This window comes from Corapipo altera, unplaced genomic scaffold, assembly GCF_003945725.1.
Source record: "Corapipo altera isolate COAL_440 unplaced genomic scaffold, ASM394572v1 1, whole genome shotgun sequence".
Classification (NCBI taxonomy): domain Eukaryota; kingdom Metazoa; phylum Chordata; class Aves; order Passeriformes; family Pipridae; genus Corapipo; species Corapipo altera.
In genome coordinates this window covers 27,085,353-27,593,284 of record NW_020884873.1, presented here as the reverse complement: position 1 = coordinate 27,593,284, position 507,932 = coordinate 27,085,353, and the positions used below count along the sequence as shown (strand labels likewise).

General features: G+C 36.5%; 2 protein-coding genes across 18 annotated transcripts; one reads left to right on the top strand and one right to left on the bottom strand.

Annotated features, from left to right (window-relative positions):
* The first annotated feature begins 32,175 nt into the window (after positions 1-32,175).
* ACSS3 (acyl-CoA synthetase short chain family member 3) lies at positions 32,176-119,694 on the top strand. Its single transcript, XM_027653768.1, has 16 exons — positions 32,176-32,480; positions 37,980-38,124; positions 48,785-48,973; positions 54,744-54,878; positions 55,181-55,321; positions 57,606-57,686; positions 57,770-57,865; positions 72,656-72,807; positions 81,261-81,364; positions 97,465-97,560; positions 100,681-100,744; positions 112,911-112,992; positions 113,993-114,115; positions 118,305-118,404; positions 118,483-118,658; positions 118,934-119,694. The coding sequence occupies exons 1-16, from the start codon at positions 32,176-32,178 to the stop codon at positions 118,997-118,999; spliced, it is 2,055 nt and encodes a 684-aa protein (XP_027509569.1). The 3' UTR covers positions 119,000-119,694.
* A 1,385-nt stretch (positions 119,695-121,079) lies between these two features.
* PPFIA2 (PTPRF interacting protein alpha 2) lies at positions 121,080-439,927 on the bottom strand. 17 transcript variants are annotated; one of them, XM_027653930.1, is made up of 35 exons: positions 439,581-439,927; positions 426,645-426,895; positions 400,504-400,563; positions 271,303-271,365; positions 242,903-243,004; positions 233,498-233,662; positions 223,157-223,231; positions 200,769-200,885; positions 189,211-189,432; positions 185,969-186,115; positions 184,817-184,951; positions 176,471-176,557; positions 175,970-176,053; positions 175,486-175,617; positions 173,942-174,004; positions 171,699-171,790; positions 169,332-169,467; positions 168,745-168,965; positions 165,773-166,010; positions 163,146-163,175; positions 162,136-162,266; positions 161,481-161,635; positions 157,085-157,178; positions 147,356-147,364; positions 140,464-140,545; positions 136,719-136,919; positions 134,571-134,633; positions 133,151-133,180; positions 131,470-131,645; positions 130,541-130,638; positions 128,587-128,762; positions 128,424-128,492; positions 127,331-127,490; positions 125,620-125,709; positions 121,080-122,536 (listed from the first exon to the last, which is right to left on the bottom strand). In XM_027653930.1, the coding sequence occupies exons 2-34, from the start codon at positions 426,891-426,893 to the stop codon at positions 125,651-125,653; spliced, it is 3,921 nt and encodes a 1,306-aa protein (XP_027509731.1). In that variant the 5' UTR covers positions 426,894-426,895; positions 439,581-439,927; the 3' UTR covers positions 121,080-122,536; positions 125,620-125,650. The 17 variants fall into 17 exon arrangements, with proteins under 17 accessions (XP_027509731.1, XP_027509758.1, XP_027509737.1 ...); XM_027653957.1 differs by lacking the exon at positions 223,157-223,231; XM_027653936.1 differs by lacking the exon at positions 147,356-147,364 and having other exon boundaries at positions 439,581-439,926.
* Between the last annotated feature and the right edge of the window lie 68,005 nt (positions 439,928-507,932).

Here is a 507,932-nt window from a genome sequence, read left to right as displayed (position 1 = left end):
GGTAGGGGAATGAATCCTCACAATCCTTAAAATTATTCATACGAGGAAAAGCAGAAGTACTACTGATCTTTATCATCACCTTTCTTTCCTTAGAAAATTTCATACACTGAGAGCAAGCCTTTCATATACTGGTCTTGTCCAGCACCCTTCCTGCACTTGCATTTCACTCACCTTTAGCAGTGTAATACATTTAGTTTTACTGTCCAGGATCCTCTACACTAGATATACCCGCTGACATCTTCTGCTGTCTGCCAGTTAGTACTAGAGGTGCACTGTTGAAATCATGTCAGGTTGAGGTCCCATATGTAATGACATACAAGAATCCTGGACCAGACTAATACTATTATTAATAGTATTAGTATTAATACTAAGGCCTATTACTGCAATTCCTCCTATTGTCTTGATAGGAGCTCTTTTTATCAGTCAATGATATCTCATGTGCTAGGAGAGAGGAAAGGGCTTGGTAAGTCTGTGCGATCAGAATAAGTTTGGGTCCAGCAACTCTGCCTCCTGTCTCCAGATCCAGTTTGGCCGTGCCAGAAGGGGAACATTCCCCAGTCTTCCTCACTGTTCTGAGTTACTAACTAGAATGGAGCATGAGACCTGTATGATGTCTGTCATTACTAAGACTGAACTAAACTAGCTTTGCTGAACCCAAGAGGACTTCATAGGGTTGAACATCTCTGTATTGCATTCTCCAGTGCTGTGTGTGAAACCCATGTAGGCAGTCAGGGTTTGACTTGATTATGCATCACTAAGGCAATGTCATTGGATTTCAAATGGGGAGAACTGGGTATCAGAACACTGAACAGCCTAGAAACTAAGCAAGGACAATATCAAGAGAAGGGCAGTGATATCAGCAGACTGTGGGATGGGAATTTGCTTGACTTGTCATTTTTTCTTTTGCTCTCTGCCTGCAAAGGTCTCAGTTTTGCTGTTTACTAATTTTTTTCTCCTCCCAAAGTGAGACTGAACAGACTATTGTGAGCTTGAGTTCACTGGCAGCAAGAAGGGAAACCCTTTATGTCACAGATGATCCAGTAAGGGTTTTAAAGTCTGTTTTCTTTTTTCCCTCCAGAGATACCTGTGGATTCTTAGTATCCATGCAAAAGAGAAATTGGGTCTGTTTTCCTAGCTTGTGAAGGATTTCAAAATTGTCTTTATCCAAAACTACTCTACTTGGCTGTAATCTAGAGCAGTTCCGAGAGAATAGGACTATTACTGTGAACAGGTAACAATTTCAGAAGTACAGGGGATTTCAGTATCTTGATTCAGATTATTCATCTGGTGCAGGATTAGAACTATAAAGTGTTAAGCTGAAAAGATTTCTCCCTCTGTATCCAGACCTTATATCACCATCCCCCTTCAATAAGGTGAGCTTCACATTCTCATTCTGTGTAGCTGTTGAAGGAGAAGCTTTTCCCAAAAAATACTGCTCATGTCCCAGGCTGACAATCTAGAAGCAGAGCTGGCTTTGAGCATAATCAACTTGGGCAACAAAATAAAGAGAGGAGCGCATAGCGTATCCCTGCTTTATGGCTGCCTTCCTGAACTCCGTGGTCATGCTGAAGGTGAGCGCTCCCTGCTTGAGGGGAACACTGCCATGCAATGAGGGACAGCAGTCCTGGCGGGGCTCTGACAGCTTCTATCTGTGTTATATGACAAAATGCTGTCTGCTGGTAGAGTAGATCCTTCAATATGTGCTTTGCTGATAAGCTGACCAAAACTTTGCAGGGTACAGGGTTTGGATTTCCTATCCCTAGCTCACATTGATTGACCCTTCAAGTCAACATATTCTGTGATTCTGATTCTGTAATTCTGTGACGTGAAACCTCATTGAACTTGTCCAGCCTTCAGTAGAAAGATAGGTGCCATTCCCTCCATTTACATGTGAGCTACCAAGTCACATGAAGACCAAGTAATTTTTCAGGAGCAGACAGGCTGTCCTTTCCTCCTCATGCAGCAATTACATGTGTCCATGCTGATTTGACAGATGGAGCAAGTTAAAACAACGGAGAATGATAAAGATAGTCATGACCCCAGGCTCCAAATGGCTCATCCAGCAAAGTCTCATGTGAACACGTCTAGATTTAGGGTTGGACACAATGACCTTAAAGGTCTTTTCCAATCCAAATGATTCTATGACTTTCTATGACTGTCTCTCTGGAGACAGTCATCGAAAGTTTGATTCCCTCCCTCCATTTTTTTTGATAGTCATGCTATTATCCCTCGCTTCCTGCATTTCAGTTAAAATACCATATTTGATATATCTAGAGGTCCCAATGCTAATTTTCTTAATGCCTGTGTTGGTATTTCCGGTAAAAGCTAAAGGCTATTTACATCCATAAATCTACTACCGTGTATTCAGTAGAGCATTTAAGTGAATTTTATGCTGTGAGACTGGCCTGCTAAGGCACTTTGTTAATAGTAAGTGCAGAAAATGCATTTTAACTGTGTTCCTATGGCATTCAACTCCTGAGAAATTAAATCTAAAACCACTTTCAGTGATACATGCAGGAATTGAATCTTCGTGTACATGTATACTCAACAAATGAACTGCAGTAAGCCATGAAGGATATTTTAGGATCCATTGCTGCAAGATATTGAGCTGTGCTAATTCCCTGGAAAGCTAAGTAGGGAAATGCTTCTGTGGAGAACTCTTGGGCTTTTGAACTTGCATTATTCAAAGCTGATCCTCCTGCTCCCCCATGCAAATACAAATTACATGGAGTGCAGCTAAAAAAAATAGAATGGGCATTATTTTCCAGGCTTGCTAAACAAAACAGCATTGTGGACAAGTGAAGAAGCACAGTTAGCCTTTATGCTGAGCATAGCAAGAACTATTTGAGACATAATTTATCAATTGCATTCATTGTTTGTAGGGTTAATATTATTTTTCGTGAAATAGATTATTATCATCCACAAGGACAGAAGAACTAAGAAATCCAAGAGACTAGGCAAGGCAAAGATGAGTTTTTACCCATCAGTGGGTTGGTAAATACTTCAGTATACAGATAGTCAATACTCTAGGGCAAAGCAAAACTGCAAGTGTGGAGAATTTCCTGGATAAGGCTTCGATCACCAGCTGTTAGGCATTTTAAAGGCATTACTTCATTATCCACTAACCACAAAACAAATTGTGGCTGGCACTGGAAGGCATTATAGCTTTGCATCACTGAGAATTAAAAAAAGAGAAAAATGATTGTTTTCTTCAGACTAAAATGAATGTTATGGAGTGTGTTTAAGCCAAGCTTCAATTTTCTAAAAAAACCCCAGAATTTAAATATTTCTACCAGTGCAATATCAAGACACTGCAGGCATTAAATGATATTTGTTAGGGGCTTGGTTTCATTTATATAAAGCAGCATAAACAAAGATGGGCACATTCCAGATGTTACATGTAGTGATTTGAAAGGGAAAGAGTTCCCACTCCCATTTTTATTAAGAGAACTTTCCTAATATAAGGAAGAATTTTAGGGACTGGAATTGTGAATCAACTACAAAATTGGCCTTGTTGCTTAAATATGTTCAGAATATAATTATTGTAACGCTTTAGAGAACAGATGGCCAGAGATTTCAGAAATGATAATACCAGCTTTCTGCTTCAGACTGGTCAGTGTTAGGCCTAGAGGTCACATTCAAGATGCTCTGAGTTTTCCTGCAATGCTTAGATCTAGCGGGACTCTTCAGCCTCACAGGGCTTCCTATAAGGATCCATCCTTGGTCATTCAGCAATCCAATGGAGTGCCATGACTATCTATTTACAGGAAAGCATTACTGCAGAGGGCTCCAGCACGTCACTAGCAAAGGAATGAGACAGCTGTACCAAGGTGAATTGTGCTTACTTTGGGCCTCTGCTTCTATTTGGGTTGCAGGGATTAGGCTTATCTTACAGGGGTTGGTTATCTTGACTGTTGGCATCACTGTGTCAATGATAGATCATGCTTAATTGCAACCTTGTGATTAGTCATAAACTTTTATTCCCCCCTGAAAATATTTGGGGATCAAGAAATACTGTATTAATCAAAAATGATTTTTTTTTAAAATTTTGGGTGCAGACAGTCTTAAAATATGACAGGAAAGATCATCAATAGTGGAGGCTGTTTCAAAGGAAGCACATTCTTCAGAAGTATTTCCATTCCTTTTAATCCTCTCCAGACATATTGGAGCTTCAGCTTTAGCCAACTGCTGTAACGTTTGAGACTGTCAGATTTTGGGATGTATCGAGAAACATGCATTATACTGCTGTCTTCACATAGCTTATGGGAAACAAGGAATGTCTATGTGAACTGCTATTGTATGTCATCCTGTCAGAAGTCTGACAAGACTTAAAAAATATGGGACTGCTTGGGGAAAAGTTGAGCAAACACTTAAGAATCTGTATGATGAGAGCTTTGGAAGTGAAGGGATTGCTCAATGTTCATTCTGAAAGCATGTGAGTAATTCCTGATGTCTCTCAGAGAAAAAAAGATAAGTATCTTGTGATTTGTTACAGCAAAAATTGCAAGGAAATGCATGTTGGGCATCTTTAGAGTGTCTGTTAGCAACACACATATTCACACTCTCGGGCAATAGCACACTGACATTCACCTTTAAAGCATACTTCGTGTTTGTGGCCTTTTAGCACTGTATGATGTCATCTAACATGCGGCTTGTGACAGGAGTTACCTGAATTGGTGTGTTTGCTCTCATGCTATGATCTCTTTTCCACAGGCAAAAGAGATTAATCAAAATCAGGAATTTAAGTCACTGTTCCCACTAGCCACTCACAGGAATAGAAAAAACAGCAACAAAGACATCAATTATTAAACTGTAATTTGCCTTTTTGTGTCCAGAATAGCTAACTTCAAAGAAAATGCCATTTATTTTTCAGTGACACACAAAATAATTTATGCATTGCATTTGAAGTGTGTGAACTGCAGTGGTAAGTTAACATAAATATTCAGCATTTGAGAGTCAGAAATCCCAGCAAAGGAAGAAACTCTTTGTCCTTATCTTTCACTGCCTGTAATCATTTCTCCTTGCTAGGTGACTGTTGCTATTCTTGGTGATTGGCAGAGCAGTCTGTGAGGCTGACTGTCAGCAAAATGACACGAATTATCACCTCTCCCTTTCTTACAGACCATTTTCATCATTCATATCTTAGTTTTGAATGTTGTTATTAGGCTTGATGTTTTTCTGTTCTCCAGATCTTGAAGAAAAGGATACTTGTTACTTTGGCACACTAAATAACAATGTCTTCACCCCTTAATGTAGGAATTTATATAAGAAAAAAAAATTAAATATATTTACGTAAGTAATAAAAGTTATTTCTTGAAAATAGCAGCTCTACTTTTCTTCTATTTAATCTGTGATGGTGCATTTTTTCCAGCCACTCCCCCCTTTGCAATCTCAAACTGTCTGAATCTGCTCTCAATTCATTGTGTCTGAGTTACAGAATAGGTGCTTGAAGTCTCACCAACTTATTACACTCCAATTTTGTTACGGAAAAAAGGGAGGACCTGATAGGTGAAGTCAAGAAGAATTTATTGTTAATCTAATTGAAGTCTTAACAGCCTAATCATCAAAGTATCAGCATCCCAGGTCTTTTCATAGGATGACCATGATGCCAATGTTAATGGCTTTTTTTTTTCTTACTCTAGGGCTCATTTTTGTGTGTTTTCTACATCTTGCTTTTTCTTCATTAATCTGCAGTGTGGCATCACATCTGCGTTTTCAATACATATTGTGGTCTACATATGCTGGATATGCCTGGGTTTTGTTAAGCTTAATGCAGGTTTTGCACAGCTCCCAAGGTTACATTCATTTAATAATCAGTAACCAACTCCTGGAGAGTTTCTTATAGCCCTGGGGCCTCCAGCATCATTCTGTGTCCAAAGTTTTAAGTCCCCCCTGTCACCTCATGCTAGTACTCCTCGACATTACATTATTTTAGTATAAAAAGTACTTCACACCCTACAGTAACCATTTGTTTTTATCATCCATTAGAGAGGTATATGAGAAATATATGAGACTATTTTACCACACAATTGTACAATTGTTAGACCAGGGCAAGTTTAGATTGGAGATAGATATAGATAGATAGATATAGATATATATATATAGATATAGATAGATAGACAGATAGATATAAAAATACAAAAAAATTTCTTAAACGAAGTGTTGTCAAGCACTGAAATAGGTTGCCTAGGGAAGTGGTGGAGTCACCATTCCTGGAGGTGTAGATGTGGCACTTAGTTTAGACATGGTTTAGTGGTGGACTTGGCAGTGCTGGGTTAACAGTTGGATTCCATGATATTAATGGTCTTTTCCAACCTAAATTATTCTATGATTCTATAAAATCTTTGCAAAACCTAAAAGAATAGTAGTCCCTTCATTGCTCAGTAAGTGCTGTCATGTGGCTTCAGACAGTCCAGGAGAAGAACAAAACCTCACAAGACCTGAGGTCTGTTTCACTAACTTACCATGATGACTACAGACTACAAGCAGGCGGAATTCCCTGTTCCAAGGGTGTTCCAAGGCTGCGGATCTGGTCCCAGAAGTTGAGACTAGAGCCACAGGGAAGTCATATGCTACTCCAGGAAGGTAAAGTGGTATTTGGCATCATGAAACGATTAAAGTCCCAGCTCCATTGAACCTTCCAGGTGCCCAAGCCTGTGCTAGTTATCCTGAACATAGCTACATATGTGCTGATGTTGCCTAACTGCTCAGAACATATCTGAGACCTAAGAGGGATCTCAGATCAGGTGTGGGCCAGTTTCTTGCTTTCCCAGGTCCAGTTCTGAATATGTGAGCCAAAGATGGGACAGAAAATCTAGCTGAAGAAGGGGGGAGGACCGACTAGATAGATCCCTCTGTATGTTAAGAGATTGCAGATGTGCACCTGAGTTTTACATGGGTTTAAATCCCATTTAATCTGCCATTTGTAAACTTATTCCTTGGTTGTAGAATTCTATTATAACAAAGATCACAGTTATTCTAAAATGCCTGGATCATAAAATCTTGATCTGTTGGACAGTGTATTGGGGGTATTATTTTATGTTGTAAGGTGAATCTTGCATGAGCCTTAAACTAGAATTTCAATGATACATTGGTTGTGGCTGTGCAAGGTAATGTGTTCTTTCTCAAATGGTAAAACAAAGTACAAAAGATTTGAATTGGTTCTATTTTTTTTTTCAAATGTAATTTTAAAATTATATTTATTAAAATTATTAATGTATTTCATTTTTACTGCTTGCTCAATTTTCCTCAGCTTTCAATATGACTTACTTTTAGGATGAAAGTTACTGCTTTTACTTTTATGGTCAAATCTCAAAGGGGAAGTTTGATAAGCTTTACCTTTTCTGTATTCATTGAATAAAGGTCCTTCTAAGTCCTGATTGGCAATTCAGTCCTTGTTATGAGGGAGCAAAACATCATCTCCTTATTGGTCCAATTTCTATTACTTCCTCATAACAAGTAGCTCTATTAATTATTCTGGTGGTTTTAATCTTGGGTATCTCAGATGAATGCTTCGTTGAACTATTCCATTACCAAAGTATTTAATTTTTAAAAGTAAAGGAACTAGTAATATAAAACTTCTGTATACTGCCTCTGCTTAACATTCAGATCCTGTGTGATCATCTCCTGGCAGAATTCATTATAATATTAAAAGTAAGTGGTTTGTTTTAAAAATTATTTTATTAATATAATCAAAGCAAAGTAACAAACATCTGAATAAAACCCTTCTGACAACAGGGAATTTTCTGATAAGAGGATGCTTGCAAGGCTTGCAAGGCCCTAAAATCAGTGTGAATAAATTTCTAGTAAGCTTGTCTCTTGAATATATCCAAATTTTATGTTCCATCAAACATTTATCTCATATAGAACTGATGTAATAAAGAACATCAGTTCATCACAGAGGAGTTGATGCAGTACGTATTTAAACAGAAAATATTGACAGCTGCATTCTGAAATATATAAAAATCCATGCTATATTTACTGACACATTGCTGAGAAAGTTTTATCTTGGTGATCTAAATGGGATAATCAGTAAAGCATTTTTGAGGGTTCTGAAGGTACCTGTCAGCTTAAGTGTTTGCAGATGGCAGGAAGATATTGAAGCCCTGATTCATCATTTGAGGATGGTTACATTCAAGTACATACCATGACCATTTGCCTGGGTGCTTATTAAATGACACAGATGGCTGATAACAGTCCTCAAATCAAAAACACCCCAGTGTAGTTTGCTTTTCGGATCACTTGAGTATTGCATAAAACTCATGAGTTTCCTGGTTGTTGTGGAAAGGGTTAGCTTTCTTTTTACACAAGGCATATATTATTTTACTAATTTGTTTACATGTTAATCTTGCTACGCTTTTAAAATTGTGTCCAAGAATTACTAAGAGATTTCTGCTGGGCTATGCAAGTGTGAAAGAGAAGATATTCAAACTCAAGTTAGCACATGATTTTACAGATCAGCAGAAAAAAAAGTCTTGCAGGTCTCTCATAGACCATTCCTTGAATTCAAGATGCATGGTTAAATAGAAACAGCAGAAGAATGTATTTACCTGCAGATACTTTAAGTATTACTGGCATGAATCTTCTCTCAAATTAAGAAATCCAAGAGGTATATGTCAGGAAAAATGTCTTTAGAGAAGGAGAGACAAGGGAAATGATATGCATGGCTGGCATGAGCAGTGGGTAAGAAAATAAAATTACTTCCCCAGATAGGAAGAGAGTTACAAGGACCATAGCTGTCTGTCAGATGAGAACCTAATAGCAGCATAAATGAAAGTTCAAACAGTGAAAAGTACACTGTTGAATTATTTAACGAAAACCAAGAGCAAGCTAACACAGAAAGCTGAGACACTGCCTAAAATGATACTAAATGTAGCCAGTAGGAAGCATAGATGTGTACGTGTTTTACCAGTCCGTTTTGCCCCCGGGAACAAGGATGGATTGAAGGAACAAAGACACCAACTTTAAAGAATAAGTGTATAAATTTACTGTGGTGCAAACCAGCAAGGAATTACAAAAGAAGCAGTGGCTTATGAAAGGATACATTTAGCAATGCATCTAATCATTACTACAAAAAAAGTTTATAGTGATTATGAGAGAGAGACATCACCAGTTACGCTATGTAATACAGTACCATTATCCAGAGTGCACTTCAGCTGGGAAAGCCCCAGTCACAGCGAAGGACTGGAGAACCTCTCCCAGTAACTGGAAAATCCTATACAGTGCATCCACATATAGGTGAAGCCTCCATCTTTGCTGTGAGAGAGTCCAGCTTATATAGTGTTAAACAAACAAGCTGACATCACTCAATTTGTGCGGAAAAAAATCTGGCTTTCTTCTCTCCTTGGTCTTCCCCTGAAGCCTGGCCAGGGCCCAGAGGAAAATCAGGGAGTCAGTTTGGACCAACTACTGTCAAATGCCCCCATGGTCTTGACTAGTCTGCAAATACAGAGCTATGGATACATTTATATCTCAATTTTGTGAGGCCTACTGCTCTCATGGCCTTGACTGAAAAGAAAGACACATTCATACAAGCCTCACTAATTATTAATAATATGCTGTGCTAACAAGCATGAATGTTTACTCTTAAAGCATTACTAAGGATTATATAGCATCTTGGTTAATAAGCAGATATATGGCTAAATACAATATTAGGCTAAATATAATATCAGGTTGGAAAGTTCATCTATAGGTCAACTTTGGCTCAGGGCCTGTTTTTCAGGCCCCAGCATTACGTACAGACAGTTACATGGAATAGGTGAATATACCACACAATCTGTTTTATTAAGTTGATTGTTGTCAGTGTATCTAGTACAGTAATTGAAAATGAAATTTAGAAATGCTAGTCCTGAGATCTGGAAGTACCAAAACAACTTCAGAAAATGCTGGTATATGTTTGATGTGAGCTGTCCTGTATAATGGCACATTTCTCCTCCACTCAGCACTGGTGAGGACACACATTGGAGTGCTGTGTCCAGTTTTGGGCTTCCCAGTACAAAAGAGATATGGACATACAGGAGAGAGTCTAGTGAAGGGCCGCTATGGTTAAAGGACTGGAGCATCTCTCTTATAAAGGAAAGGCTGAGGCTGTTTAGGTGGTTCAGGGGAAACTTTTCACAACAGAAGGGTGTAAAGAAGGTGAAGCCAGGAGTTTTTTCATTGATTTCTGGTGACAAGACAGGAGATTCCCTGTGAACATCAGGAAACACTTTTACTGTGAGGATGACTGAGCACTGGTACAGACTGCCCAGAGAGGTTGTGTAGTCTCCATCTTTAGAGATATTCAAAAGCCATGTGGAGATGATCCTGGGCAACCAGCTCTAGGTGGCTATGCTTGAGCAGGATGTTGGACCATGTGCCCCACACAGAACCCTTCCAACTTCAACCAGCCTGTGATTCTACCAGTTAAGCATAGCTATAGATGCATATCTGTTTTGCATGTATTTCCCTGTAGGCTATCTTATTAGTACTGCTAATGCCAATTGAACTAGTTTTGCACAGTTGAAGACACAAAGGACATTCAAAGGAAGACTTCACAACTGGTAGTCATAAATTGTGAAGAGGATGAAGTGTAATTTAATACACACAGTATAAGTGTTTTGAAAGACATTTACATATGATTACATGAGCGAACAAGTAAGAGGGGATGTCTGATTTTTTTAACTTTCCAAACAAGGCAAACTAAGAAACTATAGTAGAGAATGATAATAAAACCATTGAATTAGAAGACATCTGTTTGGAAAAAAAATTCTACAACTGCCTCACTGATTTTTCATTTAACCTTTAAATGACTAGATAACAGTATATTCAGCAATAGGCTTCTGAAGTCCATAAGGTCCTCAGAAACCATGGTAATTTCCTGAATTGTGAAAGAGACACACCTACCTGTCTTTATTATTAATAGGAATTTGCATGTCTAATCTGTCTTGCATTGTGCTGAGATTTCACTCTACTGGAGTGGGAAAGTGTCAAAACCCACCATATTTTGGAAGGAAGAGTTTAAGGTTGATCTGGCAACTCAACTAAATTCTTTCACCTTCTGAGAAATAGGCTCAGCCTGACCCCATGGGCTGCATGTTTTGATTAGCAGAGCTTGAGAGCACCTCATGGCTGGCAAATTAAGCCACCATGGAGCAAACTTTGCATGCTGACTCATAAAGGCTCTTTGCAAATATCACTAGCAGGCTTTGGAATAAATCCTGCCTTCATTTTATTGTAACATTTTTTTTGCCCCAAAAAGGACTTAACATAACCAGACATTTTGTACATACTATCAGTTGTTTGATGGGGATCATTTCTTAGGGGACACAACTATTATGCTATATCTGGTCAGTACTAGAAAGGTTGGTTTTCAATGTCTTTCTTTTTTCTCATTTGTGGTATAGGACAACTGCAAATCTGCTAACTTGAGTAGTGCAGGGAGACCTGAATACTGCACAGGAGACCTGTGCCGTGGGCAACATACTAAGTTTAAAAACCTAACAGTATCAAACACAATTAAATAATATAATGAACACAATTAAAGGTAAATGCTGTAGGACTGGCAGATTGGTAGATGGAATTAAATACATGCAGATTCCTTCTTGCTTCATTATGTTCTATGCAACTGTTAAGTCATATGGAAAAATGCATTTCTGCTTAAAAACACTCCTCTTCATTGCAAATCCAAGGATAACTGCAAATTCTGGATAATTGAGAATGAATCAGTTGTATAGATAAACACCATAATAAATATTTATTTAATGGACAAAGAGTAAAGTAGTCAATGAAAAAAAAAGCTACTCTTGAAAACAAAGCACTGGTTTTGAACTGGGAGATACGAATTTAATTAATTTTCTGTCAGGATTTTATTTTTGTAGTAGTAATTTTTACTCATGAGTGGGTGGCTCTTAAGATGAACAGCTTAAACAATTTAACTGAGAACCTTGAGCTGTGGAAATTTCAATTATAAACTATGAAAGAAGCTGATAGCGAGCAAGAGTTTGCTAAAAGGGCTGTTTAGACATACAGCACCTTTGAATTCAGGGTAGTCAATTTTTTAATGTACAGTGAGTGACTTGTTTCTAAAAGAAAAACTAAAAAAAAAATCACATAGAGGTGGTAGTTAAGTACAGGTTATTGCTTTTGATGCTGTAATTATTTATGCAAATTGTCTTTGCTAACCTGTCTGGTTAGGAAGATGGGGTTATGTGCATCGTGAGTAGTGCTATGAGCCATCATTTTATGCACTCAGGTTGGGTGACTTCAGTATGTGGCAGTCCTGATCAGTAGCCAAAGGAGAACAAAAAATAAAGCACACAGGCAAGAAAGAATGGGTTGGCTGTGTTAGTTGGAGCATGGTGCTTATAATACCAAGGTTGTGGATGCAATCCCCATATGGGCCATTCACTTAGGAGTTGGACTCTGTGGGTCCCCTCTGTCTCAGAATATTCTGTGAATACTTTTACTCTGTGACATATACTCCCACTTACAGCACATTAATCTTCCTGTTAAAAGGCTGGAATGGCCTTTTAATAGCAGTCATGTTAGGCAGGCAGTTGCTGATAATAAGACCCTATACCACCCTGGTCATACTGGACATACTGGTCTGCTGCCAAACTAACTGAAAGGGAGCAGGAAAGCAGCCTTGTTTTCTAGTCCTCCAGGAGACACAGAGGAGTTTCCCACAACATGCTCAGAGGTTCTCCTGTCTTCATTTCCCATCTTGCTTTTATTCAATCTCTCTTTTTATGGGTTTCTACTTTCAAATCACAATATTTTTAAAATATACCCGACTCTTTAAAATCCTCTTAAAAATCCTCATCCTTGGAAAAAAATCCAGACAAAATAATTTTATTTATTTTCTTGAAATTCAGCATCAATATATTTCTTGTCTTTTCTTTTTTTTTTCAGAGTATCTGTTATGCTTTTGCTTTATACTATCTCAAGCCTATTTATTGTTCACTGCATTCAAGTCTAACTGCATTTGTGGTGGTGAGGAACAGATGAGAATGACAGAACTCAGTATATGATCTGCTCATGCTGTTTCCTTAAACCTTTCTCACTGTCATTGTCTCTTGTCCTTCACATCCTTGGTAAATGGGACAGCAGAGGCTTCTGTTTCTCTAGCAGAAATGTGCTCTGGTGATGCTCAGACATAGCAATACTCTTTGTGTCCACTTGATCTCCATGTTATTGTATAAGTTACACAAATTATAATGCTGTGGTCTCATTTGTATGTCATATTCTTTAGAATTTCAGCAGAAAGGCTGAGTAATCATTTCTTTTGTCAGTACTATGCTATTGTAATAAATTTCTAAGAGTTGCTTTCCCAGATATTATATTGACCTTTCTAGGTTCACTGAAACTAGTGAGAAAGACCCATGGAGGATAGGTAAATATGATGCTGAAAGCAGGCAAAGTTGGCCTTTTACAGTGGGCAACTTTCCTTTCCTATGGCATGCCTAGACTAAAGCTCAACCCCTTAAAATTGCAGAAGTGAAGGGAAGATTTCATCTTAGTGCAGATCTGGTTCTGAGATAAAGAAGTTGTCTACATCACTTGCTATTCTGCAGTAGCCATTTTGGCTTTGGCGCTTCTTGAATATAAATGTAACAAAACTGGCTTACAGGGCTTTCTCAATGAATAGATATTCCCCTTGTATATGTTCACTAATATAGCACTGGCTAAATCATCTGAAACTGATGTAGACATGTCACCTCCAAGATCTTAGGTTATGAGACTCAGAATAGAAAAGCAAGAAAATTAAAAGCGAAAAGAAATAGAGGTTACTGACCTCTATTCTATTGGGTCTATAGTGACCTCAAACCCACAAACAATGAGTTTGATTCCTGACAATGTAAACAAGGGAAATCTCTGGGAAAAAATTCTTATCAAAGTTCAAACTAAGAGTTAAAAACAGAGAGAAGAAATTCATTATTTGAAAAATCTCTGTTTTCACTAAAGGGATACAGCAATTCTGTTCTTACTGGACACTTCTGCAACTGAATTCATGAAATCATTTGGAAGACTGATAGGTTGACATGCAGATAAATTTGCACTGATACAGAATTTTTAAATGAGCATCATATTCACAGTCATAGAAATAAAGTGAAAGCCATTACATGTGGTTGTCAGAAGAAGTCAAAAGAAAGATGGAGAGTATTTTCTGATATCAGTTGGGGCACTTTTGAACTCACAGCACTACTGGTAGTAAATGAATTAAAAAATAAGTGGTAATTGCTGTCCTTGAAAATGATCCAAAACAGATATTTGAAGCACAAGAGAAAGATACATTGTCACTACCTGAGACAAACTGGCACATAACACACCTTTATGCCCTTTAATCTACATGAGTAAAGATATCTTTCATTAGAAATGAAGTTGTGAAAGTTATTGCAGTGGAAGAAGAAATTTCATGCAAAATTTAAAATTTCCTGCATTTATATATTTTTATATCCTCATATGGACTTTATGATCTGCTCCATCCTTGGGAATTGCCAGACCAAGAAGTAAGGAAATACCACCTCTGAACAAAGCAACTTTTAATATTTCAGGGATCTGTGGAAGATTATTATTCTTTTGGAGCTTTTCATTTTGAAACAATGTTCAAGAATCCTACATATTAAATAACTTGATGTGTTCAGGTCATTAAAAGAACTTCTGGTTGGGATAGAAGCACCTAAATGTTGATAGGGATCTGAAAAAATGTGCCTGTGTCATTGTAGATTTGTCTAGACAAATGGATGATGAAGCATTTGGTGAGAGGTACTGGGTTATCTAACAATTTTCAGCTGCAGTGCAGCTTCTCCCTTTAGTAGGTTAACAAGGAATATTACTTTTTGTTCCTTGTGCTTATACTTCCTATCTAGGCTGACCTCGTAACTATAGACTAGATTGAAAATATTCCGTGAACAGTTGGAGAAAGGTAAGTTGGCTGCCCTGAATAGGTACTGCTTAAAATGTTTCTCTTCCATGTGCAGGCTAGGAGCAGGTACAATTGAGCTTGCTGAGAGTCTTTCCATGAGTATACTCTGTAAGCTGAAAACAAGTGTGTAATGGAAATTTTAGGAACTAGTATGCACTTTGCCTAGTGGCCTTGAACTCTTCATCTCTGCATCACCTACACAGTCCCATTTTCCTTTCTTGTTTCAATGAGAGAAGAGAAGGGTCTTCATTGAATTATAAAATCTTGCAGCTCTACATCTATGTTGCAGGACTTGAGTGGCTTAAAAGATGACTTAATGTTATTTCTAGGTGCTTGAAGTGGAAATACCAATCTTTTCTTCTAATTTCAAAACAAATGAATGCCATTTAGTAATTTCCCTTTCAACAATCCTTATATCATTACTATATCATACTGCCTTCTGTGAAAAGACTGAGATTCTTTTTGATTTGTATTCTCATGTTTGAAATTCTTTCAGCAAATGACTGAAAATTCAGTACTTTCTTGTTTGTTTGTTTGTTTGTTTGTTTTGCAGAAACGTGCTTTCCTGATAATCTTCTAGTATGATGCCAGAGATCACCTAATGATTATGCAAAAATATTGCAAAAATACTGCAAAGATATTCCAGTATTTGAGTATTGGTAAAACAAACCACTGAATACAGAAACAGCAGAATGAAGTAACTCAACTTACTGGTTTTTTTTGAGTGAAAGATACTATCATGTGCTTGAATTTTATTATTAAAAGTACCCAGTGTGTTTGAGTTTGCCAGTTTTGCATAAATCCCACAGAAGAGTGATAACAGTGATAACAGCCATGTTAGCCACCAAAATCCTTTTTTTTGCTTGTGCTACTGCTCCTGTCTAAACATTCTCTTCATTCACTCTGTATATGATACCTACATGCTCAAACAAACTAAAGCTGTTCATGGAAAGCCTCCACAATAAAACATGAATAGATTTTGAGGGAGAAAATCTATGTTACAGTTCCATTTTCTCTTTTTCTGGCTGAGAACATCTATAAGCAATACTCTTGTTGCTGCTACTACAGATACCTAGGTTCAAAACAGTCTACCTTGCTTTTCTCCCTTATAATTTTGGTTTTACTAACTTGTATTCCTGCATGGGCAATAGTGATACTGAGGCTGCAAAATGTTTTCTGCTTTAAAACCTGCTTTCATGTAATGATTTTGTGACTCATTAGCTCCTAAGTTGGAATTTTCTATTTCTGGTTTCTAAGCAAACAAGATTCTTGTCAGCCTGCAATGAAGCAGCTCAATTATTTTTGAGTCAAAACCAAGTATAATAAAATACTGTCCGAAAATATAAAAATAGTCTTCAACAGGTGCTACCTGGGGAGACTAATGTCATATCACAGTGTGAGTATGATAACTGTATAAGACTGTTTAAAATACAGAAATAAGCTCTTTTTGGTTGGGATTTTTTTTTCCCCAGTTCTTTAACAAAACTGAACATATTCACCTGAAGATTGTTATGCTTGAGAGGTGAACTATGAAATATCTTGTACTCAGACCAGCTAAAATTTGATTATGCTGCTCTACAGAATTGTATGAAAGGGTTCCTTGTATTGTTACCATTGCTTGTAACTGAAAGAGCTTTCAGATCAGGTGCAGTGGGTAGCCCTTTTATTGCTAAATTTTTCATTAGTCATGGAGCTAATGGTGATGTATAGGTGTGTGAATGGGCAGAACTGAGATGAAGTATCAAAAAACTTGAAAGAGCATGTGAAAAACAGATATATTGTAGGACTTTTTCCATCCTGGAAAAAACTTGTTCTTGTGGAGGGGTGAGAATGAAATTGATCCTTAATAAGCGTTTTCTTTAATTTTCAACACCTATTATGTACCTTTATGCTTTGAAAGTGTACATGCAAGTATCCAAGTAACCTACTTACACTATCCATTCTCTTCTATACTTCTAACAATTTTTTTTCTTTCTCTTTGAATTATACAAGTCACTTCTTTTTAGTAGTTCTTCATATGGCACTCTATATTAATTTCTAGTATCTTTTGATGCTGTTGATATTGCAGGTGAAGATATATATTTTAATTCATATAATGCCATTTCATTCCTAGTATTTTCTTAATTATTTTCTATGTGTTTTTATACATGTGAGTACAATACATGATGGCTCTGTTTCCTGCTTCTACTCAGTACTAAATATATGTTGAGATCTAAGTTGCAGGACTCTTACCACTAGGCTCATGGAGCAAAACAAGATAAAATAAAATTTAAAAAAGTGCTATTCCATTCCTTATTTGACCTTGCAATTCATTAAAGAAAAACACATACTACTTTTCAATTTTCTATTTGTGTTTTCTAACATCTTTTTCAACAGCAGAGGTTCAATGGCTAATAAGCACATTTACACTCAATAAGAACAAATTTTGAACCTGTTTCTGTAATGTTTATTCTCTAAGAAGAACTACAAAATTTGCTGTACAAACCCACATTTCCTCTGTTGACATAAAGATTGTCCTTGTATTTTACAAAATTATAGAGAAGTAATTTCTTATTAATTTATTCATTGCAGTACCTGACAATCTCTAAGTGCTAAACTAAACAGTCTATTACCAGGACTACTGATTACTTCTACCTGTTATCTGTAGCCATTCTTTGACCTGTGAAAGAAGAGAATGTTAATGGAGCTCAAAATTTTAGGAGACTAAGTGAATTTTTTCTTAGTCCAACTGAATTCTTATTTTGATTTCTTTTTTGTCACTACAAAGCAAAAAGAAAAAATGCACCCATTTTTGAATCCTTTGCCCTATCACAGTAAAAGCACTGGGCAAAAGTGATAAATAAATAAGTGGGTTTTCTGATTTTTCTCTACAGAGAGGGAAGACCATTCTGTGTATGTGTCTGATGAGATAAAAGCACTCAATAATAAGAGATAAAAGTGATTTCAAGCTCTTTCCTAGGAGATGATTCCAGATGTCTATGGTGCTTATTCACCTAGGTGAACAAATGAGAGCATTAGGAATAGAAGGTCATGGCAGCTTTTGAAAAGCTGGCTTCGGTGCTCGCATGGAGTATTATTTTGATAAAACTAGGGAAACTGTCTGAAATCAACAGTACGAAACTCAGTGTCCATAATATTTGTAGTCTTGCAGAAAATCTTTTATTTGAGGTGTTAGTGATCTTAGTCAGGCCATGTCTGTGTTTTGGGTCCTGTGCTTAAAAGCATGAGCAGCTGATGTAAGGAAATCTGCTGGAGTGCTCCATATGTTCTGCATGCTGGTGATGTTACGACAGAGATAACAGTCCAACCTGTCAGGAGAAGATGTATGGTTTTGCATGTTACACAAAATTTAAGGCACTGCAGCATGGAAGCGAGGAGGAATGCATCCACGGATGGGATCTGCACAGTGTGCTGGGAGAAATCCCTGTGGTCTATCTGATGCTGTATGAAAGTGGGCTTCCCAGCATCTGATGGGATGCAAGATTTACTCAGTATCTATATTAATCTTTTTATTCTGTCTTATTAAAGCAGCTATGTTAGTATGACATTTTTTGTTGGCCCTCTTTTACTGAGATCCACCAAAAATCCCTTCACCCTCTCTCTCTGTCTACCCTCCCCACACCTGGTGCAGAACATTCACATTTCTGAAGTATGACTTCTCTAAAAAAATATTCTACTTTCAAACAGGGAATGGAAACTAAACTATACAAAGGAATCAGACTATAAATTACTGCATGATATTGATTCGGAGAAGGGAAAGAAGACATGGATGATAAGTAATTGGCTCTGCTTGATACAAGGAGATGTATGGCCTTTCCATTGTGAGGCCATCCAATGTTTGTCAAAAAACCACAACCAAGCCAAACCATAATAAGCTCTAACTCCCTTCTTCCCCCCCCAAACAACCATCACCACCACCACCTATATTTCAGTGCAATGGAATTATCAGGAAACTTGAAAATGAGACTAAGAAAAATCAAGAGGGTCAATTTTTGCTGATGAGTGTTTAGACTGACTGCAAGTGATTCAGAAAAATGAACCACTGCATCTCTATTACAGAGAGATTTTTAGAAAATATTGTTTGAACCTGACAAATATTTCTGCTATGCTGTACTCATAAAACAAGGCAAAGTGCATAAATAACTAGAAAATTAGAAACCCCAAATTTTTTTTCTGATGACCTTAAATAAAACTTTTCACTCATTTCTGCAAAAAAGAACATGGAGAGAGTGCAGCATAGGAGTTTTTAATTAGGACAAATAAGTCACCAGCAAAACATAATACACAAGAATTAGAAAAAAAAAATATGGATTTGTTCAATACCACTGAATAGAAATGAAGTCCGTTTGTGTCACCTTTCCTTTTTTCAATTGAGAAAATATTCTCAAATAATTTCAGGATTACTTTTCTTGTAAGTCTTTCTGGATAATGAGGTATATTTTAGAAATAAGCCAAGGCTATTTTTTAAATTTTGATTTTCTTTTTAATGCTGCATTATATTAAAAATATCTGCTGCATTACATTAAAATGGCAATAATTTTTTTTAAATGATCGTACTGTTAACTTTAGAGAAAAATAACTACATTTTTAAGGCTTGAGTTTTGATAATTCTGTGTATAAGTGGCTGCAATATCAAAGTAGCAAGCCATTCCATCCTTAGAAACACTTTAAGAATTTTAAATGAGAAAAGCTGTGTCTCAAAGTTTTTATTCTTTTTAGATGCAAATAAATGAAAATCTAACTGAAGATGTGTGGTTTGTTGACACTTCTTATTCTAAAGTTAGGGTTTATGGTATTTTTAAATGAAAATCTTAAATAACGTCTGGTCTTTGTGATAACTTCATTTTTCATGAGGAGAATGCTGATTATACTTGTACTGATTTTGTATATGTAATGCTAGTATTAAGTATGTGACAGATTTCTATTTAAAATAGAAAAGAACAGTGCATTTTTTTATATCATTAAAATGTTGCAAATTAATTTTCATAGAAGCTTGTGTATGACAATTTTTAAAAAAATACCTACAGCTGTATAACATTTACATTTAAAGGAGCTACTCCAAATCCCTTTTTGTATCCTGATTAGCCTGAATAGCAAGGATTTGAAGGGCTTCTGCCAGCAAGGATGTTATGGTATTTCTACTCCACTCTGTCCACCAAGCACGCATCCTATTCTTGTGCTGAACTAAATTAAATGTATTTATTTAGCTGATTTGAAAATAGACTTCATGGATCATTACTTGTGTAGGATGATCTTATAATTCTTTGTAGGTAAGACTCTCATGGATGCAAATGAGCAAGACCAAAATCATAGGTGACCCACCTGTGTGTCCTGCATACATCTGCAAGTAGATCAAGTCCAGCTCCCATAACTGGCTGTGGTACTGTGGTAACTGGGAAGCTGCTGAATACTTTGAACTCCCAGGTGAGCATCCAACAGCTGATATTGTTTGCTCTAAGACCCCCCTGCTCAATTCTGTCCCAGCCCTTGGTAGAGTGATGGGCTCTTTGGTCCCCACTCATGTGCAGCTCAGATCTCCTTAGATCTCCAACATATAAAATACACATTTTAAGATTAATTGGCCATGAATTTTTTGGTTTGTGGCTCAGAAAAGGTCACACATTCATTAGAAGGGCTCATATCAAAATTATGATGAGAATCAGTAATTTTTAACTGAGACAATGCAGTGTATTGCTCTGAGATTATGCAGGATGCTCAAAAGAAAAAATGACAAGAGATCTAATTTGCTGAGAAAGGCACAATAAATCTCATTTTCACTCTGGCAGAACTCTGTGGAGCAGCATCCTATCCAAGCAGTGCTTTGGCCATAAAAGTGGGACAGCTTAACATTTTTGACCAAATGCATTAACATTTTTGACCATTAGTAATGAGTGGTAGGAAGCAGAGCTGTCATGGTTAGCACACAGTGCACCCTTAAGTATTGCTGGGGAAGTGAGTTAGTGCCTTAAAAAGTACTCAGCTTCCAAGTTAGATCTGAGAGACTAAAGATTACGACCTCTGATTCCTCATGTCATGGAAAAAGATTTTTGCAGCTATAGGCTCCATGGAAGTTCTGTGTTTACTAACTACAAAGATTTACCTTATATTTGAATATCATGTCCAAAGTAGAAAAAGAGATTACTTTTTATAGATGGGCTTTGCATTTCTTATATTTGGATTAAATGAAATCCTGCAAAACTAGCCAAAAGAAAAACTGATTACATAAATGTTCCCCTGGCCACATCACTTCATCAGGGCTTTTTTTAGGAATAATAAGTCTTTCAAAGATAGCCTATGAAAATGTCATGTAGAAAAAAACAGCAGCAGATGATTTAATGTGAGTGAAATAATTGCCATGATTTGCTATAAAACTATCTCAATATAACATTCAATTTTGCAGTTAAGCATTTTCCTCACAAATAGAAGTCAAATTGCATCAGCTTAGATACAAAAATCATGGATTGCAACAAAAAAGTGTTTTCTACAAGGAGCTTTTTGAAATTTTCCTTTCTTTTTGCAAATGTACTTCAGGAAAAAAAAAGGACCTATTTCTGATCGTGCTAATTTTCATTGTGGTTGGACAGATTTTTATGATACAACCTGAACGGTGACTAAATTTCTTCTGTGTTCTTTGTGCATAGGAGGGAGAGTCAGATGCCTCTGCCTCTTGTTCATGTCTGCACAGGATTCGCTTAGTTTCTCTTCTACACCAGTCCAACTCAATATATTAAATTATCTATTTGATTAATTATTGACTTCTTGAACTTTAGCTGCCTGATATGTCAGAAAGTTTCTCACTTCTTGCCACTTTCTTTTGTTCTTCTGTCAGAACTAGAAGAGATCAACCTGTTTTCTACATCATTATCAATACTAGGGCAGCTATCCAATGCTCTGATACTGGTTGATATAAAACCAGCTTAGTATTAGTAAGCAAGAGGAATGTAGATAATAAAATAAAATTACAGGAAGAAACTGCCTTTTGTTATCAGTCTTCTTTTAAAAAACTGCACTGAAATAAGACTTTTATTTACCACTGTTGTGACTCATGTTAAAAAAAACAAAACCAAACCAAACCAAAAAACCAAACCAGAAAAATGCATGCTACAAAATTAACAGCTGGTTTTTATTTTGTTTGTCAACCAGACAAGTATTTCTTAAGTAGTCAGAAAACAATTCAGTACATTCAAATCCTTGAATTATTTTGGCAATGTGCCCTCTTATGTTGCACATTTGAGCAGTGACTGAGTTGGCTGGTAGTGCATTTAGCTGCGGTTCATGGCCTTGGGCAGTACTTGTCTTCTGCTAGACAGAGAAGGCAGGCTGGTACCACAAAACCTTTACAGATTTTATTTTATCACTTTATGCAAAGCCACTGCCTGAAGATCAAAACTTCTGTAACATGTTCACAAAGACATTGAGCATGGCCTGTTCTGTGACAATTTCTGGAATTTCACACGACAAACCAGTCCTTCAGCTGGTGGAATTTCCTTCAGATTATGATAAAGCAGAAAATATACTCCAAAATGCACTCAGTGTATTTAAGCTGCTAGCAAATTAATTCTTGGGATCAGATTAAAAGGAATCAAAAATAATTGTTTTTTTCATTAAAAAAAGAGATTATTTTAGCCATTAAGGGTCTCAGCACCAACTATTTCCCTCTGTAAATCCATTGCCATTGTGAGCCATGACTGCTAATTTAAATATAACCTCTATTGCCCATGACAGGTTGTCCTAGAAACTATTGCACTAATGCATTAGTGTTGGAGATACCTATATTTATAGCCCTGCACACATCTTATGGCTGCTTGCCCCTATAGTTAAAACACTTATGCTTGTAGGTTATGTTTATAATTTATCATGTGACTCATAAGTATCCATTTCTCATCTATTAGAACTTCTTGATTCCCAGATGAGAAATAGAAAAGAATTTGGGAGTGAAGTTTCATTTAGAAGTTTTTCTGGGCTGTGTATAGAGAAGCCTGTGTTTTTGTGACATTCACTGTATTCTGACTGTTTTTACCTTCCTCTTTCCTCTGGTTCTGAGGAAAGCAGTGGACCTGCCGTTTTACCTTGTGATTGAATCTTCTTGACTCAGATTTTCTGTTGAATGCATTAAATGTATGTAGAAGCCAAAGCCAGTTAATATGACAACTGAGAAGTCATTTGTCACTACAATTATCCCTGTCTGCCTGCATTGCTGTGAGTAGTGTGGAAGAAGGAGGAAAACGGTACATCAGAAAGCACTATTGATATAAAACCAGCACAAAGATGGAAAGCAAAGCAGCCAGATGTGTCTTTGCTTTTAGCACAATCTTATTTTATTAGTCTTGATGTCAATGGCCCACGGTGACTAACAAAAGTGGCAAAGAAACTCAGGATGTTGAAACCTGCAGACAGAGGTACATTGATCACCATGCTGCTGCTGCACAAAATCAATTGTTAGTAACTTAGATTTTACCAGTTGATCTGAAAACACTTCCAGGGGCGATAACTGTCAAGACTGCATTTTGTAGAGGAAGAGGCTAAAGCACAGAGTTTAAATGTCTTGCTAGAAGGTCAGCGGTAAATATTGATCTCTTGAGTCCTATCAATTGTCTGTTTATTATACCACTGATATTGTCATGTCTCTTCTAGAGTTCTCCAAAGGCTTACTACAGTGTAGGAAGCCATGACAAAGTTATTAACTATAAGCTTGGTAATAAAAAACCCTTTTCAGGAGTGCAAGTCACACAGTTCTTTTCATAACCACTTTCAACAATGCTAAGGGACCCTGGGGCTAAAAATCTTTTTGTGTTCCCCTCACGTAATGCAGGAACTCCTTCAAAAGTCATTCATCTGGGTTTGGATGGAAGGGAAGTATCAGAAATTCAAAAGTATGGTAGCTGCATGATATTCCCCTGTGGATGGTTATTGGCTTGCTAGCAACGTCATGAGACTAATTCAGCTTGTGAATTCTCCAGCTCTTGATTAATTTTGTGTGGCCATATAAACCAATCCTGCAGTGGGAAGCACGTCCCACTGTCAGCTTTCCTCCACGACTACAAAATTGGCACTCTGTTCTGACAGAGTTCAAGAAGTGTTTGGACAATACTCTCAGGCATATGGTGTGACTCATGGGGATGGTGCTGGACTCGATGACCCTTGTGGGTCCATTCCAGCTTGGCATATTCTGTGGTTCTGTGAAAGTGTCTTTTCAGGGAGGTAGTAACTTTTGTCAGGGTACCATGAATGGTACACTGTACAAGTGCTTAGGATTCAGGCTGTAAATTACACAAATCTCTGACAAGATCTCCAGCACATGAGGTGGTGCATAGGATGCTCCATATTGTGCTTTTCTGTGGCTAAGCTTTGGCCATCTCTGGGATACCCTTGCCCATAGAGCAACAGGAGAATTTCCAGATCTACTTAAAATGGAAGGTGAAGGATTATACAACACATAAGTAATTACTTAAACTGATTTCCTTTATGTTCATTAATGTAAGTTATTTTTGTTGGATCAGTATAATGATGATGTGGAGTAAATGTCTTTGCAGCCTCTAGATGTATAAATACATAAACCTTTAAAGGTGAAAAGTAGCATACTATATCGTGTATCAGGCTCAGGTAATAGCCAAAACTTCCATTTTTATTTCCAGCTTTTCATGGCATTGTTTTCTGAGATGCACAGTGCCAGAAAGGGAGGAAGAAGCATTTTTCCCAGGGCAAGGGATAGGGTAGTCTCAATCTCAGTGTGTTTTACCAAAGGATTAGAAAATAAGACAGAGATCCTTTGGAAATAAGAAGAGCAGGCAATGACATCAACAGATGGTGGATGAGAATATTGTATAGGTAATTTCATTCTGTTCATTTGCAAAATTGTGAGTCAAAAGGAAACAGGAGAAACTGAAGTGAATTTAAGAAGAGGTGAAGGTACATCATGGATGGTGAAGCTTTTTGTTTAGCAGTCAGTGGAGATAAACTTTACATTTCAAAGACAGAAGGATGAGAGGCCTGATTAATAGAGTAGGAAGCAAAAAAATATTTTTGGAGCCTTCAACAATATGGGATCAGAAGTATTTGCTGTAATAGCATATTTAATGTACTTTAGAAACCAATTGCAGGATACTTTGTGGCACTACCGAGATCAGAGAAGACTTTAGGAAATCCTACAGAGCAGAAATAGAAAAATCTTCAAGAAATTTTAAAATCCTTATAGGTGAGTGAGACAAGGAATTAAAAAGGAAATATAAACCACTAGTGTAAATATGTCGATTTTAGTTTTGTGGCAAATTTGACACTCTGATTTTGCATATTTTGAGCAAAAAAAAGTTATTGACTCTGTGAAAACACAATTAGATGAAATGTTGTGAAGATTAATTGTAAAGTTAGCACTGGGAGGAGCAATAAATGTATTTTACCAAAAAGAAACAAGTAACCAAGTGAAATCTGTGTTTTTCCAAATAGAAACAATTGAAGCAAATTATGGGATTATGCATCTAATTCAAACATGAATATGGCAAGACTGAATTTCATTGGTGCAGTTGTCCATTGTCACTATGACAAAACAGGTGAATTTTCTGAAAACTAAAACGTAAAATAGAAGAGCCTGCTAATACATGGAGATGTTACACGTAAAAGATTCAGGTTAGGGGCAACCATCTCAGTTTTAGAGTGCTTAGCTACAGTGTGGTTCATTTAGAAAGACATTAGGTGTACAATTAAGAATAGAAGTATCCTATTAAAAATGAGGTACATCATGAGAAGACTGTCATCACAGGTTTGGACAATAAGTTTTAGCTAGAGGCTTACATTACTATGCAGGCACTTGTTTTATATTTTTCCTGTTTTTACAGTGCTATCCTCTTGAAGCTTATTAAACCTTTTTCTGCAGTAAGGGCACTCAGGCATGAATAATCTATGGGCTAAACAGAACACTATTATAAATACACAAGTGTCCATTACAAGAAGTAGTAAATTTAAAGATGATTAAAAAGCAACAGCAAAACACAAACACCCTCTGAAGCACATACAGTTATAAGCAGTATGTGTTCTATTTTTGTGAAGGATTCATCACAACATGAGTCTTGGAATTGAGTGAAATAAATAACTAAGCTTGATTTATGAGCTACCATGAATCATCTCTAGATCACAAGTTCAAAAATAAAAAAGAGGATTTATTTGTTATTGCTTTGTGCCTTATTTAATCATGAGACCCATACAAAACAGGTGTAAATATGCTGTACTGTGTTTAAATAAGGACAAATTCTAACATGACTGTGTTGTATACCTTTTTACAAGGCTGTTGAGAGTTCCAGTTCAACAACATATCGAAACATACTGTTTAAAAGTCTTCAAGTTTAACTGACTGAAGTGCAACTACCTAAGGGCTATATCAGTATGAGAAATATTTTAAAACTTTGAGGTCTAAATCAATTTTTAGGCAGATGAGGCAATTAACTCTAAGCCTGCAGCCTGAACTTCCTCTATTTAAAGGCTGGAGGAACACTGCAGGTGGTGTAATTTGCAAAACTGAGGTGCAAATGTAAATGTCTGACAGCCTAGTTTAGCACCATAAAAGAATGAGAAAATGTGGACTTGAATGTACAACTGAATGTATTTGGACATACAGTTTTGCTGCTGGCTCACCAGTAAGGGTTTTTCTACTTCAATGATTCTTGGGCCCGAACTCATGCCTATTTATCTTATTTAGGTTCTTCCAGAATCCTATGACATGCTAATTTGCAAGATGAGCTATAGAAAAAGCTATTTTCAGAGATTATTGCTGATATTATTTGGGGCAAACTGAGTGACAGGTACTATTTCTTCCCTAAGCTGCTTTGAAATTTCATCCATTCTTCACCAGTTGGAGCCACTCAAAAGTCGGATCATTCAAGAAATTCACAGAATTATTTGTTGTATGGCTTTGGATGATTTTGCATGGTTAAAAATATAGCACACAGTAATAAAAGACAGTTGCAATGAAATATGCTATTAAAATTGCACTTAGTCAATTTAGGTGTTAATTTCTCATTCATTTGCAAAATAATTCCACAGATGGAATAAACCAGCACATTGCCACGGTGTTTGAACATTAACTTTTCTTGTCATACACTGAATATACTTATGTAGTAGACTAAAGATCATGAAATATGTCACAAGGACAAAATCCAGCAACTGTTGAGAATGGGATTGCAAGAATGAAACTTCGGGAGATAAACAGAAATGGAGCAGAGTAAGTCAACATCAGTTACACAAAAAGAGGCCCTTCAGTATATGCCAAGAGGATGAACCATAATTTGCTATGGGCCAGGCTCCTAGGCAAGTTTGCTGCTCTGGCAATACAAGTGACAGCTTCTTGCAATCAGATGTGACAAATAATGAGATAAATACTAAAGCTGTGCCAACTAACTCTGTGCTCCTAAGAGCCTTAGGAGCCTTTAGCCCAGCCAATAAGGCAAATTCTCCACTCTTTGTGCACCCAGAGGTCTCATGTGAAATGCAGAGCTTTGAATGTGAAAGCAGCTCAGTACTAGATTTTAGGTATTGTTTTGAAAATCTCAAGTATGTGTATTTTTCTTTTTCTTTCAATCGTGACCTAAATGCAAGTCACATGTCCCGTCGCCCTCCTCATCCCTCCAAGACAGATGACAGATCTAGCTGAGCCTGGATATTCTGCGAAAAATCAGCTTTCCTGGTTTATCTTAGTCACCAAAAGTTGAACATAGGACTTACAGTCATTGTAATTTTTAAGCATAGAGTTTCTTCAGTAGTGGAGGAAATAACTTCTTCATACTTCTTGAGCTGTATTGCCAATTTCAGAAAGTGTTGCTGATAAGAAATATTTATATAACAGGTAATTTAAAGATTATTTTTATAACAATACTGACATTAACAGTAACACTTAGACTGAGGGCTAATGGAAACTTTTGCAGTTCTGTGAAAAAGACAACTTTCTGAGGAAAAAAAAAGTTGCAAAATCCATGTTTATTTTTGTTATCAGGTTCAAAAGGACATCAATAAGAATATTAGTGCCTGAAGTCCTTTTGTCCCCTTCAAAGAATATGGATTGAATGTTGAAAGTTTTGTAATAACAGTCCTTTTGCCTGTGACAGTTTTGGTGCAGTCATCTGGAAAACACTGGTAGAGGCATGTGAAAGAAATGGGAGTAGTTTTGTATAAAACAGTACATTTTAGTCTTGTAGAAGCAAATAAGCAATAATCGTCTTTGGGAAGCTGGCCAGCTCAGAGACATGGATTACATAAAAATCAAAGTTCAATGACAGTCTTTATAAAATTATATCAAGTTTGTAAGTTAAATACACAACAGCAGAAATGCAAAACAGAAGCTAAAATTCTACTTATCCCCCATGGAATTTACTATGGATCCTTTCCCTCACACATGCCTAAATACTGAAGAACTTTTAATAAATTTTGCTTTTGCATGAAAATATTTTGCTTTCATGGACTTGATTTGTTAAGTGACATAATGTGGGGTTGGGTTTTTTTAGCTTGCTTGGTTGGTTATGGTTTTGTTTTTAAATTAAGAAATCCCCATTCTCTATCTGGTTTTGTTTCTCACATTTTCAAAGCCCAAGATGCTTTCAGAAACAGAATTTAGATCTGGAAAAATATGGATGAAATACAGGCTGTCCTGAACTGTAAGACCTTCTCAGGGAGGAACCAAATGATAAATCAGTAATAATTGAAACTAGAATCACATTTTCATCCCAGAGGATCTCTAACTCATTTTCACCTGGATTGAGTTGGACTTTGATTTCAGCATTTTCCAGAAGTCTTTTAAAAGTGGCTTCTGCCTGCAGAGACAGATATTTTAGCATTTTTACAAGTTCTCATCATTAGTCTCCCAGCACACTGCACACTCATTCCCAGAGGACAAAAATAAACAGAAGGTCATGAATTCCCAGCACCTTAGTAGGCAGAGGGGTAATCCACCATGGGCGTATTTTTTTCAAGCAATAATTTAATTATTTAGAATTCTGTACAAGAGTTTTAGTAGACTTCAAATAAAGCTGTGATATGTTTAATATTCTAAGACTGGATATTAACTGGAATAATAATTGTATTTACTTATGCACCTTAGTAAGTGGCAATTCCTTATAAGGCCACCACCTGTCAGGAAAACAGAAAAGTTTATTTTGAATTGAACTTAACTCTGCACACTACTGCATATTTTAGAAAACTGTGACTGCCTTATCTTGTGAACTAGGGCAATCAGAGCATTCAGTACACAGAAGATGATATTTATACTACTTTTCTGCTAATCTGTTTTCAACACACATGTATCTTCAAACATGCATGGCTTACACTAAAGGATACAGTTGTGGGGGGAAAACCTTTTTAAAATAAAATAAAGGCTTCAGATAAGGGGTTTTTTTTTTGCAATTGCATCATGTTTCACAGTTTGTTCTTTGCTAGATCTATGCCTAGAAATATACATGTTTTTCAAGAATGTCTACAGCTACAAGGGTAATTGCTACACACATCTCTTGACATTACTTCAGAATTTGTTGTTGAGTGTGAATTTCAGGAGCATCATGTTTTGCAGAAAAGAAAAAAAAAATCCTTGGAGGGAAAATTCATCAGTTCAGGAATCTGCTATACTGGCATTTGTAAGCAAAGCTTCAGTTAATAGCATGCAGTTGGGAGAGTTAGCAATCCCTTCTTTGCCCTCTTAGCTATCAGTATGAGCTGTGATGAGTTTAGTTAATGAAGTATGTTCCACAGATACTCATTAGAAACATTCGTTCAGGAAACAGTAGGATGTTAGCTAAAATAAGAATTTAAGGTACTTCTTGTTCTGATTAAGCTCATTTGTACCCCCTACACCTCTAATGTATGATTTCTAGTAGGACTATATTAAAAATGAATACCAGTGTTCACTGCTGCAGTGTGAATTCCTTTGCCAAATCCTTATCCCTTCACATTAAACATGCTATGGACAGAGTGGAAAAATGGTTAGCATTGCTCTTCAATATCACAAGAAATAGGCATCACCAGACAGAACCCATTAGGTGTTTAAATCTCATGATAGTTCAGTGTTAATGCCTATAACTAGTGTGTTACAGAATACACATAATTAAATATTTTAGCTTGCTTGGCCTCCACAGTTTTCTCCCCGTTAGGGAAAAGGACAATGTTGTTTCAGCTTGGAAACAGATTGCTATCACCACCCAGAGGCTGGCTCTATGCAATTGTTATGGGCCCCTTCTTAACTAGACAGGCAGCAAAGTATTGTTGATCCAAAGAAGGTAGCTTGTGAGGCAATTAGTAGGAAGGCTTACTCCTTGGGAATGGACATAATTTTATCTCTAACAATTTGATTTGGGGGAGTGGGCTTCACAAATTGGGCTGAGGCAACTGATACCTCTTATTAAGTCTGGCAGTTGCATGCCTCAGGTAGACAGTCATTGCATTGCATTCAGCCACATACTTGGATTGTGAACACCAGTCTAAGGCTGTATGTGATCATTTCTGAGCAGGCACACACTAAAAGAATTAATTGTGATTCCATAACAATTTTCAGTTAGATTTGCTCTTTTAAGTCAAAATTAGCCTAGCCGTCATAAAGGTAGAAAATAAAAATACAGTTCTAGGACTATTTTTTAAATGCTGAGATCACCTATGTGTGACCTGACTGGGAATTTGGGTTCTCAGGGATGTTTGTACAGTGCATTCAATACTACTGAGCATCTGGCAGTGACATCTGATTTCAGGGTCATCATGGTGTCAGTGTTCACAGTCTCTGCAAGCTTCTCTTTATTTTTCTTTATTTATTTTAAAACTTTGACTGGCGGACTCTTTTGACAGCAAAAGCAGTGTTATTAAAAGTAATCATAAAATTATTACATTTGAGAACAAGTTTGGTTTTTACTGTTTTTTCTCTTTCTTTTTTTTCTTTTTTTAAGAAAAGTATTTTTTGTTTTCTTGCTTTGTTGGCATGCTGTAGCCTTTAGCTTGCAGTGGGGAACTTTTCATATTATGTCCACTTAGTCCTTCAGATATTTTAGGTTTTGAGGGTGTTAACTTCTTTTTTAGAAGTAAGTATCTGATTCTTAACTTGAACATTTTTGGAAATTCCATTATGCTACTCAGGGCTGCATGTTATTGAGACACTGATGGGGAGGAGAGTGAGATGAACGGCAGTGCAGCAGGGGACAGGTAGTTCATACGGCACTGAGCAATGCAAGGGGAAACCCTTTGTGAGCTAATTATATAGTTCTTGGAAACAGAAGCAGTAACCAGCCTTTATACTGAGAGACTACTAAGGATTTTGAAGATGACCTAAAACTTGCGATAGGCCAAATCTGCCACACCTCAGGTATTCTGCGCCAGGGTACAAACTGATTACATGTAATAAACCTACTGTAGTGGGGAAACAGCCTAGTTCTTCTCATCCTTTTATTCCTTTACCTGTAATGTGATACATTGTTATGTTCCTATTGCACTAATTCAACAACAAACAGGAAACAGATGCCTAAGTTAATCATGAATATAAACCATATCAGAGTTCCTCTTGCTATATGACATTTTTATAATGTGATTGCAGGAAGAATTTCCTGAGAGACCCGTAATTGATAGACCTATTAAAGCACTAAAATAATTTCATAAGGGACAAAATAACATTTGAAGATGGTGTATGTCTTAGCTGACTTGTGCTTTGTAAGATTCTGAAACATTACCACCAAAACTCAGGAAGGGTTTTTGAACATACGCCAAAATGAGCAAAACAAAAGATCCACTACAGCTGATAGAGGTCTTCTAGAAAACAGAATAAACTCTTCTTCCCCCCCGCCCTCCCCCTTTGGCACAAACAGTATGCCTCATTTTATCACTAGGAAGTTTCTCAAAGCAAGAATGTCTTTCAAAATAAATACTTGAGGCGTACTCTGGCTACGTGTCACGCACACCTGTAAGTCACAGATACTCTCAGGTGTCGTCGATCTGTCTTTTTTCGGCTTCTCTCCCGCCCTCCGTCGCAGCTAAGCGCTGTCGGGTCCGGACGTCCCGACATGGCGCCCGTCCGTCCGCCCCAGCCCGTCCGCGGCTCCTGCCGGGCCGGGACTGCCGCCCCGCTCCACTCGCATCCCAGGGGCAGCGCCGGGGCGCGGGCGGGGCAGAGCGGTGCGGTGTGGCCCGGCCCGCCGCGGGGGCAGTCCCGCCCTGCCCCGCCAGCCCCGGAGGGCCGCCGTCACTCCGTCCTGTGCCGTCCGAGGGGATTTTGGAGCCTTAGCGAAGGCAGTACGGCTCCTCCTCCTTGAAGGGCGCGTGAAATGGGTTTCCTGGGCAGGCTGGCGGTGCTGCCAAAATTTGGGGCGGCGGCCCGGGCCGGTGGTGCCTGGCGGCGGCGGGACCGACCCTGCGCGGGGGTCCCGCTCCCGGGCCGCGCCGCCGCTGCCCTCCGCCCGTCACCCGGCGGCCGCGCCGCCTCCTCAAGGGCCTTGGGCGACTACGAGGAAGTTTTCCGGTCTTCCCTGGCGGAGCCCGAGAAAGTCTGGGGAGCAGCCGCTGAACAGATCCAGTGGTACAAACCCTGGGTCCGGACTCTGGAGAGAGGCAGCGCGGGGAGCGCCTCCTGGTGAGTAGCCGATTGTTCCTGGGGCGGTGCGGGGCCCGGGGCCGGGGCGGCGAAGCTCGGCTGTAACGGGGAGGGAGGGAAGGCTGCCTGCCGAGGGTCTGCGGGCGTGCTGGGCTGGGAGTTCTGTGGTAACGGCAGAACTACCCCAGCACCTTCTGGGATAGGCGGTGTGTCATCGCTGGTGGGGGAGACGGCTGCAGAGTTTGAAGGAGTTTAATGATTACACTTGGTCAAGCTTAATGATTAAAAGCCGCATGAATGGATATGTTGGGGTGAGGGGTGCGTGCACTGTGGCAGGCGTGACACGTGTGTGTGGGTCCATGTGTGGCTGAATGAATTGGAGGAGTGTACCTGATGCTCCCCCATCCAACCTCTGAGCATGAGAAACCCAGCATCAGGTGGCAGGGGAGGCAGGTGTATGAAAATACAGGCACTATGGCTTTTAGGGTTCTTTAATCTTAGATACTAAGTCATATGCCATAATTTAGATGTTGTGGTTAAGGTAACGTTTGTCAAAAGCATGGGTATTGCAATATATATCTCCATGCAGTGAATGGCAAACTGTCCTAAGCAGAATACAATATCCATCTTGTAAATTACTGGATATGATTTTCAATACTTTCTCAAAAGTAATTTACTGTTAAAATTTTGTGTTCACCACCATTGCTTCTTTTTCAGCACGCTTACATCATGGTTTTTGATCTTTTCTCAAAAAAAAGCTGATATTTGATATAAAAGGCAATGTAGGGTGAGAATCATCTTTAGTACACTGGTGTTCTTTGCCCTTTTTATATTTTTCTGGTTTGTTTTTAATTTAAAAATACTAATAATTCTAAAAATATAATTAAAAAATTCATTTTCAAATTTGTGCAAATTAAAAGGTACAGAATCAGTAGAATGGAGCTTGGTTTCTTATTGGTGTCTGTCTGACGTCATTGGTTGGCACCTCAAGTAGTGAAAATTGTTTATATGTCTTAAGCTGAATTTTAGGCAACACCGAGCCAGAATGGGCTGTGTAACAGTCAGAAGTCCTAAAATGAATAGATGGGGTTCACTGACTTTGGTTTCTAGGTCGTGGCACTATTCAGACAGTGCAGGTTAGATTGCCTGCATAATTAGGGTCTAGAGAAGGGTCTAGAGAACCTAGAGACCCTAGAGAACAAGTCGTGTGATGAGTGGCTGGAGTCGTTTAGTCTGGAGAAAAGGAGGCCTAGGGGAGACCTTAACTACTCCCTAAAACTGCCTTTAAAGGAGGTTGCAGCCAGGTGGGTTGGCATCTTCTCCCGAGTAATAAGTGATAGGACAAGAAGGAGTAGCCTCAAGTTGTGCCACGGGAGATTAAGATACTAGAATTAGAAATATTGGATATTAGGAATATTGGCTACTATGAAAAAATTCTTCACTGAAGAAGTTGTCCAGCATTGGAACAGGTTGCACAGGAAGTGAAGGAATTGCCAAATCTGGAGGTATTTAAAAGATATGTATACGTGGCACTTAGGGACATGGTGTGGTGGTAGACCTGGCAGTGATGGGTTAATGGTTGGACTTAATGATCTTAAAGGTCTTTTCCAGCCTAAATGATTCTGTGAATCACTGATTCTGGCATTCCTGAATAGAATAACAAAATCAATAGAATGGTTACTCTTGAAGAACTAAGGAATGAGAATATAATACATGCAAATGAGCATGATTTTGCTGTCAAATTCTGTCAAACAATTGTGGTTTCATTTGCTGTAAATAACATGCTTAGGTCTTTGTAAAACATTGTGACTTCTCAGATGGAAGTTACTTGGCCTTATGAGAGGGGAAAAATGGATGTTTCATGGTCTGAAGTCCAACTTATCTTCCAAGGTCTTTTCTATCCTCACTTTTTAACTTGTATCTTTCTCCCTCTGTGGATGCAAATTGCCATAGACTGAAATTATCTCGTTAATGTGGGCAAATACCTGAAGGGAGGGTGCATGGAAGATGGAGCCAGACTCTTTTCAGTGGTGCCCAGTGACCAGACCAGAGGCAATGGGCACAGACTGAAGCACACGTTGTTCCCTCTAAACACCAGGAAACACTTTTTTTAATGTGAGAGTGACTGAGCAGTGGCACAGAGTTGATTGTGGGATCTTCCTCCTTGGAGATATTAAAATACCATCTGGACATGGTCCTTCCTGGTCTACTGACTCCAGGTGGACCTTGTAGAAGCCTAGAAGATTAAGGGGCCAATGTGTATGTCTCAAACACCAGTAGCCAGATAGCTGTGGAGCCATACAAGGACAACCCTGTCATTTTTTCCACCATAGCTCCAGTGGATGGTAGACAAGCATTTCAGACTGCTTGTGAACTGAATGTAGTTTCTTTAATCTGTTAGAGTTGTTACTGTGTACTCTTTTTATTTGTTTTACTCTTCCTCTGCTCCACTTGTTTTATGTTATTAAATTGTCAGCCTTAGGAGCACAGTGTACAATAAGGTTCTCACACTTGGATTCAGTTGTTACACTGCATTGAGATAATTGTCTGGTTAGCAATAGATTAGCATTTTACAGTCGTTCTTATTATGTCAAGATTTAATGGCAGTTGTTACAAACATCCTGCAGATCCACTTCTGGTCTTTCTACAGTCTATTGGAATATTTCCTTTCTATTCTAGACCTCTGTTTTAAATAGGAGCATCTCATTGGCATCCTTATAACAATGGTCCTGGTTTTATGCTGCTGTTTCTTTTCAACTAAAGCTTATTCAAGCAAACCAAAGTTCCTCACAGGTGTTCATCTGTGTGAGGCTGACCAGAAGAGAAGTTTGCAGAAGCACAGGGCAGCTCTTTAAAGCCAAGTAGCTTTTGTCAGCCAGAAAGAGGTATGTGAGGATGTCCTTGGGTGACAGTAAGGAAGCCAAGTTCTTGCAATTGTGGTAGGTGCATCTCTGCTTTTCTGATCCCATCAGAACCTCTGTCCTTCGGAACAGGGTAGCAAAGTTCTCATCACACTTTCCAGACAGTCTTGTTCTTGATTCATCTTGCAGTCACATCTCTTTCACACACTTCTTTTAAGTGGTTGCTAAAAATTCATGTGGCGATGTTGATGTTGCTGCATATCTTTAGAAGAATCAAAGCTCTGGTGTCTGCTCATGGTTTGACCATTCTTAAATGATTATGCATAGTAGCCCAGGTATTGTGCTCCCTTGTTCCCTTGTTCATATCATCCTACCATGATTTGATATTGTCTCAATTTAAGGAGACTGAAGTGTTTTGCTAAGGACGATGAGTTATGAGGTAGACCAAACTCCTCTCTCTCAGCAATTCTAAATCCAAAATTAAGAGGCTCCAATCGAGGAACTACAGAAAAAGGAAGAAATAACAACCCCTTATTAAAGGATATATGTATATTGGCAAGGACAGCAGAAGAACACAAAAACAGCTACACAATAATCCTGTACCCAAAAGTCCCCTTCAAAAAGGAAACAGTTTGATACTTCTCTGTCTCTAGCGCGATTACAATCATGGTTGGCAGGAGCGCTGTTGGATCACTGGAGGAGCAGAGCCTGCAGTTGCTTGGTGTTGGTCGGCAGGGGGCGCTGTTGGGCTCTGGTGGTCGCCACGTGAGGCCCTGGTTCACGGGAGAAGCTGAAATGGAGATGTCCCCCCCATCACCACCGAGGAGGGGAAGGGGGAAAGGAGAAAGAAGGGCAGTTTCTTTCCCATGAAACTCACGCTGTCTGCGGCTGGCTGCGGTCGGGACTCCCCCCTTTCCTCGACGAGCACAGACTCTCCGATGAAAACCGAGCAGGTCTAGCTGGTGACAGAGCAGACTGCAGGCAAGCCGAGGCCGGAGAACAGACAGATGACCGGGTTGAGAGCAAAAACAGCCTCAGAGCTTTTTTCAACACACACCGTGCCCCCCTTAAGGCAAAAAGAGAAGTGCCTCTTCCCAAAGAGAGGAGAGGAGAAAAACTCTTCCCCCACACCCCCCAGCCTTAGAGAAAGCTATCAGCCTGGAATGCAGGTCTGCCAGCATTCTTTTGTATAGTCAATTACCCCTTCCCCCTCCTTGTTCAGCATCTTCTTTTACAGCAGGACAGGGGAAAGGAAAATTTCTGCTTGGATTTTTGGAACAAGTAAACCTATGAGAGATATATCATCAATAATCAATGGATGACCTGAATTGTACACAACTTTTATTACAGTAGTACAGAGTTTCTCTATATTACATGAAAAAACTCCAGATCATTTATTGCTCGTGTGGTTTTCCTTTTATGGGAAGAGGTTTAAAGTACAGAATGGTTTTGTGACTTCCATAGCCCCCACTTTCTCCTTACTAATAGCATTGTAAAGGAGTTGCAGTAAGATTGCTGCATCCTGAACATCCTAACTGGTTTTGGTTTCATAATTGCCATTCTTTGACAATAAAGACCTCTCATGGCATCTCTACATAAGGATATAAGAATAATATGTAAAATATCCTAATTTAGAGCAGTCCTTTACTAAACAGGAAAGATGAAGAAGGAAATATTTATTTTTAACTAGTAGTGGGTTACTTTAGGCCATCTGTTACTTCCAGTTGCATTATAACAATACATTATCACCGGACAGTGTTCCCATACAACCTTTTGGAAACTCTCAACAATGTATTTTCTGTATGTTGCTATTTATGCTGCAGAGAGATACCTACAGATAGAAAACCAAACACTATGGACATCATCTAGTGAACTTTTAATTTTTAGATTCTTTGTCACCTTTCAGTTAGTAGAGTCATCTTTGTATCCAGTGCAGTCTGTATTTTTGTATTTGAGGATTATGCTGCACTTGAATTTTCTTTTTCTATGTAAAATGACAATGAAAATGAAATCTGAATTTGTAGAATGTTTTTCTTTAATTGGAAGATGAGAATTTTCTGTACATGTCTGGCTATTGAAGAGGCTATGACTCACATTGCTTTACAGAGAATTTAGAGTCAATTATGTAAAACACAGTGTTGTCAAATGCATTATAATTATATGATCTTATAACTGTTGGGGTCGGTTTCATTTAGCTACAGGTGCTTGTATGCTTAACTGTTATTGCCAAGAGATGAATAAGACTATTTTGAGTCCTGAACCTGTTTTCCTTAAAAAGGACATGTGTGTGTGCCAATGCAAAGTAGCATAATAATGTTTTCATAATGTTGGATTATTTTATGTGAATTTATGCTTTTTCTGTGATCCCATAGATATAAAAATCAGAGTGATTGATGCAAAGTACATTAAACCAAGACCAAGTTTAGCAGATTCTTAGTTAAGTCAATTAAGGTACAGTACTTTAAGTTCTGTGTTTTCACTAGTAGTCTTATTTGGCTTTTTGAGTAAATCTTGAGGTTATAGAATAAAAAATTACTTCCTGAAGTGAGTGTAATGTTTTAAGAGCTATATTTTAATTGATGCTCTCATTCCTTAAAAGGAAAGCATAAAATTAAAAAAAAATTAGTTGTCTTAATTTGGAAGGCTGGCTGTTACATACTTCCAACTTCTTTTTTAGGTTTGTAGGTGGAGAGCTGAATATCTGTTACAATGCTGTAGATCGTCATGTTGAGAATGGACGAGGAGACCAAGTTGCCATTATTTATGACAGTCCTGTAACAAATACCAAAGAGAAAATAACATATAAGGAACTTTTTGAGCAGGTATGTGTCCTAATAACCTTGTTATGGAAAAGGGGCAGTAAATATTGCACAGCAGGTAGGTATCAGAGAGGTAAAAATGGTTTACCTCACTGGTTTATTCCTTCTGCTGTTCTCAGTATTGATTTATAAGCTTTACTACCTGTACCAAATTTTACTGCATCCAAGAGGTTTTGATCTTCCTCTATTTCCTCTTTTTCTTCTACAGTTTAATAGTTTTTTTTTCCCTGATTGGTTAAATTTTCAACTCTTTGATTTAATTTTTTTCCCCTAATAGTTCTTATTTGAAAGGTAAAGCAAAGGAGTAGTCAAGTTATTTGACAGTTGCTATGATGAACAAAAACACACTTTTGCAGAAATCAAATGTGTACCTTGGCTATTGCTGCACATAAGTGAGTGTAACCACAAATGAAATTTGATGGGGAGAAACTCTGAAAAAAGCTGTGTCACCTGCCCTGTTGTAGGCTGTCATGGCGGTGCTGATGGTTGCTGGTGGCCCTTCTGCCTGGAATGTCTGTGGATTTCAACTTCCCTGTTGGCTGAGGTAGCTCACCCCTGCTGAGGTCATGAATACCTCGTTCTACATCAGCCCATTCAGATTTACTGTGTGCCTGACCACAGGTTGTTGCCACCTTGGGTGTTGCAGTCTGACCCATTCAAGGTTCTCCGCTCTCACAGCTGTCAGCTGGTGGTTTGTCCTCCTGCTGCTCCTCTGTTTTAGCTGAGTTTTTTCTTCCAGTTACATGTAACAGTTGAACTGAGTACAAAGAAATGTTCTAGTCAGACTCATATTCATCCTTAATATGTTTCAATGTGCAAGAAGCATTTACGGTGAACGGAACGCACTCAGTTTACTTCAGATATACATATAGTGTCTGAGTAATATGAACTTATGGTTTAAAATGTGAAATGAGGTTCATAATACAGTAATTCATGTTGTGAGGGTTTTATTCCACTGTTGTAAGAAAAAGGAAGTCATACAGCTACAAAAAAAATGATAAACCTGTTATGCATTCTACCTTTTAAGGAAAATGTAGAAAACATTTACCCTTTACCAGTTTTCTTTTGATTTACCCAGTCCAAAAAAATAACTTGGAAGGCACCATGCAGTAAGCTGGAGCTTGAACAACTAGCTACAGTGTTGTAAGAAATCAGGAGACTATAAAGGGTCCCAGCTCCTTATCTAATTCTATTTATAGCTATATATAATAAGTATAATTTTATAGATACAATTTTTGTATAAGTTGCCTTTAATAACTACAATATATACATAGTATATATCCAAATATATATGTATATATGAAATCAATGTATACATACATATACATATAAAATACATACTTGTTTTTAATGAAGTAATACAACATTTTAATATAAATTATCTTAAATGAACTCTGTAGAAATTTCCTCTGAAAAGAACTTGAAAAGTGGCCTTTGTTCTGCTTTTTAAGCTTGATATTGTATTAAGTCTCCTAAGTTTCTGTCTCTATATTCTCTATAAGTGTATTAAAAGTTTTAGGATTTGGCAGATTTGCGCAGAATGAGAAAATTTTACGTGTTGACACACACATCCTTTCATCCACATTTCTGTTCACAGCAGCATTGCCAAACCAAATGTAAGGACTGGTTTAAGTTTTCTGGGGTTACGTAGCAGTACTCACTCAGAAGTTCATTATAATCTTACTGGTAGCTGAGTCCTTTCTAAATACTGTGTTTGAGTTCTCTACAGTTTGTTTTTCGTAATCAAAAGTGAATATGGGTGAAAGGCAATATTTGAGATTAGTAGCTTGTCTGTCGAAGCTTTCTGGTCCACTCTTGTGGAATAAATTTAATTATGTTTACCTGCTAACTGCTGGACACCTCATAACAAAGGTAACAAAGAGATCTGCTGAAAATGGGAGGGATGTAGGCTGGTATGTATTTTTTTTTTTGTTTTGTAACTGCTAGGGGAGACTTTGAGAAAAGGCCTACCAAAACCACTGTACAGCATGGGTATTGATGTTTGGCTCACAGCCCTCAGTCATTGCTTGTCACCATGTTCCCAGTCTGCTCAGTGTAACCTAAAAATACTGTATTTTATCATTCTGAAATAGACTTCATGCTGAAATAGATCAGTATGAGTGCAGATCAGATATATGACTAAAGCTGATGAACCTCCTGATGAGAAAGGAAACCTTTTACCTTTTTTCCTGAGTTCCTTCCCAATTTAAACCAGCCTGAAAGTGTGTATCTATATTCAGGCCGTTGTTTGGACTGTTCATATCCAATGAATGTTTAGTAGTCTGTCTGGCCAGTAAGCTGACAGTGTAATGAGAATGTCTTTTCAGAAAGGCTGCCTGCAAAATGTCTCTACAAGAGAGATCACTTGAGGTGTGGTGCAATTCTTTCTGGCTTTTGGTAATAAAAGTGGGGTTTATAGATGTTTTCAGCAGAAGTTATGTAGGATAACTGCGGGTCACAGAATGGGAAGATGCAGAGTTTTGTAGCAAGCTGGTTTATTTGGTTCAGGATCAAACTTGTGGTAAGGATGAAAAAAAATGACAGAGGTGTCTAGCTGGATTTAATAAAGCTCCTTAGAAATAGCTTGGGCTCTGTACTCAGCCTGTTATTTTCAGATTATCCATATCTTTTTACTTGTTGCACTGATTTTTAGATCTAAGAGCTACAGTGATGCTGCAATTTTCAAGTTAAGCACCACTAAACTTTAAATAATTGAGAGAAATGTTGAAAGTCTGTTTAATTCCCAACCTGTGGGAAACTTTTTTTTCCTGACAGACCTGGAATAGAGGGATTGCAGGAAAGTTTTATAAAATTCTTATTGATGTAAATAATGGCAAGATCAATTTGTGTTGATACTGCTTTCACACTTGTAAAGTTTTGAGAATTACAGTTAGTTAAAGTGAAGTTGTACATAGTGCATGCAGTTGCATCTTTGATGTGTTTATATGTTGTTACAGATGAAATCTTCCAAATGCAGAGGAGGAATTTGGCAAATTTAAGACACAATGGTCTTCCAGAATGCACTGATTGGTCTTTTTTCTTTACTGATGCCTGTTACAGGCCTTCAAATGTGGATTACAGTGTTGAAGCCAGTAAAATGGAGATATAGGTAAAAGTTTTGAATATGCCTTGGGATATTCTCTAATTTCAGTAGTGAGATGGCAGAAAAAGATAAGGGAGACACAAATTCCCAACTGTATGAACAAGGGCAAGTGCTAGATTCTGCACCTGGGACGAGGCAATCCTCGTTGTTGGACTGTATAGACTGGGAAATGAGACACTGGAAAGCAGTGCCGTGGAAAGGGACCTGGGGTCCTGGTCATTGGCAAGTTGAACATGAGTCAGCAGTGCCCTGGCAGCCAGGAGGGCCAACCAGGTCCTGGGGGGCATCAGGCAAAGCATCGCCAGCCGGTTGAGGGAGGGGATTGTCCCGCTTTGCTCTGCTCTGGTCTGCACTCACCTTGAACATCGTGTGCATTTTTGGGTACTGCAATATAGGAAAGATGTTAAGCTATTAGACAGTGTCTGAAGGAGGACTATGAAGATGATGAAGCACCTTGAGGGGAAGCTGTATGAGGAGCAGGTGAGGTCACTTGGTCTGTTCAACCTGGAGGAGTCTGAGGGGAGACCTCATTGCAGTCTACAACTTCCTTGGGAGGGGAAGAGAAGGGGCGGGGACCAATCTCTTCACTCTCGTTACCAGTAATAGTACCCAAGGAAATGAAGCTGAGTCAGGGGAGGTTAAGGTTGGATATCAGGAAAAAGTTTTTCACCCAGAAGGTGATTGGGCACTGGAAGAGGCTCCCCAGAGGAGTGGTCACAGCACCAAGCCTGACAGAGTTCGACAGGTGTTTGGACAACACTCTGAGGCACATGGTGTGATTCTTGGAGTGTCCTGCGCAGGGCTAGGAGTTGGACTTAATTATTTTGATGGGTCCCTTACAACTCAGAATATTCTGTAATTCTATGAAATTCTGTTAGAAATATTACCTAAGCTGTGTATTAAGGAAATATAAAGATACCAGAAGGAAGAAAGGGGCAATGGCTTCTGTTCATTTGAAAATAAATTTTCTGATTGCGTTGGAAGATACTACCATTTTCAAGTTAATGCAAAGGTTATAAGGTAGGTGAAAAAAGCCTTCTGTTTACATCATTAAATGTATTCTCTAAAATACCTCACTTGCTAAAACAAAAACTCAAGAATTTGAGTTGTATTATTTGCAGCCATTGATGCTTGACAAATCATGTACACAAACCCAGTATGATTTCTTCTTGTGATTCTTTTCAATAACAATGCACAGTTAACGTGTTGCATTCAGTGCCATAATAAATAATTTCTAAGTGCAGTAATGTGACAGGATTAGTAATACCAACCCTCCCCTGCCCAAGCCTCTGAGAGCATTGAATGTTACAGAAGCATGGATGAGAAAGAAGGGCTTCAGGTTATCAGCAATAGGCTAAGATGTAATTTCTTCTGCAGGAAGGTTTTTTTTCTAAAATTACCCACCCTAAAAGTATCTTCTTCCAAAATAACTATATTAGACTACGTCAGTTTGAATTTATGTGAATGTACATGTCTTTTGCTGCTCATATCTCATATCTGCTATATGACTGAGGATCATTTTGTTTTTTTGTAATCTTTCTTATTCTTTTTTTTTTTTTTTACTGCGTCTTCTTTCTTTCCCTTCTGCCTTGAAAAATGACTAATTCCTTCTTAGCTAGAAATAGAGATTTTCATTTCAGGGTAATTTTTCTCAGACTTGACTTAGAATCAAAACTAGAATACAGTAAAAAAATCCTACTGAGACTGACAACCCAAATTTTTATCTTCTTTTCTAGTAAAACAACAGTATCTTGATAAAACAGTGTATTAGACTCACTTAATGCTGGATATCCTTATCTTACTTAAATCTCAAATGGCATTCTTCAGTGAATGGCTTAGAATGATTTAACTGAGATGTCACTGGGGTAGCTATTCAAAAATATCAATATTAGTATTTTTTAAAGGATGAGACTAATCAGGAATGTACTAAGAGTGGCATCTTGGGTATTTTGCATTCCACACAAAAGACTTCCAAATGACTCTGAAAATCTGAAGAAACAGCTGAAGTTAATCTCCCCTGACTGAAGATAGTTATACTGCAGCATGTCAACGTCTGCAGTTCCTACGGTGATGTAGCTCAGTGTAGCTCAGGCAAACAAGTGAAGCAAAGCCACACTGAATTGACTGCTGAGGCTTCTGACACTTCCACTATATGTAGTTTGTGAGTTTTACTTTGGACTGGGTCTAGTTTCATGCTTTGAATTGAATGTCCCATAGCTCACTTCAAAGCTATCCCATGAATCATTGCTTTCTTGACTTGTGTGTTCCTTTAGGAATGCCATGCTCACCCTTCATCTGTCTCTCTGTTGCTTGATTTCTCTCTCCAGTCTGAGTGCATGTTGTCCAAATAATGCCTTTTAGGGAAACATGAATGCTGTAGGAGCTGTGCAGAACACTAGAGACTATCCTTCACATGGACTAGAAGTTCCTTTTAAGGTTAATGATTGTCTGCATCCCATATCTTCTGTGGAATGAATGCCACATCAAACATTAAATCCACACAAAGCTGATAAGTATTATAGAATCCATATCTCATCCCAGTCCCTTCTTAGGGGACTAAGAAATAGTCCTCTACAGCATACAGCTGTTCTCCTAAACCAGAAAGGAAAATGGTTCTTCCCAATATCCCCAACTTCCTCTTGATCCAAAGAACTTCTTGATATCTGAAAGATGAAAGGAGAAATTACCGCAACTAACTGCAATCTGAGTAGCTGTCTGGCTGTAATAGAAAGAAGTAGAAATCATCCTGATTTAGGTTTTTTCTTGTTCCTTGTGGAGGACTGTACCTGCATCGCTACCACCAAAGGTTCTTTATGTACTGCATTTGAGACTGTGGCTGGGCTTTTGTGCAGAAGCTATGTGATCAAGGCATGCCACATCCATGGATTATGTGGTTTCTGGGACTATACCTGGTACATATGCAGAGCTAGGATGGGGCAGGTGGTCTCTGACAGAGCTTGTTCCTTCACAGCCCCTGGGAAATTGTTTCTCAAGGCATAGCAGCTCTCAAAGGCAATCCAGAGACTCATGCTGCCTTTACAAAGCTCTGCAGCCAGTGCCCTAATTCCACCAGAAACCTCCTAAGCACAGTCCTTTGCTCGATACATGTACACTTACTCATGTGAGCATCTGGACCGTGGCCTATTGAGGACCAGACAGAGGGGATGTTCCTGCATGTTATTTTATGGAGGTCCTCTAGGGGTTGTAGGCATGTAGATGTGTTCAGCACCATTACCATGCTTTTCCCTAAGCTGTGTCCCAGGACTACTGATCCTGGGGACCAAGGATGTGGGTGTCCAAGGGATTAGTGGAGTGCTCTCTCCTCCCCTGAAGATCTGTTTAAGATATCCATGCTGGCAGCACACACACCACCTGAAACCATGGTTTCACCCACCTCTGAAACATGGTTTTGCCACCTCATGAAAAACATGGTATTCATCTAATTGAAATGAATGCAGAACCACTTGTCAGTCCTCTCCCACTCTACAGCAGGCTTGATATTAGCAACAGGGTGGTGCATCTTCTGGAGAAGCTTTTACAGCAGTAGGAAAAGGAGGAAACAATAATTAAGAAGAGTAATAGAACAGTGAAGAGGCTGATAAAGGAGTGGGGGGGAGTAGGAAGGAGCAGTTCCTTTAGTAGTCTTGGAAGAAGAATAAGGTGGATAAGGGTGACTCTCTGCCTCTGGTTTAGAGAATGCATATGTGACATGGCTCTTTTTAGCCTATGAGATGCAGTTCAGGATATTTCAGGAGCTCTCGTTTTTTGAATAATCCTTTTCTGTTTAACTTGCATTGAAGGATTCCATACTTGTGAGACCTAGTCAACGTTCAAGCCAGGAAGTTGGAAATTCCTCCTTTGAGCATTTTGAGTGGGATTTCTGGTTTAGTATCTTCTAGGAAGAATTCTTTTGGCATGGACCAAAACTGCTTGCGATAACTACTAGGGGTTTACTTCAGAACTGCATTACTTGCAAACCTGAGCTACTAATATAGCTGTAGTATTTGTTTGGTGGCTGTGTAAAAGTTAAAACCATGCTCACTGGGGACTTGCATTTAATAGAAGTGTAATTTATGCCCCAATCTTCAGAGCTGAAAGCTTACTTGAGTTTCTTATTATATCACTTGGTCTCAAGTGATTTTATTACTGAAGTGTCAAATATATTAAAGTGATAGAGCAATCTTAAAATGGAAGAAAAGTGGAGAAATAGCGTGTTAGTTTTTGAGTGATAAAGTACACTACACTGTCTTAATGTAAACCATAAATGGCAAAGCATCATAAGAAAGTGGAAGATTTCATGGCTTTTAACAATTTAATGAAATGTCAATACTCACGGTTCCCCAATTCCCTTCTTTTTAGAAAGTGATTGTTTGAATGTTTCAGGGCTACCACATCAATCTGTAGGGCAATGTAAACCTGCTTTCAAATGTTCTCTTGTCTTCCAAGTAGTTGCAGATAGAGACACTGTTTTATTATATTGTCCAAATGTTTCCTGGCTGTCAGAATGATGAGGGAAAGGGCACAAGGAAAATCATAGACACCCATATATCGTATTGGATTATTGTCTTCAGTGACATTAAACTCTCTAGGGTGGGGAGGTTAAGTGCAGGCAAGTGCTTACTGGATTTGCACAGCTGACATGTGGTTCCTGTCTACAGCATGCTGCACATGTTCGGCTTTAAATACAATTTACCTCTGTTAGGTTTCACTAAAAATGACTGCAGTACATGCAGATCTCTTCACTGTCTCCCTCCTACTACCAAAACCAAAGTCATATAGCTTGTATACAAGCACTGGGAGTCTTCTATTACAAAATTACTGATGGTGATGTTTAAATTATGCTTTTTCCTTTAGCAGGCAAACATTGCCTTTTTAATAATCATTAATAATTATTTATTAAATATAGTAAACAATAATACTATTTATCCATTGTGTTTAACTTTTTGTTGTCCACTACACACACTTAACACTGACTATAAAAATACTCATTTGATATTGTTTTCATTGCCTCTGGCCTTTTTGTCAATACTCTGAGTCTCACAAGCAGGAAGGATAATGATTAGTTTTCTCATTTCTTTGTGAGAAGGTGATGTTAGCTCTGTGTTACGATTTTAATCTTTTCACTGTAGGAGGTATAGAAAACTAATTTACCTTTGGAAGTAGAGTTGTTAGCTTTACTTACAATTACTTTCACCAATTCTGGCTAGATATGACTGTAAATGCTGGTGTTATGGCAATAAATTATAACTGTGTACATGTCCAGGCTTTGTTTTTTGTTGGGATTTAAAAGTGTATGTCAGTTTCATAGAGTATTGATAGGTATTAATAGGTTTAGCATTAAAGGCGTTATCTCTTGAACATCAGTAGTATTTAATGTAAGAGATTATATTAAATATCTGTATAAATCATATAGATACTTTAGCTTGTATCAGTTTTCAGCTTGGTATGGTGATGACAGCCTTATAAACATACTCTCTCTGTGGTTGAAAATAACAGCAGGGATTTTTGCAGTGTTTATAGAAAATGGAACTTACGCAGTTATCTTCTGATGCAAAAGTGCATGCTTGAGGCTTCTGTGCTTCCATTTTCTTAAATCCTCAGGCAGAAGTGTAGAAATATGCATAGTTTGATTGTGGATGTGCTGTGAATTAATGCAACAACAGAGCAGATGCATCTGGAGCTTCTGGATGTTACTGTCTCATGTTACTGAAAGTCTGAATATAGGTTTCCACAGAAGACAGAAGCAGAGAGCAATGCTATATTATCCTCTTCAGTGTACGTATCATACAGAGTTCTAGGACTATGTGTAATTACTGTTTAAATAGAGAAAACTCAAATTTTTAAATAATATAAATGACAGTACTTTCAAAGAAAATCTACCCTCCTGACTAGCTCATCCTTGAAAAAGAGGTTCCTTCCCTTCTGTGCTGCTTGCATGTGTATTATTTGCTTAGGCTGCCCCCATTGCTTACATTATTTGCTGGGTCACTAAAAACATTCTTACTGCTTCAGAACCTTGAATGGTTTTTATTCCACAGGCAACATCCCACTGCTGCTCTCAGGAGTTTGTCTCCTCTTTCGGTTTTTTTCCGATAGTACCTGAAGAAGAGAGTCTCTTACAAGACTAAATTTTACTTGAAACCTTATCTATGTGAATAAATGAGGACTAATGCCGTATGGGTAAGATTTGAGGAATTTATGCATGAGTAGATTTATGTTACATTGATCGTAAAAGAAATTAAAACCTTTAAACTTCTTATGTTTCTTGTAGTATTTTCTAGTAATTGGCAAGCTCTTAAAGAATAGTTTTACTATGATAGGTAAGAAGAGGTCCCCTGTAAGACAGAGCAACTCCTTTGTTCTGAACTTAGATTTGTCTTCGCTTAGCCCAAGAACTTCCTAGAGAATCATTAATGTATAACTAACACAAGCAAAACTCCTGTCCTTTTATTGACATGTAACAATGTTTATGGAGTATTCCAGCTCGCAACTTCCTGGGGATTTTCTCCTTCCATCCTGTTCTGAATAAGTTTATTAGTCTACTTGGTTTCTTCTTAGTCTACAGTTTTTCCTGTTAACCTCTCCTAGCCTGCGTGTTGTGCACAGTTACACCTCTACACATGGATGTCTAATTGAAGAATTGAAAGGCAGTGAGCAGGATTAGGTACTGAGTATTACACAGCTATCAGCCTCTGGAACTCAAGAAAAACTCTGATAGGTGAGTTCATTCAGTTGCTCTTAAGGAGTTAGTAATTTGCTTTTCCTTCAGAAGATGCCACATTTCCATGCCACAACAAGTAGGTGGGAACAAGTGCACAGTGCTTGTCACAGGCTCCCATGCTCACTCTAACAGCACTTACTATGTGGTAAGTAGTCGATCCTGGCATACTAATGAAATTTTCAATACTACTTTTGTGACAGAATATTGTGTACTGTCAATAAGTATTTTCTCATAGTGTTTCAGAGACATTGCTGCTGATCTGTCTATCACATTTCTTGAGTTCCAATTCTTTGCTGCTGTACATGGTCTGTCTTCAGGTTTCTGCATAGCAAAAATGAAAATCTGAAAATGAGAGCAAAAATGGCCTTTTAAATCTAAACACGTTTCTCTGAATTTGTATTTACTTTTGGTTCAGGTTGTAAGATTTCTTGTCTCAGATTATGAGAAGTTTCTGATACTATAATAGAGAAAATATTACTACATATTGATTTCTGTTTCAAACTTTGCTGGTTAGGACAGAATTTGCACTATGAAATGCCTCGCTTAAAAATTTACAAAACATTACTATTGATTTTGGTTTTGCTATAATAAGTACAATAATTAGCCTCATTCCATTTGTATTTTATGGAAAAAAATGTATTACAGAGAGGTTTTTTTGCAAAAAGGAAATTGTCTTAAATTTATTGAACCTCGATTACATCGTTCATCAGCTTTCCGTGTCATACAGTCTTGTCTCCTTAATGTCCTGCATCTCTTGACTGTGTAAAAGTTGTTTGCATATGGGGCACCAGCAGATCTGGAGAAACTTTTAATATGTTGTGAGTGTTTTGTCATTACAGGTCTCCAAGTTAGCTGATGTCATGATCAGACATGGTGTGAAGAAAGGAGATCGTGTGGTCATCTACATGCCCATGATTCCACAGACAGTGTACTGTATGCTGGCTTGTGCAAGAATAGGAGCCATCCATAGCCTGATTTTTGGTGGATTTGCATCTAAAGAGCTTTCTGTTCGCATTGATCATGCAAAGGTAATAACAGATTGTATTGGATCTGGCTGAGGTGGAGTTCAGTTCCCCATAGCAGCCTTCACAGTGCTGTGCTTTGCATTGGTAGCTAGAAGGGGGTTGATAACACACTGGTGTTTTTGCTACTGCTTAGCAGTGCTGGCACAGCACCAGCTCTATCTCTCAACATTCCTCCCCCTGCCCCCAGTCGAGGGCAAGATCCTGGGAGGGAGCACAACCAGGCCAGCGGACCCAAATTAACCAAAGGGATATTCCATACCATCAGCTCAGACATAAGAGCTAAGGGAAGGAGGAGGAAGGGAGAGCATTTGTTGTTTATGTTTGCCTTCTGAGAACCACTTACATGTGCTGAAGCCCTGATGCCCGGGAAATGGCTGGACGTCTCTTGCTAATGGGAAGTAAAGAGTAAACCTTGTTATTTTCCTCTTCGTGCATGCAAACTTTCACTTTTGCTTTAGTAAACTACCTTGTCTCAACCTGCAAGTTGTTTTCCATCTTACTCTCTCTTCATTGTCCAACTGGGAAGGGGAGTGATAGAGCAGCTTTTGTGGGCACCTGCCGTCTAGCCAAGGTCAGCCCACTACACCTATTTGGAGTGATAAACACCATTGCTTTAGTTACTAGTTAAGTCAATATAACAAGCTTGTTGCTTTTGGGTTTTTTTTCCAGAGAGGGTAACATTTCTCTTTGTGTGGCACGCAGTCTCAGTTTGTGTATAATGTGCAATGTTGCAATATGAACACAGTACAACATCTCTGCTGAGGCTAATACTTGTATAACAGACATTGAGATACAAATTTTCACCCCTTTTAAAAAAGCGTGAGTTTAACACACTACTGTCTGTATAGAGCGTACTTTCTTCTCCCATTGGTCAATCTTTTTCTACAAAGCATCGTGTTAACACCTGCTTTATGTCCAGCATTTTCATCAAGTGTATGAGAAAAATGCTGCCAACCCAAAATAATTTCATTGGTTTATTTGATGTTTAGACATGTTAGGTAGTACATTTTTTCAGCTATGTTGTGGTTTAGGAATGGTATTCCCCAAGTTAGTGTTCCCACTGAAATGTTTCAAATTGCACGCTGCTCGCTCACTCCCCTTTCCCCTCCGTCTCCTTCTGCGACAGGATGGAGAGGAGAATTGGAGGCAGGAAAGGTAAAGATCACAGGCTAAGAATGATTTGCTGGAAACAGCAATGAGATAAAAAACCAAACAGTAACAACAACACTATTAATAACAGAGTGTAGAAGGAAGGCAAATGATTCACATGCGAGTTCTCACCATGCACAACTGGTGCTGCCTGACCACTCCCTCTGCCACCTTCCCAGAAGGAACCCATCCCCCTCCCCACCCTGTGTATGGCATGAGATGGTATAGAATAACCTCAGAGTCCAGGCTGTGCCTCTCTTGGTTACTGCAAAAATTAACCCTGTCATGGCTGGAACCAGGACAAGCTATAATTCTACTTCATTTAATTTCTACATGAATCAGGGCAGCTATGGAACCAGTTACCTTAAATAAATGACTCTGCGGAGAACATAATTAGCAGAGCTCAATGCTTTAAGGGCTTCTGTGTTTGGCATAAATTGATCTTGTTTATGAGGGGTTATGTAAGTCTGTGTTAGTGAAAATGCAAATAGTACTTTACTAATTTACTTAGTAACTTATGTATGCATTAGTTTCAACTGGAATGGTCTGTTCTTGTGTTCTACTCGTGAATAAGACAAAGTCCTTGTCATCTTGATCAGTCACCTGGATCATTCAGACTATCTGTGAATCTATCACTGAATCATGTTACTTAGATAGAACATTGTGCAGGGTAAAGTCCACAGGATTTGTGGACTTACTTAGATTTCTGTGTACAGAAGTGCTTTTCAGATGACCGAGGTTTGAATTTTGTAAATATCTGTAAATAAAAAGTTGAATGCATTTCCCCTCCTCTCCTTAGTGTTTTAACAAAGTTAATAAAATGGCTAAAATGGTTGACTGGAATAGTAAAAAAAAAAAGGCTAACAACAACTCTAGTTTTCCCTGTCTTTCTTCCCACTTCCCCACTTTTTTAAGAAGCTATAAAAAGTAATGTTAACTCACAGAATTAGGGAAAAATAATGTAGAAGAAAAATGATAAACTTTAAAAATGGAGGTTGCTATAATACACAAATCATCTAGCATGTTTACTCTTAGAGTATTTTGCAATTATTACCTAATTAATCCCAATGGTTTCTCTCTGGGGAACAGAGGGAGACAGCACAATAATCATAATCCTTGCTTCATGTATTAAAATGAAAATGGAGAAAGTGTAAATGTTTTACCGGAGGTCACATAGCAACTCTTTTGAAGGGTTAGCTGTAGAATTACTAGCTGCAGGCCATGGATTAAATCCTAATTTACATTGCTTTTTGGTTTCTTTAAAAGGCAGACTTAAGTATTATGGATGATTTTTGGTCTATCTGATGCATAATGAAAATGTGAGTAAAGAGGAGAGGCACATCCTCATTCTAAATTTCAAAACATGTCCCAGTTTTGCAACATGGTAAAACTTTCATCATAAGTGAATTGCACGCTACTGACTTTATCTTTAGGATTTGTATATAAGTACCTGTGATAGATGGTATTCTTCTGAACTCAGAAGTTAATTAAAGCAGTCTCAAAATAACCTAACCTTTTTATTAGGCTTTTTTGTGAATTGGTTTAGATGCTGAATACAGGACCTGATGTTGGTGAGATTAAGTAGAAGGAGTTAAGAATGTACAGTGGAAATCTGGCTGTTAGATACTTTTGTGTAAAAAAAAGTCAAATTTCGTTAGAAGATCTGAGTGAAAGAAATAACAAGAACTTTCTAGTGACTATGAAAAGGTACATACACGTTACCATTTTACCTTAATTTATCTTGAATTTAAAATAGGGAATGCTGCAAAGTCCTGCAGCTGGTAATTTCTACTCATGTCAGGTATTGGCAGTTACAGGTATTCTTCACTGAATTTTGATGAAGTAATACAGATCATGAGAACAGAATTTTTTGTCATCTTTTACCTAAATCTAGGAATATATAATTTGCAATATCAAAGCAATAGGTAGGTTCATAGAATCATTGAACAGTTTGGGTTGGAAGGTCATCTAGTCCAACTCCTATGCAGTGGGCAGGGACATCTTCAACCAGATCAGGTTGCTCAGAGCTCTGTCAAACCTAACTTTGAATGTTCCTGGGGGTGGGGCATCTACCACATCTCTGGGCAACCTGTGCCAGTGTTTCACCACCATCATCGTAAAAAGTTTCTTCCTTAAATCTTGTATAAATCTAGCCTCTCAGTTTAAAACCATTACCCCTGGTCCCATTGCTACAGGCCCTGCTAGAAAGTTTGTCTCCATCTTTCTTATAAGCCCCCTTTAGGTACTGAAATGCCACAATGAGGTTACCCCAGAGCCGTCTCTTCTCCAGGCTGAACAACTCCAACTCTAAACTTTCCTCATAGCATAGAGGGGCTCTGCCCTTCTGATCATCCTCATGGCCATCCTCTGGACCTACTCATACAGATCCATGTCTTTCCTGCGCTGAGGACCTTGGAGCTGGATGTAGTACTCCTAATGAGGTCTCAGGAGAGCAGAGTGGAGGGCAGAATCACCTCACTTGACCTAATGGCCACGCTGCTTGTGATGCAGCCCAGCGTAAAATTGGCTTTCTGGGCTGTGAGCACCCATTGCCAGTTCATGTCCAGCTTTTCATCCACCATTGTCACCAAGTCCTTCTCAATAGGGCTGCTCTTGATCCCTTCATCCCCCAGGGTGCATCGATTTTTGCAGAGGTTGCCGTGGCAAAGGTGGAGGACCTTGCACTTGGCCTTGTTGAATGTCATTAGATTGTCATGGGCCCATTCTTTGAGCTTGTCCTTGTCCCTCTGGGTGGCATCCCATCCTTCAGGAGTGTCAACCTTTATTGCTTTTACTGAACTATGCGTTGTATGCTATTAGAGACTACAGAAGAATTTGTAGGAGGAGTCTTTACAACACAATAAAAGTACTGGTCTTGTACCTATAACTTGTACTATTGGGCCTTGCTTTATCTCATTTCTGTTTCATAATGGGTTTTTTCTATAGCTCTCTATCTCTGGCATTTCTTCTCTAGCAGACCCTTGAACTCTCCTGGTTTTCCTTCAAACTAATTATATTTCTGTCTAATCTTACCATGCAGAACTACATGGAGCCACAGAAGAGGTGGGAAATGGGTATATAAAAGCAATATGGGAGTAGAAGTGCAGGGGAAATAATGTCAGTATGCAGAGAGGTAAAACAGTAGAAAACAGCAGTTAGAACCAGTAGTGAGCCTTTAATTTAATTTGCACAGCGATCCATGATGCTTTTTCACTTGGGTAATACATCACCTTAGCCAATTTAGTATTGGTTATTTTTAGATGTCCTTACTGCATACAAAGGAGTTGATGAGCAGAGATGGCATCATTTACAAATGACTGTACAACTAGTGATGGCAGCAGTCTTTCATCTTAACAATTTAATAGAATCGTGTATCTTACATTTATTACAGTCTTAATTTCAGGGTAGCCTCCAGATGAATTTTCAGTTTAACTGCTTTGTATTGTATCATCTTTTATTAAATCACTGCAACCCAAAAGAGAAAGTTGACAAATGCTGAAATTTTAAAGCTCATCTGAAATCTTTATTTGAATACACACCAATTAGGGAACTTCTCTGAATGGCAGATTTGGACAGGAAGCATTTTATTATTGCACAAGAAAACAATTTAATCTGTGTTTTCTCTGCTGAATTTAATGCAGCTTTAACTGTGGCATTGTGGTTTGTGCCTACTTAATGAGATTTATGCTAATGCATACAATTAGTAAAGTAGCTTGATCAAACTGAGGGGCGTAAGATAAATACACTTCTGAAACTCCAGAAAGAAGGAGATTGAAGATTCATTCTTTTCCAATTAAAATGTATTCTAACACATACTTTCTTTGGTGGTACCTTTTCTTTCCCAAAAAACAGGAAATAAAAGGACCTAAGTCAAACTAGCTTGTATGTGTATTTCTTGACTTAGGAAATCTTACATAAAATCTGCAGGTAATTTAATGACAAAGTTGTGAAGTCCTCATCTGGAAATAGAAATTATTCTAAAAAATCCCCAGAATTACAGAAATCTGATTTTTACTGGTGTGGCATCCTCTGTCCTGCAATCATCACTTGAAAGACTTTAGCTTATTCTCTTCTTCAGTTTCTAGTTTCCTACCATCTCATTTGCCTTCTTTTCCCTCTTTCTCCTGTTTTTCCTCCTATACCACTTAATTGCAGGCTGGGAAAGAGCCAGCAAAGTGCTATAGCTAATTTTGAAATATGCAATTGGATGCAATAGAAAGCAGGCTAAACAGGACTGATAATTGTTGACATCGCTGTACTGCTCTTCCTTAATGGAGGAGCTAAGATAGACCTGGTTTTTTCTCTCTATGTTCATTAATATTTGTGCAACTTAGAAGAAGTTAATACTGTTGATTTCTTACTCAAATTTGTTTGAAGATAGTGAAGAGTGTCTGAAGTTATTAGTGTGCTTCCGAACAAAAAGCACGTGAATGGACAGCAAGATCACACAAACTTGATTTCCTTTAGAAAACTGATCTAAACCCGTTTCTAATTATGTGAAGATAAATTTTATACATTGAATATCATTAATCAAATAATTTAACAGAAAACATGTTATGTGGTTACTTATCTAAAATATATTGCAGATGTATATATCAACAATCTAACTTCTTTTTTTTTTTAGCCCAAATTTATTGTAACAGCTAGTTTTGGAGTAGAACCGAAAAGAAAAGTGGAATACATATCCCTCCTAGAAGGAGCACTGGCAAGGATACAGAGCAAACCTGATAAAGTTCTCATTTACAAGCGACCTAATTTGGTGGGTGTACACTTGTTCTGACTTTATGTTAACTTTCAGATGTTTATGTAGTGCATTTGCCTTTTCTTTTTTACAGGTAAAATTTTACTGTATCTATTGTGGTTTGTTTTTTAATTTTAAAGGCAAACATTTTATTTGTAAGATTTAAATAGTAAATAGAACTAATGCATCTGAGAGATTACTGTACAGAAAATTGAATAGTACTGTATAGAAAATTTGAATATTCCATTTGGAATGGAATTTGACCAAATTCCATTTATTCTGTTTTTCTTTTGACAATTTTCTTATTTTTCAATGGACAGGGCCATGTTCCTCTTACTCGAGGTCGTGATCTTGACTGGGAAGAAGAGCTTGCAACAGCACAGTGTTCTAAATGTGTCTCAGTTCCCTCAGACCATCCACTTTATATTCTGTATACATCTGGAACAACAGGCTTGCCCAAGGTAAAGAACTATCTGAAGTCTACTTGTCTGTGACCAATCTATTTGCAGTTTCACTTGAGAAAATATTTAATAAAAAAGATTTAAAATGTTTGCCAGAGCACAATGCTGTAAATGATAAGCATTGCTAGAAAAGGTTTAATCTTATTTATTCACATTTCACTAGTTTAAAGGCAATGTATAGGAATAAATCATGTTTGTTTATTTAAATAGTAGTAATGTAAAGCTAAGATGCATTTGCTTCAAGATGTTTGTACAATATAAACTTTTGAGGACAGCAGAATGTCTTTTATCCAGTACTATCTTCTGTGTTTTAACTGTTTTAGATAAGCGTAGTATAGTGACTTAATGGCAAGATTTGTTAATACATCACTTGTGTGATGGTATGTGATTGCTGACTACTCTTGTTCATTATTTACATATTAGCTAATTTTCCTGTAGATAAGACATGGTGAATGACGTTACAGATTAAATGGGTTTAAGCATATTCTGAAAACTTGTGTTACTGAACAATTCTGAGGACATAATTCCCCTGAAAAGTTTAGACTGAGTAAGTGAAAATTAGCATAGGGTATTTGAAAATGTTTACTTTTGAATGTAAATTAGTTTTAATGACCTATTTTTAAAGGATTGCATTTTAAAAGAGGGCTGTCTGAATGTTTGCTTGGTACTTATAACGCTCTTTTACAGTGTGCGGAAGACAAGCTGAATATAATTTTCTGTTGCTAGTCTTACAACCAAAGATTCAGACAGTATCATATATCCCTGGATATGACAGTGCTTAGACTACTACTAGAAAATTATTTAATCATGTTGCCTATAAAGTTCAGAATCTATGAGGATGTAAGGGAAAACAAGTATCAGTTTTGTTGAGAAAATTGTCTTCTGCTTTTACCTTCAAGATGGGCCCTTTAAAGCAATACATTTATCTTGAATTATTTTATTGTCAAAAAGCCCAAGATAAGATCCTTTGTTACTACAGGAATTTTTCTTGACTGTGAGTTTCAATATAGTGTCTCAGAGATAAAAGTTCTCAGAAGTTTACTTCAGTCTGTTGGCTCTTTGAGTGAATCACCCTTATAAGAGGGAGATTGTCAACTAGCACTGAGCTACAATAAGTAACTCAGTGAATAAAATAACTTTTTTATTTGTTTAAGGATCTTAATTTAAATGCTCGTGCAACTAAAATTAATCAGTTATGACCTTCATAGCAAAACTGTTGTTAATCTCAGAGCAGGAGCTAAATTAGAAGCTGAGTCTAACAAAGGCAATCTACTGTCTGAAAATGGCGAAAGGTTAGTTAACCATTCTCTCCCTTATCAATCTCCATTTTAATGAGTTAATGTGTCTCTACAGTCCCTCATTTCTTGGATGAGGTCTGAAAGTCCCTCTTTCATTCTATGAAGTACATCAAGAAAATGTAGCATGCCTAGCATGGACACATTGCTGCTGCATTGTAATGTCTGTGCAGAGGATATTTGAATTTTAGTTCAGGACACCAGGACATAGTTTACTTAATTCTTTCCTCTAGGAACAGAGTACTAGAAGGTGAAATATATGAAATCTATAGTAACCATATTATATTGCAAAATATTTCCAAAATTTTCCTACAATGAGTCTTCCAGAGCTGGTTATTGATTTACCAAGGTGCATGATGCTATTGATACTCTCTCATTCTAATTTTCCCTCTTTTAGGTGAAGACTGGGATGTTCTTCATTTTGCATTTTTATGTGCACTTCAGGCCAGATATAAACTTTCAAAAATATACATTTATTTAAGCCAAGTTTCTGACATCTTTAAAAAAGTCAGTGCAGAAAGACGGGTACATTTCAGGGAGTAATTCACTCCAGTTGTCTTAGGGATTGTCTACTTCACAGGTGCCTCTCTTATCCAGTGATGATACAGAGAGACTAGGCAATGAATTTAAAACATGCCTAACATTTAGATGGCACAGTGTGAGGTAAATACTCAATCTCTTATTTTTTGTCAGCATATGTTGACTAAATATTTGTATATCCATTTTTTATGAGAGAATTCTAGATTTGTTAGTAATCCTCTGAAAACTATTGTCATCTAGGCCTTGGGTTGTGTTTTTGTTTTTTTATTGTATGTTTGTTTGTTTTCCAAAATTACTTCTTTTGTGGAAGTGCTAGTACACACACGTTCTTTTTGGAATAGATCCTTTTCTTTAGGAGTATTGGAATTAGAAAACCTTTGGTCTATTGCTGCTAAAACCTCAACATGTAATTGAAGACTCAAATTAAATACTCAAATTTTCTCATTTAGGGTGTTGTCAGACCAACAGGTGGCTATGCAGTTATGCTAAACTGGACAATGTCAGCTGTATACGGACTCACACCTGGTGAGGTAATTCCACTTAAATGTCATGTAAATGTGTTTGAAGGCCTCTTAAAACTTCTTACTCTAATTATGTTTTTATTTCATTTTAGGTGTGGTGGGCAGCTTCTGATTTAGGCTGGGTTGTTGGTCATTCCTATATTTGCTATGGACCTCTCCTTCATGGGAATACTACAGTTTTGTATGAGGTATGAACCATTCTAAAAAATCAGCCTTGGAAAAGGCAGCATCTCCTCCAGCCGATGATCCAGGTGATCCCATTTATGCCTGTCTGTTCTTCATGCTATAGATGTTTGAATTGTGTGTATATCTTCAGTGTTCATACTCTCCCATCTATTACAGTAATTTTTAAGGAAAACTTATTTCACTGTCTTTCAAGCTTGTCTACTTCAGCTGTGTGAAGGATAATAGTCAGCGGGGCAAGGAACTCCAAAACAACAGACCTAGAAATGGCAAAAAGCGGAGTATACCTGTGTTGTTGATTAGACTACCATGTGTTTTGCATGTCTTGAGATGAAAAACTCTGGATCTCAGTTGGATGCATTGAGAGCTCCATGGTTGGAACTAGAACTTCGAAGGAGACTTGTCTCTTCTCCCTCTACCACTCAAAGCAACTGAAACCAAGACTGAGATGACATTCAAGTCATTGACCTTTTCCTTGTGGGATGAAACTCAGTGGGATGGAGAGGAGACTAGTCTGAGTGGCCTGTTGCATCCTAACTTTGGTGTTCAAAATAGCAATCATGCTGCCTTACATTGTTATTTTTTCAGGAGTTATTGTTGATTGTCTCTCTGATCATGAGGCAGGAAGATACAGTGTTGCTTGAACCATCTTCTTTATTCTTCAGGGAGTGTCCAGTATCCATCAGTGATAGTGAAAGACATTTTATGTAAAAGCACTGACATTGTTAGCTCTTAAGCGTGCTGTGAAACTTGGTTGTTTGCGTCCACTTGACATTAGGATTTCTGGGTATATCCCAGCTTCTCCAACAACACTGTGGAGCATGATGCCCACCTAGTAATTGCTTTGTCTTTTTCAGTGGTCCCAGAGGCAGAAGTTGTTTTAGATATGCCATCAGGGCATGCTGATCACCTTTGTTGGTTTGTAGTGATAGCTAGAAACACGCGAATAATTAAGGGAAATACAATGATAACTCAGATCATACAAGAACTGCAGAAGTATAGTGAATGTACTGGATACTGAGGGCATGAAATAAGCTTCGATGACAATGTAAATATAGCAATTGTTAGAGCACCATCTGTGACCAGTCCTTCTGGAACAGGGGAGTCAGCATGACACGGCAGAAACATACTGTTTTATCATATGTGCAGAAGTTCTGCTTAAGAAAATATTTATTACAAGCAAACGTTCTCCATTTTCCTGTTATTACACTGTAGAAGTGAAGATAACCATACTAGAACAAAAATGGTTTGTTAGTGTTTACAGAAACAAGCATTATCAAAACAATCCTTCAGTCTTTGCACAACCAGTTAAATCGGTATTGGTTGAGTTGTGCTTCACTGTAATGAACTTACGCACTTCTGTTGCTGGGCAGCTGGTGCTGGGGTTGTTTCTGAATCCTGGATACTGAAAAGGCATGGACAGTTGTAATACGGTGAGATTCCCTTCAAATTATTTGAATGCTACTGTGCATCAGAAACTACAGAACTTACTATGGCTTTCTGCATCCTGTTTTTGAAGTTAGAAGTACGCTTTACTACTCGAAATTCAATGTCTTTGCAAAAATTATAAGTGAGATTTTCACAAGCAGAAGACACCTCTTGAAGTGGGTCAAGAATCCTCAAGTCCAGAAAAGCAATGATCATTAGGGATGTGTCTACATGATATTTCAAATCACAGCAGCAGTACAGTTCTGACATAAGTTCTCCAATTGTCCTTTCTTGTTGATTTGATTAACAGAGGGGTTCTAGTCATATGAATGCCATCTTTACAGAGAAAGCTAAGACACAAGTTTTGCTGCTTGGGATCAAATGGTGGGATCCAATGAGTGGGTCTGCACTGCTGTGGAGTTAAGTTTTCTAGGACAAAAGAAAAGCACATGTGCCAACGGGAAGCTTTTAAACAGTTGAGCGCTCAAACCTTATTCCGAAGTGCTTCTCCTGCTGTGCAAAAGGGCCAAATGTGATGGGAGACTTCATATTTACTGACTGCCAGATGTCTGCTTGTTCTGACTTTGAGCTGCTCCTGTAGTTCTCACAAGCTTTTGCATCTGTCTTCTTCACCAGCCCTATTTCTTTTGCTGTTACTGCTCTTTCCTACTGCTGTATTTTGCAATAGTGGCAGGCATTACATTGGCATCCCAGAATACTGAGCAAGGGGCAATGACAGCATGTGCTCTGAAAGGCCCAAAAGCTTCTCCAGCACCCTGTTACACCACCCTGTTACTAATGTCAAGCCTGCTGCAGGATGTGACAGGGCTGACAAGTAGTGCTGCATTATGTTCCATTAGATGAAGATCATGTTCTTGATGAGATGGAAAAATCATTCTTCTGATGTGGCATGGTGTGTGTGCCCCTACCATAGACATCTTGAATAGATCTTCAGTGGAGGGGGGCAGTACTCCACCAAGCCCACTGGTTGTGAGAACATCAACACCCTTAGTTCCAGGGCCAACAGTGTGTGAGAAAAGTCCAGGGAAGAGTGTGCCTAAAGTGCTATACATGTCTATATGTGGATGCCCCATTCCTGGAAGTATCGAAGGCCAGTTTGGATGGACCTCTGCACAACCCCATGGCAGGGGGGTTGGAACTTTAAGGTCCCTTCTGACTCAGGCCATTCTTTGATTCTGTATTTCTATGATATGTACCTGCAACCCCCAGAGGAGCCCTGGGAGACAGCATACGGGAACATCCCCTCTGCCTCAGCAGGCAATAGGCCATGGTCCAGATGCCCATATAAGCAAGTATGCATCCTCCTTTGCTGTACATGTATGGACTGTGCTTGGGAGGTTTCTGGTGGAATTCACTGGTTGCAGAGCTGTGGGAAGGCAGCATGAGTCTGGATTGCCTGTGAAAGCTGCTATGCCTTGAGGAATGATTTCTGGGGGGCTGTTACATGTTAGAGAAGTTCTGTGGAGCAACAAGCTCATGAGAGACCACTTGCCCCATCCCAGCTCTGTCTGTGTAACAGGCATAGTCCTGGAAACCACATAATCCATGGACATGTCGTGCCTTGATTACACAGCCCTCCTCAGCTTCTGCACCAAAGCCCAGCCACAGTCTCAAATGCAGTGTGTTAAGGACCTACCTAGTGTTGGTAGTGGTGCTGGTACTTCTAACCACATGTTATATTTTGTTCAGGAAAGGTTGTAAAGGGAAGGACATGGTAGGCTGCAGTCAGGCATAACTGAATTAACCAGGTTTTTGGATTGAATAAAGCATGAGAGTGTGCGAAGCACAGAAGTGTGGAGGATGGAAAAACTGAGAACAGAGAGAAGTATTGGGGGTTAGTTCTTTTCTAATCATAGCATAACATTTACCAGATTGCAAGACATTGATGTCCAGTGGTATTCCTCCCATCCCAGTCCATGTTCTCCTGGATGCTCAGTGGCTTGATGACTGTTTTCAGTGAAGGGGCAGATAAAGTCCTGACACAAGTGCATTGCTGAATACCCCAGCTACGACAAAGAGAGCAGAGAACTGTACATACAGGTACTGCAGAAGCTGTGCTCAGTGATCTGAAGAAAGATCTTGAAGGTGTCCTCACTGTTGGTTCGGACTAAAAGTAATACCCTGAATTTGGAAGAATATTAGAAACATTTGAACAGTGTCTGTTCCCCACAGCCCAATGTCTTTGTTGATTGCAGTTCCATTATGCATTGAGTAAAAGCACAATTAAATTAGGCCTGTGCTGCACTGTTGTCAGAGTGCACATGTGCAGCCTCTCTCGTGCTGGTTATTGGCACAGAGGACTTCATGAGTGATCCTGTCCCTTCTTGGCAAGAAGGCACTGGCATATGTTTTGATTCTGTGAACAGAGAAATGGAAGATGGGGGATATAGAAACCCTATAGTGGAGTCTACTGACAATGTGTGAACTGACATGCTACTGTCATCTGCAGGAAGCCAGTGAAAGGGATGGAATGACACTTCCCAGAAGTTCCATTAGTCAAGGGAGCAAAGATCTGTAAGGTAGCTTTCTACCAGCAAACTTTGAGCTGCATTTTTGGTGAAGTGAACAAGGCAAAATCTAGCCTAAAATAAACCTCAAATAGCATCTAATTGAAGAGGTAAAGAGCATTGGCATTAAGTAGTTTGATCTACTAATCTGTTCTAATTCACCTCACTACTTGCTATGTAAACAAAATCTGTGACACCATATGTGCTCGCATTCATGTTTCATTTTATTATTTCACATTTTGGCCAGTGCATGTAGTAGGAAGAAGATTGATAATCTGTCATAGAACAGCAGATTGTGCCTGGGTGACACTTGTGTATATTGCTTTGTACAAAATCCTGTTGTTTATAATTTTCATTACAGAAAAATTTAAAATAAAGAACAAAATGTAATGTTTAAAGCAAAGCTCACATGCCTTAATGCTCCCAGCCAATGATTGGAGCAGCTGGAGAAAACTTAAACAAATGCTTATTCTTAATTTCAATCTCCATGTACTTTCTATCCAGATAAATTTTCCTGTCTTGCTTACATTGTGTTGATGTAAAAGCTTGCAATGAATGTGTTACTGAAATACATGATGCAGAGAATATCTACAGTGCAAATGTGGCAATAAAAATCAGGCATTTGTTTAAGTATTCCTTATGATTAGCTCTTTTTTGATGAGTTTCCGATGTATTGATCTGGTGGAACCCACTTGCTTCTGTGAATTTACAAACCAAATTACTGTGGAACTTCTGAAAAGCTTTTGAGTCGATGAGTGGCAGCTTGCTGATTGTGGGAGCGATGCTTTGTTCTTAGTGCACATGCAAGTTCTGAAAGACATTAGGAAGTAAGATTTTTTTCTAGGACATTCCAAATTAAAAGTAGTCAAGTAGCTTTTAAAAGAGAGGAGAAGGTGTTTTTAAAAGCAATAGGGCAAAATACTAAGAAAACAAAAAAAAAAAAAAGAAAGGAAGAATTCAAGAGGAAAAAGCAAGAGAGAGACTATGATAAACTCATGAGACAGATTCTTCAGCAGAAAGGATTCCTAGGTAATTAAATACACCTGTATATGGAAGATGGAATGCAGGAATTTTACCTCAGTTCTTGGGTTCAAATACATACATTTGTACAGATGGATAAAAATGTTCAGAAGAACAAGCATTATATATTTGTGTTCTTGAACTTGCAAATAGCCCCAGATGCAGAGGTGGATTTGTGACATTTTGTAGGGCATGTGTGCATATCACACAGCTGTTTGTCTCAGAGGTCAGATTCCTCCGGTGTGTTGTTTATTTATGTAGGGCAAGCATGGGTACATCTGTGAGAACTCCTAAAGGTCCACTAAATAATTTGGGGATTGATTTTAGTATCTTCAGTTGAGTCATGTAGGCTCTCAACTGCTTATGAAAAAAAGAGATAAGTGCAATTTTCTTTTTATTGGTTATAAAAATATTATTTTCTTAGGAAGAAGAGAAACAGTCTGCATGCTCTTTTATGCATTATTGTGGTGGCAGAAGAGACCACTGTGAACAAGAGAAACAGGCTTTGGCTCCGAAAATGACTTTGTACTGAGATATTCAGTGGTCTTTTTTCGCCTGCATTTTCCTGAGGTGCAAGGGTGAGGAACAACAATTTGTGGGCTGCCCTTCAATCCTAAGATACTCCATTTCTCTCTCTCCTAACTAGTGGTAACAATCTTTGCTGTTTCGTCTTTATAGTATAAAAATATATATGTTTCATACTTTATAGTATGAAAATCCCTGTGAAATCTTTGGAAGTTCAATATCCTTAAGTGAAAAATCCCTGTTATTTTTTTTGAACTTGTTTTGTTTTCTGTAAGGCTTAAAAGGATGTGTGGACATCACTGTAAGCTATATTTGAATACTAACATGCTGTCATTCAATCTTGCATCTACATTCCTAGCAACTTACATTGTTTGTAGAGGTAGCCAGAGTTAATAAGTATGTTCAAGATTTATAAAACAGAAATATATTCCAGAAGAACAATGTCTAATCTTTGGTGATCTTATAGTTGATGATTTTTTTTGGTGTTAGATAGTATGGATCAATATGTGAGATGAATTTTCTGGTATAAGTTCTCCACACAAGCCAGAACTGTCTGCTTTCTAACTTCACTTGGATTTACTCAAGCAGAATAGATGTTCTGGGCAAACAGAACACAGGGCTGCACCTTCTCATCTCAAGTGTTGGGTGGATCACTAACTGCAGTATATAATAGCTCTCTAGTTAGGGTCAGTGCTGGTTTTGCAGTACATGAAATAGTAAACTGTCAACTATTTTTACTAAAGACTTCATAAACCTAATTCTTATTTGGATGTGTAGGAGTGTGAGAAATCTCAGCATTGCTGCTAAGAGCTTGTCCTTGCAGTGTATGTCATACATGTGCATTACCATATGCAGATGGCCTCATAAAGGAGAGCCTACAGGCTATTTAAGTATACCTGTATAGATAGTAATCTCTGTTTCCCCCCTCATGTACGGCTGTTACTTATATTTCTAAGTGTATTTAGTAATTTGGAGTTTTCAGGTGTTCTATCCATTAGTTAAAAAGTGTTGCTTTGTTTTTTTTAATATTTTAGAATCTTAGTTTATTAATAAGGTATTTTTTATGTTCCATTGCTTTTTAATAAAGAAATTTTGGAGGCAGCAGACACATACCTATTGGTATTGAATGGACACTTAATGTGTGAAATTTGGAGAAGAAAGAAATTGAGCTCTTTTCTAGGCTGTTTTTATAAATCGCACAATTTACCTAATGTTAGATACTTTTTCAAACCCCACTCCATTTTTATTTCATCTCCATATGCTGAATAGCAATTTTGAGAGCTTCAATGGCTTCAGGATCTCTACAAATAAATAGACAAAGAGCTCCAGTTATAAATGACTGTCACTAGAAAAATAGAAACAAAATAATAAAAAATATAGAAAGAAATAATTTTTATTATTTTTTAAGTTTAATTCTGTTACAAAAGAATTCCATTTTCTAGTTTGTCCAGAAAAACCCCAGTGATGTTCCAGTAAATTCCTATAGTTTTAAGGTTGAAGACCACTGTGGTTGAATTCCTTCATCTTCTGAATAAGAAAGAGCAGAAACTTCACCTAGTAGCAGAAATGCCCATTTATGGGCTCAAATATTGTATTAGCTTGCATATTAAATTACTATAGTCTAATTAATGTTTAAGGACCTAATAGATGTTAATTAGATTCTTCATTCTAAGGAGATTAACTCAGCAGCACCACACATGTTAAGTAGAAGAGGAAAGCCGTGTGTGAAAAATGGCAGGTATTTGGAGATAATAAAAAGACTATGGTAGTTTATAGTGCGCTAGGCCAGATTAAAACTGTTGTGTGAATTGTCAGAAGAGAATCACTGCAATAAAGAGGTTTTCATTCTAACAGGTGTAGGGAGTAAAGTGATGAGTCCTTCAGTGTTTTCTGTTACGTAGTTGTCTTACAGTGAAGTTTTATCTCTGTGTGAATGAGGATCAACATGGTTATTGTCATTATAAAGGCAACTCTGAACTTACACTGTTGGTTTTGTAAACTAATAAGAGTAAAAATCCTATTTCTTTAATGGTGATGGTTAAAGAAAAATCAGAGTTAATATTTGGTTGACCTACATGTCTGCTTTGTGATTTTTTGCTCTTGGTGAGTACATTATTAAACAGAAGTATTACATTTCCCATTTTTCTTTCTCTGAGATGCCACCAGTTGAGGCTTCAGACATTGCTCATGACATCAGCGTTATCTTTTTGAGGATTAAAAATGGAAAGAAAAGAAACGTGTCTGTACACACAGGAATAAAAATAATGTTTACAAAGAGAATAGTATGTAATTTTTCTTCTGCTCAGAAGACTCTTAACAATGAATATTCATAAATTTGTAGTCAGATTTCCTAAATGATTGCCTAATGATTAGTTTCAGGTTAGGGATTATCAGTATGCTGTTTAGCTGTGGGGAAAGAACACCTCCTCCCCTTTGCTTGCGGACAACCACTGTTGAATGTAAACTGTGCTGACTTCACATTCTCACGATTTAATATGTTTTGTTTATTTTTAAATTACTAAGGTGACAACTTGTTGTTTTAACAATTGCTATGGAAACTACATGCTTTCAGTTTTTACTTGCTCTTACACCATTGTCAGGAATGTGAAAACAGTGACGAAATCTTTTGAATACAGCAAGTGTGTTTTTGGGTTTGGTTTGTTTGATTTTTTTTCTTAAATAATCTATCCTGGGTTTTCTTTCTCCAAGACATGACAAACTTCAGCTATATATAAGATACCTGAAGACTCACAGCCCACTCTGGATTACTCTTGTTAATAGGATTTCAGCAAGCAACAGGGCTGCGTGAAGAGAAAATCTAGCTACTCCTTGTGATGTCAGAAAAAAGGCAGCATTGTAGTTCCAGTGTTTGGGATTTTGAACTGGAGTTAGGGTAAGGAAGAGGATACCCACACTTGTCAAGGAACTGTGCATTAAGGACTTCATTTGACTGGTCTAGGAGAGAGAAGGAGCTATTGTCCCACACAAAACTGTTGCAAGACATTACTGTGCACCTGGAGTCTTCCTCTCAATGCTCACTGAGGTCCTGCTGTTGCAACAAATCTGCAGGGTACGTAACAACAGCAGCAGGTTTAAAATTACTCTCCTTTGGCACAATTCTTGGAGACATGCAGCCTTTCTTGCTGTTTTTCTAAGGCAGCACTGCTTACAAAGCCAGCACTGTCTCTGAAGTCTGACAGTTTTGTGACCTTTCTGCCATCACTCATACTCATTGTATTTTTGGAGATAATTCAGTAGGATATGTCATTTCAGGTCCTTAGGGGAGGTTTGGCAGCAGAGTCACCAGCAGAAAGAGGAATGCCTCTATGAATGTATTCTTTTGAACGCTGATATGTCAGGATTTTGTGTGGCTTTGGCATCAGCAGGTTTTACTGGCAATGAGTTCCATGTATAACATTTCCTATGCAGAGAAAATTTCCTTATGATTTTGAATTTAGCTTTAATTGAAGAACCCTGTGTTGTTAGGGGTCAGCTGTGCTATTTCCGATGCATTGTTGGATATTTTATTATAGCTCTTCTTGTATGTCTTTTTCCTCAAGTAATCCATTCCAATGGCTTCTCACTTTCTCCATTACGGGAACTTTTCTATCCTCTTGATCATTCTTGCTGCCTATGAATCTTCTTTCATAATCATGTATGAAATCATAATCATCTGCACATTCTGCCTCAGGATGTCTGCTCAGCTGTTTGACATCTCATAAATTACATACTAAATCTAGGTACTTCCAGAAAGATGTTCCTATCTGTTTGTCTATCTCAGAGTCTCTTGGTAGGTTATTAAAAGAAAGTCTTTTCTACATGAATCTTCCTAGCTGATACAAGAAGTGTGTGTTCCTACTTTTCTTTTCTAAATTAGGTGAGACAGATCACTCTCTGACTGACCTATTCCTGTTTCTCATGCTTTCAGTTCCTGCCAACAACAGATATTATTGCCAAACTTTTAAAATTGATTTTCATCTCCAGTGTTCATGCAGATACTGAATAGCAATAGGTCTTGAACTGATCCCTGCAGAAATCCAGTGAAAGCATCTAATTTGCACATAGTCCCCAAATTGACTCAGCAGTATGTCAGCATATTGTGAATTCAAGTACCCTGTTTATATTGCTAACTTCAAAAAAAATCAAAATTGCGTGCGGTAATAAGCATCTCGTGGCATCTTGCAGGACTTCTTAAAATTTTTGCATAATAAATGAGAACTCTCTCTGACAATTTTATTTGTAGTTTTTTGGGGCTCTGAAATTATTTGCACTGTCTCAGATTTAGTTTACTTATGTCAGTTTTTGTTTATGCATTTGCTAAACTGTGAACAGCTGCTGAGGCACCAGGGAACTTTTTCTGCGGAATTAGTAAGAATATTTTACAGCTGGACCAGATTTTTTTTCCCTAAATGAATATCTTAAGTGTTGAATTAGTCTTTAGGTATTATTTATTTCCTATCAATTGTTAGGTGAATTTTCTGTTCCTCCTACTGTTTGTGTTTTATTTGGTTTTCTTCTAGATACAAGACTGGTAACTCCAAACCTAAGCTACTGTAGCTTCATCATGGCTGGGCTTCGTGAACGAAGATTTGGGAAGGGCTTTACCCACGTTTGTTACAAGTGCGTTGGTGGCTAAAAAGGCCAATACGAGATAGACAAATCCAGTTGCAAAAGGCACAGCAGAAAGACTCCTTAGGTAGTATATTCTGTAAGGCACAATTCTTTCTGCGTTGTCTTGTCTTCTCGAGAGTGATCCTGTGTGCGTTCTCAAAAGCATCAGCAGTGTTGAAGATAGTGTGTCTCCAGACCTCCCGATTGGAGGCCAGAGTAGACCAGTTATGTTGATCAATATGGCCAAGGCTGAGATGTTGTTTCCGGGAGTCCTTGTATCTTCTCTTCGGGTCTCCTCTCATGTGGCAACTGGTGGCAAGTTCACCATAAAGTAAGATCTTAGGGAGGTGGTGGTCCTTCATCCTGGAGACGTGCCCTGCCCAGCGCAGCTGTGTTCTCAGCAACATGGCCTCAATACTTTTGATTGCTGCTTGTTCTAGAACAGATGTGCTAATTACCAGACATTCATTATCTGTTCTTATAACTCAGATATTAAAAAAAAAAAGGTGAAAAAACAATACTAAAAGAATGGATTTACTTTGAATTGTACTGTAGGACTCAGGATCCTTCAAGGTTTCAGTTCCTAAAGAAGACATTTTCAACTGCCTGTCAAATTCACATCAATGGGTCTATCCTCAGCACCCTCCTGCCTTGTCACATTTATCTGGAGAGGCAATGCAAGGATGGTGGCTGCTAGGGTGTTCGGGCTCCAAGAAGGAAAGGGAAAATATGCCTCATGCCATTCAAGGCTGATAACTCAGTAGGAGGCTGTAAAAGAGCTACTGTGTCTGAAGAGGCAGGAGCAGTGCTGAACACTGTCCAACCTACCATTGCAACTGAGCAACTAGAAGGAATGTGGGAGAGGCAGGACTGGGAGACAGTGAGAGGATTAGGAAATACAATACCAGGATTCATCTTCCATTTCCTCTCATAAGGTAATCGGTCATATCTAACTGGGACAGACCCCTTGTCTAGACTGGCGGCCAGACTGAACAATCAGACCAAATCCATAATTTCGTAAGGTCTGATGAAAACAACCTTCACAATGTTGCAATGAAGTAGGGCAATGGTAGAGTGAATAAGGCATCTTGCTAATGACCCAGAGGTAAACCAGAGCCTTACTTATACTCTTGTTGAGAGTTGTTCTGTTTCATTCAGCTAAGTATTTGATCATTCAGGCTAAGAAATCAGCATGATACAAGGCATCTAAAATTTCAGTTGCTTCAGCTGGAATATTTAAAGTAGCAAAGGAAAAATGTCTACAGAATTATTTAATTGTAAGCCAAATTATTCAGCACATACCAGGAGCATTAATGGCTTAATAGGGGAAGAACACCATGCAGATTTCACACAGCTTCAGTTTTCTGTAACATAGGCAGACCCTCTGGGTTGGTCAGATAACCCACAGATTGTGGGGAATGTAATGATGGGTCTCAGTCTGGACAAGCATTAATCCCTTTTTTTCTTCTGTAAGGATCTGCCCCTGATTCCATATATCAGTGATAGAACAAGAGGGCATAGCTTTCAATGAAAGAGGATAGGTTTAGATTAGATATTAGGAAGAAATAATTTACTGTGAGGGTGGTGAAGTGCCAGCACAGATTGCCAAAGAAGTTGTGGGTGCCCCATCCCTGGAAGTGTTCAAGGTCAGGCTGGATGGGTCTTTGAGCAACCTGGTGTAGTGGAAGGTGTCCCTGCCCACGGCAGGGGGGTTGGAACTAGGTGATCTTTAAGGGCCCTTTCAACCAAAATCATTCTATGAGTCTTGTTTCAGATTATTGCACTTAATAACTTTAGAGCTTATTTCTTATATTCTAGAATTTCAGCAAGACCAAAGGAAAAGAGAAAGCTATTTCTATAGCAGCATAGGAAACCTGTACCACAGGCAAGCAACCAGACAGGTCACATCTCAACACTGTCTGAGAACAGTGCCAGTGGTATTGCTGTAGCTTACCTATGACATAAATATCAACCTGTCATAGTCGTGCATGCCTATCCATGCACTGCTGAAGGTTTAGCTGCTTGTGTGGAAGATGCTCTTTGGCTCAGGCTTGCTAGAAGTGTGAGGCATAGGCATGTCTGTGACGTAGCTTGGAGAGGGATCAGGTGTGAAGTGAGACCTGGGAGGGAGTGGGTGTGCTTGGGGTCAGACGCAGCCCTTTTATGGGCTCTGCATATTTCCATTTGTTTAGACTAACCAATTTCAGATTGCTTCACAACTAGTTTTTTTGATGTCCAAGATGATTGATACTGCTGCAATTACATAATTAGTTAATGAGAAGTTTGTGGAAATTTGGAATTTTTCAGAGTCTGAGACCATTTGTTTTAGTTATTACTGTTTAGTTATTACTGATGAAGGCTTGAGCTCCTAAGCAGGTGGCTACAGATCTGCAGGTATAGTGAACCTTACAGGGAGAGGATGTCAACTGGAATGAATAGGTTCATTACAAATACTGATGAACAAACAAAAGTTGTGATGAAGAAGTTTGCTAGGGTGATGCCTCAAGATAGTCTTGGAAAAGATTTTTCTTTGGGAACTATGTGTTATCTGGCAGCATAAAGGTCATAACTCACTTTTTCAGCATGCAAATGGCATTATGTTGCATTTCTGTTTGGTAATTTAGGATAAGCTATTTGCAAAAAGAGAGGTTTTGGCATTGGTTATACTACTCTCTGCTACTTGGGCTGAGAACTGGGTTTTTTTGTTTCTTTTTTTTCTCCATTCTCTCCATTTGTTTATTTTCTCACGGCTTACTCCATCCTTTAAAAAACCACAAACCACCAACTTTTCAATTGTGCATTCTATTTTGTCTTGGTTTTTTAAATCTTTTGTGGTGAGCATCTTTCTGAGCACACCTCTCACCAAATTTGCATTTCCACAAGGCATGAATTTGTCATGTCACTAGTGAACTACTGAAAGGATGATGACATTTCAGTAGTGAAACTTTCTCTGTGTTTGTGGCTTCTTACATAAAGCATTGACAAAACTGTGTTTGCAGTATGAAAAGTGTATGTCTCTGTGCTGGTTTAAAGGTAAACTTTAAACTCTGTGCTGGTTTAAAGGTAAACCAGCAGGGGAGATGAATCCAAGTCAAAAGAGATTATAAGTCAGAATAACAGTTTAATAAAAATAATACAATAAATACAATTACACAGACAGACAATTGGTTTTAACCCACAAAACCCAGATGTATAACCCAACACCCTGGGGCATGAACAGAGTGGTGTTCATTGGGCCACCCTCCCCGTACTGAGCCCCACGTGGTCCTTCTGAGTCCAAAAGTAAAAGGAGAGGGAAAACCTGTTGGTGAGAGTGCTGGTTGCAGTCCGGTCGAGGGTGATGATCGCAGTCTAGTTGGGAGTGCTGTTGCGGTCCGGTCGAGAGTGGTGGTCTCAGTCTAGTTGAAAGGGGTGGTCGCAGTCCAGTCCAAGTTCCGGTCCTTCTCTGGATCCCAGGAGAAGTAGCAGAAGTCCCAAGATCCCAAGATTATATATCCTCAGGTTCAGGCAGGAATGCCCAGTACCTCCCTCAGGGCGGGGAGTTCCACAATGGGTAAGAGGACAGGAGCATCCTCCTATCTCACAGACCTCTTAACACTCAGCTTATAGCCTGAGGGGTCAGGCGTGCTCTGGGCAGCTGCTGTAAATGGTTTATTGTTAACAGTTTCTGGGAAATGGCACGGAAGGGTATAGAATACACAGTTTTGGATTACACCCACACAGTGATAAGCTGGTCCCAGCTGTTCTAACTAGAACAGTCTCTCTTGACTTGCATGTTCTGTCAAAGTCCATCTTCTAAGTGCAGCCTTTCTAGTGAAAAGGTTATGATGATACCTGTAGAGCTAAAACTCATTCTACATTAATGTCATCTTTTGATAATTTCAGAGTACGTATGGAGCAGTTCATGCACTGCACTAACTAAAGACAGTAAGATTGTGACTGTATAATTCATATTTTCAGCACACAGAAAAGTGTTCTTGATTATTTTTTTATTAGGATTACTTACCATGGAACAATTTTCATATATTATTAATTCATTTTACAGTTCTCTTGACTATGCCCTTTAGGTCAAGACAATATTTAGCTAAAAAAACCCCAAACAAACAACCCCAAACCAGACCACAGTTTAGTAGCACACTAAAACAGAAAAGAGACTCTTCAGCATTTCTCCAGGCTTCACGTGGGCTAGCGGCACAAAGGTTCCAAGAAGCCATTTGTAAGCAGCTAAATGGGAATTTTTCCAAATTTGAGAGAAATTTCTAGTTAAGAAAAAGCTACCTGTGCATGGGAATATAGCTGCAGTACCAATGTGTCCAGAGACTCCTTGTTCAAAGGGTGAGTGTTTTCCAAACTGCTTCTCAGTCAGGATATATGTAGATGGCTCCCTCTGCTGCCAGTGCAATAACAGTTCTTTGTGTCTGTCTTTTTATTTGCATATCTATTTGTCCTAATTTTCTAAGCAACTGGTATGTGCTGTGTTGTGTTCATGTAAGAGATTGTGCCCAAACCTTGTGAATTTAATTCTACAAGTGAATACACTCACAGTGTTATTATTTTTCAAAGTCTTACTTGATATTACTTCTGTTGCTGTGCTACCACTACTGTTACGTGTTCAAGCCTTGAACTGTCAAGGAATTATGATGTATTTTTATTCTGTGACATTTTAAATTATTCTCTCCATAGGGGAAGCCTGTGGGAACGCCAGATGCTGGTGCCTATTTCCGTGTGCTAGCAGAGCATGAAGTAGCTGCCTTCTTTACTTCACCAACTGCAATTAGAGCAATCCGTCAGCAGGACCCTGAGGCAACCTTGGGAAAGCAGTACTCTCTGAAAAGGTGAACTAAGGATACACTGGAAGCAGTTTCTTCCAGAAATAAGCTGGATGAACTAAGAATAATGGAGTATCTGCCCACCTCTGTAGAGCAGCATTTTAATATATTCTTGAAAATTTAGGTGTACGTTTATTTGCTTATAAATTTATATTGATAGTCAGAGGAGATGAAAGCTGTTAAAAAATCTATGACTCTAACATAAAGAGCTTTTACTGAGTTAGGATTTCTCATCCATCCTAAATTTTACTCCACTGTGTTTATACCCTGTAATACAGTATTGGATTACGTGAGCCGGTACTGTTTCCCACATAACTTCTCATTTTGTTGAGTGCACAGAATCTTTAGTATTTGTTTAATCAGAAGCTAGTCAATGTTTTGTTTGTCCTCCCCATAACTTTATTATTTTTTATGATTATGTGCTATTTGCTATCTTGTACTGGTTTTAAGGTGTTTATCAGCATGCTTCAAAATCATGATTGAATTCATTTTCACAAATCCCCTGTGAGATGAGAGAGTGGTATTATCTGTATTTTGCACATGGGAAGCTGAGGCACAGAGAGATTAAGATCAAAGTCTTCTGTTAGTTTTGAATATCCAGCCTGAACCACTGAACTACTCATGTTTCAAAGTTCTTAGCATCATATGGTTAAAATGTGTTATTACTATTATGTTAATAAAATGCTTGTCACAGTGACTTGGATCTGGGTGTGTTTAGTACTTCTACAGACCAAGTTTCTGTATCTTATGGTAAACATTCTAAAAATGGAAAATATGTGGATTTGGGCCATATCAAATCTTGAAGTTCAATAAATTGCTCAGCATCAAATAGACTGTGTCAGACTGTATAGACAGTGTTCAGTCACAAGAACATCTGTTATTGCCCCTATCCAAAGAGAAGGGGAAGATGCAAAACCATGTAGTTTCATTAGACCTCCACATTCTTAATTGCTCAGGAAAGTTTATGATTAGTGTTGCCTAAAAGACTGCGGAGAAAAAGACTCAGGCCAATTTAGTGTATAAGATAAAGAGAGCAGGTCCTTTAATGAGTCCGTAGGCCTAGAGGAATACATACCACGCGAGCGTGCTCGGACAGTGATTCTATGATTTTATAATAAGGTCCATCCAATTCCAGGTCTATCCACCCCCGGTTCTGCCCTGTTCTGACCCGTGACACGCCCCTTCAGGAGTTGGGTCTGGGGGCATTTGGGACCCCTTCTTCCTCATCGTCATCTTCTTCACAGCACGTACAGTCCTTGGAGTTCCTCCAAAGTTCTGTGTCTGTGTGATATCTTCTGGTCCAGGCCTTAAGGTGTTTTTCTACAATTCTGCCTTGAAAAGAAGACTAAACATGCTAACGGAATTTTAGAGGAATTGATATGAAATGGGGTAGTAGGGTTGGGTATGTGTAAACGTTATGCTGCAGGGTAAGGAATATAATACAGTTACATTAAAATCTACATTCACTACACATCTACTTCTAAAATCTATAAAAGATAAAAATCCAAAAAAAATCTCTGAGACATCATTAGTAAGCTGATTTTATTCCTGAAGTATTCATTACAAGTTCATCTTACTTTCTTACATCTGTTTTGAGTGCTATCATCAATCTTTACCCCTCCTTGAAATACAAAACAAGTTCATTTGAGACACTACTGCACTATTCTTCTAGGATGTTTATTAACAAGAAAGTGATTCAGATGCTAGAACATTTAATTGCTGTTCTTTGGCATTTTTTAGGCAATTACTTAAATAACTTAGTCTGTCTTTAGAGTATTCATTTAATGGGAAATCTGCTAGCCTGCTTTGTAAGTCATTGTGTTTTCTGACCAAATGAGAATTCCAGATAAGTCTCCTTGCCGAAATCAGTTGCCACAGATATAAAGAGGTATTTCATCATTCCTTTTCAATGCATATGGAATGAGCTTCTCCACTTGTCTGCAAATTTAGTTGTCTCATAATTCACTGATCTTTGGACTGCGTTGTTCAGTGGGACGTGGCATCTCTTTACGAAACCTTCTAACGCAACATTTAATATCTAGTAAGTGCAGTTGTTAAGAAAGTCCAGCAGATGATTAAAATTTCCATTCTAGGAAAATACTGGTGTTTGGCTGTTACTTGGATGGAGTTCTCTATTCAAAGACAAGGGAATTCTGTCTAAATCACTTTGAAATCAGTCTTACTTTTAGTTCATTTACTCGATCTATGATGCTTTCTTCTTTCTGGTGAAGAATCTTAGAAACAAGGTATCTTTCTGCTACCTGGGCTAAAGTGAATCCTTACTTTAGAGCCTCCACATCCAAGAATGCATTCCAGAAAGTGATTTCCACCATGGTACATTTCATTCCTGAGAAATTGTGTTAAAAAAAGTAATAAAGGTCAGTATCACTTAAAAAAAAAAGTGTTAAAAAAGAGAGTTTGTTACTGTTAAGGAAAAGAGTTGGTAGGCAATGCCAGCTTCCAGTATACAAGAGAGTACTTGATTTACAGGAGTAAATTGAGTTATAAAAAGACTTGTGTTCTTTTGAAATGACATAAGTTAAAAAAATTTCTGTTAAGAACTGATGTTTCTGGCATCACTGGTCTCTGCACAAAACTATAGGTAAGGTTTCTAAAGGTTCTAGTGTGTATGCTTTAAATTCCTTGTGGTTATTGCAATCAAATCTTGACATTTTTTTGCTTTTGACACAAAATGTGTCTTAAACACGGCTCATGCTTAGCAGTAAAAGAGATGTTTAATTTATAATAGTGTAGGACAAAGGCCCTGTTCAACCACATATTTGTAGGGGATCTAAAGACACAGCTTTTGATAACATCCAGTGCTGCTGAACAGGCTGCTTCCTGTTGTGTTTGAAAAACAAGTAACATCCAAATTCCATGAGCCTCATCTACCTGAGCATGTTCTGTTCAGCTCTTTGAATCCATTCTCGTCTTCTGAGGTAGCTTCATAACACCAAGCCATTAACTCTTCCCATATTTAGAATCACACCTTGTCCTGTAATTGACATAATTGTTATGAGCTGGTTCACTCTGATTTCCAAGTGATTGGCAACTGATGGTTTTGCATGAAATGGGGGCAACAAATCAGCAGATTAGATTAATGTAGAAGTTACAATTTGCCATTTGTGTCCCATAGTCTACTTTGCTTTCTTTACTTTTCATCTGTTGAGAAATGGTCTGCCATTTTGTATCATGAGAATTTAGAGATTCTAGCTTGTTCATCTGATACTAGATATTAATGCACTTGCTTTTGAAAGAAATATGAGACTGCATGAAAACTGTGCAGAAATAATGAATATAAAGTAGATTAGAAATTCCCATTATCTGTCTCATAACACACAAACAAGAGGATGTGAAATTAAAGAGGAAAATTCAAAACTGTAAGAAGGAAATATTTTGTCATAGAATTGATGTTTCACACATGCTGCTAGAGGATATGTGATTAAGGCACAGAATTTGGGACAATTGAAGTGCATTATGCAGTTCTGCCTGCTGCCCCCTACTCTGTGCTGCTGTAGATCATGTGTGGCTGTTCCTGTTGGAGTCCTGAGCTGTGCTCATGAAGAGCCTTTGTGGGGCTCTCCCTCGCCCACACAGTGAGAAGGAGCTGAGCTGCAGCTGTGTTCTGTGTCCCTCTTGACTCTGTCACCCAAACCTCCAGTGCTTGGATACTCGTGGCCAAGTTAAAATCTATTCAGGGAGGGAAATGAACAAACCCATCAATCGAGAAAAATCAGAAGGATCTGAAAATAATGGGTTTATATTTTACATGCTTAAATATATATATATGTCTGTAGACTCCAGGTGCATTAAAATTTACTAAGAGTTCTTTATTTCCAGTGTATGTTAAGAAGTGCAAATGAACCTTTGTTGTTGTCTTTTTAGGAAAAAAATCTTGTTTAATATGATGCAGATAGAGGGTTTTTTTGCCAGAAAACGTACCTTAACCTAGTATGTGCAATCCAGAATTAGAAAAACCCAAAACTTCCATGATCTTTTGATTTGGAAAAGTGAAGCTCAGATTATTACTCATGTGAATATTCCTGCTTTTGGGAAATGGTTTGGAGGTGTGGTTTCTTTTGTGCTTAGACTGACACCAAAATGTACATGCTGTATTGAACAATTTAGATTGCACCAGGATCGTTAGGGACATTGATCTGTCCTCTGCTGCACTCTTGGACAGGGCCTAAAAGCCTGAGTGTGCTGAATTTTATGTTAGAAATGTAGATTTTCAGAACAGCTGAGGACATATTTATTTAACAGAGAGGTTTAAAGACCTTTCTTCTCAATTAAGTGCATTGCAGTGGTAGATTGCAGTAGGAGGTGCACTGACATGCTTTGAAGGTTTAAGTGGACTATTAAAAATTGTTCAGTGGGACATTATATAACCATTGCCATTCCTTGTTTTGCTATACTGTTTGATAGAGAAAATAATTCCATAGTTCTTGTGCTTTGTTAGGCTTGTGGCACTTTGCTCTGATACTCTTTTTGATGTTTTTGTGCTGTAAATTTGCCGCAGAGCTAATTTTTCTTCTTTTCACAACACAAAGTTGATCTTGACCTGCAGATTGTTAAATGTGATTATTAGAGCTGGTAGTTTAGAAGAGAGGAATTCTGCTTTTGGCTCAGGGGATAAGAAGGTATCTTAACTTTTTCATCAAGTCTTTTATGTTTCTGCTGTTTTAATAGCCCTGTTTTAAAACAAGGACACTTAACAGAATTTTTCATTTTTTTATGAAGTTAATGCATTCATTAATCTAATTTTTAAATTGTAGCTGGAATGTTGTTTTTAACATGCCTAAGGATGGAATTTTCCATATAAAATAAATCGAGCAGAATTTACATACACTGCTTGACGGGAGTACCCTGCATATGAACATGAGTCTTAGAAAAGTCTCATAAAATACATATTTATGGTTATTACTTAAACAATGTTTTGTTTTTTTCTACCATAAACTTTTATTTGTGTTAGAATTCTAGTTAGCTATTGACTATAATTGTCAGCAATGGCTTGTGCTTTACAATTAAAAGCATTCAGGTGCAAGATATTGATTGGGGTCACACTCATTACAATCAGTATCTTCCAGTGTGCTCAGAAAGCCGTTTACCAAAATGATGTTGAGTATTTATGAGTACAGAAAAATTTGCTTATTTGATGTGATAGCTGCTTATGCATTTGACCTCCTGCCTTCGATTCCAAGTAAGAAGCCACTCCAAGCCCTGTTGGAGTGTCAGAAAGGAGGGTCCTGTTCTGAAATTAGGTTGAATTCTTTCATCTACATGTTCAAGTTCAATATGGTAATATTTTTCAAGATCTTTTGACCTTCCTAAGTTTGTAACTAGATGTGCAGTAAGTTGACTTATCTGTATTGAAGTTATTATTATGGTTATTATGGCTGAAGTTATTAATATGGCTATGAATGTTTCTGCGACAGGTAAGAGCATTCTCAGGTTCTAGATGGTGCAGGAGTCCCTATGTTGGTGATTAGTTCTAATCTTTTGCTTGTGGATGTTTTTTTCCTCTAATTATGGATCTGTAAATGGATCTGAAAGACAATAAAGTCGTTAAATTTTTCATGTCTAGGCCAAGCGTCACTATCACAGTTTTAGGGCACATGGCTTGTTACACTTACGATGTTTCATCACAGGTTTTATTTACGCTTTTTCCAGATGTTGCTTTAATTTGTACATTCTCCTGCCTTGCATCTACACAGTGAGTGGGTCACTAGTCCTTACCCTGTGAAGGGCTGCATTTTATGCTATCAGCATGTGTCTGTCCTCTGTTGGAGAATGGAGTGTGAATATTTAAAGTATGCTCCTTGGTTTGGGCAGCCTTGTTATGGGATGTCTGTGGTCTCTATAGGGAAATCTGTAATTTCTCTCTTAGAGGTACTCTCAGTTCTGTGGTCAGACAGGCTGAGCTGTGCATTTCTCTTTCTCATTTCTGACACCTTTGGGTTACGTGCTCTGATTTTTCTCATAATTTCCTAATCTGCTTCCTGGATTTCATTTCCATGGAAAGATGAATCTCATAGTTTTCTCTCTAAATTACATGACTCTGAAGGGAAATTTGTTTCATGCCCACAATATCTAAGAATTCCCTCCCTTTGTGGCCCCAAGTCTACAGGTTTTACAAAATCAGTGCAAATTGTGTCCACTTCTGAAGGACAAGAGCCAGGTCTTTTGTTCAGCAGTTGTCTTCATTCAAAATGGACAGAGGGAAGACTTGAAGTGAAACAAAATGTCAGTGACATTGATCTGGCAGTGGGAGAGGGTGCTGCAATCCTAACAAGGGAACGTTTTGGAGAAGTATTTTTAATGCCAGGGTCTGATGAAGCTCTGTTCATATAATTAAACATTCTGTCATCTTGGAAGCCTAAGGGGGATTGATGCAGTACTTGGCAGAGTGTGTCTGCAGTTTCTCCTGTGTTTGTGAAATGTTTAGTTGCTTGTAGAGTGTATACCTGTACACTTGAAGAAAGAGGTCCCTTGCTAGTAAACACAGTTCTTCTGATGTGGAGTCTGAATCTAAGTTTGCCTCTTGTCTTTTTTGGTAGTATGCCATATAGGGAGAATTTGGGAGAGGGAAGGCATGAGCCCCCACCCTGTGGCCTGTCACAGTTGGCTGTGTGCAAGGCAGTTCTGCAGTCAGGATTCACATTATACCTCATGGCAGGATTGCACTTGGTGGTTACAAACAGGTGTTAATGTGGTTGAAGTGTTTCAGATTGCCATGCCAGTCTTCCAGGGAAGGAGGTGCAGTCTGTTGTGATTTATCTGTAAAATGAAAAGAGAAGTTATGTCTTTGATTTCCCTCTGGTTTAGATATTACTTCTCGAATAGATGATTCTGTTTCAAAATCTTGCTTAAATAGGAACACATTGAAGCGTGCAGCAAAATAGCAATATCTGAAATTTTAAGACATTCCTAATATCCTTTTTCTGAGATGCAGGAAAATTCATCCGAAGTAATAATGCAATAATTTAATAGCTATATCTATTGCTATTGTTTTAAACAGTAGCTTAACCAAGTCTCTATCCTGTGTCTTAGTCATGTGTCAATGTTGCTCAAGGGCCTTGGATTTTGTTTCATTTTGGTTTTCATTGGTTTTTGTTAGATAATAAGTAAACCTTACCCTTTTGAGTCTCTTAAAGATAAATTACTCTCTAAAGTTGCCTCTTATTCTTTGTGGACTATAGAGAATGCCCAGAAAACTACTAGTTCAGCATTGACATATTTTTTGGATAGTAAAAGCCAATTAGACAAATAACATGCTCCCTGTGGAAATCTTGCTGTCAACAATACAGACAACAAAACTAGGAATGTACTAATGAGAAAGTATTGAATATAAATCGGCAGTTTATCTGATTATACTTGGCTGGACATTTCATCTCTGCATCATGAACATGAATTAAAAGTTCTGTGTTTTATGTGAAGAGGATTGCTTATTTATTTCTCAGCGTTGTAAGGACAAGATCATAAATGATTCTTATCTTTAGTATCTTCTTATTGGGTGGTGGTGTCCAGCCAGTGCCATGAGTATCCATGACTATAGAACAGAGTAGTTCAGTTTGAAGGGACCTGTAGCACTAATCTGCTCCAGCTGCCTGACCACTTAAAGGCTGACCAGAAGCTGAGACATTTTACTAAGGACGTTGTTGAAATGGCTCTTAAACACTGACAGGTGCAGGGCATCCACCATCTCTCTAGGAAGACGATTCTGGTGGTGCAAACATGCAGAACCCATCTGTCAGGACTGCCAGGCATTGCGTCTCTTCTTTGCCAGAGTCGGCTGTGGAAGGTTCAGTCAGATGAGTTGAAGTCTGGTGCTGAGTGCTTCTCTGATTGTCATTTACTAGTAGGATTAGTTTATTTTTTTTTATTTATGTATATATAGCCTGCTTCACCACAAGAAAATGGCTTTATCCTGTTGTTTCCCCCACAACTCATTTCCAAATGCCTATAAAAAGATGACTCAACAGTTCAAAAAATACTAAAATATGTTGAAATGGAACATTATTAACAATGTAAAACTAAGAGTTATGCTACAGGTATTTCCTTTTAGTTCTGTGTATTTCTTTACTGCTTTTTTTGATAAATCTTTCTGACTCTTTTTTGATACTTCATTCCTGTGTGTTGCCTAGTGGATATCTACCTAGTTCCTACGTACATTTGATTATTTTTTATTTTGACTGACAGTTGTTTGCCTCTGGTCTCCCAGTGTCTTTGCATTCAGAACATAAAGCTTCTTTTACATGATGAAGTATTAAGTAGCATAAATTAATACTGCAAATATTCTAATCGTTACTTAGAAGGAAGGAGCATACCAAGACTAAGAGCCCCCCTTCATCTTTTCCCTTTATCTGGAACGGTGACCAGAGGCATTTATTTTATCTGTTATCTTGTTTTTCTTTGCACATCAAGATCAAGATATATACGTTATTTATTTTTATTTAAAGGTTCAGAACGTTATTTGTAGCTGGCGAGCACTGTGATGTGGACACGCTAAAATGGTCAAAAGAAGTTTTCAAGGTACCTGTCTTGGACCACTGGTGGCAAACTGGTGAGTGTTTTAAAATACTGTTAATAAATACAGTGAGGAGAGATTTTCAGACTTGTTTTCTGACTCTGCAGGTAGAACTGTTATTTCTTTCCATGAATATTTAAGTAGGCAGGATGAAGCATGAAAATAAAAATTCAAGCAGGAGGAATATTTTTTGGAAGTGGTCTGAGAAGTGACTTCAGGATACATTTAGAACACAGCATTTTTAAAAGCTATATAGGAAAAAAGGTATTTTGTGAAATGTCTTTTAAAAAAGGGTTGCATCCATTTTTTTTCTGGGTGGATTTTATATTGTTTGCATCTGTGACTGTTTTGACAGAAAATTTGCTATTTAAGGCTTAGCTTAAGTTTTTTCCACATAAATTTTGTGTAATTAAAACCAAACAATCTGCAGCAGAGTAGACTCCTTGGTCTTTAATATTGTTCTGTATGGATGTCATTCAACTTCTAGTGATTGCTTTGGAGTGCCTTCTGTTTATTTCACTGGAGGAGGATTAGGTACTTAGACTGCAATGAAGGAATCAGTGTACCAATCTATGTGTAACTTTGCAAAAATCCCAGTTGAATTCTGGATTAAGGCTTGATCAAATGTATCTCTTTATAACTATGGATTCAAGTATTTTTAAATTTTACTATTACAAGAAAAGATTAGGATTTTGCTTCTTATACACAGTATTGCTATTTGAACTAAGGAAATGTATCACAGCAGCTCTGTCCTTTCTTCCCTCCTTTGCTCCCTTCCAAGAATACCTGTTGTATTTTCTGTGGATCATTTTGAGTCTGTGGTTTCTCTCTCTCTCTCTCTCTCTCTCAGTCTCTCTCTCTGAAGAAAAACCTTCTGAGGTTCTGCCATGATGGGTCAGATAAGATTAGAATAAAAGTGGGAAACTATTTAGTTTGTCTATCTATTATGTAATTAAATCAGTTGAGGAGGCTTAAAATGCCTAATGTCCCTAAATATCCCTAAATGTCCATAACACTGGGACATTCCCCACCCCAGTCTTAGATAAATACTGAAAAAGTACTGGAAGATAGTGCCATTTTTTATGTAATATTGATTTAATCTGCTAATTAACTGATTAATTTGAGAGATGAGACTTATATTTTGCTCAGTTTTCTATGATCCTAATGTCTTTAGGCAAAAGCAGGCCTGAGTGATGCAAAATGAACAATATTCTGAAAAAGATTAAAAGATCAAATAATATCTTTGACTACTGAACTCTCAATAAGCAATATTACTGTATGTGATTTTATCTGTCTACATTTATGCAGATATATAGATATATATAAAATTGTCTATAGCTTTGGCATTTAGTGCAAAATATTTAGTGCAAGAGTTCCATGTTATCTCATTCGTTCAGGCATAGAACCTTCACAGACCTTCACAGAATATTCTGAGTTGAAAGAGACCCACAAGGATCAGTGAGTCCAAATCTTAAGCGAATGGCCCATACTGCGATCAAACCCACAACCTTGTTGTTATTAGCACCATGCTCTGATGAACTGAGCTAATCTCAGGGTATCTCAAGTATCAAAAGTATCAATGAGAGTCCCTAAAAGAAGCATGTGGATGTAATTGAACTCATAGTAAAACTGTGTTTGAGAGATTTTTCAAAAAAGAACAAGAGCCCAGCTCAGAGCAGTGTTTCTTGATTTTAATATTCATGGCATGCTCTTAAATTAAATTGTAGCAGGACTTAATGAGCTAAGGCCATTTCAAATACATTGTCTGAGAGCATTTAATAATTTGATTAGAAGGAAGACCCAAGTGATTTCTGTAGGAATGTGAGTTGTTGAATATAAGCAAGGCCTTCAGCAGGAAAAAATTTACTAAGTCAGAGTTCTTATCAGAGAACTGAGTTTCAAGGGATAAGGAGAAAGAAGGAAGAAGGAATTGCAGTGTCAATGAGGTTGATGAGGATCTCCTGAGGTTGTTTAGTTAAACCCCCCTGCTCAAGCAGGGTCAGAGAGAGTATTGCCCAGGATCCTGTCCAGTTTTGGGTATCTCTATGGATAGGGATTCCCCAACCTCTCTGGCCAACCTGTGCCAGTGTTTCACTGCTCTCAGAGTAAAAAGATATTTTCTTGAGCTCAGAGGGAATATTCTGTTTTTAATTTGTGCCTATTTCCTCTTGTCCTGTAAGTGGTCCTTGGCCCACTGAGAAGTCTGACTGCTGCTTCTTCAATATGCGTAAATACTGGATGCCTCCCATCCAGTATTTAAGCACGTTAATAACATTTCCTCTGAGCCTTCTCCAGACTGAGCAGTCCTAGCTCTCTCACCCTCTTTGTGTATAAAAAATTTCCTTTTCCTTGGCTGTTCACTGGATTCTCTCCACTAGTTGCATCTCTTGTACTGGGAAACCCATAACTGGCCCCTTCAGATGTGGCCCTCCTAGTGCTGAGTGGAGAGAAATCACAGAATTACAGAATAGACAGGTCTGGAAGGGACCTTCAGAGATCATCTAGTCCAATTCACCTGCCAAGGCGGGGTCACCTAGAGCAGGTAACACAGGAACATGCCCAGGTGGGTTTTGAATGTCTCCAGAGAGGGAGACTCCACAACTTCTCTGGCCAGCCTGTTCCAGTGCTCTACTGCTTTCAATGTAAAGTTCTTCCTCATATTGAGGTAGAACTTCTTGTGGTTTAGTTTATAGCCATTGCTCCTTGTCCTGTCTCTGGGCACCACTGAAAAGAGTCTGGCACCATCCTCTTGAGATATTTATATGTGTTGGTGAGATCTCCTCTCAATCTTCTCTAGACTAAACAGGCCCAGCTCCAGCAGTTTCTCCTCATAAGAGAGATGCTCCAGACCCCTCATCATCTTTGTGGCCCTCTGCTGGACTATCTCTAGTAGCTCCTTATCTTTTTGAACTGTGGAGACCAGAATTGAACACAGTACTCCAGATGTGGCCTCACTAGGGCAGAGTAGAGGGGGAGGATCAGCTCCTGCTGGCCACACTCTTCCCGATGCACCCTAGGATACTATTGACCCTCCTGGCCACGAGGACACACTGCTGGCTCATGCTTAACTTGTCATCCGCCAAGACTCCCAGGTCATTTTCTGCAGACCTGCTCTCTAGTAGGTCAGCCCCCAACCTGTACTGGTACTTGGGGTTATTCTTGGCCAGCTGCAGGACCCTGCGCTTGACTTTATTGAACCTCATTAGGTTCCTTTCTGCCCAACTCTCCAGCCTACCAAGGTCCTGCTGAACAGCAGCACAGCCTTCAGATGTATCCAACACTCCCCCCCAGTATCATCAGCAAACTTGCTTAGGGTCTATTCTATCCCTTTGTCCAGGTTGTCGATAAATAAGTTGAATAAGACTGGAACGATCATCTCCCTCAATGTGATGACAACATTCTTCCTTTTGCAGCCCAGGATGCTGTTGGCCTTCTTTGCTGTGAGGAAGCATTGCTACCTCATGGTCATCTTGCTGTCCAATAGGATCCCAAGGTCGTTCTCTGCAGATTCTATGCTTTCCAGCTGGCTGGTCCCCAGTATGTAGTGGTGCTGGGGTTATATATTAGTGATGCCAGACTTTGCATTTCTCTCTGTCTAACTTTATGAGGTTCCTGTTGACCTATTTCTCCAGCCTGTTGAAATGCGTTGAATGGCAGCACATCCATCTGATAAATCAGCCCCTTCTCCTAGTTTTACGTCTTCTGCACACTTGCTGAGGGCACAGTACTTCTCTGGATAATATGTCCCGGTAATTAATGGACAAGTTAAGTAGTATTGGCCTCGTTATCAACCTCTGGGGTACACCATTAGTGATTTGCCTTCAATGGGTCTTTGTGCCATCAGTCAGTGGACAGTTTACTGTCCATTTATCTAACCCATACTTTGTCACCTTATCTGAGAACGTTACAGGAAGTTTTGTAAAAAAACTTATTAAGGTGGAGGTAAACAACATGCACTGCTCTCCCCTCATCCACAAAGCTAGTCACCTCATTGTAGAAGGCAATCAAGTTGATTACATGTTATTTCCCCTTCATAAATCCATGCTCGCTACTTCTGATCACCTTATTGTCCTTCGTGTGCTTGGAAGTGCTTTCCATGCTTGATCACCCTCCCAGGGCCTGAGGTGAGGATGACCAGCCTGTAGTTCCCTCAGTCTTGGCGTTCTGGGAATCCTGAAAGTCAATCTTAGCAGATTAGACTGAGATGAGGAAGGCGTTCAGTACCTCAGCCTTTTCTGTGCTCTGTGCCCTTTGCTGCCAGATCATATGCCCTGTTAAGCAGCAGGATCATGTTTTCTGTCTGTTTCCTTTCTTACTGTCTTTCATGTCCTTTGCCAGATTCCACTTCACATAAGTCTTGGCTTTCCTATCCCCATCATGCACAGTTGGACAGCATTTTTAAAGTCCTTATGGGTCATTCTGCTTCCACCTCTTGTTACTTCCTTTCTGTGTCTGAGCTCAACCAGAAACTCGTTGCTCATCAATTTAGGCCTCCTGCCTTTGATTTCCTATTTGTCAGGATGGACTTCTGTTGAGCTTTAGGAAATGACTCTTGCATATCAGTCAGCTCTCCTGCAACCCTCTTCGCTTTGCATCCCATGGAATTCTTCTAAGCATATTGGCTCCTTGATCACCTTTGTCAGGAAGTTGTCATCAATGCATAAGTCTGGATTTGTGTTCTCCTTCCAGAAGATACCAGAGTGATTAAAGTCCTCCATATCAGGACAAAAACCTGTGAATGTGAGACTTCTTCCATTTGTTTGGAGAAGGCTTCATCTACAGGCCTCATCCTGGTCCGGAGGTCTTCAGCAGATACCCACTGAAACAGCACAGATGTTAGTCTGACTGCTGCTGGTCGTCACCCATAAGTTGTCGCCTGGATCCTGATCTGACCTATGACAAGGCAGGGCCCCTCTCCCATAAAGTGCAGCACCCCTCCTTGCCTCCCAGGCATAGGAAAAAGTGCTTAATAGAATACAAGCTAATAAACTAGATCTGTATAATTTTTAAAATAGAAAACTGTCAGGTCTGGTAAGTGAGATGAAATAGAAATACTTCTGCCCACACTGTCATGTTTTCCTGGACTTCCTTGAGATTAACATGCTCAAATGCTGGGGGGGAAAAAAGGTTGTCCTCCTCCCTCTGAAATGCGTCTCTTGTCCTCGAGCACAGCAGCCAGGGCACCAGGTGAAAGCAGCCTTCCCTTCTGCTGTTCACTCACCCCTTTTTCAGCAGAATACAAAATGTATCCCATTAACTGTGAAAAAACAAGCAGTTCTGTCACATTTATCTGCGTCTGTCACTTGGCAAAACATTGAAAGTGGATTTCTGTGCTGGAAAAGCCTTTTCAATCGAACAGTACTGGATTTCAGTACATGAGGTTAAAGGTGTATATACTGAATGTGAAATATTTTACAGAGTAGATAAGTAAATGTTTCACTTCATTAGAAATATCCAAGGTTAGTGACTGCTGACAGAATAGAGGACCCACAAATTCAGAAATGACAGTTTTCTGAACTATCTCTAAAATAAAAAATGACAACTAAAATCAGAGAATAAGAAACCCTAATCACTTCTGGCAAGAAGTCAAGACTGCTAGCTATTGCGTGTAGAACTAATACATTTTTAAAATACATCTTCTTATAACAAAAGAAATTACCTTTTTTTGCAGTTAAATTGCAACTGAAGTTATAAATTGCTGGGGTTTGAGACTGAAAGCTTCTAACTTACTTCTACACATGAAAATGCTTTTGACCTTTGATATTCTGACACATTGGTACTTATTCCCCAAGGTTATGTTTATCTGCATTCTTCCAAAAAAGAGCATTGCAAAACTGTGAGAAATGTTGCCATCTTGATTTTGCCTGAATACTGTAGATCTTACTTATGCAGTTATGTCTTAGTTTTTGGCTCTTTCAACTGAGAAGATGGAGGAGGAGAGTAATCCAGTATATGGGTAATGAGTGTTTCTTGTATGACAGGGTAACTTCTATTCCCTTGTTAATGACTGAGAAAAGAAAGGAAAAGATAACCTTTGTAGAGATGAGAAGCGACTGAGTCATCATTTGGAGATGGACATGAGTATGAGTGCAGGGAAACAAAAGTCTGACCAACAAAAGTATTATAAAATGGAAAAGGAGTTTGAACCTCTTCCTTCTTCAGGTTTAGTAAGGTATCTTCAAAGCTTTTGGCCCCTTTACCATATATTGAAACTAGAAATAAGTTAGTATGCACAAAGAAATGTCCATAATGATTTCTTTCATTTTATCCTTGAAAGGTTTATAGAGTATGTGAAATCACTGTGAGTTGAAGCAGTACTTTAAAACAGAAGACAGCTTTCATTAAGGGACTTAAAGCAACTACACCTGGAAAGCCTGGTCGTGACAGGCTTTGTGTCATTTGTGTCAGTCCACCTTCACCAATAACCCAAATTTTAAATATTCATATTTGTGTTACAAGTATAGTAAGTACATCTTACAAGCTGGGAAATAAAGTCACAGGATCAATGAGTAGCAAATAGGATTTGAGACAGTAAGGACTACTAAGAACTTGTTTTCCTTGGAGGTGTGGTAATGGATGAAAGAATGGTATTTTCAGATCCTGTACTCAGCTGTACATGGAGAGAGGATAGTCTTGTTTTGGTTTTGTGCACGTGTTTAGTTTCTGCTTATTTATATGAATTGACACTTAGCTCCTAAATAGCAATTTTCATCTTCAAAGTAGTTGTGCAAACACAAGCAATTAATTCTTTTAACACCCCTATGAAATAAGTACAGTTATTCCAGTCTTGCAGACATTAAATTGAGAAGGACAAGTATCTTGCCCCAAGCTATCCAGGAGGTCTTAAATTCAGTTTCAGAAAACAGCTTTTTTCTTGGTTCAGAGATAAATTTTCTTGTCATATTTACACGTTTTTGATACCTTGTCTGAAAGGAAACAGGAATGCACTTTGGACCTTATTTTCTCTGTGCAGTTATGTTTTAAGGAAATGATAGAGTAGCTCTGTTTCAGTGTTGAGGTAATAAATTACAGGGCACCTTGCCAAATCTGTTTGAAGTAGCCTAAACAGTGTTTGGGTTGTACCTGCTATGTCTCATAGCTTATCCTGAGGGAAAAGCCTCAATACACAAAGAAGTGTGAGTTTGGGTTACCTTGGTTTTGGAGGTAGCTTTGAGTTCTAGAAGAAAAAAGGGGTAACAGCCAGGAGGTTGTGACAAGCTGTCAGAAGCATAAAAGCTCTGAAAGTTTGTGTTTAACATTCTCAGCTGCTTTCATGTTAGCTATTCAGCATTTTGTACTAAAAAGAAATAAAATTAAACTGCTACATCACTTTTGACATTTTGAAAAAAATGTTAAATTTCAATTTCTTCATAATAAGTATAGGATGTAAAGACTTTTTTTTTTATATTTTTAAATAAAAACATTTTCAGACTCTTTGGGGATGTGTAGGAAAATTCAGATGAAACAGAACTGAAGCTGAAAATTCAATGATAAAATTTGAGTTGCATAAAGTCTCTGCCAAGAGACATGTTTCAATAGAACTTTTTGTTGTGTACTATGGAAATCAAAGTTACAGAATGTGCAAGTGTAGTAGGTTCGAATTGGAGTTATCCACTGTTGCCCTGAGTATCAACAGGCAGAACTATGAAAAGATTGTGCACGTTTTCTATTTTTGTGGAAATAGGCTGCCTTATCCAGTAAGGAATGGGTGTCTGCAGCAGGCACTAGGACTAAGATCACATAATGCTTGATGCATTATGACTGCTGAAAAAACCCCTTATATTATGTGCTCATTGTACTGCAGTCTTGGATATTCTGAGACATAGTGTGATTAAATTTACTGGTAGGAATTCCCCAAGTTCTGTAGTACAATTAATAATGTACTCTATCACTTTTAACGTTTTCTTTTTCTTTCTCTGTCTTACCTCTAAAACATGCAAATCCTATCTTTTTAATATTTTTATTAGGACATACTTTTATTAAGTAATTAAACATAGGAGTAATAGTTATACAGATCTTTTATTAGGACTATACAAACAAAACAACTGTATCATTGAATTCAGTGTAAAAAATATGAATAATGGTTAAATGTACTCACTGTAATATATTTCAATGATCTACTTCCTACCGCAATCATGTATGAGGAAGAGTTTACTAATGTGGTCTCCAAGCAGCATTCTTCAGATTCCATTGTGTAGTCTTGGCAGCATTGTGCAGGATCTCCTTCATGTGAGTATGCAGAAAGATGGGTTTTGCAACTGAATTCTGTTAGCTTATCTTTCCAGGTTTATACTACAGAACTGTTCTTTAGGTGAATTACCTTGTCAGACTAGACCTCCATCTCCCCACAACTAACAATTGGATTCCAGATTTTGTTCTTCAGTCATCTCCTGCTTTACCCCATTCAAAACTGTGCAGATAAGTCCAGTGCATTTTTTAATATTGTGAAATTTTCAGACCCAAAGGCAACAGAAAGGTAAACTAAAGAAAGGATGGCTATTTAATTTGCAACAAAGAGTCAATTCTTGGAAAATTTTTTTGGAATGACAGAAATTCAGTTCTGGATTTATGGGGATCAGGAATGTGGAACTGAGATGAAACAAATTTCTTCCCAAGTCCAGGTTACTGGTTTAAGTTATCAGGTGCCTCAGTGTAGATGCAGTTCATGCTTTTTAAAGATGTGTGTATCCTGTCAAGATTGGAATCATATTTTTTAGTGGAAGCTGATGTTCTGCAAAACAGTTCTACAGAAGTTGGAATTACCCTTCAGAAGATTCTGCAGCCCTGCAGCCCTGAATTAGAGAGTCCTCTGAGCATTATCTTCTGGATAACTGAACTGATAAGAGTTCATGTCTCCACCTGGAGACTTGAATTCTGTCCTTTAACAGTATGAAAATAAAGATTGTTTCAGCCATTTTGGTTTGTTTAGTAATCAGATGTGAACTGCATATCACTAGTAACAGTAGCTCATCATTCCTTCAATGTCATCTTAGGACACCTAGTTCAAATAGGATTTTGGTTGCCCTTATTGAAGGAGAGAGAGGAAAAAGTTTTTTTTAGGGGCCTTGGACATTGCCAAGGCAGAGATTGACCTTTCAGTTCTGTGTGGCTGTCTCATTTTGTGCAGTTGTCTTTACCATTAACTTCAGAGAAAGGAAAAGGAACAGAACTTGTATGTATTTTTTTCTGTGTCTGTCTGGTCAACTGTTGTCAAAATCAAAGAACTCTTCTTAACTCATCCTGGTGATTTGCTTCTCTCCTGAGATTGTAGCATTCATAGTTTTTGCAATTTTTATAGTACGATGATTTAACGTAACCTAAAGGAGTGAAATGGATTTGAATTAGTATTTGACACTCTTGTTTTCTAATGAGCCAAGTAATTTATGCTAAATTGCTTTGAGGAAGCCAACCAGACTCTTAAACCTGTGAAGAGAACTTGTGCCTCTTTGTTACAGTATTCCAGTGATGTGAAGGAAGAGTGGGGAAACTTGCTCATTCTCAGTGTGGGACATCACAGTCCTCAATCTGTGCGTACATTCTAGAAGTGTCCTGTAAGTGCAGAGACAAAATTTCCTCAGCCTCACTCTCCTTCTACCTCACCTTGTTTTTGTTGTTGAAGGTGTTTCATTATGATGTAAACTACTTGGGCAGTCACATCGAACAATAGAATTATAGAAGTTTCGTATGTGAGCCTTCATTTGAAAACATGGTTATATTGCTTAGTTGAGAAAACCTTACCTTGGAGCATCCTGCTTTCAGGTGGGTTGAGAAGAGAGTTAGGTGTTGAAGGCTGATGGTGCTCAGACCTGGACGTTTTATTGATGTACTCCTTAATCCTTCTTCATCAAATGGTGAAATATTGAATCTCTGCTCATGCTAACACAGTTCAGCATCTCCATCATATATGATACGTGACATGCTTAGTAAAATGGGTCATGTTGCTTCCCTGATTGTGTTGCCCTCTGTAACATTTTAGTATTAGTCATCTGTGCTCACCTCACAGTCTTGATTTTTCATGAATTTTCTCTGAGGAATCCAAGTGAAGAGGATTCTCCTTCAGTAGTTTAGGCTGTATCCACTTAGCTGAGAAATTTTATGACAAAAATGTCTTGCTTACCACTATGTTCTGCTTCTGTGTGTGTTGGACATCAAAGAAGGTATGTCTGGATTATATACATATTCTCTAAGGTGTTTTTGGTTTGAATGAATCATTACAGCTTCATAGGTTCATTGTGGTATTGGGTGTTGTTCACAGTCTTGCCCATTTCACAGTGTGTTTTCTCCTCCCAGAGTGTTTCTCATTTTAGGGTAATTTCACATGTGCATTTCACATGGCTTTGAGTTGTCCCACATATTGTGGGAAATGTGCATTGCAAAGGTGTTGTGGCTTGAAAAAAAAAAAAAAGGATATCCTCTTTACTTACGGTATTTATTGCAATTTGAGCATGGTTAAGTCAATAAATGTACTAGGTCCTTCTGGTAAAAAAAGAAAAAAAAAAAGTAGCATGTACCTCTGTGCTTTAAGTTTCTGGGAAGGTTCTTTTTTCCTCTCTTATACTCTGATTTTTTTACCACTGGTCAGCTACTGCTCTTTGTTGATACAAACTCATAATGAGCTGTACCATTGCTACTCTGTCTTATTTGCGCTGACATTTTCTAACTTGGAACTGATGGAAAGTATATATTAAGCTTTTCTGTTCCCATTTAACTTGAGTTTTTAGTGCTTATTAATCTTAATCTTTTCTGATTGTCTTTCCACATGCAGCCAGGGATGTACATTAATATGGATGAAGTATTATAAATGTTTTCCTCCTTTTTAAAATTTCATTGATGTGGTTTAGATAATTGAAAATAAAGGAACTGTAAAGCAGTCTTAAGTTATGGAGTTGAACCATGAACAATATTTAGTGTACACTGAATAGGAGAATGAAGAAGGAGAGAGGACACATTTAGGAATGGGTATGTTAAAATAGAATAGTGGAGTCTCATCTGCCTGAAGGAGATGAGCTGTGACAGCACCTCTAGTTTGTATGAGTGTGAAGATGTTACAGGTTGCTGATCTCTTGTCACATGGCATCTGCTTTTTTATGTTGTTCAGAGAATAAAGTTCTCAATAGGTTAAAGTAGATGATTTGCCTGATGATTTAGGAATAGTAGGCTGCATGGATCTAGTGCATGGATGGAGTGATCCTTTGCAGGATTGAGGGCTGCTCAGTGAAGGTAGAATGTGCTTCTAAAATGTTAGACCCTGATAAAGACCTAATAAAGATATTTGAGTTGCACAGCAATTTTACCTGTATTTTCCATCTTGGCAGTATTACTATGCATACATATATTAAGGTTCCCCAAAATTATTAAACAGTAAACATTTAGTACTGAGATGTGTAATTACTTTTTATATTATCCATTTGTCTCTTAGTATTTCATCATGTGTGAGTTATGATGTCATAGTAGAAGGAAAATAATTTGAAATTAATTTTTAGTCTGAAAATATATTCTAATTCAATGCATTGCCTGACTTAACGCATCTTTAAACATACCATCTGACATCTTCCAAATATGACCAAAAAGCTTTCTATTCTCCTCTAATCTTGGCTGTCATTTTGCTGTAGACAACTTATAAAATGTGCATTGTAATATACCATTTGGAGGCAACGGAGCTTGGTGCACTTACAGAATGAATGCATAAACTTCTGGTGCTTCATTACTAGCTTGCCAGTTTCTGATAACCAAATTATTTCCTGCTTCAGTTTTAATATTTGTCACGGCCCACCAACCTCTAGCTAAGCTAGTTAGATTTGTATGTTAATTGTGGAGATATTACTTGGATGTGCTTTGAAATCCTTGGAGGCCTTGTGTATATGTATGATACCAAAAAACCAACACAGTTTGTGAATACATTCTGTGGCTGGATAAGATTGTGAAAGGGAACCTTGCGTGAATTTTTATGTTTTCAAATAAGTGAATTGAATACAGAAATAGAACTGTTATACAAGAAGTATTTGGCCTTCACCAGTGTAATATATTTTCATGGTAATAGAGGCATTATGACTAGAAGTGCTTTGAAGCATTTAGAAAATACGAAAAGAATTGCTGGTTTCTCTTCATGCTTATTCTTCTCTTCAATTCTAAGAATAAGCATAGAAATTCAGGTACTTTCAGAAAATATATTACTTTTTAAACAAATTGGATTTTTTTTTTTTTGAGAAATGGTCTTCAGATTTTCAAATACCTTTAGCTTATTTTTCATCTTCTTTTATCTCATGCATCTGTACATTTGCAAGAAATGAGGGAAATACTCTGCTTCCAGATAGCTGTACACAGCTGTTGATGTACCTATGGCTCCACAGTCAGGTTAATACTAACATCACAATTTCTAGATTGTGCAAGCAGGCTTGAAGCTGTCATTTTTAATGCTATAATATGGGAAGGCTTGCCCAATTATTTAAATAAGAATATACTTTAATTAGTGCAACACTTAATATACTGCAGTATTTCCTTTTAAACACTGGAAATAGTGTCCCAGCTGAGGTGGGAGGCATTCTTTAATACCACTGCAGGTTAGGATCTAATACAAAATTAAAATAGAGTAACTACATAGATCAGCTTTCAGAAAGCTATTTGTTGCTAAAGCTCTGTTTCAGATAAATGGCCTGTCTTATAAAAGCACTTAAGTGTGTACCTGTGTTATATTTAACATTTAAAATGCAAAGTGATACCATAAGCCATGAATTAGACTAAATGGACAAATTGATTGGGGGAAAGAAATATTTGTGATACTATTCCTGTTTTAAATGAAAGGTACTGAGATAAATAGCTTGGCAGCGGCTATCTGGGTGTGTGATTTGTGAATGGTCTAAGCTTCTGTAAGGGCAAATCACCAATGAAAGAGGGAGTGGAGCATTCCTCCTTTGTCTCTGACACTGCCTTTGTACTCCTGCTCTTAGGCCAGTCCTACCATGCATGTAGCTGCATGACAAGCAGAATCAGAGCATTGATTTAGGCAAAAATTAACCTGGCTGAAAGAAAGACTAATAATACTTTAAAAAAAAAAAAAAAAAAAAGAATGAGTTCAATCTAATTCTTTGTAAAAATGTGGGGAAAAGGAAGATGGGAATGTGCAAGTGTAGAAGGATAATGAGACCACCTTTTTTTACAGTTATCTTCACTGATACACAATTAAATTAGCTCAAGTCAACCATGCAGTGTTCAGTTGTGCATTTTAAATACAAAATCATCCTTCTTCATATAATGGATACTGAAAATTAATATGGCTGTCACATCATTGTCCTTTTTAGCTGTTTTCCACACAGTAACCTTTTTTGGTGGTGTCTGGGGTGTATGGCCCTGTTGATTGAGCACACTTGGTGCTCTTATACAATAAAGAATGTAGAGAATAAGGGGAACTTCAGGTGGAAATACTCAACAGCAACTAATCATAACAAAAAAAAAAGCTAAATTTTTGTGCAATGTACTGGTCCTATTGTACAAATATATCTGTTCTGAATGTCTGTTTAATTAATAGATCTTTCTAGTTTCCTTAGTCACCTTTTAAAAAATGGATTGCTTCATTTTCCATGTTTTCTGAGTGAAGTTTCTACATGACCATTTCTGAGTAGATAAAGTTAAGCAGTTAAGAAGAGCTTTTTTAAGTCTCTGTGTGCAATTTAACCAGTGAGAAAGGTCAAATTTAATTTTACTTGGATGTGAAGAATAGGTGAAAAAACACTGTTGATTTTTCATGATTCTTTCAGTTAACTTGTAGAGGTCTTACACTCTGTTTTATAGAGCGCTAGTGGGATGAACAAACATGTTTTACAGCCGTCCCACCTCAAGGTAACAAGTTGTTCTGATCTGCTGCCATGTGAATATAAACTGAATTGTAAGCAGCCTGATGGACAAGGTTATGCTTTAGAAGAGATAGTCGCTCTAAATAACATTTGAGCAAGAAAGTCTTAACTGAAATTCTTTCCAGTTGATTTATTGCATATTCTAGCTTTACCCTAGCTTCACTTAAGCTTTTAAGCAGTTGAGAAACTCCTTGTAAGGTAACTATGAAAATCTTGATTGCGAATCATTCAACTTGTGTAACTCACGTAAAAGTTGGTACTTCTTGAGGGCTTTTTAAGATAGACCCCTGCTACTCACTTACCATATTTTGTCACTCTTTATGCACCTTTATGCACCTGATAGCTTAATTCACAAGAAGAATAAGTTAAGAATACAGTCAGATGGAGGAAAAATAAATTATAATTATGAGCACTAAGATTTTTTCTGCTGCATCTGTCATACTCCTTGGGAGTAAGGAGTGAAATGAAATACCAAACAATGCATGAAAGAGTTCTTGAAGTTTCACTATTAGCCGGCAAAACCTTTTATAGTTTAAGATGGTGGACTGTCTTTAATCTAACCTAATTGTATATAATATTTAATTTAATTTAATTTTATACTTCTTTCTGACAGTTGATAAAACTGAATCAGAGAATCCTTAAGAATTTACAGTTCTTCAAATTCTTTAGTCACTGCTGTCTCCCTGTGGCTTCTCTCACTTCTTTGCTATAATTTGCTATAATGCCTTGCACCAGTAGTCTAGTCTCTTACAGCACATGAGTGGTCACTGCAGGTAGTCAAATGTTTGAGTCATTAATCACTAGCAGTTCGGTTTCTTTTAAATAAAGTCAAAACACCAAAAAGCCAAAAAGGCATATTTGGGTTAAAAAAGAAAAGAAAAGGTGGATATCAGAATTTTTGTGTGACTCTTGGCAAAAAGTAATTTCTGTAGATTTTTCCGTAAAGGGAAAGAGTGAAGAGCTACCGGTCTTTTTTCAGTCTTAGACTCTATTATATGACTTGATAGTTTTTATTCTTCTTCTGCAATAACAACTCTGGTAGTATAAAAATGTTATGTGAAATGAAGTATCTGAAGAAGGAGAGGAAGGTGAGGAGGGAGGAATTTCTAACTGCCTAACTGTGGGGATAATTAGGAAGACATAGGCATTGCTGGAAAGCATTGATGACAATTTCCAGCCCAAGTAGTGGAGGATCTCACAAGGAATGGTGTGCCCCTGGACCTTATACTAACAAACAGGGAAGGCCTTGTTGGAGATGTGGAGGTTGAGGGCAGCCTTGCATCTGGAGTGACTGTGAGATTGTGGAATTCAGTAGTGGGCAAGGAGGAAGCAGGACAGCGAGTAAGATTGTAACATGGACTTCAGGAGAGCTAACTTTAGCCTTTTCAGGGATCTTCTTGGAAGAATCCTATGGTTCTGCAGGGAAGAGAGGTCCAAGAGAGCTGATTGATACTCAAGAATCACTTCTTCCAGGCTCAAGAATGATGCATCCCAATGAGAAAGAAATCAGGCAAAGAGGGCAAGTGACCTGTGTGGATGAATAAAGTCATTTCTCAAGTGTAAGCAGGAAATATGTAAGAGATGGAAGCAGGGTCAGGCTACTTGGAATGAATATAGAGTGCTTGTCAGATTAAGTAGATATGAGACAAGGAAGTGTAACAAAGACAAGGGCTGGATTCTGCACCTGAGACAGGGCAACCCCGGATGTACAAACAGACTGAAGGATCTGGAAGGGGAGCCGTACAAGGAGCAGCTGAGGTCACTTGGTCTGTTCAGCCTGCAGAAGAGGAGACTGAAGGGAGACCTCAGTGCAGTCTACAACTTCCTCAGGAGAGGAAGAGAAGGGGTAGGCACTGATCTCTTCTCTCTCGTGAGCAGTGATAGGACCCAAGGGATTGTCATGAAGCTGTATCAAGGATGAATTAGGTTGGATATTAGGAGAAGGTTCTTCACCCAGAGGATGACTGGGCACTGGAACAGGCTCCCTGTGTAAGTGGTCACAGCACCAAGCCTGACAGAGTTCAGCAGGTGTTTGGACAATGCTCTTGGGCACATGGTGTGATTCTCGGGGCTCTCCTGTGCAGGGCAAAGAGTTGGACTTTTATGATCCCTTTTGGTCCCTTCCATCTCAGGATATTCTGTGATTCTCTGAATTCTAAATCTTCATTGCTTGTCTAGGAATTTTTTTTTATTTATTTTGATGTGCTAAGCATAAAAAAAATAGAACCAATAAATTCCTAATGAAGCTAAGAACAACCTTAACTGATATTTGTGTTCTCTTAACAGAATCTGGTTCTGCAATTACTGCTTCCTGTATTGGTTTGGGAAACTCTACAACACCTCCACCCGGACAGGCAGGAAAACCTGTGCCAGGATATAATGGTAATACTATGCTAAAAATGTTACTAGAAAAGGACATTGCTTGTATTCCTCAGCAAGTGCTCCTTAATTGTAGCGAAAGCAAATTACAGTATTTCTAACACATTTTCCTCCTTCCTGAAACAGGAAATTCTACTTTTTTGTGTCATGGAATGTGATTGTGAATAAGAAATTCAGAGTTATGTTCAAGGAAACTGATCAGCTACTCCTGCCTTTATGATATGAAAGGGCTAGCACATACTGTGACACAATACTCGTTTACACTTCTCCACAATGCTTCTGCACTTTAACACAATTTGAGAGAGTTGTTAAGCACATTATCTTTCAGTATTTGTGGAGCATTTTTATTTCCAGCTGGGAGAAATGGTAGGCTTTGGACCAACATGAAAAGGATGTGCACTCATTGTCTGGAAGGTATTTGCATGCAGAGGGTGCAGAAATATTTTAATACCTGGGAACCCTGATTTTAACACAGTTTCAAGAATTACTTGAAGTCTGAAAAATAATTACATTAAAGATCAGATGATCTTCAGGAAAAGCTCTCACATAATTGGGCAGAAAGCAGAAAACAGGAGCTAAGCTGTTTTTTTCTTCTAATACATATAATTGGTAGTGAGCATTAAAGAAAATAGAACATTTTCAGCAGCTCTTGGTTTTGGCATTTACAGTTATGGCATGAGGACAAGCAGTAGCTTAAAAACAACTTTAAAACAATGCCAATGAGTTAGTCCAGAGTTGTAACAAATCGGAAAGAGTGGAAGAATGTAGTTGCATCATGCATACTATCAGATGATAGTCAGGATGAGAAAGAAATATGAGTAGCAGGAATTTAAAAATTTCCAATGCATATTTTGGAGCATTGGGACTAGTGTAATTAAAGAATTTCTTGAAGTGGAATGAAGGCAATGTCTTTAGCATACCTTATAAGGGAAACAAAAAATGAGCACTAAAAGTGACTAAAGATTTATGGTATAACTTTACCTCTTTCAGTCTTTGACCAATTATGTCCTGTAATGCAGCCATTCGTAAAATACTGATTTTTGAAATTACTCTATACTGGCCACTGCATTTTCCTGCTGTTACTGTATTAATTAGAGAGGATATTTAAACCATTTAGGTGATAGATTCTGTATTCTTAGATTATACATGCAGCTCTTAATGGTTGGTAAGTTGTGTTGTATTTATGCTGCAATATAAATACAAAGTTACAAGATCTACTTTTTTTTAACACAGACAAATTCTTTCCTATTACATATTGCTAAAAGTAAACTGATTCTTTGCTGATTTTTAAGAACACAGAGAGTAAGAGTTATGATATCAAAGTGCAGTGACACAAATGACGTTTATAAGGCATTCAGGATACCATGTTAATTTCTAGGTCTGTTGCCTTAAATCAGAGATTTTGTTGTGATTTTCCTTCGATCTACTTGAATCCTCTCCAGACAATTTCATTGCATTTTCAGACTGAAACAAGTTCCACATTTTGAAGAAATAAGTCAGTTCTTCAGTAATTCAGGAGTGAACAGTATAGTATCTCTGTTCTCCAGATTTGTCTACATTGAAATAAGCAGCTTGCAAGGAGGAGACTGAAGACTGAGATTAGTTCCTTGATGAATCAGTTACAAAAAGACGATTATATTTTACTCTAATATCATAAAAATAGGAGAGAAAACATTGAAAACTACATATGGGTGGATCTTTTCATGGTGTGTTCTGAGCCTAAATTCTCCAAATCTAACATGAACAAATCTACCATGTTCTTAGACCATCTAACAATAAATAAATACAAAACGTGTTTGCAGATTATGAATGGGTTTTGCTTATGCTGTTCTTGATGATTTTCCTAAGTGTCTTCTATGTGTCCAGTCATCCTTATTCATCCTTTTGATTTCCTGTCCCAGTTACACCAAGATACTGATTTGTAAAACTGGCCTTGTGTACTTGCTTGTGTCTATGTGCTGAGCCATTGCTTTCAGCAGGCTCTCTTTAATTACTTAAAAATGACCGTCTTCTTTGAAGGAACAGGGTCAGCCAGAAGTAGTAAATGTTGGCATTGTTTGGACAGATAGAATATGATATTACTCATACGAGCCTTAGCAGAGTTTTAGTCAGAAGTCTGTAATTTTCTTTTCCCATTTCCTCTGTGACCTTTTAATATAGAGTGTAAGATTATTTGTAGTAATTTAGATTCAGATGAACATTGCTTTCTTTGCTTGGGGAAGCTTCAAAAGGCATGTTTTTAAATCCTAATAAGCCCAATCTGACAGAATCTTCCCTCCTGTTCTTCTATGGTTTAGTTGCTTCACTTTATTTAACTTCATTTATCAGAGGCCAAGTTGGTATTTGTCATTCCTTTCTTATGCCCACACCTTTAGATGGAATGGGTGGTTGCAGTAGCTTCATCCCCCAGATGACTGCACAGAAGAGTCTATTTCAGGTGTTTTTCCTCAGAAATTTCAGTATCAGGATATGTTGCTTTCACTGAAGGTGGTGGGCCAGTGTCATCCAGGGAAAAGGCTTAACTTGAAGGTCTGGATTCTGTGCTGTACTTGAGCATTTCCCTGCTCTGCAGATTTGGGTAGTTCACAAGGTACTTTATGGCTTTGTGCTAGACTGCAATAACCTTGTTAGCTGGGGAGCATCTTTCTGAGACTCCTGAGAGCCTTTGAAAAGCAGGTGTACTTATTTACTGCCAATAGTATTTCTCACATTAACTGGGTTAACCTGCAGTAATCTAAGTTGTTATTTCTTGCTCACGTTACCCACATAGTTTTTCTGTATATTTGTTGTGTATCTTAATGGTCTTTTGCTATTTGGAAGTTTAGATTTTCCAGTATGAAGGTTGCTTTTAAATTTCAGTTCTCTGTTTTTCCCTTTTGAGACTTTGTTTCCCTATTTCTGCTACCAAAGCGTGAGTATTTGTGCTTTTTGTGCTTAAGGCTGAATGTTAATAAGGCCATAAGATTATCCAGTTTGGCACTCCCAAATTACTTAATTCCTTTTGTTGTTTGGTGTATTACCACTCTGAAGTGTGACATAAATTGATATCCCTCTAGACACTTTCCTCCACCTAAAATGACACTACTAAACTTGAGTTTTCTTCCTATATTACTTTTTTTACAGTGATGATTCTGGATGAAAATAAAGAACCAGTGAAGGCCAAGACACTGGGAAATATTGTGGTAAAGTAAGAAAAATAAGTATCTTACAGTTAAGGGAAACTTCTTACCTGGCTTGATTGTCTTTTGACTAAAGTTTATATATATATAAAGCACAATGATTGAAGTAATGAGGATTGAAAAGCGTGTTTGTCTCTGATATGGATACAAGACTGTCCTGTGATATTGAAGAGTTGCAGATGAAACTGTGTGAGTGAATGAGGGTGGATTGCTGGCTTTTTTTCTTAGACTACAGCAGAGTTTACCATTTTCATAATTGCCAGCCTGTTGACATAGGATGAAGCCTTCCTGCTGTGATGTATGAGCAACATACTGAATCACTCCCTTCATTCTTTTATCTTCCACTTTAGTGCAATAGTACAGCAGTGCAGGCTGACATGCTTTGGCTTACAGTTGTGATGCTGCCTCTTCTTTCGCTATTTCCTAATCCCAATTGATGCACATTCTTAGAGGAAGAACATATATTTTCTGTTTGCTGTAAAAAAAAAGAAAGATGTCTTTCTGTGTGCTTTGCATGAAACAGTGTTAGTTTGTAGTGGTACTTGGACAAAATACATACAGGACAGGACTAAGCAAAAAAAAAAGAAATAAGAAAAACCCACTGTGCATCATGTAGGTGATTTTTAGTACCGTTTACCAGACTCATGTCAGATGACTTCCATAAGCTTTAATATTCTTTTTGAAAGTACACCTTTCTTGGCACTTCTCTTAGCACAGTGAACATCAGTTACATTTATTATGCCTTCTGCCTTTTCAACTGTTGCCAGAACCTTTCCTTATTCCTGTAACACTCGACAGGCTGCTGCTCCCCACAGCCCATGACAACTCTGTATTCTGGATGTTTCACAGCTTTTAGGCAAATGGCATCTTCCTCAGACAGGTACCTGCTTTGTGATGAGTGTGGTAGCTGTAACCACCTCTGTTTTCAGTCACAGAAAATACTTCAGCTCTGAACACTTCCTAACTGCCAGCAAATAGAAGTAGAAAAGGAAATGCATTCATCTGTTTTTTCTGTGGTAAATTTCTGGAGAGTTGCAATAGTTCAGAGTCTTCACTGCTTGCTTAGATTAATGAAAGGAAATATAAAGACTAGCATTAACCTTCAGTGAACTGAAAATTTGTCAAAAGCTGAAACATTGGGACAGATGTACTGATTGTGATGAATTGTTAGCGACGTTAGCTGAGGATTGAGGCAACAGGCACATGAGCTGGGGATGAGAGACATAAGAGCTGCAGGCACTGGACTGTGCTGCAGATGTGCAGCATTAACAGTGTGGGTGGGCTGGCATGGGAGGTGAAGTTGCTGAGGTATGGAGGTTTTTTGCTCAGCTGCACTACTAATCTAATGTAACTAGACCACTGTGGAGGCTGAAGTAGTATCACATGAAGTTACTGTACTGTGTATTTTCAGGATGAAGTCTATACCCTGCCTAAATCTCAGCATCTTTGGCTGAGTCAACAAATACACAGGCATGGCTTTAAGGGCACACATGATCGTCCCTGAATCAGCAGACTCATAGTTAGATGTAGTTTTCTTGTGACACATGTAAAATTGTGCATTCATTACATTGTCAAGTATGTGCATGCATTCCATTACAGAGCAAAAATAATTGAAATTGCTCCAACCTTTTATAGACTGTAGTTGGAAGTATTTGTAACTCAGGTCAGAGTGGAAAGTTATCTTTCAAAGTTCTCACCTCTGTAGTGCCTGAAGCTGTAATAAAACATAGGCTTGTAGTCAGTGGAGAGAGAGAAAGGTATTTTTGTAAGACAAGTGATCCTAGCTGTCTTAGGTATTCAGCTAGGATGGAATAAATTGTCTTCCAGGTGTGCTGATGCCTCTCCAGTGACTGCAGTTTGCTTAGGATAGGTGCTTAGTCTTGTCTACCAAAAGAGAAGTGGAACAAACTCCATCTTTAGCAACTCTGCCAAACAATTTTAATTATATATACTGATAGTCAATGTTGGAAGATGTGTGCATATGTTTCTGAGTCCTTGCTGTCTTTAACTGCCTGTTAGGAGTGATGTTGCTATATTAGAAGATCCTGTTTGGAGTTACTGTCAAACTCCTAAACTCAGACTTTACCTTCTCTATTATGGCCCCACATTTAGGCATTTATCTAAATGTGTCATGGTTACAAGCCAGGGGAGGGAGTCATAATGATAAATATTGATACCATTGCATCATCTGAAGGGGGCTATCCCATAGCACGGTGTGAGGAGTTTGGTGGGGGGTGTTTATCTATGAGTAAAAAATTGTTCCGGGGTCTCAACCGCTGCTGGAAGCTGTCCTTGCCTCACAGGGACAGCAGCCAAACCAGGAGCTGCTGACACCCCTGAGCCACCGCTGCTCTGGACTGCTGTCACTCACACACTGTCACAGCCCACCAGGACTGCAGCATCCACACTGCTGCCACAGAGCACCACTGCCGCTCGCTCACCGCTCGCCCGCCACCGGGCTGCCGCTCACCCGCTGCTGGAGTGCTGGCACCACCCGCTCACCTGCCACTTGTTCACTGTGTGGAACCACTGCCCATGCCAGAACCCGTGCCAGTGCCGGGACCACTGAATCGGAGGGAGCAAAAGTGAAACGAATCCCTACAGCCCACAGCCCAGCCAAGTCAAGCGCGACAACACGCGGCAAGGAATGTAGAGATTCTGAACTGATACTACCACTGCAGTCAAGACCTGAACCTAATTAAGTGGCATGGAGTGGCCAGTTTGGTAGTGTGGCTCCTTGTGAGCAGTGCAGTTTTCCTGGGTTTTTGCTTTTACCCCATTGTTTTCCTATTGTTTGATTGGGCAGACAGGGGTGGTTGGCGAGGAGGACCCTCTGCCATTCTTTTTCCCCTCTGTTCCTGGGGGACCACGTGACACAGTGATTTCTCTTTTTTGTGGGTAAGCTGTTTCCCTTGTATCTTTATGGTGCTGCTATTTTTCCTTGTTAGTAAACTGTTATTTTTCCACTTATAACTTCCTTTCATTTTTTTGTCTCTCTGTATTGGGGAAGTTGAATAAAAAGGGGAGGGAGCTCATTATATTTGAGTTCCCATCCCCTTAGTTGTCTTTAAACCAAGTCAAAATTGAGCTTTCCCAACATGGGGCTTGAGAAAGAGAAGTGAAAAAATAAGTTTTGAACAACTCATTTGTGTATTGGGTATAGAACCCCTGGCCATCATGAAGATCAATCTACTCGTGTCGGTGTGGCACCTAACCCTGTATGTATGTTCACATATGTGGAACTGTTTGCCCAACACAGTGCTCTTTTTCAAAGCAGGGAAAAGAACCAAGATACCTGTGTTGATATACTGTTGCATGACATTGGTTTATAATGTGGTAACTTCAAAGACCATGAGTTTTATTTGGAATGTGTATACAGGGTTGTGCCCTGGATTGCTTCTCTGAGGGTTTATTGATAATGGCACCCAACCCATGGGGGAGAGGGAGGGGATGATTTTTCCCAGCCTTTCACTCCTTTCTCATTGAGGTCTGCTACAACAGATTTTGAAAAAATTTGAATTCCCTCTGGATGCTAGGGATAGCATAATTTTGTTGCTATGTCTTTCAGGTTTCCTCAGTGTGGTCTACCTCATGTTTGAAGACAGGACCACGATATTTAGGGAAGTTTCCCAGAGGCCTGCCCCAGGGGTGGATAACCTTGAGTGGCATGGCATGTGGGAGGACATGGGCCAGTTTTTGGAGAACTTCTCCGATGGTTTGGAAGTTCATCCCTGAAGAACTTTAGGACCCTGTTAAAGTGATAAGATTTGTGAAGGAAAAATGCTGTGGCAGCTCCAGAGAAAGGCAGCTTACTGTGACATGCTGGGCCCTAGCCACTGCCTACCAAACACTGCTCCATATCCTACAGCACCTTCAGGAGGAAAGGAAAGGAAACAAAATAACAGGCGTGACAGCCACTCAGATCATAGTTAAGCCAGAAAGGCCTCCTCCAAAGAAACCTTTTCTTTCTTCAGCAGTCTTCTATATGTACAGACCCCTTAAATATAGTGGGAATGATTCTTGTTACTAGCAGTGTTTGTCACCCTAGGGACATGTCATCATCATTGCATCTGGATGATGCAGTGATATTTTTGATTTCTGAAGTCTTTCAGAATAAAGTAATCGAAAGCAGCATCACAACACTGATGATGGAAAGACAAGGGAAAATGAAGATGACTGCAGCTCATGAGGATGGGCTTGTATGAGTTGTTTTTAAATTTATATATGTACCTTTTTGAGGTAGAATTTTGGACATGAAAGATTCTGAGAATTTATTCTGAAGTGAAAATGATAGTAGGAATTACCTCCATTTCCATTAGCAAGACCAGTCTGGTTTGGTGACGCAGTTCTGCTTGCAGTTTTCTGGCCTGCCTGTAATTTGTACACACTTGAAAATGTGTATGTGTGTGCATGTAATTATGATAAGCCATGAGAATTTTCCAAGTTGTCTGTTCTTATAAGGAATGTTAACAAAGAGAAATCCCATTTAAATTCCAGTGCAGTGGGAAACTCAGTTTTGCTCTTGTAAAGATCACAAACCCGTTATTTTTTGAAGCAGTTGTCAGCAGCGTCTCATTAGCTAGCATTATTCTTTATATTCATCCACAGCAATAGGACTACATTTGCCTTGTGTTCATTCTGTCCATAGAGTAGGTACTGTCAGTAAATTTCCTGCTAGACCCTAGTTACACTTCCTCTCGTGTTCATATAGTTAATTTTGTGCCATAATAATGGAGGAATGCAGGATAAATATTTGCAAGTTTGCTTTACTGATCTCCACTGCACAGAATCATGTAAATATGTTCCATATTTAGCAGGAGGTGAGACAATGTAGTTACGTCGTGCAGTGATTCTGAAATGCTTTGGTTGCATTGATTAGATTGCATTTAAGAATAGTGACTGTGTGAGAGGCTCTGTATTAATGTTATGGATTTCTTTTTGTGAATTTGAGATTACTGGAGGAAGAGGAAGAAAAATAAAATGTTCTATCAAGAGTTAGAATTATTCAAATGATTACTCCATTACATAGAGTAAAATCATGCATAACTTTATGTACAGTACTGTAAAAATGTAAAGTATTTAAAAATAATATGATACATTTTAATAGTCAATATTTATAAAGAAATTATAATGATAAATTTGCAGCTTCTTATGATTATAGATTTTAAGTTAGCCAAACAGAAACATGATAGTACTTTTGAAGCAAATACCTTAAAGTGAATATCCTTTAGTGGAAGAGATGATGTTCAGAGGTAAGCAACCCACTTACAGTTTCCCTATTTGTGGTATGGTATTCAATCTTTATATGGTATTTAGCGAGCAAATAAATGTTCAATAAAAAGCTTACTCATTCAGTATTTCTTGCAATACATTAACAAAAAAAAAATCAGTATCGATGGGGAAGTCTGAAGCACCCTGAGGCCAGGAATGTAATTCTTAAAATGCGCAACAATGCTAAGCAAGAGAGCTTAAATGAAACAAAAGGGAAAGAAAAAGATGTGCTCTTGCAGCACACTGTAGTACCTTGGTATACCATTTAAAAAAATAAAGAAAAATCTTGTAAGAATTGATGGGTCAATATTTGGGCATTCTAACTTGGGATATGCCTATGAGAAAGGTCACAGCTCTTGTTTGTATTCTCCTGCTGCCCAGGAAGAAAGGGAGACCAGGAGGCAATGGCAATATGTTCTTGTAAGTAAAGGCTATACTGCTATGCCAAGTGAAAATTTGCTAGATTTATAAGATGAAGAACCCTAGAAAGCAGTATCTTTCAAAGGGCTTTTTTATGTTACAGTGGATGAACCTCTGAATACACAAGATCTTTGAATGAAAGGTAGCTGCTACTGTAACTAAGCAGGTAATATGATTCCTTGTTATTCAATAGGGAAGCTGAAAAGGAGCCGACATTACTGTCTGTGGATATGATGTTAATAAATCTGTTTATGCATTGTGTTCGATTCTTATGTCTGTATTGCAAAAGGCTATTGAGAAAGTGACTGGATTTTAGGGAAAATATGAATTATAGTACTGGAATGCTTGTGGTATGAAAAGCTGTGGTATGTGGTTCATCCAAGATCAGTAAAACAGTAACTTTGTCAAGGCCAAGAAATCCCAGAGGACAGAAACATCTCTGAGAGATGGCTATTTAATCTAGCATAAAGAGATCAGAAGCTCAAGCTAGATGTATTCAGATGAGAAATAAAACACCATTTTAACAGTGAAGGTATTAAACCATTGGAACAAATTCTTGGGAGTGTGGTGGTTTACTTTTACATTTTCTAGGTCAAGCCTAGATATCTGTTTTAAAAATTGTGGGGTTCAGGCAGGATTTAGTAGATGGCATCTTTTAGCCTGTGCTGTATGGGAGGTCAGTGTGAAGGAGCAAGATTCAGGATGGGGGAGGTTCCAGGCGTGGAGAAAGACATACAGCAATTGACAAGACTTTATTATATGGACTTTACTGTTATTATGTGGTTTCATTGTATTCACATTACACAGTGCACAGCCTGGACATGCCCGGGCTTGCCACGAGTTTTCCTGCTCCCTGCTTCCCCGCTCCCTTCGCTGATTGGCTGAAGAAGCTGCAGAGAGGAGACAGCTCCTATTCGCCCCTTCCACGTTCCTCCCCCTTTTGCCTCTACCCCTATCCCGATTTGTTCCCCTGTTTGTCTGTCTCATGCTCCACCCCATGTTCTGGCCCTTTCCCAGCCTGAACTGATAAAAAGTCCTGTGCACGCCTCAATAAAGCATTCCATCTGCACCCTACCTTGTTTCCTGAACTCATCTGTGCTGTGTCACGGCACCATCCCCCCTCGGGCCATGGCAGGTCAGTTCAGATAAAGAATCTGCAAAAGAAAAAGATTTCTCTTTCTGACAGCCTTCTACATGTTTATCAGCTCTGTCTTTTTCCTTTACAAGTAAAACAATAAGTAAGACTTCCAATGTGAGAGCAGTTTGTCCAAAGATGGGTTGTCTAGCAAATCTCTGGCTGAGTACATACCATTTGAACTTTCTTTATTTTGAGCTTTTTCCAGCCACTTCCACTAGTTTTTGATGGCTTTCTCTCTTGCCCACTAAACTGTATTTTTTCTATTTTTTTTCTGCAAAATCCACACTGAGACCAACTACTTTTGTGATCCCTTTCAGCTAACTAGTATTTCACGCAGACTGGAACATTTGAGATCCTCTACTCTTCTGCACCATTCTTCATGTGCTGTTATTGCTGGTGTCTGAAAAACCTTCCAGATGCCTTTCAAACTTGCAATCAAAAATTTCTATAAAAGTGATGTTTATGCACAGCACTACATAAAAGCTGAGTAATAATTATACCTGCCAGTTAGGATGATCTAGTTGCATTCACAAGCCCAGACTCATTTAGCAGTGACTTATACTTGCTTTGACTGGCTATAATGAACAGCCTGTGTCATTGTCTACCATAAAATAAAAGGTTGTCTTTTCTGAATATCAGCACGGTAACCTTTTGAGTAGTTTTTTGACTTTCATTTGTACTTCCAGAAATCTGATTTTCTGTGTAAATTATTTTTGGAGTGCTCTGTCTATAATTGTTTGGTTCCATTAACGTGGAATCTTACACCATTTTGATGAGTAGCATTTTGAAAGGGTGTGATACATGGGAGTCAGATTGTCTTGGGCTAAGCTGAAGGGTGGACTGTTCTGTGAAAGGTTAGCCACTGTTGTATGAAAACTAAATGAATTTTGAAACAATGCTTAAAAAACAAGTAATGATTATAATTTAAAATTCTCTAACAGAAAACAGTTTCTGTTAAAGTACTTCAGAGGATTTTTTGTGATACTGTTGAGCTTATCTGTGTCTTAGTTTCTCGAATTTATAATGAAATTATTTCCTTATCTTTGTAAAGTGTAACCAGAGTAAATTTTTGGTAAACGAACCCGTATATTTTACATCATTAATTTACAGAGTTAACCTGGTTTTCCTAATGCTGTTCTAAATGTATTCAACCTTGAAATGAGAAATGGGCCTGGATCTATGTTCTTATAGTTCTACAGTTTTAATCTTGATTTCACAGGAGTAAATGGAGAGTGACATAATTGTACTGCTGTAATTGTACTGGTGAAAAACTGGCACAAGTGAGATCAAAATTCAGACCTATACATCCTCTTTGAGGTTTGAAATCCAAAGGTAAACTTTTTCATTCACATGTTTTTATTTATCTCAGTGTAGAATTTGGGCTTGAAGCTCCACTTGGATTTGAAACTGTGCCTCTTCTTTGCTAGTTAAATGGGATGAGTTGACTCTAGTTAGCCTGATCCAATATAGCTGCTAAACATATTCATGTTTTAGAAAAAGTAGCAAGCTTGAATTTATATTTGTTGAAGCTTTTGACTGTCTTCTGCAGAAGGAAGAAGTAATTATAAGACAGAAGATGCTACCAGAGTTAGGACCATATGGAAAACCAAAGCAAGACTAGTGTAAGGGAGGGTTCATCTTCAAACTGATACCAGATGCAAAGGCTCAACACTGGCTGCTTTGTGGCTTGGCATGCAGGGTGAGAGAGAGTTAACAGATAGCTAGGGAAATACAGTGAATGTGTCCCAAAAGAAAACCTTGCAAAGCAACTTCTTTGTATATTGTGGAAGTCATAATGAAGGAATATATTCCCTTCTGTCTTAATCTTCTGTGATCCTCTCCCTTGTGAATGGAAAGCAGGACCATCTGTGGGGCAATCACGCTTACTTATACGTACCTGGAATTTTTTGGTAATATACACTCTTAGTAAAAATAATCCCAAAGGGTCTTGAGTATCAACTCAGTGTTTGGTCAAAGAGGCAACAGTTTTTAAATATTGAATTCTTGTAGACGTGTGTTATATTTCCTAGGAAGAACAGACACAAATTGTTGCTGGAGTGGGTCCAGAGAAGGGCATCGAGGCTGGTGAAGGGTCTGGAGCACAAGTCCTATGAGGAGCAGCTGAGGGAGCTGGGGTTGTTTAGCCTGGAGAAAACGAGGCTCAAGGGAGACCTTATTATGGAGACCTTATTGGTCTCTACAACTACCTGAAAGGAGGCTGTAACCGGGTGGCGGTTGGCCTCTTCTCCGGGGCAACCAGCAATAGGAAAAGAGGACACAGTCCTTAACTGCACCAGGGGAGGTTTAGGTTGGACATTAGAGAGAAGTTCTTCACTGAAAGAGTGAATAGGCGTTAGAATGGACTGCCCAGGGATGTGGTGGAGTCACTGTCCCTGGAAGTGTTTAATGAAACACTGGATGTGGCATTTAGTGTCATGATTGAGTTTGCATGGTGGTGCTAGGTCATAGGTTGGACTCAGTGATCTCAGAGGTCTTTTGCAACCTAATTGAGTCTGTGATTCTGTGAAACCAGACATCCCAAAATGTTCCTTTTTTTGTGTGGAGAGGTTGAGAAGGGAAGGGATGTTTGCTTTTGGTTGCTGTTATTTTCTGACTGCCTCATTTTATCTCTTCTGGCTCCCTGCATGTAATTGTGATCCAGTTCTGCTCCCTTTGGAATTTATGGCAGGCTTCTCCTTGACAGCAGTGGGTTGGAAGTATTTTTGGCTCTGGACGTTTTAGTTCTAATGTCCTGACAAAATTCCAATACATGTAATTATGTTTTGGCAAACTGAATTCTGCCTTTATTAATTTTAATAATTATTTGTGTTTTCACAGAAACTAGAAATTCTAGTCAGTCATGATGCTAAGAGCTTTACTCTCATTAAGGAATTGTACATGCCCATTGCTCTGGAATTATTTTGCCTGGAAGATGGACACATGGATGATGGCATTCACTTATTGCTTAGAGGGTGAATGGGGTCTTAATTGCAAGTAATCTTTCACAGAAAGCTGTGGAAGCACATTTTCAGGTGTTGCTGTATTGTGCTATGATATGTACTATAGAGATACCTGTGGTAGCCACTAGTTTAGCAATCTGTTTTCCACCGACTCAGGAAATATGTGGATGTACTTATCAATGCAATTTACCTAAAAAAACCCCCACAAACCAAAGAAAAAACCCACAATCAAACATGAGACACTCCCCGCCCTTCTCTACCCACTCCCCCATCCCTCCAGGAAAATAAAAATCTGAACAAACAGAACAAAATGAAAAGGTAGGAGCAAGCATTTAATTTTTGGTGATATGTTACACACTTCACTGTTTAGATTTCTGAACCATTACAAAAAGGAAAATGCTTTTCTGATTTCAGCAGTAAAATTGGGTTTTTTTCTATTGAATGACTAACTGCAAAGTACTGAGTAGAGCTATGGGGAAATTGAGGACTTTATCATTATGAGTTGTCCTTTCTCTTCCATCATAAGGATGTTTCAGACTGCTAAATGAATTTAAAGTGCAAAATTTGCCATGGCTGAGGCTGTTATGAATTGCTGTGCTATTAGCAACCAGGCAACAACCATAGTAACTGCCATTCTTTAGTGATTTTTCTTGAATCTAAGCAAGAGATTTTTTTCTTTTAAACTCATAAATACATAAAGACCACGATCAATATTTTGTTTTTCTAATCTTTTTTTTTTCAAAGCAAACACTCTGTAGGTAATGTTTGTATATCACAGAGATGCTTACTAAGATTGAAAAGCTTAAAATAAGGCAGTGAATTTCCTTCCAGATGAGCAGAAGCCAACCCGCCCTCCTGAACCCTGCATGACTACCTGGGAAGTGTCTTGGCATTTCTGGCCATACTTTCTTAACCATACTTTCAAGGAATGTGATTTATGGGACATGTTGAGCCAGAGCCCTCAGAGAAAGTAGTATTTATAGCAGTATATTCTTTTATGCTGACTGAGCTGAATTAAGCTGAAAAAACTAGGATTGTAAAAAATCAGGTATTTGAATCATTACTGGATGACATGACCTTTTCAATGTAGTTTGTACCTTTTATATTATATTTATATTTATATTTATGCCATACTTAGGATTAGTGTGTATATAGATAGGTAGATAACTATTCTTTTTGTAAATATAATGTTAGAAATGTCCATGTCACAGAGCTTGTGGCACCTGTTCTTGTGTCCTAAACATCACTGGAGACTTGTAATGATACCAGTGTTGCTATGCTACAGAAGTGTTTTTCTGCTAGAGATGTTGCCTTCAGGTGTCACAGGGACACTATCAATAGAAAAAAAATACCTCTAGATAAATAGTTGCTAGTTAGGAATGCAAGCATATGCTAGTAAAAACTGTATGGGGTGTTTATGATTTTATCTAAATAAATATGTTTGCTTGCATGATCATTCTCTCTCTGTCACTAGGGGTAAACTTGATAAAACTTGTGTTGATATGCCTGAATATATATATATATCTTAGGCAGCTGAAGAAATCTGTGTTTAATCCTATCAGAGATTTGAAGGAAGAAACAACTGCTTCTTTGTTAGCTGAGGCTTCTGCAGCTTCTCTTCTTCTGACAGATACGTATGTGAAATGTCCCATATTTTCTCATGCCCATATTGTTGACTGATGAAGGGGTGTATAGTGTACATTCAAAACTCAACAAATAAAGCAGACCAGAACTTTGCAGCTTTGCTTCTTAAAAAAATAAAAATAAGTCCAGTTATTTTAGAAAGTTCTACGAGTGACTTTTATCAATATCCTTTCAAAGAACTCCTCCAGTATTTCCAATAATATTGAGCACAGTTTCAATATAAAAGAAAAACATTTTTATTCATATTCTCATGGTTGAAGTCCTTTGAGCTACATCTTTTTATAGAAATGGAAGATTTGTGTATCTGATAATCCATCTGTCTATGCACATGTGAGTGGTGTATGGGCGTTAGAGAAAAAGATACCTATAATAATGAAATTGCCTGTATCATAGCATATATGCACACATTTCTGACAGATTCTTAATCCTTAGAAATGTTGAAAGCTGAATATTGTTAACATATTTATAGTGCAATATATGATGTTTACTAGATCAAAAATTATTTTACTGAGATGCTTATGTAAGACAAAAGGTAAGGTCTGGATACAGTGCAGAGCTGTATGCATATGTTCACAATAATATATGGTCTTTTTATGTTATCAGCATATTATTAAGCTGAACTGTTTTCTGATTGTATAAACAATGATTATTTATCTGAATATCAAGTATGAATAGAGAGCATGAATTGTACTTGTTATATCTGTATTTGTTAATACTTCCCTCTGCTCTTTTCAATTTAAGGTTGCCTTTGCCTCCTGGAGCATTCTCAGGTCTTTGGGAAAATAAAGAAACATTCCAGAAGTTATATTTCCAAAAATTTCCAGTAAGAATTATGAAATAAATTATATACATTTTTAGTAATTCTGCAGAAGTGAATGATACTAGATTTAACCTGGATAACAGTTTATCATAAATTTTCATATCTTAATTTAATTTAAGATCTTTGATATATATGCATACAATTAAAAGCATTTCAAGGTAAAACTTTTTTCATTTGTAATTTAAGCCCTTAGACATACTGTGGGTTTTTTAAGATCTGAAACAGAAGTAAACCTCAAGCTTCTGAGCCAAAAAGTCATTTTATGTCATTTGATCTAATAAAACATATAAACCTGTGACCTTAGTCTAGGATAGCTTCAAATATACTAATCCTGTTGACATGCAATCATGCTAGCTTGGTATGAGTCCAAACTACACACTTGTCCACTGTGCACCTAAATATATTGGAGGCTCCTTACTTTGTTAGTTATGTTTCCTTGTCAGATGAACTATCCAAGGATTGGCTTCCTCCTTTCCTTGTAGAAATAACTAGATTGGCCCTATACAAATGTTCAGAATGGAAGGTTTGGATCAATAAAAGTAAATGAGTGAATTGGTCAGGCAAATTATTTCCTGTGTGCAGTTGCTTCACGATGATGATGTATGTTTGAATACAGCAAACAGGAATATCTTTAGGACAACTGACAACTGGTTATTATATTGTAACAGTTCCACTCTCCTTGTGTGGATCCAGGCAACATCCTTCTCCAAGCTGTCAGGAATCAAAGTAAGCAGAGTTGGAAGGAAATCCAGGTTTATCTATTGTCTTCTGTTCTGTATTAACAAAGTCTACAAAACCCTTATGGAAAGGGAGCTGCATGACATATTATGACGGAAAAATAGTGAAAAATATTACAGAATTAAATCTTTCAAGCACCAAAAGCGTATTTAATGTGGAAAAGGGATGATTGTTTTTGTTGTCGTTGTTGTTGTTGATTTCATGGTAAATTCATGGGTATTCCTAGTACTCTTTTTGAATTTATTTTTTATTGTGTCATATTTAGGGATATTATGATACTATGGATGCTGGCTATATGGATGAAGATGGCTATTTATATGTCCTGTCTCGAGCTGATGATGTGATCAATGTTGCCGGACACAGAATTTCAGCAGGTGCGATTGAAGAGGTTAGCATTGCTTGACAGGAAAATAGAAGAGTGAAAGTTGAATAGAACAAGCTGAGACTGAAAATCTCACAAAATCTCTCATTTTATTTCTGCTCTTTTTGTTTGCATTTCCATTGGTACTTTTAACCAAAACATTTCCTATTTCATATTCTATTAAGGTGCTTTCCAGAACATAATAAATTTAGTCAGTAATAAGCAGTTTGTACCATGGGGTTGATGAGACAGATGTATGGGAAGCGTAGCTCTTAGCTCTGATAATGTATTTGTTTGGGAATATGTTAAGATAATGTAGAGTCAGCATGCCAAGCAGTTTCACCAACTACTGTACTAACTGAGGAGTAGAAACTTTCATTCCTAAAATATAGTGCTCAGTGTTGGCTGAATTCTTTTCACATAGACTCACATTTCTTGATGAAGACTTTCCTTCACATTTTCATGGCAGCTGTTTTGTCTCTTACTGTATGAGCAGTGCTAAATGAACAATGAAAATGACTGTAAAAAAACCTGCTGTTAAGTTGAAAGTCATTAATGTCATACCTATGCAACTCAAAAAAGTTGAAAATAGTGCAGTTCATAATAGTGTCTGAATTTCATATCATTGTTCACTCACCTCTCTGGAACTGCTGTGATTGATTGCCAGTTACAAATTTCCCTGATGACATATCAGTTGCTTATTCAGGGAGTATAGGAAAAGGTGTACTGGGCATGTACAAGATAAAAATACACTTATAAGAACTGTGAATTTAACTGTTCACTGAATCAAAAACTAGTAATTTTTCTGTTTGTAGTGTCTGTTAGGCTAGCGACTATGTTTTTTAAAGGCTAGGAAACTTAGAATAGAAGAAATTCTGATTACACAGAAGTGAACAAGTTCAGATAAATACAGTCAATCCATTGAGAACTGGTCAGCGAGGGAGCTGAACGAGCTGCTGCCCTGACTCACATAAAGGTGGCTTTTAGTCTGCTTAAGCCTCTTTCTCTTAAAAGTCATGGTTTTGTATTGCCCTGCTAGAGTGCAGCAGGGAATCTCAGTCCCTCAGGGTCTGAGCTGGACATTGTTTCTTTGCTTCAACCTTAATCTGAAACTACTATAACAAATGATAAATTGAATCACGTCCTCTGTTGTATTACCTTTGTATCCATCATACCAAGCTCAGTGTCTGTTTGTCTGCCTGCTAGTTAGGTCTTTCCCCTAGAAACATAAAAATGTTTCATCACTCTGACATTCTAGAAGCTTTTCTATTCACCTTTTGAACAAAGCTAAAAAGCAAGAGTGGTGTTAATGTATGCACAGCATAGTTAAATGGGAAAGCATTAAGAATACCACAATTAGTTTCTCAGTAAGATCAGTAAATACAGAGGTATTGAATCGCCATCTAATTAAGTGAGCAAGTATATTATCTGCATTTATATTATAGCTGCATTACAAGCATAACAAGTTTTTGCTAATGCTTTGACTAAGTATTTCAGCTTTATTATGTTCTAAATAATTAGTTTCTTTGTCTAAGGTATCTGTTAATACCATTGGAGCTCCATGTTTATGCAATGCAGTAGGTTTGTGTTTACTTTGCCAGTCAGTGAAGGGTAGCTATTATGGTAGCCTCAGCTTGTCTTGGTCCATCTAACTCTTGTCTGTAAATCTATGGTGTCCCTCCCTGCCCCTTTCTGAAAAACACCTAAATTGAATCTTGACTATCTGAGGCAACAGACTTGAAATTGAGGAATTTAGCATGAGAAATCCCTTTCCTTTGCATCCATCCTTGTGCACAGTGATCATTCCAGGAAAGCCATTTCACTTCAAGTTTTTTATTACTTTTAAACAATTTTTAAATGTCTAGTGCTAATTCTGTTATTTTCAGTTGTTTTACAAAGTTTGATAATTTTCAAATTAGTACTTTCTAATTTTTTTAGTATTTCCTAATTACTAATTTCAGTCATTTGAAGTTAGCATTTGAAAAGTTAATAGCGTTTTGGATAGACTGAGGAAAAATACTACAGTAACTGCAGTATTCCAGCTAACTGTCAGATTCTTATGAATAAGTGACAGTCTGGAATGGCCAAAACAAGCTACTACAAAACAAGCTGGCAATACTTAAATCTCTACCTTAGGGGTTCTGTTGGTGCCTGGCAGGCAGTTATGATATTTCATGGTAATGTGTGGTTACTGCAAACCTTTTTCCTGCGTTCTTATGGAAAACAATAGTTGTAGACCTTACTGTCTACTTTTCCATAATTCATTGGAATTTTCTTTCCTTTCCTTTTTTTTTCCCTTTCCTTTTGTTGTTGTTGTTGTTATATATGGCTCTCAAGTTTTTGTGGCCAGGGTCAAGAGGTCAGAACAGGAAAAAAATGCATTATTGAGGCTTGGCCTAGAAGTGACCAAAGTGCATTAAGTGTATGTGATGCATTGAAATACCATAGAGATTTGGAGTTGCGTAAGAATTCATTCCTGTATGATTTGTCAGTGTGGTTACAATGACTTCTGTAAAAAGCAGGCTATACCTGAATTCAAATGTATAGGTATATATTTAGCTTCAGCTTTTTATCTAGCAGACTCCTCTGCCCTTCTAATTCTGGGGTAAGCCCAGCCCTCTGTTCTATATGTTACTTGTGCACATCCTATCCTGTGAAAAAATATATAGTTTCAAAAGCTGTGCATAAATGTTCATGCTTTTGTACTTTGATAGACCATGCATCTACTATTGAGGTCAGTGTTTTCCATTTACCCTTTTTCTAGCATGGGATATTTCTAGGATCATAGTTCGTGAAGCGACTTACAAACAAAGTGTGCTAGAAACAGTTTGATCTTGGTGTATGTTGTAGTGTATCTTGGTGTAGTGACCATGGCACATAGAGCCAGTTTCTCCTTTCTGACTGTAATGCCCTGTTTCGAGGATGGGTTATAGGAAACCCTTTGAATTGTTCCTTCCCCATTGGTTTCACAAACAGGTCAACAACAGTTTTCCTTTTGTTAATTGGAACAACAGTGATTCAGCTCTCCATTTCTTCAGGTTTTTTTCTCTGTCTTCTTTGTACTTTTCCTGTCTTCCTCATTCACATGCCATTGTATGAGTAGCCAGTAGAAATGATTCCTACTTAATAAAAACAACCAAAAAAAGGCCTTTTCTCTTAAAATTTAGTTAGTCATCCCATTGCCTTCGATTTTGGCAACACAGTATGTGAAGTTCAGTTATTAGCAAGAACATAGCCCTTGTATGCACAGTCACATGATGTGGCCTCTGTGTAGGGTCATGTTTAGGTTCTCTTTGTAGTTCAGTCCAGAGGACTAAAAAGTGCTGAAAGCACTGTTGACAGCAAGATGCCCCAAGGCATACTGATAGCTACATGAAAATAGCCAGTTACTTTGGAAGAGGATTCACAGTTCCTGGCATCTTAAGCTCAGCTTTGTCCCAGACTTAGTGACACAATCTTGGTACGTACTGAGACATCTTGGTGACTGTTTTCCAGGAAGTGAGAACCTCAACTAGCTAATTGGAAGGAAGAGAGAATGTCTTACTTTTTTTAACTAAATGAAAATTTGGAGTATTTTTGTCAACGTGTTATTGTGTAACGTGTTAGGAAGGAGGTGGGCTCTGGTTTAATTGCCTCTTTTGTCTCAGGAGGTTGAGACCTAATGGTTCCAAGAGAGTGAGCTGAGCTAGGCTGGCTGCAAGCTGAGGCTAGGCCTGTATTTCGCCTTGGTTGAAACTATGCCTTTACAGCAGCAAAGAATAAAAAAGATAAGAGTTAGAATAAACCAATATGACTTTATAGCTCTGTAGTAAGAGTGCTTCTGTAGTTTTAGTCCTCAATTCACGCATTTAACTCCATGTTAATTGTAATGTTAGACTACTGTTATTTGTTCCAGCAGAGATCTCACTAAAAAAACAAAGATGCGATACTCTCCCAGAGAAATTACCTTTGGTTTGTTCTAGATTTTTGTCTTGTGCTTCCGTAGTTCTTACTTCTTGTGTTTGTTTGAGAAATACATGTAACTGTGTGTATGAAAGTATACTCATATACATCTGCAACACATATAATTGGAATCCTCAGGTGTACTGACTAAATACCTTTTGCTGTCAAAATGTAAGAAGTAACTATGTTAAATGTCCATGACTGTGGAATTTTTTCACTGAATGTCCATCTGTTATATTATTAGTTCAGTTTAGTTCTGTTTTCTATCCCTCAGTGTATTCTCTTCCATCCCGCTGTGGCAGACTGTGCTGTTGTGGGCCAGGAGGATCCTTTAAAAGGACATGTTCCGTTTGCACTGTGTGTACTGAGGCAAGGTGAGAACTCACTGATACTGATGTCACTAAGATTGCAAAAGTCTCAGAAAAGGTAAAGGATATGACTTTCTTCACCAGGTATAAAGACAGAAAAGAATAAGATTTTGAACGAGATTGTTGAGCGAGTTCGAACTAACATTGGCCCTGTAGCAGCTTTCCAGAAGGGGATGTTTGTGAAACAGCTACCAAAAACACGCTCTGGCAAGATACCACGTTCGGCTCTTTCTGCACTTGTCAGTGGAAAGCCATACAAGGCAAGTTGAAGATGTGTGCTTTAATGAATTAGGTGCACGTGCACAACTGAAGGCACAACGTTATGGTTTTTATTCTCTTGACTGTTCTGTAACTGGTCCATGACTTAAGGTAGTATGTTATATTTTATTTCTACTGTGACGTATCCAAAAGGTTTTTATGCTCCAGAACTTTCCAGATACTTTTTTGTTGATTGCTTTTGAAGGCTAGATTTAGAAGAATCTCTGAATGAAATTTTGTCTACTCTCACATGCTTCTATATATTCTTCCTTTTCAGATAACACCAACCATTGAAGATGCTAGTGTGTTTAAACACATTGAAGAACTGCTAAAGAAAAATTAAATGGGATAATACATCAATAACAAACATTTTAATTACAGAAGTACAAAGAGACTTTCTGTCTGTTAAGATTACCACATTTTAAAAACTAGTCATGATTTGGAACAAAATGTTTTTACTGCAGAAACATTACTGTGTTCTTTACCATCTTGTCACAGCCAGTGACACATAGTAAAGTCTCTGGATGTTGTGAATATATGCTGGTTATTAAGATGGCTAAGAATTGCACATAGAATTAATACATTTCTATAGTCTTAAAGGGGAGGAGTCTGTATGATGTCATGTAACCTTTCATTTCAGTCTGTTTTTGTATAATGTGACCAGTAACTTGAGTTTGAATACAACAGTTTACAAAAAGTAAGTCATGAACTGAGGACAGCAATAAATAGGAATTTAATTGTGAAAATTGTTGAAGACATAAATTGTTCTCACTTGTAAATTAGAAGCCTTTACATCTTTTAAATTTTTCTAAAATTAAAAATTTTAAAATTAATTTTCTTGATTCCACTGATTTCTTTTTCTTCCTAAGACTTTCTGCTATAAATTAGATTCCTATAATTTTTTTACTCAATAACTTTCTGAAATGTCTTTTTTGTAGAATGATAAATAATTTCTGGCTTTCAAATATGTGAAAATCCTCATTTGTCTGCTCAGTAATACACACGATTTTAAATAAAGGCAGGCATTTACTCTTTGCATTTTCTGATAATTTTTTTGTTAAAAAAATATCCTTATGATAAGGGTAACCAGAATGTGCTTTTGCTGAGGTATATATAACCAAGAAATTTAGCAAATACAGATACTAAGCAGCTTATCCTGGAATTTATAGGCCATTTCAGAATAGTTACAAAGTTCTTAACAAGCCAGGGGATGGAGGATACACTCTCTACATACTTCTTAAGCTGATGGTTTTTAATTGAACAATAAAGGTAAAAATGCTTTAAAAAATATACATATACAGAAAAGTTTAAAAGCAGAGAAGTTACTCAAACTCAGCAGTGCTTTCCAGAGGAAGAAACAATAAGCAATACATAAATTCAGATGATGTTGGTATATAAGAGAGGTCCTCAAAAGAGTCCAGAAATACTGTTGTGTGCTGGTGGATAGGATTAAGGATGGTATCCCTGTAAAGTGATGAAATAAACCAACAGATTGATGTAGGACATAAAAGGTGATAGATAGGTGCTGCTTACTGTGAGCCATACCCTGATGGTGCCTTGTGCCTGTGATCTTTTGTAGAATTGGTGAGCTCTACTAGTTGCATAAGAACTATGTAAAATGTTCCTGTGTTTTTTCACTTGGGACTGCATACAGCACAGCCAGTCATGTTGAAACAGGTCATACAGTCATATAATAAAACAGCCTCGTTTGAGTCTGTGCTGTACTTGTTTTTTGCCAAATCATTGTATAAGGTAGCCCACCCCAACCCTGCCGCCTCCGCTCAGTTATTCAATTTAGTTGAAAATCTCAATCTGAACAGAGGGTAAAACATGTTGTGAGAGACTGGACTGTAAGTGCTAATGGCTCTAAGAATCAGCAGGGTGCTTTGCTAACGGTGCTGTACTTCTGGGGCAGAATAACTTTAGCTTTGGTCACAAGATCTGGCTCATTCTTTTCCCCAACATATCTCATTTAACCCCATCCCCTGAATTTTAGTGTGGGCTGTGGCAATGTGGGCTGCAAAAGAAATTCTGTAAAATCTGAGCGGGTGTTACAAGGAAACGTGTATTCATATGATACTGCAACCACTGCCAGTGGTGTTTGCATTGTTTTACTTTGTGATATTCTGCGCTAAAATAATCCAGAAGGAGGCTGAGGGAGGAGGGGGAGAAAGAACATCAGCAACGAGGTCAGTCAAGCCCGAGGAACTGTATTTACAAGAGCCTTGGCTTTATATAGTTATAACCCTGCCATTATATCACACCCATCAGTAAGTTCACTGCTCCCTCTCGTGGCGGATTCTGACCGTAACTCCGTCGTGACTCATACCTGTTAGTGTCAAAATGTGTTTATGCGTGAGAAACATCTGGTTTCCAAATTTAATGCTCCTATGTACCAAGCTTAATAGACTTATAAACACAAATAGCACTGAATTCTTTTTTTATTGACATTGGGGGAGAAAAATTTTTCACCATCTGATTGACTGAAGTTTGCCAAATGAAAATAGACAAAACAAATGTTTATGTACGTGCAAACATTGCAGATCAAACTGCTTAAAGAAATAACTAAAAGACAGGTCTTGAGCTAAGATCAAGCAGCAGAAAAATAGCAAATAGGTAAATGACTATTAAGTAGGTCTTACTTTGAAACTTCCCATTTAAACAAAGAATAAACAACAATAACACCACCAAATAAAGCCACAGCAGGTAATAGTTGCTCTTCTAAACTTTTATACATTATATATTAATCACTCTGTCTTTCAGTTATTTCCTCTGATAAAACTGACTTCTGTGAAGTCTCAGCAAGGCCATCTTGGCTAAAAGCGTAACATTAAACAGGAGCCTAATGCCCTGTTAGAATGAAGAAATGGTGGGGTTTGGCTTCTCTTGTCTTTCTTTTTCTTTGTTGAATATATCTGGAAACGAGAATCTGATTCTATGCAAATATTAGATTTACTTTTCCAATGCTGGCTGGTGTTTCAAGATCCTGGAACGAAAAGGTGGCTCTTGGTAAAGCAAGATTCTTCTTGGTCCACAGGTAACATAGAAGAAAGTTTTTGGTTTTTTGTATAAATCATGTTTTATTAAATTGCCTTTTTTTTTTATAAACAGTTCTCCTGGGTTTATTTATTTGTTTTTAAGAGGTGAGCCATCATGATGCTTCTCTATAGATATCTGACATCTCCATTTTGTCTTTAGAGGTCCATTTTGGCTCCAGTTCCAGGTTATGTATTCTCTTATACATCATCAGAGGCAGGTGTTCAGCTTTTAATATTGACAGATTTTTCTCAGTAGGAACGTGTTGAAGCTTCTAACTCTGCTAAACATATTCATTTGACTGTTACAATCCAAAAACTGTAAAAATGGTGGAATGGAAAGATACAAACAGTATTATTGACACTGTGTTGTCAAATGTTTGCACTGAGACCCCATGTACCATAGATTTTATTTTTTAAAAAATCATATTTATATCCATTTACATAAGACTTACACATTTTAAAAGAAATACATACACAGTAAATACGTAAATGTCTAGTATTTTACAATAAAACAGATGGAACAATGTAAAGATGAGTGGCTTCATTTGATAAAAGCTTTGGATGTGCACTACTGCCAATTTTTTGATGACAGAGATGCTGAGAGAAAAAAAGGGAGGTTGTTTTGTTTTCCTTTTTTTTATTATTATTTTTTTTTTTAGTAATTTAGGTATTTTTTATTCTTATTTTAAGTTAACCAGTACATGAAAGGAACATCATATGTGTTTGTCTGATAAACTTTATGTATTTTCTTCCCTATTACCCTGTTCTTGCAGAAAGTTTTAATGCTCTTTTTGTAGGTAGTGATAGTGCACTTCAAGTAAAGTAGAAGAAAGAGATGACATCTAAGGGGAAAAAAAAATAAACATTAATTAGTGATGTTCTTTGTTTCTAATTTCGTCTAGGATGCAATAACAACAGAAAATATATCACTAACCGCTGTTGCATGTTTTAGTAAAACATGGTCTTTGATTATCTGTGGGAGGCATGCATTTGTTTAATTTTAGATCTGCAACATAGACCTATTAATAATGAATTTTAATATTTTACTAATGTATACTGATTTTTGTCCTAGATCAAAATAGACTGCTGCTTATGTTCATTTTATAGTTGTTTTCTTGCTGTTTTAATTCAGCACTGGAGTTAGTTTCCTGCATCTGGATATCTTTGCCTGTTTGGCACAAGGTTAAACACACATTTTCAGTGTACAGACCTTGCTGGTGTACTTTGTGGTTCTCCTTCCTAGTTCACTGCAGCTCAACAGCATTTACTTTTTTCACCCTGATGATTTCTTTGCTATGGACCAGCTGCTTCCAGATTATCATTCACATCTTTTTGGAATGCTGCTTCCCCCTTTGTCTTTACAAATCCTCTTTGGAACCCTTCATTGGTAAAGCACATTGTTAATTTTGCCAAATCCCCTTTAATATTTATTAGAATAGAAGTGAAACTAGTATGTTCTATTGCCTCAGCCAGTGGCAACAAAACTGTCCTGACTGAGCCTTCTGACTTGGGAAAGCTTGGACAGTGTGAGTGCCAAATACGCTGGCTGTGTGGTGTTGCAGATACTCAGCTGGGCAACATACAGCCAACCACAGCAGAAAACTTTCTGCTCTGTGGTAAACTTTGCAACATTAAATGGCCAGCATCAGCAGTCTTAATTGTTCTTAAATTTTTGATACTGAGGTTGCACTGGAACAGGGCTGCTCACAGTATGCTCATGTAACTGTTCTGAGATTTCTGGCAGCTTGTCATGGTTTCAACAAATGTTTAAAAAAACCCACCTGAAATGCAATTCAAAAGCATATGAGTGAGACACAGCTGCTGTGAAGAAACACTGTAAGACACTATAAGGTTGTATCTAATTGGTATTGTTGGTATAAATTATTTTGAAATACAAGGCTTTGACATTCTCTGTAAGGGAGTATCTCTGTAAGAGTAGCAGAATGCAAGAATCTGCAGCCTGCTGTGATCATAGGCCATGAGCATTTTTTCCACATGCAGTCTGTTTGCAGCTCTCTTTTCGACCTGCTCTTTGTAGGCATATTCCCCTTTATTATATTAAAATTTTTTTTATATCATTGTGTGACAGCTCATCCAGCTGTCCCTGCCCTCTGCTGCTTAGTTAGAATCAGTCCCTGGTTCTATGCATGCAGATATGTTAGTCACCAGAGTAACACAGCTGCTGATGGTGCAAGTCGTTACAAGTCTGGTCTCAGTCTAAGCTGGATCTGGAAAATTTCAAGAAGCATGTTGTAATGAATAACATTTCGTTTTGTCCAAGTATCAATCAGTTCCTTCCATGAAGAAACTGTTACCCAGGAACTATGATCACAAAATTCTGAAAACTCCTCTGTTGTCCTTTAAGCTCACATCCCCCACATGAGCAGTTCTTGTTTATGCATTCATCTTTGAGATGCAGGCAATTTCTTTAAATTTTGAAATTTGATATAATAGTGCCAGAAAAGTCTGTTACTTTACTTCTGGTTTTCATTTGCTACTTTTTTGATGATTTTTAATATAGTGGGAATAAACAGTTTGGATAATCTTAATTTTTGCTAGCATATCAAATTTCAGTTTCTGCCTTTGTTGAACTCTTCAAACCTCACCTCATGTGCCTGGCTCATTACTGTTGGCCTAATATAGCTTGGTATTTGAACTTAATTTCTTGGTCATACCTTATTGCTTTCAGCACACAATTCTGAAGCACATGGAAGAAAATGTATGCACCTCTGCTGTCACCACACTCTAACCTATACGTACGTACACAGAAAAAGATTTCTGTAATTTATGTGCTTCATCATCATCTTTGTAGGACCAGCTGCTTAACTTACCTTTAAAAAAAAAGACAAGAAACTAAAAACCCCACCCCTGGTGATTATTTTTTCAGTGGTGGCATGGAAAGTTCCCCTTTTTAAGATTAAGGCTTTATACTCTTGCAGTCTCCTGAACATCTGTGAACTAAGGCTCCTGTCATCAGTAGGATCCTGAGCAATCTACTGTTCCCACTATTAACATTTACTATTCCTAAGCACTTCTTGAACCTATGCAGAGTTGGTAAGGTCTTGATGGCCCCAATCCTGTCCCAGTCTTGGAATCTAAAAAAACAAACAAACAACCCCCCCCCTACTTTCTTGCAGACCCTGGCATGTCTTGCCTACAATATGCAACAGCTATTGAAGCATGTTTGATGCCTGATGAGGTTTTGGTGCTATCCAAATATTCTTTCCAGCTCCCTTACAAATCCTCAAGTAACTTAAAGGAAAACTGTTTTACTGAGAAAATACTAGCATGAAATGGTGCCATATTGATGGAAATGCTCATCATGTTAGGATTTTTGCAAAACTTGTGATGAAGTAGAAAACTATATTTCCACAGAACTTTGGAACAGTTAATCTGTGATATTCATAGCCATATTTAAAAGATAAATGGTAAAAAATGCAACATGAATTCCAGTACTAAATTTGATTCAGAGTTGGATCCAGCTCAGAATATCCTTTCTTTGTCAATTCTGAATGATTTGAGAACTGCAAGAATCTCTGCAATAGGTAACTTTGCAAAATTTTCTGTGTGGGGAAGTTTTTGTTCTAGCTTTATGCAGCTACCTGTTGTTCTAAATTGAACCATAGCTTTAATTTAAAAAAAAAGTAAATATCTTCTGCTTTACTAGTGTTGCCCCCCACCCCAGCTCATGGTAGAACTCTTTTGGAGTTCTCATAGAGTAAATTCATTCCCACTGCCATTTTCCCAAAATGTTATGGTTGGTAGCATCACTTAGACTGAGCTTAAGACTGTTGACATGAGGAAATGACCACCCTGGTGAGTCTGTAGTTATGTCCTCTGCTCCCTGCTGGCTCTTGCTTGGATAACGTGGGGTGTAATGTACAGTTACAAATAGCTTTTGTGATGACCCCTTATGAATACTCACAATTCAGTGCTGGCTTCTTTGCTAGGTCTTGTCAGCATGAGTATGTACGAACTGTTGAGCTGTCTAACCTCTGTAGTCGTGATGAAGCAACTGGAAATTGCAAAAAAAGAAAAAAAGAAAAAAAAAGAAACAAACCAGAACCTCTTTAAGATCATGAGGAAAATAAATCAATCTGTTTCCTTCTGGAAGGGTGGCTGTTAAATCGGTCTGTGGCTTTCTATGACATGATCTGGGCACAGTCTAGTTCGGAACTCAGTGTTTCTTCAAGTCTGATGTGCTACTGGAATCTCTATTAAGTGATACAGCTTAAAACTCAATTTTTGTCTTTGTTATAAGTCCCAATGCTCTTACCTATCATGCTGTTTAAATACTATTGCATTCTTAGTGCTTCGAGATAGGATACCAAATCTTGGATGAAGATATAGGTCTTCAAAATTAGTTACCTTTAAATCTACTGAGTTCAGTACCCAGCTCAAGAATAAACTGTCTGGAACACCTCAAGTAAATCACTAAATCTCCCTTATGCCTTAGTTCCCCTTCTGTAAAATGGGAATATCATCTTCTACATCATACCATGGCTAGAAGATGAAATCTATGAATGTCTGTAAGATTCTTAGCTGCTACAGTAATGTGGGCCATGGAAATGCCATGAGAGCTAGGAACAAATGGAATTCAGTGATGCAATCAGTAAATTATTTGTTCTGTAACTGCAACTATAAAGTATTTTTTTTAAAGGTGAGAAACTTTAATGGAATTTAGATGGCTTTAATGAAATTTAGGTGGCAATACTGTCATACCAAGTTCATTCAAGAGTTACAGAATGTAATCACTACAAGCGGTGCATTAAATTACTTTGAGACAAGTCTATCCATAGACCTAAATCCTCTCATGATGAAATAAATGGCAGTATTTTAAATGGGCCAATCTTTGTACTGATGCTTCTCAGAACTTCAAGCAGGCATATTTGGCTTTACCTTCCATATATCTGAAGGAATAGCTGTGATGGGATTTGTCCCTTCTCCTTGCTCTCTTACAATAATTTTTAATTTTTACTTATTTTTTAATTATGTTTCTTTGTTGCATTATGTATGCTTGTTACTTTCCCAATCATTGCTGATTTAGTGCATCTTTTGGAAATTGAAAGGTTTCCAGAGAAAATTAAGATAGCTATACAGGAACTCAGTTAATGCCAGAAATTCAGTATTTGCTAACTACCCGTCTGATGGTAATTATCTGCTAGCAACTTCAATTATTTGATGGTCAAGGCTAAGGTACCTAATTTGAAAGTCAGATAGGAAAATAGAGATGATAGCCCATTCTAAGTTCATTCTCTAAAATACACCCCACCTGCTGAGAGGCCAATAAGCTGAAAAATTTGCTTAAATATTATATGCAGTCTTAGTTGAAAGTTAGTAAATTAATTCTAGTCTTTCCGAATGTTTCCTTTGCAGACATAGGATGGTGAGATGGCCTTTTATTTTTTTTTTGTATTTTAAATAAACACTGACAGGCTGAAGCAAACCTGAAAAAAATCAACAGTATGCCAATTCGGTGCTTTTCTATTCCCTAATTCAACTCTCCCAGACTCTGTTCATCCCAGTTAAATGAACACAGATTTTTTGGTGCAAGACAGGCATGCATTAAAAGTCAATTTAGCGTGCTAGGATAAGTCTCTTGCTTTTCAACAGGAAGTGCAGAAGTGACTGCATACCATCAGTTGGCATCTTCCGTGACTGCCCTGATGTTGTGGTTAGTCTGAACCCAGCTGGCAGCGTTTCCGAAGCGCCCGGCATCATGCTGATCCCATGAACCTCACGCGGAGGAAACTGTCGTCGCCAGGAGGGGCCGCGTCTGAAGTTCTTGTCATCGCTCTGTCAACACAGAGTTGTATTTGATAAAGCAAAATGAAATGTTTTGATTAATTATCCTGCTGTGTGCTACCTCTCCCACTGTTAAATGTATTCGACAATAACAACCCTGCTCTGTTGCACTGCATCCAGTTACTGTAATGTGTTCGAGACACACTTGCAAAAGTAAATGTTTTAGAATATTAAATGTTGGGGTGGGAAGCTCTTCTTAAATCGCTGGCTTGATATAGTTGAGGGGTTTAGTATCAGCTAAAGTAGAACTTTCTTATACAGTGACGGTGCAGTGGTTTGTTACTGTATTAGCAGGCTTACATAAAGTGCTAATAAAGGATTAAACACTCGTGCATGCACAGAATTCATAGGCATCTCACATTTTCAGCAAGTCTTTAAAAGTTTTGTTTCTCATATGCAAAAGTCCAAGACTTGAACACTTTTGCACTGAACTCTTACATTAATATGAATAATTTCCATCATTGGATTTGAGATTCTTGATCCCAGATAACTGCCCCAAAACACACTTGATTAATATTAACTTTGAAAAACGAAAAATAAACAAACAGAAAATATATTTTCCTTCTTTCTTCTTTATTTTTAAATAAAGGATGTAAGTAGCCTAAAGAATAGATTGCACAGGCATCCAACCCACACACATTTTCTGCCACTTGCCCTGGCCAGTAGGACTTCCATTCTGCATGTTCTGCATGTTTCCTCTCTGGAAAATATTCATCTTAAGGTAAGAGTGCAGTGCCACATTTAGGATCAAAGGTGATATAAATATGTAGCCACACTGGCCCTTGATGGGCATTCCTAATTTTTTCTTAAAGCTTTAACTAACTCTTTTTTAACAATGTGAGAATTAACATGTCTTCATGCATTCAATTTAATTTTCATGTTTCACTGTGATATTTTATAAATACTTAAAATAAAATTAATTACTTCCTCAAGTCGTCTTTCAGTTCCTAGTGCTAAAAGGTTGTTGTATTCTCTCTCAAGGATCTGCCGTGCCTAGAGATACCAAAGTAAACAATTAAAATGGTTGAAGATGAATAAAAGGCAGTAGTGGGTACAGATTAACAATAAGTAGTATAAGCAAACTTGCCTGGGTGTTTTGTGTTGGAATCTGTAATAATAAAGCTAAACTGCTGTAGTCAAAATTTTCATCCAGTGCTATAAGTGAACCATGTACACCACTTTCTAGGATATTATTTGCATATTCTCGGAGGCCAATGGCTTGTATCCAGCGTATGACTCGATCGTTGCTCCATACCAGCACATCTGTAAGGACGTAACACTGGATCAGTGTCCTGATACCTGATAACTTCCAAATTGTACAGGTGCATGCATGTAGCTGTGCATGCACTGTGGATGTCATACTGCTTTATTTCTTAAAAGATGAATTCTAGCAAACCATTCATTCAGCTTTAATATCTCCTATTCAAAAACTCTGTGTGATTTTAGCTATCTTCAAGTTAAATGTTTATTCTGAATAATGTTTTGAAAAGAGAAATATCTTTCCAGAGGGCATCTCCAGAATGCAATTCCTTCCTCTTCCTATATATACCCTTTTCAATCCTTAGCCAAGTTTTTACAGTTCAACAGTGCAAGGGCACAGGAGAAATACCCATTCCTCAGGGCTTCGCTGGAGAGTTTTGTATTAAACATTTTGAGAGTTGTGTCAGCACCTACCATTTTATAACATGCCATAAAGCAAATGATGAATTCACAATTTTAGAGACTAAAACTATGTTTAGTTCAGAAAGCTGGTAGAGTTGTTAAAGTCCACGCCAATTATAAAGCTGAGGCAAAAAATGAGCTAGAAAACCATTTTTGAGGCTATTCTAAAAACCAGCCTGCCCTGCTTGTAAGATTAAAAAAAAAATTTACTTATCTTTATAGTTGTGACTGGGAAACATAATACTGAGTTTTCTGTTACTAAGTGATGAGGCTTTTTCCTGAACCCTTAGAGGTCCAGCTAATGTAGCTGTTCTGGAAGCCAGCATTCTCCATCGCTTGGCCAAGAGCATCCCAGACTTTGGGGTCAGGATCAACTGAAGCATGGGGGCAGGCAGAGACCAAATCTCTCCTGGGACCATGAATAACTGACCAACAGGGTGAAGGAGGCTATGGATTATTACCCTTGTCCTAACAGTGACTAGCACCGAAGCCACACCAGAATTTGAGACCAATACACAATTCTCCTATGTCAGTCTAAAGCTAGACACGCTCAGACTGACTGGCACTGATGCCTGCACATCCAAGGCAACGTCTTTGCATTAGTGCATGCCATCGTCTGTCTTGAGCACATGCACACTGTCACTGTAGCCATTCCCCCTTCTAATTCCATTTTTTTTTAGCTCTTCTAATCAGCACTGTGCTTGAGAAGTGCTGACTACTGTAGTCACTAGAGCTAGAAATGCTCAAAGGAATCAGAGGATTCATTTCTGATAGATGAAAAAAGCCAACCACCCTAATTGTTATATATTAAAGGAACCATGAATTGAGCCTGTAACTGCTCTAGAGAGCTTTACACAGAAAAAAATCTTTAGAATCAGATGTTAAATCTTCTAATAAGGCCAGTTTTGTTAGGAACTATTCTTATATACCAAATCAACTGCCTCAGTGGTCAACCCTCCAAGCAACATTTGCTATGATACGTTCTAATATAAGAAATCAAAGGCAAAAGTTTTCAAAAGCCAGAGCACAGTGAGAGGGTCCTGAGTACTCCCGTTTTCCAGCATTGTCCCCAGCACATCCCACTGAGCTGCAGGCTGTTTGGTCTTCCACTTCTGACCCTGAAAGAGGCTCAGATAAAATCTGTCCCCAAAACCAGTTTAGCAAAATGTATGTATCAAACAGCCATTAGGAACTGCAGCCCCATTTTAGCAAAGTATTTAACTGTGCCTAATTTAAGAAGCTAGGATGTGTTCTGAAGACAGATGGACTTAATGCTTAAAGCACGTTAAATGCTTTGCTAAAATGGCATGACAAGGGGTTACCAGTGTCAAGTTTTAACAGAAGAAACATTCCCAGTATTCATTCCCAGGAACTATCACCTTTTATTTCATGCTGACTCATTTCTCTTCGCTTTTCCAGTTCTTTTCTATCGTAATTTAACCTCTTTAAACACATGATTCCATATTGCAAGCTTGTTCTGTTATTTAAAGAGAAAAATTTACAGAGTTAATAAAGATAATTTTGAAGATAGGAACATATATAGGATGTGTTTCCTGCACTTCACATGAGGTGTTTCATGGTGCTCATGTAGCAAATCTTGAGAACAGAGGAGAGAGCAAAAGGATTAAAAAAATTTCACAGATTTCAGGAATGAAATGGACAAAATCAAAATGAGTATGTTTGAATAAATGTTCTAGTGTAAGAAATCCAAAGCATTAAAAGTTGTCCTCAGAAAAGGTCAGCCCTTGTTTTGTCAAACCAGGCCTCAAAAAAAATTACAAATCAGACAGTTTAGTAAAAAGAAATCCACTTCTTGTCACATAAACATCATTCACCTTAAAGTCTAAATACCTTTATTGCCATATTTCCAGTTTAGCGTCCTGGCACATCCCTAGGTAACCCGAGCAAACTGTCAATTTGCTTGTACTGTTAACAGCTTTTATGTGCTACACAAAATAGCTTTGCATTATTATGAGATCTCAGGGCTTTGAATCTCAGTCTAACGTTTTCTGATACTTTAAACCACTTAAATTGTTACTATTTCTGTATTGTTAAGGGTTTATTGATATATTAATGGTTCCCCGCCCATTATGAAATTTGTCTGTACCACTATCTTGGTTTTGAGAGGCATAATTGCAATGCTATGACTAAACAAATCTCTCTCAATTCAGACTTCGGACAGTCAGCCCTCACTTTTGTGCGTGGTTTTCTGCACCAGAAGAACAGAAAGTGTTTTTATTTTGTGCACCCTGAGCACTACAGCAGACACATAAGCATTTTTATAGGTGTAGTCGTTATGCCAACCTACCGATGAAAACTATCCACCATTTTTAGGTGCACACGCAGATCTTTCTTTGTCAGGTGATCTAACATCCTCGCATCTACCAGGCATTCCATAAAGTAACTTCGGTACTGAGGTAAACCCAGACTGGGGAGCCATTCGTTACCTATCCATTCGTGGTTCATATCACCATAAGCCAGGGTCTACAGAGAAAAGAAAATAGAGAGAAGGAATAAATTCTTGAGTTTGTTCAAGGTTGCACCACAGATTAAAGACAGAATATGTCTGCTCTGTTCATTTCCTGTGAGACTTCCTATCTTAGAGAAATTCTATCTAAAAAATATAAATTCTGTTTTAACATTTAACATTGGAAGAGGGAGCCACTGTGAGATATTTGTTACTGATAGCAGTTTTACCCATTGTGTTTTGTTTTCTAACTTTGTAAATTTTAAGGATTTTTTTTTTCAGGTTTGAGTTTTAAATGCAAACTTGTTACACAATCAAAACGTGTGTGTTTCATAATCTTACTTGCTTTCAATTGACCTTCTAGAATATTCATGCCAGGCAAATCCTACAGTGAATCTGGTAATACAAACATGGCTCCAGGGAATCAACTGAGGTTTGTGTCACTGTTTAGTGGGAAATAGGATTTTCTAAATACTATCTAATGAAACTTTATGGTTACACACTTGTAGTCCTTTTGAGAGTAAAAGTTAATTTCAGTTGTTTGGCACTCAAGCTTACATTTTAATGAGACTTTTTCAGCTGTGAACAGCTTAAACCTAAGTGCATCATATGTAGAGCTCAATAAATTAATTGAGATAGGAGCAAACCAGCTTCCTCCTAGAAGCTAGAATTCAGGCTTCATTGTTCAGCTGAAATTTCAATAGGGTGAGGAAGAGAGCTATGAAAAAACATGCATATTGATCTATTTTTACACAAGTTGCACTATTAAGATACAAAATAGATTTTTACATCTCACTGTTGTCAATTATTTTGTACTACAAATCTTAACAGAACAGAGAACTCATAAAGTGCAAGGTTAACACTTCCTCAACAGATCATGCTCAGCTTTGAGCATCACTTTCGAGCCTAACTTTTTAGTTTTGCTTTTAATGCCATTCTATAAAAATGAATAACACAGTACAAGCCAGATATATTTTCTGTGGGAGAAAATATATTCCACTCATCTCTCATTCTTGTAAGATTTTGAAGAGAAAAGGAATGCCATCAGTAAAGATAGCAAGCTTGTGTAAAAATCGGTACATATTAGAAAGAAAGAAGTTTTAAAAAATTATCTAATTGGTAGTGTAACTAAATTAGACAAGACTGCAGACTGATACTTGGGTGTGATTTATACAATTGTTCTAAAAATTCAGAGTAATTTTAGAAAAGTTAGCTCTCAAACTCTTGACATATTTTATTATCCTATTCTCAAATACTTCTACTAGTTTTAAGTGGGAGGTAGAATATGTCTCTGGAATGTAGTAATTTTTTAATGAAAATTATTCACAGCATATGTACCTCGTTCTGCTTTGTCTAACAAACCTGCCCAGAGAACATATTCTTTGTATTAGAAGAACTCTAAAATACGTGTCATAATTCACCCATTGAGGTCCTGTCACAGTACAGTACTATATGCATATCGATGTAATCAATTATATTATTATTAACTTTCAGTTTAAAAAAATCACGTGAAAGGTCATACCTGAGCCCAACTGCCTTCTTCAGACTCTTTCTGTATTATGAGCAGGAACCAATTAGTAAAGCAGGTAAAAAGACAAAAAAAAAAGAGTTATAAAAATATGTGGTTTTCATATGTATGTTAATAGAAATGAAAAAATATACATAAAATGACCTGATAAAATAACTCCAATCAGTGGCAACTCCTGGGCTAAACTACCTGAAAAAGTACAAGACCAAACCCATAAAATCTTACTAGGGCAAATCTAGCTGAATTTTTACGGTATAAAATCATCATATCTCAGTGAAATTTTAAAGCATTATTTAAACAATTCACAGTTTCATAATCAAAACACAACCACTTACTTATAAATTGGGCGTTAGAGATGTCACTTTTTGTTTCTAGTTAGATTTTAAAATATTCACAACAAAAAGCTGTCTTCTTGAGAATGTATTGTAAAGGAGCTTTTTACATAACATTTTTTATGGCAAAACTGTATTTTTCTGGCTGGCCAGTTAAACAGGATCAAGTCTACTTCTTCAGTACTCAGTTCAGTGTTGTTATATTTGCATTTATCTTTATGAACAATAATAAAACTGGAAATTAACTCAGTTGTAAAAAAAAAAATATTGATGAGAATTGGCTTAATTAATGTTGATGATAAAACTTTAAATACTATAACACGCATAAACTTCTAAGAGATAAGTCTTTACTGCACCAAAATTTAGCTTCAGTAGCTCTCCCACCATTTATGGATTGGTTTGACTATGAAGTTTTCCAAATTGAAGATCGGTTTTTCAGAGATCTCATTGTAGGATTGTATCATGTTTTATAAGCACCTTTATAGAATTATTATACTGTAATGCCAAAACCCAAAACCTAAAATAACATGTTCCAAGTAAAAAAACCCAAGAAGTCAGAACTATTTTAGTATTTAGAGAGAGGTTTGACAAAAATCAATCAGTAAATTACACTCTCTATGCACCCAAAATTAAAAAGCAAGACACACCACTAATGAAAACATGAAGTTGTGTAATGCACCATTCTCAAGCCTTTCTTATTTCTTTCTGTGTCAGCATATATAAAAGTATATTTAGAGGAGGCATTAGGGAGTAGAGTACAGTGGAAATGTTGCACTCAAAACCGTGACAATTTCATTTCATTAAATGGTGTTTCACACTGGCACTGAAAGTATTATGTACTCGAATACTCCAATACTGGTTTTAGGGTCACACAATTTTTGTGATGGCAATACAGTTTGTAAATTCTTTTGCTGACAGGTTATGTAACTGTTCTTTAAATTCAATTTCATTACTCCCTGTGACTTTCTAATAGCATGCTTGGGAAGCATCCTACAGAAGATACAGCATTTGTGTTAAAGCAGATACAGCCCAATTCTTTTTTGGGCACTAAACCCATTTTAAATGGAAATGGAAAGACTAACCGTTTTAGCTGGAGCAGCAAGATTTTCCATTTCTTCATGGGTCACCCAAACATTGCCTGAGGGCTATGGACAAGGCCCGCAGGAAGGCAGGTGGGATCCACATTAGGTAAGCAGTGGTAAAGAAGAAAGGCAGCACCACTGTAAGTTAACAGCGCATAGCATCACCATCAGCACAACCACGTTCTTGCCTCTACCAAGCTGCAACTAGAGACAACTTTAGACAACTTGTTTTGTATCTTCCATTAGTGGATTCTGAACAGATGTGATGGAGTATTTCAACTAGAACTGATGGATGAAATCCGGCAGAGCACCGCCACAAAGGAAAGAATAATAATTAAAGCTACATTTCATAAACAACTGGCAAACACAACTTTTAGCTCACAGCTCTGTCTGGAGGTAAGCTTCAGTTCCCAAAGATTTTCCAGCCCAAATATTCTGCACACATCACATGCTCATATTGTAATCTAAATAATTATTATTTTCTCCATGTTTATGTGAATAAAAATGTCAAGAGAATTCACTTGTAAAACTATTTTTCCTCATCGTATTTTTTTCCATCAGATTATTACTAGGACAATGAGATGAGGCAGGGAGGGGGTGCAGGTGTCTGCTATGTTTTCTGGAGAGCTGAGGTAAATTAACTCCTTTGCTGAGAAAGAGGGGAGGCAGAAAGACTTGGGACTCAGAAATGCACATTCCAGGGCAGGACAGCTTTATGCTCACAGTTGCTCAGGGAGAATGAAAAAGAACAAGGCAAAAGCATTCCTAATAGTTTTAGCTTGAATGTAATGTTCTCTCACTTCATAAGTGTAAATACTTTTATGCTTTGAAATATGCTCTTATGTTTTTAAAATTGAAATTAATTTTGTGTAGTAATTCAACATTATTGAGTCTATTCTGCCTTACTTAAGTAAAATCCATTATGATTCATAGTATTACCATGGTTATGACACATAAAACTGTTCTCAGGGGAGAAAATATCAGATGTGGAAGTACAATATTTAAAGAACACTAGCAATATGAAGATAAAAGGCCAATCAACAGCAACATTAGAGCCCTGTTGCACAGTTGCTTATGTGGATCTGGTACCTCTCTAAGGTATCTGAATTCTAATTTCCACCAAATGGTTCTCCAGGAATTTCATGAAGACATGATATTACAAAGTATAAATATTATTATTATTATCTTTGTAGTAGAAATCTGAGCTACACTACAGGAGTAGAAGTCTATGTCCCTCACTTCTATGCTGTGTTTTCCACCTGATCAAGCCTCTTTTTTTTTTCCAACTCCATTGCTTCTTTCATAGCCATCATCATCACCATACCCCAGCATGAAACTCCTCTTTTGTTATCTTGCTTCTTTTTTTTCTCCTCATCCATTTGGCCTGTTTTTCTTCATTTTCAACTAAAAGGTGCTTTTTAGTCTATAGCATATTGATTCTTACTCTCCCCTATCCTCTTTCCTTGCTCTTTTTGATATATTCCCCTTTTCTTTCTGCCTTGTATCTGTTTCCTCTTTATTTGCTTCCCTCCTGTCTGCTGCCACTCTCTCTCCCTTGCTCACTGAATGCACACACTCTGCTTCTACCTTCCAGATGGCTCCCTTCACACCTCCAATCACTGCTTCTCTTAAAAGCATGAAGAGCCTAAAGCCAGCTGACTCAGATTAGATAACATTGGAAAGGGAGCAAAAAAGGGGAATAGGAGCAAGATTGAAAAGAGCCGTGTTCCTACACAGCTTCTCCGAACTCCTGCCTACCCTCCACCCCCCAAAAAAAATATAAAAAGAAAAACAAACAAACAAAAAAAGAGAAACACGATCTGATTAGGCTGGTACAGATGACTTGAAGGAAGAGAAAGGCAAAAATACAGGCAAAATTACAAACAAGATGCTTAATACTGATAATTTAAATAACATCAGGGATAATCAAAAGCATGACTTAAAAAAAATAAGAATATCTGATAAAGGAAAAACGTCAGCAATCAACAATCAATCAAGTGATGAACAGGCCGTTCTGAGTCCCTATTAGATCATTCCCATTGATTGTGAAGCATGTGTTACCATAGAGCCACTCTGGTATTACAGAAGTTTTCTGCAGACTCCTGCAGTGCGAATCGGGGAAGAAAACCTTAGCTGAACAGGACTCACTGTTCTGGATGTTGGAGGTGCTGATGGACTTGTCAGTGACACCATCTCCTGGATTGCTAATCGGAGTTTTAAGCGATGAAGAGGATTGCTGATTCCAATTTCTCTTTGAATCTCAGTATCCGACAAAGCAGACATAATAGCTCCGCTCTTCACGTTGGCACGGCAGGCAGCAACATACCAGGCTGGCATACCTAGCCACAGCTGCCGAGAGAAAGGACACACTTCATCCAAAGCACTGCTTCATTTCTCAAATGCAATGACAGTCATAGAATATCCCAAGCTGGAAGTGACCGATAAGAACCATCAAGTCCAGCCCCAAGAATCACACCATGTACCTGGGAGTGTTGTCCAAACACTTCTTAAACTCTGTCAGGCTTGGTGCTGTGACCACTATTAATCAATTAATTAATGACCAATATTAAATAATTAAATGAATCATCAGGACATCTACCAATCTGAATAAGCATGGTAACACAAATAAGCATGATCATCCCAGTCTTTAATAAAATAAAATTGCTTCAGAACCTTTGAAATCGCCATGGCTTCATGTGAATTCATTTTGTTGCTTTTACTGTAACCAGAACCTTAAAGCAAGGCATGCTTTGAAGTAGCTTTAGAGCTGTGTGCCTGCATCCCCTGGGCTACTCCTTTCCCAGGCTTTTAATGAGCAAGTAGTGGCACAAGTCACTCTTACTGCCCATTTGACAATCTTATTATATACAGAAAATAATTTAAGAGGAATTAAGTAATTTTTTCACTGTTGCACAAAAAATGATTTTTTTTCCCATATAAGTCCCCATGGTGTACTCATGGGGCACAGTTGTACACTTCTCAGCTTTTATTTTCTTACTAGAAATAAACCAAGCAAAGTTCAGACAACCAACCTAGCAGGGACAGAGCTTACAGTAAATCTGCGTACAGTCTGGTATAGTGTCACATCCTAGCTAGAAATACTGGTTAGAAGTTGCAGCAAAGTGTGAACTTTGTTACATCACCTGTGGATTTAGCAGATATGTACTTGCATGCTTTTCTTCTCCTTGTATTAAACTTATTAGCTCAGATCAGCAACAGCCCCAAGCTTCACCACTTTAGTCTTTCCTTGTAAGAGGTACACTCTGCTCTTAGCAGTCTTTCCTGGGACCTACTGAGTATGAATTATTCTTGATTTTCTCAGCTTTCTCATTTTGCAATGGCCCATTAATATGGCTGCCAGTATCTACAGCTCTTTTTCCCCAAAGGAGATAATTCCATATCACAGATACGGAATGTATCTGTGAGAAGTTTTTATCACAGTATGAAGTACATTATACTTAGCAAAGCCTGTGAGAAAAACATAAGCAATGAATGCCGTAATCACTGACATTTTAGGGATAATACAACAGAAAACAAAGATCTAGCTAGGTGCATCTCAAACAGGCCATCAGAATTAGCTGATTTCATTATTTTATTTTTTTAAATCTTAATAATGTCTTACTAAAAGAGGACATGAGGGCGAGGAAATGAGTCAAAATATGCCACCAGTAAATTCACCAACAAATCTGTAAAGCAGTGACAAACTGAAAGGGTTTTCATTTCATTTGACACAGAACAGGGGATCATTGAGTGGTCATTAAGAAATCATACCTCCTATGGGAAATATTTCCTTAAAAAACAGCTGTTAGCTCCCTTTTATGTCACCTAGAAAACAGACTTGACTGTCATATTCCAAAAGAGCTCAGTCAAGCTTTTCTGTGCTGAGTCCTGATGCATCAAAGAGTTTGAGAAATGAGTGCATTGTGTTTCAAAAAGTCCTTCCCACTGATGGGATTAGCCACTACCCTCCATCCAATGATAGTCTGAACCTTAAAAACATGATCTAATTCCAAAAAACTATAACAAAATATAAAGTTTCATGAAAGCAAAAAAAAAAAAGAAAACAAAAATTATCTACATAACAACTATCTGCACTTAAACAAAGGGCCATGAGAAAACTATGCATAGCTTTAAAATGTATTTCAAAATCTAATTTATTACGACATTAATTTTTTTCATATATACACTTGAAAAGCAGAAAAGCATAAATACTGTGAGTTATTCACCCTGCAGAAACAGATTCAAATGTTTGCTGCTCATCAGGTAAATTAGTTCTTCAAAAAATAAGTAAATTCTTCAGCAAATAGCTGTCTCTATCAGAAAATAATGTTATGTTAACTGTAAAAAGAGGACACAGTAATTGTTCTAGACAGAGAACTCAGATATCAAGATTGATATACTTTTTCTGAATTAATTAAGAAAACCCCAAATTCTTAAAATATATCTAAACTATGTTTGTGCTACATATAAGCAACCAGAAGAAATACTAAGGCTGAAAAGTTAAGCCCTGAAAAGTTTGAAAATTTCACAACTGTGATCACATATACTTCTTAAATTTGAGCCTTTGTCTTCTTTAATATTTATTTCATTCTTTAGTCAAAGTGTCACATATAAAATTTTTCCTCAGAAGAGTATGAAATGCACAGCGTCCATCTGCTGACTGCATGCACTGATGCTCATTGAATAAACACAGTACTTCTGTCCTCCCATCTTTTTATCATCAGTATTCAATCTCCATTGAATACTGCAACATAAACTTCCTCATGTGTTCTCCTGTGCCACTGGCATCATATTTCCCAAGAAATTCCCCTCGATTTCTCTTTACAGCCCCTCTCTGAGACAGTGGGAAGCATATCTTATTTTTCAGCTACAAATCAAGGCAAAATTATGAGGATTTAACTTGTCAAAAACTAATTCAAATTGTGAACTGCCCCAAATGACACCAAGGGCAGATCTTTCTTGGTATGTAGACATGTATAGACTTTTCTATGTTCACTTTTGCAGCAAATCAGCTTTTACTGTAACACTGAATATATTCTGATATTCAGTATATCTGGTTACAGAGCTCCCAAAGTCCTATGAAAAAGTCAAGTAGCAGCCAAATTAAGTATTGTTCCACATTAACATAGATATTTTTGGGGAAGAAAGATATCATCCCATTTTCCAAATCTATGCAAATGCTTAAACTGGCTTTCTGCAGTTTTCATTTCATCTTTTTTGTTAGGTACCTTTCAGTGTGAAGCAGAAATTTTGAAGAATTAGCTGCTTTCATTTCTCATCTTTCATTTATTCACTAACATATTCCTGTTAAAGCTTTGGAGAGGGATTTTTTTTCAACTGAAGGGAAAAACTCTACAAAGTCTATCTGATGATCAGTGGAGGATACCTACAGCAGAGAGGAGAAAAGGCAGGAATATGTAGAAATGCTTGATATAGCAAGGAATAGACACTTGTTCCTTGAGCCAACGAAGAGCTTGTATCACCACTGAAGTGTTACAACCTTGCCACATAGAAGTGACTGTGTATTTGTATAAGAACTTTCTTACTTTCTGCCTTCTGCTCCCCTCAGCATCTGTGTAAGTATTTTTTGAATAGTTCCTTCATCTAAAACATTAATTGATTTTTGTCAAAATTGAGGACAGTTCTGCTGAATGTTTTTTCTGGATGGGTTCCAAAAACTATCCATTTAGTCCCCCCAAAATTTCAGGTTCGAGTACATTTCCTGTCCTCATACCACTGTGGAATCCTGTCCTACTTTTTTCAGCTGTAGTCTCTGATACACACCATGGGTAAGGAGGAGACTGTAACAGTCTCTTTTAAAATTTATGAGGACAAGCATACAGAAGTAGTCTACAAACATGACTCACATTTCCAAGTTATGGCCAACACTTACCTCCAGCCACGCAACCACTGTTGGCCCATCCCACTGTGCAAAAGGCAAACCTTTTCTCCGAGCTTCTTCCAGAAGTTCATGTCTAAAAATAGATCAAAAAATGTTAAATATGTGGAGGTATGTGTAGGGACATGCCTTTTTGTTAAGAGTAACAACAGTGAAGCATAATGACAGGCATAAAAAAGCATAGAACACACCAGTGAACAATACAGCTCCTTCCCCTGCTGAATGCACTCCTTAATCCATTCCCATATCTTCCTTTTTTTTCCCCAACATCCTTTTAAACAGTTAACATACAAAAGGTGAGGTTTCTGTTTCTTCTTAGCCAAAGCAATAAAGAATTGATATACTCTATATTAAATGATAACCCATATAAAAAAAGACATTAGGGAAGAGAAAACTGAGGGATTTCTCCTGAGTCTAACTTAGCTCTGGGAAGGCCCAGAATTGGCATCTTCTAGACCTGAAATAAGCATGAATGTAATGCAGATAAATCTGAGAGATGTCTGTGTTTGAAACACTGAACCAGCTAGACAAGCTATGCACAATGCTAGAGCCTCTGGAGTACAACTATTCTGCACCTGAAATACACCATCTGTGGCTATTTAAGAGTTGATTGTATCTTTAATAGTTCCATGTTTGGATTTTTTAATTATTGATTACATATAAAAGAAATCTACATGGTTTACTGATGTATATATTTTTATAGAATTGATATAGTTTTTCGATTTTATACATATACCTAGATATATTTCTATTGAGTTGATCAGCTACCAATCCAACTTCCACATCTGCAGTTTTTCTGGACTACAATCAGTGTGTACATAAAACATCATTCTCAAAGCTTAAAATATACTTTTAATACGGCAGTATTAAATATCTGGTATAGTTATGTACAGACTATTCAGCCAGACTATCAGGAAAATGCTCTATATTTAAAACATTCAACTATTTCACCATTTTTAATCCTGGAAAAGGAGTAGAGAATCCACTGTGGTGATGGCATAGAAAAAGTAGTCCTTCAAAACTCTTTTTTTTCTAGTATTTAACAACATGTTTTCAGCTGCCTCCTACTGAGTGAAACACAAAAGAATGCTCTCAGTAACAAGCTGTAGTGAAAAACAAATTAGACAGTGACTATGCTAATGTAGTATTAAAATCTGCTTACATTCCCACATTACAAGAAAATCTTGGAATTATAGCTTCAATTTTGCTCTGTTCTCCTTTATTACTACAGTCTTTGTGGTTCAGTTATCCCTTGGCAATTCTTCACTGCCTTAGCAGCCTTTCAAATATATGCACTACAAAATCACAGCAGATAAAAGCAATGGAGTGATGTTACTTACAAGAAGTAGTCTTTTGGGAATTTTTGCACCACTAAGGGGCCAGACTGAGAAAATTTGGCTTTAGCAGAAAATGAAACTCAAACAAGCAATTTTGTATACAGGTTTAAATCTCTGTCTGAATATTAATAGTAGGAAAGCTACTTTACTTTCTGTGTTTTTGCTTTAGTAATATGTAACATCACAAATACTTGGCAGTGTTACTGAAGTTGATCTAGCCTCTCCTCCCACACATCCTTTAAAGTATAACTTACCCTTTGTAATTTAGATATCCCAAGACACTCTAGAACTATCCTTGTTTTCTTTGAAAGCATAACCCTCAGTAAAATGAGCAGTTGCTCTCTGGGTACACAAACACCATGTTAACTTCAGCAGCTGATGGAGGTTCAGAAACCTCATATTCCCAAGGAGACAAGTAATGAAGGCCAATAGAAACATATTCACCTGCCTGCATAGGAGAGCAGGAGAGAATTAAGGCATGGCCAGACTTGACCACAACCCAGCTACCTGTGGATGAGGTATTTGAGTTGCAGCCTTCTCTCAGAGTTGGTTCTTCAGGGTGCTACAGCAGTGCTGTACCTCCCTAAGATACCACAACAAGGCTGCACAACTCCTGTTGCTACCCGCTCTGTGAGCTTGCATGGCCATCCTTAGCGAGAGGCAAACTTTCAGGAATGCCCCTTCCTCACCTGGTCACTCTCAGTATCCCATGGCAGAGCATACACTCCACAAAACCCTGTGCAATGCACTCCTTCCCCAGAGCCAGCCCAAGCCCAGGGAGCAGCCCATGCTAGTGTCCCAGGGAGATACCATCCTTGGAGGAACCTGATCCCAGATTTTTCTTTACATGGGCTATTCTCTTCATTTATCCCAGCTGAAAGAGCAGGGCTGGCTAATGGGCTAAGTAAAGAAGGAGATAATGGCTTTGAGGGTCACTGACCTTCCTTGCTTGTGTTGTCTCCTGCTTTAAGCAGGAGAGCAGCAGCACCTGGTCAACAAGGAGATAGGGAGGAAGTTTTGGCCTTTTTCTTTGATTTGCTGTTAAACCTCTGTGTGGCCTCAAGAACTGAGATGCCATCAGAGGCATTGGCACTTTAAGGTCTCACTTCCATGAAAAACTTGATTACTTTATACTGGAATTGCAAAGCACATATTTCTGGGGAGTCTTCTGTGATTTTGCAACATTTGAACCAGCCTGAGGCTTGTTGTCGAGGCTTAGAATTATTCCAGTGATACTCAAACCAATACACTCTTCCAAGGAAAGCACCTCTGCTGCTTTGGAGGTAGTCTGGCTCACAGAGCTAAAGGAAAATATAGTTGTGGTTATTGACTGGCTGAAGAAAGTAGGGCCAGAAGTAAGATACCCTATATATATGCTATAGTCAAAGCCTACTGTTTGATAAACATAATTCAAATGGTCTTGGCATGTGGAAGGAAATTGTTTTGGGTTGAAAATACTTTTTAGTGAAAAGTTAAAAATCCTGTACTTGGACATGCACAAGAAATACAGCCATCATAAGGCCAGTGCCTCACTTATTGGTATGGAGGAATCCTAAATGGATTTTTAAAATATTTTGTTCCCTTAAAAATAATTTTATGCTCCAAAACTTATACTTCCTTCCTCAGATGTTTCTTTTAAACTCCACTTTAATATTAAAGTTTATTTAAATTATACTTTACTTTGGCGACTTCTTAATACAGACTAGGAGATCTGTAAAACCTGAATCTTCAATTTATAAGCCAAAACTAAATCCAGACTTTCTATCTTTTAACTAGGAGACACATTCTTTAATTAGAAGTCAATGAAAACTCCAGTTGTGAGGTCTTGGGTTTTTTTAATATGAACTAGTACTATAGGAAAAAACTCAATTCTTCCAGTAAGTTAAAAGTATCATGTAGGAAAAAATATGTATTGTTTTGATCAATAGTGCAAATCACCAGAAAAATGAATCAAGTGATCTGCCTATTTTGGAACATAAACCAAGTACTTCAGAATTGACAGAATGTTGTCTACTGTTGTTGTTATGGGATAGTCACCGGCTTCCTGAAATCAGAAACATATAACTGATCACAGTGAAGAAGAGACAAATAGACTAAAGCTCAACACTCCCCTTCATTACAAAGATAGGGTTTGGGGATCATGAGAAGCATTATACAGCTTGTCTAATTTAGAAGATGCTTTGCAGGGGAACATGGGGATTTTCTCCTCCTCAGACTTTGTCAGAAGAGTACTACATGTTATATATAATGTGTCCACATTGCATTGATAGGGAGTTGGGAATTAAAATGCAATTATTTCCATGATCGTTTTTTTTTTTGGCAACATATGAAAACAAGCTGATAAGGAAAAATTAACATTAGTTAGGCATTACTAGAAATCCTACTATTTTGAAGATAAGGCTTCAAACCACTTACTACCACTGGAATGAATTCCAAAATAAAGCCGTATTTTTAAAGATAATGTTATTACTGCTCAATAATAAAATCCCCTTCTTGGAGACATTATAGGAGTAACTGGAATTTGCTATTTAAAATATATCATTACCCTGATCCTGGTCTTGCAAAGTCAGGAAATTTCATGAAAATCAACTGTTCAACATTAACCAAAATTTGAGAAATAATTGTATTTGTGTGTTTTAGAGACTGCCTCATAAAGTGGGCTGTTTTCACACTTTTATCAAAGACAGCAGAATAAAAATCACATAATGTCAAGTTGTGTTGTGGTGTGTTGAAGAAGCAGGGTTACCTTCCTAGCATTGACTTCTGATGTTTAATCCTCTCCAAAATTACTTCTTGAAGACACTGCTACACTCGGCCATTTTCTTTAGCACCTTTCATCTAAGAGCCAGGCACAATTTCCCAGATCAACCTACAAATCTGAGAGCAAAACTGTCTCATAAAATGGGGACTTCAATATCCCTTTGGACAGGAGAGGCACAGGGGGAGCAATAGGAAGAGGGAAATTATTAGAATTAAACTGTGCTATTATCCTGCAAATCTTCCATTTCATATATATCCTTCCCTTGCAGAAAAATTCTAGGTCTGTATCAGCAGCTGTCATCAATTAATTGCATAAAACTCAATGACCTTTATTAAAGATATTGATATTCTTTAAATAGAATTTGTGTAAGAAGTTAGTGATATCTTGACTTAGAGCACGTCATTCAGTGACACTCAATTTTCTTCATGAAGATGAGGCTCCCCTATCAAGTAAACAAGAAATTTCTAATACACATAATGCAAACACTCTGTGCAATACACAAAGTCCACACACTGTCTTGATGATACTTGAACAATGTTTGAACACAGATCCTCATATTCCTGCAAAAAATACGATTTACTCTGATAGTTCTAGTAGGGCTCACGTGAGAAGTCCTCAAGGATATTATACAGCACACATTATATAATGTCTCTTAGTTAAAATGTAACAATACATGTGAGCTAAATTTAAAAGGAGGCATGGTGAAGTAAAGAGCCAAATCACGTTTGTAAAAAACAAGCAGAATTTATTTAAAATTTTGGCTAATGGGCAATTTAGATTGCAAAATGGTCTTTGCTCATGGACGTTTGCTCAAAAAGAAAATAGACTGAAGTTTTTACCTCACAGGTCCTCTGATGATTCTTATTATTATTAACTGACATTATTATGTTTATTATTATCACTGACACTAAATGTTTAGTTTATAACAAAATATTATACATCATTGGTTTCTAAAAGAGAAATAGACAGAGACAATAGACCACACAGGTTGTATTTGTCTGAGTAATCCTATGATTTCAAGTTAAGGTTAAACACATCTGCCACTTGAAATCTAACATACATTCAAAGATTGCAAAAATCAGAAGAGAGGATTTCTAATTAATTAAGCTGGATTTGGATTTTATCCTTTCTATTATTGTTCACTAAATACTTAAGACAGACTAGAATCCTGTAGCTTAGGACATTTTATTAAAAAATAAGGTAGTTGAATTTGTATAAATTAATAATGATTTTAAATATCTAACAGAAAAATATCAAGTTACACTTTATCTATGTATTTTATGCAATATTATAAATGAATTTAAAGTAGGAAGTAGGAGTGGGGGAGTAGGGAGAGTCTCAAGACTTCATATTGCCCCACAATGCTGATTTCATTTAATCTGAAGTGATCCAACTGACTTAAAGACTGCACTAATTAAAACCTGGGTCAGGTCTTGTTTCAACTTTGACACTTAAGTGATCTGGTTTTTAAATAATTTGAAATCCTCATTTTTTCTCCTTTTTGATACCTGATATAATATTCAGACTGAAAACAATGGCCAAAATTCAACTTCCATTTTTTATGACATATTTTGTATTCAATTTTAAGGAAGTCTTGGAAAAAATGACTGAAATACAGAAATCAAGATGCAATTAATAAACAGAAGTTTTTAAATCTATAAAATAAGGAAGTATAAATTTCACAGTATTCCAGATAACACGGATTAACAATGGTGTAATTATAGGTGTACATTTGAACAGTAAGCAAGCTAAAGGGTAACATTCTTTTTTTTTTCCTGAAGATATGTATCTTAAACTAGGTGAAGTACATTCAAGAATGCTTAAGACAGACCCTAAAAAATTAGAGCTGCAGAAAGATACTATTAAAAAAACCCCAAGCAACCCCTCCCCATAAAATAAATAGACTTGCATAATACATAGTCTTGGAATCTTGTATGTATTGTACAACATGAGAGACCCTTGGTGTTCCCAGTTTGATCAAATGTTATCAAATCTACTTTTATAAAGCCATTTCATAATCACGTATTCTAAATAAACAGGGTGAGCCCTGTTCTCTTTAGGTTTTGTACCCTTATACCTTTAGAAAGCTGTAGCTTTGAACAGATGAAATTTTCTCCCTAGGTTCCAAATTCTTATTCAAGATGAAATAGCATTTGTACAAAAAATCAAAGGAAATGAAGATTTTAAACTTGACATCAGGTTAACTACAAAACCGAAAACAAACAAAAAAATGAACTGATGAAAAAGCAAATAGTAAAATTATATTCACAAATAAAACATTTTTGCATATATGGTTGTATTGAAACAGATGAGGGCTCAAACAGAAAAAAAAAAATTGTGTACTCTGTGAGACTTCTGTGATCTAATTAAACAGAATTTATTCATTAACAGCATTTGTAAACTAGACCTTCACTCTCATGATTTTTCCACTGACTTAAACTTTCAAATGTTTTTGTGATTCTGAGCTTTAGATATCCCAATATTTGTTTATTTTTTAAAAAATAGACCTTCTAAAACGTATTTGTTTAAAAAAAATGACAGAAGTTATCTCCAGTTAGTTAATCTATTCTGTTAAGCAATTCAGGAGCAAGTCCTGACCTAAATTTGTGTATGCTTTCAAGGTTTACTATTATTTTGAATGCTTTGAAAGTTTTCATTTAGGTCAATTTTCTACATGGATTTGTTACATAAGGTTCACAGAAAAACAAAAAGAAATAAGAATAAAACATAGAAAATAAACATGGTGCTGAAGATTGATATGTCCAGCAACCATGGTGTTTTAACTTACCCAGATATGCTTTTCATGAGATGAAGAGAGATGAATGGAAAAAAAGCACATAAATGTTAATGAACATATAGTAGTCCATAAAAAAATAATATGATAGATAAAATAATACCACCATTATAACTACAGAAATCTTTCTAACTGGTCTTTAAATGCTTTAAAGAACTTAAGTGTTCTTGTGAAGAACAGATGTATCTGTCAAAATGAGATTTTCATTAAACTCACGTTGGCTATTTATTAGCAAAGCACATCTTCCATCTACAATACATATTCATGCCAAAGAACTGTAAAAACAGTGAATGTGAAGTAGATTTTCAAGTTAAAGCTCTTTGCTTTGATTTGATAATTTCATAGGGATTTTTGTGTAACCTCAAAAATCTTGAAAATCCCAAACCTGTGGATTTAAGCAAATTACAGAGACACAATAAAACTGAGTGGACTGCAAACCAAGGTTTACTTTTCTATGTACACTTTAATAATATTTCAGCAAAATATCTCATAAATCATAAACGACCTAGATTTGGTTGGTTTTTTGTTAGTCTGTTTGGGTTTTTTATATGCAGATTTGATGTACATCGGTGACTAACATTTGCAATCGCTATTTATGCCAGGCAGTATTTTAATTTTGGCAGTCATATTAACACTAGGTCAGTAGCAACATTGGTATGAATGATTTACCCTCTAGGTAACCTATTATTGCCAATATAATGGGTATAGTATATGTAGGAGAAACTAGGATGCCATCATTGATAATAAAATTTCTTCAGCATCCTTTAATTGCCACCATAAAAAGAAAATTATATGCCTGAATGAAATCCAGACATCTCAAAATAATGTATTTCTATTAACAACTGATTTACAGAGATATAAAAACACTTGGTAGATACAGCAGTAGAAAACTTGGGGTGAAAAGCCTGTAGCCTGATTAATTAAGAAGAGGTTGCAGACATTTTAGTCGGTTCAGGAGGTTTGAGAACTTAAATTTTGTTTTCATGTGTGTGAGCTCAGCAGAACAGCTGGGAGAGAGGAGAGAAAGTACCATACAGAAAAGTAGGTGGAAATAAATGACAAATAGACACAGAAAGTTTAAGAAAGGAAAATTAAAGAAGGGAAGGACAATGAAGGTATGCAGTATAAGTAAAGAACTAGCAAACTGTTCAAAACTTTACCAAATCTGATGGAAGTAGCACTACAATTGAATATGCATTCATGATTCATGCTCATTTTCTACTAAGCTAACTGTAAAGACTGACTTGAACACCTTTGATGAAAAAGCTTTTAACTTTGAACCTGCTGGGTTATATTGAACCAGAACTCCCACTCATTTCATCTTCCTCTGAGTCCTCCTTTGGGTATGTGTAGAGAGAAATAAACAGAGGGATTAATTTGAATATAAGTAAATTTCTTGGAATTTTAATGAGTTGGCAGTTTGTAGTCACTTGAGGATAACATATGGGACCTGAAGGCCACTACAGGAGTAGAGGATCAAGGGACAGTCCATCACTTCCTGACCATCTTGTGTTAGAATAATAAAATACAGCAGAGAAAAATGGATATTTAATTCTGGGGTTTGCCTTTTATTCAGAAGACAACAAATTTATCACCATTTTATTAAAGGAGCTCCATTTTCCTTAAGCGTGTATTAATCTAAAGGTTGTGCAGATTTTTTTTCCTCTGTTGTTTTATCCATTCTTCCTTTGAGTCTTAATTCTACAGTTAATTGGATGGAATATTTGCATCTGCTGGACATCACTGTTTAGAGAGCTAGCTGCATGCATCAGGATACATGCTTATATTTATCCAGAAATTCCAAATTGCAATGGATAGGCTTGTACATGTAGATAAAACTTGCAACATTCTGATTCAAATATTCTTAACTTTTATGAGGAAAATAATTTAAAAAAATTAATGAAGGATAAAAATATTATTTTTAAAAAATATGATTTATTGAATAAAATATGTTATATCATTCTTTTCATCGTCAGAATAATCCAAGTAAGGTTTAATAATCTCTGCAAAATAAATACCCTTTTATCTTTACATTTCTAATGCTAAAAATGCTCCAAGTATCAATGTAAGAGCAACATACATTTTTTAACATTGCAAAAGCTCTGACTGAGTAATGATTTGAAGTAAGTGTTCCAGTGTTCTAGTAAGCGTTAAAATGTTTGCTAAAAAAATTAAGTTTAAAAAGAAAATTCATCTTTATGGGTGTCTCAAAGACTAGACACTGATTGAGACAAGACAAAACCACATTGCACACAGTAGACAATCCTAAACTCCATATCAGAACACTGTATACCTCTCCTTCCTCTGCTGAAATGAGAAATTAGAAAATAATAGCCACTGAACACTGTATTGTTTGCTAGAAAGGGAGGAAGAACTGACTATCAGACTGAAAGCTACTAACAACATCGGGGAGTTTCTCATAGATGAAGTAGGAAGGAAAGAAATTAAATGCGAAACTTGAATTTTCCTGATTCAGAAAATAAAAGACTGGATGGTGAAAAAGGCCTCATATTCTTAAGAGCTACTGTAAAAAAAAGCTACCGTATGTTTAGGATATAATGGTGTTTAATAAGGATTAAGTACAGAGGAACATTAAATGGATGGCACAGAAAAAGACCTTAATTAATCCAATTAGATTAATTATTTCAAAATGTATGCAATTAAGAAAATCATTAGAAAGAGCAATTTGCATACTGCAGAAAACAGAAATTCTTTGTAATCACAAATACACTACATCAAATCTTAATTACAATTGCACACATGAAACCTAATTAATTAACCTAATTATAGGGACATCATGTGGATTCAAAAGCAACTAAATGATAACTATGGTGTTTCAAACTTTTATTCCACAAAATGTTCTACCTAGACATTTTTTCAAGTTGCCTGCTGACTGGGATCTAAAACTTGGATTTGCCCATAAAAAAATCAAAGTCCCAGCCTTCTGTTTATGAAATGAACTTATCAATACCTATCATTCTTTTTTTTTCTCTGAGTAGAAAGGAAGAGGAGTCAATTAATCCAATATGTTTTTCTGTTCATATGGATGTTCCTGCTGTTTAATATGTTCATCATTGTAGTCAGCTGAGACTTAACAGCACTGCAGTCATCTCAGCAGGGTTAATTGTAAGGCTATGAATACTAAGAATTTCTTTTTAAGCCACAATTTTACATAGGAGAATTACTTAAGTCTTCATTTTACAAGTCTTTAACCATGTATGCAAGCACATGTGTGTGTCCTGGCACATCAAGGCTCTTCTGCAATGAACTTGAAGGCAGAAGGCAAACAAAAGCATGTAGCTGTGGAGTAAATCTCCTCAAAAACAGGTTTGTGGAAAAGAATGGTTTACTTTGATTTTCCTTGGAAAATATAAACCTCACACTTTGAGCTTGTTTTGGAAATATGGAATTAATAGGTTCTTGTCCAGAGTCAAATCAAACAAAATTGAAGGAAAAATGACGCTAAAGCTCTGCACTTGACTCATATTATTAAACTAGGGGATTTATCAGTTTCTAGACTGGAATCCTGCCAGCATGATCCAGAATAACTGTCTTGCTTGTAAATTCTTTCTCATGGAGATAATTTGTATTTGGGATTGCTGCAGAAGGGATGTCCTAAGCTAACCTTTCACTGTACTGTCAGCATGCACAAGGTCAAAATCCCCTCTGTGTTACAATCTAGGGCTACATAGCACTTAAACGTCTCTCAAACCTTGCCTTATGTTGCTGCATAGGATAAAATAAGCACATCCCAAGAATGTCAGGGATTATGACCAATTATTACACACATTAGGCAACGTACAAAATACATAGTCTTTTCTTTCTTCAGCTTTCTCCCTTCTTCAGACAGATACTTATTTGCTGCCTCTTTACATATTGTTGCAGATGAAATAAAAAATTACAATTGAAAGATTATATACTGCTGGCACTCAGAGCTATACTACAGCGTACAGAGACAAAGCCAGACTCATTAGAGCTGTATTTGCCACCAGTGAGGATAAGGGCAATTTGACATCATGCCTAAGCAAAACTGTGGACAAGGAGAAAACAAATGATGTTCATTAGGACAGTTATAGCAAAAAGGGAAACAAACATGACTCTATTTGTTGATAATATTTCAAGTTTGGCTGAGTTCATTGTTAAAGATTATTTTCATAAAGGGACCAATGTATGGTGTTTTAGTGAAAAGGACAGTAAAACATTTATACGGCTTTTGTTAAGTGTCTTAATTAGTTACCTGAAATGAGGTCAGTGAAGATGTGCATTTTTAAGGGGAATACAGTTTATTTTGTTTTAGACAAGTGTTATCTACTCATTTTCTGAGGTATGAAATTGTCTTGTGGGACACATATTGATCAACTTCTGCTGTTTCAGGAGACACTATGCCTCTACCTGAATCATTTGCAAACCTTTATGAGTTGCAATAGAAACTGGACTGACCCAAACTTCCTGTGCTGGATACTGCCTTGGGTTATCATAACAACCCTGAGTGAATGCCAAGGTGAAGTTATTGTGCATAGTTTTCACAACACCCACAAAGGCTGATATTATGAACATCTGTATACACAGTCACGGAGAATTGGTAGCTGGAGTCAACCACAAAATCCAGAATTGTAAATTAGGTGACTGTTTTCCACAGAGAGACTGGTTAATCACTAGGAAAAAAATACTAAGAGAAAATCTCTTCTTCATTTTGTGATGGGTGCCTTCTGGAGAGTATATCTTAATCAAAATATATGACCTAGATGAGTGAAAATTATTTGAATCATTAGGGGATTCAAATGGATGTAATGGTGACAGAGGGTTGTAAGGACTTAAAGATCACAGTTGCCTGTCTCAAAACACTGTCAAGGCCACAGAAGGAACTTGCCATAAGATAAACCACCACAGTGGGAACCTGAGATAAGCATAGATGGGAGAAATTTGCAACAGGAAGGCACTAATTCCAGGCCTAGTAGAGGTGGGATCTGTTTAGAACATCCTGGTTAATGCATCTGGACAAAAATTCTCACTGTAGCAAACTGTGGGAAAGGAAACAACTGACATGTATGCCACCTCAAGTTATGGTAACATCTGTGACCACCTCGTGAATCCCTGGAACTTGGACTTTACAAAGGTGGTACCCCCCAAAAAATGACTTTGGGACGCTCTCCACTGAGAAGCCCAGGGGGAAGAAGGAGCAACAGGATGCTGCCAGATCCATGGCTGATGACTATCTTCTGCATGAGCTCTCTGTCTCTCTCTCCTTCTCGTCCACCCACTTCCCCCTACCCACTTTCCTATTTCTTTCTATCTCTCTACCTCACATTTACTGTTAAATAAAACCCACATTATTGGCTAAAGCATATGGTCTCATTTGCACCTTAATTTGTGCAGAAGCATCTCTCACTAATCAGATCATAACAAGGGTATCTGTGCCATTAATACTTCCTAAACTGTGCCATTAATACAGTCCTAAACTCTGAGTTTTCTTGAAGTAGTTACTCATTAGGCAAATAGGCTCTGAGAGTCACGCAAAAGGCGGAAGATATTATATACAAAATATTAACAGCTTTTATATAGAACAAGGGAAGTGGAATATAAAGGCTAATTTAAATATATAATAAATAATAAAAATGAGGTGTATTACTCTTTGTCACAACCCAACATCATTTATTTTCACCAAATAATGGAATAACACCCTAAACCCCTTACCTTCATCTTTTGTTTCCGAGGACTGTATGCTCAATTTACAAATAGTCAGACCTAAAAAGTTTCAATATTAACTAGAGCTGTCATATATTCAATGTCTGAGAATAAACATCTATAGATGAGTCAGGCAATTTAAGTTCATCTTTTCAGATAATTTTAAAAATATGTTGGGTATAATTTAAAAACTCTACACAGCTTCCCTCATTTCTCTTTGATGCCTTAAGAATAAGACTTATTTCTAATAAATCTACTGTAACAATCAAGTGTTGGATGAAAAGAGGCCCTTGTTTGAGGTTTTTAAATGTCTAGCGTATCACTGAGACAAATTGTTAATTACATTTTAATTATGTCTAAGTAGGCAATTGAAACTGAAAGAAATTTTACATCTAAATAGCATCTTCTAAGCAAGAAGCAGGGAAACTTTGAAATTTTGGTTAATGACACTACAATCACTAGAGAGAGAATTGGTCTTCAGAAGTACCATATTCTCTCATTAAACTTTTGAGAGTGAAATATATTTTCCAGTACCCTATTCTATGCCTGGAAATTGCGCTAAAATGGGATAACACACTGCAGTGTGTTCGTAACTCCATGAGGTCAAAGCAGAATCAATGCACATGCTTGCTACTGAGGGAGCAGGTAGCCAGGACACCTGATGGATAATTAGTACCTACTGTCTGCAGGAGCTGACAATTTGAAATGTCATGCATTTTCATCCCTGGGGTAGAGGCATCCTTGTGAAATTACTGATGAAGTTGAATACATTCAAAAATCCAAAATTAGATATTCAGAATTTTAAGTATTTCTCACTTAAGAGATTAATTAAACTGAAAGAATACCGTAGATATCATTTTAGCAGGTATTTGTCCTTTTATAATAACTTCTATCCAAACTAAATCAAAACTAATAGTAAAGTCTGGCAAAGCTCATGATTACTATCACAGTACTCCTGTGTTGATCACAGTGATGAATTAGACCTTTGTTTCACATTAAGGGGAGAATCCTTGCTTTCCTGCACCAGAACTACCACTGAACTGAAAGGGATATTTGCGGAGCTATTAAAAGGGCTGAAAGCCAGTTCACCTAACTTGCACCTGTAAAAGAGAAACACAGTTACAGTACATGGTATTTTACCTGTTTTATGGAAAAAAGAATTGGTTCTGGCATCAACATTTTGAGTTTTTTTGTATTTGTTGTTGGTTTTGGGTTTGGGGAGGGTTTTGGTTGTTTGGGTTTTTTGGTTTTTTTGGGGTTTTTTTGGTAGTGGTTTTTGTTTTCATTTTGTAAAGGAAGTGACAAAGCCAGCATAAATAAAGCTCTCTCAGACCTGAAATGTAATACAAAATACTATTTCCCTGCTTTAGCCTATCCTTTAACAGTCCTACTGGTGGGTCTGAGTCTTTTGGAGTTTTATATCCTAATCTAAATTAGCCATAGAAATCCTTACAAGGTGAATTGCTTTTCTCTGTGTTCTAGTACTCTGCTCACTGTCTCTGCAGGATTTGTAGAGTGGTTTTGTTTAGCAGTAAAAAGGAATCAAATGTTTGGACTTAAATCTTACTGCTATAGCACAAGATAGGAAATGATTCTCAGACTTCTTTTATTACCTCTTAAAAGACCTCATACATATCTCCACCACCATTAATGTTACACAGCACAGTATTCTCATTTGCACTGCACAGTACAGCAATCTTGCAGCTACTGTATGTATGGGAAGGCTTCTTCCAGAGGGGATTATGCATTGTTAAGTGTTGGTAGAAAGGAATCTGACCTACCTAGACAAACTTTTCATTAAATGACTTCTAGACTGTTATACTTTCTAAGTTAAGTCATGCAAATACATGACTGATATTCCAGAACTGTCTGCATGCAATCCTGTGCCATATGCTCTAGGATGACCCTGTTTGAGCAGGGAAGTTGGACAAGATGACACACTGTGGTTCCTTCCAACCTTATCCATTCTGTGATTCTGTGACTGCATTTCTCACAAGGAGGTGTTAATTCTCTTACGCTCTATTGATAGCTTGGCACCTCTAATGACTACCATAATTCAGTAGAATCTCATGTATATCTCTAACACAATATATTTTTTTCCCATACTATGATTCCTCTACAAATATATAATATATATACATGTGTGTATATATATATATATATACACGCATAAACTAGCAATGTATGTTAGCCTTTCTGTAATAGTAAATTAAGAGGAATCTTAAAAGCAATTCGGAGGATTCTAAACTGAGAAACTATGAAGACAGGCAAATCTAAAAGGAACAGGGAAAAAAATATCTTCATGACATATTTACAGAACACATACTTAGAATAAATAATACACAGTTCAGACTAATTGAACAGTCATAGTTGCAAATGAAAGATTTCTTTCCTTCTGGCAGATAACATTCTGATCATATCTAATCCATAAAGAACCAAGGACAGACAGACACAGGAGAAATAAAGGAAAGACTTGAAAAGTAGAAAGCATGGGAAAGTCTAATTATATGAGATTAGACAGAACATTAATAAGAGATTACCTGTACACCTATTATTTCTAGACCCAAAACTTGGTAAGCGATCTCATATACAAAGTAGTAGTGTCATATATGCAGTTGTATGTGTCAAGTCTTATGTTATTTTACCCAGATTAAAGAACTAACACATAAGAAAGTGAACAAAGTGAACACATTTGTCCCTTGTGGTACATTCAGTCCTCAGAGCTGGAAGATACATATGGACTTAAAAAAAGGCTGCTGAAAATTCAATTATATTCTTTATGAATGGCAATGATGGCCTCAAAGATACTTTTTAGATTCAGTAAAAAAAAGCATAGTAACATGCTCTACATCTATATCTCTCTAAATTACTAATTAGTGTTAAAAATGTACTGATAAATAGAGGGACAAGACTCATCAACTCTAATATCCCTGTGAATGTTATTGTGAGCTTCTTAATTGATTTTAAAATGTTTCTTCTTTCTCAAATAGTACAATGTCTGCTTCTCTATCTTTAATTGCTAACTTGAAGCTGATTTCAATGGAATGCTTACATTTTTATATTACATGGATGTGCAAACTTAAAGTTATATTTCGTCAAGGGCTTGACATGAAAGTAGTGATTAAAAATACTCTACATAAACATTTAAAGGTAAGTTCAAACATTATCCCTAGATTCCTTGGATTAGACTTGCAAATTCTCTTGAAACTCTGCAAAGGAATATTAAAAGACTGAAAGAAGCCTGAAAAACTGGAAAATTTAAAAATGAGGCTTTCAGAATCTAAATAATAGCTGTAAAGTTAATGGTTACAGATGAAAAAATAAACCTGCTTGTTTACATAATGAATTTGTGAAGCCATTTTTAAATACCATCTTTTTTCCCTGACACCCTCTAATTACACTGGAACTCCTGTTTCTCCAGTTCTTTTGCCTTTGTAGCCTTATTTTGTTAGTTCTCCATAGCTCCTGGCAGCTGCTATGAGTCAGCTTACTGTTTTTACAAGGAGTTGCATCAAAGACAGCATTCAATTATTGTATAATTCATGCAAATAAAAAGTTAGGTAGCCATTTGTTGTCAGGCAAAAAGAGAGTGAAGCTGCTGGGGTTTATGGGGAGCCTTTGACCTCTATAAACAGACATAACATTGTGTTCAATAGATAATACAAAAAAGTCTTCTTTAACCTTCTGAAAAAAATCTACCTAGTGAGTCATTAAATACCTACCTAATATTTTAAGAATTGCCCAGTAGGCAAAAGGCACAAAATTAATGACAATGTGAAGTAGAAAAACGTCTCTCATAAACCTATGCTCTTTCAGAAATGAAATAATATTGCAATTGGCAAACTCTGAATATTTCCCCCTATATTTTATATCCAGCTTTAAAAACTTTTACACTGGGAAAAAAATCCCCCACTCTTAGTGCTAAAATGCCATAGTAGATGGTCTTGCTTCTCCTTACATATCTGCATAAAAACAACACAAATCCTGACATTTTAATCAAGTTTGAGGCAAACAAAGTCACATAATAAAGGTACTCACTTTTTTTTCAGTCTTCTGTCCTTTTCTGCTTGGGTTCCAAGTTTGCTTAATCCCAGAGATTCCTGAGCTGCTGCCTCTGTTTCCATGTAACCTCCTGGAAAACAAACCAAACCCCCACTGTATTTTCCCGTAGCTCTTTCCTAGTTGTTCCCCTCATCAACCCTTCAATTCCCCTCCCACCAACCACCATCATCTAAGTTTGCTTCCTCAAGCCATGACATCTGGTGTTTGTGGAGAACATTTATCACCTACAGAAATAAATTCTGACAAGTGTTTACTACGTGGAAAAGAGTAGAAGTAGAACAAAAAAGTTGTTTCCTCCTCCTCGTGTTTAGTAGAAATTTATGAGAAAAGCACCCTGATCTCCTTTGCCTGTTTTTATTTGCCTCCTAAGGGTCAGCCTCATGGTGCTAAGTAAGCAATGCTCTCACCATTTTTTAATCTTAGTTGAGAAATGTACAAATGAAAGTGCATTCTCAAGAACTGTCTCATTAATATTGCCATAATACAGCATCACTTAATGTAGTAGTGCTAAAGTCTTCATTTTCCTTTCATAGAGAGTCTTAGAGTCTGTTGTTATTTCTGCAAACTCACAGAGATGACACAAAGACTCTGTCAGAGAAGTAAAAAGACTCCTACATCTCCCTGGAGGTGTCTTGTGGGCACCTGAATCCTGTCAAAGTCGTGGGAACTTGAATAAGTTACACAGAGTGACAAGGGAAGCTTGCAATAAGCAAGGACACATGGACCAAAATAAAATCATATTATAAACTAAGGACATAACTTATGATCTCTGCTGGTCTTACAGTATGTCCACTAACATGACTTTCCTATAGAAGAAGAGGAAAGTTGGTCTGACTTTTTTATCGCTGTCTGGATTCAAGGAATAATGAAGATATCTGCCAGTACAATCTCCTGGCTCTGGCTTCACATTGTCCTCTCATTCCCACATGCATATGTACAGATAGAAGTGCTGCAGCACTTCTTTGAAGGCTGCTTTCCTCCTGTGCTCCTGTTCACAAGGTATATAACTGGCACAAGAAGGAAGACAACAGTGTGGTAAAATATGGGTCCTTGACTCCATTTGAAAATGGCAATTTCTTATTTCTCAACTAATGGATAGTGAACAATCATAGTGTGGACACTGGCACAATAAAAAAGCGCAAAATTCAAATATTCTATTCTGATTAGTTGATTTTAACTATAAAATAATGCATAAATGTTAAGTAGTGAAATAGCATCACAGCCTATAACAAGTCAAATGCACATGCACCTCAGTCAAGTGAGAACAAACCTCACTGCTTCCTCATGTTTATTTATGACATTAACTTGGAAAAGCTTGGGTTTAAGCTGCTTTTTTTTAAAGCAGGTGCTGTTTTAGCACTCCTGTTTGTCTGGACAGATTTTTTTTCTGTATTAAAAGGAGACACTACTTCTGCAAGTTTCATGATAAGAATGATGTAAATGCATCTCACAAATACAGAGCACATGAATGTATGCTTTTCTTTACTTCATCTGCCTTTCCAAGTTTTACAGAATCTTATTAAATGATCCCTGTTGACTCTGGAGTAAGTTTTTGATTTAGCAAACTGCACTATCAATATATCACACCTTTCTTGAGAGACCAGCTCTCAATATATTGTAGAGAGATGGTATGAGTGCAGTGCAATGAGGGTTTATTACAGGTTGGAGAGTATTCTTGGCATAATACATTTCTCTATAAGACAAACACATCTGGCCCTTTGAATAACTGAGTGTACTTTGTATTGGATGTGGCCACAATAAAGGTTTTCTAACAAGCTAACCTTTCATACACCATGCAGATCAGCTTGCCTTGGCAGGTCTAAAAATGCCTGGAATGTATTGTTTGGTTTAGGTCCAGAATATTTAAAATGTTACATGGGAAGAATATGTAAGCATCTAGTGTGGTGTTTGCCAAGTGAGAGAAGACTGGATAAGTTTAAAATCAAGTTAATCCAGGAAGAAAGAAACAAAATGCACTTATGTTCCCCATAGCATTCCTTTCCCCTTCTCCAATAATTTAAAGAAAACTTGAAGAATCTAGAAATCTTGAATCTTAATTCTAAGAAGAATTTCCTAAGGCATGAATCTGCCTTTGAACAATAATTCTAATGGTCTAGCAGAGATGGTAACAGTAACAAACAATAAAACAAAATAAAACTCTAGCAAGTTTAGTAGTTGAAAACTAATAATTTCAGACTTTTGCAAGGAACACAGAGTAAGGCAATATTATAGGAGACAGCCTGACTCCATTGAAGTTAGTGATACAACTTTGGAGGTTCAAATATTGTTTCTTAAATAACAGTATATAAACATAAGTAATTGAAAAAAAGGTATTTTCCATATTAAAAAAATGTAAGAAGCATGTGTTTCATTTAAGCAAGGAAATAAATTACATTCTTTATGGATTTGGTATTATAAATTTAGGTTATGAAAACCATACAATATTCTGCAGTGCAGTAGTGATAGGACTTGCTATATAAATTTCTGTGATATAGTATCTTACTATAAATAGAACTACTAATTATACAGCTGCACAGATAGCATACCTGTCAAACAATTGAGTCAAGTACTACCATGATTGCTGTTTTTTAAATTTCACTGTCCCTTTCCACTCACAATATTCTATGATTTTACGATACTGCCATTGAATGGAAGTGGTCACTGAATATATGCTTTTCTTTTGATATGTTAAAAATTAAGATGAGAAAAAACTACTTTGTGATTTAGCTGCTCAATGTCTTTTCAATTTCTAGAAATACTTCGCTCCTACTTTTTGGCTAGTTAACAGTTCTACTGTTCATTTCATACATGCTTGTAAGCCTAGTTTGTTTAATTAAAATGTGAATTATACTGAAATCTTTGCTGTTGGGCTAAAGGATGGAAGCCACAAAAATGTCATATAATTGCAAATCACTAATATCTTTTAGTAATTTCATGATTTAATCTTGGGAATTACAAATAGACTTTATCCAATTCTATGTATGTTTTATTAATCACAGTGGGTAGTAAGAAATTAATGTACTGCCAGATTGCATTGTTCCTGAGATAAACTGGAAAGTTGTTATTTCATTTTTGTTCCACAATGCAAGGAACTGCAGGAAACATGAACACATTTATTACATCTTTGTCCTCTGTGTTCCTGAGTTACTGTGAAATCATAGATTATTGCACATGAATCATCAGTATCAATAAAAAGGGTTTTATGGAATGTAAATGTGAATTAATAAAGTCTAACTTTGGCTGCAATCTAAAGTTATAAAATTCTCCATCAATTCAGACACTGACATGCAGGCATATTTGAAAGACTTATTTAATAAATTCTCATTTAAAAGAGTGAATAAATTAGTTTTACTCTTCCTATAGTGAGAAAAAAAAAGGGAATTCAAATTAAAGTTAGAAATTAGGTTGGGGTTTTTTCAAGAACACAAGGCTCTTACAGGCAGAGAGGGGAAAGGTTGGAGTATAAATGAAGAATTCTCAGTTATTCGATTTTACTCTGATGCTATGACCTTCATATAACCTTTTCTATTCTATACTATTTTAGTGATGGGCTTGTTAGTTGTGATAAGGACATATTTTAATATGAATGTAGGTTTTTTATTTCAGGCTAATGTATTGCTTAAGTGCTTACAATTACTGCAAAGCCTTAAAATTCTTTTACAAGTGTTATGTGGTCACCATGGCAGTAAAAATTTAGTGCCTCACGAATTCATATATTGTGTGACGTCTTCAAGACTAGGATTTCAGTTTTCCTGACACATCTATTCCAATTTGTTACTTGTGTTGGCATGTGTACGTATAGACACGTCCTATAGAAATAGGGAAATTTTTGCCAGGAATGAAACAGACTAAGGTCTTGGCAAGGGAAAAGGGCAGAAGTAGGAAGAAAATAAACAACTGCTGTGAGTAGCACAACTAATTGAAAAAGTATGGTGAGGACATTCAGCAACAGGCAGCAGAGAGCATCTACTGACACACTGAAATCCAAAAAGCAGCTACATTTGCAAGGACCTTCCCTACCACATAGGTACACCTGTTATAGTGGTTTATTACTTTCTACTTTATCATCTCCTCTTTATTTGATTATTCAAGAATACACTGTTAGCTTTTTTACCCTAATTCAACAGGCTATTGAAGCAGCAGGTTCAGTGAAGAGTATGACTCTAGCAATTTGAACTCTCCTTTCATTTGCATTACAGTCACAGCAAACTCTTGACAAATACAATTGCTGATAACAATGAAATTTAATGGAAAATTTGTGCCAGAAGAAACAGAACAATGAGCAAATTGAAAACTGAAAAGAAAAGTGAAATTAAAAATGGAAAAATGACTGTGAAATGATGACCTTGACTTGTTACCACTAATTCCTTACTGAGCTGTCCAAGTCGAGCCTTCTCTTTTTTACCAAACAAACGTCCGATTGAAGACTTGATTCCTTTCTTCTTGGGAGCTTTGTGCAGGGAGTCCTGACTGCTGTTGACACTGCCAAGACCAATGCTTTCTGGCTCCAATGAAGCAGGCAAACTACTACAAAATGATGGTAAAGAAATGGAATAAATAACATGCCAAAATTTTCAGGTAATTTTTTTACTTCTGAGCAGTTCTGCAAACAAATTAATTAGTTATAACTTACTAATGATCCCCCAACAGGTGAAACAATCATATTTTCCTTAAATTATTTGGCAACACTGAGAGCAAAAAGATCACATTGTCTCCATCAGGCAAGACTGAAAATAAATATTTTTAATTTGCTAAGAACAGTTAATGAAAAATACAGTAGTCAGCCTGCTGTTTTTCTTTCTAAGATTTGCAGTATTACTACTTCTAGCAGTCATCAAAACTGTACCTCAAACCAGAAATATCCAGGATGTACTTTAGCACTGACAAACATTTGCAAGGTCATACAAGAGATAACTGGTAAGGCTTTCTATCTCATGGCATGGGAAACAGGGTCATTTTGGAATGATTAGAAAATATTATTACACAGTAAAACTGTGAAGTGCCAATTCATTTTACAAACATCTTACCTTCTGGCATCATTGTGGTATGAAGAAGGAAGCGTATGAGTCATTCTGATAGCTCGGGGTGTTGGAGGAGGAGAAGTTTCACATTTGATTGTGGCTTTATCTTCACGGCCATCTTCTTCAACAACTGCAATCTGGGGGAGAGAGACTCCATTGAGAGCAGATTAGCTTTTCAGGAACGTTTCAAGATATGCTGCATGAGTTTGTCAAATGAACTGAAGCATGTATGGTTTCAAGTGCAATTTTTTGAGAAAATTGTAAGGATTCTTATTTTTGAAAGATGCTACTGGGTGAGAACAAGTGCCTAAATATGGCAGCTTAAAGTATATATTTGAAAGAAATGAGAATATGCTTGTAGAAGTTCATTCCCTTAATGCTAAACAGGTTGATACAGTGAAAGTCTAAACATGAAGATAACCTTAGGTGTAAATGGGTCTCTTGGATTAATCAGGATTATTCAAGTCAACAAGGTTTCTCGGGTATGTAAGAATGTAAATACAGGCATAAACATGACCACTCTCTCCACAATGTGTTAACAGACTAGTCAGTATGCTTGAAAATAAGCATGGGCAGAAAGGAATTTTATCATAGCATATAATTATTTTTCTTCTGTTAGGTGAAAATAGATCTCATAATCAGTGCCAGCTGTGCAAACAATTTTATACTGCTCCAGAAGATTTCAAGGAATCTGGCTTTGGTTCCTCCAGCAAGAAAAGTGGTCAAAATACATTTGAAGGTAATTCTTTTGTGTCCGGAATTTTTTAAAATAAGTATTCTTTCAAGTTTGTGCTATAGAGGCTACTACTCCAACCTATCACTGGTGGGCCTTGATTCTGTGGCTTAGCTGTGATCCCTGCAAGCCTTTCCAGGTAGGATTAGACTGATTATGTTCAGAAATTAAATGAAAAGGAGAGGAGGGGATGCAGCTGCTGGTAAGAGACCCGGTTTTCTAAATAGAAGAGGAATATGATAAATGTGCTTTCCCAAACTTAAAAAGAACCCCACTATCATACCTTTCTCCGATGCTTCCTTAGGTCGCTTGGCTTAGATTGGTAACAAAAGCAGCAAGAACAAAAAAAGAATGATTAATAAATCTTATGAAGCATAACAAAATACGACACTTTCGTTGTTCTCACATTCAGAAGTGTGAAGTAGAGATTTCTTTAATATAATACTATCCATAATACATACTAATTATACTATATACTTGAAGTAATAACATAAGATAATGCCTAAAATATATACCATTCTGGAAAAGTAGTAATTTTTTTCCCTATAGTTACACTCTCCTTCAATTTTATAAACTCACCAAAGAGTTGGACATTGCAAGCTCATAGTAGCACTTTCTATTTTTTGAGTTTTCATATAAATATTTAGGCTATACCCCGCAGAGATTTTTATTGAAGTTTTATCTAATTCTACAAATATATTGGTGTCACACCAAGTAAAAGCACAAAATATCATCACCAAATACTGTGCCTGAAAAAGTGACTGGCATTTTCAGAAGATTAATATAGGTTCACCTATCTTCTGTACTGCCAAGTATTACTTGGCAATAGAAGGCTGCTAGAATGTGTCTTGTTCAACCCCCTTTGCATTTTTATTTTTGGTGGATGTCTCATTCATTTAAGGAAAGCTGAAGATATTGTGCAGAATTTATTTACTGTGTGGACCTGGGTTGTGGAAATTCATGCAATACTGCTTCTCCAGACAACCGATATAGGGTCATCTGGCAATTTGGGCTCTAGAGACCAGGACTCCACAGAACTCTTCTCAACTCAGTTTCCACTTTGAGGATGTCTGACAAGCTTGTGTCTGTCCCCAGCCAGTAATGAGGATATATTCAACACTGAACTCCCACTGAAACAGGGGAGTTTCAGGGGGAATGAAATGCAGGGCAGAAATGTCTTGAAACGGTTGATGAAAGTGAGAAAAATTGTAGGCTGTGCTGCTGAGCACGCCATGGGTTTCTGCTTCTACTGCTTATGGTATGTCAAGAGTTCAACTGCAACTCATACAGACATATCCATCTGAGTTTTAGCATGGTTAGAGCTGGATGCCAGTGAGACCATGGCAACCTGAAGTACAGAGGCTATGCTGTCATTTTATGTTTGAATCTGATGAACCTACTGACCCGATGCTACACTGTCCTAATCATGGCAATCAGGCAACACAGGTATCTGCTGGAGGACCAGTTTAACCATTGCCATTTTTCTGTAGCCAGATTATCTAGTTTAAATGGCTGAGGAAATGGAGCCAAACTGTGTATTTGTGAAGTTGCTGCTTTGGTGAAGTGGCAGCACAGCAATCTCCACACTCACCTCCTCCACAACGATCTGTGCAATCAATATTTTCCTTTCTGCTATTCAGAAGTGAGAACTGGGGGCAGAAAAGAATCAGTCACAACCGCCTGCCCTGACCTCCTCTCTGCTGTCCTTAGTTCCCAAGAAGGCAGCAAACACCATACTAAACTGGGAGGCAGTTAAACTGGATATGAGTAGTTGTAATTTCTGAGGAAAAGGTAATACTTGGCTAGATGATCACTGGCAAAAGTCCCTACTCCCAACTGAGAAGAATGAACAGCTAGGCTCCATTCCCAGTTGCTCTTAGCAACCTTCTCTGCTAGGATAGTTAATTTCTGCATTCTGATTGAGATCAAAGTTCATTTTCCCTCTGATGAGAGGCTCTACCTTCTTCTTCCAAGGAACGGACCACAAGGGGACACTGGGAACATTATGATTATCTGCGAAAAATCAAATAAAAAATGGGCTTACACATACCCTGTTCTACTCCCTGTATGTGGAGATCAGCAGAGTGGGCTGCTTTGATTCTCTCCTAGTGCTTAAAGGGATTAATTCACCCAGGCTCCAAACTGATTTGCAGCTCACACTAAACACTGTGGCTGTACTCTGATCAGTAGCAGAGCTTTACATCTCGAATATGTTGACACATATTACCTTTACAGACTTGCATTGCTTCTTTTTGTGTAGGATCAAAATTAATTTTTTTGCAAATCCCTTTTCAAATCAAACCAAGCATTTTTGAATGCGTCCTCAAAATAATGTTAGAAATGGTAATTTCATGGCTTGATATCTATGTGTGTGCTGCTTATAATGTTGAAATATATCTGTTAAATGAATTATTAGTACTTATAAAGTATCTATTTCAAGTGCATGATATACTGTCATAAAAATGCTGCAAGTATAAAAGAGTACACATAACAAAATGTATATCCAAATGATCATATATACGAAGCAGTGGAAGCTCTTAATGTCTTCTAGGTATTTCCTGAAAGTTTAAACTCAACAATAGTCCCAGAGATTACTGTGTAATAACTGTATCACTTCAGAGCTTTCCATTAGTAAACATTTTTTACATATAAGTTGATTACAGTAATTGCAGTGATCAGTGGCCCTTGATCCCCACATCATTATGTCCCTGGTGAATTATGCAATGCTCAAAACCACTATAACAAAGACCCAAACCACCCAAATGTCCAGATGCTAGGGAATTTGCTATCTGTGTATGTCTGATGAAGAAGTGAATAAAGAATTTGAGAGATGAACCAGTCATACAGTGAAAAGATTAAGTACTTAAGATGAGAAATATCACACCTAAAATTGCTGTCACAGTTTCTTACCAGTGTCATAACCCCCATTCTGTCCATCTCCCTGGCTGGACTGCGAGGGGTGAGTTTAGGAGTTGAGTGTCCGCTGGGAGGAGATGAGCTTGCAAGTGATGATGCTGTCACTGAGCCAGTAATGGAGGTACCTTGGTGGACTCTGGCTAGATTTAAGCCTTCCAGACTCACGCTGGCCACTCGGTTCTCTATCTCTTCAGCACGCAGTTCTGTTGACTCTTTCTCTTCTTGGATTAACCTTATTAAGTAAAAGAAGAGTGTGGTTGCATTTCCCTCTTCATATCCCTGAAGCAAAACGAAAAACTATTTCCTTTCAAATGAGCTTTGAAAGTAGAGAAACAAATATGAATATCGTAGGTCAACTAAAAATAATATTAGAAAGGGTATTTTCATAATCATCAGAGTTATAAAATTATTTGTCTTAACTTCTCCATTCTCAAAACTTGTTTGAAGAATGTTCCTAACAGCAAGATTTGATGTGTGACATTTCAGTAAGCTTGTTTCTTTCGCAAAGGAGACAGTATAGGGTAGGGAGGTTAACAATCGCTTTTACCATAGATAACTAATTCCAATATTATGTTGCCTTCATCTGATTTTCTTTTGCTAAAGCTCAAACACAAACTTAAAGTCAAATGAAATTGGCCTTTAAGAAGGGAATTGCTAAAATAATCCTTATTAATGAAAAAAGAGAACCTGCAAAACAAATTGTTTCATCTCTACAATTTGATGAAAAAATGATATCTGTTTCTAAAGCACTGTGTTTTTAAGTGAATTTCATTAAAATATCTCTCTTGCTGACAAGCACTGTAAGATTCTTAAACATATATCACCTCAATAGGATGCTTCCATTGGGTTCTTTAGTTTTGGTTTTTAATTGTGATTGCAACTAGAATGGAAAAATATCTTTGAAATCAAACATTTGTTTGTAAACCCATAAACCCATATTAAGAGTAGTCTGTTTCTGCAATGAGGAGCAAAATGTAGGAGGGATCTAGGTTTAATGAGTGAATGCAAAGTTTGGGGAAGCTGAAACTGTGAACCAGGCTTTTCAGAACAAAATGAAGCAAGTACAATAAATAAAAACATAATACATTAAAAATAGAAACCTAAAAATTCCTGTGCTGTGATAAATCTTCTTCCCTAACATCCACTTCAGAATTTGTATAAAATGTCTACAGTTCTTTTTGAAATAAGGTATGGCAGAAACTTAAAGGCCAATAATATTTTGAAAGGGAATTATAATCTTTTTTTCATTTTAGTAATCTAAATTCTGAATCATCTTGTATAATAAAAAAAAATTAAGGCAAAATACATTTTTAATCTCTTTTGATAACTCAAATCATTTTATATACCCTGATCATGTTTGTCAAGAAAAAAAATACCCACATACCAAGAAAATATGAAATGCAGTACAGTTTATATGACTATCCTTGTAGAATGATTTTTCCTGAGCCATATAAAAAAAAAAAAAGAATACAAAATTACTTACCTGGTCCTTTAATAATTATGGTGGTGATAATAAAAACCTATACTTCAGTGTAAGATTAGGACTAGGGGAAATAAACTACTCTCAGCAGACCTCCAGTAAAAATGGCCATATACAAAGGGCACTGTTGCTTCCTTTTTGAGATAAAACTGTACCTAACATCTGAGTCAAGATGCTGAGTTAAGTAAAACAATGATCTGATTCAGGGTGGCACAAATAGTATCCCACTATGTCACCTGCAGGTACAATTCCTCACGAGAATCCTTTACTATATTACTTCTTAAACTGACAAAAGTGTTTTTTAAAAACAAATATAGTTGTTACATCTACAGCTTCCTAAATTGGTCACAGCGCTGACTTCTTTGTAACAATAGAAAATATGGTTAAGGTTCTCTCTTTTATATACACTGTTTTGAGGAATTTACCTTCCCAACATCAATACCAAAACCATATCTCTTTGACTCTTTATCTTGATAGGTGTAATAAGAGGTTTGAGAAAACAGCAGTGTAATTCTATTTGAACAAAGACATTCTGGGATCAGCAAATATGTAGGTTTGCAACAAAAAGCTTCCCCCAGAACAGAAAAATTATTAAAATTCAATATATTCCAATAGAGTTCTCCCCTGATTAACCTTGATCAGAGAAAGACAGGTTTGGCAGAAGATAATCAATCTAGTTTTGATTATATTTTTAACCACAGTATTTATGTTTATAGTATTACCAGAAAGTGCCTAATAAATTTAGTAACCTTTCCTTCATCTCTTTCTAGAAAAACAGTCACTAATCAGGGGACTTTTTTCATACACCAAGCTTTTTCAAAGTTGCCCTTCCTGAAAAACATGTAGGAATCTTTTAAACCTAAAATATTATTTCATTTATTAAAAATCACTTAATTAAAATATGTAATTTGATTCTCTATCACTTCATTAAATTTGCAGAAAAATTAAGATATATTCTATTCACTACCCATTTCCAAGCACTATAATCCAACTTGGAGTATGAAAAGTCATATTCTGTGTCTACAGAGAAAATCAAAACCATATGTTAGAAAACATGGCTTATATTGGACGTCACAGAGGGATAATCACCAGAAGAAAGCACGAAGAGCACTGAAATCAAATATTTCTGATAGGAGGTTGTTACTGAGTAAGTGGTGTCATGCATAACAAAGACCTTGAAAAGAGGACTGTGAACAACAATCTATCAAATCTGTGATGTGCTAGCCTTCTCTAACTTATTTCTCTTCAATTAGCCATCAGTTTTCCGCTTGGAACATTTTTTGAAAGAAATTTCTATGGCTAGAAAAGAAAGAGGCCATTGTTATCTTCACACAATCAATACTCTCCTCTTAAAAGTGGATGCATTATCAATCCTTTAAATGTACAGGTGGTTTCCTAACTGTTATGAATGGCACCTGAACTCAAGCACTAAAGGAAGCTTGAAGCTGTAATCATAAACGCATTCCAGCTGGTTCAGACTGCATACCTGATTTCTTTATTGATTGCATCTAGCTGCTCCTGAAGCATCATGGCAAGAGTCTGGGCATCAGAATGGCCACTTGGTGACAGCAGGTCCATGGAGCTGAAAAGCGTTTCTCTATCATCATCATCGATGTCAGACATCTCAGTGTCACTTTCGAATGGATGACTGCTCAAAACACCAACCTGCTGACTCCTATTCCACTCATGATCTCCAAGTGATTTTACCTGAGAAGGAATTAGGATGTATACAGCTTACATCAGGGAAAACAACTGTAAAGTCAAACTTCTAAAAAATGGGAAAGGAAAGCAACTAGCATTTAAAAATATTTATTCAATTATTAACTCTCCATTAATGCTTGCAATATTACTGCAAATTATGTAAAGTATTTTCACATAACTGCAAATTGTGTGTACAATTACTATCAGGAAAATTTACACAAAAAGACACCAAGAAAAGACAGATAGTCAAGTATGGTGGGTTGTTTTTTCTGCTGTTGTTTTTTTCTGGAAAAAAACCCCAAGAAACTGTAAGCTTAACAGCCTGAAATACATTCTCCTATCAGGGAATATGAGAAGAAATTGGGGATTAACCTTTGGTTCATCTCTTCGTACTCCCATCCGGCCTCTTCTAGGTCGCCTTATCACTTTAGCTGACCGATAGTCAGACTGGCTATCAACCAGTGAGCCCACTGAGTACCTCAGTTCTGCTGATGTGTCAAGGTGAGGCCTATAAAGAAAATCACATAAGTGGACTGAGAGAGTAATAGGAATAACAAGAACAATCTAATGACCTTCAGTCGAGAAACACAGATTTCTTTGTTTAAACAAAAAATTTATGTGCACAGAAAAACTTACCATCCAAAATTTTGACAAGAAAAAAGCAGATTTTTGGGTAATTAGACCTGGCAGTTGAATGTACTATCCTGTATATTTTCCTTCTATTATTCTCCTGAATAAATATACCTGAGGTTACTGTAAGCATGTTACATGTACATGAGTATATCGATAAAGCTTTCCTGCTGTAAGTCTGTGCTCTACATTATGAAAATATTAGTGAACTACCCTGCAATATTTAACATCGGTTAGGAATTATTCATCTTTATTTGATGGCACTTTTCAGAGTTTTAACCCTCAATTTTCCCTATAGTCCTGGTAGATCTTGGGATATTTTGGTGAGGCATATATGGGGTGACTTCAGCATATCTTTTTTTGACTGCAAATAATGCTCCCTGGCCTTTCTGTCCTAGGTCAAACAGCAGCAGCAAAAGTCCCCTGCATGATGCAACAGAAGCATCCTAACCATGGGCCACATAGCCAAGTCAGAAGAGCAGAAGCACCATTTAAGTATTCAACCTCAGAAGCAGAGACCTGAACAATTTCTGTTTCTTAATACATCAGCAATCTCCACATAAAAGTATATGAATAGCATGATCACAGTAAAAGAATGAAATTTAACCAAAAAACCCCTGGTTTTACCTTCTGTGTACAGTAATTATCTCAATTTTGTTCTGGTAATCGATAATATTTGGCACTTGTGGAGGAAGTTGGCAGAACAAAAGAAACAGTCCAGGTTCCGGTCTCTGGCTGCAGATATTTATCTGCTGATCAGCTTCATTATTTTGCTGAAAGTACAAACTCCTGCCAAAGCAGAACTGAATACGGGCTGAGAACAAGAAGTATTTAATGTTGATAGCTTCCTATGCCTGAGAGGGCTGGTAGTTTTATGCGATGAGGTTACAGAAAGGAAAGTATACTGTTTGGTGGAACCTGCTGGATTCCCAAGACATTTAGATAGCTTATCAAGTTCAAACAGCCCTTTGACAAGAGCAAATCAGCTCCTGTTTACAGAGCACAAGTTGATGATACTCATCTACACAGTAAGAAAGGCTGCTCTTCTCCAAAACCAAATTTGCTGCTTGTTGCAGCAGTTCAATAGCATGTATCCCTGCAAGCACTCTCAAAAAGTGCCCATTCCCAAAGGAACAAAAATTTGAACCACTATAAGCACATTACATTTTGAATTTCATTGATTTACACTTCTCCATGTATAGAAAAATATTATTCCAAGAGATAGTAAAAGGTTGAGGGAAAAACCATATCCAGGTACTGAGCAAGATGCCTGAGGACAACAAGCAGCAGGCAATAGCTGAGGGAAGAAAAAAAACTATGGAACAAGAATAACTTCAGATGATTAGAGAGCGCCCGATTTAGCCTTGGTCCATGAGCTTTGGCTGGCAGGTTTGCTGACAGCTTTTAAAAGTTCATATGTTGCTTGTTGTGAAAACAGCATAAGGCATACAATTATCAATAAAATAACAATTTTATCTCAAGGGTTACTTTTAAGCAAGAAGGACTTTCTAGTGTGATAAATTCATTTCAGCTGTTAGAGGTTATTTTTATGGCATTTGCCTTACTCTTGTTTCCATTTGATTTTACACCAAAAAGAGTCAGAATGTTTAATGTCCTGTTAGGGTATTTTCAGATGTCTCTGAATACCACCTTCATCTTTAGCTGAAGTTCTGTGGCCTTTTGCTACACACTAAGCACAGCTGAGTTATGTCTTGCTAATTAAAAAAATTAGATATAATTGATAGAATAAATATGATCATAAATATACTGATCAATTACAGCATTAAAAATGATAGTTTCAAATTTATTTTTAAGGTCTGGGAAAAAAGTAGGGTATTTGGATATACCTTTCAAAATATTTCATAATTTAAGAGTCTTTCTTTAATCTCAGCAATATTTCAGTGTATACTCACTGATATTATGCCCTGTTTACCTATCAAAAAAGTGAAAAGCAACAGCAATAATAATTGCAAAAATTTTTACATTTTTAAAGAAATACATAACTATATTTATGTGTGGTTTGAACAAATCCCTGCTGCAAAGGCTTGACACTTATATTTATGTTCAATTTCAACTCAAAGTGAGGAAACCTTGGTCTTTAAATATTACCTTGACAAGGTGGGTTCGATTAAAGAACCAGCCCTCAATTTCATTTGATCCAGTTCAGATCTCAGTTTCTCAATTTCTTCGGCAAGTCTTTCCTGGAAATAAGAATAGTAAAAATACATTTACTTTAGGAGATATTATTCTCATAAAGTTAAACAAGTAAGAAAAGATACACTGCACATAACACTGACTATAATAAGAAAAGGGAGCTCAATTGAGTCTTGTTACTGCTAACAAGATGTATGCATCAAGAGGAGATTGCAGGTGCGATTGCGCAAGATTTTGCAGCGGAAAGCTAGAACTTGATTTCACTTAGGAAGACTGTAAAATGCCTTCTCAAACGAGTTAGATGGGTTTTTTAATTTCCTTCTGCATTGCAGAGAAAGTTGTAGGGAGAGACTGTGAGCAAGCTATCTCTCTCCCTGGTATGCAGAGAGAAATAACATGTTTGCAGAAGTGTACAAGGCCTCCTTGGGCTGGAGAAGATACAAAGAGCCTTGGAGAAGGTGTGTGTGTGCAGCATCCTTAAGAAGTTGTCCTTGCACCTGAAACAAACCTTTTTCAATCCTTCCACTGCCTTGGCATTCTTGGGAAGAATACCTGGGTATGTTTTAACTTACAAGGTGGTATAGCACTCTACTACTTTACCACTAGCTGGAAGTGTTGGCAGGACAAGTTTGTCCTTGAAACTTCTTTTTTTCCTCTTATGAAGCCAGGGTGAGGAAAAGAACCAACACTGATTTGTGTTGGCACTGTGCCAGGCATAGTTCAGCATGTGACACACCATTTGCCATTTGCAAGATTAATGGTTGGACTTGGTGATCTTCAACCTTTTCCAACTTAAATGATTCTATGAGGGTATGAGATTGCATACTGGCCTTTTTATTTACTGATAGAGATACAGACTTAGTGACAACTGCATTTTAGGTGATTTATTGAACTACAGTTATACTTCTGGCTGTTGTTGAGTTGATGAAATTCAAATTGTACAAATAATTATCATCTACTAATAAAGTGAAATCAAAGAACATTAAAAGAAACTAAGAAAGAATGTGGTATGAAGATATAACACTGCTGTTCCTACAGTTCAAAATGTTCAGTATTACAAAGTCCTAGCAAGGATAAGGATCTGCACCTAAGTAATATCAGATTCAGTAATTATTACTACCTAATTATTATTATTAATGAAACAATACTATAGTGTTATTACAGTATTTCTTGATTGAATAGAATTACTGAGATACTCTACTTATAACATTTGCCAATTACTTAGAGATTATTAGTATCTGCTATTATATCCATTTGAAATTGCTTCATCAGTTTCTTCATCAAAATGGAACACATAAGCCCTTCAAAGTGGGAAACAGAAGCTCTGGGTCAGAGTATGTGGTGATAGGACAAAGGATAATGGCTTTAAACTGAAGGAGGGTAGGTTTCAGATATTAGGAAGAAATTCTTTACCGTGAGGGTGGTGAGGCAGTGGAGTAGGTTGTTTAATCTTGCTGCCTTTTTACAGATTATCCGAATGTAGATGAAAATAACAATTTTTTGAATGCCGTGAAGGCCTTGATTTTGGATGCCATATGATATATTTATATTACTATCGAATGGAGCTACATTTTTATAATTCTATACACTTGCTTTTAAATGGATTTGATACATTGCAAAAACACTTCTGTGAATCTGAATACAGACATATTTCAGTACTCTACTGTGCTCAAGGAAAGAATAACTTCAAAATAAAGTCCTAGTATTTGAGATTGGGACAAATATTTATAATCTATTTGACTGATTCACTATATAGTATTAAAGGTTAATTTGCAATGAATGAAGAAAGGCCACCTTCATCTATATTTAGCATAATGCCACTGCATCTGTTAAGAAGAATTTTATCAAGAAATTATATTCTTCACTATGAAAGTGCAACCAATTATGCATACATTTCTGTTAAACAAGACTTTTTCAGAATTAAAACTCATAGAACCAAAACTCCAGAGCCAGTGAAATTAATGTGAATTTTGGTATTGAATTCCTGAGGCTAGGATATCAACCATGAAGTTAGCTCAGAACAATCACTAGAGACCTTCTAAGGCTACTTACAGCATTTGGGTAATTAAAGGACTTATCACTGATGTCAGGAAGATTTTACATGATATTTAGATAATTAATATACCATATACATATCTCCAAATAATAAATATACATCTTTAGATAAATACAGATAATACCACAATATTCTATAGTACCTTGTCATGTAAGGACTCTTCCAGATTTTTCCTGAAACTTTCAGATTCTTGAATCAAAACATTCTAGAATGAAATGAAGAAAAAAACAAACAAGAAAGAAATAAGAGATATACTAATATCACTATATACATGTAGTCTCTGTGTACAAGTTTTCAAAGTTCATATACACTCGACTTTAAAATTCTTTAATGCTTCAGTTACATATTAAATTTTAAATGCTGGAGAGAATTCAAATGTGTAGGACCATGTGTTTTCTAGAACAGCAAAAACTGCATCTTCATTCAATTGAGCAACTGCCTTGTTCTTACACAGTTATTCCTCCCAGCTTCTTATTTTGACAAGCCTGTTTCTTGCTCTGTACAACATTTTGTTTCAGTGATGTAAACCAATAAAACATCATCTGAGAGGTTCTGAAATATCCTTCTGAAAAAATACTGAAACATTCCCCTCAGATCAGAAAGAAGGTGAATAAGAAGAGGGAGGGATTAAGGAGGGCAAATATAAATTTGGTCAGGGGCTTTGAATTTTGCAGGACCACTTTGTCTCCTGTATTGGGTCTGGCTGAGCTGCATTTCATTTCCCTATGGTAGCCCTCACAGTGCTGTGCTTTGCATTGGCAGCTAGAAGGGTGTTGATAACACACTGGTGTTTTGGCTGCTGCTGAGCACAGCACCAACACTGTAACATTCCTTCCTTAGTTGAGGACAAGATCCTGGGAGGTTACCCAAGTAGGCCCAAACTGACCAAAGGGATATTCCAGACCATGTGACATTAACTCAGATATAAAAGCTGAGGCACAGAGCAGGAGGGGGGGCATTCATTGTCTAATGGCTGCCTGCTGAGAAAACGCCACATGTACCGAAGCCCTGCTTCTCGGGAGTGGCCAACCATCGCTGTTCATGGGAAGTAGAGAATAAACCCTGCTATCTTTCGCTTCTGCGTGCACAAGATTCGCTTTGCTTTTTGCTTTAAGTAAACTGCCTTATCTCAACCCACGAGTTGTTTACTTTTTTCCACCTTACTCTCTCCCCTGTCCCTCTGGGGAGTGATAGAGTAGGTGGCAGGGCACCTGGCGTCCAGCCAAGATCAACCCACCACATCGCCCATCATGGAAAACTTGTAAACAATATTCCCTCTCCAAGGGTGGATGCTCTTTCTTCTGTGGTGACAGCATTTTACACTTCCAAGAGGAAGTGAGGTAAAATCAGCAGGTTAAATAAGGATTGATAGCACATCTGAAATGTGGTCATTCCTCAGTTCTCGTCTACTTCCTCTCATTGCCTCATACCCTGTCATGCATTGGTCCTTTACAAGCTCTTCATCAGATTCTTGGCTGATAAAACGGGAACTCAAAATGTTCAGCATATTTGCAGTACTTCTGAAAAGACACTTGAGCGCACTCTTGAATTAAGAGTTGAATGTGTAAGTTAGACCATATTTGTGGTAGCATTTGGTAATACTAAATCAGCCTCCATCCTCATAAAAGTAGAACATACAGCAAAATGTTTATTAAGATAAACTTTATACTGCTCTTTGCACTGTACCTTTTCTTCAAGTGCTGCCATTCTCTCTTTTAAGTGTAGTTGCAGACGCTCATTGGATTCTGTCAAAAGTCTGTCTACAGTATCCGATAATCTTTTGTTGTGCTCCTCATTCATTTTTTCTCTTTGCCTTGCCTTTAATGTAGAAGAGACAGATTGGTAGGGTCCAAAATTAACCACTACAGACTCGCATCATTAAAAAATAATAAAAAAACCATGGTAACTATAACCTAAAAAAGTCCACTGGAAATGTAATTACAGTTACTGATTAATGCACATTCATTTCTGTAACAGCAGAATACTTTCAACTCTGAAACTAGGTGCAAACTAGTATATTAGGATGGGTAAGTAAAGTGGGAAGATGCTGCCATTACTGTTATAAATAAAACATTTACTAGTAGGTAGATTTGGGTGCTGGAGTGCATAATGTAGCACTGTACCAACAAATTAAAAGAAAGTGCACAGAAGATGTCTACAATACACATACTCTTTGAAGTTCCTGATTCTTCTCTTCAAGTTGAGCTTCTAAGTGTCTCATACGTTCCTCGATGTTTCCATGCCTTTCTTCCGCCTGTAAAAAAATAGAAATACTGTTTCTGTAATTTAAGTGACTTTGGAAGTTTTTGTCTCAGTAAAGTTTGAACAAAACATAAAGCAAGCTACTACTAACTGCAAACTTAGTTTTCCAAAAATAAATTTTATTTAAACAGGCAGCTGAACAGCATTGCTTGAAATGTGTCAGCTACAAAGGCCTGTTACATCCAAGCATCAGCAAAACATTGGAGTTATTTATGAGCAATGAAATCAGCCAAATGTAACATGCAGACTGTGCATGGTTTGAACACAAACCTGCCATCGTAAAATTGTAAGCTCCTGAAGCACTGAACTGCACGATGGTTGATTATCAATAAAAAAAAAAGTTAAAGAAAATGAAAACAAATCAGATGGATTCTATTTAGCAATAGAAAGTAAAGTCCAGTAGGACTACCTTCCTACGTATGGAGATCATTTCTTGTAGTTTAGCTTCCATAACATATTGATAATCATCAGATGAGGTAGAAGAGGTTGGATCAGACTAACAAGTCAAGGAAAAGGAGAGGGACAAAATTGAAAAATCAGAACTAAAGACACTGACACTGAACAGAACACAGCACAGAATGCTTAAAAGAAAAGTGTGACTGAAAATTTAATACTTTTAACTGACAGATTTTTACATGGAATAAACTACACTGATACTTGGTGAATAAGATGCAGTTGATGTGGAGAAACTGAAAATAATGAAATGCTAAAAAAGCTATCAACCTACACATGGATGTTCAAGGTTAGTGATGGCTGGCTGATGACATATTACTAGAGTGGATTCAAAGCAACACTGTCTAATCTAATGTTGGTGGGTTTTTTTTTTGTTTGTTTGTTTGTTTTTTTAATTATGATAAACTGAACACCAGAACAGGACTCTCAGAGGCAACATCAGAAATTCCTTTATAATTCTTCTATCATTTTCTAGGAATGAAAACAATGCATAAATACTAAAGTAATGGATAGGTCAGTTACACCACTATGCAATGTCATGGTACATTCCCTAATTTCTAGAAAACAGACAGAATGTCAAAAGAGGCAAGGCTCAAGCTTTCGTATTCCATTACAGAATACACTACATAAAGCCCTTTCATCCAAATAAATAAATAATACAGTTTTTATCCCTTTGAAAGGATCCACCCTGGTGGATCTCTTTGGAAGATCAAGGTCATCAGATAAAAGAAGAACCTATAAACAAAAATTCATTAATAATAATGAAAAGTTTCTACTGAGTATAGAAGTGGTAATCCAACCAAACATTCATTACTAATTCTGACAGGAGTTGACCTTAATTAGGTCATTTGTTGCAAAACATGAATATTCATGTTATTGTCATATAAAACAAGTCTATGTTATCATTCAAAATTTTTAAAAAGCCCTTAAAGAAAGAGAAATGCTATATTGGTTTTGTTGCTATAGAAACAGGAATGTGCATAAGGCATACAGATAGTGCTACTGATGACTGAGTTGTGAGCTTGCGCTTGTCAAATCTATTTCACTTTGTCAGATTTACCCTCCCTGAAAAAGAGATCCTGAACTCCATCTTTACGTGAGCAAACCTTAATATGCGCAAGAAATACTAATTTTACAACTGTATCTTTTTAGTGAGACTATTTTTCATAGTCTTATCTACTAACAATGTATCAGAATACTTAAGAAAAATACCAAAGTAATTCCAGATGTTAATCATAACTTAAAATTACTCAGAACTTAAACTCAGGAGTATTATCAGGACCAAAAGATCATACAGAAAAGAAGCCTGTGACCTAGAGATTTATAAATATAAGCTGTAGCTTTTGAGATGAAGATGAGAAAATCCTGCTTTGTATAAATACAAGGATACTGCTTAACTTTGAAGATCACTACTATTCTTTTCAGAGTGAGTATATTCACAAAACTCAGATTTTTGCAAAATTTAAGGGAAAGTCTTTGTAACTAAACTAGTCTAAAAAGTTTAGTTATTGTTTCTGATCATGAAGGAGGCATAGTGCGATATATTTGAACTTATTTATTAGCTGAAACTATTTTCTCTAGTTATCATGACTTGGACCGGTGACAGTACCTCTATGATCTTCTTTAACTTATCTTTCAGTTTTATGTATTAGTTGGTTTCAGCACATCAGTGTGCACTGCTTCCTCTCCCAGCTGGGTAAATAAAAAGACAGGGTAGAGAAAGTTAAGTCCCTGTAATTGCAGAAAAGCAGACCATGCTATGCCTTCCATGGAGGGACTAAGTTTTATCCTGCTCTGTAGAAAATAGAATTTTCTCTTTTTTGAGTCCTGGCTGTACTATTGGTCCAAGGCCTTCCCTTAATGCATCTCCTAGGGTCATGAGATGAATTGAAACCATCAAAGCTCAGAGAAAGCTTAAGTAATTCTACCTCTTTTGAAGCCATTTTCATTGAGGGAGATATAGAACCCATTGGGGCACCTTCCTAAAAAAATTAAACTCCTTAGAACCTTCATTAACTGACTGCAAACTTTAAAAGCAAGTTACTTAATCTTCACTGCTCCCATACACTTAATTACAGGTTAGTGCAAAATACGAAGATAACTAATACGTCTAGGTTGGAAGGGATCTCATTTAAGTCTTCTGAAATGTGGTCATGTCTGTCATAACTTGTCCTTGAAAAGACAGCCTGTCTAGTTAGCTCTGTAATTTACTTTTTTTTCAAACTAAAAAGTAAATTTTTAGTCCAAACTGTGCCATACCTTATTCCTTTAGCAGGAAATGGTCTTTTCAATGCATAAAATAATTGTAGTACTAGGTCTAACTCAGCAAGGTATATGTTTAAGGTATATGTAAATATTTTTGCATTATAGTTTTCAGTTATTTTACTAGAATACTAAAATGTTGATAAGTAAAGTCTTAGTAAAAAAGTCTTCCTGAATGTATCTCAGAGTACCTGCACTTCATATTTCAGCATAAAAGGAAACAGAGCTGATCTCCATATTCATCTCCCTTTACATCTCTTTGGTAGGATAGAAAGACTTGAAAATTAATTAAAATTCAATATACCTTAGAATCAAAACAAATATCTTTATTCTAAACATTGCAAATGTATTAGAATATTTTATGTTTCTTATATGTATCCTTTGTTCTGAAAATGTTATTCTGAATTACTCGAAAGGAATCAAGTTATTTTATAACCAAGATATTAAATAATTAGGCTCAAATTCTTATCTGGCAGAGAACAAGCACAAGTATGCAGACTTAGTACCTACCCTGGGCTCTAATGCTGTTTAGGGATTTTAACCACTGGTTATTACACGCCAAATGCATGAGCAGCCCCTGCACCAGGGACATAAATCAAAAAGGTGTCCTCTGTAAGGGCCAGGGAGACAGAAGCACATGTACTCTTATCTTCTCTCACTTGCAGAAACCCACCTGCAGACAAAGAGCTCCAGTAACTGGTGTGCCTAACTGGAACATACTCCCAAAAATGAGGGTTTCAACACCTCCCATTGCCCTTTACGCTGAGAAAGGCCCCAACTTTGGTCTCAAAGGGACCCTCCAGACAAAAAACCCCAGCAAATCAGCTGTTTGCTAAGGGATTTGCAAATCCTTCCTGCACAGACTTCCTCAGGCCACACTGTTACAATCGATACACCTGTGGCAGCTATATTTTTTTGTTGTTCATGTATGTTATTCAGATGCAGACATTCCCACTGGAATTGGCTTTGAGAGACTTGGCAGCCTACCATAAAAGTATTGAATATCTCCATCTCTGCCTTGTAGTTTGAGGCACAAGGCAGAGGCTGAGACACCAGTGCTAGTTATGTTTCTTTTGCAGAATTTTATATACATGAGACAGAAGGGACAATTGTGGACTCTGAGGTTCATAAACAGAAGCTGAATTTCTTCCAACTTGTTTTACTAAGAGTTAATTGAGTTAAAAACTTTGTAAAGTGGAATTCACATGACATTGCTTGGCAGACCTTCCCCTATATTCTTCTTTTTAATATAAGACTTACATGCCTGTTTGCTAGTACTCTGTACAGGAGGATTAGTAAGACACATAGTGTGGTATTCAGCAACTGTCATTTAAAGCATTTAGCCAGAACATTCAGTTATGAATAAATTTGGGAAATTGTGCATCTTAAACTGGATTAAAAATACATGGACAAAAACTTAACTACATCTGACCCCTATAAGAAACTAGCATGAGTCTTAATGCTTGCTTTGCACTCTTTATGCCATGAAATAACAAAGAAATAGCCATTATAAACTAGTAACAGATGGAAAAATTTTGCATTGAGGGAACACCAAAGCAGCTTATGCTCTCTAACCCTGTTAAAACTCTGCTGATGCTCCTGCTGCTAATGTATCCACAAAAAAGATACTGCTTTCACATCATCTGTTACTGTTGACACTGCACATTTTCTAGGTCTTTGCATCTTAGTAAAAAAAAAAATCCAATTTCAGATGTAGAAAGCACCTGTATAATACAGGTGCCAGAATTTTTCTTCCTTGTGCTGAGCTGCAGGAACAAATCTAAATTTTCTAATGGTACAAGCCAATCTCCCATGTTTTGAGACTGACTTTTGAACACCTGCAGTCTCCATATTTTCTACTGGCTTCTTATGGCATGCATTCTTTTGGCTATCTTTGGAATAAGGGAGTTATTCAAGAACAAAGAATGCATTATTGAACTGAGTTATGCAACTGAAGGTGAAAATGTGTGATCATTCCTCATATGCTCACAGTCTAACTTGTTACAAATGTGACGAAACGCATTGGCTTAAATCTCCCCTTTTTCTAAGCACCAACCTTTCAGTGACTACATATTCACACATTCTTTCCCCTCCTTTTTCCCCCCACTACTTTCTATGCCTCCTAAATTTAATAAGCAATTCCTTCCATTTAGCTTTGTCAAATTTGCTTCTCTCATTTCTTCCTCCTATGAGGGCAAAATTTCCTGAGAAAAGGGAAGCACAATAAGAGGGGTGTTTTGAAAAGACAGGAATGTGTTGTAAATATGAAGTTTTCCTTGGCTTTCCTCTCCACTAAAGGGTATTGTTTGTTTGTTTGTTTATTAATTCATAAGAGGATTTATCAACTTCCTTCTCCAGAATACACATCATCTTGTCTCTCTTCCTTGTTCTCAGAGAGGTTTCTGTATGAATCACATCCACTCCTCGCAGGGGAACTTCTTTCCCCTCCTTGCATCCTTTCTATTGCAGACCATCTCTTTTTACTTTCCTCAGACTTCTTCCCCACATCAACAACATCCCCACACTGTCACAAAACAAACGTGTCTCACTGGCCTTAACTCTGAAGTAATTTTTTATCACCTTTAAAATTAACTGAAAGTGTTACTATGCTAAATGTGGTTTATTATGATTATGGTTTCCTCTTCTCCATCTCAGTGCTTCTCTAATGCAGCTGAAAAGCACAGTTGGTATTTCTGGTGACCTGCATACAGGAATGATGGAGTAAAATGCTGACTCCTGTCTTGTGATCAGAGAAGTGACATGGTAACTCTGCTGCACAAGCACCCCAGGGGTGAGGGACTACTAGTAGGAGTGAGTAAATGGAAGTACATGGATTCTGGTCATCTCTACTAGACCCCTCCTTGAATACATGCAAGGAGAAACTGTTTGACAAACTAACCATCTAAAGATTCTGGATGCTCTAATGTCTGTCCCTTCTGAGGTAAATGAACACTTTACAGGATAAAGAAAGGTGTAGTTAATACTGGCAGGAAGTTCTTTCTTCTAGGAACTGCCTCTTCTCCAGGGCAGGCAAAGTGACCAATACTGTGAGAGTGAGTAGAAGGTGGCTCAATGAGTCATGGCAACCTAAATCTTGGGATACATGCTGAGAGCTGTGCTACTTGTCATGACCGGACAGATACCAGTGTGATGGCCAGGCAGGACAGCACAGTGTATGGGATCATGCTGTTCCAGGTTAGTCTGCCACAGGCTGACTAACCCTCCAGTTGCTCACCCAGTGGGCAGAACATAGTGAAAACAAAGCCAAAGAAAAGTTCAAATGATTAATGTTAACTTATGGGTACTTATCCGAGTTCACTGTATAGTCCAAATTTTTGGAGTTCACTCCTTATGAATTAGTTTGGGCATGGAAAAGTAGCAAAAAGACATTCACTAGCTTATATACATAACCACCCTCCCCCCCAACCAACTAATTTTAAAAATTGAGAAGGATCTCAATCTATACCCTTCTTTAACAGAATTCCAACCCAGATTTATTATGAGCCAGAGTATAAAAAATTGAATGCAGAACTGCAACATGCATCTTTTAAATCTGAGGAGGAAAAAATACAGCCAAATCCAGAACATATTTGTTCTGTTTTGTCTCCACGTGTAAGCAATTGGTCTTATATTTTACCCACAGTGAAGCATAGTTTCCAGTTAACCCGTATTACTTTCCTTTAAAATACATGTAAAGCATGTTAGGCTTAACTCACCTCTTTGATATGATTGTAACCTCACTAATCTCAGAGAAGCCACTTTCACTGAGGTAGTACAAAAGCAAGGAGAATCAGTTTTGATTTTTTCTTTTTTTTCAGTGCAGAAGGGCTAACTCACTTGGGGGCTCATCTTTTATTCAGTATACACAGACATTCCAGTGATCACATTGCTCAGGTAGACAGACTTTGGCTAGTCTGAAGTCAGATAATTTGAATCCTACTGACAACATGGATGTTGGTATAAAGTTCAATCAAGGCAAAATTAATTCAGCATTATTCAGCCCCTTAGGTAGGTCTTGCAGTTTTCATTGAATAGCTAGTGTGGTAAGACCAAACCAGCTAGCTAATTTAAAACTACATAGGTAAGCTGCAGTGAGTACAGCACTGTCCTTGGTTCTGAGCTACATTTATGTGATCCATGAAAAGAACTGGTCTTTAAACTTCAGAGCTGTCAAACCAGCACTTTAATAAGTTAGCAAAGACATCATATACAAGATATATAAACCACAGCCTTATTTAGCCTGTTGGCCAAATATGACCTTCTTCTTCGTGTCATGTATTCCAAGGCAGCACAATTTTAAATAAAATAGATGTCTTCAGTTATTCATGTAATTGCTGAGAAATTAACAGAACCAGCAGTACAATCTAACAGAGTTCCCTGCTGGGCAAAAACTTTGATCAAGTACATCAAAGTGAAATGGGGTGGAGCATCAGCTCTGTTTACAGCTCTTTAACCACATCCCATGAAATAATGTAAGAAGACAAACGGAGATGTATATTGCAGCTTTATGGTCACAGTAACAACAGTATCTCATGGAAGTCCCTGCATGTTCTGCACAGTTGAAATGGGATTTCTTTTTACAATATTTGTCATATATATATGTTCAAGGAAAAATGCAGTTGCAAGAAAAGACATGCTTGAGACTGCAAAATACTTACTGATGGCTAATTGCTGGAGAACTTATTCAGGAAAAATCCTCTTAAAACAGAAGACATTTTTAAGATACTGAGGGCATTAGAATATGTGATTACTTGCTGAACCAGAAACAACTGAAAAAAATTGTTAAAATGCCAAGGGATTTCTCTTATGTGCACCTAAGTTTTTATTAAAATGTAACGATATTTATTTGATATTTCATGTAGCTCTTTTTGCTGATTATTCTTGGATTCCTCCCCACCTTTCCTCTAGTTTTCAGTCATTCTTTCAGATTCCCACCCATTCATATAAACCTAAAGTGGACAGTACAAAATCTTGATCACTGAATAATGATCTTACCTTAATAAAAATGCCCCTCCCCTAAGCCCCTCAAAAGCCTTTTTTTTTTCTTTGTTTCTACCTCTTAACTAAATTACTTAAAAATCAGACTTTATTAGTGAGACGTTCACCACTTAAGGCTTCACTATAAATGGAAAAACATGAGAACTGAAAAAATCCATTAGATTTAAAAATAGCTCAATGCATAAATAATTAGAAGCATTCCTTACCAATAGAGAAAGGAAAGCTTAGATAAATCCAAATTAGATGTAATACAATCTCTTAAATGCATTTTTGTCTGATTTTAAGAGATAAAGAATAAACTTCATTATATGTCTTTACGAAGCTGATAATAATTGAGGTATAGTATTAACTACATGCGCACCTGAAAGGATTAGAGGCCAAATATGAAAACCATGCTAGTGAAAATTTATCTTTATCTTCTTATTTCTCTGTAAGATAGTAGCCATATAATAAATTTATCAGAAAAAAACAGTTTGAAATCCTCTCAGAGTTTCACATCTGCTTTTGCAGATATATGATAAAAAGAATTATTCAAAATAAACCTTGTGAGAATGTACTGCAAGTTGTCTTCAGTTGTGCTGTACAAATGATCCCAGCTGCCACCGTGATTTGATTTTATAGCACTTATTGCAATGAAAATAAGTTTTGTTTATATACACGGTGGATGAAAGTGTCCAGAAGAACTAAGTACATGTAGGAATGGGACTTCCCTCACCCCTTTTTCCTTAAATTACAAATTCTTACACAGTAAAATGAATTCTCCAAAGGCAAGTAATGCTCATATGTATTGGAAATACACGACTCCTTTGTAAATATAGCCTAGGCTAACTTACAGGTAACTACTTTTCCTGCCACCAAAATTCTAAGAATTATAGACACAGCATTGAGACCATTCCTGGTTAAACTCGTGGCAGATGTTTATCAGGAGGCGTTTTCTTCTTTCAAATCAGCTTGAAGCTACTTTTGTTTTGTCCTTGAGGTGAGGAATCGGGATGCAAATTCAGTGTTAAACAATGTGGCTTCTGAAGTGAGAAGTCAGTACCTTAGTCAGAGCTGCAATTCTTTGAGCCAGTTCAGCCTCCACTTCAGGTAGGGTTTCAGCCTTCCTCATTGTCTGCTGCAGCTTCTGTTCAGCCAGTTCTAGACGCTCTTGCAGCTGTCTGTTTTTGTCTTCCAACTGAAGGCCAAAGACAGATGAACAGGTACAAAAAAATAAAAACCAGAATTAAGATTTTTCCTTTCCTTACATTGGCAGCACTAAAAACTCAGATGCATGTACCTTACTTTTCCATTGTTGGGTGGGTTTTTTTCTTTGACAATTGAAAATACCTCTTAAAATAGTCTAAGGAAGCTGGCAGAAGCTGGAGAGTTTAAGTTCTGATGGTTTAATTTCCTTGAAGAGATAGTCATGTACATATATACACACGTACAGAGAGGGATGCATGCAAGTGTGTGCAAATATATCTGCATACAGTTATAGAATACAGAATTAGAGATTATCACATCATAGAGCCTAATTTCCTGTATAGCACTTTAAATTGCTTCAAGATATGCCAGGTGAAAAAGAAGTCTGATACTGAGGCTGAGTTTGAATTATACGGTATGAATTATATTCATTTCATGTTAACTTCCAGTTTATATTGTATTCTTCAAATTACAGTGTTTTATGTTCAGTTTACATTCCAGCTTTGCAATCACCATGGAAACAAAGTACCAAGAGAGAAAGCTGCAGTCATGTTACACACTTTTTTAAAATATATTCACAGAGTGCTAAGCTTTGTAAAATTTTATTTGAACTCTACTTATATGTGGAATCATCAGAATATATTCTATGCAAATTTTGATCTTTCCTGCAGAAGGCAATTTTTTTAAAAAATAAAATTCTGAAATTGTTACATAAGAATCAAAGATATTCCATTACTTAGAGGACATTACTGTGTGCATTTATGCAAGACACTATCAGAAAACAGTTATTTTCCAACAATGCACACATTGAAATTGTTATTCACAGTTCTAGTAGCTGATATGAAACTTAGAGATACTTAACAATTTAAGGTATTTTAGATTAACTGATCTGTTGATTAAAAATGAAAAGATTAAGCTAATGGAAATCTCCCACGGTAAATCTGCCCCCTTTTTTGCATTCGTTGTCATTGTGTGCAAAGAAAGCAACTGAATAATGCAGGTACCACACCTGACGTAGGATGGCTTCCTTGTTTGCCAGTTCATTTTCTAGCTTATCGTTCATGTCATGTATGGAGGTGGATTCTCTCTGAGCACTGAGGTAGCGCTTCTCCAGTGTGGTTATTCTTTCTTCCATATCTTCCTTTTGAGCCATTGCCTAATGTAACAAAAAATCCCCCATCAAGAACCATGCAATAAAAATGCTACATAATTTTATACCAGTTTAATTTTCATGCTAACAGTAGACAGGGATGTAAGGTATGCGCAGCAGTAAATCTTTGATTTTAAGGAGAATTGATTTTCTTTTGGATTTTTGTAACTATGATATAGTAGCTTTTGAATACAGGAAACAGAAACAAACCTCATCTTTTGTATATTTTTCTAGTTTCTCTATTTTCCAATGTAAAAAATTATAGCAAACACAGCTCGCATTTACTTGTTTGCTTCTTAAACAACAGCAGGCTTGATTAGAAAATTTAAAAACTGATTAGTTACATAATAGAAACATAGTACAGTGATATGGAGAAAAAAAGTATATGCGAGTTCCTACTCTCATTCCTGGGTTCTGCTAAAATTTTCTTCTGAAGTACATATAGCAGGCATCCTGTGACATTGAAATTTCAGGAAAACAAGTGACCACGATGTTGGATACATAAGATAACCATAGCATATACCTATGTTATCTGTATATGCTATGGGTAGGACTTCTTTAAAATCTTTAGTTGGTTTTACTCATGTTTTAAAAGCTGCCTTCACTGAAGTCAGTAGCTCTAATTTACCTAGATTATTCATTACTCTATTACACTGTTTATTTCTCTTAATTTAATTATAGTGAGAGTAAAAAATTTTATTTAAGTTGTGTCTGGCTCTTGAGAAGGCTTACATGTTGCCACATAATCTTTCACAATTAAAATATTTAGTGATAAGCATGTCTTAATCATAATGTTACATAATTAGTATGATTACACTATGAAAGCAGTCTTGAAGTAAGCGAGATAATTTTTCAAGACATAACGATCCTATAAATGTACTCAAATAGCTAGTCATAAAATGCACCATATTGAGGTGATCTTTTTGAACATTGCTGAAAAAAACAACATAAACCCCAGTAATTACATATGTAACTTGTTAAAATACACAGGAAATGAATTTCAATAACTTATCCAAGTTACACTATTACTAAGCTACCCTTTTCTTGTTGTGGATATTTCATTTTCTGCATTGGGACAACTATCTTTTGCAGCTGTATGACAGGTACTACCACCTTAACATTTCATAGCAGATTTTGCACTGGCATTTGGTAATTTTTCTACAGGTAAATGTACTAGTGGCCACTTTGCTTAGGAAGAAAAAAAATGAAAGCAAGTAAGCCTGTACCTGGTGTAAGAGAAACAGCAAGTGGCAATCAAGTGTCTGAGAGACAGCAATATTTGCAAAAAGTTAAATAGAGTGGAGGTGTTAGAATCCCCTAGCGATCTAATGTAGCAATGGTGGAAAAGGAAAGCATCATAGCATCATAGAATTGCTAAGGTTGGATCATCAGGTGTGTAAGATCACCAAGTCCCACCCTAAATCTAGCACCACCACCACGTCCTCAAGTGCCATATCAACGTGTTTCCTGAACATTTCCAAAGATGGTGACTCCAACACTCTCTGGGGAACTTGTTTCAATGACTGACCACCCCTTCAGTGGATAAATGTTTCCTAATGCCCAATTAAAACCCACCCTAGCACATCTTCAGGCCATTTCCTCTTGTCTTGTCACTTGATACCTGGGAGAACAGACCACTCACCTGGCTACAACCTCCTTTCAGGTAGTTGTAGGGAGCAATAGGGTCTCCCCTGAGCCTCCTTTTCTGCAGCCTAGAAAACCCCAGCTGCTTCAGCTGCTCCTCACAGGACTTGTGCTCCAAACCCTTCACCAGCTTTGATGCCCTTCTCTGGAAACACTCCAGCACCTCAATGTGTTTCATGTAGTGAGAGGCCCAGACCTGGACACAGCACTCAAGGTGTGGCCTTACCAGCGCCAAGCACAGAGAGACAATAATTTCCCTAGTCCTGCTGGCCACACTATTTCTGATACAGGCCAGGGTGCCACTGGCCTTCTTAGCCTGGGCACACTGGTGGCTCATGTCCAGCTGGCTGCTGACCAGCACCTCCAGGTTCTTTTCCCCCAGGGTACTCTCCAGCCACTCTTCCTAAAGCCTGTAGTGCTGCCTGGGGTTGTTGTGGTCCAAGTGCCAGACCTGACACTTGACCTTATTGAACCTCATACCATAGGTCTTGGCCCACTGATCCAGCCTTTCCAGATCCCTCTGTAGAGCGTTTTTACCATCCAGCAGATCAACACTCCCGCCCAATTTAGTGTCATCTGCAAACTGACCGAGAGTGCCTTCAAACCCCTCATCCAGATAATCAGTAAAGATAACAGAACTGGCCCAAATACTGAGCTTTGGGGAACACTACTGGTAACTGGCCACCAACTGGATGTAGATCCATTTACCACCACTCTCTGGGACCAGCCATCCAGCTAGTTTTTCACTCAGTGAAGAGCATATCCATCCAAGCTATGAGCAGCTGTTTTTTCCTGGAGAATGTCATTGGAGACAGTGCCAAAGCCTTTACTGAAGTTCATGCAGGTAACATCCACAGCCTTTGCATCATCCTCTACATGGGTTAATTTCTCATAGAAGAAATTAAGGTTGGTCAAGCAGGCCCTGCCTCTCACACTCCCATCCTGGCTGGGCCTGATCCCCTGGTTGTCCTGCACATGCCATCTGATGGCACACAGGCTGATCTGCTCCGTGACCTTCCTGGGAACCGAGGTCAGGTTAAATATATGCATACAAATTCATATACATATACACACATGCATAAATCCATATGAAATACCTATATTAAAGAAAGCAATGTAAAGAAAGATAACTAATACATACTAAAATAGATTCTAGAAGCCAACCATCCAGACATATTGAGAACATCTGCCTAAGAGATGATACTGTGGAGAACACTAAGTAGAACTACAAATTTAGAGGAGGAAAGCAAACAAAAGTTAAATTACTTTTTCACTTCTTGAGAGAAAGGAATAGATTTCTAGTACTATTTCTTAATATTACTATTTCTGTCTCCTATGTTCAAGGGCTTTCACCAGTGCTCAGCTTTTGCTGCCCGTATACATTGGCCTTTATCAGTTTGTAGTGGGTATCACAGGAACAACAATCAAGAAAGACATGAATGTGGTGAATTCCTTACCTCTCTAATGTCTCTCTGATATTTACTGTTCATTTCCTCTGTTTTAATGAGCTCCTTTCTCGTGGTCTCTGCTTCCTGCTCTACCTCTCCCACCCGGGAAGACAGTGCAGCCAAACGCTCCTTCATTTGTGCCATTTCATAGTTTTGCTTTTCCAGTAGTTCCTGAAGTTCAACAACTTGACTGGCTTCATCATTTGAGTCTATTGAACCATTTGATAGGCGCTGTTAATGAAGAAGTGACATTACTGATTAATTATCTTTTAATGTGGACTCTAACCAAAAAATTTCTAAAATGAAGATTATTTTTAAAATTACCAAAGTAACTAGGAAAGGAAAAACACATATTCATGGTAGATAACACAGGTATACTTATAAAAGATAGCAAAATATTAATTCATATCAATGGATTCCAGAATGTAGCATCACATAGAGATGTAAACACTTGCACTGAGAGCAGAATACTAGTCACAAAAAGCTTTACTTTGACATTCACTGTTTGAGTACAGATTACAATACTACTCCTAAAAAGCACCAAATTGCATGCTTTCATCTCAGTTGAACTTAGGCAGCATTTTAACCTAAAGTCTATGTCATTTGCAAAATAGGTCACGCTGCATACAGGAAATAATACTAATAAATCACAAAATCACTGTACCAGAAAGTGCTTTCAGCCTAGACAACATACTGGTTAGGCCTACATTAGAAACAATTTCTGCTGAAGTAATTTATGTGCTGCTGAAAATCGTGGTGTGAATATGGTTATAAAGAAGAAGAAGAAAAAAAGAAGAGATTCCAGAACGCACATTGCATTTGGAATATGATCTCAAGAATATGATTTATATTGCAAATAAATGATTTCAGGATAGAAGTGTCAAAATATATCTATATAGAAATCTTCTCTCAAATTCAAAGAACATTATTTTACTTAATGGTTTTAACAACATTCTTTTTGCAGTCAACCATAAAACGAACCCAGATCAAGAGCACCTGCCCTGTTGTGGATCACTGAATAAAATTACTTTACTTTAAAAATTCATGACATCAAATAAGTTGTATTCTGTATACTAGTTAATGATATTATAGATATTTTATGTTATCTGCTGAACCTACTTTCAGGACACTATGGTAAAATGCTGTAGCACACTAAAAACTTATTTACACTTAGTTTGATGTTTGGAAAGTGTTCAATTAATCTACTTGAATCAAAATTCCATTAATATGCAGCAGTCACAAATGTAAACAAAACAGTACTCAAACAAGATAAAACAGTCACACTTTATTCCATTTTGAAAATTTGAGATAACTTTTTTATCTATAACAATTATAATCTGTCTTACAGTTTTAATCTCCTACAGCAATTTTAGCAGTTTTCACAGATGAACAAATTTTACCTTGCATGGAATTTTCCCTACAACTCTCTAAAGAGTGGTCCAGGAATGCTGCAAGCTTATAATAAGCCAAATACCAAATCTCAAATGCAAGAAATGGCATGCAATATAATGGTAATTTTGAAATGGTAAGCCATGGTATCTAGGAGTATGTTCACTGGCAGAGAAATATTTTCTTTTCATTAATAAAACTTATTCCCTTAAAATATTAATAACTAAACCACATATAGATTAAATCTGAAAGACATAAAATTTCACTACTTATTTACTTAGTGTGTGAGATTTCTGGAAAGACAAATAATACTGCATTTAGAATTTGCTCTCACCACTGAACAAATATTTTGATTGCCAATTATGCATGTATATATTTTGGTCTATGCACGTAAACTTCCCTCATAATTCTTTGATGAGCTCTTCGTACAAACTGCTTTAATTCTAATCATTGCTCACTTTCTCTTTACATTTTTCCTATAATCATATATGAAGCTGGTTGGTCTTTAAATTTTACAACTTACTAAAAATGTCAACATTTTTGCTTAGTAAGACCAGAATAAAAGAAGTTTTCTTTACAAATACAAATAAAATTTTAAAGACTCATCTTAAAATATGATATTTTTAGAATTCTTAATCATACTTTAAAAGTTTACCTAGGCTTTTTAACTGACCTTTTGTCATTTTTATGTCTCACTCCTATTTTTAAATATATCCATTATGTGGGTCCATCACATACAGTAACCACTTCAAAAGACACAGGAAGAAAGTTATTGAGCATTAATTCAAGGGATAACTGTTCTCACATTCCTCAGTTTTTCAGAAGGGTTTTTATCAAAATTCTATGGTAATAATTTTCCCTCTCTCCCCGAAAAAATAGCTTAAACAAGAATGAGAAAATATGCTATGACAGTAGAAGCAACAGATGTCTTGTACATGATGCTGATTCAAATGCATTTTCTGAATTAGTGAAGGAGCAGAAATCTCCCATGCTTCAGAGAAACTCCCTAGGGAATAAGCTGGGGTGGGGCAGAACTGCAGCATTTTCTTTATTGTTGGTATGAATAATGTCTATGTCTCAACTTTTAACTGTTTATTTCTTTTTCTCATTCTTTCTCTAGCTGAATTTGTTTTATCTGGTTGAATTTTTATGTTGAAATATTTCCTAGTACTCAAAGGCTTTCTTGTTGTTGATGTTCATTACAATCCATTGCAATTAATTAATGAATTGCAATGTTGATGCTATATATTAATGACAATCCACTATAAATAAATAATTAGTTGAATGTTTAAAATAATGAAATCTAAGTTTTGAATAGATCTCTGTTAATTATTACCTGAAGCAATAAGGGAAAACTTTTCAGAAGAGAGTGCTCAAAAAAACGTTTTAAAGTAGACATTTTTAGCTGTCATATCCCTACACCACCCAAAATCCATAATATTTGCAAGAAATAATGTCAAATTAGTTGGGATGGGTGGAAAAGAAAGTACTGAAAATAAGCCTAAATGATTAGAAAATCTTTAAAGGAGGGCAGGAAGGTTAATGAAAATTTTTGAAATGGTCGAAATAGTCCAGTACAGAAAACAAAAAAACATTCATGGTCCCTAGATCTGTCTTACAAGTTAGTCATGTAGATAAAGTCTTCCAGAAATTTCATGATGCTGTCTATTAAAAGTGGTCATGAAAAAGCTACATATGGACACACTCCTTAATTTCAATTATTTCACATAAAAGAATCTACTAGCAATGGCTACTTTGCCTGCAAAAAAGAAATGTGGCAAATAGCTCACGTTTCAATGCTTTGAGGTTTTTTTCTACTAAGTAATTTACCCAGTTAGCAGAGAGTCCATCTGTTTCTATCACAGTTACTTATTTAGATTTCAATGCTGCAGAAGTATAATCATCATATATTCTCAACTTCATCTTTTTCACTTTCTACAGATATGGCAGGTACACACAGCTGGGATGTGTGCTTTCCTGCCACACACACCGTCAGGGTCTCTGGCCTTTGCTCCTGCCCCATTCCACAGGTTCTCAGCCATATGAGAAACCTGCTTGAAAGGCCCAGCACAACCTTAGATGTCTTTGCTTGGACTAGTTCAGACCAAACAAAGGTATATGAGGAATGTAGGGGGTTTTTTCTTTTCTTTTTTTTTCTTTTTCCCCCCTGATATATCACCACATCAGATAAATAACTGAGAAATCACAGTCCATACTAAGAGTTTCAGAGATACTCTTACTTCATAAAGGAAGTCTTTACACTCACACAAAGAGAGTGAAACAAGATAGGAGGAGAAACAGAAAGGACGGAATAATTGCAAGTAAATCTGATGACAGTGATGATATTAAGTACAATGGCGTACTGCAGAGGAAGTCAAAGTTTGAAAAATATCCCGCAGGACCGAGACCCATAAGGGGTAATAGAGATTAAACAAGAAATGTCTGGGGGGGGGACGGGAAATCTTAGAATTTCTTAATGTCTGTGGAAATGGGGGAGGAAACTAAATGCTCCCTACCCAGAACAGTATGAAAAGGAAACCAACATTCCTGGAATCTAGCTTGCTTGTTTTCTTTCATTCAGGATTCAAAAAATATAGCAATAAGACAATCTGCTGCTCATATAGGAGTATCAGCAGGGAGGACAGCAAACTGGAGCATTACACATAACCATAAATCCCCCCCCTATATTGCTGCTTCTCTGCTGTATTCTCTCTGCCATGAGATAATAAAAGGAAAACCAGCTGCAGACTGATTTAGCAGGGTAAACAAAGAACGATGGTAAAAGGAACATGATGAGAAAGTGTGAAATAAGACTAACCCAGAATACTGTAGCCTCTGTTTATCCAATTCATGTTGCCCTTTCAATTAAACACTAGCAATAATACTGAAGGCAAACTGATTGGAGATACACTTAGGGTAAAAAAAAAAAAAGAAAAAAAAGGAAAAAAAAGAGTAAGGACACCAGACTACAACAGTTATCAAAAGAAATGGTAAAATTGTCCCAGGTTAGATAGCAAAGTTCTTCTCAATTTTATTTTGTAGAAAGAACCTTGCATTCAACAACATATGGTGCAAAATAGAAGATAAATTCCAAGAACAGTAAAAAGCACCTCCAAGTGATATTTTCTCTCCAGCTGTAAAACATCTGACAAATATGTTTGGTCTACATACTATTGACATAGTATTTTGTGTATTTTTGTATTGTGTACTATGTGTTAGAATTTAACATCAGTGGTGAGAAGGAAAACAATAATATCTCAGGGGGTTACCTCAACAATCCGCAGTGGAGACAGGACTCATTACCTTGATTGAACTCCTCATCTGTGCCCCTTAGTTTTGGTGGTAAGAGCACAGGTGATTCGCATGATGCCCATGTGCATAAGCATTTCTGTTCTGAAGGACTAAATTAAAAGCTCTGTCTAAACAAAAGGTCCCTTTACATAATAGAAAGTAATCTTAAAATTTCAAATCTTATTTTTTAGAATTCTTAGAATAAGCCAGTATTTTTATAGTGTAAGCACTGGGTTGTGTGGTTGGGCGTTTTGTGTTTTGTTTTTTTTTTTAACTCTAAAATTGTGCGCCCTTTTTCTACTCTTTGCTAAGATGCTCTCACAATCCTTTTTTAAAGGAGTACTGGCACGTTCATTGCACTATAAATCCTTAGTGTCAAAATTGAGGTCCTCACCACGTTTTTAAGTCAATATAATGTCATTGTGGTTCATCCTGAACAAATTTCTCTCAAGTTCTCCTCCTAATGTTTAAGGGAACTGTCTTTGTTTGGCTGGCTACCTTCAGCAAATACCCAGATGATTTCTGACATATGTTACACTAGAGTCATGTCAGAATCAAACATGTTTAAAAACATGAAAACTTTTGTAATATATTATAATATAATATATAAAATAATATTAATATATTAATATTAATGTATTTATTGATAAACAACCTAAAATCTAACATTAAAATGGGTTTTCAAAAGTCTTCATATAGTAAGTTCTATTCTAACTATGTGAGGGTTCATTTGACAATATAAATATTGTAAATGTATGTAAAGAAAGAACATGAGATTATGCAAGTTCTCTCAATAACATGTCGAATTAGGGAGTTTTCTTCTTTTTTTTTTCCAGTATGAGGTGGGACAGGAAAGCAACAATCTAAAGCATACATAAAAAGATAGAGCAATGGATACAAGCTAAGGTTGAGCAATAAATGGTTTTCAAAAAAATCACAGTATTTAGAAAAGGTTACAAAAATAAGACAGAATTATTTTTTAAGAACAGAACATCATTGCTGTAGAAGCCTGTCTCCAGATATGACATATCTTCATATCTGCTGATAAGCCTGTGACCCTATAACTCACGGTGACTGGACTTCAAGAGGATGCTTCTTACTACAGTGTAGAGTTCTTCCACCTCTATTCCATTCAAAAACCTCATGCAAAATATTTAAAAGAAAATGATACTAGCACGGATACATTGCTATGCAATAGCCCATTCTCAAATGGCAACTAAACAAGCAAAAGCAGTATGATCATCATCTGTATAATCAGCACAGAAACCAGAATGTGTAAAACTTTGCCAAAAATAGTAGCATTACGCCTAAGCTGTCACAGTAATTTCTAAGTGGTTGGTTGCCTCTCTGAAGGTTATGCTACTTCTCTAGGTTGCTCCACACATTTTGGTCTGTGTCAGGCAGTATTCTCATAATTATTAGAGGTTCCCTCTTCAGTTACTCCAAATTTTTGTCCAACTTCTAATCAACTATCAAAGCCAATATTCTTTCAACTGAAATTTTTCTTCCCTACTCCAATACTGATGTAAAAATAGCTAACTTCTTCAGCACTTTTCTCTCCAAATATTCTCACTTTCTTGCTCCTTCTACTGAGCCATCAAACAACTCCTGTTTTAATCACTAATTTAAAAATCTAGAATATCTGCTTCCTGATCACTTTTCAGCTATTATTCATCTTTCCGATGCCTGTGATCATATGTCATACTTTAGTTATTTTGCAAAATGAGGTAGGGGGGAAAAAACCCTTTAGTTGATGGGTGGGCTTTCTTTTTTTTCTTGTTGCTGGTCTCTCCCAGAATGCCTGCCTGTTTCTCTTTTACACTACCAGAAGAGTTTCTGAGCTCTCATGCAGGAGACAGAAATCAGTTACTGCAACCTTATTATAAAGGCTAGTCATCTGTCCAAACCAAACTATACACACAAACTCTGCCCTCATTTGCCTTGACTAACTCCTTTTTCTTCATAGTCTCTCCATCCTACCATTAGAAATGACTGTCCTAGCAACTCCTTTCAGTAAATCATCCAGCAAAGGTCACTCAGCCAATGCTGTTAGCTAGCACAGTGCTTGAAATGTGAAATTCCCCTGCAAAATTCCCCTTTTAAAGCTGTATTTTAACAGGTTTAATATGGAGTAGTATGTAGAGGTTTCTATTGAATAAATAGGAAAAGAAACTTATATAACTGAAAGACAAATGAATTTATATGAAACAGGCAAAGAGCTAATTTCTTGAAAAATTAAAAACCAGAGAGGCCTATTGATTTATCATTTTAAAAATGCATAAATTCTCTATGCTATAGGGTTGAGCAGTAAGTATTCATAGTTATGCAGACATACTAAACTATTAAGCAGGACAGTATTTACAAAATATTTGCCTGGACACTTTCCAAGAAAATACTGCATACACTCCTAGACTTACTCCTTAGATTAATGAAATCTTCTAATCCTAGCTGCAGTTTTCATCCATGTTTCCTTTCACTCTGAAAACTCCTCACCTCCCCAGGTGTGTCAAGCCCTCAATCTTCATTAAATCCCCCTTAGCACATGCTTGTTTAATTAGCTTTATCAATCTTAATCCAGAAAGAGGTGATTAGTAAGTCAGAAAGATATCTGCACTGTTTGGAAACAAACCCACTATCCACCTATCAAATATTTTTTGTGTCTGAAATGTATTATTTCTCTAATTCAGAATGTGTACACTTTGAGGCAAGGACCACATCTACCACTATTTTTTATGTATCAATCCCACCATTTTTTATACATCCTGCATTCTGACTTCAGTCAGAAAACAGGCAAAGAAAACATCCTTACGGCAAACTTCTTCTAAGTTATAAACACTGCTTTGATGGTTGGTGTTCAATTGTTGCTAATTCCTCTTTTTAAATGGTTCTTCTGAGGGCTCCATATATCCTGCCTTCACTCCTTTCTCTGGCATTCCACTATGCTGCGAGTTGAAAGATTTTTTAATTTATTCATCCAAAACAAAGGAGTGTATGTGATAAAAACTAATAAGTAAAAACTGAAATTGGAAGTTTTCTACAGTTTTCTATTAATCACACAAAGTGATCAGAAAATCCAAAAATAATGAAATCCAAAAATGGAAATTCTGGTGATTGCTCTCAAAGACACTTGTTACTTTTATTAATTGTATTTGATTTGCACTCTGAACATTTTAGCCCACCGTGTTTGTCTTGGCAAAACACATTTTACTTCTACAGGATACAATGTCTATCACTGTTGTCAATGTTTTCACAGATTTTAGTATTCACAGTCTATTAGCACTTGATTTAATTATTATAATACGTTAGTGTTATGAGAAGGAAATAAAAATGTGATTCTTAAATCAGCTGAACGTGACCACCTGAGGTATATTATGAAGCAAAATAAACCCATCTCTTTAGTTCTTGTAAAAAGTAATTATATACAGCTCTGAGTTCCTCATAAAATGCAACATTATTTATTTAGGAGAACAAGGTCTTCGTTGCACCAGAAATACAGACTCTTTTACCTCTCCTGGCGTATGTGTCTGTTTCTATCTGACTGAAATACTCTGGTATTTATTCTGAAGGGAAGGGAACAACTGTGCTGGTAAAGCTTCACTTACTATGGACAGGACCAGTGTGGTACACTGGTTAGAAAAAGTAGGTAAACCCGCAAGACTACTTAAGGAGTTTTAATGGTACAGTTATGGATCTTGGAATAAAGAAGAGTACCCTTATTAGCAGGTTAAAGGTTGTCATTCTCTGCTGTCTGTTTCAGATAGGAAACCATCAATATTGAGGTGTGCACAAAAGCAATCTTCTTCACTGTTTGTGCCACTGCCTAGCTTCTTTCCTTTAACATCCCTGCATGCATCTATTATCTTGATCTCCAATGCTGTTCAGTCCCACTGTTGCAGCTTCCCTAGTTGCTTCCCAATAGATTTCTCAATGGGCACTTTATTCACTGGGAAATCTGCCTTTCCTGGCCTTTTCTTGTGGGGAAATCAGGCTTTTGTTCTTACAGATTAGGTGAAGGATCTGTGTGGCAGCAAGTGGTCAAGGATCTAGGTAGGAGAATATCTGGTAACAGATATGGTTTCATTTTATTTCCCACAGCAGATGATCTTTGTCAGGTGTTTTTTCAAACAATTTTTCAAACTCCTTTACAGCTCTTTTTGCGCAAGTTGACCTCTTTGTGAGTTTCTATATTTGTTAGCTTTTAAATTGCTCTTGCCTAAATAATATACCTTAGAACCTTTATTGTCATAGATCATATTGACTAGGGTCAGCCCTACAGAATATACATGACCTTATCTGTTTAATAGCCTGGCATCCACCTGCCAACAAAAGCAATTCACACTGCAATCTGCAATCTGTTCCAGGTAAAAAAAGCTAGAAGCTCCTTGTTAGCTTTTTGTTGTTTTGTTTCAAAGTAGGCTAACTTTATGTTGAAACTGCTAATTCTTTCCTACAGAAGATGTTTTACAAAATTTGGAACTTTGTGAAATCATAATTAAAAGCCACTTATTTTTGTCTTTTTAAAATTGTTCCGTTTTTTGTTTGTGAAGTAGTAAATATTTATAGTTAATACTTCTCATTACTTCTATTTTACCATTATTTTCTTTTGAGATGTTTTATTTATACTTGATAATGAGGCTCCATTTATGATTACACCCTGTCACCATTAATAAGATTTCTATTTCTTAAAGATTTACTAGCTTGATTTCCCTTATTGCTCATTTAAAAAAATACTGAGTAATGAGCCATTGTTTTATAGAAATCATTTTATGGTATAACAGAACAGTATCCTTTTGAACTAAATTTTTTCTTATAAATATATATATATACATAAACTGCATTCTATAAAATGTATAGTCTCTCATTTTAGCAATTTTTTTTATTTTTCCAGTTTCAGAGGATTCTTTTTTAATTCTCAATTTTCACTATTATTTTTTCATAATTTTGCTAATATCAATGTAACTTTGGTCATATTGTTTTAATTATTGGCATGATATTAACTTTTCAGTTCTCAGGCAAGGTCTCATTTTCTTCAGTTTCTTTTAGAAAAAGAAAATGAATGGCATAGAAAAATTCTGGGACTGTTCTTTCTATCCTCTTGAGAGGAAGCAACCTAAAAGAAGTACATAATAACTTTTCTTAGCACCTATTGTAAGCATTGAAGTAATAGAAAATATTTCTGTGCTGCTGAGAAATGCAGTCAGATTATCTTCCATCCCCTACCCTCTGCCAAGTCACAAAATGCAAAACCTAAAATGTAGAATCTACTGATACTGACTGAAGCTGAACATTGATCCCCTGTATTATGGGAGGGTGCAAACCATTACTTCATAGCTTATTGCTCCATCCCTACTGCTGAAGTTGAATGAATATTTTCTAAATGGATGCTTAGTCTGGGCTTAAGCTGAAATAACATACAAAGCTGAGATTCCACAAAATAAGAAGGAATTAATGGCGGGTACCAAGGTCACTGTAGAAAGTTTAAGAACAACTAGTTGCAGAGGATGTGAATTAGAGTGGACTGGATGATCTGGCGTCAATACAGTCTCCTCTTAACTTCCTATCCAGTATTCCTTAATCAATATAAGGAGCAAAAAGTAGTAAGCACAAGCTTTTAATTCATCTTACCCTGACCAACCTAAAATGTATTTATTAGGAAGCATAGAAGTTTTCTGGACATAACATTTAATACAAAAATTGATAGTAATGTGTTACTTTGGCTTTCATTCCTCTCATTAATGTTTAAATATGCAGATTTCTTAAAGGATGGATAGTCTTATTTCTACTTAGTTCTAATTGCAAATAATGAACCCAATGGCTCAAATCAGAAGACATAGCTTGCAAAGAAAGTGGAAAATTAGAGATTTTCAGTTAAGCAGTGCGGTTGTATTTAAAAGCGCAGGAGAACGGGGTGTTCACTGCTTATGAAAATTTCACAGATGTGTCTGTGAGTAAGATTTTGCAAAGAACAGGGAAATGGCTGGACAGTATTTGTTTACTGTATGTTTCTCAACCACACAGATCACTGAAAGAAAAATACACACATAAAATAAACCACAAAACATGTAAAATTAATGCTTGCAGTGCAAGTGAACCCTTGTAAATTGGATTGTCTATAAAATAAGTAATGATGAGGGCTATTTTTTATAAGCATGATGTCTGCCAGTGTTCATCATATGGCATTAGAAAAAAATACAAAATTAGAGATCCAAGCAGCAACCCCACTCATTCCAGCTGTCTGTCAAATGTTATGTTTTGCTTTCATTTTAACTTAAGAATTCTGAAGCAAGAGACAAAGATATTCAACTTGGTTTTTATCAATCTGGAAAACTCAGGCTTAGAAGAAAATCTTGTTTCTAAATCAGTCTCTAATTTTTTTTCTCTTTCAGCCTTAAGAAGCAAATATGTGGCCTGAATTCTGTATACCTATTTCCTATTGTAATAGTGCTAAGTGAGATATATGCTCTTCACTTCTCTTTATATGAGCATGGACATGAATTTGAAAAGTATCCGTAGGCAGCACAGAGGAAAATTACTTTTAGATCTCTGTCATCTCCCTATGGACAGTTTCACATTTATGTGCCACTACACTCTTCTGTATGTAACATACAAAGGATCACTCAGCAGCACATAGTATCCTGAATTGTAGCATTATGCAAAAAATGCCAAGAAAAGTTTGTTATGAGTCTACCTCAATACCCTATCAAAGAGCAAGGACCTGCCCATTAGCATTTCTTTTCCATTTAAACAAGTTAATTTTTTTATACTGCTTTCAGTAGGCAGACAACACTCTAAAAGGATGTCCCATAAAAGAGTTACATTACTAAAATCTAGTGCCTGATTACTTATCATACTGATTGTGTGATTTAATAAAAACTAACATTTTATACCTTTTCATGAACCTTTTGCCCTGGCTCCATTCCTTCAATATGCTCTGATTCAGCAGAGCCTTCACCAGCTGCCATTTTCCTTTGAATGTGTGCATTTTGTTCACGCAAAGCTACAATCTGCAAAAGAAATGAAATAAGTGGTCAATATACATGAGAAACCAGAAAACTACTGTGCAGGTGATTTGTTAAATCTATTAACAATTCAGTGCTATGTTGGCCATTTGTGGCATTTGCAAAACTATCAAATGCAAAGTGGTTTAAAACCCAAACATATTAACCATGTCTAAAGGCCACTAAGGATACAAAGGAACCAATAAATGACACGATAGTCACCACTGTCTTGCCTTCTATCTTTCCTTTGTACAAGGATCCTTGTTTGCTTTTTTTTTAAGCTTGAAAGATGAAACAGCAGTTAGTCATTGATTTTTTAACACTGCGAGAAGAAGACTCATTCTTTTATATAGAATTCAATGGACGCCCAAGTGGTATTGTAGCAAAACAGTACCAAATGGCTATGAATTAAAACCAAGGGATGTAAATCAAAGTGTTAGTTTTCCATCAGCTTCCCATCTGTTAGTAACAGCAACATACGTTTTACATGTTTTTTTTTAAGAAAAACATGTACATTAACACCCTCTACTATGGTATTCATTGACTGTTTTAGCACATATTCAAGCAGGTTTTATCGTTTTTAAAATATTAGTTATTTATTGGTAGTGCTACTAAAAACCCCATTTAATGGTTATGTTTAAATGCTGACTGTAAAGATCATTTGAATCTCTCTGACCAATATTTGAGATATCAGGGACACACCATTTCAAACAACTTTTCCTTAATATAAATGTTGAAAACTGCTGTAATATGAGTCAGGCTGATTCACTGCTCACTAAATTCCAAGTTACAGCCCTTGTAGAAGTCATGTGACTCCCACTGACTTCAGTGCCAAGACCAAGACTTGAGGGCAACATTTCATCCAAGGCAATTATAGGAAACTGTAAGAATGGGAATTAAAACTGTCTGAGACTATCTGTGTCTTTTGGGTTGTACAAATACGCTGAGCTTTAAAACATTTTGCTTAAGTAAGAGAATTACATCTGTCCTAAATAACAGAAAAAGCTCTGTATGATTAGCATAGTCTCACTTTGTACACATTAATTGGTAATTTAATAATTGTGGGTATTTTTCTGAATAGCTTCACTCAGTTCTTTTTCTCTGGGGTTCAAATAGTTCTCAAATCAAAACTACTGCAATCATGGTTCCCACCAAACAAAATTAGCCATCAGTTAGTGGCAAAAGAGACTTTCAGGTGGATTAAATGAGATGCTTCAACATATGTGTTATAAAATTCTGATTTATGTAATGTAATTATGGATAATTTGAAAAAAATGTAAAGTCACAGGATATGTTAACTGGCAGACAAAAATAGATCTGAGTTTTTCATATGATAATCTTTTGTTGATCCATTACAGTGAAGACATCACTATGCCTCTATTTGGAATTATCATCTACATCTAATGCAAATCCTTACACCTCTTTAGCTCAATAAGAATGCTGTTTAAATGTATTCTAAAATAGTTCAATTTTTCTTAGCCTCTATTGGTCTTTAGATACCATGAGACCACCACTTTCCAAGTAAGTAAATAAATGAATTTTTAAAAAATCAATTGTTCCTTCAAGGTAAAAGGCAAATAAAAGAATACAATATAATGTACCATTATTTGGAGGGACTTTCTTGATTTTCTAATGTTAGGGAACAATCTCTTTTCCAAAAATCCATCCTTGTTAAACCTTACTAATTCAAAGATTTTATTACTGTAATGAATGCGCAGTAAATATATACAGGAACAACACAGAGTTTGAAGTCTGGCACATCTTAAAAGTTTCAGCTCTAGGGTAGTCATCATATAACAGACCAAAATTGTGAATAAGCACACAGCTAACTTGTTTTCTTACTTGTTCTATTCTTGATTTAAAGAATATATTAAGGCAGAATGAATGTTCCTAAGGGAGCATGGAAACTCTCCAGTGTCTTACAAATAAACATGAATTTTTGCTTTTCACTTTGGTCAAGCAAAAGGTTTTTAATTGCTATCCTGCTTCTTTTTATTACTTATTTCTTACTTAACTTTCAATAATATGCAAATCATTTGCAAATGTGCTAATTTAATCAATGAACCATTTCTGTAGCCAAAGCATAGCACAAGGGTTAATGACGAAGACAAAAGTGAAGGTGAAGACATAGATGACTCTAAATTTTTTCCTAGGTAGACCCTGAATCTTCTTCAATTTTAATGATTATTACAACAGCAGACAATGATAATATCAGAGATCTAACTAAGAAAATGACTATTCAACATAGATAAAATTCAGTAATATTATTTTTAAGAAATGCATTTTTGTTCTATTGATGCTTTTACGTTTATGATTTTCAACTTCAAATATCTACTACAAAGCATGTCCACAGATAGCTTTCCAAGTATGTACATACTATCTAACCCTCTAAGGTTAAATGCTTAATGGTTTGCATGCTAAGTTCCTTTTTTAAAAAGTAAAAGGTAATATTCTTAAGGATGGTATCATAGCTACTGAAAACAAAACAAAAGAACCCCAACTCCCAAGACAGATTAATAGAAAATAAATTTGGATAAATACATTAATCTATTTAGTACTGTTGTACCCCAAACTGGAAATCAACCTGAATATTCAAGTCCAAATTGTACCTTCTAGAATATGATCAAATATATCACATATTTTTTCCTTATCAGCTGCTAATTGTAGACCTCAAATGATTAGATTCCCTTTCCAAAATCATTATGTTTCTATTTAGCACACTTGACATGGACCACAGCAACACCTTTCAATGAGACTCTAAACAAGAGTGTAAAATTTCAAGTCTCCCCATAGTTAAGTCTAAAGATAGCTTTCTGTCACAAGTCTAAATTTGTCTCCCTGTTTTTTTGCCAAACTCAGTCAGCAGAACCGAAAAGTTCTTATTTTTTATTATTGAGAAAAATGAAGCAATTTTCGTCAGTTTAAGAACAAAATATAGAGTATTACTTTTCTAGTTGGACCTTTCTAACTTTTGTAGCTTAAGCCCATGAAAATACTCTCTACCCTGAAGAGTTCCTTTAGCTTATTCTCATCTCACAGGCATGTTGATCTTCAACATTCGTATCACTTTTGTATGTTAGTTTTCTGACTGAGAAGCAACATTGAAACTTTAAAGAATTTCCATTGATTTAGATTCTGGCTTTCAGATGTCAAAGGTACTTTGAGACAAATGGCACAATTTCTAAAGTCCTACTGTTGTAATAATTCTGAACAAAACCTTATGCAACTTCAGCCTTTTTGTCTCAACTCTGAAATAATTTCAACACTCCTAAAGCCCAGCTTTTAGAGTTACAATTTTGGTGAGTATCCTCACTATATTATCTATGTAAATTCCCTCCAAAATCTTAGCAGAATTTGTGTCCATTATCTATAGACAGTGCTGAAATACGTTTCTTAGGAAGTTAGGATTCAACAATTCAGACTCAAAATTTAAAGTGGTCTCCATTACTATAAATGGCCAAATCTACATATCATGTCTAAACACTTAATAGTCTGAATCCAGGTATTCAGAGAATATTAATTTCAAATATTAGATACATCATAGAACAGAATATGAATATATAAGCCAGAACTGATTGGAAGAAGTAACAGATGGAACCATACGCATCAGCCATGTTGGTTAAAAGGAAAATGTAATAAGATAATAATTTCATAATGATATAGACAACATGAGACTATAAATCAGTAAGCAATAGCATAAATTTCATCTATTTAGCAAGGGAAATAGTCTGATTACTAACCACAATAGAATACTAAGATTTAAAATTTAAAGAAATGAAAGATTCACATTGTGGTTGAAAAGAACTACAAAACTTTGAAGGATAACCAAAAAGGAAAGGAAAAACTAACACACAAAAATGGCAAAATATGCCAAGAGGTTTATTAGTCTAAATAAAAATAAACTGGAACACACAAGATATACATGAAGATGCAATGGATTTATTCACAGCACAAAGTCTCTCATGAGACACAAAAGGAAGCAGGAAAAGTATTACTCTATATTTTTACTTTGAGTATACTGCAAATTAACTAATTTAAAATTATTTGAGAGGTGTGAGATCAGAATCCATTTCTAAATATATGAAATCCTAAATGACTGTGTACCTCTGCTGCTGAAACTTGTCTGAGTGCCATTTGTTACCTCATTACAGTTTCAGGCTTCAGGTAGTTAACTTTACTATGAATACTTAATACAATTCTCTATTTAGTGATAGGACAAGGGGGATGCCCTTAATCTGAAGTAGGGTAGGTTTAGATTAGATATTAAGAAGAAGTTCTTGACTTCTTATGAAGGTCCAGTGCATCATCACTTTATGAACAGGTTGCCCCTAGAGATTGTGGACTGCCCATCCCTAGACCTACAGGTGTTCAAGGCCGGGTTGGATAAAGTTCTGAGAAAGCTGGTCTATTGGAAGGTGTTTCTGCCTGTGGCAGGGGAGTTGGAACTAGATGATTCCTTAAGGTGTCTTCCAACCCAAATCTTTCTATGATTCTGGGATTTTAAAACAGCAATGAAAAGGAACTACCAACTTATTACACTTTTTTTTATTAAGTTGCCTACATCGGATACATTTTTAATTGCGCACTTGGTCTGTGCAGTCTCATGTCATTCAAAAATCTCTTATATTTATAGAACTTTGGTCTTGTCTCTTTACTGCTGTATGCAAATCTTGAGCATCAATGAGCTATTATTATATTTCTGCAGAGCAGTAAACTGTCTCACTGCAAAACTTCCCCACAAAGCACCAGCATTCAACTCCTTATGGTTTTGCTCAGAGACAAGTGATATTTTGGCTGCTTTCTGCCCTATGTTTTAGTGTTCTAGGCTTTATTGTGGTCACGTGCTAAAAGAAAGATGACTGCTACTTTGCAAGTAGCTACATGTTACTTTGCATGTGTAAGAACATGTGTAAACCTGCATTAATTTCTGATTTTCTTCATCAAAATACCTCAAACCCAATAAGAAATCAGCATATAACCTACAAAACACTAAGAAACTTGTCAGGTATCTTTGTTCAGATGATAGATAAAAATGTGTGAGAAAATATTTCCCTGTTCAAATATTAAGTGGAAATCCCTCGAGGTTGGTGGAAAGGAACTAAATGAATTCCTTTCTCTGTTATGAATAATGGTGATATTTGGTCCATAAATAGCACTGACAACTTTGGAAGGAAAAATGACAACTTTAGACAGGAAGAATGATTTTGTAGTTGAAAACTCAAGTGGATTCATGATTTGGAACTCTGAGATGATTGCTTCTGGTGGTGATTAGGTTTGGGGTGAATGAGAGAATACTGACCATTGAGGGATCAGACAAAATAATCCCCTTACCACTAGGCTTTTCCAGTAAGTGTTCTGACACCCTTGGGGAGAAGCTGTTGTTACTATCAATTGTATAATATACTGTAAAGTACAAAAATAGCATTCTGGGTACTTTTCTACTCAAAGTAATTTCCTTTGCTTGAAATCTTAGTCCCCAAGGCCTTGTTCCCAATGCTGTTGTTCTGTAAAAAAGGATCACTGCATATCTGACCCCAGCACAGAGCATGGTCTACATACAGAAAAAATATAGTTTCAGCCTTTGGCATCATGTATCACCCAGCAACTTGGGGCAGAATTACAATAACTGAACGGAAAATTTTGATTTTATCTGGCTGGTACACTGCAGCATAACTGAAAAGCAAAGTGTTGAGTGCTTAGATTAAAGTGGTTAGCTGATTCCTTCTATAAACACTGGGAGAGGAACATCACCAGTGGGTCACCTATGTCTGAAGTAGGTGGGATTAACACCATGCATGTATTTTTTCCTGACTGGAGGGAAAACAGACTGGAGAATCCCATTATTAGGGCTAAATTAAAACTAAATATACACTATCAAAGGACTGAAGAAATTCCAGAAATAACTCAAGCATGAAGTAAAAAGCATTTCTGTAATATGCACTAACCTGGTCATCCCACTTCTGAGACACAGTGAGGAAAACTGTTCTGGTTGTCTTTTGCATGCATACTTCCCTTCTCCCAGCGTGATACAGTACAGAGCACTGTACACAGTACAGTATAGAGAAAAAAAAATATGCTTTCAAAAGTATATGGCCTCTTTTAGGTAAAATAAAATCCTATTCTAATTTTTAAAATAGTTACATAATCAATTTCTCTATTGTTGTTTTCTTTACTGTTTTTGCTATTTAAATTGTATTTGAAACTATTTGCCAGTAATGGATTTAAATGTCATTACTGCAAGTATCTTGATATAATTTTGCTTTTCATTGAATAAATTACGTTATATAGAGATATAAGGGTATTTAATTAATACATATTTCAGGCCAAATGTTTACGGAGGTTTGTCTCTGTAGGAATCTTTTAATATTTAAAACAGACTCTTTTTTGGTTTAATTATCTCAACTTTTTCACTTTGAATTTATCAAATTTATCATTAAATTGGTTTAGAACAAGACAAATATACTGTTTTGTTGTTAACAGAGGCTCTAAACACACATATATAGTGTTAGACCGTTCTCCAAAACCAGTAAGAACCTGGATCACTTAAAAAATGTAAGACTTAAGAGAAAACAATTATTTTAAGCTTTTGAAAAGCTGTTTTTCATAAACTTATCCTATTTAAACCACAGAATTTGTTTCTGTGATTTCCCAACATCGAAACAAATCTGCCCCAGGCAATTAAACTCACTGATATAATGTTTTTCACTTTGCTACAGATGACAGATATTGAAGAATTTTTCTTCCATTACCTCTTATTAAGGTGTTTCTTTTTACATATATAGTATGCTAAACCAAACTTCTTGTGACTATGTTGTGCCAATTTTTCATCCAGATCTTATTTAAGTAAGTCCTTCAGAGAATAGTGAAATTACCTACTTGGATTTCCTCCTACTATATTCTCAAAAGTTTATATTTAAATAGTGCTAAATAGCAAATTTCAGTCTACTGAAAATGTAATTCAGATTGCTGGACCACCTTCTGACCTTGTTTTAATTTTGTCAGGGATAGTTGTGTTAAGCTTTAAGCAATTTCTATAATTTTATATGGTAGATATTGTGTAGCACAGAAAATAAAGGATGCTTAGAGACTAAGGTGATTTCCTTCTGTTTCAATTAAATCCTGATTCATAAACATAAGCCTTTTCCAGTTATATATCTAATTTGTATTAAACTGAACACACACAGCCTTTCAGAAGCCACTAGTTAGAGAGATCAGAGATATTTAAACAGGGGCATTGAAATTGTTTCAATTGTACAATAAATTTGTTGTTATCGATATTTTATTTTAGCTATAGGGACAAAAATGAACATTCATTTTCCACACATTTTAAATGTAACTTTTGGAAGGAATTATAATGGTTATCAGCATTTTTTATTATCAGGGTCTTGTATAAACAATACACTACACTTCTTTCACTCTTGTGAACTACAAACACAGTGCAGGATACACACCAAGATGGGCAGGAGTGTTGATCTATTGTAGGAAGGTTCTGAAAAGGCATCTGGACAGGCTGGATCAATGGGCTAAGGTCAATGATATGAGATTCAACAAGCAAAGTGCCGGGTCCTGCACTTGGGTCACAAGAACCCCATGCAGTGCTACAGGCTGGAGAAGAGTGACTGGAAAAGGACCTTGGTGGGGGACTGATCAACAGCCAGCTGAACATGAGCCAGCAGTGTGCCCAGGTGGTCAAGAAGGCTAATGGCATCCTGGCCTGTATCAGGAACAGTGAGGCCAGCAGGACTAGGTAAGGGATTGTTCATCTGTACTTGGTCCTGGTAATGCTGAACCTTGAATCCTGTGTTCAGTTTTGGGCCCTTCACTAAAAAAAAAAGACATTGAGGTGCTGGAGTGTGTCCCGAGAAGGGCAACAAAGCTGGTAAAGGACCTGGAGCAGAAGTTTGATGAGAAGTGGCTGAGGGAACAGGAGGTCTTTAACCTGGAGAAAAGGAGGCCTGGGGGGACCTCATCACTCTCTACAACTACCTGACAGGACACTGTAGCAAGATGGGTGTCAGTCTCTTCTCCCAGGTAACAAGCAATACGATAACAGGAAATGGCCTCAAGTTGCACCAGAGGAGGTTTCGATTGGATATTAGGAAAAATTTCTCCACTGAAAGGGTGGTCAGGCATTGTAACAGGCTGCCCAAGGAAGTGGTGGAGTTACCATCCCTGGAGGTATTTAAAAGACGTGTAGATGTGACACTCTGGGACATGGTTTAGGGGTCAACTTGGTAGTCCTGAGTTAGCAGTTGGACTCAGTGATCTTAGAGGTGTTTTCCAACCTTAAGGATTCTATGATTGCATAATTCTATGAATGCCTGCTGTAAATTGGAAGAACAGGACTTACATAAAAACCTCAAATATGTCAAAATATTAATTTTATTTGTATTTCTCCATGACTAAAAAGGAATATTTTAATGATCCTACTCACAAGATAATATCAATATTTAATTAGAATCCCACTGGATAGTTTCAGCTTTTACTGCAATTTTAATGACTCTCTCAGTTAAGGTGTGACAGATTCAGCTGCAGCACTTTAAGATGTGCCTCCATCCTCCCAGCCTATCAGCAAAATATCAGAAGCAGCATGAGTAAGCATCCAGGAATTTCTCATCACAAGGTTCCCCTTCAACAGTTTCGTAAGAGCACCAAAGTGTTTCCCAAAACCTAGGGCACATGTGACTCAAACACCTTCTCAGCATTCTTTACTAGACAACAGCAGAAGAAAGCCTGAGATTCACAAACTTGCCTAATAATGTAAATTCCTCCTCTTCGACCAAGGTAGATAACTTTGATAGATAGGATAAAGAAGGGACTAAGACAAAACCAGATATATTTCCTTTCCCTGCAGAAAAGCAAATGCGGAATTTTGGAGCTATCCATTTGTAAATTAAATTAATTAATGCACATGGAAAAGTGAGGTTTTGGCTTCTGGTGGTGGAAAGGGATCTTTTTTCCTAGAGTGGTACCTAAATTCTCAGTATGTGTCAGTATCATGATCAAATGAACGGCAGAGGACTGATGACTATGTACATAGCATTTGAGAGAGTGAATGCAAGATACTCTTCAGGCTATCATAAATGCACATTCCGATTTCACAAACGAAAACACACAGATCTATACAAAGTATTTTGAAACAATAGATTAAAAATGAATCTCCATAAAGATGACTTTGGTTTTGAAATGCTTTAGTTTTTCCATTCAGCAATGCAGGTTCTGAGCTTTGCAACCATCTATATTTAAAAGTGCAAACATGTACTTAAGGCTTTATTTTCACAACAGGTAGGAGTTAAAATACCTATGGACCATACAGCATTATAATCAACATTAGCCACACTTCAAGTGAACAAAATATAAAGCTTTTTCAGATTGAAAAAAACAACTTTGGAAGTCAGGGAATGAAACTGTCAGCCCTAAAAATACACTCTGATCTTACTTTGGGGGAAGAGAAAAATATTTTTTTCTTTTAATTGAACACTTTGTCTTCTCTCCTATTCAACTATGCAAAACAAAAAGAATCAGTCAAATTTGCAAGTAGAGTGTTTTTAGTATTCTGAAAATTCACTTGTGAACTATGTGTTTGTGTCTGAGTGACAACTTCAGCTAGGTTTATTTTCTATTTGCCTGGATTTCAGTGTATTTTGTTGTTATTTAATGGTAAGCTTTCTAGAAACTTTACACAATTGAATCCTTTAAAACCTGTCCTGACATGTCAAGAAAAATATTACTTTTTTCAAAGAAAAAAAATATAGAAGTTGTAATACATATTTTCAACATATTTACATTATGTATTCTTCCCTTCCTTCCTTTTTGAGATTGCTGACCTTTTATAAATATTGCTGTTTAGCTTTTGTTGCTATGCAGAGGTAATAATTAAGGTGAAATCATCCTCATGAGGAAGTCTTTATAACCCTTGGAGATCAAACAGTAGTAGAAAATCAGACTAATGGAAATAAATAATGGAAACAAAAAAATTTAACATACTTAGTACACTGAGCTCCAGCCCTCTTTTATGGTTTAAATAGGTCTTTACCCTCTATGCTTCAAGTTCTGTCAAAGAAAGCTAAAACCTCTTGCTTCTGCAGCTTCTGATGTTTCTTGATTATTTTATTCTTAAAATCTTGATGTTGGCACTGCCCTCTGTGTCCCTGTTTGTATGGGGTTAGCACTTTCAGACTCCATTTTCATGTCACTGAAATGCAAATAATGAATGAAAACATGCAAATAGTGAATGAAAACATGCAAAAATGACTGGAAATGCTCAGAATCTTTGGCAGATACATAATTTTAAATGGAAAACATGAAAATACTAACCACGTGGTCTCTTACTGTTGATGGTCTGTGCTTATGATAACTATTGACAGGTCCTGGCTGTTTTATTGACGTCCCTATGGAGGTCACTTGTGTTCGTGACAAGGGTGCTGTGGTTGAGGGGCAGCATCCGGCTGTGGCACTCTGCTGGCTGCCATCCCTCTACACCATTGCTGAGCCCTGACTCCTTCTGAACACTAAATACCTGGATCAGCAGTAATTTTTACACTCTAGAAGTAATACACTAATATTTTAGGCTGGTAATAAGGCAGTGTGGTCTATTAGTTTCCTTCACTTCATTATGAATTCTGAACCAAATTGTTACTGAGTAACCACCTGTCTTGTGCTATTAGGTGTAGTCTAGAGCATTCACTGCTTATTTCTGTGGCAGCATTTTGTAAACAGAACAGGAGTAATTTAAAGCAATTGTGCAGGTGCTATTACGGAAAAGAATATCTGTCAGGATTTTTCACAGAAGATTACCAGGAGCATTTCAGTATATTTTCTGCAAAAGCCCTTATCTAAGTAAACAAAAAAAAAAGAACTGTCTTTTACAGAGACTAACACAATGGAAAAATAATGACAAATATCAATCACATCGTTGCATTATACTGTCTATTTGACACCTGCTGACTAATTTCTTTTGTTGCCTTTTTTTTTCCCTAACCAAACTCAACAAAACAGTAGCAAAATTGCTGTTCTTTCATTATTACTCTCACAAAGACACTAGTAATGTACCAAAACCAGTATTCAGAAACTCCAGAGTTCATTAGTAGGACAGGGTCTGATTTCCAGCTGGTCAGAGCTGAAGATGCACTTGGTAGAAACATTAAAATATTCATCCTTTTCAGCAATATATGAGTTATTGAAATACATATACATATTGTGAATATATATATATATAAATATATTATTATATATAGAGAGATATTTTTAAAATATAATTGCATACAGTTGCTCTGAGTACATAAGCATTTAATTAAAAGTAGCCCTGTATAAAGTATATAATTTGGTTTGAAAAATCTGGCTCAGGTTGAAACGGAGTGTTTAGCTGTTTGCATTGCAAATCTATTTTCCTCTTCTGGTTACATTAATGTATTTCCCTATGTGTAAAAACAGTCTTCCCCAAATGAAATTTTGTATTCTTTGTCTTCATATTATCACCTAGAGACTTTGAGATTGTTTAGATTTATTTTGCCTAGACATGTCTGTTATGAAAACCACTATTCTGAATGTGTAGTCAGTTTTATTATATTTTTCTATACAGTGTATCTGTATTAAAATCACCATCTGTGTTACTGATTGTAGAAAACATGAAAATACAATGGATAGACAGGATATGAGAAATATCCAGAAAGGAAATGAACCTTACCCCAGAACTATAAGTAAACAATATCAAAGCCCTGATCTGCATGTACCAACTGAAGAAACCTCAACTTAAATGTAATTCCCAGTCTCCTGAAACTGAAGCACAGTAAAGTGAATTAAAGGTTGCATTTCAAATATTAAACTAAATGCACCCATTTAATTTTAGTCAGGATCTTAATACTTTTCAATGACATTCTTACCGGGAATAATTTTTCCCCCAGATTTCTCCAGTGAAAATCAAGGATATGGGCCTCACTGATAAAAATTTTATCTATTTCTTAATGATAAAGAACATTCATTGTAAGTGAAACATCTAAAATAATATTTTTATCCTACGATTACTGCAAAAAGGATTATAATATAATAGCCACTTTCTAATGCCATGGAATTATACATACAGTTTCTTTTTTTCTTCTTCTTTTTCTGTAACCATGTATTCCACATAGTTAAAGGTGTCCAAATTACACTCTCCAGGTGCAAAGTCAAACAAGCAGGTTTATTTTTTTTATAGACTTAGGCAAGTCAAGCCCACTATGGCTCCTCTTGGAATAATTCTACCCATACCTTGATAGTCCCTTGTAATAATAATGAAGATTATTTATTATTTCCTAATGCTGACATTTCCTAATCAAACCTATAATATTTCTTACATTTTTGGATTCCAAGTAAAATTATTTCTATATTTATTTCTATTACAGGCCTATGATGGGTAGTTGTTTGCACTAAATTAAAAAGAAAATATTTAAGACATCTTGCTAGTTGACTAAGTTATGAATTTGCAGAATACTCTTAGAGCTCCATGTATACTGTTGGGTTGAGGTGATCCAATGAGAATACACAAATGACACATTTTCTGGTTCCCATATGTTAATGGGAATATTGATTAATAAATATGAACCTACTGAAGCTTGAAGTTTATTTTATTTATTGACTCATCATTAATATAAATATTTTATTCAAATGCAGCATGTAAGGCTTATCATACATTTTAAAATTCTTATGTGGAGTAATAAGTGTAAAAGATACTGTGATTTTGTTATATATTTAAAATCTGGTTTGAGAGTCAGTAGATGATCTTAACAAATCATCTAATATTCAACAAATATACACAAAATTGCATAATCACTCCAAAGAAGCACATTGAACAAATGTTAAAACAATGTATTATTCCAGCAGATTAAAAACAAATGATATTGAGTATGTGTTTTGCATTTTCATCAAGGTGGATGTGCAAAAACATTGTTAACGGTAAAGAATTAACAAGATTAATTCTTGCAATGAAACAATCTTGATCCACTAGAGCATCTCATTTGACCAGTGTCAAATGACCCCAAAGCTGACACAGACATCAAGATAAGCAACCTGAATTCATACCTCCAGTACTAGATAAAATGGCATCCACTTCAAAGTTTATGAATTCCAAAATAATAGATAAAAAAGAAATTATATAGTCTTTCTGATGTCTCATGGAAGGCATTTTATGAATACTGTGAGCAAATTAAACATTAAACATTAAAATTTTCATGGATATACTTTGTACAAGTGAACTCTACAATATCAGCTAAGCATACATTTAAATATATGCTATGTTCTTTATCAAGTTAGTGTGTTTAAAGGCATTTGCTAACATGATTTTATAAAAACAAGTCTGGTGAGAATTTCATTCCATTGATTTGTTAAGCTCCGTAAACAGACTGCAAAATAGATGACATTAAACCCAAACTGAAATTATCCTGGTAACTAATCTCATGTGACTATAACAATCCCTAAGCTAACCATACACAAATAACTTTCGAATTTCATTAATCTCCCGGAGTTTTCAGTGTGTTGGGAAATGATCTGCCTCATGCTATTCCTGTGTTCTTCTTTCAGCTTGTATTTCCTTGGCTGTTATCCCATCTCCTCATTCCCCCTTTTTTCTACTTTGGGTGAGGAATATGTGGTAAATAAGAAATCCAAAACACCTGTGCTAGAAACTCAGAGCTTTCCTACTCTGTAATTATCTGGAATAAAAAGAGAAGATATAAAAGACATGTTTATTGCTCTGAGATATCTTCAGTTTCACAGAGCTCTGTCATATGGTAATATATTTGTTTGCTTTTGTGCAGAAATGTCAGGCATACTCTGGGATCCTTCTTTACTGGTGAATATAAAATATTGTACAGACCCCAAAAATAACACAAATAACTCAACCTGATGAGACCCAGAAAACTGTCCATACGTACTGATTTATTGCAGAGCAGTTTTATGTAATGACTCTTAAACACTGTGTCCTACAGTTATTTGGACTCAGGACCTCATGGAGAGCACTGTTACTTCCTCCCTTGGCCACAGCTCCAGCTTCACTGTTATGCCACAGTGAACACGCTAGGATTCATACAGAATACCAAGACGGGTGCTGCCCCAGAACAACTGTGTGACAGACTGTGCACCTGAGTAGATGCCAGTATAACCATCAGCTGTCAAAAGTCAAGTTACACAATTTAGCCAAGTCCACTTGTCAATATTTATGAAGTCAACCATGGCACCCATTAATTCTATTAGATTGCATCCTGCCTTCTCTGCTGTAGAAAGTGCTAACCACTCACCCCAGTTAAACTAACCTCAATGCTCTTAGGAGAAAGAATATTCAAAACAGATCAGATTAGCCTGAGTTGTGTAAGACCCACATATTGCACAGCTCCTATGATAATATAAAGAGTAATTGATGTCCACCCATCTATTGCATAGATCACTGTAGTACCTTAGCCTTAGAATAATGCTCTCCATTCCACAGCTATAAAGCAAGAGATACCATGAGGCAAATTTTTACTATAATTGCTATGGAACAGGAACCATCTTTCAGTATTTTTTTTTTTAAAACGAAATGGCATCCTTGTCCTTATTGGAGCTCTGTTGGGAGCGTAGTAATGCAGTAATAATCATAGCAAAAATGTGCAATGAAAGCACTCTGATATAAATGTGAAGATAAATATATTACTGATAAATGAACAATTATATATTTATATTTCTGCAGTAATCTAAATTGCAATTAAGATTCAGGCAGATTTTTTAGTGCAAAGAGAGATACAGATTCATCCCAAAGGCAAAAGTCTGAAGACTTAGGCCACAGGAATTACAAAAATGAGAATATAAAATTTAAAAGAGTAGTATGAATATTTTCACAGAATTCCTAGTTAAATTCCTTAATTTTACATTACAGTAGTAGCACTTAATTTGTTTTCATAAAGAGCAACCTATAAAAGAAATGCTTTTAAAACACACACAGACACACACAGACACGAAAGAATACGCTGGATTAGGTTTATGCTCATTTTGATGAAGATGTTAATTTTATAGAGACTTTGTGCTGCAAGGTTTAAAGTAAACTGGGAATTTTTAGTCTCAAGTCATCATTTATTCAGTGGTAAAACAAAGCATTAAATCACCCATGTTTCTAACCATGGGGAATCAAGATTTCATTAAACCAAATGTTTGTCAGACATAAAAATGAAGTAGTTTTGAAGAGATTTGCAAAATACCTTTCTAACATTGTAATGCCCGCTCTTTTAACTTATATTTAAACAATTGCTTCATAGCTGCACAGCAGATTTTGGGGGAAGAGTAAAGAATGAGGAAGTAACAAATCATCAACATTGCTTTTTTATATTTTGTCAGGTTCCTTTAAGCATTATTTTACTAAACTTAATTTTTTCTTTACTTTAAGCGCAAATAACAGCTTCTAGCAGTTTAAGAGCAATGTATTCATGATTATTGATACACAGGGATGTGTCATAGCAAAAAATTGAGAGGTGCAAACGATCTCAGGATGTCTAATGAATAACCGGAGTAGAAAAAAACTTCTTCAATGACAAATCTGTGACACTGGGATTTAATCTAGTCACGAATCTTTAAATAACACATCCCATTAAAAATTTTTAGAGGTAAATAAAATGAAGGAGAAGTAATTAGCCATGACACAAATGTTCTGAGAAAAATATCAAAGTTGCAGTGAAGATACTTAGTAGCCAGTATTTATCTTTTTGGTGCAACAACCTGACTCCTTTCTGAAGTACCCTAATCCATGCATATTTGGGATTCTAGAATATTTAAAAAAAATCCCAAAAAGTTACCGTTTCTTTATGACATGATATTAAAAGAATATCAACATATACAGAAAAATATATACAAATTATCAACTATGCAAAAGCAAACATTTTATTAAAACTATTAATCACATTGGTTTTGTGAAGGAATAAAAATCTTCTGTCTTCAGATACAATTTTCCTTAAGCACTCCATGAACACATAAACATAGACCATGCACCCTTTCTTACAAACTGGATTCTTCTAAAGAACACATAGGAGGCATTCAACTTAGATGAAAAGTCAGTGCAAAATGGGAACATGACATCAGTATTTTAGGATTTGTTACAGGTGGCCACATGCTAAATGGAGGGGAAAGAGAACACAGCATTTCAGGATGTCATTTGAAAACACCCTAAGACATCTGGGCAGCAACACAATTCTGCTCTGCAAAATCATTTCAGTAAAGACCAAAGCTGGTGAACTCATTTAATATATATGACTGTGTTGCCAACACCACACCGTAGCCAACACATAAATAGGCCTAAGTCACTAAGATTTTTGCATAAAAATACTAATATCTGCAAAATCATTATCTGCTGTTATGATAGAAAATATATCTATATATCCAGTCAAAACTGGAAAATTTTTTTCTGTGGTAAAGTTTATGGAAATGGTACTGAGAAACCACTTTTGCAAGTGCAATAGTGATGTTTATCTCAAATATGTCAACAGAAATTATTGTTCTTCAGTTGCTATCTGGAAAATGCATCTGCCTTTAGAACTATTCTGCCCAAATTTTAGTGAAATGTGAATTTAGTAAAAAAACGTGACAATGCAAAATCAGCCCTGTTGTCCTCAATGTCCACAAAAAAATTTAGTGAGTTTTTTCCCTGTGAGATCTTAGATTAGAATGAATTGAAGACATAGAATGAAATAGTTATAGCACCTAAACCAATTCTTGTGCTTAGTTCTTTTTTACTTTGTAAAAAATTAGGCAATGAAGGATGTAGTGCTGCTGTAGTAATCTTCAGCTTCTTCAGGTGCCATAGTACACTTGCTAATTCAAATGCATAGCATAAATTAATGCTGGGGAATGTGTGGTATAAAACACATCCACAAAAAAATTCATCATTCTGCATCATTACCATATTTAAAACTTAAGGGCAACAATAACTTTCTGCATACTTAACATTTACAAGACGGCTAAGGTTAGAGGCAGAACAAAAAGCAATTACATATAGCACATAAAAATTACATTTCAAATCAAGATATTTTTAATTATGTGTAACTTTGCAGTAAATACTTTTTTGCTATACTTTCATAGGCATTTAAAAATAAACTTCAGTGCACAAAGAAGATCTCTTCAGAGATCTGTGCAAATCAATACCTTAAAAGTAATTTAAAAATTAACATATAGGAGAGAGTTCAGAAAGAAATAACTTTGAGTTACACCATTCTGAGGAAATATGGTAAAAGGAGATATTACAGAGGAATGGTGTTTCAGAATTTTTGCAAAAAAATATATTCCTCAGGTAACCAGAAACAGATATAAGCCATCTCCCTGGCCTTCTTCAGAAAAAAAAGGTCCCTGACTTTCACCCACTTTTATCCAGAGTTTTGAGATCCATAATTTCTCGATTTTGGATTTATGAAATTCTGGGTATATTATATATTCAAGAAATGCACATGCTAATTTTCCCCGCAAATTATTCCTTTAACAACACTTCCACTAAAAAAATCACTTTCCATTGTATTTACACACAAAGCTCAAGGCCACCAAGAAACTCCTGTAAAAAAAGGTGCCTTAAGCTAACAGGAACTGGAAAAGATGAGCAAAAAAATATGTTTTCACATGCAGTCATGGGTAAAAAGACATGACACATTTAGCTACAGTTTCACTTCAAAATACATATATAATAAATATTACAGAATATTTCACTAGCAGTAATGATGCTGCAATCATATCTGCAGCATCCCTCATGGTCAGAGTCAAAACTGTCAGCTGTAACAAGTTTTACTGCATTTTTTATTGTTTTCTTGACTTTCCTTGCATAACAGAAGTTAGGCAACTAACACGGTATTTGTAAGTTCTTTGGTGAATAAATGGCTACATTTTCTGATGTTTCTGGTATAGAACATAAAGAGTCACAAATCGCAAACCATCCTTTCTTTTCAGTGATAAAGCATTCATGAATGATTTAACAGATGCTACAAAAATTAGCATTAAGGAACCCTAATGAATAAACTAACCCACTGTCAGGAAGAAACTCTCTGCCCAAACCAGACAACGTATGTAGTTATATGAAGCAGAGATCTATGATTCAAAACTCCTGCAATCTCTCTGAGAGCTCCAGTAATTGAATTTAACCTCAAAGTTGAGTAAAATTCTGTAGGAACAAGTGGAAATTGTAACAATGAGGTTTTAAAAGGAACCCTGAGTTTAAAAATATAATCTATGTGTCAGTTGACAGAAGTACTATAATGTTATTTGACATTTGGAAATGGTGCTGGCAATTTGAACAAATGTCGAGAAGTGTATGGCAGTACAGTGATATATACTCTCAAATCAGTAGTTTCTCTAATTTTATATTCTACACAATCCATGCATTTTCTGGGTTCCTGAAGTATATATCTGAGATAATAGATGTAATTAAAGCTATATTTTTCATGCCACATTTTCTACTAATTACGAAAGGTGGAAAAGTCAGCATATTAACCAGAAACAAAATAGTGTTTTGCAATGTCACTTATTATAAGAGAAAGTTGTTGAAAGGTCTGAGTAACTGTATAAAATGGGCAGGAAAAATTCAAGTGCAAATTAAGCACAGTCATTAAAAAAACCCAAACTTTTCCCCAGTATTGTATTAACTACATATAAAACTTGGTTTTACAAAAAAAGCCTTGAGAAAAAGCTAGAAAGGTCATTTTTTTGAAACTATTTGTCAGAAGTTCTGAGAAACAGTGAAATCTGTAAATGGAAATTGCAATAGTTGTCATTTAATGCTGCACATTGCAACAGAAATGGATTTAAAAGCATCAGTGTGGGTCATGGTCTATAATCTATGTATCCTTGAACTGTACAAGCCAATACCACTTGAATTCCTGCAGATACATGGCACTAATGACTAATCTTAGCGTGTTGTTTGCACTTGCCATAATTTAGCAGACTTTTAACAAAGACTCACACTCCTAATGGAATAAGAGTATTTCAAAAGCTGTGGAACAAAAGTGGTTATCTTGTCAGTATTTTCATTATTAAAGTTAATTTCCATTAAGATCATAAATGACAAAACTGGGAAGGAAAATTAACATCCCACTTCTCTCACAAATGAGACTCATTCTTCTCAAATTAATGTGTAAAAAAGAAGCCAGTTAGCAGAATGTTGTTTGACTTCAAAAATGTTCAGATACTCACTGAAAAAGATCACATTTGCCCAGAAAAATGTGCACAGACAGACAGTATGGTCCACTAAGCTTTGTTACTGGATATACCGCTTGCAACCTGTCTAATTGCTAGCTGCAAATTATAACCCTCAGTGACAAAACTATTTGGACAAACCATGGGTTATGTGGAAGACGACGAAAAACAACATAATTTTAAAAGCACCTGAGGGGTAAGAAACTGTAGCTATGTTTTACAGTAATTTAAACTAAAAACAGATGGTAAATTTCTCAGAAAATTGTTAACACTATTTTCTATTCATCTTAGCTACAATAGACATAATAAATAGGACATCTACCAGTTGTGAACGGCTTCCACTGTAAGCAGAAATGAAAAAAAAAAAGGTAATTTTGGGTATATCATGTGATAACCGTGGATGAAAAGCAAATATTACAAGCGTGACCATGGAATGTGATTACTGTAGACAGTTATCTTGCCCTTGTCTGGATGAAAAGTCACTAACATTTTGCTGCTGTGTATAATGGTCCCTTCCACTGCCACTAAGCAGCTGCAGCAAAATAAAATAAATAGTAAAATAAATTTTCCTCTAGTAAAACATATATTTAAAGAATTTTCGATCCACTCTTTAATAAATTATAAACTTTAATAAAGTATAAGCCCATAAGACCAAAGCCCTTTTCTATCATCCTCTGTAATTGCATATAAATATTAGCTACATAAGCTAAGTTTGCCCAACAGGTCCAGCTGTCCATCTCACTTGCCCCTGGAGTTTCAAGTCAAATGTGTTACTATTGTCTGTCAAATATTAAGTGCTTTGTAAGATTGTGTTATCAACTAGAGCTGAAATCAGCTTTGCCAGTTACAGATGTTTTCACTCTCTTTTGTATTATATATGTAATATGCTACGAAGACTGTTAAATGAGAGATTATTTACCATCTAATGGTGGAAAGCTATAGTTGTTCTCTTTCAATTTTTGGTTTTTTTATGTATCTCCAGTAAGTACTCACAAATGTCTGCAATCTCTCACTCTTGCTCTGTGTCAGAGCCACAGCCACAAGCTTTCAGAGAAAGGTGTGATCATAACATATACATTTTTACCATTTTTTATCTGATACTTGTCATATATCTAAACATAATTTGTTTAATCAGAGAACCAATTTACTGTGATCATTTTATGTTTAGATATAGATCTGAATATAGTACACTCTTAGAACAGGTATGAGAAAATGGACATGAAAGAAAATATTAGTTTTACTGGGAGAACAGACACTGAGACAGGAATGAAGAAACTACTGAAAAACATATTCAATACTCTCAGAAACTCTGACCATTTATTTTCATATATAGTACAATACATTTTTAAAGCGCTTTATTGCCTGCTTATTCACAGTGGAAACTAGCATAAAACCAGACTTATACACTGCAGCGTTCTAATTAATTTAGTCTTATTCAAATAACTGTGTGAAAATTATCTGAACTCTTGTTCAAATGCATAAACTGTTTGAAAACTCATTCCCATTTCACTCTTTTTTCATTATTATTAAAAAGAATTTCCATTTTTCAGCTTTAACAGTTCCTCAAAGGAAATTGGAATAATAATATTCAGATTGTGTTAATGCTCATGTTATGCTTGACTGATTCAGTGTCCTCCTAAATGTTTTTACTATCATGTAGACATAAACTTTGTAAATTTCACAGGATTTGGGGCAAGAAAATCTAGGGAAGTCCTCTTTCAGTCTATTTGTGTACACTTTTATTCCTTACTGTCAAAAAAGTTTCACTACATTTTTAAAACTCCAAATAGCAAGGCAATGCTCTAAAACCTGGTCCTATGCCTAGCGAAGTGAATTTGGATTTAACCGAATAATGAACAGGAAGGATTAGAGGAGTGCAATGCATCTCTGTTGGCTTGACTGACCAAAAGGACTGCTTTCTATTTAACAAGCATTAGTGTAAAAACCAGATTACACAACACAGTGTAACTATATAATCTGAACCCAAGTTTTCTGAACGTTATGAAATGGGAGGTTTAAAGAGGGATCTTATTTTTGAACAGATAAAGTGCACTTACTTCACAGACCAAAGGGATGAATCAAAATATCATGTTCATAGTTTATCATATTTATAAAAAAGAAGTGCTAATGTCTTAACTGAAGATCTTATTTTTAAGAAATTACTTTAAGGAAGTACCTTTTCTAGCTTAAACTGGGAAAAAATACTTTAGGGGTCTCTATTCTACATTATCACACACTATTCTGAATTATAGGTAATCCACTTTTCAAGAATTATTTGGTAGTACTTTAAGTTTGTCTGTGGCTGCTTTCAGTTTCTATCTTAAGCCTGAGTAAAATGACACTGGTAAATGGCCATAACCCAGAATAGTTTTAATCCAGCTTGCTTGTCTGACCTATTTTTAACAGTGTTAGAAGAACATATCAGGTGGATTCAGAACAAGATGGGAATAGTAAAGTCACCAGCAGTCTCCATTATTTATACTTTCTGGCCTCAGAATCATCTTTCTGGGGTGCGAAATTCCTTTCTATACGTGTATACAGTTGTTTGTTCAATACAACTATGTGTTGCTGTTCACCCTTTCAAACAAAACAGAACACTCTGCAAACAGGAAAAAAATCTCTTGTCCTAGTTATATGGCACCATAGTTCACCATGATACAGTGCAATTGAAAGGGAAGATACAAACCTACATTTCAAGGTCATCCATAATCCTTCCTCCATCAATGTTAACATTTATATAATGGGTATGTGTATGTGTGCATTTTACTTAACAACATGAAAATTCAGGTTATTGAATTGTTTATAGCATCTGACGTATTTGTTGGTTCACTCATTTTTCATGTCTGACAAGAAATTTGAGAATCTGACACTAGGTTTGGATTTTGGCTTGCTCAAAATGGAATAGTAGAAGGGAGTAAATCAGTAAACAGAAGGTTGTATTAATTTTGCAGCCACCTTAAACAAGTCTCTTTGAGAAGCTTACTCAGAATGTAACTGATCTTAGGTGTTTGGGTTTTTTTCTGACAGTTTTGAGAAAAGTGACAGGGAACACATGGGACAGATTATTAGAGAAATTTAACCTCAAAAGGGGAGAAAGTGTTTTATGTTACCTCCTGGTTAGCAGCAGCTAGTTCTTCTTCCAGTGCAGAGACTCTTTCTAAAGAAACCCTCAGTCGTTCCCTTACCTAGAAGAAAAATCAAAATATGTGCAGTAACGTAATTTCTATTAGTCTTTAAAGATTATATAATCTGCCATACGCACTACTGTATGTCCTGCCAGTCCATTTGCAGGCATGTGTGTTGTACCCTTTCATGAGACATACTGTGTAGTAAACATTTAAACCTAACTATAGGAAGAGTTAACCCATTAAAATAGGTGTCAAACTTTAAATGTCATATTACTGTTCCACAGTCTGCCTATAATTTTATGAAATACATAGCAAATGCAAATATTTTAAGACCATATTAGGCATAAAAATAAAACTTTCACAATCATCTTTTGCAAAGGATAAGGAAAAAACATTTGCAGGTGGTTTAAGTCCACTCCACAGAAAATAACTACTCTGTTAAGAGTAACTGAATGCAAAAAATTTGTTGCAAAAATAACTTGCAGCATTGCCTTCAGGCACAGATACTATAGATTTTTTAATATCATCATGCATTTGTTTCAGTTTTGCAAAAAGTCATAAACAGTGTACACTCATAATCAGAGAAGTCTGCTTGTGTTTGCAGCAATTTCATAAATAACCTATTCTGTTCTAAGGATGTTTATGATCTACTAAATTGTTATTACTACTACAATTGTAATTATTACTCAACATTTATTATTAATAATTAATGATAACCTAATACCTCTGAAGACATATTTACTGCTATTTGAGTGCTCTGGCTCAGGGTCAGCTCATGTAGTGAGAGACAACCTAAGCTGGCAACGTTGTTGCAGTCTCCCAGTACGATCAAAGGCAAATCAGACCTGAAGTGAACTCCAGTGCTGTGTGTAGGTGACTCTGACTGCCAAGGGACCTGTGGCAACTCCTTTCCTAAACTACATAACTTCACTAGGCACCTCACATTAAATGACTTTACAATTGATTGACTGGCTAGTCAGTCAATGCTCGGGATATATTTCTATACATGTCCGACCTACACTGCAGCAATGCTGTTCCAGCTGCTGATCCAAGGATATTTAATGCTATTAGCAATGTTTGTAGGGTAAGGTAGCATACTCTATTAGACCAAAAGGCATAGCTGGAAAACAAAGTAAAACAAAAATCAATCTTTCATGTACAATACAACATTATACATTTTCATGTACACAACAGTTGTTTTTACACCCTTGAAAAATACAGGACATCCCTAAAAAGGTTGTAAATGTCCTAATGCTTTCATATTTTTTCCAGTGATAACGTTTAGTGTAATAAATATTAACTTTCCTTACATATTTTATTTTCCATTACTACTGAGAGAAGTGAGATTTTCTAAACAGACTCACTATTTTCCAAGATTGATTTAGACTTTATTAGATGAAAAGTACTTAGTAAAACTATAACATAGCATGTTCACTAAATTTTAAAACTAACTAAATCTAAAGATGAAATACATATTCAGGAAATGAACACTTAAAACTCTTCAGCGTTTCTAAGAGATGGAAATATAGTTGCTTATGAAATACTTTGAGCCTTTTGCTCCTCTTTACATTCTTCAGCTTTATTTAAAAAGCCCAAAATTAGAGAATTTATTTCATGTATTCACATAAATTAGTGTATAGTTTTACTATACACTAAACAATATTTCTAGCCTTAACAGAACAGAATCATAAGTGATTTTCTCAAAGGAGCAAGAGAAAAGCAAACTGAAGAGTAGTAAGTGTAAAAAAATATTAAATTATCAAGATTAGGAGGAATCTTCAGTTTTTAGTCCCATTTCTGATTTATTATTTTCCTCTGTTCCTTCAACACTATTAGACTGAAAATAACAACTGTTAATGTTTTCAAAGATGCATGTTGTAGCTTAAATGGACATTTCCTGTAGCGTGTCTATCTAATCAATAGCTGAGCTGAAGTAACTGACTGCCTGTTCCTTGCTTGAAGTAAATGAAATTTAAGACATCCTGAAGTGCCAGTGACTGAGCAATCTTGGAGAGGCAGTGGTAAGAGTGCAAAGTGCTACAAATTTTCATGACTGTTTCGATTGTTTTCATATGTCAGTACAACGGAAAACAGTGAAAAAATGCCAGGGAACCCAAAATGCTTTTGCTATTTATTAAATTTTTGTACTATTTTTCATCAAATGTGTATGCAAACACATTTAATCGTAAAGCTTGCTGTCCAAAATGAGCTACATAATTCCTGGAAAACATCCTCATTAGGCTGCAGATTTATGATAGCAACCTATGATCACAGTTATTTTATATAATTTATTTTTTTGTTATTCAATACTAATACACTTGGAACAGGTAAAATTAATGTGAAGTATTAGATTTATTAATGTTAATGTATTAGTAACTTCCATGTAACTCTACTTTTCATAAAAGTGCTTCCCACCAAAGGTATAATGCATCCATTATTCTGGCTATAATTAAAAAAATTTAATTGTTTAAATAGCAGAAGTATTTCTTACTTCATTTGTCTTTCTTTTTTTTCATTTTTTAGAATCATATTCTGCTTGAAAAAGTGTATTATTTCTCCAGTTCTTCTACCAGCTTCTATGATCTGCTTGATGATCTGTTTCCATATCCATGTAGATGAAAAGTCCAAGGCATTGTGAGTCCACCACCCGGTACTCATATCTTTCCTCCTACCATGCCCTCCACCTTTCCAGAGGTTTCCCTGATCCCTCTGCAGATCCCCAAACTCTTTTCTGTACCCTGTTTCTCTTTCCACCACCATTTATGTCTTTCACTAGCTCTCCACTATTAAAACCCATGCCCCACCAGTGAGGGGTCTCCCTAACCACATTTGGAGCTTGTAGAAAACAATTTCTTAATGAAAATCTCAGCTTAGATGTAAAAAACACACAGAAAAATTACAGTAATCTTTCTGGCTTCAATCCTTTTATCTGCAAACGCTGCTAAGGGACAAGATGACTGAGAGAAAATTCACAAAATGGCAGTTGTTAAAAACCAGAATGAAATATAATGAATTGGTAATTTGACTTGAAATTTTCATAAGTCTTCTGAAATGTCAATGTATTCAAGCTTAAGTGTTTTATAAAGGATAATGTATGTTTTAAAAAATACATCATAATTTGTCTAAAACTGGTATTCACTTTGAATGGTGCTAGAAACTTGCAAGCCAACTAGGACACATTACTGAGGATGTCACAGATCCACAAGCAGTTGGAATCAGAAAAATTATCCTTAAACTTTATACACTGTGGCACTGTAAAACTGAATCCTAGTGGGTTTAATGCAGATATTTCAAAGCCTGAAAACAACACTCTCTATGTTATAACATAGAAAGAGAAATCTGCTCTGGTTTACAGCCCAGAAGCTGTAACTGTATTTCTCATTACAAATCTGTTTCTCAGTCATATACAAATGTATTGCAAAGCATTTTGTATTGGATTCCCTCTTAAAATTTATATTTACAGCAAAAAAAACCAAAGAGAGCCATCCCCATTTCTGAGAGATGTGGGAAAGAATGGTGTTCCTGGTCACTATCTTATTAGAGAAAAAGGAGCTAGAACAAGCGCAAACTATTTTTATCTGATAACTTTAGTTTGTTGGGGGTTTTTTATATGATGAATGCAAATTAGTTATTAGAATATTATATTGCTTTCTATTTTCCAAAAGTGAAAGTAAATGAATAAATATATTTCATATTAATTAGATGACATTGTATATATCACTTCATCAATAAAATATGGTTTAAATTTCTATTTTCATGGGCAAAAGATAGGGCTTTACTAAAAAAGGTTTTGTAAAATAAGACTAACAGATGTCAACTAATCTACCAGAGCATGCATCTTTAAAGGACAAATATCTGGAGAATAGAAGGCTCTGGGGAGACTTTATAGCACCTTTCAGTACCTACAGGGGGCTTACAAGAAAGCTGGAGAGGGACTTTTTACAAGGGCTTGAGTGGACACAATTGAATGGCTTCAAACTGAAAGAGGGCAGCTTTAAATTGGATAACAGGAAGAAATTCTTTACTGTGAGGGTGGTTAGACACTGGAACAGGTTGCCCAGAGAAGTTGTGGATATCCCATTCCTGGAAGTGTTCAAGGCCAGTTTGGATGGGGCTCTGGGCAACCTGGTCCAGTGGAAGGTGGCCCTGACCATGGCAGGGGTTTGGAACTAGATGGTCTTTAGTGTTCTTTCCAAACCAACCATTCTGTGATTTATGATTGCAGTGCCACAGACATAGCAGAAAAAGGTTGCTCTTCCATGTTAGAGGGTTGCTCTCTCCTTATTATAGGGTGTATCCAACATATGCAAAGATGACTCAGTATTTCTCTGGATTTTAAATGCAAACACATTATCTTGAAATGTAACATAGTCAATGTCATGTTAGTATTGCTGTCAGTGCAAAATATCGCCCATCTTTCTCTGTCTCCTAGCAACTGCTTCCCACGTTTTTGCTTGCTGTCAAACTTGTTTCTTCATTCTCTCCAGATCTGCATCTCATAAAGAGCTTTTAAGAAACATTTCCACACTAGAATTAAATAACTTCCTTTTTTTTTCATGAAATTTCTATTGAATAAAAGCTCTCCTAGTTACCTGCTAATGAATAAAAAGGTAGCAGTAATGTTGACCCGAACAGGCTGCTTTTATTTGCAAGCATATATATATACTTTTCTGCCATTAATTAATCTTAAGACAACCAGTTGTTTTTTGATTTTTAACTAAGACACCTGGTAGCTGCTGTCCTCTGTGAAGATTGACTGGACACTTTTCTTACAACGTTGACCAAAAAACTGGATTTGGAGAAGAAGTGCATTCAAACAGTTTCTTCTTTCCAAATGCACATTTTAAATGTCGAACCCAAAATTTGAAGCAAAATAGGAAAAATATATACAGGACAATAAACATGCTCAGAGAGATATTAAAAGTCAATTATAGATATAGAATGGCATAAATAAGATAATAATGTTTCTATCTTTTGTTCTTCCTGAATTGCATATAAGGACTATGTACTTCCTGACTTTATCTATACTCAATCTCTATTCTAACCAGGAAGTTAATCTGAGCTTCTATTTTTTATTCAACTCTAATAGCATCTAGTAAATACTGTCTTCATTTGCTGCTTTATAAACTATTCCATGTATATTTATATATAATATCCCAAGATATTTCATAGTGCTGTCTAACATTAGCCACACAACTCTTCATTGCATGAAAAAAAAATAACCAAAGAAAGATACCAGCTACTCAGCAGCAGTAAGAGTAGTGTTTGGGAACGGTAGCATCGAGAAGGTCAGAGGTGAATAAATGAAGAGAGGTTTCCACTTTATGAATACAGCTGCAAATTTCAATTGGTTTACGGAATAGCAAAGGTTATAAGAAATGCTAAGTCAGAATTTCACATTGATCCTAGTCTGAATCACTCCTAACCTCTAACATATAAAACTTCACATTTTTTTAACAATACTCATTGTTTGTGAGACATAACCTAACCTTACACTTAGGAAAAACAGTCACTGAATTTAACTTTGAACATGATGAAAATCTGGAATTGGTAGCAGAACTGCCTATGTCCTGTGTTTTCTTATTTCTAAAAATGTTAACATAATTAGATATACAAAAATTTTTGAAAATATGCATAGCCTCTGTCAAATTAAGTTTCTAAATGAAATGTGGTTAGTGCAGTATCATTTTAATTTGCCGTGACACAGTTTACCCAAGGAGACACAATGAGATTTCTTTGAGGGACAAATAAAATGGTAAATACTTATTAACTAAATTAACTCTTTCATTATTCCCATGCCCTAAAGTGAAAATTCCCACAAAACACATTACTGGAAGACTGTTGTTTGGCACTGCTAGAGTCTCATATGGATAGTGGGATAAGACTAGCAGCATACTCTTACCACCTTCTACTCACCAGGGGGTTACCTACTGGGTTCAGCCAAACAGGACTGTCTCTCTTGCATGGGAAGCTCATGACAACCTTTCACTCTACAGGGCATGAAGGGATGCTGAAGGAGCTGTCAGACACTGAAATAACTGTCAATGAGAGTCACATTTTTTCAGAATAATGCAATCATGGCTGTGATCTCTCCACGGTGATTTATCTTCTCAACAAAAGCTAATGGCAAAGCCCAGACTTCATGTAATATATAGGGAGCCAATGGACTTTGTGAAATAAGTTAAGGCATCATTCCTGATTGTTATTATACTTAAGCAGGCCTCCCTTAAAATTATTGTTTTATTTTTCACCTTATATTCTGTTTAGTATTTTTCATTGCATTTTGTTACAGTAATGAGGATGTCTTTGCAGTTCTTGTACTGTGCACCTACCAAATCTTTTATGATCAGTCAAGTTTAGTGGCAGAGCTTGTTACAACACCTCGAGAAGTTTCAGTGTCAGAAGTGAAAACATAAAAGAAAATTTGAGTTCAGGAAGAATGTTAAGACTTTCTTCATATTTTTGTAAATCTAAACGGCAAATTTTTTTATCAAAATATTTTGTTGTGCTTTTCCAAGAATGTAACAGCTAAATTAATAGCTTCAGTGTCAACATTTTTTGTGAAGAAAAAAATTAAAGTTTTCATTATTCATTTTCAAAGGGTCATGATACATTTTTAGTGCACTTTTGACAGTTTATCTTCAGCTTTGTGTGCATCTTTTGATGGGGCAGCGTTTATTTCCTGTGACATCAGTGTATGATATATCATGTTTTCTTGTCTTAGTATTTATTGTGAAGTTCTGTCCACAGGCCTCACTGAACATAGAAGCAGAATCTGTGGGAGTGAAGCATAACCCACAATACAGAGGACAAGGCATACATGAGTCAAAGGGAGTGAATTGCTGGCAACCGAGGATGCCAAGAGACTTGATTGGTGCATCATAGTAAGGACTTTTTCATCTTTGAAAATAATGAAGTCTGGGAGATTCCTGATGAATGGAAAACCCACAAATGTTGTGTCCACCATCATGAAATACAGGAATTATCCTGGGAGGATCCAGGAAAGAACAGGCTGGCTAGTACAGGGAAGGTTATGGAGCAAATCTTCCTCTAAGCATTTCCAGGCACAAAAAGGACAAGATGGTGATTGGGAAGAGTCAGTATGATTTTGTCAAAGCCAAATTTGTCAAACCTTATTGCCTTGCATGATGAGAGGACTGGCACCATGGATGAGGGGAGAACAGTGAATGTTTTTTACTTTGTCTTTACTAGCTTTCTGCAAGATCTTCCATTTATCCATAGACAAAATGGTGAGATATGAATTGGTAGATTCCACAGTGCATAGAAACTTGGCTGGATTGCAACATGCAGAGGTTTGACACAAAGTCCATTGACTTTGTCCAATGACAAAGTCCATGTGTCATCCCACTGACGTGAAAGGAATAACTCCAGGGAATGGGACAGGCCTGGGGAAGAGAAAGTTTTGCAGAAAAGACCTAAGGGTGAATAATGCCAGCACATGGCTTGGTCAGAGGGTTGGGGGAAACGATTATTCCCCTCTAGACTTTTGAGGCTGCATCTGTTTTTGGGGTCCCTGGTATAAGAAAGGCACTGACAGACTTCAGTGAAGGCTCACAAAGTTGGACATAGGTTAGAGCACATGGCATATGAGAGAAGCAAAGAGGGTTGGGTTTCGTGAAAGTGAAGAAGGGAAGGTTCATGGGAAACCTTATTGCTGGCTACAACTAGCTAATCAGAAGACGTGGAGGAAACAAAGCCAGCTTTGTCTTGCAGATGCAGAGTGACAGAACAAGAGAGAACATGTGCAAGACTCAACAACAGAAATTCCAGATAGGTATTATGGGAAAAAAATTATGATGAGGGTGGTGAAACCGCACAATAAGTTTTCCGCCTAGAGATATCCAGAAACTGATTGGACAGGGCCCTAAGCAACCCAGAATAGTTGGCCCTGCTTTGAGCAGGAGTTTGGGCCAGATGTCTCCAAGTCGGACCAACCCACATTATTCTACTAATGCCTGAATAGCTTTAACGAGGCTTTATAGGTGGATTGATATCTTATTTCTGAAGGGTCTGAAACAAATCTAACTTACATAATTTTTCTGTCACCGTGCAGAATATATGACTCACATGCCATAAAAAAATTTTTTAGCACATTTGGGTGTATGCAGTCTTTTTTACTTTCATTATTTTTGAATAAAAATCACAATAATGGTGACAATGTGTGGTACAATGTGAAAGCAATATATTATCAGTTATCTGGATGATAAATAAAATGTCTTTGATCCAATCTTTCTGGAGACTCTATAACATAAAAACATAGTTTTATACAAGATTTGTACTTAAAAATAATGTGTGTTAGGTTTATAGTAAATTTTTAAAAAATAATATATTAAACAGTATCCTTGATCTTGGAATTGTTTATAATAAAAATATGATTTATTGTATCAAAATAAAAAAGATTCAACACATAGGTGACTGGCAGGTAGGAAAAAGTAATTTTGACCAATCAATTTTAAAACTTGTTTTATAATGTAACAATTCTCCTGTTAATATCATTGCAGATGGTTGATTCTTCTACACTGATAATTATCATTACCATTGGGACAGAAACCCGTTATATACATGTGTACCTGTGTCACTCCAAATTTTTTTAATGTGCTGAACACTGATTTTTAACATTACATTAAAAAAAAATACAAAAATAGAATTTTCAATAACATAGGTCAAAATATTACATTTAGCTTCAATCTAGTTCTGTACAATGATTTTCAAAATGGGATGTAAAAAAAACTGCATAGTACCTAAACACTAAAACATTCACAAAATAAAATGTGTAAGAGGTACACAACTTCTGAATAATCAGAATCTCTTTCAAGTTTAGTTCTTATTATCTTTATCCAACACAGTGTCAGAAAGTATAAAAGCTGGAGAGCTTCCTACTCTAGTTTTACCAATATTTAAAGTGCTGGATATAAGACCAAAGATCTGACTATAAATCCCATCAATACTCTTTTTAATAATACAGGATTTTTTAAGTCTTAGTGTCATTCAAAAGCTTCTTATGATTACTTCTTATAATTGAGACTGGATGTGGCACTTAGTGCCATGGTCTAGTAACCTCAGTGGTGTTGGATCAAGGATTGGACTTGATGACCTCGGAGGTCTTTTCCAGCCTGGTTGATTCTATGATTCCATGATTCTATGATTCTATACAGCAGCTAGAACTATTTATATTCTCTTTTCTAGATTTTTTGAGGCTTTCATGATATCTAACTGAGTGGACCATATAACCAAAAATATATACCTAAACACATTGATTCGGTCTAAGTTCCTTAAACTTATTTAACTTTGAACCTGATAATTAACCCAGTATGACTCATAACCTACAGTGTCGCACCCTTTATTACCAACCATATATAAATATTACTATATAACTACAGCTGCCCTTTTCATAAATCTGTCTCTTTTAATAATAGTTCATTAAATAAAGTCAACTTTCTGAGTATATTTCTGAGTTTAAAAAAGGTAAATTTATTACTGTGAGACCATTAAACTGGTTCTACACAGTACAGCTCATTTGTGCAGTCAAAGGTTTCAGATGCTGTGCTGCACAATGTCATCCCTGCTTACCCAACCATCTCAGAGAAGCAACTCATCTGCAGCAGGGAGCAAATAAGCCAAAACAGACCCCACAAGGAATGAGATTTTTTGCTCATGAGCCATGGTTCTCACGTGCTCCCTGCATGTGCAGTTTTGAGGCACTTAAATAATTCAGACGCATCACCTTCTGGTCATAATTTTTCTAGACATGAACTAGGTTTCTGAATTCATGTAAGCAATACTCAAGATGATAATTATTAATTGAACAGTTTCATTCACATGAAAGAGTCCTTTTCCAGCACAGGACACATGAGAAACCCAGTAGAAAGACCCTTTTAATTAGTATGACTTGATGCATTTATCAGCAGTTTTTATCTTGATTCTTCAGGCCCTTCATTATCCATGATAACAAAGGATCTACAATGTATTTTAGGTTGTGCTACTTGTACAGGGAACTCTGTGCTCATGTAGCAAAAGCTAAAAAGATCTCTGAAATTTAGGAGAAGCATGTCTAGTATGGGTGAGATTTGCTTATTTTGAAAAGTTATTGCTATTGCCTACAAAAGATAGCTAAAGTGACCTGAAGTGTACTACAGCTGTTGGTCATACATTCTTATGGATTTCTCTGCACATGTGCAAAGGCTGTAAGTACAGGGCATATTCCAAGTAGTAAATAAACAGTTACTGTTGCCCTGCTGCATTATAAGGCATGGTTACATGAGTTAAAGAGTGTTTTTAGTAAGCTTTTATTCCATACTGTACCTTTTCATCCAAAGCCTTGTGGTGCTCAAAGAGAGATTTCAGAGCTTTGAGGACCTCAACTTCACTGGAAACTCCTGAGGGAGACTGTGCTTGCCGTTTCACCACTGTCATCCTCAGTGACCTTTCATGTCTTGAGACAAGGCACTCCAAATGCTCCAGTAACAGCTATTGGATATGATATAAAAGGTTATTAATTTTTGTGAGCTTAAATGACATGGAAATTCTAACTACAAAGTGCATGATACCAAATGGTAACCTCATTGTAGGAGAGATTGCTGGCACAATTGACAATATTTCATGTTTCTAAATCAGACGGAATAAATATAAAACCAGAAAATCTACTCATGATTTCACTTACAACTCTGCTATGAAAAGCAAGAACAACAAATCACTCAGCTTAGGGTTGCTATTTAACTAAATTAATTATACATTTACAATATTATTTTTGATAGTAATTGATAAACATTGACAACCAAATAACAACCAATGCCAGTCTAAAAAATCATGTAAAAATATTAAATAAGTTTATAATTAATTCAGTCTAACTGTAAAATATTTTCAATTTATGTTGGAAGAAACGTAACAAGATATGTAAAAGTGAACAGTACATTTTATTAGATTTTTTAGGTTATTCATTTAAAAAGCCACAGCTAATGGTGTTTGTCATTAGCGTGTACTCTAAAATGTTCATTGTCTCTGTTGTACTACAAACATGAAGAAAAACAGAAATGCCCATAAATATCCATGAAACAGCCTGTAATCAACATACTGTAAAAACATACTATAATTATTTTTCATTATTACTCTGAGATTAAATAAGAAAATAAAATGGTACTTTGATGTTGCACAGAAAATTTCCCATTTGTCTTTACTTTCATAGAGCTACCATTGCTGTTCTTACTGCCTGAACATAAAAGAGAATTGGTTAGCTATAAGGTTAAATCAGGATAGCTAAATTCATGAATCACAATGCATGTTAAATATCTAAGTCATTGAACTGGAAATTTGAAAGTTACATGGATAATTGTTTATTATTTCTCCTTTGATGTGGTTCTTAATATAGCTACTACTAGTAATTATATATATTTATCTTTAATCCATAGTTATTCTCATTCACACAATGGCCTTTATTGTTACATTAATTAACAGATAGCAAAACTACAGTGCAATCACAATGGAGTTGTAATAAATGGATATTAAGATAGGAATGAATAACATTTGGTGTCATCTTTGCTTCAAACATGATTCTTATGTCTGGATTTACACATGATTACTATGTTACAATAACTGTATTATTCATAAAAATAGTGAATGCATATGCAAATAATTCTTAACGTTAATACATTAAGAATTGTAATGACTCCCCTCAGCTCAAGAAAGGAGGGTATTTCTATAATTTCTGAATCCAAGTGGTGACCTATATTTATCAAAAGCAAATGAGCAAGAAATTCACAAGCTCTGTCAACCCTAGAGGGCTGATAGCAGATACAAATAGATTTTTAATTATTTGAGGCAGTCCAATATAACATTCAAATATGAAGAGACCTCTTAGTGATAGAGATGTCAGGAATTCAGTATGGTGCTCTGATAGGTTTGTAACTTAAATGAGATCAGAACAGCATCCAAATATTTGCAGAGCTTTTCTGTTCACAGGATTACATACATAGTTAATTGCTATCATGAATAGAATTGGATGTTTGAATTTTGTTCTAAATTACTATACCTTCATGATTTTTCTAGGCCCCTTAGTGTATCTGGGAGAGAGTTGGAGAAAAGTGAGTCAATAGCTGACTTCTAATTCTACAACCTACTCTCTGCCCTATCTCTTCAAAGAGTCTGTGAGGCTGCAACATTTCCTTCTCTGTGCAGCCTGACTCTGCATCACTCTATAGCCCTGGGGTACCCAGAATTTGACTCTAATATGTGCTGTGGACTTAGATTTCTCCACAGTTATTCCCGCTTCCTGGTTGATCCTGTTAGAGCCAGGCTCATCCTGCCCTGTTCTCTTCATGCAGAAACTTTTCAATGCATCATAACTACCTCTAGATCAGTCTAAATCCAGTCAAAAGACTATGAATTTCTGGAGAAATGGGGAAAAAAGGAAAATATTGATTCACTGTTGAGTTTTTCGTATGGCCATTCGTTCCACAAGTCTGTTAGGTGTCTAATGCTCAAACTGACACCCACTAAACCAGTCCAGAATAACAAAACCTTGGCAACCTCTTTTTTCAGCCTAACTGAGCAAATTTAACATATTTGATTTTCTGTTACCCTAAAAGACTTATCTCCCAGACAAATGCTGTGATGATCAGAGACTTCTGAGAGCCTGTGCAAAAGTCCACTTTAGGTCTCCATAAATTCTGTGAGCACTGCTTACAACAAAACCAACTAAGCAGGGAATACTATTAACCAGGTCTTTTAGTGCAACATTACTCCCAGGCATACTGAAAGAGAAAAAATCCCAAGGGTTAGAACATCTGACTGTGACTGAGCACCTGATGGTAAATCCTTGCCCACTACTCTGATGAAATGTTAGAATCACAGAATCATAGAAATTTTTAGGCTGGAAAAGACCTCTAAGATCATCAAGTCCAACCGCTAACCCAGGACTGCCAAGTCCTCCACTAAACTATGTTCCTAGGTGCCACATCTACATGTCTTCTAAATACCTCCAGGGATGGTGATTCTACCATGCAGCCTGTTCCAAAGCTTGATAACCTTTTTGGTGAAGAAATTTTTCCTAATATCCAACCTAAACCTTTCTTGGTGCAACTTGAGGCCGTTTCCTCTCATCCCATCGCTTGTTACCTGGGAGAAGAGGCTGAACTCCACCTGGCTTCAACCTCCTGTCATGTAGTTGTAGACAGAAATAAGGACCCCCTGAGACTCCTTTTCTCCAGGCTAAGCAATCCCAGCTCCCTCAGCCGATCCTCATAAGACTTGTGCTCCAGAACCTTTACCAGCTTTTATACCCTACTTTGGACATGCAATGATACTGCTGTTTTATTCAACTTTGCCCCAAATACAATTATGTTAAACAAAAGGGTAATAGATTTTCTCCACTTCCCTGGAAAGAGCAAATGTTAACTATATTGACAGAACTATGAAGTGTCTCACTGCTACAATGATGGGGGAAAAGATATGTAAACATAAAAAATGCACATTGAAGATGACAGTGTGTCCACGGAATGTTTAAGTTTAATGACTGAAGGAAATCACAACAACTTGTGGGTATGTTGAGGACTTTCCTCCTCATATGTAGTTCAAGAATTAATATTCCAAATATTCCAAATATTCCAAATATTTGAGAGAACACCACAAGATTTCCTCTTGAAATAACATTGTAACAATACTGGTAGTTTATTTAAACTACAAAAGAATTGTTAGAAACTGCTTCAGAGATTTCAGTATGTTGCAATTAAACTCTGGCATTAATAGTGATCATGGGCTGTTGAGCATTTTCTGCTCCCTCACACTGTGTCGAGCTGTTACAGTTGTCAAGCACTCAGAGGGACAGACAGCTTGCAGGGAAAAGAAGAAGATCAAAAGCAGCAGGTAGGACAAAATCACCCACGCATCATTGCTATGCTTTTCCTACTGGAAAGCATAAGCTTGACAATGAATTATGAAATAATCTGACAAGTGAGTTTTATATGCTGGGTAAATTTTAGGATACTCAAGATGCTGTGCTGATAATTGTATCTTATGTAAATGGAATGGTTTCTGGCGCTCTGGATTTTTTTATAAGCATAAAACATGTATAAAAATAATCATTTAAAGACTTAAAAATGCTCTAGTGCATATTCTGTGAGTGAATGAAGTATCTTTAAAGTATTAATTAGAACTAAATCACCAAGAAAAGAGAAAATTGTTAGAGTATACCCAGCTTCCTGTATTTCTCAAATCACCTACAAAGCACTTATGGAAATGATTGATTTCTGTGAAATGGAACATCACGGTTAAATTTAATGGTATGAACTACATCAGTGTGGATTATTGCCTACTCTGCTATACTATACCATACCATCATGACTACTTGAACACTGATTTACATATGGAAAATGGAAGAAGTTAAAACATTCTTTTTCAGGAATGAAGACTCAATAAGTTGATACTAGTGTGACTCAATACTATTGAGCATACTATTGATACTATTGATACTATTGACATGCACTATTACAGGACATGGATTTTAATGAATATAAAATTTTTTAACTTTCTTTTTTTTCAACAAACTTTTCTGCAAAAAAAAAGTTCACATCAGGATAGTGAGTTCAGAAATTATAGAATCAGTAGATGGTAATGGAGAGCAAAGGAGAATCATAAATAAAAGAGCACAGTGAAAAAACAAAGATAGGGCATTTGCTAAAATGAGACAGACTTAGCTTAAGAAATTCTTTAGAGGAATAGGTTAACCCACTACGAAGACAATTCTCTTTTGAGGTCCAGCTTAGAATTTCTCACCAGCACGGGCAAAATTGAATTTCCTTTCAGTCTATATTTAGAATGAACACTATTCAGTGAATCTCCATCTCTGGTGTAAGCAAAGATGACAAGTAAAATAAGCAGACATGGGGTTGAAGATTATCTCTAAATCCAGTCACAAAATCAATGATTTTCTTTGGCATTATGGAAACTACTTTGCACCTGTGGTCAACTGGTGTGACCTCCAATAGCTATACTTGTAAGTTAACAGTGAAAATCATTCTTTGAAAAAAACAAAGTTACAGCCTAATTACAGCATTATTTCCCATGTCTGTCCTCCTGTACAGAAACCAAAATACTAGCAAACTAAAACCTTAATGAAATCATATGTAAAACAAAGATATGAAAGAAAATATAATAATCAGGATAATGATTAAAGTAATAGAAAGAAAAGGGTTTTATAAGAATAATGAATAAAAACATAATAACTATTAGACTACACAGATTACCTGAAAACACAGGTATTGATTAACTATATATTACATTCACTATCTATTGTCACCCTATATTCAGTGACACTTTTTGAAAGAAGAAACACATGAATCTAGATGATATTTCATAATATTGAGGCAAAAATAATGACATCTGCATCATTTATGTTAGTGAAATAATGCTTTAGGATTTGCAGAACTTCAGGAGACAGCTGTACTTATTTTCAAGTGTAGAATGCTTTTAGACCGTAAGAACTCACATTATCATGCTTAAAAAATAAAATAAAGCACCCGACTCAGTTTCAGTACCTATCAAACTGATGTAGCTAAAAGGATACATTAGAAAATAACCTAAAAATAGTAGTTAAAACTATATTTAAAAATAATATTCTTAGAGTTTCCCAACATAATAGAAGGGAATTTGAATAATAAAATATAAGGTTAAGTTCTGATCTATGGGTATTATGACACTGCAGTGCATAACTGAAGATGTTTCATAAACCATTCAATAAGGAATTGAGAAAACAAATATGAATAAAATCAGATATAAGTCAGCCTTGTTCATTTTAATAAGTGCTTCAGCTCCTAAGGTATGAAGAAAAAGAAAGATGTTGACACTGTCTTTGTTACAGCTGTTTCATTCAGGAACATAGGTTTAATTTTTATTCTTTCTAGACTGCTAAAACTAAAATATTTCAGACCAATTTAAGTAACAATTTAGGCTATATTCAAAAAGCGTATGTTTGTGTTCAGTTCTTTTTTGTTGTTTTAGTGAAAAAAACACAATCAGGTTAATCCATATCAGTATTGTAAGAGGTTTTTTCTGCCAAACCATCCCCCAAATTTCCTCATAATAACATTCTGATTTAATAAGTTAATCCTACACACTTTTTCTACTTTTAAAGGATACAGATTGAGACCAAAAAAAAATCTTTCAATTTTAATTTAAATTTAGCACTGCCAAAATAGTGCTATTTTATAATCTCCATTAAATAACAAGCTAGATCACACTGACTTGTCTTCCAGCTTCAGAAAAAATGCTCTCTCTCTAAATGCTGTAGTTGATCATTCTAGCTAGAGAATATCCAGAGAAATAACTGTACCGGTTTCTATTAAGATATTTTGTATACGTTTTCAGAGTCCCGTTTTGCAGAGAGAACCTGTTTGTCTTCCTATCAGCAATGCCACATCAATCAATACCTATACATGTGCTTCTGCACTTTGTATTTTGCCTCGAGCACTGACAGATGAAGTTGCTAGCTAAGTTTTTGACATGCAAATATTTATACTGTAATATGTCAGAAAAATTTAATTATCATAGGCAGCAAAAATACATATTCAACAGCAAAAGGTCAGTAGGAAGCTTGGTGTAAGAATGCTCCTAGAAGGATTGAGTAAGAACTTGATTAAATATTGGGGTAAGGTTTAATCTCTGGTAATTTGGCTGAGACTTGGAGTATATGGGTCCCAAGAAATGTAATTCCATCATAGTCTCTTTCTAATACATGTTACCATCAAGGTCTACTACTGCAGCTTGGCATACAGTAAGAAATCAGAATATCTGTTGTTGGGTTTGGGTTTTGTTTGTTTATTTATGTGATTAGCAAAAAGTGTACGAGGTTGTTGCCAGGAAATAAAGAAACACATAGGTACGAGTCTAAAGTAAAAAAAATACTGCCAGTTAGTCATAACTGAAAATGTAAAGGGGAGCTAAAAGGCTAATGTGTACCCAGAACCTAAAAGAATTGCCAACTTTCATTTTTTTCTGCTGATCTTCAGTTTGAAGCAGGAGGTACTTCAAATAGTATCTTTATGCTGTTATCCCAGGGAGATAGAAGGTTGGATTACAAAATTCAGAAGATGCAATTTGGAACTGAGCCTCTTCATGTAAAAGTGGTAGGAAGTGCTACTTGGGACAAAAGAGGTTATCGTGAGTGGTTCCACTATGTGTGGTTATGCATGAGTGTGCCCTCAGAGGTCAGGTTAGGTAGGCCTTGCTAGCTTGCCTCTAGCCAAGCTAGAGCTGGTTCAAGTGTGAACATTAGAAGGATGGACAAAAGAAGCATTAGCTGGACTAACTTTATGTATGAGAAAAGACATTTAATTTTCTCATTGTGATAGTGTATCAGTGGTCCTCCAAATATTATTACTTTATTAGAATCTTTGCTAAATTTACAGAAAAATTTTGGGGCAATTTTTTTCTTACAAAATATTAATGCTGTTTTGTATTAATAACAGCATAGATCTCAGTCTGCAAGAGTGTCTCTTTATAGGCAATGCCTTCACAGTGAATGTTGTTAGAAATCTTATTACTAGCCTGTCACCAAGATTGCATGTTGAAGACAACAGCTTTGCACCTAAAACGCTTGTCTTCCCCAGTAAAAGAAGTGTTCCTATAGAAGACAGCGTGATTATTACAGCCAACTCTTACAACTAATGTAATATATGGCAGCTTAAAGCCTGGGACGAACATATATATGACATGATGGGGGAATAACTTATTAGTGAAAATGCTAGAGGTCAGGGTAAAGCATGTCTCTGAACTTCTCTCTCCTTCTCCAGTATTACTTGAACTCTGTATTTCCCTTTTGCTTGCTGTAACATCTCCTGCATTCCCTATATTTCTTCATAGCCTAAATATTTTGAGCTCCAATACCTAGCTTTATTTTGAAAACACATTGTTAGTGTTTATCAATTTTAATTGCAAGGACTTACAAGGATTATCAAACTCTATAACTCTCATTTGTTGATATGAGTTCTGGAAAACCTCTTACTGATTTTTCTTTTACATAACACAAGAAACAGAAGGATTATCTTTAAGTTTCTTGGTCTCCAAAGAAAATGCCTATGACAGAGATCAGTCTGACTTAGGAGATGACTTGCATTTGAGTCATCTTCCTTTTCTCTCACAGTTGTTTGGCAAGTGACTATCTTTGGCTACTTAGGCTGTCTTGGAATTTTTGCTAGTCTGCATTGCTTAGATCAGGTATACCCACACTAGATATTGGTACAGTGCAGTTTTAATACGCTAAAGTTGGTGTTCAGTGGGCTTTGCAGTGAAGTGAATAAAGCATTTTTACATTAAATACTAAAATAATTGACATATGTGGCAGTTACTGATAATTTAAGCAGCCTTAGAAAGTCTTCAGATTTGTAGTTGAGATGCTTTGATAAGTGTAGAAAATGCAGTGCAATTCATACATGCTTCTCCTAATTAATTAATTAATTAATATTATTTTTTGGGAGTAATTTTGAACTGCTTGGAATGTCTGACAATCGTGGGAGAAAAAAAAGGTCTCACCTCTGTCTCCCATCATGTTTCCCAAACCCATCACCCCTAAGAATTTGTGTTAAATGTGATCATCTCCTGCACCCCAAGAGACCACGGAGGTAGATGGGTCAGCTTTGTCTTTTTGTAGGCATCTATATAATCTGTCCTTCCTTGGATTTCTGAAGTCTATAGCACCCTGGTGCTATAGTTGGACAGAAAAAAAGGAAGGAGAAAGGCCCTCTCTCAGTTCTTTTGGCATATACAGTCTTACATTCCCTTCAGAATGCAAATTAACTGACTAAGGAAAGATGTTATCTGAGTATCCAAAGTATTATTAGTTTATTATATAGCAGGAAAACAAGAGGAGTTACACAGATCACAGAAGAATGAAATATGGATATGAGAAAACATCAAGTTCAGCCTCTGAGATCTATTCCATATGTCCATTACCAGCCTGACTCCTGTCTGATCTGGGACTATTACATCACTTTTCTCACACCTTTCCACAAACACCGTAAAACCTTCTCTGCCACCCTTTTCTACTTCTTCAGAAATTCTGCCTTTTCCCAGACAGTTTTATGTGCAAATTATTTTATCCTGAAAACAGTTCTGTACATCATTTGAGAATTTTCAGAAGGTGCTGTCACATATAATCTTGTTCCAAGACAGAACAACATCTTCTGATTGAAGTAGAACATGACAAATTTAAGGGTGAAATCTTGTCCCCACTCAGCTGTATGGTAAATGACATTTACTTCAGGGGTCACATGGCTGCATCTAAACTAAACAACAGACTGCCTGTGGTACATGTGGTATCCTTCATCTTATCCTTATTCAGATCAAATTCAAGGCACAAGCGACAACAGGGTCTGTTGTAACCTTGCCTTTTGCATTGATAAAAGACGAAGATATGTGCAGGTCACTTAGGCAGGTCCTGGGGCTTGCAAGGCTGCATTCTGGGTTTTAGAAAACATTTAAACTGAATGACCTTACCATGTTATATACAAAATCTGCTATGTTTGTAGTATATCTGCCTAAGACACTCATTTCCTCCAGGACTGTAGCACAGTAGATATGTCCTGCTACTTAGAATGTTTTAAGACATATTCATTTACTAAAGTGTTGGAATTTCTTCTTATTTACACAAATAAGGATTTAAAATTTTATGCAAGTTTACACATACATGACATCCAGAAAAGGTCTCTGCTGTATACTTACTCTTGTGTTGTTTCTTTCAGCTTTAAGTTCTGAAATCTCCTCCTCTTTTTCAAGCAGCTGTTCCCTGCATGCATTTAATTCTTTTGTCAGTGCAGCAAATTCCTGTAGAACAAAATTATATATGAAGTTACTCAACATGTAAGCACTAGAATAATTTAATCCATATGCATTCTAGAGTTTGAGAATTTGAATCATATTTAGAAATCATCAACACAAACTAAAATAGCATACGTAAACTTCAGCATCTACTAAAACCATTTCAAGTCTAGATATATCTAATAAAAAACAACTACTGATTTGAATTTAGAATAAAAAAAGGTTCAAGATGATGGCAACATCTCCTATACATAAGCTACCAGAACCACACCAGAAGAAGAACAGAATTGGCCAATTTCATAGCAACAGAGACACAACATTTCACACATAATGAAGTTCAACTCAACATACCCACTTTGCGAGTGTTCTTGCCTCTCTGTAAGGCATCCTTTGCAATATGGCATGAGAGAAAAAAGTTAAGGTATTCACTGATCAAAATCTATCTAATATCAGATTAACATAAGTAATACATGTGTTGCGAAAAAATACTCTACTTGATTTAACTATTTAGATGTCTTTGGGCATTATAGTGAAAGGCTGTGATGACTCAGAACAATATTTATGTTAGTTAGAATGAGCTTCCTATGAATCAATAACATAAAATGAAACTGTATTTGAAACTGTATTTTAAGTTGCTTCCAATGTGAAGCTCTTTACATGCTAATAAGTATTCTTTTAGTTGTCAAAATTTTTATTAAAATGTCTTGATTTTACCATTTCTGTACTCTTCACCAATACACATAAATTTTTGTCTATACAAAGGGTAGTCATAGAATTGTCATTAATTTCAATAATGAAAAGGTTTCACTCCTATCTTTGACAGGTATAATATGTACTAAACTGTAGTAGTTAATTTTACACTTTACAGGAAAAGATACTACATGTCCCATGAAAACAGTAAGGTAAGGGATGAAAAACCTTTAAAATTTGTGACCATGTCTTGGAAAAAAAAAAAAAAAGATGTCTCGAAGAACAGTATGGCTGCTTAACAAAGATGTATACGTATTTTTACATATTAAGTTAATTTTAGTTTGACCAAAACAGTCAGTGCTTAAGAACACCCACCAGCCCACAAGCAGTAAGTTAAACTGCCCCCCCCCAAAAGAAAGCAGTTCAAGAAAAAAACATGTCCAGGTGGTTTATCTTATCAGCCAGTAGGATGAAGCTAAGACTAAATCTACTTATTTAAGACAAAAGCTAGCCATGATCTCAAAAGAGCTTGGTTTGCTGCTTCCCCTCAAGCTGCAGAAATCAGCTTTTATCTGAATTAAAGAGCTGCTCAAAAGAAGTTTGATGGGTATTCCTAGGCTCATTCTGTTCCAGTCAAGTTTCTAAACAGTTAATGGTATATGGTATTGTATATTAAAAAGTATTTAAACAAATTTCAAGTGATACTCTGACAACATGTAACTAAGCATGTATTTTTTTTTCATTTTTTTAGCAGCTAGAACTGGATTCACAGTAAGCCTTCATGCAAATTGAATGGTAAGAAGGAAACTGTTCTTCTGATAGCCTCAATTTTGTTTTAGACACCAGCTATTGCTCACATGAACCATAAAGTGATGATTGTGCCATACCTCCTAATCAGTATTTGCTTTTTACATGCTAGTGATCAGGTACATTTAAAACTACATCGTATACTTTGATGTTAAAGCCCTTAGCTTAACTTTTAGAATGAGACTTAAACTGTAAAACTCGTTCCTCACTTTTACAAAGTATCCTTAAAACTCCTATCTGTAGATCTTAATCTAGGATTCAGAAACTGCCAGTCCAGCAGTGTTATTCTGTACAGAATTTTAAGAAACTCCTGTCCTTAAGGTTATAAGTAATGTTACATACTGAGTGAAAATATCATATTTAATAGAAAGCCAATGATTTCAAGTAAGATTGCATCAGAATTTTGAAGCACAAACCCACACATTCACACATATTCCCCTATAGCACTACAGGGTGGAACCCTTGTTACTAATTTCCATACACTTTATACACGTGGATGAGCGTCTATAACACTTTGAGAGTCTCACAGAATAAACTTCCTGTGTGATCTATGTACTATGTTGTTGCTATTTATGTTTTCTCATTTTTTCGTATTGTTTCAGCTGGAATTAAAATAGACATTTTGGCATGTGCTTGGGTATCTGAATGGGTGACAGGTGATGGAAAGGATAACAAGTACAATCTGGTGATTTACAATTTGAGTTCCAAACTACAGGAAGGCAAAGCAGCCAGATAACATGGTTTTGTTGTTTTCCTTGGAAACAGAGAAAGACACGAGTTTATCAAATTGTACATCTTTACTGTGCCAAGGCAAGTCTGGTCCCAGAAGTACAGACCCTAGTGCTCTGGTCAATATAATCTCAAATAATTAAGGAATGAAGTTCCTACTAGTTTGCTGAGCAGTACAGAGTTTATTCTTAAGGAGATGTTTTTTGATCATCAGCGTAAGTTTTCCCTTGCTTATAAGCAAATCATTACCCAAAATTCTGCTCTCAGAGAGTCCCACACCTAATACAATGCTATCTCAGCCTTGAAATACCTACATCTTATATTCATAATATCTATTATCATCTACCTTAGCTGGGCTACCTGTGTCCAGTGTTTTAGACCTTCTTACTTGAGTCACTAACATGGTCACTTCAAGCCTTTTAATTATTCAGTTGCTGCTGCTCTCTGAAATTTCTCTGTGCTTTTGACATACCTGCAGTACCAACACAACAAGCAAACACCTCTTCATACGCCTGGAACTCAAGTGGCCAACTTCATCTGAAGTACTAGAGACTGCTCAGTTATCAAGAGTTTTGAATTCTCTGAACTGAATGATGACAGAAAGAGGGGTTTATTCCTTGTGTTTATATCATAAGCCTTTTACAGGGAAAGTCTAAAAGTAAAATTGAGTTTGCTCTAGAGCTTTACAAATTATTATTTCTGTCACACCTGCTTTGATGTATTAATAACTAGGATAAAACCTCACAGCTTGTTTTTCAACTAATCCTTCCAAAAATACACATAAAACTTAATTTAAACGTACCCTTTATATCCAAAGTATCCCTGAGATGTGACCAACACTCAGGGAAACAGGTTTTTCCCACAGGTTCGATACAAAGAAAAGTATATTTTTTTTACCATGACATACAGTTATGTAATAAATAACATGTGATGGTAATGACCTCTGCTCATGCAATTCCCTCCTATATATACAGGGATAAAGGGAATACTGTCATTTGGAATTACTGCTTGCAGCAGAAATCTTGCATGATCAGTGACCACGACAGTCAGTCATACTTTGGAGCCCTGAAGGTAATATCTGTTGCATAACTAATATGATCTGACAGGCACAACTGCACTCTTAAAGCTTATATAGAATTTGTGCAGCCATAATGCTAATTAAAAAATGAAGTGAATTAAAACTCTATGAAAATTATTCACTTGATTGCACTGTTTTTATACTATACCATGACATCAAGATGTAAATAACTTTTTTTCATGATAAAAAGTCTGAGAAGGAGCATTGCTTTCCCCGTATGAACAAACATCATCTCAGAGCCCATCTTATCTGCTGTTTTTCTTTTTTTGCTTAATACTTGGGCTATGACACTAAGCCTTGAAAACCAATTCAACAGAAATTTGTAGCCACTGAAAGGACCATTAGGCTTTACAAATAAACAAAAGTCAAGGACTCCCCCTGGTAAAGCAGCTGAAATACATTTGGAGCAGAGGCTGGAGGGTGCCTGGGAGAGATGGATGCCATTGGGACAGGAAGGCTGGCAGCACGGCCAGATGTGCTGGCAGCAGGACTGGGCAAGGGAGGCATACTACAGCTCTCTTAGTATTAAATTTCTGCCTCTAGGAGCTGGCTCAAGAAATGCTGCTTTCCTTGCTTGTTCCCAGGAAAGACCTGCAAGGTTAATTTTTTTATGACCAAATACACATAAAACATATAAAACTAGTCTCCAAGATGCGAGTATGCCACAGAAATTATGAGATCCATAGCTGCGATGCTCAGCTGTTCAGCATATGATGCAGCTCAGATTGAGCTGAAATGAAAATACTGTTTTCCCTCATCCCCACAAAAGCTATTGAAATAAAGTAGAAATTTTGTAATATTAACAAACAATAAATTAAAAATCCATAAACTTCAGTTTTGGAGACACTGAGGAGATTCAGCTTAAAATGTCCTTCTCTGAACTTTCTGTTTTTGAACCACAGTTCATTTCAGAAATGAATGAGTGAACTAATCTCTGCATGGAAAAAGAATGGTAGGGTTTTATAATTTTTATTTTACATTCAACACAAGCTATGTCAACTGATTTGCTTTCCTACAATTTTAGATGTAATTCATTTAACATAGAAAATTACTATCTACTACAATTCCCTCAAAGTTTTAACCTTTAATTTATTATGTTTTCATCCAATCTAATTTTGTGGGAGTAAAAAACAAAGGACCTCCTTCGTTTTCTTATTATTCTTTTATTGAAAATATTGTTAGAAATTCTCCACACCTTTTAAATGACCAAGTATTTATTTTAGCAATTTTGCCAGCACACTGACTTCATCCTTACTGACTCTTATTAACGAGACAAAGCACCAAAAAATCCTGAATGTAATTCACTATTTATTATCTTGCTGCAGAGGAGACATAATGATATTCCTTGATTCTAAACTAGGTTGAACGCAAGGTTTGCCTCATCCCTGGAAGTGTTCAAGACTCTGAGTCTGGTCTAATGAAAGGTGTGCTGCCTGGGGTAGAGGGTTTGGAACTACATGATCTTTAATGTTCCTTCCAACCCAGGCCATTCTATGATTTAAAAACATGGGTTTGGTGTCAGTCATCTGAAATGTTCATTGCTACATTACTGCTCAAAATGAGAGCTCATTTGCACACATGTTTTAAGTTGGAAAATATGTAGCTCCAATATGAACCGAGTGTTTCTTTGACTCACACCATGCTTGCACAGACAGGGAATAAGCTGCTGTTCCTCCGGTGTGATCTTAATGGCCCTTACAGAGTGGCTCTTACAGTGGTTCTTACAGAGCCACTAACTGTGCTTCAAAATATCAAGGAACTACAGAGACTGATTTAGGTTGTTCAGTGGTCTAAGACATCTAAAATGTGGGAAGTGTGATTAAGTGTCATAATGCTAGAGTTCCATTAATTCACAAAGAAAAATGAAAAATTGCATCAGGGGAGATATAGGCTGGATATTAAGAAACAGACTAAGCAGGGAAGTGGTAGAATCACCAGTGTTCAAAAAAATGTTTGGATGTGGCATTTAGGGATATGTTTTAGTGATGGATTAATGATCAGACTCAGTGATTTTAGAGGTCTTTCCCAACCATAGTTACTCTGTAATTCTAAGAGGACGAAATTTCTGTTATGTGAGAAAGAGAACTAACTCAGTAACAGTGACCCCTATTTTAATTCTTTTTTTTTTTGTCAGAAACGTGGACACTAACTGAAATTTTGAAATATGTAGACATTTACCAACACAGAAGCCAATGCTCCTTGGAAGAAAGAAAACACTCTTCAGAGGCTCAGGATCCTATGTCTACAAGAATACATAATTAACATCTACAAGAACTAATAATTCCAATACATTCACTGAACAGAAAATTGGACAAATGGAGAACTGTTTTAAAACTTTCCATCAATAAGGAATTCCTTCCTTAATGCTCAGTTGAATCTACATCAGATTTTGAATTAAGTCTTCTAAATATTTATTTATTCAGTCATCCCTTTCTGGGTAGAAGAAATCATCTCAAGCTAGTGTAGTCTCTCTGTGCATGGCCTGCTACTGTGAATGAACAATTTACCATCATGACTGTGTTTCCAGAGTAAGAGACATATAACTGCTTTTTCTGAGCAAAAAAACCCCACCCTGAATACTCTTTCAGTATCTTAAAAAAAAAAAAAACCACACCAAAAACAAACCCCAAAAATCTTACTTCTAGAAAAGATCCAAAAATAATAATAGAGAAGTGAGGATTATGCTAGATAAAATTTATATATTTATTAAGGTCATTTAAACATATTGAATGGATACGGATATGTTTTGGTGTAGCTTTGCTGCATATGTAACATAACTGCTACGGAAATGTCAACTAAATTCACTAGCTGTATCATATTACTTTCATAATTTTTTAGAACAAGAGTACCATGAGCATTCAAAATTATATTTCAAAATTCAACCAAGAATAAGCTTTAAATGCATCTATTTACATGTTAGTTGATGTGACAGTCTTTCTTGACAAATTTAAAGATAATGGGAAGAACAAACTACTATCAGGACTTACGATGTAATCTGCCTCAATTTGCTGCTACAGTACACAGTAGCCATATAAAGATTAATTCCCCCAGATTTTTGAAGTCAAAGTGAATCTCCAGAGCAATGTGAGTATTATGACAATGGTTCAGTTTCTGGCAGTGGTCTTCTCACACAATATTACTTCAGGAAGAAATCTGACACTACACACAGAAGACATGGGTACAAATCTGCCATGATAGTTTTCATTTGAAACTAAGGCAACAATAATATGAATATAAGTCATGTGGTTTTTGTAGTACAGCCACAAGCAATGCCCCATGTATAACTCTAATCAGTGCCAAACAGCCTAACACAAACCTCTGTTCCATTATTTCCCAAATTATCTTGAAAAATTGTCATGTAAAAATTTAAATTTTACATGACACCAACTAAAAATTGCCTAGCTAACATCCTGGTTTTATCATAGTGAAGTTATTTTTAATGGAAACCCTCTGAATAAAGTATGCAATCTGCTGATTCAACAATATTTTCCCACTTTCTCTATTTAAATAATTTAGATTTGGTGTTCTGTATTATCTGTTGATCACTAAAATTGATTGTTAAAACACTTATAGTAATAATAAAACAGAAGAACAAGTAAAAAATGGCATGATAGAATTGACAAAAGATTTTTCTTCATCTCAGACTTCCTGTGTTCTGTGAGACTGTTCAGATTATGATAAGAGATGTGAGTTCACAAAAGCTTAAAAATTATCTCAAGCACAAGGCTGTACATGACAAAAATTCATCATTGCTTATTTGTCATCCTTAGTATCACGCTATAAAGCTAGAAGCTTCAAAAGGACTTGACAGCCTTCATCCATTAAAAAAGTGCAAATTTTAAAGATTGTCACAATATAGCCTACTTTTTAATAGTTTTATTACTATAATGTAGCCAATCAAATTATACCACACTAGAGTAATTCTCCTATATTTATGAACAAGAAGAACCTAAAAAGCCTTTTTTTTTCCCCCTTAAAAAAAAGCAGATGGAAAATTTAAAGGTCTCTTGTTTTGCAGATAGTGTAAACTAGATTTGTTCAATTTGGAATAGATATCTCAGTGAATGACAGTAATATATTCTGTACTTTGAAATTAGCACTAATTGTGTCTTTAGCACTTTGCTCCTGACTCATGGGAACACTGAGGTACAGAGGGTCTATAATCCAATTGAACATCTGTCAGACTATTACTGAAAAGGGATAGGATAAAACATCACTCATATAAACATCTGTAAATGTAATAAAGCCGAATTTGTAATTCAGGTGTGTGACTTTTAAACAGGTCATAATACCATGTAGGATGAAATTGCAGACTGGCTTACAATATGTATTAATTAGTCATGTTTTACTATACATACTGGACTGTATTTTGTAGAAGTATTGCTCATGTGCAACACTGTGGCAGCACACTTTTCAAAAGTGGCATGAAAGTGTTATTTCGAGCTGTAGTGATTTTTTCTTCAAATCATACTACTGAAGTACAGAAGTGAGTCAGCTATATAATAAGGGAAATTACACCATCAAGTTTTTATCCATTAAATAATTAATGCCTTTTACAGGTATTCATATTAATTTTTTTCTAAAAGTACATAGATAATTTGCAGATATAGTTATGTTGTAGACTAGAGTATATTATTATTTTCAAGAGACATTTTTTAATATTAGAGATATTTATACCAGTATGACTTGATCAAAATTGTACTGCATCAAAACTGATGACAATTTACTCCTCCAGAGTTTGAAATTTATCATCTATCAATTAACAGGAAGAGAAAAATATGGTCAAAACTGACAAATTATGACTAATTTTCAAAATAATTTTATTGAAAATGGGATTGATTTTATTCCAATTAATCAGTCATATAATTTCCTAGATATTTAAATATTAAATACATGGAATGGTCTCAGAGCAGTAGCATAAGCACAAAATAAATTGCTGCATCGAATTACAAGACTACAACCTCCCATTGCCAGCACAGTTTTCTTTTATGCTTATCATCTTTTTTTATTTTTTTTTTTCCAAACACAAAATAAACACAAAGTTAGAAAGAGAATAAGCCTGGAAAATATGCAAATTATTAAAATGCTTTACAGACTGTACAATGGCTTCAGCACATCAAGGCATACACATAACTCTTATTATAAGGCAGATTGAGGTCAGTACATGGCCCTAAGAAATAACCTAAAATAAATCCTGACAAAGAGGATATATAAAGAGTGGACTATAAGAAGTAACATATATTTACCAGTAAACAGAATAGCTCTTGTATTATAATGCTGAATAAGGAATGCACAGCTTATTTTGGTGCCAATTCTAATTTACTAGTCTAGTTGATTTTCAGCAACCCTGACTCACTTTTCAAACTCTTTACTTCTCTAGCTTCAATTTGCTTCTCCACACAGCAACTTGTTGTTTTCCACCAGGCAAACTTGACAAAATACAGTGTGACTTTCTTTCTCCTTCATTTTGTGTAACTGTCCTGACACTTGCCTCCTTCTCTTCTTCCTCAGCATTGTCTCTGGGTAAATTTTATCCAGGATCATACGTTCCGTCAACAAGTCTCCTGTTCTGGTTCAGAATACACTCTTCCTTCCATAGAAAAAAATCATATTTTTTCCCCTTTCAGAATTTGATGCTAAATAACTGAAACTAAATCATTTAATATTTTAAATATACTTCAAAACTAATTATTTTTTCCTACATTTTTGCTGGTTTCCAGTTTGTCATTTTTTCATGAATTTACTTAATGTAAAACTACAGAAAAGAAGGATGAAGAAAATACAAACATTTTTAATTCCGTTATTTTGAATAACGCCCAAACTTGAGAATATTAATCAGACTAGTTGCTAACAAAAAAGTTGGAGTTTTTCTTCTTTTTATCCTTGAGTATGCAAATATTTGATTTTCTGTATCCAAGCTGGTCACCCAAGAACAGCAAGGAATATAAATGTACTTTTAGGATGTGATTGATCCATCATGGCTACATATATCTCTTTTGGGTTGAAAGGAACTGCACTTTGAATTCCTTTTTTTCTATATAGGGCTTCTATAAAGGCAATTGGGAAAGCTACCTCTTCTACACTGTAGATGGATGTTTCTGGTCATATCTGTCCCAGCAGAACTAAAGCTTCAGTGAGAGAAGTAAATAAAATTCCCAAATAATACTTGCGATGAGGGATCACTTTACAATTGGTAACACTGGTGGTGGTGATCTCACCACCACCCTTGCTCCTTGAAAAAAAACCGTGGAATTAACAGATATAAATTGGTAATAATTATCCCATTCTTCTAGTTACCAGTGTTCAACTGCAGCAATATGGGGGGTTTCGTTCTTGGGGAAGATAATAAATTGCAGCCGAAGCAGTTCAGGGCAGCTTTAGAAAAACGCTCTGTAGGAATAATTAAGCAATAAACCTGGCTCTGTAGAGACGTGCTTTCAGTGGCAATTGAGATGAATGTTTATGATGGTTTATGGTCTTGTTTTAAAGAATGAAGGTGGAAAAAGGGATATTTGGAAGATATTTCCATTTTTTGAGTCCATGACTATGAATCCACACGCACAGTTTCACTCACATGAATTCCACTTTACCTTCTTTTCGTGGATCCTTTAACTTAGATGACTACAGTATTTATTGACTTCTATAATGATAACATATCTTCACATAGTACTTTCTTGATGTGTCTGCTTGAGACAATTTAAGCTACGGATTTCACTAACATGTTTTTTATTTGATTACTGAAAACACGTGATTTTTTCTTCATATGCTGACTTGCTCTCTTTCCAGTTAGTCCACACAGTTATCTAATGTCCACAAAGTACAAATACTTACCTTACCAAGGAATCCCAGTTTTGCTCTTTCTAGCAACCTAATAGAACATCTGGGTTTTTTTGTACCATAGAAGTAACATTAAAATTTTCTCAAATCTTGTTTTATATATTGAGATTGTTAACTGCAATCTTTCTTTTTTCTCTCTACAATGGTATTGAAATTTAAAAACTTCAGTGGAGAAAACAAGATAATTAGTTGCAGATGTTCTTCATCAGGAAATATAATGAATTGGTAATTACTGACACAGACTTTGTCTTGAGGAAAAATATACAGTGTAGTTACTGATGCCAAGAACACCAGATTAAAGAATGGTATCTTCTATATTGAAAGTAACACAAGCAACAGTGATCTGATTAACCTCCGTGCCTCATATATTGAAAATAAAGAAATAATAAAACATCTTTAAATGATGTTAACATTCAGATATTGGTAGCTTTTTATTTAACTACAGGATAATTTACGTAAAACACATAGAAGTTTTTCAATTCTAAAAATGTAGAAAGTAAACCAATCTTTTTTCTAACAAAAGAAGTTGATAAACCCTGGTAATTAAAATATTTGTTATCTTAAAGGATTTTATTTATTATGAGTCAGCAAAAACAACAGAGTCTTTCGGATTTCAGAAAAACAGGACACTGAATCATAAATATTAATGAAAGGACATTTCCACTGATGTTCAATAATGTGTTGAATTCAGGAAAGGAGAAAAAAAAATGTATAAATTACATCATCTATACACAGCATGCTCCTGCGTATGAGCAGTAGTTCCATATATAAGAAAATTACTGCTAATCAAGAGCTCTGTAGGACTCTAGTGATTGTGATCAATAAAAAACATATTTGCATCAAAATACAGTCTCATTAGCTATAAATTTTTTAGCTGCCCACTGGATAGGTGGTCCAGAGGCAATTCACGCACTTTTGTCCACATCTTGTTATTTAGTTCTTTAGGCACATGGGTAGTGCCTGTGCAGTGCTAGAGAACAACATTGCTAGAGAACAACGACAGAAGGACAGTAAATCTAAATTGGAACTTAGTCCATGACTTCTAAGAAGTGGTGAGTTATCTGTTCTGATGACAAATGCATGCACACTCCTGAGTTATGTTGCATATTTTGCCTGACCTAGTCACATATGCATATGATCACCTTACATAAACATTACACAGTATATGAACTACAAGAAAGGTTTTTTTATTTTTCATTTAACTTAAATGACTCCACCTGACACTCTCCATGTGTCTCCATAAAAAGCAAAGTTAAAAAATCAACAAAAGAGATATATTTATTTTTTAAAGTTCTGTTTAAAATATTTACTACAAGCCTGTGTCAGAGAAAGGTTTGCTACCTAATTTTCACACACATAATTCAGAAACTGTTGGGCCTTTTGAAGCGTGACTGCCACTTTGAAAACTAAATCAGATTTGCCGATCTGGGTCTAGTGCTCTAAATGAAAGTCACACTTCAAAAAACTCTTGTTGCCTTTGAGGTGTTGCAGAGCTCCTGTTTCTGTTTAAAGTTCATTATCCTGCTATATCTTACATCTGTCCCCTTTTACTACACTGTGTCTACTGATAACCAAATAAACACACGATAATGTTCAGGACAGAGTATATGCGACAGCTTTGAGCTCTTCTGTTCAGGAAAGCTCAGTTGAGGATTGCAGCTGCCACCACTAGATATGATAGAGTCATATAAAGGGAAGAGGAAATAAAAATTATCTTTCTAAGGTAGTGTTTTAGTAAAATACATGCACACATACAGACTATTAAGGATTTTCACCAGATATGTTTAAATCTAATAAACAGTAAGACTCAGACTATAACTTAGTCTTTTTTATCACTCTGCATTTGCAGTTGTTAATGTCAAGAGAAATAGAAAACACAATTTTAATGATACTGATTCTCAGAAATCCTGGTGTATTTGCAGCCAACAATCCAGGCTTATATTATGCCTCCCCTGTGAAACAGAATACATACAGCCTCAGTCTTACCTGCTCACAGACACATCTAGCAGATTCACTGCATAGAAACACTTGAAAAACTTTCTGCATTTTACTGTACAATAATAATTTTATGATTTGTATTTCCCCAAGATGTTCTCACTCCCAAGCTTCAGAAGTTAAACAGAAACCCAGACCAAAACAAATCAAACCAAAACTCCAAATTAGTTAATGTATAAAAGTTGTATGTTAAATATATACTTTTCCCTGGGTATATTTATTTACAGCATATTTCCAGAACCAAGACAATTATAAAAAGAATAAGTAAACATCTGAACACAGGTAAACAACAGAAATCCAACAGAAGTGGAACACTTCTTGCAGAGCATGATCATAATGGCCAGTTGTTGAAATACATTATTACTGTAACTTTTTAATCTTCCCAAAGGTTTTTGCATAACTATTAATTATCATTCAATATTGCTAAATTAGATAATGTTCTCTCTTTCCTAAATTGGCTCTTTACATTTGTCATGACAACCCCAAGGCAGCAACCACAAGCGTGATCAGGGTACCATGACAGTTCACAGTGTGTCAAAACCCTACAGATATATTCTCCTTCTTTTACCCTGATATTCCTCCTCCTGAAGCCTGCAGATACAAAGAAATCAAACTCAATCACAATACTGGAAACACTTTGAAGATTTCAGCTTCTAAAAAGTCAATCCCTAGAGCAACCATCAATTCTTTGAAGCCAATTTATAACTGAAAAGCATATGAATTTAAGAGGAAAATTTTTACTGTAGATGAACAGAAAGCCAATTAGAGCCCATGGGCTTATGGGCAGCTCTTGCCCAGGCAGTTTTACCTCCATCTCAAGCCAGGATGACACACTCTGGTAAGTCATCCTTCCCAGTAAAGTAACACTGGATGAGATCATGATGCCATAACATGACTCTTAAGTGCCAGCACTTGCAAATGAGATTAAGATTGTTATGTTTAAGTGTCAGCAAAGTAGCCATGATGGTATTAAACTCTATGCTTGCCCTGATAAACTGATAAGCAATAGATAAAAGCAATTAACATCTTACTCTGTCAGGTTTCTGAATGTGGTAACTGGGCAAAAGCTGGAGATAAATACATAAATAATATGGAAGTGTCTCTTTAACAGAAAAGAAAGCAATTAAACAAAGTAAATAAAGGAACATCCCTTTATTCATCAACTATTTGACATCCCTAAGAAAAAAGAATATCCTCATGTAAGAAAGCTGAGAAAAATATAAACGCTCTATGCAAGAGGATACTAGAATTTAGATAAAAGCAAAACTTAATAGTCTTTTCAGCAGTAGTTTAAGATTGGTGAAACAGAACAGTTGCTTTTTTGCATAAATTACCAACAAAACTCTATAGCAAGCCATTTGTGTTAAACATTTGCCTTTTAATTCCTTAGTAAAAGGGGAACATTTTTCATAATTGTAGAGAAGTATTTCAATCAGAAGAAATGGGATTCGGTACATAGTGAACTAAGGCTACAGCATTGCACGATGCCACTCATGAAAATAAAGGTCCTGGTCATAAAAGCAAGATTTTTCAAAACAGGAAAAACATAAATCCTGCAAAAATGATACCTCACTAGTTCTCCTCTCCCTAGGGAATGTATGTGCTTTTCTACTTGTAAAAAAAAAACTAGTGGGACTTAGTTAAGTGTAGTGAAGAAAACTATTACAGCAATCATACTGTACTATACTCTACAAACTTTGGTTTAGAGAAGTGATCTTCTCAGTCTAAAGCCCTAAAATCCGTCATCACAAAAAATTGTTTATTAATATATTTAGTATATAGCCATCATAAAAAAAATCTAGGATATATCTGTTTCAGGCAGACATCTAGCTTACAACTTGTACATTTACACTGTTTGACAAAGGCTGTGACAAGAAGAAATGAAAGAATCCCAGACTTAAGAACTAAAGCAGAAGCTAATTCCAGAGAGTCTTGTTACCACTCAACATCTACATCCTGGCTGCTCATAAAACACTGTCCCAGTTGTAACCACGCAGCCCGCAACTCAGGTCACCTTTAGCTCTCTCCCAGCTACCATAGCTATCTCACAGTTTGTCTGTAAACTGCCTGTGGGTAATCTGTCAGGAAAAATCTCTCCCCGGGTGCTAAACCACCTAAAAGTTTGGAAAGGTAATGAATGCTTCAGTAGACTTAAGTAGAGCACTCTGTAGTGTCTTGGCCTGTGTGATGAACTGAAAATTTGATTTTGCTTGCTAAAAGGCTTGCTGCCTGCACTATATTTAGCATCTAATCATCACATTACTAAAAGTCTTGAAGGTATCTATGTAGGTAGTCATCTATTTTAGCAATACTGGAATGTAAGAAAATCATTTCACATTATAGAACTGAAGGTAACATCTCATGACACCTCTTTTCCTTCTCGTCTTTTTTGAATCAATTGGTTTTCAGTGCTTTGTAAAGCTCTGTCTTATCTAACATTTCCATTTCAAGTCTTTCTTGTCCAAAATTTTATTACCAAAGTTATGAATAAACTATTTTTATTTAGCATGAAATATCTATGCCTTATTTACTAAGAAAGTAATGTGTTCTAATGTGGGAGAGAGTAAATGGACATCTAAGAAAAGTACAGTTTTTTTAAATTTTTGAGTCATATTTCAACTGCATTCAGTGGAGAGAAAAAAAAGACTACATTAATTAAAATGCAGTGACAACATTCCAGTGTTCATTATCCCCTTTTAGATCTTCTTTGAAAAAAACAAAAACCCAAACCCCAAGCATTGCAATCATATCAAAACAATTTTCAGCCAGAAAAAAATCAAACATGAGAACTGTATGAGGACACTTTGCAAAAATACAGGGGATAAAACAGCTATCCCTTTTTTGCACCTTATATGTGTGTACAAGCAAGCCCATAACTGCTGAAATAGAAATACTTTAAAATATCCTTGCCCTCTGATCATGTTGAGTTTTGCATAAAGTTTTACCTTCTGTTTAGCCTCAGGAAGCCAATCAACTTGATTTGCATTTTTTTCTACAAATTGTGTGGAGACTTAAAAAAATTATTTGTCTGTTATTAGGTAGTTTATATACAACAATATGAACATGTGTGCATGCAGTCATCACTGGAACTTTAGATACATGTGTCTTAAATTTTAAATATACATTAAAAGTTTTATTTCTTTTAAATTATTCTCTAAATATCTCCTCTGTAATAACTGGATGGTATTTCATAGATATCTTTATAAAACATTTAAAAGCAAATCTTTTTGTGGTTATCAGAGAATTAATGATGTAGTAGAAGGAATTATTTATATGAATGATGTCTTCTTCACCTTTTCTCTCTGCATTATTGTATTTTCATTTATCTATTGATGAAATGTCCATATTAGGACTACTGTTTTCTAGGATACTTGAATCAAAAAGGTGAATTTTACAAACTTGAGTTTTGTTATCTGAATGTGGTCATCTGGACTTGTTATGGAGTAAGGAAGAGTTTCACATACAAAATGTTTAAGATTTTCTTTATGTTTTTCCATGAATATTTGCTGTAATTTGCAATATTGCCAATTCTGTGTGATCAGTCAATGAACCTCTGCCATAAAACAAAGTTCAGAGAAGACACACAAGGATGATGAACCCAAGAAGCTCAGGAAAGAATTCCAGAAGTAGCCACAGTTATCACATAGGAAGCTGAACTCACCCCAACACCAAGGGGACCAGTATGTGGCCTTTATTGTAGATAAATGGCTGCATCAGTTGAGGGTCAACTGGTTATGTAAATGGACTTGTCTAAAATAATCAACAGAAAGCATTATCTTCCTGTGCCAGACAGACCAGCATGGGGGAGTTGTATGTGTGGCTCAACCCAACAGTTACAAATACTGATCGAATAGCAAAAGTGACTCAGAAGAGAACAACAGCTTTGAGCTGACTTCTACCTATTACCAGAATGTGGTAATAGGTAATGGGAATTGTGTCCATTAAATGATTTCACTGTATAGTATCATTGCTATACTGTGCTTGCATTGTGATTTCAGAATATTGCTGTATCACTTTTCTAAATTAAAATCCCAGGTAATGTCAAATATCTTCAAACAAGTAAATTTGGTGCTAAACAACAAACTTTCCTCATATATAACTTGCCTCTGATATTCTGAAAACTCAGTAGTTGAAATTCAGCAACTCTCTCAGATTTCTTCTATTCTTTAGTAACTGATGATATTATGTAGGCATGAGGGGAGAATGTTAGTTTATGTTGGGTCTCTACTAAAAGGACAGAACATGGGACCACAGTATGGATACAGTCAGAGTTTCAAAACATCTGAATAAAACTACTGTTTCAAGGGACTGCAAAATGTTCCCAGACATCTCAATTGCATTGGTAAACTCTTAGGAGTAACAACATGTGAATGATTCAAACTCAAAAGCTTTTTCCATGAACCGAACTGAATTTCTGTTGAGTTGAAATATGTTTCTATGGTAGTAATGTTATAAATGATTGCCCATAGCTCAAAAGTACCAGGTGGCAACTTCTCTAGCACCTACTGCACTATTTTCAGTCAAGAACAAAATTCGCACTGGGACCCAGATGAGAAATGTGTGTCATCAGTCATACTTTCCATCAGACCTGTTAATGCGGAATGGCTAACCATGTTGGAAAGCTATCCCCCCACTGAAAATTTTGCTAAACTAGATCCCAGGAATGCCTACAATTTTAGGAACTTTTAATTCCAATAAATAATCTGCATCTTGATACCTAGATCCAAGGAGATTCCTCCTCCAGGATGGAACTATCAATCTATATAGCTGGGATTCCTCTATCCTGACTTTGGAGTCTGACTTCAGACGTCCGTCTCAAAAATCAAGCTTCAAAATCCAAACTTCTTTTGAAGTGAAAAGATCTAAACTATCAAAATTTGACACAGAAAGTTGGCATTTTTGTGTAATTTTAAAATATTAAGAAACCCAGATATATTATCCCATCCATACAGAGCTTTGGAAAGTTTTGCCATGAGCATTACAATACTTGGAAACTCTTTCACATTGAGGTCAATATATCGAACGTTGTCTCTGGTTGATCCAAGTGAAAGTAATGTAACTTTCCCTTCAGTTCTTACACTGTAACACTTCATGCAAACAACAAATCTATTTTGTATTAAATAACTGTTACAAATTTGCACTAGAAAGCCTACCTCAAAGGCTAGTATTTCATTCTACTGCGTGGTATGACAGCAGAGAAAGATACGTTTTCTCTTCGAAAGAACTTACAGACTACGTATTAAAAAAGAGGCAGTAAATTCAGAGAGACAAGTCAGAGATGACTTGTGACAACATGTCACCATGACAACATGACAGATAATTGGCTTCAGCTACATAATGCATAATCAATTTTCCTGATAAAACAACTGGAATGGGAAAAGACAGACATCACAGCCAACTGCATTGACAAACAAACAGCAATCCCAGGGGAGAGCTCAATGATACACTTTCATAGAGTAGAATCTAGAGCTTGCTGAGTCTGTATTCTGTATTGTGTGTGCTCTCCTTCAGTGCTTTGATTGCTACCTCTTCCTTTACAGAGTTGTGGACCAGCAACATAGGCCATACTCTTATGTCAAAATAACTGTGACTCTAAACACAGAAAATACATTCCTCCTTTTCCTGATTAACATTAACGTCTTCTTTTCAGCAAAATGAAGCAGCTTTGAAAAGTGCTTTAAACTGCAAGGAGGAAAGCAAGTAAACAAAACAATGTTAGAGATATGAACAGTAATTGAAACTGATGGGAATAAAACTAAAATATGCAAACAGTAGGTACTAGTGTTATAAGTGAAAAAAAAACAAACAAAAAAACCCCAACAAAACAAACAGACAAAAAAATCAAAAACAAATGAATCCAGGATAAGAAATGTAACAAGACAGAAGTAACCTCAAGATTTCAGTAATCTTCTACAACAGACTGACATATCAATTAATTAAAAATATGTGTAACACTTAAGTAAAAGAATTGTATATTAAAATAGCAGTGAAGAATATAAGAACAAATATATTATTATAAGACACATGAGCTTTCTGACCACCATGAGAATTAGCCATGCCTGTTTGTGTTTACGGAGACCTGGGCAACTGCAACACATTCTTCTACAGACCACCAAGAGCTGTAAGTGGAAATTTGTTACACTTCTAGGGTAAAGGCAAAATCACATGCTCTGACCAAACCTATACTACTTACATTTCCTCACATAGAAAAGTATGTATTTAAGAGTGAGAAAGTTTTATATGTTTAGCAGATCACAGGATGCTTTGTTTGAAATATCTTCATAAGGTTTCTTTCTTCTCACTTGTCCCAAAACGTTTCTTTTTGTTCTTTATTTTCAATTGTTAAATATTTGTCTTCTTTCTAATCATCTGCCTCTTCACGCTTCTTCCTTACCCTATAATTATGCCCCACTGTGTAATTATGTCTTTTACTACATAAAATACAAAACAGAGAGCAATGGAATAAGAAGCCAGTTGATGCTAATAATTTGATATTGTTGGGTCTCTATAACATCTAATCTGAAAGATAGACATATCTAGATGAAAAATTAATATCTGACATAAAAAAGTAGATATAAGAAAGATCAAACAAAAAAAACTTATGAATGACAAACTTTCCTAAGGTTTTTTTTCTTTTGATGGTTTTTTGTTTTGTTTCAGTTCAGTTTTTTTCTGGAGTTTTTTTTGTGTGGGTTTTTTTTTTTTTTTGTGCTTGTTTTATTTACCTAGATTAAAAGGCATCTACAATTTAATCAGAAAAAGAAGAGAGTTGCAAAATTCATTGTATCACTATCCAGGTAACTTTTAATAGGCTTACTACATATGAATGAAAAAGCAATGGTGCGATTCAAAGGTCAAGTGAAATTCAAACTCTACAGAAGGATCATATTCCCACTTCTGTCTTTTTCCAAACATAAACCAATTTATATTGCAGCAGCATGAAAATGTAAATGCAGCATTAAAAGACATGTTCCTTTTAATCAATTTCTTTTAATGGACTCAAAGAAAACGGCTCAAAGAAAATGAATATGTTGTATTTGAGATATAGTGTTTACAGTTCTAACAGTATAGACTTTCTCCCTGGCATTTCCTTTGGGAAACTGAAATCAGGTTAATCCTTGCCTTAGTATTATATTCCATCATTATTTTATAAAGCATTTATGCATTTTCAAGCCAGTGACATCCTCGAGGCACTGAGGAAACTCAGACTATAACCTTTGGTGTAAGCTTTTTCATCTGATCTGTCACTTACAATATCAGTATGCTTTCCAATTATTCTTAACTCCAATCTGCTGTAAGCATGAAACAAGTGCTTAAGTAATATTGACCTTTGAAATAATTCCTTTTCTTTCTCGGGGCATGTTTGTTTCTTCTTCTAGCAGACAACTATTAGCAATTTAATAAACCAGAATTATTGGCTGGGGAAACGATTACAACGAACTTTCTATCCACCACTCAAAATGTCATGTATTTGTGTATATATATATAATTACAGTAAAAGGGCTGTATTAGAAGAGTGCAAGAGTGTTATCTAGGTGCCAGTAGCAGGATTATTGTTGTCTATAAGCTGAACTCTTACCAAGTTGAGCTGAACTCTTACCAAGTTGAGTGGCTGAACTAGGTAGTTAGTGTCTTTCTCTTAAAATATTTAATTAAGTGCAATATACAGCTTGGTGTGATATTGAGTATTTCACTGACTTAGAACTAATCCATAAGTCTAAGGAGTTAACAGGTATATTTGGTAATACAACCTCTATAAATTCCCAAAACCAAAGTGGAATGAATAATTTTCTCATTAGCATGTTAGATATGCCTTATCTAGAGCATCGAATCTGGGCTGAACAGAGAATTAGAAGTAGAAATGTCCAGACATAACAAGTGCCACCTTTCATTCATAGTTTTGTGTGTTGAAACTCAGGATAAATTATGAGGGGGCACCTCACTTTCATCTTCCCTGAGACATCTTTCCTGTAAACTCAGCATCTGTCTTTTCAGTTGGGAGAACTGTGCCATTGAAACTTCCTTCTCCACTCTTCTCATCCATCTCAGTTCATGTCCCTCCCACAGAGCCACCAGTCCCTGTTCCTACTGGTGTGTCTCATCCTCCACCTGCTTCCAGACTCCACGCTAATGACTCATCATTATTTCCCCCCCTTCCAGTCCTTGGTGACCTTTTCAATTTAATTGTTAGTTTGTTCTAGTCTAGGAACTTTCTCCTTTTGCACAGGGAGAGCTTCCTCCTCTGACTTCCCTCACTTTCAGCAAAGGTGTTGCAACAGCATGAAAGAAAGCCTCCCAGCTTCACTAAGCAAAAGCTGTTCACCACAAACACAGCATATTTCTAAATACAGAAATAAACTGAATCTGAGCTGATTTATTTTTTCACACACCCTGGGATGGATGATGTTCTTTTATTCTTTCAAAGGAATATGCCAACTGTCTTTTGCCAAATGAGTTATTTCCCAGTCATTAAGTGCTGGTGGCTCTTCTGTATTCCTCTTTTCTGAGAAAAATGCAAATTCCAGAAGAGTAGTAAAGTATTTAGAAGCATCATTGTTCTCTACAAAACTATGCATTAAATCTCGGACATGGCAAGATTTTGTCCCACGTGTTTTCTGGTGGTAGGGCTAAGGTTTTTCTCAATAATAATACAGAGGAAAAATGTTACCAAATCAATGAAAATCTCCTCCCCAAAGTATAGTTCTTTCCAAATCTAGATCTTCCTTCTGCGGCTTGAAAGCCTCCTTACAGATGTGCCTCAGAAGCAGGTGGGAAACAAAACGATCAACCAACCAACCAACAACAATAACAAAAAAAACCCCAGAAAAACAGTGGAGAATTCTAGAAGAAAATATAAGATAGAGGTATGTACTCCTCAAGTCCTTTCTTGAAAGAACATGGAAGCTGTTTTTAGATGTGGCGTATGCAGAAGAGGGAGAAAGCCTCTGGTGATTAACTTTTCTTCATTTGGTGGCTCAGAGAGAGAGGTCTGAAAGCTGGACATTTTCATCTCAACACTCAGCCCTTTTTAGCTCTATGTGTGTGGAGTATGCTCAGACCACAGCTGCACAGGTGCCTTGGGCACTGCTGCCCTGGTGCTGGCAACAGGGGGCTCCACAGGCCCACAAACAGGCAAAGGAGGAGAGGAAGGAAAAGGGAATGAGAAATGCAGTGTGGACATCAAAGTTGGAGAAGGAAGACGAGGAGGAGGTGGTGCTCCAGGCACTGGAGCAGCTGTCCACACTTCAGCCCACAGAAGACCCCACATCACAGCAGAGAAATATAGGAGGAAAAACAAGCAGCTGAGAGGAGCTATTATGGATTGCCCCTAATCCCCATTCCCCAATCCCTTGTGCCACTCTGGGTGGGAGACTGGAGCAGCTGGGAGTCAAGGAGTCAAGTTGAGCCTGAGAAAAACTGTGTGGGTGTTATTTTATTATTTTTTCTTTGTCTTTGTTTCTCACTGTCCAGATCTATTTTAATCAGAAATAAATTAAACTCATTTTCTCTAAGCCAAGTCTGCTTTGCCCACATGGTAACTGGTATGTGATCTCCCCATCTGTATCTTCACCTATAGCTTTGTCAACCTATTTCCTCCCCTTGTCCTGGTGAAGAGGGGGAGTAAGGAAGTTGCTGGGTGGACTATGGCTGCTGGCCAAGGTCAGTCCCTGGCAATGACTAAGCCTCTCACTGGGCCACTGAGAGAGGAGGCCTAGCTTCAGAGTCCTCGGTCTTTCACTCCAGTCGATCTGCTCAGTAAAGCTGCCTAGTAACATCTGGTGAACACAATCTAGACCTTTCATCATGATATTGATGTACTGATTTTAACGTTTTTTCCTCTCCCAGGATGCAACAGATAAGGACCTATAAATCACCATGCTGTCTCGAAAGCAGAGTTACCCATATGGAGTGGTGTCCATGCCCAGGACATATATAAAAATTTAAAAGGTTCTAAACTTAGATAATCACCTGTGAATTGTTTCTTGCAAATCCTTACAAGCACTACTACAGCTCCAGGTTCCTGATTTCCATTTTTCAATTTTCAGTCTCTCAAATCAATGCATTGGTCCTTTGTCAGTCCAAATGCCATGGGAAAGTGTTAGAATGCTTGCACAGCTCTGCCAGGACACTGATGCTGTGCACATGACAGCATTACCGTGAGTGAGCAGCCACATACTTGAGGACCAGGACACTACGCTGTTGCCAAAGCATACATTTGCCAGTGATACATCTCCCCAGTTGAAAAGCATTGCCTGCTTTCTCTTTCTACCTCATGATTTAACACACTTAGCACAGCTGGCCAGGCAGCAGATCTGCCAGCTGGTTGCCTGTCACAAGGTCCGGAGCAGAGGCAGAAGTTTGAACCACACAGTGAGATTTGCTGGCCCTGTGGCAGGGAAATGGGAAATGTGGGCCAGAACATTAGTATCACATTGAAAATACAGGCCTGCACAGTCATTGGTAGTGAGAACATATCCAAATTGCTTTTCACTTTGCAAGTTTATTTGTGAATGAAGTAAATGCCGGAGACTTTGAACTATGGAGTTTGGGTAAAAGCTTGACAATGGAGAGGAATTTTTTTCCTTTCACAGACATAAGTAAGACATCTGTGCCAAGGGTGTCTGATGCTTGAAAGGGTCAGGTGATCACATAAAATGGGTTTGTAGCTTCAAGCAGTACGTCACTGTCTGGTAAATCCCTGATTCCTATAAATATTGAAAAAGAGCTGAGGGGGTTGAGCTGAATGCTTATGGAGCTTTAGCAATCTGAGGAAGGCTAGAGGTTTGCAATTGTGTTTAAGACTTCTGCCTTTTTCTTCCTACATGTAGTGAAATGTTCTGAGCATAGACAAAATTGTTTCTGCTTTAGAAAAAAGGCATTTGGCTTAGATTTAAAGAAAAGACATGCACAGGTTATTCACATGAACAAACTTATGAAAATAAGCAGGATTTAATCTTTGATATTAAAAAAAAATGTAAATCATTGGAAGTACAGTTTCATTCTAATATAGGAGAAAAATAAATATGCTGATATTTTAAGGCTTTCTCTCTCTCCTCTCCTTACTGTAACCCTCCCAAAATACCTCTTGATGTAGTGTAACAAATTAAGATAGCTGATGAATGAAAACCAGCAATTTTATAAGATGCTGCATGATTGCCAAGTTTGACAAAATATAAAAAAAATTATGTTTTCCTACAGAGCTCTTGTAGAAGATGTCTATAAATATGTTCTATATCTTGTCTAAAGCCATAAAGTAATTAAAAAAATGTTAAAAATTTAAGCACATTAAGCTTAAATTTATGCTTATATGCTGGAATTCTAAAACCTAAACTCAAAACCTCTAAAACTTCTGCCTAGATCAGTGAAGAATTCCTGAAGGTATCTATCTCTTTAGACAAAACAAATGTGGTTTTTCCATGAAAGAAAAGTTATAGCTGATGGGGCAATAACATAATGTGTTGTGTTTGCACTTGGTTAAAATTAAATAATTAGTTTTCTTTTCAGCTATACGCAGTGAAGTATGTTTTCGTTTATTATATAGCACAATTTTATTTTACAAAAATACATACTAAAGTTCTATTTTAAATGAAGAAACACAGCATGTTTAACATCCACCACCATTTTCTTTTGTATTTTGCTCTTTACATTTTCACTGTTGACTTTAAAAAGCTGTAAAGAAAATGAGTATTAATACTGCCATTTTTCAGAAGCTCAAGGTCATGCAGCCACAGCAACTGGATTTGCATACAAAGTTTCCTGTCTTTGTTGACCATTAGCTTGCACTGATCCCTGTCATCAAGCAATGGCATTGAGATATCAAAGTATTATAGACTGTTCTAAGTGGATCTATGTCCATCAGTAATGTTCATCCAGGCATATTACAATGTACCTTAGGTGTACATCTACAGATATTACTTCTTATCAAGAAAAGGTACAGAGTACATAGTACTTGTAGCAATTGTTTAAAGATCTATCTGTTAAAAATACAAATAGATAGATAGATATACAGACAGATAGATAAACAGACAGACAGACAGATAATGATTTGAGATATCTTGTACAAAAGACAGCAAACGTAGTAGTTATTATCCCACTAAAAAATACAGAAGAGAATAACCTGCAATAGTGTATTATTATTGTATGTAATATCAATTTCTCCACTCAGCATCTGCTGTGCAAACATTTTATAACTATAAGAAACAAGAAACAAAAAGTTTATGTGGGAATAAAGGTAAATTGAAGCCTATAACGGGGAAGGTGTAAACTTCACTAAGCAACAGTGTACAAATTAGATTTTTTCATATGTGGGAAACTGTCCACAAAATTGTACCTTGAAAATCGTCATAATATCTGGATTCTCAATTTTGAATACATAGCAGTTTCTTCTTGAGTTTTAGCTTTATTGCAAGCCTTGCAGTGTATTTTCATAAAGCAAAATGACATACTACACACCCTTTATATTTAAAAACCTGCTTACATTTGCTATTAATAACACTAAGAGGTGTTATTCAGGCTTAATAAAGCATTTTTTATTATTTTAGACTATATGTCTCATGAGCAATCTACTCTATGTTTTCTTTACAGTTTTAGCATTTCAAATACTACTTGTAGATGAGCACCTCTAGAAGTATATTTTAGGTCTTAGATTAAGAGCCAGAAAGGCCAAACCAAATGTACTGTGCGTTTTTGACTAAATAACTGGGTTTAATTACAACTGTGTAATTAATGCCATGTAATTAAAATGCTGAACCAGTGCAATAGATACTAACTGAAAATTTGGTTCTTCTGAGGTCATCCTCTACAGTTATCCCTTTCACAATAGGCAGAAGTACAAAGTTATGCAATTCACAGTAATTACAAGAAACTAGAAAACATTTCAGAATAATGTAGCCCAGTGACTGAAAATTCAGCATGTATTCAAATAGTTTTGGCTGTAGATTTGACAGTCCTAATGCCTATTATTAAAACTATATTTTACACAAGTAATTGTGGTGTTGGTACTCAATGGAATAAAATCAATTATTTGATTAATTTTGTTTCTGATCTGTGACAAATTGCATTAAGTTGTTCCTTTAGCAATTTTTTTATAATTAACATAAGGACAATGAATCATAACATAGAAGTATACTAAGGAAAAAGTCTAAGAGGAAGGGTTTTACTCAGTAACGAATAGCTACATAAACAGTTTCCAGTCATCAGGAAACTAGGGAATTTAGGAATGGATAAAACACTTTGTAATTATTCATCAAGTTTTGGATGACCCTTTTCAATTATGTTGTTTCTCTAAACTGAAGCTGGATCTGCTTTTGCAATTGTTATCGTGCCCCAAGAAGACCTTGTGCCAAGAGAAGATGTACAAAGAACCTCCTTCCCTTGCTGTCCTCCCTGCAACACGCTTAGTGAAAAGCTGAGTGCAGATTTCCACTTCTTGCTCTTGCTCAAGGCTTTGTGCATTTAAATGACATGCAGATGTTGATAGGGATTATATCTCTCAACAGGATTCTTTTGTAATTAACAGAATGTTTGGTCATTATTAATTATAAATTCAAAAATCATAGAATAATAGAATGTTTTGGGTTGGAAAGGATCTTAAAGATCATCCAGTTCCAACTCCCTGCCATAGACAAGGGCACTTTCCACTAGACCAGGTTGCTCAAAGCCCCATCCAACTTGGCCTTGAACACTTCCAGGGATGGGGTATCCACAACTTCTCTGGGCAACTTGTTCCAGTGCCCTAACAATCTGATAAAACTGAAAAGAAACTTTAGGAATTGAAGTATAAAAAATCATCTGCATACAATAAACTTCCATCGACAATTGTTTGGAAGTCCAAAACAGAACAAATATTGTATCTCCTTATTGATAGTTAAGAATTTGGTTGTTTGCACCTATTTATAAAGAGAACATCTAAAATTAAGGCCTCAAAATCACTTGACAAAAACTTTGCTTATAAGCAAATAATAATGGCAAAAGCTTGTTTCACACTCTTCATAACTGAACTGTGCTATTTTTGCCTTTGAAAGGAAATAAACAGTAGTTTTAAACATGAAAGTTTTTATTTTTCGTGCATTTATACTAGAATTGAAAACTAACATTTTTTATTAAAGAATTTAAGAATTCTTTTTAGTTCATGGAGAAATTTCAGGGGGAAATATGAAAGCCTAGTCTTTTGACTGGATTGCAAGATTTTCCACTGTTACCTACATGGGAATTACATTTTTTTTTCCAAGTTTCAGCTTTGAAAATAGTCTCTAATGCCTAGGTTAAGATATTCACCTAACCTACTGCTTAAGTTGAGAGAAAAAGACCCTTCAGTGACAATCCATCCAAGCTATTTTAAGAGGGGATTATTCTTCAAATGGTGTACCTTATTTTCTTCGATGAAAGTGTCTGCATCATAGCTCAACTGAACTCCAGGTTTTTAGGCGACTACAAATCAGGTGAGGTTAGTCTTGTCCTAAAAAACATCTTAAATTGGGAAAACAGGGTTTGTATTATGTAATTTCAATCACCTACAAGCAAGGTATCTAAGCCAAGATGGCTTTTTAGGACATCTTTTTAGTCAAAGGAGAAAGATTGATACCTTCCGAGAGCCAAGAGGTGAGACTGACTCTAGCTTACACTGTCTCTAGAGCAAAAACATTAAATTCAAAATTAAGATAGGAAAATCAGGAGATGGAGTTAGAAGAGCATTTAATGAGTTCTAAGATTTATACCCTTTCTTGTTGAGATTGATACATTTCTTTCCAAGGAAATTTTATTCAGTTCTTTTAAGAAAGCATCTATTTATAACCTGTCTTAATGTACTTTCCAAAAAAAAGAAAACAAACTTATCTAAAACTAAATAGAAATAGTGCATTTTTCCATGCTCAGCAATTCTGTCTATATTTTTCATATTAATATTTTCCATGAAAAATGGTACTACCGCAGACTGGAATACTACAATTGCGTTGGAGAAGTTAAAGTCATGTTGAAAATCCAGAAGAGACTGGAGATTAATCATACATTGTGTATTAAGGAAGTGTTTTTCCTTTGCATAGGAAATCGAACACTGTAAATCATAGACAAAAATTTATAATATTGGTCTATTGAAGGAATTTATTCAGAACCATTCCACAATGATTCAGATAGTGAGATGCAGTATCTTCTAAGAATGCAGTATAAAGAATATCTTTGTGTTCTCTTAAGAGCACAAGCTTTTCAGAAAAAAGACCGGTTTAAGATGAGGAATTTTTTTCACAGACATGGAGGACAAATTCCCTTCTTGCCAATAATAAATCACAGTATTTTTTTCTTTTTGCTTTTAGTTACTTTAACCAGATTGTGCTTGTACTTTGATTATTTGCTATATCTTCAAAGAACTTATGATGATGGAAATATTTATCCAGAATTCCTTCTGCCAGTTCCCCTATAAATATGATAATCTATAGCTGAAAAATAAATTATTAAACACATTACATGATAAAAAATAGGTTCTATAAAATAGTTTCTTTACTCTGTGGTACATCCCAATTTTCATTAATGTTTCCCCATTAATGTATAAGAGTTCAATTTCAACCCAACAACTTTCCCTTATCTGAATAGTTTTGGTAAAAAAAGATAAATGACCTATTATACTACAAGTGAATAGTTTACTTCTTTTGTTAACCAGATACAATTTTTATTCTACCTTACATAAGCAATAGCAACTCCTCTGTCCTTCTATTTTAAGTCATGGTACATATTTGTCTAAGCAAGAAAAATGAAATTACCTTCCTTCCAAATTTATTATTACACATCTTTGTATCAAAGCCCAATTTAAAACAAGGTTATGTAGAATAAATATAGCCTCTCATTGTTTTCCTCATTTTGTCTATTGCTGTTCTAGATTTCAACTGACAGGAGCATTGAGCTGGCTGGGAAGCAAAGTAAATGCAGAAGGAACTATGAATATATTATCATTATCTTTATTTAGCTGCATCATCAGACTGCATAGAAAGAACTGACAGTAATTTTGTGCTTTTGATTGGCTGAGACCTCACTTGTAGTACAATATTCATTGACCCTGAAATATATAATGTGAAGTAACCTCAAGATGCACAAGCTTCTATGGGCAACAAAATATCAAATTCATGTAAGGAGGCTTCACATTTAAATTATGCAAAAAACCAAGATATTTTGAACATACATTAGGGCAGGATATGGTCCTTTGAATGTTATTCTCAATGCTCGTACCAGCAGCAACCGTCATCTGAAAAAGGGGGCAACAGAGATTCTGCTGAATGGAACAGAATTTTGTACAGTGCTACAGAATATTTAAATTACACCATACCAACAGATGAATGTTATTAGCACTCAAACAAGCTGATCTAAGAGAACACTAATGTGGCTCAACTGAAATTCACATAAAGAAATTGAAAGTATTGTTACATCTCCTGGCTCGTGAGGTACTGAGAACAACCAAATAGTAACTCACTTTGGTGTTCTGCACTGCATTGACAGAAGTGGACTCTGAAGCACTGTCAAATAGTCAGATAAGTATGAAGAAATAATCATAGCTCCAATGGTTGACTTTAATCTGAGGTCTCTGCATAAAGACCTGTTTGTGAGGTTTAAAGAAAGTAGGATCTTCTCCCCAAATTAAAACATCTTATGGAAAGACATCAAAGGAAATTAACTTATTATGTACAATTTACCTACTAAATTTATAATTTTTTCATGCTATCTCAGACTTCTTTGTTGCACTAAACAATCATAAGAGTGGAAAAATAGTAGGAAAGAAGCTATGTTAATTTAAAAATCTGGAAGTCCCTTCAGCTATCTGAAGAATGTATTTTAGCACTGAATGCTATTTTTCCTCTTTTTTCATGACTTGTTTGTTTATTTTTGCTGAGCCCAGAAAAGAAAGACCTTATCTAGTAGGCAATCTGACCAGATGATATTTCTTCAGATTTCAACATTTACTTCAGAAGAAATTAACAGCAGAAATTTTCAAAAAGTCGCAGATGTAAAAAACCAACAGTTCTAGACTAAACCTTTAAACAACTTCTTTCCATTGTTGAGAGCATATGTAACAATACATACAATGTTCATGCTAATTATAGTTGAGCTTTATCATTTCTCAAAGTAAATACTGACCTAAGCTTTATTTCTGTGACTGTTTACCAATTCAGTAGAGTAAATATTGTATTTAGACCAGACAAAAAGACAGTATTTTTTTATTCAAGTATTTTTGATAGTACAACATAACATATGGAAAATGCAACATATTGCAAGTGTTTTATAATGAATTTACTGTTATAATTTATGAGGAAGTTAAGCCTGACTGTATTATGTCTTACTTTTCCATTAAACAATGTGCACATTATTAGTATATTTAACCACATTCACAGGCATGGATCCATGTCCATCCATCTACAAACCACAAATTTCCTATGATCTCCACATTGTCAGTTATAACAGTTTTTAAATATTAGAAAGTTTAAAACTCTCAATGTTTTAGAGGAAAGTGATGCAATCAGTCACATAAAAAAGAGTAAATTTTGAATTTTAAGCAAAATTCTCTATGTATGCTGGCAAGTTCTGCTTCTGTCAGATTTCTCTTCTTTAGATTTACACCTTTAAATATTTAAAAATATTTTTATAATGATGCTTTTTATTGCTTGAGGGAGAGGTTCTTGGGTTTTTGCTTGTTTGGTTCGTTGGTTTTGGTTTTTTCTTGGTTTTGTTTTGTTTTGTTTTGTTTGTTTGTTTGTTTGTTTGTTTTGTTTTTGTTTTTGATTTTTTTTTTTCTCCTTAAAGGAGACTTCATTTCACTTCACTTTGAAAAGAACATACCCGTGCAAGGCAACGTCATGGTTAGTTCATGTATCATGTTTAGATGTATCTCTAACACCACCATTGCTCCAGAATTTTGTAAGAAAAATACAGCCTGTATAATGTCAGCATGGCACTGTTTTAAATAAACAATACTTCAGCACAAGAAAACACACACACTATAAACTTTATCTGTATGTCTCATAGATGACAGTTTTTGATAATTTTGCACTTACGTGTAAAAATGTAGATCTACTGTATACTTTTGACTGCTGCATCTGAGCTCTATTAATTGATTAATCTTTGCTGTCCATCACTGTTAAAAGCAATATTCTCTACATTCTCTAAAGCAATAACTTTAGGCTAAGTTTTCAAATTATCTTGTAAACAATATTCCCCTCTTTCCTCCTGTAAAATTGTGATTAAAGACCTAGTGACAAAAGGTATAAAATTAATTTTATTGAATTCAATTATACTTAATTCTAATTAATTCAATTCTAGCAGCTGATAGGTTTAAAGTCTAGTATTTTGACTCTTCAGGCCTACTACGGGAACTTTACATATTTGGAAATGAGAAATCCCTGATATTTCAGTGCTGTAAGGCTATCTCCTTACAGCTGTGATAATTTCCTATCCAACTAGACTTAAAAGACCTAAAGTGTCAAGCGTAAGAGAAGAGGAAAAAAAAATATTCAATAAAAAATAAAAAACTTGTGTATTAATTTTAAAATTGTTTGTCTTCAAACTATGTATGTTGAGGCAAATACATTGCATTGTCACGAATATTTACTCGCAATCATTTGAGACACAAAATCTATGAAAGTTATGCAGTATAAGTACTGCAGCAATTCCCATCTCACACACATTGATAAAATATTTATTCCATTCAGGAATACAGCTAATAGTATAGCATCAACTTAGTACTTTGTACCTTAGTAACTATAATCTATTAGAACTAATATTGATGAAGCTTTCTATTAAAGTTTGGACTTTCTCCTTCAGAACATGTGTATACATTAAAGTTTATCAGAGGAGAAAACAAAGTTAACAGGGAGAGAAAAATCTGAAAATTAATCTCTAGAACATGCATACATTCTTGCTTGGGATGAGAACTTCAGCTAATATTTACTATGAACCACATGAGGGAGAGGGGGCAGATTCTCAAGGCGTATCCTAATGATAGACTCAGAAATGTCTCCAGTCTCCTTTTTATCCCTTTGGATTTCTACATAGAAAAGCCTTGTGTGATGCTGTGATACATCTGAAGCATTTCCAGAAAGTGCATCACTTATGAAATTCCATCTAGATGCATGCACAGCCAAACTACAACTGTTGGAGTTCCCAAGACTGCATCAGAGAGTAATCACAAATAATGGCCCACATATGCACCAAACTGGCCTGCGTTTCACAGCTAGGTGGAAATAGTGCCAAAGAACATATGAGACTATAATTTCAAGTTTCTGTGGAAGCACTACAAGTTTTAGTTAATTCTGTAAATTAACCTATGAGAAATACGTGAAAATTCATGAGGTCCGACACTGATATTCCTGAGCTTACAACATATAGCAATTGCAGTTTTAACTGGTTAGTTACACTGGGCTTTCAAGTGATCTTGCCACCCAGGTCACATGAAACAAGCCATATTTTCCTAAATGCCAACATCATTATAACCCAAACTTTCTTAGCAAGTCCCCAGTCAAAGCTCTGATAAGGCAGGAACTCCTGCCCTCAGTTATGACATGAGCAGTACAGCTCTAATTTCATGGCTATGTCAACAATAAGAACAGGGAATAAAAAAGAAACTGAGGTTTTATACAGAATTGTATCAAAAGCTACTGAAAAATTCAAAGATATTCACTGAATAAATTTAGTGTGTTGATACACTGGAGAAACCCAGAATCTTCCCCAGTTCTTTTTGACTTCTATAATTTAGGTTTCTGACAAGTGGACCTTACTTAATAGAAAATAATTATAATCCTTCTCTCAGGAAAAAAAAGTCTCCCTCAGAGCAATATTTGTACATATATAGGCACATACACCATACATAAATTAATAATTATTATATGCTTCATGATGATAGTCTGTAGAAAAAAAATTAAAAAAAGGAACAGAAACCACCCTCTACAGCCATCTATATCAACAGTACCTCTCTGGTATGTACATCGACCTGTACACACTTAGCTTTGTCCATGGGAGGACTCCCACTGAAATCCAGGGACCTACTTATCACTGCAGAGTTAAATCTACATGCAAGAATTGCAAGATGTATTCTTTAAAACCCAATATGTAGAAAGACAGACCTTGCAGTGTGTATGATAGACTCGCCACAGTACTGGTACGTGGCATAACAAGGTGAGATGATACCTCATTAAGTGAGCATTTTAAAGAGAAAATAAGATTCATATTTATTTGTTTACTTGTATCACACTGACTGAACTTTCTAATTATTCTTTGATTAACCCCTTTCCAAATATTTAAAGATGTGAATGGAGAAGATCACCATAGTTAAAATAAAATCTTGTACTTACAGCATAAAATAATTACACTATTCTCATAGGAGAAATTTATTATAATAAATAAAGATTCAGAACAGTGATCACAGAAACAGAGTTTGAGTTCATGTAGCCATTAAAACATCTCAAGATCATGCCTTTCTGCTGCATTGAGGCACAGAAATAATTCAGGCATGTATTCCATCATTAAAAATTTAGTTAATAAAAAAAGTCTAGAAAGGAAGTGTCTGAATAGTTCTTAGTCAAAAAGGAAAATATTTCCTTGCCTAATTGTCCAAATTTCCTCCACGTAAAGTCTTTTTGGACTACAAGTTATGTTTTTTTATTACAAGTACAGAAAACAAAGAATCACAAAACCATCAAGGTTGGAAGAGACCTCAAGATCATCTAGTCCAACCACCACCCCTAAACCATATACCCAAATGCCACATCCAGAGGTCTGTTAAGCACTTCCAGAGATGGTGACTCCACCACCTCCCTGGGCAACTTATTCCAATGTCTAACCACTTTTTCAGTGAAAAAAATCTTTTAATATCTAATCAGAACCACTCTAGGAATGGCAACCTAAGGCCATTTCCTCTTGTCCTTTCATTAGAGACATAACAGAAGAGACCAACCCCCACCTGGCTACAACCTCCTTTCAGGCAGTTGTAGAGAGTGATGAGGCTCAAGGGGAATCTCATCAAGGTTTCCCTTGAGCCTCCTTTTCTCCAGGCTAAACAACCCCAGCTCTCTCATCAGACTTGTGCTCCAGACCCAGCTTTGTTGCCCCTATTTGGAAATACTCCAGCACCTTAATGTCCTTTTAGATATTTGATATTGTGTAAAAATATGAAACTATATGAGCATGTTGGAATGTTATACTGATTGGTTTTCAAACTAGGATTGTGGAAATCATGCTGACTACTCTTTTTTTCTTTCTAATGAAGCGTGAACAGTCTGATATTTATGTTCCAGGTTTAGTTCCAAGTAATTTTATTGATTACTAGCATTGAAAAAAAGAAAAGGAAGGAACGAAGGAAGGAGGGAAGGAAGTTAAAGAGAATGAAAAAGAACAATAAAAGACAAGAAAATAACCAAAGACACAGTGTTTTATGCACTCCCTGAAATCCTCCTCCTATAATCAACCAGTTGCCAGACCTGGCCTCAGCCTACAATACTAATCTCTCTTCTCATCAAAGCTCAGGCTGTGGGGAAGGAAGATACTGCAGTTCACACATGTGTACATACTGCCCTGCAGTAAGACAAACATAGTTTAGGAAGGTGTGTTAAGACTGATGCTAAAATGTGCACATTGTCCCTGGAGATCAGACCTGCTGACAGATCCAGGATAGATAGAACCCAAGCACACCTGAGAATCCTATGCAGGTTTCAGAAATCTCATAGATCTTGTGTGACAGAGAAATCTCAAAAACAGGACATGGATTGCAGGCACTGTCAGAGCTTTGTCAGAGGCAAAACTAAGTCAAAATTCTGAAAACATTCAATTAACCATACTTGCTCTAATTTGAAAACTTTGCATCCTGTAGTCTCATTCTTACTGTATATGACTACAAATCCCATGCCTAAACAATTTTCTACAGCAGCATATAGCTTTGATTGTCCCATAAAAGTTAGGTGAAGCCCATTCAGAATCTGTTCCTCTCCTAATCCTCAGATTTCTACAGTGAGAAAAAAGCAAGGCAGTGAATCATAGTTTTATTTTGTAGTAATGTGTATTTCCCTCATTTTCCTGAAGCCATGTGCCAGAACATCAAGTCTCCTTTAGACGGACAAGTTGCCCACTGATCACCTGAAAGCAGGATGAGGCAGAAGGAAACATGCCCCTGGGTGAGTGCAGAATGCAGCACCTTCTTGCACTCCTGAGAGACATTCTGCTCTGCCTAGGCTGTAGAGGACTCTGAGACACAGTTTTTCTGCATGAGTGTGAGCAAACAAAAAGGAGTAACTGGTACCACTTTTATAACTATAACCTCATTCTACAAGCCCAGCAAATATGGCTAACATTGTTGCACATAGAGTTTTCTCATAGTCTGTCCTCTCAGAGAAAAACATGTATAGATACATAGATAGCTGCAGTCTGCAAACTGTTTTGGTAGAACTGTTCTTAGTTTGGTTGTTCCTTTTAAATGGTTATCCTTCAGGAGAAGACGTTGCTGAAAAAAATCAGCTTGCTCCTGAAGATAGAAGTGGAACAGGCATACGATAGTGCTAATTCCTTGGGGATTTAATGCTACTCTGTTGGGCCAGCTTCCAAGCAATCTGTCTCACTGTACAGCATTTGCAGGTTTTGAACAGGTCAGGGCCATCAGATGCACTCCTGTTGTCCTACAGCAATTATTATTTAAAGTAATTTGTATTATAACTGCTAAGTTATTACTTTGCTAGGCACTGTGCAAGTATAGCTCTGAGAATATTTCTTCTATGAACAAAGGCAGAAGGGAATGTTTCATCTGTGTATAAATAATGTATGCTTGGGATACATGTACATTAGTTGGATGCACTTTGCTGGTTTTATTTTATTGGCTTTTCTATGTGAGTGTAGAAGCCTAATTCACAGACTTCAGTAGTGGTATTTCTCTTTGCATTTAAAAAACACCCCCTATCTCCCCCAGTTTTTTGAGAGACCAAAAGACATCCTAATATCAAACAAGCATACAGCAGTGCAGTGGTACATTTACAGTTTACACACAGTTTCAGGAACTGAGGCTACTTATGATGCTGCCAAGAGGCATCAAAGACAAATTAATAAGATTTTGGGCTTTTTCTGTCTGTTCATAATGCCTTGGGCAACAGCCAGATGTCAGAAATCAGTTCAGCTTCACATTAATGTCATCTGAAAAACGAGCAGTGGCAGATGCAGCAAAACTACACCTTGAAATACAGCCCAAAGTTGGAGGATATCAGTGCAGAGGAGGTGGAGGCACTTACGCTGAAAACAAAGAAGAAGTTGTAAGTGAGGAAGACGCAAACCAAAAGCCTGTCTTTTACTATCCTCTGAAAGAATCCTAAAATTAGTGTATCTATGGGATTGAAAAGTATTATTTACATTAAACCTTACATATAGATTCACCTCTTTGTACTGCACCAGGGAAGGGAAACAATGTGTTCATCCACAGAGTCCAAGGAGTTAAGAAAACCCAAATGCAAAAAATTTACACAAGCAAAATACAAAACCAAACTTCATCTGTTTTAAGAAAACTTCCCTATCTGACCATCCAGGAGCCATTCTGTACCACATTTGCACCACCTGAGCTGGGACTGAAGTTCCTTCACAGCTACACACCCCACACTCACAGTCAGACCAGGTTTCCTTACAAACTTGATTCCAGGTTTTCCATAGTAGAGTCTCAGACATCTAGATCCCTAGAATTATTTTATCTTGGTGCAATAATGAAATGACAAAATAACAACCTGAACTGGATGTCTCTGAGGAAGAACCCTGAACAAAGAAAACCCTGGGCTTTTATACCTCACAGTCCAAGTGTGCAAAAGTCTCTCTCTTCCTCCTGAGTCTCTGGCTCCTACTGTGTCTCTGAGTCTCCGGTCCCCTGGTAGGGCCACAAATCCCTGCACCCTTATGCATGGGGTCAGCAGTTCACTGCCCCTTCCCGGGGCTCTGACCACCCAGAGCTCTGCCTGCATCTTACATTGCAGCCTCACAATGAGCTACCTGCACTGAATGTATTCCTCAACACTATCACAGAATGAAATGCACATAAAACTGGTTATTCCTCTCCAGGAATAGTTCAAATGTAGATTTCTACATTTGATAACTTGGCTAAGTGGGAGAGGGAGACTAGCCAGTCTTTCCATGAAAGCTTTCATGAAAAACAGTATTAAGAAGAGCATGTTCAAAAATGAAATTAAATTCTAATTGTAAAGGGAAGAACTGAAACAATTTTGATTTAAATTAAACATAAAACTTTGCAAGTGAAGACTAGCAGACTGAGGATTGTGTGTCTTTATGTATTAAACCAGCATGTTTATCCAAAAAAGCTTTTTAAAACTCTTTCTCAACTGTCGTTTTTGACACTGGTTTATAACTCAATACCCCACTGACTGAAAGCCCGAATCTAAAATGCTCCAAGAAAAATATAAGCTTTGGGAATTTTCATTTTAAATTGTTTATTTTCTTGATATGTAATATTCCCTTCTGCTACATGAAGCATAAATCAGATCAAATTTCCTAAGAGAATGCATAGGAACAGTTATGTCTTTTTAATGAAAATAAACAGAAATTGATGTTGAAAATCAGTTGAAAATAATGACAAAGGTTCTCGAACTTTTGTACATCAGGAAACTTGAAGAAAAGGAGCAAGAAGGGCATGTCCACAAGCCTAGTTTCCTTTGCTGTGCTGCTACTAGTCCCTGATGCTGCAGCAAGCAATGACCAAGGAATGGCCCAGGGAAGAAAAGGTTTCCTGATGCCTATGATCTTGTTTCTCTGCATACCTAGCCAAGCAACAAGATTTTCAAGTGTAGCAATAATTATCATGCCTGTGTAAAAGTGAGATGACAGCACAGCTTAAAACACTAAATTCAAGAGCACACACTTCACTGACTACAATGAAAAGAAATATAATAAAAAGAGTAAAACATTACCCTGGCAACACTTACTCAAATAGTCAAAAATTTAACATCAAAGCATCACTGGATAAATATTGGTTATATTTTTTTCTGTCTCACACACACAGCAACATGAAAGACTGCAGATCCAGACAAAATCAAGCTTTTTGAGTACATCATAACTACAGATACAGACAAATGCATATATTAAAAACACAGAACCTAGTTTGCAAAACAAAGGTATTTTATTGATTAGTGTAAAAATCCAAACTTAAACCATGAGGATCTGACAACAATACTAATAACATTTTGTAATTTTAATAAAATAGAATTTGTTTAACATTATTTTGAGGCTAAAACAAAGAATATAGCTTTTCAATGTTTATTTTACATCATATCATCACAGAAAATTTGGCAACTGTATCAACCTAGTAAATTGTCATATGACTTCATCTGTATGTAATGTGTAGTTCAAATACTACTTTCATAATCTAGAAAATGTTCATAAAACATAGCTAGAAAGGGAGAAGAAAGATAGTTACTAGATACTAGAGCTAGTAGTTACCAGAAGAATTCACATAAAACATATGTACATATGGTTTAAATTACATATAATTTAAACAGCCATCATGATGTAGTAAAGATCTTAGCTTTGTTAATAGGGCAAGTTTTCTAACAGTTGAGAAAGGGCAGATCAAAGAATCCTGACTTGTTAAAAGACTAGTTCTACAAAGAAATGGAGACAGCACAGATTAATAAATAGCCACTGTGACCCCAAATCTGTACCAAGAAATCTGAAATTGAATTATTTGCACATCTTACCTAATTCAAATGTAATTCAGAGTACTTGAAGTTAGAAGCTCAAGATACCAGACCTCTAAGGGAGAAAAACAGGTACCTTCAAAGATGACTCTTAACATCTGAGTGATTGCCTAAAATTAGATTGTTTGAATATAGCACTGTCATCTCTTAGTCAAAAAGCCACCAGCCTTGTTTCCTAAGGAATGACAAGTATAGAAAAGGAATTTTATTATTTAATTGCATTTTTCTTGGCAAAACACAATACTTAGCTTTGAAAAGCCATTTCCTCACCATTGCAGCAACATCACTGCTCACTGGCAAGCATGGGGAAGGAAAACTTTAACAGTTTCCAAATGCAGTGGATTTTCTGATTAGTGCTGAAAATCACAGAATGGCTTGGGTTGGAAGGGACATTAAAGATCACCTAGTCCCAAACCACCTGCTGTGGGCAGGGACACCTTCCACTGGACCACATTGCTGAGAGCCCCATCCAAACTGGCCTTAAATACTCCCAAGGATGGGGCATCCACAATTTCTCTGGGCAACTTGTTCCAGTGTCTAACTATGCTCATAGTAAAGAATTTCTTCCTTATATGTAATTTAAACCTATTGTCTTTCAGTTTGAAGCCATTCTCCTGTGTCTTGTCACTTCATGGCCTTGTAAATAGTCTGTCTCCAACTTTCTTGTGGGCTCCCTTCAAGTACTGAGATTAGCTCAGTCAGTTGGAGCATGGTGCTAACAACACTCAGGGTCATGGGTTTGATCCCTATATGGGCCATTCACTTAAAAAGTTGGACTCAGTGGTCCTTGTGGGTCCCTTTCAACTCAGAATACATAGATAGTTACACAGTGCATCCTATTGGAAGGGTGCACTTAGGTCACCTTGAAGACTTTCCTTTTCCAGGCTGAAAAATGCCAATTCTCTTAGCCTTTCCTCATAGGAGGGGTACTCCATCTCTCTAATCATCTTGTGGCCCTCCTCTGGGCTTGCTCCAGTAGATCTACGTCCTTTCTGTGCTGGGGACCCACCACATCCCTGTCAGAGGGAAGCTGAGCTGAGTTTCCATTTCAAAATACAAATGAAGGAATGGTGACAGCAATATTTGCCTTTTAGTGTGTAAGGAATATGTTATAGGTTTTAACTGCAACAAACTTATTCCAGCTTGGAAATACTCAACCCCCTCCTAGTTCCTCTGAATATTAAATCCTTCTCCCAAGATGTTCTATATTTCAATTGCAAATGGTGCTAAAAAGGTAACCTGCAATATCACAATTCCACAAAAAAGACATGGTTAATAATATATGACTCAGAAGTGCAGTGGTTTTAATCATTAATGTGACATCAGTTGTGGAAGACACATAGATGTGAAAGATACATACATTGTATCAATACATGCATTCCTTTGACAGTCTTAGCTATTTTTAAAGGAAGTAATGGCTTTTCTAGTTCAGAATCCAACTCTTTTTGTCAACAGCTCTGCCTTTTTTGATGCAATTTTAACAGCTTTTTACTCATCCAGCTGTCTCAAGTGCAATGATGAGATTAAGGATAATTGTCTATAAGGAAAAAACATCAATGCATTTTGCCACTGTATGTGATACTGAATAATTCAATAGTGTATAGTGAGAGAAATACCCCAATGTTTCTACAATAAGACAGGGATTTTAAGGAAATCATAGTTATGATTTCATGTCAATTTGTTTTGAAAACATACTCTGTTTCAACTATCATCTCAGTAAAACTTAAAACATTTTACTTGCAAATTTGTTTAAGAGAGTTTATGTGGTTATGAAGCTTCTTCAGTTCCACAGAATCATAGAGCTATGCCCATACTTTGGGTCTGCTGTTTAACAGTTTTGATAAACTTGAAATCCTGTTAGAAACAACCACATTGTTAAAAAAAAAAAAAGAAAAAGAAAGAAAAAGATATGTATGTGACATTCCAGGGTGAGTTATTTAGCAGTCAAGCACTAATGCTGCCTGTCTCCTGTCCTCTACTGTGACCCTGCAGGATCATCATTCTTTTACCTCTGTCTTAATTACTAAGAGCATTTTCAATAAAAGACTGAGAGCCCTATGTCCATCCACAAAACAACTGAGGGATTCACGTGATAGGGAGCACAGTCATGTCTCTACCATTTCCAAAATGCAGATAGGAACCAAAGTCTGTTGCTATTCAAGTCAATGTCCACAGGATTAAGATCACAAATACTTCCGAACTTTAATAATTCCTATTATAATTATTCCCCTTTACATGTGGCTATCTCCTCCAGAAGAGAATTGGTTAGGACACTTCCCACAGTAATGGCATACTTGGATTTTCATCCTTGTCGTACTCAGTTGTTACATATGATGGCTCGGTGCAAGCAGGACATCAGCACAGGTTACGGAATAGCTTGGCTGTAGTACCCTCTTCCAGAAGATGGTAAATGTTCCCAAGCACAGAAGGAATCTAAAAGCTGCTTGGATGTAATGCCTGATCCTGGATTAAAGTCACAGCTACTAAGCAACAGGTAAAGAGGACCACACCGCACATTTTTATTTTACCTAATTTATCTACATAAACTATCAGCTTTGTAACCAAGTATCTTACTTTTTTCCGAAGAAGTTCTTATTAATTGTACAATTAAAAGTTGCACTTTGATGAGGAACCATAAAAGTGACCTGGTTAGAAGAGAAAATTACGGAATAGAAGAAAATGTCTGCTGAACCACCGAGAGAGAACACAACTACCAGCCTGGGAGCTGTTAGCTTGGGAACCAGGCCTGTGATTCAGAAGCATCCCTGAGAAGCACAGCTCGCATCTTTGAAGCACAGCTGGGTACATAGAAACCAGAGACATTCTGAGATACCATCGATAAGCACAAAACCAATGAGGTGCAATGGCAACTTATTGTCTGAAAGCATGAAAAGTAGTCTGGGAAAAGCGGAAAATATTCTGAGAAAGTAAGAATCAGGAACTGCCATTGACTACTCCAGCTGCAAGAACAGGAACACAGTCTGGAAAAAAATGTTTGTGTCAGTTCCTTTTGTCGTCCCACTTCTGGGGTGGTTTGCATATCCTTCTAGGGTGGTTTGGCCCCTTCTGGAATCTGCTTAATGCGCTCAGTACCATGTCTATATATATTTATATATACACATATTGGTAATCTGTCACAAGTATATAATATTATTGATAAGTTTGCTTCACCAGTTCTACATTTGTAGCAATACATAATATTTTATACATATACTTGATTGCTGCTATGATTATTGCTATTATTGATCACTGTTATACTATTGATTGCTGATAATTTGTAATAGCTTGACACATATTTCTTTATTAATCATAGATATACTTGTTAGTGTTTACTTTTGTGACATTTGTGGCAACCTCTAACAAAGTCAGGATTTAAAGGATAAAACCTCCATGTCCTAAAAACCCACAGTTGTGATCTCTACAAACACAGATATTAAGAAAAGCAGATAACCCTTTAGGCTATGACAAGCTCAGAGTGGAATAGTTTTCCCCTTCCATTTTTGTATCATGCTGCCAAACTAAAAGATCAGGAATTCACTGTCACTATAATAGTGATGTGAGGTGATCAGATACTTCAGTAATGGGCTGGTATGAGACTCAGAATAAATGAAACCTGCTGCTTTTCACTGTCCCGAGGAATTAAAATTAACCCTTTTCACTTTTCCATTTTGTGTAAGACTCATCAATTTATCTTCATATTTGAACTTCCCTACTGAATTGATGAGATACAGAAACAGTGCAACTGGTGCCTTCAATGAAAATCTGACTCATATAAATACCTGGTTGGGTCTGTTACTCCAGTGATTTTATGGTTGTAAGTTTCAAAGACTGAGTGTCAATTAATAGACGTGGGCTCCTCTGTAGCCATCTATTTTTAATTCCATCAGAGAGGCTTAGTGTTAAACATGTGATGGAAGAAATGTTAGTCAGAGGAAAGCAGATGGGACAGCTAATTTTTCTTTCACAGTGTTTACACAATGATGAAATTTTGTTAACTCTCACAGCAGAAAAACAAGAATACTCCGCTCACATATAGCAGTATTCATCAGTAGGCTTTTAGACAGGACATTGCAAAGTTCTCATCGGGTTTTATCACTAGGTAACCTGTCAATAGAATGTACCAGTAAAGGTATGTATCTGCAGCCAGTGCCAGCAGCCTCCAAGCTTCAGGTGCTGCTCAGATCTCCAGGTAGAATAAACTTCTTTGGTGTGTCCATCTGGAGCCTCCTGCTCCCTAAGTGTATGTGCAAGCTGCACACAGAACAAAAAGTACATTTTATGACATTCCTTTTAAGTATAGGCAGGTAAAGAGTAAAAGGGAGACCGGTCCAGACTGTACCAACCAAACACAGAAACTAGACAAAATATGCTTGCCACAGAAGAACCCTGAATGTATGCGGAATTACCTAACCCCAGAATGAGAAGCAGCATAGCTGTACATGGTGTATGATGTGACAGAGGAGTGCTTGGTAACCTAGTAATGACCACAAAACAACCTAATTTTATATACAAAGCAGGAATTTCTACAATGCTCTGTACCATTCTCTGCTGAGATGTTAGCTTCCCTGGGACTGCAGTCAGCTGTATAAACTCATGGGGCTCCAAAAGAGAAGAAGAAATGACTAACACCTTATATTAGTTGTTTCTAAGATCTCCGATGACTCAGTTGAGTCCTACCATAACCTTCAAAACTAAAAAAAGACAGAAACTTGCATTTATAAAAATGTAGACAGAGATTCTTAAGTAAAGCTTTTAAGAAAAGATGTCAGCACTGTGAACACAGTACACCAAGTCTTTATATTATCAGGTTTCCAGTACTGCTTCTTAGGATTGTATATCTTATACTATATTAGAAAATACACTCTAACTCATATTATCATTGAGATTATTAGTATAATACTATCGACTAATCCAATGAGAAATCAAATGTAATGTTGGTTTTTACCTATGTATGTAGGCTTATATTTGTTTTTTCAGTACTGGGCTTCACTTTTAACCAAGGCATTTCAATTATGATAGCATCAAATGTTGCAAATTAATGCTCTGTTTGCACATAATGATCCAGGTAAGAAATAATCTCTACAGCTGTCAGAAGAAGAATAAAAGAATCTACTGCTCTAAAGCAGTTCTGCTGAACTTTAAGTCATATGGAATATGAACACTAAACCCTTGCATGCTGTGTTGAATAAAGTTGTTCCACTCACAGAAGAAAGCTGCTCCAAATGTGCTAAATTCAAAATGCAGGTAAGATAATCAAGCCGACTTCTTCAAAGTATGTGATTTGAGTACTTGAACTTCAGTAAAGAGGAAGATGCAGACTACAACTTCTCAAAACCATGTTATTATGGATGAAGAGTTCCCTAAAACATTTTGAACATACAAAACATGGCTTTAAGGCTTCCAAAATGTTCCTTTTTGTATGACTGCATCCACAATGAGAAACCAAAAGAACAACCCAATCTAACAGATTTTTCTGTTGTATCAATAGAAATGCAAAATAAATGGAAAATGAATGAAGCTCACTCATTTTTCACTTTCAAGATCAGCAGAAGCAAGTTCATCAGTTCTGAAGAATTGAAACAAGAAACTCTTATTAACTTCAGGATTATGAATGAACTTATGAATTATAAGAGCTGCTGTCTTAGTTTTTTAACTATTTGCAATCATGTAAGAGATAAACTGTAATTTTTGCTTCTTGGTAAATATAATTTCAGATTACTATTATAAATGTGTTCTGAAACCTGATTTCCAGCTTTAGGGCGACATAAATTACAAGAAAGGTTCTTAAAATGTTTCAAAGGCTAGACATAATTTTAAGGGAATTTCAGATAAAAAAGCATTTAACCTTTCTCAAAAATTTCCAAAATAGAGATTTATGAACTACCAAAAATACCTTGGTGATTAAAAGAATAACCCTTAACATTTTAAGCCATCAGAAATGCATACTTATGCTCAACATATTATTGACACTAAATGGAGATATAATAGATATCTCCAGTGTTGCTATTCCACAGATGCAGAGGAAAAGCTGTTAACAAATACCTTCAAAATGGTTGATTTTATAGTCTTTTAGTACTTGAGATTATTTAATAGACAAATATCTTGGTGTTAGAACAATCAGCACTACTGCCAGCTCACCTCAATTTTTTTCAGACAGGTGAGATGTCACCCCCAAAATTGTAAACAATATATATCCTTCTGTGGGGTTTATACTACCATTAATAGACCTCCAAAACTTCCAAAGCATGAGGTGATGATAAAAAAGAACTCCATGCTACATTTGGATTGATAACTTTCCAAGCACACTAGGACACTGTGCTGTACTTAATGCACTAGCATTCTGAAACCACACAGAGGAGAATAGGCTAGTTTAAAACAACTAAACCACTTTCTCACAAGTGAACTGAAAAAAATATTCATTAGCCCTTTGTCATATCCACAAATTTGTGTATACTTTTTTCCTGACAATATATGAAAGAACTGGCACGGAAAGATCGACTTACACTTTGAAAGCAAGATCGGGTGATATTTGCTAGATGGGAATGAACTGTCATATCTTCACGGGTTCATATTTTACTATGGCTTTGAATACTTAAGTCTTTCATTATTCTTTACCTTCTGAACTACATTCTTCTGTCACTGCTGTCTAACAAAATTTTGTCTTTCCTAAATTACTTTTGAGTATTGAGATTTTAGAGTACAAATCATAGTTCTAGAAACAAGAGACATCCACTACTGATAAACTCATTTGTGAAACATGCCTTAAAAACCTGGAAGTTTCAATCATTTTTTGCAAGTACAATAGGCATTGCATGTCTCACACAGTAAAGTATTCTTTACTGCTTTTCCACCTCTATTCCAGTTTTCCCTTATTTTCATGTGTCAAATCGTTACACTGTACATTCTTCGTAGCCAGGACTACATTTCTACCCTCCTTGGAACAATGGGACCTCATTCTTAATTAGACTTTTTCATTGGTATCACTAATACTGAAGAGAGTATACACTACATAGAGCCCCAAACAGTTCCCATGTTAACAACAGACATGATTATTTCTGAAGAGAACAAATGCTGTAGGTCACTATGATGAATGTATAAAAAGTTGTTTGCAAATATTATAGTTAGCTCAAGGTCTTTACATGAGGTATAACCTTATAATAAAACCTTAAAAATGAAAGCTGGCAGGGGTGGATTAAGAAGGATCCCAGGGATTAGGGATCTGTAAAAGCATGAGGCAGAAGCAGAGCAGCAGGCGGCATTTCTCAACAGGGCTGATTACTGCTGGCCAGCCACCCATTTTAGAGAGCTTCACTTCTGTATTTCTGCAGGAGTTAAACAACTGCAAGGCTGAAGAATGAGTTTGGACATTTGCAAAAATAGGAAGTCCTTTGTGTAGGTGTTCAGCTTGGAGATAAGAATTTCTGATACTAAAAATCAAAATGTATTGAACTGCAGCCTTTGCCAAGTTAGGTTAAGCCTGAAAATATAGACTAGGTGGTGTCATTTTACTTCACAGGACAAAACACAATGATTTTTATGAAATAAACAAAAAAACAAACCCAAAACATTGTGAAATGTAATGGGTCTAGCAGTGTTTCTCGATTTCTCAAGTACACGAAAAAAAATATCGTCTTTGTTATATATCTTATGCCTCTGCTATATCCATAGTACCCTGTACCTTCTCTGGGCTCACATACAAAGCTCAGAGGAACTCAATTTAAACTAAAAACTCGAAAACAATGTAAATTAAAGCTTGCACTCCAATTTATAAATCAAACCCAATATATTATGTCCTGAATTTCTGCATCAGTTTTAGCTACGTGAACCGAGAGTTATCATCAAAATGGTAATTTTATTTTGCTTAGGTAGAGGAGGGGTAGGTAGCTGTGCTTTTGTTTCACTGCACATTTTTTAGTTGAAATATTCTTAACCTTTTTTTTTTTACTTCTAATCTGCCAGCAGTTGCTGTTCTGTAAAGTAACAGCCCACCTTTTCCTCAAATACTGTAAATCATTTTGCCCAGGAACAACTTAAACACCTGAGACGTCTCCCATTTGGATTCATAGCCCTTATGCACTGGTACTCCTTGCACTTCATATTCTCTTGTAACCTTAAAAGTCATTTACCAATGCCTTAAAGGTAGTGTACCCTGCCCACTTCCTATTATACTGTTCTTACTGCCTCTTGCCTTTCCTAAGAATTTGTGCTAACTAAACCAATAATAAATTGTCTAACCTAATTTGCATATACATTTGGCTTCTACACACTTTGTGTACAACACATAGCACAGCACGAGCAAATACTTGACTAGGGCCCTTAGGAACACTTAAAGTTCAAGTCGAGAGAAGTCAACATATAGATGTCACATATTCTGTGACCACCTCTCTGTGCCTCCTTCTCACAAGCTTCAGGAATGTCACCCTGTTTGACAACTTTATGCTATAAGATGTTTAAGCATCTCAGCCACTTTTAAAAACCACATCACTCACTATTTAGATTTTTCTCTAGTGCAGTTCTGTGAAACATACTTAAGACTAAAGGCTTTTTGACAGCTGGCAATGTGCTGAATTAGTCAGAAAGCACTCATAGTAGTTGTTCACAGCCTGTGTTTGATTTAGGGGTTTATATACATATACACATATAAATATAAATATATGTAAACTGAAATAAAAGATTATTTATGAAAAAATCTTCATTGTGTCAATTCGAATTTTTCTTATTTGAATATGCCCATAAAAAACTTGCATGTGTAGCATGATAGTGGCCGCTAATACCTCACTGAATAAATCCTCATGCAAATCCCAGCTGTAAATATAGGTTAAGTCTTTATATTGTTGAAAGGGTATCTCCTTAAGTACATATTAGAATCCTGTGTGCAGCTGCTTGACTAACATAAAAACCTGTCCATATGCTGTTACAAGAATTTTTAACAGAACAATTTTATTGCGGAATTAAGTCAGACAGACTTTATAGCAGAACTATGGCGCATAAGCCATTTTTAATTGAAAATTGCTGCTGGCTGCCTAGTTAACCCTCTTAAGTTTAAAACAAAATGACATAGATTTAGGTTTTGTATTTAATAACAATTTATTTCCCAGCCATCCTCCTTTTGTAACCACTTAAGTCTTTCAATTCCATCAGATTTTGAAGAGATAAGCTACTAATGAATGCAGTTTTATATCCATTTAATTTGAAATACAGAAACAAGTAAGTAAATAGGAATATAGTTACAGGAATTCCTAAAGAAAATATTTCTGTGGTTTAACTTCTAATCCGTTTTTATTTTGGGATTAACGCAGATAGCATCAAAGCATCAAAATAAGAAACAAGCTGCATAGTCAGTTCTATTTCAGGTATTCTAGTAAAACAACATGCAGCTTGAAAATAAACACAATAGATTTTCAGGTTGGTGACTGCTTTTGAATTTTTGTGTTTGAATATGAAACTTCTCCAATAATACCCTTTCTAAATATTTCTTTAGAATATCTGATGTCTAACAACATGGAACTGTATCAACACCACTATTAACACTATTGAAAATAATGCAGACCTTGTGTGAAAGTCCATAAATACTCAAAACTTCTGTCAATTTAACTATAAACAGTATGTAGACATATGTGACTACAAACCTTTACAGTTTGACATATCTCATGCATTTCTTATGAAAATTGCTTAGAGAACAAATTCTCAAGAATGATTTTGCCAATAAAAGGGGAAAGATGATGAAAACTACTAATCTCTTGAAAATAAATGCTGGATTGGGGCTTTTTCTTTGCACCACTTTTGAAAAACACAAAGAAAAGTAAGAAAAAAATTGGTCCTACTGGTACTACAATAGATAGTGAGATTACTATTAAAAGTTACTGAAAATAATCCTAATATGAAAAACATACTTCAGTTAAAAGACACAGAGAAATCCACAACATGCTGGTTGACATGCTTATATTTAGAAATGTTTATATTCATCTTGGTCACCAAGAACAATTAACATTTTGGAATCAGAATGGAGTCACTGCCAATGATGAAGATATGTCAGGTGGACTATATTGCACCTGTGCTGTCGATATTAGAATTCTACAGAGGAGAGAAAAACAGAGAAAAAATAGTTGTCCCTGAAGTGCATGTGTGTGACTCAGAATGTGTGCAAGAGACAGCTCAGTGAAGTGTGAAGGTGCTGTTTATACCCAACTCCTTTACAGAGAAGAGATGCTTCAAGATTATTTTCAAATATAACATATATTATTTTATATATAATAAAAAATAACATGACTGTAATACTTGTGAGACCAAGAAGCCAAATTTAGCTAATGATTTTGGTTCTTATCGTGCCTTTCATCTCCTCAAGCTACAAATGAAGAATTTCCCTTTATCTTTCTGCTTAAGTAGGTGTGTATTTGTTTTAGCTTCCTCCTTCAGGAACATGCAGTAATACTCCCTAATTATAAATGTGCAAGCATTCAGTGCAATTTGTGTGTTTTTAACATACAAAGCTTTTGGTCTAATCTCTTGATCTCTCAGTATCGGGTGCCTGACAACATAGTTGGAAATTTATGATGGTAATAGGGCATTCATTATAAGGCTGAGTCTATTTCTAGAACTCCATTATTCCCTCTGCAATAGTTTGGCCAAAATATTTACTCTTGAGGGATCTGTATTGCACTTTTCTTGCTCCCACCTCCCCGTGGAAGATCCTTCAAAACAATAATTTGGAGAACTGGAGGGAACAATGGTGAAAAAGTAGCTGATCTTATTTCTGCAGAAATTCTGTTCGCAGAATTTCTTCTCAAACTGAATGTTTTCTCTTGTTTCAATAAGAGCTTAAGTTATTCTTTAAATTAGTAATTGGTTTTAGATGCACTCCATTCTATCAACAAGAAGATACAGGTAATTAGATGCACTAACAGAGGGAAACAAAAAGAAAATAATCATCATAAAATAGTGTTCAAAATGGTATTGAGTAGAGCAATTTTTCTTTAATAGCAGATTACAATCAATTATTTTGTCTTCTTGATATATTGCTTTTATTTCAGGAGTATTCATTGGGGACATACTGTTGATGCCTACAGAACTCTGTTGTATATAAACTGTGAAGCTAGAAGGGCTTTATTTACTATTATAGGTCTCAAGTTATATAATTTTCTTCACAGGTTTTCCCATTTTTTATCATTTGACCTGTACTAAACAGAAGAATCTGAGCACTAAGGAGCATTTGATTTGATGTATTCAATATGACACCAAATTTCAGACCACATAATTCTCTCTCTGGAGCAGTTACCTACCACTTATTAACATTGCCACCACAGCTCTTGAAACAGAACAAATGTAATTTGTACTAGTTTTTCCATTAGATGTGCTCCACAGTAGTATTCAGCTTTAAACTTTGCATTCCATCTGCAGATTTGTACTACCATGGAGACTCAACTAGTGTAGTAATAGAGATGTTGTGGCCGAGAAAGCCAGGCTGTTGTGCTTTGTGAAAAAGGGTCATAGGTGGCACACACAGAAAGTCTGTAATATTTATGTGGAATTTTTTGCAAAATTACATGCACAAACACAACAGGGAGGACAAAAAAAGGGACTGTGTTCCTTTGTATTCAAACTCAGATGAAGGTAATCTTACAATCAGACAAAGGTTGCACATTCATAGTCTCCTTGTTCTGCAATCCTTGGTCAGCCTACAGCAGTGAGAACTCAGGAATTACAAAATGGGCAGAACACTGTTCTTTTTTGATGCATCTAAGATGTTCTTAGTTCTATTGTTGCATTCAAATAGAGAGTAAGTGGATGCAGTATCAAATTTATTTGATTGTTCAATCATCGTATAAGTTGGCCAGAACTTGCCAGCTCAAGCGGGACTGAAGAACTGGTCAATTTTCTGCAGTCTCAGAGGAAATCTAAGGTTACTAGGAATGTTAGAGGAATTCTAAAGTTACTAGGGTGTTAACTACCTAGTTAACAATATATGATGGAGGTAACATATCACTATGTATTTAGGTATCATCAGTACTTGGTTATTTCATTAATTTTTCACATCTGCTGCATACTTCCTTATGACTGTTACCTTTTTTATTGTTGCAAATGAACTCCTAAGGTAGTTCATTCCTAAGGTACCTGCTTCTAGGTACTGGATTTTCTTTGGCAAGAGAGAAAACAACTTCGTTCAAGTGCAAGTGCCTTATCCCAGAAACGTACCATTAACTAGAGCACCACACCCAGCACCTGATATTTAAACTGAGTTGCAGAAATGCATGAAAAAGCTTTCAAAAAAATCATCACAAGTTTTTTTAATCTGTCTTTGGCTTTCACTACACCATGAGAGCAGTTAAATTCCATTTCAGAATGAAGATGATTTACGCTCCGGTTCCCTTATCAAAGAAATACTTTGACTGAAACTGCAATTTGCTGCTGCTGATGACGGCAGGAATATCATTGGCAAAGGTCTTTCCATGAAATTTAGGACATATCTGGATTAATGGAACCATTCCTGCCCTCTTAGTTATTACTTCTCGCTTTCTGCAAACATTATTATACTTTAAAGCACTCTTTGTGATTACTAAAACTAAACCAACTTTTTCCTTACAAAAGAGGTTGGCACCTGTATTCATCAGGGGACTCTGACAGTCCAAGTTCTAAACACATTATTACATTGTGTTTAGCAGAGGCAACTTTCAGCAGATGACACTCAAATACACTATAGCAAAGCTGATAGTTATACTGAACATCAATTTCCTAAATTTAGCTTTAAGTACATGCTGTGCAGGAAATAGGATGTGTTTGGGCAGGAAATTTTGAGATGACTTATTTAAGAAATGTGTTAAGGAAGAAATTTTACCACTATTACAGTATATTGGTGTTTTTACAAGGACACAGCGAGTTCTCAGAAGCTTTTCTCACAGTAAAACAAATACTGCAAGTGAAATAGGATGGATCGCTGACTTAATGTATGCATTGTGAATCCATGTGCATATCCCTTCCCTAAGCACAGTTTACTTCCTCCCTGAAGAAGAAGTGGAATACATGTAGCATATTACAAAAGTGGATTTAGCAGAATATTTTCTAGACTACCTGATCAAGTAGATGCATGCGAAACCTGGAGAAAGAGTACTTAATTTAAAGCATACTCACACTTAGTTAGAAATGCAAAGGGACATTCTGGTAGACTTGCAGTTTGGTGCTATTTCCAGCTTCCCAGTGGAAAGGAGAAAGAAAGCCTTTGTACAGAAGTCACTACAATAGGGACTACCTATGTGTTATTCAAGTAACACCATGTTGATGCTGAATAATACACACTGTAAAGATATTAACAACAGTATCTAAATATAATCAGAAGAATTAGCACTTTATGCATCTTATGAATGGCATTCACTTAATGTTTTATTATGTTCTAAAATCACCCTGTATCGTGCTGTAGCTTTGTACATAGGCATTGCTGAATTCTGTATGGAACTTTTAACCTCATTTAATACATTATTTTTAATACCTACTAATTCCTATTGCTGTGAACTTACATGAACAATTGTCTTTTATGAGAAATGTTTAACAATAAAAGTGTAAAAGTGTCTTTCATAAAAACAACTGTATGCCACAGCTAGTAATTGTAAATATGCGGTTAACAAATATGACTTCTAAGAGGAGGCAAGATGTGCAAGTAACAGTGGAACCAAGTTGTGGCTGCTTAATGCCTGTCTCCCTACAGCTGGTACAGACTGCCCACTCTCCCATCTGTCTTGAAACAGATATATCCATTTGGGAGATATAATCTATAAATATAGACACCAGCACTCTAACGTGAAAAGTGTCATAACGGACCTCTTAATGTTCTCATGGTACACTGGTCTAGTTTAGTCTTAACAGCCAAGTCCTATTCCATTCCATTCCATATGCAGCTGGAGTCATTACTGTAATATAAATAAATTTTAATTCTGGTAGGTTTGAACAAGGGGTAACAATGATGTAAAGAACATTATGGTCAAACTATGGCTACTAAAGTTAATAATGACTACGGTCTACCTTAGATTTTCTATAAAGAAGTAGTACATACCTTTAGTTTGTTCTCACCCTGTCTACAAATAAAATAAAATATTGCTGAGGAAATTATTAATTAAAAAAAAATTATTTGCTTTCATATGCTATTTTAATAAACACATTTCACACAAACTTGTTCCTACCTGTGGTGTTCTTATTAGAACATACGGAATTAATAGGGACGCCAATAGTGTATTAATGTTATAGATACTGAAACAGAAAAAATGTCACAATTATTAGCCTAATATTTAACTATATGATAGCAGCAAGAGAAAAGATATTATATAAGTTTATGGCTGTCCTCCCATTGTCTTGACAGTTAATCTACAGCAACATCTACTTCCTACCATCTAATTTTACCAGCACATCAAAAAAGTACAACTTCAGAATATGAAGCTGCTTAGGGGTAGGAGTGGGGGATATTATTGGGAAAGGAGGTTGTATCTAATGATTAAGAACTAAAAATATCCCAAAGATAATTTCATATTAGGAGAAAATGGAATCAGAGTAATGAAAACTGAAGACTAGTTGCTTAGCATGGAAGCATTGCAGTGTTGTAGAGCGGGATTTACAAAAGTGTCACTTCATCACATAAGTTAGTTAGCATATGAAAAGTCAGCTTTCATTGCAATCCAGTTGCACCAGGTCAGATTTTTCAGAGATAAATATTTTTTTAGTCATAAAATACTATGACTTTGAAATACAAGGAAGCTTGCATTCTAACTACAGAGTATCAGTAATGTAGTCTCTGAGTAACAGTTGCTTAATATAACTGTGTCAAAGTGCAATGCAGGTACAATGAGCCCACTCCATCTCTGAGAGAAACTCTTACGGCATACAGAAAATAAGCAACAAAATTTTCACTTCTATGAAGTGATGGGCAGAGAAAGATCTGCCCCTTAGCTTTCTCCTGAAATATAATTTGACCTAAAATTTAATCATACAAATCTCTTAGAGCTGTGTCCTTACCTCAGGATAAATATTTTTTAAGAAAGGGGTAGATTATTATGTAACTCCAGATACTAATAGTTTGGGTCAGAATTTATTTTGCAAAAAAAATAAAATCTTTGTACTAATTAATTATAAGCCACTGCACTGGAATCCATTATTCCAAAATGAAATTATGAAAAATGATCAGAAAAATTCATTCTACATGTTCATTCAATAAAAAAATATAGATTAAAAAAATTAGTTGTTATTTTGACATACAAAAAATTACTTGGATTAATTGAACATTTCCCTGTGTCCCTGAAGTATTACCATAACCAATATTTACAATACTTTGGGCATAAAATTAATTTATAACTATGAATGATTGAATAGATTCTATACATGGGTTTAACTGACTCCTAGCAGGCTAAATAAGTATTAGAATAATATTCAATTTTTTAAATACTGAAAGTGAGAATACAGGCCCTCCAGCCTTTGTACTATGCAGTAACCACAACCATGTGTACACACGCAGATTTGAGGTATTGGGAAGAGCTAACTATGTTCTAAGAACTATATGTTCTTATTTAGGAAGAGAAGTTACTGATTTTCTTTTGTCTTGTAACTTACAGACTGTCAACAGAAAAGCACAGTATTTAGTTATAGAACACTTAGCCTTTTTTTTCCTACAACTGCCAATTTCCAATTATATATTTAATATAGGAAGCAGCATTCATGACTTGGCCTGATACTAAATATATTTATTTAAGTTGCAAACTAGAAAAGTCTGAGCAGCTTATCTTCTACTAGAAAATACAGATAAACAGATAGGAACAAATAAATTAGCTCATATATGGGGAAGACCAACAAAATAGTTACATTATCATATTAATTGCAGACCTGTGGATCTGCATTAGGCAAGGAGATAATTTCATTATTTTACAAAGAGGTGCCTCAGAGAGCGTTCTCTTTTAATCTTTACCTTCTAGGGAGACTTGGCATTGAAACAAAAAAAATCCAGATCCCAAAAATCTCAAAACCCACTGGTCTAAGAATTAAGAATATAAAACATATTAGAAACTGTCGGTATCAGTGTACCATCACTGAAAAAGCTTCAGGTCAAGTAAATGTATTATTCATTCATTATTATGAGCTATGTGCTCTTTCTAAATATAAATTATGCTCCATAATTATTTTTCAGTTTTAAAGGGTATCATTCATAAAGCCAATTAAAATGGTATGACTAAAATAATCAAAATTCCTGTACAACATCCCAGAGGGCAGCAGCAATGACATGATAAATTACACAAGTTTAGCAGTTCAAGACTTTATGTAGATTAGAAAGAGGTCATCAACTTCTGAGAGTGACAGAATACAAGACTGTCAAAGAGAAAATCAAAACAACTTGTTTGCTGATTTTTTGGGGGAAAGGGAACAGGAATAGTAATTGTGTCTAACTAAGGTATGGAGATTGGAAGCCAAACAGCCTTAGCAAATTCTCCAGCAGAAGGTAGGCAGAGTGGAATTCTGCCAGGGTGATTTGGAGTACACTTTCAGGAGACATAAGAAGCCAGCATAAAAGTTTACAGCTTTTGACACGGTAGGTCCCATTTCCATATGTTGACATCTGCAGCACACTTGACTCCTCTGTGAAATCAGGTAACCCAATAAGACTATTTAATAAGACCAGAAATGTTCAGAGCAGAACTCCCCAACCAACCAAACAGTAAAAAACCCACAATTGCCATGGGGGTGATTTAAATCAGCCAGCAAATGCCCTGGCAATGCACAAGGGAACGCAGAACCTTGAGGCACAACCTGGTAATGGAAGGAGAAAACATGGTTCCAACAAGGGCCCCATGGACAGCAGGCAGTTGGTACTGCCAGGTTAGGAGTCTGCATAATCACAGTCTGAGGGTAGGGGAACTCATAAGTTTGGTCTTGTGGAGGACTGTGTTTCCCTGATCAGAAAAGCTACCTTAAACACCCAGGATAAACAGTGAGAATATTTCCCCACTGTCTAATCGAAATACTATCAACATGAAGCATTGAGGGAATCAAACCTAATCTCCACCACCACCAAACTGGAGATGCTCACACAATTTTCTAGTATCTATAGAAATCAAACTTACATCAACTTGGTAGCTGATTTGCACAGACAGAAAATATTTGTAATGAGTTCTAAAATTTCTCTTGGTTCTAGCACCCTTGACAGACCAAGGGCCAGATAGTGCCTTCATGAACACAGAAGTAGCCCCTATTTTGGTAATATTTTTATAAAACTACTTTTCCAATGATAAATATATTTCAGCTTATGATCTTGCAAGGTTCTCATGGTTATGCCCTTGTTTCAGTAAATTCTTTTTTGTTTTTTATTTTAATGTAATAGAATATTTTCTTTAAAAATAATTGAAAGTTTCTTCTTAACTTCTATTACCCTATGTGTTCAACTGGCGTGACACAAATTAGAAATTTACATAGCTTCTCCTTTAAGATACTTTTTAATTTGAAAGAAGGTTGTGCAGTGAAATATCCTTTGAAAAAGTTTTGTCTTCAAAGTGGACTGGAGAACATAGGAAAACAGAGACATCCAAGAGAGTAGTTACCATCTCAGTACCCATCAACACTCTATTTTCTTATCTATGTATCTATCTACCTTCTAGCTATGCTCCTGTCTGTTTACAACACTTAGGTCATATGTTCACACAGGTAAAGTTTGGGGAATTACTCACAGATCAGGATTTTTAGTTTAGGAAGTTTGCAGTTTTCTTTCTTCTAATAATTACAAGGTTTACAATCTCCCAGATGCTGCATGAAAAAAAAGCACAAAAACCCCACACAGGATTATGTGCTTATAGGAAAGGTTCTGTTAAGCCTACAAAATTATAAGGTTACTCATGAAAGTCTTTGCATTTCTAAGCTATATTGTGTCACCTTACTGCTTCTGCAGCAGGCATAAGCATAAACACAACTCTTACCACTGTGCAACCCTTGTCCCTCTGGAAGAATGAAAAAGTGAATTAGCTAAATGCTAGTGCAGCTTTTCATTAGAATTACTGCCAATTCTCTGAGGGAGCATGAGACATATTACATCTGCTCCCAAGTCTCAGCTTGAGCTCAGTCTAGCATATTTCCTGCAGACCAACAGATGGCTTTGGTGAGAGTAATATACTTCAAACTTTTCTTAGGTAACATTGAAAGGTCTACAAAGTAAAAAAGCCTGTGTTATTGACCAGCATCACTGTGATTCTTTTAGAAGCCATATTTGACCAAATGAATGTACTCTGCAAAGACATGGCCATTTAAAAGCACAGGAATATGTTTGTTTGTGTGTATTCTACTGGCTGTATATTATATATACAGCTATTCTGCGCTATATATTTTAGTAGCAGAAATTACCTCTCAAACAACAAGACTTAAAAAAAAGTGTGCAAAAAATACATTATTTAAGTACTCCAAAGCAATAAGAAAGTGCTGTATAATCCCATTTCACCAACTTCTACCTTTTTTATTTATTTTGAGCAATAATGCAAAATAAGATTGTTTTTCTCATTTTGAAGCTAAATGCAGCCCTTCTATTTCATATTGCAGGGACATTTCCTATCAAGAGGCAATTTGTTTATCATAAGGATCAAAAGAAGCTCCAAAAAAAACAAACAAAAAACTGCCAGCAGAATTACAGTGAATTAGGTTTCTGGAATATGCTTTCTGGACCCTTTGTAAAGCTCATACTCAGCACACAGGTGTGCACTAGTTGGCAGTAGCTTGTCTGGAGTTCTGCCAGAATATGCTCTTTCCTTTATTTGGGATGATATCCAGCTGATAGAACTGAACAGCTCTAGCATACACCAGGACACATAAAAAAGCACTCATAATCACTCTCCTAATAATCTCTAATTGTGGTGCGCTGTCGAAATGAAATTCACTTCAGCAAAGAGCAGAGCCTACTGCTTCAAAAATTAGTACCGTTGTCTTTTATTTTTCATACAGAAGTGATTTATGAAGAGTGAAAACCATTCTCCCCTCTGTGAACTCTACAACATTGAAATTGCCATAGACGTTTTCAACAGTTTCTTTATTTGATGAAAAGTACATACAGGTGTTCTGCAGAAATAAAGAAAAACTATAATTACCGCAATTGGTTTGTGTAACCTACAGTATATGGTAATTACCAGGTAGTGTTAGTCAGCTGCGCTACAGTGTCGTTTTAGTGAGCTGTGCTACACTGGAGCACTGGAGAAGGTGCCATTAGAGGGCAGCCTTGGGTTTCCCTTGCGTGTAACTCTACATGCCAACTTGAGTGTCCCAGTAGTTCTGGTATTTCTGATGGTATATAGCAAAATTCATTTCAGCTTCTTAAAGTACAATAAAAAATTTCCAGTATATATTTTGCATTCTGTGAGGAAAAAAATATGCGTAGTATGGTTTAAGCAAATTTGTAATGCATAGGCAGGAATAGATTATAATTTTTAAAGGTTTCTAGGTACCTTTTCGTTATTAAACTTTTTAATTATTAAAAATTTCCTTTGGTCATTCCACTTTAAAGTCTGAATAAAATATCACTGACACCTAAATCAGTCCTGCAGTAGTACCTGATCACAGTAACTTCCATGTGAATATATTACAGAAAGAGGCAAAGTAGGATTCCACAATAGCAATCTTTCTTGAATCAGAGATTGGTTTTAGTATATAAACACATAACATTATCTTGACATTATCTTAGGTACCTAGATAATTTAGCAGCAACTTTTTTTTTTCTCTTACATCTTCATCCAGTTGTCTGATGGCAAACATCATTATATTATTTATAATTAAACACTGGCATTCCATAGAAATTAGGAAAAATGTTTATCATACATAACAGCTACATTAGACTTAGCACATTAAATTCCATGTAAAATTTTATGCAAAATCTTATGCGATTTTAGCTATAATTTTCTTCACCATATTATGTAACTCTCTGACACTGCATTGCTTTCTAATTACTTTGCCAAAATACATTTGTCTGAAACATATGTCTAACCTTTTTGGCTATTTGAGAGTTGTTCAGCACAGTAATCTCCATCAGTTTAGTCAACCTAAAGATCCCCACTGATCTCTTCACATAAAAGGTTTAAGGACTTGGAGCTTAGGATCCTCATCACTCTTAGCAACAGAAGCTCATTCAGAGTATTCTTTTACTGTAGATGAAACTAATCCCTTGTCAGAAAGTAAATAAAGAGTTTTGCATTTCATACAGCTAAACAAACATGCACAGAACAGTGACAGAACACCAAAACAAACCTATAAATAGCAATCCCAGAGGGCTTTACTCAGATTTCAGCTGAATACCTAAGGACTTTCAAAACGCCAAACTGGCCTAGGCAGACAAAAGCATTGTGACACAAATACAAGGCAAGGCTTGAATGACAGGCCACAGCTCTCTGGAATACACACACAAAATAATAACCACCACACAGAAGGTGGGTGTATTCAGATCCTGGAAATAAAAGCACCATTTGTATTGCAAAAACATGTAAGCAAAAAAACATTTATTCCCTCAGGGATCACACTGGCTATAAGATATCTCATTTGTTGGACCTAGAATTCCTTAACCTTGTTTCCTAAGCTCACGGTCCACTAGTCAGCTTTTAACTTTGTCTGTTGTGACTGTACAAGAGCTTGGCAGGTTTTGAGACTTCAAATAGCCTGCCCTGCAGGCTACAAAATGGTCACCACTATGCACTGTATTTTTTAACACCAACAAGAATGAAAAAAAAGCCAAAAAAGAAAATCTAGCCAAACAAAAAAATTCCTAGGCACCTGACATCATGTCAGTTTTTACAGTATATTTATTTCTTTTATTTAGTTTCAACTATCAAAGGAACTCTTTATTCCATACCATAACTTCAGCCTCCTGATCACTGATCCCTATAACACCAGAACTGCTCAGGAACTAAAATCTTACTCTTCTCCACAGCACAATGAAGAACTGGGGCAGCACTGGCCTTACACCAGTCAAATCTCACACTTTACCAACAGGTGGGAGCATTTAAATTTTCAGAACACTGATTTCTAACTGTTGAGAGGCACCTCAAAGCCTAGTTTTTTCTTGGAATTGGCCAAACAGACACTTTTGAAGAAAGAAAGGGGCATGACTTATTGATCTGTGCTTGAACATCAGCAAGTAGAAAAACCCCCCAAACCAAAACTACTGGCCAGAGCAGAGTAGAGTGAAAATCCATGCCATGTGCATCGGTTGAGAAAGGAGAAGTGCTTGTCCGCTCTACAAAAGACAAATGTGGCACAGTGCTCCCTGAAAGAGTCAGCATGGAAGACTCAATCTTTACTTCAAGGTTGTCAAATGCCCTTCCTGAAAAAAGGACTAGTTAGTTAACAAACCCAAAATCTCTTCCAAACTGCCCGAAAACTGACTGCACATGAGGAAAGAAAAGGTATTCAGGTTTGTTCTTTAAAGCTCTTCTTTCCTCTTTTTGAGTCAAATCACTTGTCTTGGATGCTGAGCATTCTTGAAGTCTATAGCATTGTGGCATGAGCTACGTAGGTGTTATTCAGTGAGGACAACATATGGAAGAAACCAAGTAATCTATTTTCTTGAGAAATCTGAGAGAAAATACCTGCACAAGTACCAGCTACATAAGAATTATGTCAATAAGTGATGAGAACATGAATAATAATAAATTAATTTTACAAAGGGATTAAACTTTTGTTGCTAAAGTAATTTTGGTTTAATTTTTCTCAACTAGAAGACACTTTAATTGCTTTACCTTTAGTATTTTATTAAAGAAAACAACACTATGATACCTGGATTAAAATTTTTTCTTGTTTAACTTGGGTTTATTCTTTTGAAAGGTTAATTTTGTTCTCTAGCTGAGCTTTTTTAAACACTTATTCAAGACTTCTCATGCTTTGCTCTGCCTTCTTTGCTCTGCCTATCTCTGCCAATATCTATTTTTTTAATTAATTGTTTTGTACATTTATAATGAGTTTAAATTGGATAGACTTTCTGTAAATTATGTTAAGTCAGTTAGATAAATATCTCGTGTTCATTTAGGATATTCTGTGCTTATCAAAAGTATTATTGCTAAAAATGGAATACTTTTAACAACTTCTTAACACACTAGACTTACCCCTCTTTCACTTTTTTATGGGTGTCAACTTTCAAGGTCTCTGACCTTGCAAATTGCTAAAGAATGTGCTTAATTTTAAGCACAAGTAATCTCATCAGCTTCAGATGGTCATCACATTCAAGTACATTAACGATGTCTAATACACTTTGATGGACCTAAAGCTTCAATCTTTACAATTCACTTACAAAACAGTAGCTTCATTTGTCTGATCAAAACCAGGCAGTGATAGATAAATTGTAAATGTTACACTTCATTATATTATTAATTAGCTTTAAAAATTTCAACATTATTTATGCAGATATTTTAAGATTAAAAATCAGTAATACAAGCAGCATGGAAATAATATATATTCATATCACCTATCATATGACTGCCTTCTCCCAGCATCATACATTTTTCTTTTTTTGCTACTTTTCCCTTGTCTTCATACACACTTCAGTCTTCTTTATTAGCATATTTGGACCAAATAAACCACTGGATGATAAAACTAGATTACTAAAGCCATAAGGAATGTTCAAATTAAATTTAACATCAGTGGGTTAGTAAATTGCTTTACAGCTCTATTTCTCTTCTTAATCACAGCTGTAACAGCTTGTAGAGGTGGTTGGGTAGTAACAGGTACTTCTATTAGGAGATACGTCTTAGAGAAAGTGACTCTTACAGACTCTGCGAACCATCTAGAAGATGTACTTAGGCTAAATAATTTTTTTTTAATCTGCCTATATAGAGAAATTCAGTTAACTCTCTTATATCTTTGTAGCATAAAGGTTTAGCTCTGGCTAACAGTAGAGATTCATTTTACACATAAAAGTAATATGTGTAAAAAAATACTGCCAGCACATTCTTTGATGGTGTAGCTAGCTGCAGGAAAGCTTTCCAGGCCTCACCAAGAGTATTGTGAGTTGGGAGAGTGTATTACACAGATTTCAAAGAGCTTTTCCTTCTGGTAGTAGTAATCACTGTTACTGCCTTTTAAATATTACAAAAACTCACTGTGTTACTTTTGAAAATAAATCAGCATAGACATCCTGACCTAAAGTACAAACAAAATAATAATAATAAAAAAAAGAAGGCAGAACAAGATAACAAAAAGTTGGCCTAATCAAGGAAACAACCATACTCACTGAATGCCTGGGATGGTACCCCTTGGCCTCCTATAAGCCTGCAAGCTTTCAGACACAGCTGATAGCTCTTTTACCAAGAGGATAAAATAAAATTAAAAGACCAAACATAACTGGAGTTCTAGTATGGGTACAAAAAAAGCATGAATCACATGCAGAAAGGAAAGGTGAGTCCAGTGGCTTGCAAGGTGAAAGTTTCTGTTGTTTTGTTTTCCTGAAAAGGCACTGATATGGCCCAAAAGCTGACCTATACTACTTGTGAGCAGCTGAACACAGGAACAGCTAAGAAAGAAAACTTGGTTCACTAGCAGTGTGAAAAATCCACCTTTCATCATCATCTACGGCAAGCACTTACGTACATGCTACAGTGTATTTCCCGAACCAGAGTCAGGCCAAGCAGATGATATGAAGATGGGAAAAATAGAGTTGGGCAAAATTGAAAATGCTTAGCTGAGTAATTAAGAACTACCTTGTATGATACAAAATAGAGAAACATATTTTTCTAATGTAAATATCTAACTATACACTATATATCTGTAAACATTTCATATAATATGATTTAAATATTTCGAAGAAGTAACTTCTAAAGAGGTGTATTTATGACAAACTCCAATAAAAATAATTTTACCATCATGCCATGGGAAAAATAATGGAAAGAACTGGATTATTTTTTCATTCTATTAGTAACACAAAAAGGTCAGAAATTCAGGTCAATAAAACAATTTCACATAATCAAAAAATATGCTGAATTGGAAGGGACCCACAAGGATCATCGAGTCCAACTCTTACCCCTGCACAGGACCATCCCCAAGTGTCCACCATGTGCCTGACAAGATGGTCTAAATGCTTCTTGAACTCTGTCAGGCTTGCTGCTGTGACTACTTCCCTGAGGAGCCTGTTCCAGTGCTCAACCACCCTCTGGATGAAAGCCTTCTCCTAATATCCATCCTAAACCTCCCCTGACACAATTTCAGGCCATTCCTTAGGTCATGTCACTGGTCAACACAGAGAAGAGATCAGTGCCTCCCCCCGCCTCTTCCCCTCACAAGGAAGTTGTAACTGCAATGAGGTCTCCCCTCACTCTCCTCTTCTCCAGGCTGAACAGATCAAGTGACTGCAGCCACTCCTCATATGGCTTCTCCTCAAGGCCTTTCACCATCTTTGTTTCCCTCTCTGGACTCTCTATAACATCTTTCTTATATTGTGATGCTCAAAATATTCAAGGTGAGGCCACACCAGTGCAGAGCAGAGCAGGACAATCCCCTCCCTTGCCCATCTGGTGATGCTTTGCCTGGTTCCCCCAGGACACAGTTGGCCCTCCTGGCTGCCAGGGCACTGCTGACTCATATTCAACTTGCTGTCAGCCAGAACCTCCAGATCCCTTTCCACAGCACTGCTTTCCAGCATCTCATTCCCCAGTCTGCATGAACATCCAGGATTGCACCATTCCAGGTGCAGAATACCTCACTTTCCCTTGTTGAACTTCATACAGTTGGTGATTGCCCAGTCCTCTAATTTGCCGAGGTCTCTCTGCAGGGCCTCCCTGCCTTTGAGGGAGTCCACAGCTCCTCCCAGTTCTGTGACGTCTGCAAACTTGCTTAGTATCCCTTCCAGTCCTGTGTCCAAGTCATTTATAAAGATGTTGAAGAGCACAGGGCCTAAGATGGAGCCCTGTGGAACCCCACTAGTGACAGGTCACCAGTCTGATCTTATCCCATTCACTATCACCCTCTGTGCTTGACTCACGAGCCAATTGCTCACCCACCACATAATGTGTTTATCCAGCTGTGAGCTGGATATTTTGTCCAGAAGGATCCTGTGAGAGACAGTATCTAAAGCTTTTCTGAAATTCAAAAAGATGACTTCAACTGGCTTCCCTTGATTTACATGTTTACTTTCATTAGGCGATAGGTTCTACTAATATTTTTACAAAATTTTGATGTCTTCAAAATTGACATTTTATATCAAATAACTAATTTAGATATTGAAAAAACCCTATGTATTTAACTTGCATAGGACCATGAAATAAGGTACCTATCCAATAAATATTTTCTTCAACTTGAAACAAATTTTATGTTTCCCTTTTAACTTGCTTTTTGGCTAGAAAAAAGGTAAAATCAATTATTCAGTCTTACCCTAAGCTGACCATTTTCATTTATGGTTCAGTAAGTCCATGAGATAAGCAAAGTCTCCTGGGTTTCACATTGCTTTCTGTACTGAGAAGTCTACTAGATGTGGCAGCAATGCTCTAACACGCCTCCTCTTTCAAAACTACCTGTTCCCCTGACAGCCAGCCTATGAGTTAGAACTTCTGTGCAATTTAATTGGCAGTGAAATTTGATTTGGCATCTAAGTTACAAGCAGGGAGATACATTTAGTGTTCTCCATAACCCTGTTTTTTCTTTCCTCCTGGACATACTCTTTATCTTCATGGTGTTTTTTTCCCATTGCAGTAGATGCCCCTGATTATTTAAAACATAAAGAATCACAGAATAAAAGTTCAGGGATTGCAGGAAAGGTGTGCCTGTACAAGACCAATTAACAGACTTATATTTGTATATTGCATGGCTAAATAAATAGCCAGATATAAAGGGATAAAAATTTACCTTCAAAGAAAAACTGACCTTCAAAAGCTGTTTTGGTATAGATCTTTTATTCCTGTAGCATTCAATTTTTCTGATTTCCTTACTTTTGTGATAATTTGCGAAGCCTGTTAGGGTGCAAATCAATAAATCTAATAGATTTGAAGGATTCCATCACAGGCTGCAAGCCTCATATGGAGCCTTATTTGTTTCCTTTTAAACTTTTGTATTAAATGATGCAATAGTAATACAAATAAACTATAAATAGACAATCCTCTGAGGTTAAAGGTTTTTTGGAACTCACTGTCAGAGAAGCGTGCCAGGCAAGAGATACGGAAAGTAACTGAGTGAAACCAATCAAAGAATTATCTGAAAAAAAGTTGAATGTGTAAAGGAAAACTCTCTCCAGTTGTTTAGAATAAGAGAAGAAAAAATAATTTACTGCAAGTAGAATGTGGAGATCCATACTGTAAAATAAAAAGTTGATGAAAGAAGAAAAGGAAGGAAGGATGGCTGTTGAATTTTTTAATCATGAGCCTCCACGTCTAGAGAATGTCTAATTGGCAGTAATTAACTTCTGTGAGACATCAACTCTTGTATTTTTCTGCTTAAATCATTATATTCTTGGGCTAGCAAAAGTTTGAGATGATCAGTGCTGGAATACCTGAATGACTTCAGAGCCTGTGTGCTCAGAGAGACAACTGAGGTTGAGCTGGGCAACCTCTGGAAGCAGTCAGGCTTTGCAGGAAGATTACAGATCTTTAGTTCATATATGCAGGGAGAAGAGACAAAAGGCCAAAGCTCAGTTAGAGTTGAGACAACTGAACACTGTTGTGTCAGATAACACACATTTCTGGATGGCTGTGGGACAGCTTTGGTGTGCATGCCAATGAGGCTGAGACACTGGAGAGAAGGCTGGGCAAAGGCAAGGGGAGAGAGAGCTGGGGGAATCTGAACTTAATTTAGACCAAATATCATCAAAGTCTAACCCAGCAGCAGATGCTGGGTGAATGTCCAGCTCAGTTCATTGCTGTGAAGCACCTTGCTTTTAAAAAATGTATTCAAAGAGATTTTACTATAGGCACATGGATTCAAAACTAGGAAGTTCAGTAATATTTTTGGTACAGAAGCGGATGGGTGTGTTGTATCATGGAAGCCTCATTTGCTGTATTGGTAATATCACCAAAACTGTCAAAATGACAAAACTAATAAGAATGTAGAGGATAAGATGAGAAGCCTGAAGATAAGAGAAACAGTATTAGCTCATTTGCAAATGCTTCATATGTTCTGCAATGAACAAAAAACCAAAGCTAAATACACAGTACCTTTTAACAGTAACTTATCCTTGAAAAGGCAAAATAAGAGATTTGCTTTATGAAACATGTAAGTTCTTTGATGTTCTGATTTTATAAACTTCATGTACTTTTCCTTAAGGTATAAATTCTGATCTGTGGTTGATGTGCACAGCAACACAAGACTGAGATTTAATTATTCCTTCATATGAAGAGAATTTATCTTCAGGTTTTCCCTCTGAACACATTAAAAGCTACAAATGGTTTTGATACAAGTTTTCTCAAAATAAGGAGATAAACATTGGTCTTAAAAAGAGTTGAATTGAACCCATTAGTACCTGTAGGAATATTACAGATATACAACTACTATTTTTCTTGTCAGTACCATATTGCAGTAACTAAACCATGTTGTATAAAGCTGTAAGGATTAATTAACCCTTCATTATTTTTAATTGGATAAACAGTATAAATAGAAACATTTTAAGATCAAATTATACAGCCTTTTGCATAAGTGTTATAATTGTTTATCTAGGTAATGGACAATAAAAAGTTGAGCAGTTTAGGAGAAAAAGACTAGATAAATATAAACGTAAAATTCAGAAATAATGTATTTTCTCACAACTACTCAAAAAAAGTTATTACAGTTAGGAATTGTATTAGGGGATCAAGGCAGTTGTGTAAATCAGAGATAAGGCAGATTAAAACCATTGCTAAGGCAAAACACAACTTGTTTCATACCTCAAGTAGATCGATCTTGATCAATAAACCCACCCATAAATTAACCTAATTAAGGCACTTATTGGCCAAGTGCTGTTCTCTTTCGTGGGAGAGAAAGGACCCTTGTGCCTGGTTCTTCTCTCCCTCCTCTTTAAAGGTAAGTAAAAATATGTTGTTTTGCTAGTACTACACTACCTACATATTGTCCCTCATTAGCCTCTTCATGCACAAGGACAGCAATACAATGAGCCTTACATATTAGAATATGGATTTTTGACAACCCAATGAAGTCATCCTAGTTTTTCTTTACCCAGTCCTTGTTTTATATCAGAAGCAGTTTCATAATACAGTCTATAATACACTTTAAAAATCCTGTATAGCAATAAAAAGATCTCTTACAGCTGCAATTATCAGCAAAAACATATCTGTGGAATAAAGCATACTAAAGTGTGGGTCTCTGTTGCCTAAGCATTAGAAGGACGGTAAGTCTGTATGTTCCAGCTAGTCCCATATTTTCCTACTTCCTCAAAAGATGACTATGAAAGTTGATCCATTCCTATTTAACTCACAGTCCTGATATTTGCTATGCATGGATTCACTACTGAATTAATGCACAAATGTAAATTCAGGATCAGAATTATAATGTTCAGTTTTTAATTTCTAATCCTGTTATTTCTAGTTATCTATGGTAATTATGTTTCTGTTAGACACTTAGTATTAGACATGCTTTGCATTTAACTGCCAATTACTTTAGGTCTACAGTGGATTTTGAATTCAATTCTTACTATAGCAATGCGATTAGATTTATTCATGTAGTTCTACCATTCAAAAGAATAACACACCTTAATTATAACAATAAAATGTGATCAACATACATGACATGCCAAGAAAGCCTGATGGTCTTTGATCTACTCAGCTGTTTGATTATATACATGGACATTATGCTCTGAGAAATCTGTTTTATATGCCAAAACCACAGTTCATCATATTTCAAAATCTGATCAGTAGCACTTTCATTACAGATTTTTTTTAAAATGAGCTATTTATAGTGAATCATGGTGACCAGTGACAGGACATGAGGGAATGGCACGAAGCTGTGTCAATGGAGGTTTAAGTTGGATATTAGGAAGAGATTCTTCACCCAGAGGGTGGTTGAGAACTGGAACAGGCTCCCCAGGGAAGTGGTAACAGCAGCAAGCCTGACAGAGTTGAAGAAGCGTTTGGAGAACACTCTTAGGCACATGGTGTGACACTTGGGGATGGTCCTGTGCAGGGTTAAGAGCTGGACTCGATGATCTTTGTGGGTCCCTTCCAACTCAGGATAACCTATGATTCTATGATTTTTTTAATTTCAAGACATAGATCTCTGAAAAATTTATCTAAATATAATCACACGGAGGAAAAAATGTTTTTATTTGAATTTATGTTTTCAGATTTTTAAAAAATTATTTATGGGCTAAAACATGGCAAAAAATTTTTGGAGACAAACAGTAGTTGTATCTTCAATTTGCTCCAATAGGTGGCTTTGGAAATAGGAACATTCTTCATAGGCACAAGATTCAGTATGGCTTTACCTATTTGCAATCAAATTTCCTCTCATTTTGTTAGCTTTTTTTAATATTATTAAGTATTATATATTAGGTATCACTCCATGATGCCAGATTAGCCTACATCATTGTGTCCCACTATTTCTCTACATTTAGATGCCTTTACCATCTCTCTAATGTGCCTTAGCATTGACCGTTCCTTAGATATTTGTCTTTTTTATTGCATTTCTCAAGCTCGGGCTCTAGAGGCTAGTGTATTTTTCTCAGCATCTATTGATACCGAAAGCAATATGAAACATATCTTCAAGCCCATCCAGAGAACAAGAACATTTTCTTTGATAAGTCTTTGTGTACTTCAATCTAAAAACCACCAGCAAAGATGTCTCTTCATTCCAGAAAGTTGTAGAGTCATTTTAAAAATAAAACTACTGCAGTTCTTCCTCACGTGCTGGATTTCTCATGTCCCCAGAAAAGCCTCTATGGACGAGCATTTTATTTCAGATCTTTTACTCTGAGTATTTCTACAAAGAAAATGCCTTGCCTCTAACTAACCAAGAAGTCACAAATGAAGTTAATGTTTCTTGCTACCATTTCCTAAGAAATTTGTCACAGCACAGTGTGGGCAAAGGCAGTCTGTTTAAGTGGGATTAGTTTTTCATAAAACTTTAAAAGGACAACAAGGTTATCAGTTTTAAATGCAACACAGAATGAGGATCACATTTTATAAAATGGTTTTTAGACCTAAAGGATTGATAGTGTCCTTTTGGCAGTCTGGATTATTTGTATCTCTGACAACAAGCAGTCCATTAACAATAAAGAGCACTACTATTGTAACTGACCAGGTGATACTTCTGTTTCAGAGGGTAAGTTGCTGTTACCATGCTTACACAACAGTTGACCTTTAATATAAAACATTAATAAAAAAATCCCAAACTAAACCCAACCAAATAAAAAAATCCTTCAAGTGTTATATATCATATATCACTTGATACATGATATATGTATATAAATAGTATTTAAAAACTACACTGCTTTTAAGACAGAACAAAATAAAATAGTTCTCTTAAGGATTAATTACTGCAGAGTAATCCATGTTTATTCTGTTCATCCTCTATTGGATTCTTATTCACTATGGCTATGAAACAAAGAAACTAAATTGAAATTAAAAAAATATATCAATCTATCATGTGGGATCATAGCTTTCACATCTTGTTAGACACAGAATATTTTGTAAAAAAAATTCAACTAAAAGTCTCCCTTAAATTTTATTGGTCAAATCTGCTAAGATACTGCATGATATGACATGTTCATAATAAAATATATCAGATGAGATGTGCCCAGAGATACCCAATGAACTAATCATGATTATGTTGAAAGATGAAAACGTCACAAAGCAGTGAGCGAAGACATGATCTACAACCTCAGTCTTACTTGAATTTCCTTTATTGCTTTGTATGAAGTGTGTTTTAAAATAAAAAACTGCATTTTCACTCCAAATTAGAAAGTCTCCTTAGACAGCCTCTATTCTGTAGGATTTGATCAAAACTGGTGATTAGATATTTCTTCATCTAAGCCACACCTCCCCTATAGTTTATCTGGGAAGTAGATTTGATAGGAACCTTAGGCAGGTGACAAACTTTACCTTCCCAGGGGAAATTTGCCCAATCTCTCCACTTCCTTATCCTCAAAAATCACAAAGCATCCTAAGGCTTTTTAGTAGACTGATCTTACTTATATTTTCTCATCCTGAGATCCATACGAAATATCACTTCATGTGTCAAATCACCTCTGGTTAAATGCTATACTGAAACGTTATTTTTGGTTATTGTTACTTTTCAAAAGAAATACAAACAGTCTCATGAGAAGCAAAACCTAATACTATTGCTGCTGCAGTCCTTTTTTCAATGCATATGTAATATGGGAAACTGTGTCAAAAGAAGCATTTGAATCTTAAAATTTAAATGAATAGCATTTCACAAGCCAAGAATGGCTTTTGAGACTGACTTTAATTTGAATGTAAAGTTGTTTTTTTCTAAAAAACAGAACACAGGACTACTCCAGAGTTTCTTTTTAACATGTATTTAGTCTTTGCTTAGGCAGACTTCTACTATCAATAAATATGAGGGTGCTTGTAGGCTAACTGTGAGTTTAAAGACCTAGTTTTCTTGGTTACATTGAAGTGGGTTCACAGAATCACAGAAGAGTGAGGTTGGAAGGGACCACAGTTGTCCCAACCACCAGCTGGTTCAACCTCCCTGCTCAAGCAGGATCATCTCAGAGCACATGGCACAGGGTTGTGTCCAGACGGTTCTTTAGTATCTCTAGTGAGGGAGACTTCACAACCTCTCTGGGTCTCTCACACAGTAAAGTTCTTCTGCATATTCAGGTGGAACTTCCTGTGCATCAGTTTCTGCCCATTGTCTCTTGTCCCAATGCTTGGCACCACAGAGAGGAGCCTGGTTCCATTCTCTGGACACTTTCCCTTATATACACAGATGAGATCCCTTCTCAGTCATCTTTTCTCAAGGCTGAACAGGCCCAGGTCCCTCAGACTTTTGCCGTAAGACAGATGCTTCAGTCTCTTAATTGTCTTTGTTGCCCTCCACTGAACCTGCTCCAGGGGCTCCATGTCTCTCTTGTACTGAGGAGCCCAGAACTGGACACAGCAGTGCAGATGCAGCCTCACTAGGGCTGAGTAGAGGGGCAGAATCACATCCCTGAACCTTCTGGCAATGATCTTCCTAATGCAGCCCAGGATACCAATGACCTGGTAGATTTGTAAGAGTGAAAGAACACTTCATTCTCTAACTGCAAGTTTGCAGGTATTTCAGTGTAAAGCCCCGTTTGTTATGGAGAACAGTACTTGCCAAACAGTCAACTCGCCTATTGTTCTCTTGACTCCACATTAAAAGAGTGCCCCAGAAGTCACCAAAGGCAGATGTCACCAAACCAGACTATTAGGGATAATAATTTGGGGTCATCAGGTCTTTCTGAAGCACTTTGGCTCTGTCATCAGTAACTTCCTCCCTCTATTTCTCATCTTGATGGATATCTATTTGCAGCAGCTCTGTTTAATGCATCTTTGGTGCAGTACACGGGGGTGAAAATGTCTCAGGAGGCTAATCACAAGTTGTTTCTAAATGAAAACTGTGACATTTAAAGCAACAGAGAAAGTCTATAGCTCTACTCCCTTCCCCTCACATCTTCAATCTAAACACATTAGATGATCAAAGGATAGGAAAAAGTGTATTTTAATCTCATTTTACCTCTGTAGAATGAAGTAAAAAGAAGGTCAAGTAAATTGTCGGACTTTGTATGGAAGTTTGTAACACATTTTCAGTATCACAGCTCAGTGGTTCAATTTAAATGACTCCAGAAATCAGTCTGTCTAAGTAAAACGAAGTTCAATCCTTTACTTTAGATACTTTGACACTTTCTCAAAAATATAGAACAATGTATTTTCTGATGTCCCTCAGTTTAGTTTGTGTACGTTACAACTGAGACCAGCAGCAGTTGCCAGAAGCTTTGTGTTCTTTATTGTATTAGAGTTGAAATACATAACTTCAGACCTCAACAGTAAGTTGAGAATAAGTATTCACCTGAAATATTAATAGTAGTGCCTGATCCTTGTCCCAGCAAAATGGTGCCCCACTTCAAGGCCATCCTCAAGAAGTAGAAAGGGCAATTTTTCCAATCTGTTGCAATAATGACAGTTTTCATGGGTGATCAATGAGATGGAAGAAGGAATAAATGAGAAAGATTCAGGCTTTGGATACACAGCAAGACCTGTTCTTGCATAAAAAACTATTTTCCAGTCAGGCAGCTGAAGAGGAATCAAAAATCCAGAGTGGCTAAAAGCTCTGAAAAATGGGAAAAGTGTTGGGCAGATTATCCATGGGCAGCTGGATGTTTCTAAGGTAAAACAGCTATCTTGTCTTGCAGGACATACTTCAGGTCTAAGAACACAAAATAGTGTGAACGGAAATCACTGTTGGCAGAGTTCAGTGGGATGCTGTGCATAGATCTATAATTTGTCTAGTATGCATAAGCTCTCTATTTCCTACACCATGGAGCGTTCTTCCTTCAAGACTTGCATTTCAATCACAGCACATTCAATACAGAGGTTCACATTGCACACTGGACTACATATCTTTCTGAAATTCCTCCCATTTTTTGCAGGTCCCTTATTCAAACAATTGAACAATGCAGAAGAAGGGCAGAGAGGCTGCGGAGCTTTCTCTACTTCCCAGCCTGCTGGTAACACACAGGTTAGCTCATGCACATACAAGAAGCATAAAATATAGCAATTTGTCTATAGTAGATTTTTGCTTCTAAAAGGGGAGGTGTCCAGAGTAGAGAGGAAAAGATGAGAAAGAGTGGAATAAGTGTGCATTCGATACATATATGTTGCTTTCTTCTGAAAGAGTTAAAATTTGGAACAAAAGAAAAAAAGCAACATTGCATTGTGATCTAAATTACGAAAAAGTGATTAAAGAGCAGGATTTTTTAAAAAAAATTGCTTCTGTTTTTCTAAGTTAATACAAGAAAATGTTTCCTACTTATAGCAAGGCTTCAAATATGGAATAACTTCAGTTTCTTTGAACCATTAGCTTTGTCTCATTAGTCTCATGGTAGTTTAACTCTAACTTAGATGTAACATCAGTGTCTGGAATAAAACGTTCTGCTAAGCATATGGTGCCAGAATATTCCACGTCTGAAAACTTCTAACATTTCCATGCCCTTTCATGCTGAGACTGAAAAATTTTCATCAGATAAGTGTAAAGATAATGTCCTTTGCAAAATATCTGTTCTCAGGAGAGCATGTAAGAAGTGTAGAGAGAAGAATTGGTAAGATGAATAGAGAAAGTTAGAGCATATCTGGATTCTCTGTATTATTCCATCAACACAAACTTTATTGAAATTAAAATAATAAAAAGGTTTAGATTCAGAGGAACTGGTGAATTGTTCTTCAAAAAACATTCAAAGTGCTCTTAGAAATCAGTGTTTATTTTTCTGATAGATATTTTGCTTTTGAATTAGTAGTCTGATAAATATGATAGTTTTCAAGCCTAAACTAAAATACAAGAGAGTGATCAAAAGCGAGATAAAAATCTTTATTGACTATTCTGAGCAGTTTTGTTGTATGTGAAAAAAACATGGTTGGAGGCGTGCTTGCAAACTTTCCATGTAAATGTTGGAAAGACTTATACTGTTTAAATAACAATGCCTGTTCGCACAGTGTAGAATATTAAGACCATCTACTGAAAAAAAAGTTTTATAGTATTTCATGTATTTATTAATGCTACATTTTTTAAAACTGGTCCTGTCTTTAAAGTCAGGCATATTAGGCCATGACTAAGACAAAGCTGCTGTGTGCAATTATATTGAAAATAAAGGGGAAAAAAAGTTTCTTAACTCTACAGCTGAAGAAACACACTTTGAAAGCACACTAAAATAAAGGAAAATATCGTATATAAACACGAAATGCACACAAGTCTTTTACAGACAGAGAGGGGAAAAATATTTGGTCTTTTTAGGTCATTCATCTAAAATATTTTTCATAAGTGCTGAAGAAAAGTGGACGTGAGTTCTGAGCAGGAAAAAATAGCAAGAGAGATATTCGATTACCGGAAAAATTTCATGGATTTGTTTCCTAGTCCTATAATGCTATTAAAAGCATTATGAAAAGAAATTGGGACCTTGGACTTTATTTTTTGGGGTCAGAAGATATGAAAAACCTACAGTCTGTCATTTAATAGTGTGGTTTATATTTATGACATACAAAACAACAGAACCTTCTCATTGCTCCCGCATCACAAAGGCCCCCTAAGGAGCAGCAACCTAGTCTGTTCTTAAAACACGTTTCAAAGGGAAAAAATTGACAGCTGAACTCACTGGAAGGTGTTTTTAATTCCTAATAAAAGATTACAGAGGTTTGTAAATTCTTCATCTTGCTGTGTATACTGTTGTTTATGCAATACTAGCTGTGGTAGAATATATGACCAAGAGTTTTATTTTTTATTTCTTTTTCTATCCATAGATAAGCTTTGGCAGAGTGAAAGTGAAAGTCAGAAGTAGCTAGGAAAGTCAATAAACCACAGATCCACGCTGACTACTTTTTCTGCCTTTTTCTTGACACTAGCCTGCATTTATTCTCCCTGTCCTAGAAAAAGAAAACTAACCATTTTGCTTAACAGTTCTAGCATTCTTTAATTACCAGTAAGCTCCCAACAATACCGAAAACGAAGTACAGGTCATAGCTGCCTGTTTATTGTCTTGCCTTTGCTCTTTGGCAATAAACAGAAGGTTTATTACCCTTCTTATCTTTTGGAGCTCTTAAAGAACCACTTAAAGTCAGCTGCAATTTTTCTATCTAGAAAGATGGAATATATCAGATATTTAGTCTGATACTCAAAAAAATGTACCATGGCAAGGGCAAATAATAAAAGCAAATAAATTCTAATAATTTGTCTTTTATCGAACGGCATTTTCACCTAAAACTTTAATGCATGAAACATTTAATGTCATGGCAGATCCTGTTCCTTCTTTAACACTGTCAAGATGCTTAATTTTTTTTTATGGTAGTAAGATGTATTCGTGAACTAAAGAGCATCACAGCTACAGATCTTGCTATATGTCTAATAAGCCCTTGGAGTCAAGTGCTGCCACTCCATACTGAAGGCAAAGATTATATTTTTACCTTCAAAACCCCTGCACTTCCTTCTGTCTTATAGCAGTTTCAGACAGCTTTGTCTTCAAGCAAGGGAGATTTGGAGCCAACTTATATTTGGAAAGCTAAATTCCACAGAAGCCCTTTGACACTGAGTTGCATTTTCTGTACCTCTGGAAGTCATCCTTGGCTAACAGACTGTGGCACCTTCTGTATCAAATACTCAAGCAGCAGATCATAAAGAATTCTACTCAGAGAAGCTCATTTGAAAAACAGGAGATATTGAGAAAAGTTTCAACATTAATAAAAAAATAAAAATAAAAAAAACAAAACCACAAAGAACATATTTTCTTATCTAAAGTATTAGTAGACCAGCATTTCAGACTTCGAAAATGTTGGGTTAGTGTATTTATTTTCAGTCCATGACAGCCACTAATCGGTTCTTCTTCTCTTTCTAGACAGTAACTCCCTAACTTCTTTACTGATTTGTTGTTCCTTGATTCAGTAGAATTCCTCAGAGGAATTCTGAGGAGTTCACACAGTTGGTTTCTTTAGAGAACAGTTGGTTTCTTTAGAGAACAGTCATTGTTTCTTAGACCTGGTAAAATATTTTCCAGACAACTGCTTATCTAAAGCCATTACATTTGTTTGCTACAAACTACCTAACTACACTACTCTAAAACCGAATCACTAAAGAGTTTAAGAACCTAATAGAGCCATACTTAGATTATCTTACTATGCAGGTCATAGCATCTGTAAGCTACTGCAGATCAGTACTATAACCATCACAGATGGCCTGAAATAGTGAAAAAGCTGCAGTTATCTGGTCTTTCTAGTTCTACTTAAGGAAAAGTTTACTTTTCAGAGACAGAATAAAAGATAAGTTGCTTGTCAGTCTGTTATGCCTGATGTGTACTATCAGTTATAGTATTTTTATTAAATGGTTATGTTTGTAGAATTTATCATCTTCCTATGATGGATTTCAGTATGGAATCAAACAGCATGGTGGAACAGAGAAAATTAGGATAGATTTTTACATTCATGGTGAAAATCTACAATTATTTTACAATTGGAGTTAAATAAGAGAAATAATGTTCATTTTCCATATTCAAACAGCTCCTTATATATTGTTTACTAGATTGTTATTAGAAATCTGCAGATATATCTCCCCTCCTCACTTTTCTTCACTTTAGAAGTGAAAAATGAGAGTGAATTTCAGCAATAATATGTCTAATTTTTGTTGTTTCAAACCTGAGTATATTCCTTTAACCAAGCAGAAGGGTTCATATTAATGTCTGATTTCAAGATTAGACAAGATATAAAAAAATTGAAGAAGTTTTCCTATAAAATCTCTGACTTCTTAAAATTGACCCCTATAGCACCTGTGTTTTTATCCAAAGAAGGATCATAGAGCAGTTAAAGGGTTGAGAATTTTAATAGATGGATTTTACAAAGCATATTATACCATTATTTATTAAGGCTAGATTGATCTCTTGATATGTAAAGTTAGGCATAATTCATTTTGTTTTGCTCTCTTAATTCCTGACAGATAGGATTACATCAAAACTATTTTGAATATTAAACAGACAGAAATTTCCTTCAGCAATGTAAGAAAAGTAAACATATCATAGAAAGAGTCTTCAAATTTGAAAACAATTCTACTACAAATATAAATAGACAATATTTTTAGATGTGTTCTTTAAAGAAAGATGGATCTGAAAGCCAAAACTACATCTGTTTTTCACTGGAACCCCCAGTCTTACCCTGGTTATATATATATAACATTTTATACAAAATTCAGTAAAGTGGTGTTTATTTCAGTATCGTGAAGTCATTTTACCATGCCTATATCATACTCTCTAAAATAACACTGATCAAGAAGGGATCATACAACCACACATCAAACCTTGATGTACAAAATTTTATTAAAGAATAACCTATTCCTCCTTAAATTTTCAATATGTAAAAATATAAGCTAAGTTTAAAAGCAAAACAAATATTCACTCTAAAATTGCTGGACCCTGCAGGTAAGTTTGATTTTACCAAAAATCAGCACAAAACCCCCTAACATATACATCCTCAGCTGCCCTTAAAATCTTAGAAACAGGTACTTTTAGAGGAGTTTATATCATTTAATAGTACACAGGAAAGAGGTTGGTGGAATTTCAAGTAGGTTTAGAAGCCTGGGTAGTGCTTCACAGCACAGATATAGAATACCAAGTGCGATGAACCTTGCCCTGAAAGTGAAGATGAAACTTTTATGTTAGAAAGATGAGTACTCAGAGAATCCCAATACACTGACAAATGGAGGGAATCTGTATTTCCCCTTAGCTTTAATCCAAATTCTGTTTGAAAAGAGAAAAAATAGAATTTTATCTTCAGTTAGCAGAAAATTGGTTTTATCTGTGTTCAGCTATTTGTAAATTTGTACATATAATTAAAATTATTTTAACTCTCACATATCATGTACAGTCACATATGTACTGTAAATAAAATAACAATGTCAACAAGCATGCTAGTTTTCTCCTGGTCAGATAAGTTCACAGCTGAGTTTTCTGAAGAATATCAAACCTTAGATTACGAAAGATCTTTAGAGCTCTTAATTAAACCCTGTCAGGAAGAAATATAACATTGTTATTTAGAAGAAATTAGGTAGAAGAAAATAATGGGTTTGACCCTCTGTTCTTACAGTGGTTTCATGCAAATGTGATGTAAAAAATCAGAGCTAGCATGCCCGGTTTTCCCAGATATGTAGAACATATGGAATGAAAATGTTCTTATTATTTCTTTAGTAGATTACACAATCCAGTCATACCATACTGTACATTCATCTGCTATCTGAATGATATATTTTTGTCATTTTCAGTTAGATGATAAAAGAACTGCAGCTATATCAGAACTGTAAGTGGAATAACAGCAGACTAAATGGTGATAAAGCAGCTGGTAGACAATATGAGTGGGACTTAAATTTGAAAATATCCATATCCTTTTTTGTGTGTGAGAGAAATGCAATCCAATTTGTGATTTGGATCTCAGATGCTGCAGCTGCCATAGGAAAGCTTCCTGCATATTCTTCAACCACACCACTCCATCTCACTTTAGTTTCTCAAGATCAAAAATGAATGCTCATTGCCTTGGTAAAATCTTCCCTTCAATAAACACAATTCCTGTCTCTAAATTCCTCCTCTTACAAGAGTGGTGATCTTCAAAAGGCCTAACTCCAGCCCTTTGCTCAATTGCAGAGACCTAGGAGATTTGTTACATTTTTGTTCACTAACAGAGAATTACCAGAAATTCTTTCATAAATGCTGACTTGCCAACAGCTAATGCTCTTGGTCTTGAATTATCTATGGAGGGAACTGTGTTAGCCATCATACCTAAGTCTCTTGTTCTGGCTACTCTGGGGGAAAAAGACAGGTTAAATGTGATTTTCAAGTCCTATATGTGCTTAACTGCACATTTAACCCAATTTTCTTTGTTGTTTAATTGTTGATTTAGGCTTAGACGTAATGGCATTCCTACCTTTCTAGTGAAAGCTGTGAGCCAAAATGAGAGTCATGCCAATATCTCCTAGTGCATCTGCCCTTGGTTGTGAGGCTTTTTACCTCACAGCTCTGAAATCATTCTTCACTGATGTGTGATCAGCTATTAGTTTTTTTTCCTGAAATGGAAATCAGGTATTCAAAAGCAGTTTTCTGATATCTGGCATTATTTTAATGAATCACAGAGAGGAAACATGCAAACGTGTGCACTAGTATATGCTGATTTTCCCCAGCTTCCTTAAGGTCAGAAGTCTCCAAGAGGTCAAAGTCTATAGGTGAAGTTTGCTTCATTTGGATAATAAATGGAAATGATGAGAAACAACTGTCTGAGCAATCCATTCTTTTCTGGAGAAATGGAAGGTAAGGTCTCTCTCTGTTCACTGGCTTTCTATACAGCCTTACCAACTGATATTCTAAAAACAGTAAAAAAAATGAAGAATAAAAAAGTCCTATATACAGGGTTCCCAACTAGTCACACAGCACGGAAAACAAATCCTGAAATATGCAAGTATTTTATGTATATCATATTACTACCCACAGGATTAGGAGTGTATTAGATTTGTATGTAAGCTGTGTTAGTTTTAGGTATGTGAGAAACATGACAGTGACTGTTAAATCTGCTGAAAGAAGACAGGATTGTTTCTTCTGATACTAAATTGGAAGCTGAAGGAGAACTTCGAGTTCAGTTCTAATATCAACCCCTTTGTTTATTCAAACTTCAAAATGTTTTGGTATCTTTGACTGACCATCTGAAAATTCCCAGACCATCTCAAGCAAGCTACTACGTTCCCAGCCTAAGGAGATGAACATATGTGCTACTGTCATCAGATGTGCTGATGTGCTTTATTCAAGACACAAGGGTTGATGCTGACATTACTTCAAGCAATAAATGCTTGTATACATGTTTATAGTGTAAGTTACCAATTTCATTCTTTTGCTGAGCACAATTTAGCAGATATTTAGCTTTATGCTTCACTGTTCATTGCAGTGCTAGACAAGCCATCCAAGGCTTCAGGTCAACAGAGGTCATATTATGTTTTCAAATCTTATGATTAACAACACTGAGCCCATCTGGAACTCAGGTTCCCAACTACATGAAACAGAGACTCAATTAACACCCTGGAATAATTTTCTATCTACTACTAATATAAAAGTATGGTAAAGAAATTTCCATAACAATGTAAAAAAAATATTTTTCTTTATTTCCTTGAAACTGTACATTAATAGATTTTATTTGCTCAGAAATATAAGATCCTGATAATAATTTTCTCCATACAATATTTATTTTAATAATAGAGTCCCAAGAAAATAATAAAACACACTACAAATAGTACGCATTGAACAGATACATCTGAAATCAGTATGGCATTAGAGTCAACAGTCTTTATCAATATAATTTTACAATATTTATTATATAATTTGCCAATAAAATTTTCAAATTATGTTGACAAGTAATTATTTGTTATAATTAATAAGACTTGTTAATAATTATTATTTAATAGTATAATTATCCATTTATCAGTATTGACAAAGATTAGCTCAACATGGGGCAACTTAACTTCCTGGACTCTATCAGAGAAACACTCTTTCCCATAATGTGATTTGGGAGTGACAGAACTTGGCCTTTATTTTGAAATGCTGTTAATTAGATCCTGTCATTACAGAAATCAAATCTACACTAGTGTTTTATTTTCTATCAGGCAGGCAATCTGAAGCAAATTTCCCCATTATCTCAACTCACTTTGGTTTGCATCATGATTTCAGAGTGCCTGCACTGGGCGCTTCCTTGATGAAATGAAACTGAAAGATGACCTCTGAGAGTGAATCTGATGCTTTCCATCTATCTGTGAATGTTCAGCCAATGAGACCTGACTAGACTTATTCCAGCTGGCCTCTAAACGTGGATGACACAGATATATTAGATCCTCCTCTTTTGCTCTACAGACTGACTTTTATCCTGCCACAGTACTTATTAATGGAAACATAAACACGGGGATTCTGTTCAAGTACCTTCCCTTACACTTTGGTTCGGTTTATAGCACAAGCATATCTCTATATGTAACCACACCCTCAATGCTTTTTCAGTGCTACTGGCATCTCCTCACCACCTTCTGAGCTTTGCTCAGTACCAACACTGTTATAGCTGATGGTGTAGGCAAAATCATTCCTCACACTGTGCCACCACCATGCATGCAGAATACTTAATTAAAAAAAATCAGTTTGTACTGTGTTAGGCCTATCACTAGGAATAACACGTTTCATGTGAACAAGCCCTCTTGTGGAACTGTAAAATTCCTCTTAGCGAAAAAATATGAACAGATCACTTAAGTTTCCATGACTCAGTATTCTAATTCTTTCAATGAATCCATAATCTTCTCATTTACATATTTGAGTGAATCACAATATCAACTAAACTACGTCAGCTGTCATTTCAAAACAATCCTAGCTCCCAAGTCCTCCATATATGTTATGCTAAGCATAGCTGCCAACTGGATATTGAACTAGACAGGAACAGTTGAGGCAAACTGTAATTTATTTACTGAAATCATTACTAAGAAATCTAGTATTAAAAATCATGTGATGTATATTAACTCTACTCTGTTCTGACTGAAAATACAACTTATGAATAAAGGTAAAACTAGATTAATGTTCTAATTCTTTCCCCAAGCCAGACATATGTATAGGCATAGTTCCTCAGAAATTCCTCAGCAAAAACTTTACTCACATCTCAACTTATTTAAAACCATTAAAATCATACACTTTTTTGCTTGCCTTCAATCATAGGACCGTTCAACATGTTGAGTATTTTGCATTTTCTGGCTTCACTTGCTTTGTTTTATTTCTTTAAGATGGATGAAGAAAAAGAAGAAATTTTCAGATCTCCCACCTTGCAACATCATCAGCTGATGCTGTTGGTAATGAAGACACAATGAGCAAATGCTACATGAATATCACGCAGGCAACAGAGCCTCTTGCATTACAAATTACTAAACAACGTACAAAAAGACCTTGAGGACAAAATGCTTTATATAAAATAAAGTTAATACTGTGCTAGGATGGTAGTGTCCTTTACTTGGTTCAATGTGTAGCAAATCAAGAAGAAGAAGGAAGTATGATCTAGATCTGAAGCAACTACTAGGAATGTATTTGAAATTTACAATGAAATCAGCAAATTACTTACACTCTCCTCCCACAAAAGGATGGGAAAGCTTCTGCAGTGCTGCATAGCAAGATTGGTAATATTCATCAAGTGGAAAACCATGCCATTTCCAATAGATTATCATCACAATTTATACAGGATGTTCACAACATTCATCTACAGAGACAGAGTCTGTGCTCTCAGAACAGGCTATGCCTATATTGCTCTATTTTTCCCTACAAGGAAAACTTATATTCTGAAACTCTATACAGCTTGTATTTAGATAAGAGAATGGACCAGCAAGTATCAAACCAACACACAATAGTGTGTAATAATCCTTGGTATCCTTATTAGTCTGGAAAATATCAGTATATTTCTTTGTCTAGTTTTATTTTCTATGTAAATTATGGTAAAAGAATCCAACACTGAAAGCACTTCTGAAATAGAGCCAGAAATATGGTTTTTAGCTATGATTCAGAAACTGTACCATAATTCTATTTCTGGAATAGGAGGAAAGCACGCCTATTGCTATTCCTCCTACTGGTCTCCTGTTTTTATTGGTCATATCCACTCAACTGCAAAAGAAACAGCAGCTCTAGTTCAGCCCCAGTGCTTCTGGAAGAAAAAGGAAAGGTACTTTCTGACTCTACCTCATTACATTGCAAAGTAGAATTGGCCACACTCTGCATGACAGAAATTCTGCATAGGAAAGGTGCATTGACTGCTTTGTTTGCTTACTGTTCAGTTCAAACACGTGTAATAATGCTATTATGTGGACAAAATATTTTTGTATGACAAGCAAAAGAAAAATCTACATGAATATTTACTTAAGGCACAAAGACTTCGAGTTCTATCTTTCTATTTTATTGTATGTGTGTATTTAAAGATCCTGGATTCTTCATTTGGTCTAATTATCATATTTTTGGAGTAAACGACATAATTTACAAAGTCTCTACAACAAAAAAATACTATAGACAGTTCTGTGCTCAATTATTTTTGAAATTCTTTTATTTTTTTGGAAAGCATGTGTATGTGTATGTCCATACGCTTAGTTTCAACTTGAGGCTTTGGTAAGAAGGATTAGTTTTCCTGTTTTCCACTACCAAATTCATGGTAATTGGGCTAATACTAGAACTGTAATTTTTCGCATTTCTTCAGTAGGCAACCTGTGTTTCCACCCAGAGGAGGATGCAAATGTATCTATGGATCAAAACAGTCCGTTAATATTGAGTCGAGTCACCCTTCTCAGTTCATTGCATGCAGAACAACATACTCATAAAAACTACCAGACCATCTTATTTACTGGCTAGAAAAAACAAACTACAGAAAATATGGGGCCATGCAGCACTATTGATTTTTAAACAGGAAGAGGGTATGTGATGGGGCAGCCCTGCAGCCCAATTCCAGCTAAAACTCAGAAGCCAGCCAGAAAACAAGTAGCTTTTCAGAGATCCTCCATGTGACGTGGGTGTCGACTGTGGTTAGGACATTATCTTTCATGAGCTCTCATGGCCACAAATCACAATTCTCTGGCACAACAGAATTATGCAAAAAACCCTCCAACCCTTGTGAAGATAAAATTATTTCTCTAGATACCTAAGGCACATTAAATAATTCACAGTAACACAGTTTTAGTGCATAAAACAGGCAATAAAATACATATCACAGAATAATAATAGTAAATAATAATAAATAACACTCACTTGCAATGTAAGACCAACCTTTGTTGCCATTTGTCATTTATTCCTAAGTAAAAGGGCCTGTAAGCATATTTTTCACACTACTCAAAATTACTAAATTCCAAAATTATATAAAACCCACTTACACAGCTATAAATATTCCCAAGGTAACTGCAATGGAAATCACTTTATTATTATCTCCTCCCTTTGATGCTGCCCAGATTTTTTAAATATTTTTTTTTTGTTACATGCTAAAGCACTTGTCCAGCATTACTATTTTCTATCACAGTTAAATGTCAGAAATCTTTAAAAACTAGCTCACTAACAGCCTTTCTGTCCCCATATTTATATTCACTAACACATCTTTCAAAGCTTCTGAAGTCAGCTCACACGATCTGCACCAAAACGTGTTGCACATAAACCCAATTATTCAGTGGACTCCTGTTATAGCTGGCTTTTCAGTGATGTTTACCATCATTACTGATACAAGTTACCAACTGGTTATGGACTTGCAGCTTTCACAAAGAACATGACTCTAGTACTTTTACATGATGTTTGTGCAAAAAATGTACTGTGCCAGTGTGATAAGTAAGAAGAGAAAAATCTTTATTTAGGGAAAACTAAGGGAGAAATTCCACTCCTGGCAGAGGGTTGCTGAAAGGAGCTGCCTACATGCTCAGCCAGTCGAAGGGTTCAAGGTAAGATCAGATTCCACAATTCTTCCATGGACCAGGTGACACAGCTCTGAAAGTATACACAAATTTTTGACTATTCTGCATGTTATATATGGCATATTTCTACATGTGCAATTAAGTCTGCATAGAGTAGGAACAGTCATCGAATTTTACAGGAATTTTGTGGTGAGTGATCACATCAGATACAAGGTGACTAATAATCCATCTCCATCACAAGAAATATATTTTTTCATAGCACTGGATATTTCTGCAAAGAAATTTAAAATCTCTTTTCTTTGATCTTAAATTATATTGCACTGAAATATGTGAAGCAACAAAATAGTTGAAAAGTTACGGCCTACAAAACAAGAGTAGTATGGCACACCTGCCCAAAGCATAATCTAAGGATACATGTATGCTAATAGGTACAACTATAAATTCTAGCAAGATACTTTCTCTTATAGGAAAAGCTTTTTGTTTCATTTTCATATAAGATACATGAAAGAAAATAAGATTAATGAAACAGACAGTATAAAACAAGTTCTGGGTAGGTATACAGATGAATTAAACTATTAATATAGAAATTAATAGGAAAATGAATGAGTGCATCTAGCATTTCTTATAGAATATGGGTTTTTTCCCACACAGCTCAAAATACATTGTGTACCAGAAAGTAACATTTTTGCTTGCATTCTGTTAACTCACTATTACTGGCATGTAACATTTAGTTGCTAAGAAATATAAACCAGTAGGAATCAGTATCATGGTGATAGATATGTTTTATGTATAGAAATATTTCCCAGTTTCCCAGTAACCCCGTTTCAAACCTTTGATCAGCAATGCACTTTTACAGTTCTTCATAGTATATTTATAATTTTATATCATATGAATATTTTAGGATTTCTCTGCAGGTTTTGTAAGAAAGCAATTTTATTTCTTCAGAGGCCTTCTGATCATTAGATAACTTTAAAAAATTACTTTAATCTTCTTGGGTTTCAGGAAAGACCAGCCCTTATTTCACTACTTGTTAGCAAAAGAGGAGTACACTCTAGTTGTCCTAAGAGTACATTTATAAATGACAAATCTCATCTGACTATAAAATGGGCTAGTAGTGCTCCCAAGCCTTTGAAAGTTTGTGTTTAACATTTATGGTAACTGTTACTACATACTGCTGATGCCAAAGATAAAGATTCAGCCAGATCCATGAGACCTTGTGTACCGAGGATATTCAAGCATGTTTTCCTCTCTCTACTGCACATGCCTGGCTCCCGTGTTCTGCCTATTGGCAACTCCTTTTAGTCCTCATTTGGGTCTGTGCTTAGATCTGTGCTTTAGATATGTGCTTAGCTTAATAACTGAAAGTTGTAAGAGCTAAAAATACTGTTCATAGAAGTATTTCAGTTTTTTTAATTTTGCAAAGACGCTGAAAGAGAGGAAAAAAAGGCTTTTTCAGTTCAAATTCTGTTGAAATAAACATCATGTACAATGTGATGATATTTTGAATGTTTCTTTGTGCAAGTTAGTGTTCCCAGATATTACTGTAGACAACCAATTTAAGAAAACAAGAAATATTTACTGGATATGATAAACACCAACACAAACCTAAGTTGCTTTTAAGTGACCAAAGTGGCATTAGACAATTTTCAAAAACAAAATCCGAAATTTCAAAATTAAGTTCCTTTGTGCTATGCTGTCATTAAAAAGGGAACAACCCTCAAGGTCCCAATAAAAACAGCCCAAATAAAAATATTTTTCAGTGAATTAATATTTCCCATTTCATAACCAATGATCAAGTTAAAAATAGCTCCTTTCTAATCCAACCTTTTCTACCTGTATCATTATTTTATGCACATAAACATACAGCTAAATAGATGACCCAGCAGAGAACAAAGAATGTTACTACTTGGATTTTGCTGTTTACAATGTTCATGAAAGGTACATGCTCACTGTAGGACTGCTGGCAAACCTCAAGTAGCTAAAATACTATATTTTTATCAATCTTGAATACAAAAATAAAGAAAATCACTGCTTTATGTTATATAGCTGCAGAAGTCTGCCAAGGTTGGCACAAGTGAATTGAGATGAAACAAGGATATACTGAAATACAAAGCACTAAACTTTGGTATTGCCCTGCTTATTATAAAATTAAACCTTGTTCATTATAACTCCTTCCTTTTGTACAATATATAACTTCTTTATATGAGCTTTTCTCATATAGTTTTCTATTTTAATAACTTTAATCAAGCATAGTGTAGGGGTCAAAGATTAAGCTTCTTTGAATTACAGCAGGTCGTTCAGGAAACATACTGAACTAAATCATGCTTTTAACATTTGCAGAATTTCAGAACAAATTTCCTGAGCAGAACAAAGGTACTAGGAATATCATAGCTTCTAGACAGTTTCAGATATTGATTTAATTAGAGGTAGACATTGGAACACCCAAAATCTTCAGATGGTTAGTCTGTCAAACACTAACTATGATTATCCTCCACCCAAGCGCTCCGATAGATGCACCCCTGTATGGCCAATCTGATTCCTCAGCCATTAGAGTCCAACTTGGTCTTATTTCCTGAGAACATCAGTGACACCCTGATAATAAAGTTACAACTTGCACACATGCCTTGTGTTTCTTTCAGTACTATTTCTGTTGTTGAAAGAACTAACATGTGTTATTGAATCAATGTACAATTAATTCAACTGTTTAATCATTACATGAATGTACAGTTAATTCAGTAGCTTAATCAGACATCATCCACCATCAGTCAGCGTTCAGGACCTCATCTCAGAAATTTTGTATTTCTTCAGTTTTGAACATGCTAAAAATTGTTTTTACTACGATTATTTTCACACATTTAGGTTAAATACCAGTGTACATATTTCAAATTAAGAACCATTATGCTGTTCCATAACTTTGCAAGCTATTTAAACAAAAGAGATTCTCCATCTCCAACAGATTCAACATAACATATAGAAACAATAATATGGGTAGGAAAGAAAAAAGGTGAAAATACTTCAAAACAGATCAAAATAAAGAGTTGTATGAAGTCCTCCTCAGGAATTATTAAATTTGCAAGCAAAAATTGAAGTAACTCAAGAGAGAAAGAGAAACTACCACAAACATGGTGGTCAAAACCTAGGAAGCGAAGAATGACAAAGCCAAGGCAAGAACTGGAAAGTTGCTTCACATTTCTTTATATTGCACATATGTGAATAAATAAATAGAAAAAATAATTGAAAAAGGGCGTCAGAGGACAATACAGGCTTTCTTTGGTTGATTTTTTTTTAATTTTCAGAGTTTTTTTTTAGCGCTGATAACACCAAGCTGTTCTAGAACACAAACTCATACTGTCTGGAATTAGCAGCTTTACATTCCAAGGTCATTTAAATCTACGTTGTTCATTAAAGTATCCAGAATGCAACTGGAAATTGAGTTCTGCTTTTCTTTTTATTTAGTGACCCCTCAGCTCAAAAATCAGCAGAAGAAATGATTTTTAAAAGAGAATTTTGTGTATGTAGGACAATGTGTACTGTAATCACAGAGATTGCCAGTAGCAAAAATACATACTGTAAAAAATACATATACTTTACTCAGCACTTATTTTCGTAAGTTACCACAGAATAAAATATTCAAATTGGTATCACAACCAAGCATCCTAATTTTTGTGACTTTTTCAACTGGATAAACTAAGAAAAAATACCTGACATCAGGAACTGTGTTTAAGAGCATAGCTACAGGATGCTGTACAGAATATTTAGATTCAGTGTGTGAAAAAAGTAGTCATGCTGTAGAGGAACATGCCTGGGGCAATCATGTCTCTGAATCACTGCCAGGATCAGCAGATCGTCACTGTTGGGAGGATGCTACTCTTTCTGTACAGCCCTCAACTATCATTTGACATCACTGTGAGAAGGCCAAAACAGTACAATTAAAAACAATGGATCTAAAAGAAGGTAGGAATGAAATGCAGTTACTGGACCTAAGGAATGGGGTACCTGGATTTTGTGAAATAAGTTTGCCATGCATTTTATTATCAACTTTTAATTGCTTCAGATTCCTTACTCTAGTAATATACACAGGGTTTATCACATATTAAAGACATCAGTCTAAAATAGCATAAAGTAATGAAAAAGACAAAACTGTAAAACCATCAGGAACAGGAAGGTTATTTAAATCCTAACTGTATCAGAGGCTGAGCTGAAAAGGCTGTTGCCACTTTAAGTAGTGGAGTGTTTGAATTGCCCTGCAGGGCCGGAGTGCTGAAAGGACCATCTGGGGCAGGGGGGTGTGTGAGGGTTTTTTTATTATTGTTAAATCTTAATGTAGGATTACACAGTTTTTCAGAGCCAAGGCACTGAAGACTGCTTATAATTAAGTGCTACTGCAAGATGTTTGTAATTAGACTGGTTTGCAATTTACAGAACATATAATACATTCTTACCTTTAGATAAGCACACAAGCTTATTTCCCTGAATGAGGCAAAACTTGGCTTAAAACTGAGAGCCTTAATAATCCTAACAATAGACTGCTGTTCTATCAATTGCACACGTATGATTAGTATTCACATGAATCAAATTAAGCATCAGCCAGCATGAAACTACATTCAGGGTTAGCAGTGAAAAATCCATACAGTTACAACCTACAAAGTTTTTAAAATTGTATAATATGAGTTTGGAATTTCTGATAATGTCAACAGAATGCTTATCTGAACTAAACAGAAAGACGGTGTGGGTCCAGGTGAGGAACTATAAATCTAATGAATTGCAAGATGATAGTATTATTGGGAAAGACAATCAATAGCAAAATCATTATGAATGTAATTTTGTGTTAGTGTAGGAGCACTTACATGGTGATTTTTTTTAAGGCAGCAAACTCACTGTGATTATATTGATTTCTTACATATTTTTTTCCTACCTATACAACATTAATGAACATATAAGCTTCTTAACACATTAGCTACTCTTACTCAAAGTTTACCTGTCATTTAAAATCCTTTCAGTTTTATTAAAGTTCACTTACCTGAAAAGTATAAAACCGGGTCCCATTAGGAGGATGCACTTTAGGAGAGGCAGAGACAGTGTTCATATCCGAGAATATCATTTCTGGTCACACACAGTACAATCCACAGAGAGCTACAGATGCAGAGTAGAGTGCTAAGCTCGGAGACAGATCCTTTTATACATTTAGGAAGGCAATTGGACAGAATTCAGTCTACCCCATCCATTCAGTTGTACAGTCACAGCGCTTTGAATTCCTCGCTCCTACATCTGCGAGCTAAACTGTGAGGTCATTGCTCCCTGACCTCTAGCTCAGCTAGCCTGCTATAATATGCACAATGAATAAAAATTAGAAATACCAAAGAAAAGAAAGCTAGAACCTACAGTATATGGAGCTTGTGCAGAATCTGGCAATGCTTTGGACCTGCCCATCTGTTCTCAGTGATAATCACCTCCCTCCACCACAGCCTTGCAAAGTGATTATGCTAAGCATCCCAGTTAACCAATAACATACAGTTTCATTTTGAGCAAGCATGCACAGTGTAAAACAGAGGACCTCTTCTGACTAACCTGAAGCATGCCTTGTGTTCAGTTTATAGCTGTATTTGTTAACAATGATAATTTTATCATTTCAGTTTCTGACAGTTATGTTAACACATACAAACTTTCTTTAAATAACACAAAGGTGTCTTTTTTCTTGTTTTGACTGCCTTGTCTAGAAAAAAAAGGAACTGTGTATTACTCTCTAAATTAGCAATTTTTATATTTTTTATTTTTTGGTGCTACAACTGAATACAAATAGGGAGAAATAAATATTTGTGAGGCTGTTGACAGAGCTATACTCAGTTTAAATATAATACACATTATAAGTTTCTCTTTTCTCATTCTTTTTCAATTCTTTTTTTCTCATCTTTAGTCTGAATCCCCCTTTAGGAAAGGTTTACCTAACATTACTAAGTATAACATTGGAATTTTATTCTGAGACTTACTGTGCTTAACAAAGTTACAGACCTACACCTTAATTCATTAGTTACACATGTTTTTAAAGTCATTTTTTTAAGGCTGATAATATTTGTGAACACCTGCATTGAACATCCAAAATGCATTCATTGCATCTTTTCTTCACACACAGATCATTTGAATTACACAAAGACACTAAGGAACATAATATTTCAAGAATTTGAACAAGTGTTCCATTTACAAAAATTGAAGACTAAGGTTTCAGTAAAGGGTAAAATTGTAAAGTGGTTGCAAAACTAACTCTACATGTTCTGTGAAGCACTTTGTATTTTGTTCCTAATTTTTAAAAGAGACACAGAGAAACTACTTAATAAATGGTACTTTCAAAAGGAAACTTGTCAAAATTCTAAAAACCTGGTGAGTTTCCAGGCTGCCTCTGTTTTTCATTCTGTTTTATCTTAATGCTTTTAGCAACTGAAGATAATACAGCCTCTAAAGTAAAATTACTATGAAAGGAGTTGGGAAAGATGCAGAGATGTCTGTCTGTTTAAATGTGTATGTCAGAGTGGTGCATACTACAATAATCATATTTTGTAAGCCAAAGAGAAAAAGTCCTCTTAGGCCTAGTCATTTCTAACAATTTCTTATAATTACCATGATATGACTTGTATAAAATTTACAGAATCAAAGCAAAACTACCACCTGGAACATTTTCTTAAGACTGAGATTTTAGATTATAGCTTATTGTCCCCTCTTTTGAGTTCTTTTCCAGAAAATCTAGATGTTTGTATTCACAAAGAAGCCCCTCAACTGGTCAAATGAAAGGTACCAGTTTGTTGATAATCTGAGACTAGAACCTTTTACTACGAGCTGTTACTTTTTTCTTTACAGTGCCTACCAAACACATGCTATTTCTCTGAAGTGCAACAAATACAGTTTCTTTCATGGACAATTAAGATAGTTTGCCCTGAAAGATTACAGAAATTTACCTTGGTGTTTCCTCACCAAATGCATAATTTGAAGAATTCATGTGCAAAATCCCACATAAATTTCTTCAATAGACAAGCACTTTCACTACTAAATAACTGTACCTGTATCTATTAGCTTGAACTTCTCTTGCTTCAACTTTCATAACTTTTAATCTTTATTTCTACGGGGGATATAGGAACCTCAGTTCATCTTCCTATACCACCATGTGCTAAGCCTTAAACTAGTTTATTCATAGTTTAACCTAACTGCTCTAGTCACAGTCTCAACCCTTTCATAATCACAACACTATTGCTGTATATAGATTTGTTAGTTCCTTACTTGTTCCTCTAGGACAGCACATTTTCTTTTAGCTGCAGCCTTCCACTGGGAACTCTTCTGGAATCACTGTTCTCCAAGACTTAGCTGCCCATTATTTGAAAAATGCTTTTTAAAATACTGCTCCTCATCTTTTATCTGTTTTGGTTTTCCTGCCTAGAGTAGAGGAATTTGTACTTAAAAAAATGACTGCCAAGCCACCACCAAAAAAACCAATCCCCCCTATCCTCAGCATTTAAGTTCCAATAAACACATCTCCCTAGCTGTACAGTATAGATCTGCACAGAAGGCATGGCATTTTTACCTTATGAGGAAATGCTCCCAGTAATGACTATAAATTTTCTTTTACCTCACTGCTAAACAGACCACCACCATGTTCTTGCAGGATTCTCATGGAATCAGAATGTCATTGTGATATAACACTCAAAACAGATTGAAAATGTTTGTTTAAGAAGTGATTTTCTGAAAAATGTGAAACTAGCCTCCTGTCAGAAATCAGAGTACAGGTAAATTCAGTAAAGCATGAACTGATGCATGGCAGAATGCATGTTCACAATTACAGAAAGAGTCACATTTCAGAAAAGCCAGCAGCCCCAAAGCTAGAATTCAGCAATCTCCTCGGAACAAGGAGCTGAAACCAGGTCTCCCATGTTTAACTGAATGCAACAACCACTAAGCAGGGTATCAAACAACACAAACTGAAAGCAGACAGAAAACGGAACAAAATAAAGGTAACTGAACAGACCCAACAGGAAAAACAAAGAAACAGGTCTAAAGACTATGACTACAGCTCAGTGGTAGAAGTGATCACAGAGGTTGTGACCCCCATTCAAACACTAGCTCCCATGAATCTTCCAACAAAGGATTTAGTTATTCCATAAAGTAAAAGAGTTGCAGTGGAGCAAAAAAAAAAAAAAATCTCCTACATGAAAAGAAAAAATTCTACATGTTTAAAAGTGTGGGATATGGCAATGCTCCTGAGATGGCTTTTGTTTCTGTTACTTTCAAACATATGAGTTATCAAGCTCTGACTTGGTATCATATTCATTATGTTGACTTTACATTTTAAACACCACCCTCCAAAATTTTCAGTGTGACAATTTATTTAATTTTTAAGTGGGTTTTCTTTATATATAGCCTACAATTTTTTATAGTAGGCACAAAACCCATGATATATGTTGAGATATGTAGAGATATGTGTATTAAAGAACTCAGTAAGTTACACATCAAAAAAGAAGGCATATGAAGTGTATATTTCAGACCATTATGTGAAGTATTTTGAAAGTTCAGGGACACTAATGCAAAAACCTGTATCTCTGACTGCAGAGATAGGATGCACTTTTGTAAAATGACCAACAAGCTTAGCTTTCTAATATGCTAGTGCTTGTGAGATATAGTTTCTCTTCAGAGTATGAAGTACCATAGAAAGCAGATGTTTTGAGTTAAGATTTAAATCACTGGCTCTTATCAAATTAGGTGAGTAATTATCCAGAAACATGGATTTATATCGCATGTTGTTCTCATTTCTGTCTCTATCAGGAAAAGCCATGTTAAAGAAACATGCCTTCCTCCAGGAGCAATGTGAGTGTGTGATTTTCAGAACATTAGAGAGCTTTCACATTAAACCTCTAGACCCTACCACTTCTACTTCTCAGACTCACAGAAACCCTACTAAGCTTCCAAAATTGACAGCACTGTACTGGAATTGATGTTTCTTTATTATTTGCTGTTGTAGACATCAATATAGAGGGAGTATCATATGATACATTACTCATCTGGCTTAAAATATCCCAAATTTGCTTTAAACTGAAAACTGTTAATGCTTAAAGAGTTCTAGTCTCCAACTATTAATGGCTGAAAAAGATGATAAACCTTTACCACAGTTCAGACAAAAAATATTCAAATTGCGTAGAGTATCTTCATAAAGTCACATATAAAATCTAATTGTTCTTCATACCCAAATTAATTTACAATTCCTTTTAGCTTATTTAATGAAGTTCTACACCAGAAGTATTTCATTTTCCATCAACAAAGCAACACAAAAACAAAATCTGACAAATTAATATACTTTAAACAGTGTATAAAATTCATATATACCAAATTACAGAAACTAACCATTCCCAGGTGGTATAGCTCCCAGAAAGTAAAGTGGGAGAATTAAGGAAAATGAATCATAGTACAAGGAAGTTTTTGCTCCCTTTCAGGCTTCTGGTACAAACAGAAAATCCTTTTAGAATTGAAAACTTGTAAAACTAGACAAACTTATTTATTAGTAAAGCCTGTTTTTCATTCTGTCTCTGCAATTAGGACTCGATTATCAACATTTCCATCATTGTTCTTTGTTGCTTCTTATCTTGAATATGTAAATACCAACACTTGTAAAGGGAAGCGTGTCTTAAAAGAACAAGTGCTGGTACCAAGGCATTATGCACTTATGAGCCCTATTTTAACCTTGACATAAGGATTTGTGTAACCGTTGATGACAAATAGACTGCAGAACAAAATATCTTCTGTCAGAAGTAAAAACTACATGTTAGCAATACTGAAGGATAAAACATGTCCAAACAGGTTTACTCTGAATGATGGCTTCCCTTTCAAGCATGAGAATTTTTAAGGTGCCCTTACTTTGTTGTATATACTGAGACATTTTACCAAGTATTGCAATACTTTGAAAAAAGACAGTCAACATCTACTAATCAACTTCAAACTTTTGCAACTGCTTTTCTTTTAAATGGCAAATTTCAGAATTCATTTATCTAACACTAACTCACTCAAGGCTGTAAAAGGTCAATAAAATCAAAATCAAAAACTCTGATTCAATATTTGAGTTTATGAATATAGTTGCTAATTTAGAATATATTTTATACAACTTATCAAGTATGCAGTCCATAATCAACAATTATTCAATACAACCACAATGATATTAAGTCCAAAAGATACCATTTGTTTGCCTGTACAGGAGCAAAACTTCCCTTTCATTTGTATATTTGGACAAGCAATGGTTCACCATGGTTAGGAGTCCTGTGCAGCAGTGCTCTACAATATTCTGATCATCACAGGTGTGAGAAATTAATTCTCACACTCTCTAGACTGAATGATTAAATAGTTCTATACCTGACTCACTTGGTTCAACAAAGCTAGAATGGAATATCCATAGTACCATTCTTGAAAAAATTCAACTCCTCAGCACCCGATCTGTGTTTCCTCTGTATAACTAGACCATCAGTAAATCAAGACTGTACACCGAAGATTGTTAGGTGATTTAAATGAACCTGATATAAGCACTGGTTTTATCTACTTTTAAGTTATGTGTTGATGACAGTTACTGACTGAGTGAACCGAAAAAAGAAACTGCATGAAAACACAATGCTTGTATATAGAGAAGTCTTCTGGACATTAGGCATAATGTGAGAATTGAAGGAGGAGAGAATGGCAAAGTTGAGAGAATATGTAATGAAAAAAACTAACAAAAATTTGAGGGAAGATCTATTTCTGAATGTTATATCTTAACTGATTTAAAAAGATACATACTTTTCTTTTTTCCACGACTTGTGTTTCAACTTCCAAAAGCACGGGTACTAAGCTATATTTAAAACATAACCTGTGTCCTCTGTCATTCACTTTTGATGTCAGGAAGGACTAAATTTCAGTTTTCTGACATAACTACGTATTTAATAAAAAAGTCTAGAGAGTCCTTGGATATTAAGACAATTTTTTATGTAGGATTGTAGCAGTGACTGTCTTCATGGATATTTTTAATAAAATTCCAGTCAAATCTTACATTAACTCTTCATGAATGAAGACCAAAACCTCCGAAATAATGTAATCGCAAATGGTAGTAAAGAACTCATGAAAACAATCAGCTTGTTTTTTGATGTGTCATATCCCTTAGGTATCACTTTTGTTATTTACGTCCTTTAAGTTGATTATATTGTAATGTTATACACAGTATAACATTAAGTATAAGCATATAAGTTATATGTGTGTATATAACATTAAGTGTAAGTATCACTGCACTTGGTAAAATACAAGATGTTTCATTACTAGCAAATGTAAAATCCAAATCATGTACATTACTGCAAAGGATCACAGTACATTAAGGATGAGAGAAATTATGAAAGAACATAAGAGATGATAATCATTGCCTATGTATCATCCTCAGCAGAGCAGCTTTTTCTTTTTAAGTGAACATCTTACATTATGTGCCTCATCACGAGGATAAAAATAGGATGAGAGCCTATGATGGAAAAACAAAAGAAGATACAGATTTGAGATAATGTGTTCAAGGACTACGACTTAGCACAGCTCACTATGAATAGATATCTTCCCTAACCTGTCTATTCTCCCTTCAAAAAATGTTTTTTCTGCCTAATGATATTGTTTTCTTAATTTTCATTCCACTCATTTATTTTATACTGCAATTGATCTGCAATTTTTATATACACTGAGATATTTCCTGTTCCACAAGTATAAAAAATATTCAAAGAGTAAATTTCTAATGAAAATGAGTGACAGCATTTTGTCTAGAAAGAAAGCCTGTGCCAAGGTAATTGTCTTTGTCATTTATTTCTATTTCTGCTCCATCTGGAAAGTATTTTTTGTCTTAACGAGTGATACAAGTTGCTAAACTGGTCCTTTGAATACGAACTTAGAGAACTGAATTAAAAGCTAAAATTTATGACTGATTAGTTCCATACTTTACATGGGAACTGGGAATACTCACTTGAATAAGGATTGTAGAGATAAGTAGGCCTTCACAAAAGGAGGTCTGTTTGTTTTCTTTCTCAGTTAAATTTTCACAATTTTTTCATAGTGTCAATGAATATATTTCTGAATGACCACAAACTGAAAAATTATGAATAACCAGAATAAACCCATAAAATGGCATAATCATGCCTTCTTTCACATTGTGCAAAATTTGTAATATTACTGATGTTCTAATAAAATTCTCAAAAGTAGTTTTACCCTAGTACCTTTTCTGTCTTGAGGCTAACTAGAGCAACAATTGGAATGTGATCACAACCACTGGAATTGGAACCTGATAAAGGACTGTTGAAGAGAACAATATTTACAATCATACTTCCAAAACCAGTAATTAATTTAGTTGTTTAAATAAAAATACCTTTCATCTAATTTTCAAGGATGCTCAGTCTTTGAATAGCTTCTCTTAAGTGACATTAATGCTGCTGATACCATTTTGAGCCTCACTGTTGTACATGCAAGAGCACTTGGAGTGGTTGAGCAAGTTTGAAAATGTCATTCCTTTTGCTCCAAGCCTATTCACAAAATGCAGTCTTCTACAGATGATGCAAAATTCCCATTTATAGCTAGATACAAGCAATCAGACCTTCCAATGCTTTTCTAAGTACACATCACAAGTTAGTAATAACATACTAGCTTGAAAAGACTTCAAGACTTTGCTACAGTGCATGTCTTCACTGTCATGCATACAGCCTTGTAAGTTGTCATGGTAGAAAGCAGGAACAGTCTCTTCTAAAAATGTATCCTATTTCTTCTGTGCTTGTATTTAACATCTTGATAACATTTTCCCTTTTAAAAGTGCAGTGGCATTGTTTGTGTACTGATACTGTCTAAAATCATCCCTCCAACAGAGAAGAGATATGGGATTATAGAACAAAACAGTCAATACCATCCTGAGGGCAAGTGGCTGTTCCAGCTCTCGACTCAGCAGACTTTCATTTCCCCTTACAATCTATTATAAAAATATAGAATGATCCAGCAGCTACATACCTTACCAATATATTCAGCAGAAGCAAACACTGCTTTTTTTCCTGGGAAGAAAACCATGATATACAAATACTCTTGAAATATAATCTTCCAGTGCTAGACAATGTGAATTCCAATAAAACTAAATATTTTTTATTTTCTATTTACTTCATAATTCAGACTTGAGTAATCATAGAATATGCTGTGATGATTAATGCTAATTTAATGTTGATTTTCAATCACCCTATTTATCTTCCTGAAAGTTCTGAAAGAAAAGTTAAAGGGCAACAATATAAACCCACTTTTTTTCAATTTTTGGGCTGAATGGCTTCTAAACTTGCCAAATCCCAAAAGAGGACTTTCTAAGATTTAATCTTCACAATAGCCACCTTTATTCTTAATAAAACATGTTTTGGAAAGAAAAAGAGAAGTGGGACAGGATATTAAGTAAGTAAGGTTATATTTCCAGGACATAGGAAAAATAAAAGTATTTTTTATTTGCTTTCTGCATTCAGTCAGGATGACTTCAATATTCATCATGCAAATGACTAAGCAGCATTATTCATGATTTATCTTGCCAAGCATCTAAAAAAATGCCATAAACTTATAAGTAGTGTAATAAATATTTTGTTCTTAACATTCTTACAGCTTAATCTATATCTGTATCTAGAAAATTGAGATGAAGATGGATCAATAATTAACAAATGTGTGTGCCTATATTAAATGAAGAAAGAACTGCTATTAAAGATCACAGTCTAAAAACCTACAGTTGATCAGGAAAAATAGCTACTTGAAAAAAGCATCAAAATGTAGTGAAACCTAAATTAAACATTGTGATACTGACAGAGTACTGCTCTCATCTTTAAAAAAACCTTGCCCATTCAACATGGTAGCAGATGACTACTGCTGGTTCTGCACTCACAGCTCATTTTGAATAAGGCTGAAAGCTTAGTGGTAAGACTATAAAGATGCTAGATCAAAAGAAGAACATCTCTCATGGACAGGGAGTCTCAGGTGGAATAATGGCAGATGGAAAGCTGAGAATTATTTGTCTGCTATTGAGCGAGGACGCATTGAAAGCTCCTTGCCAAGGAAAGGTAGCTTTTCCATTTTTTTCTTTCATGAAGGTAAGAGCACAAATGAACACTGGCCTCTTCTGGTGGGCTTTATTTGCAGTGTGAGTGTCAGTGTCTCTTGTGTGCTACCACAGGTTCCCTTGACAGTCAGTAAAGACAGGCACTTTCAAGGGGCACTGCTTCTGACCTATTTTGGATGTCTATTTTAGCTTGAGATGAATCACACCACAGAGGTGGGAGGCAGTAAAGACAGAAATGCCTACGCTCTAGATATCTGGAGTTGGGTGCAGTGAATTCTACTCTGGGAGCCTGAACTGAATGTTAAACAACTTATCAAAATATGACAAGAAGATATTATAATCAAAACTAAAAAACCCACCACTGATTAAGTACACCTGAAGGAAAATTACTATAAGAAATAATTATTTCTATAACTAAGTGAAACAAAACCAAATCCACACAAACCTGAAACCTGCTTTTCCTACTTTCATAAAAAAATTATGTGAAAAGCAACATCCACAGTAACAAATTCACAGTCACATCCATATTAAGTCTGCTATTATAATCACATGCAATATTAACATCCCAGACTGAGATGCAGAACATTATGGAGCATGGGAAAATTAACTGCAAAATTATTCATTTTTTATGAAAGTATGTTGTCGACACAAACAAATCACATCTACAAGGTTAAATAACATAGCAACCTCAGGCCAGGAAGTTCCTAATTCTTAGTACTACATCTGTGCTTATTTCATGTTCACTGCAGCATGAACACATCTCTTTTGTACATTAAATAAATATGAGAGATATTTATTGCAATTCAAAGTTCATAGTTTTGTTTAGAGTTTCATATAATTTCATATATTATATTTCAAATAATTTCATACAACAGCTTTAAATTTTTATCAGCGTAAAGTAGTGGAAATGTTAATTGTATGTTCTTAAAGTGGCACAGAAAATCTTTAAAAAACAGATCACTGAACATAAAATATATATAAAATATATGCACCTGTGAAAAATGGAATAGTAAAATCACAGTATCTGTCCTGCAGAAAGTTTTCCTAACTGTAGTGCATTAAGATTTTTTTTTTTAATGGCACAAGCCAACTACAGATTTAACCTGTATTATCCATATACAAGTTTAGTCCTCTCCTGAGTCTGATGGAGTATATATTCTCAGCAATATCTTATGGGAAAGATACCTACAGAAAATTATACAGAGAATATAATATGTTTGACTTCATTATCTTTTTTTTTTCTTCACCCACTGGCCTTACTTCTGTTAAGAAAATACATAGATACATTTGGTGTAGCTCCTCTATAGAAGTGACATTTTACATAAATACGTTCTGGTTTATTTCATCTTTAGCTAAACAGTGCTAATCCTGAGAGCCTCTCTTCACTTAAAAATTCCTTCTTACCCCTAATCATTTTCACTATCTGTCTCTACGTCTCCAGATAGTAGCTTACCATGACAGAATATATCTTGCTCCTTCTCTGCACAACCAGATGGAAATCAAAAGGAAACATTTAATCTTACTCCTACTCCTGTCCATTTACCAAGACTCCAAACCTTCTAGATGGTGCATGGAAAATAGCACTGATATTGCAGTTAACTGTGGATTGCTAAAACTGAACAACAGTACACCTTAGAATAAACAGGTGATGTATGAAGCAATTTAGACCAGCACAATAAAATTCTAACACAAAGTTTTCAGACACTGTCCAAGAAAGGTATTTCATTAAATGGCAGAACAGTTTTCTATATTTACAGTCCGTTTAACTGAAAATATTAAAATGACCATGGACGTGGTTTGACAGACAAGTAAGATATAACAGTTGGGAAAATAAATCACAGATGAGTCAACAATTTAAATAAAACTTGTGATTTTATTTTTTAAAAATTGCTAATGACTCACTCACGATTATCTCTCCATAATTTTCCATTACACACACTCCAACACATAATATCTGAACAGATGAACTTGGCTTATTTGCAAGGTATCCAAGATATTTTACTGCTTCATATGTCTTTGAATAGTTCACATATTAAATTAACCAGTGAATTCTTACTTTGCTTTACAAGAATCTTCAAAAATTCTTCCTAATTTCTGCAATTTTATTTTTGCAATTAATGTATCTAGATAGTATAACTGTAAAAAGTTATTAAAGAACAAAATGTTCATTCTGGAACACTGAATGCCATAGTTAAATTAAAAATGACATGTTTGATCAAGTTCCATGGTTAAAAAACATCCTTTCTCATGAGGGTTAAAAATAAGCTTTTACTATTGTCTACAACTTAAACCACAGAAATATCACTTTTCTGGATACCCTTTCAAAGACTCTTTTTCAGTTCAGTTTTTTCTTGTTTCAGGTTTTTTTTAAACAAAGATCATCTTCCCAAGCAATCCATCCCAAACATTACTGTGTTTCACTATTACTGCCCATTTCCAGAGCTGCTATTAAGGGAGTAAGAAAGAGGTAGGCATAACATGCCAAAGCTAAAACAGAAGAGGTAGCAGAGTTGGCATGGAGGCTGTGACATCATTAGAGGGAAATGGAAAGCTATATTTATAGGAGTAAACTAAACATGCTTGGCGAACTGGCACAGAAGAGTACACAAATATGCTAGTCAACACTGAAGTGTCCAAAGAGCCTGCATGCAAACTGCTTTATTGGGAATGGTCCCTGCAACAGTCCTATTCCCACACCATAATTAGTAATTGCCCGGAAAAAGTATAAATTAGTGTGAATGAAAAGTTTGCCAGGATCTGGGCCAACAGATTACTACTACAGATGATTGTGTTTGACCATCCCGGAATATTTCCCAGCACTGTTTGAGTTACTTGCATATAAACATGCTAAGCCTTTCCAGAAGGTTTGAAGTTATAGCACATAGTAAAATATTATGTGCATTTCCAGTCTTGCTGTTGAAAATCATTTGGTGTTTAGGGTAATTAAAGATAGGATATGAATGATCAATATTAATCAATTATTTCTAAAACTTCAATCAAATAAACCATACTGGATGCTGTGTAGTAGTTAAATTTTTGCCTAAAGAGTGCAACATTGGAACTGAGGAGAAATTCAGACCGGTACCGTATAGATAATGGATACTTTTCATTAATTTCACTTAGTTATCCCTAGCTCTTGATGCGCTCTGCCTGTTTTGTCTACAGAAGATTGCTGATTCCTGGCAGGTGTGCTGCCAAGTCTTCAGGACTCTTTAACATGCAAGTCATCTAGAACAAGCTTGGAACAAATTATATTATCTAGATGTATTGCAATAGTACCTCCTGAACAGAGAGTGCACTCAGTCTGAAATAAGGCCTGAGAGAATTGAGAGATGTCAGTTGTGAAAACATTATGATTTTTGATATGCTTATCCATGTAGAATATTTGGAAGACTCTTCACAGTTAATAATGAAACAGAATGTGAAAGGTGACTCAAGATCAGCACAGGTTTACCACAAGCAACAAACAAGGAGAAACACACACAGATTTGCCAAATAAAGGACAAAGCGCATACTGTTTATAGCATAAACATAACAGAAATATGAAAGAATGCAAAGACACAAAACTCATCAGACAGGCAGAACAAAAAACCAAATCACAATAATGCAAGTTATATGGGAGCTGTCAAGAGCATAGCAAATATCTTGTATTTCAAACAAATACTTAGAAACTAATATATCCTGCTAATCTTCAAAAACAAGAATATAAAGCAGAAAAAGAGCAAAAATTAAAAAGATAATAGAAGATTTTTTCCCATTACAGGGAAAATCTCTTTGTAAAGAACCCATAAGAAAACCCTAATGTAAAAAAAAATACCAGTAAAATATTGAATAAGGTTTGCATGTGTCTTGTAATCAGATGTTAGAACTCAGGTAAATACAGATAGTTATACAGAAGTAGAATTCATAGAATCACAGATTTATAAAATGGGTTGGAAGAGAATTTAAAAGTTACCTAGTTGTAACCCCTCTGTCATGGGCAGAGATAACATCCACTCTACCAGGTTGCTCAGGGCCCCATCCAGCCTAACTTTGAATACCTCCAAGGGCTGGGGCATCCACAACTTCTCTGGGTAACCTGTTCCAGTGTCTTAGTATCCTCTGAGTAAAGGATTTCTTCTTAACATCTAATCTAAATCTCTCCTCTTGTAGTTTAAAAACATCCCTCCTTGACCTATCACTCTCTACCCATGTACAAAGTCTCTCTCTCTATTTTTATAAGCCCCTTTTAGGTACTGGAAGGCGCTATAAGGTCTCCCCAGAGCCTTCTCTTTTCCAGGCTGAACAATCCCCTCTCTAAGTCTGTCTTCATAGAAGAGGTGCTCCATTCCTCTGATCATCTTTGTGGCCCTCCTCTGGACTTGCTCCAGCAAGTCCATGCCCTTCTTGTCCTGAGGACCCCAGAGCTGGATGCAGTATTCCAAGTGGGCAGAGTAGGGGGGCAGAATCACCTCCCTCTATGCAGACCAGGATACAGATGGCTTTCTGGGCTGCAGGCACACACTGTTGGCCAAAGTAAATTTATATCTTAAAGGTATCTTGAAAGTTTCATGCCTCAAATAGGAGAACAGCAGTTCAGTTTTCAGTTCAGTTCATCTTGGAGAGTGTTAAAATTTTGTAATGAAAATTACATTCATTTTATACAATGTGTGTAGTCCAGCCAAGAGGGATCACATCATAAGAAGATATTCCTAGAGAAGTGTAACTCTTAGCAATATTAAAGGAGGAGGACATAAAGCTGTCGAAACATGAGGAGAATATGCTAAAAATGAAAAAGGGGGAAGAAAATCTTGAAAACTATTCCATGACGGTTGCATAAGGTACTAAAGAAATGCCTGAAAAATTTGTCAGTGAAAGACAACATTTGGATTGTATAATAGCCAAACCAAAGACCAACGTAGCAGATTTGTTGGGCTGCTGCTGGTGGTGTTTTGTTGTTTCTTTAAGGTATTGGGCTCAGTTTTAAAACACTTTACACTTGACTCTTAAGGAATGAGTTTTCTTGGAATAGATGAGACAAATTACTAGATGTGAACAAACCATTTCACATATTTTCTCAGGATAAGAAGGTAAAATATGTTCTTATTAAAGGCTTCCTTTGACAACTAGTAATTCCTTCTGAATATGTTTGGATCAAGAAATACCACTTTTTGCAGCCTCCTAGACAGTATAAAAAGCCCTACAGAAGCAAAATTCTACCTCAGTCCTTGGGAGACACTTGCAGAAGGAAACAAACATACACATGAACCACAATGTAACATCCGAATTCAAGTTTTCTACCCTCTTCCATAATAGATTCTATATAGATTGGAAAAGACCCCTAAGATCTATTCTAACTGTAAACCTAAAACTTCCAAGACCACCACTGAACCATGTCTAAACTAACTGCCGTGTCTACACAACTTTTAAATACCTTCAGGGATGGTCAATCAACCACTTCCCTCAGCAGCCTGTTCCGGTGCTTGACCAACCTTTCAGTGGAGAAATTTTTCCTAATATTCAACTGAAACTCCCCCTCAAGGCCATTTGCTCTGGTCCTATCCCTTGTTACCTGTGAGATGAGCGTGATCCCCATCTGGCTACAACCTCCTCTCAGGTAGTTGTAGAGAGCAGTAAGGTCTTCCCTGAGCCTCCTCTTCTCCAGGCTGAAGAACCCCAGCTCCCTCAGCCTCTCCTCATCAGACTTGTGCTCCAGACCCTTCAACAGCTTTGTTGCCTTCCTCTGGACATGTTCCAGCACGTCAATGTCTATTTTTAGTGAGGAGCTCAGAATTGGACACAGGATTTGAGGTGCAGCCTCACCAGTGCCTAATACAGAGGGACAATCACTTCCCTGGTCCTTCCGGTCACACTATTTCTGACATTGGCCAGGATGCCACTGGCCACCTTAGCCTGGGCACGCTGCTGGCTCATGTTCAGTGAGCTGACAGCCAACACCCACAGGTTCTTTTCCACCAAGTAGCTTTCCAGACACTCTTCCCCAAGCCCATAGAGCTGCAGGGGGTAGTTGTGACCCAACTGCAGGACCTGGCACTTCGCCTTATTGAACCTCATACAATTGGGCTTGACCCGCTGATCTAGCCTGTCAATATTTTCCTGTTGATAATTTTTATCCGTTTATATATGCTATTCTAAGCATTAAATGTGTGGTATGATAGTGCTTCTTATTTTATTGAAACAGCAAGCAGTAGTTGCATAGCAACTTTAGGTTGGCTTGTTTTGTTGATTTGTCAGGACAGTTGAAAAGTTTCTAAATTTAATATATTTCTAGACTTATTTTACATTTCTTGAATGTAAATTAATTGCTCTCAATGATGACTCTCTTTGTGCCCTAATATCTTTCATTCTCTCCTGACAGCGTTTTAAAAATATTTTTGACATTCTGATGTTGCTCTCTGAATAAGAAGGTACCAAATTGAGTACAACCTGGCCTTACAGTTAACTTAATCTTACTAACACTCACTCAGAAAAATCTGTATTTCTCTATACTGTCATTGCATTATAGTGATTCAAAGTCTCTTTTCTCTGTGCAGCTTGAGCTGAGGTTGTTTTTTACTTTTCAGTATATATCAGTAATTCAGACTGACATTGGCAAACCGCAGTTAAAACCATTAATTTTGCATCCAGCATGAAGTATGAAATACCTTACACAACTTTTTTCAGCTAACTTCAGATTACGTGACCAAAGAAATTTTGTCATTCTCACTGGGATTTCTTGAGAACTGCAAACCTTAGATGGTCTCAAGTATCAAGAATTGAGACCATGTGTCAAGACCAGTTCTTGAGTGTCTGTTAGTATTTACAATTATGTGACTTGATCAAGGCCACACAATTAGTCTATAGCAGAGGCAGCACAGTGTGCTTCAAATAAACATTCAATTGCTATAGCCAGCATGCAGGATTTTTTTCATTCTGTTCTCTTGCCACACTCCATCATGTTAATAGCTGTAATCAGTGGCACAGCATAGTTCAAAAGACAACATCTTCCTCTAGGAATTGTTCCTGATGTAATCGCTAAAGTACAGATCATACTGAATCTTGCAGACAGAAGTACTGCATAAAACTGTAGGCACCTCTGCTTGTAAAAATTGAGGTTTTAGAAACTTAATTTCTTTTTTCAGTCTGCTGTTTCACAAATGATTTCACCTTTCAGCAATATGCAGTGACAAGCAGCTGATTTTGGAGAAGCAATTTTTAATTAAAACCTGTTTCTCATCCTTTTTGTTTCAGTTAATGATAGCCAGGAGGTGTTGCTAACCCCAGGCCCTTTTCAGTACATTCTGAGCATCCTTATATCCTATCACCTTCCACAGAAATGAGGGGTACTCAGCATTTATGGTAAGTGGGACGACATAGATATTTCTCTGGTAGCTGAGCTATGCTAAATGAAAAGTCTCTACTGATAGGTTCTTATTTTTTTAATTAGTTCTTCATGAAAATAAATTACTTCCAGCCAGTAGCATTTCCCTAAAAATCTAGAAGTACAGAATAAAAAGTTGTGGTAGTTTTAAGAGTAAATAACTTTTGATAGGATGTTCATGATTTAACAGTTTTCAGTGCTTCCTAAATCAAGTCTAAAGTCGTAATATATATGCATTCATGATAATTTATTTCATTATTGATTGGGGATTTATTACCTAAGTTTGAGATAGGATCATGTGGCTAAATTTAGAGCACTGAGTGTTTTTGCTCATTCATTCCTGCAAGAAAAGAGTCATTAACTATAACATCTATAAAATGCTGCTTTCAAAACTACACCAGACCTTTTCCATCAGAATAGTTACTTTCAATATTATTACTTTTGTTCTATGTATTTGGTAGGTTATACAGTGAAAGTGTTCTGGTTTAGGCATTGAAACACAGAGTTTGTCTGGCTTACTGGTTCGTTTCTCTTGTTTACTGGCTTCTTCAGGAATTTGGTGAGATAGTTTTATAGGAACTATTAATAAAATTTACTTTCATTAAAATCTAATTGGCTCAGACCTTTAGATGTTTTGTTGCGAAGATGGCAAAATACAGGAGTTTTATCTATGGGTATACACAGAGAAGTCCAAAATGGTACTGCTCCATACAGCCCTTTTTGCTCCATTGACTGTGATGCATCAGCCTTGGAAACATACACAGAAAAAAAGAAAATACTTTTACTCCTTTCCTCCAGCTGATAAACAAAATACCACCAACCTAAACCCTGAAACAGACACACAGTGAACACTGCGGCTTCCAAATGTGCCCCCTAATAACTTATAATAAAATACCATGCTACTTAAAACAAATGTTATACTATAGGAGTAGGGTTCAAAACTGTTAGAAAGGAAAGGTTGTCTGACAGAACAGTGTTTCTGCTGACACAGAATATTGCTGCATAGATATTGCGAAGATGACATAAGGGAAAAAGTTTAGATTGGAAGATAAGGAATTTTGCTCATAAAACTAGGTTACATAAATAAAAGGATGAGGGAATAACAGTGGACTGGTTACACAATTACCAACAAAAAAATACTTCATCCAAGTGAGGACTTAGCCTTCTTGCATTGTGTTTTCGCTGCAATTCAGCATACAAGTATCTTGATGTACAGCTAGGTGCTCAAAGAAATTGTCTAGCACAATGAATATTAAGAAGCTTTATATTTTTCTACTTCAGCTAATAAAAAAGCAGAGCTAGTCTTTCTCTATACAATCCAGTCAGTAGAGGGATGGTTCTGTGAGCTACACATGAATACAACAGCACTGTGCAAGGTGAACAGCAGGAAACAGAATAATTATTACTGAAAGATTACATGACTGGAAGAGACTTACAAATACTTAAATAATACTCCATCCAATGTGTCTTGTATTGGTTTTTTTCAATTGAGGCATTTTATGCCTGATGATTATAAGCATTAAGAAAACAAAGCTTCATCTTCAGAAAGATGAGGACATTTCTTCAGGAAGAAAAAAGGAAAACAAAGCCAAAACCAAGTAAATAGGAAGATACTTCAAAGGAATTCACCTTATGTAAAAGATGTAGCGTTCCCACCGAGTTGTGGTTGCTTCTAAAACAGAACTAATTATCCCCATATGACTTGTAATTGCAAATACAAAGAGAACAAATGTGGGTATTGAACTCTTAATCCCAAAATAATTTGTGAATCATCCTACCAAAGGTCACATCAAAGTTGCATACTGGCTTTTGAATAGAGCCTTTAGGAAAATACTTAGGAAATCTGCTGATATGCTTAAAAAGAAGAAAAAATCCACCCCGATGCTTCAAGAAACTATTTTAGAACATTTAACAACTTATGGGCAACTTATTTCAGCACGCATAGGTTCAATTCCACACTAATCTCTGTTTAGTAGCATGGTTCTCCACATACAGTAAACACTCAGAGCATGCTATGTATCTGAGATTAGAAACCGGCCTCTCAGTCACTAAGTAGGCTTTTCTTTAAGTACATGGATATCCTATTTAAAATGTGAGGGCCCACTTTCTAATCTCCATCAAGCAGGATGCAGTTAGAAGACAGCTACAAACATTCAACAATGTATGTGAATCAGATGATTTCTCATATGTACAGTGATACATGTCACAAATTTAGCATGGACTCAGGCGCTAAATCTCTAGAGAATAGTCAAGCTGACACAGGTGCTTTAGAGGCCTATTTGCGTTTTAATGGATATGGAAGGGAAGATTTATATGCACAATTCATTTTATTACTAGGAAGAGTTATTTGTTACATGACATGAGAAAAACCAACATCTTCCAACCAAAATATAACATCTCACACAGGACACGAACCTGAAGCAGCCATCGATACGATATCAAGGCATTATAAGACATTATAAGGCATTGTTTCTAGTTATAGATACGATGTTGAAGCAAGAAAGCAGCCGATTCGTTTTCAGGTCTGAGAAGCCTAAAAGCCGATTTTCCACAACCAGCCGAGCCCCTCTTCTGTGCGTTCCCCGGCGCGTGTTACATCCCCAAGCCCCCGCAGCGCAGGGAGCTGGTGCCGGGAGCGAACGCTCCCTATCCCCTTCCGCCGACCGCCACCTGCCGTCGGGCCGGGCGGTCTTGTCTGCGGGGCGAGGGGCAACTGCCCCCAAAGGCTCTTCCACAGAAGTGGGGGGAGCCTTTAAGGATGTTCTTCCAGGTCACCTGTAGGTGAAAAGGGTTAATAATTCTGAGGAGATGCAATGTCTTTCGTTGGAACGAGGATAATGCTGGAAAAAAATATGTCCGTTGGGGCTTCCTTCCCCTGGATAGAAGCTTCTGGGAAAAGAAATCCATGAACAGCTGAGAGATGGGCGCTTACTATACAGCATAGATTGCTCAATCCATAACTGTTGGTGCAGATCAAAGAACAGGAGAGTGTTTGGAATACGTTGCCCGGACACTGGTATCAGCATGCCAGCTTTATATTAAAAAACTATTAAAACTATTAAATATTAAATTTTAAATTCAAACTATTACATTATTAAAGTTTTGAATCAGTCACTGGTCCATTATTTTTTCATTATTACTTTAAGAGAGAGACAATAAGTACAAACTACCTATAAAATCAAACTTTTCTGCAAGCCATGTCTTCCTTTCTTCTTGTCAGAAAGACATTCACATTATTTAGTGAATTCAAAGGTAATTCACATTATAGTCCTTCCATAGCTAATGCACACAGTTATAATTTTAGGAACCCTTTGTGTTATGTATTGCTTAAAATTAGTGATAAATAGCTCGAATGGAAGCAGAAGGCAATTACAGAGGAAGTAAATCGGGGGTCCTTTGAAGTGTTATTATAGCTGTTATCAAAATTAAATACATTTGTTGCCTCAATCAAGAGAAAAGGCAGTAAGGTGAATGGTAAACTATTTTTAATACATGCATAAAATGTTTCATCTGGAAAAAAATATGGGACATATTTTTGGATTATTGTTTTCTTAATTTCTGGATATTTTAAATCTTAGCAAGAAGTCCAGACAACAATTCATAAGAAGTCTTTAGAGTTTCAGTCTAGCAAAAATATTTGCTCATAAATAACTTTGCTCAGAGCTAATCTGAAGTACATGTTTTAGGAAAAGGTTTAAGATGAGCCTTCAAAATCACCGATAAATAGGAGTACCAAGTACTTCTCATGAAATTTTTCTCAGTTTGTTGTTAGACTACAGAACTCACTAAAATAACAAATATTGTCTTACTGAAATGAGTTTTGAAGTTCAAGAGTGGGAGAAGTATTCATACCCCTTGTGAAAAGTTTGTACAGAACAGTATGTCCTTCTGTTTCATGCAAGATAAACTGTACAAAAGATATAATTATGTCTGTCCTCAAGAGGTATTATTGTGTATATGACACTCATGTAATAACACTACTATAAAGTGCAATGAGGCCGATATTTTATAGGAATCACAGAATCAACCAGGTTGGAAAAGACCTCTGAGATGATTGAGTCCAATCCATGACCCAACAACACCCTGTCAACTAGACCACAGCACTAAGTGCCATATCCAGTCACTTCTTAAATACCTCCAGGGATGGTGAATCCATCACCTCCCTGGGCAGCCCATTCTAATGCCTGATCACTCTGCAAAAAATTTCTTTCTAATGTCTAACCTAAACCTCCTCTGGCAGAGCTGAAGACTGTGCCCTCTTGTCCTGCTGCTAATGGCATGGGAGAAGAGACCTATGCTCACCTGGCTACAACCTCCTTTCAGGGAGTTGTAGAGAGTGATGAGGTCTCCCGTAAGCCTCCTCTTCTCCAGGCTAAACAACCACAGCTCCCTCAGCCTCTCCTCATAGGACTTGTGCTCCAGACCCTTCACCAGCCTCATTGCCCTTCTTTGGACCTGCTCCAGCACCTCAATATCCTTCCTGAACTGAAGGGCCCAGAACTGGACACAGCACTCAAGGTGTGGCCTCACCAGTGCTGAGTACAGGGGAAGAATCACTGCCTTGGTCCTGTTGGCCACACTGTTCCTGATCCATGACAGGATGCCATTGGCCTTCTTGGCCACCTGGGCACACTGCTAGCTCATGTTCAGCTTCCTGTCAATCCAAACTCCCAGGTCCCTTTCTGTCTGGCTGCTCTCCAGCCACCTGTCCCCAGCCTGTAGTGCTGTATGGGGTTGTTGCGTCCAAAGTGCAGGACCCGGCACTTGGCCTTGCTGAACCTCATCCCTTTCGAATCAGACCATCTCTCCAGTCTGTCCAGGTCTCTCTGAAGAGCTCTCCTACCCTCTAGCAGATTGACACACACCCCCAACTTGGTGTCATCTGCAAATTTGCTATGGTGGACTCAATGCCCTCATCCACATCATCAATAAAGATATTAAACAGGACTGGGCCCAACGCTGATCCCTGGGGGACACCACTAGTGACCGGCTGCCAACTGGATGCCGCACCGTTCATCACCACTCTCTGGGCCCAGCCCTCCAGCCAGTTCCTGACCCAGCAGAGAGTGTCCCTGTCCAAGCTGTGGGCTGCCAGCTTGTTCAGGACTATGCTATGGGAGATGGTGTAAAAGGCTTTGCTGAAATCCAGGTAGACCACATCCACAGCCTTCCCCTCATCCACCAGGTGGGTCACCTGATCATAAAAGAAGATCAGGTTGGTCAGGCAGGACCTGCCCTTCCTAAACACATGTTGCCTGAGTCTGATCCCCTGTCTGTCCTGTAGGTGCCATGTGATTCCATAACCTTGCCAGGCACTGAGGTCAGGCTGACAGGCTTGTAGTTTTCCAGGTCTTCCTTCTAGCCCTTCCTCCGGATGGATGCCACATTAGCCAGCTTCCAATCATCTGAGACCTCCCCAGTGAGCCTGGACTGGTGATAAATGATAGAGAGCGGCTTTGTGAGCTCTTCTGTCAGTTCTCTCATCACCCTAGAATGGTTCCCATCTGGTCCCATAGACCTGTGAAGATCCAAGTGGCTCAACATCTCATTAACTTCTTCCTTCTGGATAACAGGGGGACTATTTGGCTCTCCATCGCTGTCTACCAGCCCAGGAAGCCAGTTGTCCTGAGGACAACCTGCCTTCTTGTTGAAAAGTGAGGCAAAGAAGGTGTTAAGTACCTTAATCTTATCCTCTTCTTTGGTAACTATGTTCCCTTCTGTGTCCAACAAAGAATGGAGGTTTTCCTTGCTCCTCTTGATGTATTTATAAAAACACTTTTTGTTGTCCTCAACAGAACTGACCAGATTACCTTCAAATTGTGCTTTTGCTCTCTAATTTTCTTTCTACATGACCTAACTCCATTTCTAAACACTTCATGATTTGCCTGCCCCTTTTTCCAAAGGCAATAGACTCTCTTTTTTTCCCTAATTTCCTGCAAAATATCCCTGTGCAGCCAGGCCAGTTGTCTTCCCCACCGGCTCACCTTTTGGCACATAAGGACAGCCTGCTCCTGTGCCTTCAAGATTTCTTTCTTGAAGTATTTGCATCCTTCCTGACTCCCTTCGTTTTTAAGGGTTGTTTCCCAAGGTACCCTCTGAACCAGCCTCCTGAATAGGCCAATCTGCCGTCTGGAAGTCCGGGGTAGAGGTTTTGTTTACTCCCTTCCTTACTTCACCAAGTATTGAAAACTACATCATTTTGTGGTCACTGTGCCCCAGACAGCCTCTGACCACCACATCTCCCACCAGCCCCTCTCTGTTTGTGAACAGCAAGTCTAGCAGTGTCCCCTCCCTGGTAGGTTCATTTATCAGCTGCAACAGGAAAATTATCTTCTATACACTCTAGGAATCTCTTGACTGCCTCTTCTCTGCTGTGCTGAGTTCCTAGCAGACATCCAGCAGGTTAAAGTCACCCACAAGAACAAACACTGGTGATTTTGAAACCTCTATTGTCGAATAATTCATCACCCTCTTCCTCCTGGTTGGGTGGTCTGTAACAGACTCCCGCTAGAACGTTGGCCTTGTTGGCCTTCCCCCTGATTCTGACCCACAGGCACTCAACCTTATCTTCACTGACCTCAAGTTCTAGAGTCAAGAGACTCTCTTACATACAAAACCACCCCTCCACCTCTGCTAACTTGCCTGTCCCTTCTGAAGAGCTTGTAGCCACCCATGGCAGCACTCCAGTCATGTGAGTCATCCCACCATGTTTCTGTGATGATGACTGCATCATAGCTTTCCTGCCGCACGATGGCTTCCAGCTCCTCTCGCTTTTTTCCCAAACTGCATGCATTAGTGCTGATTTCACTCCTAACCCTGGCTTTCTACCCTTAGGTTCTTCTCTGGAGAGCCTGGTTTCAGCCTCTTACCCTTCAAACCTAGTTTAAAGACCTCTTGATCAGCCCTACCAACTTATATGCAAGGTTTCTTCTGCCCTTGCTTGATACATGAAGCCCATCTGACTCTAGAAGGGGTTTGGTGCCATAAATTTTGTCCCGTGATCAAAAAAACCAAAATTCTGCTGATGGCACCAATCCTTTAGCCACCTATTGATAAAATGGGTTTCCCTACTTCACATTCATGTCTGCTGTATTAGGAGTATATTTCAATTTTTTTAACTCTTTTCAGGAAAAGCCACAGCTAACATTTTTTGTTGAATTTATTAATGTGAAATTCATCAGTCATAGAGTATCAGAACATACAAACTCTGCCATTTATTACCAGAGTTCTCAATTCATGATATACAAAACAACAGGCTGGTGATCTGGAAGAATAAGTTTTCTCCTTCTCTGCAAGTGGGTGGCAAAATACAAAGAGAAGCGCATGACAAGGAAAGCAAACACTGGTGGGAGTCACCTCTTCTCTTAGTCATGGGATCACCCAGAGCACAACCAGCTCAGCACAGACATGGGATCCATCACAGCACCCCACCAGGCCAAACAGAACTGAGCAAACCTGCAGCAACCAAAAAGAAACCCCCAAATTCCCACTCAAGAATGATAAAAACCTGAAGGAACGGGATCTCTGAGACTGGGAAATTTGTGTCGGGTGCAGAGTTTCTCTAGACTTCTAGCTGTGTTGGAGCCAGAAGTAATTAACTTATGCATAACACCTGCATAGATGGGTTGTATTCTATAAAAATGCTTCAAGCTGTTAGATGTCCATCTGAAAACACAACCTGCCTGCAGAAGGTAATCAAGGAAAAGAACTTGTGGGCACCACTGGAAAGCCGATGGATCTCAGAACTAACTGTGATTTTTTAAAAATTGTGCAAAAAATTGCTCTATACCAAAGCAGACTCAGGCAAACTGAAGATTACTGGCTCAGCGTTTTAAGAAGGAGAAGCACTAGGCAGCAGCACCATGGACTGTGCTTGCCAGGGCTGGTACAAATCTACAGAAATTTATCAAAGATAACAAACAATCAGTAGGGAAATTGTGCTTTCTTGGCCACCCAAATACTATGACTTAAATTTAAGCGGTTGATGGTTGCATTTTTTTTTGTTCACCAGGTAACAGACAACACCTTAACATTCACCTTGGCAAAACATGGTGGAAAGCTTTATCCAGCTTTTGTCAAGGACACATTTCCTTATGAGCATCTGTAAAATTAAGTGCTTCATGTAGAATGTTTAAACATAGCTTTCCTGTCAGCTTGTATGTAATTGTTTTAATGACCTCTTTGAATGAGTATGAATCCTGACTAATTACATAATACAGAGACAGATTCTTGATATTATTTTGATATACATAACAAAATGAAAGCTAACAGCCATTCTTGGTAGTAGTACACATCCCATAGTCTTTTACAAGTTTGAGTAACTATACAAAGCCAGGATCTTTACAGAAACTAGAATTTCTTATATTTGGGGAAGAAGAGGAACAAGAAGGTTTGCTGTGCACATAGAAATCTGAATATTGTGCTATAACTACAGAAAAGAAAAAACAAAATGGAACAAAACTTCAAGCAGTCTTTTAATAAGAAATAATGAGGCAAAGGTGAAAAAGCCCTCAGACAAAACAAAGATCAAACTACAATATTTTCCTTCTGTCTCCAGCAGAGCTGTGGCTCTTAGATTCCAGGCAGATGTATATCTATGTGTGATTTCAGAAGGAGGCACCCATCACACATAGCAAAAGACGAAAAGCTGTTCCTAACACTAAGAAACTTTTCACACATCTTAAACATGAACAGACGTTGAGTAAAGGCAATGACTTTCTTAAACTATGCAAAGTGGTATGTATACCCATTTATAGTATTCTGCCTTCTTCACAAACCGAGATTTACTCTCACACATTACACTTTGTAGGCTGCAATATTAGCTCAAACTACTACAAAAATTATTTGCACTGCTGCACTGGATTCTGACTTCCAGTGGCTGAGATGAAAGCACATCCTTCTTTCTGTCAAAACATGAGCTGACTCAGACCAATGGTAGGGCATGTCTTCCTTATTAGAGAGGTTACAATATCTGAAGCTGCTGAAGGCAGTTGTTTCAGAATATCATCTGGTAACTTTTTGAGCAACATAAAAGATAAAACATTCTCCCCAAAACTACAAAGCAGTAGCAGGTAAAGAGGGAAAGGAAAAAAACCGTCAAATCCATTAGAATAGTCATTCAAAGCCACAGAATTCAGAATATGCACTGCCTGTTTCTGTGAGTTTTCAATTCCAGCACTTAGTAGGTTCCAAGTTAAAGAATGTTTTTTTTACTTTTATGCAAAGAATATTTAACATTGCAAGATAAAATAAATTTTTAAAAATTTGGAAAAAAATCATAGCTTACCTAAGTGCAAGATGCTAATTTCTATCTTTGCTTCAAGTTTAAAACAAAACAACACCCCTGCAGAAAAAAAACAAACCAAAACCAAAAACAAACCAAACCAAACCAAAAAAACCAAAAAAGCCAATTTCTGTTATAAATGGATAGTCAAAACATTCTTCAAATTTTCTTGCATTTTCTGTAGAAATATGTATCCCTAAGCACAGTTAAAGGGCATACCAGGCTGTTTGATCTCCAGTCTTCTCTACTTGGCAGCACTTGTGTTTTTCTACCACATTAGGTCACTTACTGATCTTTCAGAAGAGAATGTAATATATAGCTTGTGCTCATTTTGATCTGCATTCACTGGAGGTAGACGCATTGAACTTTAAGGCTTTAATATATGCTTTTAGCCCAAATACACAGACATTAGCAGAACACAGACAAAATACACTTATCAGGATAGGAACACAAGGGTAACAGTGATCAGTCATGTTAACCTGCCCTTCAGCAATAGCAAGAACAAGCTACTTTTTGAAAAGAAAACTACATTTTGAAGCTTGTCAGGAAGCCATCAGAAATAGTCTGACACCTTCAAAAGCTTAAAAGGAACCTTTCAGAAAATTTCCTTTTTAAAGAGCAATTCACATATCAAAGCAGATTTCAGTCTGATTTAGTGCTTACTTTAAACATGCACCATTTGACATGAAATAATAGTAACAATCAATGGCTATACAGGAACACTAGGACATTTAATGGAAATATAAAAATTATTTTCACGGTTATGAAATCCACTCAACACAAAAGTATTTCTGAGTACTTTTATATGTCATTAAGTTATATTCATTTTGAACTGCATTTCCACCAACAGACAGTTATTACAAAGTTGTTATATGTTGGAAAGAGACAAAAAATATAAATCTGTTCACTTGTTCATTGAATCAGATGTTGGGAATTATTCTGCAGAGATGTATATATATGTATATAACTGAAAATATATATCTTTGTTATATATATTTCTGTGTATATATATTTGCATATATATAATGTTAAAATAATATCAGTGCAAGAGGATATTTGTCATAGGAGAATCTCTTCTGCTGTTAAATGAAGACAAAAGAAATCCTGTATTAAGTTCTGAAACGAGACAGTTTTTTGCTCCTACACAGATGCTTCATTTCTGACATACCAAATTATCAATGTCAGTGTGATGCAGCTACCTGATGAATAATGGTATTCTTGTTGAGACAGCTGTAAACTCTTGATCATGGCATGCAATACCAGGCTTGATTTCAACAGCTACTCTATGTTAACAGCTCTATGTTAAGAGCATACTACACCGCAAATGCACTGGAGGATCTCAGAGTGCCCCATACACATGAAAATACAGCGCTGTAAAAAAGGTGAATTTTGAGTACTGATTTATTTTCATTTTATGTAAATAAGTGATAGCTTGAGTAAACTGATTAGTTCACATAAATAGATTCAATTTGTCATCTCATTTCCATTTAATAAAGCACTTCTATTTGACATTTTTAAACTTAATTATTCTGGAAAACGAAGCATGAATCTAGCTCCAGTACAGAGAGGTACAGAGAAATATCAAACATAACAGAAAGTCTAAGAAAACTGCAATTCACCTACATCATAATACTATCTAGTACAGAAGTGACTGCTGCACAATGAATGCACTGTAGGCTTAAATCCAGACTGTAATAGCTGTCTGTACTGCAAGGACAGTATTATGTGTTCCCTTTGAAGGCCATTGTCTTGATCTAGCAAACAATTTTATGAAACTGTATAACTAAACTTACTGTCTAAAATAGTTTCTGCAGGAATCATAAACCTCATGTTCTCAGGAATTAGTGTCAAATCTAGTTTTGTCACTTTGTTATCCTGGAGTACGTGTAGAAGCACCACCTTACTTAATACTTCAGTAAGATCTGAAATTATTTTTGGGCTTCCAAATCAGTCATCGTGAAGCCTTATGATAATACAAAAGAAATTTTTTTCTGTAACTACAGAGACTACAGCTGCTGAAATATGCAGTGCCCAAGTGTAACTTGGCACTGAAGCACAGCTTTCAACAGGATTTTGGCAGTTCTGCACAGTGGAACACGTAATTCCACAAGATGGTGCTCTTTCTTTAAAAATCCAAGTTTAATGTGCCTAACAGGAAAATGTCAAAAATTATATGAGGCTCAACTCCATTTTAACTGTACAAGTATTTTCAATGATACAACACCAGAGTCAGCATAATAAAATGTTTTGAATAGTAAACAATGAAGATAAAAGAGACCAATTTGCTTGAGAACATGGGATTTAAAGCACTGTAGGCTCTGGCCAGCGACCTCCTGGCAATCCAGCTGAGGTCACATAAAAGGTGTCTCGTGCCTTGTTTCCCAAGACAACGTTCACCATGGCAAAGTTATGGGAAGCCAAGGGACCACACCACCGGTTCTGCAGCAGTGGTAGCAGGTGTCAGGGTGCTGGGTGTGTGGAGCTGTGGCTGCCTGCCCTGGCAGGAGACTGAGCTCCACAGCTCTGGTGTGTCCTGGGGAGCTTCACCCCACACCTTTCATGGGCTACAAGGATCACCTACAGAACTGAATAATGTAAAGTGGACATTTGGTTTCAAAGTATCAGACTGGATGTGGAGAGTCTGGAGTTCATTTCCTATCTTTGCTTTGAACTCATTGCTGAGGAGTTGGTTCAGATGGGTTCCAGACAGATTTAGACACACCCTTCAAGTCCATAACAGCTGGGATTTGCTCCATGCAAAAGCTTCACTGACAGCAATAGAGTGTAGTGGGTTGACCCTAGCAGGATTCCACGTACCCACCAAAGCCACTTTATCACTCCCCTCTGCAACTGAGCAGAGAAGGGAAAATATAACAAAGAGTTCATGGGTTAAGGACCAGCAGAGATCACTCACCAATCATCGTCATGGGCAAAACAGACTCAAAGTGGGGATATTAATTAAATTATTACTAACAAAATCAGAGTAGGATAATTAGAAGTAAAACAAATCTTAGAAACACCTTCCTCCCAGCCCTCCCTCCTTCCCCCTAGCAGCACAGGGAGACAGGAATGAGAGTTATGGTCAGTTCATCACAGGTTGCTCCTGCCACTGCTCAGAGAGAGGAGTCCTTCCCCTGCTCTATCGTGGGGTCTTCCCATGGGCAAAAGTTCTTCATGAACTGCTGCAACATGGGTCACTTTTCCACAAGGTCCAATACCCACAGGGTGCAGTCCTTCAGGCACAGGCTGTTCCAACTTGGGTCCCCCGCAGGGTCATAAGTCCTACCAGGAAACCTGCTCCAGCGTGGACTCCTCTCTCCATGGGTCAACAGGTCCCTGCCAGAGCCCAGGACCCCACTCCAGCACAGGCCTCCCATGGGGTCACAGCCTCCCTTGGGCATCCACCTGCTCCAGTGTGGGTCTCCTTCATGGGCTGCCGGTGGATCTCTGCACTCCCGTTGACCTCCATGGACTGGCGGGAGACAGCCTTTTCTCACCATGGTCTGCACCACAGGCTGCATGGGAATCAGTGCTCCAGTGCCTGCAGTACCTCCAACCCCTTCTTCTCCACTGACCTTGGTGTCTGCAGAGTTGTTCACATGTTCTCACTCCACTTTTCTCTGGCTGAAAATTCATCTGTGCAGTAACTTATCACAGAGGTGTTACTATCATTCCTAATTGGCTCAGCCTTGGCCAGCAGTGAGTCCATCCTGGCACTGGCTCTGCTGGACACGGGTGAAGCTTCTGGCAGCTTTTCATAGAAGCCACCCCTGTATCCCCTCTTGCTACCAAAATCTGGCCACACAAACTCAATGCACAGGGTTATTCCCAGAGTCAGGAACTCTACACGGTAAGCAGAATTGTCAAACCTAAGTTTTTGATCTCTCTTCATTTTGTTTCCTCACTTGGGAAATATAAGATGGTTACATGCCTGAGTCCTGTGGGAATGAGGTTAGCACAAATACAATAAAGTTGTGAGTTGCTCATAGGGACAGATAAATAACAAAAACACACATAGTAAAGTAAAATATTAATAGACTGATAAAGTTCTGCTTTTGATGAAAAAGACAAGCTTCACTGGGAGTTGTGCAAACACTTCTGAAACCTGAACCCTTGGTCCAATGAGGGATATGTAATATTATATTTATTGATCTTAGCCCATTTTCATTAACTTAACTTTTGCAGTTGTTGACATTTGTGTCCCCTGAAAAAAGTTTCCTCTTGTGACCTGAATTGCCCTTAGTCATACGAAAAATCCTTTTATCAACAAATAAACTTGAACCGTAATTGGTAACAGAGATACTGTAGCAATCACATCTTCACAGCAAAAGTCTGCATTTTGTTAAAGTGCTATGAAAAAGCAGGTTATACAGTGAATAATATTGCATGACATTGGAAGTGGGTACTGGGCAGAATTAAAGGATACTTTAAGACTTCTCAAATACATGGGTAAAATATTGCTATGCGAATGAGAAGTAGAAGTATGTCAGAAAGGTAGCGGAGAAGCTAGGGAGACTGGGAGACAAGTGTGCTTACAAGAACAATTTCCATTTAAAAAACACTCCTCTCCCTCCTCCACCTTCCCCCAGGTAATCCTCTTTCCTTATTAACACAAGGCACCCAATTTCTCCCCTTAGGCTGACAGGAAGGGTTCAGCACAGGACCATCTCCTTCTCCGAAGGCTTAGGAGAAGTTACAAGGACAGCGATTGCGAGTCAGAAGTCCAGAGATCAACATCTTCTCTTTCTGATGCTGCAGAGAATCGTCCACAATTCTCTTCATGTCATGTCCAGTGCCAAGAACAGTAGGAATGTGTACAGTCTGCTGAAACAAGAAGGGTTGCAACCTCTCTCTCCAGGCACAGGTTCAGGAAGCAGTTCCCTCTAACCAGGCTTGTACCATTCTCTTTGGTCTCCTTATACTCATAAAAAATAAAGTGATAGAGATTCACTTCAGCTAAGTAATCAAGAGCAAAAATAAAACAGAGGAAAGCCTCTTTCTATTTCCTTTTTATTGTGATGGCTGGAACTTGCATCAGCTCACAGAAAATATGTGATCTGATCCTTGTATCAGTGGATCCAGCTAGGGAGAAACACAGATTAAGTTCAGTTTGCAGGACATTGCTCCAGGACACTCTATCTGTTGTGCACACTGTTTTTCTTTACTTGTCCCTTCTCTCTTCAAAGAAAATATCCAAGAGATGCCAGTATGTGAAAGGATTATCACCTGCTGCCAACCTTAAAAATGCCCACTTGAACATGGAGCATAACTTCCATGCCCTCAGGAGAGAAGTTTTGCCCCAATCATCTGCCAATTCCCAAGAATTGTTAACTGCTTCAGATGACACTGGGTACTATTGGCAGTTTCTCTCTCCTTCCTGCTAGTGAAGGAATTAGGCTTAGGTGGCTCAGCTTTTCTTTTTGAAAGAAATCATATGTCAGGGAAGCTTACTACAACATCCTTTTCTGATCAGTAATGTTCAGGATGACTAATGAATTGCAGTGACTCAAATTTCAGATACCTTTAAGTCTTCATTATTTCTAAGATGGCTGGTTCAGTGAACAAAATGACCCAATAATTCTTTGAAATTGCAGCACTGATGTGGGCCAGGAAGCTAAGGAAGTTTTCTGAGTAGCTGTAAATGTTTCAATAATTAATGCTGCAGGTGGCTGGTTTGCTTTAGATCTCAATTCTAGTATCAAGAGAGCTCAACTGGCAGGAGACTTTCCAACACTTAGCTACATTGTGCAGAAATACAGGGGGAGAGAGATGGGACTTCATATCCCTGCCACCCCCATCAACACCCTGATGCTATGCAAATCCTGCAAGTCTCTTTAGCTGCTTCATCCTGGGTTCCAGATTTACCAAGATACAGAGAAATTATAAAACCTTTTTGTAAACTTGAGTGCTGCCAGCTCAGTGAGACCATGTTATAGGAATTAGGAGAGGAATTCAAGTTGAGCTGGTCTCGTACTAAAGGGCCATCTGTGCCACAAGGTCTATGCTCAATTTCCCGATTCAAAACACAAGTGTGTCCAAGTTCATCTGTGGAGGGCCAGCATCTAAATGCAGGCTGAGATTGCAATTTCAATTAACTCTGATTCATAGTGGGCATAAGCAATAAAATGGGAATTAGTCAATGGATAAAAAATTAATAATTCTAAATAAGAATTCAAAGTTACAGTCTGAAGTGGAGAGATTCAGACATAATTTAGTCCCCTGTCTTCATGTTACATATAGAATCACAGAATCATAGACTCATAAGGGTTGGAAAAGACCTCCATGATCATCCAACCCAACCTTCAAATAAATAACACCATGCTCACTAAACCATATCACAGTGTTATATCTACTCATTTTTTGAACACTTCCGGGGATTGTGAATCAACCACTTCCCTGGTCAGCCTGTTGCAATGCTTGACCACTCTTTTCATGAAGAAATTTTCCTAATATTAAACCTGAACCTCCCTTGGGGCAACCTGAGGCTGTTTCCTCTTGCCCTGTCAATGGTTGCCTGGGAGAAGAGGCCAATGCCCACCTTACTATAACCTCTTTTTAGGTTGTTGAAGAGAGGGATAAGGTTTCTCCTGAGATTCCTTCAGGCTAGACCCCAGCTCCCTCACGTACTCCTCATAGGACTTATTCTCTAGACCCTTCAACAGCTTTGTTGCCCTTCTCTGGACATGTTCCAGCACCTCAATGTCTTTTTTTTAGTGAGGAGCCCAGAACTCGACACAGGATTTGAGGTACAGCCTCGCCAGTGCCAAATACAAGGGGGACAATCACTTCCCTGGTTCTGCTGGCCACACTATTCCTGATACCAACCAGGATGCCATTGGCCTTCTTGGTCACCTGGGCACATTGCTGGCTCATGTTCAGTTGACGACCAACACTCACAGGTTCTTTCGCCCTTGGGCATCTTTCCAGCCCATAGCACTGCAGGGGGTTTTTGTGACCCAATTGTGGGAGCTGGCACTTCACCTTATTGAACCTCCTACAACTGGCCTCAGCCCACTGATCCAGCCTGTCCACTTCTGCAGATCAACACTCCCACTCAACTTGGTGTCGCCTGCAAACTTACAGAGGGTGCACTCCATCCCCTTGTCCAGATCATTGATAAAGATATTAAACAAGAATAATCCCAAAACTGAGCCCTAGGGAACACCACTTGTGCTATGTTTCTAGCAGTACAGCAGATTTGAGACAATTGTAAAGATTAATCCCAGAAATAATAATTAGCTATCACTTCCTGCTCTATGACAGGAAGTGTATTTTCCTAATATGCTGGTAACCAGCTTTCCCCTAAGATTTTGATACTCTCTGTAATGAGAATTGCTGATATCTGGGAAATACATTTCCTGATAAGTAAAAACTTTAGGTAGGAGTGCTATTTTATAGGTAGGTTTGTGGTATTTTTTAATTTTAAATTAAATATACTAGAATTAAGAAAGTTTTACACAAGCATGCAGAACCATTTTTACTTCTCAATAAATTTAAACAAACATATTCTAGGAAATTAAGTTAAAACATTTCTCTTGAAATACACTATCAATCAAAATATCAATAGTGGTAATCGCTTTTTCTAACATAGATGGTACATTTTAAATGTAATTTCTTCTAGCATGGATCACAGAATATCCCAATAAGATTAGAATTTCAATTTTCTTCTACGAACAAGATTTGGCTCAGCCAGAAAAACCCTCTGGCAATGTATTAAGACATTCTTTCTGCAACTTTGCTGCAGATACAGCGCAGAAGTTGTTTTTACGAAGCAAATAGGGATTTATGGTAATTTTTTAAAGGAAATCACTGACAAGGTTTTGAGAGAAACTCTTGCCTAACTTATTTATATTCAGTACAATGCTACTGTCTTTACCCTGATTGTGCTATGCTTTAGGCACATAAAAGGACAATATGTATCATCATTTAGACAGGATACAGAGAGAAACAGAATAAACATCAAACAGATATGCTCCCCCATCATTCTTGCTTTTCCACATGTTGGCACAGCAAGGGAAAAAACCAAAATTCTCAGCTTCTAATGTTCTCAGAGATTTGTCAATGGTGGTTTGCTGTGGCTCACATGCAGAGGACACAACTGTAGAGAGCAAGTTAGAAGTGTGAAGCCTCAGAGAGCAAAGCCACAGGGACAGAACAATCTCCTAAGCAGCTGGGGAGAAGAGGAAACCAATTACACAGGGAGTAAAGAAGATTCGGAAGCTACAAGCTAGCAAAAAACATTATTTTTTTTCTCATATTTCTGATCAAGAGCTGAAACTGAACAAGTTTTTATTTTTTTAATTGCAGAAATATGGAATAATCTGAAGCTGTAACACAAAATACAAACTTTTTTTATCAGCAAACTATACTCTCAAAATCATAAGCAAACTCATATTTAAAGTTAAGGTTCCAATTCTATATGTTGTTTTCTGGAGGCTCAATAAACAAGCAAGTGGAAAAAAAAAAGTTATTTTTCTATAGCTGAAACTAAAAGTTCCATGAACCATTCTCCTTCACTCACACATTTTCTCACTTTCATTCCTTCTCAATCTGAAAGTGTCTTTTACAAGGATAAAGTAATTGGATAATTGTATAGATCTATTCCTCCAGAGCTGGCAGAGGGTGTGAAGATTGATAAATGTCATGATGAACAGGGAAAATTTCAATCCTGAAATATCATCTGGGATGCTGGTTTGAATATGATGCAATAAGAAGGTACACTGCTCCTAACCATGATAGTTGCTTAGAAGACGTCCCAAGATAGTGTGATGCTGAGCTGGATCCTTTCAAGTCTCATACTACTAGTATTAATTTTACAAATCCTACAATTATCATACAGAGAAAATGACAACACCTATCCTATGACTTTGGGGTGGCCCTTGCTCTGAAAGAAATAGTAAAAAGATATAGTTAATGTCTCCACGAAGTCCTAGCTATGTTTAGTCAATGGTTCCTAATGATTCTTTCAAAGTCTGCCTAATTAAGGACTTTAATTTGATGAGCAGATGTAAAAGTTAATCCAAATTCAGGGTCCAAACAGCTATTATTAGTAATAATAATTACTGCAGCAGGTTGACTAATACACAATGCACAATTGTTCACTCACTATGTCTCTATTGCTGTTTTTGAAATCTATGAAAAGTGGGGGTTTTAGTATTTATTTAATATTGTGGGTGGTTTAATTATTTTATTAACCAATTTTAATTATTAATAATTATTTAATTATATTTTAAAAATCTTGGTTGCTGCTTTTTTCTGGAAATGTATGAGTATTCTCATCTGAGAATGAGTCCTTAAATGGACTCATTTACATCTTTACATAAGATTAAGCAATTTCTGATTTCATCATTCACAATTATAATTACAAAATTAACTTTGCATATCTAATAAAATTCCACATATCACTGAACATTCCCACTAATACATTCATCTATTAAAAACAAGCATGGCCTAGGAAATTTATATATATTCTCCAGCAAAAAATCAGGGAAAAGTTACTTCAGTACTACTTCTAGATGTTAAAAACACATATTCAAAGTGGAAATACTATACAAAATACGAGTGAGCTTGTTATGAGCTGCTACCAGCAGGTAGCAGTTTCTTTTGCAGAATTTTTGGCTATCTGGTAGTCATAACTGATACCTTTAGAAAGTTATGTGTTTTCATTTTGTTCCTATTGTACTATAGAATTGCAACAACATTATATAAAATGGTGACATTTATATGGTAGATACTTCACTTAATAAAGGAAACATTATGGTAATAATATCTAAAAGGAGATATCTAAAAGGAAAAGCAGAATATTATGTAGTTCTCAAAATAAGATGATAAAAATGAGGGTGTTCTTACAATGTGGTTGATGTATGACCAAAAATGAAAAGATTAGAGGATTCCCAAAGCACCTCCACTACAGTCAGGTATAGACTTCAAAGCATAGCTCTTTAAACTTAGCCAGAGAGGCAGGCAAAGGCATCTCAGATTCCTTTATGTATCACAGGCAAGATCCTCACAGCTGAAGTGCCTCAGAGCTCTGCCCTGCTTCTGTCTTCTTTATCATTTTCTCCTGTTCATCATCTCTTCTCTAGCACTGTGTTTTGTCTGGTTTTACTTTTTTATGCAGAAGCAGTTTTGTGCCAAAAGCTTGTGAAATAATGTCTTTGTGAACTCAAGTCTGGACAACCTTGAAAATGTGCATGAAATTAAAATAAGCATTTTGTTAATTTTTGTTGAGAAAAAAGTAAAAAGGGCAGAAACTGGAGATTTTGGATATAAGATACACATTTGCTTTGCTCTTGGCTCTGGCACTGTAGTGTACACATATGAGACTAGAATTACGATGCAAGAACCTCTCTCTGTTTAGAAATTAAAATCCAAAGTAACTTACTACAAAATTTGACATATTCATTCTGAGTGTCTAAAATGAAGATGTTTCAGCCACTTCAGACACAATATATGGCAGTATCCAGGAGGAATTCTGTGGGCAGATGTGTGTAGTTGATCTTACTGGTCTCTTTCTAGACTTGCTAACAATGTCCTGAATCTGTTATTTCAGAGCATGAGGCATCTCCCCTTCCTCCCTTACTCCAAATGATTTATGTGCTAAATCTTAGAATTAATCAGAGAATGGATTTTTGGTTTTGTTTTTCATTTTCACATAACATGAAGATTTAATATATGAGAATAAGTCCTTGGCAAGACTGAGAACAGTGCTCTTACTTTACAGTCCCTAACTGGTGCAAAATCACGTCACTTATCTATTCAGGCAGTCAGCTCATTCAACAGAACACCAGCCTGCAGAGAGGTTTCCAAATTTAGCTGAGAAATAAACAACAAGGAAAAAATATGCTGAAAATGGGACGCACATAATAAAATAGCAATCAAAAATTCATCACACCGGGATTCACCTTTTAATGTTTATCACTTCCAGCACAGAAGGGGAGGCAATAGACATAGCAGGGATGGTAGCGGGAAGACCAAAAAAGACCTTTCTCCCTCCAAGTTTTTATTTAATCTACATTTTTAAGATGCTTTTGTCTGTACTGCTGCATATTGAGAAACACAGTGCGATCCCTCCCCATACACACACACTTTATATAGAGCTGAATATCAAGAAAAAGAGTTGTGTCACTTGGTAGGAGAGTTTTCAGAACAATTGATACCTGACCTTTATTGTAAAGAGCTCTTTTTACCACAGATCAGATATTTTTGATTTTCAGTACCAGCAACCTGACCTGTAAGAATTTCATGAGACTAAATCACATTTTATCAGATCTATCACAAATGTGGTGAATCCAAGAATGATTAAGCCTGACAGTCATAAACATTTCAGGATCCTGACTGATTTTTCTGTGATACAAACAATAGTTCCTTTATTGTCTACAAGTATAATTAATAGTGATTGATTTCAGTTGTTTCATGTGGTGTTAACCAAAACCTGTACTGTATATCTTCAGATCAGATTTCTATGCAAAGTTTTGAGATTCTGTGAACTACTTTTAATTCAAAGGTAGTCTCTCTTGAATTCAGGCTTCTGTTAAATTAACTCTCTTTAGCAATATATTTAAATGAAGGTGGACATATACATAGTTGTGTAGATTTGACCTATACCACTCTGATTTTTACAATTCTGAATTTTATAATGGAAAATAAATCCACTTATAGTTTTTTGCTTCTTCATGTAATATTTGTCTAATTTGTCTCTGATCAGAGACTTCTTCACCCTATTGTTTCCTAACATCCAGCTACCTCATGTCACTACACATAACACCTTTAAAGTTCAACAGTGATTAACTCTCTGGTTTAATGGTTAGGCATAAAAAACGTATCAGGATCTTTTACAAGTAACTTGGAGGCATCTGGTCACTGGGGTGGAATCCAAAACCCTGTATAAGGCACCAAAGACTTCACAGAGTGAACAGGAAATTAGGTATCTCAGAATAGCATTCATAAATACAGACCTGCTGACTGAGAAGCTGTAAGATCTGTAAAAAGACTGTCTCCTTCTTAGTATTAATAACAGGTATGCAAAGCAAACCATAAGTACCCCCTATTATAATGCTGCCACTGAAAGGATTAAATGTGGGAGAACACAGTCCCTAACCTTAACATTTGGCCAGCTCATTTTCCTAGAGCTTCCTCTATAGATCTTCCTCTGCAGACTGACCTCCAGACTATGTAATTTAAATGAATCATATGCTTAAAGAAGGGTAGCCTAAAGTTGTAGGGAGTTAAGCCTAGGGAAAGTTCTGATAAAATTGGGAAATCTGTTGCAGCCCGGCATTCATTAGGTTGGTGGAGGGAGAAAACAGTTCTCCCTTAGTGCTTCAGAGTAGTTTCATTTTCTATGGTCTATTGTAACAATTCTCTGGGCAGCAAAAGGCCATCACTGCTAATGTACCCTGAGACATCTGCAGTGCACATTCATGATTTTTATCAAGAGAGATTTTGTCTAATGTTTGGAGCACAACTGTTTGGACTTCTCTGGAGGCTGCCTGTTATTTCTGGGGTATGGCAAGAGAAATCAGACAAAAGAATATTTTGTAATGTCCTTCTAAATTGCTCTAATAATATTCAATCCCCTGCATGTATCTTCAAGATTGACAAGTGGTTTTGAGGCAGCTCTGAAGAACCATCAGGGAAATTGTTTATATAACTATGAATTGGTTTTGATTGTCTGACAGTTTGCTGTTTCATAGGGATACATTGTGATGCATTTCAAGGACTCAGCACTTCTTAGTCCTTTTTTTCCCTTTATTGGGAGGCGGATCCCTGAAGAATGTTTAGATGTATCTGAGGTATATGGACCAGCAATACACTCTTGTAAGGATGATACTCAAGGATTATCTCCTCCAGGCTCAAGAGCAATGCGTGCTTACAAAGTGGAAATCAGGGAAGAACACCACAAGGCCTGCATGGATGAACAAGGAGCTCCTGGAAAAACTTAAACATGAGCAGGTTGCTTACAGAAGGTGGAAGCAGGGAAAGATAGTCTGGGAGGAATACAGATAAATTGTCTGAAAAGCCAGGGAGCTGCTTAGGAAAGCTAAAGCACTGGCACAAGTAAATCTGACCAAGGACATCAAGGGCAACAAAAAAAGCTTTTTCGGGTACATCCTAGATGAAAGGCTACATCCCGTTGGAACAGGTCCAGAGGAGGGCCACTAAGTTGATCACAGAGCTGAAACACCTGTCTTATGAAGACAGTTGAGAGAGTTGAGGCTGTTCAGCCTTGGGAAGAGAAGGCTCTGGAGAGATTCCAGAACCTAAAGGGAGCCTACAAGAAGGTTGGAGTGGGACTTTTAACAAGGGCATGCAGTGATAGGACAAGAGAGAATGGCCTTAAGTTTAAGGAGGAAAGGTTTTGATTAGATATTAGGAAGAAATTCTTAACTGTGAGAGTGGTGAGACACTGCAACAGGTTGTCCAGAGTGGCTGTGGACTCCCCATCCTTGGATGTGTTCAATACCAGGCTGGATGGGGCTTTGAGTAACTTGGTCAAGTGGAACGTTCCCTGCTCATGGCAGGGGAGTTGCAGCTAGATGATCTTTAAGGTCACCTCCAATCAAACCATTCTATGATTCCATGTTAATATGACATTGCTGTATTCAAGTTATGTCCTAACGGTAAAAACATGCAGCATAAAAGGCTGTGAACCAGAACTCCCAGTTGAAGAAGACAGCCTTAACTTCCAGGCAAATGCCTATTCTGTCTGCAAGCTCCTGCTATGGTTCTTGCTGATACTATGACTTTTAAAACTATGACTTTTAAAACAATACAAGGGTCCAGAAAACAAGGCCAGCAAGATGAACCTTGCTACAAAAGATGCCTAAAATTTGGAGCAGTTGGTTGGAAGAAGGTTAGTTCAGTGTTCTTCCATGTGAGCCCAACAGCCCAAGCACTGGGTCCTGGAATTGTCAAGCTGTCCCTTTCCAGCTGGCTGGTCTCACCAGACCTGTGCTGCATTCCAGCTCACGCTTGTTCTGCCTGAGAGGTTGTGGCTGCAGAGCAACACAGCTTCCCTGGGCAGGATGCTGAGGGGGCTCACTGAGAGCTGCTGGCAGACAGATGTCTAAGTCATTCATTTAGGGTGACAGAGTCACGGATCCAAGCTGAGAAGAGCCAAGACCCAAAATGTCCTATTCTAACCTTTAGACTACTAAACAATAGCATGTCATCTCAGGAAATAACCAAGTCCTAAATAATTCTGAGAATCACTGAGTCACAAGTGTGCACAGAAATATCTGAGGTGTTAACATTTCCGACCAGCTGTCTTCAGACTTCCAGGCTAGCATGAAGATGTACTGAATCACTTTACAGATCAAGACCACCAGTGAAACTAATCTTGAAACTTTGGGTCCTGGTTTAAGCGCTTTGGACTGCCCACCTGAAGATACATACAAATATGCAACCATTGTTCATAATGAGAACTTGGACAATTTAACTAAAAGACTGCATTGGATTATATCTAGAAGGGAACAGCTGACCAATCATAAGGTATGTATGAGAAGCTTTAGTACAAACCTTGGGGATGTTGGCCCTTCTAAAACTTTTTCTGTGTATTCTAGACAGGCAATGACAATGGCAACTTCAGCTCAAACTTTAGGGCAAGGAGAAAACATGAAGGAGATGAAGAAAGAACAGATTGGCAGAGGCCACCATGACTGACATTGCTCAGAGAAAGCCCAGCAGTATTTCATAATGTAAACTAATGTATCTTTAGAACAGCATGTGCCTAGTACTACTTTTGAGCTATTTACTCTTGTTTTGTTTGATTTCTCCTTGTGGTGGGCCTGAACCTGCTTTTACCATCAATAAATCAGACTAATGTGCTAGTGAAAAAATCAGTTATGAATTATCAGCAAAATTAAAAAAGTTCAACTTTATCCATACCCTTACTAGTTCAAAAACAGAGTGGATGATAATATATCTATATATATGAAATATACACTCTATAAATAGGCATTGTAAAGATTTTTACACTAGAGGGCCCTTTGCTTATTCCCTTGTATTTCATGGAATTAGTACACTATAACCTGTATGGAGTTTTCTGCAGTATTTGAATTCTTTCAGAAGCTTTTAGTGTGTAGGTTGTTTGGTTTTGTGGGGTTTTTTTCAATAAACACATGAATATGAATATCAATTTCAGGCAAAACCTGAGATAACCCTGAAGATCTCAAATCATAGCAGGAAAAAATTAGACAGTGCCCAATCTAAATCCTTTCAATGATCTTCAGGGTACTGAAGCCACTGAAACTGAACCATAGTTCTAAGAATTTTTATGCTTATATTGCTAAGCTTGTATATACTGGCTAGAAATAAAATATACGATAGCTTCTCAAATATTTTGTAAAGGAAAATTTAAATAATTATTTAATACAACCTAAAAGAGCTTAGCTTATATTTTGCAGAGTACAGTGGCCATTGGGCTCAGAAGATTGACTCCTGTCATTCTGTTGAGAGAAGACGAACATTGACAAACATATGCAAGGTATTTTACTATGTCCTGCAAAGATACGTATGTTGCTGTCTATAAACAAGTCATACCACACAGCAGTTCCACTACTATATTTTATATGCTGCTTTTTTATGCACCAGATAAGGCAAGTATTTAGGTCAGGCTAATTAAGACTATGTACATATACGCACTCATTTTTTGAATGAGAAATATTTTTGACAGTCTGTTCTCTACGCAATACCTCCTACAATAAGTGGTCTTCTTGAGAAATCACAGGTGCATGCACTGACCAATGTCCCCACCTTTGGGGATATATGTGGAGTTTTCAGGCCCCACATATTCAGTCAGGGGCCTGAATATGTCAAGTACAAGTAGACAGAGAAATCTAACACAACAGACACCCTTTCTGTCATTACCACATTCTGCCCTTGGCCTAACACTAAAATCATACTGTTTCTCTCAGGGTTCATAGGACATAAAACCAAAGAAAGATCCTTTCTTGCCTCGTTTCCATCCTAATAGTCCATTCTCTCCTTTCCCCCGCTACTGTTTAGATATCTGAGGATAAATACATAAACCTGAGGAGCTAACAATGGAATCCTATACCAAAGGAAGGACTTCCTGCAGAAGTGAAGAATTTCAGGGTTACACAGTCTTCCACTGAAAGCCATTGTTGCCTGGCATACATGCCCTACAGCGAGGTTTTGACCTACTTGATAACAGGCATTATGCCATCCAAACAGATGGACAGAAGCGTAGACAGTCAGGAGACCATGTTTGTACATCAAGCATGGATGACGTGGGCATGATTCTCAGCTAAAAACATTTAAATAATTGTTCATCCAGAACTTATGCTCCTGTCACAGAAAGTAATGTGTCACCATTAATCAAGCTTGGAGTTTAGTGCCCTTTAGGAAAGGCACTGTAAGGTAACGTGAATATTATCACCTACCTACATAGGATTCTGGGAATGATAGGTCTGCAGCACAACTACAAAATATTTGACTTCTAGTCCCACCTCTGCTTCTAACTTCCTAAGTGACCTTGAGCAATTCAGCTACACTGCTTTGTTCCTACTTCTCTTGTTTTACCTACACAAAATAAGAGCAATATTATGAGTATAAAACAATGTGTGCAAAGCATCTACAATGTAAATGGGTACGCTACAACAGGTGCAAATCTCTACTTGCTGGCATGACAAATTTCACATGCTAGACCTCATATTGTTGGCTTCAGTATCATGTGGATTTTATTTTTTTTAAGATTAAAACAGTTGATTTGTAAGCAGAAGCAGACAGAGTTGCAAATGCTTCCATTTTGTCATTTGCAATTCACATGCTTCACTGATTTTGAACATGATCAGTATGTGAAATAAAAATGAGTGGATACAACAAATTGTTCCAGACTAATGCCAACATTAATAATAGTCACTATTTATGTATTAGTTTGTGCTAAAACTGTTTTGGAAAAGAAGCAAATAGAAAAGACATATGTTATGTACATATTTTGTAAGCCAGACAAATATCAAGCAAGATATAAAAAGATTAGGTATTATACAGAAACAATTGGGTGTATTAAAACGTGTCCTAAATGCTCATTGTAAATGTCAACTTTTAGAAATAATGTCTGGGTTGTTATTAGGATATAAATCCAACTTTCTTTATCAAGTAACTCATAAGTCAAGACTATCTACAAAGATCTAAGCCTGAATTTCAAAAAAGTATCTAATGATACAGGAGTGAGAACCTTTTCCTATATGCCTTCCATAAGGTAGTTTGTTAACAATGTCTGAAGGTTAAATATCTGTACTTTGTTAACAATGTCTGAAAGTCTACTCAGTTCACTAGTCTCAGTAGCTCAAATGGGACCATTTAGTCAGTAGGCACTGTGTAATGCTGTACAGTTATTCAGGTGTTTTAGAACACTGACAACCAATCAACTCTTTGAAGAACTCCTCATATGCTACAATATTTTTTCCTGCCAATTAGATGCTAATGGAAAGGATATTATCCAAATACACTGAAAGTTGTTATGAAATCCAGTTAAATTGTACTGGGATAAAGTTAGTTCCTAAAAGCATCTATCAGAAAAACTAAAATATGTTAAATTAGTTATCATAATAAATAGTTACCTGTTCAAATAAACTGTCCATGAGCAATTAAGTTTCTAGAAAATATACTTGATTTTAAAATAAGTGCTGTAGAATATTTTAAAATTAACGTGCCATACACTCTAAGACCATTTCTAAGAAACCAACCTATTTGCCAACTGATAGCACTGTAGCATTTTCAACCTTTAGTCAAGCTTAACTCATTTCAGGGAGAGGAGTCATCCTTCAAATATATGGCATGTATTTATTATCCAATTCACAAAGGTTTCAGCGCAACAAAGCATCATTGAGCCTTTATGATGATTAAAATGACAAAAGAAAATCTAATCAGTCATACTGTGAATTTTCCCCAAATAATAACCACCAATGTTATACTCTTACATTTCACTGTTGATGACAGAAGACGTCCAGTATAAAGGGCATGCCATGATCTTTTCTGTGTAATTTATATAGTCAGGAGTCATTCTTAGGGCATCATTAAAAGCAAGGTACACAAGGAGAGGCATAGCTGAAACAAATGGAGCTCTCAGAAGATCACTCAGTTGTAGCACAAATAGGAATGTAGCCTTGCAAACAATGAAAGCCATTAGAGGCAGCAAACTACTATCCCACATCACCTTCAGCAGCGGATGACTTCTTTCTCAGAGCATTGCTCTACGCACATTTCCTGTTGAATGAGTTGCTCTTTTTGTTTCTCCCTCTCCGAGGCACGAGGCACGCAAATGCCCCTCTGCATTTTCCTCGAGGTGATGTGGTTGTGCTTCTCATGGTTTGGGTCTGTGTCTTATAGGTACAGCCTTGCTTTATCTTCATACCTATGTGCAATTAAACAGTACGAATGCAAATATTTCCATTTTGCTTGCATTTTACTTTTATTGCATTTTACTTTTTTTACATTTTGTATTTCTATGCATTTATTTTTTATGCATTTTATATTTTTATTTGTATTTTACTATTTCCACTATTTCTGAGATGATTAGTTATAAAAATATGATTTTTGATTTAGGAAGTAATGCAGTAACCTTCGCAAGAGGAAAAGCAAGAGACAGGAGTGTGTAAAGGATGTACTCAAAATTTCCTTGAGTTGGGCACACTTGATAATTTTATTATTGTTTCTAACATTGAAACATTGCCTTATTCTGCATATATGTATTGCAATTATGTGCCTCTGTGACTACTGTATAAATACCCCTTATAAGTATGTATTTATAAACGTATTCAGATTCAGGAAGATCATATATAAGTAGGAATATTTTTCGTTTCTGTTCAAAAAGAAATACATAGCCAGCTCCCCCTGGGAAATGGGATAACTGGAAAAGTAAAGATTACTGAAACTGTTCTTTGTGCATAACATATAAAGTATTTACATTCCTTTCTGAATGTACATTAAAATGAATTTATTTTATTTTTACGAGAAATGTCAGTCAAATCACTAGCTTGAAGCAGACACGTCACTTTTATCACACATCATGAGCAGCTTCACAGGGAGCATTGCTTTGGCTCATCACATTTGAGAACAAATCTCTAAGAAATGAAAAAAAATAATAAAAAGTTGTAATTATTTTTTTTTAACAATTAAGAATCATAGCTGAATCACGTGAACTGAACTTTCCATGCTAACTGAAGAAGACATGAAATTGCAGTACACCAAAAAAAACCCAGCAAAGAGCCTCCTCCCCTCCCATCTTCTCTGGGGTTAATACGATAGACTGCCTTAGAGATTTTCTAAAACTGCCAACACATGGCTGTTGCTGACAGCAGCTGACATCCCAGATACACTGCAGGAATTGTTATAGTCTATGTCCTTAGAGGATCTCCCACACTGAGCATCTCACACTGCCCCTTGCATTCACTTTAGGACTGTACTGTTACACTGTTTCACTGTGACAAAGCACAGGATTCCTAATACATAGAATGTTTTATTCCAGACAGTTTAATAACTTAAATATTCCCACACCCAATACTGTGCATGACTTAGCTGACATGTCATGGTGCATGTAGCTGGCCTGAGATGCTTACAGAAAAATAATATTAATTATAGAAGGATTCCAAATTATGGAGGGCCTGTGCAAACCTCAAGATTTTCATAACTGTTAAAGTTTCCTGTGTAAGACATTAAACTTTGCTATTAATTTTATACTTTCATACAAATATATTCACTATCTTAATCTCCTCTCCTGTATAGTGCAAGAAAACAGTCCTATCACTCTTTAGTGATGTTGTTTATTCTTCTTAATTATCTTCAGATGAAAGCTTTATGCAACATGTTTGTAAAAACTACTTTTCTTATAGTGAGGTGATAGCTTAAGGCATTACACTTTTAAATAAAATCAACTTTGACTTTTTGTTAAGATATACAAAATGGTATATTCACCAAAGATGCTGTAAAATAAACAACCGTTTCTCCTCTAATGTGCTTAAAGAATGTTTCCTAAGAAACAATAAAATACATAATTGTTTTTAAAAGTTCTGGTTGGAATTAAACTATTGCACTACAAAAGGAGAAGGTTCAAAATTCAAAAGATGGGCTATGGGCTTATGTTCTGTCTGGAGTACACGGGACTAAGACCTGCTGATTCTTAAATATCTTCTCCAGTATCTACACTTGAATCCCTCTAAATAGTGAAAAAGTTTGTTACATGCAGTGAAGATTTCACACAACAAATTTTTAAAAATACAGATGATCAGGAGACAGCCTACTAACACATCTGGTATTTTCCTGGTTGGATACAATCAACATGAAAAAAAATAAGCAGTTAGTTCCTATGTACAGCTAATGCCTTCAAAGGGCATCTTATTTTTCATTTGATTTCTGCTATGCTGGAAATCTTGAAAGATGGTTGTATCACCCATCCTGGAAATTTGGAAATATTCAAGGTCAGGTTGAGTGGGGCTCTGAGCAACCTGATGTAGTTGAAGATATCTCCACTCATTGCAGAGGAGTTGGACTAGATGATCTGTGAAGGTCTATTCCAACCCAAACTGTTTTATGGTTTATGATTATTATGAAGGCTAGGCATACAAGAATAATTTAGCTAAATTATGTTATAGCTAAATACAGTACTGTATAGCATTCAAATCACTACAGAATCATAGAATAACAGAATCAAAGAAAGACAGGGACATCTTTCACTATATCAAGTTGCTAAAAGTCCTGTGCAACCTGACCTTAAACAATTATGGGGTAGAGGCACTTATTCTCTGAACAACCTGTTCCTCAACATAAAAAATTTCTTTCGGCTATTCAGTCTAAATCTACTCTCTTTCAGCTTAAAACTACTGTCCTTCATCCTGTCACTGAAATCCTAGGTAAAAAGTCTCTCTCTACCTTTGTTTTAATCTCTCTTTATAGGTTCCCTGGAGCCTTCTCAAGGGCTGAACAACTCCAGTTCTGTCAGTAATCTATGAAACTATTCAGTTTCTCAGGTCCTCTTCAGTTCTTATACGCATCATAGGTCTCTCTTTTTGGGCTTTTTGGATACTACTGGAGAAAAGATCTTAAAGATGTATGCTTTAGCTTCTTCTTTGTGCCTTATTCTCCTCAGTGATTAGTACCAGTGAATTGCTATGGGGTTTTAAGTTGTGTTATTGCCTACTTTGTAATTCATATTATTCATCTTTGACTGATACAGGAAATGAGAAATTATACATGACAAAACTGAATGTATTTGTGTGCCCCTTTCAAAGGGACAGATCAGTCACTTGTTATTTGCAGGTGACTTAATCCTTTCAGGGGATTGGGAGTGACACAACCAGAGCAACTTTCCACATCCTTATCATCTTGACATTTTATCCAGCAAATACTTTCTCTATTGCATCCCCCCTTCCCACTCACCTTCTTTCATTTGTCTCCATCCTATTTACCTTTCCCTTCTGCTGATAAGAAAGCATTTGGCCATAATGGGACTTTATAAAATTATAACATATGTTGAAGCCATATTCTGTCTCCATAAAAATAGTTATAACAGAAAGACTCTCCAAAACAAAAAAACCCAAGCCAGCAAAACCAAAACCAAAACCAAAAACAAAACAAACAAACAAACAAAACCAAAACCAACAACAAAAAAACTCAAACCAATTAAAAAAACAAACAAACAAACAATTACAACCAAAGATACCAAACCAAACCAAACCAAAACCACCAAAAAGCCACGAGGGGAGAATTAATCTGCAACAGAATGTCAGATGATTGAATCAGTGGTACAAGTATAACCAGGAAGAATGGGAGAATCCAACAAGGCAGAAATTACCATTATGCCTTTGGACATGAATTCACATAAGGGAATAGACTGATGAGCACAGAGCAGCTCATCAGCTTCTTGTGTTAGTACCACAGCGAAAAATCCATTTTTCCTCTTTGTTTGCAGACTGTTTTCTTTGCATACCCTTCTCTAGTTGGCCACTCAGAAATATGTCCTAATCCTTTTCCAGACTCCTTTCATCCAGTATACAAGTTATACTCCTTGTATAGCTCTGAGAGAAACTCTACATAGCAGTAACAACAGAAACTCCAGTATAACTTAAAATAGCCTTAGTAGTTCCTTTAACTTGCAGCAGATTTAGCTGGCAATTCATGAACTTCACGCAATTTCAAAGTGCTGTGATTATTTGAGAGAGATTCTCTCATATTGAGAGCTTAAAAGACAGAACAAAGTGCATCAATATATCTCCACTAATCTCTCTCTTTTGGCAGATGCCCAAGTTAATTTTTATCTGTGTTTCAAATACAACTATGACTCCTAGGAAGTTTAGTTCACAAGTAAGTCTACCACTCACAATGCACAGAGTGGGTACAGATTAAGACATATGGTTACAAGAGAGAGGACTTTTTTTACACCATCAAAAGGCACATTAGTACAGCAGAATAAGTAAGGCCAAAGAGACAGGAACTAATAGCAGTGTTTGCAGATCAACAGCGTGAAGTATCCCACACTTCATAGTTGTAAGAAGCATCTGCTGCATGTGTAGAGAATAGTGTTACATACAGAAGCTGCATAAGCAAAGTACTGATTTAGAAGTGAGGCTACTATGAAGTTTAGAACCCAACTGTTGATCACTTAAATGCAAATAAATAATTTCAGTGGAGAAAAATGCAAACAGCTTGTTTGATAGAATGAGGAAGGTAAAATAAATTGCGAATGTATGTCACATGTCATTGCACAGATACAAGAACAGAGGCAATACTGCTCCAGAATATTAAAAAGGTTTTCTATTTTTCATTCTTCATTGAAGTAAAAGTTTTTTTAATAAGAGTTTCTGGGGGATCTTCCTCTGTCCAAAAATGTTGGTTTGTGAAAACAGAACCATTTCATCTGAATGTAGATTTTCAACATTTAGTTCACTTGAACTTTGAGCAGAAAGGTAACTCAAGAACTTACCAATCTCAGAGATATTTTTGGAAGCAGTAGAATGTTAAAACAAGAAGTCTAAGGAAAAATAATCCACTTGGAATCACTTTAGTACTCCCTGCTTATTGTAATACTATTTAGATGCATGAGTTACACACATCCATATTGCAGCAGTGAGTGAAAATTAATTCTTTTTCCAGACAACTCTACCTAAAGGTGATCTTGAGTATTTTAATTGCTAATAAGAGGAAGAGATCTATTTAAGATCTTAGAAGTTGCAAAGATAAACCAGATATGTTCCATTATTTGTCAACACAGAAAGAACATCTGATTTATCTTTATGCTACGCGGAAAATCTGGAGATGGTATTATTACTTTTATGCTTCTTAAAAGACAAATTCAAGTAATTTTTTAGGCTTGCATTGGAACTTGAGGTTTGATCATTCTTGTATGTATTACTAAGTTAGCACTTGTTATTTATCCATTCTTACATACTCACGTTGACGCTAAATACCGTATTTGATAACAGATACAACTGAGGAAATGAACAAATAGTTAACTGCTAGTGGATTTTGAGACATGCTGTAGTTGGCATAAGATATCTCTTATTAACTCATAATTTGCATTTGATCATCCCTTTCTAACTACAGACACAGAAGCTAGGGAGGAGAGGAGAAAATTTTCTCTAACAGACTCTTTTACTGAACGCTTAAGTCATATCATACTGTAAGATAGAGTCATCTCCTTGTTTTCAGTTTCCCGTGAATGTGTATCACATGGTCTGAAATACTGTTCTGTCAGGCTGTCTTTATGAAAAGGGCAGAAAGAGTAAATATAGGCATGGTTAAAATTAACAATACACATCGAAATTTGCAGGCACTCCCCAGTGGCATGTGCAGCCTCATGCCACTGGGACAACACTCTCTTGGAGCTGCCATGAGTTTAGAAGTTCCCAGTTCATTAGCTCTGTTTACACTTTTCAGGTTTATGATTTTTGGCGGTGTGCGTGTATGTGTGTATGAAAATGATATATAATTATATATTTTTATATTTTTTTAATTTTGGATGCTTTATTTCTTTAATGCTTTTATTAAAATATTGTCTGTCCCTTGCTTATTGGATCCTAATTTTGTTGTATTTTGAAAAAAGCTGGTTTTCAAGCAGAGAATCATAAATTCAATTTCAGTAGAAGCTGCTTAACTGCACTTTCATCAAAATTACTTCTAAAAAAAATCTGTATTATTAACTCTATCATAAACTATGCAATGTCTTTCTTTGCACAAAAAAAAAAAAAAAAAAAAAAAAAGCAGATTTCTTTATTTACCTGAGTGGTATAATTCAGATTGTCAAATAAAATCTGAGCTGTGAAGAGACCACTTAATATTTTGATATTAAGTGAAAGGAAAAAACACCTGCCTTTTTCTAAAATACATTATGTCAGAAGGAACTAACATGGGTATGTTTCTACTTTAAAACTATGCTCAAAAGCCTTTCAGGGCACACAGGAGGTTTCCTGTTTTTTAACTTATATATGAATTGGACTGATTGTAGAATTCTACTCTTCTACTAATTCTATTCTTCTAGTGGCAATTTCCTCTATGGCTAGTCACCAACTGCGGTTAAATCTAGTCTAACACATTTCTAACACATTTTTTCAAACTTCATTGGATAGAAGCCTAGAACCTTAAATAAGGCTGATAGAACTTCTGAGATGTTGTGTTAAACCTTCTTTACAGGGACTAAGTGCCACCGCCTCTAAAGAAATAAAAATATTGTTCAAAAATTAGAGTTTCAGTTTCTTTCTAAATAATTGTCTGCAAAATTACGTTTCCCTCCCTGAGGATCAGGAACATGCTATCACCATAACTTCACACATATAAGATTACATTTTGGTAGCTTTTATGCAGAGGTAGGTTTTGTTTACCACAAAGTAAACACTTTTCACTTTGACAAAATTTAGTTCAAATAAATGCCACATAGTTCAGATGTAAGAATAAGTCATGACAGAGCTTACAGAATTCATGTTCAGGTGCAACAATAACTGATTATGACTAAGGAAAACCTAAGGCATAGCAAAAGAGCGCTATCAACAGTATAAAAAGAGAAATAAAATGCAGCCTTCAGCTGTACTAGGTTGCTGGATATGTCTCAAACAGGATGGCGATGTTAGAAATATTCTTTCTGGTTCCCCTTAGAAACATAAAAATCAAGTTAATATGAAATAGCTGAAATTAATACTCTTTAAATCCAAGGCTATTTAATATATTAATACATAGTATTTGGTTGCAACTTGAATCTTAAAATAATTAGTGTTTTCATTTTTTAACTAGAAAACGGGGCTCGCATGCGTTCAAGAGGACATCAGTTCTCCATGTGATTATTGCAATAATCTATATTGATTATTGTAATAATCAATAATGCTAACAAGAATGATTTCTGATGTAGCAATAATTTCAACATTTCTATAGAAGAGAAAAAATGTATGCAAATAAGTAACAGATTATGCCCTTCTTAAAATTTAATCAACTTTGTGTCACAGTAAAGATGTAAACATTACCTGCTGTACAAGGCACAGATCTATTTCCTTTAAAAGGTTTGGTGCGTATGTGTAATTCACATAACTCTTACAGCTTATTTAAATTGTTTCAAACCACTAAATTGCCACTGGTGACTTCAAAAAATACACTATTTACTTAGGGAGGGCACATTTCAGACCCAGTGCATATTTAGAGATTCACAGAGATTATGGATGGCAATAAAAATGGATATGTTCTGATGGAAATGTTCATTTATGACATACATATGTCAAATACGTAAACATTTCTTCCATTTGGCTAAACAAACAAACACAAAACAGTCAAAACATTACAACCCTTGGGGCAAAATACTTTGGGCTTTGCAAGAAAGTCTATGGTGGAACACACAGTTCTCACGCACCTCTTTCCTCCCAAAAGTTATACCAGTTAAAAGTAGTAAGTTTCTCAATTTCCCACATATCACAATAAAAATTATAAACCTTTCAAATTAAAAAGCCTAAATACATTAATAGTATCTTTGTGGAATATACTTTAAACAAGGGTTAAACTACCATAATGCAGATTTCTATATAAAAGCCTAATTTGGCCATTTTCTGGGTGTAAGTACAACCATCGGACTTCATAAAGTACATCTTCTTTTTGCTCACTTTTAATAAAGCCGAAAGTTTAGAATAAAATGACAGTAGCAATTTCATTGAAGACATAACACAACAAGAAGTATGACTGTAATTTTTTTTCTATAATCACAGTCACTTCTTTTCTTCCTTAGATGCAGTATTTTTATTCTCCTTTATCTACTCTGTTTCTTTGATACAGTTTTTCAATGGAAAAAGGAGGCAGTATAACAATGAGACAAAAGATTTTATTCTGTGTTTTGACTGCTCTTTAACAGTATTTTTACAGGGTAATTGAATATCCTGCCTTTTATCCAAATTGTCTCTTTATTATCTGGTATTTTATTGTTCCAATCTCGTCTCCTAGTGCCAATAAAGACAAACACTTTATAGAATCTTTGTCATAAACTGGCCAAGTTCTGTGCAGTTTTTTCCTCCCCCCCTCACTGCACTCTTAATACTCTCAAAATTACTAGGAAGTAGAAGAGACCTTATTTCTTCAGTTACATTTTTTAACTATGCTAAGAACAGTAGTTACTTCATTTGATATTTCGCAATATCAGGCTTTCCACATCCAGCGCAAGAGGGGGGGGGGGAGTGGGAGGGACAAGCTAAAAAAAGAAGAAACACCCATTAAGGGATGTCTCAAATAATGGCCACCAATTCTAGCTCCATAACAATTCCTCAAAGGCTAAATACTGTGCAAGGAAAAGATCTAATACATTTTCCCATCACAGCCTTGCTGCCTCATGTCCATTCCTACTTCATTGGCCAACATACTATCATATCACTGCAACCCCTTTATATCATATGCTATAGGTCTATGGTCTTTCAAAAACTTGTTTTTCCCATCTCTCATTTAAATTGAAACATGCATACATTTTCTCACATTAGAGAGAGTCTGTTTGGAGACTTTATTTAGTAATTGCCTTGTTTAATCTCTTTAAGTACCCCCAAGTTTTGCCAAAAGTAAACAAAATAGATTTGAAAGGCAACAGTCTCAGAAATTTACTACCACAGTAAAACTCTGCGTAGAAAATACAAATACAGAAAATTAGGGGGAAAAATAGGTAAAACATTTTTTACATCATTTTAACTTTTTAAAAGAACAAAAATATTTTCTAAGACTGAGTTATTATACCTGTGACTGATTTCTGGAGTCAAATGAAAAGAATAAAAGGGGGTTTTTTCTTCTTCCTCTAAAAGCTACCAACAAAAATGTCTATCTTTAACAAAAGCATTTGTGACACTGATAACACTCAGTTTTAAATCCTCAGTCAATTTTCCATATCTATATATCCATCAAATTCTACTCCTGACAGTCTCCTGATCTGAGGATCACAAATTTCTGATAGAACTTTGTCAGTGCCTGAAACTATCACTCCAGAAGGACATTAAGCAAAAACACCCTCCCCTAATATTTAGGGTTAAATTGCAAGTAAACAGATCATTAATATCGATGATACAGTAAAAACAGATTAAGGTTTATATCATTACTTTTCCATTCAATTAATAAAAACTATTTAGCTAACTAAAAATATCCTTTATGTTCTAATTCTACTGAAATTCAACACCATGTCCATGTTTAGAAGTTATTGTCAGGACATAGAAGACTTTCACTGAAGAGTACTCCTTTGCCTGACTGTGAGGTTGTTGATAACTTGAGTAATTCAAGTCACAGCATTTAATTCAGCACTTTTGCTGACAAGGTGCATAGAATTCCTTTGCAATATTTTCACTTGGTAAGCAAGTGTTTATGTTTCTGGTTTCCGTTTTTGGACGGATAAAGTAGAAGCAAATTCTGTTTTTGAAGTATTCCTCTGTTAAGCGGGATATTCCAGAAGCAGGTTCCTTTTTTATAATTTCCTAATTGCTTTTTCCTCTTTTTTACTTTTGTCAAGAATTGTCACCTCTACGTGTGGATGGTGTTACATGGAAGGTATTACAGAAGGAAAAGAATGAAAACAAATAATCCTTTACAGCTGATGATCTCCAATGGATAATAATGCATGAGTTTACATAATCGAGGAAATTAGCACTCCCATAGACTTTTTCAGACTAAAGAGGAGAGTGAGGAAATATTTTAAGTATTTTCTCTATTGTATAGGAACCACTTATTATAGTCAGGAGGTCACCTGTGGCGAAAGTTAACTGTCTCAACAGAAAGATAATGGACAGGGAGAAAAGGTCATCAGCAAGAATAGACCAATACCTTTATTTTTAGCTCTGCATTTTGAATGGGGATGCGTCAGAAAGGAATCTTGAGTGGGAGAAGCAGTAGGGATGAGTTAGCAATGGAAACCCTACTGCCTCGTAGTAGCAATTAACAAACTAACAAAAGTCACACACCTGAAAACGTAGAAAGTGATTCCCTTGAATATACGGTGGGAAGACTGATAAGCTGTCTCACTACTGTGTGCTACGATGACACCATGGATCACATAAAGAATTGCAATATCTTACAGCCTTTATGTCAATATTATACTCTATCCTCTTTAAAAGAAACAGAGGAGCCTAAACCATGCTGTGAAGTAAATTGAATTCTCAGTAGCATATAGGGCACTGGAAGGGTTTGAGAGAACAACAGGATGGGGAAGTGCCATAAAGCCATCTTGTTTTACTTGTCTACCTGCAAACCCTGTAATGGACAATCATCGTCCCATTAGAATGGAATTACTGGCTCACATTTCCATTAGTACTTTACCCCTCAACCTGTGGCTGTGCTAGTTTTTTCCTCTGCTCCTTGACCTAATTTTAAATCATATGCCAACAATCCGCATATAAAAGTCTGTAGAAAGATCAGTCAGTTTGAAGGGAGAGATGACATTCATCACAATGAGGGAGTCTGGGGCTGGACACTGTTCATCTCACTGGATGTAAAGTGTACTGTAACAAAAACATTATCTACTTGAAAACTGTTCACTCCCCAGGGTCATCCAACTAGGATTCAAGAAAGGATAAAGGACTCAAGTGATGTATCTGTTCTGAGGTTCACCAAGCCAGACACTGGATTTCCAGATCATCCTCTGGGGGAGGTAGCACCACTTCCCCCCAGTGCAGCACTGTAGCTTGTGCTTATTGACTGCTGTGATTTGGTGGCAGTGTCTTGACCTGTGCACTAGAATAATCCTTTCTCCAGAGGACAATAACATCAAGGGCAGCAGCTTACAGTTCAGTCCCTTTGCCTGGAACCGCTGTGCATAATAAAGCTGTTACTGGCTTTTCTTCCAGTTTAATTTAGCTAAGTTTTTCCTTGGGTTGAATTTTCTTGTTTCAGGAATCAACATAACTGAGCTGTTCCCCTGTTCTTTATCTTGATTAACGGGATGATAACTCTGATATCAACGAAAAGAAAAAATGATCCTTTAAACGCTTAAGGTCTCATGTCTCTGACACAATGGAAAATACTGTATTTTTTTTTTCTACTTTATTTTCCACAGTTTATAGAATCATGTCACAAAATCATTTAGGTTGGAAAAGATTTCTGAGATCACTCAGTCCAACCTTTACATGCCCTTTATTTTTTCTGTGCCTACTGTACCTCATATCTGATACTTTAAAATATTTAACCCAGTCTTCTACCTTTCAGAAAGTATTTCTGTACAAGCATAGCATTCTCAATCCCTTCAGGAAAATTTTCTGGTATGGTAAGCACTATATCTGGATATTAAATATGCCATATTACAGGTAGCTTCAAAATCCCCCTAGCTGTTTTTGTATCTTTGTTTTCTACTGTTTCTCTGTTAGGAACTGTTCTTCCAAAAGATTTCCAGTACTTCCTAGAAGACACAGCTACAACTCTCACAAGTAGCAAGTGCAAAAATATGAACACCGCAAAAGGAGAAATAAAAGTCTAGATCTCAGACCCTGTAAAACCTCAGGAAACCTTACTCAAATATTTTGAGATAGACTTTGTTATACCTCTTGCAAACTGCCTAATTGTTTTCTTTTTTTACGGGAAAACACCAGCATTCACCAACTCTAGTTCTGCCTCTCAAATGTCTGTACAGTGATGTCACCTTCTAACAGAGAACATAACAAAAAATGCAGTGTAGCAGAAGGTACTATTACCACAAAATACAGTTGTCCTTCAGTGTAAAGAAAGGTTTATGTACTCTGTACAAATCAAGATGCTGCAGACACTCATATACAACATACATTCCATACGGTTCATCTGCTGGAATTCCTGAAAAAAGCTGCCAAAAAAAAGGAATACAGTACTTAGAGTAGGCCACAAAACTTGTGATTAAAACAAATTGCTTCTAATTAAGGTTAACTAGCAGCCTAGGCCTCATCTTGTGCCTTCTTTCCTGCTAAAACAATCCCCCTTTGTCCTACATTGAAACAGCTTTATCACACACCGGTGTGAGGAGAGCTCCAGTTATACTTGTCCAGAGTAATAAGCACCAATCAGAGAAGACAAGCCAGTCCAGTTTCATTAGGACCATGTGAGAAGCTTTAAAATTAACTACTCTAAAAAAACAACTGTAGTTAGCTCCCCATTTAACATCTTAACTCCAGAAACATTAATTAACATTATCACATGCTTGCATTCTGAACGAGTTATGGTGAGTATATGTTTTTTCGAAATGGTAATGTAACAAAATTTAGGTGAGAATCACAGATATCATTTTTCTTGTAATTAGCACTTATTAAATACAGGATAGAAATAGTAATTTAAAAAACAGCTGCCTGTCCATTCCTAAGCAGCATTAGCCCCAAATTGCGTTAAATTGGGGAATTTTTTTTTTTAAAACAAGTTTTTGCTTTGTATCAAATTAAGTATTTTAAATTCATTAAAGGCGAAATATCAAAATTTGAATTTGGAAAAATTTGAGAAAAATCTTCCAGATTAGCTTCAATATAGTCTGAACTAACCAACTTTTCATTCACCGTTTCACTGTGTAGAAACACAATAGAAATTCAATATTTAATGAGCTCTAAAGTAATCATCCTTGCAGTTTATTTTTATCCAAATAGGTCTCTCCCTGTATCACTGTATTAGGTACACAAAGTTCAGGAACATCACATACCTTCTAGCTTTCTCAGAAAAACAATTTTAACAATGAATATCCTGTTAGAATCAATTTTTTTTAACAGTATCAGCAAGCTTTTTTTTCTACTAAATATATAATTCGTAAGAATTAATACATTCAGACTCATAAGGGCTGAAATTTAATGCAAATACAAGACTGGCATATAAGAATTATATTCCTTAATTTTTATTTTCTATAATATGATTTCCTACAAAAAAGAATGAAGGTTTACTAACAAGTATTTATCAGTACCACCCACAAACTTTTCTCACTATTGTGTAGTTCTATCAACCACAATAAAAGCAGGTACTTACATTACCGGTTTTGGTTATAAGTATAAACTCTATTTTCCAATTGGCCATTTACACATGCATTTTTAATACTAAGCATGAATACTGGGACAAGTAATGTCTTTTTACAATGTTTGTACTTGGTCTCTCAGATTTACATAGTAAGGTCTTATATTCCACAGGGATGGATAACTAAGTAATAATAATGCTAAAAATTTTTGCCAGGGAAAAAGAAAAAAATATTTTCTAAGTGCAAGGTAAAAAAAGTTTGTCTGAATAGCAAAACTACCAAAGCTATTTAACATGCTTTTACACCAGACAAACAAGGAATGTTGCTAAAATAAAACACAAGGGAAGGCCATTTGTAATACTGATTTGATATGACACATACATATACATAGGAAATCACAAAAACTACAGAAAAAAATCTGGCTTCACAACCAATTTACTAATCCTTGAAGTTCAACAATTATATATCATGTTATAGCATCTTCTTCAAAGGACAAGAGAAGCATGGTTATTGATATAGCTCATCTAAATATGCATGATTTAGAAAAGTCCTGAATATTAATGAAAGTCCAAATATTAATTAAAAAATAAACAAATTATAGGCACTGAGACTTTCTACTACCATCAAAAAAAAAAAGAACAAGTCTTCTATACTATTATAGCATAGATACTTATTACTCCATAATTATTTAAAAATATATTTCCATACATAATCAGGACATGCATTTTTAAATTTTCTAAATACAAGTGTCACACACAGAGATACTACACTGCAAAAGTTACTGGAATTTTACAGTTTATACATAAGTACCTACTTAATTTTTTTTTGTAAGGTAACTGGTTAAACATTAATTAAGTTTTGTAAAAACCAAAAAAAATCCTTAAGAAAATCCATTCTCCATAATTCTACAATGAATAACTATTAATTTGATTTTAAATAAAAATAGAAAACAATTCCTTCTCTTACTCATCCAACTCCTTTTCCCACTATATGATGACATGCAATATTGATAAGATGAATGTTTCACATCCTCCCTCAAGTGAAGACACATAATAAGAGACAGATATATCATATACATCACATGTATGAGGCCTTTCTGAGGCCTTCTGAGTAAGTACTGAGGTAAATACTACAGTAATTTATCAATACTTTAGAGGTATCTTGCATATACACACGTAAACCAAGATTCTATTGCAGCTATGAAAGGTGGTATTCTTACATGTGCCCTACTGATCTCCAGAGACTGCTAAAAAATCTGATATAATACTGAAAAGAAGGAAACAAGGGAAGATATATAAAAGCAAAGAGTAGAATTTTTTTTAAAAAATAACCACAGTCTTAAAATACACACCAATGTGTATTAAAAATAAACTAGATTATGACTGAATTGTGGTAATGGGTTGATTGTTTTGACAATGCTCTTAGAGATGCTGTTAAAGACACATGTAAACCAATAGTTAATTTTCTTATCTAAGTGAAAGCAAAGTGAATGCAGGCAGACTACCAAAATAAATCCATGTTTCTTTTCATTAAAATATAACATAGCAGATGACTCCATGTAATATAATCTAGTAAAGCAGCAACTAAAATTACAATTCTTTTAGAAGTGTATTTTTTCATTTTTTCATTTGCATTTCAAGAAATACAAGCAATGAATGTCTCTGAACATAGGACATACCAAAGTAATAAAAACAGTGAAAATATCAGTGTTTTAGCAGTAATAGTATGTCAAAGCTACTCACAATTACACAACTGCAGGTGTATTTTCCTAAACTCAAATATTATAAAAAGGCATAGAGTGATCACATCCTGAAATAATGTGTTTAATGAAGCACTGGTTTCTATGAGGAATACAGCACTAATACATACCTAATCATGTGCAGTTCTTAATAATGTCTCACGATAATTTACTATGTATTTATTAGATATGATCAAATATCACATAATGTTTATTTCAAAGCAAAAAAAGCGTGGTTTTCAGGTTAGCCTAAATATTACATGTTAATAAATACCACTGAAAGCAGAACTTTAAACAGAAATTCATCTCAGTCTGGAAACCAAACCAAAACAATGAAATCCTACTCTTAAACAATGTCTTGACAAGACTTTGATTAGGAGAGAGCAATGCTGTTTTGGCACAGCCACAAATTTCACCTAGCCTGTTAGGAAGAAAAATTGTCTTTAGAAGGAACATCACCACCTACACTACAAGAATTATAGCCTTCCACTCCACGATGGACAAGATCCCAAGGAAAAATGCAGTTCACTGCCAGTAGCTTCTGCCTAATCATTTGTGATGGAAACCCAGCAATCCTGCTCTGAGTACTGCTAGGCAGTGACTCATGGTATCCCAGGAACAGCTGCTGACAAAAAAATGTTTAAAAGAGATGTTATCTAAATCACAGTACATTGGCACCCCACAGCTGGCTAGTGCCATAATGGCACAGCCATCATTCCAGTTGTTTCACACAATCCACTGAAACATCTGACTAGAACATTGGCTGGACTTAACATACTCATGGGCAGCTCTAAAACCCTGGAGCTGTCGGTTTCCCCAGCAGATCTGAACTGCTGAAGAAGAAGATATTCTGCGTTCATTGAAGGAACTTACAAGCTATGACCAGAACTGTTTGAGAAGAAAAAAGAAGATCCTGGTTACTTCCAGGGAAGGATCCAGTACCTTTCCCAAAGGATCCACCTGAGTGCTTGTGCAGCAGGGAAGCTAGACAGGCTCTCTGGCCTGCAGCTCCTGGCACAGCCCAACTACACATGACTGAGAGCTCAGTTTGATGGAAATCTGCCTGGGAAATGATGAAAACAACCTTTTCCAGTAAAGGATGGTCCAATCAACCAGGATGAATTTCCATCAAGTGTCAAATGTTACCTTCCCAAGAGAAATAATAAATCATCCTACATAGGACAAACACTGCACAGGAGCAGACTAGTGGGGTCAAAGTCACAAGGCACCTTAAAAAGACCAAAGGCACAGATGAAGAATGGACTGTAACACAGAAATCTTGATAAAGTCTTCACTTACAGGAACAATCATTTTAAGTGACTCAGTGATTCATATGCATTCATCCCATTCTAGCCTATTTACTTTTCATTCATATTATATAAAAATAGTTGTGAATAATCTAATATTTGTTTATGTTGTACAACATTTAAAATCAGAGGAATTAGCACAGTACCTACCCTAGGCAGAAAGTGACAGAATCTCAAAGTAAAGGTTACATTTAAGAAAACTCTGCCTTTCCTTAAGAAGATCTCCAATTACTGCACAGATGTTGATCTTCAGTTATGTTATGTGTCTTTGGAAAGATTCACACCTCCATTTCTTCTGCTTTAACAATTAGAATAACTAAATTATTGCTGCTGCAAAGCCAGTATTTGTTAGTCTTCACTCACAACATGGTTTTGAGATATAAAGCATTTTTAGTTTTATGTATATCAAATGAGCCCTGGCAGGACCTGAAATACAGGGATGTAAAGATTTTTCTTTTTTTTTTTTTTATGAAACCCAAAAAAGGCCAAACTATTCAACTTACATAATTCTTATTTGCTGAGAACCCTCTCCTGTATGGTCAGTCTTCGCGAACGAAGATTTGGGAAAGGTCTTTACCCTTCAATCCTGCGCAGTGGATTTTTTAGGCGAGACACAGTGTGCGCTGAACTGAGCCCACCCTTTAATCCTAAGGTTCATCTGCTGGGGCTGAGCAAGTTTGGACAGTGGCAGTGAGGTCCTCAGGACGTAGGTTTGTTTAGAGTGACCTTCTCTTAGATGGATGGCCTTACAGGGCTGACGAGCTCCATCAGCCTGGGGGAGCTTCCCTGCATCCTAACCACTAGACCACCCTCTCCTATATGCTATAGAAATAGTCGAATGGGAGTTTCAAATTATCCAATAGCAAATAATTTGTTGAATAATGTATTTGACAAACAATATTCAAGTATCTAAGTATAGATCTCTAAGTATAACGCTCTTTCACCCCCTCCCATATTCATAACTTTGGGAGTAACTACCATCTGCAGTTCCTTGTTTCCATATTGTCACTTTCACCAAAATGTTTTGTTTTGAAGGTATGTGCTGAAAATCCCTTCAAAAATTTCTGAGTCAATAATTCCAAAGGATAACAGGACATAAGGGGATAATTATATTGCCTCCCACCAATAAAAATAAACCAACTCACATTAAATGGTTGGAGTATATGCAGTTATATACCCGAAGCCTCAGCAAGAGTCAAAAGTTTGTGAAATGAATCTTCGCTAAGTGTTGTCCCCTCTTTCAAGTATCACCAATAGGAAGTAATCCACCAAGATATATCCAATTATTTTGAAGGGTTTCATATATTTCCTTTTATGGTAGAAAAATATCATTATCTCCTTTGTAAAGTGGCTATTGCCCAGTCCCCTCAAAGACCTGCAGAACATTTAACCCCATTTTTAAGTATTATTTTACTCCAAATTGCCTCTCAGGTAGGAGGATTTCTTATTTCCGTTATCTCATCAAAATATTTTAAATATGATTGAAAGCTGGCATTTAGCACATAAAAACTGAAATAAATGCAAATATATACCAAACTAAACAACAAAATATTAACCCTTTCAAAAATAAAGTGAGAAGAAGGAGTTAAAACCTGACTTCTTTCTGTTTGAAGCCTATTTGTCCAATTTAGTGTGGTTTTATGTGATTTTGCATATTGTGGAGGTATGTATGTCCCCTTTTTTGGGTGTGTAAATGCAATGGTAGGTGGAGTGAAGGGGAGACTAATCCTGACCAGACTTCAACTGCAGTCACAATAGGTTGTCTCTACTTCTCTCACAGCACTTTCCAAAGATCAATCACTTCCAAACGCAATTTTTTAAATAACATGGATAGGAGTAAGAATCTTTAGTTTTCAGGATTACACTGTTTCTTTCATGAAAATAAGCTCGAGTTCTACATATCTATTCCATATCTAGCTTATTCTTGTAAGTATCTTCCATTTACAGAGAAAATACTAACCTGTGGGGAGAGATTTCACGTGACAGAAAGTAAACATAAACACATATTCAAAACAAGACAGTTCTTTTAAAATAAAAACTACCTCTGCATTTAAATATACATAGTCCCTGCTATACCTCACAGTTTACTCTTCAACTCAGTAATGATGAGACTGCTTAATGTTTCTGAGCTTTGTATCACATTTGTTTCATGCCAGTGCTTCAGTGAAGCACTGCTCAGAACTTGAAAGTCACTTGTATTCTAAGGTCCCTAAGATTATCATACTCTTGGGATTAGATTTCTCGACTTCTTTGTGTATTTTACGCTGTATTTTCAGAAGAGTAACTGACATTTCACAGGCAGAATTAACAGGCAAAACAGATGCGGGGTGGGGAGGAGGAAGCAAGTCCACTTGGGGATTCTCAGTCATACAGTTCAGCTCTTGGAAGGTTTTTTGTTCTAAAATAATTTTTATATTATTGTCTTCTAGTCAAGAACACATTTTATATTGAGGAGGCATAATGACTTTAAAATAGGCATTTCAAAGGTGTTTGTGTTTTTCTTTAAAAAAAAGAGCAAACTAGGTTTTGCCCAGGTACACACCGGTATCAGAAGTAATTCAGTCATGCGATTCTAAATACAGAAGGAAATTATGTACAAGAAACTGTGTACAACAACAGCTCATATTCTCTTCAGTAAAGCAGGACTCTGGGGAAATTATATTATGTCAAAGTGACCCCTGTTGACTACCAGCTCAGTAAGTTGAACCCTTCGGATCATAAATTCTTGATAAATACTTTATCCATACAAGCAAATGTTTCAATCTTGAGGGAACATGTCAAAAGTTACAGTGAGTAAGCCTCTAATTTTAATAACATCTTTAATTATATTTTATGTATCCATGAAAGGATAATGAGGGACAGGAAGAGAGAGGATCTATCCTCCTAATTTTTTAATGGCAAACATTACAGCCTTCAAACACTGCACAGATATATGTTACCAACGATCCTTAACTTCAATTCACAATGATCAATTGATTCTCCATTCAAGACCATTTAAAAAATAAGTTCATAGATCTTCAGAAATAAAATGAAATCACAGTCTTCGCATATTTTGCAGTTTTGTTTCAAGGAGGGATCATAACTAAAGTGGAATAGGTTCAGGAAACTATGACCAAGGTTAGATCACTAAGCTATGAGAAAAATTATTTGTATCCCCACACCATCTTGTTTCAGATGTGTACAGGAGTATGTTTATTCCAGATTTTCTTTTAAAACAAAATATCTGTAAGATTCAGTATACAATTGTCATTATGTGGCTTTTAGTAAGTGTTCATTCTTACTAATAGATATTACTGTCCTGAAGAACTGTAAAGAATTTACTATCTTCCTGTCAAGCTACATGAACTGTTTTTATTACAAATGACAGTATCAATGTAAATTTTCCAGTTAGAGAAGAAAGCTGTGTATCTCATGAGAGACATAAAGAATAAACGTGTTTCTGCCAGCTGTTCTTTTGCTAATGATTCCTTTTTTCTTTCTCCTACTATGTTTAAGTCCCAATATATAGGGAGAGTTTCCTCTGATTATTCATGGCTGTTTGCCCTTCATACACACTTTGCCAAAGTGTGTATGAATATCTATGCTGAGATATTTCAGTGCACTATGCCTATCCAGATCTTATTACTTGCATTTTTGGACAAATAAAACTGGAGACAATTTATTCTGATTTGATGTAAAAAACCCAAAGTAATCTGAAAAAATGTACACAATGCAGATGAGTGATAATTCATATACTCTAATTAGTTGCACTCTAATTAAACATGAAGTTAGTCTGAGATTTGTTTTCCTTTTTCTTTTGAAATTTTTTATTTGTTTGCAAGTGAAACACACAAATCTGATCACTACCTGTTTTAAGACATCATTTCATAACTGCCCCGAATGTGTCCGAACTTTCTTTTCTCTCGACAAAGGAATGTTAAAGTGGAAGTTCCCATAATAATCATTTGTGTTTTGCCTGTCTTCCTTAATTCAAATTAACATAACTTACAGATACAGCAGGAGAACTAAGAATATATCAAAATTTGGTTTTGACAGTATTTGAATAGATTAAAATATTAAGCAATGAGGATGGAGAGAAAACAAGTCCGTAGCATTTACTTCCCAGCCTCATATCTTCATTGTGAGCAACACTAGCTCTCACTGAGGTCAGCTGGTGCCTGTATGGTTCCAGAAATACAAGACAGTCTCACTGTATGGTACTACTACTGTTTCTGAGAGGCCTGAGAGAGGTGAGAGCCAAGGTCATTGCATATTCCTAAGTTTGTGCTCCTCCAGTGTTCATAATGGCTTTTGGCACATCTAAGGTGCAGCAGGAAATAAGTAGCAGGGATGTCCAGAGCTGAAGTACAAGAGTTTGGAACTCCATTTCTCCTGCTCCTGATGCACTTCCCTACCTTAGTGCCAAACTTGCCAAGGCAAAATAATATTCCACCGAGCCCTCTCTGTGGTTAAAAGCTTTTTACAAGTCTAAAGGATAAAGCAAAGATAAGTGAGGCACTAAAAATAACAGAAAGATACTGAGGTCTTAATACAACTCTGTGACCAAATTATAGAAATGCTAACTACAATGTTCTCCAATAGACTGTAATCTGTGTTCATTCAACCTGGCTGTTCTTGCCAGCACATCTCACAAATGTAACGCATTGCTCAAAAGAGGTCTTGGAACAGACCCTAAAGTATGCAATACAATTGAACTTGGTATCAAATATGGCATCTAAATTTCATCACTACCTGGCCCAGAAGTTGTAACAGTTTGGCTTTGAAAAGCTGCTTACTATTTAATTCAGAATACAGCACTGTTTACAGAAACAGAACACCCACCAACCTGTAATGTTTATCTGTCTTTCTTGCTCTGCTTAATCATTTCTCTCTCACAACCATACAGTGGCATTAGAAACTGGTTTGTGAATAGAAATTCTCCTTCCTTCTGTAAAAGTGAACATTGATATTTGCAAGTAAAAAGACTCCACCCCAACTTACGGATTGTACTTACACTGTATTTTTCCTTAACTTTGAGCTGTAATTTAAGGATATATCAGATACAACCACACATTTCCATCAGGGTAGAGAACTAGGAACTTAGTTGTAGGTTTGCTTTGAGCTCTGCGTTTGGAAATAAACTGTTACGTTCAAATTTCCCTTCCTGTTCTGAGTATCCACAAGAAAGACACGAAGAAACAAAGACTGGAAGGGAGCCTTCACCATGTGGTTGAAAATGATTCAGCTATCAAAGTGGAAAAAAAAGTTAAGTTTTCCAGAATCAGAAGAAACACTTCCTCTTGAAAATCTCTGAGTATTTCTTGCACACACAGCAAGTATATTCAGACACAGTTTTCAGTTAAGCCTTCAGACACACAGTAACTTTTGTGATGTATATTGGTGAAAAGTGTCTTAAACACATAATGAAATTACTCACCAGTAAATAAAGTTTCAGGCTGATAATACCAAATATTGAGCTGAAGACTGAATGTAACAGAAAACAAGGGCTGCAGCAACATAACAGAGACTGCTTACCTATAACCAAACCAACAAAAACCCCCCACATAATCTCTCTTGTGCATTTAGGTGTGAAAAGTAGTTGTTTGATTCATGATGCATTTATCTTCTGTAAGAAATGATGTTTCTTGACTTCTTTCTCTCTTAAACTACAGTATTAGAAAGACAGCTACCAGAATTACTAAATAGAATTCTACGGGGGGATTCACTGGGAGCTAACCATTAATCATATCATGATGCGAAACTGCTTATTTGTGACATTCTATAATCTACATCTTTGAGTTTCATCTGAAATTATTCATCCGAATTATTCTCCATTTTGAAAGGAATTCTCCACAAATTTCAGTGATTTTACTACTTCCCTTCAAATCTACTAATTAAATTCTGTTTTGTTATTGTAAGAATAAAACTTGCACAAAGGTTGATGTGGGCACACATGGACTACTGTTGTGATCAACACTGTCTTCAGCCAATCAACACTGGCAAATTATATTCCTCTTACTATCTTGACCCACTGTCCCATCTTAATAGCACATCTCTGTTGTAGAAATCATCTCCTTGTTCACTGCAAAGCATTAGCAGATGTTAGTAGTAAAATTCACAGAAAACATGAATGTGGTTTTTAAAAATTTCATAGGGCACAATAAACTAACTTTACTAAGGATGGGTTTTAAAATACTTTAAACAGATTTTATATTTTTGATTAAAAATTTGTAATTTTAAAAAGGTATTTTTTTCTGTAGCTCACATAATGAGCTAGAGTCCCTACTGCAAGTCTCTTTGTGAGCACTCTTAACAGCTGTACAAATATCAGCCACAATGTACAGGTACCACGCCAAATAGAAAATTACCAAATAGATGAAAACATCATGTCTTCACTGAAATTGTTACTTTCCAGCAAATTCTAAGGTACACATGTGAACAGTACTATCTCAGTTCTTTAGAGTTCAAAGTGATTGTTTAGTCTTGAGAAGAGAAAGCTCTGAAGGGGTCTCACCGATGCATGTAAAATACATACATGCAAAAAGGAGTGCAAAAAGGAGAGAGAACCAGACTGTTCTCAGTGATGTGCAGTCAATGGACAAAAGGCAAGGGGCACAAAGTGGAATACAAAAAATTCTGTTTAAACATAAGGAAAAAAAAGCTTTTTTACTGCAGTGGTGATCAAACATTGGAACAATCTGTTGAGAGCAGTTAAGAAGCCTCTGACCCTGATGTTATTTAAAACTCAACTGGACATGGTCGTAGTTACTCTAGGTGACTCTGCTTTGAGCAGAGTGACTGGTAGAGTGTTGTCAGAGATCCCTTTGTCCTCAACCCATTCCATGCTTTTTGATATCAAGTTCAAAGTGAATCCTTTCCACCATAATCAGTCCTTAGTTTCATGAAAGAAAATAATTTTTAGGAATCAAACACAGGTGCTCAAAAAATGTTGAACCTGAGCCTTCAAAAATCAACTGCCGAGTTCCACAGAAAAACAAAAATCATTGATTTTATAGATGTCGTGGCTTTCTACAGGACTTTTTATAGTAAAACAGATGCAGGATAGGGAAATAAAGACTTAATTTTATACTGAAGTGAATAAAACTCACCTTCAAATGTTATGTTCTACTTTAAGTATGCAAGTATTACTGCAGCAAATCCATTTCATTTATCACTGAGAGGAATACACCAATATGAACAAAATACTCAAACCATAGCGGAGCCAACAATTGACAAAATTGCCATTCTATTCTCCCATAAAATGGAACAATATACAATGCTGAACAGCTCATCACAGTAAAGGATGAACATATAAAAACAGTTCTAGGTCTGCTATTGGTGAACAAAATTGTCATAGACATAGAAAAGTGCTACAGTCAGGTTGCAGTGTTGCAGCTGTGACTAGAGATTAACTAGACTAACATAAGCAAAATCTCAAAAATTGAAATCTTCCTGAACACTCTCTCAGTAACAGGTTGCTTGCTGCCTGCTTTTTTTTTTTCTTAACTTTCTTTTTAATTTAGGTAGGTACACATAGAACATCAGAACGATGCAGCCGTTCCAACTGGTTCCCCCTACAAGTTGCTTATATGAACGAAACAATCTGACTTCAACAATCCGTTTGTACTTAAGATGGTCTGAAAAGAAATTCTCAGGATTTTCCCTGCCTAATATGCAATCTATTCCACATTAAAAACTTTTGTATCTAACACATTAAGAAGACAGGAATCACGTCAGTATGTTCAAGTTCAAACATATGGTCAAGCACAACTGACAATAACATCAATTTAGAATGTGACAAGCACCAATCCTGACAGAGTTCAAGAAGTGTTTTGATAATACTCTTGGACACATGGTTTGACTCTTGGGGATGGTCCTGTGCAGGGCCAGGAATTGGACTCGATGATCCTTGTGGGTCCCTTCCAACTCAGCATATTCTGTGGTTCTGTGAAATATTATGCAGTCAATGCATTTTCCTCACTAAGTGTTAAGAGGTTGATTTATCTGCAAAACTGATGTACCAGGAAATGTCATTAAAATCATTTACCTCATATAGACATTTTAAAAAGGTGGCACTATGAAATATTTTCCAAAGAAGAAACTTGCTAAGGTTTACAAACAATACTAATAAACAAGGCCAGATATAGTCTGAGCCCCTCTCTTCCCTTGCCCAAACCCAATGAACACTGTTACATTAATGCTTTATACCACAAAAATGAACTGACAGGACTAGCATTATCTACTGATACACTTCCATTTTGTGTGGTGTTTGACGTGGCTTGCCTTTGCCTTCCTGTTCCTAGTGGAATGAGACAGGCCTGAGGGAAATTTTTTAAAATCACATCATAAGTAGAAATGGAAAAGAAAAATTTAAAAGAATGATGCTTTTGGAACAGTGGAGTACTACTCAAATTCCCTTTCTTAAATGAAGCAATTCCCAAATTCACGTTTACTTTTTATCTGAAGCTCACAGAAGAAATATCTAACATAATTATATAGAAATTATTAAATCTATGCAACAAATAATAATGTTTTAATGCTATCTTCAGAAAACTACAACTAAAGAAAAATCCAAAAACATGCAAATTAAGCAACTTAATTTCAAATAAAGGGTTGAAACCTTCTTCAGCTAATTTCAAATGAAGAGTAGATTCCTAGTGAGAGTTCCTAAACGGGACACAGAAGAACAGACGGACATACACTTTTCCCAATTCCCAACTTATATCCGATATCCCAGCCATCATGATTAGGGGATAAATGTTAGAACCCTTCTACTGGAAAGAAACAAACTTAGGAATAAAAAAAGAGTTACTCAAAACTCTTAACCCAGCATGTTGTCATTGACCCACTGGATAACATGAGAAAAAAAGGGTAACAGCTGAGACTCTGAAGCAATTAAGGCTGAGTTAACTGATCCAGAAAATTTTAATTGACAAGTATGATTTAGAATTACAAAAGAAAGGCATAAGGTGAGTTCAATTTCTATGAAAAAAGCAAACCAAAGCAAACTCCAAAATATTAAACTCCCATTGTTTAGCAAATTCCTACTGTATATACAAAAGTTCAGACTTATTTACCATTGCTTTATGAAATCCTGTTTTGTGCTATAAACAATACCTCTTTCTAACATAAGATATAGAAAAATTCAATTAGGGAGGAGGGAAAAAAAGGAAGAGAAAGTGACATCTGATAAAATCATGGATCTACCAAGCATTGATAGGTACAAAAAGGATCAATGCAGTTTCCACTTCTTAATTAAACATACACCTGAAGAATAAGATGTAGATCAAGAATTTCTGCACAACTGTAGTTTGCAACTGCAGAGAAGGACAGTTATTTCTTTTAAAATCCACATTGATAGCATCGAAATTAGCACAAGCCAGTAGAGCAAAACATATTGCTCTCATATGTATATGATCATCCCTCACATCCCCTTCAGAAGGCAGAACACTGGAGGAAACCAAATTCCTACCTGTGAGCCAAGATGCACATAGGCGACTCGGATGTCCGCTTCTGGGTTTGTCAGTGAAATCTATAGTCAAGGAGGGGTAGGAGGAGAAGAATGAAAAGCCAAAGTATAACACAGCTGCATTAATTACTTCATCTTCAGTGCAGTTTGCACTGTTTTTATCTTACAGTAGCCATGAAGTGCCACTGCTCATTATGCACTTACATTGTTAATCTACAGTTTTAAGATTGAAAGGACCCACACATTAGTTCAGAGTTAACCTGACTAGAGCGGAATGGACTATTGGGTCAGAAGTTCTCCCAATGGCATTACAAACACTGACTGATCCCATCACCTTCCAAATCTGTTACTCATTCAGCAGCAGTGAAATACTATAATGAAGCATGAAAAAGTTCTTGATTAAATGAAATCAAGTCTGAACAGTGAAGAGTGGGAGGCATTGTACTAGATGGCCTTTTCTGACCGCCACCAGCACCTCCCTGCCTCCATCAGACTGAATTTCTAAGGTCTGTCTGGTAGTCCTATCAGCACTGTACTAATACTGTTCCTATGATTAAAACACATTATCTTCTTTCATCTTGATGCAACTACATCATAGTTCCCAGTTGTAGTCAACCTTGTTTCTACCTTGAGACAGAATCCAGTCATAACCTTTCGTACTAAGTTACCAAACTGGACATGGTTGGCATGTAAATAGTGGCTGGGGGAGAGTAGTAATGTGTATGAAATATACTGGCAGTTATAATTTTTATCCCTTTTACAGGACTTGGTAAGCAAGATGACAACAGGTATCCTTAGTCTCTTAGGCATTCATGGCCTGCTTTCCTGTATGTCAGCATACATCACTCTAAAATTTTTACATAGAAAATTAGATTTCAGGGGTCATTGCACCTTCAAGATAAAAATTGCTAGGGATAGGAAGAAATGCTAAACAGAGCAACAACATGAATAATAATTTGTGACATGGTTAGAATGTGTTAAAGAAAAAGAATTTAGTAGGAAGTGAGGAAACTCATGCACTTGTCAGAAACTGCTCAGCATTGAGTATTATGAACTTGCATATCCCAGAGCATCTCCTATGTAGCTTTTTGTTTCCAGCCAGCATATCAAGCTTGAATGTGATTAAATATTTAATATTTGTGCTCTATAGGACTTAAGAATCTATGCAAATATTATGTCAGAATGCATTAATTTCAGAAGGGAACAGAAGAACCATGTTGTAATTTGTGTCATTTCAGTGTTGCAAGGAAGCTGGAATAATTCTTCTTGTGTAAAAACGCCAGTTACTTCAACAAAAAAAAAATTGCACTTCTTTGTCTTCTGTTTAGATGTTTTGGCCATGATAATCTAAGTTTCACTGTTGACAGATAGACTTAGTGCTTCTAAACTACAGTGAAAACCAAGCTATATTTGAATGTGCAGAAGAAGGGAAATAGGGCACTTTATACTGCACGCTAAATAGAATGATAATCAGAACAACTTCTGTGTTAGAGAAATAAAATTAAGCTGCATTCCAGTGCCTAAAAACTTATCACAATTAGCATGCCTTAGGAGGTCAAAACTATCAGGCAATCTTAACAACACATACTGCCACCCACTCTGCCTTTAATAAGGTAAACTGGGGGGGAGGGGGCACACCTGTAATCTCTCATCCAGTTCTGGGCCCCTCACTATAAGACACTGAGCTGCTGGAGCATGTCCTAGAAAAGCACTTGAAACTATACATTAGTATGCAAAACTACTTCATTATTTTCAGAAATTTAATGTTAGCATAAAAGTAAAACTAAAAGGATTTAGCTTCTTCATTTGATACTAACCACTTATTTAAAATATTTAAAGAGGTGGCATTAAAAAGCCACATATTTCTACAGGTTATTGGTAGCAGACAGCTGTCACTGCTTGGCACAAACCAAATATGTTATGTCCAGACTTAGGAGAAGAAGAATTAACGTAACTGAATATGTCCTTTTTGAAGAAACTAAAAATTAAAAGAGAGACTAACAGGTTTTGGAAGTAATAAAAATTCCAGAGTGTGCAAGTATCCATAGTGTTATTATTAGATGCCAGGTTAAGAACAGTTCTACAACAGAACAGGAAAAGAAACAGACAGGCCCCTCCTGATACCACTTTTCTTTTTCTAATGAAATTCTTTTTGTGTGTAGAAGAAAGTAATATACTTCTGAATTTACTGCCACCTGTAGATAGCCTGCTGTCACAATTAGGCATGTTTTACACCAACATAATGGAGTAAGATAACCCTACAGAAGCTATTCTGTCCAGTGATTCTGAACAGAAGCAACACTTCATCAAGATTTTGAATCACAAGTTAACACAAAGAATGGCAAGATATTGGTATAATCAATAGATCATGCAAAAAGGGAGTTGAAATTTAATTATAGGTAATTTGTCTTCTCTAGGAAAGGAGATAAGAAGTTCTCTCTGCAAATTAGAAGGTCACTTAAAAAACATTGACAGAACGCAGATATAGATTTTTTGGGGTTTACGGTAAGGAAGATCAGAACAAAAATAAGAGCTTTTAAATTACAGTGTTGTGAATTTGTACCTGAAAATCACGTCTAAGAGCTTTTATTAAAAAATTAGAGTGACTATAGTTAGATCAGCATGGAGCACTGTTAAATTAATCTAAGCTAATGAAAACATCAGCATTGCCACAAGGAAATAAATTAGAGATGAAGCAAAGAGCATTAATGCAGGGAAGTACTGAGGAAGACAGTCTGCAGTATTAACTGTTGCGGCAGAAATGTGACAATGCTACAACAGGACTCCATCTCATTGCTTCATCACACAGTAGATCACAAGGAACTCAACAGATTTCTAACAACATCTTGCTGCTTTCATAGTAACACCACTCCTGATGTATTATGCAGACTTCAGTAACCAGTCCCATAGGAGTCAGCAGGGAATTTTACTCTACAAACAGGATGAGAGCAGACACAACCATTTTACTACCACTCCTTCTTATTCCTCCTGCTACTTTCATGTAACTTCCTCAAAAATAATTTCCTTCATGTGCTGTAGAATCCCACTTCAAAGCTCCTTTACCTGCAAGCAAACTGAGGGCAAAACCATCCTGTTGACAGTGGAAGCTATCTGATAACAGGTTCCCTCTGAAAAAGTAACCCAGTAGGCCAACTTCCTCCCTGACTCAAGAGCCAGCCCACCAAGCCTTTGCCTGCACACAGCTGTGTGCCTTTCTCCTTGCCAACTGAGTGCTGTCTCCAGCAACCACTTTGCCAGTGCCATCTGTATCATGTCAGAGAGACATGAAACTCACTAAGGTTTAGGCAGCCAGCCCTAATGTGCTGCTTCACCATTCCAGAACATGCCAAACAAGTGTTTGGTAGATGCAAGAAGTCTGTTTTCTAGATGTTAATAAATAAATAAATAAATAAAAAAGCTCTTGTGATTTTATTCCAATTCAGTTCTAACATTGGTTCTTCACTTCATCACCCACCATATTTTAATTAATACTAGTTAATTCATACTTTGTGACATTAGTAGATACTGCTTTTCTTGTGCAAAAGAACTTTCAAAGTAAAACATCAAAATTTTTATCTGCAATGGAGCATATCTTACATCATGTACCAGAAGCTATTTTCATAAAATAAAAATAAAAAAAAAGAACATTTAGACATGCATAATTTAAAGGAACCTGGAGATAACTGTGTCACACAGCTGTTGATATGGGCTTAAAGCAATAAATTAACAATCTGAGAAAAAGTACACAATGAGGTTGAGATACAAACCAGTAATGTCAAATATCCCTCTGCTCACTTCTTGATTGTCAGCTACTTCTGCACTCAGTTTTAAAATGAGTAAAATGTATCAAATCAGAAATGTTTTCACTTCTCAAAAGAGCCAAGATTATAATATAAAATTTATAAAATAACCAAACTATCAAAAATTACTTAATTGCCACAATCCTTCCTTTGAAACTAGGCAATTTTGTGTCTCTGGAATAGGTCATGTTCCACAAACATTCCACGAACAAACAACATGAGGCTGAACACTTCATGAAGCTGTTGTTTGTATTTATACAGAGGCCCACAGGACTCGCTTTAAGCATATGTGAACTACAATGGGATGGCAGGAGCAGGGCTTGTGCATGAGCCATACTCTACTGCTTCCCTGTACCCACACTGTGTTAAAAACGTGCTCTCAAAAGAAAAGCTTTATTTTATTAATAATGATACATAATTTATAACAGACAAACAAAAGGAGCAGAATAGGGAAACTTGCATGCAGATTACCATTATAACATATTAATAAATTCAGGGCCCTGAAACCAAATTGGTTACAAAGCAACAGCAGAAAGAACTACTGACCAACAAAGGAATCATTTTGCTCCTGAGGTTTTTTTATTATTTTTGGTTTGTAATGCTATAAGTTATGCCTTTAAGTATCAATGTGACTTCCTTTCAGTTTGCTTGCTACTTTTACTGTCCTCCCTGTGGGCATTTCTCATAGCCCTTCTGCTTCACAGCGTAACAACTGAATGTTTGATTTTGTGCCAAGAATATTTACTGATGGGCCATACTTTTGCAAACTCTCTTTTCACAGAAGCCTTACCTTGCCTTTTAGAACAACCCACATCATTTTTATTCAGAACTTTAGAGTTCAGATTTTTATAATTTTAAGCAGATGATGAAATGTAAGACAACCTTTTTGGAAAGAAGTTCAGATTAATTTTGCTACCCACAGTGTATCAAAAAACAAAGAAACAATCGCATGTCCATCCATATTTTCACTCATATAGCTGTTAAGATACTGCATTTTATTATTACACAAAATTTTCTATGAAATTCTTTTCAACAGAACATTTGTATTATAGGCGTTTTTTTCATTACTTTCAAGACTAAAATTACTTTTATTCACATGCAGGTTAACCCTCCCATTCTAATTACACACAAAAATAATTATGTTTTTTTCATGACGACACAGTGTCCATGTGCATATTAAATTTTACCATTATCACACTTCTTGTTTACCTTTTCCAATGCTATCAGCACTACTATACCACAGAATGCCCACTAGAGTTAGAGTTTCTAATGGAAAAAAATCATACTTCATACTATATTATATATTTCACCTTTGACTTCAAATTTCATTTGTTACTTCAAAATAGACATCCCATTTCAGCTGTAGTCTTTATGTCTTTATTTTCAGTACTTGAGAATGCATGACGTTATTTTGCATCCTTTCATTGTTAAGTAAATTGTCTGCATTAAGGCTTTCTTACCTATATGTCCAGTTTACAACTTCATTTTACAGAACTTCAAATTCTTACATCTTCTTCCTACCTTCCTGATATTTTGGAGCAAGATGCTTTTAACTGCAATATACATTTCATAGAGAAAAACTTTAAAAATGATGAAGTCTTCATTTGTAACAAGATCCAGTTCAATTTAAAAAAATAGGAATCTATCAAATTCCTTGATAAGTTTTCTTACTATCTCACCAGTGATGTATTATCATGGCTGACTATACTCAAAGAATCTTACCTCATGTCTAATTTTGCCTTACATCAATTTACAGGTCTTTCTAGGAGACGAATAAGTCCATTAGAAAGTAGAAATGTTATCCCTGTGAATATTTTTTTCAGAGTAAGGTTATTCTCAAATTACCTAAGAAATTATTTTTTTTTTAAATATCCTTTTAGCATCTAAAGTACAGATAATTTCAATAGATTTGAGAAAGAGAGACATCTTATAAACAGACTACCAATTTTGGAATAGACAATTTAAAATATCTCAAAATACTTTTTGACACATTTTACATCAGCATGTTACATCTGACTTAGCGACTTCAGTTCCCCATCCTACTCTATAAAAAAAGATTAACTAGAGATGCCATTTTAAGATTTTGTTGTCCTGTGTTCTGGTTGACTTTGGTGACCATATCCAGCCTTTAAGAAGCTGGTAATGTGTTTCATAAATTACATTATCTGTTCAGATACTATAACACTCAACTAACAGTTACTCTAAGCCTAAATCTATACTTCAAAAGCTTGTTAGAAAAACATATTCTTTCACCAGAGCTCTATAATGGTAAGTTAGAGTGCTTCTGTGGCAACTGTACACATATACATCATGAGAAATACTTACATAATCCTGATACAGACTTCTCCCTCTAGGAAGAAGGAAGACTTACTGAAGGCTTTTTCATTAGTGATGAAGTAAATTAAGTTTGTTGGTTGTTTTATTGCATTGCTTTTTTTTTTCTTTTTAGTTGGTTCTGTAATTTCATACAAATATTATTACAAGCCAAAAAAAACCCAGAAAAACAAATTCAGATGACGCTACTCCCAATTTACTTCACATGCAACTGCATTCCTTTGGTGAGGCTTGCACAGGATAAGTGACCTAAACTACAAGCAAAGTCATTACTACAGAAAAGAACAACTTACTTCTGAAATAAATCCACTCAGAAGAAAGATGACAGAGTGCAAAGCTACATATATTTGCATAACTCTGCCTAGAAGAGATGAACAGCTAGCATCATGTACTGTGCTCTTTCTATGACCTCTCGTACACAATTCAACATCAGTTTTGAGCAGCCTGAGAAGCCAAAAAATACATACATTCTCAGCCAATTAATACCTGGTTGGCCAGCCTGTAGGCAATAAAAAATAACATACGGTATGCTATAAACCTACATTTATACCAGACTTGTATTTTTAAGCGTTAAAGCAATGATGCGAAATTATAGGGTTTTAATTTCTCCCAAAATAGACAATGACTAGATGAGAATCATGGTTCCTTTTGTGAGAACTTGCTGCAGTGTAGGCTGCTGGCTGAAGAGACTGCAGCTGCTGGCCACTCTGAACTAATCACTGGCACAGTAAGGAGCACTTACCTAAAGCCAGTGGAAGGGAAATGTGAGGTACAGGGAAGACTGGAGGTTTGGATAACAACTCTGGTTGTATTTAACAGTAAATATGAAGCTTAATATCTCTGAGCTATCAAAGGCAGTTTGATAAAAAGATACTTTTAAGGATCTGAGCAATTTTTTTTAAGTCAGGGAAAGTTAATAGTGATGCTGCAGATGCCCCAGAGAAAGAGGGCAATCTGTCCCACCAGGACACAAAGTCGCCCTCCTAATATATGCCCATCTGACTGCTGTTATGTGGAGTAGCAAAGACTGTATAAGCCTGCTAACTAGGTTAATCACCCAGCCTCTCGAGTCTTTTAACCTATACCTGTTTTCCATTTTATATTTTGAGGCTGAAAATGAAAGGGGTATGAACAATCTACTGCGTTAAAAACATCTTTAACAGTACTACAGAATTTGTTTTAACAATCTCCTAGAAATTATTCAGAACTACGCAACAATTAAAATGCATGAGATTACTACTTAATAGTATCCTGTACCTTTGCAACTTTAAATTAGCTAGACAATCTTCACAAATATAATCACTGAACTTTTAATTGAATTTTTTATTAATTTCCAGAAATGACACTTTTATAATTAGGGCTGTCACATTAAGACTGTATGCCACCAACCTAAAATGCTTTGAAAGGAAGGGTAATCATTTTAAAGTGTTAAAGTACACATTAAACATCATTTATAGGGATAACAGTACTGTATTTTTCCTCATAAGGATTTTCTTCTTCCCTATAACATGAAGTGCCCTTTATTCTGTATGTTAGACAAATAAAAAAACCCTGATGTAATGATTTTAAAAATCATAGATGGTTTATAAACCTAAGTTCATTATATCTCTTCAGTCAACCACATGAAGTATCTCTGTTATAATGAAAGAATACGTTCATATTTTTGAGCTCTAAACCACTAGGTAAGATCATCTGTGACAAAGCTGAGGAGAATATTAATGACTAATTTTTATCCCATATGAGGGAATTTCAAGACATTTCAGTTGAGAAGTACTTTTGTTTTAAAATTTCAATGAGAAGTGTCATCCTTAAGAAACCTCAGTTATAACCTAATTGGGTATTGATAATAAGACACACTGCAGTGGGTGAGTAATTGACTCATGGGTCATGCACAGAGGATAACAGTGAATGGGGTGACATCAGACTGGTGACCTGTCACTAGTGGGGTTCCTCAGGGCTCCATCTTAGGCCCTGTGCTCTTCAACATCTTCGTAAATGACTTGGATGCAGGACTGGAAGGGATACTAAGCAAGTTTGCAGATGACACAAAACTGGGAGGAGCTGTTGACTCCCTTGAAGGCAGGGAGGCCCTGCAGAGAGACCTTGACAAATAAGACAACTGGCCAATCACCAACCATATAAAAGGGGAAATGCTGGATTCTGCACCTGGGATGGGGCAACCCTGGATATTCGTACAGACTGGAGAATGAGATGCTGGAATGCAGTGCCATGGAAAGGGACCTAGGAGTCCTGGTTGACGGCAAGTTAAATATGAGTCAGCAGTGCCCTGGCAGCCAGGAGGGTCAACCGTGTCCTGGGGAGCAGCCACTCAAGGGAGGGGATTGTCCTGCTCACCTTGAATACTGTGTGCAGTTTTGGGCACCACAATATAAAACAGACATTAAGTTACTAGAGAGCATTCAAAGGAGGGCCATGAAGATGGTGAAGTGCCTGGAGGAGAAGCCATATGAGGAGTGGCTGAGGTCACTTGGTCTGTTCAGCCTGGAGAAGAAGAGACTGAGGGGAAACCTCATTGTGGTCTTCCACATCCTCATGAGAAGAAGTTGAGGGGCAGGTTCCAATCTCTTCACTCTAATGACCAGTGACAGGACCCAAGGAAATGGCATGAAGCCGAGTCAGGGGAGGTTTAGGTTAGATACCAGGAGAAGGTTCTTCACTGAGAGGGTGGTTGGGCACTGGATCAGGCTCCTCAAGGAAGTGGTCACAGCACCAAACCTGAAAGAGTTTAAGAAGCGTTTGGATAATACTCTCAGGCACATGGTGTGATTCGTAGGGATGGTCCTGTGTAGGGCCAGGAGCTGGACTCAATGACCCTTGTTGGTCCCTTCCAAATCAGCATATTCTGTGGTTCTGTGGAATAGACTCTGGTGCCAGGGCCTGCCCCAATGGACCCCTGGATCCCAGGAAGCCCCCAGCTCTTGTTGCACCTTTTTCATATGTGCCCATATGAAAAAAACATTTACTGCATTTTTTACTTATATTTTTAAAAAATCATAACATGATAAAAATCTACAGTATATACACTACAAAACCATAATAAATATTAAGATAGCTAATATTTAAAATATGAAAAATGTTGTATAAATGCCATAAGTATACAACTAAAAGCTCATCTTATATTTTTTGCATTACTCTTGCACTTTCACTGAGTGAAAGACCACAGAAATCTGGCAAGATTGTGCATCAGTACAATTAATTTCTACATTAAATGAACCTACTTAATGGCAATGCAAATCACTTTCCTGTACAGCTTTGTAATAACCAATGCTGCTAAAGAATTATAGTTATTCAACTATTCCTGCACACCATTTATGTGGCTCTTTTTTATTGCTTTAAGGAAGCTAGAAATTTTACACACCTAAACCTAAAAGTAAGAGATGCTCAGAAAAGACAGAAAACAGTTCCCTTTTTTATTAAGACTATGGTCCAAAATGAAGCAGAAAATTTAAAGACACCTAAATGGAACAGGTATGAGATGCAGAAAGAAAATAGTTTTGCAGAAAGACTACAACACAAACATCATTTTTTTCTGAGAAAGCTTGGTGAAAGAAAGAAAAATTGAAAAGTATCTTGCTTTCTTAGCTATCTCATGAGTAGTTTCCACATGCTAAAACCTACAGTGCTTATTTGCCTATAGCATAAATCAGAACTTTCAGCTTCGCTTAATGTCACATTAAACCTTCCTGGTTGGTGCACAGGTTATCTTTTTCTGTTTGTTAACACTAATTTGTTCCTCATTTCCCCTTTCCAAAGTGACTTAAAAGCTTTATTGTAACAGCATTCTTGACAAATTTGTGCTCCTATGTTTGAACAAGATAAGCTATTTAAATCTCATATCAGAATGTCCACATATCTGCTCCAAAAGCCATCTCCAAGTTTTATTTAAAAAGCTTTTACAGTCTAGTTTCAAACAGTAATGTGGATAGCATTCTGCTGTTCTCTTTGGAAGACTAATGTATAGCTTAACAGAGCTCAATATTAAGAAATTAGTATAATGTACATCATAGTGTATGGAGAGTGCTGTGTTTTCTTTAGTGGCAGAAGAAATGAATGATCCGTTAGATTAAAGCATGGGCTACATCTGAGAAGCATTAAAAGGTAAAGAAACTGAAAGGAAATCATTTTAGAGATTTGACAGACAGCAAATATCCGGGACTGACCTATGTTTTCATAGAGCATCAGAGGCAGACCTAAGTACTCCTGACTACTGTTATTCCTTACTGCTCTATTTGAATTGTTAAGTACGTACGTAGAAGTACAAAGTTACATTATTTGTAACTTACTAGAATTGTACGTGCACTTTTGTCCTATAAGCACAAGTTATTATACCTTTCAAAGAAGGCTCTTTCAAAACATGGCCACTCTTATTTCTAATTTAAAAAGGTATATTTTCTAATTAGGTACCTGTCTTTTACAATAACTTTCAAAATGAGTATAATTTAAAAACTAAATAAAAATGACACAACAATGTTTGATTTTTTTTTTAACTCATATAATACATGAGAGATATAGGCTTTAGGCCATTTAAGACCTTTTTCCTTTAAAAAAATGCACTGCCTCACCATCTTCATATTCACTGTGCAGGAGACAGGAGACAGTTTAGAACAAGAAAAGCATATGTGCAATCTACAAAGGCAATTTGTTAATCACTGACTTAATGCAGCTGTAAGATGACTCAATTTTCCTGCAATGAGAAACGCTGAACAAAGAAAATAAGAAATTATCTACAGTGTGTTGTCTCCTCACTCCTTGATGCAACTGCTCCTCAGTCTTACTGTAGAAATGCAGATTAACTTTTTAATTAAGTGCCATCTATCTGTTTGAGACAGGAAAAAAAATACATGGTTTTTAGTTTTTCAGAGTAGACAATTTAATATGAAGGAAAAGAGCCATCTTCTATAGGGGATGATAGACAAATGTAGGATTTCATCATTTCAGGGGTGTTCCTACCAACAAATAGGTTGTACAAAAAAAACCCCAAAATATGTAACTGCTCTGTAGAAATAGCATGTTAATTTCCCTGTTTACCCTGACATAGAACACTGCAAAAGTATGAAATGTTATTAAACTTCATGTTATATTTTGAAACGTAAATTGGCAGCCTGCTTCAATTAGTTGAAACTAAACTTTATAAAAATGCCATAAGGTAAGAATTTAGAACCCAAACTATGTGTTATTCTCAATGTACTCCAACCACTTTGATGAAGTTACAAGCCTTTTAACTACAGCCTGTTCACTTTCTTTTGTCTCCATGTGCCCAGTAATGCTGAATACTTCATAGCTACTAAATGACAAATATGGTTGTCCATTCCTCCTATGCCCAAAATGTGGAAGGAACTACAAGGTATTGCTTTAGTTCACTGAACTGCAGATTAACAGGACGTGATAGAATAAGCTTCAGAAGTTCTCCATACAAAGCTTAATAAGAAATGGTCCTATGCAGTTCCAGAAGGTCTTAAAGGTCAATTATCTCTGAAATCCCAAACAGAATATTAATTAGATTTCCAAGCCAAAAGGTTGGTATATGTCATATAAGTCGTAGAAAAGCCATTAGAATTTGATTCAAAAATAAAGCCACTAATGTCAAATGCAGTGTATTAATTACTTTTGTTGAAAAAGTTTTAGGAGATCAGACTGCTTAGATATGAATGAGCAGAGAAATCCCCTTAAATAATCACTGGAAGTTTCTTAAATAAACTAGGTGCAAAACATCTACCTTTGGGAAATTTATAAGGCCACATAGGCTGAGTTCAATTTAAAAAAAAAAAAAAGGACGAACCATTTGATTATAAACTGCAGAACAACAACCAATTATATAGAAATGTGCCCTCCTTTTTTTTCTAAATATTTTGCCTTTAGAAAAAAGGCTTAACAAGATCAAACCATAACATAGCATTTCCTCTTTTTTTCTCTCAAGCTATGAACAAAGGCAATGAACTCTGCCACCAAATAATAAGTAAAGTTGGAATCAGCATGTTGGACCAGGAAGTCTTTTTCAGAAAGAAAGGTAACAAGAGACATAATTGTAGTGGAAGGTAAAATAACCACCATGTGTTGTTTTACTAAAACAGAAGAGAAGTTGGCAGATAGGAATTTTTACACTTTCGTGAAATACTGAACTATTTTATCTCTCATAACGAAATAAAAACCACACATATGTGAACATTGTCCTAAAATAATAATTACCAAAAGCGTAATGAGAATGGTTAGCCAGAGTCCTAGCTACTCTTCTTTCTAAAATCATCATAGTTACATAAGGAAGAAGAATTCAGTGCAACAGACAATGGTAAGTAACAGTCCATATTCATCCTCATTTCACTGTTCGGAAGTTAAAGTTTAGCAGTTAACTGTTTTAAAAATTTAATTTCTAATAGACTGTTTTTACCTTCTACACTACAGAGGGGATTTTTTGTGATTTCCTTGACAACAAAAAGCAGGCAAATGCCAAAACCTGCTTTTCAGTTCAGCTGCAGTGTTTTATTCCAGCTGAAGGTGATTTTTTTCTTTTGAAATAGGCAAATTCAAAACAGAAGACTACTTTTAAGTGGAAACTACAAGCATTTCATTAAGGTGTTCAAAAATGTTTCCATGTCTGTAAAAAAAGTCTTTAAATTTTCTAAAGCTAGTTTTTTTCTTAGCAAAAACAATAACCCAGTCACGACATCCTCTGAAAAATAGGTCTGGCTGTCAAACAATAATTTTTAGCAAATAACTACTTTCTTCACAAAATGCAACCTCTGCTGCTAATGCTGAATTCTACATTTTCCAAAGAAATTTTTTCTCCAAGATGCATTTATACTAAACGTTTGCAAAATACTCTTCTAATACTGTGGAAGTAAAGACTGAAAATATTTTAAAGAGTTTCTCTTTCATGAAAAAACCAAACTTTGACCTAAAAAATAATGTTTTAGATAATAAATAATATTTAATACTTTGATTATGCAATCAGATTGATTTGGGATTTTTTAAAATAAAAATCAATAGAAACTTTTGTGCAAAAACATTTGAATTTTAACAGAAATTCTCAGTCATCAGAATATACGTTATTATTATAAGAACTGATCCAGCAATGGCAGTGTATCCAAGACTGGACATGCTCACCCATCAGTGCTTTATCCCTGTAAATCTACTCTTGAGAGCAATTAAAACTGCTCCCAACAAATGTGTACATTATCAGCACAAAAATTCCTTTCAGAAGGCATAAACTGCAGAAGTTTTTTTGCGAAAAAGGTCAGGCATAGGGGAAAAGAACCTTAAGTCTCCAACAGATAAAATATGGGTTTAGCTACTAGAAATTAAAAGAAAGATCAAGAAGGATACTAAGGGTACAACGTAATAAAATTATATAACTCATACTACTACATTACAGAATTACCGCCCTGTCAGAAAAAGAAATATATTACTCATCTTCAGTATGTTGAGCATCATCCTTTTCAAATGAGAAGACGCCACAAACCATTTAAAATTCTGCTGATGTACAACATTCCATGTGCATATTCTAATAATATCTACTGTGGCTTTGATTTATCCCACAGTTCTTCATACATAGCACACTTTATACTCACAAAATAACTCACTTCTGGAGGACAATGTACAACAATCATGAGTCACAACTGACTCATGGAAAAAGACAAGGTAGGCAGGTTACCTTCTTACTCAAGGATATGTTCTGTGCAAAAGTGACAACAGAAAATTATTGCAAGGACAATGTAAAATGTGCTCTTACTCTTCTCAGAAGCAGGATCATTAAGAGAACCACCAAAGTATTTTGCATTCAGTAGCATCAATACCTTTTAATTTTTCCTCCCTACCTGGAGAAATTTCAGTGGATGAGTCCACTAAACTTAACTTGTTACTGTACATGGTCACATCTGTTTTCAGATTTTTAAGTGTATCTGAATCGGCAGCTTGTAATTCATTAATATCATGTATGCATTCTTATATTTATTTCATCGCTTGCATTCAGACAAGCACATTCATGTACCAGACTGGCATGTTTATAAATATCTAAATATTTTTTTTGTTGTGGCTGATTTTTTCTTATAGGTCTTCATGGGGTTGAGGATATCAGCCAGTGAAGTTCTAAGTGATGAATTTAAAAAAAAAAACAAACCAAACCAACCAAACAACAACAACAACAAAAAAACCCAAAGTAGGTGGAAGTCCATTCTAGCTATGACTTTTTTTTTTTTTTTTAAATTTTACATGGGCTCAAAACAAACTAGATCACTCTAGAAACCAACTATATGGGGTAACGAATTTGGCAACACTTGCCTATATGTTATGCCTGAGGTCATTCCCCCATCTCTGGAAAAAACAAACAAAGAACTGGAAAGCTACAACAGTTCTTAAAGTATAGGTCTAGAAAATTTATGCTTTCATTCAGTTCAGTGCCATATGAATATTTTTTGTTTGTTCAAACAACCAGTGAGAAAGAAGAATTTTATTCTTATCTGGATGTCATCTTTAAAATAAATCTATAAACACCTGTAAGTGTAAACTCTTTCTTTTTTAAACTAGGAGTAAAAGAAATCTTTTGTGACTACTTTAAGGAGATTCTTAGCACATCATTATCATCGTGCTAATTAGGTAGCAGAGGAAAGTTACTTTGAAAAACAAATAGACATCATGCTGAAGGACTCAAAAATGAAGCACTGGATTAGGACAAGTAGCATTTCAGATGTTTCAGATCTATCTGCAAGTATTCTTCTAGAAGATAAGTACTTTCTGGTTTATTCTGTCCAGGCAAAAGTGATTCTTCTCACTTCTATTCCTATAATGTCTGAGAATACAAATAATGACTAGCTACAGAAAATTTCTTTTTCTGTATCTTCTAACATATATCACAACATTGATTTTTTTATTACCTTACATTGCTACTGATCTTCTTGTAATTTTAGCTATCATAGCTCTGTAATGCACAAGTAGGAAGCAAAATTAGCACAGATGTATTCAAACAGAAAATAAGCATCAGTGTATGGTTCAGATTCAAGTATGACTAAATTATGAAGAATTGTACCCAGCTGAAACAGTGAAATCAGAAATACATGTAGTAGTATTTCTAGTGGCAAATGTACCCATTTTTGCAAGTTTGACTTGGATTATTTGAGATCTTGTGTAACCATTTGTTTTGGAAGTCCGATTATCAACTTTCAGGCTTAAATGTAGGTTCCCAAGTAATCTTCATTGATCCTTATAAAATATGCAGAAGTTTCCGTTTGCATGGAAAAAAAAATCTGCCCATTCACAGTATTTTTTCTGAAGACTTAATCTGAGAATTTATAAAGGCTCAGACAGGTTCAGTTTGTGAAGAACTGTACTGTTTCTTGAAAGCATTTTTTTAAATTTATGATATATTTTTTGAAATTACAATTTTCAGTAAAAAACCTCCTAAAATCTGCCAATTGAGCCTCTGTAGGGACTATATACAATATCTATGAGTTACTATTAGATTGTTGGCTGTATGCTTGTAACAGCACGCTATAGTTGAGGCAAGAAGTAATAGTAGTTCACACTGAAAATAAATCATTAGGACTACAGAATAATAAATACACATTTCTTTCTTAATACAGGAGACTATTAAATTTATATTATAGCTAAGAACCTAAGTAGAGTCACATGGAAAGGAAAATGAGTTAAAACAGTTAGTTGAATATTCATTAAAAGAGGATAAAAGAGATGGGACAAGTCAACTGATTTATTCTCTACATATAAGGGGTTAAAATTTTAAATATGTTTTGGCTGACAAAGCTTATGCTAGTTTATCGTAGATACAAACAGCAAGACAAATTATAGTAAGGTATTTGGACATGAACGTCTATAAATTAATGAACAATAAGAAATTCTCTTTCTTAAAAAAACTCATCTTTTCTCGGAATACTTCCGATATCAAGATTTTACTGCTACTGAAAAACTAATTGAGTAGGGACAGTTATATCTACGTAGTGTTCATCAATTCACAAGTACTGTCTTTTACATGTTTTGACCAAAGATATATAACAATATGTTTATACACCAATTATATGAGATAGTATTCATCCCTGATCTTTTAGAAAAGACAACATTGCAAATGTGTTCAGCATATCTTAATGTCTTGGGTTTTCATTATTTCCACTGTCAATCTGATATTATTAAGCAAAGGAAGTATAAAACACAAACTTAGTGTATAAATACAGTCTCCAAATTCCATCTCCAAAACACTTTTGCCCAGATAGCACTTGTATTCATAGTACCAAAGAAAGAGTAACTTTTTTTTTCCAGGAGACCAGAATTTTCTGAATGGAGTATTTATCTTGGTGTTCAATGCCTATACATTTTTTGTCATTATGACAGAAAAAAAATACAAAAATCAAAATTCTGCATTAGAGACTCAGATACTCTCATGGGCCTTATTTTTATAGTGAGAGTGTCCAGGAGCACTTCTGATCACAGAATCACTGATATGGTTTGAAGCTGGCTCCCTGCCAAGTCTCCAAACCTTACCACCAGAATTCACACACACCCCCCCCCCAAACCTCAGGGAGAAGAGGGAGAAAAACAACCAACTAAGAAAAACCCGAAACGAGAGAGACAGCTAAAGTGATATATATAAATATATTTACACTTATATTACAATTGAAATATATACAATTTAAAATATATACAATTTTCACAAGGGAAGGGGAAGGGGGAAGGGAAAAGGGAACAAAACCAAAATAAAATATATATGTATATATATATATCCCAATCAGTAGCCCAAGATCTAGTAGCTAAAGGGTTAGCAAAGAAAATATCCCACCACTCTCCTTGGGACAACCGAGAGCTGCTCCGGGACGATCGCCGGCAACCTCCGCCTCCCAAGGTCGACAAGGCCTTACCAGGCCTCGCTCCCCAACACAGCAGACTCAACAGCAGGGAACCTGCACCTCCAAGCCGGAAGGAAAGAGAGCGAAGGCCTCTCCTCTTTTCTTCTTATAATCTGTCTTACGTAAAAATCGTAGGGAATACTGGGTAAATCTGGACCCTTCCTTGGTTACAAACTGGTCACCAAGGAAGGCCTAGCCCAAACTACCACAATCACAGACTCAATTAGGTTGGAAAAGACCTCTGAGATCACTGAGTCCAACCTATGACCTAACATCACGGCACTAAGTATCATGTCCAGTCTTTCCTTAAACACCTCCAGGGATGGTGACTCTACCACCTCCCTGGGAAGTCCATTCCAACATCTATTCACCCTTTTGGTGAAGAAATTCTTCCTAATGTCCAATCTAAACCTCCTGTGGTGCAGCTTAAGACTATGTCCTCTCTTCCTGTTGCTGGTTGCCTGGCATAAGAGGTCAATCCCCACCTGGCTATAACCTCTTTTCAGGTAGTTGTAGAGAGCAATAAGGTCTCCTCTGAGCCTCCTTTTCTCCAGCCTAAACAACACCAGCTCCCTCAGCCACTCTTCATCAGACTAGCGCTCCAGACCCTTCACCAGCTCTGTTGCCCCTTTCTGGACATGCTCCAGCACCTCAACGTCCTTATAGTGATGAGCTCAGAATGACACAGCACTCCAGGTGTGGCCTCACCAGTACTGAGTATAGAGGGGTAATCACTTCCCTAGTGCTGCTGGCCACACTATTTCTGATAGAAGCCAGCATGCCATTGGCCTTCTTGGTCACCTGGGCACACAGCTGGCTCATATTCAGGCAGCTGACAACCAGCACTGCCAGGTTCCTCTCTGCCCCTTTGCTCAGCTTGTTCCTTAATTACTCGTTCTTTAAGGAATAGTTGTGTCACTGATGGAAATAAATGGAAAAAATCTCCCTACTGACTTTCCTGAACTCTGCCTTAGGACTTGTCTTCCTGTGCAGACTGACTTTCGCTCTACCCTTCTGGAGTTCTACCCTTTTGATGCAGAAGTATGGTTTATCTACTTGTGCATTACGTTTTCCTTATTATTCCTTCCCTTTATTTACTGCTATGCTCCCTTCTGCTTAGAGTCTCATTAAAAAAAATGGGAAAAATGGGAAAAAAACAAATCTGTAATTTTGGTTACTTCATAATTTGAAATAAACCAACATAAAACAAAGAACCTTACTCTAGGTCTCCAAGATTTATTTAATATTATATGTTTTGACAGATGATTCACTGTCATAACAAATTGATTGTCACAGTGTAATTGAGATTTTTTTAGAACACATACATTGCAAAGAATGCAGCTGATCAACAGTAATGAAAAAAAAAAACAAAACCACAAAACCACCAAAGCCTGTAATCTGATACTAACTAGGAAAAACCCTATGCATAAAGGATAAGATATACTCAGCAAATGATGATTTGGAGCAGATTCTTGAGTAGACTGTAGAAATGTTATATTATATAAAATAAGGTTACTTATCTACCTGGCCCTTAACTTCTATCCATAAAAGTTCACATTTCTGGGGATCATATAAAAGATACATATTCATCAATACAAGAAAACATGTTGTCTTCAGAGTCAACAGGAAAACTCCATAGACTTCAGTGATAGCTAAATTATCCATACTTTAGAAAAAAACCTATGCCCCTAACATAATTTTATGGTTTTGTGAAAATACTCATTAGTATAGGTAAATATTTGTTAAGATAGAAGATAGCCTGAATAAGACATTTCTAGAAATCTTCTGATTCTCAAATATTCTGCATTTCCCTTGCTTTTAATAGAGAAATTATAAAGGAAGGAATATGTGTTTTCAAGATGTTCTTGGTCGATGTCTCAGCCTCTACCATTCACTTTCAAGAACATGAGTAAAGAGTATACTAACAGAGGTAAGCTTTATAAAATTGAATTATTTTTTCCAGCTCTTCCCCCTTATACAGAATAATTCAGTTGGGAGAGACCTACAAGGATCATTTAGTCCAACTGCCTGACCACTTCAGGGCTGACCCAGCTAAATAATACTATTAAGGCCATTGTCCAAATGCCTCTTAAACACTGAGAGGAATGACTATAGCTGTTACGAAAACTATGGTCTCTACAATTTAATGGCAACTGCCACATTTACAGGGACTTGTATAACCATCTGTGTTCTATTCTATTGACCATCACCATTATATTTTTATCACATATTCATTCATATGTCTTTATAAACATTCAGATAATGAGCCATCAATAGTTAATGCAGCAGTTGATGTACGTGGTTCAAGCTAAAATAATTGATATCAATGTTTATGGAGGAGATACAGAGTGAAATGGGAGTACATAGTCTTGTTGCTAGCTTCAGGCATTCACCACATGTTCCTCCTCCTCTAAATATTTATGTTTCTGTCTTTTTTTCTTATATCCCATCTTTTTCTTCTCTGGATTGTTGCATCACTCTTCTTCAGTCATCAAGTATTAATTACAAAGTCCAAAGCTTTTAGGAGAAAATCTCCTGCTTATAAATATTTTGCAATATGCTACTGAATACACGGAACTTTACAACAGCAAGGAAATAAACTTATACTTGAAAAGAATTCAAGTTATTACTTGTATGTATAATTATACCTATGATCATGCTCTCTTGGGAATATGATGACAATTTAAAAAAAAAAGGGCAGTCTACAGAGGACCCAGCTAAAGCATTGTCTTACTTACACCAGCAATACAGTCAGTCTATCTTTTAAGGGCAAAAATTCCAATTTCTTTATGAAAATATTTCTGTTCATTTTTAGTAATTTAAACTGATTTTGGTAGTCACAAAGACTTGCTACTTGCACTGATTTTAGTGGGAACTGCATAGGTTCAGAGCAACTAAAAATTGTGATATTTTTATTTAGTAGCCTGAACAATTATTCTCTATGGCATTAAAAATTTAGAGATAGCAACAAACACTGGGCTAAGCTTTAATTTTTACACACGAATATTGAGTTTCTCACTGGAGCTCTGAGATAGAAAATTTGGAATTTTTGCCTTAGACATGTGGGATAGATCTCAATTTCACTACTTGGAATTCTTTTTAAATTAATCCCTGTAAATGTGAGGAAAAAATGCATAATTTTGCAGTGTAAAGAAAATAGATGGACAACTTACAGAAGTCCTTCACACAAGAGAATGTTTTTAGTACTTCAAAAAAAGTACTGATTATTCATTTAAATATACAGGATGCCATTTGTACTCCATGTTCTTCAGCATAGCCAGAAAGAAATAAATCAAGGAAAAAAGCCATCATTCCATCTTCATCATAAGAACAAGAAATGCTTTAAGAACAATACTGTGGGTCAGGCTATTATTTTCACCAAACAGTAAATACCTTAAATCACTCAGCAAGTGTCCAACCTTAAATGAACAAAATCTACATTAATTATTACTATTTAAAAAATCTCCGTATTTTTTCCTAGTGGGCTATTTTATTTTTGTATCTATGTCATTATATGTGTCTATATGTATGCCACTATTTCGTATCCATGGACTATAAGCACACACATTTAAACAGAAAATACAACTGCAGAATAAGGCCCTACTGACTTACAGTTGTCCCCCTATACCTTTCTTGTCCATGCCAGTAAAACATTCATTGTTCATTGTATTGAAAGAAACTGCAAGGCTATCAACAAAATTCTCTAATCACAGTCCTATTAAAGGTTAACATTGATCAAATTACATAAACTGGTTCAATAAAACAAGGTCATCACAATTCCCTCTTTGGATTTTTCCTTCTATCATGCCTCCAGTAAGCATTTCTAAGTGAGTGGTATCCTATTAGATGAAATAAAACCTTAATGATTACCAGTATGTTTCTACTACTGATTTTATTACTGAATTATTGTAGCTAACAACTACAATTTAGTTGAAATCTATGGGGTGCCAGGGGATATCAAAGGATTCTTTTATTAGCATTGCAGTCCCACATTCCAAACAATTCTACTATCTATATCTAGAAAGAACAGATTATTAGAGAGAAAAAAATATTTTTGCAACATCTTAAAGAATTTAAACTTAACTAGAACTAGGTGTTTAGATCATCAGAAAGATTCACTGGAATAGCAACATACTCTAACTTGCTGGAAATAAATATAATTAAATAATTTTTTTAAAAAACAAAATGAAGTTCCAATGCCCTCTCTCTCAGCACAAATTATTCAATTATCTCTACCAAAGAATAACATATTTGGACTGGTTTAGTTTTTAAAGGTCCATTTTAAAGGTAAGGGGTTTTATACCCATGCACAATAAAATTCAACTCATGTAAGTTTAGCTATCTAAAAACTAAGCAGGCAAGCTAGGCGCTGTGCTCCAGCCACACCACCCAAGTTGCAGAAGGCAAGAACAGGGACTGGGAGAATGAAGAACCACTCACTGTAGGAGAAGAGCAGGTTTAAGATTATCTACATCTAAGAAACCTGAGGGTGCATAAATCCATGGGACCTGATGAAATGCATCCCCAGGTGGTGGATGAAGTGCCTAAGCCATTATCCATCTTACTTGAAAAGTCGTGTCAGTTTTGTGAAGTTCCCACTGACTGGAAAAGCAGAAACATAACCCCATTTTTAAAAAGGGTAAAAAGAAAGAGCCAGGGAACTGAAGAGCTGGAGAGAGACTTTTTACATGGCAGTAAAAAGTGCCAGGACAAGGGGGAATGGCTTTACACTGAAACTGGGTAGGTTTTGATTGGATAGCAAGTATAAATTCTTCACTATGAAGATGGTGAGACACTGTAACACGTTGCCCAGACAAGTCATGGGTGCCCCATCCCTGGAAGTGTTCAAGGTCAGGTTGGATGGGGCCCTAATTAACCTGATCTAGTGAGTGGTATCACTGCCCATGGCAGGAGGGTTGGAACTAGATGATCTTTAAGGTCCCTTCCAATCCAAACTACTTTAGGATTCTATAACTCAGGCACATTCTATAGTCACAAGGAAAAAAACTCAACCAAACAAATCCAGAGCATTTCCAGATTTCATGATATGGAATGAATTACCCTTTCTGAAAGGCCTAATTTTCCCTTTTTAAAATGAGTTTCTATGTGATTAATACTGAGAGCTTAACTTTTAGTCAGCTTTACTAGTCAGAATGAGTTGTACTAGAAAAAAAATATCATAGGTGTAGATTCCGATGATCAGATCATCAAAAGAGTTACAGCCATTTTAAAAAAATCTGCTAACATAAATGCTTAGTAAAATCAGAACTTTGTCATAATATAATATTCAAGAGACAATGGGTACAAATGGAAACAGGGGGTTCCTCCGGAACATCAGGAAACACTTTTTACTCTAAGGGTGACTGAGCACCGGCACAGGTTGCCCAGAGAAGCTGTGGAGTCTACCCTTGGAGATATTCAAAAGCTATCTGGACACAGTCCTGGGCAGCCTGTTCTTAGTAATCCTGCTGGAGCAGACAAGTGGGACAAGGTGACCTCCAGAGGCCCCTTCAAACCTCAACTATTCTGTGATTCTGCGAATATTAATTTCTAAGTAAATCACTGAGCAAATACATTACTAATGGACAAAATAAACATATTTTCATACCTTGAAACGTTTTTTTCGAAAGACTAAAAGAAACATTAAAATAACCACAAAACAAGCTTAGTTCAGCATTGTTTATCAGAGTACATTTATAACTATTATAATTCTAGTGATTCTTATGAGTCATTATAAGCCTTACCATGACACACTTTGTATTTTTCCAGTTTTTTTACAAGGTAAGTAATACAGGTGATATTTTCTAGACAATTTAGCTCAGAGAAGATTATGGTGAAATTTGCTTGAGGAAGTTGTAACTCAACATTTTCCTCTTTCTACAACACAAAACATGAGTTACTGTTTCTAAATACAGTTACTAACCTTTCTAGTAGAACAATTCTTTTGTGCTACTGTAAAAGACTTAATTTTACTCCAACAAAATAAAAACATACTTTTAAATATTTAGATCTTATGCTTCCCCATTACAGTGGAGTTGTACTGTATTTAGCAATTTTTTTTTTGCTGGACTCAAAAGTCATGACTTAAATGCAATAAACTCCTGTTGTAAGGAAACATGCAGTGCAGATCCAAATACACTTTCCTTAGAGGCTTCTGCTGTCAACAGGAAACTTTGCAAAGAATAAACAAGATCACTTGTGAGCTAGATTCTTAGTAACAGAAAACCTATTATGCACAGAGCACTTCTCAGCTTAACCGTACTATCACATAATTCTCATAGTTTTAAGTGAAAATATTCAGATTCATGTTTCATTCTTTGTGTGGAATGTTCCCACACAAATAGAACGCCTCCACAATAAAGTCTGAAATAAAGAACACGGTGGGGTGTTCTGAGTCAAGTTCAGAGGTCAATCAAAGGTAGTACGATATATAATGTCTTTCACACCACCTTCATCTTGAAAACAGTTTGAGGTTTTCACTTGTCTTTGCTTAAAAAGGTGTCATTCCTTCATAATTCAAGACCTTCTTTTGGTGAATGATATATCTTTATTAGTGGTACGCTATAATAATTTATTCTTTCATAAACATTATTTTTGGCTTAAAACATTTCTTTCATCTTTACTTGGTCATTCCATCTTTCTGTCTTTCCAAGAAAATTTATGAAATCACACATAGTCTCTCTCAACTAAGTTTTTCATAGAAGTAAGAAAACATAACCATTCTTTTCGAGCAGAATATGTTACTGTCTCTTTCCTCTAGCAGTCTTTTTCTGAAGCTCTTCCAACTTGAGGATGGCTCTCAATCACTACTGAGCTAAAACCCTGACAAAAAGGGTTCAAACCACCCCTTAATTTAACTGCATTAATACTCACCTAATTCCAATAGCAATATCTTACGTAATATATTTCACAATTATATTTGCCTTTTTTACACCCAGCCCCCATTGGCTGCCTAAAACCATTGTATAACATATATTTTCCCTCTTTACTACTGCTATCTAAAGATCAGAACATAAATTTTTGTTATTAACTGTTTTATATATATATATATATATATATATAAGGCCCTCATCTTTGTACCGTGCAATATCATCCCACCTCTGTTACTTCTGTTCTTGTATACTCTCATACTCATTCCCTAAGATGACTGTTCAACTCAACTTTGCATTGTCCAAAATTTCTGCTAGCATGCTATTTCTTGTTGTGGTCAGATTAACAAAAATTGATCTCAAAACACATTCTTAATTAGCTACTACTACTAGCCTCCTTCCATCCTATCAGTCAACTGTAAGTGAAAAGTTTTCCTCTCTTACTTACCTTACTAATTACTATATTGATTTCTCTTATGTACTTCACATTTATTAGTAATTTAAATGGGGCTTCAAAAGATATCTGTTTTAGGGATACCTTCTTTCCCTAACCTAACAAATCAGGTACCAAAGAGTCATGTTGAGTTACTCTGTGTAAAGACAATTTTGATAAACCCTAGTCATATTTTTAAATTAACTTTCTGACATATTATTAGTTTTTCCCAAAATAAGTTTTAGAGTCTTTTCTGTTACTATGTTTAGTTCAGCTGATCCGTAATTGCCTGCTCACTTTTTCCCTCCTGCCTTAAACACAGCTATTCAGTTAAACATAGATGTTCATAAAGTTAAGACTGCTAATCTAATGGAAATAAAATTTATTTCAATCACAGCATTTAGGAAGACAACTGTATTTCTGTAACTCAGATTTGAAAGATAAAGTTAACTGCACATTGTTCTGTTGCAGTACAGACCAGTATAAAAAATTATAGGCATCTACAGTAATTGGCTACAGAATTAACAGCTGCATTTGTAACAGCATTACCTAATAACTCAGGCTTATTATTTAATGTTACACAGATGCAGAAAGCCCTCTTTTCTTCCAATTTCTAGAAATAAATCCTTGAATAAATGATTTATGCTGTCTTTTACTTATTCTTTTACACTCTTATATGGAGAAACACCAGTAGAAAAGAAGCTCAGCTGCCCACAAATTAGAGAAAAACTTAAAAAATCTCTTGATTTTACTGTATATCAAGATCATTGCTACTCCTTTTTGTTTGTCCCAAGCCAACTGTAGTCACTCTTATTTTCTGGAGCTAATGCTCAAGTCAATGTTAATGCTATTCTTCAAATGATTACAGTCCCTCTCTCTTATTCAGTCCTATCCCAAGATATTCCAACAACCTACAGGGGTTAGCCCTTAAGCAACTGCTGCTGTTCCCTGCTCCAGTGGATGCCTTCTTTCTTTTCTACCTTTAATAATTTTCTCGCTCGTTTCATTCATCCTTACCACCTCTTTATTCCAACTACACACTGTCTTCGTTCCTCCCTAACCACTGTCTTAACATGTGCAGGAATTGAACCAGGCAGGTAAGGTTACAATCACTTTCTCTAGTGAGTTACAGTGAGAGATGCAAAGATAACAACATGGAGAAAAACTGCATTTTGAAACATGATATGTTTCATACCTCTGGCCACATATATAGACTGAAATAAGATGTTTCTTTGCTTTTAATTCTAGTATATTAAACAAATAATTCTATTGATATATAATATTGAAATATATATCAGATTAATATTTTAACTGAAGTAATGAATTTTGAAGATCCTAAGAAAGACCAAGATAACCTTAGATAATTAAATTTATATAATTATTAAAAAATATTTGAATTTAAACATTAAGTCAGTTGTTTTTGTGGTTTTGTGTAGAACCTTATTTAACCTACATAAGTTGGTTTTATTTGGTTTTAGAAACTCTTATCCAGAATAGTATCTAGAAAAATCCTCTTTTTTTTTTTGTTCCCACCATTAGATCTTTGATTTAAATGTTCTCTCACCTGTAGTAAATGCTAGAGCAACAGCCAAAAGAACCAGTAGCTACAGGCCTTCATCTTGCTCTCCTTGAAGTCAACTGCTTTACTCCTACTCTTAAGTTTGAAGACAGGTCCCATGGAAGTCAAACCACATACTATTTAATCAGCAGGAGTTCTGCAGCCAACATCAATGGGAGTAAAATTTGAGCCTCAAGGAACAAATCCTGATTAGGGTTAAAGTAAGTGGTATTAAGTAAAAAAATCGACAAACCTAAACAAAAAACATCTTTATCAACTACACACCTGAGGCAGCGCTGAGTTCAGCTGTCGCTGGAGGGAGTCTCTGTCATAGATGACATCCTGTAGGCGTTGTTGTGCAAGTGACAAGCTTTCCTGTGTCTCCCGAAGAGTATCAAGGAGGCGGTCCCTTTCATCCAGCATATTCACCATCAGCTGCTCAAAATGAGAATCCGAGTCCGAGCCACTGCTTTGGGACCCCCGTTGACTCATCGGGGTGTCCTCATTTATCGTTGGCATCACTTCACACATCATTTCTTTAAAAAGAAAACAAATCAAGGAAAAGCTCTTCAGTACAGAAAACATTTTGAGGAGATTTCGTAAGAGGAATTAACTCTGTCACATGGACACAATTAATAGATTATTGCATTGTTCCCTCTTTCAAATTTGTGCTCAGTGTTAATCAGATGGTCGATAGACAGGGATTAAATACAGTGACTAATTCCAAACAGCAAAGACTTTGAATGTGCTTCCTAAACTGAGAGAAGACTAACTGGAAGGAGATGGACATTAACAGAACATTTAAATTAATAGTTCTGCAAATAATACTCTCTTAAAATGACAGAAAATACTTCCTCTGCAATTATAGTCTCCTTTATTGTTGATTTTCTCCCTTCTCTTACTTAATTTCATTGTTGAGTTGTTGGTATTGATGTCAATATCTGCCACTAATTGCCACATTTTGTCATCCTCTAGGCAATTCTACACTACAGCTCTGGCTAACCATTGATCCCGTATCATGCTGCCTTAACACCAGGTTAATCTATTTTTCTATCTAGTTATTCCCACCCTTAGGAGAAATTATTTGCCAGTGAGCTTGTTCAGTAAGAGGTCAAGAACCAGAAATTCTCTGCTAATTACATCCCTGTGATATCTTGTGCAAATTGAATTACCAGGAACAGAATCACTGTTGTTTGTTTCTTAAATCTGTCCTGAGCAGAGCAAACAATATCACCTGGTCCCATGCTTCAATTATAACGTTTCTTATGTAAATCTCAAAACCTCCATTCATGTATGGGAAGAAGCTTTGGGAATCATTGGGAGACCTTGCTGTTACAGGTCTCCTGAGACGCAGCCCTGCCAGCAGAGGTGCCACTGCCTTGCCTCCGCGTACCTCTCGCAGCCTTATGGAAGCATATTTCACTCAGCAAGGGGCCATCACCTTGTGCAGTGTCTCCTCTCAGCTCCCACCTGTGGCTAACCAGTTTGGGATGGTCAAGTTCAAGGAGAGAAAAGGGATAATTAAAAAATTCCAAGGCCATCTGCCACTTGTTCATTTTAATCGCAACTTTTCAGTATGCAGCAGGTGGCCGGAAACCAAGGTCTCTGCATGCCCATTCTTCAAGACCAAAGTAAACAATTTAGATTGTCCCTGAACTTTTCCTACTCACAGCTGTCAGCATCTCATGGGCTGTGCTTCTTGTCCCACGGGATTCTCATCAGTGAACTTTCATCATTCAAGAAATTACTTCCAATGTCCTGCACATACGGGCTTATGGTGTGAGTGGCACAGCACATGCACAGGCTGTGGCAGAGCCAGAGTGGCGCAATTTTGCTTGCATGCTGGTGAGCTTGTGGGAACAGGTAGGGAAACATCTTGTGCAGACAGCTGCTGCAACCTCAGCACCTTGCATTCAAATAGACAGAAATTTTCCTCTCATAATCATTGTGGGGATGTGAGAAGCCATATATGTAAGTGGTTGTAGGGTAGCAATGGACTCTATGAGTCTTGTCCCTCTAGGCTGTTGCATTCAGGGAGAGGAGGGGATCATGCATTGTGTTTATTTTGAATGCCTGGGCTGCATTACCCTGACGCAGCCCAAGTAACAAATTTGGGCTATGACTAAAACAGCAGAGAAGGCAGGGAATGGGCGGGCAGTTCCTGATGTAGGCAGTTGCTCTTTGGAAGTTTTCTCCCCCAGCTCACAACCTCAGGAGAATCTTTAAAAGGTACCGCAGTCCTTGCAGTCAAGACAGTTGATGTACATTGCTTTCTGGAAGTTCAGAGATCAATGCTGTTATTCCATTGGAACCACATGCATCCTCTCCCTTCCCTCACTTTGAGAGTGGAGAGAAATATGAAAAAGTAGATGCTAACCTGAGCCAGATCAGAAATGCTGGTAGGGTGTAACAGAAAGGGATGCTTTGAATCTTGAACAGGGAGGAGCAGGAGAAATAGGAATCCTGGCTCATGTCCTCACACAGTTTTTTTGTGGGAGACAATGAGGACCCCTAATAACTTTGAAGGGGACCTGGCTTTTCAGAGTGCTCCTGAGTCAACAAGACAGAAAAAAGGAACAAAATTTCAAACAACTGCAGGTTTGTTGTGGGTCTTCCAAAGAAAAATTCCTTATAGCTCTTCATGAAAGATATAGTATGCCATGCTGTTCTAATTTACTATGATTTGTGTTTTCTTGCCTTTAGAAAAATACTCTTTTTTTTGTCTTTTTTCTTTTTTCTTTTTTTTAAACTTTATTTGGCACTTATCATTCTCATACCTGCCAGCAATTGTACTGTCTACTCTTTTATATGGGTCCAAATCATGGGTCATTTACCGCCACCACCTGTGACTCTTAGAACACTTCCATTAATGCTGCCTCCATACAATCCTAAACATCCACCGGTCAGACTATGTGACTAATACGTCTGTTCTAGAACAGGCAGCAGCTGCAAGTATTGAGGCCATGTTGCTGAGAACACAGCTGCTTTGGGCAGGACACGTCTCCAGGATGAAGGACCACCGTTCTATGGTGAACTTGCCATTGGCTGCCACATGAGAGGAGCCCCAAAGAGGAGATACAAGGACTCCCTAAAACAACATCTCAGCCTTGGCCATATTGATCAACATAACTGGTCTACTCTGGCCTCCAATCAGGAGGCTGGAGACACACTATTTTCAACGCTGCTGCTTCTTTTGAGAATGCACTCAGGTTCACTCTCAAGGAGAAAAGACAATGCAGAAAGAACCATGTCTTGTCGATACCACCTAAGGAGTCCTTCTGCTGTGCCTTTTGCAACCGAACTTGTCTATCTCGCATTGGCCTTTTTAGCCACCAGCGCACTTGTAGCAAGTGTGGGTAAGAGTCCTTCTCACATCTTCGTTTGCGAAGCCCAGCCATGAATGAATCTGCCAGCAGATGGGATGCTTTCAATGCCCTGAGACAACCACCATTTAACTCTGTTCCCAGGAAAGACTTTCAGCTCATGTTGAAGAATAGAGCCACTTCACCAGGACCTTACTGCACCCTTTATGAATTTCCTGCCTGATAGCAGGAAGAAATCAAAATACTGATCACATTTGAATTCTTAAATTAATTTAAAAAAGGAAAAAGGGAGGTTTATCAAGAGGGGCTGCAACAAAAGCTACGGCAGGTAAAGCAGAGAAAGAAGTTCAGCAGAAACAGAGGAAGAGTGTCAGTAAACAGACCAATCACAGTTTAGTAGTACAAGATAGGAAGGCACATATGCATTTGAATCCTTATTTAGGATGTGAATTATGTCAGGGAGTTACAAAAGTTCTTGAAGTTTCCTGAGCCTTCTGATGATATGTGCATGTATTAATCAATCCTTGGTTAACCACAGGATGATGTGGTTCAGGAGATTACAGAATCACACAGAATCACAGAATCTGCTAGGTTGGTAAAGACCTCTGAAATCACGAAGTCCAACCTGTAACCTAACACCACCTTGTCAACTACACTATGGTACCAAGTGCCACATTCAATCTTTTCTTAAACACTTCTAGGGACAGCGTCTCCAGCACCTCCTGGTGCAGCCCACTCCAACACCCAATCACCCTTTCTGTGAAGAACTTCTTGCTAATGTCCAACCTAAACTTCCCCTGGTGCCGCTTAAGAGTGTGTCCTCTTGTCCTATTGCCAATTACTTGGAGAAAAGACCAATACCCACTTGGCTACAACCTCTTTTCAGGAAATTGTAGAGAGTAATAAGGTCTCCACTGAGCCTCCTCTTCTCTAAATAGCCACAGTACCCTCAGCTGCTCCTCACAGGACTTGTGCTCCAGTCCCTTCACCAGCCTCGTTGCTCTTCTTTGGACACACTCCAGCACCTCAGTGTCCTTCCTAAACTGAGAGGACCAGAACTGGACACAGCACTCAAGGTGTGGCCTCACCAGAGCTGAGTACAGGGGAAGAATCACTGCCTTGGTCGTGCTGGCCACACTGTTCCTGATCCAGGACAGGATGCCATTGGCCTTCTTGGCCACCTGGGCACACTGCTGGCTCATGTTCAGCTTCCTGTCAATCCAGACTCCCAGGTCCCTTTCTGTCTGGCTGCTCTCCAGCCACTCTTTCCCCAGCCTGTAGTGCTGTATGGGGTTGTTGTGGCCAAAGTGCAGGACCTGGCACTTGGCCTTGTTGAACCTCATCCCGTTGGAATCAGACCATCTCTCCAGTCTGTCCAGGTCTCTCTGAAGAGCTCTCCTACCCTCCAGCAGATCAACACTCCCCCCCAACTTGGTGTCATCTGCAAATCTAATGGTAGATTTGATCCCCTCATCCAAATCATCAGTAAAGATATTAAGCAGAAGTGTGCCCAACACTGATCCTGGGGGACACGACAAGTGACCAGCCAGCAACTGGATGTGGTACCATTCACCATCACTCTCTGGGCCCAGCCCTCTAGCCAGTTCTTAAGTGAGTGTGCCTGTCCAAGCTGTGGGCTGCCAGCCTTTCCAGGAGTATGTTATGGGAGAGGGTGTCAAAGTCTTTGCTGAAGTCCAGGTAGACTACATCCACAGCCTTCCCCTCATCCACCAGGTAGGTCACCTGGTCATAAAAGGAGATCACACTGGTCAGATAGGACCTGCCTTTCCTAAATCTACACTGGTTGGGCCTGATCCCCCATCCGTCATGTGGGTGCCATGTGATGGCACTCAAGATGATCTTTTCCATAATCTTGCCAGGCACCGAGGTCAGGCTGACAGGCCTGTAGTTCCTTGGATCCTCCTTCTGGCCCTTCTTATGGATGGGTGTCACATTGGTCAACTTCCAGTCAGCTGGTACATCCCCAGTGAGCTAGGATTGATGATAAATGATGGAAAGCGGCTTGGTGAGCTCTTCCGCCAGCTCCCTCATCAGACTAGGATGGATCCCATCCAGTCCCATAGACTTGTGAGCATCTAAGTGGCTCCGCAGGTCACTAACTGCTTCCTCCTAGATTACAGGCAGTCTATTTAGCAATCTGTCTCTATCTACCAGCTCAGGAGGCCAGTTGTCCTGAGGACAAGCCATCTTATTGTTGAAAACTGAGGCAAAGAAGGTGTTAAGTACCTCAGCCTTTTCCTCATCTTTGGGGACTATCCTCTCCCCCACATCCAATTAATGAATATTCTCCTTGCCCTTCCTTTGCTATAAATGTATTTTTAAAAACACTTTTTATTATCCTTTACAGAAGTGGTCAGATTAAGTTCTAATTGAGCTTTAACCCTCCTAATTTCCTCTCTGCATGACCTAACAACATCCTTAAACACTTGAGTTGCCTGCCCCTTTTTACTTCTTTTTTTCTCTGAGTTCCTGCAAAAGCTCCCTGTCCATCCAGGCCAGTTGTCTTCCCTGCCAGGTCATCCTTCAGCACATAAGGACAGGTTGCTCCTACACCTTCAGGATTTCTTTCTTGAAGTATGTCAATCCTTCCTAGACCCTTTTGTTTTTAAGGGCTGTTTCCCGAGGTACTCTCTGAATCAGCATCCTGAATCAATGAAGTCTCCCCCCTTGGAAGTCCAGCATAGAGGTTTTGTTGGCCCTCCTTGTTTCACTGAGTATTGAAAACTCTATCATTTCATGGTCACTTTACCACAGATGGCCTCCAACCACCATATCTCCCACCAGTCCTTCTCTGTTTGTAAACAGCAGGTCTAGCAGGGCCTCACCTCTGGTACACTCGTTCACCAGCTGCGACAAGAAGCTACCCTCCATGCACTCCAAGAACCTCCTCACTGGAGGGAGGAGGACTGCCTCTTGTCCGCTGTGTTGAGTTCCCAGCAGACATCTGGCAGGTTAAATCTCCCAAGGACTAGTAATCTTGAAACATCTGCCAGTTGTTTATAGAATAACTCATCCACCTCATCATTCTGGTTGGGTGGTCTATAACAGACTCCCACCAGGATGTTGACCTCATTGACCTTCCCCCTGATTTTTACCCAAAGGCACTCAAACTTATCATCACTAACCTCAAGTTCTATAGAGTCAAGAGACTCCCTAAGATATACAGCCACTCCTCCACCTCTTCTATCTTGCCTGTCTCTTCTGAAGATCATGTAGCCATCCATTAAAGCATTCCAGCCATGGGAGTCATCCCACCAGGTTTCTCCGATAGCAACTATGTCATAGCTTTCCTGCTGTACGATGGCTTCCAGCTCCTCTTGTTTGTTACCCATAATGTGTGCATTGATGTACATGCACTTCAGCTGGGCTGCTGATTTCACCCCTAACTCTGACTTACCATCCCTAGGCTCATCTCTGGAGAGCCTGGTTTCACCCCCTTGCCCCTTCAATGAGATTTAAGAGTAAGCTTCCAATTTCATTATAGCTGAAAGGAATTTAGTTTGCACACACCAAAAGCACATAGAGGACCAAGCCAACACATGCAGACAGAAACAACTGAAGGATTAACACTGAAACATAAAATAAAAATATTATTGCTATGATCAGTTAGGTCTGATTGCTAATGTGATGATACTCTCCCTGAGAGATTTGAGTCATATTTTTAAATTTCCAGTGGGGGAAGAGAGACATTTCTGATTTCCTTATATGTTATCTGAATTTTAACCAAAATTTGGTGATTAAAAACTGCCAAAACCCTACCAAATTTTACTCTAGTTTCATAATATAATCAACTGAAATATTTCATACAATGAAATTAGAAGGAATCACTGTAACTACCTACACTTGTCCCACTAATCACAGACCATAAACCTGTGTTAAAGTATATTTTATATAGAAAGGATTTCAATCATAAAACACTGAAAATGATCTCTCTAGTACTAAATTAACTGGAATTAGTAATTCTTTCTGTGAAAACTGTGGGCCTTTTTCAGTTGTATTTATAGGGGAGACAGAGCCACATTCAGTGCTGCAGTTCTTAAAGGCTCAGAATAAGGCTATTGACAGGCCCACTTCTATTACACTTTAGAACTACCATGCCACACATACACTTTTATGGCTGATCTGTGAATTTGCAGAACTTTTGAAAAAACTCAAATACATTTCACTATATATGCATGAATCAAATTTCATATACACGAGTCAGATGCACCCTGGACTTACTGGTATATGAACAGTTCAGGAATAGCAGATCCAGGCATACGTGGCAGGTGTTTGTCTCACGTACATGGTTCTTACTAAATCATGAAGATATCAATTCTAATGAGAAGGGACCTGAACAGGATAAATAATGGACCATCATCAAGCTTCCCTTTTTATCTTCCATTCTTACTGCTCCAAAAACCGGTTAGGCTCATACGACTTGATTTTTTAAACCATAACTTCTGTATAGACCAAACAGTCATAAACTGACATCTGGATATTCCATGTTTTCTAATTGTATTTATCAGCCAATGGTTTGAGATCCTGCTCCCCTGTCATATGATTGACTGCATATAATCATATGCCCAAAACCAGCCCCAAAATATCAAAGATCAGGATGAAGTTTCTTAGCCCTCTACTCTTCTGAATTGGTTTTATACAGTGTAATAGGCTATTAGTTCCTCATTCAACTCCATGTGCACACTGAAAATCAGATGCCTAAGTATGTTCAAGTCTGTGTACAATTTTAATCTCTCCACTTGGTCTGCACGTGGTAGCTCCTATGTTCATATATTTGTTATCCAAAGTAGTATTCCTTTCGCTAATCAATACATTCCTAACAACCACTACAAGGCAATTATACAGTTATATTTCTTTGATGAGTCCTATCAGTAAAAAAAAGAATTCAGAGCTGACAGTAACAGAAAAGGAAGGATGAACAAAGACAACCAACAACGTACATGAAGTTTTAGAATCCCTTCTCTGAAGTTTACAACAGAAACCTTGAATTGCATTGCCACAATTCTAAAGTGCAAAGTAATTTCTCATAAATTTCAGGTGATGTGACAAAATATAAGCAAAAATGAAGTGCATAATATTTGCCTTAAATTTCAGAAATGTACAGTGAGCAGTGAATATGCTCACCTGCAGTGAGCAAACTGATCTTATTTTGCAGATGGTCCAGCACTGGGCAAGGGGCTGACACAGATGACTTCCAAAAGTCCCTTCCACATTGAATAATTCTGTGTGACTGGTGAGAGATTTAAGTTCAAAGAATTCACTCATTTACCACAGAGATTCTGAAATTTAATATACACTTATATAAAGCTGAAGAAAACTTTGAAATAAAGCAAACAAAAAACCTGCCACATTGTGGCTCATCTCATTGCATTCATACAAAAAGTCCCCACAAAACACCAGACAAACAAACAAAAAACAAAACCAAAAAAGCAACCACATTTATTTTATTAAGATGGCTTGCCTTGTGGAGAATTTGGGTGTCCACATGCTTGAAAGTCTTTGACAAAAAGACATTTAAAATTAAAAAATAAACCTCAGTTATATTTGACATTATATGGGCACATTTTCAGATATCATTTTTTAAACTAAATGTCCTAATCTCTGACATAAAAAAACAATCTCCCCCAGAAAAAAAAAAAAAACACAAACAAAAACATAAAACTCACACACACAACCCCTCCCGCCCAAAAAAAAAACCCAAACAAACAAAATCACAAAAACACAAAACCAAAACAGCCTCAAAGAAACCACAAACCAGAGAATCAGAGAAATCTGTAAACATAACTATATGAGGATGGGAAACGAACACATACTCTTCAGACATCCAAATTTAACCAAAAGTCTGTGCTTATTTTTGGAAATGTATGCAATTACTCTTTGAAAGAAAATATACACAAAAAATAGATGAAAATATTATACTGGATTATAAAATGCCCCATCTCAGAGCATTTTAAATTTAAAAGTTTGAAAAGTCTTGTAACTCAGCTTTTATGGTCTCATTTATATTGTCTTTACCTACCATTCAAATTACTTAAACCAAAGAAAGGTTTGAAGACATATTTTAATGCTTTATGTTTTTGCACTTAGGCAGTGAGCTACAGTAAAGTAAATAATGAGAAAATATTTTTAGAATGAAAACTGAAAAGCTGATGAAGCCTAACTTGGCAAGAGAACACAGTATGACTTTAGTTAAGTGGTATATGCTCCTTCTAGAATCTAAAAGGAACAAACAGTAAATGAAAATAAATGTTTTTCCCCAAAATTCCAACATTTAAGTTGTTCCTATTCAAGGTATATGTTATCAAGTCAATGTTTCCTATATACATACAGGCATGAGGTGCTTGGTATATTTAGGAGTTTTTCTGACTATCCCATTAGAGGATAAATAAAAATATGAATACTCAAATATTCTCATTGAGAGGAGTGGGGGGGGTAAGCTTTCTTAACATCTCACATTCATTCTCTCAAAAAATAATTAATCAATCAGTCAAACAAATCAACCACCAAACAAATCCAAGAACCATGAAACATAGAGTTTGGTTCTTTTCAAAAGAAAGATACATGATGTTGAATTGAGTAAACTCACACCTGTACACAGACATCATGAGGCAGCTATGCAGAGACAGAGTAAATTCCCACCGAAGTATTTTTTAAGGATTCCTTTACCAAGACTCCAGCCACATGAAAGAAGGAGGAAAAGGTGAAAGAGGAGTATTTCAGGAATCCAGCTTGGTTTCCTAACTTGATACCTCAAATCCTACTTGATTACACCAGTGGTGCCTAACCACGCACCTGGCAAGCCACACAGCTCTTTGTGCCTCCAGAGGAGAGCTGCAGGCTTTTTCCCCCAGAAAACTGCAGAAAAGGAGTTTTGGGAGGAAGTGGAGGAGGAACAGATAATTAAGACTTTAATTGACAATCCTGGTCCTCAGAAGTAAGTGAGGAACAGTCCAGACAACTACAGTAACAGTAACCCACTACTGAGTGGACAGCCACTTCACTCTGTCAGGATATCACAAAATAGTTCGGGTTGAAAGGGACCTCTCTGGAGATCATCTAATCCAACCTGAAGATGTGTTGAATGGAACACAGCCATCCAAGAACGAGTCTCAAGGAAGCTGGAATTTCTTTCACTGGATGTTAGGAACGGCATGTGGTGGATTAAACACCTCTGTCTCATATTTTCAAGACCATGGAAGTCCATGATAACTGAATAAATTCTCATGTACATTATTCGGTGCAACACTTCCCATGCAGCCAGGGCTGCAAAGAGAGAAAAGGCTTAACAGAGTGACATATGCTTCAGCTTAGTAGCTGAATGTGCACTATGTATCTCTTTATTCAAAGGAATAAAAGGGAAGTTTTGTGTTCCTTGACAGAAAAAGGTTGACTTGCCCGGTAGTAATAAAACTTAACTAAATCTATGCTTGACTGATCTTAGTCAACAAAAATAAGACACTTAATATATGTTTCTTTTTCTTTAAATAGAAAAAAGAAAGCTCCATTGATACTGAACTTAGTACTTCCGCAGTACAAAATTTATCACTTTACCCCATATTCTGAATGTAAGTGAAGCAGTCCCTCAATGAAATATGCATTAAGTCACAATCATTTTACTGTTAACAAACACTGTTTCTTAGATTCATCATAAGCCACAGAGCAGACATTATAATTCCCTTGCTCAGGGTGCACACAGTGCCCAAAACTTGCAAGGACCACAATATATAGTGAACTTGTGTAGCACCTTACAACTATCCCAAACCCTCAGAGAGGTTCTGGAGGGGGAGCAAGATACTGACAAATTCCTACTTCCCCTAAAATGCCTGTAGCACATACATGCCCCCCAGAAATAGACTTTTAGGCAATGTAGTAACTTTAGAACTCTTCTGATTTGAAACAAAACCTAAATACTTATTTTAATAATAGTTTTGGACCCGAGTCTTTAGGTATCACAGCCACACACAATGACAGCCTACAAAGCAGTACACTGAAATTCTCCAAACACATTGCCTTCCTTGTCCATTGTGTATCTATTACACCATCTACTACAAATTCTATTACAGATTGATTGGTTCCTAGTTCAGTGTTTTCTCCAATCATTTGCATGGAGCCTAATCCAAAAAATGCTTAAATTCATGAAATTCCATCAAGGACTTCAATGGTTTGGATCAGTATAGATGGTTGGAAAAGTGACTAACACAGACAAACCATCAACCTCCTGTCATTTTACTAACTCCAAAGAGAGGTATAAAAATCCCAAATGCATGTTATGCGACACCAGGGAGCATGCTGGATGCTGGATCATTGCCTACAACATTACCAAAAGTCATGAACTGGTTTCCCCTCTAAACGCACATCATTTAGCTGACAAAAAGCAGTGACTATTTAAAGTGATCTGTTCTACAAAAGGGGGAATGAATGTGGCTCACTGTTATAGCATTAAGATTTTTCAGGCTGTATGCAAAAATGTCACAGCAAATATATAGCCTTAGCTGCATTACGTCTCCATCAAGAGTGAACTCAGTATTAGCTCAGTTAGGAATTCTGCAGCTCAGCTTAAAAATCCAGACAAGTGAATGGACAAAAATTCCAACAAACAGCACAGGATATGGCCACCCTTGGCTGAGAGTTATATAAAGCTCCTTTTCAGGAGCTACTCCACTACCAACTAAATTGATAGTAATTTTCTTATATTAACTTTCCCCTGATTATACTGATAATCATATATGGATCAGGTATCGAAGTGTGTCCTCCACACTGACTTTCTCTAAAACAGCTTGAAATTTTTGTGGAACAAAACCTATAGAGCTACAGAGGTGGAAAATGAAAAAGTTGTCATCTTTCTTCTCACTGGACCCCACCCTATCTTCTGTTATCTAGATTTTCCAACAGTCTTGGAATTATTTATCTTTTTTTAGTGAATGTTGTAACAAACATTCTCTGCAATCTCATTTAGTCCGTGAATAATTTACCAGCTGGACTTTTTTCACTTGGGAAGCTCTAGGAACAAGACAAAAAGATACTTGGCTTGGGCCTGACAAAGGCTCTTCATAAGGATTCATTTTGCTCACCTTGAAGGCCACCACCTTAGATGTGAATCTAATTTTAGTCCCTCACCTTTCTATCCATAACGGACTTTAAGAGCTTGTTTTCTGTTTCCTCTGATATTTGATTTGTATATCATGGTTGAGGACTCATTTCAAGTTACTTGTAATTTTGCTGCAGGAAAAAGAATTAGAAATCTAACTACCATACATTCTAGCCTGTTCACAGTGACATCAGCTTGAAAACTCATTTCATTGGACCATTCTGAATATTTTGCATTTACAAGCTATTTTTTTCCAAATCATTAAATAAATATAGTGATTGATAAAACCAGATCTTACTGCAATTATGTCTCTTCAGATGTCCTCAGCAGGATCGCTCTTAGGCAACAGAGTGTAATTCCATAAGGAAAATCCTTCCTATTGTCTGAGTTGCATTACATGCATATTCCTCCTCCTAGTTAACTCCTTACCTGCCAGTCTCCACTAAACTATGATATCACCTTTAACAGAAACATCCCGCACTCCTTCCACACAGGAGGAGTGGTCAACACAGTACCTTAGAAGAAGGACTCATGCCAACTATTTGTTCTTTATGTCATCCCTCTGATCCCCTATCTCCCTTAACCACAACACAAAAAAAAAGAAGTTGGCTTCATGTTTTTTAGTCTGAAATTCCACAACTCCCAACTCCCATTACAGAAATGCATTTAAATACCACACAAGTACTACAGCAAGACACAGACAGCAAGATTTTGCATTTGCATCTCATCTCCCGGAGGGTGTAGGGGCTAGGGAGGGAATGTATAACTCAGAAATAGAAGGTTCAGTACCTAGTGTCTTTTATTTCGGCGTCTGCTATTTCACTTGATCAATAACAACCGCAGTCTCCACCGGCTTCGAGCGGGGACTCACACAGCCGAGCACTCCTGGACCATCTTCCCAGCAATGGTGACACAGGCGTTGCTCCGAGGAACCCCAAGCGCCCGCACCCGTCCTCCGTCAAGACTGGCTGTTTGGCATCTCAACATTTTCTTCGGTCACTTCGTCAGCAGTGAAGAGGAGAAGCATCCATGGGAAAAATGGCATATTACAAATTTTGCTTTGGGAAGCAGAGCTTGGCTCAGACCATTGTCGGGAGCAGGAGAGGGGGGAGCGGCTCTTAAAGCTCCAGCAGCCCCTTTCGAGCAACAGCATCTTTGCAGCTGGAGGCAAGCGATCACAGGGGGGAGGGGCCAGGGTGAAAGCATCTTCCTTTTATTTCTTATCTTTTGTTAAACTTAACTAAGCGGTATCAGGCTTCTTTTGTTCTTCGATACCTCCCAGGCTAATTATGTCTCTCCGCGTGACTGAAGTCCACACGCACGCACGATTGCCTGCATGATCAAAAAGCAAACTCGGTTTTCTGCTTTACAGAAATAAATCCTCTGCCCACGGCTCATCGCTGCCGGGCTGGCACATCGCTGCCTGGCTGACACCATTCAGAGCCCGCTCCCAGAGGTACGGAGCAGGAGCCGTGGCAGTGGGATCCGGGAGAGCCCTGGCGGGTCTCCCATGGCAGGCGCGCAGCCCCAGCCTGCGCGTCCCGGGCGGCTCCGCTCCCGGGGCAGAGCCCGCGCAGCCAAGCACCGCTGCCAGCCCCGCCAGGAGACGGGAATGCCGTCCCCCGCCGCTGCACTGATCACTCGGGGTGACTGTATCGAAAGGGGCACGAGAGCTCTACACTACTGTATTCTGTAACTTAAAGAGCTCAGGCGAATGCCACTACATCTCATCTAATCGTATAGTGTCATAAAACGTATCATCTGCTGTAATCCGACCACGACAAAGCATGGCTAAAACCTGAATCATAATCCGAATAGTCCAGGCGTGTAATTAATATCACGGATTGGGAAACACCAGTCGCGGGCAAGCGCCCTGTGTCCGGCTCCGGGGCCCGGGAGTGCGGCAAGGCCGGGGGCGGGAGGGCGGCAGCGGGCAAGGCAGAGGCAGGAGGGAGCGGCTACGGGCGCTGCTGCGCTCGGCGTGCTCCTCGGCGCGGGGACTTCCCCTGGAAGCCGCTGCAGTGGTTTTCACCAGTCCTTAAATAAATTCTGAAGTAATCGCGTCTGCCGTCTCTGCCTCACGCACGCGGCTCCCCAGATGCAGCCACTGCTGCTGCTTCGCGGCTCGCTCGGCGCTAATTCCCGCACGCCCACTCCTTAGGAAAAAAAAAAAAAAGAAAGAGAAAAGAGGACATCAGGGCGCGACTTGGATGTCGAGCGGCGCTCCCTCCGTTCTTCTTTGCCCCTTACAAATCCTCTGCTCACGGCTGTGCGGCCCCCGGGCGGCTCGGGCAGGGGTGGCCTTGGCCGCCCAGCGCCACCTCCGCCCGTCAGTGCTAGCCTAGGAGGCCCAAGGTGGGCAGGTAGAAGAGATATGGGGAGAGGGGACGGTGATGGGTGTCCGTGGAGGAACTGGGCATTGTGAACAAACGAGTGCCAGAAAATGATTTTTAAAGTCTCCGTTTTCAGAGTGTTTGTTTGGAATTGAATTCATCCCAGTTTGAGAATGATGTGCAAGAATGAACTACGCAAATTTTGTTCTTGCAAGAAGAATTGCAGTATGTGTTTACATTTCTGCCACATAGCAAAAAGAGTTTCATCCGCGAAGGATTGACTGTGTTGCTTCAGAAGCCTGAAATCACTTCATCCGCTGTGGAAAGGTGACAGAGAGAGGAGCAAGCCACAACCAGCAAAGTGCTGAGTCTCAGTGATGGTCACTGCTGTGCTGGCTTCACAGCAGGGGTGACACTGTACTGTGGGAAATGGAGGATGCACATCTATGGTGTAAGGCAAATATCTGAGAAGAGTTGCCAACATGGACATTTCAAAACCAAGTGCAAAGAAAGTACTAATGCCATGCCAGAGTGTGTTGCCAGACCTCAGCCTTTCAGTGTAACACATAGGTTAAAAGACCCAAAATAAAACTGTTTGAAGTGGGTTTTTGTCACTTCACTTGATCATTTCAGATTGTTATCTTGACTTCGTTATCAGCATACAAACCACTAGAGCAGTTGCCTGATAATCCCACTGCAGCTGAGGGCAAGATCCATCATCCATCAGATTCTTACACCATATGGCTATCACAAATCTGAACTTTGACTAAGGCAAGTAAGGAAAAAGTAAGGAGCTCAGAAAACACTTGTGAGAGCAGTCTTGCTCAGGAGGCACCCACATAGGCCTTCTAGTATGAACTTCTTTGAAGAAGGGCATACCTGATGGGGGTTTTCCATTATTTATTTAGGGGTTTTTTTCTCTTTATTTAAAATTAAAGAGCATTATTCTGTGCAATAATATACGCAGCTTCAAACACTCTAGAACTTATCACTGTAACTTTTTATAACACATCTGTATGCATTGAAGTATTTCTAAATATTGATAAAGATGAGTGTCACTGATGACATCCTGCCTTCTTCCCGTCTTTCAAACAGCATTTTCCTGCTTAAAGCATTTGCCAGGCATGTGAGAGATCTGTCCATGTTCACCCAAGGTGGTTGTTTTCGGCACTTACCTTGAAAAAAATTCCAGTCCTTGTTGCATGTACTGTAGGAGTCAATTATTTGCAAGCTGTAGAGCAGACAGATCTCCTTCGCAGTAGTTTGATTTACAAACATTTGTAGAATACTTCGGGAAGTCTGTTGGCTCCTTATCTCCTCATGCCCATCCTCCCTACTGCCTTTCAATCATTAGAGCACAAACCCAGCACAGAAAGGCTATTATTGCTAATCATAGTATTGTCCTAGTTGACCTGCTGCCCTTGGCTTCCCTGTTGCCGGGCTCACAGATGAGTAAGTTGCTGAAGTACCATGTCTCACAGTGCTGAGGTTACTGCATAGTGCAGAAGCTGCCAATTAGTGACTGTGCTTTGTGGCACCAATTTAAACAGGAGTCTCTTTCTATTCAAGCATGTAGGGTTTTGAGGTAAATGAGATGGAAGAAGAAGGTAAAACTCTAAAGAATAGAAGATGAAGAACTATGAAAGAATCACAAAAACTGGGGTGGAGAAACACCTTTGGGCTTTGTCATAATAAGAGAATGCTCTCTATAGTAGAGGGCATCTTTTGGTAAAACTTAACTAAATAGCGAGTTTTGATCAAGAGTATAAAAGCATAGTGATATGTTCCATGAAAATTTCAGTAGTGAAAGGTATTGAGTGTACTATTTAATTATGAGCTTAAAATTCCTTTGAATGGAATTTTACTATCTGATCTCCAAAACATAGTTTTGCTTATCTAAAATCCAACTATTCTATTAATTCTATAATAATTCTATTAGTTACCCCAAAAGTATGAAATGTCCAGTAACTCTGTATTTGTGTACATATATACTGGTAACTGATATCTGAGTACATGGAACTAACAGAAGATAAATTAAGTAGGTAAAGGCAGGTAGGAAGAGTACAGTGAGATTGTACTCTTTATTACCATAGGAAGTCCTCCTTACCATTTGCCAGGTTATTTAAAAAAATATATATTATCTTGTGTCAGAAAGACACATCTGAAAGCTGGCTTCCTCCCGTGTGTAAGTGTTGCCATGGGTCCTTTTCGTTGCTGTCTCCAACAAAAGTAAAGTGGAGACTTATGAAGTCTTTTGCTGTGAACAGGGCAAGAGGGAATGGACACCATCATGCTCTCAAGGAATAACTGATCATAGAGGGAGCTGAAGAACCAGCTTAGAAAAGATTTGCTGTTACTTTCAAGACATACAGTGCAAACTGCGGTGCAAGTAATAGTGATATTTGTTATGTGATATAGCAAGTTATGTGATACAGTCAACGCAGCAAGAGGGGAAAGTAATTCCTGTAGCCTTGTTTTGAATCATACTAATGATTAACACTTCATTTGTTAAAGCCTTACAACAGGTACTACAGGAGGATGAAGGCCTGTATAAGGTTTTTAGGTGAAGATGGAGAAAGAAAAACCTGTCTTAGAAGTGTTACATAGGAAGGAAAAAAACCCAAACAACTAGCTATAGTTTTATCTAGTCTTCACTTGATAAAGAAACCATTAGAGACTAAGAGAGGAGTGCAAAAATTAAGTTTAGGAGATCTTGGCTGAGACTGGGAAAAAAGTGTAATATTTTGTGAATAAATTACATTCCAAAGTAATTGGAGTTATAATTCCAGTTGTACTTTACAATCACATTCATGCTTATTTCCCAAAGGTTCTCTGCATATAGTCATAGCTTTAAGGGTTCCTCTGTAGTTCCTCACTTTAAATTGCTTACCATAATTTAATTGTTGCATTTCACTAGAAGCTTATCATAAACCCTGTTTGCTCATGCACACACACACGCATAAAGTCTATATATGGCCTCAAAAATCAACATGGCAACCTTAAAAACCTTGCAGACATTTGATGGAGAGGGAGAAAGTTCAAAAGAGGGACATACCTTTAGCTTAGATGTGATTTGTTCAAAGCCAATTGAAGACCAATAAAAGACAAGCCTGAGAGTTTGATAGCACAGTTAGCACATTTTGGTACAGCTGAAAGTTCTCAGCTGGGAAAGGGCAGTTTTTATCTCTGTCTCAGTTACTCTCATTTGCAGAGTAGACTTTAGTTGGCAGCTACAGAATGGCTGATTAGACCATTGGAGTTTTCTGGTCTTATTGTGCACTTTAGTGTGATTTTTCTGGTGACGTGATTTAAGGGATGCTAAAGACCTGCTTGAATATCCCAGTTACCGCATAATGTTGTACATGAGAACTAGAAACTGTAGAGGAACTTTTTTTTGCAATCTAAGATTGGGAACATTGTCCAAGAGCAGTTTGTTCTTTTTCCACTTTTTTCTCATATTTGCCAGCTGAAGTGTTGCTTGCAGCTAAAGTGGCATAAGATATGAGTAAACATTTTAATTCAGTCTGCTATTGAAATACTTGAGGTGTAATAGAAAATTTTACTTCACCATAATAAAAATTGAATTGTATCATTCAGGTGTACTGAGAGTAGCTAGCTCTGTGATATCAGATTCTTGGACTAAAATTTATTTATTATTTTAATTACTTTCAACATACAGGTGCAAGCAAAAGCATGAAGGCAAGAAAAAAATTCTTGCATTTCTGGCATAATTTTTCTTTTTTGTCTAGTTTCATGTTTTTTACAAAATGCTATAGATTAGTCTTTGCCAACAGTATGGAACAGATCTGAGTGGGTAACAGCGATATCTTTAAAAGCCACTGAAATTGAGACATATGAAAGAGAAATTCGTGTCCTATGCACATTGCTCAGCTAAGAACCTTCCTTTTAATCCATGAAAATGTAAAAACATGCAGACTTCCTGCCACATCAGTCTAATCAAGAAACAATGCTTCATGGTTTTAAAAATACTTTAAGCACTTTCAAGTTTGGGGTTCTTATGCATTTGTTAAAGGTAATTTAATTCATAATTCACTTCATTACATAACATGAGTTAAAGGAAGAACTAATTCCAAAAACAAGCACAAGGACCAAAAACCAGAAGTTGACCAGAGGAATTAGTAAAGATTAACATGAAACATAACTGCTGCTGCTGAAAGATCTTGTCATTAAGAAACAATCAATTCTATAATGCCATGGGCATTAAAACAGACATCATAACCAGCATCACAACAGTTCGTCTGTCTTTCCACCACTAGATTCTTGCTCCATCACAAACAGTGGAGCAATAACCTTTCCATCTGAAAATGTCAAGACATTGAGGGATTGCACGGGCATTTTAGGTCATGCCTGACTCTTTCACACATAACTTGTTTGCACTAAACCCATACAAATCAGTGTTTGAATTAGAATTTTCATCACTAGATTGCCAGTTAACTCTATTTCAGTGTAGCTGGCTTCAGCTACTTAGATTTCATAATTTTTCAGCTCTTCTACAAAAGTGCTATCCATCTGTATAAAAATACCTCAATGATCAGGAAACTGCATTAGTGTACTGTGGTGCAATATGGCTCCTCAGCTAGACAGGTTACTCAGAGAAAGACAAAATATGCACTCCACTCCTCATTCCAGATTTTATGCACAAGAATATAAAATTTTAAAACAAACCTTGATTCTCAATGTGTTCAAATATTCTATATCTGTGGTTTGGATTAATTAAAGCTTTGGGTTTGACAGTTTTGTTCTCTTATTACAAAAGAATGTTTCATTATTGGGAAAAATTTTATCTGCTCAGCAAAAATAATAAAATGAAGGACTCTCATAGGATTTTCTTAGCTTCTTGGCAGAATGCAGCATTGTATAAACACGCCAAAACAAAGACACACAAGAAAACATGCTGAAGTAAGACTATTCATTGTACATCACCTGCCTGTGACAAGATAAAATAAAAAATGCACGAGATATGCTAGTTAAAACAGATGTTAGTGAAAACATTTTGTGAATTACTTGAAAGGTATATGAATAGTATCATGGAGAATAGGATATAAGGAACTATACAGTTTAAATGCATTACCTGGAAAGTTAAACAGATTTTACTAAAAAATGATCTGTTTAGTTTAAAAATGTCTCCCCAGTTTTCAACCATCAGTTTCACATGTAGCCAAACCGAATCCACTTCTGATTCTATGAAAGAAGTTCAGAAGATAATTGGTTTCCAGTAAAGTAAAGCCTTGCTTTGTCAGTAGACAGTCAGTAGTTTAGGAGATTGTTACACTGCATTCTGATCTGCTGGTATTCGTTCTTACTGGGTGTAAAAAGCTTCAAAGAACGCAGAGTTGTTTCTGGGGCTGTGTTATGTCTGGGAAATCTTCCTCACAGGTATGCAAAATGACATTTATTAATTTTTTTCAAAATAAAAAAATCATATGCTTACAGAACAAAAAAAAAATAACAATACAGTTTTAAATCTTTCTCCACCAAGGCATTTTTTTAGCTTTGTCATATACCTCTACTGTCTCTTTCACACTCTTTTAAAGTTTGTGTGACTGTTTTGTTTTGGTTTATGTTGGGTTTTAGGGGTTTTGTTTGTTTGGGAGGTTTGTGCAAATTGTTGGTTAATGGAATTACACTAAAACAAAAGAAGGTAGTTTTTTTGCTTTCTGGACAATGTAAATTAATTTTGTTGAATACACAGGGCCAATTACAAAATCAGGACTTTAAAAAAAAGAAAGAACAAGAAAAAAGAATTGGATTATTTGTTCACTGTGGTATCTAACAGTCCTGCTATACCTGTTAATAGTATGGTACTTCAGAGAGGTTTTCAGTTTCATTTCTAGAAAAAAGAGACTGACCATCTATGGATTTCTATCCATACCAAATATTTTCATAATTAATGTAACACTGAGAAAGAGAAGTCAGTATATGGACCGTACATCTTTGTGGCACAATCTTAGATTTGCAATCATCAGTAAGAGAAATAGTGGAAAGTCTAGGACTACAAAATGTCACTACTAGTTCTCTGTTTTGGTAGGTCACACTCACATGTGTTTTCATATTCAAACTATTTTATTACGTACTTGTTGAATTTGCTGCCTTCAAAATATACCTGACTGAGAATCTCAAATAGTAATAAAAAATGACAGGCAAGAAAAAAAAAAACCCAAACCCAAAACCAACAACAAGAAAAAGAGAGAGAAACCAAAGTGGCTTGTGTGCAACTGTTCTTGCAACCAGAAGTTTATTTAATACTGTGGTCAAAACAGCATTAACTGCATTGCAAGGAGGTTGTTAGTTTTCAGCCTATCCCTTTGTTGGACTGCACACCAACACAGGGCTCTTAGATTTGCTCTTTTCTGTACACTGACACAGTAACATGAATAGTCAGCCATCCATGAACAAAGAACTCTGAGTGCTTTTGGTGCCATTAAATATGTAGCAGTACAAATTTAAATTTACACAAAACTCAGTTATGTTGATCCTACTCTTTATTTTGCTCTCTATATGTTATGTTGTTATGGATTACATTAGACAGAAGGAAAGCTATTCTACAGCATATATTGCATTATATATGATTGTCAAATATGTTACTTTTGCTTTTAAATTCTAGTGCTATTTAAGGCTCTTTATATTTAATGAAAAATAAAAAATATTAACTCTACTTTTTTCAATTATCTGAAAAAAAATCACAGTAAAAATAGTAATGGTCTAGAAATTCAGTAGTAGGGAGAAATATGTGTATTTGCATTATTTGTAAGTTTTACCCTTCTAATGTGTCATATTTTCTGCTAGTTATGTGGATTGCTGCTAGCACTTTGTCTTGTTACTTTCAAACTATTTTCTATCATGACAAAGATTTCTTAATGTCTGTGTGTATGGCAAACTTCACACTTCTCCTACCATTAGCTAACAGAGGAAGGAAAGGAAAGACAAGCAGAAGAGCAGAGACGAACAAAAACTCATTATTTGCAGAACTCCAGATCCCAGCTGATACATTTCATGCACACACACATACTTGTATACACACCCAGCAAGAAATACCCAAGAGAATTTAAAAAAAAAAAAAATCATGCTTACAAAATCTCAGTGTAATAAGAATTCTCCTGAAAATTAAAAGATAAATTTATCAAAATCCTAAATATTATTTAAGTATTGAAAATGAGGAAACCTTACTGTAAAATGTGACCAATAGAATACATTTTAGAATTAAATTGCCACATGCACCTAAGAAATTATATTTTGTTCTGGAGTGCTGCTGTACCTATGGGAAATGTGTATATGCCCATTTCTCTTAATTTTTCTAAACTACCATTACAATTTTATTTACACACCTTTATTCAGCATTCCTTAATGAATGATAGTGTGCACTGTGCCAGAGCATAGCACTAGAGTTATTTTGATCACCTGTAGAACACCAAATCAGTAATGCAAGTTTGTATAGATTTCCTTTTGGTGATGTTTTTAACTTTCTCAAACGTATAATGAATTTTAACAATTTGCAGAATGATGTTCTCTCTTTTGGAAGAGAAGGTTACATACTGAATTGAAAAATTTTAGTATGGATCAGGAAAGCTGATTTCAAATAATCACAAACAATCCAAATCCACACTTGTCTGCAAAAATGCAAATAGATTTCCTGTCCAGTGTGACTATTTCTACCTTTTCTTCTATCTCCTGTTTTGTGCTGATATATATGCAGTTGTAAGAGTACTGACTTGGGCTGAGGAGACAAGTGTCACCTTTCTTGTTTCTACATCTGCAGAACTCAGAACTCAGCTTTGGATGACACCAACTCTTGTAGCTTCTGGTGACTAGAGGATGGACTGGCAACAGAAATGAAGGATAAAAGCAGGATGCAAGAGATGTTAATTGTTAGAATATGAAAAATAGAGGTGTGAATTGCCCAGTTGAAAGAGACATGAAGTAAAAATGGACCAAAGAAAGAAAATAGAAGAAGGTCTAACAAAGGAAAGAAGAAACAGTGAGTATGACATCATAACACCTGTTTCCTAATCCAGCAATAAAGGTGTTGTGAACACTGAGTTAAGATATTTTATTTCCTTAAAGCGCTGTCTCATTCTTTTTAAAATAATAAATCTTTAGACAAGATAATTTGATTGTGTATAGAAAGGTAAAAGCTGTTTAATGCATTGTATTTTCTGTCTGAGGTGTTTTAAGGTTATTTATTTTCTGTAGTCTAAGAGGAATGAAGTATTTACATCTTAAAATGAAACTTTTTTCCCTATGCACAAAAAAAAAGCTTTCCAGTTATTGCCGTGGTCATTGAGGAATGCAGCTTTTGTTGCTCTGTGATGTTTCATTCCCTTAGGAAGGTAGTTCCTTAGGTTGGAGGAATGAAGAATGATGTTCATCTTTAAGCTCAACAACTGTGAAACATCAACAGACTTTTATTTCTTTTTCTACCCTATGCACACAGGGAGACATTTGATCTCAAGTCCTGAAGAAAATTTGGAAAGAGCACTAAAGGAAAGATTTCATCTTTGGAATATCTGTGTAAATATTTCCTGTCTGTAACTTCCGTGAGGAAAAATTGAATTTCAACTAGGAAAGCTGTAAAAAAAAATTGCATTCAGAATAGGAAGCACAAATTACAGTAAAACTAAAACAGTTTCATTAAAAAAAAAAAGAAAATCAAAAATAATATTGTTCCAGCAAGAACAATAAAATGAAATATGAAAGCAAATGACATTTTTAGAAATAAATAAGTGATTTAATAACTTGCAATTAAGGTAAATTTTGTGACCTGTTAAGAAATGACCAATGGTCTTGGGAATACCTCTGTAAAAATAACATTATGGATATTACATTTCTTGTTACTGTTTAATGTCCCATGTCAAATGAGCAACGCTTGAAAACTAGACAGTGTTAGACATGGCTGGAAGGAGAGTGAGAAAGCATGAATGTTCTCACTTGGAATTATAAGCAAGCAGCGGTACGTCCTTGAATCATACTATTATCAATAATAAATATTTAACAGTTGGAATGTAGGCCTTGTCTAGATACAAAATTTGCACTGTTTTAATTAAAACTATATCTTATATCTTCAGCTGAATCATATAAAAATGAACTTGTATGAAGAGCTCTTAATACTTGTGGCTGTAACAAGACTGGATCTAAGAATATATTTGAAAAGCAATCTGAAACAAAGAAGGAACCATACCTGGATTAAAGGAGGAAAATATTTCCATGTTTACACTTTATAATGTAGAATTTTTCATTACTTAAAAAAAATCTATATATTAAATTGACGGGTTATGAGATAAACTTTTATGTTTAAGTAAATCCCATTACTGCATCCGTTGAAGTAAATTATTTTCCTAATTGTGTTGGTATACTTTAGAATTAGAACCAGGAATGGACATTTTATTTAGCAGGTAGCTCATATTAGCAAGAGCTGCAACAAAACGAAATTTTTTTTCGATGAGGTTTATGCTCATATGCAGTTGGAAAAAATATAACTCTTAGTATCTTCTACAGTTTGTAAAAACCAAGCAGCTCCTTACAGTGTGTGGGAGTGATCTGGAATAGAAATCAGAACTGCTTAGTAGAGGTTTTAATCACAGGAAAACTGTTATTTATTTCAAGAGCAAGTTGCTTTTCTACTGTGTTTCATGAGTTTTACAAATGGGTTTGTTTGGATGTGTTTAGTTGTCATTTCTCATACTTTGGAGAATGTGAGCAGTGGATGATAATGGGGCTGAAAAAACTCTCCTTTTATTATTTGCAAAGGTTTTAAGAAATTTACCATTTGTATTATAATTTCATTGTATTGGGAGACTGGTAAATTACAGTCATAGAATAAGTAAGATTGGAAAAGACCTCTAAGATCATCAAGTCCAACCATTAACCTAACACTGCCAGGTCCACCATTAAACTATGTCCTTAAGCACCACAAAGTCAATTTTGTGGACAGAAATCAGAAAATACTGTTCAATTAAATTAGTTTTACAACTCTCCCACACAAAAAGGCATATAACTCCAAAAATTTCATTTTGCTAAATTTATATTACAATATTTAAGGATAATGATGTATGCAGGGCTATACCTGCAGAACGTTTAAGGATCAAAAAAAGAAATTGCCCATTAAGTGTAAGGGCGCTTAATATGTCCTCTGTATATTAACTGAATATAACTTACTGTGTTCTAGACAATGTTCTAATATATTCTAGTTGAGCAACACCATTCACCTCGATTAAAAGTGTATTTCATATTGTTTTTTTTAAATTATAAAGAGCAATGAAGAGATGGCAAAAAGTCCTCTGAAATCCCTATTGTCTTCAAGCCCAGGAATAATTTCAATTTATGGATGAGATTTAAAAAATACTTAAGATCTAATTTACCTGTCAAAGTCCCTAGCTCCACCTTGGACATATGCACCAGTGACTGTATGTCAGTGAGCAGAGGGAAATATTACCCAAACACTGATATTACCCAAACATAGCCAGATAAATAAAACTGATGGCATAGCTCATGAACTTCTGAGGACCGTGTCCTGCCAGAACTTTAGGTCAGATATCTCATTCATGAAATGTAACATATCCAACAAAAAGCTGCAAAACCCTGCATCAATTATGAGCCCATTTGAGATGACAGGTTTTGGATCAAATTCCTCGTCTATATTATTAGTATTATTACTGCAATGCTGAATAATTTAGAAGACTTGTCAAGACATTGTGAAAAATAATGAACTGGTAATGGAAGTGTAAATCACATTAAAAAACACTCTTACAGTAACATTGTAGATTTACGTAATAAAATTTTATAGTTTTTATTTTAGTAATTAACATAAATAGTTAACATGGATAATATATAAGTACATCTAATCAAATATAATGCTTCTGAAAGTCGCAATGAGGGAAGGAGTACAGATAGAAGTAACTCTGTAAAGGGAACGTCTCAACACAGTGTAATTGGGAGGGAAATTCTTCAGAATGCTCTTTACCACCATCTCACCTTTCTTTCTCAGAACTCTCCATAAGGATTGTCTAAGCAGTATATATTGCAATTTAGTCATGTTCTAAATTCTGCTTAAGTAAGGAATTAGGTCAATTTCAAAATTCTCTTTGTTCTATGTAGCAATGCAGTCCATCTACTTCCCAGGATTCTCCCTAATTTTTTAATCGTTCCCTTGAAACTTAACATTAGTTGTTGATACTGAAAGGTGGCTGTTTTGGACAGAGTGATCACCAGTCTCACAAGTAGGGCTCTGCAGATATTGATATTTAGGAAAAAAGTTGACTGCATCTGCATTGTAGTAGTTAAAAAAAAAAAAGCATCTGTTAGATGGACTGGTGTATTGGATTTCCATGGCCACAAGGGTGACTTCTTTGAGAAGTTAACAGAAACTTCCCCCATGTCCAACAGAGCTAATGCCAGCTGGCTCTAAGATAGACATGCCACTGGCCAAGGCCGAGCCCATCAGCAATGGTGATAGTGCCTCTGGGATAACAGATTTAAGGAGAGGGAAAAACTGTTGGACAATAGCAGCCAGAGAGAGGAATAAGAATAAGTGAGAGCAACAACCCTGTTGACACCAAGGTCAGTGGAAAAGGCAGGGAGGAAGGAGATGCTCCAGGCACAGAACAGAGATTCCCCTGCAGCACCGTGGTGGTGCAGACCATGGTGAGGCAGCTGTGCCCCTGCAACCCACAGAGGTCCACAGTGGAGAAGAGATCCACCAGCAGCCTGCAAAGAACCCCACATCACAACAGTTGGTTATGCCTGCGCTAGAGCAGGTTTGCTGGCCGGACTTGTGACCCTGCAAGGGACCCACACTGGAGCAGTCTGTTCATGAAGGACTGCACCCTGTGGAAGTGACCCACACTGGAGCAGTTTGTGAAGAACTGTAGCCTATGGAAAGGTCCCATGCTGGAGAATTCAGGGAGGACTGTCTCCCTTGAGAGGGACTCCTCACTGGAGCAGGAGAGGAGTGTAAGGAGATGTCCCCTTGAGGAAAGAGAAGTAGCAGAGAAGTGTAATGAACGCACCACAGCCTCCATTCTCCATCCCCCTGCACCACCTGGGAGGAAGATGTGAAGAAAACTGGGAGTAAAGTTAAGGCTAGGAAGAAGAGAGAGCTGAAAGGTGTTTCAAAGATTTGGTTTTATTTCTCATTGTACTCTATTTTGTTTGGTAATAAATTAACTAATTTCACCAAGTCAGGTCTGTTTTGCCTGTGATGGTATTGGTTGAGTGATCTCTCCCTGTCCTTATCTCAACCCTTTTGTTCTGTTTTCTCTCCCCTGCCCAACTGACGAGGGAAGGAATAGAGCAGCTTTGGTGGGCACTTGGTGTCCAGCCAGGGTCAACCCAAAGCAATCAGATCTGTCTCTGTAGGTGATCAGAGGCACTTTCTCTGTTGACCGGGAGTTCAGGCAAACTGGATCAATACCTTCCTGGAGCAGTCATCTGTAATTCTGGTGAGACAGTATCTGTGTTAGCTCCCAGTTGAGATGGAAAGATTGCAGTGAATCTGCAAATACTGGTGATTTATATTGATTCTTATCCTCTGTCAAGTCTTATTGTACTTTTGTGTTGTCACGATTTTGCAGCACAATTCATTCTATTTCCAAGCTGTTGTGTGAGTCAGGTCCTCAATAACCTTCCCGATATAATGCTCAATGAAAAAAATAAAGACCTATGGTAAATTCTAACAAATTGCTTACTTAAGCAGGCTATTGTCCAGGACCCTGTGGTGGACAGAAACTGTTGTGCTAGGGTGAAGTCAAGAAAAATTTCGGGAGCTTGTATTTACTATAAGTCACAAAATAAAACTCAGCTATGTTGCTAGCAAACCAAACTCATCACATTTCATACCGTTCACCTTCCTGCTCTGAAATAGATAATATTTTCCACTACTTGTTCCAACAAATAAGACATCAAAGGCTTTTGCATGTCTTAGCTTTTATAGCACCAAAGTATTTGCCAGCTTTGTCAGTTGCGAATAGTGAAAGTCAAGTGGATTTTTCTGGGCATTCAAAACAAGTCTTTCATGTGCTCTACTCTCAGTTATAGCTCCAGTTGACTAATTTGCAGTGTTGTGCCATTTTCTCCATCTAAAATGAATCATTCATGCTTAGAGGTAATGAGCCAAACTGTGTGGGTGCGTCCTCACCAGCACACAGGACAGAAACCAAAATAAGCTTCTCATAGCATCAAAAATACCATTTCACATGTTTTCTGGCTTGCCAGCCACAAGTTAAAACAAATAGCATATAGATCAACTACTAGAAAAAAGATTGTGTGTGTGTATATATATATAATCAGTTTGAAAGATGATTCATTACCTACTATCGGTTTTGTTTCATATGCATAAAAATTACTGTTGTGTTCCAGTTAAGTTTCGAGTACTCAGTAGCAAGACAGAAAATACATTGGCTGGAATCTACATCACAAGCCTATCCACATACTTCTATAGCTTCCAGAACTGAAGTATAGTTCCTTTAATAATCTGATTGCTATATTAAAACAAAAATGAAAATGTAAAGGTTTCTACTGCATTAAGCAAGATAAGAAAACTATACCCTTAACTAGCGATAGTGCACCAATAGGCATTATAATAAATAACTGTTTGAAGTGGGTGGAATCAATGCCAAGATTGCATGCAGTCAAATATTCCCACAGTAGCAGGATCTCCACTTACTCAAAAATATGTCACTTTTTAAAAATAACTTGCCTACAGAATGGTTTAGGTCTTCTGAGAGAGCATCTTCCTCTTTCCTTGTAAGAGCACTCAGGATACATATAAATATTGATCATTTATTTTTAATGTATGAGTCATAACTAAAAAAGATTAAATGACAACCTAAAAGAAAATAAGACAGTTTGGTCATTATATTCATCAGTAAAATAAAAATAAAGTGCAAACATGACATTTTGTGATAGTTTAATCTATTATTAGTTTAACCCCAGATATAGAAACATTGCTTAAAAAAATAACACTAGACTAAATGAGAAGAGCATTGTCAATAGCAGACAATATATATATATTATTTTGAGTAGTTATACTTGTTATTTGATCTAAATTACTGTTGAGATCATGGAATGTTGATAGCCAGAAAAGCGAAAGAACTGCTTGATAAGCAGCAAAACCCCGATATTACATTCTCATTTGCTGAAAATAAGAATCTGAAAACCAAAAGCATCAATGGGGAAAAGATTCAGCCTACAAATAAAGGAAGAGGACCAAGAGATGCCTCAGTCTAATTTTTAGACTGCAGCAAAAAGGTTATAATTCTGCCCTGATGGCAACTGGAAACATCAAAATGAAATTCTGTCTATGTAAGGGTTTGAGGGAGAGCCAACAAAAAGAGTACCTACACATAGAGATCTGTTACTTTTAATTCCCTTCTCTGAGTGCTATAAAGGCTGAGAGGCTATTTGGAAGCAAGGCAGTAGCACTGAGCTCTAGTAGTGTTCATAAGACATAAGAGCAGATTTTTGCAGGACTGTGGTTTGATGAGTGGTTGAATAGAACACGGACATTCAGTCAGAGAGAATGTGAATAAATGAGGAGGCATAGTCTGGATGAAAGGCTACATCTAAGGAATTGGAAAAATTTAGAGTTCCATGCAGTATATGCAGGAATATAAGATTTTTTCTGCAATACATTAAAGATAGGGTACTTATTAAAAAAAAAAAATTATTTAGCAGTTTTTATTCTTCCATAATTTCTCTCTCTGCCTTTGACTTCCTCTGTCACCTTTAGAAATTACTGAATCCCAGATCATCAAATACGTTTTGGGACTCATACATTTTGGTAAGTCACTGATGCTTAAATTCCTTCAGGATCTCAGTAGTATTAGGACACACAATTCTCTACTTAGTATAAAGAGTCCATGATATAATTTCATGTAATTCTGTGAATTAGCTCCAGGATCATAGATTCAAATTGAAGATACACAACATCCTCAATGGAAAGTCTTGGATCAGGCAAATACGGAAAAGAGTGTTTCATAGGATGATTAATTGTGAGGACTCTTTGTAAGAGAAGGGTTGGCAACCACTGAGAAGCTCTCAAATATGCTGAATAAGCCTAGGGACTCTCGAAGAAAAGTAGTAGGGCACTATGTGCATTTAATTGAACGAGGGAGGGGTGAGCATAGAAGACACTAGGGTTTGAAAATTCAAGGAAGGAAGGACTTGGGGGTAATCTCTGGAGTAGGAGGTCTGAAGTTCTGGGAGAGATAGAAGCCGCTGAGGCAGGAAGTACTAGAAGCTACTATAGGCCCTGCATGGAATTTGGCGGTGAAGATATGCATATAATCCTCCTGTTCTCCCTGTGAATCCTTTTCCACACTATTGTCTCTTTTGTTTCTTCGGATGAGTTCCTTGACTCAGGCATCAGTTTGTGCTCTTGGGCCTTCATGACTTCCATACCTTGCTGGTGCAGTCTAGCTGGCTCAAAGCATGTGTGCAACGAGCCCCTCATGTTCTGCATCTGCCTGCATAGACACATCCCTTAAATTGAAACCAAAACAGAATATCCGTGCTGTTCATTTCCTCTAAGTCCTTTCTTTTACTAAGTTGTTTTAATTTTGCAGAGGACCAAGTCATGTCCTGTGTAAAAATTTGGTCTTCTCTCAAAATATCCAGGTGATCCTAAAAAAGCCACAGTTGATACCTTGGTATCAATGTTAAAATTTTTACAACTCCTGCTGATGTCTATTTTACTAGCGTATTGTGTTTGCTGCTGGTACTTAGGTTAAGCACTAGCATTTTTAAATGAAATTCACATTCCTAAAAGAATTGACAGTGAAGAATGATATTTTACCAGTACAAGGGAGTGATAGCAACAGTCATAAAATCTTGTCTGGTGTTTGAAAGTACATGAAACTAGACAAAATTGTTTCTAAATAATCTTGAACAACTGTAGTGAGCTAATTTCTTTCAAAGACCAGAGTGCTTCTTACTAATTAGTTTTTCTTCCAGTGAGAGGAATTTTTATGAATTTAACTACAAGGCAAAGGAACCTAATATGATATAAAAGTCCATAGAGCTCTGTGAGTCTCATTCAGTCTCAGTAAAGCCAGATAATTTCCACTGACTTCAGAAGATAATGAATCAAACTCCTGCTAAACATGACATAATGACATCTGTCACCATGTGCATGTGCACAGAATATTGTTGTCTTATTTAGGTTATTCATTATTTCTTATCAGCTTATCATCCCGTATAAATTAGTGTGTGTTAGAACATAGCTTCTTTTTAGTTATTCTAGATGCCTAGTAACTCAACTTCTGCAGCCAGCATGAAGTCTGTCACACAGGGAGTGTATTTTAGATTTTAAGATGGGTGAATGAACGCTTTAGACTACCTTTAGCCTGAAGCCCTGTCTCACAATAGAGGTCAAAAGGGTTTTATACACTATACCATCCAGTTAGGGATTAAAATAAAGAAGGTGTTCTAGCTTAATCTATCAAAGAGGAAACATCCGTATCTTACCAATATACATGTGTCATGAAGTTGTATAAATATTAGTTAGTAATTAGGAGTAGACTGTTACCAGCTTAGTTTTTGTTCTTTGTAGAAAAAAGCTGAGGTGCTGCAGCATGTCAAGAGAAGGGCAACAGAGGTGGTAAAGGGTCTGAAGCATGAGTCTTATGAGGAGCAGCTGAGGGTGTTTAGACTGGAGAAAAGGAGGGTTAGAGGAGACCTTATCGCTGTCTACACCTACATGAAAGGAGTCTTTAGCAAATTGGGGATTGACCTCTTCTCCCAGGCAGCTAGTGACAGGATGAGAGGAAATGGCCTCAAGCTGCCCAGAGGGTGTTTAGGTTGGATATTAGTGAAAAATACTGAAAGAGTGGTTAAACGTTGGAACAGGGTCCTTGGGGAAGAGACTTACATTTCTGTAAGTGTTCAAAAAATGAGTAGACACGGCACTTTGTTATATAGTTTAATGTCCAGGGTGGTGTTCGGTCAAAGGTTGGACTTGATGATCTTGCAGGTCTTTTTCAACCTTGATGATTCTATGATTCTCTTCTATGATAAGTATATTTTATTAGCCTCACATTTTTGTATGTAATAAGTATGATAAAAATGCATGAAACAAGAAATCGTAACCTGTCACTGAAAACAGTGAAGAAATCTATTGTATTCCATTGTAAGTTCTTATATTTGTTGCAAAAGGATTTTTTTGCACGTTGTACTGCTCTCTGCATAATTAGAGAAAGGAAATGTAAAAAATATGGTATTAGTAATATACCTATTACTATAGGTATAATCACACAAATTAATGTGGCTATAACGTAACCCTAGTGTCAGATATGTTTATGCATTTTGTGGCATGAAAAATCATTGATTCAAGTCATTCATATTTTTTGAGGACAAAACTTAAGGAAAGAAAAAGGCACTTTTCTCTGTCTTTCCTTTAAAGATCTCTTTTCAAGATGATGTTTAAAAATTGCAAGGATAATTTGATCTGCGGCTATCAGAAAGTGTTGTTTTAGATTAGTTTCTTGTTTTAGCATCTCTTCTTCTAATTTAAAATAACTTTTTACCCTTTTGAAGAAAGAACTGGTGTCGCACAACTAAAAACCTTGTTGAAGCAGCAGTCCTACTGTGCAAATTTTATAATTGTAAATTACCTGAAACATATCAAAGAAGCCAAATATATTCCACTCCCAGCGTTTGAATTCTCTCTCCACAGGAGATCTTATGTTTTGTCTACATTGTGACTAGAGGCATGATTTTAGCAAATATAACTAAAACTTGCTTTCATACAGCTAGCCGAAGCAATCATTCTATAAAGTCATACCTGTAGTTAAGCTTCTGAAAGTATGTTCTCATAGGTCCATATAGAAACGTGAGCAGATAACTTTTGACTGCTTTACACTGCTAAATGTAATCTATATTAGGTATACCTTTTTAGATGGCACTCGTATGCCTCATGTGAAGGGTCACCATGACCTTAGATATATATACAGGTCCTGATAATACTGGCCTGAGAGTGATTTTAAAAAGACTTATTTTATAGCCATAGTATTTTGTGTTTGTTACAATCACAATGGAAGTAGAATGGGTAAGGGAGAAATTTTTTTAATTTTTGAAAAAAGAGGCATACCCTTTAAAAAATTGTACTTTATGTGACTGCTATTATAATAATCAAACTGTAGGAAGCAATGCTTCAGCAAAAGCCCTTTTTTAAAAAAAAAGAACAGAAAAAGAATGTTGAGGAACTGATCTTGAAAGATTTTTTGAGGAGATGACGACTTTTTAATTTCCAGTCAATATTTAGCATTACTTTGCAGTACAATTTGCAAGAAGAATGACTTATAGCGTCTACTGCAATGGTTATTTTCTCTGCTGAAGACACTTAGTAAGATATTGCATAACATAAGTTATTTTCATATACTGCATCAATGATGTGTTAACATATTATGATGTATATTCTCCTATAATCAATGACTTTTAAGACATTCTTCATCAGAAATTTTTTCATCAGAAATAATTTAATTGTCCCTGTAAGGACTGAACCCAGAATCTTTTGTTGTTTTTACCATTAATAATGGGATTTTTTTCCTCTTTCAAAATTTAATAGGAATTAAATAGTAAAATTTAATAGTAAACAGAGAGATTGGAATTAAAAGGTATGATTTTTTTCAAAGCAAACACCTGAGTTCCCATCACCTTTAGTAGTGCTTTCTAAGTATAATATATATGCAAACAGTGGAGTTTTCATCTCAGTGATTAATCTAATAGGGGAAAAATCTTCAAAATACTTCTCAATTTTCTCCCTTTAATATCTCAGTAAGGCTTTTTACTTGTTTGTTTTTAAATATATTTATTAATGATTTTTTTTGCATTCAAATAATGTTGTTTTATAATAGCTATTTAAGATTCTTTCTACTCCTGGTTCCTCTGCTTGTCTTCTCTAAAAGAATCATTTGGAGTTTTACTTGTTATTTAAACTACAATTAGATGCCACAGTAACACATCAATCTACAATTCAATTCTATTGATATAATTTAGAAAAAACTATCAATAACTGTATAGTAAACAATTAGTTATTCAGTTCTTAGTTCTCTTGCTGGTAATAACTTTAATAAAATCTCTACAGTCAGCTGAGTTTCTGTATATCCACTTGTTCAAGTATTGTAAGAGGTGACATCACAATTTCACTAGATATTCACATTTTTAGAAGTATCAATTTATTTAAAAGGTTCTTCTATATATAGGTTGGGAGATTAATTTTACATACATTAATATGGTTATTAAATGTTGATTAAAATGGTTATTGGTTAATATGGTTATTATAAAAAATTGGTTAAAGGCATTTGAGAAATAGTTATTAGTCTAGGACAAGGACAATGCTTTTGATAGAAGCAGTGGTAGCTTAGTTAAGAAAACTTAATTTTCTGTTGAAAGGAAGTTCTGGTGGAAAAATTCTCCACCACTTCCTAATGTGGGCACTTTCATAATCATTACCATCAGTTAGTTTATGCGGGTATTGAATTTCTGTAGTCACATGCGCAGTGCACCACTGCTTAGGCCACCAGTGAAGCTGCTGTCCCAGTCTCCTGGTGAGGTGCCACAGCGCACTCAACCACCTGCCCATGACAACTCCCCAAGGAACCTGACTTTCTGACCATCTTCTTTCCAAATGCCCTTCCAGCTGCCACATGACCTCCCTTCCCTCCCAGCCTGTTACTGTCTTTAGAGAAGGAAGCAGAACGAATCACCATTAGCAGATTTATGCCCTCTGAAAATCTGTTATTGCTCAGCCATTTCATCACACAACAGGTTGGTGCTGGGGGTGTGCCTGTGTGTGTGTGTGTGTGTGTGTGTACGCAACACTGTGAAGTCACTGCTGTCAGTGTGTTTAGAGAGCATGTCTCAAGCCCCAGACATTTCATGCCTCATGTAGATTAAAAAACAGATTTTGCTAGACTACTTGATCTACTTGGTAGACAAAAAAAAATTTGTCAGGCAAAAAGACATATTTTACTACACCCAAGTGGGATCATAAACTCTACTGCACACTCAAATTTTCCACATTTGTAGGTATGAAATACAGACATACTCAAAAATTCCACTAGAAAGACAGACACATACTAATTTGAAAACAGGCCTATGTATTTCCAGAATTAAGACTTCGATGCTTCTATGCAAAGCAATCAGAGGAATTTTGAAAATTAGAATTTTTAAAAGACAAAAGTTTTAAAAAAAGCTAGAAAAATAATTAAAGATCTTTATCAACAACCTTATAAGACAATAAACAAACATATGAATCAATGTAGCTAACACACTCTGAAATGGAAGGAACTGTTAAAATTGATTTATAAATTGTAGCAATTACTTCTGAGGAGCCTCCTTGGGGAAATTAATGCTCAGGCCTGTCCTGGAATAAAAAAATATTTGTCTGACTGCTTCCTCTTCTTGATATTACTAATGGTGAGGTTGTGCAATTCATCATAATGTCTCGGCTTCACGAACGAAGATTTGGGAAGGACTCTACCCACATTTGCTGCAAGTGCACTGGTGGCTAAAAAGGCCAATACGAGATAGACAAGTCTGGTTGTAAAAGGCACAGCAGAAAGACTCCTTAGGTGGTATGGACAAGACATGATTCTTTCTATGTTGTCTTTTCTCCTCGAGAGTGATCCTGTGTGCGTTCTCAAAAGAAGCAGCAACGTTATAGATATTGTGTCTCCAGACCTCCCGATTGGAGGTGTAATGGTTTTGAGTTTAGGCCTTCCTTCCTGGTTGCCAGGAAGGAAGGAAGGAAGGAAGTATTCCATCCTATTCCAACATATAAACACACAGAGAGAGAAGTCTCTTCCTCTCTTCCCTTCTGGTGAGGTTTGGAGACAGCAGACTCCCGCAGGCTGGTCTCGCTTCTGTAGGGGGAGCTGAGGCCTGGCCAGGCCTACAGGGCCTGTTGTTCCTGCTGATCCGGGATCCAGTAGCGTGGTGGCGCTGTTTGGGCTATCCTAAGGAAAGTAGTAAGATATTCTTTTGCTAATTCTTTAGTTTACTAGATCCTGAGGGGTTTTTTTGATTGTGTATATGTTTTGGTTTTGGTTTTTTGTCCTTTTTCCCCCTTCCTTTTCCCTTTTGGGATTGTGTATAACATTTCAACTGTATATAACTGTAATATACGTAAATACCTATATTTTAATATAGTTTGGCTAGTCTGGATCTTTTCACAGTTTTTTTTTCTCTTTTGCTCTTTGCTGGAGGTTTTTGTGCTGGGTGTTGAGGACTTGGCAGGGAGCCAAATAAAACTTAGGCAGGAGGCCAGAGTAGGCCAATGATGATGATCAATATGGCCAAGGCTGAGACATTGTTTCAGGAAGTCCTTGTATCTCCTCTTCGGGGCTCCTCTCTTGCGGCAGCCAGTGGCAAGTTCACCATAGAGCACGATCTTAGGGAGATGGTGGTCCTTCATCCTGGAGACGTGTCCTGCCCAGCGCAGCTGTGATCTCAGCAACATGGCCTCAATACTTGCAACTGCTGCCTGTTCTAGAACAGACGTATTAGTCACATAATCTGACCAGTGGGTGTTTAGGATTGTACAGAGACAGTGTTGATAAAAGTGTTCTAAGAGTCGCAGGTGGTGGCGGTAAATGACCCATATAAGAGAGTAGACAGCACTATGGCTCTGTAAACACTGATCTTTGTACTTTTCTTCAGGTGTTTATTTCGCCAAACTCTTTTATGGAGTTTTCCAAAAGCACTATATGCCTTTGCTAACCTGTTGTCTATCTCTCCGTCAATCTTACCATCCGAGGAGATGAGGCTTCCCAGTTAATTAAACTGCTGAACTGATTTGAGCTCTGATTCACCAATGGTGATATGGAGATGATGGAAGACTTCCTGAGGTGCAGGTTGATGGTGGACTTCTGTCTTCTTCAAGCTGACTTCCAGCCCAAAAAGCTCAGCAGCGTCTGCAAAACAGGATGTTAAATGCTGCAGAGCTGCTGCTGTGTGGGTGACGAGAGAGGCATTGTCAGCATAAAGCAGCTCCCAGACAAGTTGGTTTAAGGTCTTAGTATGGACCTTCAGTCACCTTAGGTTGAATAGGCTTCCATCGGTACGATATCGAATGTAGGTACCATCCTGATCATCGAGGTTGCTGTGGCCCTTTGGAGCATCATGCTGAAAAAGACTGTGAATAGAGTTGGTGCAAGAACGCAGCCTTGTTTCACACCATTAGTTATTAGAAAGGGCTCAGAAAGTGCATTGCCGTGTCTGACTTGGCCACACTGAAGTGAGATGATAATTTTAAGGAACTAGGAGGGACATCCTAAACGTTCCAAAATCTGCCATAGACCTTTTCTGCTCACAGTATTGAAAACTTCGGTGAGATCAACGAAGGTTATATAGAGTCCTTTGTTCTGTTCCCTACACTTCTTTTGCAGTTGTTTGAGAACAAATACCATGTCTGTGGTACTCCTGTTGGCTCTGAAACCACACTGGCTTTCAGGTAGAAGTTCTTCTGCTATAGTGGGTGTTAGTCTGTTCAAAAGTATTCTTGCAAGGATTTTACCAGCAATGGAGAGCAGAGTAATACCTTGGTAACTTGAACAGTCTGACTTATCTCTTTTCTTCTTATACAAGGTGATGATGACTGCGTCACAAAGATCTGATGGTAGTTTGACTAGTTCCCAACAGTGCATCACAAATTAGTGAAATTTAGCATGGAGTGCTTGGCGTCCATGCTTCCAGACTTCAGGTGGAATTCCATCAACCCCAGTGCCTTGCCAGTTTTCACCTTCTGTGAAGGTGAAATTGAGATATTGCCCACAGTAAGGGCAATATCCAATTAATTTTTTGCTGGTGGTTGTGTAATGTACTAAATTGCTGAGTCTTGAACTACACAGCTAGTACTGAAAAGAGTCTGAAAGTGTTCGGACCATCAATTCAGAATAGAAATTTGATCTGTGAGAAACATTTGACCATCTGCACTGAGTAGAGGGCTTTGGACCTGGTATGTAGGTCTGTACGCTGTTTTCAAAGCCTCATAGAATCCTCTGTAATCACCCCTATCTGCGCAGAATTGAATTTTTTCAGCTAGATTGACCCACCTCTTGTTCTGGATGTCACAAAGTTTCTGTTGGAGCTTGCTACATGCAAGATGAAAGGTTGCTTCTCTTACACGACAAGATGGCAGTGCAAGGTGTGCTTGGTGAGCAGTTCTCTTCTTCCTCAACAATTCCTGGATCTCTTGATTGTTTTCATCAAACCAGTCCTTGTTTTTCTTGAAGAAGAACCCTAAGTATTCTTCAGAGGACTGCAGGATGCTATTTTTAATATGTTGCCAAAGTGTTTCGGGAGAGGGATCTGTGGGATGATCTTCAAGCCTAGTCTGAAGATTTGCCTGGAATCTGTCTCTCACTGTAGCTGTTTGAAGATTGTTAACTTGGAGTCTCCGCCTTAGAATACGGCCCCTTTTAGATTTGAACTTAAGGTGGAAGTTAGGTTTACAGCGCACAAGTCAATGATCTGTTTGGCATTCTGCACTAGGCATCACGCAGGTATGATGAACATCGTGAACATCACTCTGTCGCACCAGGACATAATTAATGAGGTGCCAATACTTAGATCTAGGACACATCCAGGTTGTCTTCAAACTATCTTTCTGCTGAAAGATAATGTTGGTGATGGTGAGCTGCTGCTCCGCAGAGAACTCTAGCAGATGGCATCATGTGAGATTAAGCCTGTTTTAATGATCCAAATGCTTTTGCATCTTTTTTTTGTGCATACATTAGCCTCTCATTTATTCAAAATGATTGCACTTTACAATAAACTCAATAGCCTTTTTTAAAAACTAGAAATTCTAAAACTAAATGATTCTTCTTCAGTGATCAAGAACAAAGAAACTGAGTTGCTCTTTTCTCAAATATAGATCTCATCTAAGGAAGCAAGAGACTGTCTTTGCTCTGATAGTCTATTATTAGCTGTTGAAATCTAGCAAATAATGCACTAGCACTTGAAATTGGCATGCTCTGTGTACTCCAGTTTGCAAAACCAGGCAGCATTTTGTTACCCATGCCATATGACAGAGAGTCACAGATACTATTTGATCCTGGTACCAATTCATTTGATTGAAAACTGTCAACAGTACATTTAGTTATCAATGAAAAGTGATTATTCAGTAATGAAAGACATTTGTTAGAAGTAAAAAAAAAAAAAAATTAAAAAATGTATCCCACAATAAGTAACATTTCTAAGCATTTAATTTGATTTTAACTCCTGTTTCTTCTGTTTAACTTAAATACCCATTCATCTTGCAGATGATGTGTTGGAAACAAATAACCTGATGGTTTTTACTGTTTGCCCATAGAATAAGAGTTCCAATATCATAATGCTTTAGCAAAAGATTCATTCTTGGATTTTATGGATTAGCAGAAAGATTTTCATTTAATACACTCATCATAAGGCATCAACAAGCAATAAGCACATAGTACTTTTCATTTTTAAGATACTTTAAACATCAATTAATTAATTGGACAATGTAATTGATGTTAATAGCAAATATTCACTAGCAGAGTGCCTTCAATGCAATTCCAACTGAGTATGCAGCATTTTCTCTCATGCATTATTGCAAAAGAGCACAAAATGTGCTACAAGGACAAGACTGGATCATATCAAAGTCAACTGCAAGATCTGTTGAGGCAATGTACCTCGTTTTTGGTGCTCTTATATATTGAAATGCAGAGGGCGTGTTAACACATTAATATATGGTTGAGGTCTCTGTGAACTGTGTGCTCTATGTGCTACAAGAATAATATTTTGCAGAAGACTTGGAAGGGCAGTATGATGGCAACATGAATCATTTCATAAATATGATGTGCACTGCTATCTAATGGTTAGAAATTTCTAAAAAAATTGTTCAAATTACATTACTGGTATTCCTAACATACAGACAAATTATCTCTTTTAAACCTAGGTGGTTTGTTGAGCAAGAGTAGTAAAAGGATAAGAGTTTTTATAGCTGGTGATGTATGTGAAACATTCCAGTCAGCTTTGTTTTCCCTCCCAATAACCTGCATCCCTTAGAGCTGGACCACAGAAGGTCAGTTTTGACATGAGTGTGAAGTGAGACTCAAACTCAGTCTTTTGGATATATAGCAAAAACATTCACCCCTCTATAACTGTGCCTTTTTACTGAAGTGTGTGTACCTTGTTGCAATATGTGTGGAGAAGCTTGGACAAAACAATTTTATTTAAAGCAGATAGAGTTTTCTGACTACTAAATTCACTTTGGAATTAGCCTGATCTCACTGAACATCTGTTGAGAAATTGAAGTTCCTATATCTCCTCTTCTTTTCTGGGGAATTCTGTATTGGAATTTCCCCATCACTGGCCTTTTATCATTCTCCCACTTCCCGGCTTTTGTAAACTTCAGTTCTTTCCTTTGCGCACCCTGGAGGGTGTGAAATTTTATAGTGTGACTGTGTTTTACTCAGATTTTTATTGCATGGATCTGAAAATAACCTGATGCAAGGGCACAACTCAGAATGTATAGTTGAGTGAAGACACTGCACCCAAATTGGTTTTGCAACGGATTCACGTACACTTGAGTATTTTGAGACACCTCCTCTGCCTTCAACCAATATTTTCTGATCCCATTGGCCAGTTTTGACAAAATTTGTCACTTCAGAATATTTAAATATTATTTAAATATTTATGAAAATAGATAGTTGTAAAGAGAAAAGAAATCCTATTAGTGTTCCCATGGAGAAAAATGCTAAGATCTCTTCTTAACATACATAAGGGAATCCAACAAAATGTTTTTTTGAAATAAGGATGTATCAATATTACATTCCCTCCCTGTAAGGCATTAATATGTCTAAAGTTTCAAGGAAAGTTATCTTTGATTTTTCATGATATCAGTGGACTTCAAATGAATTTTTGGTCATTAGCTTCACAGAGCTACCAGCTGATTTTCTCACTGCCAAGTGATTTAGGCAACTCTGTTGAAGTTTTTACAAAAATAAGATTGTTTGAATCACTGGCTTTCACACATCTTGACTAAATCCAGTTACTTCCAATTTTGCAAAGCATGATTTTTCATTTTTTCATCTTTGGACTTTTCTAAACTAAAAAGTTGCACTGATACAATTTGAACTGGCTTTACTATCTGTAAAGTTGAAGTATTTCTGCATAAGTTTGCTTATTTACAATATTATTTTACTCTAAAAAAGAAAAAAAATCAGAAGAATTCTATAATCCTAGTTGGATTTAATCCTTATGCATCTCTTTCAATGTAACATATTCCATGATTCTATGATTTCTTTCCTAACTACTATAAATCATCATTGCTAGCTAACTTAATTGTTTTAGTCAAAAACTTCAGCCATAATTCATTGTTTTAACTACATCAACAAGATTTCACTACTGAGATAATGAATTTTTTTTCATTTTAAATGTAATACATTTCATGATTACACTCTGTATGTGGTATGTCTCTTTGTTTCCCTGGAGGGAAGATACATCAAATTTATTAAATTCCTACAAGTTTCATGAAAACAGCTGTATAGTAAACAAATGCAGTTAGTGAGCAACAAACTGAGCCTGACTTATTGCGTATGTCAGATTATAATTTTTGCTCTCCCACTTATTGCACATACATGTAGCATACTCTCCGATACAAGCAGGGGGTTAATGATATATTTCCACTGTATTCAGTTGACTTGTCCACTTTTTACTCTCTTTTTCCACTTCCTTGTTTTACTCTATACTCTGCCTGCAGTTTATGATTAATAATTTCTTGACTTGATCTTTACATTTCAGTCTATACCTGGATGACAGTAGAAGCCACCCAACAGATGTACTTCCTGAGAACCTGTATGACTCATTAGCATCAGGTCTTTTTCCTCCCCGTGGGTGTGCATTGAACAAAACATTGTGCAAATTTACTTATTTGTAATTAGCTATTTTTATGATTTCTTTTTAGCGTCAGTAGAAACGTAGGTTACATATGATAATTCCTAGCATGAGATTCCAGTGCTCTGAGGTAGGACAACCAGATTCCAGTTTGTTAACCCTTTATGTCCTTGATAGGTGATTCTTAAGTGTAATGAAATGCACATAAAGATAATAAATGTTTCTATGGATTATCTCAATTATATTTGTGTTTGGTTTTATTTGTCAATACAACAGCAATTCACTACATAGTACATATATTGTCTGAGTTCAAGAAGTGTTTGGACAATGCTCTCAGGTACATGGTGTGATTCTTTGGGTGTTCTGAGCAGGGTCAGGAATTGCACTTGCTGATCCTGATGGGTGCCTTCCAACTCAGCATATTCTATGATTCCTCACAGCAGCATACTTCGGCTTTTTTTTTTTTTCTGAGGCTATAGTGATTTTTTTTTTACCAGCTTTTGAAAACATATTAATAATTTCTTAAAAATTTTTCATTAATTTTTTTCTTACCTATTTTTTTCCATTGGTCAAGTTTCTTTTGGCTTGCACCCTGCTTCCAAAAAGTGCTCTCTGTGTGGGAATCGAAGAACATGGGACACGACTTCTTACCATCAGGGTTTGACAAAGTACTAGCAAAGTGGAAGAGTCCTTCTCAATTAAAAGTATATCTCCAGTATTCCTAGGAAAAATTAATTATATATCCCATAGGGCTGCAAGAAAACCCATGATAATTTTCCTCTGATTCTGGGGATACGGCAATAGCTGCTGATGGTGGTGGTGACAGCACTGCCTCCCCTGGAATGCCTGCATAGTGAATGAAGCTGACTGACTCTAGTCAGCCTCAATTACCATTTTCCTTTCCAGTGTATATCCCCTGAGATAACACCAGGTAGAAGTCAGAAGATAGCTTATTCCAGAGACTGTTCCCAATAGGCAGCATGGAAAAGATTTCACTAAGCTGAACTCTTTCTACTCTGTGTCATCTTCCAATAATATGCTCTCACCAGGCTTTGCAACCTCTAAACACTCTTGTGCCCTCACACCATACCATGGCACAGGTGATAGATGCATTCAGTTTTATTACATGAAACAGCAATGTTCTAGTGAACTACAGCACACTCCTCACATTGTTGCATTCGAAATAAACTGGAAAGATCAAACAAAAAATGCTTATCTGGAGTCAAGGGAGGCAAGGGTGGGGTCAGAATTACCTTGAACCAAATACTATGAAATGTGTACACAACCACTCAGTGTTGTCTGGCCTCAGTGTCAAAACCAGTCCCTAGGCCTTTCAGCACTATGGAATCCTTTTTCAGGAATATGAAGGCAGCTTCTTGGCTACCATCTTTCATCCTCCATCTTTTGCACTACCCAGTCTTATTGCTTTCAGGCAGAACCTTGGTTAACAAAACCTTCCAGATCAACTGTTTTTAGCCAACAGATATGATTGTGTTCTTCCCTTTGCGAGGCTGTAGTTGGTGATGAGCAGACTAAATGGAGAGTTCTTCATCGTCATCATCATCATCACCATCGTCATCAATCTTCATCATCATCAATCTTTATAATAACAACATCAGGTTCAAGCATTGCATTGAAGAAAAAGGTATTTAAAACAACAGACTGCCTAAACAAATATCAGTCACAATTGAACTTCATTTTTCGGTAAAGCCACCTGGTCTCTCTACTTCTTTATCAGTCCCTTGAATAGTCTTTACATTCCTTTTCCATTTTGAGTTTCACTTTTGACTGAATTTCTGTTTCTAAGGCTGCTTTTGGGTTTCTGTTTGTTTAGGGTGAAAAATAGCTCAATGAATTCAGAAGGCTGAACTAGCCTCTTCAGTGACTCATCTTCAAACTACCCTCAAGTGTTTGCTGTGGGATGCTATTCTGAGTCATTGTTTTGCCTTCCCACTTGCTTACCAATAGCTATCCTGATTTAACTCTTCATGAAAAATTACATTCTCGCTAAAGAAGAGAAGCCTGATGGGAAATGAGTCAGGCTAGAAAACTTTAGTTATAAACATACTTTTATTCAATTAAATCAACCTATGGTCACTAAATCCAAGTTTATTTTTTGCTTGCTCTTTTGCTCCTGGTTCTTTTTTAATGACCTCATTATTTAAAAAAACCCTCACGTTTGAAATAAGATAGTCTCTTTCAGTTCAGTGACTATGGTAGAAAAATATCTATGTTATCACATGTATTGCTATATATACTGCAGAAAAGTCTAACATTGGTTTTGTATTATCAGAAGCTACGAAAATATTTTTTACAATATTGATACCTCTGATAATGTTTTCTATTTCTTCTTATTTCCCAAAGTATATCAAATCCTTACTGTTTGATACCATCTTAGAGCTATCTTTTATATATAAATATATGTACAGTCTAAGAACACTGTCTATCTTTCAGTAAAGGTGATCTAGATAGGGAAGTTACTTCACTTAAACTTCAGTGTTGTTGATTTTTTTCTGGATAATTGAGTAAATCTTTTTAAGTGAGCTGCATGAAACAGAAAAGAAAATGAGTATTTCTCGCATTGTTATGAGTTGCTCTTTTGAGCAGATGCAGAGCTTTGAATAATCACACTGTGTACTGATTACACTTCTGTCTGCTAAGCTCTTTTCTTAATTTATTAAAGTCTTGCCTTGTCAGATAAACTGGCATCAAAGCATTCTCTTAAGAGAAATTAAAGGACTAAAGCTCTCAATTAAGCCATCATGTATTTTTTTATTTACAGTCAAATACATTTGTGACCAGCTCTGAGGTCCTCAGCACGAGAAGAACATAGACCTGTCAGAGCGAGTCCAGAGGGGAGAGTCACCAAGATGATTAGACGGATGAAACTTCTCTCCAACAGGAAAAGGTTGAGAGAATTGAGATTGTTCTGCCTGGAGAAGAAAAGGCTCTGGGGTGACCTTATTGCCCCTTCCGGTAGCTGAAGGAGCCTACAAGAGAGCTGGAGAGGGCTTTTTACAAGGGCAAGTAGTGACAGGACAAGCGGTAATGGTCTTAAACTGAAGGAGGGTAGGTTTCAATTAAATTAGGAAGAAATCCTTCCCTGTGAGGGTGGTGAGACACTGGAAGAGATTGCTCAGAAAAGCTGTGGATGTCCCAACCCTGGAAGTGTTCAAGGCCGTTGGGCAGGACTTGGAGCAACCTGGTCTCCTGGAAGGTGTCCCTGACCATGATGGGATTTTGGAACTAGACAATCTTTAAGGTTCCTTCCAACCCAAACCATTCTATGATTCAATGATCTCATTCTTCCAGAATCACCAGGATGCAGGAAAAGCAAATTTATTCCTTCAAAAGCATGCATGGTTTACTCAAAGGTATGTGGTTTCAAAGACAGAAATTTAGGTCTTCTCACCTTCCTTGATTAGAGAAATCTGTTTAGTCTAGTTTCCTTTGTTTCTACAAGAGGCAGATTCAACTTCGATTAACACTGTCTCCTAAATCACAGGGCAGATGCTGATCTCTGTGCAAGTCCATGAGTTTCCATTATAAAGAGCAGAGCATTTAGTGCCTGTTGTAGTATTGTGTTTGAGCTTTGACAACTCAGAAGGCTATGGGATCAGGAGAACAATATATCCACAAATGTGAGAGACTGGAATACTAATGGCTCAGACAATCAAGGTACAAACTGACAGTGTGCAAAGTAACCACCCACGTGCTGAGGATATGCACACCTGACATCTCAGGCTACAAGTTGGGTGTTGAACAAGATAAAGAGAGAGGCCTGCCAGACCAGATGGGGAAGCACTGGGACAATTCACACATAGCCTGAAGGTATTAGTCTCTGCTGCTGATGCTCTCATACTTGTGGATACATTCTTCTACTGAGATAACTGGACAATAGTACCCCCTTTATCTTATCTCAAGTTCCCATCACAGTCCAAATTGGTAGCGTATTCAGGGAGAGGTGGGTTTCAGTGAGCAGTTGCTTCTTTACAGGGTTTGCTACAGTGCACAAAAGTCTTTAGGTGATTATAAAAATGTTTAAGCCATAAACCATTTCAGTCTCTCACAGAATCCTTTAGGTGGTGCATGAAGGACAGCCCCAGGTGAGTGCTTCAGATACACAAGAATCTCAGAAGGCACTATACATACATAAGTATAACCCAATGTTTTACATTTCAGCAAATAAAAATTCAAACTTTTAATGCAAGCTTAAAAAATATACCTACAATTTTAGTGCTTCAAAAGAGTCCAGAAGATTTCAGGTTCACCTGTCTGTAAAGTCACACAGTTGTTAGGTGGTAGTGGGCCTCTTAGAGATCTTATGGAATTGATATGCTAACATGAGTCAGAAGATTAATGTGATCTTTTAGTCAAGGAAATGGACTTGGAATTGAGACATCTGGGTACAGTTCAGGGGGCTTTTACATTGAGCTTAAATACATTTTCTGTCTGTCTGTGAGCAATTCTTTCATTTCCCTGTCCTTTTTTTTGTCTTGTGTGGTTTAAAACTGTTAAAGACAGAGACTGTGAAAAAAGAAGTTTCCTGCTTTCCCAGAAAGAGGGAGGAGTGGTATCCATTACTCTGCAAAGGGGATGTCAAGCAGGAAAGACTACTTGAAAATAACCAGGTATTAAAAAAGACACTTGACATTGGTAAAGAAGGAGCGTGGGCATCAATAGTGGCCTCCCTGTTCAAAAATTCTAAACTTTGAAGTCAGTGAACTCAAAGATAAAGAATTGGTGGTTATAGAAATGTTATCTGAAATGGCTGTACTTTTTCTAAGTGATTGTGGTTTTTCATCCACTTCTTCTAGATTGAGCTACCAGAAGTTCATAAGATGCCAAATCTCAGCTGCAAGTTAACTCTTCAACTTTAGAAATGTAGCTCAAATTTTCTTATTTTCTAATAAACTTTAAGCTTCAGAGGACTTATATGCTATAGGTCTACATATAATATTGCTACAATAGGAAATGCCCATCCACCTTTGAACTTGCTAACAAATGTAATCATTGCTATTATCAACAGTAGTGAAAGACGTTCAAATATTCCAATCATTAGAAAAAAATTTGTTGCTCACTTTACATAACCAGAATAAAAAGGAAAAAGACATATTTGGGGAACTGAATTAGTGATGGATTAGCATATTGATTTCCCATCCAAAAGTTATCAATTTTAGGTATTGCTCTCACTGAGAAGCAAAGAAGAGATAAGTCACTTAAAATCTTGTTTAATCACTGGCAGGCTAAGTTAGCTGATAAAAGGATCAACTACTGACTTAAAGTTGCACTGAGGTTATTGATGTAAACAACAGCTGAAGATGTAGCCTCAGGGCATCTTTTAACCTTAATTGTTTCTACCTGCTATGCCTGTTTGAGAGAATCATCATATACTATAAAATTTACTATAAAATTTACTATAAAAATTACTACAAAAATTACTATAAAATTTAGTATAAAAATTACTAAGCGCGACTTTGAATCAATTTTTCCTCTTTTTTTGTCATGTCCTCCGTTTTCTGAGGAGCATATGTGAAAGTCTCTATTTTTTCAGAATCCAGGATTCATAGTAAATGATAACGAAGATGGTATTTTATCTAGACTTCAAATAGAGGCTGTATCTGAAGTTGAGATCAATCAATAGTGTCATCAAGCAGAAAAAAAAAATAATTAAAGGACCTAACTTATCAAATGTTCTTGATGTGTAAAAATAACATGGTATCATCATATTTTAAACACATTACTAACACAGAAAACAGATGTTTTCAAAAATAGGTCAAAGACAATCCACTCTGGCAACCTCCATTGACAACAAAATCTAGCATAACACAGGGTGCTCAATTCAGTCAGCTAAATTGAGGGGTCTAGTGCCCTCTGAGACTCTCTTGTGTATCTGAAGCACTCACCTGGGGCTCACTCACCACAATTAGTTTTAACCATCATAGGAAACATATGAAGCTCACTATCAATATATGTTTCCTATGATGGTTCTGAAGATTTGAGGAAAATCGTTAAAGTAACCCTAATGTTATATAAACCCACTATCTTTATTTGGATTAATGAGCAAATAGTGCCTCGTTTGTCAGAGGTTCATCCTAAACAGGATCTAAACTGTCAGGTGAGCACAATTTGCTCAGGATATCAGTTACTGGATGAGATCCTAGCTGCACTCACTTCTGCTCTGCGTAGTGCTGTTGCCTTTCCCTGGAAAGCAAAGCAAGGAACGGATCAGTGTGCACAAATATCAAGGGGAAGAAGATATTAGCATATGAAAAGGATTGTTAATAAAGAATGCTTCTCTCATCTCCAAGGTATGACTTTCAAAGACTCTCTGCCTTGTACTAACAGTGGTCCCAGGGCATTTGCTGAAATTTTCCTTCTGATTTCAATGAAAGTGAAATCTGCTCATTGCTATGTCCATGGGTATGTTGACTAGATTGCTCCCATTTTCAGACATCCTACATATTCTGTGTTTCCACGCTTTGCATTGTGGTTAAGGCAGTTATTTCTTTTCCTCAGAATTTCCATTAATATTTCAACTATAACATTCCATTCCAAAGCCAGGGGAATTCTGGTTATGTTACAAGAAGCTAGACACTCTCCTGAGCCTGAAACATAATTAATGATATAAAATTTTACCCCTGCATAATTTTATATTTCATTTTGAATGTAATGTAGTTTATTATGGATTTTTTTCTTCATATTTTAGCTTATTTTAAGCAAGACAATTAAGCCACAAGGAAACAAGATTGTTATGTGAACTCTCTGTTCTTCAGAGTGATTAATATTTTTCTTCCTCAAATATTTGTTGCTTATATAAGGCTATAAAGTACTGAGGACATCATGTAGGTGACCTGTCTCCTAGTACGAATTGGTATAGTACCATTAAAAACTATGTCTTGGAATATTCATGCAGTGTTGTTGCCACATTACATTGCACAAGAAGCCTCCAAATATTTGCCTCATGCAACACTGTTTCTAAACTGAAGAACAATTAGCATCACACCAGCCAGTTCAGGACTCTAATGAATCTGACCACATTTATCTTCTTCCCTTTATGTTGTGTATATGAATTACAAAATGTATTATAATGTAAATATATTTAATTTCAGAAAATCTACTTTGGTTTCATATATGCAGTTTAGCTTGTGATTTATTGCACTTATTTATTCTTGGGGCCTCAATCAATATTTTATTACCTGAAACAGTGCTACAAGACCATAAGCAATCTCATTCATGTTGGTATATTTCTGAATATTTCTTCAGTGAGACAACTGTTCTCAAAGTAGAAAACAGAGATTCCCTCCAGACAAGGAGCTATGCAGAATATATTCGCTGACTTCAGAATCTCAGACTGAAGTGTACCAGTTCATTTAAAAATAGAAGGCACAACTCTGATTATACTAAAGAAAAATATGCTCCTAAGCTAATAATAATCAAGTTGATGTCGAGCACGGATGATTTTGCAAATGATCTTCTGTTGATATTTTCCTAGAATCATAGAATTATTTGTGTTGGAAGGGACTTTAAAGATGATCTAGTTCCAACCCACCTGCTGTACTGAACGGCTGCAATATGGTCACCCTGGAGCCTTCTTCAGGCTGAACCCCAACTCTCTCAGCCTCTCTTTGTAGGAGAGATGCTTTAGCCTTCTAATCATCTTCATAGCCTTCTCTGAACTTGCTCCAACAGGTCTACTGGTATTCGTTGATGTTTTTACTTCTTACAACAGTCAGTTCCTCTAAAACCATTCATTATTTTATGTTATGTTTCACTATACTGTCTGAAAATCATATGTACCACAGCTATTCACACACTATGAAATTATTTCTTATATAGCTCCAGTCACTGGGTCTTTTGAGGGTATGTGGCTTCATTCATTTCTCAAATTATGAATTCTGTTTTAAACTCTCAAAAAATCAGCATCACATATAAAAGTAATCTATACAAGTACATAGTGTGGCCCTTGTAACCATATCCATTGAAAACACAAAGTCGAGTTTATATTATCTCTATGAATAAGTGATAAGTGATGAAAAGTCAGTACTTAGTGGTAAACTTTCCTAAATCCTCTCATGGTTGGACTGAACAGACACTTGAGGCAAGGTACATAAGCCTGTCTTTATTTTCTGAGCTCTCATTCACTCATAATAACTATGAATTTGGACATGGAAAGCAAGTAATAAATTACCTTCCTATACTGAAAATTATCATTCTTCTTTATAAAGAGTCAGCTTGGTGCTACTTTGAATTATTAAGAAATGATGACCTGTTTACGGAATAGATGGTCACTGCTGACTCTGTGAAATTACTTTCAGACAACACAGTCTGAGCCCTTCTGTATTTTAAAACTGAGAGAAGTATGGTAGTCTATAATTCTCTGTGCCTGACAGTGATCATTATGTTCAGAAAGGTTTTAATAATACAGCTAGCTACGTCACTATTTTGCTTCAAGAGTGTTTTCTTTTACATAAGCTGTCCTTAAAGATTAGAGTATAAACTCTTGTTTAAAACACGAGATCATGGTGAAACTGCCAAGTAGAGAAGCTAAGCACAAGGGATTTTTTTACATGCATTGAAACCTTTAAAAAAACATATAAATGCTGTCAAATCTGAATTGCCAAAAGTTACGTGTGTAATGTGCAGAAAACAGGTTCACATTTATCTTATTTTTCTCATGCCAAAACAGCAATATATTCCAAGAGATGATTATTATTTGAGATGGAATAACTAAATGCAATGCTTTTTAAAAGTGAAAAAAAAATTGGAAAGCATGCTAAGGATACACACAAATGATATTATTCATCTAAGAAACACTAGAAAATTTTTATAAAACAGTACAGTTCCAACGTCTGACTTTTATTAAATAGTCATGATAGAAATGATTAAATGATAGAAAATTCAGATGAGTACTGTATATTTAGGAGCATGGCAAACATCTTGTTTTCCCATCTCTGAAACTAAATGAGATCTTTACCTCAGTGGAGGCCCAAAAGAAAACATTTTCTTTCAGTGAAAATATTGATGAAGGAAAAGCTTTCTGGAACCATATTTGCAGTATTCACCAAAGAATCAAGTAGTGACTGAAATCTCTGGTATTATGTAATAACACACTTTCTCCTGCTCCTGAAATCCATACTGAAATTGCGAAATTGGCTCAGGCTATGTTAACTAGACTTCCTACATCTCATAATACAGTTTGAATTGGTAGACACATACACTTTTTTTTCCCCAGAATCCTGTCTGCTGTAGTGCAAAAATAAAGAGTACTCTTTGGCAGGATAGCTTGCTGTTATTTTATTTGTTTCTTCTTCATTATTCTAGGTGCATGGATCCATCCACTATTTACTAAAGCACGCAGAATTGTTCGTTCTATCATGAGCTTTTCTAAATGCTTGCCAGTGCATCCAGTGCATTTTTAAAAGATGCTAATGAAATTATCTACACAGTCCTTCTGTGAGGTAACTTCATTTCATACACGAGGAATTATCAAAAATAGCTTAAGGCCAAAATTATCCAAAGTATCCATTCTTCACAGTGCTAATTTGAAACACATACAGATGAGTTTTATAGAATACTTAGTACTTTGATAGCATTTGTATGCCTTTTACCTCTCTAGAAGATGAGAGCAAAAATCCTTGTTCTTTTCTGCAAAACAGAGCTAAGATGAGTTCTTTGAGATAACCAAACCCACATTCTAACAGATTTTTTTAAGTGAACTGTCTAGCCTCTTACAAAGGATTCAGTGGCAGAAGCAAGGATGTCCCCCACTCCTCTAGGGCATCACTTTTTTATTTGGTCCCCCTGCTTTGCTCACTGGGCTTCTGAGTGGCCACAGAAGAGATACTAAGATCACTAACTTGTTATTATTAATGCCCTACTACTGCCCTTACTTCTGTTTGTTCTCTGTAATTCATAAAATCAGAATCTTGTGCAGAGGGGTGATGACGCTTATGATCACATAATTATGTATAGTATAACTACTTCTCTAATAATTTCTTTGACACACGTTCTGTTAGCATGTAGTACTCCTGGGAGGAAAACATTTCTGGAGTTGACTCTATTCTCAGATTCTTCTTTTTACCTTCACTTTCAATCCAACACTTCTGGAGTGGTGGAGGAGACACCATGCTCCCGTGAACACTATTTTATTCCACTCTACGGACATACAGGAACCCATCTCCCTTTCAGTCTCTTACCTTCCTGACCTCATCTCTCTTGCATCTCTCCAAGCTCCATTTCCTCATGTTACTTCTTCTTAGCTCTCCTTCTGCTCTTCCTCCCGATTTCCAAACCATCCCAATACTTTTTCCTATTGTCTATTCTTCAAAATCCTTCTTCCATTGCCTAGCTGTCCAGCTCTTCTGCCTTTCCACTGACTGACTAAGACCTTGGTATTCTGCATACCCTTCCCTCCTGAGAATGCCATCTCTCATCTTAACAGCCCCCTGATCCATATCACTTCTGTGACAAATCATGTTGATAATTCCCAGGAAGGCACACTGCAACCTAGTCCAATCTTGACCATTTTCATACACTTTCTTTACTCCACCTGTGACCATGTCCTCCTCATCCACCTGGATCACCATTCCTCATGCTCTGTATTTGCAAGTGCCAGTTTAGCTAGTCCAGCCTTCCAGAAAGAAATGCTCACAGTATATCTCCTGGAGGAAGAAGAAAGAGGAGACAGTGGAAGAGGTGCCATCAGGCACTTAGCAAAAGGGAAGGGCACCAAGTGCTGTTTCCTCAGGGCAACTTGACCTTACACATGTTCACTAGCAACTGTCTCTTTTCTTTTGGCTTGGTGACTTCACAGGACTGTCACATGAGGGTGACTGTCATATGACTGACATGAGGTTTCAGCTCTCAACAGCTCCTCCCACTCGCCTGGAGCAAAAAAATACATGCAGGTTTCCAACAGTGATCAGAAGTGGCCTCTCTGAAGTCAAGCAGCCCTGCTTTCCTGCAAACTTTCTGTAATTGAATGCTTCTTGTGTTCCCCCTGTTGCTACCAATTACTGTGTCAACAGCCTTGATATATTCTATATTCCCGGTCTAAGCTAGTACACAGTAATGAGCTGAGAGTGGATGGATCACAGCAGGCAGAGTAGGGCATTAATTGCTATTTGCATGTTGTAATTTGTTAAAGGTTTATCAGTTGGCCAAGTTTGGGAGAACATTAACAAAAATTAAAAAAATATGGTTACTCTATTATACTTAATAAAATAAGAAAGCATTATGTCTTTCAAAAGAAACAACACATCTCTTCTTTAAAGGTGTTATTAATATAAGGAATCAAAATATTTTCCTTAATATCTTTCTGGGAAAAGACTGAAGTACTTTAAATGATATTTCCTCAGCAATTTCTCTCTTTAGTAGGCATAGCATGGAAAATTCCAATTTACACAGTACATTAGGGCTGACAAGATTAAAAGTAATTACAGACTGAGTTTTTTAATGGAAACTAGTAGGCATCCTTAAGTACAGGCTTTACTACTTACACCACCTGTAACAAACAATTTTATTATATAAGCATAAAATCCAAATCTGTTGCTCATTTGTACCACTAGAACACTTTGGACTTTTATATTTTTCTAATACATAATAAACACAGAAGATTTTATGTAAACCTCTTTAAAACCTCTTTAAAATAATATTTTTAACTTTAGCATTAGAAACTTTTTTTAATTATAAAGTACATGTTCTTTAACAATAAATGGGAAAAAGCAAGAGAAACAAGTTCTCTTGATCTATTTGCATTCTTTTTAAGTAAGATATATTTCATCGAACTCCTGCAAACAGAAACAACTTGTCAATAAACACTAATGGAGCTGTTTCTTACTAATAATAGTGCAGCTGTTATCTACACAATGCTCAAAGATACACTGTTCAGTTATTACAGGATACAGAACCACCTCTTGTACCAGTATATCAGTACCAAAAGATGTTGACTGCTACAAGGATAAGGTGATTTACTTAAACAAATTAAAAAAACCCTTAAACTAATTAGCTGATTTACTTAAACAAACATGAAATGATAATGTAAGAGTAAAAGGTTGCAATATTTTCTCAAACCACAAATTCAGATTCTAGCAGGAGTGACTGGGCGTATCTTCCGCTGAGTTGGTTTGAAGACTTGAAAGGCTGGAAAGCATCTTTCTAAGCTCTGTGGCCAAAATTCATTTCAATCATTTCAAACTTCCTAAAATTGCTTCCAAAAGATCAGCCTAGAGTCATCTCTTTGCTGACAAGTCTTTATCAGCACATGGCTCTCACCTCATAATCACCCCTTATAAACTGTTGATTTACACTGTGCTTCTATTTCCATTTTCATTTGCACTAAAATATGTGAGTATAAAATTCTGTTAGCCAGCCTCAGTAATGCTTTACACCCATTTTACAATGATAGTATAAACGAATACAGGAGATCCAGACATGCAGAGAATCCTAGTCCTCTTTTATTCTTTTGAAAAATTCAAATTCATAGAATTCAATACAATAAGGAAACAATACTAAAAGAAAATGAGAAAACAAATAATAATGTCATTATTCAATCTGTACTAGTACAGCTTTGTTAAAGACAAGAATATGGAGATGTTAGTTTATACACATTCAAAACAGAGACAAATATTTATTTTACTTGCACTGAAATGTTGCAGTTTCCCATTTAATTCTCTCCAGTGAAGGAGAGTAAAGATACAGAAAATGCTTTAGACTGAAAAATGATGACCTACTCAAATCCCTCACTTCAATAAAATATTTATGTACCAGAAGCAAATATAGTTGAACTATGCTCTTTTACATTTTTCTGTCTGCGTTTTTTCACTCTAGAGGCAACAGTAAACTGTAGGACAAATAATTATGTTATGTTTTGAACTCTTTTGGATAGATAAATGAATGGATAGATATAAACACAACTACAGAACTGTTTGGGTTGGAAGAAACCTTAAAGATCATCTAGTTCCAAACCTCCAACACAGGCAGGAATAGCTTCCTCTAGACCAGGTTGCTCAAAGCTCTATCCAGCCTGGCTTTGAACACTTCCAGGGATGGGGCATCCACAGCTTCTCTGGGCAACCTCTTCCAGTGCCTCTCCACCCTTATTGTAAAAAAATGTCTTCTTTATATTCAGTATAAATCTACCCTCTTTTAGTTTATAACCATTATCCCTTGTCTTCTCATGGCACACCCTAGTAAAAAGTCCCTCTCCAGCTTCCATATGAGCCCACTGGTTTAATTTTTGCTGAGAAGTGCTTACAAAGCACCAAGGCCTTTTCTGCCCCTCACACTGCCCCACCAGTGAGGAGACTTGGGGGGGCACAAGTTGTTGGGAGGGGACACAGCCAGGACAGCTGATCCCAACTGACCAGTGGTCCATACCATATGGTGTCATGCTCAGCATATAAAGCTGGGAGAAGAAGAAAGAAGGGAGGACATTTGGAGTGATGGCATTTGTTTTCCCAAGTAACCATTACATGTGATGGAACCCTGCTCTCCTAGAGATAGTTGAACACCTGCCCAAAGGAAGCAGTGACTGAATACTACTCTGTGGCTACTTGTGAGGTAAATCGAACTCTATAGTCTTGACTGCATTTCAAGTAACTAAAGGGTATAGAAGTTTTATCTGTTTATATTTGTAATAAATGCAGCAGGCATACACTCATATATAATCTCATAGTCCACTCAGTCCTTCTTACATAGTACTCATTCAGATCAGCACCTATCACAGCATGGTGATAAATCTAAGGAGACTTAGATTTAATTTTTTACTTTCATGCGGAATGAGTATTTTCTGTTATTGTGATGAATATTGCTTTTTAATTGAAAGTTTCATTCTCTCCGGCCTTTCATGTTTCACATTTCATAGATACAGCTTGTGAGTGAACTTACTAAATCAAGAAGACAGCCTGGAAGGAAAATATTCAAGGCAGTTTCTCATTTCAGTGAACTGTGAATTTCATTTCCGTATTCCTGTGGACATGTGTTTTGTTGGGGTTTTTTTGTTATTGTTTTTATTAAGGAACTACAAGAGGAACATTAATTATAGTCTTCAGCTACAAAATATGTTATTGCAAACATAATGAAAAGACTTTAAAACACTGTACTTCAGTAAAATTACCCTTTTGTAGTTTCAGGAATGCTACAGTTTGTGTTAAAATTTTCATCAATTTAAAGAAATATGAAGCAATTAAACTCTGATTGAATCCTATGGTAAGATCCTGTGGTAAGAGTAGGGCATGAAACAAAGTGACAGTATTGGCTCAGGACCTAAAATTTTATTCAGCCTCTATCTTGTCTTCAACTCTAGTCTGTAATGGAAGCTTGGAGAAAGGAAAAAAAAAGAAAAAAAAGAAACACTTGTGGAGATTTCTCCTTTGAGAAGCCCTCTGGTCCAAAGAAAGGTTCTAGAAAAGGGCCAAAGGAATTATTAGATTCACAGTTAATGTATTCACATCATGTCATGTGCTTCATCCAGACATGAGATTGCACTCACCTCTGCACGTTTAAAGCTGAAAACACCTCAAAATATACAAAGGTTAAAACATGCCATCCATCAATTTGACACTGGGCACAACAACACAAAACAAAAACAGAAATGAAAACTGTGAGGTGATGCTGTCAAAACCAGAAGAGCACACCTACCTGCCAGGCTAACTGTTGATATTAGCTACATCTACACAAACAAAATTGGCTATTGGTGTAGGTACAGACACTCTTCCAACATTCCAACTGCCATTCCTGGGAGGAAGTGTTGGTGCCACCTGCTTCATCTACTTTACTGCACCAGAAGATGCAGACTGCCAGACTGAGATGGTGTGCTCATGAGGTTAGTGCATGGCTTTCTCACTGGGGCAAAACAAGAAACGAGGATTCCCCATAGACATGGAAGGCAGAGGAGGCAGTCAGGATTCTAACCAGCTGGTTCCCCTGGGTTGGTCATTACAGCCTAGACACAGCCATCCCCCACACTGGCAGTCACGTCCAGCTGGAAAAAGCCTGAGAATGAGAAAGGAAGGCTGGAGAAAAGGATAAGCACGGACTGATATTGGTAGAAACTGAAGTCTCTGTTTTCAGGGTCAGATAATCCAACTATCTGTATGATAGAGCTCGACCTACATTTGGCACAGCAGTTCATTAAGCCATCCTTGCTAATGTCACAGACTTCACTCTCTGAAGTGATGTTGCCATGACCACTTCCCTTGATAATTTATTCCACGGTCCAGTTGCTTCTGCTGTTTTTCAAAATGGAACTGTAAATTAGAGAGTGTTAATACACAAAGACTTGTGCATGCTTATTCTGGATGGGAAAATTCTAACTGGGGCTATGGGGCTTTTCTATTTGAGTCACAGTAAAGATTCTTACAGTGAAACATGAATTAATTTTTGATAGCTAAGAAAATTTTAGTGGATTCATTTCTGTATGATAGATATAATTATGCATTTTCTTTCTTTGTAAATGGCTGTCAAGTACATTTATTGTTATTAGAAAGAGCTCTCAATTGGTTTACTGATAATTATTTTTTATTTTAAAACAAGAGAATTAGGAGACATATCTTTGATTTAATAACCGTGTCTGCCTCATTTTAGACACCTCTGGGGACAGCTACTTCCATAATCTTACAGTTCAATTATATATATATTTAAATAGCTTACAAATAATGAAAATCAGCTGAAGAATTATTCTATATTGAGCTATGCAATGATGCAGAAATGTGTATGTGTGTATATGTGCATGTGAGCACATGCATGCACACGGTTGCAATTTTTAATTTATTACCATCTGTTCTCTTCACACGCCAGGATTAATCTGGTTGCAAGTAAATAAACATATAAACTTCATGTTTAAATTTTGTCCTAGTTCACTAGAAACCTAGAATTGACTGCTACTACTGTGTTCAGACAGACAGACCTTGAAAGACATAATGGGGAAACAACACAAAAGCTAGAGTCTTTCAGAGTTTTGGTGAGGCTGGAAAGAATGACCCTCCTGAGAGACTGAGTGCAGCAATTTGCTCTCAGGAACAGCAGGGATATATTATCTGCTTTCATGAAACAATAGCAATTTTTGGGCCTCTGACTTCCATTTTAGATGTGTTCCAAAACTTTTTCTACTTTCTGGAGTAATTTTTTCTTGGTTGATTTCTTGCTGTTTTTCTTTGGTGCTAGTCTGGGCTCTCAGTGTAAAGATTTTCTTCCCTTCCCATTGCTTTTGTCCTCATATATTTTATGCAATGGTGATATCTCCTTTCAACCTGATTTGTTAAAGCAAAGAACTTAAGCTTTTTTTATTCTCCATATAGAAAACATTTCATACTTCTTATCAGCTTAGCAAGGCTTTTGTATTCTTATGCAATTCTAACATCTTTCTTGAACAGAATTATACATAGAATTCAAATTTTGGGAGGGTATTGTTACTTTTATGGCCTGAAATCATCTTGTAATCAGATAGTATTTCTTTGTTGTCTTTCTGATTAGATCCAGTTGAGCTCCTGACATAAAAAACCAAATTATAGTTTATATTTTCCAGAAATAGAAACTTGCATTTTGTCTTGCTCAGTTTCAGCTGAGAAGCAAATCTGCTCATAAAGTATTGAATACTTTGACTCACCTTGAGGTTTACAGTTAAGCAAGACCGTATACACCTGAAAGGATTTAGGAACCAATATATTCATCCTAGAGGGGCTGTAAATATTGCATGAGTTTTAATTGCTTGCCTTATTTAGTTTTCAATTTTGATTTATGATGAATTTATGATGCTGAAAATATCCACCGTTGTCTGTTACCTGACAACAGCTGCAAAATGAGCAATCTGTCTGTTAGCAATCTCTCTCAGTCCATTTACTGTTCTTGTTCCAAATATATTCCTGTGCAAGCAGCCCTAGGTAATAAATAGTACTTATGTTTCATATATGCAACTGAAAGAAATTACACAAACATCTGGGAAGAGATACAATATGCAGTGCTATTCCAACAAAATGTATTATTGACACTCCTCCTGTTCTCTAATGCAAACAATTCTTTCTTCAAAAAGAAACATTTAATCCTGGTACAATTAAGGTTCAAAGGGTGAATCTAAGATTTAACCATGATAAGCAAGGGGAAAGAGCTGTGTTGCAGTCAATTATGTACTTCTCAACAGCAATGATCACAGATACACAATGCATGGGGGAAAATAGAAAGTTTCAAGTTACAAGTTTCTGTGGAGTCTCAAACAGGAGTTCTGTCCCAAAGGAGAAATCAGAAGGAAAGTTGTTTTTATTTTTATATACTTGATACTCCAATATAAATGTTAATAGAAATTCTTACACTGAAATATTCCTTTCCAGATTTTGCATTTTGCTACTGCGATGATGGTTTTTTGTTTTATAATTGTCATATTATTTCCTCATCACAACTGGGAAAAAAAACCCCTGTGTTATGCCATATAATTTATTGTCCCCATTGTTACTAATGATAACAGTTTTCTATTTATTTTAATAAAATGGAAAAGAGATAGTCTTAGTTCAAATTGAAAGGGCAGATAGAAAAGAAAGAACACTGCCTCTGTTACAGAAATGGGGTCCATGACTTGCATAAGATTCTGTGACATCAAGGGAAAGCCTCCATTGTAATCTTGATTAAAGTCAAAGCTTAACTGTGGTGGCAGCTATTTGGGGGAAATTTGTATATTGTTAAATGTGTTCCCATGTAAAAACCTAACCATTTTTTCTTCATACCTGAGTGATAAATTTGATGTGATGTAGTTTTTCTAAGGAAATTAATAAGCACTACGCAGACTGAATGCTGAAGTGTCCTTATTAAAATTATTCAGAAATTCCCTCATCTTGCACAATAATAGACAGTTCTTTCTATCTGAAAGGAGTGTTTACAACTTTAAGGCTTTTCATCTTTCCACTCTGCCAGATTTTCTATTAGGGCACATCATCTACAATTCTCCTAGGAGCCACTACTTGTCAGTGTGAAAAAAACCCCAAAAGAATGCTATCACACCAATCTAATGAAGGAACACAAATAATTTGCACAAATGGTCAACACAGAAAAGCTCAAATTTCAAGTGTTTCCAGGAAAGTAGTCTAGAGATTGCAGGAATAATCATTTCTTTTTCTGCCCCAATTTCCCCGTATTATCATAACCTCAAATAAACCCTGGACACTAAAGAAAATTTTATGTACATCTGAGAAAATATTTGTAGTCACACCTAAATAGGTTAAGAGGGGTACACTGGTGTTTTTCATTCACCACACCAGTGAGGTCTTGGAAAAGTTGCATTGTTCCTAACATGTTCCTTGAATAAACATTTTCTACTGTTTATTAAATTAGATTTCCTGATTTCTGAGCTACCTGTGGCCTTAATCTTGCTTGTACTCCAAGAAGTCACCTGCCTGTCTCCTTTTGTTTATATTTATGCAAAGCAATACTGCCACTCTGCTGCTGTCTGGTAGCCACCAGCTCCCTGAAGAGCCTCATAGGTGCACCCAAAACTTCTGTTTATGCTATGTATACAGAGTTTGTTGACCACCAAGTTTTCAGTATACAATACATCAAAGTTTCAACATTTTTTTTGATCCTCCCATTTCTACTGCACATCATTGCACATTCAGTTTCTACATGTTAATTCTAAACTGAAGCCACCAAACTCAAGATATTTCTGATGAGCTCAGAGGAGGTCTTATCCTAATGACATACAACAGTACATTTTTTACTTGTTTTATAGAAACTCTTGAAAAGACATTGAACTTGTAGGGACAGCAAATTTAGTGTATAAAGACCTTAGTAAAACATCAAAAGAGATGCAAAGAGTCATGTGTTGTGGCATTTTCCAACACTGGAGCACTGGGTTGGGGAAGTTGCACATTACTCATCAACTGTCTGTTTTGAAGCACAGCCCCGCTGTTCAGGTGGACCTTGCAACTCCTGGAGCACTTTTATTGATTAGAGGCTCATGGCAATTTGCATTCAGACCTTGCCAGGAAATTTGAGGTTGAAAATGGTTCTACTTTAATGTTGATTCTACCAAGTGCAGCAGACATAAATTAGGGAATATTAACAGCAATAGTATATTTATTGAATATTGATTATACATTTTGATATTCTTTAATTAGACAATATGTATTATGATTTCAACCGGAGTTCTGCTTTAGGTTATTGTATTGAATGACAGCCCAACATATGGGTTTCGACTGACTGATAGCCACCACTTGTAGTAATCAATCTAGTAGTTCAGTTCTAATATTTCTGTGCTGCAATCAGCAATTTTATTTATTAGAAGTAAAGTAATACCAACTTATACTATTAGACCTAATAATTATTTAAAGGTTGAGTATATAAATCAACAGGAAAACATTGTATCTTGTAATAACTCATATTGGTTAATTCCCAATAGAATCTTACAGACACTCTAGTCCATAGTCAGAATTAATTATATGATTCACGGAGTGCTCAGTTCCAAGAAAACATTACTGCTTCTATGTGTCCAAGTGGCTTTACACTTTAAATAGCTCACAACACTTTAAACACCCAGTACATATTCTCTAGGATAAGAGCTTTCTTCTTGATTTGGAGTGCTATAACTTCCAGTTACTTGTTGCCCCTAGTATTTATCAGAGGGGAAAAAATGTCGCATTGATTAATGCTTGTGTGTCCCTCATTCTCTCAGATTTTTCATTTTTTGAATAAATATTCCATAAACATTTTCTGCTGATTTTAGTGGAAAAGACATTATTTTGTTATGTTTTACTATGTCTACCATTTGAACTAATGGGTGCTTTTAAACTACAAATGCCAGAATCTAAAAGTATCTAAGCGGAAATTTAAGACTGTCAGGTGTAAGTAAATATTTCTTAAAATTTAGTCTGAAAGATTGAGAAAGGCCATAAAATGAAACAAAAGCAATGGTCCTCAATGAGAAAGCAGCAGATATAACAATAAATATGTCTTTTTAGATATTTAGGAATAATGGTGAATGGAGATTAATGTAAAGCAAGTGCCATGATAAGAGTTATTCCTATTTTCTCTTTGTATATAAATGACAAGGTCTATAAATTCCAAAAACATGGAGCAGTGTATTAGACTCAAAGCATGGCAGTTTCCAGAATACTATAAAGACACATAACGAAAAAAATTCTCATTATTAATAAATAAGCAAACATTGTTTAAGTACTGACAACTGCAAAGGGATTAGTATTTGCAAAGACTATTGCAATATCTTGGGGACTGAGCCTGTAAATAACAAAGCTCTCCATCTTTATCAAGTATTTTAGTTTTGCACATGCATTGGAGTTTATTTAAAATTGTCCTCTTCCCATCTCTCTCTTTTCATATACTGAATACTGAAATTTTGTAAAATGCAGGATACATTATATATTTGAAATATTTTTTATAGCAGAAGAGTAGCCTATTAAAAAGAAGTTTTTCTTTCATTGTGAGGAAAAATGAAAAGTAATAAGCTATAGGAAATAAGAGGCAAATTCACAACAAGTATAACAGTATATAAATTAAAATAATATTTTTCGTTATTTTAAAGTTTTTATAGAAATGATTTTTTTTACCCTAATGAAAACTATCAGTATTAGTACTAATGCCAACACTTTTCAAGACCTGCAGCTAACAACTGCTATACTTTCTAAGTAATGTATATACCTATGCCAGAACTTGCAGAAAGTGCTATGCAGTGACCTTGTAGGAGTTGTTTTCATATTTATATTCCCTGATTTCTAACAATTACCAGTGTAGGATCTTACCGTTGCATCAATACTGGCTTTGTTGAGGCTCCTTGCAGCTCAGCATTTCTATAAATCCACTATCCTGTAATCAGACATCTGGATCAGTGAGAGCCATTGTTTTCCAAGTATCTATTCTTGAAATGATTTCAGAAAGCAGTATTGGAGCACTTTCTGTGCCACAGTGCATTACAACCTTGACTTCCTCATCTTTATTTCATAAGAAGCCAGAGACACTGAAAAAACCCTTTATTACTGATTATCAAAAATCAATATAACATTAATTGGGATCTTGTGTGATTATGAAAACCAGATTTCAACTGCAAACTCTCATCCTATTCTTTTGTCACAATGTCTCTAGTTCCTTCACTGAATGCATAGTTACTCAGTATTACTTCTCATAAACATCAATTAGTTCTTTGCAAAATGACCTTTTTATTAAAATATTCTCTATGGTTTGAATGGAAAACGCAACTACTTGTTTTTTAAGAGTTTCTGTTTCCACAATATATGGGACATGTTAAGGCATATATTTTAATATCCCCTCTATAAAAAATGTGATATTGTTATACCTACTTTCACACCTGGAACTGAAGTACATGGATAATGCCCAATTTTCAAAAAAATAATTGATTGTGAATGCTAATTACAGAAACCCAAGGCATTTATCTTTCTTTTTTTCCCATAGGATTTGGCAGCATTTGATAACTTTCTTAGGCTCCAAATAGATCTCCTGGTAATTGCATTTGATCCTGAGTGTATCTGCAAAACAGATTGGGAGTACCTGCTGTATAGAAAATGAGGAAGATGGGAGTTACTCTTATCAATTCTCTTATTGCTTGCAACTGCAGTAATGTTCACTTTGCTTGTGGAGAGACTTACTTCTATTCCCCCACATACACTCCTTTTTCACCTTTCTTTTCTTCTGTCCTGAGTTCAGCATCTTTCTCATTTACTTACACGGAAGAAGATGTGATTTTTCTTGCGTACTGCCTTACCTGTGAGGGGAGATCAGACTCTCTCTTCTGGTGTCTTGTAGCATAATGCCTCCCAGAGCAGAGAAGAAAAAATTCAGGAAAGCTCGAACTGTGTCTACGCTTCGAGGAAGTCTGTGGTTAGGAGAAGTGGGACCTTTAGACAGCTCAACTGTGAGAAATTCTGGGATATCTTTTTGTAACTCAGGAATCAACCACATCTGGGATTTCTTGAAGAAGGAAAGTAAAAGCATTTTCTTGACACTGGGATGAATTCTTTGACAAATTTTGAGTTACTTGCAAGAGCGAAGAACTAGCATTCTACAAACAATATGACACCAATATTTTTATGAAAAACAAATCTTTTTTCTTTCTACCTTCTCTGAAGAGATTAATATTTTGGCTGAAATTTATATATATATACATAAATGTATGTATTTGCATATTTGTGTATGCATACTAGTCAATCAGGTATAGATTCTTATTAAGGAAATCCCAGCCTAACAGTAACATTTGCCAAAGCTGTAAGTAACTGGAAAAAATATAAGGCAGTACTTATAAGTCTTGTAAGTTTTGCTATTGTGAGCTTCAATGTTGAAAACCAAACCCCTTCATTTTCAGAATCATGCCCTGATGGGGTTCATTTTCTAGACCTTAACAAAACTTAGAACAAGTGCAACATCATAAAAACTTCAGGAAAAAAATCCAAATAAGAATTTGTGTTGAAGGGAGGGGTACTGGTTTGTACCACTGGTTTGTATCATGGTTGAAATTGTTATAAACAGCAGTTGTCTGCACTTCTTTAAAGCAAGCTTGAATTTTTCCTTTTTTTTTTTTTTTCCCTGTACAACCATCTCTTTTATCTTTTGCTTTATTTCTAGCTGTTAGCCACTATTATAATCATAAATCTACTTCACTTCATGATGAAATGTATGCTATGTTCAGAAAATGTTCTGGGAAGAAAATCATGTGTGAAGATGAGGTAGAGTTTTTTAATATACCCATCCTGTTCTTTTCTAGTAAATAAAATTTAACACAAAGTATATGTTCCATCTAATTTATTTGAAATATTACTGTATTAAATACCATCAGTCCAACCTAACAAACTGACATAGATACTTAAGAGTAAGATAAAAGCAAAGACTTTGAATGTAGGTTGTCCAAAATATATTCTATCTATTACTGCAGTCTGTGTTTTAAGCTTCTTTTACTTTCCAGAACGAGAATAATATGATTTGCACCCCATGGTGCTAATATTTCAGGAGTTTGTACCCAGTCTGAACATTGGTAATCTAAATCTCACTTGTTTTGGCAGATGTCCTAAATGGAATCATATAAAGAAACCACTCATGAAGACTTGCAAGGTACCTGTATGAAATCAAAATTATTTGACTTAGAGAAGAGTAACTTAAGACTGCAGTGGTATAAAGTCCCTTAAAAACTCATCTACATGACCACAAATCATATTTACAGATCTTAAATAGCTGCTGTTACCAGCAAATTTGAATTTTGAAGTAAAAAAAATTACCTTTATTAAAATGTATCTTAAAATAAGAAGAATTCATAGTTTAAAACACAGTGGATTCAGAAACTACATTAAACTTCCATATTTCTGACACAGTTTAACCATGTGGGCCACTTTGTGTAATTTGGAACTTTTTATGAGCTGACTGAGTAGGAGCAGAGTGGAATGGAGATGGTTGAGGAGCGGACAGGAGAAGCACTTCTCCACAAGCTGTTGAGGTTGCATATAAGGGGCCAGTGAGTTCACTGTCTCCAGTGACGAACCTTCAAATCAACCTTTTCCAGAAATCCTTCTGGGTCAGCACAGTCTTCTTGTCACAGTGGAAGATGGATTTTCCTGAGTGGTTTCTAACAGGAGTAGCTTCATATAATGTTTGATGAACCTTCAAATCAACCTTTTCCAGAAATCCAAGCAACAATACACTCAGCACCTAATTTATGCACAGTAGCTCTAGTTCTGAAACCAAAGTAAAACTTCTGTATTATTTAGTTACAATGTACGGGGTGTTTTGTAATATCTAGTGCTTCATTTGTAACACAAAAAGAATTTAAAAGCAGATACAGTTTCTGTTTACTGTGTTCTACTATATTAATTGTTTTGAATCAAAAGTGCCCTGTACAATCACAAAACTCTAAATACAAACTCAAGAAAAAGCTCAGAGTCTAAGAGCCTGTGATTTAAGAAATGCTCAGTACAAGAAACAGCAGCATTCAACCTTGAGGTAAGTGAAAGTGAGTGCCTCCTGTGCTAAAACTGCTCTTCAATGAATGGTTAAAATAATTTCCATCCACCAGAACTACCAGCTGTATTAAGTATTACCCACCTGATTTTTACAATGTCTGTCAAGATAAATATTGTTACAGTGAAATAGTCTGGTCTCCTCAGTTTTTGACTGGAAGAATGAGTCCTAGCTGCTGTCTCCTCTGTCCTTAGAAAGATCTTCATTGACCCTCAAACTGAAAAAGAAAGTAAATCAGAAAATACAGGAATTGTAATGAAATCAGAGAAAGCACCTGCCTCATCATCTGAAATATTTGTTTCAAGAGAATAAAGCTTAATCTCTATCTAGACCATTTATAAACATAAAAGTATGCTGAGTCAAATCTAATTATGGCATGACCAATTATGCAGTATTATTATGTTTTATTAGCCCTGATTACACACTGAATGAAACATCTGTAGCCAAAACAGCAAAATTTACTTGAACAATTATATTGTTTAAAAAATGTACAACTGTGTACAATATAATCAGCTACTTGTAAAGCTTGTAGGAAAAATAGCCAGTGACAATCTGTTAGACAGATTAGAATTAATTGTCTACTTTCTATACAAAGATGGTCCCTCTCCATTCCTACTTCCACATGAGGTATCTCTCTCCATGGAATTTTATACTATATTTTAATATTTTTATTTTTTTCAAGTTTTGCAGTTGTGAATCAAATATAGTGGAAAACTATCTTCCTTTACTTTGGATAATAACTGATAATTATTTTATACACCTCACATATACAATGCAAAAATCATGATTAGGAACCGAGTACTATAGTTTTTAAAACTATTTTCATAAAGATGTATGTTTTATGATGATAATATCACTATAGAAAGGAGTTGATTGGAACTCCTTCTCATCAGATCATCTTGCAATTAGGAATGGAGAAACAAAGGCTTTCCTATTAGCCAGCAGTATTTATAAATCTTATAAAATCTTGCTGGTTTTTTTATTAAAAGCACAAATACAAAACAGACATTCCAGGATGACTAAATTCTGTTTATAATAGTTCTCTTCTCTTCATAATCCCCTTGCTTCCCACCCTATATCATCAAAGAGGACTGCTTTAAATCTGGCCTAAAAAAGTAATTTTAATGACATTTTTTAAATAAGGCTTGTTAAAAAGAAGTTGCCACCATCAGAAGAGGAGAAAATATATTGCAAAATGTCCTTCTGACTTTTTCAAGTACCATCCCAGTGACTAGAAAATTTTTAGTAATTACAGCTTGCTATGCAAACTTTCTGTTACTTTTTAGAGGATCTGCTGTTATAGCAAAAATTATACCTAAGGTAATCTTTTATTTAATCTGTATGTTGCCTCTACTAAGGCTAGATCCTCAGTGTACAATGTTCATTTGTGCTGAGAAGGCAGACATTTGCATCTGCTGGGAATCTCAATTTATTTAATTTAGAACAAAATTAAGGTTACAATACTAATATTAACAAAATCTCAGTTTTAAAAGGACACATCAGCTCAGAACTCCATAAATTGCAACCTAAAGCTGTCTCACCAGATCAGGCTTTAAACTCAGCCAAGGGTAGATGTTTTTAAACTCTGCTACATATTTTACATATATTTCTGCAGAATCTTATTGGTAGCAGTGTTATCTTTTGTATTTTTTTAAATAAAAGTGTTGCAATTTCTGTATAAAGACAGATGAAAAGACTGTGTTAAAGTTAAAATTTTCTTGTCCCTTCAGGTCTTCCTCTTGGACTTTTGGAAAAGAATTAATAAGAAAATTTGGGTCTCTTCTAACAATGAGGATATATGTGTAATTTTAGCAGATTAGTTTTAGATTCTGAGGTTACAACAACCCACATTTAAGTATCGGCAGTATATTTGTTTGTCTCTCTGCATTCATTGGAGATATTTTGGATCTGGGAGAAAGTTGTTCAAAGCAGAAATGGGATGTATTCCTGTCTAGAGAGTCTAGAGAGACAAGAATATCATGTCACAGATGAATTTTGATAATGTGAGTATGTTTGTGTATTCCCTTCTAGAGAAATAAGGACAGAAAAATCCTTTCTTGCTCCTGCAGAAGACAAGAGTCTGCAGCTTTAATGTGACACCATTGGAATAGCAGTGTTTAAACGTTAGTCAATCCTGCTGAGAGATAATGGTAAATATACTCTCTGTTGTTTTTTATTTCTGAAATGCAGTTTCATAACATGGAGTATGCAGTCATCTCAGATTTTCCGTCCTTAAAATTAGCGCAAACTTCCACCAGAAAGGGTAAAATGGGTTACCTCAGCTGTTTTCCAAAAGACTGGCCTCAACACTAGTTTTTCTCCCCTTTTTACCTCTTGTCATACTGCAGAAAGAATCGATAGACTACCCCGAAGTATTCCTTGTCTCTACATGACTTTCATTCATATCCATGTCCTGGAAAACTGCAGAGAAATGCCAGTTAAGCTCATGTTGCACTGTAAGTATGCATTCACCTGCTGAACTCATTAGGTGAGTGATACCATCTTATGTTTGAAGGACCCAACAGTTTGTGTGTTCTGAACTTTTAGTACATTCCTAGTGATCTGTGTCAACAATATAAACTGCATACCTCAAATGTCTAAACTAAAATGAGAAAAAAATGCTTTTATATATGATACCTTCTGGCTTATTCCTTAGCTTTTAAAAATAGTTAGTAATTAAAAATATTGTGGATGATAATTAATATTTTAAGTACATAAAAATATTCATCAATTTGGAAAACATAATCAGAGATTTATAATTTTTGATTGCCAATACCGTCTGTCATTGCCCTTTTAGAAAATTCATATAATCTACAATTTTGATATTTTTTTATTAATACCAATTTTACACAAGGTTCCCTGGGAAACTGGGAAGCTACTCTGCTAAGGCTAATATAAGATATTAAAATACTTATTCTACCTCAAACTGACAAGAAAACTCCATTTCATCTTATTTAACTTTCCCCACTGCAATTTCAGGTATATTAACAAATTCTGTATCTTCTGTTCACTACTTACTGTTACCATTCAGTAGAATACTTTACAGACTGATGTAACAAATTGAAGACCGCTTTCAAATGACACTTGGAAGAATTTTTTATTATAATACAGTTCTTGTGCATATTAGCAGAAAACATACATAGACTGAATTTTGACCTGACAAATCTTTAGCATGGAAAAGTTAGACATTCTGTATAACCTTCAACTGCCAAGAAACAGGAATGAAAATAACATAGTCTAGGCAATGACTAAGAAAGGTTTTTGGTCCCCACAACAAAATTCACAAAAAGGCAGAATTATACCATGGCCTCCTTGGGCCATCCCAGCAGAACATGGAGCATGGTAATGCATCTGTAAAGAGGGAGGAAGGAATTTACTGACTTAGCTGAGTTGTAGGGAAGTGAAGAGTAACTAGGTCAGTCTCTTCTTCAATACTCCTCATGAAGTAGTACACCAGAGAAGGAAGGATTTTTCTTCCCTAGTGACTGGGAATGCAACTTGAAAATCAACTTTAATATACACTGAAATTCTTATATGCAAGTTATAAATGTATTTGAATGATTCAAGTGAAAAAAAGAATGAATAACAGACTCAGTAGTGAGAGCCAAATCAATATTTATTTTTTTTAGTTTTGTTTAGTTTTGCTAGTTAGGTACAGGAAGAAAAGGACGAAGAATTTGAAAGCAGAATGATGCAATCCTAATGAACACATGAAACAACAAAACAAAACTTTTCAATAGTATTTTCAATTGTAAGCAATGATTACAAAATGCTCCCTGCTGTGGTATTCACATTCTAAGAAACTAGGTTGCTTGAATAAACCTGAGGGGGAACAATACAGCTTAGAGAACTACTCAGAGAGGATGAATTCACAGCTGATTAAAGTAGTTCATGAGGTAACTACCTGTGCCCTCTCTTTATTTCCTCTTATTTCTTACAACTGGGATGTAGTTTGTTTGCTTACTTCTTTGTTCGCTTAGAAATTTGATCTGGTTTTACAATTCTCAAAGATAATTATGATGTGATTTTCCATACAGTTTTTTTGGCTGTTTAATGCAGTCAGTAATTCGTTTCAAAAAAGGATTAAAATTTACTGAGACTGCATACTCCATGACTTAAGATACATACCCTTAGAATAATAAAGAAATATAATTGTCTTTAATATTGTCAAGATATATGTGTGTGTAAACATTGTTTGTAAATTTGTCTAATACATTATCCCTTAAATGAGACTCTGTCCTTGTGCACTGTTGTGATGATTTTGGCTGGGGTAGAGTTGATTTTATCCACAGTAGATAGTACAGCGCTCTGTTTTGGGTTTGTGGTGATCACAGTTTTGATGACACAGATGTTTTGGTTGTTGCTGAGCAGCACTCACACAGCGTCAAGGCCTTTTCTGCCCACCCACTCACCCGCCCCTCCCTGCCCCACCCCACCCCAACCACCCCACTAGCAAGGAGGCTGGGGTTGCAGAAGGAACACAATGGGGACAGCTGACCTCAGCTGAACAAAAGGATATTCCACACCACACGGCATCATGCTCAGAATAAAAACTTGCAGGAAGAGAAAGGAAGTGGGGGAGTGGTGGCATCTGTCTTCTCATGTCACCATTGTGTGTGATGGAGCCCTGCTGTCTTGGAGATGGATGAACACCTGCCTGCTTGTAGGAAGTGGTGACTGCACTTATTCCTTCAGAGTAAGCAGCTATCAATCTGCTCCCAGACACTGGGTTGTGCTTTCAGGACTGATCTCTATTCTACTGTGTTTCATAAATATGTTTTTGAGAAGGGTTTGCAATTACATTTAAATCAAGAACCAAAACAAAGATCTGAGGGTTAGCGTCATTGCAGTTGAAATTACTGAGGCTTGTCACTTCACAATCCTTTAGCTTATTTCTGAAACAGTCTCTGCTTTTACACGTATCATGGAATAAAGCTGTTTTACTTTTGCATCTGGATTTTAATGCAGAGCACATAAGCCAGTTTCCAACCTGTAATGTCTAGAGCAGTTAGTTGGTCTGGACTGCATTATCTCAGCTCTAAGGTTTTTCATGAGAAGGCAGATTCTGACTTTCTCCCACAAGGCTTCTCCTAAGGACTCATTCAAAACTATTCCTGATGGTCCTGATCTTCTGGCTTTTTAGCACTTACATATGTGCCATGTTTCCTAAGATTTGTTTGCTTGAAATGGAGAAATGAGTTTGATATTCAGGTGAATGCATCTATATCCTCTCGTGTAGTGTCCAATGTCTGTACTGATAAGCAGTTTTTCCATACCAGAGGATAGTTACCTAGCCTGAAGATGATTCCCCTCAAGGGAGATTGGGTAAGGACCTGTATTTTTGTATACTGTGTTGCTGTGTTTGCTGGCTGAAAGCAGAGCAAGGGTTCTGCAAATATACACATCTGAAACACAGTGGCTAAGGAGCCAAGACAGATTTCCTTAAAAGCATGCAGGTGTTTGGCAAATCTGGTATTATTTCTATTCACCTGCCTTCACTTTTAAGTAATAAAAGACCACATCATAAAAAAATTAAGCATTTGAAATGTTGTAAGTAGCCTCTCCCATTTTTTTTCACTCATAGTCTTGTTTTGAAGTGGTTTCAGTAGTGGCTTTCGAAGGTATTGAAGACATTACTTGTAGAAAAAGCAAGAGGCTCTCTCTTTGAGATTCTCCCAGAAGAGATCATCAGAACTTTTACAGGAAATTCATTTTTACATTCTGTAATTTTTTAAAGGCGAGCTATAAGGACAGATCTCAGTCATAGATTCTGAAATACTTATCTGCCTACTGACTTGTAGGCAGACTTGAAAGCTAAAATGAGCAGCACACTGTTTCCTTTCATATGATGAAAGATTCAGTGCTTGTACCAGTTCTACAATTTCCATAGAAGATTGTGTATGGAATTGGGCAGATAGTTGCCTTTTTACTTATTTTTTTATAAACCTAATGAGAAAATTGCTGTAATCTCCCTCACATAGTTGGTATTGTCATATATTTAATTTATTTTCTGTTTTTTCTCTTTCTAAATACACAGGGAGTAGACTGCAAATAATGTAGACAAAATCTTTCTGTTTATTAATAAGAAGAGTATTTTGGAGATAAACGTGATGGGGCAACAAAAGTTAGCTGGAAGTAAAGGACTGAGTGGTACAAGAAACATTATTCTCATGAGCTATCTGTGGTCTTGCAGGTAAAATAGCTCAGAGAAAGAGGGAGACTACACAGTTTCCTTTTATAATGATTATGAACAAGATATGTCTTCTTCCTGGCACTTTCTCAATTTTCTGCAACTTACAAGAAGAGTGAGGAGGGATCTGAAAAAAATTACCCAGGGGCAGGGGGATGCTCACTGTGAAAAAGTGTTATGTGAAAGAACTTAACTTTATTGTTTGGGTATTTTTTGTATTCTTTTATTTGATAAGATCTTATGGCATATTCATTAGACCCTTGTCTTGTGAAAAAAAAAAGAAGAAAAGAAAAAAAACCTAATCAAACCTTACATGTCTTTCAAAACAAACACATTCTTATACTGAAAATAATGTCATAATTTCTACTTGTTTAATTAATAGTTTGTTTATAGTTTCTTTAAATTATTTATTTTTAGTCAATGTGACACTTTTCAGAAGTGTCCCCTTTCCCTCCTTCCATTTCAAACATTCACTTTTCAGTACAGAGATGCCTTTCCCCCTAAGGAACCATAGAATGACATCGAGGAGCGATTCATTTAGTTTAGCTAAAGATGTCAACTAAGTAAACATTTACTTTTGAGTAATTTTTCTACATTTCCTAGAACTGCCCATAGTTGATAAGACTTTCTAGACCAATATTCATCACACCTGCTTCAGATACCAAGTCAGGGTGAATCAGACTTTCAAGCGTCTCCTTTTTTTGTGTGTTTGTTTTAAGATTTCAAATGGCTCCACTACAGTTAAATAAGATAAATAAATAAGAGGATTCCTTCCCTTTACCACCTGAATCACTAGAATTAAATTTAGTTGGGTATTATTCTTCCTTTACTTAAAAAGTCTCTGTCCATCATGTCTCCGTTTTTTCTCTTTATCTTACTTTTCTGTAGTAGAATACTTCTAAATTGAATTACTAAGCAATTTTTAATTTCTGATTGTTTTTATCCAAAAAGGTTGTACTGAATTGATCCTTTCCCTCCTCATTCTTATAAAAAATGTCTTATTTCTCTTTTAAATTTAAAAAATACTCTACCAAATTTAATGAGTAACCCAAATAAACATTTAAGCACATGAATAACTATAAGTATTTTGGGAAGTTATTAACATCATAGTGTGACCTGTGCTTAGTGTTTTTCCATAGTTTGAGACCTCAAGAAAACATTGCTAGTTGCAAAATATCAGTTGAGTATGTAACTGTATGTTCACTTGATATTTAAATATATCTTCTTATTTTTAACTGTGAATTTTAGTACACATGAATTTAAAAATCTTCAATGTACTTTGCGGAAGCAACCACATATGAATTGGGAACTATAACAGAAAAAAATGCTATGAAAGAAAGTAGCTTTCCTAGTTTTAGGAAAATTGCATCCTAGATCTAGACTGACATATAGTTCAACAGCATACATTTTATACTTTAAATTATTTGACATTTTGAAAATATTTTTTAAAAAAATCTCAGGAAGGGCAGGAAGTGAGGGATAGGCTTCCAGCTGTTCAAGCAAATATCCATCTTGGAAGAAATTCAATTAATTTTCTGCTTGTGTGTGATAGTTCACCAAACTGAATATACACATTGCCAAAACTGACCAAAAGTTGGTACTCAAACTCCCCTTCCCTGAAAAAAGAGTGCAAATTTATATATTATAAAATGAAGTTTGTAGCTGTCTTTATAGTCTTGGGCCTCATTATTATGTGCATTAAAACAGTTTTGCAGCACTTTAATTCTATAATTGAATACTTACATACACCTGATGGCGTATGTATGTGTCAAAACTGAGAGATGGGACATAAAGAATTACAACACTTTAATGAAAGATATTTCAATCAGATAAAATCAGAAATTAAAGATTATTTTAAAACTTTACTTACAGAAAAAGATCTGTTTATATTGAGAGGTAGTTTTCATATTAATAAAATCTTCCATTATTTTCTGTGTAAGATAGAAGAGAAGCTACTTTGAAAAATTAAAACAGAATATATGCCAACGTATTTTTCACAGTAGTGGAGTTTTATTATTGTGCTTTGAAGACTGAGTCATAACTTTAAAGACTCTGAATTTTATAGTTTTGTAGAAACAAAAAAAAATTAAAAAAAACCTAACGTGCCACAGAGACTATTGTTTGTGGAATTCATGTTTCATTATTTAGCTTCTAATAACATTTAACAGTCTACATCAGTTCTGCTTCTTTTTTCCTCTGAAGACTTAGTACTATATTTATTACTAATTTTTTTTTTTTGTTCAAAGGCATGGAGAGATCAGTTTTGTGTGTGTTTGCAATCTGCAGGTTGTGGGATTGGATGAAGTGTTGATTAACCATGTGTAGTGGGTTTTCATGGCAAGGTTTTGGCAGAGGGAGGACTACAGGGATGGCTTCTGTGAGAGGCTGTTGTAAGCTTTTCTCATGTCCAGCAAAGACAACGTGAGAACTGACAGCAACTCCCATTCCCCATCCCATGCCACTGGAAGACAGGAGGTGCAAGAACTTAGGGAGCATGTTTTAAGATGTGATTATTATTACCCTACACTCATTTTCTTGGTAATAAATTAAGCTAATTTCCCCAAGTCAAGTCTGTTTTGCCTGTAATAGTAACTGATCAGTGGTCTCTCCCTGTCCTTATCTTGATCCAGGAGCCTTTTGCTATGTTTTCTATTGCCTGCCAAGCTGAGGAGAGGAGGGATAGAGCACCCCAGATGGGGTCAACCCACCATGCAGTGTTTTACAATATAACTATAAATCAGTGCTGGAAGAAGAAGCAAGGTAAAGACATCAACCCAATTTGCAAAAAACAGTAACAGAGCTATGTTAAACTGAATTAAGTTTAGGGCCAGAAATCGTGGAGCAGAATAATGCAAACCAAGCTACTGCACCATTCTACTTCATTTAATCTGTGATGATAATGAGGTATCACTGAATGTTAAATAGATTATACATGGAAATTTGGGCTTGGAAGGAAAGCTATCATCCTTTTTATAGCAATGATGCAGACACCCAAAGATTTCTTGACCCAAATATTTATTTTCATAGATGATATTCAGTAGCCCCCCAATCTCAGTTTAAAAGAAAAAAAGTTTTTCTTTTAAATTTACTGTCACAATTAATTGTTTTTTCAGTGCCATCATTGCTGGAAATAATTTTCCTGCACAAGTTCTTACCCTTCTGTAGTTATTTCCTGAGTCTTAAAAATCTGTTTTAAATTTAGCCTCGTGAAGAATCATTTCAGTGCAATCACTGGATGTTGTTGAATATAATTTTCCTGCAGTCAGTCTAATTTGTGGCCCTTCATAGCTATTTCTCAGTCCCTTCCATTAAACTCAGCCCCTCTACTGTTAGTTCCACTGCTAGTCATCCAAAAAGTACTAGAAACATGTCAGCCTCAAGAAATTTATATCAGAAAATGCATACGTTGTAGGAAAATACATTCCAGAGGTACCCATAGGTTTTAAAAGCCTAAAAGTAGTAATGCAGGTGTGATGAAAAAAAGAATTAATTGTTACTATATTCTGCGGTTTGTATTAAGGTCCTTGTCTTCCATCCCTCTCCTACTGTGATCTATAGTTATACAGTAAACTATCACCAATTAGAACTGTACACTGCAGATTGGAAGCACACACAGAAATGATCTCTTTTTGCTTTTTGATAAAGATTTATCAAGCTTAAAGATTTAGTGATTTGGTGCATCAAAAACATATTCAAATATTTATATACAAATTCTATTAATGAGGGGTTTATTGTTTCTTAATAAACATCTATTTTTAAATTTCTATTTCTCTGCATGAAGAGACATCCTGCTGCGTGCACCATCCTACAGGTGGAGCTGGTGGTCATGGACACATTAAAATTAGTTGTCATTTCTAACATCCCCTATGACTTCAAGTCTCACAGTTTCTATAGCTGCTGTATCTAACAACAATAATAAAAACAATCATAGCAACTTTAACAATCCCATCAGCACATTGTCCCCCACAGGGGACCTACATAAGGGTGAAAAAATGCTCTCAGTAAATTTTTTAGTGAGAGTTATCCTGTATATACCATCACTATATAATATTTCAAGGTCTCCCTTGGAATTTTGACAGTATTTTATTTTGGGGAAAAGAAAGTCTAGGAATAAAAGTGACACCTTTAAGCACCTAAAAAACCTATAAAATTTATCAAGAACAATACTTCAAAATAAAAAGTTTGAACTAAGGCTACTGGAAACGCAGTGGTTGTATTTTATATTAGCTAGTCATGGGATAAAATACAAGTAATAGTCAGCAACCGAAGATGAAACACAGGATTCATTCATTCTAAGGGGTGGCCAAATCATGGAATCACAAAATCGTATTTTCTTTTGAATTATGATATTTTTACATTGATTTGTTCCCAGAAGCCCAGTATCAAGGATATGCTATTTCCATACAAACAGGCTTACACTCAGACAGGACATTCTACAGAAAGGTGAACAAAACCATTAAAAAAAAAAAAAAAAAGAAGAAGAAATTAAATATGAGGTATATGCTTAATGGGACATGGAAACATAGGTCAAATGAGGAGGAGAAAAGCACATACTGAATAGCTACTTATCTAGCTAAAGATGTAAGGAGCCATTCAAATCAAAATGTTGCGGCCAAATAAAGACTGAATCACCCCACTTGTGTGCAAAATAAGAGTCAGTAATGGTTGGAATGGATAACAGCATTTTTCTAGTATTTGTGTGCTTGACTTTTTCATCTGAACATCCTTGTTAAATAGGGTCCATTATGCAGTATTTATGTGGGGGGAAAAATGCCTGAAAATAGAGGTATGATCCTCCTTCCTAAAAGGCATTGTTGACTGAAAAGTTTTAACCTCCTCCAGTTTGTATATTTGGATTATTCCAATCATAACTGGTGCCAGTCCATCAGCCCTTTATCAGAAGCCCTGGCTTCTGCAGGCTTGGGGCTGAGGAGAGGTGAGTGGGGCAGATACCAGGGGGTGAGGATGGGCTCCCACTGCTGCCGTGGCCATCCTGTCCCCATCTGAGGGTTTGGTGCAGGAGCTGGGGGCACCATCTGCTTGAGGGACAGCCAGATGTTGAATTCCATCCCAGCCATTGATTGTAATGGTGTAGCCACAGTTCAGGGGTATTTTAGCTTCCCCTATACTCTGCTGAGCATCTCCCATGTCTCCCAACAGGAGTTTGGCACCTTGATGCACCTGCTGGTGGCTACACAGCAGGGACCTAAAGCTAGGAAAAACTGAACTTCACCCCAGCAGCTACAGAGATTTTTCAAAGGCTCCAGTTAAACATAGGTTCCGAAAAAATTATTTCTGTTGGAGCAAATGGGGACCAAGTTGTTTTCTTTTGTTTTCCAGCTGCTCTTTTGCGCCATGGCCTGTACTTAATCCTCTGTGACATGTGGCCTAGTTTATTCCCTGCTAATGAGAGGGATACATGACGGTGGATATAGCTATGATACCTGAATTTCCAGACTGGAGGCTTAAACATACACACTGTGCCTTCTTTCGTTATCGCCACTCTCTGCCCTGCAGCATTTAATTTCTATGTTTGTGTTTATTGGGCAGCACAGTTATGAAAGTCCTCTCTTCAGTGCAGCACCATCAGTGTGTAAAATGGTGGCTGCATTGGCAATGTAGAAGTATATGCACATATGCAGACAAGCACAGTTTTCTTATATTCTGTATTAAGGAGCTGGAGATTAAAATACAGGGATTCTGTTATTCCCATAACTATTATACAGGTCAGATGAAATAATTTTTTTCTATGCACAGTGATTGAGATTGATGTGGTATTCCTCTAACCCTGCTTGTCACTGTGCATCCTCGAGAATTATTTTTATCACTGCATACTTTTAAGAATCTGAACATAAATATTCATTAAACTAAAAGGTGGTTTTTTAGGTTATGTGTTTTTTAGGAATGAAGACACTGGGATTTGTTAGTTTTGACATGTTTACTTTGCTCTGAGGCTAAATGTAAAATATAATACGTTTAACTATTTTACATGTAAGCATTTATTTTGAGAGAAAGAGTTAGAATTGCAAAATATAAATCATAGCAGGAATATGAATTAAATTATTCTTACCTTAAATTTGTTGTTGTAATTATTACAGTAGCTAAATTGCAACATAGCATCTCTTGTGGTCCCAGCTTGGGACTTATAATTCCCTCTGCACCACATTACTTACATGCATTGGCACATCATGCATTGGCAACAGCACATGAGCCTTTGTGTTTCTATTGCAGCAAATACTTATGACCCTTTGGTCAAGAAAAGAAAGGCTAGTTACACTTGGGGGCTATTCAGATAGAAGAAGAATAATATTTCCCCAAAGATCTTCCAGTCTTCTCTCCCAGTTAAGAAGGGAGTTCATTTATGAAACTTCCATAACAGCAAGTATGAGCCACCTGAAATAAGGAACTAGAGAGGATAACTAGTACTAATGGCAGTTTATACTAATTCAATGAAAGGAAATGAGAACCATGAAGGATTGCAGGTTTCTTTAAGACAAAGAGGTGTTTCTAAGTGTTATGAAAAAGGAAGGTAGAAGTCATCCCTTGAGGTCCTAACAGTGGCTGCTATGAGGGACTTGGATGTTTCTGAAATGCATTAAATTGGCTTTGTTTTTAAATATACAACTGTAAAATTAGTCCTTTATTCTCTCCTATACTACAATAATGCTTCTTTCATTTAGGTCACTGCAACCATTTAAACCCTGACTGACTAACTGCAGATTTTTCTCAAACTGCTGTCTTCTCATTTTCCCATTCACAGCCATTATGCTGACTTGCAGAGAGCCTTTCATGGAGTCTGACAGCAGGAATGCAGCAGCCTGGATTTTTATACTATAAAAGGTGTTGCATTTTATACTATAAAAGGTGTTGTCAGAAAAAGGCACAAGGATATTAGAAAATCTTCCTTTTTAAATTTGGATTCTTATCAAGGCCAACATAGAATGAAGCCACGTCACACATTAATTTATTCTTCATTGCCAAGTAAAGGGTCACCGACTTATTCTTTCTCTTCTTAGGGTGTGTTAATAGAGATAAGGTTGGACAGTACATAACAAATTAAATATGCTCTGAGAAGAATTTAAATGTTTAAGTAACTGAAGAATGATCAAATCAGTATTTAGAAAGATCAAACAAAATCAGCAATGATGTTCTTTAGCACTGGTCAGAAACCTTTCAGATGGTGAATCAGTTTACTTGGCAATTTCTGAAATAAACTCAGAAATTAACTATTGTTCTTTTTAATGAGGCTGACATTATCACCTAGAATTTCTCTCCTTGGCTTTGCTGCTTGAGCACTACATAAGTAGAAGCACAAAGAAGGTACAGTGCACAGTGGCAGATACATGCTATCAGAAGGGGAGAAATCCTTTTTGGAAATTAGTGCTGCCTCTGACATGTGTGGAAACACAGCTCAGAAAAGAGGCTTTGCCCATGCGTGGCCTTGTGTGGCTCTTTACTTAAACGCTGCAGAGGGCTCAGGGACACCCAGGGGCAGTGGCATCCCCTAGATGTGCCTCTTGGGGATGAGAGCCTACACTGGTCTTGCCAGGAACTTCTTAGCTCCTGAGGCACCAAATAAGTCATCATCTTAAAACCCTGTGACAGAATTTAGTCCCCAGAAGTAATTAATGTAAATATAAAATGAATCTGCTACTTTTAGGTGTTGGTTTTGCAGGTTAGTTCAGGTTGGGGTTTTTTGATTTGTTTTTACAAGTGGTTTCTGTTTTTATGCATTTGATAACAAGTGTTGAACAAGATCTTTTCTCGAAAACAGATATACGGACAAGGATTTAAAAAATGTTAAATCATAGCTCTGTGTATTACTGAAAATAAAGTTATTTAAAGGATTTACAAAGCCTATTAACTATAATATTCTGCTACTTTTTCAGCAGTAAAAACTTTGGTAACAATTAAATTAAATAGTTCCACTGCCACTGGGAGGCAAGAATTAATGGGTGATCTCTGTGAAGATCATACCTCAGGAAGGAGAAAGAACATTGTGGTGTGCTAATAAAAGTATATTCTTTTTCAGGGGCATGTATCAACTGCTACAATTACGTAATGCAAAAAATACTGTCAATGGTATGAAAGATGATTACCAAATTTTCAAACTAAAGTTTGTTTTTAAAATTATTGTTGTTTTAAGCAAATAATACCTTAGATTTTAAAATTGTGCTACATTCTTTTCTTAATCAAGCAGGTTTACCGAGGTTAATAAGGGAAGATGAGCCAACATTTGGGCTAGCACTTCATGATTAATGGTGCTTCTGTAGCTCCCTGAAGTTTTACAGTATACTTGACACAGTAATCATATATGTAGCTGAAACATTGTAAATTATGTTCTCAGTAATTTATGAGACAACATAAGTAAGAATCATGTTTGTGAATACTTTAGAAATCTTCACAGAATAAAAGTTGTTTAACTACAGAGTAGTAGTTCTATAGGAACAATAAAACATATTTTACAGTACTACATTTAATGTGATTCTAGTATAACACATCTATTATTTTTATTTTATTCCATTTAATTGTTAAAATGGATAGTTAAAGCTGCACACTGTTGGCAGTGTCTGTTAGGAGGGGATAGAATTTAGAGCCTTGTTCTGACTGATACGCAATCCTGGCAGTGCCAGTGGCCTTGATACTGCTCTGGGCATGTCTCCACTATAAACAAGAGTGAAGCAACGACCCACCAACTGAGCTGGCACATCCACAGGGTGTAATGCAGCACCTGGCAGAGGAACTAACTTCAGTGTGAAAGCCAGCCAGCCTTTCGCCTTGCTCAGCTGAAGCAACAGTGAGATGCACAGGTAGAAATTGTCAGGCAGCACTGCAGCCTGTAGGCATACATTCTTGCCCCACTTGGTTTTCGGGAAGATTTTTTTTCCTAATAAGTGGATTATCAAAATAATTTAATGAATTGATGTGTTGTTTCAGAAGAGTCCCAGATAGCTGTACTCAACAACAGTGACAGCAGAGAATAAAACAAGTAAAGCCAAGACTACTGTGAGTTTCAGCCCTGTATTTCCTTTGAATTTGTCTGCACTGTCCTCTCCAATAGTAATGCAAATAAAAATGATTAATGCAGGAAAGGCACTCAAGCTTCTGAGTTCAAATTTTACCTCATTTATTGTTTTTTGGAGGTCCTAGTAATAGGGAAACCATGTCAGTGTGTTACTTTTTTGTGGTTGTTTTTTAATCCAATTTCAGGGGAAAAAAAGACTGAAATTAGAAAGAACAAAGATTGTGCCTATGCTTTCATGAAGACATGTATAGTTTATCTCCTGGAGAGAGAAGGAAGGGAGATCCTGAAGGAGGTGCATGAACTGTTGACTCAGTAGAGACAGTGAGGAACATAAAAACTTTTCTTAAAGGCACAGCTGCTCAGGCAATACTGGACTTGTCTTTGTGCTAGAAGAAGGTGTGTCATAGAGCTTTGACTTGAAGCAACCCTAGAGACAGCTCACCAAATGGCTCATTAAAATAAGGTATGTCAGAGTGCTCTGGCAAATGCCTCTTGTGTAGCCATTAAGTATAGAGAACTTTATCACATTTCTGCACTAAGGCTACTGCTGAAGCAAAAGGGCAAAAAGGCTGAATTGTTTCTGTGCCCATACTAGGCATCCCTGGTATTTTTATTTCCTTTTAATAAATTAAAAAGTTTTGTGATAACTTTATTAATGGAGTGCTGTGCCTGCTGGTTTTGTCCTCCAAGTGGGGTGCCTCTCTGGCAACTCCATGTAAGGAAAGTCTTTGCAGCCTTGAGATTTTGTGACCTTGGTTTGGACA

What these genes read in the sequence shown, in the direction of transcription:
- ACSS3 (XM_027653768.1), top strand. Translation starts at nt 32,176, where the DNA reads ATGGGTTTCCTGGGCAGGCTGGCGGTGCTGCCAAAATTTGGGGCGGCG. An exon ending in AGCGCGGGGAGCGCCTCCTG is followed by an intron (nt 32,481 to 37,979) that starts GTGAGTAGCCGA and finishes CTTCTTTTTTAG; the next exon opens with GTTTGTAGGTGGAGAGCTGA. An exon ending in ACCTGTGCCAGGATATAATG is followed by an intron (nt 97,561 to 100,680) that starts GTAATACTATGC and finishes CTTTTTTTACAG; the next exon opens with TGATGATTCTGGATGAAAAT.
- PPFIA2 (XM_027653930.1), bottom strand. Translation starts at nt 426,893, where the DNA reads ATGATGTGTGAAGTGATGCCAACGATAAATGAGGACACCCCGATGAGT. An exon ending in ACAAGGCTTTGGATGAAAAG is followed by an intron (nt 223,232 to 233,497) that starts GTACAGTATGGA and finishes TTTTTCTTCTAG; the next exon opens with GTAAGGGAACGACTGAGGGT. An exon ending in GGCTCGACTTGGACAGCTCA is followed by an intron (nt 157,179 to 161,480) that starts GTAAGGAATTAG and finishes TTTGTTTTCCAG; the next exon opens with GAGGTTACATGGAAACAGAG.